Source organism: Ursus arctos, unplaced genomic scaffold (genome assembly GCF_023065955.2).
Source record: "Ursus arctos isolate Adak ecotype North America unplaced genomic scaffold, UrsArc2.0 scaffold_6, whole genome shotgun sequence".
In the NCBI taxonomy this organism is placed as follows: domain Eukaryota; kingdom Metazoa; phylum Chordata; class Mammalia; order Carnivora; family Ursidae; genus Ursus; species Ursus arctos.
In genome coordinates, this window is record NW_026623078.1 from 14,750,609 (window position 1) to 15,291,843 (window position 541,235).

The following is a 541,235-nucleotide window of genomic DNA, read 5'->3' on the forward strand; positions in this document are numbered from 1 at the left end:
AGATAATTTTATTTCCTCTTGGTTGCAAAGTTTTTCTTTTTCTTTCTTTTTTTAAAAATAGATTATTTGTTTATTTATTTGAGAGAGAGAGCAAGTGAAAGAGCAGGAGGAGGAGCGGTGGGGGGGGGAGCAGAATTCCCGCTGAGCAGGGAGCCTAACTCAGGACTCAATCCCAGGACCCTGGGACCATGACCTGAGCCACAGGCAGCCGCTGAACCAACTGAGCCACCCAGGTGCCCCTAGTTTTCTTTTCTTTCTTTTTTTAAATTACATTTTAAAAACTATATGTTCTTCTATTCATTTAAATGGAAGCCCAAAGAATGGACATGAGTTAGGAAAATGGGTTTTATGGTAGGGCAAGGGTATAGTCCAGATGTCTCAAGAAGAGACATCTCCCCATATCTGGGGGATGTCCTGGCACATAGGAGGAGTCACTGGTCAATAAGCAAGAGCAAATAACTCCATCATGATGGGTTCCTACCAATTCTTAGAACACGCCCAGAGGGTATTTCTGCATTAATTTGAAATGACTGGATGTGAAACCCTATAATCTTCTCAAAATTATGGTTGATACTTTAAGTGGAAGATCTTCAATTTGGTAATTTTCTGGGTGGATTCCAGAGAAAGGTTCTGGAACATATACCACTGGCTTATTCGTTAAGACAAATGTCTCTGTAGCATTCAGTTACTTCGGTAATATAAGGCTAACTTTTTTTCCCCCCAAACAAAGTTCTTATTAGTAAACAAAAATACAAGAGAAGACTGTAAGTATGGATAACCACTCCATCTGAGTCTACTCAGCCTGCTATAACAAAGCACCACAGACTGGTGGTGACAAATATTCAGTCCGTACCATAGCGCAAGTAGAATCCTTAATTTGGTTAATATTTAACCACAGGTTTTCCTGGCTGACCATAGGAAATAGCTGGGTCTACTTTATTTTTCACCTCTATTTTTTCAAGGTCAAATAAATTGAATGAAAATATTTAATATGGACTCTGTTTTTCTCCCTACACCTCTCCTGAGTCCATGTATTCCCTCTCAAAAGTTGGATTATAAAAAATACAAAAACATACTCTAGGTAGACCCTAACAAAGTCTGCTTTCCACCTCATCTGATGTGAATCTTTGGGACACATGTTAACATTAATGCATATTCTGATATGTCTTCTACTTTGGAACCTATAGGATAAGCTCAGTACCTACTGGTAGGTGTGTGGGCTCTCTGCAGAATGGAGAGGTTATTCTGTCCCCCATGCTAGCTTTTATAAAAAAATTTAGAACCCTGAGTGAGAGGTTCAGAGAGGTTCAAAATCAGAATTTTGAGTAAGGGCTTTGGATAGGTAAGCAAAAGAGTCAGACCTCTTTCCCTCGGCTTAGATGTAGGGACTAAGTGTGTAAGTAAGGTGAAGAGAGGACCTTTACTCAAAATAAGGATGACCAAGCTAGAGGTGAAGGGTCTCATGAATGAGGATTTGAAGTAAAGACTTGAAGAAAATGAAACAAACCTTTCGGATCCTTGGAGAAAAGCATCCTAGAAAGCATGAACAGCATCTGCAAAGACCCTGGGCAGTATCCTTCTTGGTGTATTTGAGGTATCATAACCAGAGCAGGGTAGATGCAGCAGATGAAGTAAATCGATGAACAGGGTCTGAAGAAAACTGGTCCCCCAGGAGTCAGATTATGCAGGGCTTTGCTTGCCAAGGTGAAAACTTTTATTTTTCTATGGTGAAAGATGAGATGGTGTTGGATGAAGATAAGCCGGGGCTGGCTTCACGAGGGTGTGACTAGTGCAGATGCACAGGGCTCCATGTTCAGAAGGTCCTCACACTTTAATGCGTTGCGTTTGCCAACTTTTATTCTTTGAATCTGTGTTTTGTAGGTGAATTCTGATGGGACAGTGAAGCACATGTAAAGACTTAGAGCCTCAGCTCACAAGCAGTTCTCTTTCTGCCTCCCTGCCTCTCTTGGATTCTTTGCTACCTATTCTCCATCTCCTGGTGATCTCTCCCCTGTGTCCCATTACCATTGTCCTCCACTTTTAGTGGAGGCCTGGGCACAGAAGTGGGGAAGATTGGGGCCAGGTGTGTGATCCATGGCATTTCAGGGTGAGGCAAGGCGGTAGCCTTCCCTTTCTTGGGCTGGCAGCCCCAGGAGCCTTCAGCAGGGGTGTCTTGCCCACCCAGGATCCACGTACTGATCATGTCTCAGTGTGAAGGCTGCAATCTCTTGAGGATTGTTTGTCCACTATGGATTGAAGCAGAGGCTTGTGGGAAAGGAGAATGGCTTCCTTGCCCCTTGCCAGGGTCGTTTTGTACTGGGCCCCAAATTATGTTGCCAACCTGGATTGAGCAGATGAATAGCATGATACGGCTTGCTTATCGGAAGGATCACTTGGACTGCTATGCTGACTGTAAGGCCACAGGGGAAAAAAAAGGAAGACCAGTAGGGAGGCAAGAGTCCAGGGGAGAGATAATTGTGAGTCAAATCAGAGTGGCATCAAGGAAGATGGTAAGAAATGGTCAAATAAAAATACATTTTGAACATAGAGCCAAAATGTATTTTCTGGCAGATGAGACATAGGGCCTCAGAGAAAGAAGTGGCCAAGGATGACTCTACAATTTTTTTTGTTTTGTTTTTTGTTTGAGAAGCAAAAGGACAGAGTTGCCATTAACTGATATGAGGAAGGACGAACAGATTTTGAGGGGTGAGGGAGGATTTGAAGTACAATTTCAGGCTATTTAAATTTGAGATGTCCATTAGGCATCTGAGTACAGACATTGAGAAAGTTGTTTGGTGTATTCTTGGGGTTCAGGGCATATCCAGCCTAGAGAAATAAATATGGGAGTTATCACCATATAGCTGGTATTTTAAAACAAGATTTCATGAAATTATCAAGGGAGCAAAAGTACACAGAGAAAGATTTGAGGACTGAGCCTATTTAAAGATAGAGGAAATGAGAAAGAATTAGCAAAGGACCCAGAATTAGCAGAGAAGCAGGCTCTGACACAGAAAAAACCAAGTGTGTGGTACAGTGAAAGCCAAGTGAAGAACACATTTTGGTGAACAGGGGGCCAGTGGTCAACTAGGCCGATGCTGCTGAAGGTCCCAAGTAAGATGAGAAGTGGGACGTTTAGTAAAGTAGAGATCAATGGCGCACTTAGTGAGGGCAGTTTCACTGGAGCGGTTCTGGGTGTATCTGACTGCAGGCGAGAGGGTAGAAAAGAAATTGAAGAAACCCAGCCTAGGCAACTCTAGAGGAACTTTGTGTGAAAGGCTGTAGGGGGATTTCATGGTGGCTAAAAGGGCATTGGAATCAAAAGAAGTTTTGGTGGGTTTCTGTTTGTGTGTTTGCTTATTTTGCTTTGTTTTTTTAACTAGTGGATAAATAACAGCATGTTTATATGCTGATTAGGGTGTTCCAACAGAGGGAAAATTCATGATTGTTGAAATTAGCCATGAATTGTGCTTTTGAGCATTAAGAGAGGATGGGAGCTGGTAAGCAAGTGGGGTCTCCTTGTACAAGCAGGAGGCTGAGTATGTGGGTACAAATGTTGGTGGGGGGGCAGAAGGTACTGAGAGCTTTGTGCATTCTCTTCTGATTGCTTCCTTTTTCTCAGTGAAATGGGAAGCATCAGCTGAGAGTAAGGGGAAAGAGGTATTTAAAATTTGAGAAGGTGGGTACCTGGGTGATTCAGTTAAGTGTCTGCCTTAAGCTTCCGGTCATGATCTCAGGGTCCTGGGATCAACCCTGGCACCTGGCTCCCTGCTCATTGGGGAATCTGCTTCTTCCTCCTCTTCTGTCCCTCACCCGGCTCTTGCTCTCTCTCGCTCTGCTCTCTCTCTCTCTCAAATAAATGCATAACATCTTTTCAAAAAAAAAAGTTTGAGAAGGGAAAATCAGAAAAGAAATAATTATTTAGAAGAGTAGAAGAGAAAAGGGACAAGGAAGGCCTGGTGTGATGCCGAACAGGCCTAGGGTCCACTGTAGGCTTTCTGTGATGGATCCAAAAGGAGCTCAGTCAGCGTGGCTGCACCGTTCCTCCAGCCATGGCCAGTTGCAAGGGCTCAGACCCACAGTCAGTGGAGAGTGGGGTGTAAACAGGCTTGGTGTTTCGTCAAGTAGGAGGGATGACAGGGATGAAGATGTGTTCAAGGCAGGGCTAATGCTGACTGACCATGGAAGTTCAGTGATGTAAGGAAAAAGGTGAGGACCAGATTAGTTAATGGGTATGAAAACGAAGTGGAATTGAATCCAAGGGTACTTGAGGGAGTGAGTTAACCATTTAGGAGTGATTAATCACGGTAGGATACTTGTGATGGAGATGATGCTCGCAATTGGGTAATGCCAAGGTTTAGATTATGACAATGGAAGTAAACCTCTGAGATAAAATGGAAGACAAGATCATCGAAGGAGAGATTACAGTTCTGATAGGCCAGGAAACTCTATCAAAAACCAACTGATTCTGATGCAGGCGGTCCAAGGACGGTGTTTTGAGGAAGTCTCATTTTAGGGAGAATGAACAAACTGAACGTAAAATTTTAGTTAAACCAGAAAACATGAGGGGGCGGAAGAAACATGAAGACTATTAAGAGAATATTATGTATTTAGTGTTTGAATGGGCTGGACATGGTATCAGTTTACCTGTATCATTTAATTTATTCCTGGCAACAACTGTGGATACTAGAGACTGTTGTCATCCCTACTTACAAATGATGAACGTGAGAGCCAGGGAGGTTAAATAACATGCCCAAGGACACCTCTGTCTGAGTCTGAACTCTGAGTGCTTAACCATTATGTCCATCTTCCTTGACAGGTGCAGTGATTATGATAGAGCAGGTGATATTAAAATCCGCATTCTGAGATGTGAATAATAGACTTATGGGATTAGAGACTCTTGAGAACAATATTGTATACAAAGCCCAGTAATATGCATTATCTCATCTAATCCGCCTATTAATCTGGTGTATTAAGCAATTTGCCTAGATCCTGGGGCCAGTAAGTAAGCAGAGCCTAGATGTGAATGCTCATCCTCTGATCTCCTACTTGAACACTCCTTCCACTAACTTCCACCATCACTTTCCAGAGATGGTCTAGACAGAAACTTTAAAAAGAGTCGAGACAGTTTTGAATAAATGTATTATTAAGGAAACCATTACTAGCTATTTCTTTTTTAGAACCTAACAGGTAAGTTTTATAATTCCTATGTTTCCATGGGAACATAGTATGGAATGTGGCATTCTTCCTGTTGTGGAATGTTCTATAAATTCATGCATTCATTCAAGTATAATTTACTGAGCAAATAGTCCATGCAGGTACTGTGCTAGGTACATAGTTACCAACTAAGAAACACCCCTGCTCTAAAGGAAGCTTCAGTCAGCTTCAGGCCTTTAGAACCTCAGATACTCTGCAGGGCCTTTTCACATCTGGCATTTTAAAGCTACTGCATCTGACCTAGAATACACTCCATCCCTTAGGACCCGGTCACCTAAGAGATCATACCTCTCCCCAGTGGTTTGGCACGCAGTAAGATCAGCTGTAGTGCCCTGGAGATGGAATCTTAGATTTGGACCTTGGGGAAATAGTACCAGAGTGTTATTCTAAAAAGAATTTTCTTACTTCAAGAGGATCCAGGTTTAAAGCTAGATTTAAAAATACACCCTTCGCCTGGCATTCTAACTGGCTCAGTGGTACTGCACTGACCTTTATTCATCACTTGGCCATGCCTTTTGCTAGAAACACTGGATCTGTACATGCCATGTCACGTTTATGGGCTCTGTGGCCCAATACCCTCCTTCCACACAGTCAGGAAAAGCCAATTAAAGCAGCGCCCAGGGCACCAATCTGTAAGAATGAAGGGGGACGCATCCAGCGGTGGGGGAGAATTCCACTTTGTTCAGGTAGGTGCTTAAACAGCAGATGAGCTTTAGCACCAGATGTCTGCAGTGGCTATTTCTACATACAGAAGTTCTTAAGCACTTCTACTTCATGATGCTACTAATTAAGAATGGCACATACACTGGTTCAAACAGCCTGTGTCTACAACAGGGAAGGAGGGGAGGGTGTTATGTTTTGCCTCCAGATTTAGAAGACCACAACTGGTGCTCTTAATGGCAGTGTAACACGTGTTGCCTCACTTCCCTCTGGTCTTAAAACATGTGAGTCACAGTGTAATTAAAGAATTACACTCTCTGTCTCTTACACGGCAGAAGTTAAGTGAGACAAATCAGACTAAGTTTTCTTGTTGAAAAAAAATGAGGATCCTATATGTATTGAATTTTAAAGAATTTTTTCAAGCCCCCAAGTATCCTATATCCTCTGTATATCTAATTTGGTGAACCACTCCGATCACGGATTTAATTTATTCGAGTCATTCCTGGAGTTGTGGGACCACACATCAAGTCCCTTAACTCCTACAGCTTTAAGAGAAGGTAATTCTCCTTTTGGAGTAGGGGAGGTGGCGCCAGCTCGCGGCTCTGCCGCTCCCCACCAGCCGGCGGGTACTCAGTTTCCCGCTGTTGCCGGCCCCGCCCAGCCGCCCCTCGGCGCTCGGAACCTCCGCCAGGGGTGCTGCGCTTCCCACCCGCGGGAGGAGACGGTCGAGGGCAGCCTCCGGACCCGCCGCTCCCCCTGGCTCGGCTGCTTCCCGGCGGCTGAGAGCGCGTGGGGCGTGCTGACCAGGCAGCGTGGGCCTGGACCGCGGAGGGTGCCCGGGCCGCCTCCTCACCTCTGGGAGCCCGGCGTTTCGGCCCCGCGGAGAACCCCGGCTCGCTCCTTCCCCCGAGGGTGCGGGCTAGGGCTCCCCGCGGATCCGCCCACCCGCCGCAGCACTCTGGGCCCGCGGTTCTGCGCTCCGCTCGGTGCCTTTGCGGGCCCTGCACGCCCTCTCTCTCCCCAGCGCTTCCAAGGCCGGGCACACCCACTGTCGCTTCCAGCATTCGGGGCCCTGGCGTCCGAGTTAAACCCCGTCTCCCAACCGTCGCCAGCCCTAGCTGCACATCCAGCCCTTCTCCAGGTACCCGCAGATCAGAACGGAATACAAAGAAGCCTGCGCCCACTGCGCCCTCGCCGCTGCCACACCCGCCCGTGCCCACTCTTCTTCGACCTCCGCGAGGGCTGGACGCCGGGACCCCTCCTCTCTGCGCCTTCCTGCCCCTCCCCCTCTGTCATTAAAATCCATCCAGCGTTCCCCGAAATCCCGTGAGCTGGGGTCCTCGACCGTCCCCCTCCGACCTGTCGGCCGCCGCTCCTGGCCCCCGGGACCGGCCGGCCGCCCACCCCCACCGCAGCCGCGCTTCTGGGTCCCGGCCCCTCCTCCGGGGCCCTCCTCCTCCCTCGCCCCTCCCGAGCCGGGGTGGGCGCGGCAGCTGGAAGAGAAGGGATGAGGTCATCCTCTCCCTCGGAGTCAGCTGGTGGAGGAGAGGAAGCGGGAGGAGGGAGCGCGCGCGAGGGGAGGAGAGGAATGTGCAGGTCCGAGGAGCGCCGCGGCGGCCGCTGCTGCTCCTGCTGCTGGCGGCGGCGGCGGCTCGGGCGGCAGCCGCGGGGCCGGGACGGCGAGGAGCGCGGGCGGCTGGCAGGGGCGCGCGCGGGGCGCCGCGAGCAGCTTGGCTCCGCGCAGGCAGCCAGGCGGCGCTCCTGCCGGCCCCAGGCGCGCCGCTAGCCCGGCCCAGCGCCCAGCCCGGCGGGCGGCGGCGGGCGAGCCGGCGCAGGAGCAGGAGGAGGGGGAGCCGCGCCGCCAGGGAGGGAAGCCGGGGCGAGGCGAGGAGGTGGCGGGAGGAGGAGACAGCGGGGAAAGGTGTCAGATAAAGGAGGGCTCTCCTCCGGTTTGGAGGCATCATGGCCGCTAAGTCAGACGGGAGGCTGAAAATGAAGAAGAGCAGCGACGTGGCGTTCACCCCGCTGCAGAACTCGGACCACTCGGGCTCGGTGCAGGGATTGGCTCCGGGCTTGCCGTCGGGGTCGGGAGCCGAGGACGAGGAGGCGGCCGGAGGCGGCTGCTGCCCGGACGGCGGCGGCTGCTCGCGCTGCTGCTGCTGCTGCGCCGGGAGCGGCAGCTCGGGCGGCGGCTCCGGGGGCTTGGGCGGCCCGGGCGGCGGCGTTGGCGGCCCCGGCGGCAGCGGGGCGGGCTCGGCGGCGCTGTGCCTGCGCCTGGGCAGGGAGCAGCGGCGCTACTCGCTGTGGGACTGCCTCTGGATCCTGGCCGCCGTGGCCGTGTACTTCGCGGACGTGGGCACGGACATCTGGCTCGCCGTGGACTACTACTTGCGCGGCCAGCGCTGGTGGTTCGGGCTCACGCTCTTCTTCGTGGTGCTCGGCTCGCTCTCGGTGCAAGTGTTCAGCTTCCGCTGGTTTGTGCACGATTTCAGCACCGAGGACAGCGCCACGACCGCTGCTGCCTCCAGCTGCCCTCAGCCTGGAGCCGATTGCAAGACGGTGGCCAGCAGTGGGTCTGCAGCCGCGGAAGGCGAGGCTCGTCCTTCCACGCCGCAAAGGCAAGCATCCAACGCCAGTAAGAGCAACATCGCCGCCACCAACAGCGGCAGCAACAGTAGCGGGGCCACCCGGGCCAGCGGCAAACACAGGTCTGCGTCCTGCTCCTTCTGCATCTGGCTCCTGCAGTCACTCATCCACATCTTGCAGCTCGGGCAAATCTGGAGGTACCGTATCAGGGGTGGGGAAGAGGGAGATCTGCTGCTGCTACTACATCCTCACTGCTTTGCTTTTGCACGGAAATCGTTTAGGGTTTCTCTGGTAGTAACCCTAGGCACACTCTTTCAGTTTTTTTTTTTTTTCCTTAAACTGGGTTTTGCATTTTTAAGATTTGTGATCACAGCCTAGGGTGGGAGGGAAGTGAGAAACAAGCGACAGGCAGCAAAGTGGTTTTGATCAACCTATCCCTTCTGTGTTCCCACTCTGCTTCACTAGCTTCTCTGTGTTTATACGCTACCCCCTCCCCATTTTTAGTGATATTGTTTCGGTTGAATAGGAGAGAATTCCGTCAGATCTTCTAAAAATCCTTTTTTATTATGTTGAATTCTAGGTTTATATTGCAATTTGGATGGCTTATTTTGTTCCCAGTTGCTAATTCTAGTTATATGGGAATTCTTAACTGCTGTGAAGTACCCACTTTTTAATTCTCAATGTTGGAGAAGTACTGCGCTCCAAGTGAAAAGCTTAGTAGGGAGTTGGCTTGTCTTTTTCTTGGAGAATACCTATACCTATATCTCTATCTATAACCTATATATCTATCTCCAAATATGAGTAAGTAAACTTTATGGGGCCCAGACTTACTTTTATGAGGCACTTTCTGATTATCTTGCAGTATCCCCATATTCTGATTTCTCACAAAACTAAGAACCCTTGGAAAGGGGTAATGCGTCTTGTAAACTTCAATCATACTTGGCATCTTCATTGGTTGCTCTGCTACTTGCCATCTGATCTTTTTACACAGATATCACTTCCACTTAGAAACTGGAATACAAGGCTAAACTCTCTGGGCAAAGGGAGCTGTCATTTGAGCAGTCACCACCTAGATTTAGGAATATAATGAAACAGTTTGCTCAGAAATATGTTCCTTCAACTTTTATATGTTTTTGATAGCTTTTTGAAGCAATATCTTACACCTACAAAAATTATTTGTGTTGAAGCACTTAGATGTTAATATTCCAGAGCTTTTTCTGTTTCCAATGTCTTAATAAGTAAGTAGTCTAAGTAAAATGAGAAAACTTCCTAATAAGTGCGCCAATGTGGGGCTACATGCTGCTAGGTTGGTGTCCATTTCAATTTCATTTGTAGTGACCTTTGTGATAAAGACGTTAGAAATCATTAACTCTGCTGAGGTATCCCATGTGGAAACGACTCAGAGGATTTGTGGAATGGGACTAAATACTTCTTTTATTAGTGGTGAACAGTTGTGTTTTCATTGATAAGAGCAAATGTGGTTATTTTGCAACCTTTCCTGGGACCACTGCTTTGTAAAGCAGGGTAAACATTGCCATAGGTGGTGACTTTTCAAATTGTGAAACTTTTTTCCCAAACAGATACTTTCTGGAAAAGGGGTATATGATATGCAGTCAGACAAATTGATGTTGGAAACCTCCATGTTTTGGACTCAAAGGACTTTGAAATGTCAATTAAATGGAATAGCTGTTATGTTCCATGGATGACTATTATGAAGACTTACAGCTTGATGCCCTTATTCAAGTTTGATGAAGAACTCAAATATTTGTGTTAATTACTGACATTGTTTAGTGGCTAGGTTCAAATGATTAGTAGTTTTAATCTGATAATGTGGAAAATGAAGCTGAACATTCCATTTGTTAACTTTTGCAAACTTTATGCAAGATTTGGAAATCACTTATTTTCAATCACCTTTAAAATGTCTACCTTCATGTAAATAATGCAAACACTTCTCAATATATTAACTGAAGAACTATTCATTGCTTCCTACAGATTGATATTTTGTGAAAAATATCATATCCAGTTCTGTGAACTGAAAAAAATAATTTTAATTATCGTTGTGTTTACTAAACCTTCTAAACCGAACATTTTCCCAGTGGAAAAATGACATTTAGTTATCTGAGGACATAAAATGCAGAAAGTGAGAAGTAATTCAGAAAAGGAAGGGCCTAAACAAATGTCAGGGAGACCACAGCCACTGGTCAACTGGCCATATGGAAAAGCTGATCAAGGAGGAGGAGGAATGGAAGGGTAAGGTTGCATGCAGAAGGAAAAGCACACGCTGTCCGACAAACGCATTAACCAACCCAACCCTTGGAGAAACTGTGGTCACACATGACTCCTCTTTGTTAGGTATCTCTACAATGTTTTCCTTAGAGGTTTTGAAGTTTTTCCTGCTAATACATGGTTGTCTGGAAGGAAGTATTGTTGAAAATATTTTCAGATACTTATCTCTATTTTCATAATGTGCTTCATATGTAAATCTGAATTATCTAACTGTTCTTGGATTCTAGTTAAGATATTTGGAGGCTAGTGGGGTAACTTGGTGGAAGTATGATCTAAGACTTAGCCTCACTTTCTCTTTATGAAGTATGTTTAAACAAATGAACAAACAAACTTTAGCCTAATGTAGGACATGGGAAAGGGATCAGAAAGTTCGTGGAATTCAGTTACATTCTAAATTGTTTCAGCTTCTCCAAGTGTGGGGATATTGGAATGGAACTTTGTGTAGCAGATGCATCTTTGAGATAATAAATTGGTGAAATGCAGTTCATTTCAGATTATTGTATCAGACCATTATCTTAGACCATTAGGATGCCTTAAATTAGGAATATCCCTCTGCTTCTTCTAGCTTTTCTTTTCCATGCGTTATACACAAATGCTACAGAAACACCAAGGTACTGAATGGTTCAAAGCTCAGAGGTCATTATTCATGTTTTAACATGCTACTTTCTAAGATCAATAAAATAGATTTTAGCTAGGTTGGTAACTTTTCCTTGTATTTCCATGAAATTCTAGTTATTTTAGGTAAGGGCAAGATTCTAAAAGCTTTCTGTAGATACAATCCTTTGAAATAACATCAAAGTGTTTGCTTGTTCAGAAATAGCTATTTGAAACATTTTGGGCAAGACTTAGATGTATTTATACATTTATTACAAATGCAACTGTTGAAAGCAATGATACATATTCATTTTAATTAAAGTTTACTAATGGAAAATTAATGGCAGCTTTTAAAGTCACAGGAGTTGATTCTGAGAAAGAGCCATTTGAAATAATGAAGTGAACTTTTGCTACCATGTGAAAAGAGCAATTATGACTTTAAAGGAAATGTGACTGCAAATGAATAAGTACTTTTTTTTCTTGTTCATTTCATATGATTCCAGAAGTTACTAAGAGGGCAGTTCAGCCAGTGGGAATCACAAATGCCTCATCAGAACAATTTTTAGTCTTCACACTGATGATCAATTATATCTAGATACCTTCTTCAGAATTTATGACTCACTCTTAAAATTCTACCTTCATTTTTCCTGTGTATGTATGGTATATACATATTTGGTTGTCTTCTAAATGCAAGTAGGCATATTGCAAACAATAAGTCAGTGAGTTAGTGGATGGTAGAATGGGGAGTATTTTTACTATTTTACTATTTTGGTTTTTGTTTCTGAATATCTATCATGAGAATCATGTGGGAAAGACCTGGTGAAAGAACATCTCTGCTTTTCTGATGCTTGATAGTCCACAAGGTCTAACATGTGTTCCTTATTCAAGTAAATTGGAAAATGGCAGGTTAAATAGAGTTAAATGGATCTCTCTACAGGACTTCTCAGAGCCTTTAATAAGCTAGTGTGCTGTTATCAATAACTTTTTAAGGGTATACTTATTAAATACTCTTGTGATGATGTGGCACACAGGGCACTTTGAGAAATGTTAAGTCATTCTTAAACCTGGCCTAATAATAATAATAATAGCAATTTTATATAGCATTTAAAAAATTATAACTATGTTTATACTCTTTATCTCATCTAAATTTTACAGTAACCCAAGAGAAAATCATTAGTATCTATCTATATATAAGAAAACTGGCTCAGAGAGATTCATTAACTGGTGCAAAAATCCATGCTGTTTATGTGATACAGCTAAGAGTCAAAGCCAGGCCCACCTTACCCTAAAGTCTGTGCTCTTTCTGGATCAATTAGCTTATCTCCAACTGCCAACTTGGATAATAATGACAACAATGTATAAAAATGACACTTTACCTTTACCAGGCATGACACTCTTTAGACAGGATAGAAGATCTGCTCAGTAACACACCCATAGTCAACTGGCAGAATAGGCACTAGGCCTCAACTTGTCTGACTGTTAAGGCAGGTGCTCCTCTTACTATACACCATGTGGACATGCTGAGCTTGTTGCATTAAATTGCAGCCAAGTAACATGGTCTTGCGGTGGCATTAATGATTAAATGGTGGAATGTATGTGAACGTGTGGAAAGTGCTTTGCAAATGATAAAGAGGTTCTAGAGATCAAGAATGGGTAGGGAAATAGCATCTAGGTTACACCTTTGACTACTGAAAAAGTACTTTATTGATTTGGAGTTAGTTCTGAATTCTGACATAGGTCAGGCGGAATCAATGGTCACTTTCCTGTATATTTGTGTTCCCTCTACTGCATATTAATTAGTTTATTCATTCAACATATAGTGAGTCCCTACTCTATGCAAGGCACTGTGTTAGTTACTAGCTACCCCAAGATAGATAAAATACACATCATCTTTCAGGGATTCTACTGTCTGGTGAGGAAGACTAAAAGTAAACAGATAATTTCAATACAATAAAATAAGCTCAATGATAGAAATAAAAAACCCAGACCATCTTAGTGATTCAGGTGAGACCCTGGAGCAGGGGGTGTTTGAGTGAAGGTTTGAATGGTGAAAAAAATCTGCTGTCTGAATAAAGTGCGGCATTGGCCACAGAGCCTTGTATATGACTTTGTGTAAAGGAACAGGAGTGGGCGGGGCAAGAAGGAACAAGGTGAGTTAAGTGCGTGCTTTGAACAGAGAGGGAGTAAGAGATAGTAGCTAGAGATAAGGAGGGAGAATTTGTTGAGTCTACAATGAATGGGACCTAGATTTTATTCTGAAGGCACGGAGGAATGTTTGAAGGATTATAAGGGCCAGGGAGGAGAGGTGAGGTTGTTAACAAAGTGTTAAAACATTGTTTTATCCAAAGGTATGGCAAGTTGAGTTTCAGAGAACATGTCATCAATTCCTCTCTGGTTCAGTAAAGTCTTTTCCATTTATTAAAATTCATTGATTTTAAAGAGGTAGAGTTTGGATGTAATTGGGGTGTATAAATAGACCCAACAAGGTGAAGGAGTGATTTTTCAGAAAAACAGATAGGTTGAAATTTTTCATTGATTTACACTAAAGTAAAAAAATTTATTTTCTGCTACGTTTTGGAGAGTTCTTCCTTAGGATACTGTGGTCTTTAGCTTATTGAAATTTAGGTTTCCTCGTCCTTAGAAACTTGTTCTTTCTATTTTTGTTAACACTTTTCAATTTTCAGAGGACTTCCATGTCTTTCTTATTTGATCCTCTGAGGATTTTTGAGCTAACACTTCCATTTTGCAAGTGTGGAAATTGAGAAAGAGAATGTTAAGTGTTTTTCTCTTTAGGTCATATAGTTCTGCGCCAATTCTAGGCTAGAATTCAGTATTGATGTGGGAGAAAAAAAACAACATGAGAAATGGTTGATGAGATTGGGGATCATTAGGTAGAAGAGAAGACTGAGAAGTTCAATGTTGTCTGGTGAGTACTGAAGGGTTGTAACGAGGAGGAGGCATTGGGCTTTTGTGTAGGACTTCTGGGACAAGATGCAAGGGGGTTACAGGAGAGATTTTGAATCAATGTAAGGAAGCATTTTTTTAACTAATCACAAGGTATCCAAAGATCAACAATGATTCCTTAGAAGCAGTGAGTTACCTGCTGTTGGACGGTCTAAGCATAGTTTCGAAAACTGTAGGCAGAGTTGCAGCAGAAAAAACTTTTAAGTATCATGCAGAAGGTTGAACTAAAAGATCATCTTCCAGCCTTGAGATTTTATGACAGTTTCCATCATTACATGCTACTCCAAACATAGTGGACTAACCTTTGCTTTTTCACGGATGAAAGAAATAGGAGGTTGCTTGAAACACTGCAGTTATGTTACTTTGAAATCCATTCATTGGTTTATGGACCTGGTGTCTTTGCTGGAGCATCACAAATCTATGTAACATCCTTGAGTGCTGGGCTTGGTATTTAAATCTCTGAGTTACCTAGTGGATATAAATCCACACAAAACCAGACAGTCCTCTGTGCATTTACTGGGGATTCTATATGAGTTGGAATAATTTATGCATAAATCTATGTGGTCAATATACCTATTTCAGTATCTTTGCAATAACTAGTGCAAAAGTTGTATTTTTCCATTCACTTGAACTATATCCTGTTTGCTTCACAAGGGTGAAAAAAAATGTTATACTTGCTACATTCTGATGGAATTGCAGACTTCCTTCATAGAGCAGTTAAAAGTAGTATCTATACAAATAGATGCTATCATTTTTGAACAGCATGCACAAATCCTTGGGTCAGTAGCTTTGAAGGTCTTTGTTCAGTCATGTACAGAAAGCTCCTTAATGTGTGAATATCCAAGTACACAACTTGCTATTAAACGTGTTCTGTATTTTACAGTTCAAATGAAATTGTCTACCTATGATATTAAATAGCACCAATCACTGAGTAACAGATAAACAGAATGATTCCCCTTTGTATGGGCTCACTGGCTAATCCAGTGCCTTGCTTTAGAATTTGAATGGTGTACTAACTAGGCCTATGGAAGCAAGACTTAGGGATTAGAACTGGATTTAATTGGATTTATATTCTTATGCATTATCAAATAGAAGGTGCAGTGTGCTGCTAGTCATGAGAAAGTGCTTATCATGTGTAACTTTATGAAATAGTTGTAATGTGTTGGTGAATGTCAGGGAAAGACAAATTCTCTTGAATGACATTGCCTAATTCTGACCACCACCAAGTAACTTCCTTCTAGCTATATGCTGTTGTCACTGGTAATGGATGGCATGGCCAGTCGGGAAGGAAGACCACAGGAAAGCCCTTGTGAAGTTATTCTAGTAGTTGTGGAAATTATGTGAATAAATATACATGCTCAGTGAATATTTACTGACCTGTGGATAAAGCCCAGGCATTATCCTCTCTTCTTTATGAGAAAGGGGCTGAACTTGTTGCTTGTTTGTTTGCTTCTTGAGTTTCCAAGGGTACAGTGAATCCAAAAGGATTTTGTTATCTAGAAAGGATACCACCCATTGCCCCAGCTCTCTCTCTCTCTCTCTCTTTTTAGATCACTAGAATTAGGGAAGTGGGGCCAAATTTCACAAAGTACTAGTTCTCCTCTGAGAAAGATGCATCCAGAAGCCCAGCTGACATTCCTGTTCTTGCTGATAGAAACGTCAGAATGGGAAATCTTTGGGATAGATCTTTTTCACTGAATTCTTACCTACACTTGACTGCCTGAGAATATATTTATGTATGGGACAATTTCTGTATCTCTGGTGCTTCTATTTGTCAACGCAAAAAAGTTCGTAGCTTCTGCTATTACTACTACCACTCCCATCAATACCATAATTCTTATCACCATAAAACAGTAATTTCATGTCTTGTATACACATAGAGCTGATATAGATTACTGATTGCAAAAGAAACTAAAGAAGGATTAAAATGGAAATAAGTCAGTCTGGATATTTTCTAGAAACAATGATCTGAATGATAGCATTAGATCTTTTCCAACCCTAAGATGATGGGTCAAAATTAGAACCATCACTGATGGTTCTTTACAAAGGCAGCTGTCCTTTTGGGAAGTGGACTATGTGAGGAGTTAGGAGAGATGAATTGATTGCTTGGTGGCCCAGACCCCAGGCAGGTCACCTAAGTGCTGTTACCTGTGTCACCATGATGATACAGTGCAGCTCCTGGCTTCCAACGAAGTTGAAATATTCTTTTGGTTTCCTCCTTCTGAGTCTTAATTTTCTATCTGTATGGTATGATTGGTCAAAAAATAACATTCAAGTTTCTTTCCAGGTCCAAAATGCTGGTTTTGCTCCTCTTATATATTCTTGCTTTTGCCCAGTCCCCAGGGTGCGTGCACCGCAGAGTCTGTACGTGTTCTTCTAAGGCCATCGTTATAGCGTTTCTCTGGTTACGTAAGTCAAAGGGCATCTATAAGGGACTTTCCAGAGTTGGTAACATTAGTGTCTAACCTCTAGGAACTAGTATGATTTCATACATGAAGAGAGAATCTTAAGCTTATTTGTATAATGTAACTTGTTTTGAATTGTAACTTGTTTCTGAATTTTAGTTATAATCACATAACACCATGTCCGCAAAAACCCATATCTAAGCATTTGAAGCTGATGTGGAAAGTGTTCCCATATCACTAATTCTAAGATATCTACCGTGTAGACCTGGGAAGCTAAAATTACCATTTCCATTTCACATAGTGAGGTATGCACAGCTGGAGTGCTATGATTAGCAAAAGAACAATGCTTCATGGGCTTAAAAAGAGCTATCCATTATGTCAATGAGAAGACTGTTGTCAGAGCTAGGTTTGCTTTAAAATTAAAAGCCTGTCCTGGATTACACTGTCACTGATTTAGTATACTAGAAATTGAATTTAAGCTCTATACAGAGACTGTCTCCAGGCCTGTACTCACTAAGGAATAGGGATATGTTACTGTGTGCTAGAACAAGAGAACAATGCATTAACCTTTCCTGGAGAGGAATTGCCTGGATCTCTAGGATGTTAGACATCTGTCATGAAGCTGAACAATTTTCAACCCCATGATGACATTTCAGATATTTAATTTAAAAAAAAAAATTTATGCATCTATTTTAAAGTGATCTGAAGTATGTCAAACTATTTTTTCATCTTCATGATTCATAAGTAGGCTGTTTGAATCAGTTCTACTTCTTTTGTTTAATTTATGCACATGCCCTGTTTTCCTGTCAGGGGAATCCTTTTATATAAACAGAGCAGTGGGCAGTGTGTGAGGTGGGTGAGGATTAGTCAAACAGAAAATCATGCATATATAGAAAAAGTAGGATCTACAGTGAATACGAGTCTAAAAAGACTTGGGATGACTTTGACTTGGCTTCCCATCAAGTATGTTGTATTTAAGAAGGACGAAGTCACCTTTCTGAACCACCAATCTGAGACATTTCATCCATGTAAAGAGCAGTTGGACTTCTTTCTGAAGCTCAGGTAATAGTCATGAATAAAGATATGGGAATTCTTTACTTTTCAGGTCTTTTTTTCAGTAGCAGAGAGTCAATAATCAAAACAAAGATAGCCCTTAGAGCAGGAACCATAGCAAAATGGTCCTCCGTTACTTGCATCTTTGGTTTATGGCCTAGTCGCTGTATCAGTGTAACAGTAACAATGAAGAAATGATCCTTCAGCAAAGCAGGGGAAAGGATTTGTAAAGATTTCTTTATTTTGGTAGATTTACAGCTCATTAATTAATTTCCTGCTTTACAAAAGTACAATTGTTAATAATTATTTTTTTAAATGTAGGTCAATTCCAGAAGACTCTCCAAAGAGATTTGCAGTACTTGGATCTGTTATTTTAAAATAAATTAGGAAGTATGTCCCATAGGGTTTCATAGTTCCAGGGGATGTGCTATTAAGAGTAGTAGTCACAGATGTCCTATAGGAATTTTGTTGATTTGGTAATGGTTGGGTTTGAAACATTGAGTTCTACACAGGAACAGGTAATGTGACACTATTCTAAGGAGGGCATAAATATTATCTGTGTTCATACTTTTGAAAAGTAGTCATTAGTTATGGTTATTTAAGGGCAAAATATCTACCTACTTTAAGATAAGGTTGGAATCATGGGACACCTGGGTGGCTCACTTGTTTGAGCATCCTACTGTTGGTTTCAGCTCAGGTCATGATCTCAGGTTCGTGAGATCGTACCCTGCATCTGGCTCTGCACTGGGTGTGGAGCCTGCTTGAGATTTTCTCTCTCTGCCTCTGCACCCCCACCCTAAATAAATACGTAAATAAATAAAGGTTGGACTCAAATGAGTGATGGAGGAAACCTGAAGTTTCTGTCAAGGAAGCATGACCAAATATCCTGGAAACCATCACTGAGTTCCATTCTCTGATCTGCTCATAGGAGATGAGGGTATTGTACATAAGGCATGCACTTTCAGCTTGAGGGAGAAAAATTTGGCCATGAGAGAAGGCCATGAGAGAAGGCCATGAAAGAAATGAACAAAAACAGAGAATTTTGTTCCAAAATTGGAGGGTGAAATTTCAATCCTTGGTAGTGTGAATGGGAAAGTTGTACTGACACCCATTATAAAACTCATCACAGCAAAGCTGAAAGCGAGGCTTCGCTAGCCAGACCAAGATTCCATTAGATGAGCTGGTTCTAGGAATAAAGGGACAAAACTTCAGTTGTGAAAATGCTCAGGTTTAGGTCAACTTGATATTAAGGGCTCCAGTGGGGTCTGTAGTGTGGAAGTGTTTGACTTGAGAGTCCTGTGTTAATACACAGGTCAGAAGTGGGGAAGAATCCAGTGGCCATCACAAATGGTAACATAATAGAAACCTGGGAATCCAAGGGAGGGCCAGGAACAAACTTGCTAATAGTAAAGGTAAGTGAGACTCTGAAATCAAGGGCATCATGAAAGCAAACTGTAACAGTGTGCTTCACGATATAAAACTGAAGGGAAATTTGTTTCATTTATGTTCTCATTATATAATTTCTGCCTGATCAGATATTGAGAGTAAGGCCTGAGCCTGAAGGTCTACTTCTGATCCCAGATTGGGGAGGGCGAAGAGCTGAGATCGTAGGTACGTTCTCACTCAATCACTGTTGATATGTGCAGATTCATTAACAGTCCACCGACTAAATCATGACTTGGTCACTGTAATCAGTTGTTGAGAATAAAATGACAAAAATAAGTGACCAGTGATAACCTTTTAATCATGGATTCTACAAACAGCTACTTCAAATCATTGTAAGGAACATGTATGAAAAAGAATATGCTCTCAAAAGGTTTGTTGTCTAGGAGAGGAGTCCTGTCACATTCATACCTCCAAATCTGTCTGTGATGTTGCGCTAAGAGCAGAGCTGTTGGCTTGCAACTCAAGGTGTAGGATCTATCTGCAGCTGGCAGCATCCACATCTCTCAGAGGTGTCTCAGGAATGCAGAATCTCAGGCTCCTGTGGACTTACTGAACCGTGACCTATGATTGAACAAGATCCCCTGGGGATTTGTATGCACATTGAATTTTGAGAAGCAGAGGGAGAGCAATCCCTTTCAACTGAAATGGTCAGGGAAGGTTACTCAGCTGAATATTAATGGAAACTATGGCTGATCCAGATGTTTTCACTGGCTTTCTCACCAGAGTCAGCTCACCTGCTATGAAAGCAAGGGCTGGTGTTTAAAAGTGGTAACAGTGGGTTCTCCTTATAGGCAATGCTATAAGCAAAGATATGAAATCTTCCATTGACAAAGAAAGTGAAAAGTTTTAATAAAATCTTTATTAAAAATCCATTACTTTACAGGTTTGCTGTTCACAGCTGATCTCTAGGAAATTAATTCAGCACATTGATCACCCACCTCTCACAGTTTTATGTTTTTTTTTTTTTAAGATTTATTTATTTGAGAGAGAGTGTGCTCACGCATGGGGGAAAGACAGAAGGAGAGACTCTTCCAGCAGATTCCCTGCTGAGCACAGAGCTCATCAGGGGACTGGATCTCACAACCCATGAGATCATGACCTGAGCCAAAACCAAGAGTTTCATGCTTAACTGGCTGAGCCACCCAGGAGCCCCTCACAGTTTTATATTACTCAGGCCTATGGCATTCAGTCCTTGGGATGGAGTGGACAGGGTGTCGTGAGAGAGGGAAACAGACAGACACCAGGAAAACACTGGATTTAGAGTAAGCAGACAGAGGAGAAAGAAAGAGGAGAGGGAGGTAGGGCGGCAGTTCCGACCAAGACATAATGATTGCTGACTTTGCTCATAGACATGGAGCTGGGCTGCTGGTGTATTCCTTCCTATTCATAAGTTTCGGAAGAAACAACAACCCTCAGGGTGAGCAAAGGACATCACCCTCCACTAGGTGTCGGGACAATGGAGAGGGAAGTCAAGTTCTGGGCATCTCTCACCACCAGTTTTTATTCTGATAGATCAAGCAGCCTCTGTAGCTACAAAGGGAAAGAGGACCTAAGGGAGGAATAGAAGAAAATGGAACTAGGCTTCCAAGACTGAAAGACTAGACCCCAGCCAGGAATTAGCAGGGTATTTTTACAAAATGTTATGGAAAGATTTCCGATGACCAACCTGTTCCATGCAGTTCAGCTCCTCCCAGTGACCCCAAGACCCACAGAGCAGGCTATGTCATAGGAAGATTTCCTGCTTTATTGTCATCCTAAGTGAGAAATAGAACAGTCAACATTGTGACAAAATATGTCAGTGTCCGCATTGTAGAATAAGAAGATAATGAGAATGTTGTCTTATCAAATGTATATTCACGTATAGGTATTACCAGTTTCTTTAGTTCATTCAACAAAATGGAAAAAGGATGACCTTCCCAGAAGTGCTCCTTTTCAAAGTAATAGTTTTCTAATTTCCCTTTTGTACAACAGCCGGTGTTGCTATGCTGTCACTTATGTTGCTAGGGCTCCTTCCCCCATCTATGTGCTAGAATGTGATTGTTTCCATCAGTGTTCTTAAGTGTTTCCATGGAGAGTTACTAAGTTAATTTTTCTAGGTCTGCGCTACCAGTAGGTGTGGTCACCCTGCCAGGCTCTAGACCCGCATGGCTTTTCAATATGGTAGCTGTGAGCTACACATGGCTATTGAACATTTGAAATGTGGCTATTCCCCATTGATGTGTGTTGTAAGTGTCAAATACCCTGGGGATTTTGAGGACTTTGTGTGGAAAAAAAAAAGGGGGGATGGTAAACATCTCACTAATAATATCCATATTTATTATATGTTGAACCAATAACATTTTGGATATATTGGGTTAAATAAATTATATTGTTGAAATTAATTTCACCTGTTGCTTTTTATACTTTATAAATGTGACCACCAGAAAGTTAAAATTATGTACGTGGCTTACATTATATTTCTGTTGGGCAGAACTGCTCTAGGTAATGTTCAGAACTCAGTTCTCTAGAAGTAAGAAGAAGAAAATCCTAAGTGAAATATCTTAAAATACTAAGAAAAGAATTTACTAGAAGTTACCAGAGAAAGAGCAGTGGGTTGTTTCACTGCGGAAGCAGGTTGACTTAATGGATTTTACAAATAAGATTACCTGCTGGTAAAAACTGACTCTTTGGGAGAGAAAACCCCTAATGTGAATAAAGCCCATTGTCTTCCCTGCTTTCTGCTTTGCTTAAGGCCTAGTGACATGCTGTGCTTATTTGGTGGTTTAATAAATAATATTTGATCATGACAATAAGGACCAAATCTTTGTTAAGTGCTGTTGCAGCTTGCCAAGCACATTGGCTCATATTAAGCCATCCAATCTTTTCTTCAGCCTCTCAAGGTAGGTATTATTACTGTTCTCATTTGAAGATGAATTCACTGGGGTTCAGAGGAGGTAGGAGACTGGCCCAAGTGCACACAGCTGCTGACTAGCAGGCATCTGCACTTACAGTCATGACTTCAGCTTCCACATCTTGTGCTTGTCCCGCCATATCTTGCTACTCTTTGATTAACAAGAGAATCGCTGGGAGGAGTATTTCCTCCCTCTCAGACTGGCAACAGTGCTGAAACCTGCAGCAGGTTCAGTTTTACTGTGTCATCCATGGAAATTATTTAAGACAGGTTTTGAGGTTTTGTTCTGACTACCGAGACAGAGAAAGACCTACCCGAGGAGAGAGGTCAGATTTGATTCTTGACTTCTCAACTATAAAATGGTGGGTGGGAGTCACATTAGATAATTTCTGAAGTCCTTTTCCACTCTGTAATTCTGTGAAACCTGGTACCTATACGGAGCTTATCAACTCTTTTTTACACACCTTATTGAATACTCACGTGGGAACTAATATTCATGCTTTATTGACCTGGGCGAGGTTTCGGATAAACCACTCCTGAGATTGCTATTTCACACCAAACTTCAAAAACAGAGACTATGGATCAATATTAGCCATAATGTGTCACTTTCATTTGATAACCTACTAGAAAAATACATGTTCTCTCCATTGGGAAATGCATAACACTAAAGAATACTAAGTAGGCTCCAGCCCCATGTGAATAGTATGTAATTAACCTGTATTTATATCCTCATTTTGCACGCAGTCATGCTTCGTATATACCAGCATTCTCCTCCACATATGTTCATGAATTATGAATTCAGCTACAAGCATGCAAGGCAGAACCCCTCTGTCAGTCACATCTCTTTCTCTGAGACCAGCGAGATTTACGTCTATGTGACACGACTTCAAATTCAACTCCTAAGCCCTATTATCTCAGAGGACCAACTCTATAAAAGTCTAGCATATGCAAGTGCTAGAAAATTCATTCTCTAATGCACACAATTCAGAATCTTCAGAATCAGACAGAACTAGTTTTTATAAATGCAATTCCAAATGTTTATTTCTAAAAACCAAAACCAATCCCCCTCTGCCTATTCAATAGATGCAACCCCCCTCCCCCCAAGTAGATATGATTTGCTTTGGAAGGGCTTGCCAACTGCAGTCTGGTCCTTTTTACGGTCCTTTTTTTTTGGCGGGGGGGTAGCTTTTGGGGGGGAGTGTGTGTGGCATTCAGTGAAAACTATGCAGTATTGTTTGTCCTTTGGTTCAATGGTATCTTTGCAAAATGTAGTTTTTCCAGAGAGGCTGACGATTTCCAGATATTTTTTTTTGATGTTCATGACATTAAATGGATTCTGATTTACTGGATTTTTTATCCCAAGTAATATGTTCTAGGAAACATATATGTCTATACCATAGTTATTTTTCTCATGATTTTTTCTATGATCATACTGATCATGTAATTATGTGGGTTAGGACATGCTGGAAAGAGCAGAAATAATTTAATAAAACCCAGATGGTCTGGAGTAAAAATGCTTTCATTTGTTTAATAAATATTTGTCAAACATTCACTGAGTGCAGGCTCTGTACCCACCAAGATTCGTGAAAGACACTCCCTGACTTAAAGGAGTTTGCTGTCCTGCAATAGGGTCTTTCATTTATAATTGTTTATACCTCAAAGGGTGATATGTCATCAACAATGGCAGGAATAAAATTGTTTGGGGAATGAAGATGGAGGACCTCTTTCCAGAAGCTTTCACATGGGAGTGACATTTGTGTAAGACCTAAAAGAGTTCTGAAAAGAAGGGACAAAGATATTTCATGATGTGTTCTGTAAAGGGCTGAAATGGGGGGTGTGAAGGAAAGACTGTCAACAGATGAGCTTCGAGTTTTGGGCCCAACTAACCAGGGCCTCCTTGTTTTCCTGAGGAATCTGGACTTGATTCTGTTGGAGAGTGGAAGCTCAGGGAATACAGTCAGGGGTGTATTTCCAAATGGTTACCTCTTATAAAACAGTGAAAATATTGGAAATACGGGAGAAGGAAGTCTCCTGTACTCTTCAGGGTCAGGGAAAAGATATGAATGAGGGTAGACTTGAAACATATCCGGAACTTGAAAATACTCTATAATGAGGGAATGCAATGAAAGCACTTAAGTGGGCTTGGACAGTTCTCACTGAAAATTCTGATAGTACTGGTAAGAACTCTATTTAATGAGCTATTGGAAAAGGCATAAACATAAACAGAGTTGGGAGCATGTTAAATAAAGATGCTCTGAAAATGCAGACTGGGCAATTAAAAAAGATTTACCAGAGAAAAGCTAAATACAGTATAGTAGATAATTAATGGGCCTTTGACAACTCAGTAATAAGTACTCTGAACTTTTAAAATAGCGCATTAACATCTGTGCATGTTGGAAGGAGGGTTTGCATTTACAATCAACACCAGTTAGCTGGGAAATTTCCCCACAGAAGTTAATTAGGGATTCCCAGTAAAGGAGCCTGCTGGTTAACCTCCTGAGCCAAAGGTGACCCACTGCTGTTCATTCATGGCTTTCTTATTGAGCCTAGAAGGAGTTTGGTTATAAATTCCCCTCTCCTTTTCCTCCACTCCCTTGGCTCTAGACACTATTTTAGCTTTTAGTAGGATTTACCTTTCTTAGTTTAGGAAATGAACTTCTGTTCTCTTTGTTGGTAGGGGAACTCCAACCTGGAAAAGGCCTCTGTAGGTGAGAGAGCATCACCTGAATGGACTGGGCCATTCATTCTTCATTAGGATACGGTGAATACTCCACCTTTGATACTTAGTTCAGTGAACATTCCTTGGAGGAAGGTACTTTTGAGACCCAACCAACTTCTTTTCTTTTGGTATGTCTTAACACATTTAAGAAATTTTTTAATTTTAATTTTTCAGTTAAACGACTTTTTTTTCCCAAGCAGTTTTGGGTTTACAGAAAAATTGAATAGAAAGTACAGAGTTCTTGGGTACTTCCCCTCACCTCCATTTTTCCTAACACTGACATCATATATTAATATGGTATGTTTGATACAATTTGTGGCCCAATACTAACACCTTATCATTAGCTGAAGTCTAACATTAGAGTTTACCTTTTGTCTAGTAAATTCTATAGGTTTTGACAAAGGTATAATGGCATCTATCCACCCTTACGGTATGATAAAGAATAGTTTCACTGTCCTAAAAATCCCCTGTGCTCCACCTATTCATCCCTGCCTACCCTCGGTCCCCGGCAACCAGTGATCTTTTTACTCTATCCTTGGTTTTGCCTTTTCCAGAATCTCCTGTATTTGGAATCGTGCAGTACGTTGCCTTTTCAGATTGGCTTCTTTCACTCACAATATGCATTTAGGGTTCCTCCCTATGTTTCTGTGACTTGATGGCTTATTTCTTTCCAGCACTGAGAAATACTGAAGTGTGTGGATTATTTACTCACCTACTATTTATTCACCACAATTATTTATTCACCTGCTAAAGGGCATCTTGGTTGCCTCCAAGATTTGACAATTATGAATAAAGCCGCTATAAACATTTGTGTGCAGGTTTTGTGTAGATGTGTTTTCACCTCATTTGGGTAAATACCAAGGAGCACAATTGCTGGGTGTCATGAGAAGAGTATGTTTAGTTTTATAAGAAACTACCAGACCATTTTCTAAGTGGTTGTATCATTTTACATTCCCACGCTTAACAACTTTTGAGTACCTACTATGTGCCAAATGCCTCTCATTTGAGGGTACAAAGTGAGTGTGCCAGGACACAAAATGTTATTCTAGAAAGAGTTAAGATATCATGCACTTGTCCAGGTTATAGACAGACTAAAATTTTGGAGTGGTTTACTGATTAGGATCTCTGCTTTATAGTATGCACCACATAATAAATCTTAAATGAGAAGTGGGTAATATAATAAAAATTTAAATTATAGTAAAGCAGTACAATTAATCCAAAGATGTACTTAAGTAGTTTTATAAAATTATTCTGACCGGACATTGAGATATTGGGTTCTGGTACCAACTCTCTAGTTTCATAGGGATGAAAGAAAAATTGTTGGAACAACACTAGTGGTTTTTTTTTTAACGTACTCTTAAAATTCGTGATTTTCATGAATTTAAAAACTTGCTCAGTAATTATTTCTCGAAAACTGTAACTGTGAGGTAAATGCTTTCTGTTTTTCAGGAAAAAAAAATGCACAGCACAGGCACGTGCACACACACACACACACACACACACCCTTCTGAAATACTTTGGAGTTCTGCCAAAGACGTGAACAATTACCCCGAAGTAGCAGCAGCTGATTTGCCTCCAATGGACTTGAATGGAAATTGTACACAAATGAATGATGAAAAATTGGTCTCTCTACCTTTTCAAAGGGCTTGTCAGGATCTTTATTTGAAAAGTGATAGTACTGGCTAAGATTGAGTGGAATTATTTTTGTAATTTTTTTTATATTTTTGTTTACTTTTTTTATTTTTGTAATTCTTTAAAGCAGATAATGAATTGAAATTTTTGTTCTCCTCTGTTCAACTAAAGCAGCAAATAAGATCAACATGTTAATGCTTTTTAGCCTAAATTATATAATCAGATAATTTTCTTTTTTCCTCTGTACTATGTAAAAACAACCTGGTTATCAGTGTCAAATGTCTTTGCATTATGCATAAATATTCATTTCAATATGGGCTCTAAAATTTGTCTCCATGACTCCACCTTTTTGGGTTTTAAAATTGTATACAAATTTTGCGAAACTGAAAATTTTACATGGTATGTAAAGACAATTCTAGCAAGACTATCTGGCTGAAAAGGACACTAAACCTTCGCTAAATTCATCAGACAGCATCAGTCATTCTATCTGTTGAGACCTCTTAGCTTTGAAAAGAATTGAGATGTTTGCTTCTCTGTCTCGAGTATAAATGTTAAGTCGGTTGGATAGAATGGGGTAATTTTTGAGTGGGCAGTGTGTAGGCATTTATTTATTATTTATTTATTTATTGTAATTAACAGAGAAATGCTGAAGAATCACTTTTTCCTGTGCTTGAAAGGAAGAACAAAGTTTTAATCTGATATACCTGAAAGCCCTGAAATCTACTGAATTAGGAATAAGGAGAGAATACAAAAACAATAGAAAAGAAATGGGGTTCACATGAATTCTGGTCTAAATGCTGTGACTTGCAGCAAAGTGCTGTCTTTGTCCTCTGTAAAAGAAATAATTAAACCTGCAGTCCCTTGAGGCTTTTCCTGTGGTCACATGGGGGCCTCCTAGGGAAGTGAGACCAAGACGAACTGGAAGGATGGTAGAGGACTGGAGAGGCGGGTTGTGGATCAGGTGTGTGCAAAAACGCCTCATGAATTCACTTGGGCCCGATATTTATATACTGGCTTGTGCTTCAGTGATCTCTCTGGGTGTTGGTTTGCAACCCTCTGGAGTTTCCCAGGTGAAATTAAGAATTGGTCCCTGGAACATGAGGAGCAGGGAGAGATGGGAAAAAAGAGGCCACACACACCAGATAGGTGGGTGGCAGTTTTAAAGAGCAGGGGGAACTTGAATATGCGAGGCTTGTCTTGGGCTGCTGCAAGATAAGTGGGTCCTTGCACCGGTTGCCAAATCTTAACCGGCCTTAACCGGTTCAGTTGAGTACACTGTGAAGGTGTTCTCAAAACCACATCGTTATTTCAAAACTTTGTCCTTGGAGCAGCTTCTGCAAGCCAGAAAGGTAGGTGGGATCCACATTCCAGGACAAGGGGCAAGGGTAAGGGATCTCACCGGGGTCCAGCTCACAGGTGAATGGGCAGCCATGTCTTTTCCATGAACTTCCCCAACGCTTGCTTATTTTGGAATATAGTTATTCCAAGATTGATGCTTGGTTTTATCAACCTCACACTAGTTAAGTTTCATTGGTAAGTTCTGGCCCTTTCTGGAATGTGCACTTTGTGAGAGCAAAAATTGATTTGTTCTCTGCAGTGTCCCCAGCATATAGTATGATGTCTGGCACATTGTCATTTACGTATATTTGTTGATTTAATGAATAAAATGAAAATCAGCAAATTTTTAAAGGATTTTATTTTTATTCCAATGAAAGACAGGTATACTCCTTATTTCTATATGTTCTATTTTACCTGTGAGTTTAATCCATGGATTAAAAAAGTATATGATGCCTGGTGCCCTCCCTAGCAAATTTTGCAATTGACATCAGGCCAGTGGATGGAAGGATGGGTTTTCTACAGAGTCAGGACTGACTTTGACCCCTGAATGTATGCATCAGGACCCGAGAGGCTCCAGGCTATAAAGACACTGCATGGTTAAGTTTGTCTGTGGGTTCCCTTTGAGAACATCTGAGGAATGGCTACCCATTGAGAAAACTGTGTGTCTCCCATCCCAGACCCAGGATGAGCCTGGCCCTTAAAAAAGTAGAAGTTTGGGTCCTTTCCAGAAAACAGCCTCAGAAACTTGTCTTTGCTTATAGGTTCCTGCAGTGTATGTCCCACAGGGGAGATCCCCTGGGGCTACCTAGTGACAGCCATGGTTTAGGACTCCAGGTGGTCCCATTCTTAATTTGTCTTGTGGAGTAGTAGTGAGCAAGAGATACAATTTGCACCATTTCCTTAGGCCCTAGCCTACATTTTACACTAAACAATTCTGATTGAACAAATCAAATGGCAAGAGTAATGATAGTATCACATCATTTTTACCTACTTGCCTGTCACTGTAAAGTCCGTTTATTTATAGCAATCCCTCAGAGTCTACTTTTTTTTTTTTTTTTACCACTTTCTGGAAAACCAGATGAAGTCTCGTGTTTTATTTGTACCCATCTTCTCTCCCCCTCTCCCTCCCTAGTGCTATCATCCTAACTTGGAGATGGCTCCCAAATGCTTCCCCTGACTTACTCCTGCCCAGCTTGCCAGGCTGCGTCTACTACCCCACACTGACCGCAAGGCTTTCACTAAATGTGATCACTTCTCCAGAGCTCCTTGGTTAGGTACTTGCTGTCAATTCCTGTCCCATCACTGTCCCGCCTCCTTAGCATTTCTTGTGCAGTGAGAACAAACTGTATCTGCCTTCCTTCTCCGCAGCCTCTTGTTCCTACAGAGCACACTGCATCCCTCCCCAAGGCAAAGCAAAGGTGTGCCGAGTGGTCCTCCTCCGGACTTGCTTTCAGTTTGGTTCTGAACCCCAAGGCAGCTACCTGACTTAAATCCCACTGCTGTTAATGACTTCGTCAGTGTATTAGTGGCCACCATATGGTGTCTCCTTGTTTTAGTTTGATTTAGCTTTTATCTTTTCCAAAGCATTCTCACACACTTTTAAAACTAAATATATTTTTGTAAAGATTTTATTCATTTATTTGAGAGAGAGAATGAGTGAGACAGAGAGCATGGGGGTGCAGAGGGAGAGGGAGAAGTAGACCCCTTGCTGAGCAGGGAGCCCGACAGAGGGAGCTTGCAGGGGCAGGAGGCTCGATCCCTGGACCCTGAGATCATGACCTGAGCCCAAAGCAGATGCTTAACCAACTGAGCCACCCAGGTACCCCCTAAGCTAAGTGTATTTTTATGGCAATTTCTTCTATCACATCAGAGTAAGTGTTGAAACTCTTTAGAAGAGTTTTCAGCATCTGGATATCATGGAGATTCAACTGTGGTTTTACTGTTTTCTTCTCAGAGACATAGACACTATCCAACTTCTTTTCATTATTCTAATTTTTAATTGGAAAGCTACATTGAAGTTTCTAAATATAATACAAGATCACCATCATTTTCTTCAATAACAATTAATCTGTCTGTGCTTGAAATATTATAGTCAAGAATTCATTAGAAGTACTTAATAAGGTCCTACTGAATGTTAGGCAGCCATTCATGGCATCACCTAGTCTTTCTGCTAATCCCTAATTCACTCATCAATTTTTAAGTCTTAGCATGAGCCATTTTTTTTTGGCATGAAGCCATTTTCCTGGAAAATGGTGTTGATGGGAGAAATAAGTACACTTGATGTGATCCAATTTAAAAATCCAATTTAACAGTGTTTTTCAGATGGCTACAGATTGTGGAAACTATAAGAATGACTATTTGCCTACCAATATTAACTTGCTGGTTTTCATTTCCTTACAAGTATATCGGTATACCCGATAATATGGTAAAATATCCTTACACACACACACACACACACAAACACAGAGGCCAAACCTGTCAAAATACACATGACACACTGGATAAATATCTTTGCAACACATATTACATATTATTGACAGAGGGCTATTTTTCCTAACATAAAAATTCTCATCAATCAATAAGAAGAAATGGGCCACTAACCACTTAAAACTGGACAAAGAACACATGTAGATGGTTCACAGAAAAGAAATGTTTTTAGCACATAAAACAATGAACAACCTCACAATTACAGAAATTCATCTTTATTTGCAAGCTCTGTTTGCATTTGCATAATATATAAAATCTGCCGTGTGTCTCCTGAAAGCAAGTGCAGGGCCCTGTATTATGGCACAGGTTGCACATCCATGAAGTGGAACCTGAGGTTGAGAGTCTTTTTATCCCTTTGTTTGGGTAGCAGATATCATAGATTGGGTCACCAAGCACCATTCCAGCTCCCTTCTTACTGTGTCTTATGGGACAGAAACTGGAAAGCTTAAAAAAATTAAAAAGAAGGAAGGAAAGAAGGAGGGAGGGAGACAAATTTTCATCTTTCACGCAGCTAGAAAACCCAGGCTCTGGCAAAAAGTTGCCTTCGTGGTAATTTGGAATGATGAAGTGAGCAACTTAGGGTGCAGGCTGTGTGCTGGGAAGTGTTCTGTTCTTCTGGGGAAACTGTGATAGAGATCAGCATGTCCTGCTCCTGCAGTCCTCAATGCTGAGCAGCGGGTGGTAGCCACAAGGAGCTGCAAGAGGAAAGGTCTCAGGAGGCGGTAAGGCTTTCTGCAGCTGCATTGCTCCCGGCCACAGAACATCCGGGCTTGGTTCCTTGATCACCCCAGTAATTCTTCAAGTGATCTAATACCTTGTGATAAATCTTTCTCCACTTAAACCGTCTGGCATAGTTTCAACAGATGCATTTCAAAAGTAAAATGGTGTTTTCCTAATCAGAGAGTAAAGGTGTAAGATGAAGGGGGAAATAGGCCCATAAATAAACCAACCAGTCAAAACCAAGAAAAATTCTATTTTCAGTTCAAGCTGCTTCACTGCTGAAAAACACATTAAATTAAAGCTTAATTTACTTTTTGTTCTCCCCATCGAGATCTCATAAAATGTTATTTTCTAGACATTTTCTCATTCATTTCTTCAAATAACATGTATCAATTAAGTGCTTCACCAAATTAACCACAATTATAGAATTCAGGCATACTTTGATTTATACAATATATTTTTTCCTTAACATGCATAAACCTACATAATAACTTGCTGTTTTTGAAAAATCTTAACAAGAATCCTGTAAAAAATAATAATAATAAAGAGAATTCAGAGATGAACAGGATATGGTTTCTCAGTCTCAGGAAAATTTCATCCATTTAGATAAACCAATTAGCAAACCAGTCCAAACTGTGCCACAAGAGAAGTTCTACAACCAGTAGGTAGTAGAGAGTGCTGTGGGAACACAGAGGATTGAGAAAAACCAGTTGACAAACTCAGGATCTCTCCACCTTGAAACTGTACTGTAACAAGGCAGCTAGAATGGTGTTCCCCTGACCCTTCCCCTGGGTGCCCTTCTGGGTGTCGAAGTGGGAGCATCCTCAGTGTGTGGTAACGGAATACACACACACAGGCTGCTGAGGCCACCGTAACTGTGCTCCAGCCAAGAACATCATTCACACTTCTCTGAAGGATTGAGTCAAGTCTGTGTTAGAGGCAAGCCTTCGCAGACAGGATTAAGTGACTTCATTTTAAAAAAGCATCTTGCTCATGGTAATGCAGTAAGAGCAACTGTGGTTGAGCTTGTCTTGGATGACTGTATATACTTTCAGCTCATTTAAAACTTATCAAATTGAAAAAAAAAAAAAGCTAGTGATGTGGCCCTTGAGGTTTTCTCTGACAATCAAACCAAATATACAATTCCCGGGCACCTGCGTGGCTCAGTCCTTAAATATCTGCCTTCGGCCCAGGGCGTAATCCCAGAGTCCTGGGATGGAGCCCCATATCAGGCTCCTCTGCTGGGAGCCTGCTTCTTCCTCTCCCACTCTCCCTGTGTTCCCTCTCTCACTAGCTCTCTCTCTCTCTGTCAAATAAATAACTAAAATCTTTAAATATATATATATATATATATATATATATATATATATATATATATATATATATATGATTCCTGAATGTCAGCACTTTATGTTTGACCTTCACCACAAAGTGATCCCTGATTTCTCTTTTGGGAGAAATCTTATGGGAAAAAATCTCTCTAAAAAATGAAGAGCACAGGTAACCAAAGTGCAAAAGGCACCAAATGTTATTCATTCACCAGCACCTTTATTCAGGATCCTGAAACATGGATGCTTGGATTAAGAACTGGAATTTAGGATAAATGGACATCCAACGTTTGTTTGTAGGATAATTTCACCCATGGTGATAGGCTCTGAAGACTTCATCAACAACACCGAATGAACTGGAAGCTTCTACAAACATTCTTGTATTTCAGTTGAACTCAGGAGACTTTTTAAATATAAATAGGGAAATATTGACCTTATGGGGGGAAAAAAAGCTTTTTCCACAAAATTCCTGAGAAGGGATGAATATCTGCTGAGTTTTGAAAATGGAGAGAGAACCCAAAAATCTCAGAAAAAATTTTTTTCCTTTCCAGTTACGAGGCTGTTTACCCACGTTATATTCTAAGACCTATATTGTAAGTCAAGAAAAGAATTTTCAAAGATAAAGGAATGATGCCCTCAAGGGACTTCTCCCCTCTGGGCGAATTCCAATAAAAGAAATCCTGTATCATCTCAAGCACCATTGTAAGTCTGGTGCCAGGAGGCAAAACTGCTGTGTTCTCAGAGCTGTACCTTCTTTTGAAGGGAGGCACTGTTAAAAGATTTCAGTCTTCACTAACTACCATAATTTGACCTCAATTATGTGGATCTTCACTCATTACCTTCCTGCAAAATGTTCCTTGTATTTAGTAATGAGATGATTGATCATTGGTGACTGAGGAAGAGCAGTTTTGCTGAAGCATAGAGGGTTTCTGTGGATGCAGGACTGAATCAGTGGTGTGGAGGTGGGGAAGATGGAAGGAGAGTATGGGCAACTCAAGACAAGGTTGCCCGTGAGGCCTGGAAAGAGCGGCTGGACAGGAGTATGCATCCAGGAAGGGAGAAACTTTTTTCCCTTTCCGTTTTTTCTTTTCTGTTCTTTTCTCATCTTTTTTGCCTTGGCGATGTTACATTTTAAATAGGAAAGTCAGTCTGAAACTTGTTTGAATATGGTTGAGGGGCTCTGAGAGAGGACAGGAGAAGGAGGTGGAGGGGAGGAAGGAAGAGGAGAGAAAAATGGAAATGGTTCAGGACTGCCACACCTTGTGACCTTGAGGGATGTTTGCCTGGATGATATTTGAGGAAGTCACCTGGAAAGTTGGTGGGTTGCCGTCAGTGGCATAGGAAGTAGTGTAGAGATGTATTGCATTCTTTCTGCATACTGTACTGAGTGGTCCTACTCAGCTATATGGGTAAATCGATGGTGAAGGAGGCCCATGAGCTCACTGACATGAGAGGGATGTCCCCTCCCCAGGCTGAGTTACCTGGAGTGGCAGGAATGGGAGTGGACAGCCTGGGTCAGGGGTCCCCCACATTTTCTCTAATCGTCTTTCACGAGCCTCTTTACCATATGTATGCACACTGCTCTGGCTTTGCCCCAGATCGTATTCTAGACTCCAGCCCCACAGTATGGATAACCAGATGACCAGACCCTGAATCGTCTGTGAGAGAGTTCAGAAAACTTGTGCTGTGTACAAGTGTGTGTAGGCACGTACAAGTCTCCTTGCAAAGGTAAGTTGGAGTCAGTCCCTGCCAGTGTGGACCTGCAGGTGATTTTGCACTGCTACTGGTGAGACTCAGGGCCTCCAAATCCAAGTTTGGTACTCACTTGCTAGTTAAAAGTCCAGACTTTTGGGCCACACCTTAAATTTAATGGATTAGAATCAGAACTTGTGTATTAACAAGATCCCCAGGTGATTTGTATGCATATTAAACTTGAGAAGTCCTGCTTGAGAGATCCTAAAAAAAAAAAAAAAAAAAAAAAAGCAAACAAAAAAACTAGAAGGTTTTAATTTTCTGTACTTCAGATCATTTTTCTGAGATCCTTCTAAGCATGTTCTGAACTTCTCTACTTTCTCTGAACAAAGTAGAAACATTTGTATAATTACTTTGTTACAAAGTGGAGCACACATCATCTAATTACGTGTGTAATGGGAAACCATTTCTGTTTCATCTTACCTTTTCTTTTAAGATCCAGATCCTTTTGTCTTTCTAGATAAGAGTCCTTGTCCCTTGAAGTTTGGACCACTTCAGCTACATCAAATGTCTCACTTTAGCTTCCTCTGAATTTAGTTGAATTAAATAAGTCATACTGCCTGATTCGGATGCTTTTCAAAAGTGTATTTATAAAGATTTCCCAACATCTTCCTGATATTGGTTGCAGGACAAGTGCTATTAAAGCTTGGCGTTGTGCATACATTCATGAAAAGCATTCTGGGGATAAAATGATCACTCTTCTGTCCTGGCAGAGCAGTTTCATTGGGTAGGACAAACACGGGGCCTAAGGGGTGTGGTGCCACTGTATCATCCGTTGAGCCAGGGGCCTGTCCAAGCAACCGGACCTCCTCACAGGTGGGCAGAAACGATGGCATGGACTGATAACAATGGCTTCTGTGTATTGAGCCCGTATGGTCACCAGGCCCCTTGCTTTGCACAAAGGACCTTCTTTTGTTCTCATAACCCCTACAATATAAGCACTGTTATTTGCCTGTTTTACAAAGAGGTTGAGAGAGAAGTTAAGTGGCTTGTCCAAGATCGTATAATTAGCAGGCAAAGCAAAACTTCAAATTTAGGTGTACCTGACTCTAGGGATGTATTATTAACCTCCGTGCTAGAACCACTTGTCAGAAATTGAGGTGGCAGACTATTAACTTCAAGGGGGTATGGCTACTAGGAATGCAGAGCATACCTGCCTCCTGAGGAGCCCTTGAGTGGGAACACTCAGGTGTAAGGTGGGAGTGGTTCATCCAGGATAGTATCCAAATAAAATTGTGGTAAAAGGAACAGAGAAGAGGCCAAGGTCTAGGAAAAAGGCAGGCGTCCAGTTACCCCAACCAGGTGACCCAGCAGCACCCAGCTTCCTGTATGACTTTGTGGGGAGCCACTGATGATTGTGAGTGTGGCTGAAAGCCTATGATAATCATCTGGCCTGGGTCCTGGCTGGGATGGGGTTATGCCTGTGGGTGGGAAGCGACTTAAGTAACTGGGCTGGTCCTTGAAAGATGAAAAGGTTTGGACACATTTGGGAGGAAAGAGAGAAATGCATCATTGCCTGAGTGAAAAGGGCTTTGTCTGCCTTGCTCCTTCCCTTTCTCCAAATACACAGCCATAAAAATGGACATGGTTGCTGAAAAACAACCACAGATTTATGGAAAAGTTGATGGAAGAGGTGAGAGAGAGGTAAACAGTAGAAATCTACCATGAAGGATAAGAGCAGGGTGAAAGTAATTTATTAATCTGCTCTGGTTGTCACTTCTGTGTGGAGACTGGAGAACGATGGGCATACGTGTGTCTTGCACAGAAGCATGGATAAACAAGTTTCAATGAGGAGGGCGTGGGAGTCTGCCTAAGATACATACATGCAGTTCCCATCGAATGCAACAAATTCAGTTCTGCCGGCAATAAGTGTATCATTGGCAAGATATAGCTCAGTGGTTGGTATAACAGAATGGGGCGAAAGGGTGCTCTGTGGACAGGAACTGTGTGCCGAGGGTATCTGGTGTCTGCGAATCAGCATGAGAGTGATAGATTTTTGTAGCAGCTGAGACTGAAGATTACTGAATAATAAGTTAACACTCCAGGGCACAGGAAAACTGAGAATGTATTTACTAGTCAAAGTTGTCAAAGTCTTGGATTAGGTATTTTGATACATAATGGATATATAGTTTGCTCCCCTCCGTAACTGTCATCAATTAAAAAGAAGAGATGGATAGGGAGAATTATGTTGCACTTAATTTTATCTGAATATTTAATCACAAATAATGGAGATGAAGATTTATAAGAGATATTTTGACATTCTGGGAGATGAAGCGAAGTTAATATTGTTGGAGCCTTTTCAGTTAAGGATTGCCTAGAACGTGAGAATGTCCACAATAGCTACAGAGACTCGAAACTCACTAATTCAGCCTTTGAGATGCTTTGGAAAAGTTTTCTTCCTAGACAGAATTTTCTTCTCTGAAATCAATTTCTAAGTTTCTTCCATTACTGAATTTGAAAGGAAAGTCAAGGACTATTTATAACAACTGATCAGAGAAAAGAATACTCTCCCCACAGTGCTCAAATATATTGATATTTGTTATGTATTAAAATTTTCTCCAAATGAGGGCTGCCAGATCAGTTCATATGAATTCTAGAAGAGAAAGTAGGGGACTATTAGATTGGTGGATGCTTTTTAGAATGGGACGTTTCTTTTTTTCAAAATAAGTTAGATTTATCTAAAAATATTTCAGCTATCTTGGGAAGCTATTGTGTGTGTTTATGGAGATGGCAATAGCCAGTATTTTCTTTGTGAAGGTAAAGAAAGCAACATTGAAAAAGAAAAGGTCTATGCTACTTTCATGTAAAGCCTAGGAAAGGACAAAAGGAAGATAGAGAAAAAGACGGTCCAGTGATATTATCTACATTTATTCCTTCCTTTCTTCATTCTTCCCTGTTCATCCCTCCCAGCATGTAGGTGTGCGCCATTTGCAGGGGCATCTCTTATGTAGGTGGTCAAGAGGCCATGGGGGTGGAATGGAATGTCACAAACCTGGTTTCTGGCTTTCCCACTGCTATTTCCTAGCAAGTTATAATCTCTGAGCTGCAGTTTCTTCATTTGTAAGAGGGTAATAATATCTGTAACCCTGTCTTGGCAGGTTCTTATACCAACTGAAGCAAATTTTGTGAAATTAGCTCATACTTTTTGTAAAAATAGCATATTCATGGGGCGCCTGGGTGGCTCAGTCATTAAGTGTCTGCCTTCGGCTCAGGGCATGATCCCAGGGTCCTGGGATCGAGCCCCACATCAGGGTCCTCTGCTGGGAGCCTGCCTCTTCCTCTCCCACTCCCCCTGCTTGTGTTCCCTCTCTCTCTGGCTATCTCTCTCTCTGTCAAATAAATAAATAAAATCTTTTAAAAAAAAGCATATTCATATGCACCGCATTGAGTAATTTAGGTACTTTATCTCATATAATTCTTACATCCCAAGCCCTAATTAGTAGATGAAAAATGGGAGGCACAGAGAATTTGGAAATCACAGAACTAGTAAGTAGAGAGACTGGTATTTAAACCCTAGTGGCAGAGATATAGAACAGTTTTGGTTTTTTCTTAAATGGCATGCACAATAAGAAATATATTGTATGTTGTGAATCAGTACAGAGACACATGATAAATACAGATTACATATACATATATATACATACACACACATAAATATATGTAACATATGTGTATGTATGTATGCATACATATTTGTTTAATGTTTCATGAATAATGAATAGAAATAATGAAATCTGCAGATCCTCTAAAAATCTTACCTGAACCAATATCTTCGATCTTCAATCCCTTGTAATGTTAACTCTTTTCCTCATTTGGTAACAAGAAGCACAATCTAATGATACCATGACTTTCTGCACTACCGTCATGTAAGCAATCTGGTGAGAGGAAGCCCAGGACAGGTGTATTATCCAGATAGTTGAGTTTTCAAAGGACAGAAGAGTAATGTCACAACTGAGGTTTTGCCATTTATCCCATTATAGCCCATAATATCAGTTTTCAGTTCTTTCCTGACTCCTTTTGACAACCTCATAGTCAAGAAAAAGAAATGGGATTGTAGAGCTAGAGAAGGGAGTCTAATCTTCAATACTCCTTTGGGTACCTCCCTGATCCCAGACCTACTAGGCAGGTCTACTCATGTCGTTCCTGCTAGTTGGCTACTTATTCTCACCTGTCTTAGGTGGTGGGAAGGCTCCTCAAAGAGAAGATTGGATATATATTCTATTTTATTATTCTTTTGTATTTTCTTTCAACATGTTCAAGAGTTTGTCTTTACTGCAAGGAAATCACAATATAATTATGCACTGTTATTTTATAATTGGGGTATATTATTGGGTATGCTTGAAGTGAGTAGGGAATTGTTTTGGAGTGGCAGGTATATCTTCCTTCTGAGAGAACTCTAGAATTTCTAAATATTCACTTGCTTATCCCTTATGGATTGAAGCTGAATGAATTGCCCTTCAAGTATCTCCTTAGTTAACTAATGCTTTGAGACTTTCTGTAAATATATACATTTAAAATAAAGAGCTTATCTTTTAATTTTCTTTCTCACACCAGCAAAGTGTTATGCATATGAGAGTTTTGAGTAAGTGGTAGTTTGTAAGGTAATAGTATATTTAGTATAAAATGCATGCTCCCAAGAATAGTGTAAAAGCTTTTGTTGGTTGCATTATCAGAAACTTTGGCCAGTAATCTAACAATAATAATTAGAGTAATTCAAATCTATAGGTCTTGACAATTTTTATTCCCTGATGATAAATGAATTGCAAGTTCTGTTTCTACTGTTAATAAATCTGATGTATTTTAACAAATTGATACTACTTCTTTAATTAGTGATGGGGACTTTAAAGTGGTAGTTGTACAAAGAAATAAGAAAACCTATTAAATCATTTTAGCTTAGTTTCAAACAATTTTATCTCTTAAAATAGTTTTTTAAATACCCTTTGACTTCTCCTACATATTATAATTTTAAATTCATAACAACAGATACTTCCAAGGAAGAAGAAAAAAAGAAGCATGGAAAAGACGCCTGTCTTTGAGGAATGGAGAGCTAATTACAATATAGCATGATTAAGTGGCTGTCATTTCCACTGAGGACAGAACTGGAATCTAAGGCCTTAACCATGGAAGAAAGATAATGCTAGACATTTGTGAGAACAACAGTTTTTAGGTCCTGGAGCTGAACTCACAGCATGAACATTTTATGTTTATAATCTTTAAGACTAGACTCTCATGTTAACTTCTGGGAAGATATCCAGAGAATCTTCTAGAAAAAAAGTTGGAAGGATTTATATAAAGTCACAAGCAAGTTGGGGGTGGGGTGGACTGGGGAATGGATGGGTAGGAAGAAAAGGAAGGAGAGGGGAGAAGGAGGAGATAAACAAGAAAATTTCTGAAATTCCTTCCAGGCCTCTTCTGCCTAGAGATCTTAAAATTAACCTTTTAGGGAATTACTCCAGTTGTCCATTATTATCCAATCAAATTATATTTTGAGTACCTAGTCTGATCAAGGCATTTAGTTAAATTAAAGAGGAATGTAAAGAAAGAGGTTTTCTCAAGTCCTTTAAGGGATGATTATGTAACTGAAGAGAGAAAATATAAAAATACCTGAAATAATCTGAATAACTAATAATCCAAAACTAAGAATGATAAGAGCCATAGACACTTCACAGAAAATTATAGCAGAGAAAAGATCCAACCTTGAAATTAAAGAATAATTTGGATAGGGTATTTAATAATATCTAGTACAGAGGGTACATATAATGGTGTTAATTAGTATGTTCTGTTATCCTGAAAGAGTGGCTGTTTCTGCATATTTAATTTATAGTCTCAAATAGGTAAGAAAAGTCTAATACTGGGGCAAGATATTTAGGCTAAGAATTTTTTGGGGGGAGTTGGGACACAGATTTCTATATTTGCAAAAGCAGGAAGAAGGAGGCTGGCTCATTGTCTTTAAAACCCTGCCATTGCTTGTGCCTTAAAATGGGTACGAGGGGGTTGAGGAGGCTGGTTCTAAAGCAAGTTTCTGTTTCTGGCTCCTTAGTTCAAGGGATGCTTTTTTTGTTTTAGGGTTGTCTCACCAATTATTTCTTTGCTGACATTTAGCTCACTTAGGCAAGTTTACTAGCTATGAGTAAGCTTGTTAAAAAGATACCCTGGATGAGGAGACCAAAGCCAATGGATACAACAGGGCTTTTAGGTACCCATTCTATTCTCACCTTCCAATAACGGGTAACTCAGAGTGTAGACTTGGGGGGAGGATGAAAAGGAGATGGTGTCTGGGCAAAGTAGAAAGAAGAGAAAACTTTTTAATGTTAAATGTCAGGAAAATACTCAGAGAATCTTCCAGAAAAAAATAGAGAAAAAATAAATCTTTTTTTAGATGCTCTAACTGGTAAAGAGTACCTAGATATTTCTAAGACATGGTGTTTGAGAACTGATGTCAAACTCCATCAGTGCAAAGATTGTGCCTCTAATTAAAGATAACTCAATTAGTGTTTTGTCTTATGAAATGAGGCTTGCATTCGCCTCATCCATTTATTCAACAAATAGTGTTGAGAGTCTATAATGTGCTAGGCACTGTGCTGAGGGAAATGATAGGAGAGTTTCTAGGTAGGGGTGCAGGGTTGAAGGAGGTGATTCTTTTGTTTGTCTAGCTTTGCTTATTTATTTTCTTGGAGATAAGAGGGAATTGGAACTGGTTGGGAAGGACTCATGCAAGAAGATAAATTGGCTATGTGGACAAGAGAAAAACTAACTGTTGGACGAGTCTTAAAATAGAGTGGAGGGAACAAGATCAGGAACATGTATTAAGTGTGTATCCTTGAACAAGAAATGAGGCAGTGCTGTCTAAAATCTTCAAATTCTGTACTTAATCTGTGCATCATAGAGAGTGAAAGTGTAAATGGTGCTCATGTGTATATTTTTTGTGTGTTGAGACAGGATTCTAGAATCCCAAATTCGAATCCCCACATGGCCGTCTGACTTTACACCTATGTTCCGTCTTCTGTGAAAAGAGAACTGTAATGTTGACCCCCTCTCTGTCCCAGGAGGGTCTACTGTGCTGATAAGAAAGAACTTGTAAGGAAAAGAAGGCAGTACTATTTAATATGTTTGAGCCCTAACTGAAATAGGTTCTACTAAAACATGTTACTCAGAGGGAAATATACTCCGTATCAGTGCTGTATTGTCAAAATGAAGATCCTAGAACACATAAATCTAATATTAAAGAGAGAATAATCTTTTAGTACCATGATCTTCCTTGAAAAAATACCGAACTAAAACATCCAATTTCTCATTTGCAAAATGGGAATAATAGTAGTTGCTACCTCAAAGATTTGTTTGAGCATTTTATGAGCTAATAAATTTAAAGTGTGCCTAGCATAGTAAGAGTACTCAGGAATGGTTAGCTATTATTTCTATCATCCTCATCAATAAAAAACAATAATGAAAACTTTATACTTAATTGAATATGTACACCATTAAGCCATGGCCTTAATTTACCAAATTATGCATAATTAAAGTTAATGTATTTGCAAATCATTGATTCCCTTCCATTTCAATTAGCTAACAGTTGGTTTTTAAGCTAGCAAAAATTAGGAGAGTCTTACTGAAAAAGTTCACATCCTAGTTTATTTATTAAATTAGAAAAATCTTACTTTTTTAGACCATTTTACAGGGTGAAGTCTTTCCTTTCAATGAGTATTCTCTCAGTTTTTCTGAGTTGGTACCATCTTGACAGAATATCTTCTTCAATGTAATTATCTCAAAGTTGAGTTTCCTCTGCAGATTCTAATAAATAATGATCAGTTTCAGATCCTGGAGTCCATTTCAACTCTTAGGAAGAGAAGTGTGAAAATGGAGGAATGTGGTCTTAGTGGAAGTCTGTGAAAATGTTTGCATTTGGGCCATTATTTTGTTCACAGACCATTATAAAGACATCAAATTATGATGCCACATATGACAGAAACATCTTCATTTAGCTTATTAAAGGACGTTTTTGTTGCTGCCCCACCATATCCACACCTGAAGATCTCAATTCAATGAATGGCTTCATCTCATGGATTAGGGGAGAGGTTCCCAAACTCCCCACCCAGCGCTTCTGTGCTGGTTTCTCACCTCTGCCTGTGTTCATCAGGGCACTGAGGATTACCGCTATTATGGTGCTATAGGTGTGCTAGAAAATACATTGCTCTGGGGGTTTTCAACTCTTCAATTTCCTCTCTTTTTTTCTCTTTCGTATTGAAATGGACATGAAGGTGTGTAATGGAAGACATACATATTACATATCCATCTGAGTGTTGCTGCGGTGGCTTCCTAGTTGGAGAGGGTGCTTGTCCTTTGGTTGGCTCAAGTACCATCCTGTGTGATGGGTGAGGTGGGACCTTGGCTGGCATGACAAAGAGTGGCCTGCCAGCAGACTTCAGGCTATTCCTGAGAGAATCCATCAGGGAGAAAAATAAAGCTAAGAGAACGCTTATAACACAAGGGAACACTTTCTTGAGAAAGTGTTCAAATGAATGTAGTCCCTCCCCCTGGAATCCCTTCCTCCATATTATTGATGCTTTGGCATCACCTGAGGTCCCTGCTCACCAGAGTGGGGATGTCTGATTTCTCTTTCACCCCCATCCTCCTCCTCCTCAATCCCAAAACCCATGTGCCTGAAGGAATGCTGGGTCTCACAAATCAGAAACCTACTGAAACTGACATAATCGAAGGAGAGAGATGCTGGGGAAGACTGGAGGAATGTGGGTCTGGGGACTTGGGCAGCTGGGGGTGATGGTTCTGATCATTCTCTGTGTCTGAGTGGGCTGGGGCTCTCTTTCTGCCTCTCTTACTGCTTTTGCCTTGTTCTCTCGTTTTCTCAGTGGAATGGCCGCCTCTGGTCCATTTCCTCCTAGTAAATCAGTAACCGTCCCCAAAACAACTTGGCATAGATTTGAATCCCTGAATCTCAATTGCAGTCTCTTAGAAAAGAAAATAGGTTTGACTCAATTTTGTTGTTAGTCAATCGGCTATAAGGGAGGCATGTGGAGTGGGGTCTCATACTGTTACACACTCAGCAGGGGCTGTCCTCCAAGGAAGGGACCCAGCAGGGCTAAGAGAACAGATATGCTAGCCCCAGCACCCCTTTCTTAGCCCAGCATATCTCAAAGATGCTTCCCTGGCTCCACTTTCCATCTTGAGCCTGGCTGTCTTGAAAGGCAGAACACTGGTCTTGGCATCCCCCTGGTGACTCTCCTGGCTTCCAGGGAGCTGTTAACAAGCTATTGTCTCCTCCCTATGTCCATTCTTCCACCCAGGGGACCCAGGGCAGTGACTCATTGTTGCTTTTTGTTTATCCTGAACACTTTTTGTTTATCCATCTGCTGGTCTAATTGGAGAATTTCAGGGTATTAAAACTGACTCTCTGCCCTCTCCTTTCTCTCTCTACTTTTCTCAAAAGTCAAAATTGTCACCATTCTCCTGGAAATGAAAGCGGTGGAGTGCACCATGCTCTCTTCACACTATAGACGATTGTGCCTTTCCTACCTCCTTGTCCTTACTAAGGGCCCTTTCCCCATGCTCCCAACTCTCCCTTGTCCTGGGTCCCACTTACACTGCTGAGGTTGTCAGAGGTCCCACTGATCTTCTTGGGTCCTCTTGGAAGGCCAAGAACTTATTCAAAATGCAGATTTCTATATCTTTATTCATTACTTTTTTAATTTACTCAAGTATATTTTAAAACTTCTTATTTCAAGTATATCATAAATGGATTTTTTTCACAACTTAGATTTGGTGAGTTGATCTTCAGAGATTTAAATACTGAGAAATAAAAAAAATAGTGAGACCTAGAAGTATATTAATTCTTAGTATTCAATAAACTTTTTTTTTCTTTCAAAGTTCCTAATTTTAGTAAGTAAATTTACCGATCTTCTGAACTTTGAAGCTAGGTACTTGGGGTTGACGTTTTCTGCTGTGTTTTAGTAAGCATTTGCTGTATGGATGTATGAAGTCTACCATGCATGCACACATATGTGCAATGAAATACAGCTCAGTGAATGCTCAGGGAGTGAGCCCAGCCATGTGGCCAGCACCCCAATGAAGAAGCAGAGTCTAGCAGCCCCTTTCATACCTTGTCTGGCCAGCAGTCCTTCAGGGGTGACCACTAGCATACCTCGTAACACTCTGGATTAGTTCTGTCTGTTTTTTAATGTAACATAAATGGACCAGTACCATACATGTTCATTTTTGTCTGACCTCCTTCACTTGACATGAAACTGGGGACACTCACCCCTGTCCTCGTGTGTTGTTATGGTTCATTTATTCTCATAGCCATGTACTATTCTGTCCTACAAATTTGCCACATCATTCAATTACTGCTGGATGCTTGAAATTTGTATGCAATCTGGACTATTACAGAAACTGCTGCTATGATCATTCCTTTGCATGTATTTTGGTGAACATATATGCACACTTCTTTTGGGCGATGACTGGGAGTGGAATTGCTGAGTCATAGAGTATATATATGTTCTGTTTCAGTAGGCACTGCCCAATAACCTTCAAGGTTGTTTTACCTCTTAATAATGATTTAAAAGTGTAAAAAAATTATTGAACATCTGATAAAATTTCAGTTTTTCTCAAAGGAAGTAGTATATTTATAATGTAATAACCACATTTCAGATTTTTCTCAGAGAACTAATATCTTTATAACGTAAAAACTGCATTTTGTTCACTTCTGGAAGAGTAGGAATCATTATTCAAAGAAGGATACAACGCAAAAAAGATTAGAACTTTCCACTAAAAGAGAATATAGAGGTCATCTGGGGCATTTTGAGATACAAAACACTGTGCCTAGAATTTGGCGATACCAGAGTCACATCCGGAAGGAATGGCAGGGCAGAACTTGCTCCAAGTCCCTTACTTATATGATTCGTGTGCTTTTCATTGTCATTGAATTCTACAAACAAGTTTAGCATCCTTCTCTAAGCAGGTCAGAACACTAAGCAACGTGGGAATTTTGAGTAAAGGCAGAAAAGAATATTGTAGTGTAGGAGCTTAATCCTCAGTGCAAAAGCAAACCCCTGTAGTATTTTGGCTGGAGTGATTTTGACTCTTTTCTGAATTTTATGTTTAATAGATAATCTGTCATTTACACCAAATTGACCCTTTTCCTTTCACTTTTCATTACTTTCCTCTTAATGCAGACCCTCATCATTCCAGGACTGAATAATTACGACAACCTCTTGGCCGGTTTCCTCAACTGCATTTCTGTCATCTCTAATATTTCTGATCATGTTAGTGATCAGATTAGTCTTTGTAAAATAACCCATTAATTTTGCATCTCTTCTGGTCAATAGTCTTCAACAGGAGTAACACACCCATACGCCTATGGGGCCACTTAATGCATGTGCATGAAGAAGGCCAAGTGATGGCTTTTGCATAATATACACCTGGTAATATTCTTTAAGTCCACAGAGACTTATGCTTTGTTCCATTTCCCTTGAAATCCAGGGACCTCTTGGTCTTTCACTTTCCTGATTTGATAAAAACTGCATCAAAAAAAAAATCACTTGCCTTTTAACCCTACACTGGGAAAACCCAACAGCACAAGTCCAGCCAAAAATAATGCTGGGAACCCCCATTTACAGATGGCTGTCTGCAACTATTCAGCTCTAGGCAATTGTTGCAATGATGGATTTTAGCCTAGTGTTTTTACATCTTCCAGGATTTCAAGAGAATTGGAAAAGCCAGGTTTTTCTATGAAGTCTCCTTAAGTTGAGATATTGACATCTAATCCAAGTGTTTTGGGAAAAACCTGTAAGTCAAAACCAAAGCAATGTGATGTGTGGTCCCTGGCTGCCTGTTTGAATTCTGCCCTTTATGAAACACATTAAATGCACTTCTATCATACAGTCATGGCCCTCAGTAGTGAGGCCATCTTTGTGATTGCTATTATTTTCCATTTTCTCCAACCCACATGCTTAGCTGCAGCCCCCTCCCCCACCTTCTTCAGAGAACACATCTGCCCATTCTTATGGCTGTCCCTTTGGTGATTTTTGAATTTTAAATCTACTCATGCTCCCTGCCTCCCTCTATCCCACTTCCTTCTCTCTTTTAAATCTCACTTGATATCCTAATTTGTCCATCGAGCTGTTCTTAAATCTTCAGCATACCCCGATCTCTCCTTTTTCTGAAAAGATTTTAAAACTGTGTATTTGAAATCACTGATACCACAATCACCATAAAACATTTTTTAAAATTTAATTTTCCTAACAGGATTGTTTGCTGTCATGTTTTAGGTTCATTTTGTAGTGCCCCTCTTTCCAGCAATATTTGGTATAACTTGGAGCATGTAGAGTACTTAATAGCTATTTTGTTTGCCTGATTGATTACATAAAATGTAATCTTCAACCCTTTAAAATTATCATAATATTTTAGCAACTATTCAGTTAGTTGTGATGCATACATACTTTATTTTTTTTAAAGATTTTAATTATTTATTTGAGAGGGAGAGAGAGCACGTGCAAAAGCAGGGGGGAGGGCAGGGAGGGGGTGGGAGAAACAGACTCCCCACTGAGCCAGGAGCCCGACTTGGGGCTCAATCCCAGGGATTTGAGATCATTAACTGAGCCCAAGGCAACTACTTAACAGACTGAGCCACCGAGGCACCCCAATGCATACATACCTTAACTCAAGATGTTTTGTTTGCTTTTTAAACACCTGAAATAGATTTAAATAGTCTGGATTTTGAAATTAACTCATTTAATGATATGTATGCTCATGAAGGTGCAGTTCCCTTGTGAAGTACTCAAGAAACAGGGCCATCTATTTGTGTCTTTCCATCACATACATTTTGTGTGCAACAGATGCAAAATGAAATACATGTTGGCTGGATAGTTGACTCCTGCAGTCTCATGAAGAGATTTGAATAGTCTCATTACTGCAAGCAGAACTATTTGTGAAACAAAGACATTATCACTCATTTAGATTTGGAAAAAAATGTCTTAGGCCCCATTGATAATGTAGATATTATCTTGGGTTTATTTTTATTAGTTGACTAAGCTGTGAAGTTAAACTGATGTTTTGCAAAGGTGAACAATGAAATGACATTGTAACCTAAGTCACCACAGAGCATGAAATGTGATCTAAGGCTACACTGTTTTCTGTTATGCCTTTTACATTCAACAAAATGACTTTACTACCAGTGTTCTAGGAGGGCTGGGATATCCGTTCCTTACATACTCCAAAAACAAGATCGAAATTCCCAAGGAAAAGCCAGTACTTTCCCTGGGAGCCCTCCTAAACAGCTGCCATAAGCTTAGGAGAGAACTTCCAGGAAGAAGAGCTTGGAGTTGGGGATGAGAAATAGGAGCCTCTGGTTTCTAAGAGGTTAAGGAAGGAGACTTTCTGAAACAGTGTTAATAGCATGAGATAATTACAATGAGGTGCAAATTAGTTTCCAATATGATAAATACCATTCTCTTACAGAGTACCATATTTTCTAGAGTAGAACTTCCCATTGCACAACTTTCTTCAGTGATGGGAATGTTCTGCATCTGTGCTTTCTGACATATGGCTTCTGAACCCTTGAAATGTGGCAATTGTGATTGAGAAATGGGATTTTTAATTTTAATTAAGTGTAAATAGCCACTAGTGGCTACTGTATTGGACAGCATAGTTCTGGAGAGAAATAGATCTTTTTCATGTCTTTTGGAAAGGCTTAAAGTAATTTTATTCTTCCGTCCAGGTCAGGGACCCTGAATATCTTTAACGCAGGTCTTTGCTTTTCATTTCTCAAGGTGAAGTCTTCAGGCAGAGATAGGATGCAGACAGTGTGAGTAGAAGGCACAACTGACACTGGGCAGGGAAGAAAAACCAACACTTCCGCTGTTCCTCTGACACAGCTGACCTCTGGGTGAGGGGACATCCAGGCCAGACTCCTTCAGTGGCAGCAGGTGTCAGGGTTTAGAGATAGTCGTTCCATAGAAGGATAAGCTGTGCTGTACCCGATACCATGAAATGCCGTTTTTGAAAATAACTTGGGCATTTTATTAAAGTCAAGGGCAATATAATTTGATAAGTCACAGTATTAAACATATTCATCATTATCATTAAAGTAAGTTTGAGGATCCTTCAAGTCAAACATCTTTTTTTCAACACATGTGTTCCAGGAAATGTGAGGCACAGGTATACAAGAAAGTCAATACACATCTGCTTCATTTCATATCTTAACAGCTTCAATTAACATCTGTTTTCATTTAAAAAGAGACTGAAGCTTCATTTGGAACAAAAAATTACTGATCACAAAATAGGCAAATAAAGCAGCTTATCAAATAGTACAATACCATAAGTAAGAGATTAGGAAAGCCCCTGAGTGGTTAGCTAGATGAGCTTCAGGAGTGAGCTGAGAACACTGAAAGGGAAGAATCTCTCTCCTATTTTTAGAGACCTTTAGAGAAGAGATCTAATAACCTCTTTCATCTTTTAATTATGAGGAACATCCTATTTTATGCTAAGCCTCATGATTCAGATTCTAATTTATATGCTTTACAGATTCTCCAAACTCTTAAATAGACAAACTGAATTTTTTTCCAATGTATCAGGAGCAGAATGTGGCTCATTCAAGTCCTGGATGCTATGATGCAGAATGGAGGGCCTTTGCCTGTGGCAGAGAAACCTGTTGAGAGGAGGTGGGAAGCTCATCGATCACTTGCTCCTTTCCCATTTCAACTGTGCATGTGTCTTGAAATGTAGTGTTTTGTAGAGCATTGACATCTAGGCTTAGGAAGGATCTCTGTAAACGTGTGATGGCAGGTCGATAAACTACCAATGATGGGCAAGAAGTAAAACCACAGGTCCTTCAGGCTTTGGTACTTTGGTCATATTTTATATATCTTATAATTTCCTGTCATAAATATGAAATTGTGCCCACAGGGGAAAATAAAACCTAATGAGTGACATAAACCAAGAAAACTAAAGCTACTACATTTCTGAGTCAAGACTTTTGTCCTTTGTGGAGTCGTAGCTCTCTTTGACTCTGGAGGATAAGACTGTAGGTCCTCTAGGGAAGGGACAGGGGCTGGAACTTCTGGTGGCCTTGGACTCATTCCTCACTTCTCTAACCTGTTAAAAAAGGGGAGGGGGAGGGGATTGTGTGCCGCTTTACCAGAGTACTAGTTCATGTTATAACATTAATGCATGAACACTGAATGTTCAAGTGGTATCATAGAGTTCTGATATATGAATTTTAAGAGGTTTGGATTTAAGAAGGAAACATTTCACAGGCATATAGCTTCCTTTTCTTAAGAATTATCATAGCTTAGGTTGACCAGGAACTGATGATCCCCATCTCCTTCATGAGAAGTGTGTCTCCTGTCCAGAGCTGGGATGCAATGTGGAGCTTTCTCATTTAAGTCACTGTGAAATCATCAGGCCAAATAATGTAAAATACATGATGGCATAAAATACTCATATTCTGGCCTCTCCCACCCCCACCAAACTGTGTCAAATTCTATACAATGTAATTATCTAGAAGATTGCAATTTATTATTTGTCTTCGAAATAAGTTAAAATTTTTTTCTTTTCTTTATTTCCTTCCACAAGTAAAACCCAAACTTAGCCCCATGAAGTGGTCAGTTAGCTTAACAGCAAATTAAAATTATGTGCAGCTACATTAAAATTGGTGGGTTATACATTAAAACCTGGGTTGTAAACTTCCTTGACTCTGTCACAGAGGAGTTCTTGGTAGAGAATGGACTTTCCTTCTTAGTGATTTGCCTCCCTGCTATTAATCCTTTCATTCTTAAAAATGAAGGTAATATCAAGATACACATACAAATAAGACAAATGCTCCCATAGCTTTATTAGATGACTCTCAAAAAATACTGTCCAGGAAACACTGAAATATTTTTGGACTCCTAGGACATACTCCTATTTAGTTTTGCCTCAGAACAGTGATTAATTTATTTGGATACTGGGCAGTGTACCTTGCCCTAGATCTCAGGCAGGCAGAGTTTGCTGGCGGGTCTTTTATCTTTCATGTTCCTGAGACTTCTTTATAGCATGTTTGACCCATCCAAGTATTCTAATTGCCACTGAATCACCTAACGGTTCCCTTCACTTACCTTAGTCAACTAGTTCTCTTTTTCGATTGAACTTCCTTTGTCCAAGGGCTAGTGAGGGGGAAAAACTCTAACATTGTCAAAGAGAGCTGCCAAAGCATGTGACATCAGAGAAGACAAAAGGAGGCCAGAGTTGGGGACAGGAATATGAAATGATGCATCTGAAAAAGTTGATGTACATACAAGTAGGAGAAGGAGAGAAAGGAAGAGAAGTAGGCTTGGAAGGGGTGGTGGGGAAGCCTTTGGAATTGAGAGAAAGTTTAAATTTAGACATTACCTAATGTTCCTCAGGGTTTCTTGGCAGCGTGGGGATCGTTTTTGATAACTAACAGAATGATTGTTCTCATCATGGTCATCAGCTGGAAAGAGCATTTCAGAGGATGCCCCAAGCTCTGCCTTTTGGAGTATTTACAGCTCAGCTGCGGTCATGGCCAGGCAGCAGCCAGCCGATTAGGATCAGGAAGGAGCTAGCTGCTGTATGTGAGCCTGGTTCTTTGAAACCTACTGCACAATCCATGAGCACCTGTCACAGCATCATGTGGGACGAGGTGTGGGGAGACTTGCCTATCAAAACTCTTACTGGGAACCTGGCTTATTTATTGGTAACAATCTTGTACAAGGGGAAACTGTACTGACCTGTTATTTATCTTGGAAACGCCTGCCTTCCAGTGGTGCACTGTGGGACAGTAGGAAGAGCCTGCACTGTGGACCCAGGGGCGTAGACCCCATACTGGCTATTCTACCCCTAGCTGTATATTCCTGGATGAGTCAGCAGAAAGCCTCAATTTTTTCATCTGTAAAATGTGGACTGATTAAACTTTACCTTGATTGTGCTTTACAACTCGAAGATGATGTGGATACCATTTCATGGGTTACTTGGTGAAATCATCGTTGGTTTATAGAACTGAGTCTTGAAATTAATCAGAGCAATAGTTTCATCATCAAACACTTTTTGTAACTGTACCCAAACACTCTGGGTAACTGTAACTGAAACTGCATTTTTCTGCCATTTCTTTCTCTTCTTGTTTTGGTTCAGTTTACATTCAAATCTGTGCTTATAAGTTAAACACAGCAGATTTATTGCAGACTGATGCTGGTATGTTTTCGTATATGGTATGAGTTGCTGAAGAAGGAAGTGGGAGGGAGAAAGTTGCTAATAGAGGGTTAGATTTAGCTATTCCAGACTATGTAGATAAAACATAATTTTAGCATCCAACAATTATGGAATAATCTTTGTAAGGATATCACTCATACTTAGCAAGTCATGCAGGATCCTTCATAACTCCCCCATTCCTCAGGCTGACTCATATTACCTCTGCCCCTAGACCACATCCCACCCCGACAGTCATGGTTCCATCAGCAAGCCATATGTCTTCACACCACCAAGCCTTGCCCTTGACATGCTGTCTGCATTCTCTCCCTCTTCCCTTTCTCTGCTCAGAAAACTCTTCTTCACCCTGGAAGTCCCAGTAAATTTTTTTTCTTCCAGATTTGCACAGTCCATTATAACTATCTCTCATATATTTAACACGTGTCACAACTACTTGTGTGTTTTTATCCTCCAATAAACTGTAGGATCCATGGGAAGAGAATGGTGTCTTTTTCATAAAGATCTCCAGGTTCAGATGCTCAGAAGGTGCCAAAAGGCATTGCTCGGGGGAGTGAAGGAGTGGATAGCTGAATGGAGAATGAAGGAATGCGTCTACCTTGGGGTGTGTCAGTAAGTGAGAGAGCTAACATTCCCTTCCCTGTTGCATCTCAGCTCTTTAAGGAACAGAAGCTTTGCCAAGTTATAATTGGTTGAAAATAACAGTGTTTGATTTAGTAATTACTAAACTTGCCTTCAGTATTTAAAGGAAGTTTAATAGTAGTAATGTCTTAGTACTTTTTGTCTGTGCAAGGATGTCTTCTAGTTATTTATATTTATTTATTTATTTATTTATTTATTTATTTATTTATTTATTATTTTTTTGCTTATCCTCTCTCAAACTGTAGGTAATACATACCCAAAGCCAGCTCTGATGGCCTATCAGCAGCCCATCTCATAAGGCAGCATATTAATAGTTAATGAACAATAGCACTCTCTTATGAAATCTAGAATTCATACCTCAATTTCCCATTTGCAAGGTAAAATTCCCAAGTACTTTGAAAAGACAGTGTCTGACCTTAAAAACTTATCTGGCCTAATACCAGACCTGCCAGTGAAAGAAGCTGAGACCGAGGGAAAAGCAACAGGAATGTGAGGTGAATTTCTATCACCCACTTCATCTGCAAAAGACACGCTGCCAGTCGCTCTGCAAGCTTGTGTCTCTCCTTGTCGTCTAGTACATGACATGACCACAAACTGATCAGTGAATCAGTCACACATAAAAATTCAGATGCTCTGCTCTTTCCTAAGCACAGATATCTTGCTACGTGACAAAAAATAGGTAATTATCTTAGAGTGCACTTCACAAACATTCAGCTATTGTTTTTCAGAAGTATAAAAAAATATGTTTCCTGTAAAAATTTAGAAAGGCATAAAAAAAGAAAATTTACATCACTCTATGCCCTCCACTCACTATCAATATTTTTGTTGAACTGCAAGGATGAAGTGATCAATCCATAGATAGAATTGGAATCAAGATGTAAATGGTTTTTGTATCCTGTTTTCTCCTAACATTTCATTATGAGCATTTCCTCATATCGTTAGATGGCTCTCAAAAACATGATTTTAATGCCTTATTAATATTTAGTGAGTACATTTATCATAATTTATTTAACCATTTCCCTAATGTCTCCACTATTTCTATTGTCAAAATACAATGAAGAGGGTTGTGAGTAATTTTCTGTGTACATCTTCTTTTTTAAAATTAAATTCCCAGAAGTATAATTGCTGGGTCAAAACATGAAGGTTTTTAAGCCCCCTGACATGACGGCAATTTGCCCATCTTATCTTACATGTCTTCTAATCGCAACAAAATCTACTTAAATGAAAATAATTCCCACCCTCACAATAGCAGAAAAAACCAGTAGCTTTGAACTAACCTTAGCTATAAAACTTCCCAAGAGAATGGAATATTAACAGAATAAGGTACTTTTAACATCAGCTGTATTTATGAAAGAGGGCTGTAGATCTCAGATTCACCAGAAGTTAATGAGGAAGCAGCTTTGATAGTTTTGTTATCTTTTACGTCTCCATCCTCTGTTTAAAGTTAGATAAGAGATATTACATACCTTTAGAGGACTCTTTAGAAGGTTTTAAGGCCTGATTTGAAATCCAATAAGATGTTCGTTATGTACTATTTATCTATCCTTCACAGGAAAATGGCAGGTTTTATATAGAACCTTTAATGAGGCAAAAAATAAGAAAATTTACACAGGCTTTGAAAATTCCATTTTTTCTTCAAGAAATGGAATGAATGGTCAGTCATTTAGGTTCCTAAATTCTTATACTTAGAAAGTGTAGAGCACTGCTTAATTGAATCTTTCTTTTTTTTTTTTTAAAGATTTTATTTATTTATTCGACAGAGATAGAGACAGCCAGCGAGAGAGGGAACACAAGCAGGGGGAGTGGGAGAGGAAGAAACAGGCTCATAGCAGAAGAGCCTGATGTGGGGCTCGATCCCATCACGCCGGGATCACGCCCTGAGCCGAAGGCAGACGCTTAACCGCTGTGCCACCCAGGCGCCCCTAATTGAATCTTTCTAACTTTTGCATAACTTAAATTATATGCTGAATCTAGCTATGGTACTCATCCAAACAGAAAGTGAAAGTAGTTATTAATATTGATGATTTGTAGAGTTGGACACCTAGATCATTGATTACAAAGTGAAGGGGAAAGTCAACTGATTTGCTGTAAGTTTAATCAATTCAGGAATCAGGTCCAAATGAGAAGTGATATTTATCAGAGAACTGAACATATCACACAACATTGTGGATTGAGACACAGATCAAATTCCAGCTCATCTCTTAACTAGATTCTACCCTAGGCAAGTTACTTCAGGTTACACACATCACATATTCACCTTGGAAGTGTGAGGATGCAGCGTAACTAGAGGGCCTCAATTGAAATATGGTACATGCTCTTTGTAAATATTAACCCAAGGCTTTGGGAATAACATGCTGGAGAACTAGAGAAAATAGCTCCTATTCCAGGGGATGTATTTTTACCAGCATTTTTCTGGTGCACCCTTGGGAGGGTCTAGGTTCACCCTGGATTGAATTTAGTGTGCTTCCTTGGTTTAGAATGATCGACACTCAAAGTCCACACTAGAGTTGACCTTAATTGCCACATAAATTGTAGCATCAAGTTGGTCTTTCAGGGGTCTCCCAATTTTAAAATGGGATGGGCTATCTGTGCTTTCTCAGCTTACATACAATTCTTGCTCCAAGTGTGCTATAGAAAAACTTCTACTGAAACAAACATATAAAAATTGACATTTTCAGTGCTTTCACCTTCTAGTCTTTGCCCCAAGGGAAGATGTAAGGGAGAAAGCCAGTTATTTTTGAAAGCTTTAGACCCTTAATGGGAGAAAATATTCAAAGACTATTCTATGACCTGTGGACTTTCAAAGAGCATATATACTAACACTTTAGCCTTCCAGAGAGAAGACTGGGAGGAAATTAGCACTGCTGTTGCTAGGAGAAGAACTACCTTCACAGATGAGTATCCACTTTAATGATAAAAATAAAACACCTGAGATGTGGGTCAGGCTGAATCACTTGTTTCTTCATACTTTATTGTACATGGTGGATCTTGAGAACATTCCATTGAGTTGCAATACAAGGGCAACATGCTCAAATTAATAACAATTTCTCCCTCTTTGAAAGGATAGTTTTCATGCCAAATCTTTACTGTGAAGTACCCAGTTCTCCTACCCTTCCAAGCCTGGAAACAGAGACTGAGTCCTGGGTGTAGATGGATCAAATATTTCCTCTGCCTCTATTAGGTTCGGTGCTATCTTGAGTCTATGCAAATTCACTTGGAAAAAGGAAAACCAGGCTTGTTACTTCCTGAAGATATTAGATATACAGGCAATTAAAAGATATTGGGGAATTGACAAAGTACATTAGCTTAGAGTATACTTTGGATGAGAGCTTATTCCCAGGAAGGGTAAACACATTGATAAACTCATTGTCCTTGATCTTCCAACACAGTTCTATTGACATTTCTTACAGCCCCAGGCATAGATTAGAGAGTATACGGCCCATTGATTGCATTTAGGGCTGTTAATGACAGGAAAGAAGATTGAATTCCTCTCCCTGTATACATAAGGAAGGTTAGCAGCATTTCCGTTCTGGTCTCAACACACTTTAGGATGTGTAAATCTATTTTCAGACTCTATTACTAATTCAGCAATTATTTCAAGAGATGTTTTTATTGTAATTCTTAAAATATTTTAGGAATATTGTTTTAACTCAGACAATTCCAGTTGTGGTTTTTGAGTCTCTATTCAAATGAAATTTGGGGAAAGTTGTATGAAAAAGCTTTACATTATTCATGTGTTGTGATGTTTTCTACGTATGATATCTGTCCTGTGTATTGCAACATTGAAACCCAACAAAAGTTGATACTTCTAAATATTTGAGGGAACTTTTTCTGTTAAAAAAATAAAGATTCCTGAGAAAAATATAGTCAATGTCGATGACATCAGATATTACATTTTTCCAAGCCATATGTAATGTTGGATAGTAAATGGCTGACCAGCTTCCTGTGGGTTGCCTTAGGCCTCAGATCTCACTGCATCCTTTCCATATTCATGGTAGGAGGTAAAACCCTCTGAAAATCTTTCCACCGGAGATATACTGGGGCCAAGTCTTATTCATAAGGACACTGCACTTGAATAGAGATAAGAAACTCATTCCTGTCATTAGGTTATTTGCAGCTGCAAATGTTTCAGTAGAAAGTAGTTATCATTAATTAAAAGCAGCTTATTTATTGAGGAGAAAAATAGGTCAATTAAATGGAGATTTTGGGGACATGTATTGACTGGGAAAGATCAGTGTAAAATTTATAGTCACACAGTCAGAAAATGTGCTGGTGTACAGTGTAAGGCTTAGGCAAGAAGAATCTTGTCTACAATTTTGATTGGAGCTGAGAAGCATAACTGTGGGAGGAGACTCTCCATGGGGAAAAAAATGGGTAGATTGTTTGCTATTGTTTTTGTACATTTGGGAAAATATCTTGCTATGCTTTGGCAAATCTGTTGGAATGCTTAGGAAGAAATTAGCAACAGATACATAAGAAGACAAATAAATGTAAATTCAAATAATTGGATAAATATTTGTAAGGAGATGTAATCATTGAACAGAAGATGATGCTTACGTCATCACAAAGTGAGATGGTAAGGAGAGACAGAAGTAGGGTGGGATTGAATGGTTAAATCTTTCCCTTGGAGATAAATGCTTGAACAAATACCTAAGAGGGTTGAAAGTATTTGTCTCTGGGATGTGGGATTGGGCATCCAAGCTAAAAAAGAATGGAGCACGGGTTACCTTTTCCCCAATGCAAATCTCTTAGTACTATTTGATTTTTTTAAAAATGATAGAAGTTTAAAATTCAATAAAAGTTTTAAAAAATCCTTAAAAAAATGAAGAGACAGGAAAAGGACTGTACACTAGAAGTGTCCATAGAGTCAAAATCTTGTTATATCCCCCTTAGACTGGGGCATGGTCCATCCATAGGAGGGCCCACATCATGGTGTTCAGGGCTACACTAAGGACATGTCTCTGTGAACTTTCCTGGTAAACTGGTCTCTAAGAAGAGTGCTAACAATGGAGCTGAACAGAATATCCAGAATTCTAAATGTAGTAACAGACCATAAAATATAAAGCAAACTTTCACAGGGGAACATCACATCATCTTTTAAATTGGTGCTCAGTGAATATATATAATCATTTTTCATTGTGTTTTAAGGTGCATGCTGTTCCTGCAGATAATTCATTGTTCTGTCATCTAAACTCAAACCTACGGCATGGGGAACTGGAAAATTAAATCATCCCTCTATCAGTTAGACAAGTGACCTGTTGACTTGTTTACTACTCTCAGAATGGAAGGTTTTTAGGTTTTTGGCTGGCTCATCCTGAAATTTCAGCATGTTAGAATGTGTACAGGATCCATTTCCTAGGCTCTTTCCCTACATGTGGTCTTTTCCCCACTGGTCTTTCCTGGCAGACCTTCAGATTCATGCCACTTAAAATGTGCATTCTGCCCACTTTTCAGGGAAATAAAGACAAGTAGAAATAAGGTAACTAACCACCTCATCCACCAAGAACAACTTGATTCTTACTTTTGGACTGTCCCTTTCCGTTTGATGCTGTATTGGATTCTTTCTGTTGATAATATACAGATTTATGCTGACTTACCAGGATCCTGAATTAGCTTTCCTGCTACATGTACCCTGAGGAAACTTTCCCACTCTGGCTTCTTTTTTCCTATCTCATCAGAATTGATGCTATTACCACCACATTCATATTCAACATTCTATCATCAATCACCTATCCCAGCCCTACTCTGGATATTGGTGTGTGCTCCTATACTTTCTACAAGCAACTTTCCACGGCCCAGTCATCCTACAGAATTCTAGGACAAACCACCATCTACATTATGTGACTTTGGGCAAGTCATGAACTTTGCCGACTTTATTTTTAATCTGTCAAGTAAACATTGATTCACATCCTACATAATTTATAGAGATATTTATGAATAGGTTTAAAAATAGAAGTCATAGGAATCTTACAAGTGGAACTTATGCAGTCATTGTGAAGTTGGAATGATATAGAAAATCAGTATGATCCAGACAAAAGAGAAAGATAATTGGGAAATTCTTAACATTTCTTGCTTTTATTCATCTCAGATTTAGATATTTCAGATAGCTCTGGTGTGGGATTTGGGTTTACCAACCCAGAGTTGGTGTCCTCTCTTTTTTCTTTTTTACTGTTGGTTACTAAGATGCATACAGCTTTTGAGTTTGATACCACTACTGGTGTTATACCAAGGTCTCAGCTGTAAGGACAATAGTCATCAGTCTACCAAGGGAGGGGGTTGTGTTAGGGTTCCCACAGGCAGAGATATATGTAAGAGTCAAAGTTGGAGTTTCATCACCCAGAAATGTCTCCTGGGCATCATTGTCCTTGTATACATTGTATATTAGTGAACTAAATCCAGGGGTTGACTGTGAGCTGCTGGGACCAGTGATCTAAGAGTATTAAAGAGGACAACATAATCCATAAGGCTGGGCAAGAGTGTCTGCTTTGAGTGTTTCAAACCTGTTGAAGAGCCATTCCTTTCCTTTCTTTCATGGAGGGGCCGAGATCATCCTTTCAACAGATTTTTGTGGGGAGTAGGCAAGGAAGGAAGAAGCCTTCGCATATCACAGGGTATAGAGAAACGTGGTCTAATCGGACCTGAAGTTTCTGTAAATATTTCTTTTTTTTTTTTTTAAGATTTTATTTATTTATTTGACAGAGAGAGACAGCCAGTGAGAGAGGGAACACAAGCAGGGGGAGTGGGAGAGGAAAAAGCAGGCTCCTAGCAGAGGAGGCTGATGTGGGGCTCGATCCCAAGACACTGGGATCACGCCCTGAGCCGAAGGCAGATGCTTAACAGCTGCGCCACCCAGAAGCCCCTCTGTAAATATTTCTGAGCTGACAGAGGGCACCCCAGTCCCAGAATGAGCCTTCGGGTTACCGTTTTTGTAAGTGCTTATGCAAGGGGCTGCTGAAAATGCTTAGCTGGTGAATGCATGAGTAGAAGGGAAATTGTTAATTGCTTTTAAATGGCATAAAAGTCAAACCAAATACAGGGAAGTATAAAAAATGTAAAGTGTAACTCTTTTCTATTTCAATTTCCTGTACACTTATTGTAAGAAAATTTGAAAACAAAGAAAAATTAAAATAAAGTTTAAAAATCATCCATAGTAATACCATCTAAAGCCAACTAACTTCTATTTTTTTGCATTTATTGTATGATTCTGATCCCACTATGCATAAAGCTTTGTGTCCTTATATTCTTCAATTAACAAAATAAATAATATTTCCCCAATTTTATAAGCTCTTTAGTAAATATTTGCAATGCCTGCTCACGATGCAATTGTATGGCATTATTATAACTTATATAACCATTCATGTGAAAGATTGATGTTCATCTTTGTTAACTATAGCAGCTAGAACCTATTGGTTTATATGTTTAACCCTTATAATTTATTTTCTGATCTTGGCTTATATAGTTCTGACTTCTTGGGGAAGTTTGTCTATGACTAAGACGTGGAGTTTACTTAGTTATAGAACAATTCAAGTATGCAACTTGATTAGTGAAGTTTCTTGCATTGAAGGAGTCTTTTTTCCCTTAGGATTAAAAGAATAATGATAAAGGAATGCACTGTCATCTATAGAAGACAAGATGACATGAGGTCTGTTTTAGTAACTTAGAACATTATTTCAATTCTTAATATGATTATCCTCCTAAATGTATGAGGAAAAACATATATACCTCAGAACTTTTTTAGAAGTTTTTGAGGTATATATGATCAAAAGTACTCTTTCAATCCATGAATATGTACTAAATGTCTACTATATGCCATGCTTTCCAAAGCACTTGAGATACGGCAGCGGACAAAGCAAAGATCCCTGACCTCATAGAGCTTAAATTCTAGTGGGCAAGGCAAGAGACAACAAACAAAATAAATGATTTATGTATATTCATATATACACACATGCACATACATTTTACGGTTCAAGGCAATATATGTGATAAAAACTAACGAAGAGAGGAGCTATGAGGAAGTTTTTGGGGAGCATGCAGTTTTAATACTATGAGGATATATCATTTGAACAAAGATTGAAGAAGTCATGTTGTCTTTGATATGAGTAGTTCAGTAAGGATGAAAGCCTGTGACTAAGAGAAGGGAGAGGAAAAAATTGGAAATGTCAAATACAGATGACCCTTCAAAACAGTTTTGATGCAAAATTGAGCATCAAAAGAAGGCAAGATAAGATCCTGTCTGTTTGTTTAAGACAGGAGAAATGACAGCTGATGGGGATAATCTAGAAGAGCGGGAAATTGATGATGAAGGGATGAATCTAGGGCACAAATAGGAGGATTGTCTTGACCTATGTGCAGCGCTAGGTCATCTATGGTACCAGACTGTGTAACATTGTCAATGGATTTGGATGGTGATGTGGTCAGTGAATAGGTACGATGGTAGGTATGGTTTTTCTCTGATTGCTTCTTTAAATGAAATAATTGGATAAGAGTAAGGATGAGAAGGAGGTGCTATGGATTTGAGTGAAGAAGAGAAGTTGTACAAGAGCCATCTAGGAACGTAGAGAATAAGTGGACAAGGGAGCTTATGGTATTATCTAGAAGCAGTAAGGGTGTGGTCGGGGATGTAAAATGAGGCCATCTTTGTGGTTGTGCTTCCACTCCAGTCATGGGTGCAGACCTGAAGTAGATGGAAGGTTTGATTTCATCAGGATGTGGTGTTTTCCAAGTGAGAACAATACAGCAATATGTATGCAATGCAAGGAATGCTTAAATTGGTTGATATGCAATATAACTGGGAAAGAAGGGGAAAGAGGGTAAGGGACAGTGAAGAGGTGGTAGGATCAATGGATCAAAAGTTCCAGTAGGGTTGGAGTTGGAATTCTCCAGGTGTGAACTGAAAGGAAAAGAGGTGATGGTCCATTCTTGGGGCTGAGATTTCAGGGTGGTTGCTGGCTGAGATTTCAGGGTGGTTGCTGGCTGCAGCTCTTGGCAGTGACAAGGTCTAGAGTGAGTTCAAAGGCAAGAGTGTGCAGGATGTGCTCATCTTGCAAAACACAGTTCCTGGTGGAGCCTTCCCTAACTCTCTCATGGAAGTTCTTGTGCCTCACTTTGCATTGCTATAATTCCCTGTCAACATGCATTATTTATTATTATCATTAACATTATATTAGGTTGAACCACTTACAATTACCAGTGTTTGACTTCATTTGCTGGTAAAAAAAAAAAAGGCAATTTCATGAGGTTCAACCAAATATTTTTGCATTCACCTTAACTTCTTGAGGGTAGGAGCCATGTTATATTTAACTTTTTATTTCTAGCACTTCTCACAGTGTCTCTGATATAACTGGGATTCATTAAATGTTTCTGAATAAATAAATAAAATTCGGTAAATATGACCCACACACAAAACTTTGAAGATACCATATGCTATATTCCATTGGATGGACTTTTTCAACAGCATATGGGCAATTTAATGAATAGGCAAGAGTGGACACATGTCAGCTGCCAGCAAGTAGTGATGGCTCCTGCAACTCAAGTAGGACTTGTGTTCTGCACTTTTGCATTAGTGGTGAATCTCTTTCATGGGATCTTGCCAGCACCTGGAACTGGTCACAGCCAGGGCTTCCATGTTGCTTGGGTACACACAGGATGGAAGATTTGTGAGTGCACAGCAGCAGCAATGCTTTTTTATAGTCATAGGTACAAAGTAGATGTCATAAAATTAGACACTCTCATTTCTGCTTTTACAGATGTATTTATTTTATTTCCTATTTCTTGGAATATAAGACACAGACTTAGATTTATTCAAATATATAAAGGATGTTTTTCAGTGCAGTGGATTTGGTTGGTTTCCTCCTTACATCATGGCACACATTCTAACTCCCGGATTCTTCCTGAGGACCTGAAGGGGACGTGAAGCCCCTGAGGACCTGCCATGGTCTGGGCAATGATGGGCCCATCACAGTCATCATCTTGAGAGGCTGAGGAGGGCAGGTAAGCAATACTCAACCCATCCTCCACCTGTCTGCATTGGCTAAAGTTGGATGAACAGTATTTCCCATTCCTTAGGATGCAGTGCAGATCAGATGGGTTACTATCTGGACAGTGTTTACAAGCACCTGGTTCCTCTCTCTTTGTCACTCTGGATAGGTGTCACCTACTGCTTTGTATGTATTAACTCATGCAGTCATTACTAAATCCTTTTGTCCATTTTATAGGTGACAAACAGAGCTTAGCAAAGTTAAATATCCAAGGTCTTAAAAAATCAATGTGTTCCTGACAGCCTTCTTTATATCTTGCTGTGCATCTTACATTTTCCAGATAAATTCTTCAATAATCTGGCTTTTTCCCTCCCTCCAGTCTCTCCTTCTGCTCTTGTAGCCACCATACACCTTTGATCTGACAGTGCTTTCAAGACTACAGAAAGATCTTCTCACATGATCTTCTCCTTACCAATTGGCCATCCTTACCTAAATCATTTCTACTTGTCCTTTGGAGGTCATCTTAAGCAATGCCTCCTCCAGGAAGCCCTCCCTAATCTAACTGGAAGTCTGACTGTGAACATTCTCCTCTAAGCCTTTGATAACATTGTCTCTCATCCTCACATGACATTCATCACAATCTACTGTGGTCACAGGAGTGCAGGGCCAGGTCCCCAAAAGGGCTGGAAGGGCTTTAAGGATACAAACCATGCCTTATTTGTTTTTGTATGCACAGCTCCCAGCACTATGTTGAGCACTAGGCTTGAGAGCAAGAAGGCCTTTTGAAATAAGTGAGTTCGCTTATTCACATCCATAACTTAGTAGTTAAATGAACTGTGTTCCTTAAGTTCTTAAAATCACAGCTTCATCTGTAAAATGAAGATAATAATATCTTCTTTATACAAATGTTGTAAAGATTAAATAAGAGAATGTATTTAAACACTTTACTAAAAGCCTGGTGCAGAGTAACCACTGAATAAATGGTATTATTGTTATGATCATTACTTTAAAGTCAGGATTCAAACCGGAGTCTGATTCCAGATCATCATTCTTTCCACTTACTACCCAGAATCCCTGTCTTGAAAGCAAGCTAGATGCACAAAAAGCACATTCATCAGTAGGGTCTCAAGAGCACAATTTGGGCATTATCGTGTGAAATTAGACTACTTGTGCCTTTTTAAAATTCTAATTATTCAGTTTGAAATATCCAAAATCCACACTAGAAGTTCTTTTTTTAAATTCCTAATAAAACTGTATCATATCTGTCCATATGAAATGGTTATTCTGAACTAAACTGCAGAATATCTGAACTCAATAGTAGGTATTAACATGGGCACAATTTTAAAAATGTAATAACCCAACGTGTGAAATACATATTATACACATATATAATGCTGTATAATGCCTTTCATTTTCCACTAATCTCACAGTATACAGAAGGGTTAGAATTCATATACATTTCTAGTCCTGACCTTACCTGTCTCCAGGCCAGAGTATTTATGTTGTAATTTGAGCAATATGGGAATGCGCCTTCCCTAAAATAAATCCACCCTCCCTCCCAGTAAATACATAGCTGGTGGAACATGTAAAGCTGAATTCTTTAAACTTAACTCTTAGAAGGGAAGACATTTACTAATTGTTGTTAGTCGTTTGCAATGTAAGTGTGAGTGGCTTTCAGGTTCTTCCATTAAAATAGGTCGTGTTTAGGTAGGGGCCCCTGGAAGAGACAGTTAAGACCCTATGGTCCCAAGAGAGGAAACACAAAAACAAAGGAACATATAAATGGCCAAAGGGGCAGCTCAGGTTTTATAGGTGACCTGTGTGATTTCAATTAGGATTTCACTTCAACATAACTGTCTAACTATTCTTAGTTGATCCCCATGGATTCTGTGTTTTTTGATTCCATAGCTCAAGTAACCATGTTAAATCATTAGCATTATTAGAAATACCGTTGACCCTTGAAACACATGGGTTTGAACTGTGTGGTCCACTTATACACAGGTTTGTTTGTTTGTTTGTTTGTTTTCCGATAAATACAGTACAGTACTGTACATGTATTTTCTCTTCCTTATGACTTTCTTAGGGATGGTTTCTTTTCTCTAGCTTCCTTTACTACTTCATTCTAATAATACAGTATATAACATACAATATATATGTTAATTGACTCTTAATGTTACTTGCAAAGCTTCTGGTTAACAGACAATTAGTAAGTTATATGTGGATTTTTGACTGCATGGGGGGGGTCCGTGCCCCAAACCCCTGTGTTGTTCCAGGGTCACCTGTAATTATAAATACTATATAAATGATCTTTAAAATAGAGTGAGAAAGCCAACTGAGAAGTGCCCAGACACTGATACCTGCATACATATTCAAACATGAGTGTGGACATAGGCACACACACATCAAACATGTACACAATTACTTCTGGAGGCCCCTTCACCCTCTTCCATGATCCACACGGAGACCTCCATCCTCTCTTCCATGCAGGCCACAACTCAGACCAGCCCCACAGGAGCTCACACTGAGCATCGCACATCAGCCATCTCTGGCAGAGCACACAGGCATGCTCCCCGGGCGCCCCCACCCCTCAGCACCCTCCTACAGTCCACAGCCATTGGGTTCTACACTTCTTTCTCCATGTCTCTTCCCCTGACACTCTTCTATTTTCATCCATTGCTGCTTGGTGGGAGAAATGACTCTGAAATAGAGAGGACTTTCTTGTGTTCAGAGATCCAGCCTCTAACAAGCTACTATGTGTATTTTACTGGTGGACCCCTTGAGGACAAAGATTGAAGCTTCTTATCTGGGTATTTTCCAGAGTTGCTAGCACAAAGTCCTGACCAGAGTAGTCTTCAGAAAATGTTTAAGAATTGTTTTTGCCCTAAGGGTAGTGCCTATGGGCAACACAGATGCTCACAGTACTAGCCCTTGTGATGGCCAGACTGTGAGGGAGGGGAAGGAGAACATGGGTCATATTCTAACACATGTTTTTATTTAAAGATTATAGAGAGAAGGAAAGGGAGAGGGAGAGGGAGAGAATAAGGCTGAGTCCAATCTGATCCAGGTATAAGCAGCATTACCAATTTGTTAAGTTATTTTGTGTTTTATTCTGCATTCTCTTAACACAAGTTGATATATATTCCCCAGTGCTCAGGTCAAAAATAAGGGCCATTTTTCATACCAAAAAATGGTGTGTTCTGCTTTCCAGTTCCCCAGAGATGACTCCCTGACTCACCCCTACCTCTCTAACGTCCTTCAGGTTTGGTGTTCAGGATCAGTGCTTTGAATTCACATGAAGGCAAGGTATTCATTTCTTGTCAAAAGGCAAAATCTGTGAAATTATGCCCTAGTGGCACAGAGGAAGTAGGTTGGCCCTTGGAAGGAAGATGGTCAGCTCCCATAGAAGGTGAGACAATGAAAATTCAATGTGCTTGTTTTCCCCAATAGTTCCTTTTTGGATGAAGAGACAAAGTTGCTTAACAGGTCTTTATTTGAAATTAAAGTGCTGATTTGTAAGAACCTCTCAATGTGAGACTAATGACATGTTAGAGGTGTATTAATGAACCCATGTACAGGAAGACAAAAAAAGAATCAGGGCTAATCAAAATGCCAGCTATTTTAAGATCTTTCCTTGACCATGTAATGACCTTCATACATATTATGCACCATTACTATTCATGACAATTTTATATTTTTAATTTTCCCAATGTTAGAAAACATTAATCATCAGTACAAGCAAATAAGATATTTTTGCCTGAATAGTTTATATAAAATTTTGGCAGTGCTAAACTTGCAAATATCATAAAATATAGAAAGAAAAGAAAGAAAGAAAGAAAGAAAGAAAGAAAGAAAGAAAGAAAGAAAGAAAGAAAGAAGAAAGAAAGAAAGAGGGAAAAGAAAGAAAGAAAAAGAAAAACTAAAAATTGTCTACAAAACATTCACTAAATTCTAAATGTCTACAGTCAATTTTGGTGTCATAATCAATGTCAGTGAACAGGCATTTCAAAATCACAGTGACTAAATCTTCATCTCTTCTTCTGAGAGCTCATAAAATGTGGTAGTTGAGAGTCAAAGAAATTTATGGAAAAATAGGATGTCAGTGCTTGTATGTCCCAAGAGAAAGTAGCTGCTTATACAAATAAAATAAGTTGGGATACTTTTGACCTTTTCCCTTGTTATATCTTTCTCACTCAGGGTCAAGTGTGATGTATTCAGAAATGACTTGGGGTGTTACTTTGAACAAAATTAATGGGGAGTAGGGAAAACATGTACATGTAGCAAAGTGTAGCATTGGGGGTCTCTATCAAGCAGGTGAGTTAGAGAAGGGAGGAAGTTATAGTACTAGTGTGGCCCAAACTGTAGTTCAATAAATGCTTTATTGTCAACAAATAATTAATCAGTCCAACTGTCTCTGTATTTGGCCATAGAATGTATCTTCTTTTCTTTTGCCATGATGCATATTACTACGGTAATACTTAAGGACGATTGGGCCCTGAAGTTGTAGAGAAGTTGCAGTACTGTCATCCTGAGGATGGAGCAGGAGACTGGCTAGTTGGTGTAGGAATAGGCATCTTGCCTGAGTCTTTAAAGATAAATGTTTCATTTATTTATTGAAAAAAAATACATCTTAGGCACCTATCATGTGCCCAACACTACCCAGTATTGTGGATACAGCAACAAAAGCAAGCAAACAAAAAATACACAGAAGTCTCTGCCTTAAAGCATATAATACGTATAATGATGGTAAGTGCTGTGCAGAAGAAAGTAAAGCAGAAATTTGCTCAGGGGGTTCTCAATGAAGTGGGGGAATGATGTAAATCTGCCTAAGAAGATGGTATTTCGTGAACTATGTGACAGCTGGGGGATATGCGGGTAGAGTGATCAAAGACAGGCCTTGCACAGCATGTTCAAGGGCAGCAAGAAGGTCAATATGTCAGAATCCCAAGTGAGTGAGGGGATGAAGAGCAGGAATAAGGACCCAAATCCAGTGCCACCTGGTGGACCAGAGCAAAGATGGTCTTGGTTTCCGTGAGACGGGGAGCCACTGGAGGGTTTCTAGCAGTCATGATCAGATTAATATTTTAAAAGTTTCATTCATACTAAGTGTTGAGAATAGATTGCAAGAAGGCAAAAATAGAAGTTGAAAACTTTGGCCTGAGCAACTGGAAGAAATGAGTTGTCACTTAATATGATAAGAAAGACCTTGGGGGAAAAAAATGAGGGTTATTTTTTTTTTTAGAAGGAATATTACTTCGTATTTGGGTATGCTAAGATTGAGATGTTTCGTAGGCCTTCTTTTTCCTCCGTGGCATCCAGCTATTTCCTGGCCTCCTTGCAGTTAGTCTGGCTTTGTGGGTAATTCTAGCCTGAAAATGTGAGCACAGAGATATTCATCACTTCTAGGCACAGGCTGTGAACACCTCACAAGCATGATGCTCCAATCTCTTTTCCCATCCTTAAGGACTGCTGGCACAGGAGGGCAGAACCACAAGACAGGAGGAGACTTGGTCTAAAGCCACGAGCCAAGTAGGGATTCTTATTATAGACTGAGAATAAAAAATAAGCTTTTGTTGCCTTAAGATTTAGTGGTTTATCTGTTATAGGTACTAGTATTACACCCACTAGTGCAGTATCCAGATTGGGACGTACATGTTTGGTAGTCAGAAGCTGGTAGATGTGTTTCAGAGTCATACAAGCGAATGTGATCCCCAAGGGAATGAGCATGGAATGAAAAGAGAAGACACCCACTGGCTGAGCTTTGAGGACTCCAATATTTACTGATCATGGAGATGAGAGTTGACCCGGCATAGAAGCCAGAGAAGGGGTGGCCCAGGAAGTAAAGGGCAACCAGGAGAGTATGATATTCAGAAACTGCAAAGCAGAATTTCAAGGGGGAGGGGATGATCAGCTGTAAAATGAACTAAGGTAAGGAATGGGCCATTTCACGATATGTGTGGGTACTTTTGGACGGAAGATAACTTTACAGTGAATATAATGCAGTTGTGAAAATTAGGAAACTCTGGCCTCTTTAAAAACAATACCCATTGTTTAAGAAGAGAAGAATCACATAACTGCCTAGAAAAATATGTTGTTCTAAATGATAGCCCAGTAAAAAATAGTCATTTCTCATTTACCACCTGAATGTGGAACTCTTCTATAGGCCAAGCTTTCATTTTTCTTCATTTCTGGACAAGTGGGATCTTGACTTGAAAAGTTGTTTTCATTTGCACTGCAATTTTTTGTTTTGTTTTGTTTGTGTTGTCTTTCATCAAGGATAGAGAGGAAAGAGGGATGTTTTAAACTGGGAGGTGGGACATGAGTGACAAACCTCAAATCCTTCATCCTGTTTGGTTTCCTTCTAAATTACATGAGAGGCGGATAGGTTATGACTTTATAATGATTTCTAAATACATCCATTTTTCTACTTCTGTATGCTTCCCTCCTTTACTGTGCTTTACTTTATGAGTCAGGAAAGTCACTCCAGCAATATTGTTATGATGTCATTAAAACCGTGGGAAGAACTTATGCTGTTTTCTCTTCCCTTGTACCATCTCATCTACTGACTTGAGTTTTTGTTTGTTTTGTTGTTGTATTTAATTCCTATGTCTCTCCAATGTATCTTCTCCTGTTAAAATCATGTTAAAATTCTTTTGCGTCATCCTTACACTTTTGGAGACTTTTTTCAAATCACCTTCTCTGCTTTCCCTTGATGATCATATTCTTTTCCTTCATATGAGCTAGGATTCTGGATTTTTTGCCTCTGTTTTACAAACAAGGGCATGACAATTAACTCAGAAGTGAATACCCTGAACACTGAACCTACCAGTCTGTCAGTATCCAATTAACTAATTAACTGTGGTCCCATGGAACAGTCCTTGCAAACTGCAGGCCCATGAAAAAGCCACTTCACATCTGCTAGACTGTTTCTTAATGAGCATTTCAGAAACAGATCTCTTTTTTTTTCAAATCATGTTCCTTTAAAAATATCTTTTGATCTAGTTTTTATTCTTTCAAGACACACGTTGCATACTAAATTCTGAAGAGCAAGTCGTCAAGTTTTTAACATGTGTTCATTGAGAAATTGACATGATCTGAAGTTCTTATACCTGGTACCATTTACTAATGTCTTATATATAGTTTAAAAGACAAAACTCATCTTATTTCCCATGACCTTGGCACTGGGGAAGGCTCTGTATCTATTATGCCTTTCTGCAGCTGGTGGATTCTAACAAGCCTGCTTCAACTGGACACTGTAAGGAAGAAGACGGGATGGTGGGTAAAAATGGCAATAATGGCCATCAGTGGCTTCATCCCTTGGTGAAGATTGAATTTGAACAGTAAATGCCAAAGCCAATATGAAAGTTATCAATTCAGGGTTATAGAAGGGCTCCGACTCATTACTTTCTCAAGGTCTTCTGTGTTTTATGTTCCATTTCCAACATAATACTAGGTGGACAATGGACCAGCATCAGGGCTGGTCCTTTCACAAAACCATAGTGGCTGAATGGATACTCAGGATTGGGAATCCTCCCTCCTTTGTACTCAGAAACACTTGTGTGCCGAAATAATTCATTTGTCTCTGTTCCATCCAACTAAACTTTATTGATTTCAGATAAAGTGATGTTAAGCTGTTTCTTCAATTAAATAAAAACTTAAAATTGTAGAACCACAAGGGAAATATCTACTATTCCAAAGTTTAAAATTTTGGACCTTGAATAAGAATATTTACATAGCCAAGAGATCCCCAATGAAAAGGGGTCATTGGATGTAAGGGGTTCTTACTTTCCTCCTAATCAGTATTGATTTTTATAAGAATTATCAGAGTGAGCTAACATCCTTTTAACCCCGGTCTAACTTTTATTAATCTGCCATTGAATAATGTTGCATGTGTCTTGAGTTATGAAAGTAACTTATTGTCTTACCCGATCATAAAGCAGACATTAGTTGCCCTCCTCCAAATACATATTCGTATTCTCATTCTTCATATTCATATACATCAACCAAAGTTTAAAACATATTCCAATCATACCAGTTCAGATTATGCATGGTGAACTAGTCAAGTATGGTAGATACCATGGAAGGAAGAATAATGGTTCCCAAAAGATGCCCACATCCTAATCCCTGGAACCCGTGAATATGTTGGGCTACAAAGCAAAGGGGTTTACTGATGCAGATGGAATTAAGGTTGCTAAGTGGCTGACTTTAATGTAGGAGAGTATCCTAGGTTATCCAGATGGGCCCCGGGTAATCACAAGAGTCCTTAAAAGTGGAGGAGGGAGGCAGAAAAAGAAAGAGGGAGACAGGATTAGAGAAGGATCAGAGAGATGCTGGCTTTGGAGATGGAGGGATGGGGCATGAGTCAGGGAATGTGAGTAGCCTCTGGAAGCCATCAAAGACAAGGAAACACGTTCTCCCCCAGAGCCTCCAGAAGGGCCACAGCCCTGCTACCACCTTGATTGGAGTCCAGTGAGACTCATTTCAGGCTACTGACCTACAGAACTTAAAGAAAGTTAATTGTATTATTGCAAGCCACTAAGTGTGTGGTAGTGTGTTACAGTAACAATGGGAAATTAATACAGATACTCATGAGACATATGTGTCCATCACTTTTTAAATCTATTGGTTATGTTTATTTTCATCTGGAAAGCATAGGGACCATGATGACGGGCTCTGTGGAAATATTTCAGCCAGTCATCACTTGAGGTGGTAGCATTTCCCTCCACAGTTTGAGCTTCTGGACTATAATTTTCCTCTGACTTTCTGGATATGAGCCAGTGTGTGGTAACTGGCAAAGGGTGAGACACATAGCTCATTGTTTTCCTGTCAAACAGCAGGTCAAAGTCTCTCCACACTTCCTTCTTAAGCAGTGAACTTTGCGCTTCCTGGCAGTATTGCTAATAATTTTCTGTCAATTCTTCTGTGATATTTATGGTATCAGATTATGAAATATCTTCTAGAAATATTTACTGAAAATAGCTAATATATTTACTTCATCGATTATATTTCTTTGGTGAAGGACAGAAAAATGGATCAAAATCCTTACACATATATACACTATACAATGAAGAAAGAGATCAGGAAATAGTGAAGATGATTTTCAGTAGTTATGACAGAGAAAATAAAAATGTCTTTCTGAATAATTAAAGAATATTTTTGAGGTGATGATGCTGAATTTTATTTGTGAGGCGCTTGATGGAAAATGTGTCCCTACAGGCATCTGTTCTAGCATCTGATGGAAGGCAGAGTGGGAAGAAGGAAGAAAAATGGGGTGTGGGACCAGTCAAGCCTGGTTTGAATCTCACACCTAGTACTTAGTCATAGACTTTCTGAAAGTCTTTCCAGAGCATAGGGCCTCTGTAGGTCCACCTATGAAATGGGACAACATAGGCCTTACTTCATTGGGTTGCCGTGGCCTTTCACCCACTCATCACTTTAAGTCGCCCTGTTCTTTATGCCCTGCCCTGATGGGGACCTCTGCACAGCTGCCTAATGTGGCTGAAATCTTCATCCGCATGTGGCTTTGTTTTCCCTGTCTCTTTTGGGGACACTACACTACATTCACTGTCCAGGCACAGACCCCAGCATTGCTATACACTCTCCCTTCCTTCGCCTGTCAATCAGATAACCAGTTCCATTTATGTCATCTTCTACTGTCCCTGAGCTACTTTGCCCATTCTCCCTCTGTACCTCCTGAGTCACCTGTACCTCACTGCCCCTCACCTGAACTGCTGCCATTGCTCCCTGGCTGGCCTCCTTGTCTCCAGTTCCAGCCCCTCTGCTCATACTTCCCTCTGTCCTGACAGAGATCTATGTAGCACGCACATGGCCATCACGAAAATGCTGGAAGGGTTCCCCTCACCTACAGGATAAGGGCCTTGGGTGGTTACTTGCTTTTACTCTGCTGCGGATTGCTCATCTCTAAAATGTTACCTCAACCTTACAACATTTTTAAAATTTATTATTTTTTATTTTTATTTTTTAATAATAATTTTTTATTATGCTATGTTAGTCACCATACAGTACATCCTTAGTTTTTGATGTAGTGTTCTTAAATTTTATTTTTAAGTAGGTAATACATTTCCATGGATCAAAAGTCAAACCAATGAGAAAAATCTTACTCCCACGCTTGCTCCACCCAAGGGTTGTTCCTCTGCTCCAAATGGGAACAATTTTTACACCTTCTTTGCATCCTTTCAGTTTCTTTATATAAATAATATGCATACATATACACATATGTGTGTATATATATGTATTTATGTATATGATTTTTTTAAATTCCCCCTTTCTTACACTAAAAAATAGACTTGAAGTCAAAAACATTTAGAAAAGGAAAGAAGCTAACTTGTGCAGCAGTATAAGGAGGCTGGCCAAATTTAAAATAACACAGGTATTTAAAATACACACACAGTTATCAAATTTATCAAGTTTACAGTTTTTCTGATCTTGAAGAAGAACAATCAGTTTCATGCATGATTAGCATATCCACAAGGTCCAGAACACCCTCCCAGACATCATTCATGGAAAAGCCAGAAACAAAATGGCTTCTGTTAGGGTATCGGCAATTTATGGGGATGTTCAAGCTTTCATTTGTTTGGGGAACTAGAGGGGCACCTGTGTGGCTCAGTCAGTTAAGTGTCTGCCTTGGGCTCAGGTCATGATCCTGGAGTCCTGGGATCGAGCCCCGTATCAAGCCCACTATCGTGCTCCCTGCTCAGCAGGGAGTCTGCTTCTCCCTCTGCCCGCCCCCCCCCCCCCCCCCCCGCCGCTAGTGCTCTGTCTCTCTCTAAGTAAATAAATTTTTAAAAAATCTTTATTTGGGGAACTAGAGCTAGATGGGTTGACCCTGCTTTGGTTTGTTGCTTGGTTGATTTGGTTTCAGCATATGATCTGATTGTTTTCTTTTCCTCTGATGGTGGAAGATGCTTATTCATCATGGCATCAGGGAAACGTGTCAGCATTGCTTCTATGCAGTTTTGCAGCTGGAGCAGATAATTTGGTTGTTTGGGGACTGTAGGTGCTCACTTCACAACTTCTCTTAGTCTTTGGGCTTTGAGTTGCTGCAAATGCTCACCCCAGCAGTTGTCATGCCTTGCCTCCCCAGTGCACTCAGCTAATAGCTTACCCCCCACCTCCCAGCCCTGCCTGGCCCGAGCCCAGTCTGGTGAGGATTAGATGGGTTAATGCACCCATGCTGAGGGCCATTCCTGGCATGTCACGTGGGGTCAATAAATGTAAGTTGTAGCTGTCTATCAGTATGGCATTGCCCTTCCCAACTTCTCTAACCTTGTTCCTAAATATTCCCCTTCTCCATTGTCTTATACTTCATGCCGCATCAATACAAAAATATGTCTAGCTGTAGAACATGTGACAGTGTTTCATGCTTTATGCCTTTAATTGTATTGCCCTCTCTTTTTGGACCACCTGTCTCCACTATTTTTCCAACGCTTTTTCTAGTCTTCTCACAGAGGAGCTGACTTTTATCTGTATAGTTTCCCTCATCTCCGCAACACACTGCCTAGCACAGTACCAAGCACACTGTAAAAACAAACAAACAACAACAACAACAAAAAAACACTTTTTTTTTTAATTGAACTAACGTGGTTATAGGGCCTGGCACAATAGCCTTTCCCAAACATGTTTGCCTTGTAAAGTAATACCACTGGTTAATAATATGGGTGTTTAATCTAATGACAAGTTTTGTTTTTCATGTCAGAAAAAATGTCTAAAAACGTGTCTTCTGGATTTCTTGCCTAAACCCATCAGCCTAAGATGTCAAGTTACCTGGCTTTTATAGGTCAGTTTCATTTACAGTAAAAGCAGCACTACAAATGGAATTTATATCCACCTACAAGAAGGGTAAAGCTGATTTCTTTGCATCTGCCCTGCAGTCCTTTCAAAGAACAAAAGAATGTTAATTGGACTAGAAAAGTAGGATGGAGACCACATCTATAACTCTGAGTGTCCAGGAACTTACGGGGTGTTTGGCATACAACAGTTAGGAATGCTTGTTGAATGTCTAGTTGAACAATTTCTTCAGGAAAAAAAATACAGCAATCATCCTCTGATTTTAGGTTAATTCCTACTGCCCTCCATCTATGACTTACTGGTTCCTTGTCATAGGTGTTGGGCAGTACATAGGGAAAGACTCAAGACTTAGGGCTTTGATCCAACTCTGTTTTATCAGCTAGTTGGAGTAGTAACTAATCTAGCTAGTCCAAGTGACTAATCTTTCCCAGTTGACAAGAAAATCGTATACCAGTTAAAGATAATTCAGGGATTGTTTATTACTCAAGAGGTTTGAGATGGGAAGTGATTTAGCCAGAAACATCTCCCACAGAGTGGCCTGTGACAGGGCATGATTGTCTCCAGCAAGCCTCACAACATGGTCTGTCTGTCTCAGGCTGTTTTCCAGGATCTCATTAAGAGTCTTAAGTTCCGGGGCACCTGGGTGGCTCAGTCTGTTAAGAGGCTGCCTTTGGCTCAGGTCATGATCCCGGGGTCCTGGGATCGAGCTCCCCGTGGGGCTCCCTGCTCAGTGGGAGTCTGGTTCTCCCTCTGCGCCTTCCCCACTCCTTCTCTCTCAAATAAATAAATAAATAAATCCTTAAAAGAAAAAAAAAAGAGTCTTAAGTTCCCCTTCAGTTGAGAAGATAATCAATAACATGTGACCAAGGGCTAGATTTCTTTTAATGGTAACAGGAAAGAAAGTAATGTCATTAGTAAACTTCAGAATTTTATACTACATATGCACTAATGTTGAATACAAGTAATAGGATGGTGCTGCATTGGCTCATAATACACCCAAAGATAACATAATATTTTGAACATTGTTATCATCTATAGATTTGTCAGGAAACCCAGGAGATGGTGGTCTACTGCAAATAATTAAGAGATTTAAAACCATAATTTCACCTGATGGTTGAAGAGGCTTTTAAGACATTTTTTATGAGAAGCTTAGGTTTTGTAACTCAAAGCTATAATACAAATTGGCTTTGTCAGAAAGCAGTTTTGTATCCAATATTTTTGTTGCTATGGAGTCAATTTGGCAGATTATGAATAATATAAAAATAATATAAGCTTGAGCTTCCAAAAGCTTGGAACCATGGTTAAGAGATGCAGCTACCTGACCAATAATGAATGTTGACTTGTTTTTTAAATGTCCAGTTTTATAATTACAAATTACCGACAAAATAATCAAGATTTATGCTTGGTCGTTTAATGACTCAAGGAGTCTTTTTAAGCACTATACTACATGTTCAGAGTTATGTCAGGATGTTAGGCCCATGGAGAAAGCATCCTATTCAGAATTTCAGCTTTCTTAATGGCTAAGCCTTTGTCGTGGAAATAGAAGCACCAAAGAACATTAGTACTCTCTGAAAAGAAATAAAGCATTATGCTTGATTAAGCTTTATTATAGATTCCATTTATAAAAAAATGACCTGCCTTTGAGTCACTTGTGGATAGGAAAGCACATACCAGTGTGTACAAATATTTAAGTCAGGGGCGCCTGGGTGGCTCAGTCAGTTCAGTGTCTGCCTTCGGCTCAGGTCATGATCCTGGGGTCCTGGGATCAAGGCCCACATCAGGCATCTTTCTCAGTGGGGAGTCTGCTTCTCCCTCTCCTTCTGCCCCTCCCCCTGCTCGTGCCCCTCCCTCTGCTTGTGCTCCCTCTCTCTCTACTCTTTTTCTCTCCCTCTCTTTCTCTCAAATAAGTAAAAACTTTAAAAAAATATTTAAGCCAAATGGTAAATAAAAAATAATAAAATAAGCAAATATCAATTATATGTGATCCACAAGTCTTAGGAGATGGGCACATTTAGATGTTTGGGGGTGTAGGACCCCTTTCTGCTAACGAGGGGAAATATGTTGAGTAATGTAATAGTCCCTTCATACTCTGTGGAATGAAATTCTCAGTATCTGGAAAAATGTGAGATTTTGTTTTCTCTCTGTCCTTGACAGATAGGAAGTTGAGACTGCCTCCTAAAGCTTGAGATAAGCACACATCCTCTTTCAAGTTACCTAATAAAGTAAATCATAGAAACGCAGGTGGCCTGTGACAAAACCCAGGTCTGTATTGTCAGCACCTAAGAACAAATTGTGCACAACTGTTAATATTTATCTCTCCTATAGAAAAATTACATTGCATCATTTTTCAAGGAGCTCAGAAGTATATTTTCTATAAATATAGCAGCCTGAATTGGAGATTAACACTGCAATGTAGACAGATTGGTCCCTTCATTACTAGAAGGGCCCACAATAGAACCAGTTCTGCCAGCTCTGCAGTCTCTATGCACTGGCCCTCAACCACTGGCTCTAGAGAGACACACCTTTAAATGCAGAGTCTTATACTCCACGGTGTGCCTAGGGACTCCTGCTCATGGGCTGGAGGCTGGTGTGTGAGAATGCATGTGTGTGCAAATGTAGAAAGCCCCCCCCCCCAGCTAATTCTGATTGTCAGGTTTTAGAAGCACTGCATGATTTCTGAAAGATTTCTGGAAGAAATCTACTTGACTTATGGTGGACGCCAAATGTTCACAAGGGTTGTCTCTAAACCTTTGTAAATGTCCAAATCCCCATGTATGGACAGGCTTCTGACTTTGATTTGACCTTGTTTCTGTTGAGAGTCATGTGCTTCCTATTAATAAGGCTCATAGCATACCTTGGTATACTTTTCACATTTGTTGACATTTTCTCCCGCGAGATGGCCATTTTATTTATTTATTTTTTCACAAGTAAATAACAGTGAGAGATAATTTCATGAGAATCAGGAGACAAGGATGATGGAAATAGGTTGAACTGTGGAAGTGTTGATCAGTCATCTCATGCCTTGGCTAACTCACTTCTATATACCAACATTGATCTCAGTGTGTACAGGCAAATTTGTGCTCAGCCAAATTCTAAACTAACAGGTGTAATAGCCTGATAATTTTCAAATAACCACAGCAGAAATGTTCAATTCATAAATGCCAATGGTCTACCCTTCTTAGCTAGAAGATAGCATACTGCTTCTTGATTGACTCTTAAATTTAGGAAACCTAATAACACAATTAAGTATTGGTCTCCCACCCAGGGACCCTCTCAAGCGCATTTGATTTTGCAGGCAGAACCTAAGCACATGCCCACTTTTGAATATCCTTCTATTAGGCACGCACCTCATAAAGCTAACCCATGCCCGGAATATCCTATTGGCTTTGAAGGTTATTCTACCTGACTGTGTTAGCTCTGTGGGTCAGAGGGAGCTGGCCTGTGAGCCCTGGCAGATTCCCTCCTGCTGAGGAAAGATGTGTTCTCTTTGTCATTCCTTATAGGTACCGTTCACTAACACCAACTGAAGAGATGTCATTGTTCTGAAGCTATAAATGTCACATTGCTTCTTTCCCAGAGGATTTGGTTTTATTGCATGGCAGTTGTGGACTTTGCAATGGTTCTGATTTGATTTGAATTTCTCATTATTGTTCTTTATCCCTTGGAAGCTGGTTTTTAAAAAGTATAATGTCCACAGCTCCCCTGGCCAGAACTACATAGGCAGCCAAGGACCAATGCCCTTCCAGGACCAGCCTTGGCTCACCCACTGCCCTATGGAGGTGTGCTCTAAAATATGTCTCATCAAGGATTTAAAAAAAAAAAAAACTTTAACAACAGTGATTTCTCAGAAGGAAAAACATCATTGGCAATTTTGCATGGACCCCTGGTTTTACTGAGATTATAGACATTCTCATGCTTGTGGGCATACAAATGGAGACAGAGGTATGAGGCATTGGAGCCTTTTAGAAAAATTGCTACGAGGCAGAGAATGTTATTCTTTACATTCATTTCACAAACTATATGGCCGTAGAATTCAGTCCCTCATTGTCTTGACAAATTCAAACCTGAAGTATGTTCATTAACCTAGTTGGGTCAGTTATAACAACAAGCTATGCCAATACGTGTGATCTCGGGCTAACAGCTTAAATTCGGTGCCTCAGTTTCATCAGTAACATGGGAAGTGGTGATATCACCTAATTCATCAAGTTGTTGTGAAGGTTAAAAAAGATACTGAACATCAAGCCTATGGTGCAGTTCCTGTCATATTGCAAACAGTGTGCCCTGTAATAATAACTATTATTATTATTACTAAAACAGCTCTCCTGACCCTAGCCAGCAGAGGGCTTTTTCCATCCCTCTGCCATGCATTCTCTTGATAAAATATCCTACCAGGTTTATGTGCTAACGTAGAGGATAAAGCCCTACAGCCCCACAACTCTACCAACAAACTCATCTGAACACTATCTAGTCATGTGACCTTAGTAAACCAATCCAACTACTTTGACTTCCATTTCTTCATATATAACCTAAGGACCAGGAAATTAAAAAAACAAACAACCAAACAAACAAAAAACCTTTACACACTCTGTCATCTCTAACAGTTCTGGGTCTACCAATATGAAAATAGCCACCCCGATATACCCTCTCTTGTTTTAAACTATTGGTTATTATCATGGCCCTAACTGCCTCAGTTTCCCCCAAGGAATAATCCAATCCTACTCCTCTAAATAGCAGAGAGCTGAGAATGTTCACTTATTTGCTTCTTGTTAGTGGAGTGTGGTACAGTAAAGTGGATTTATCTGAGCACTGGAGAAATATGAGTGATAATGAGAGCCTTTTCTTTATTTTCCCTGAAAAATTAGGCAAGGAGAAGTGAGCTGAAATGTAGCAGTATGGGATAGGCTGGTGATGGGTAGTAAGGAGGGCATGTATTGCATGGTGCACTGGGTGTTATACGCAACTAATGAATCATCAAACTTTACATCAAAAACCAGGGATGTGCTGTATGGTGACTAACATAATATAATAAAAAAAATATTATTATAATAAAAAATTAAAAAAATAAAATAAAAAATAAAAAAGGCAAAAAAAAAATGAAATGTAGCAGAGTGAACCAGAAATCATGGAGTCAGAGACTGGCATCACATAATGGAATATTAGAGTTTTTCAGTACAAAAAATCCTGACAATAATAGTCTTAAATGCAATTGCCAAATAATATTTGGAATATCTACTTTAGAAATTTTAAAATAAAACAGGTTAATTTTTCTGAGATGATTTTTTTAAAGATTCCATTTATTTATTTGTCAGAGAGAGAAAGAGAGTGAAAGAGCACAAGCAGGAGAAGTGGCAGGCAGAGGGAGATGCAGGCTCCCCGCTGAGGAAGGAGCCCCATGCGGGGCTTGATCCTGGGACCCTGAGATCATGACCTGAGCCAAAGGCAGACACTTAACCTAGCCACCAGGCACCCCTTTTCTGAGATGATTTAAGAACAACAGCAATGGCAGGAGCGTGAGGACATTCCACCTCTCCATTCACTCATTCATCACACATTTAGTGAGTGCCTGCTGTATACGGTGCTGATATGCATGACTTCCCAAAATCCTTTCAATCCTAAGATTCTCCAGTGTTAGCAAGAGAGATATTATTTTGACCCCAAACAGATCATCTCTCACATTTACAGACTGATTTCCATCTGTGGATTTCTACCAATTAATTGCTGCTTTTGTGCTGCACTACTGATCATTAGAAAACTATCTAGAGCCAAAAAATTATTGAATTAAAAAATCTGCTTTATTAATCAACTTTTTGAAAAGATTGAGGGAGTAAGTTTCAGCTTTGCATTCAGATCTGCAAATGTCAAAGGCACAGCTAGCTTGAAGTAGGGTGTTTATTCTCTACATTTTTCAGTAGAAAATGTGTGAATCTATTTTCGTTGCCTAGGTAATAATATAGCTTTGCATGGGCTTCCTGGACGCACAGCAATAGTACAGAGTGGATTGTAATAAACAGTGAAGTGTGGCTGGTATAATGGAATATTGTAGTAAGTCGCTCAGCTTTACCCTTTTTTTAATTTGTCTTCTGTGCTATTTCTATTAATATCATATTATAATAAAAATTACTAATAACTTACTTAAATATGATCATATTTTCTTTTTAATGAAAATTAGAAAATTTTGAGAAGCCTTTATGGAATAGTTTCTTCCTTTTCTAACAGAAAGTAGAATTATCCAGTGTTCTCTTAGAAGACCTTGATTACAGTCTTTCTTTTTGTTCAGTGATGTTTAAATCCAGTTTTATTATAATTATATGCATAATGAGCTATATCTTGATGTCAATACATGGATTGTCAACCTTTGTATTTTAGTTAAATACTGGTTCTAATGAACTAAATCATCTTAAATTGGATAGTTGAAAAGATTCATAAATCAGAAGGTACTTTATAAAGACCATTCATGGCATGACATATTCAGGATTTGCTAATCATTAATCTGTCAGAGGTCATTGGTATAGGCACAGCTTCGTGGAGAGGTGTGCATACAAGTATACCTGTATGTGAATGAGTGTGAGTTGGATGGATATGCACCGTTGTATTGAAGTCTTTGGCAAAGAAATTGAATAAGCAGAGTTCATAGCTCTAATGAAGGTGACTTGCCTACTTTATTCAAGAGGTAACTCTTTGGGGCACCTGGGTGTCTCAGTCGTTAAGCATCTGCCTTTGGCTCAGGGTGTGATCCTGGGGTCCTGGGATCGAGCCCCACATCAGGCTCATCTGTTGGGAGCCTGCTTCTTCCTGTCCCACTCCCCCTGCTTGTGTTCCCTCTCTTGCTGGCTGTCTCTCTCTCTCTCTGTCAAATAAATAAATAAAATCTTAAAAAAAAAAAAAGAGGTAACTCATTCCTTGTGTTACAGAAGTCAATGTGGCCAAAGGAACATGAAAGTCATTTTTTTATTTTTCAAATTTTTTTAAAGATTTTATTTATTTATTTGAGGGAGCACGAGAGAGAGAGAGAGAGTGTGTGCATAAGTGGGGGGAGGGGGAGAGGGAGAGGGAGAAGTAGACTCCCCACTGAACAGAGATCCCACTGTGGGGCTCGATCCTGGGACCCTGAGATCATGACCTGAGCTGAAGGTAGACACCTAGCTGACCGAGCCACCGAGGCACCCCTGGAAGTCATTTTTTTAAAAAAAAATGATTGTGCAAAAATATCCTGTTTTTGTATAATTATTTCTCCTTCTCCAGACTTCCTTATCTATAAAAGATTCACTTTGTTCTCATACGATGAGAAGCTACCTGACGCAGACCACAACAAACTCACATGAGTAATATTGATGAATGATGCTGATGTTTGATGTTTTCAACGCAAATTGATGGATGAAACTGTTGAATAAAAACTTTAAAGTAAATTTGGACTTAGAGTCCGATTGTCAGGTCTTCTATGAATAGATCCAAAGACCTACTATGTCTAAAAAAAGAGTAAATTTGCAATTCTAAGGCAATGGACCAAGTCTTATTTATCATCCTTACTCTGGCTTTCCTGATGTCATTCTTCTAGTACTTAAGCTTGGTTGTCAAATGAGCGTCTATACTCTCCACATCATTCTTTGTGAGCATTAATTAGGTGGGTTTAAAATTATTGTTTCTTTCTCTCCATATCTCTTGTTCTGGCCCTAAACTCTTCAGCAGTGTCATCTCCTGGCACCCCACATGTCTCCTATACATGGGTCACTGTGATGACCATTCCACAAGCTTCTATACCTCCTTCCCTGTGTGTCTGCATGTTGTACTCCCCCCTTTGCTCATTTTCTTCCTCACTCTCTTCCCTTCGTTTCTTCCCTCCTTTATTTTATCCTTCTAGGAACACTTGTTAGGGATTTTTATTGAAATGTCTTAAGCTAAGGGCCCACTACTGATATAAAGTAGGCATTAGGTAAAGGTTTGTGCAATGAATGAGGAATAGTCCATCTTCATTTTGGAAAGGTCACCTGGGCAGCAGCATGAAGGTTGAGAAGCAGGTAAACCTATTAGGAGCCTGCTGCATCCATGCCAGCTGGAGATGATAAGGACCTGACTTTGAGGATAGAGTAGAGGAGAAACTTGAAATGAGAGGAAGTTCGGTGGTAGAATGAAGAGGACTTGGAGACTGATTTGTTGGGGAAGGGGAGGTTGTATATCAAAGCCATGAGGGCAGATAAGAGATGAGAACACCCACATTCATTGGGTAATTTAAGACCCAACCAGCATAAAAGTCCTGTCCTCTCCTCCAAGAATCTTTTTTTGATCTCCTTCAGATAGAATTAATTGCTCCCTTCTCTTGATTTCCATCACTCTACAATGAATTGAAATTTTTTAGTTTTGTTGATTGTAAACATCTAAATGTTATAATTTCCTCAAGGCTGAGGCTATACATGGTTTACTAGTATACCTTCCATGCACAGCATGACCACTGATGGGTTACAAGTCCTCTGCAGATACCTGGGGACTGAAACCCTATTTAATGCTGTACACTGGTTACTTTTCTTACATTTTCTTACAAATAAAGATACTTTCCACTTCTGTGAATCTTTCAGTCTACCGTGCAATGTAGGTCAGAATTCCTTGAGTAAAATACAAATATATTTTAAATTTTTTGTTAAAAAATGATTTTTGACAAACTTAAGAATTGCAAAGATAGTAGAATGAGTTCTTATATCTAGAATCACCTACTGCTAACATCTTATATAATCATGGTATAATTATCTACATTTAAAAATTGATATTAATAGAGTATAATTATATAGTATAGTATAATAAATAATATAGTAAATTAGTACTAACATAGTATAGTATAATAGTATAATTAATATGGTATAATTAATATTTATATTAATTGATATATAATATAGTATAATACAATATAGTATAGTATAAAATACTGTATATAATAAAGTATAATTATAGTATACTATAATATAGTACAATAATATAATATAATAGTATAATATACATAATGATTTAATACAATTAATCAATAATTAATGTAAATCCTATTAAGTAAGCTACGAATTTGATTCAGATTTTCCATGTTTTTCTGCCAATGTTCTTTTTCTATTCCAGGAGACAATCTAGGATACCACGAATTGTTTTCTTTTTTTCTTAGTCTTCTCCAATTGCTCAAAGTTCTTCCATCCATCTCTGTTTGATGATCTTGATGCTTTTGAAGGGTGCTGGCTAGGTGTTTTGTACAATGTACTTCACTTTGGCTTTGTCTGATATTTTCTCATGAATGACCTGATGTTATGGATTTAGGGAAAGAATATCCCAAAGATGTCCCCTTCCTGTCACATCATATCAGGAGTACTTGCTATCATTATGTTTTATTATTGGTGATGTTAACCTTGATCTCTTGGTTAAGGTGGCATCTACCAGGTTTCCTTCTCCATTGTAAGTTACTATTTCCCCTTGGCATACTATATTCCTTATAAGAAAGTTATTAAGTCCAGCCCATTCTCAAGAGAAGGGGATTTAGCCTTTGCCTCCTGGAGAAACGAATGTCAAAGAATTTGAAAACATGTTAAAACCACTACAGTAATTAATATTTTGGAGGAACTAGTTTGAGGTTATGTAAATATCCTGTTTTTCCTTAAAGTCCTTAGTTTTAATGCTCATAAATGGATTTTTTTTTCTTGCAGCAACTACTGCCATAGTGATATATGGTAATTTTCTGTTTTTCTAGTTTTTTATACATTTATTGATTGGAATTCTTCTGAAAGGAAGACTTGTCCCTTCTCCATTTGCTTATTTATTTTATCACTTATCTATATCTGCACAGACTTGGGATTTTTATTTTATTCTTTGTGTTAGAATCCAGAACTATTATTAATTACTTTATTGCTAAAATTGTTCCAGCTTTGGCCATTGGGAACATTTTTTTTTTAGCCTCTGTGTTCTTTTCATATGACCCATGGCTTGTTTTTTTGTTTTTGTTTTTTGTTGTTGTTGTTTGGGCAAGGTAATGGTGGTTGTGGGTATGCACTCTTTTAGTTTTTGGCACAGCAAGGTGTTCTAGGTCCATCCAGTATTTTATCTGTCACAGTTCTAAAATTAGCATTTTCTCCAAGGAGCCCTGATTCCTTTTACTGGAGAATGTTATTTAGAATCCAGAATCTGAACTTAAGATGTGATGGTTGCTACTTGGGGGTCACTGCTTCTGGTTCCTTTCAGTAGACAGGGAATACATGTATGTATATTAATGCATGTATATGCACTTATCTATATTTCGGTGTCTATCTATTATCTATCTATCTATCATCTATCTATCTATCACCTATCTATCTATCATCTATCTATCTATCATCTATCTATCATCATCTATCATCATCTATCTATATCTATCTATCTATCATCTATCTATCATCTATCCATCATCTATCTATCATCTATCTATCTATCATCTATCTATCTATCTATCTATCTATCTATCTATCTATCATCTATCTACTAAAATAAAAATGAGTTCGTAATGATGATTAAACTCTAATCCAGCACCACAGGGTTCATTCAAGCATTCCCCTTTGCTTATTTGAAGCCTTATTTGCAAAGTTGAAACCCTGACTCACATTACATATATTTCCATATTTGTTCAACCCTCATGTTCATGTAAAGTTGTTTTAGAGTTGGTACAGAGTAGAATGCAGTGTCTGTGTACATTTCTTTTTGTCTTTCACCTCACAATATCTAGCCAAAACTCTGTTTTCCAAAGTTGCTTAGATCAGCAATTTTCTTCTCCATCCTCTCTATTGTGGTTATGTATACATGTGTAATACAATTAGACTTCTTTGTCGCAGGCTGCACTCCATCTTGGATTCTTCCCACATTTTGGATGACTTTTTTTTTCATTTAAATGGAGTAAAATGCACTTTTTGCAGTATACAGATATGAAAAATTCAGAGTTTACATATCTACTACCATTGTATCATACACAAATTCCCCCATGCTTCCCCTTTGTAGTCAACTGCTCACTCTACCCCCAACTGGTAACAAGGGATTGCTTTTCTGCCCCTATAATCTTGCCTTTTTCAGAATGTAATATAAATGAATCATGATAGATAGCTGCTTGGGTCTAACTTTTTCACTTAGAAAAATATATTTAAGATTCATTCCTGTCGTTGCATGAATCAATTGTTCATTTCATTTTATTGCCAAGCGACATTCCTTCATATGAATGGATATACCACAGATTACCCATTAACTTACTGAAGGATGTGTGAGTTGTTTCCAGTTTGGAGCAATTGTGAATAAAGCTGCAATTATTAATACAGCTGCTAATAAGTTTTTACATGAACATAATTTTTCAGCTTAGGCAAATACCTAGGTTTTTATGAGTTGCATGATGATGTTCAAGTTTAAGACTTCTTCAGATATTTTGGTAAGGAGTTTTTTTTTTTTTAATCAGATATGTGATTGGCAAATATTTTCTTCTAGTCTGTGGCTTGTCTTTTCATTCTTTTTAACATCCTGTTTGACAGAGCAAAACCTTTAAATTTTGCTAAAGTCCAATTTATCAATTTATTATTTTATGGATCATGCTTATGGTGTATTTCCAAAGCTCTGCAAAAATGAAGATCACATATTTTCTCCTGTGTTTCCTTCTAGAAGTTTTATAGTTTTATGTTTTCCATTCAGTTATGATCTTTATTGAGTTAGTGTTTGTTTAAGGTATAAGGTAAGCTTTGAGGTTTATATTTTGCATATGGATATCTAATTTTTGCATTTATTGAAAAGATTTTCATTTCTTCATTGAATTGCTTTTGCACCTTTGTCAAAAGTCAATTGACTACATTGGTGCACATCTATTTCTGGCCTCTCTATTCTGCTCCATAGATCTATGTGTCTATGGTTTTGCCAATACCACAGTCTTGATTACTATAAATTTATAAGTTATGATATTGTATAATCTGAGATCTGAGTCTTTCAAGTTTGTTCATCTTTTAAAATATGGTTTGGCTATTCTAGGTCCTTTGCCTTTCTCATTAATTTTAGAATCAGCTTGTCAAGAACTACCAACAGCAACAAAAAAAACTTGCTGGGATTTCGATTGGGATTATATAGAAGCTATAGGTCAATTTGGGAAAAATTGAGATGTTAACAATATTGAATTTCCCAATCCATGAATATGGTATCTCTCTCCATTTATTCAAGACTAAAATATTCTTAATGAACATTTGTAGTTTTCAACATGTAAATCCCGCACGCGTTTTCTTCTCACCTACATTTGCTTTGTTTTGGGGCCCACTCTTTGTTGCTATTGTGAATGGTGTTTTTGGTGTTATTTTTTTGGGAGGGGGTTGTTTGTTTTGTTTTCAACTTCAACTGCTTATTGCCTTTAGGAATAAGACTTACTTTTGTATATTGACCTTCTATTCTGTGCCCTTGCTAAACTCACTTATTAGTTATAGATCAGTGAAAACATATGAGGCTGGATTTCTTTTTTGGAAGATTTTAAGCTGTAATATTATTTCTTTATTAGATAGAGGTTTATTGACATTATCTATTTTTTTCTTGAATGACTTTTAGTAGTTTGTATCTTTCAGGAATTTATTGATTTTACCTAAGTTGCCAAATTTATGGGGATAGGGTTGTTTGTAGTTCTCCATCATTCTCCTTTTAATGTCTATGAGGCCAGTTGTGATATTCCCTCTTTCATTTTCGATATTGGTAGTTCGCATTTTCTTTCTTTTTTCTTGTTCAATATGAGTAGAGTTTTGTCAATTTTGTTAATCTTTTCTAGGAATTGGCTTTTGGTTTCATGGATTTTTTTTCTATTTTCAATTCATTGATTTCCATTCTAATAAAATTTAATAAATAGATGATTAATTTTATTGTCTTTTTTCTGCTTGCTTTGCATTTAGATTGATGTTTTTTCCTCTGGTTTCTTTTGGTGGAAGCTTAGGTGAATGAGTTGAGAAATTTCTTTTTATTAATGTAAGCATTACTGCTACAAATTTACCTGTAAGTGCTGCTTTAGCTGTGCCCCACAAATTTTGTATGATGTATTTTCATTTTTATTAAATTCAAAATATTTAAAATATTTCCTTGACATTTCCTCTTTGATCCATGGATTATTTTACAAGTGTGCTGTTTAATTTTTAAATGTTTGGGGATTTTCCATCATGCATTTGTTGGGTGAAATGTTCTATAAATGTCATTTAAATCAAGTTGAAAGATAGTTTTACTCAGGTCATCTGTATCCCTACTTATTTTCTGCCTATTTGTTCTATCAATTTCTGAGAGAGGAGCGAAGTCTCAACTACAGTTGTGGATTTTCTTTTTCTCTTTTAAGTTCTATTAATAATTTTTGCTTCACATAATTTGAATCTCTGTTAGGTGTGTACTAACTGTTACTCTTCTCTCCCCCCACCATCAGCTCCTTCAAGGAAGCTTCCTTAGGATTCTTACCAAATTTGCCTGAATGTCTCCTGGGTTCATAGAGAGGAACCCTACAAGAGACCCCAAATCTGGTTATTCCATATCCCCAGGGACTTGGCCCCTCCTGATAGCCCACACTTAGCTTTCAGTGATTTGTTAAAAACATTTTTGGCTTAATCTTCTTACCAGCTTCTGTGGTGTCCAGCAGTCTGCTCCAGGTAAGCAAAGGCTTGGGTTCTGTTACTCCCTATAGATACCTTTCTTTCTCCAGATTTCATCATGGTTGGTTGCTCTCCAACCTTAGTTTTCTCATAGGTTTAAGAGAAGTTGTCCATTTGCTGTTCAGTCTTTTCCTGGTTGCAAAAGTAGGATTGACAGTCTCCACATTTCCAAGGTGAAACTAGATGCCTCACAAATATTTTTGAAAATTGAAAATCTCTTTTTGTTGTTGCCACCATCTCACTGATAGAAATTTGTGCTATTTTACCCTTTGACTTCCCGCATTTATAAGAATCATGGTCCACTGAAGCTCTCCACTGGCAGAATATTACTTATATCTTTCTGGACACTTCCAAGCACTGACTTTCACAATAGAAATAGTGTACAGTTGACCCTTGAACAAACACATGGGTCCACTTATATGTGGATTTTTTTTTCAGGAAATATAATGTAGTATTGTAAATCTATTTTCTCTTCCTTATGACTTAATAACATTTTCTCTTCTCTAGCTTAATTTATTATAAGAATATATTATATAATACATATAACATATGAAAGATGGATTAATTATGTATGATATTGATAAGGCATCTGGTCAACAGTAGGCTATTAGTAGTTAACTTTTGGGGAGTCAAAAATTATAAGAGTATTTTCAACTGTTTGGGGTGTTGGCACACCTAATCTCTGCTTCATTTCAGGGTCAACTGTATTTTTCTGCTGCTCTTTTCTATAGTTATGGGTATCCATTTTGTGTATCTGTACAATTACTTTGGTGTCTTTTTGGAAACAAACTACTCATAAATCTCTGTGCCCTGTGGGGTGGGCTCACTGTTGAGTATGCATTAAATAAGGGAAATGATAATCTCAATGAAAACTGTGGTAAACATCACTCACTTTACAGTCTCCAAAGCAGTATTTCTCCAGCACTAGCCTCAGCTCTTCTGTCTTCTAATCAGTATGTGTGTTGTGTTTAGGTAATAGGAATCATTTTTCTCAGGAGTATTTTCTGTTTTCCCTTTTTAGGGTAGATTGTTATTAGTCATAACATGGTAATATTCAACTGAAGAATTACTTAACTACGAAAAGGTATAAATACCAATATCTTCATATCCATTAATGAATGCCAATCATTAATTATCATTCATCTAATCTTATATATACCATTTGAGATTCAGTTTAAAATTATAAAAAAATAAAAAATAAGAAACAAGCAGTTTTTGCACATAAGCCGATCTGGGACATCGTGTTGTTAAGCAGTGACACAAAGCAAATTTATTTTTTAATAGGTTGGCTTGATGAAAAGGGGTTAGAGAAATACGGGGATTCTGTTTTTACTGCTTGAGGCAATCTCATTTGCAAAACCATTTCAAACCAAAGCCCATCTATCACTATGTAAATGATCTAGAATAATTTTTTCAGTGTTGATATGTTTGGGTTTAGAAATCCCACTTTTACCTGGTGGCATTGAGGCAATAATTCCTATTGAAAGGTCACCTTCCATTGTTTTATCCTCCTTTTAACTCCCTTATACATCCAGTGTACACAGTTCCTTTCATGCAACTATTTTTCATATCCACTGGGTTTTCTGATAGACACAAACAGAAAATCACCACAATTTGAATGACCTTTTAATAATTGTTAAGACACTTGGGAAGCTAATGAAAGGCCTTCTTGCTGCCATGCACACTAGTCTAATATTCAGAGTAATAAGAATGGAACTAGGTGAACTTTTGATGAAAAGCTGTTGCAGATATTTAAGCATTACTTGGAATTCAAGAACTCTCGCTCTTAAGGGTTTGCTATCACTTTCTGCGGTTAGATAAAAAGTGTCTGGTTAAAATATGTAGTTCTAGCCGGAATAGTAGATGCATGATGGCTGTCGCTGAAATCATAGTTTATTAACTTATTAATGGATGGTAGACATTTTCCAGAAGGGAGTATAAGAGTTTGATTCCACCTAGAGGGGAATCAACTGTGAACCACCCTGGCATCTTTGTGCACCCCCAGGCCTTAACACAGCCAAGTTATGGTTAAGTTCCTATGAACTTCTTAGGCACAAAAAAGCCAATGGGTTGATAGAATAACTGAAGCATGAAAACTGATCAAAAATGGTTGGTGGTTGCTAAATAAGTCATACTTCTTTTTAGGAAGTGCTTCATATTTATATCTGTAAGGGTCTTTCTAAGGTTCCAGACATTCGTGGTACCCCCAAAGAGCAAACTGCAAACTCAGTAATCTTTGTTTCCCCTCCTCACTGGTGATGAACTGTTTCACCTCTCAAAATAATGCAAAAAATCAGTATGAGGACAAACTTGACCCTCGTAACAAAATTGCTGATTTGTGTTTTTCCTAAAAGGCAGAGAAATAGTTTAGATTTAAAAGCTCTGCTCTTCTGATGTCTGCAGATACATGGACCCGTTTATGTTAACAAAGTGCTTAATTAAGCCAAATACCAGTAAAAGTTTGAAAACAAGATTTGGCTTTCAGAATCCAAATAATAGTGATCCATCTGAGATAATCAGCTGTAATTCTTTTACACAGCATATATACTTTTTTCACCCTCAAATGTGCTTCATAATATATCCTGCTTTTCTTGAAGGAAATTATGCTCCCTAGATTAAGATAATAATAGTGATGAAATAATAGACTGTTATATTTATAATCAGTAATTATGTAGTCACCAAATAAGTGGCCAGTATCTAAGGAACAAGCAATTATATGAGCTATGATTACTAAAGAAGTAATTATGATGAAAGATAAACCCCTCTTAGTTGTGCTTTTTTTTTTCCTCTTAAGACTGGCATTTACATAACACAGTCCCCTAATCCATAGAGGATGTTTGTTCAGGTCTGAGAGAATGTGCATCTGTCATGCACCGTTTCATTCAGGAAGCCTTGGTGTTCCTGGATTTGACGTTCTCGATTTCAGCCTAATGACTGACGTTTTGAAGGATAGTGGCTTACTGTCACTAGTCTACAGCACGAATTTGAATCATTTGCTCAAGATTTCTGTGCAGGATTCTAGACTGCCTGGTGTGGCACCCTGGTGTCATGACCTGTGGGGTCTCTTGTCGAGCAAGAAAAGCTCGTGGTCCAGGACAAAAAGATAAAAATAGCTGCTATCCACAGTGACGGAGCTAAGGGAACATAGCTGTTGTGGTCTGAATGTGTACCCCCACCCCCAAAATTCATATGTTGAAATCCTAACTCCCAAAGGCAATTCGTCATTAGGGCCCTTGGGAGGTGTTTAAGTTATAGGGTGGAGGCTTCACAAATGGGATTAGTGCCTTATTAAAGGGCTCTAAAGAACTCTCAACATCACTAGCCATCAGGAAAATACAAATCAAAACCACAATGAGATACCACCTCACACCAGACAGAATGGCAAAAATTAACAAACAGGAAACAACAAATGTTGGTGAGGATGTGGAGAAAGGGAAATCCTCTTACACTCTTGGTGGGAATGCAAGCTGGTACAGCCACTCTGGAAAACAGTATGGAGGTTCCTCAAGATGTTGAGAATGGAGCTACCCTACAACCCAGCAATTGCACTACTGGGTATTTACCCCAAAGATACAAATCTAATGAAAAGAAGAGGCACATGTACCCCATGTTCATAGCAGCAATGTCCATAATAGCCAAACTGTGGAAGAACCTGAGATGCCCTTCAACAGATGAATGGATAAAGAAGATGTGGTACATATATACAGTGGAATATTATTCAGCCATTAGAAACAATGAATACCCACCATTTACATTGACATGGATGGAACTGGAGGGAATTATGTTAAGTGAAGTAAATCAATCAGAGAAAGACAATTATCATATGGTTTCCCTCATATGTGGAACATAAAGAATAGCATGGAAGACCGTAGGGGAAGGGAGGGAAATCCAAAGGGGGAGAAATCAGAGAGGGAGATGAACCATTAGAGACTATGGACCCTGGGAAATAATCTGAGGGTTTCAGAGGGGAGGAGTGTGGGGGGAGGGGGTAACAGGGTGATGGGTATTGAGGAGGGCATGTGCTGTGATGAGCACTGGGTGTTATACTTAACTAATGAATCATTAAACACTACATCAAAAACTAATTATGTACTATACAGTGGCTAACTGAATATAATATAAATAAATAAATAAATAAATAAATAAATAAATAAATAAATAAATAACAAATAGCTCCTCAGCCCATTTGGCCCTGAGAGGACACAGGGAGAAGTCTGCATGCGACTGGGAAGAGGGCCCTCACCCAACCTTGCTGGCGCCCTGGCCTCAGATTTAAGCTACCTGGTCTGTGGTATTTTGTTACAGCAGCCAGAAGGGACTAAGACAGTCACAAACTCAGGGGAAAATGGAACCTTGGGGGAAATGACATACTGAAGAGATTTGATCGAATTTGGGAGTTCTAAAAGTTTTCAGAGCATGGCCCTGTGAATAGTAAGGGGCTTCAGTGACCTTACTAGACATGAGTAGTAGTTTTTTTAAGCCATCAAGATCTTATTTTAACTGGTACAATGGAACACAAGAATTTTACTTTAGAGAAAATAGCATTAAAAAAAACCTCTATTTAGCAAAAATACCTACATTTCAAATAGACCTCAAGGCTGTTATTTTCTCTCTATCTCTGTTTGAGGGATGTTTTATGTTTTTTTTTAGATCCTGGATAATTCTGTATGTATGTTGGTTCTGCATGTACACAGAATGAGAGCTATGGTAGGCTCAGAGAAATGGAGTTATGTAAGACCAGATTGCCAATTGTTGGAAAAAGTATTATGAGTCAAAAGTTGCAGGGAGCTCCCATGAAACATGTTCAGAAGGTTTGTCACCTTTTTTTTTTTGGTAAAGTTCCCTTTCTTTTAAAATTCAAATGAATTATAAGAACTGTCTCTTTGACAATCATGTGAAGATTGAATTTTCCCGATCTGCTTTGAAATTTAACAGCTTTCTTAAGTGTATGTTTTTTTGCCTTTTCCAATGAAGACAAAACTCAAAACAACTTTTCCTGGTGCTTATATAATTTTCTTAAAAGTGTAAAAATAATTTGTTAAAGGAATGCTATTAATTTTGTTTCAGAGTACAGATATTGAAGTAGATTCTTGGGTCTGGATTCATAAAAATGTATGGGACTGTATATTTAAGTTATAACTAGAATTAAATTTATAGAACATCTCTTGCAACTAACCTTTCACAGTTGTTTAGTAGTGTTTCATGAGACATAGTCACATTATTGTCTTAAGCTTGTAGCCTTAATATGAAATCAGTCTGAGTTAATTTATTCTTAATTTTCTTTATAATGGTAGGAACTTAATTTATCAAGAAGGTAATTACTCATTTCCCTTAAAAAATAAAAAAAGCAACCTCACAGCTCTTTGAGACCTTTTAATAGTTCACAGTTTGTTCAAAGTAATCTTCAGTGATTAAAAGAAAACAAATTAAAAGAAGAAGAAAAAGAAGAAGAAGAAGAAGAAGGAGAAGAAGAAGAAGAAGAAGAAGAAGAAGAAGAAGAAGAAGCAGCAGCCGCCACTGCCTAATAGTAAGAATAAGACCCCACACTGAGTGTACCTTTTCCCAAGGTGGTCCAGTAGTTCAACAGATTTGGTCTCATTAATCTTCCAAGTTTAAAAGGGGGAACATATTTTGGGGTGCTTGGGTGGCACAGTTGGTTAAGCATCCAACTCTTGTTTTTAGCTCAGGTCATGATCTTGGGGTGATGAGATCCAGCCCCCAGGTCGGGCTCCACGCTCAGCAAGTGAAGTCAGCTCAAGATTGTCTCTCCCTCTCTCTCTGCCCCTCCCTGCCTCACGCTCTCTCTTTCTAAAATAAATAAATAAATCTTTTTAAAAAATAAAAGGGGAAGCAGTTTTTGAAGTTTTGTTTTGTTTTGTTTTAAATACAGGCACTGAATTCCTAATATTGCCCAAGTGAGTTGGTATCTATAAAAGAGTATGGAGAAATGCTTAAGAACTGTGGGTCTAGGGTCAAATTGCTAGGGTTTATTTTTTTTATTTATTTTTTTTAAAGATTTTATTTATTTGACAGAGATAGAGACAGCCAGCGAGAGAGGGAACACAAGCAGGGGGAGTGGGAGAGGAAGAAGCAGGCTCATAGCAGAGGAGCCTGATGTGGGGCTCGATCCCGTAACGCCAGGATCACGCCCTGAGCCGAAGGCAGGCGCTTAACCGCTGTGCCACCCAGGCGCCCCTAAATTGCTAGGGTTTAAATCCTTATTCTGCCAATTCCTAAACAGATGACAAGTAAGTGGCAATGCTTAGTGATTATGTGAGGTGGGCATGTTACTTAACTTTGCTAAGCCTCAGTATTCCCATCCATAAAACGGCAGTAATATTAGTACCTACTTATGGAGTGGGGAGGTTAAATGAGATGTTGCAAGTTCAAGTCCATAAAGTAAGTGTTGAATTAATGTCAGTTATTATTTACTCAACATAAGTATGTGGAGTACCAGCTCTATGCTAAGTGACAGAATACACAAATTTCTTCTGACTTCTTTATTGGGAGCTGGAAATCTAAACACACAATTATTAATTCAAGGTACAAGTTTAGATACACAGAACTGGAATCTTGAACTACTCCCTCTGCTCTACTGGGACCTCACCTCCCACACTGATGAGTTTAATTGTGATGTTAATGGAATTGCGACTCCTGTTTAACCTATTTTATTTCAGCTTTTTTTTCTCTCAGAATGAGCATACCTAGATTTACACACCCTAGTAAAAGAGGCTAGCATAATCTGAAAAAGAGTTTTGCCTGTCAGCTGATGATCTTTTTTTAAACTTTTTTCAAAGATGCAAATGTTCTGAGGCTTCTTAAGGAATTATCTGCCAAATCACAGCTGATGTATCAGTATTTGTATTTGTCAGGACTTCTGTTCCTGTTCATTGTAAAGTCTTCTTTCTGCCCCCATTTGATTGTGATGTAATCTATGCTGAGTTTGAATCCCATATTAGGAAAAGGAGAGACAATCAGAAATGGATATAATACAATCTGAAAATCCACATAGCAGGCACTTTTGTCATATTTCAATCAATTAAAGCTAGATTTCTTATTTCTTATAGCACTCTGGTTCTGTTAGTCAGAAAGACATTCATGAATCAAGATCAAAATTCCAGCTCTAGAAAGAATCACGGACCCCTTTGTCCAGAGAGACAAACCTGAAGAAGTGTATTGCTGGGTTAATAAATTCCAAAATACTTAAAACAGATTGGCTTTACCCTGTAACTATATTTGGAAGCTTTTGAGATCACTGTTTATGGGACCATGTTTCTGAAGGGAGCCCATGAAGGCTTGCTGTCTGTGGCTGCTTGTCTGTTTTCTTTTCTCCAAGTATTTGGGAGCAGGAGCAGAAGGCTAGAATGGCTGAGTTCAGAGCGAGAGGCACTGCCAAGGTTTCTTCTTACCAAGGAGAATTTTCTATGCCCAATGATAAGGGGGAAATAATTATTGAGTCTCAAAGACTTACAATAAGAGAAGAGCAATTCCTTGCCAGTAGCCATTGCTATATGACAAAGAAAAGAAATATTTCTTTGCAAAAAGTGTAAGCTAGGAAAAGGAGTTCTTGTTTAATTCAACAATTCTTTATCACAATGTTTGTAAAACATTTCCTAAATTCACCCTGGCACTCTACAAATCTCGCTTTCTGAGCCTGCCACTGAATTGAATGTCCAGAAAGTGGGTGTTTGAAATTCTATTTTTAAGAACTCCACTGATTCTTATGGTCTTTTAAGTTTATGAGATGCTACTATGTAGGCTTAAATGAAAATAAGAGAATGAATGTGTATGTGGCAAGGAATAATAATTTTTGAAAAATAACATCTGATATGCTAAAACAGAGGACAGGAGCCTTCGAATATTTTTCAAGTAGGTTGTGTTCTGGACCAATAGCCAAAGGAACTGAACACCAGGGGGTTTGAAACAATATAATACAGGACTAAGTTTTTTTCCCCTCTCTCCAGACTCTTCATCTTATAACGACTAGACTTACCTGGTAATTTCAACCTTTTTGTTTGTTAGCAAAGTGTTTCCGCTCTTTACTAAAATTAGGAAGATAGGGCATTGGAATCAAAATCAGCAGTTAGTTAAATGTCTGGTCCTTACAAAGCCCTAGAGAACGGAAATGAGTACCATTTGGATTAACAGGGCTTCTCTGGTCTTTCCCGATTTATAATGGAGTTTGCCATAGTCGATAGCTCTGTGGGAAGATCTGTCCTTTAAAGCCTGGGTGAATAGGTGGGATCTCAAGGAAGCTGTCTGAGTCTTTTCATGAGTGCCTATGAGTCTTCGATACACTGAGCATTTTGTGCAGATCCCTGACTCTGCTTCTAGCTACCCCAGGCCCTGTTGGCTTTGCTGTGAGTTTGGACTGCCGCTCCTCACTTCCGAATCCTGTGACCATCCTGGAACCAGCTGAAAAGAAGGGGTGTACAGTGGCCAGCTTTCTGGACCTTTAACATGTTTATTCATACTGATTCAGTCATTTAGGTTTTATACGAAACCAGAGCTCTGCCATTTTACTTTTAGACCTTCTGTTGCCTAGGACCTGCCTTTTTCTGAAGATCATGACCTGCTGTCTGTGGATCTGCCTGTTCTTTTCACAAGTATTTGTTAAAAGGGTCCAGTGAGTTTGTGTCCAAGTAAATCACTGTTGATGCAGGCATACCTTGTTTTATGGTTGTTCACTTTATTGTACTTCACAGATACTGCAGTTTTTACCGATTGAAGTTTTGTGCAACCCTCATGAAGGAAGGAAGTCTATTGGTACCATTTTTCCAAAAGCATTTGTTCACTTTGTGCTTCTCATTTGGTAATGTGTGTCACATTTTGGTTATGCTCACAATATTTTAAGCTTTTTCATTGTTATTATGTTTGTGACCATGATCTGTGACCAGTGATTACAACCCCCTGAAAGCTCAGATGATGGTTAGCATTTTTTACCAATAAAGTAGTGTTTAAGTAAGATATATGCATTCTTTTTTTGACATAATGCTATGGCACACTTAATAGACTACAGTATAGTGTAAACGTAACTTTTGTATGCACTGGGAAACGAAAAAAAAATTGACTATTGCAATGTGTGCAATGTGGTGATCGGTGGGCAGGAGCAAGACTGCAGGATTCCAGGTCTGCCTTGAACTCCCAACTGCTCCATAAACACACATGTGACACTTAGGATTTGGCTATGCTGTAATTTCCAGTTCCTTTTCTTTTCTTTCTTATTTTTTTTTAAACACAATTCTTGCAAGGTCCTTGATTTGAGGTCTTAAGATGAAAAGACTGATATATTGGACTGGTTCAGAACTACATTCCCACCCCCACCCTCCAAGCCATCAAACTGTGCCGCCTTGAGGCAACTACCTTGATTTATGTATGTTCCTTTTTCTCCTTTTTACCTCCAACCCTTCTGTGGTGATTAATCTGACAGATTTTTTTTTTTTAATTTCCACACATCTTATTCCCCTTTCATATTGTCTATGTAGGGTTTCTTTGTTGTTAGCTTATTCCCATCCCTCTTCCCTCCTCCTTCTTCACGTTCTTTTCTTAAAGAACTGCTAGGTCAGTGCCCACACATCTCAGACCCCCTGTGCCCTAACCTCTACCCCTTTGGAGCCTTGGTTCTCTTACCTAGCTCTGCCTGGGGTGGCCCAGTCCCACTGTGGGCCCCGTAGCCACATTTCTGGGGTCCATTCACCTGTGCCCCCTTCCTGACTGCACCCCCCACCCCCAGGAGCAAGTTGCTAGAGTTCTCTCTTGTAATGACTGCTTTTTTGCAGAAGCAAGAGCCCTCAGGCTAGAAAAGACCTGAAGCAATGCAGAGCCCACCTGTGATTTTCTTAGAAACCCTGGGGTAGGAGGTCCTGCCAGGCCACTGGGTCTGGTACAGGGCTATGTTCCTTTTTGGCGCTTGGGACCCTGGGTATGAGAAGTACAGACACTGGGTTTCTGATCGGGTATGCTGGCCACCCAGACACTCTCCCGAACTTAAACCACAGCAGCCAAGAACATGAGGCCCCTACAGGCTCCTAGCTGGCTCTGCTACGGCCTCCCCTGTCAGTTAGTCCCTAAGGGCACCCTGCTTATGTCCCCCTCGTGGCTACCTTTCAGTCTATTCCTTAGACACCCTGCAGTGCTCACCCTTCTTCAGGATCTGCTCTACTGGGCAGCCGCCCTCTTTCAGAGGAACTAAGTGACCAAATGGCAGATTAGATTTCCTGATGTCTCACAGAAAGAGTGGTTCCTTAATCCCCACTGAATGATCTGCTTGTTCTGCAGACTGGCAGTTTGGTGCCCCCAGCAGCCACTGAAATGACATGTCATTCACCCCAGCAGATGTTTCTGAAATATTTTTGGTCAGCTCCTCATAAACCCTGATGACTATGGGAGGTCAGTCCATTCTCTCTGGCTGCTGCAGAGAAATGCCCCCTCCCTGAGGAACAACTTCATTGCCATAGGGTCTCAGTGCTGACCCACTTAGAGGTCCTCACAAGCAAGGCAACTAAGCATCCCTTCTTCTCAGCAAGGATTCAGGTTTGAGGTGCCTTAGACCCACATGCCACAATCATCTGACATCATTCTTTCCTTTACCCCATGGGCACCAGTCTGTCATACAGAGAGTCTCGGGATACTTTAAGGCAGCCACGTTTATAATACTATAAATGTACCTTTGGAGAAACAGGATGTGTTTCAACAAGTTTCATGGGCTCAGGATGTTTTCAGATCATCGACTTCCTTAGGCACTGTCCTAACACTAATCTACACAGCTCTCTCTTTTACTACCCCTTTTCCAACTTTATAAAAGAAAGACATATCCACTTGGAGCCTTAATGTGGTTTATAGCCCTGGGACTCAAACAACTCCCTGGTATCAAGCGAAGGGATAACTCAATACTGTTGTTGAAAGAAGTCAGTGATATTAATGTGTGTGTACTAAGTATGGCTAACAAGTTCTCATAGCTGATTAGCTGATTTCCAATTCTTTTCTTTCAACAAAATGGAAGGAGAATCTAAGGAAGTTTTCAAGTGATAGACTATGAAATATTATATTTCATAACAAATGACCGTGCTTTGGAACATATAACTTGGAAAGAATACAATGAATTGGATAGGTCACTACTAGGAAACTCCTTCCATTCCTAATTAGATTTTCACTAAATGTCAGAGGATGTGTCTAGTTTTTGAGATTCTTTTGAGTATGCAAACAAATCTATGAAGACGATTGGTTTCTAAAGGAGGCTACCCATGAAAATCACTTTGAGGTATTTTTACATTTTATCAATACCAAAGCTCTGGCCACAACCCCAAACCTGCCGAATCAGACTCTTTGGCCATGTGACACGAGAAGTTAATGTTTTATAAATCTCTCTGAGTGAATCAGCCAAGTGGTTGGCTTGCTGTCCACTGCTTTATGGCACCAAAAGACACAAGCTAAACTGCCCAGACCTTGTGCAAAACCTCTTTTCTCTACCTCTTAGAGCTGAGGGTGGTGTTCTTATGCTGCCATTTGAGGTATCTGGGAAGCAGCCGGTGAAGCTGGGAGAGAAGTCGCTAGTTCTGAAAAGAACTGTGCTTGCATTGGGTTCTGCCACTTGCTGATTATGTGGCCTGAGGCAAAGCATTTCCCATCTCTGGGGCCTAGAAGGCCTTCTTAGACTGTTCAGAGGACAGTACGCTACCTGATACATGGCGATATTTTAATAAGAGGTTTCATCCTACTCCTTCAGAATAAATATAGTAAAACATGAAAGTGTTTAAAAGTATAATAGTATAGTAAAAGTATAATAAAACATAAAAAAATGAAAGTATGGTGCTTTCACTAAGGATTTGAATCCATGTTTTCAAAGCTCATAATTGAGCATCTTAAAAATATTACACTGGGGCTACTGGCTGGCTCAGTTGGTAAAGCATGCAACTCTTGATCTTGGGGTTGTGAGTTCAAGCCCCACATTGGATGTAAAGCTTACTGGGAAAAAAAAAAAAAAGAAAAGTTTTTTTTTTTTTAAGTTCCTCGGGGAAAAAAAGGAACACTTGAATTTGTTGAATAAAAGAATGAATAAGAAAGAAAACCAGTGTTAATATCTAGATTTCTATTCAAAGAATGAGAGTGAATTAGAAAGATGAAAAATGAGTTAGAATCTTTAAGACTGCATAAAATGGAAGGAAAGAAGGGTGGTCCTCTCTTTGTTGCTTTCCAGGCATGCACACAATGAATGTTATAGATTGGACACCAGAAGAGAGTTAGAACTAATTTGTATGGTAGTCAGTCAACGGAAGGCTTGTAGGCTGCCTCATCCACAACCATTCCTAATGTAGTTGATGGAAGTGAGGTAAGTAACTAGTAACAGGACTCTGAATAAAGAGAAGATGTACAGAGGGAAAACCAATCTGTATCTCCTTTTTATTATCTGTTTGTTATGGATGTCCATAGGAAGAACCCTAGGCCTGGTAGTTTACACTGTGGTTTCAGGTGCTATGATGATGCCACTGATGCTTGAAGGTAATAAAGTTGAAGACCACCACAACTCTTGATGATACAGCTCAATCATTGTCTCAGTCATCTTCATATACTTATAATCTGTTTCCTTTTGCTCTGTGACCCTTTTAATGGAGTGTATCCTCCACCTTCCTATTAGGTAATACATTGCTATTGTATTGATAACACTTGGTAAGAAGTATCCTTGACCTTTTTGTAAAAATTGGATTTTTGTTACTTTATGGGCCAAAGGTATTCACTTTGTGATAATTTGAATGCAATTAAATGGATGGGTAAAATAAGCTCCTTATGAGCTTTATATTTGAAACTTTTAAATGGGATCTAACACTAAAGCACTGGCTTTGGCTAAATTTTTAAAAATGAAGTTTTATAAGTAAGATCCCTGATTAAAAGTGGGAAGAAGTAAGACATTTCACTAAAGCTCTGTCAAATTTTATGGTGTTGCTAAGAATCCTGAGACTTTCAGAATAAATAAATGCTCAAAGTATCTACACTGGCCAAATAAAGTGTTTTTCTGAAAAATCAAAAGTCTTGCCTAATTGGCAGTATCAGTCCCTAGTACTCCTTATGTTTTTCGTGAAATATTAGTACATCACTATCATGGCTGCCATTGATCCTAAGAGAGCAGCCAAAAACTGAAGGGTAAAAATACTCTCCCTGTACATATCGACTAGGTTGATGACAGAGATATGCTACCCTGTGTTATAGGGATTGTATCAGAGTAATGACTAGTCATGACAATGATGTTAACTCTCATCTGCTTTATGCAGGAAATTTGTAGTTTGGTGTCAAGTCTAAAGTACAGCTTCCTGGTGTGCTTGCATGGCTCAGTTGGTTAAGCATCTGACTCTTTGGTTTTGGCTCAGGCCGTGAGCTCAGAGTTATGCGATTGAGCTCCGCATCAGGTCCACCCTGGGAGTGTGGCCTGCTTAAGTTTCTCTCTCTTCCTCTCCTCTGCGCCTCTCCACCCTGTGCACTCTCTCTCTCTGAAAAGCAAAAAACAAAACAAAAACCAAAACCACAGATTCCTGAACATAAATAACGTTTTCACGGAGTATAGTATAGGCTATCAAAAATCAATAAAAATAGTAAAAGAATAGCTTAAAACTGATAAAGAGGATTAAATTATTGAGGCTCTAGGTCAAGAAAAATTATAAATATAACTTCTAAGTATATATTTTTATACATATTATATAGAAATACATGTTATATAAATATGTATTTATGTAGATACCACCCATATGGGTGCCTTCATGTAAATTCAGAAGTGAGTTTCACTTTTGAATACACTTTAATTGGAAAATTGAAGTAAAATACTGATTTTATTAGAAAAATTGTACTCCTATTTTAGAAATGTCAGAAAAATATACGTACCATAAATTTGTTGTAATAAATAATCATTACAGTGTGAGTGGCACACTACTGTTGTGTACCATGCAAACTCATAAATGTAGGTGGTGCAGAGCCCTTTTATGACATTAGGATAAATGTGACAAACACATCTCAACACTCTCATTTGTATGGTGAGAGAGATTATGAATCCGGATGTCAACAAAAAATACAATTTGACCTTAAATTTAACAAATTGATAGTCTAGCTTTTTGAACCAGCTATAAACAGTTGAAAAGAGTATGTAAAACAATTTTTAAAAAACGAAGAAAGTATTCAGCTCACATATAAAGAAGCTATTAAAAACTTTTCTCAATATAGGCAACAAGCTTAAGGCAATAAATGTGTTTGTAGTACTGCTTCTTACATATTAATGTAGCATTGTAAAATGGTCCATTACAGAACTATGGGAAATGACACAATGACAGAACATTAAAGGCATTTCCCAAAACTACAGTAGGCTGCGTTGGATTTTGATTTAAAAATAATAATAATAATGATAAGGTAAAAGAAGAGAAGTTAAAATCAGCAATTCACCTATTCATACATTGCAAAACTCCAAAACTCCCTTTATATAATTTCAGATTACACTTAGGGACAGGAGATAATGCATCTAAAGTGCCTGGCACTGTGTCGGCCTCGTGGCAAACATAAAATAATTATCAGTTATCATCATCAATTCATCATGATTTCCTTTTATTTGAAATACCCATTAATAATAGCTAACAGGGGTACCTGGGTGGCCCAATCAGTTAAGCATCTGCCTTTGGCTCAGGTCATGATCCCAGGGTCCTGGGATCCAGTGCCCAGACGTGCTCCCTATTCAGCGGGGAGCCTGCTTCTCCCTCTCCCTCTGCCCCTCCCCCCGGCCTGTGCTCTCCTTTGCACTCTCTCTCTCTCTCAAATAAATAAATAAAATCTTTAATTTGGTGGTCTCAACAATATGCCAACTTTACTGATCACAGCTAGGTACCACTGACATTAGAGAAATAGACAAACAAAAACTTCTCTAGCTAGATCAATGGCCAATTTAGCATTTATTTTATAAGAAATGCAAAGAAATTCAACCGCTAGTGTTTATCCCAGGCTTACTGCGTTACAGGTATTGCATGCACTAAGCATGTTACCTGCATTGTTCTTTAATTCTCTCAGTATCCTGCTGATGTAGGTGCTATCATTTTCTTCATCTTTTAGATGAAGATACTGAAGCTCGCACTGGGTGCTTTCCTGAAATCATGGAGCTGGGCAGTTGTAGAATGTATCAAACATACTGATTTCAGAATCCTCGACTTCTAACAGCTTCACTTATGCCTCAGTTAGTGCCATGTGGATAAGCCTGTACCCTATTTATACGTCCAAGAAGAGATGGTGAGGATAAAGGTAGACAGGGAAATTATTACAAATACAGTATAATATTCAGAACTTTTGGTAGACATTTTAGGCAATACTAAAGTTTATATTTGATCTCTTTACCAAGGAAGCAAATGTAAAAATGGTATCAGTAAAATGTGTTTTTTTTAAATAGAAGTGATCATAGCTTTTTCAAGCATTTTAGAAATGCGTTAAAAATCCAAACAACTAATTATTGAATCATTATATTGTACACCTAAAAGCAACATAAAAACGGCATGTTAATTATACTACAATAAAAAGAGAAATTTTAAAAAATCTTTAAAAATCGAATTCGGATTTGCAATATGTTGACACCGTAGTGTGATGTAGTGTAATTTTTTACTGTTGAAGAAATGAAAGCCCTTTTTTAGTGAAAGTTATAAGAAGAGAAGCCACTTTCTGCATGATTGGCTCTATATCAGAGTCTGTGCCTCCTTGACTTCTGGGGCCAACAGAAACAATGTTTTTAAATGTTTTAATAATGACTAAACAGGTTAAACATAAGGTGACAAAGTAAGACAAACTAAATGTTTGTAAACACAGTATTGAGGTGAGTCATAGTTAACAGTATAGACTAGCCAAATTTAACTGAAATATGCTTTTAATTTATGTTAACCAGTAATGAGGTATGACTTATTTGAGTAGCATTTCCTTTCAGAAGATCATTTGAATTTCTTCACGGATTTTGTTGTTGCTACTGTTGTTTACTGGTTTTTTTTTTTAAGAATAGGTTTTGACTCCAGCACAGATAATGAAACAACTGTGAATCTAAAAGTAAATAAAGTGAATAAAGTTGACTTTGTATCTCCTGGTTGAATGTCTTAAAGAAATCAAGATTAATCAGTTCTTGGGCTTTACCCTTTCTATCTGCAGAGCCTAGAACAGTGCAGGCAAATAAAAGGTGCTCAAAAATATTTGTGGCTGTAGCTGAATTGTGGAGACAATGCATCTGAAAAATTGTCATGTCAGTGGGACATCTCTGTGCCAACAATTGGTATGGTGACAGAGCCCATGTTGTTATAATGCAAACTTAGTTTAACCTCAACAGTGAGGAGAATGTTATGCTACATTTATATATACCTGTCCTTTCTGAACCCTAGAGTAATTTAAAATGTGGAATTTCTTTTCCTAGCATGTCTGGGAAAATTGAGACCCAGAGAATTTTTGCAGTTCCCTGGGAAGCACAGAGATACTGTGGCAGTAGGCAGCCTCCCCCTTCCCCCAGCTTCATATCTTATCCTGTCTGTAGGAGAGCCTGCAAGACAGACAGCTATGGGGAGCTTTGGAACCATGAGATAGAAGGAATGAAGCTTTAGATCTGATTCAGGAATTTTCCAGTGTTCTGTGAAATGAGGGATGACTGCATGACCAAATCGCAAGCCAATGGTCTGATGGCTCTGGAGAGGGGCTGAGATTGCCTATGGAGTTTGTACGGCCTCTTGCTCCCTACATCAGTAGAACATTTATAGGAAGAGACGGCTTCCAATCAATATCTTGTTGTCCAAATGAGGGCTCTATTTATGTTGTTTGGGAAATATGTTATTAAATCAGATGACCTCTTAATATTAAAAATGAACATCATTCTTAGGCTGCTAAAACCGAGACATCATTTCCTTATGTACAAAATGGAGAATTTGCTATTCATTTTGCTCAGTCAGTATTACCTGCATTTAAGAATAGTAACTGCTCGAGAATTTTTCTCACTTAGGCAGACAGTGTGAAGAGAAAGGAACTGGTGCCAACAGCTATTCAGAATCTAATAAGGACGAAATCCTAACAAGGGAATTGGTTCCAAATCTGAAGGGTACTCAATAGCTTGGACTTGCCTTTTAAAATCTAGTGAATATATAATCAGCCAGGGGCATGTGGGACCCAAGGTTCGATATGTCATTACAGCCAATTGGCTCCAGGCCTTATGAGAAAGGAAATGATTTATAGAACCGGAGTGGGATGGCTACTGAGGGAGGTGGGGACCTGCCATAAGAGGTTTATAGGAAAGAACTAACCAATGTACTTTCTTGACAGGAGCAACACCCTGAAAAGACACTTCTTCAAAGGGCCCCTTCCCAGACTTTGAATGACTCTCCAGTGCCTCCCAAATGATTCCAGACCAACAATTACTATTTCAAGATTTACCAATGATGTGATCTTTATGCCTCTCATGCACATTCCATTTACTGCTCAACATTTTACTCACCAGTGAGGCTCTCTAGGCACGGCTCCCCAAAATTTTATCACAGCTCACATGGAAAAGACCTCCGGCCATAAATGCCTGTGGTCTGTGGTCCCCTGCTACATCAAGACCCCATCCAGGGATCTTGGCTTACCTGTAATCCTTTCAAGGTATAAGAGTGCCTCCATTGGGGTAAGATCTAATTCTGCTTCTAAGCAAAGGACAGACTTAAATGTTTTGTCATGATCAAGATTTAAAGAAGGAAATGAGACCCTTTCTAAATTCAGATGCAAAAATTATTTTTTACGAGGTCCAGTAGAGCAGCTGTTGGGGATGGTAATTTCCCAAATCATTGCAGTCTGCAGAACTGCTCTGCCTGCTCAGCCACCCAGACCTTTAGGAGAGCCTTTGAATCCAGCCACAGCTGGCAGGTTATCCTGAAGTTGCAGGCATTTGAGATGACTGATGAGCCCACTTCACTGAATGCTTGTTCCATGTGTAGCAAAGTTCAAACGATTTCAGGCTCAGCAAAATATGGGGCAAGGATCTTGGTGTAGAATAGCTACCAGGGTGTTTGATAGAATGACAGGCATGTAGTGTGCGTGTCACAGTTGGCACCAGCTGTGACTCATTGTCTGTAATAATACGGCAGACATGAACACCTGCCAACCACTGCCCCTGTTTCGAAAAGCTGTAACTTGGCTTTGAACTAATACCACGCTGTCCTCCCCTTCCCTGCCTCCCCTGCCGTCTAAACTGTATCTCAGCACACCTCATGTCTGCATTCACTGGGGAAAGGGGACATGAAGGTGGGATGAAAATAACATAGCATTAATGATCATCAATTACCAATAGTGCACCTTGTGACTGTCAGGGGAGCCATTTTCTATGTCTCTCCAAATGCCCAGATGATAAAAATTTCTCCAGAATTTTTGACTTACATACGGAGAGAATCTGTTTTAGACCCACTGGTTGAAGTTGATAGAATAGGCTCAGTAGTCCGTACGGTTAATAGGTTTTTCCAGGCTTCTCTTCTCAGGGAAGTTAGAGTAAGTGTACCTCTGAAAAAGCGATTCTATCTTAGCTGGAGATAGATCACCTGGAGAACTGGAAAAATACCAATGTTCAGGTCATACCCACATCTGTTAACTCATGGTCTTTGGTGATGGGACCCATGCATTGGTAACTGCCCATGTAATTTGAATATGTAGCCAAGATTGAGAACAACCAAACTGGATAGGTTGGCTCATAAAGGAGTTTCTGGCTGTCGGAAAAATCTGTGTCTTAACAAGCACTCATTTGACATTTGTGTATAGAGCACTTCACTGTAAGCTGTGTGGCCTTATTTTAAGTGACAGAAAGATCCCTCCCTTTCTGGAGCCTTTGATTTGCGGACGAGATATGTACACGAAGTGAATTCACAGTTTTTGAGCAACAAATCACAATGGGAAATGGTATTTAAAAATGAATACTATCCATCTGAAGGAACCGAGAGTAGAAAAAGATCAGAATCTAGAGTGGGTAAAGAAGGAATGATTGCTGGAAAGTGTATTTTAAGCTGGAATTTCAAGTGTACAACTACACAATCCTGAGAGTACTTTATTAAAAAGTAAAAGTTATTTTCTATGCTCTTTGTTTCTAATAGCATCAGAGATGACAAAATGGAAGGTAAGAATAATCAGTAATACATGTAAATGTTTTCAAAGGTAAATAATATCTTCAAGAAAACTTCCCACAGGACCACGCTGGAGATGGGCTGGAAGGCTGGTTGGGAGGACACTGGGGATCAAGTTCAACATTTCCTGGGGTCACATGCATTTAATGTGACTCACTTTCCTAGTCACTGTAACTAGCTGTGAAGGCAGTTCTCTATAAGGCTTTCCAGAAGTATTCTGATTAGTGCCCACATGGCCAGAAAAGTGAAGAACACCCACTTGATTCTCTGCTTTCTTATATTTACTAAAACATAAACAGCAAAACAACTGTTTTATATTTAGATTGTTTGACATGCACTTGTTATACAACTAGATTCAAACTCAGAAGAGGGGAATGTTCCTTCCACCCTATTTTCATGCTGAAAGGCTCCACAAGACTTGTGTGTTCAATGAACACACGTTTAGCATGTCAGCAAACTGGAAATAGCAAACTCAAGAACAAGGAGCACGGGGTTATCCTGGGCAAAGAATGTGTGCTCCAACTTCTTTTGAAAAATTATTAAGTGACAAATTTGACCAACAGAAATCAACACTGTTTAATTTCTTTTCTATTACAAATTAGTGCATTCAATAATTTTAAGGAAGGGGTAAATCCACAATAAAGTTTCTCTGTTTGATAAAACATCACATGCTAAGAGTTCAAGGAAGTGATTTGTCTCTGGAACATCTCATGATGAGAACATTATGTGGCATGTCCTCTTAGGGTACACATGTAAATAGCATATGAAGGATGTGAAATTTTCTTGTCTACAGCACACAATAAGAATTTGGAGGTTTTTTGTTCATAAGGATTTACCGAGTGTCTTCTATGAGCCAGAAATAAGAGTAGGGATAACCCTACAACTATAAGAAAGAAAATTCCAGCCTCTGAAAAAGAGAGAAACTGCCAGAAAAACTGCAAATATTGTCACTAAAGAAGCTGGATTGTCCACCCAAGTAGGCATTTGATTTTTTTGGATATATTCATGATTTTTGGAAAAAGGTCTCTTTCTGATGAAAAATGTGTTTTGGAGACCATTTCTTTGTGTGGTCAAGAGTGAGGATTTAAATTGGAAGTGGTGAGGGAAATTCCATATAATTATCACAGGAAGAAGGTTAATTAATTATACTGAAGAAACCAAGGCTTAGCATGCAGACCATTTCTGCGGGAGGGGAATTGGAGCTGATCTTGTTCAACAGAATAACTGGCGTATATCAGAATGCCATCCAGCCCCACAGGAATCAGTCTGCTTAATCAAGAGAAATCCAGCTATCTGAGTCCTATGAACCTCACGGCATTTTAACTAAGAATAGTCTTGGAAGAAAGATTTCACACTCCCCCAATTCCAAACCCATGCTGAAGTTTGTCATTCTTTTCTGAAAGCGCCCTGAGCAAGGGAGGGGAGGCCAAACTATAAATAATTCGGTGCTTTGCTACCCCACATTCTTGACTAACCCTGACTCAGTACTAAGGACAGTATCTTTCCGCAGCTTCTATGTGTGCTAGTTATAATTTAGCATGCAGCATGCAGAGCTCCTGGGGACCAGGCAGTCAGGGTGGGATAGCAGCTTCCCACTTGACCTCAGGCAGGTCACATGCCCAACGTCCCTGTTGCTCCCAGTGGGCCATTTGTTCAAGGACCTCAGGACAGAGATCTCCCTGCCCCTCCTTTCCCTGACTGCTCTCCTTCAGGATGCTGGTAAATCTCTGTCCCTGGATTTTCCCCAGTCATCTTCGCTGCCCTAACTATTCCAAGAACTCTGTTCCCCAGGATTAAATCACACTGTGTTTGTATGGAGGTTTCTTTTGTGTGACATGCTTGTCACCTCCATTACATTTTGAGTTCTGCTGTAGCAGGTGTCATTATTTCCATCCCTCCTTCTCCCTCTATGGCTCCCTCCATTCTCCTGCAAAACACAGATTCGCCACACCCCCCAACACACACACACACACACACACACACACACACACACACACACACACACACAGTGGCTCTGCCCGTATGGAATGCTAAGTAAATAGGTACTTAATCCCTACCCCTCTTCTCATAAAGTGGGTCAAGCCACACAAGAAAAGAAAACTAGGTAGAGGAAGTAGAGGAAGGGGGAAAAACGATTTCACAGCAGCAATGTGATTAGATCTGAGTAAACCAGTGAGGTCAGTCCTGGTGTCTAGACCCCATCCCATCCCCACCCTTGCCTGGGCCCCGAGTTTCCTTTGCCCTCACTCTTCTTCCTCAACTCCCCTTACATAAACTGCTTTAGGAAAAGATGTCACAAATGTATTGCTACATGGTTTGCCCCACAACCTCCTGTTGCCTTTCCATTTGAACAGTGATGGAAAGCAACAGTCTATAGATATCCAGTAATCTGTTGTTTTAGTTGAAGGAACTCAAGTTCACAGAACTAGACCAGCTTGTTCTTGGACACATGGAGTTGAAGAGATGTGATGGAGATTCCTCATACTAATTTTTTTTTCAAAAACACTGCTTATCACTCAAGAAAATATCTTTAAGCAAAAGGAGAGAATTTCTAACTACATTATTTTCTTTTTGCTTTTTAAAATTTAAATTCAATAGCCAACATATAGTACATCATTAGTTTTTGATGTAGTGTTCAATGATTCATTAGTTGTGTATAACTAAACTACATTTTTTAGATTTATTTTAGGATTAAGTAGCAGTGAAGTTCCATGTTGCTGTGGTTTGTTTCCTCTTGTGAAAGGCACCTTAAAATCCTTTAGTACGGTGTGTGGACCCCCACTGCACCCCCTCACAAGTCTGTGCTGGTGTATATGAATCTGCAAGCTGCTCTTTTTTTCAATCTCCTTGCTTATAAGTAACATGAACCTTCCGGGGGACAGATGCACATCACAGATTCGATGTAGAGGAAAAGAAGAAAGTTCTTATCCATAGCCTGTAACTTGGCACTGTCATCAGTTTTAACGTGTTTTTTTTTCCCTTTTTCCTTTCATATTTCTAATTAATATCTTCTAAACAGATCCACTCTTGGCTCACGGACAATGAGCTTTGTAGTCAAGGCACTGCAGTTAACTAGCTGGGTGACCTCAGGAAGTCAACCCACTCCACTGAGATCCGGCGCTAATATTACCCGAAAGTATATAAGCAAATGTGCTGGATCAGACAGCTGTGTGGCCATCATCTTGATTATGAATAGTACTTATCAGCTCAACGCCCTTTCACGTAGAGTATGTTTGGTTTTGGGGATGCGTTCTCTGGACACCTGTAGAAGAGAGACAGTGGCAGGAAAAGAGAGCAGTGTTTGTGTATGTTTTTTGTCCACCCCATTACCTAATACTTCCTAGGCTCAGACACTGAGCTCAGTGCTTTGCATGTGTTAGCACACCTATTCCTCAAAACCAGCACTTAGGCATTGCTATCACCATCCCAGTTTTGCAGACGAGTAGGCTGAGCACAGAGAGATTAGTTTATCTACTAGTTATTTAGGGTATGATGCTAGCTAGTGGCCAGCCTGGCATTTGAACCCACACAGTCTACTTTCAGAGTCTGTGCTCTTAAACTACCCTGTGCAGTCTCCACCTGATCCTGTTAAAAGCATCTTTGTCAAAGTAGGTTTGCAAAGAGGGCAGAATGAGGGATAGTAATCCCAACTGGAGAGTTTGCAAAGTTCTTTTGTGTGCCTGCTATGGTGTGCTCAGAAGACGTGCTGCTGGGGAAAGCCAGGTTTATTGCAGAAGGTCCAAGTCCTGCATATGGATGACCCACCTGGTACCCATTGCTGGATGCAGCTGCTGCTTCTGCTCTGCAGGCCAGGAGGTGGCTCTTCACCACACAGATTCACAGTTCCTCGGGGCCCCATCCATCAGCCAGAGGGGACCATCCCCAGAGGGAGCCAGTTGAGTAGCTTGGGTTCTGCTAGGCCTTCCCAGTAAGGGTAAGATGGCAAGTTCAGTACTAAAACCTGTTCTTTTTATGATTTTAAGCCCACATTTTTTCTAGACACAAGTCCAAGTGTTTTGGATCCAAGAGTACAGAATCTTTGGTAGCACTTGTTTTTGAACATTTGGTTATGGAAAGATCCACTGATTTGCCCAAAGCTTGAACAATGAACTCACATTGGACACCAGACCAACAAACACAGATTCCAACTATTCTAGCATCTTGTATCTTTGCTCTCTCCATTCTTATGTTCTGATCTTGTACTTGGCATTCTCTTTGACAAATTTGCCACACGTAAGTGTGATCAAGATTAACAACTGTGGCAAATTTAAGTCATTCTCTATGACAATTGTCAGAGCTTTTGCATATTTTTCATCTCTTTCCCATGAATAAATTGGCAGGTTTGTAAGTAATTATAAGAAGAAAAACTGGAAATGTTTGAGACTTCAAATTGGGCTCTTAAATTATTAATTGGTCAGAGACAACATCATCAGAAGGTCCTAAAACATCCAAACATCCTTCACAGTATGTCTCTACATCTATTTATTCTAAAGCTTTAAATATTAACCATTTTATTATTTTTATATCTACTTTGAAGAAGATGAATTTTTTTTTAAAGATCTTATTTATTTATTCGACAGAGATGGAGACAGCCAGCGAGAGAGGGAACACAAGCAGGGGGAGTGGGAGAGGAAGAAGCAGGCTCATAGCAGAGGAGCCTGATGTGGGGCTCGATCCCACAACGCCGGGATCACGCCCTGAGCCGAAGGCAGACGCTTAACCGCTGTGCCACCCAGGCGCCCCTGAAGAAGATGAAAATTTGATTGTTCCTCCCCAAACTGGATTTGGGCTTGGAGATTAGTTAATCAGGTTCTAAGCCAAGTACTTTTTCAAAATGAACATTGCCTGGATCAAGATTTGGTATACAACCCCTCTGACAGGTACCTGCCAGGAATGCCCCAACGTGGGAAGGGAGTATTAACACTTCCTACCCAAGTTGGCCCTTTACAACAGTATGGTACTATATTGATTTCAATTTTGAATTTTGAATTTTTGTTTTTGTTTTTTTTTATTTCCATTTTTAAAATAATTCTCTCTTTTAATAACTATCAGAATATTTTATTGGATGATTTATGTGAAAGAAGTTGGACATTAGTTCTCTTCCTCTAAAAACATTTGTGCTTATATGTCAATTGCATCTCAATATAACTGGAAAAGTTTGTGCTTCCTCTTCCACTGAGGTCAGATAATGCCGTTTATAGCTGTGTCTGAGGTCTGTCATGCTTGATCAAATACTAACCTATTGGTTTCAGTTATAGACAAGGAAAGATAGTTCCCCACAACCATTCCTCATTGCTATGCTGTTTTTGCCTTAAAAATCCAGAGACTGATGTAGACACTTTTCATGTAATTCAGACAGAAGTAAATCTCGTTAAAGCAACAATCTGGAAGATGTCATGCATTTCTGTGGTTTTTTTTTTTGTTTTTGGGGGTTTTTTGTTTGTTTGTTTTTTTCCTTTCTCAGCAACAGACTTTTGATCAAATTGTTTGATGATGCTCACCCAGTTTTTATTATTTATTCATTTATTTATTAAAGATTTATTTATTTAAAGATTTATTTATTTATTTGAGAGAGGGAGAGAGCATGGTGGGGAGGCACAGCAGGCAAGGGAGAGGGGAAGCAGACTCCCCACTGAGTGGGGAGCCCTGAGTGGGGCTAATCTCAGGACCCTGAGACCATGACCCCAGCAGAAATCAAGAGTCGGACACTCAGCTGACTGAGCCACCCAGGAGCCCCTCACCCAATTTTTGCATCAGCTTATAACAATAACTGAAGCAGTTCATTTATTAAGGATTATCAAAACACCAAAATGTAATTTGCTGAAAATGATTGCACACTGTGGGATAAGGATAATTTACTGTTTATTATACATTATGCAAGTAAAAATGTGCACACAGAACACTAAGGACTATCCAGTAGACTTAGGCTAGTTCTTTCTCAGTAGAAATGGATGAAAACTTTTTCAAGTTCTGCTGATCCTTTTCTGTGTGTCTTACCCAATTCCTGGCCCCCAAGTCGGAGTGCTGATTTATCATGTTCTCATTCCATAATTGTTGTTACTATTAGGAAAGAGGTCTTTATCTTTGCATCTTTTCAGTCATCATTATCCAGTGATTTTTGTTGAGATTTGCTCTTTTCATCTTACTCTGCATAATGCTGGCTGCCTGCCTGCCTACCACCCTGAGTGTCTGCTGTGTGCTTCCTTGGCTTGCAGTTCTCTCTGATCCAGGTCCTAGTCCTCGTTAAAAGTCTGTCTTCTGTATCCTCTGACGTACTCTCTTCTTTCATGACTTTGTGTATTCCACAGGGTGTGGCAATAAGGGGCATTTTAAACACATTTGGCAGAGTCACTTCCTGATGGTGGTCCAAACTGATTATGGTTTATCTATTCCTCTAACTCTTACCTTTCACTCAATAGTGAAATCAAGCCACCAGAAAACTTCCCATGTGACAATGTCAAACACTTTTCCTGGCTCCAGTCTCTTTTTTGTGCAAGCTGCCGTTATGCATGTATTTGCTGAGTTGGTAAGCAGAGTTGAATCAATAAAAACTTATTTTCAATACAGGATAGGCTCAGAAAAATAAAATGGCAAATTAAGTGACTAAAAATAATTTAGCAAATTTTTACAAGGTTTTCATAGCAAATTGCAAGTAAAAATATTATATTGTAAATATATTGAGGATGACATTTTTTTAAGGTCATCCAAGGCAATGATGCTGCCTTAACTTCATAATTTTTATGATGCTTAGCATTGTGTCTCGTACTTGAAGGTAATTAATAAATGCTTACATCATGGAATATTTTATTTATGTTTCTTATAACTTGACTACAGTAAGTATTTGATAAATGCTGATGAAGAATAAATAAGTAAATGAAAAAAGTAATTTGTCACAAATACCTAGCTGTCATTGATTGTATTCATACAAGCACATAGACGTTACCAGAATATATTATGGTGTGATGGTTTTTCGTTTTAAAATGCCATAGTATCATTTAGGCAAATCCCTCAGTCTCACTGAACTTGACATTTTGCATCCCTGTAATGTCTATGGTAATCTGTTGTATGATTCTCAGGTCTAGGGAGTTCAGTGGGCAGTGCTTCACTGATCCTGACATTCCCTATTTATCTGTAGGTAGCTGGGTGGAGGAGTAATGGGGAGGAGAACTACTTTTCCATTTCACTCTGTAAAGGAGGTTTGTGCTTGCATCTAGGACAAGTAGAAAAACAGTGCATCATTTATTGAACAAGTTTATCTCTTTTGATGTCAGAGAGAATTTTGATTTATCAAATGCATGTTTTAGAGTGGTACACAAAAGAAGAAAATATACCAGAAATTATTTCTCCAGGCTATGTTTCTTTAACAAAAAAAGATTGTAAATTGTGATTCTACTGTCAGTTAATATTTCCTGTATTGTAAATTCTAACATCTTTATTATATGCCTCTTAAACTGATTCAAGTTTAGAGTACACTATAAAAACAACTCAGGCTGAGTTTATTTGTTTTTCTCTTAACCTTCATTCTACTCATGAGGAGAATTCCATCAACATGGATAGGCCGGAACTCTTCCTACATATCCCACCACATTGGAGGGAACCTTTTACAGCTTACTGTTGAGGTCACAACTCGCCCAAACACTTATGGACCATATAATTTAACCTGGCCAAATGAAGATCCTCGTATAGCATAATAAGGTTTTCTTTGGAATTAAACAAAAAGTAAAGATTATTTCAATCTTAAATTTTGTTTCCAAAGAATTAAAAAAATGAACACCCACTAATTTATTGTATTTATTATTAAAACTAAAAAATAATAAGTATGAAAAAGAAAAATTACTGCCAATCTCATTCATGGATATAGATGTAAAATTAGTATACAAAATACCAGCAAACTGAATCCAACCAGGATCAAATTGGATTAATCTTAACAATGCAAGAATAATTTACCCTTAAGAAATCTGCAAATGTAATTCACCATAATAAATAAAGAGGTTAAAAACTACCTAACCATCTTATTAAATGCAGAAAAATATTGATAAAATTCAATACCTAATCATAACTAAAAAATGAACTCTTGGAAACTAGGATAAGAGAATACTTCACTAAATTGATAAAGGCTATCTTCCAAAAACATTATTCTTTGTATAATAACAAACATTATTCTTTGTAGTGAGACACTAGAAATATTTCCTTTAGGGGCACCTGGGTGGTACAGTCAGTTAAGCATCCAACTCTTGATTTCGACTCAGGTCATGATCTCAGGATCTTGAGATCAAGCCCCCATCGAGCCCTACATCAGGCTCTGCTCTGGGCATGGTGCCTGCTTAAGATTCTCCCTCTCCCTCTCCTTCTCCCTCTGTCCCTCTCCCTCAAAAAGAAGCATTTCCTTTAAAATGAAGAATAATGCAAAAATGTCCACTAATGTTCATTTTATTCAGGATTGCTTTTGAGGTATTGATTAATGAATTAAAATAAGAAATGCAATTATTAGGATTGAAAAAGTAGAAACCAAACTCTTTTCTTGCAAATGGCATGATTGTCTACTTTGGAAATTATCTTCCTCCTCTTCCCCAAAATAAACATTTACAGAAGAATCTAGACACATAAACTACTAAAGAAGAAATATATATATAGCAATTTTTCATGGAAAATTGTATAAGTTGTTGAAAGTTTTTAAAGGGGGAACAAATTAAGTGAAGATATATATCATGTTCATGACTAGGAAGATTAAAAATCATGCATCGTCAATTCCTCACAAACTGATCTCTATAGATTGATCAAAGAAAATCAAATCAAAATCCATAGAGTATTTTCACAGTAACTCGACAAGGTGATTCTAAAATGTATGGAATGGCAGAGGGGCAAACATAGCCAAAACTCTCCTGAAAGATTAAGAAGGCACATACTCTACCTGATATCAAGACTTATAATAAAACTATAGTAATTGAGGAAGTTTATGGTATTGGAGCAGAGACAGAAGAATAGACTTTGGAACAGAATTGAGAGCCCAGAAACCAGACCTACATATTTGTGGTTACTTGATTTTGCTACAGATGTCATTGTAAATACCCATGGAAAACAACTATTCAATAAATGATGCTAAATCAATTATATATTAATATAGAAAAGTTGAAATTGGATCCTACCTAATACCACACAATAAAAAATAATTCTGTAAGGATTAAAGACTAAAGTATAAAAGGCAAAGCTTTTAGAAGTTATTATAAGGGAATATCTTTATGAACTCAGGGTAGGGAAATATCTTTTTAAATAAGACAATAAAAAGTGTTAGCCATAAAAGGTTGATGGATTTTAAACAAGGCAATAAAAAGTGTCAGCTGTAAAAGTTTGATGAGGTTGGTAACATTAAAATTAGACATTTCTGTTAATAAAATTACCATAAAGATAATGGGAGAACGAGACTTGCTTTGGAGGAAGGTATTTCCCATACAAAGAAACAAGAAAACATTAGAATTGCAAATAAACAAGTATCTTTGACAAAAAAATGTTCAAAAGAACTATGCAGAAAAGACATGGATAGTCCTTTTACAGAAAAGGTAAATTAATGGCTAATAAACAGATGCAAATATGCTAAACTATATTAGTAATCTGCAAAATCTAAAGTAAAACTATAAAGTGATGCCATTTTATAACATCTAGATTGACAAAAACTAAGAAATCAGGTCATAGCAAGCACTGGGGGAGATTTGAAGTCCTAAGACCTGTCACATACTACCAGTGGGAGTGTAAATTGGTATCACCACCTTAGAAAAGAGTTTGGTATTATCTCATAAAAGTGAACTTGTGAATATTCTCTGGCCTAGTCATTCCTTTCCTGAGTCAATAACTTAGAAATACCCTTACAGTTTTGTGATATATTTAAATGATGGAATATTACTCAGAAATAAAAATGAATCATTTACAACTATAAAGAAATAAGTTGTAGATACAAGCCAGTTGCAGAAATCTATATAAACATGGTACATTTTAAAAATAGAAATCAAAAATACATACGGCAAAACCAGGTAGTACGGATAGATGGATAGATGGATGGATGGACGGACAGACGGACGGATGGATGGATGGATGGATGGATGGATGGATGGAAGGATGGATGGATGTATAGATGTATGATAGATACATGGATATAAATGTAAGTAATATAGTTTCAGAAGACTGTTTTGCAATGGCAATGAAATCAGAAACACAAACCTTAGGACAGTAGGTACCTCTGGGGGGGGGGAATTTAATGAGAACAGAGATAAATGCACGAGACAGCTCTATTAAGCAAAAAACATAATAGGTGATATTTTCTAGCTGTTTCTCATTCATTTTTAACTAAATGTTTTTTAAAGCTTTCTCTTTCAAAAGGTATTGGAGATGGAGAGGAGGGTCTGTGGGTCAGCACTCAACAAATGTTTCCATTTACTTCTCAAAAGAATCAGTAAGCTACATACTACATTACTTATTCTAGAGATGAGAAAACTAAAGCTAAGAAAGTATGCAGTTGACTCTTGAACAACGTGGGGGTTAGGGGCACCAAATCCCCACACAGTCAAAAATCTCCATAGAACTTTTGACTCCCCCTAAAACATAACTACTAATAGGATACTGTTGACCAGGCTTATCACTAACAGTCGATTCACACATATGTTGATTTTACATGTATTATATATTGTATTCTTACAATAAAGTAAGCTAGAGAAAAGAAAATGTTATGAAGAAAATCATAAGGAAGAGAAAATATATTTACAGAATTGTAGTGTATTTATTTTAAAAAATCATGCATAAGTGGACCTGTTTTGTTCACACGTCAGCTGCGATTATCTGTACGACATCACATAGCTCTAAAATGGCAGAACTCAGTTTGGAATTCACATCTGCTTTATGAAGTGCCATTTTTGTAGCAAGGGATTCAATTAAATCATGTGCTATGCCATTATCATCCTTTAAAACCAAAGGACATTTTCCCTGGGAAAAGGAGGACTTTCAATTTGCTTTAAACAAGAAACTAAACTTTTTATAAAACATCCTATGAAGTAGGATGACCTAAATGGTAAGTAGGAGTTATCCACATATCAAAATAGACTGACACACCACCTCATACATATGTGTACTGCATAGATTGTGAGTAATAAAAATAACAAAAATCACCACCAGAATTAAATTTAAAGGGTAAAATTTGGTATCAAAATCATTACAACCAATACCTTTTAAGTTATAAGAAATAGAAAGATTTCACATCTCTTTTGAAAACTGATTTTAAAACGGTCTCAATATTTGTGGGTCCGTAGATCTCGCTTTTCTTCATGATATAAACCTTTGTATAGAACGTTTCAGTTTTTAGTGACAAGGTACCTTTACAGCAAGTTATCATATTCTTTTAAGTAGGTATAAATTTGAACAAACAATAGGTAATGATTCCAACAATTTTTGAGATGTTGTTACATTTCCATGAAAAGAAGCATCCCTCTCATTTTGTTTAGAATCATTACTTGCTTTATTGAGGAGCCATTAGTGTTCTGCAAGAATTGTTCTCACATCTGAGACACAAGACCAGGCATTCCAAACACCTCCAGGTTCAGAAAGGTATTTAATAGTCTTAGAGACAGTGAGATCCACCTGATACCAAATTCTAGAAGCAATGTTGTTGCTGTTTTTCTTTCCTTTTCTTTTCTTTTTTCTTTTTTCTTTCTTTTCTTTTATTTTTTCTTTTCCTTTTCTTTTCTTTTTTCTTTTCTTTTCTTTCTTTCTTTCTTTCTTTCTTTCTTTCTTTCTTTCTTTCTTTCTTCTTTCTTTCTTTCTTTCTTTCTTTCTTTCTTTCTTTCTTTCTTTCTTTCTTTCTTTCCTTTCCTTTCCTTTCCTTTCCTTTCCTTTCCTTTCCTTTTCCTTTCTTTTCTGTAGAGGTCTTAATTCTGGCATGAATCCTACAGATAAGGAGCATCCTGGATGCCTCTGGGAGCTTGGACTTCTGTAAGCCATTCCCCAAGCAATCAGGTGCTCAGTTCCCATTATCGTTAAGTAATTACAGGAAAAGGCAGTAATATCTAAGGTACCTGTCAAAAGCATTGTTGTTTGCTGGGTACTTAAGTAGTAAACGATGGCTGATTCATTCATGGTCCTGCCATGGATCTTTATTCTTTTCCCGTTCAGAATTGGCTCTTCCCACTTCACTCTGGGTGTTTTCAGTTCATGCTGAGAGTAGCAATTCATTCTTGGCAAGGCTCCCCCATGGGCTTGGATTACGTAACTCCTGTGTAACTGGGCTCTGCGCAGGAGGGCAGGCTGGCATGGAGTGGTGGAGGCGGGCCTTAGTGGTCTGTTCAAACTTTCTCAAAACTGATCTGCTTACCCAGGGGCTCTGAAAACTAAAATATTGCAGTCATTTTGCCTGGACTCTGAAAAGGGGTTGTATGGCTCTGCATAATGGATGATGCTCTCTCCTCAGTCAATTTCTGATAAATCTGGAAAATACCCAGACCCCGGCCTTGCAAACCACACCCTTTCTCAGAGCCAACCAGCTGAGTATTGATTCCTACTGGAATAAATACTTTTTAAAAGGCCAAACCTGAGGTTTAGAGGTGTGTAAGCTATCCCATCAACTTTTACTTTCCTATAACCTTCACTAATTCTTTTGCTTTGGTGACAAAGGGATAGAAATAGAGTTAAACTTTATGTATATATTCTGTTTTATGGGAGCTTTAAGGAAAGAGAAGAATTGAAAATTCCTTTTTTGTTCCTTTTACACATTTTTTTACATGTGTTTACCTGAGATCCCTACAAGACCATAAGCTCCCAAAAGCTAGGAGTACATTTTCTTTTTTCTAGTCTTCTTTTCTATTCTTCTCACATTGCCCCATGGCTGGTACATGGTTGTGTTATGAAAGAAAAGCTTAATGAATTGATTTATGACCTTATTGCAATCTTATAGGATCTCCTTAAAGTAGGTCCCTATAAGTGTCCTGATAATTATAGAAACTAGAATCTTAAAGTTAACATACAAGTAACAGGGGCATTGCTGAAATTAAGCAATCTCAAAAAATGACTGGGAGCATGTCCTCTTGTAAAATGCTGGAGTATGTGCCCGTAGCAAATCCACTGATTGCTTAAATAGGAAGTCCTAGAAAATTGTCTGAATATATGCATCTAATTTGACATCTATCATTCTCTCCGGGTGACTGAGTTCTTAATTTGCTAGATCAAACATTTATGATAGCCTTGAAAACCACAGATCTCAAATCTTGGCTTATATATGCAAATGAATAGAATAAACTAGAGATTCAGTGTAACAAAGGCAAAAACTCTGAAACGTTCAGTTATATGACATAAGCCAAAGGAAAAAAAATGAGTCTTCTTGGACATTAAACATCCCATACAAATACTGCAATGCCAGTGAAACTGATCATTAAGTGTTTAATTTTCTTGAGATAGAAAACAAAATTTTACATTATGCTGAAAGGATTCGGCAATACCTGTTGCCCTAGCACCAACTAGCTTCACAGACTGGAACCTGGAGCTCCTGAGCCAATACCCATCAAGACCGGCTCTTGGGGAAATGATGAAGGTCCTGGTATGACTGGAAAGAGAGCCATGGGCCCACAGGGCTTCCACACTGGAACCTTCTACTGGATTCTGCACACTTTTACTCTTAAACCCTGGACAAGTTCGGTTTGGTTCTGACTGCTTCCAGATCTCCATCTCTTTTTTTTTCCTGAGAGCCAAGACCTCTATCTTCTACTTCCAGTATCTGGCTCTAGCCTTACCACTTACTAACTAGTAGATCTTGAGCTGGTTACTTAATCTCAATTTTAATCTTTAATCATAACCTTAAAATGAGGATATTAATTTATAGGACTGTTATAAGGATTAAATGTAAAGTACTTTTTACAGTGCCTTACATATACCACACTCTACATCAATGGTAGATACTACTGCTACTTATAGTCCAATATGGACAGACTTCTACCTACAACCCATCTTCAGTTATCACCTCTGATAAGACATACCTATTGTTCCTTCTACATCCACATTAGCTTAAATATTTTGAGTATCATTGCTAGCCAAGATTAGATTAGATGAGCTGGCCTTTGAACACCAGCATTTGCAAAGCTGGCCAACCAATGTGAAGCCCAGCCTTGTTGGTTGGAGTCTCTTTGTTTTTTTCTTACTTTCCTTGCCTGTCAACCCATGGATAAAATACCGCACAATGATAGCAGGTAAGCAGACAATGTGTTTTATGAACCTGGGTGGCAAGTGAATTTTGTCAACCTAACTTCTATGCAAGTGTGGTAAATTACAAAGGCATAAAACAACAATAATGACCATCTCTGGCTCTGAGAAACCCAATGAGACAATCTCCTTTATTCTGCAAAGGCCCACAGGGTTCATTTCTTCCCCTTAGCAGCCCAAGTCTTCTGGCAAGTAATGTGTAGTAGTTTCTCTGCCCTACACTCTGTAGGGTTCAGTAAGGGCTGTAGTTTGCTGTCTTGATGCTCCTGATGGCCAGAGCCAAGGTGGGCATCACCTCACGTTTATATTTCCTTAGATAAATTGTTTTTTTAAAATTTGTGGTGCTCGCCCTACTTCTCAGTGACCCCCTTTCCATTGTCATTCACATTCTCTGACTGAGCTCAGGAAGTTCTCTCTCTAACCAGCCATAAATTTGCTCCCCAGGCTCCCCAGTGGTGCTGGTGTGCAGTGAAGAGAAGATGCTCTCCTTGAGTGCTATAGTGTTCCAATTCCTTTTTAGACATGTTCACCATCTTACAGCATCTTCTCCAGGGACAGATTCTTCTCTGTCTGCTGGGATTTTGGGTAATACCAATGGCCATAAACTGATCCACTGCAGCCATCACCTCTCGCCTTCAGCTTCATGTAGTATGTCAAAACCACCTCTGTCTTGCAAGACAGAGGACCGGACACTAAGCAGATTCTTTATTCTTTCCTTGTTCAATGTAGAATTAATGGATTCTTCTCACCAAGAAAAAAAGCTAAGTTGGAGCTTTGCCAGCTCTGTGGCAGAAAGCTGTGCCAGAAAGCTAAGTCTGTGGATGCTGCTTTTTTCCTATCTCAGGGAGAGTTCCTTGCCTGCTCTAGGAACTCAGAGATGCTGGGGGCATCCTAACTCCAGCTGCCCATCCTTGCTTAAAATTTTTGTCCTCATACTGATGGTTGTAGCCTGTAGAATCATTGCCTTCTCAAGGGCCATATGCACCCCAATGTTCATAGCAGCAATGTCCACAATAGCTAAATCGTGGAAGGAGCCGAGATGCCCTTCAACAGATGACTGGATTAAGAAGTTGTGGTCCATATATACAATGGAATATTACTCAGCTATCAGAAAGAACAAGTTCTCAACATTTGCTACAACATGGACGGCACTGAAGGAGATAGTGCTAAGTGAAATAAGTCAAGCAGAGAAAGACAACTATCATATGATTTCTCTCATCTATGGAACATAAGAACTAGGATGATAGGTAGGGGAAGAAAGGGATAAAGAAAGGGGGGGTAATCAGAAGGGCGAATGAAACATGAGAGACTATGGACTATGAGAAACAAACTGAGAGCCTCAGAGGGGAGGGGGGTGGGGGAATGGGATAGACCGGTGATGGGTAGTAAGGAGGGCACGTATTGCATGGTGCACTGGGTGTTATACACAACTAATGACTCATAGAGCCTTACATCGGAAACCAGGGTTGTACTGTATGGTGACTAACATAATATAATAAAAAATCATTAAAAAAAAAAAGAATCATTGCCTTCTCAGAACATTTCTTTCTCTCCTCTCTCTCTTTAAGATTTATTTATTTATTTGAGAGAGAGAGAGAAGGAAAGAATGTTGGGGATGGGGGCAGAAGGAGAGGGAAGAGAGAGAATCTCAAGCAGACTCCCCACTGAGTGCAGAGCCCCATGTGGGGCTTGATCTCACGACCCTGAGATCATGACCTGAGCCAAAACCAAGAGTCAGAACCTTAACTAACTGAGCACCCAGGTGCCCCTCAGAACATTTCTCTAAATCATGTTTTTCAAATTCCTTTGAACCCATAGAAACAAAAGTTTCATTCAACATTCTTCTTTACTATGGGCTATGCTCTTTAATATTTTCTGTTCTACTCTGCTCTATTCCACCCTTTAAAAATAATGGCCACACCCATTACGTTGATTTTTTTTTAACCCATGAATATGTTAAAACCCACAGTTTGAAAAATACTGTATTAAGAACTTATTCATGCAAATTTATTGACATTCTGTCATGGTCTCTTTAGTGAGGGCACTTATTCCCACCTCACAGAGGCTTCCCTGATCACCAAATCCCAAATAGGTCATTGATAATACTTTTTGTCATAGATCTTTGTTATTCCTTTCATAACATTTGTAGCAATCTGTATGTATGCTATCCATTTGTTTATGTACTGATTTCTATCTCCTTAAAATGAAAATCCACAAAGGCTGGAGTTGGTCTTGTCATCACTATGCTCCCCACATGAAGTCCCTGGCACAGCTTAGCTGAATTGTTGAATTAATGGATGGAACCTTCACAACATACATATATACAAGGAAACCTGGTTCTTGGGGTCATTTTGATTATTTGTCCATTTCACTTACTTGATTCTGGCTAATTTTTTTTTTAAAGGAGGGAACTTCTTTTCATTTGAGGACTATAAGGTCATTCATGCCATGAAAAAAGCAGAAGCAAGGAGCTTCAGGGATCAAGGCAGTGTATATAGGGGGGACTGTCTTTTTAGGGCAACATCATGAGGTTAAATCATCTTTACTCACTGTTCAAATTCCTAGAAAAGAGCATTTGATTGGCTGAACTTGTATCTCATGTCCTTGTTTTGTGCAGGAGAGGACAGAGCACTTTCCTGAGGGTGATATTTCATGCAATGGGGGTAATGCTGTATACTTAGTTACTCAAAGAAAAACTGATGCTCTTACCACAGATAAGACTGTATGGGCAAAGCCAATGAGGTCCATTGTGCACATGTTTTTATGACTGCCATTCTTGCCAGAATTAACAATGACAGTCTGGGTGTGATGGTGGCCAAGGACCTAAGATAATATATCTTAGTCTTGTAAACACTTTATTTCTTCACATCTCCCTATAACTAATAGGTCTCCTATGGAAGACATCTGTTTTACTGTGATTTTGTATTTGTATTATTATTAATCCATTTATTGGAAAAGTATGTAAGATGCCATATTGTGTTCAGTAATAAATGAGGCACCTTGGAAATTTATAAGGTAAAAATGGGACATGGTACTCCCCTCTCTAGAAATTTATAGTCCAAATGGGAGTCAGGACATTTGACACATTAAGTAAGTGATGCAATATAGGCTTGTATCAAAATTTGTAACATAAATGATGGCTTTTCTCCTATTTTGCATTTCTGAAAAGAAGCTAAAATTCTTTGAAGGCATTTCTAGAAAGTAGCTGAAATTCCTCTAAATTCTTTGAATTAGTTAGAATGAAAAATATAGTTGTTTTCCTTCACTCTAAACCTCCTTGGACAGTTGTTTGAGTTGTTAGTTTATTTAACATAGGGATAAGGAAAAGAAAGACATTCACGATGAAGACTACATTTCTGTTGCGGGCATTTGGACAGGTATTGTGACCTTCCATTGGAAGGTAACAGATTTTGCAGTGTGAGGAGGGATAGTAGGACATGGTGTGGGACAAGGTAAAGTTAAGCTGCTTGATCTTCCACCACACTTCTCTTCACTCCTTCTGCGAGGAATGCGTGTCTGCCAGTAGTAAAAGAAAGAAATCCAAGGAGAGAGAGATGACTCAGAAAGAAATAATTGAACTAGCAGAAAAAAATTATTTAAGCTCATTTACACTTATTTAGTGAAACAGAAAGACCCCTATTAACTGAGTCCAATTTAGTAAACCTTAGAAGAAAGAATGAGGATAAAATTCAAGTAAACAAAATGGATAATAGTATTTGTGTCTTGAAAGTACATTTATCTTTCTTGATGAAAATATATACAAATTTCATAATGTCAGTTCTAGAATTTCCAAACTAATATATTGGGATAGAAAATGAAAAGGAAAAATATTCGACCCCTGTGTAGTCTATGGAACAGACTCAATGATTTTGTCATATAACTTCGTTCAGTTTCAGCAGTGTCATTTCCTTTTAATTATTCTTGATGCTTCACAATTGATTGGGGCTACAAAATCCTTTAAAAATAGCACTTCCCAAAGTTTGCTGCATGGAACCCTAGCTACATGAGAATTTAATGTTCAATATAGGAGGGAAGAGAACAGGCCAGGAAGGTACTGGGGCAAACAAAGTGCATGTTTATTTCTCAAGAGCATTTCAGAGTCACCAAGGTGAGAAGTAGTTCTACTTCTGAAACTTATTTAACCATCCTTTCTTTTCTCTTTTTCTACAGAGAATCATAAAGGTTTATCATTGTGTGCAAACATTTTGGAAAATGTTAGATTAGATTATCTAAATATTGCTTTGTGGTATTTTCTCATTCTACAGAAACATTGTTTTGCAAGTACTGGCATTTACTGTCTATGATTTCAGAAGCCCTGCAGGGGCTATCAAGCGTGTTTTTAAAAAATAAGAATTAAGTGTTTTCTGATATTGATGAACTATCATTTATGATATTAAGATCGATACACATCCTCATTATGATATAAGGTATCACCCTAGTGAATTATTTGTTTAAAGATTTTATTTATTTATTAGAAAGAGTATGAGAGAGGGAGAGAGAGCGAGCACAACAGGGGGGAGGGGCAAAGGGAGAGGGAGAAGTAGACTCCCCACTGAGCAGGGAACCCAACACAGGGCTCCATCCCAGGACCCTGGGATCATGACCTGAGACGTCAGGCAGGTGTTTAACTAACTGAGCCACCCAGGTTCTCCCACCTTAGTGAATTAAATGTGATAATTTAACACTTATTCATATGTTATATATATTTAGAATACAACATGGTGTAAAACTTACTGAACCTCTCTCCCTTGTTGCGCTTTCCCTGTGCTTCCTTAATCTATACAAGTGAGTACCTCTGTCTCATTTAGGACATATGCAACATAAAGTGCCATTGTGTGACTGTGTGTATTCCAGATTTCACAAGCTTGAATGACTCTTACCTCTTCGTTTGGCTGTTTTTTATTTTGTTCAGGTATAGTGTGTTTCAATTCACAATTTACATTTTTTAAAGATAATGATTAATTCTACAAGTCAAACAGTTATTTACAGAGTGGCTCATGAATTGTATGACACAATTGTAGTATTAGTCTTTGGGTGGCATAGATTATGCAATGAACTATATGGTGCTCTCTGCCTCTTAGTCTTGTTTGTATTTCTTAGAGCCTAAATGGGATCTTTGCTATCATTGACCCCATTATGGTGAATTGCAACAAATAATCCAACTAATGATACTCTATGCCTGGAAAGTTCTATGGGACTATTCTTTTCCTATGGAGACAGATGGTTTAGCAATGACCCACAATGCTAGCTCTTAGATTCATGTTTTCCTTTTGGTCATATCCCACCAGAGCCAAAGGCTGAACTATGCATAAAACCATCACATAAATATATTCACATCAAACTTGTTCCAGCATAGTGACTGGTTGTTTTGAATAAATGACATTTCACTGTGTAGTGCTGACAATGGTTGTTTTTCCCTAGAGAGTGTTAGAAAAAGGCACCAGCCAGCAAGTGAAACTAGACACTCCAAATGGAATGCATTGTTATAATGTCTCAAGTGTTTTAGTCTTGCTTTTTAAAGTAAGGAAGTTTGTTTTGCTTTGTAAGAGGTGAAGCAAAACGGGAGGCATTTAGTAACCAAAGTTGGCAAGACTGGAGATGGCCAAAGTTCTAGGACCCATGTCTCCTAATGAACCAGATAACTCTGCCCTCTGCCATGGCTACCTACTCTGCATCCATCAATGACCATGGTCCACTAAAGCTAAAACAATCAAGAGAGTAACATTTTAAAAAAGTTCCTCAAAATACAAGCAATAACCTCAGCATACCCTGATGGGAATGGGTCAGTATCATAAATGGAAAGATCAGCAAAATATAATTTATTCAATAATTCATGAAATGAGACTGAAAAAGCAGGAAATGAGGCTTAAGGAACTTCAAAATTAGGGCAAGAGTATAAATCTTTCCTCAGATCTATAGGAATCATGCATTAATTCATGAAAAAGAGAAAATGCACACCCAGTAGGGTAATTGAGCATAGAAATTAGGATGAAGAAGAAATTTTGTTAAGTGTGAAATCGCAAGAATGACAAAGAAGGGCTTTCACATAGCCCATGACCTATGAAATGATTGTCTACTCACAGAATAAAACTTTTTTTTTACTCCAAGTGTCAGGAAGAATGTGCTGAAGGTAGGGAAAGAGGGATGCATCCCATTGGGTGAAAAAATATGTCTTCCCAACTCATTTTTAAAAGATTCCTTCTAGATTCCTTCTTTTTCCCTAGAACTCCCAGTGTTCAACAAATCATCCAGGATGACCTATCCTAATTCCTAAATAACTCCCACCTCTACTTTTCTCACAGTGCCCACTTTCACTGCATTAGTTCATCATCCCATCATTCTTTCCCGGACTACCAAAGTCACCTTCGAACAGATCTCCCCCTCCCACATTTTTTTCAATGCTTCTCGGCAGAAGACTCCTACTGCTGACAGAGTGATCTTTCTAAAACACAAATGTGATTTTCATCCTGTAATTCAAAATCCTTTATTGATGACCCATCCCCTTCATGATGAAAATGAACTTGAGCAAGAAGTGAGGATTTTTATCACCTTGACTCTCCAATCTGGCTGCTTCATAAAATGCACCCCATATACCTGGCTCACTCTTACTTATCTTTGCATACTCTTGGGAACAGCCCATTCAAGAGGACTTTCTGGAGTATTCCAACACCATCCACCCTCCCAGTATGTGGCAGGAGCCCTCCACCTTCTGGTAGGCCACCCTGTACATCACTTTCTCAGGGCATTTGTCACATGTATCGTGACTATCTATTTTCTTAGCTATGTCCTTCTCTAGACCATAAGCAACTCTGCCATTTGATAGATCTCAACTGGTTACTGATATTATTATTATACATTAATGATGTAATGGTCTCCCTACACTGTGCACAAAGACTTGAGAATTTTCTTTTATTTGACGTATGTAACTTCCAGACAATGATTCCATTCAATAAATAACCACAGAAGGACCACGACAGGTCCAGCACTGATGGTGTTGCCCCCATTTGTTTGCTTCACTTCACAATGACACTACATCGTAAGATTTGTCATTCCCTTCTCAGATGAGGAAAAGGAGGTCTTCATCTGTACTGAGGTCCCAGAGTTATTGCAACTACCTGGTCTGAGTCCAAACCCACACTCTGTCCACTTCCTTCTCCCCCACCCACCAGTTTTATTGAGAAATAATTGACACACATCACTGTAGAGGTTCAAGGTGTACAGAATGATGATGTGAATTACATACACATTGTGAAATGATGACCACAATAGGTTCAGCTAACATCCATCTTCTCACACAGATACAACAAAAATAAAAGAAAGAAGAAAAAAATGTTTCTTTTTATGATGAACTCTTAGGATTTACTCTCCTAACAATTTTTTTCTGTATAACATACGATAACTTTAATCATCATGTTGTATCATGTCCCAGATACTTATTTATTTTATAAGTGGAAGGTTTGTGGCTTTTGAGCACCTTCTTTCCCTTCCCCCTACCCCTTACCTCCCACCTCTGGTAACCACAAATCTGATCTCCTTTTCTATGCATTTAATTGTTGTTGTTTTAGGATTCCACCTATAAGTGAGATCACACAGTATATGTCTTTCTCTGTCTGAGTTATTTCACATAGCATAATGCCTTCAAGGTCCATCGATATTGTCAAAATGTATCACTTAGCATGATGTTTTCAAAGTTCATACATATTGTCAAAAATGGTGACCATTTCTGGTGACTAACATAATAAAAAATTATTATAAAAAAGGTAGTATTTCTTCATTTTTTGAGGCTGAACAATATTCCATTTTATATATATGTATATATAAATATGTATATATATCACACAAACACACACACACACGTACACACACACATACACATACATATACACACCACAACTTCTTTATCCATCCACCCACTGATGGACATTTAGGTTGCTTCCATGTCTTGGCTATTGTAAATAATTCTGCAATGAACAAGGGGGCATGTATTTTTTTTGAGATAGTGTTTTCATTTCCTTCAGATAAATACCCAGAAGTGGAATTGCAGGATTATGTGGTTGTTCTAATTTTTTGAGGATCCTCCATGTGGTTTCCATAGTGGCTTCACCAATTTACATTCCCACCAACAGTGCACAAGGCTTCCCTTTCCTGCACATCCACTCCAGCATTTGTTACCTCTTGTCTTTGTGATGATGGCTATTTTAATAGTCATGAGGTGATATCTCCCTATAGTTTTGATTTGCATTTCAGTAATGACTAGTGATGTTGGGCTTCTTTTCATATACCTGTTGGCCTTTCACATACAGGCATACCTCAGAGATACTGCAGGTTGGGTTCCAGACCAACACAATAAAGTGAATATTGCAATAAAGGGAGTCAAATGAATTTTTTGGTTTCCCAGTACATGTAAAAGTTAATATTATACTGTAGTTTATTAAATGTTCAATGGCATTGTGTCTGAAAACACAATGTATATACTTTAATTAAAAAATACTTTATTGCTAAAAATGCTAACCATCATCTGAACTTTCAGTGAGTTGAGTGGTAATCTTTTTGCTGGTGGAGGGTCTTGCATCATTGATGACTGCTGAGTGACCAGGATGGTGATTTCTGAAGGTTGAGGTGGCTGTGGCAATTTCTTAAAATATGACAATGAAGTTTGCTGCATCAATCAACTCTTTCTTTCATGAATGATTTCTCTATAGCATGTGATGCTATTTGACAGCATTTTAGTCACAGTAGAACTTCTTTCAAAATTGGAGTCAATCCTCTCAAATCCTATTGATGCTTTATCAACTAAATTAATGTCATATTCTAAGTCCTTGGTTGTCATTTCAACAATCATCACAACATCTTCATCAGGAATAGATCCCATCTCAAGAAACCACTTTCTTTGCTCATCCATAAGAAGCAACTCCTTATCTATTAAAATTTTACTATAAGATTGTAGCAATTCAGTCACATTTTCAAACTCCACTTCTAATTCTAGTTCTTTTGCTATTTCCACCCCATCTGCCGTTACTTCCTCTACTGATCTTGAATCCCTCAAAGTCATCAATGAGAGTTGGAATCAGCTTCTTCCAAATTCCTATTAATATTGATAGTTTGGCCTCTTCCCATGATCAGGAATGTTCTTCACAGCATTTAGTATGGTGAATCCTTCAGAAGAGTCTCAATTTACTTTGTCCAGATCCTTCAGAGGAATAACTGTATATGGCAGGTATGGCCTTACAAAATGTATTTCTTAAATCATAGGACTTGAAAGTAAAATTACTCCTTGATCCATGAGCTGCAGAATGTACATGAATCTCATCGTACATGCCTATCAGAACTCTTGGGTGACTACCTGAATTGTCCACAAAAAGTAATATTTTGAAAGTAATATTTTGGTTACAATTTGCTTGAAATGTCTTTTTCCATCCCTTCTCTCTCAGTCTATGTGTGTATAAGGCTAAAGCAAGTTCGTAGTGGGCAGAATATCATTAGATCTTATTTTTAAATTTATTTATTTATTTATTTATCAGAGAGATAGGGAGAGAGCAAGCAGAGGGAGAAACAGGCTCCCTGCTGAGCAAGGAGCTTGATGCAGGACTCAATCCCAGGACACTATGATCATGACCTGAGCCTAAGGCAGATGCTTAACTGACTGAGCCACCCAGCATCCCTGGGTCTTATTTTTTTTTTTTTTAATTCATTCAGCTGTTCTATGTATTTTGATTGGAAAATTTAATCCATTTATGTTTAAAGTAATTATTGGTAGATAAAGACTTCTTATTTTCATTTTGTTAATTATTTTCTGGTTGTTTTGTGGATCCATTGTTCCCCTTTTTTTTAATCCTGCTGTCTTTTTTTGTGTGTTTTGATGCTTTTTTGAATCAGTATGCTTTGACTTCTTTATCATGTTCTTTTGTGTAATTACTATAAGCTTTCTTTTATGGCTACCATGAGGCTTACATAAAGCATCTTAGAGTTATAACACATTATTTTAAGCTGATAACAACTTACCTTTAATAGAATTTTCAACTTGTACATTTCTACTTCTCCGCCTAGATTTTAGGTTATTGCTGTTACAATATACATATTTTTATATATTGTGTAGCTAATAACAGATGGTTATTGTTATAGGTTTGTTGGTTTTTTTTACTATGTTCATTTTTTTGAAGTTTTCAACTAGAATTGCAAGTGAATTATACACCAGTATCACAGAATTACAGAATATAACTTTGACTATATATTTACTATAACTAATGAGTTTCACACCACCTTTTTATGTTTTTATGATGTTAATTAACATCCTTTTACTTTCACTCAAAGAACTCCCTTTAGCATTTCTTGTAAGCTCTGCTGGTGGTAATGAACACTTTTAGCTTTTTGTTTGTTCATTTGAGAGTCCTTATGTACACATTTGAGTACTGGGGCTCTTCTTCCAGACTCTCTGGTTTGCTTTGACAGAGACAGATCTTCACCAGTCTGCTTAATTTGTGTTTATGGGTGTGTTTTGGGTAATGTACTATTATGGTCTATTTTTGGGTGAAGCAACCATTTGAGCTCTGAGGTTGGGGATGGAGGATGTGCCACTGGCTGAGAATAGTTGGATAGGACTCTTGGCTTCATTCCTATCCAAGTGAAGCTGTAGGATGAGCTCTGTAGTTGCCTGGATTCTCTGTCTAGGCTTTCTAGATGGTTGGGACTGGGTACTATATTCAGTAGTAGATGGGGCTATGAATTAGTTTTCCCACTTTGGTAGAGCAGCAGGATGGGCTCTATGGCATGTACAACTTGAATGGGAATCAGGCAAGAGTTTGCACTGAATTCCCTGATGCGGTGAGGCTACCAGTTTTGCTCTACAGGTGGGGGAAGCCAAGGGCTGTGCTTTCTTTTCAAATGCCACTGTATGTAATGCTGTTGAATGGGCTCTGCAACTTCCTTTGTGCTCTGGTTAAGTTCCCTGGTAAATCAGACTGGAGGCTATGTTCAGCAATGAGCGGAGCTATGAGTTAGTTTCCTTGCCTGGGCACAGTGGGAGAAGCAGCTCTAAAGCTGGTAAAGCTTTTTGTTGTTGTTGTCTTAACTCAAGCCAACCCACACCCCATGTTCCCTGGCCAAACAGTCTACTGGTTTTGCTCTGCAAACTATTGGCTCTGTCTGCCCTTCTTAGCTCAACCACACGACGCCACAGCTTTCTGGTGTTTTCTCCAGGCCTTCTGGTCAGATGGGGCTTGGGAGGCATCTATGTCTTACTATGTCTTAGCCTCTTGCCTGGGTGGGGAGGGGAGGGACTGCACATGCTTGTTGTTCCAAACCCCTCCCCACTTCTTCATCACAGTCATAGTCCCAGGCTGGCTGGCAGATTCCTCTGAGATCCCCATGGGGCAAGATCCAAGTAGTGGCTCCCATAAAGCCACCCACAGTGCTGGGGCGGGGGCTTGTCTCTTCTGGATTCTCTTCTCCCACTGCAGGAACCGGAAGCTCTAGGGAGACTCTCTGTGTGGTGCTGCACTGGCTTGGGAGAGGGGCAATGTGGTCAGCATGTAGCCACCTCTCCTACCTTACAGTGTAGTCTGTCTGGTCCCCAGTGATGCAAGGGATACCTTAGCTCCCCCCCCCCCCCCCCCGCCGCCGTGTACAAGATTCTCTCAGTGGTGTCTTGTTCATGATTAAATATTAGTTGTTCTTGTGAGGGGGAGCAAAGTCAGGATGGTGATGCCACCAACTTATTGACCTTTCTCCAATTTTGATCAAGAATAATAATGTCTCTTCTTTAAGATAGGGAAAGAAAATTAGTTGCCTGAACCAATGGGCCTAGAAAGGACTCTGGCTGAGCTGCCTGACTCAGGGTTGCAATGGGACATCTGCACAAACAGCCAGAGAACTCTGAGGAGACAGGCAGGAAAAAGAGAGGGTGGAAGGGTAGGGTTAGGGCCAAAGGAATGGCACCAGCCCACAGTCTGTGCCATCCAGCCGTCCTCGTGCTGTGTGGCGTGGCCAGAACCTACAGCCCAGACTCATCCTCCTATGCATGACTGTCATTGGTTCTGCACCCACCACATAATGCCATTACTGGCTTTAGCACCCCTGTCGTATGGGAACAGAAAGTCAAAGATAGAAGACCAAAACCATGCATAGCTTTGAATATAGCAAATCTTATAACATACTCATTCATTACAATTTACTATGAATATTCAATATCAGAAAGAGCCACTTGGGAAAAACTATTCTTCATCTAAAGAAGATGAACCTACAGGAAATGGTAACTTTTAAGGAAAGTCAAATTTTAAGGTAAAGTTGTTTGAGAGTGTATTTTATTTATTTTGTATTATTTATTTGACTTACTACCAGCATTTTCATTGCTCAAAAGCCTTGGGCTCATGTGTGAAATATAAATGGAATAATTAAACCTAAGAGTCAAAATCTCCACAAAGGAAAAAAAAAATCAATGCAATGCTATTGTTTACAATTTAATTGAAAAAATCACTTAAAACATGTAACAAATTAAAGAACTTAATAAGGGATTCATGCTCCTCTCCAAAATGAGGAAATTGACTCTAATTTATTGTAGGCTTCCTACTGTTATTTCTTGTATAGTAGGACCATATTCATATTTCTCATAACTTACCATAGTTGTAATTATTTTCTTTTTTTTTTTAATTTATTTATTTACTTTAGAGAGTGAGCACATGCAAGGGAGTGGGGAGAGGGGGAAGGAGAGGGAGAGAAATCCCTGCTGAGCACAGATTCCCAATGCAGGGCTCCATCCAAGGACCCCAAGATCATGACCTGAACTGAAATCGAGAGTCAGATGCTCAACTCACTAAGGACCCAGGCGGCCCTGTAATTATTCTATTTCTTTTCATTTTGTGTGTTTCATTAAATATTTGTTGAAATGTCTAAATGAATGTATGTATATATAATATGTATATATGTGTATGTGTGTATGTATCTTTGTATACACACACACACACACACACACACACACACACACACACACACACTTCTATTTCTGTCTCTAAACTGTGATTCTGGATCCAGAAATTTATTAAAAGAAAGTGTTAGCCAACAGACACATGAAAAAATGCTTCACATCACAGGGAAATACAAATCAAAACTACAATGAAATACCACATCACACCAGTCAGAACGGCTAAAATGAACAAGTCAGGAAACAACAAACTTTGGCAAGGATGCAGAGAAAGGGGAACCTCTTACACTGTTTGTGGGAATGCAAGCTGGTACAGCCACTCTGGAAAACAGTATGGAGTTTCCTCAAGATGTTAAGAATAGAACTACCCTATGACCCAGCAATTGCACTACTAGGTATTTACCCCAAATATACAAATGTAGTGATCCAAAGGGGCACCTGCATGCCAATGTTTATAGCAGCAATGTCCACAATAGCCAAACTGTGGAAAGAGCCGAGATGTCCATCAACAGATAAATGGATAAAGAAGATGTGGTATATATATGCAATGGACTATTACTCAGCCATCAGAAAGGATGAATACTCACCATTTACATCAGTGTGGATGGAACTACAGGGTATTATGCTGAGAAATACATCAATCAGAGAAAGACAATTATCATATGGTTTTACTCATATGTGGAATATAAGAAACAACACAGTGGATCATAGGGGAAGAGAGGGAAAACTGAATGGGTAGTCAACAGAGAGGGAGAAAAACCATGAGAGACTCTTGACTATAGGAAACAAACTGGGGGTTGGTGGAGGAGAGAGGAGGTACATGGGAGAATGGTGTAATTGGGTGATGGGCATTAAAGGCCATGTGATTCGATGAACACAACTGATAAATTATTGAACACCACATCTGAAACTAATGATGTGCTATATGTTGGCTAATTGAATTTAAACGAAAGAAAGAAAGAAAGAAAGAAAGAAAGAAAGAAAGAAAGAAAGAAAGAAAGACAAAAGAAAATGTTGTCTCTAAACACCCCGATCGTGGGGCTCCCTTCCATTTGGCTGATGTTTGATTAAAGAAGAATCAGTTCACTTCAGTCAGCAATTTCTGCATCTTGCCATTCAAGCATTTTTCTTCCTAAAGAACCGAATAAAATCTTTGTGAAGGAGCAGAGCAACAGCTGCTGTCCCCAACAGGAATTATGCTATTAGATGTCTGTGGCCAGGTTCCCAAACTAAGCCTACCTGCCCTGGATAAGGATCCTCATGGTCCTTGCTTAAATCTGTTCTGCCTGTTATGTAGGCAGCAATGGAAGCCTGCCCTACACTTTGTGTTCACTGTCCACATTTTGTTGATTTCAGCTCAGCAGTCTGACCAAAGCTTCTGGGCAGCCCACAGGTTGTGAACGAAAGAGCAAAGGAAAGGAAAGAGGGAGCAGGGAAACATGGAGTGATGGGGGTGAGGTGTATCCTTTGCCTTGCGCTCTCCTCTTCCTAGGAATCTGATGGATTCCTTTAGTTGTTTCTGCCTTCTCCATACCTACACTGCAGCTTTTGACTTATTTGGAGTGTAGTCCAGGGCTAGAAGCAGAGTAAGTGCTCAGTAAATGGGTGGATGGATGGATGGTTGGATGAAAAGAAGGGAAAGAAGGAGGGAGGTAGGAAGAAATTGAACACTATTTCTCTCATATTGAAATACACCTTTCTACCTGGGTTTCTTCTCTCTGGCCAATCTTCTCTATCTTTGTTATTATCTGCATATCCTTCTCTCCAGCCCTTTGTCCCCTGTGTATCTCTATTCTCCATTCTTGTGACTACTACATTTTTGTGGTTTCCCATAGGATTCCCCTGGCCTCCCTATAAGATCTGGGTCCTGCATTGCCAAACTCCAATCTAACATTCTCCATAATGCACCTGCCATAGTCTCAAACCAAATATAGCTATTGCCAAATTCATCAGTTTTTTTGTTTTTGCTTTTGTTTTTTACCCTTAACTTCTCCAGGTTTTCCTGGTCCCTATGTAAATCATTATTCTTTTGTGTACCTGGGCTTGAAATCTCATAGTCATCTTTGTTGTCTCTCCTTTGCCTAGTTTGCTTTGTTTCAGCCTTTGCTGTGCCCCCGCTCATCCCCAGCCCCCAACTCGCTCTTTTCTCTTACTCTGTGCTCATTGTGTAGCAATTGTTTTCTAAGCAGGCTTCCTGACTCCATTTTCTTTCCACTAAAGTTGATACTATCCACTGAAGAACAATTAATTTTCCCAAATTACTTCTCTGTTCATGTTACTCTCTGATTTAAAAATCTCCAGTGACTTGTTATGGCTTAAGGCAGTGGTTTCCCAGAATTTTAGATATGATAGAGCAGTAAATAAAGCGATTAGAAAAAAATCAAAACTAGAAAAAAATCAGGGAGGGAAATCTCTTATTTCTCCTAGTAAAGACATTTTAAACATCACTGTTTGTGGTAGCCATCATTACACTTGGGAAAAGATGTTTAATCCTAAAAAGGGGCAAAGTAGTTTGTGGGACAATATTTGCCTAATAAACTATGTGCTTTGGGGTTTCATTGTGGAATTTTAGGAATGTAAAGCTTATGCCGTATTAGATACCATGGAGAGATCTTGTTGTCTTAACATATCCTTAGTGTAATCCAAATCTCAATAAAGGTGACCATATTTAACTGAAAAAAAATAAATTAAAAAAAATTAAAAGTGGGAATGACCATCTCGAAATAGAAGACAACCTTTTAAACAGGTAATAGCGTTTTTATGAAAAGCTCATGCCCTTGGTCACCTTCATCTCCTTGGACTGGTGGTGACATGGGCAAGGCAACAACAGGTGCTGTCCAGCCCCATGAAGACTTCTGTACTCCCACCGGAAGCTACCCAGTCTGATCACGTCTGAGCCCTGGCCATTTTACCTGAAAGGCATATGACATACTGCCCAACCACTTTAGGTCTGCTTCCTCCTCTTTAAAATGGAGACTTTGAAATTGACGACAATGAGGTTTCTTACAATCTTTAAGTCTATATTGTTGATTGATTGATTTACCTAGTCAAAGGTAATAGCTGTATTCATTAACTATGGTTTTCTGTGTACATAAACTTAAATTAAAATGTTGAGGATTATAGGCAAGGATTTTCCCATCAGAGGATGAGGGATAAATCAAAGTGTAAAATTGAAACTCTTCTTTATTCACACCTGGTTAGCTTGACATCTGTAAATTGGGAAAGCAGGGAACATCATGAGTGAAATGGGACAGATGATAAAAATACTCATTTAATACACATCAGTTTAGTGTGAGGGGAAAAAAATAAAATGAAAACATCAGTGACATCAGAAGAGAATATCTGCCCTCCCATTTCATTTAACTGTGAAAGAACCATTGATTTAACTTACACTGGTATTAATCCTTTTGATTTGGCTTTGTTTACCTTCCCATTCTGATGGAGGCAGAGTTCAAACTAAGGTAGCCAGGACCAAAAAAGAGGGGGGTGATTGATCAATCATACCAAACTGTATTTTTAGGCAGAGGAATTATGAAGATTGTGATCCCTACTCTTGGCAGAAGGATGCTATCTCTATTTCATATACTTCCAGTGCTATCCAGGAAGACCTGAGTGAAAAATGAGTGCAGAAAAACATGAACATTGGGTCGGCACCTGCAGAACACAAGTACTTAAAAACCCTGTAAATTCCACCCCAACTGATCTAATTTAAAAGATTCCTTACCAGTCCATGTATGTAAGGAGAAGATTACTGAGCTTGAGATAACTTAACTGCAGTATATTCACATGTAGATTTCCAACCCTGAGGGCCAGTTATCACTTCAGATCCATAACTGAGGGTTTCACAAATACTTCTTTGATACTGACATCAGAATCAAACTGATAGATGGATCCATAAAAGAAGGATGTTTTGTCCTTTCTGGTTTTATGTCCCCCTGACAAAGGCATTGTTGGTTCAAAATTGAATCCCATCTCAAACTCATCATTCCTGACTGCAGATCACATCTTACCTCTCAAAAGGCATTTCCTATTATGCTGTGCATCCAAGTCCCCTGGCTCTTGTGTCTGAGGGAGGGACCCCTGGATAGCTCTCTTCAAATGCAGAAGTGGAATTCTCACTTTTGGTGTTGGCAGGCAATGTGGTGTTCATTAGCAATGCTTGACCGAGTGTCAGGAAGAGACCATTAGCTGGGTGCACTGTTGGGAAGAGGCCATTAGCACCCAGCTGCCAGCAATGGTTTGGAATGTGGAGCATGCTATATGTTCACAGCCTGGAAATTGTGCTTCTCTCAATATCCTGCAGATGGCTTGGAAAGAAGCAAAGATGAGTCATATTCCACAATCACTTTGATACGTTATCCCTAAAATGCCAAAAAGACAGAAGAAAAAGAAAATTGTGGTCAGGCCCCGAGTGCATTAGGTATACATGGAGCTTGTTTAGAAACATCAGATGAATGACCAAATGTTGTTATCTTTATGAACATTCAGAGAATCATATGTAAACTTGACTTTTCCCCCATATAATAGGATTTTATTAAATGCAAACCCATACTTTAAAAATTACTCATGAGCTAAATAAAAAAATAACCATAATAACAATGTATCAGAATGTTAGGATGGTTGCTTTCCATGCTCTTAAAAGAGCATCTTTTTTTATTTTTTAAGATTTTACTTATTTATTTGAGAGAGAGAGAATGAGAGAGAGAACATAAGGTGGGGAGGGTCAGAGGGAGAAACAGACTCCCCGCTGAGCAGGGAGCCCCATGTGGGATTCAATCCTGGGACTCCAGGATCATGACCTGAGCTGAAGGCAGACACTTAACTGATTGAGCCACCCAGGTGCCCCAAAGAACATCTCTTTTTCCTCTGTCTTCCATCTCATTTTCAGGCATTTCCAATGAGGAGGTAAGAGATCGTATTAGTCAGGGTTCTTTTGAGAAACAGAACAAATAGGAACCAATATATATGAAGAGATTTTATTATGAGGAATTGGCTTGTGCAGTTATGGGGGTTGAGAAATCCCACAGTCTGTTGCTCTGCAAGCTGGACACCCAGGAAAGCCAGTGGAGTAGTACCATCCTGAGTCTGAAGACCTCCCTTGAGTCCAGGGGAATCAGTGGTGTAAATCCCAATCCAAGAGCAGAAGACTGATGTCCCAGCTCATATAGGCAAGCAGGAAATAAAAAGGAGTGTATTCCTCCTTTCTTCATCTTTTTGTTCTATTTAGGCCCTCAATGGATTAGATGATGCCTACCCAAGTTGGGGACGGAAACTACATTACTGAAGGTACTGATTCAAATGTTGATCTCATCCAAAACACCTCCACAGGCACACCCAAAGATCATGTTTAACCTGGGCACCTGTAGGCCCAGTCCACTTGACACATAAAATTAGCGTCACCATCTACCAGTGTGTGTGCATGAGCTACCCACAGTCTGTCATGGGTCTGGTGCTCTCTGCTATGTACATCATGATCTCTCCCACTTTCTGCATTCTGGCTCTGTGATCCTTTGTCTCCCACAGCCCTCTCTGTGTCTGCATTTTTTAGGCTGTGTTTGTCTGTCTTTGCTGCCCATAGTGAGTGGAACATGGACAGGAAGGAGAGACTGTGCATCTGTAAGAGAGGAAGTGGTTATGTGGAGGGTTGGGCAGACTGGTTTGGGAAAAATTCTGTTCATGGGTTGCTTTTTACTCCATGTTTTGATTCAGGTGATTCATTGTCAACTAAAGTCACCAATTAGAAAGAGAGATCCATTATAAGGACTCAGACATACAGGGAAAGCTACAACACCCAACCCCAGAAACGTAGGAAGTGGACTGTGTTCATTGACCTTAGCAGTGGTAGCTCATAGAGTTTTCCTCCATGTTCCACCATGAATGAAATTTATCTAAATTCCTCCATGTCTAGTGGTTTCTGTCCTGCTACGCAGTTGCCTATCCCATTCCAAATTCCCCAGGGAGAATCTCATCCAGCTCACCCTTTGTTTCATTAGGCCAAAGTTACTGGCCAGACTATGGATGGCTCCTTTCTGATGAGGGGCAGCACTTGGTTCAGTCAGCTGTGCTGGGGCAAAGGTGTGGCCTCATGCCTGCTCTCACACTGCAGCTTCTAGAAGGGAGTCGATCCTTTGAGAAGCCTGGGCATGCAGACCACATGTAATTACATAGCCCAGAGCCATGATACCTGCCACAGTGGGGTGCCATATTTCCCAGTCATAGAGCTTTTTGGGGGGGGGGCACAGGGAATGCCCCCAAAGTGTGCAAGTGCCTGAGCTGGGACTTTAAGAGAAACATGAAAATTGGGAAATCTGACACATTTTCATGGGCTTTTACCACATCTGCTTTAGCCCTTTGTTTCCTTAATCCCACTGGAACACTCTCCTTTAATATTGAGCTAAGAAAATGCAATAAGCTTATACCTGTTGCAAACACACTGAATAAACCATGGAAAAATTCAGGAGCAGAAAACAGTATTTCAGAGTTTTGATTATTACATTTGTGGACTTAGAGATGAAAGACAAACATTAGATAGGAAAAACTGTCCTAAATGGGAAATGTAGAAAACATGTGTCAGAGCCAGGAAGAGCTTACAGGTGTGTACCAGAGCCAATGCCATTATCAATCCCCTGAAGTCTGAATTAATATAGCACAGGATTTAGGAAACTGTGGTCAAGGATGATATTAGCAAAATGTAATTTGCATGGACCAGGAATGAAGAAGTCTTCATTACCCACATAGATGCAGCCTTCAATTTCACACTGGTGTAATTTTAACAGCTCCTGAGTGCTGAAAGTGCTGTCAGGCTTGTGCCTAACCTAAAGATTTGGATATTTTTCTTATCATATTTAAAGCAAAAAAAAAAGTCAGATCTGTGGGTCAAAACTTTTGTTTTCCATCCTTGTCCACTTTTAGCTACCTTGGAAATACTTTTCCTTAAAAACAGTTGTGAATTTTGAACTAAAATGGTTAATAAAAACAGAAGAGGCATAGATTTTTGGTTACCCCAAATTAAATACCTTTGAAGCTAAGTCCACAGACTGCCCCTGAACTTAAATGTTTTCTGTCTGAACCAGACATTTCTAAATGTCTTCTGCTGGAATCACTCCACATTACACATATCACAAAACCTTATTACTTCCAAATTCAAACTCTTGTTAAAATTTGTATCACTCCAGTAGTTTTATATCAGTAGGAACACTGGTGATGTTGAGTGATTTTAAGGTAATTGAAGCATATTTATTTTAACAGGCATTGTAATCTGGCAGCCAGTGAAGCAAATACAGGAGTATTGTAGCAAATGGGTATATTGAATGGCTTATCACCAAGACTGCAATAATCAAATGCATTAAAGACACACAGTGGAAACCAGGTATGATGGCTCTGAGGAACCTCTCAGGACACACACATCCCTTTGGCTCTGGAGGCAGCACAGCATAGTGATTAGGAACACAGACTGTGGACCCAGACTGCCTGGCTCTGCATTCACCACCCGAGTGTCCTTGAGCAAGGGCAAGGGCTTTTGTTGCTGTATTGGTTTCCTGTGGCTTCCATGATGAATTTTACAAACTGGGTGGCGTAAAACAACAGAAATTTATCTTCTCACAGTTCAAAGGGTCAGAAATCTGAAATCAAGGTGTCAGCAGGGTTGGTTTAGTTCCTTCTGGAGGCTCTGAGGGAAAACCCGCTGCCTGCCTCTCTCCCAGCTTCCAGTAGTGGCCTGTGTTCCTTGACCTGCCCTTGCATCTCCCCAGTCTCTGCCACCATTTTCACACTGCCCCAACCTAATCCTAATTCACAAAGCCCCAATGCTTTCATCTCCATCCTCCCTTTAGTTTACATCTCCCAAGACCCTATTTCCAAATCAGGTAACCTTCTGAGATTCCTTGTGGACACGAGTTCAGGGGAGTGAGTCACAATTCAACCCACTACAGTTGCCTCAACTGTAAAGCATGGCTGCCAAGAATGTCTGCTTCATACGTTGTTGTAATGGCGGTAGGGTGCTTAGAGCAATACTTTGTACCTGGTAAGCAGTGTGTGTGTTTAGTTCTTCACTGGGGTCATGAGTAAAAAGGTCACACTGAACTAAATAAACGTAAGTTCATTGTTATTTGTCATAGAATCCTTTTCAGGTACATTTATAAGAGGATCACCTTTCCCCACAACACCAAATATCTCCCTCCCACCCTTCTTTCTTTACAAACTGTCCATGTTAAAAAAAATAATAACCTGAAGGCAAACTTTGGCATGAAATGCTGCCACAACAATAGAAAGGGGAAAGAAAGCCAAACCAGTCCACAGGCTGATCCTGGGTGACAGAGGACAAAGAATCCATCGGAAAAGCACATGGTTGCTGGTTGCCAAGTTACAAATTGGCAAGCCAGTCTGGGCCTAGATAACCAACTCACTTTAATTAAATTGCCTCTGATTGAGCTTCTGGCTATGACTTTTCATACTGAGTCTGGCTCTGTGGCGAGCCGGCTCAGGCCTTTTGGCATAAAATTGTGGTCGTCTGATTGTATTTCAAACCCCAAAGCTTGTCTCACTGCAGGCCTATTTGGCCGGTGTAGCCATAATACCTGGCTCCCATGGATCATAAAGCACAGGTTCTACCAGTCTATACACCCAGGGTGGCCTTTGCAGGACAAGATCGGTTGCGGTGTATACAAGATGTGGAGGGGTATAAATGCCTGGGCAAGCTACAAGGAAAGATGGGAACATGGTGCTTTGTTGTCTTTCCCCTTCTTCCTTTCATATGGGAAATATTGTGAAAGTGGGGCCTTTCGAGACAGCATGCAGTCCCCCACTGGCCCCGATTTCCAGCGGTTTCTGGCCTCATGTCTCCCAGTCTACATGATGAGCACGTCATATTAACCATATGTGCACTTCCTATAACCCCTGCGATCATTTATTCAACCTGACTCCAGTGCCAACCAGATGAGGCTGCAGTTCCTTCTCAAAACAGATGTGAAGGGAATCCCCTGAGCCACTGATTCAGAAGAAAGACAACCAAGTGGGCAGCACATGGAGGAGGCCTTGGGTGAACTCCCTGTGAACACAGTTCTCATGACTAACAAATCTTGTTCTCACGCTGTGGATGACCACCACTGATTGTCTAAAATCAGTGCAGTGCCCTGGCTGGACCAGTGATTCCCACCTGCCCTCCATCCATCCCTCCATCCTTCCCCATCTCTGGCTCCAGCTCCTCCACACCCCAGCTGCTCACCATTCTCTGAACACTAGGTATTTTCTCCTTATTGATCTTTGCATCCGTCCTTTCCCTCTTCCCACCCTGACAATTTCTATTGATCTTTAATGTACAAGTAAGGCCAGGTTTTCATGGAGGAAAGTAAGTGTTATGGGGAAACCAGACCACCAGCTAGCCATCTCTTTGCCCATCTCTCTCTTTCCAATGTTGTTTTCAATCATGGTGCTGCCACTGCTCTGGTGATGGTCTTCAGAACCCCATGGCCACCTATCACCTGTGTATTGTTGAACAGTGTGGACTCAGGGTAGGGAATGCATCCTCTCCTTCTGTCCCCTCTGCTTACACTTCTTGCTTCAAGGTCTAGTTCAAATATCACTTTGATTTGAAGTGGTCAACTCTCCAAGGCAGAAGTGTTTTTAACTTCTCTAAGTCCACAGTGCTTTATAGAAAACTTTGTGCCCATTTCACTCTCTTTCACTGATCTGAGTTCCTTTGATGAAGGAACAGAGACTATATCTCAAACACTTTCATACCTTGCTCATGAGCATAAAGTAGATGATCAGTATAAGGCTCAGAGGGAATGAACACTGTACGATGCATACTATATTTCTTAATTCATTTTATCCAGGTGGACAATGTTGAAATCTTGTCAAAATTAAATGTGAAAGAAATAATCACTTTCTCTTCTATAACTCCACTTCATTTATGTCACTGACTCTGTCATGCTTCTGGGCTGGTAGAAAATTAACTTGTCATACTCTGTGTGGCCTTCTCCTCAATCCCCATGGTAATACCCAGTTCTAGCTCTGAGGTATCACCAGAGTGCTGGAGTTCAGGGTCTCTGCTCCCGGGTAACTGTTTGACATAGAATCTGTTTAATTTTTCCTTTCCATGGTTTGAAGTATCCTTCCAGGTCCAACAGACTCTACTGCTCATGGACATCCTCTGGACATCAAATCTTGCAGTGGTATGGGTTCTGTCTACCTCTCCTATGGGGTCCTATTTTCTCTCCAGAAGGCTATAAGAAACTAGCCCTAATGTCATGACCTTGGATGCTAGAAGTCCCCTTTTCTTCCCCCAACCCCAGAAGAAATATTTTTTAGTCTTGGCTGAGAGTGGGAAGAGGAGATTGACAACCTCATTTTCCTGCTGCTTTTGCAAGACACTTTTTTCCCAACCAAAGAATCCTTTTCTGTTGTTGTTGTTGTTGTTATTTTTGCTTCCCCCCCAAATCCTCCAAGTTCTAAGGAATTAAGCTTTTAGGGGAATAAAAAAAAGACCTGGTCACAAATTTCCTTTGAGGCAATGATACTATGAACTAGCATGATTTGGAGGAGCAAAGATGAAAATGAGAATTATCGGTAGGCAAAGCAACCCCCCAAATCCAGTAGCTTAAATAAATAGAAGTTTCTATCTCTCTTTCCTAAAACAATTCAAAAATAGGTATGTTACCCAGCCAGATGTACAGTTGTCCACTAACAGGCCAATGGTACCATCCAGAACATGTGGCTTCCAACTCTGTATCCAAGACCCAAATATGCTATCTTCCGGTCAGCAGGGAGCAGGAAACAGAATTCAGGGTAAGCATAGCTAAGGTGATGACCTGAAGTTACACACAGCACCTCTGCTCGTGCCCTTTGACTTGAACTGAATATGGCCACCCCTAGCTTCAAGACAGGCAAGATGTGGCCAGGAGCTGGCTGCCATGAGCCTAACTAAAACCCCTATGGAAGATGTGGTTCTATTATTAAAAGGAGAAGTAGAGAATTAATTTCAGAGCCCAATCAGCAGTCTGCCCCATATAAGAAAAAATAAAAACAACATAAATTAAAACCTCAAATATTGTCCAATTATGTTGGCAACAAAGCTATTCTGATTGCATTTTAAGGGTGAATAAATGAGATTCAGAAAACACGAATAATTTCTCTAGGGTCATACAAGTAGCAAATAAGTAAATGGTGGAGGTAAGACCCAATCCTAAATCGGTTTGACTTTAAAAACTATACCTTTCCTTATACTCTACTAGTTATTGATGCATTTGGTGAATAAATTTTAAGATTATCTTCCCAATGGCCATGGTTAACTAGCACCTTTTATTTTTTTCATTTTAATCTATATGAAAAATGTAATCATTTGACCTCTGTTTTAATGTTCTTTGTTCTTTACACTTATATAATTTATTGTTATGGCGATGTGTGAAATATCAGTTGATTCTCAGGGTACTAAAGCTTGAAAAACACTATTAGCTTCCCTGCTCCATGTTAGGTAGAGATGTCATGAATTCATGTCACTTGATACACGAAATGTCTTGTTGTTTGGTCATGGGTGATAGCTCAAATTGTGTTCAGATAGAAAAGGAAGGCAACAGATCAATATCCATAAACCCTATGCTCTACCATATGATGCTTTTTTATATGCAAAAGACATACTGCCTGCAGCCCAGAGCAATTTAGAAATGCCTCTCGCTCTTTGAAAAGCAAGCAACATCTTTATGCTGACTTCCAACTCCCAAGAATTGGAGTGTGTCTTCGTACTTTGCTCCCTGCACTGCCCTTGCTCTGCTCCTGTTCCTCCTTCTGGTTTCCCTGTGCTCTCTTGCCTCCCTCGCCTCTACATGTGGATGTTCTGCTAGCATTCTGCCCCGAAACTCTTCTCATGCTGAGTGTTCTCTTTCAGAAACCCATCCATTCCTATTTCTTCAATAACTTGAAAAATTGCCAAATTTATATATCCAGCCATGACTCCTCCTGGCATATTATAATAATGACACCATATGTCATTAGAGAAACGCAAATTAAAACAATAATGAGATACCACTATACACCTATTAGAATGGCCAAAATCCAGAACACAGATACCGCCAAATGCTGGGGTGGCGGGGATGAATAGGAGGATTTTTAGGGCAGTGACACTACTCTGCATGATATCATAATGGTGGATACATGTCATTATACATTTGTCCAAGCTCACAGTATGTCTAACGGCAAGAGTGAACCACGCAGTAAACTATGAACATTTGGTAATTATAAAGTGTCAGGGTAGTCATTAGTTGTAACAAATGTTGATAATAAGGGAGGCTGTACATGTGTGGGCCTAGGCAATATATGAGAAATCTCTGTACCTTCCCCTCAATGTTGCTGTGAACCTAAAACTGCTGTAGAAAAATAAATCTTGGGGTGCCTGGGTGGCTCAGTCAGTTAAGCGTCTGCCTTCAGCTCAGGTCGTGATCCCAAGATCCCTGGGATAGAGCCCCTTGTTGGGCTCCCGGCTCAGCAGGTAGTCTGCTTCTCCCTTTCCTTCTGCCCCTCCCCCTGCTTCTGCTCGCTCTCTCTGTCAAAATATTTTTTTAAAAATTTGAAGAGAAAGAAAATCTTAACAAAACGAGAAGTGGAAGGAACGATAATGGACACCAAATCTAACATTCGAATACTAAGTGATCCACATGGTCTCTGATACATAAAGAATGTATTTAAAGACTTGGAGCTGAAGGGCTTTGTAACTTATAATGATAAATCTTGGGATAGTACCTGGCATGGCCAATGGATAAGAAAGACCCAAGCTTGGGTGGCTGTTTGCTCTGGGGGATTAGAAGCTGGAAAGGGAAAGCCTGGGGTGGGAGAAAATGAAAAATAGGGGTTCATACCAAGAGAGAACATGATTAAATGGAATGGGAGATTAAATCTTTAGGTGTCTGGGAATTATTTGACCCTCCCCATAGTAAGAAGGGTGACAGGAAGAAAACAAACCCTTATTTTCCCCACGGGGAAACTGAACCCCAGACAAAGGGACTAGCTTTGAGACTCCGGAAGCCAATGGTATAAAAACAACAACAACAACAATAACAACAAGCCCACAAACTTTTTATAAATAAACCGTCATTTCACAAGACAACACACTAACTTTCATTTATGACCACGACATTTCCCAAGACTCACACAGCTTAAAAATGAGGCAATAGTCGAGTTACACGTGGTGAGGAAAGCAATTGCAATTTGAGAGAATTTTTTAATTTCCGTGTGTTATGCTCTGGTTATTTGATAGGTAAGCCACTGTACAAACCACCTGAAGGAAACTGCTTGGCCTTCTAATAACAGACAATGTTGCTTGCCAGTCAGACTGAGTCTTAGCCAGCAGGGACCAAGCATCCAGCCCATTTTAAGGATAAAGACTTCTAACCTGCTGTGCTTATATCTACTTAAAGAAAAAGAATTTATTCTAAAGTGGTGTGTTTGAGTTTGGCTTAGTCTCAGACAATGAGTGTCCAGTAGGTTTTGAGTGTTCAGTGGATTGGGGCTCTTAGCTCATCATGTTTTTGCCACTGGAACTCCCATTCATTCTTTCAACAAGAATGGATTGAGTACCTTGTCATTCCTATTTATATTTCCTTGTATATTCCCATGTCTGCCCTTCATATATTTCCTGTGCGTCTCTGCCTGTGTGGTGCTTACACACCAGTCCATCCTCCTTCCCTGGGTGTCTCTGACTTGAGCCCTAAGATTCCCACTCAGTGACTGTTTGTCCTGCCTTGGAGCTGCCTCAGTTGTCCTTGTGCTGCTGCTCTCCCTTCTCTCAAACTTGCATGAGCACTTTAACCATGAGTGGATGGAGTTCTTTCTCTTAAGCCCTCAAAACTAGTCTTTATCTTCACTGTGATCCCTTCAGCCCAGGAGCACAGTTCCTTCAGGGACTGACCTACAGACTCCCAGCGCAGGCAATATCCCTGGTATGTATTTTGTTTCCTGCCTAAGGGAATTTCTGACCCTCTCAGAGGTTCAGTTGACTTTATACTCTTTTCAAAATCTTAATGACAGAAATTTGGAGCTGTAATCATTCAGCCAAAGGCTCCATTATTTCTCATATTTCGCTGAAGTAATTTGATGAAAATCCCTCTCCACGCCACCTACCCTGATAGTTCAGGGTTCCAGAGCTAGATTTTAATCAAATGAGATAATGTTTATAAAGTACTTAATGTCTGACATGTAGTAGGTACTCAATAAATGATAGCTATTATAGCTAATATGTAATTAATGATAACTAGTATATAGATTAAACTGTAAAGGTGATCCTAACTCCCTAGCTGTGTTTAACAACAACAGCAATGCTGACAATAGTAAATTATAGCTATAATAAATGTGTTTCCAAATCTTTAAGTCTTAAACTTTAGTTATCTTTTCTTAAAATGTTACTAATTAAAAAAATAGACTCTCTTAAAAAACAAAAAACTCTCTTATATTCTAAACTCTTTAGTGCCAAGTGTAAGTGCCAAAAGATAAAAGCAACTTCCGTTTATTCATTTACTCACTTATTAAACACTTGCTTTGTCCTTACTTTTAACTTAATCCCATCTGAATCTCTTTTCAGTCCCCCATAGGGTTCAGTAACTTTTCTCCTGTCATGATTGGTATGCATGTCTTCAGAGACTCCACTTGGGAGTAGAAGGCAACATCAGCACCTCCCTGGTGTCCTTCTACTGTGTGTAATGTTATCAATACAAAGAGTCTGGAGGGGGGGAGCAGCCTGCAGGAATTTGTCCCAGTTCCCTCCCTACTGTGTCAGCATTGATTGTCTTCTGAGTCTTAGAGTGAGACAGGCTGACCTCAGGACTTGGTGGATCATCGGTGAGAGAGGAAATGAGATGAGACATTTAACAAGACAGTGTTAGGAGTGCAGTCTAGATTCCTCGTCACTTGGACAATGATTGCAAAACAGAATGGGATTTTTGAGTAAATAAAAATGTTTGAAATATTCATTAATAATCAAAGAAATGCAAATAGAATAATTGATGAGATGCCATCATCACCTTCAAAATGGTAATAATTTAAAAAATAACTCAAAACCTTGGTGAGAATGCAGGCGGAGGAACATGTACTTGCATTGCATCAAGACTCCAAAATGGTCCCAGGGTTCTAGAGGATGGCTGACAGTGAGCAGCACAGGAAGTATGCATGCAATTTTAGTTCTAAGAATTTATTCTATGGATATTATCAAAACTGTTATCAAAAGATTTCTGTATAAAGGTACCCATTACTTGAGGAAAATCATAATGAGGGTCATAGTCATCTTGGCTACCATAATAGGATGCCACAGCCTGGTTGGTCTAAACAACAGACATTTATTTCTCATAGTTCTAGAGCTGGAAAGTCCAAGATCAGGGTTCCAGCGAGATAGGTTTCATTCTGAAGCCTCTTCTCTTGGCATGCTGTTGGCAGCCATCTTGCTGTGTGATCACATGATCTCTTCTTTGTGCATTCACACAGAGAGAGCAGCTCTCTGGTGTCTATACTGATAAGGACACTAATCCCATCATGGGGACTCCACCCTTATGACCTCATCTACCCTTAAGGATTTCCCAAAGGCCCCATCTCTAAATACCATCACATATATTTTAAAAAATAATTATAAAAAATCAGTTTGAACACTTCAGAAGCTGAATGAAAGATATTGGACACTGCATTAGTCCACCAGGGCTGCCGTTACGGAATACCACACACTCTGTGACTTAAACAACAGGCATTTCTTTCTCACAGTTCTGGAGGATGAGAAGTCCAAGATCAAGGTGCTGGTGACTTGATTCCTGGTGAGGACTTTTCTCCTGGCTTGCAGATAGCCACCTTCTTGCACCTTCACATGGCCTTTCTGCTACACAATTGTGTGCGTGCCCGCGTGCGTGTGCCTGCGTGTGCACAGAGACACAGCTCTCCTTTAACTATGTGAATCCTATCAGATTCTATCAGAGGCCCCACTCCTATGACCTCATTTAACCTTAATTATCCCCTGAGACCCATCTCTCAATACAACCACATTGGGAGTTGGCACTTCAACATATAAATTTTGAGGAGATGCAAACATTCAGTCCAAAGCTTTCCACTCCTGACCCCCCAAAATTCTTCTCACATGCAAAATACATTCATTCCATCACAACATCCTCTGCCTCAAATCTTAACACATTTCAAAATAAAGTCTCAAGTCCAAAGTCTCATCTAAATATCTCTAAATCAGATATGACTGAGGCTTGAGGTATGATTCATCCTGAGTTCAAATTCCTCCCCAGCTGTGACCCTGTGCAACTGTGGTGCTTCCAAAATAGGATGGAGCAGGCAGAGAATAGACATTCCTCCAGAAGGGAGAAGTAGGTAAGAAGAAGGGGTTCGGGGGCACCTGGGTGGCTCAGTTGTTAAGCGTCTGCCTTTGGCCCAGGGCCTGATCCCAGGGTTCTGGGATCGAGCCCCACATCAGGCTCCTTGTTCCACTGGGAGCCTGCTTCTTCCTCTCCCACTCCCCTTGCTTGTGTTCCCTCTCTCACTGGCTGTCTCTCTCTCTGTAAAATAAATAAGTAAAACCTAAAGAAGAAGAAGAAGAAGAAGAAGAAGAAGAAGAAGAAGAAGAAGAAGAAGGAGGAGGAGGAGGAGGAGGAGGAGGAGGAGGAGGAGGAGGAGGAGGAGGAGGAGAAGAAGAAGAAGAAGAAGAAGAAGAAGAGGCTCAAAGCATAGTCCAAAACTGAACAAGGTAAATTCCATTAGATCCTGAGGCTGGAGAATAATCTTCATTGGTCCCATCCTCCGCCCTCCAGACCCCCCACTCCGACCCCAGCTCTGTGGGAAGGCTCTGCCCATGCAGCTCTCATTGTTTTAATCAGTGAACCTGCACACTGACACAATTACATTGACCCTTATATTAAGGGTCACATTTACTGTTATATATTCAATAGATTTTTTTTTTTAAGATTTTGCTTATTTATTTGAGAGAAAGGGTGAGAGTGGGGGAAAGGAGTAGAGGAAGAGGGAGAAGTAGACTCCCTGCTCACAGGGCTCCATCCCAGGACCCTGAGATCATGACCTGAGCTGAAGGCAGATGCTTAACTGACTGAACCACCCAGACACTCTTACATTCTACAGCTTTAACAAATTTATAACACGTATCACCATTGTGGTATCATACAGAGTAATTTCACTGCCCTAAATATTCCCTATGTTCCACCTGTTTATCCCTCCCTTTCCACAAACCACTGACAACCACTGCTCTCCATACAGTCTCTAGTTTTGCCTTTCAGAACATCATATTGTTGGAATCGTACGATATGTAGCCTTTTCAGATATACTTTTTTCATCTAGTAATATACATCTAAGTGTCTTCCTTGTCTTTTCATTGGTTGTTTCCAAGTTTTGGAAGTTATGAATAGAGCTGCTATAAATACCCATGTGCAGGTTCTTGCATGGACAAATGTTTTAAATTCATGTGGGTAAATACTGAGGAGCTTGATTGCTGGGTTTATGGTAAGGGTATGTTTAGCTTTGTAAGAAACCACCAAACTGTCTTCCAGAGTGGGTACACCAATTTGCATTCCCACCAGCAATGAACAGGAGCTCCTGTTGCTCAATAGGCACATGTTAATGGCAATTCTGTAAGGGTTGAGAATGTAGGCAGAAAACAGGCTCTGGAGTCAAAAAACTCGAGTTCCAGTCACATCTCTGCTGCAAGCATATCTCTGGGAGGAGGGTGATTGCAGGCTATCTCGACACAGTGGTGAGAAGGGAGACATGCATGTAAATGCATGCACCCTGCCTGATGATAAGCACTCAGTAAGCATTATAACACTAATTATTACATGTGTATCCATGAACATTTAGGAAAAATAGGCAATGGCTGTAAACTGAATATTAAATATTCTGATTCCTACCTTACCTTTTTGGGTATTTTATAATTTTAAAAAAAACCCTCATATTCTTTTTGGAGTAAGGGAAAAACTTTTATATTTTAAAAAAAATCCTACAGTGATATACAACAACTTAAAATAAATGGTCCACATGTCTCCCAGCTAATTAATCCCAGCTCTCACTTGTTCTTGAGCTCACTGATTGCACCTCTCAGCTTTTTTTGCTGGCCCCGTTTCTCCTGCTCTTGATGCTTGTATGGCATTTCTCCTTGGAGGTTGAGCAGGCACAACACATTTACCAGCTCCAAAACAGAGCTCTTGAATTTTCACAGAGAACTATTGCTGCAGGAGTGCCCCCCTTTCAGGGAGGCACTGAAGATCCCTGCCGGAGCCGGCCCAGAGTTACCATGTCCCCCTTCGCTTCTTTCTTGTTTTCACATGGCACACCCAGCCTGTCATCAACTGCAGTTGGTTTGATCTTAGCAATGCCCCACTCAGCCTCTTCTCACTGTCTTGGCCTCAAACACTCAAGTCCAAGTCACCGTCCTGTGTCACCTGGATCACTTGGACTATAACTGATCTTCCTGGCCAACTATCTCTTCTCCACCCTATAGCCACAGTATTCCTATTGAAGCCAGATCTTTTTACTCTGTGCTCAAAACCAACTACAGACGGGGGGAAAAAAACCCTAAAACCACTTCCCAAGGCTTCTTGTCTGAAATTTGAATTTCCCAATTGACATCCAAAGTCCTTAAAGTCTTACACAATCCTCTCAGCCCCTGACAGTTCCCATTACTCTGGCCCTCCCTCATGGTTCGCCAGCCTTATCTCTGTACCAGCATGCTTGGAATGCATGAGTTTTCCGAGAAAACTCTTACTCCAACTGTCTTACTCCTTTACTTTCTCTGGTGTCTACTCAATTCTCATCTTTGCTGACCACCCTATCTAAAAAACTGTACATGTGAGCTTGCATGTGTATGTGCATGTGCGTACACACACACACCCAGACCCTTTGACCCCTTTCCCCTTTTGATAGCCTCTACCTTTTATATTTTTGTTTGGGGATTGTACCAATTTTGTTCATTATTGTGTCCCAAGCACCTAACAGTATCTGGTATATACTGTTGAAGTGAAGACACAGAGGAGGGCCTGATTGGTGTGGATGAGAATCTTGTGATGTTCAGTAGCAATGGACACAATCTGAGGCAAGTCATCAGGGAAGCACAGAGGGCAAGGGAGAATGGTAGAAGAGAATACGGTGTGGTTTCCCCAGGATGTCACAGGCGGAACATAATTTGGGGAAAGGGATGAAAGAATATCCTGGTCCCATCTATTTGTGGTCAGTTGTACTTGCAGACAGACCAAATGGACTGATCAGCTCTTGACTTTGTGGTTTCTAGAACAGAAGGTTTCCTTGTCCTAATTCCTTGAAAGGGTTTCTTCTATCCACCAGATATATAGTTAATATTGGACATGTAAATTTTCCTCTGTTCCTCAAACTGGGATGTACAAAGCAAATTTCTCCAACAACCATTGTAACTAATGAGCATTCTGGGGAGTTTCTGGGCCTCAAGAAGAACTCATGAACTTTGAGTCCAGATTGAAGAAATTTGAATTCCATTTTCAACTTCAACAATGACTCAGAGCGTGGTTCTTTGAATCAGTCACTCAATCTTTTAGCTCTAAACTTCTTCATTTGCAACATAAGAACGAGAGCTGCCACATCCATCACCCAGGGCACCATGGAGATTCCTCTTTACTCACTGTGTTCTGGGTTTCTGGGAGGAGATTCCCTAGGATGAGCTGAGTGCAGACCTGCAGAAGGAGAGATAAGACATCTTCCTGTATGGAGAGAATTGCATGACATCCAAGCCAAGAGGGTAAGGTTAAGGCAAGGGCATTCTTTGGAGACTAGGGCCAAGAATAATTGTCTGAGTATTGCTGTTGTCTTTTTCCTCCTTCCCTGCCCCTCACCAATATTTTTAAGCCAAAGAGGAGAAATTGGATTAATATGAATAACGAGGGGAGAAATGAACCCTGAGGTTCATCGAGTGGTCATTGTAGATGGGAAGATGGAGGTGTTGTGAGCTAGAACTTTCCTGGAATTATTTGGGAGTGTGACACCTTTTCCTGCCACTTCCAAAACTGCTTGACCCCAAACTTGCCCTGGGACTCCTCAAAGGATTTTGATTCAATGATGGATTTTATAACACCCATTTTGAAGGTATTTTTCCAAGCATCATTAGCTCTTTTGACTTTCAGAATTCCTTACTTAGGCTGAAAGGCATTATTGTTATCATTTTTCTGATGAAGAAACCAAGTCTGAGAAATTAAATGTCTTTCTTGGGCCCATACAGCCCATAAGTGATAAAGTCTAGTGGAACCCTGGACCCTCCAACTCTAAGTCCCCTATTCTCTTAACATGACCTGACTAAATAACCACTCAAGGAGATGGTGCTGGAATTCCTCTGTCTCCTTCATGCCTCTATTTGCCTTGCCTTCTCTGCCAGACAAAAGATCTGGCCTCTCTGCAGTTCGCAGTAACAAGCGTAGTGCTTTACCTTTTCTCTTGTGAGCCATAGAGCTCTACTGGGCTACTGTGAGTAACCAGAATGGGACTACTTACATTGTTTTCTTTCTTCTTATTTACCCCTACCAAAGATCCAATGGAGAGAGCCTGGAAGCCTCTTCCTGGGACACATGTCATCCTTTGCATGAAGCTCAACTTCTAACAATGCTTTTAATCTTTCCTTTTCTTGGCATACAATGCTATATATGGTTTTTAAAGAACTTATTCATCCCCACCAAAGAGCATTCATTCTCTGTTCTGTAATTTAATTTCTGTCGTTTGACATTCATACATACGTGTGGTTGCTACTAACATCATGGCTCAGGATTAGCAGACATGTCAGCCAAGTTTGAAAGTCAAATTGCATTACACACAGTTTTTCCCTCCATGTCTCTCATTCAGTGATGAATATTTTATTGTACATCAAAATAATACATAACAATAAAAGTGCCTTGGGTTTATACAGAGCCTTTTTACTTCACAAAGTACTCGTATATTCACTCTGTTTCATTTATGTTCAGGGTGTTTGGCATGTTTCATAGGGCACCTGCATGTAAATAATTTAAATGTTCTCATACAAGTAGATACATGTATCAGCATATTTTTAAACTTAATATTCCTTCATCTAAGCTAAACTTTTCTTTTTTTCTCTGCTTTTTCCAGACTCACTTCTATCTCCATTAATTTGAAATTTATATGAAATGCTATAATGACCAAGGTAGGCAGGCTGTAATTTCAGAGTAGGTGGCCTTGAGCAATGTTATCCCACTCCAACTTGTGAACCATTCCTTCCACATGCCACTTTACGATCATGTCTCAGTGGAGACATAAAGATAGGACTTCTGGGACCTAGAATTAGCAAAGGAAGGTATAGTTAAGGCACTGAGACATAATAGCAAAGTGATCTACTCTGTTAATTATGTCTGAAATCACTTAGTACCATTCCTGCATCATAGGCACACATTAAATATTGGTTAAATACAAATCTGAAACACTTTGCTAGGGTCACCATTGGCCTAAAGCTTCTCTCTTGTTATGTAAGTCCTATCCAGTATTGAAGTCCTTTCTCCACTTCTATCTTCACCACCTTATCCTTCCCAGATTCCTTTGGTGCATTTTGTTTCTATGTAGTCATTTCATTCAACAATCTTTGTTGATTGCTAAGTGTGGTTCTTAAGTCATTATCAAAACAAGCAATGCCCCCACTTTTGTGAAACTCATGTCCTGGTCAGGAACTGTTTGATTACAATAAAATGAAACTGACTCAAGCTAACAAAAGGGGCAAGTCATACAATTCAAGGATGTGAATATGGCCAATACCCATGAAGAACTAAATCTGAAATTGGGAAGTCGTTAGAGATAAAGCAATGGTTCTTTCCCCCTTTTCCTTTTGCTAGAACATCATGGGCTTTTGTGTCTTTTGTTGTTGTTGTTGTTGTTCATGGAAACATCATGATTCTCTCTGTAGACTGGTTTTGTGCACTCAAGTTAAACATAGTCAAGATGGTTGCCTCAGGGCTCCTGGGTAGCGCAGTCGTTAAGCATCTGCCTTCGGCTCAGGGCGTGATCCCCGCGTTCAGGGATCGAGTCCCACATCGGGCTCCTCCGCTGGCAGCCTGCTTCTTCCTCTCCCACTCCCCTGCTGTGTTCCCTCTCTCGCTGGCTATCTCTCTGTCAAATAAATAAATAAAATCTTAAAAAAAAAAAAAAAGATGGTTGCCTCAGCTTGACTTCATGTGACCTCCCAGTTGAGTCTCTGAATTCCTGGTTCTCATGATTGGTCCCATCCACCCAGTGGACTGACTCCATTCCTAGACCAAGTGCATGATGCTGCTCATGTGGCTTGTGGATTGACTATTTCAAATTGCCATTTGAGTTTTAAGCTTTGGGACTTCCCTCATAATAGATCATGTTCTTTCCAACTGTCTGGCATCTCCATCATTCTAAGCACCAGTTGAAGATGCACCAGAAAATGTCCACAGAGACCTATATAAAGGTGAAATAGACTTAGTTTACAGCTAGCCAGTGATGTAGCCACATCAAATTCAGTGTCCTATTTAGACTTGGGATTCTGTAGAATTAATGTGTCAACTCTTGTGATACTTATTTTATATCCATATTGACTACTTTTGTTTGTACATGGAATTACACATCATTAAATAGCACCATTTGACTTGAGATAATCTAATGTATGAGAATGTGAGTGGGAAACTAAACACTTTAGTAACTAAGGAAAATTGCTTATTAATTCTTTATATCTTCTGGATCAGAGAAATTATCTGAAAAGTTAACTTTTTTTTCCAGCATTAGCAAGTTGCATGATGCTTTTCTTAGCCACTAAAATCTGAATAGCATTTAAATTAATATGCATTTTCAAGGTCATTGTAAAATTTCATAATTCTTTCAGAAAAAGTGTCTTAAGTTTCTGATGGTTTGACTAGAAAGTTACTATGGATATTTTAAAAGTGTGAACTTTAGAGACAGCTTAAGGATAACTACATGTGAATCAAGAACCCACTTTTTTTTTCCAGAAAGAATGCAGCACGTTGGTTTCCACACATAAAACCAAAATTATCTCTTCCAACAATTACACGACAGAATGACTCACATATATTGTAAAGAAATCCATAGATCCTGAGGAATGTCTACAAGAACACGTCATCCGACTTGCCTTTTTTTATTTGCTTTTTCACACTCTGGTTCTGGCTGCCCTGATTCTGTATCTTTGGATGTCTAATTTAGAACTTCATAAGGGACTTTTCTCTAAGAGCACTGGATGAGTGCCCTAACTCTTGTGAAGATACCTAGACTCACCTTATGTGGGCCTGACCCAGAATCATCATCTCTGTTCATTTAGTACACCTTACGTGATTCTATTGGCTATGGATTCTCCTAAATAAAAAGATTTTTAATAGGTATAATTTCACCATTTTTCTAAACTTTCTAATATCTAAATACATCCTTTGGCTTCTGATCATATTGTTTGAAACGGCAAAAATGTAGTATCAACTATGAATGTCAATTTCAGGATGTTCAATTAAAATAGAAATGAAGACAGGACTTAGTACATACTAGGTGATCCATGATAATAAATGATCCTTTCTCTTAAAACAATGCAAACATTGTTATTGGGCACTGTGACAGCATTTGATATTATGCCACTTTCTGTGGTCGTCATAATTCATTCTTAATTCTGAGAGAACAATATATTCATAGATTCCACAATATCTATTGAGCAGACTGTGGCAGTTTTAAAGGATCCAACAGAGAACCAGATATACCCTCAAGAAGCTATAGGAAGTGGATTAAGAATAGGTATAGGTACAGATATAAGCACAGGTATAGGTGTAGGTATAAGTATATATTGTTACTGGCTCGCACCAATGTTATCACTTTCTGGTGTTATCCAGACCTCTGGAAATAATCCACATTCATTTCAGGTCAAGATAAATGGAGCCAGAGACAGCTTTCAGCTGCTGAATATTAAAGAGGATGTTGAATTTCAAATTGTGTTCAAGTGTCAACTGGATCTTCTGCAAGGTTTTACACGGAGTGTTGTCTTCATTGCCTCTGTCAACCTATTAACTCTCTTTAGACATTAAATACCATTGAATGAGATCAGTAGTTATGGAGCTAAAAAAGAAAGGGTCCTATAGACCCATATAGCTTTGGGAAATAGTAAGTGGCTATTTCTTATTAATGATTTAGAAGCTTGATGATTTGGGGGAAAAATCCACAAAATTAGTTTAAAAAAATAAAGATCTAAATCTCTAAACCATGAAGGAAGTATATTACCTTTTATTCGATTTTGATACAGTAGCCTAGGAGGATTAGAATGAGCATGAACTCATTGTTCTAAAATGATGGATTTATACCATTTATTACGTAGAAGGTAAGGAAGCACACTTTTTTGGTAACTGTCATGTTATTTTTACTGCACTTATTTTTATAGCAACAATTAAGGTACCAGGAAAATAATATACAACACCCTATCTATTTTTTTTCAGACTGACCATTAAGGAAAAGAAAGGCCAGCACAGTTCCATAATGTTTGTTCTCAGGCACTGTCTAGACTGCATCTTATTCCAAGAGTCTTCTCAAAGATTTATGATGAACTTTAATGCAGGCAGCAAGCACTTTTTGTTCAGAGAAGATCAAGGCCAGGAGTGGAGGGGTTATTGTCTTTGTGATACAGCGTTGTGTTTGGTTAGGATCTCTCAAAGGTCATCTTATGTTCTCATATACACCTTGTCTTTCCTCTACCATTTTCACTTGGTCTTATCTTTCTCTTCAACAAGAGAAAGTGCTTCCTGTAGTGAAGTTGTTAAATTGATATGGATTACATTTTTCAGTTGAGTCTTTCTTCCTTCTGTATCATGTTAAAAGAGAGAGAAGGGGAGGGAGGGGGGAAGGAGATGAGGTGTGATCTCTCTGCTCTCACAGACTTTCTTCCTTTCCAAATGTGAAAAATTATTATTCTCTTGCATGGTGCCTGGAAGAATGGGTCTGAACAAATTTTAAATACACTGGAATGACTTGTTCCAACCAAATAATCAGTGTGTGTAATCCTGTCTCCTTTGGTACACTTCTCTCCATTACACACAGTTGTCGTGGATTGGGTGTATAGCAGTTCAAAGAGTACAGGACAAAGTACAAACTTTAAGGGCTTTTCTTTTTCCAAGCAAAATCTATAAATGTCCCGCTTTCAATGCCTTGCCAAATAATCTCATGGAACAAATGAGTTTTTCAAAAACAGAAAAGAATGCTCACACTTTGATAAAGACAACATTGGTAGCAGAAAAGACAGTCTTTCCCTGGTGCTGGGGCACAGATTGTACCAGAAGCTGGGGAAAATGTGTGCCAGATTTGTCCCCATGAGCCTGAGAATCCCAAGCTAACTGAAATCATCTACTCATTATGCCTCCCAGCCTCTTGCCCCCCATCGGGCCTCATGCTGTGGTCCCTGCCCCAGGAAGCGGAACCCAGTCTCCAAGTGATTTCCCACAACTTTCAATTGCCTTATTCAGTGGTTATAAACTTCCTGATTACAAAGGGCTCCTCTTACCACTTCTCCCCACGAGTCCCCAATATTGAAAGATTTCCTCTGCCAACAAATTGTATTTCTGAAGTCATGATACATATTCTCTACTAGCCAGGGTCATACACGACAGCCAAGTTGAGCTTCTGAGTGCCATGGAAGAACCAGCATTGCCACATCCAGTTTGCAAAATTTAAGCCAAAACCAAGCACAGCTAATAAGTTTTTCATTATTCTGCACAACTTGTTTGAGCATAAATGTGACTTTTTTATTAGGTACCCTCATGTCTCCACTATTGCATTCATGAGCTCTCCAGAGAAAACTTCATTCCGGGCATGTGTTTTCTTTTCTGGTTCTGGATGGTGAAGTATCTGTTTTGAAATATGGTCAGACCTGGTTTTAAATTTTGCTAACTTAGGCAAGTTATTTTACTTCTCAGAGTAAGAACTGAAGAGAAAATATATGAAGTACCTACAACAGTGTCTGTTACATAATGAGCATTTAATCAATGTAGCATTTTGCAAATGATCTACCTATCATTCAACTGCCATCATCATTTCTTCCACATTTCCTGGCATATATCCTAACAGTTTTTACTTTTACCAAATTAATAATTAAATACTTTATTGTAAACATTGTGAGGGCAGAAACTGAGTTAGTTTTTGGATTCTCGGCAGTGACAGTGTTATTTAAGCATAAAGAAAGCAATCAGTATGTTCTTAGTGATAGAAAAATGACTACATTTAAAGAATGATGAATAGTAGTAAGTAATCTATTACTTGATAATAATTATAATATACACAGCTGTATATGTATAAGATGCACAATTAAACATTAAAGTAAACCACTAAGCAAAGCCTCCATGAATAGGAGATTCTGACCCTTAGAGTTGAAGGAGTGGCTCTGATTTTAAGTGTGTGACATCATGAATTAGGTGACCTGTGATAGTAAAACTACCTGTAGTGGGAGCTGGAGAGATAAAAATGAGTTCCATTATATGCCAGATAAATTCTAGGTGCTAGAGACAGAAAGTGTAAGGTGGATGTTTCCTGCCTTTAGTGAGCTTACAGGCAAATCGTAAAAGAGACACATAGTTAAATAGCTACAATAGAGAAAGAGAAATGCAATGATGGAGCTGTTCCCAGGATGCCACAGGTGGGTGGAGCAGTGGGTGGGGAAGGGACCTGGTTTCTGGGAGGGGTTGTGCCTAGGCAGAGTGTGAAAGAGTCAGTAGGTTAGGGAAATTGGAGGGTGAGGTGAGGATTGGCAGGGGTAGGGAGATTGGGGGGTGTGGAAGGGGGAGTGTTGGGTAGGACAGGGCAAGGTAAAGACATTTCAGGATAAAGTTACTCCACAAAATTAGGTGGAGATGTCATAGAGCCTTATGTTGTAGAAGACTTGGCCCCTCTGGATCTTATTAATGAACTTAACTTTATTCCATAGATAGTCGGTGCCCTAAAAATTTTAAACCAAGGAGTGTCGTGGTCAGACTGCATTTTGAATGAATCCCCCTGGTGGATCCGTGGGGAATAGACTTGAGGAAGACTGGACTGAGTCTGAGCAATCATTGAGGGACTCTCTTGGCAATTACAGTTGACCCTTAAATAATGTGGTGGTTACAGGCACCGGCCCTCTACATAGTTGAAAATCTGCATAATTTTGACTCCCCAAAACCTTTTTTAAAAAGATTATTTATTCATTTTAGAGAAAGAGCTCAAGTATGTGTGTGAGTGGGGGAGGGGCAGAGGGAGAGAATCCTCAAGTAGACTCTCCGCTGAGCAACGAGCCTGACGTGGGGCTTGATCCCACATCCCATGAGATCATGACCAGAGCTGAAACCAAGGGTCGGATGCTCAACCAACTGAGCCACCCACATGCCCTGACTCCCCAAAAATGTAACTACTAATTGCTTACTGTTGGCCAGAAGGTTTACTAATAACATAAAGTCAATGAAACTTATTTTATATGTATTATATGCTGTATTCTTAAAGTAAGTTAGAGAAAAGAAATTATTAAGAAAATCAGAAGGAAGAGAAAATACATTTACAGTACTGTATTGTGTTTGTAAAAAAAAAAATCCACATGTAAGAGGACCAGCGCAGTTCAAATCCACGTTGTTCAAGGGTCAACTGTGGTCTGAGGAACTGGAAACCAGGGCCATGCAGGTTGGGATAGACAGGGGGTAGTAATTTGGGAAATACTTAGGAAATAGTATCGACAGAAATCGGTGACTGGTGGGATGTTGGAATTTAGTTGAAAGAGGAGTTTAAGACAATTTGAAATTTGCATGGCTACTAACAAGATGATTTTAGCCACTGGAAGAGAGAATGCCAAAGGAGAAATGGGTTTGTAGTGGTAGAAGTGATGAAGTGAGTCTGAGATGCCTACTGGATGCTAGCAGTATTTGAGCCTAAGTCTCAGAGAAAAGATTTGGACCAGAGGGATGGGGTCACCTGCACCAAGAAGGTCAGGGATTTCACTTCTGAGATACCCCTGTGGCGTAAAGAATGACTGGTTGACATGGTTACATAACATAAGTAGGACACTGACCCAACGAAGTTAAGATCAGGGCCTATATATAACTGCTTTGAATTTCCTGGGGCTTTCTTTGAGAATTAGAAGAAGACGTCGACCCACAAATTTTAAAATAAAGAATGGCATCAAAAGAGTTCATTCAGTAAATGTATATCCACAGTTTAATATCTGAAAATCAGATATTTCTAAAGAGAGAGAATAGGGATTTATAAAAGGAAAGAAAGAGGGGAGTAGAGGGAAAAGAGTAGAGACAGAAAGGTCAGAGATCTCATGGGAGAAAAAGAATTCCTCTTTATGAGAATCTGAAGATGATCCTGGCCACTCGTTTGCAGAATGGACTAAAAATCCTGCAACTATCCCTATCTGTTGTTCTTCAAGTGGGGAAACTTAAACTTGTATGCAAATATATACCGAATCAATATTATATGTACACATCAAATATGCATGGGTCTCCATCTGGAAATTTCAAGGGTGTGTTCAGGTAGATGGCACTTTATTAATAATGAATTGATACAGTGGTGAGTCAGTCTCAAATGAAGGGCTCAGAAGGTGGAAACTACTAACTTTTACACTGTTGTATTTCCTTTGAGCCTTTTTGAGTTTTAAAATGTTTCTCAGGTCATACTTTTCTTCCTCATACACAGCCTCTGTACTCTCCTCTGAGGTGCCCCTCCCATGGGCCACCAGGCTTCTTTCTGCCACCAGTGGGCACCCAGCAGAAGCCCTACAAGATAAGGAGGGGCCGTGTAATGGTGCAGACCACAGGCTCTGAACAGGAGTAGACAAGTTTGGTTCAAATCCCAACACTGGGTCCTGGGCTGATGACTGTGGGCAAGGCGCCTTAATAGCTGTGTCTCAGTCGTGTCAAATTCAAAGCCAGGATAATGTCATCACTTACCTCTCAGAGCTGTGGTAGGTGAAATGAGAAAGATGTGGGTAAAACACTTAGCCTAATGTCTGGCAAGGAGTAAACACTCCATATTGAGCAATTGTTGTTACTATTACATTAATGATCATTTATATTTTACTATTACTTGAACTCCTGTGGGAAATGGGCCTCCAGAGTATAAACCACTTCCTTGTTGTCTCTATGAAACCCAAACTCCAAGGCTCAGGGACTGAGCAGGCTGGTGAAGTAAAGGTGCAGCCCCAGGGAACAGGGTAAGCCATGGTAAAAACAGATTGGTTTAGAATTGCCCAAATTGAAAACCACTGCCTTCTCTTGGCCAGATAGGAACCGAATGTCTTCATCACAATGAGACTGAAATGTCACGATACAGAAGAAAGACACAGTCACTAGGTGTTTTCTGCCCCTCTTGCAGCTCTTGTCAGAAACCTTAAGCCCGTCAGGCTGTCCCGGTGCTGGTATGGTCCCCAGTGAGCTGACTGCAGAGTGTCTGAGGGCTGCTGGCTACACTGGAGCAGGAGAGCACTGCTCCACTCCCTATCACTATTCTTCTTTTTCTGGGGCAAGATTCAATGGCAATTTTTGCCTCTGAAGAAATCCCCTTGCAACATTCTCTGGCTTTATTTGGGACACAAAGAGAGAAGTTTCTCTCTATTCTACTTAAGGAGACATACATGCGTAAGCTTTTTAAAAGAACCTCCACCCAGGTGGTGTGCGGTGTATATCAGTCAGTCCCTTCCAGGTAGCTGTGCCCACATCTTATGGGAAAGGCATTGGGACCGGTTGACAGAACCTTGCCTAAAAGCACTGATAACCTTTACATGGATTCCTGGGCCCGGAAAGTGATTTGCCTGAGGAACCCACAGTTTTAGGCTCCCACTCAAGATCTCCCTTGGCCTGCCCTATAATTGGAATGTTAGGGCACTGGGTGGAAGGAGGGCAGGCTGCATTCTGTGGCTAAATACCCCAGGCTTTTCCTCCTGCACCCTCTCTCTCCGTCAGCCTCCCTGTCCCTCTCCTTTTTCCTCCCCTTTCTCCTTTTCCACCACTTCTCCATCTTATTGGATAGGAGTGCCTTATGTTCACATCTCCCTCATCAGGCTGTTCCCTTTTAGCTGAATCTTAGAGTGATTTCAGGAAACTCAACACCTCTCCTGACCCTTTGCACTCAAGATTTAGCAGGCAGTTTGGGGTCACTACAGACCTCTCTAGTCTTTACCTACTTTATTTTTCTAGATTGTAGAACAAAGTGTCAGAAACATTGAACAAACATAGCATTGAGTAGCTCACTAAACCCATGGGCACATATGCCGATGAAGAGGTCACTCCTCAGGTCAATGGCTTGGATACTCCTTTTCTTAATGGTAAGCAATCACCAGCTTCTGGAATGTAAGTTTGGCAAGTACATTGTGGTTTGCTCATAGGAACACTTGTCACATCTGGAAATGCCTGTGATTCCTTAAGCCACCATATCCTACGACACAGTGAATGGGGGGGGGGGGGAGATGAAGTTAACATTGACCAAGCACCTTCTGAGCTTCAGACCTTCGATGGCACCTGTATCACTAAAGAGAACACCTGGGCAGGGGATGGGCCTAGTGGTGACTCTTGGCTCCATGATTCTGGGTTCAGACCATTCTTGAGACTCATGTTTAACCCTTCTAGCCCTTGACTTCCATGTTTGTGAAATGGTGACAGTAATACCTGATATAATCATGAGTACTGACTTAGATAATGTATGTAAAGGTCTTAACACTGTGTCTGATATTTATTAAACACTATGTGAATGGCAGCTTCTAATATTTTATCAGTGGATTTAATCCCTGCCACCCTGCTATGGACGAGGGCACTGGGGTTCAGTGAATTAGTGAAGTCTGCCCAAGGTAATGGAGCTATTAGAGAAGAGGCAAGGTGGGGTTGTTCTCAGGTTTTCTGACTCTAACACCATCCCCCCTGCTGGCCCAGAGCTCCTCAGACACACCTGGGCTGTGAGGAGGTACAGCAGCCCTGAGTGGGTGAGGACCCCCCTTGATGCCCGTGAGGACGAAACATGAGCAGAGTGGAAGGCAGGAATTGATTTCTTCCAAGGCTTTCCACTGGTGTAAATCACTAACCCTATCTGCCTGGGTGGCTCAGTGGATTAAGCATCCACCTTCGGCTCAGGTCATGATCCCAGGGTCCTGGGATCAAGTCCCATATTGGTCTCGTGGGGAGTCTGCTTCTTCCTCTCCCTCTGCTCCTCCCCCTGCTCATGCTTTCTCTCTGTCTCAAATAAACAAATAAAATCTTTAAAAAAAATTGTTAGTCCTGTTGTCTGCCTCTCCCTCTGCTCCTCCCCCTGCTCATGCTTTCTCTCTGTCTCAAATAAATAAATAAAATCTTTAAAAAAAATCGTTAGTCCTGTTGATGCACCTATCTGGTCATTTGTATGGCACATTTTAGTGTAGAATTTGAAGGCTTATACAAGTTAATAGTTTTGAATTCTAACACACTCTATTATTTAGAAATGAGAAATCCTTATTAAACTTAATTCAACCTCATTCTTGTCAGACCTTTTTCAAATAACATCTCATTGAGGCCAATAAACAATCTCACATGACACCTACACATACATCCTCAACAGATGTATGAAACGTCCTGTTGCCCTTCCCTCTTTATGTGTCCTACTTAGCACTCACCAATATCCAGGATTCTCTAGATTCACTTCTTCATCTTGTTGGCTGGCTTTTTCTCCTACTACGGTGTAAGCCACAGATACTGGTACTCAGTGAATACTCACTGAAAAGTGGATAAAGCATTCCTATCATTTTCCTTATGTCTGTTTACTCTTTGGCCTGACTATTCCACAGAACCAAAATTCTCCAGCTGATCCACTACCTCCCCCTTTTACAGTTTTCTCCTAAAATTCTCAAGAAGTTTGATTTCTAATCCATCACCTATTATGACCTCAAATAAACTGGTCAGTAAATGATACAGGTCTGTTTTGCTTTGGAAGTGTTGAATTTACTTCTCTGAAAGTTTTGGAAAAGGATGTTTAGTATTTCTCTCATTATACCTAGGGAGTTGAGACTTTAGGAAAACCAGATTATTTTAAAGGGGAAAAAGGAGAGGGAAGGAAAGATGGAGAAGAAAGGGTTGTGGACCAGGCATCAGAGTACTTGGGTTTTCATGTTGACAATTACTGGACATGTGACTTGGGAAAGCATCATAGTACTTCTTTGGAATTAAGTTTCCTTCTGTTGGAAACAAGTGGGTCGGCACAGATGACCTCAAAGTTCTCCAAAGGTCTAACTTTCTAGGTTTTACCCCATACAGATCTAACCAGGTCTGACATTCTCAAGATAACTCAAAATGTGTTTTCTAATGTCAGGGACACTTTTCAGGTTTACTTCTTTCTGTGGTGGTAAAAGGATTGTCTTCTTGTACAAGTGTAAGTATTGATCCAACAAGGCTTAGCTTAAAGATCGTCTATTTTGAGTTCCTTTGCACCTAAGCCAACCCTTCGTTTTCTGAAGAATAATAGAAACAAAACTGTCAGGCTTTTCAAAATTGATGGAAGCTGGCCTTTGGCAACCGTTCAGATTTGTTCTCTAGGCTCATGCAAAACATGCAAAATAAAGACTCAAGCTTTCTTTGAAAATAAAATGGTTTTGAAACTAGGGGATTTGGAAACAGGCAGCTGAGCAGATTTCCTTCTGTAAATACCACATTGACTCTCCATGGGGGATGGGAAATACAAGCAATTTAAAAATAGGTTTTGGTTATTAATAGACTAAAGGGTCACTCTTGTGGAATCTGAGACATTGCTGGTAATATTAACTCCTCTCCACTGCAGAAGAGAAGACTTGATTTCGGGAAAAAAAAAAGATATATTCATACAAAGTATCTCCTTTTATTTATTTATTTTTTAAAGATTTATTTATTTCTTTGATACAGAGAGAGACAGAGGGAGAGCATGAGCACAAGCAGGAGGAACGGCAGAGGGAGAGGGAGAAGCAGACTCCCTGCTGAGCAGAGAGCCAGATCCAGGGCTGGATCCCAGGACCCCGGATCATGACTCAAACCAAAGTCCTGACTGATCCACCCAGGCACCCCTAAAGTGTGTCCTTTTAGATTGTAATCAGTCTTTATCCATCTCTTGGAAAAGAGAGCTATTAGTTTTATTAAAATGAGAGGTCATGAGAGCGCTAGTTGGGGAACTTTGATAAGCAAGGTCAAAACCAACATTTCCCAGGTATCTTCTGAAAACTGCCTTAGATAAATTTTAAAATGAGTTTGATTTCGCATAGTCTTAATGGAGAACATACATGTAAATATTTTATGAATATTAGTAAGCACACAGGATGTTGATGAGTAAATTATTTTTAATGAAACATGTTAAACAGAATGCCATTGACATTGATTAGGCATCTTCTCTGAACAAGTCCTTCATATAAGTTGCCAAAATTAATCCATACAACAAGCATGTAAAGGAGATATTATTTCTCCATTAAACTAATGGGAAAGATTGGGTAACTTGCCTGTGACCAAATAGGTAATGAGTGGTTGTTGTAGACTGAGTGTTTGTGGTTCCTCCCAACCCCCACCAAATTGTTATGTTGAAACCCTAACCCCCAGTGTGATGGTATTGGGGGTAGGACCCTTGGGAGGTGATTAAGTTCAGAGGGTACAGCCCCCACAATGGGACTAATGTCCTTATAAGAAGAGGAAGAGAGATCAGAGCTTTGTCTCTCCATAAGCACACCCAGCAAGAAGGTGGCTATCTGAAAACCAGGAAGAGAATCCTACCAAGAACCAAATCTGCCAACACCTTGGTCTTGGATTCTTCAATCTCCAGAACTGTGAGAAAGAAGTGCCTATTGTTTAAGCCCCCCAGTCTGTGGTATGTGGGCCGGCAGCCTGAGCTAACACATTGGTAGAGCTGGCATTGCAACCCAACTCCATTACATTTCAAAGTCCACACCAACAAAGACATGGAATTAGGAAGCTATCATGGGCAAGGGGGTACTGATAGGATAGATGGATGTCCCAAAGGACTGACTTCAGATTGTTACAGACCAAGCACCTAGCATCTGATGGTGATGAACTCCTTTTTCACCGAAGGAGAAACCCCGAAAGTGGGAGACACCTGCCTAGGTTTCCCTCTTTCCTACATGTGTCAGCACAAAATCAGGCTCTGTGCCCTGCAGCATCTCCCTTTCTATGTTACTTCAAAGCTGTCCCTTCTGACTAGCCTGACCTTCCTGCCTTAATCCCGTGGCTTCTCCCTCCACTGGTCTTCCTGCCTTCAGTCCATCTTAACCCTGGAGCCATCTCTTTAAAACTAAATATGATTTATGTTACTTTCCTGCTTTAAATCCTTCACTGGTACAAGGTCCACGGGGGAGGGGGTGGTGTCAGTGTCCCACTATAAGAACACATGGTAATGGAGGGGTTGACAGTGTCAGTGTGGGAAATACAGCCGCCGATCACAAGGCGACACTGTGGGCTCTGCCCTGTGCCCCATGCATTATGTCTCCTTTGCAGGACTGATGCCATTCTTCTCAATCCCTCCCCTTCTCAATTCCTCCCCCAATCCCTCCCTCAATCTCTCAATCCCTCCCCTTGATCCTAAACTCTCTTCTGTCCTTAGGATTGGCCAGATCTGGTAGGCAGGTATGCTTTTCTAGGTAAAAAAGCAGAAATAAATACAAAAATAGATCATTAAGATTTTGAAACTGAAATTGTATGCAAATGTAAATAATGCATATTTAAAGTAATCACTGGTAATGCTATTTATGTAACACTCTTTCACCCAAAGATGCCAAAGCAGTTTACAGATATTTTCTTTCTAATCTTCACCATCCTCCATTATATTCTGTGATAAATGCAGTTTCAAATCATGAATTTCTTTCTCCCTTTTACCTTCCACACCGTTACCGGGTAATTTGTTGAGTGACTTAACATAGGCAGCTAGGTACTTAACATAGATGCCACATGCAAGAATCCATGCCTTTCCTATGACAGACCAAAATGAAGCACTCAGCTGTAACGAACGCCTAAAACAGACTATCAAGCCACACTCAGGTGTGCAGAAATGTACCAAAGGCCCATTAGGGTCACTTGTCATTTTCTTGATTGAAATTGGGAAAGTAATAATTATCAGCCTGTTGAAGGCCAGAGCAGCCTCCACACGTGAGTTGTTTTGTAAAAGCTTGCTACTTCCTGCCATCCAGAACAGGCACTGTGGCTAAGGCACAGTACTTCTGGGCTTCACCTCATCTGCCTCCTGACGTTGCTTGCTATCTTTTATTTCTCGCCCTCTCCCTTGCTTATCTCAATCCTATTACTCTGGCTTTCTTCTGTTTCAAGAATATACTAGGCATGATCTTGCCTCAGGACCTTTGCACTTACTATTCTGTTGGCTGCTTTGCCTTTATTAGTACCTGGCAGATTTTATGCTTATTTGTTTATTATTCTTTTTTTTTCTGTTTCATAGTAAAAACTCCATGAGAGCAGGGATTTTGTCTATTTTTTTTTTTACTCTTGGGTCCCCTAGTGCCCAGAACTGTGCCCAAAATGTAGAGGCCCTCAATAAGTATTTGATGAATGAATGAATATGTGGATAAACAGATGGCCCCTGACTAACATCTGTGGTGTAATTAGAATCATCAGTACATTTATTTACATGTGTGCTTAGCCATTTGTAGTACCTTAGTATATGAAACTGTTAGAATTTCCATAAGATTTGTAAATCTAACTAGAACCCATGTAAAGGGAAGATATTCACATGGTCTACAAGTTGTCATCAAGGCAGAAACTTTTATATTACTAGTGTGCAAATTGAAATAATCACATGAAAGTGATCATTTTTCATTACTCCTCCTCTGTGTATGATTGTTTCTGTCTCTACAGAGTAGAGTCCATAGAATATCTGGACGCACATACACACGCATAACATTCATGGTTTGTAATTGCTTCTGAAGATACAATTTATTATTTTTTTTAAAGATTTTATTTATTTATTTGACAGAGAGAGAGACAGCCAGCGAGAGAGGGAACACAAGCAGGGGGAGTGGGAGAGGAAGAAGCAGGCTCATAGCGGAGGAGCCTGATGTGGGGCTCGATCGCAGAACACCGGGATCACACCCTGAGCCGAAGGCAGACGCTTAACCGCTGTGCCACCGAGGCGCCCCTGAAGATACAATTTATGTCTTTGAAGCATTCGTTTTGGCCACTATGTTGGTGCTCACCGCAGGACATTTGCTCTTCCATTGTACTACCAACCAGTTTCTATCCTTGGTCCATCAAGTAGCGTGTATTACAGCGAGCAGGGCTTCAGTACTGACAGATGAATTATGTTCCAGAATGGGAATCTGGTGGTCTTCTCAGTTCTGTGTGGGGAGGGGGGAGGGGATTATATATATAATTCTGAATGTAGAAATCCTCCATCATAGGGACCATTGGCAGATTGTCATCTCTGCTGAGTATTTTCCAACATGTCAGGAAATAAGGACTAGCAAGTATGTGTCACATGAGATCTACAATTCTTCAAAACATGCGTTAGATGTGTGCCTATTTGAAGGCCAAACCCAGTTTTGCGTCTATGCTATTTGGAAGCAGCTATGAATTATGCCCCCACACGGCCCCCAAGGCTGGTCTCAAAGTGTGCCCATCCCAGCAGGACCTCCCAAAGGCTAGAGCTGGATTTGAAGGGTGGAGGGAGTTATCCAGAGAAGGAAAGAGGGAAAATAATTTGAGACGGTAGAAAAATCATGTTCAAGCTAAGAGTAAGAAGTGGAAAATTATAGGCCTGATGGTCTGGTCTGATGAGGCAACCCCAGGAGCAGTTATGAGACCAAGTTGTCAGGAGGAAGGCAGAAGAGTGGAAAGAGAAAGCCCAGCATTTCAGTGGTCTGTGCTCGTGAGCTGCCTCTTTACACACTAGAGTGTCACATAGCACTGGACAGGCCTGCCTTAAAAGGCCACAGTGAGGATGGTCACAGATTTCATTCGCAAATGGGACAATGGAGCAGAAAGGATGCCTGTAACACTAATGAAAGGACCCCAAGAAAGGAGGAGTGTTCAGCTCTTTCAAAAGAAGATAGAAATTCAATATACCCTTGAAAAAATTGAAGACCAGGGTCAGTTTCAACCAGTATCAAATATAGGGAAAAGGGGAAAAGAAATTTTCTCAAATACAAGGTCAGAAATGAAAGGTTTTGTGACTTTCTGGATGGTGTGGACATGTATTGCAATTAAAGGATCAGGAAACTGAGATTCTCTATCAGAGCTATCACCAGAACAACCATCTACCTAGTCTTCTATCACCAGAACAACTTCCTACCCCAACCCTCGTCCCCACCCTGGGCCAGTTGATCCTCTTAAAGAGACATAGCTTTTTTTCTCTGAGTTTCTTTTATTCAAACCAGGTAGAAGGCACAGATTAAGAAGTTAATACCATGTCTAAATATCATGAACATCTCATGTCTGTGGGATAAATTGCATGTTCTGTATGTGGTAGTGTTCTAGCGAGAAGAATTAGGGGACTCGTGTACAAACAATGATTGTCAAAATGAATTTGCCACATCTTCTCCCAACATGCAGGGAATAGATCAAAGAGGAGGTGATATTTTAATAACTGCTGGAACAAAGAAGATGGACTTTGAAGGGGATGGGGAAGGAAGCATTGTGCATGTTTTAGTATAACCAGAGCACAAAGATGTGAGGATATGAAGTGGTTACAGGAGGACAAGGAAGAGAAGCTGAAGACCAGTGGGGCAAAATGTGAGGCTCTGACAAAAAACTAAAGTATAACTGGGATTATTCAAACTAGAGACTAAAAATATGTGGGTTACTATATAAAGGCATCCAATGTCTATCAGGTATTATAAATAAAATAAATGAAATTTGAGCACACAAGGAGACTAAATGCTGGTATAATATTTATGTGACACTGTACAGGTTACAAAGCATGTCTCTACATTATGTCTATTTTTTTTTTCCCAACAACGCAATAGAAATATCCTCACTTTACAGTTGAAGAAGAGGGACCCAGGAAAACTTAAGTGACTGTCTCTAGGACACAGAACCTGTCTGTATTAGTTAGGAACATGGGCACCTGGGTGGCTCAGTTGGTTGAGCGTTGGACTTTTAATTTTGACTCAGGTCATGATCTCAGGGTCCTGGGATTGAGCCCTGTGTAGGGCTTTCTCCCTCTTCCTCTGCCTCTCCCACTGCTCACACACACTCTCTAAAATAAATTTAAAAAAATAAAATAAAATTATAGTTAGGGTCATGCACACTAGCTGTTGAAACAACTCCCAAAGTGAAGTGGTTTAATAGACAGAAGCATATTCCTTGTGATAGATGATGATAGGTAGACAGATGATGATAGATAGATAGATAGATAGATAGATAGATAGATTGATAGATGATAGATAGATGATAGATAGATAGATGATAGATAGATAGATAGATAGATAGATAGATAGATGATAGATAGATGATAGATGATAGACAGATGATAGATGATAAATAGATAGATGATAGATAGATAAATGATAGATAGATAGATAGATAGATAGAGATGATAGGTAGATGATAGATGATAAATAGATAGATGATAGATAAATGATAGATAGATAGAGATGATAGATAGATGATAGATAGATGGATGGTAGATAGATAGATAGATAGATAGATAGATAGATGATAGATAGAATTAGCTACAGCATAACTAAGAGATTTCAGGCATTAAATTGTAACCAACCTGTTAACAAGGATTGTGATAATGTGGTGGGCTTATGGATTTTATTCTTTTTATTCATTTTTTTTCCATCTTTATAAAATAGTTTTATTTTTATAATGAATATAATTGACAAAATGTAATCCTTTTATCACTTTCTGGACTTGGGATGACAGACCCGTGTAAGAGCCTCTTCTGCCTTTTGCTTCTCTCCACGTTGTCTCTTCTACTGGAACATATATGTTCTACAGGAAGAAGGGTGCTATCATGAAACATCTGTTGACCCACTGAATAGTTTGTAGTTATGTATAAACTGAGACAGCCTTGTTTCTCTGTTAAGTGGTGTTAATTTAGAAAAAAAAAATCCTGACTGAGAAATAGAAGAGAAGGCAAGGCCATGAATGGAAATGAGATTGAGAGATTAACTGGAGAAAGAAAATAGTTCAGTTTGCTCTGCGCTATATTGGATGCTCATTACATCAACTAATGGATGATACATAATTATGAAAAGACATTGTCGAAACAGTACATGAGTCTATTGATTTTGCCATCACGAGTACATTATTCTCTTACCTTCATGAGATTAAAATGAATGGAGGGAGTAAGAAGATTCTCCATAAATTAGAGTCATTCATTTTCATTTTGAGAAAAAGAAAGTATGTCATATTTTCAGTATTTTAATTGAGATCTAGCATATAAGAACTTTATAAAGTAATACGAAGTAAAAAGGAATTTATTTCTATCATAATAGTAAATAAGTATAATGATAACCATAGTAGTATCAAGGTAAAATGTTGACGAGACTTGGCACCGTAAGGAAAAGACAGTTTGCAAGTGATGTTGATACTTCTAATTGTGTTGTCATAGATACTTTAATGTGTGGTATGTAAAATTACTGTACTATATAATCAGGGATTTTTTTTATTATTCAACAGATACGTACTACATACCTATACAAAATAAGGCCCTGACCCAAGCGGTACAGAAAATAAAAAGAATTTTAGTGTACAGTTCATGCCTTCAAAAAAGGTGATCTAATTAGGAAGTCAGTACTCACACTCATCATCATCCTCATCGTCACCATCGTCATCATCGTCATCCCAACAGTTGAGCTCTTACTATGTGCCTAGCACTACACTAATTGTTTTTACTGGCATTAAATCACGAATCATGAATCCCCACAACAACCCTGTAAGTGAGCCATATTTCTACTCCCATTATATAGATGAAGAAAGGGGGGTTGGGGAGTTCATCCATCTCTGTCAGAAAATACGTTGTTATACAAAAATACATTTCCAAATAAATGAAGAAACATTCAAAATCCCTACATTTGCTTAACCCAAATTGTTAGAATTATGTGTGAAATAAGAGTAAATTATCTCTGGAATGCCTGGTTGGCTCAGCTGCTTTGGCACCTGCCTTTGGCTCTGGTGGTGATCCTAGGGTCCTGGGGTAGAGTCCCATGTCGGGCTCCTGGCTCAGTGGGGAGCCTGCTTCTCTCTCTGCCTGCCACTCCCCTGGCTTCCGTGCACTCTATCTCTGACAAATAAATAAAATATTGAGGGGAAAAAAAGAGTAAATTATCTCTGAATGAAGACTAGGTGAATTTGCTCCAAAGTCATAGACTGTTGAAATAAATGTTGTATATTCTGGCAGCTCTGGGACTTCTAGTCATTGGTTTGTTTTTTGGTCTCTCCTCTGGTTCTAAGCCCTGAACTGAATGTTTAGTTTGTAGCATAAACGATATACTGTTACATGTGTTGTAAGAAGAAAACATTAGCAATACTTCACTTGCTGTGATTTATAATCACTAGATCCTTAGCCCAGGTTATACATTGTTTAATCTGGAATCATCAGTATGGCTTTGAAAGCCTTCAATTTTAGCCTCCATGTCAAAAATGTACTTCTGTATGCATGTGATGTTACCAGAGTTGGGGAAGGTGTGTATTCACTTTCCCAAGAACACTGCGTGCGTTAGTGGACAAAGAATGAGGACAGGAGGGATCGGAATGACAGCTGCCATCCAAAGAGTACATTATGTTTAACAGCAGGTCTCAGAGCCCAGTGCAGGGAAGCTGGCCTTCCTCATAAAGACAGCAGCAAGACAGAGCTACCATTAGCCTTCAAGAATCCATTCCTCTACAGCTGCCCAAAAAGCACAGATGAGTGGACAAAAGCCCAAAGGAATCCTGGAACATGGAAGCTGGCTACTTTGTCCATGGTGGGCTTTTGCATCTTTTCATGCCGATAATAGTGCTCAAGGACCCTATGCAAATTGGTAAATGAGTAAGCCTGGAGATCCCTGTTATAGAAATGTCAGTAAATAAGCTCTAGACAAATAAGCCATTAAGAGGTTCACGGTGCTTAGCTGATGGTACAACTGTGCTGCATTCTCAGAAGTGGCATTTCAGAGTCACAGTATGGCTGTCATTATCTTTACCTTTTATTTATAACAACTGGCCAAATATGAATTTCTCATTCTATGTTACCAACTCCTTGCTTGAACTCAGTATAAAAATAAATATGCTCCACTTAGGCATGTTCTGTAGAAGATGGACCCTTTTTTGTGGCAGTGAGTTCCCTGCACTCTGCTTATTCTCCTAGAAGGATAGGGCCACGTGCCTGGGAAGCTGTAGGGGGTTCATGCATCAGAAAATGTTAGATAAAACCACCTCTTAAGTCGACCTGGCTGTTAGGTGGCTCCCTGCTCTGTGCCTGGCCAGGCTGCTGCTCAGCACCCATTCCTGTCTTCATTATCCCCACCTCCCATTTTTGCTTTTGCTGAGATTTTGGCCACTTGGCGACCCTTTAGTCATCCTTCAAGTGGAGCTCATAAGCTCTGTTTAGAATACACAGTTCATAACCTGTGCTAAGGGTTTAGTGATTATAAATCATAGTAAGTGAAGTATTGCTAATGTTTTCTTTTTGTAGCATATGTAACAGTATCTCATTTATGCCACAAACTAACTATTCAATTCACAACTTAGAACCAGAAGAGAGACCAAAAAACAAACCAATGACTAGAAGTCCCAGAGCTGCCAGAATGTGCAATATTTATTTCAAAAGTGTATGACTTTGTTTGAAGCAAGTTCACCTGGTCTTCATTCAGAGATAATTTCCCCTTATTTCACACATATTCTAACAATTTTGGTTCCTGTCAGTCTGACACCAGTCAGAAGAGGGGCTGTTGCCCCGAAATCACCAATTAAAACGAGATGAAATATGGGTTCTATTCGTGTGCCCTAGAAGAATGGAGAGCATGCATTTTGGTGGACACTTCTTCCAGAATACCATTTTTCACTTTTTAATGCCATGAATATCTTGCCTGTCACTGAGCTTCAAAATTCCACAATACTTTTGACTGCTAACTCTTCTTTCTCACCCCCTGCCTCCCAGAAAATCATCAGGTCCCATATTCTTCTCTACTGCTTCCTTCGTGGTTCAAGAGAACAAAATCTCTCAAAGTTAATCATTGAATTATATAAAACTAAGAGAAGGAGAGAATTGGAAAGCAGAATAACAGTAACAACTATTACTAAATAAAGTAAGTTTTGACCCAGGGAAATAAAATCATAGAAGGCAAGGCTAAGTAGACATATCTTTGATGGTTGGTTTTTGTTTTAAGGGCTCAAAAAAAAAAGTAACAGTAAAGGTGGAGGAGAGGAGAAGATAATAGAAATAAATGAAGACCAACCGATGAGAGAAGCAAAGACTGTTCTGAGCTTGCTGCAGCAAGGGGGTCAGCCGTGGTATGGGCATTTTGGCAAACACCCAAAGTCAGACAAAGGAGTGGGAGCTGTATAGTGCCATAAAGGGACTCTTCAGGGATGTATGCCCTGAGTGAAGGCTGCTGGTGTGGGAAAGCTACAACTAGACTAGCTATTCAGTGATTGGCAGGAAAGCTTATGTGGCTTTCTCTGGTTGGTCCTAGACTGAAAGCAGGGACAAAAATTAGGGCAGCTGCCAGATATTAATCAAGTCCTGGCCATTTGGGGCTGATTGTTACAGAAGGTACTGTTTAGCTTCCTGGATTGTCACTAGAGATGGCAATCTGGCCTCCTGTGAGTCTGAGAACATGCTGGCATCCTGGGAGGGTTTGTCATCAATCAAGGGCTGGCTTCCAGGATAGGTTGCTGCAGGTTGTGAGTTGAAGTTCTGTATTTATATGTATTGCCTGGATGTTGTCCATGTGTATGTTTTGTTTCTCAAGACAGAGATGTGACCTGAGTTTGCTGTTTTGTCTGTAAACATGGATGTGGCAGGGAATGGGAGACAGAGTTGGTTAGAGAGGTATTTGGGGAGTGATAGACCCTAAGAGAAACAACTAACAGAGCGAGCAATAAGAAATGATGTAATGTGGGGTTCCTGGATGGCTCAGTTGGTTAAACGTCTGCCTTTGGCTCAGGTCATGATCCCAGGGTCCTAGGATAGAGCCCCTCATCAGGCTCCCTGCTCAGTGGAGAGCCTGCTTCTCTCTCTCCTTCTGCCTGCTGCTCCCCCTGCTTGTGCTCTCTCTCACTATCAAATAAATTAAAAAATCTTTAAAAAAAAGAAAGAAATGATGTGATTCTTTATGATGTAAGTAACCACAAAAGTGAGGGGGCCATCTCACACAAGAATACGTCAAGTACTTCCACTTCTATTAGGGCAAATAGAGAATGGACACCTTTTGCTCTTCAAATAAAGATTCAGAGTAAGTGGGTAACTCAAGAGTAACAAGCAAGCGGATAATGAATAAAGTATAGAACCATGTGAGCTCTTCCAGAGGCTGCCAGGTAAAGCTGTCATGTCGTGGGAGAGCCTGATAAAAGCAACAGGGGTAAAGGGGAAGACAGTCTGCAGAATTTGTGGGGTCCTTCATTTGCCACAGACCTCATAGCAATGCTCAGCTTTAGATTGAAGCCTACTTCCTAGATTACAGCTTTGGAACACTGTTGACAGGGTCTCAGCACTTCATTCCAGATTTCTGTTAATTGTCCATCTGTCAGCCTCAGCTCTGCCTCCAGGATCTCTCACCAAATCTGTCTTCCGCGCCTGCATGATCCGGTGTCATGCTGCCTCTCCCTTAGCTTCTGTCTCCCCTACCCCCGAGTCAGGCTAGCTCAGCAAACACAACAAGGGCTATGTTATGTTTAAACATTCTCATTCTCTTAAAATTTCCTACAGATGACATCTCTATGTTTAGCTGCAGTGATGGTGAATGGTTACTCTCTTCTGCCCTTTACAGAAGAATTCCAGGAATTATGTTTCAGAGTACATTTTAATTAGTTGTAGAATGACTTACTTTTCTCTATTAATTAATCATGTCTGGAGATAGCTAAACTATTGGACATAAACTCCTCTGATAAATAATACCACTGCCTACTTTTGGCCTGTTAACTGAATTTCAACAAAAATGCCTAGAATGCCTTCCTGTCTCTAAGGAATGTGCTGAGGTGATATAATCACGTTCAATGGAGAAAAGACCTACAGTATCTCTTAGCTGAATTTTTCCCACAAGCATAATAGGAATAGAATAAAATGAAAGCTATACGGCATCCGGAAAAGAGGTGTGTGTGTGTGTGTGTGTGTGTGTGTGTGTGTGTGTGTTGCTGTGCCTTCACTGGCTAATTATGTCTTTGTTAGCAAATTTGTTGTGAGTCAGTATCATCTAGTAAAGCTCAAAGGAGAGGGTACATGCCACACTCTCTAATTCTGAATTCTTGCCCCTGAGAATGAGGAATCCAGGAATAAAGCTTGTTTGCCCAGAGTCATTTCTTTCCCTATGTTCATGCATAAGAATTTCAGACTGAAATGAGGGCATTGAACAAGTTCAGTTCATATAAACAAGATGCAGATACAGATGATGATCTTGGGAATCATGAATCCAGGAATGTGGAAAACAAAATAACGTCAGTATGGCTATCACGAATAAGAGGTTTAGTGCTGTATTAGTTTGCTAAGGCTGCCATCACAAAAGACCACAGACTGGTGGCTTAGACAACAGAAATTTAGATTCTCATGGTTCTGGAGGCCAAGGTCTAAGATCAACGCATCTGTACGGTCGGTATCTTCTGAGGCTTCTCTTTGGCTTGCAGATGGTTGTCTGTGTCCGGTGTACTTACATGGTCTTCCCTCTGTGAGTGTCTGTGTCCTAATTTCCTTTTCTTATAAGGACACCAGGCGTATTGGAGTAGGGCCCATCCGAATGACCTCATTTTACCTTAATCACCTCTATACAACCCTATCTCCAAACATAGTCACATTCGGAGGTAGGTGGGGTTTAGAACTTCAACATAAGAATTTGGGGGAGACACATTTTTGCTTATAACAAGTTCCTCTTGCAGTAAAAGCAGTCTCCTTTATTGTGTGCTCCGGGTAAAAATAGGACTCCTGTATTGAAACTAATCTGGAATTACATCTTGTTTCCTAGGGAAATATGAGAATATTGGAATTCTAAAATCTTACTTTAAATTTATTAAGTTTATGTATTTTGCAGAAAATCTTTCTTATGAAATCTCTGTACAAAATATTTGAAAGACAGATATGTTTCAGTTTTAAAGAAAATCATTTTAATTTGGAAAGTAAAAGGATTCATCATTTCATATTTCTATTTTAAAGCATGTGATTTTAAAATATAACATCATATGGCTATCTTACATGCTGTTATTTTGGAAGACAGTGTGAATAGATTTTGTAGTGATAAACGTAAAGAGTAATTCAGTTTAAATATTTGAAAAAAGCAATATGATAATGAAATTTGATTTTTAATTACATAAGGAAAGAAAATTTAAATCACATGGGTATCTTTGACTCCTTGAAGATATTGTATAATAAGTATATTCATTTTGGGCTGAATAACACAAATAGCATTTTGGTTTGGGTGTAACCAAGCTAGAGAATGTCAGGGAAGGGTCTCTCTCTCTCTCTTTCAAATAAATAAAGTCTTTTAAAAAATGACTTTTGGTATTTCAGCAGAATATTGCTGTACTCCTCATGAATTTCTTGAGCATTTGCTCAGTTCAGAAAATTTCATGTGTCCATCAGTTTATTGAGTTCACTCCAAGTTTATCTAGTTTAAACTAATTAATCTAAATCACCTAGTGTAGAGGGTTGGTCTTAAGTAAAATTGTGAAGTGCTTTTCAAAGCCAAAATCCCCTAAAAATACCTCATCCTCACTGGAGGACCACTGGCTCTAACCATCCCACCTGGTACAGCATTTCTAAGATGTCCTCTTCCTCCAGATTCTACTTCATCTTGTTAGAAAGTTGAAGGTTGTTCACACTAACATTTAGAAGGCTAATTTACATATTAATTCTTCCAAACCTCCCTTAACAGTGTTGTTAATAGGATTTTTAAGGCTTCTGGCAAATCCATAAAAACAATTTCCTCCAATAGAAAGTCCAAAATCACTCCATACTGTGCCCCCCTAGTAACTGAATTACACTTCACACAGCATTTAAAATGCCTATATTTTCCTGAATCTTTTATATTGTATTTAACAGAATACTCTCAATGCTTAGTTTCATTGAAGACATTGGTTTGGCGATGAACACTGGAAAGCTAAAGGTGCTTTTTACCTGGAGAAATCAAGCTTCTCAGCAATAAATTTCACCCCCTCTCAAACAGCAGAGTTGGGACAAAATTATTCCTGTGGTCTGACAAATGCACAAGAAAGTTGCTTTTGCCTTTCTAATTCCCTTGCTTGAGTATTTGTACGATAGAGAGCAAATATAAAAATAGTAAGAACCAGTGAATAACTTCATATAGAAATCAATAACCACTCCTCATCGTTTACCTTTTCCACTACTTTTTTGAACACCCGGAAACCATAATGCGACTCTTCACATCAATTTGTAGATGGAGATGTAAAGATACGACCTAAAGTAATTTCTACTTCCTATTCATTCCTTAGAACCCCACAATTTCTGAGAGTCCTGCTGTGAAATAGTCAACCATTTTTCCTTACTGTTTTCTAAATAAGCAATTACAGATAAATTTGATTTATACTACTTCAGTAAATACTGGACACATTAATTGCTGTTTTTGAAAAGTCAAGACAGAAACAAATCATTGACTGTTATTCCATTTTGCAATATTTTTTTAAAAAGGAAATTTTATTTTTCTTGCAAATTCCAGAGATACATCCACATCTAGCATCTGAATTAGAAAAGGAAAGAACCAGTCAGACAATAGAAAAAATAAATTCTATTTTAGGCAAAGCTATGTAAACTGCAGTATTACCATGAAACATTTGTTTTTTGTAACTATTTATGGAGGATTTAAACTGAAGGCCTAGGCTTCATCTGCTGCCTCTGTGAATAGCTGAGCTTAACAATGCTTGGAGGAACCAATTAAAAGCCAGGTTGGATTATTGAGCAAGGCTTGATAGAATGACTGCCTCCCAGGATTTATGTCTAGATCCTGCCCTTGAGAACACTCACTCAGCTCCCATGGAGGTCAATATAAGCTGGAGACATGTCATATTCCAAATTACTATTGTTTATTATATGCATCTCTCAGATACCATCATTTGTCTCCTCACATCATTTATAAATCCAGGATCCTAAGGTTCTACTAATGGAATAGAACAGTATATCTAATGATATGCTATTTGATAACTATTTTGTAAGTATATATACATACTTAACCAACACATACCTCCTGAAACATTTGGGGCTATGGAGTAAGAATATAGATGGAGGCCCATGTATCATGTCTAAATATTTTAAAGTCATAAATTAATCTTACAAGCTATTAAACGAAATATGTTCTACTGTGTTCATCCTCGTACCTTGGTAAATATGCCTTCAAAATATCAAAATTAAAAATGTGAAAATATTGTTCCTGTTGCTTATATGTGACTGAAAGTCATCAAAATGTCACTGATGACTGAGCTTATTTATTAATGCACAAGTCTAAGTATTAGGCTCTGGACCAGCAACATTTGCTAAGTAATAAAATAAAGCATATGTAACTCACAGAATATTATATATTTATTCCAAAAATACTATTTTTGACCTTTTTTCCAAAAAATTCATGAAACATTGCTATAAGCAATATCATCACACAATTTTTGTTCTAAAGAGGACTACCAAATTAACAACTTTTCTTGGGTTACTGTAATTTTTATATACATTTTTCATTCATTTCAGTTTGTAGAAGTTTCATTCTAGTAAGCAAGTGCTTACTAACTGGGAATGTCAATAAAATTGTTAAAGCAATGCTTAGACTCAGAAATCATGCCCATAATCAAATATTATAATGGGTCATGTATGATACCATTATTTTTAGAATATTACAAAACTTTAATTTAATTACCTTCAGAAAGTACGATTTTCTTCACCTCTGAAAACAATTGCTGGATCCATATAGTTAGGAAAGAACTGGCCTGGCACATCTCTCTATAGCTATACCTACATATATACAAATTTAATATAATGATCTATTTAATATTTCCAAGTGTTCTTCAGCTTTTATGGGCAATTCTTGAGATACTAAGCTACTTCATGAGTATCTCAGGAACCATGGATTAGAACATGAAGAGAAGCAAAAGACAGAAGAAAAGAGAAAGAAAGAAAGAAAGAAAGAAAGAAAGAAAGAAAGAAAGAAAGAAAGAAAGAAAGAAAGAAAGAAAGAAAGAAAGAGAAAGAAAGAAGAAAAGGGACAGAGGGAAACAAAAAGGAAGGAAGGAAGGAAGGAAGGAAGGAAGGAAGGAAGGAAGGAAGGAAGAGGGAGGGAGAGAGCAAAGGAAGAAAGGAGGGAGGGAAACAAAAAGGGAGAAAGGAAGGAAGAAAAAGAGGGAGGGAGAGAGATTGGAGGGAAGGAAGGAAGGAAGGAAGGAAGGAAGGAAGGAAGGAAGGAAGGAAGAAAGAAAGAAAGAAAGAAAGAAAGAAAGAAAGAAAGAAAGAAAGAAAGAAAGAGAAAGAAAGATGGGAGGAAGGGGAAAGAAAGAGAAGGAAGGAAGGAAGGAAGGAAGGAAGGAAGGAAGGAAGGAAGGAAGGAAGGAAGGAAGGAAGGAAGAGGGAGGGAGAGAGGGAAGAAAAGAGAAAAAAAATGGACTTTAAGTAGTTAGTGGGAAATAATTCTCTATTATTCAAGAGCCTATTGTGTCCATGCCCTCTAAGATAAAGGACTCGAAGATTAATTCATTTTTCTTTTTTCTTACCCAAGGGATTCCCCTGCGCCAGTACTTTCCATACACCAAAGATCATCAATTCTGGCAGCAAAATAACACAAAACTTGAAGGCATTCAGCTGTGGTCTCCATTTGTCTAGAGAACACAGGCAAGCCCTGTAGAGAAATATTTCCCTGAAGTTTGAAAAATGTTAACCACAACATGTGTGTGCAATGCAGGGCTTGCACACACTCCTCTTTCCCACTTCTAAAATGCTGTAAAGTACTGATGCTCCGCCATTGACCTCTGCCATTGTATGTCTGTAAATTTACAAATGGTGCTGATGTGACAACGTTTTCAGTGACTCTGTTCTCAGTTTGGCAGAAATCAACAGAATTGTTTCAATTGTGATGTGCCCTTTTGCTCACTTTTTAGCTGGGCCAGCTGTGTTGAGGGAAACTTGTTATCCTCTCTCCTATATTTTGATATATTGTAAGTGATAAGGGCAACAAATTCTATAGTTTAGTAGACCAGATATCATTTCAACCCAATTGTCATATTTAACTGGTTTGAAATCTGCCACCGTCTGAGAAGAACCTTTATTGTCTGGTGGGGCCACCTCTTCAAATGCTAGAAGAGCAAGTCAGGGTGGTGTGCTGGGGACCACTCTCCCTCTCAACCTCATCACCCAGTGGGAGCAAGTCTTCATCATGAAGTCACACTTATTTCCTCCAGAATTGTGCCAGTTCCCTTAGCTATCATTCAGAAGCCTATAGAGAAATGACTAGATGTGGATGGACTAGATGCAAGTATTTATAATTTTTTTCAGAATAAAGCCATGCATTTGCTCTTCTCTCAAATATGAGCCAGTAGTAATGAAAGCATAAACTGACAAAGCTTTCTTAATTGGTTTTGGTGAGATGCATCATATTTCTAAAGGTAACAATATCATTAATTATGGTCAAATCATTTCCCCTTGGTTTTGTAATTAATTTTTGTGTTTCATTCAAACACAAGCTACCTGATTAGAGGATTACTGACTTTTGGAATAAAAATAAAGTCATTTTTATTAAGGTCTGTGTGAAGAGAGTGTAGAAAAGCATTTTAATGTCTCTGACCCAATGGTGTATTTCAAGCCTAAGAATTACTCAAAGTGTTTTTATGTTTGTTAAACTCATTGTTTCTCTTTCCATCTGGCACAAAACAGAGTTGGCTGTGTATGTACAGAGTCATCCCACATAGAACTGAGAGTATTGTTGTAATTTAGTAAATGTGTAAACAGGCAAATCCACTAGCTAAGCTTCTGTTGACTCAGGGTGTCCTGTTTCTTTTTCTTTTTAAGATTTTATTTATTTTAGAGACAGAGAGAGTGGGAGGAGGGGCAGAGGGAGAGAAAGAGAATCTCAAGCAGACTCCATGCTGAGCAGGGAGCCCAACTCGGGGCTTGATCTCACGAGCCTGAGATCATAACCTGAGTCAAAATCAAGAGTCGGATCCTTAACTGACTGAGTCACCCAGGTGCCCCAGGGTGTCCTGTTTCTTAAACGCAAACATTTGGTTGTGAACTCCTTGCCATTAATCAGCTTGTAAATAACTACATTATTACAAGAGAAGAAAATTTTCTTCTTGTAGCTCTCTGGTCATATGTGCTATCTATCCACTCATTTTTCCATGACATTGAAAAAAAGACAATGTGAGAAGCACAGCTTAAGCTTATACTTTGCTTGATTATTCTATTTTTTTAATGAGTGTATGTATAAGTATTAACTCTTTACTTTGGCATAAACATTCATAATCATTTTTAAAGGACTTACAGTCACTTTGAACTAGTAAGATATTTGGGATTTTTAGAAAATATTTGATTTTAGAAATGAAAGTAAAAATTACTCAGAGGCCATTGAATGATAATATGAGGTATCAATAGCTTTAATACAATTAATAGAAATTTGGAAAGCAGAACTAAATAATAACCATTGTAAATAAATATTAAAATATTATAATTACATATGGGTTTCAAGACAAAAAATTCATCCTCTTTCTGTTAAACATCAGAGTAAAATCTCCTAACTAACACTTCTAGATAGGTCTAAGAGGATTTTATTTGGAGTTTGAACTAATGGTTTTGTTGAAATGTACTATATAAAGAATTGCCTCTTCTATCACCTTCTGCTTTGTATTTGGGAGAAAAGACCAGTTTTTCCTGGTGGTTCAGGTTTCAAATGATAACAGATACCAGTGGAAAAAATAAAATCCTGATTTGTCTCTAGGATAATCATAGAACTTTTTTGGGTTTGAGTTCTTCTCTCTTTATGAGTTGGCCAATGACTTTCTTAAGATAAGATTTCAATATTAATTATTCTTTTGGTGAAAAAAAAGTATTAGGTTCATGATGATATTGGTCTACCCTAAACAATCATCCTCTGATCTCAGGTGAGTTGGGTGGTCAAAATTAAGTAGTATGTCAAATATGTGCACATACCATTTAGTGAAGTTGATTATTTTATTCTATAAAACTATTAGTTTCTCAGAGATATGGATATCATATATCTTCTCATAAAGGAACATAGTGAGTAGGCGAAGGGAGAGGAGGGACTCTAGAGGTCTAGGATGGGAAGTGAGAAATCTCTAATGTTAAAACTTGAATGAGAAAAATATTTATTTCAGATTAAAAATTTAGAAACTGTACATACCACTCATATTGAATTGTGAGCCTCACAGCCAATGTCAAGTTTTGCTAACCTGTAAGAAAAGAGGGAAATGTAGACATCAGGAGGAAAACTTATTATGATTCATTCTTGATTTGAGGTGGAGTGAGGGATTGATGAAAGGGAGTTTTTTAAAATCACTTCTCTATTTTTTATATTCTTTGGGCCTTGGCACGCTGCATCAAAAAAAATCCCCACGTGAACTTCTTAGTATGATTTTCTTCAAGAAAAGACTGTTTGAGAACTTTAAATCCAAACATCAACTGTAACTATCAGACTGCATAATGACAAGCAGGTTGGAATCTGCTCTTTCTTGGCTAAACCTGGATTATTCCTAAAGTAGGTTGGCAGAGTAACTGTGAAACTCACTAAAAACCTACTACGGCCGCATGGTTCTTCCCAGGTCTCGGGCAGTAGAAGCTACATCCCAGTGTCAAATCTGGGAAGTGATGGAGCACCCAAGAGGTTGTTCTGTTGGGATGGAGTCAGAGAGATCTGTATTCCAAACTAACTCCAGTGAAATAGTTCTAGTCATGGCTCTTTCTTATAGCAGTGTATCATTTTGGTTCCTTTAACAAATGTAATCATTTGTTGTGTTAGTATTACATCCCTGGCATGGTGTTAAATGCTTTATTTTTAATGACAACTGGGTGATTTGGAGAAGTAGTTATGGAGAAGTGGGCCTAAAGGTAGAAGATTCACTTCTGAATAACCACTCTGCTACCAACTGCTCCATGTCCCAAATAATTCCAAACTTCCCTGAGAATCAGGATCCCATCTGTCAACTTTACACATCCACACTTCCTTTAAAGGCTGTGATGTAGATGACAAATCTCTTCATACATATAAAAGTGCTGTATAAACTGTAAAGTGCTATCCAAATGTCAGCTGTGACTTTGATTCAAATTAATTCAGCAAATGAATGCTGGAATGGAAGCTACCATCCTGACTATCCGTGGCTATTTTTGTGGGGAATGCTGGTGAACTTTTCCTCAAGTTGAAAAAGCATTCCAGAACCTTCTTTTTGTAAATAAGTTCCAATAAAATGATAACTAACAAAATATTTATTTTTGCATATCCAAATGCACATTTTTTTCTCTATTAATAACAAAGGAAATTGTAGTTTCATCAGGGGCTTTCCCTGAAGCCTGTGTGTAACTCCCACTCACCTCAGGTCTGATGTGAGACCAGCTTGTTTCACAGCTGATGATATTGGGAAATTATCAGGAAAGAGAGAGGACATAACGGGGAATTTATCCTTCAGTAATTTTTTAAACTAGATGGCCAATGGCAGTTCTATAGAGCCATCACTTGACCCTACCAACCCTGCCACAGTTTCCCAATGAAAACTAGGTCACAGTAAAAGTTGAATATGATTGATCCATAGGTACAAAGTATATGCCTTCTCCTCTCCTTTTTCTTACTGATGCCTAGGGATCTATTTATCATAAAAAAAAAAAATAGAGATGCAGAGGATTGAATTATGATTAGGTGATGGCCAAGGTAGTGGGTTTCTTTATAGATGTCTTTTCTCATTTATTATGTGAGAAAATTCAGGAATTATATCAATAAACTTACTAAATTATGAAATTTGAAGCCTTATTAATATTTGTAAATGTGATTTTATTAAATTTTAACAATTCATCCCTTTGTTTTTTAAACAACATATACATATTTTTTCATAATTCCATGAGTCATAGATTCAGGAGCCTTGTAGTTCTGGCTCAGAATGTCTCGTGAGGTTGCTGAGATAATGTCACACAGGGCTGTATCACCTGAAGGCTTGACTGGAGCTGGAGGATTCACTTCCAAGACAGTAGAAATCATATGGCTGTTGCAAGAAGCTGCAGTGCTTACACATGGGTCTTTCCATAAGGCTGTTTGAGTGTCCTCATGACATAGCAGCTGGCTTCCCTAGGGTGAGTGCCTAAACAGAGCGTGAAGAAGGAAACCACAGGACCTTTCATGTCCTAGTCTTGTGAGTCACACATCAGCACTTCCACCATTTTCCATTCATCTGAAGCATGTCACTAAGTCCAGCCCACATTAAAGGCAGAGCTTATTAGTCTTCACCTATTCAGAAAGGATTGTTAAGGATGTGTGGTAATATTTTTAAACTACTGCATCAGCCTTAACTCTTTTTTTTTTTTTCACTTACAGTCCACACCCAATCCATCAGGGAGTCCTATTGACTCTATCTTTGTAAAAAATCCAGAATTCAACCCTCTGCTACTAACTCAAATGCTACGCCTGTCTAAGTCACTGTAATTTCTTGCTTTGCCCTCCCTGACCCTCAACCTTCAGGCTATTTTCAATGTAGCAGTCAGACGGATCCTGTTAAAACACAAGTCATATCACAACCCATCCCCCATGGAGTAGAAGCCTGGACCCTCACAATGATTGGTAATGCTGTGGTCCTCCTCCATCTTTAAACACAGCTCCTACTAAACCCACTGACCCCCTGAGCCCAGCTGAGTTGGCTGGCCAAAATTACATAGTACATCAAATAGACACACATGCCCATGAAGTAAAGTTGATTATTTGATTCTACAAAGTCATTGGCTATTCAGTGAAATGAACATCATTCATCCTTCCAGTGAGAAGGAGAAGGAAGAGGTGTGACTCTTGAGGTCTAAGATGGGAAGTGGAAAATCCCAAAAGTTAAAACTTATGGGGAAAAAATATTGATTTCTTAAAAAAAGTAGTAACACACAGTTTTGAGTGACTGAATGAAGAATTGAATTATTCTAGTTGAAGAGGGGTGTGTGCATGTGTACATGTGTGTGAAAGAAAGAGAGAGGAAGAATAGAAGGAATATATAGATGGTATATTTAGATAAAAACTTGGGGACTCCTTCTAATTGAAATGAAACAGGAAGGAAACTACTTAAAGAGTTTTTCTGTCTTTTTATTTTCTATTTCCTTATTACACACTGCTTCCACCTCTCCGTCAGAGGTGATTCAGATCTACATGCTGCCATAGTTCGCCTGGTCTTGGGCAGCATGCAGATGGCTTTGCCTTGCTCTGCCAAACTATAACCAAGGTTTATGAGCACATGGGGACAATTACTCTGAATTTTTCTCTCATGGTGCCCCCTCCAACAGCTGTCCTTGATGTCAGCCTACCACCTCTCTTACTTTATTCAAGGCAGTTGATATCACCTCCTCCACGACACTGAGAAGCAAGCATGTGTTTATTTTCTAATAGAAACTAGAGGGGACTCACAGAAATTCTATAGACACTATTGATTCTTCACCCACTGCAGGCATGGGTCTATCTTCAGGGGGGACTGCAGTACCTGGCCTGGGAATGATAGTTACATTCATGTCCCATAAGAAGAAAAATTGTCATAGGTATTGTCAAAGAGCCCCAAAGCAAATTAAAGGAGATTTTTCCCAGGACCTCCTATCTCAAGGTGACAGTTGCAAAATGAATGATTTTAGTTCTGAGAATGGAAGTGACAGAGAAAGAGAAAGGAGTCACACCACACCAAAGTGGGATTGTCTGGAAAAGTCAGAGGTTGGGGAGACTGGAGGTAGGCTTCAAAGGGAGACATGGGATTTGCAAAAATGGGAAGAAAAGGAAGACACCCAGAGGAAGCGTTCGGTCTTCACAGCCACTAGTGCACATTAGTCAGCATTTATTTTCATGTCCCTACTGTAAATGTACAGAATAGACATCTTTCAAAGGCGTTGTGCCAAGTGGCAGCCTCTTTGCTTTGGGAACACTGGGTAGGAAGTACTGTGGCTTCACGGGAATATGGGACTGTGAGGATTTTGCTCTGAGTGCTGAGCCCACATGGAGGCAGGAGTGAATGTCCTTGAAGAGGGGAGCTTTCCAACTGAAGGGCTGCATAGGTCCCTGGGCATGAGGCCAGCAGCCAGTGTCTTCTAGGAAACAGATCTACTCACCTCTCTGGCAATATGCCCTCAGCCGAAAGCTGATGACATCTGGGATGTTATGCTCTTTTCCTCTTTTTGTGGGATCACAGAACTTTTGAGTTTATTCCTTTGGTAAATGTGCATTATAGGGGACTTCCTCAGATGTGTTTAGTACCCACCTCCCATCAAGTAGGAGAGCACTTCTTCAAAACACCACGATTCAAAAATATTTAGATTCAAATGTTGAAGGGTCTATGTTGTAGGGAAAGATACATGAAATGACATGACACAGATTTTTGCTCAGGACCAAATTAATGCCTTCCAGAAGATTTGCCCTTTAAACTACAGTTTAGTCAACAAAGTTATTTAGTCTAGGGGGTTATTCACTTGCAAAAATATAGCATAGATTTGTGATACTTCTTGACTTACATTGTTTTTCATTTTTAGCATCCTCGTTTTTCTCCCCATGCTTTATAGATTCTTTGTAAACTAAATTAGTTCTAGTTCATCCTATGTCCATCCTGTGTGAAACGAGGCAGACAGATCTGGCTGGTTAGAGGCTCTCTGTTTTTGGTTCTCTGTAGACCATTGAAGTACAGAAGAGAAAGTTAGAAACTGAAGTGTCAAAACAAAGTATTTCAAATATTTATTGAAAAAAATCTCCAATAACCCAGGGAGCGCTTTAAATTAATATATATATATATATATATATATATATATACACACACACATATACAAGAACAAATCACCAAACATTTTCAGCCAATTTATATTTTCAAAAAATCAAAACGTAAGGGCACCTGGGTGGCTCTGTTGGTTAAGCGTCTGCCTTCAGCTCAGTTCATGATCCCAGGGTCCTGGGATCGAGCCCCACGTCGGGCTCCGGGCTGTTTCCCTCTCTCCCTCTGCCTGCTGTTCCCCCTGCTTGTGCTCTTTCTCTTTCTGTCAAATGAATAAATAAAATCTTTTTAAAAAATCAAAATGTAAATAGGCATATTAAAAGTGTAAAGGTTTGAATACATTCCATATACTAAGCAATCAGATACTGGTCACTGGAGATTTCAGAAGGGCAGTCTTATGTTGCTGTTAAGTTGAAGGCCATATTTAGAAAATCAGCATATTTGCATATTAGAGACTTTAGGTGCATCTACTAAGTCTGTAGTACTGGTGAGAATAGGCATTAGGAATCCCCAAATACTAGTTCTCAATATTTAAGATGCTTCTTCTTGAAACCTTAGGATTCTGGTCAAGGAACCCAGAGCAGAAGAAAGTCTTTTACCTAATGGGGTGGACAGAGGATCTTGGAAATGGATGCTGAAATGTGCTGTGGGCTCGTCAGGCCCTGCTCTACTAACAGAACCAGATACAGTGAGCTCATCAGAAGGCTTTCCTTGTAGACTAAAAGTTGTTCACTCTTTCAAGGAGAGACGGACAGCCAACCCACCTCTTTTCCCACCCCTATTCTCCCTAAGGGCCTTTACAAAGAATGCTGTTGGGGGGGGCTGACTTTGCTTGTGGGAATTAGAAGCTTTGTTGAAGCATATGGCTGCAAAAACCTGCTAAGCTAAAATGTTCAAAGAGACTTTCTCTGAGCACTGCTAACCCAAATTAGTAGGAAAAAGAGTAACTGACTTATTGTTAGAACCTGACCAAATTTCCTTTGCACAAGATATTCGCCCTTCCTTTTTCCACTCTAGTATCTAAGATTATGAGGAATTCTATCAGTATCAGGGACAGCGTGTCCCCACTGGGGGACATTCAGGATTCAATCACACACAAAGACCGCAACTGAGCTTTCAAGGACTCAGGGAAAGATCCCTGTTATTTGTGAAGGCTACAATGCCTGGTGACTTAATTTCAGACTTTGCCGTTTTGTGGTTGTTAAAAACTAATAGCTAAAGGTGTTGCCAAGAAAATTAAGGGATGTAACATTCATTAAATTCACTTAAGAATTCTAGGCTTAAAAACTTCAAAATCGTGGCTTCTACAATAGATCCTGAAGTTACTCTCTGGCATGAAACAGACATCACAATTCACTTGTAAAAGAAATTTCAGGGCGCCTGGGTAGCGCAGTTGGGCGCCTGGGTAGCGCAGTCGTTAAGCGTCTGCCTTCGGCTCAGGGTGTGATCCCGGCGTTCCAGGACGGAGCCCCACATCGGGCCTCTCCTCTGGGAGCCTGCTTCTTCCTCTCCTACTCCCCCTGCTGTGTTCCCTCTCTTGCTGGCTGTCTCTCTGTCACATAAATAAATAAAATCTTAAAAAAAAAAAGAAAGAAATTTCAGCTTCATCTTCCTAGTGCACCAAATAATTTTATATTCAATAGAATGTTGAAACTCAGGACAGAGCAAATTTTTTTTTTAAAAGCAGATGTTTGTTGTTTCCTCCAACTGCTATTTTTCCTATTGTACTTTAATTCATTTTTTTTTATTTTGAAAAGATGGTAGATCGACATGCAGTTGTAAGAAATGAAACAAAAAGGGAGATCTTATACTACTTACCCAGTTCTCCCCAGTGGAACACCTTGCAAAATTTGAGTACAATATTACAGGGTATTAACGCTGATACAATCAAGAATGTTTCCACTCACAAGGGCCCTCGTGTTGTCCATGTATAACCACACTCACTTCTTTCCATTCCCATCCCCTTATTTAAACCTGGCAACCACGAATCTGCTCTCTTTTTAAGAATGTGATATAAGTGGAATTTTGGTGATTAGTTTTGGTCATGAAGCATAGTTATGTGGAGATGCATTCAAGCTGCTCCGTGTATCGATAGTTTGTTCTTTTTCATTCCTGAGTAGTATTCCATGCCATGGATGTACTTCACAGTTTGTTTACCAAATCATTTCATGGTAAATTGTGTCTTATCTCTTTTTTTCTCTTTGTCAGTCTGGATAGCAGTTTGTCAACTTTATCAATCTTTTCCAAAAAAAAAAACAAAACACCAAACTTTGTTTCATTGATTTTCCCCATTGTTTCTGTTCTCAATTTCATTGATTTCTTCTCTAATCTTTATTTTTTCCTTCCTTCTGCCTGCTTTGGGTTCATTTTGCTCTTGTTTTTATAGGTTCTTGAGATGGGACATAAGTTATTGATATGAGACTCTTTTTCCTTCCTGATATGAGGATTTTTAGTGCTATAAATTTCTTTCTTGGTGCTACTTTAACTGTTTCCCACAGATTTTGAAATATTGTAGTTCATTTTCAATCAGTTATATGTCCATATATTATATATGTAATATATATATACTAAATAATATACATTTATCAAAAAGTATTTTATGTTATTTTATTTTAAAATTTTGTATTTAAGTATAGTTGACACACAATGTTACATTAGTAACAGGTGTACAACATAGTGATTTGACAAGGCTATATGTTATGCTATGCTCACTACAGATGTAGCTACCATCTGTCACTATACGTTGTGTCTAGTGTATACACTCTACACTATTATAATACCTCTGACTATATTCCCTGTGCTGAACCTTTCATCCCTGTGACTTATTCATTGCATAACTGAAAGCCAGTATCTCCCATTCCCCTTCACCCATTTTGCCCATCCCCCTACCCCCTCCCCTCTGGCAACCATCAGTTTGTTCTCTGTATTTACAGATCTGATTCTGCTTTTTGTCTGTTCTTTTTATTTATTCATTTTGTTTTTTAGATTCCACATATGAGTTACCATATAAGTTCTATACATTTTTTAATTTTCCTTGAAATTTCCCCTTTGACCTATGGATTATTTACAACTATGTTGCTTAGTTTCTATGTGTTTGTAGATTTTCTTATCTTTCTGTTGACATCTAGTCAATTCCATCGTGGTTAGAAAACATACTCATTAGTGTCACCAAATGCCATTTTTCCTGTTGTCTTTTAAAATCCAAATGGTTTAACATAAGCTCTTTTTTAAGAAGAAGGAACAAATGTGAAATTGTAAATGTTCATTTGTAATAATTTTTTCAATAGTTCTTGTAAGATAAAATTACTAGAAGTTCTCTTTTTTTGGTCATGACAAACTGGCTACATTCTGGGAAAGAAAATGTAAAACAAATCATAAATTTCATCCTCAGAGGTGCTCAAATTATGAGAAATGATTTATATGTTATTAAAACTATATGTTTTATTTATTAAAAATTATAGGATTTCAGTAAAGCAGATTTTTTACTTTTATCTTAAAAAGAAACTGGAAAAGTTTCATCCATTTTTTAAGAGAATATCATATTTCACACAGTTTTCCTAAAGATATCTTTATGTACTAAATGTGCACTATTTTTGTTTGTTTGTTTCTTTGTATAGATGGGCATTTACAGTGTCGCATGAGAAATCCGAGCTCAGGATATTGATTTGATTTATTCTGTCATAATCAACTTGATATGGTAAATCCGGACTAATAGTTGGAAAATAAAATACTCAGGAAAAAATATCAATTCATTCTTGATTTGTTTATACCTGAATTTAAGCTATCGATTATAGTTATCATCAGATTAACTTCTTGAAAGTCCCATCAACATCTAAGCTTGACTTCTGGAAACACTAACTCATTAAAACCTTCCAAACCGAGGACACTGGGTCACAGGAATGTGAACATTTGGACTGACACAGAATCTTCAAAGCCTTCTATCAACTTACCTCACTGCATCTTCAGTTTTATTTCTTTTTTTAAATAATTTTTTATTATGTTATGTTAGTCACCATACAGTACATCCTTAGTTTTTGATGTAGTGTCCCATGATTCATTATTTGCGTGTAACACCCAGTGCTCCATGCAATATGTGCCCTCCTTAATACCCATCACCGGGCTAGCCCATTTCCCCACCCCTCTCCCCTCTGAAGCCCTCAGTTTTATTTCTTACTATCCACCATTGTCACCAATCAATTTCACAACACTGATCAATGGTCTCTCACCTCATGATTTGCTCATTCCTGCTAGATTGCTTCCTATATTAGAATTCCCTTCCAGGCCTTCTTAGCAATCTTCATAAAGATTTAATTTAAAATTCATCTTCTCTAAGAATCTCTTGAACAGAAAAATTCATCCCCTGCTGTGCCATCTTAGCATTAAATTTCTAACTATTCTTGTGTTGGTCAATGCATGTTTTTCCTTCATGCCATCATCACTTCGAGACGACCATGTTCCCACCCCACCCTACAACACACTAATTTCTCCACCTTGGCTCAAGAGTGATCTTCCCCAGACTAGCTGGATGGTGTGTGGTGGGGGATACTGGGAAGAGCCTTGGACACAAATGAGCATCTCTCCAGCTAGAACATTGATAGGCAACATCTGGGTGATTAGTAATCCTCAATAGATGGCATCAAGAGGGGTAGTTCGCTGCTGACACTTCACCCCTACAACTTCCTGGCATGGTTTATGTTTGCTCCTTTGCTTTCTCTGTTTCCAGGTCTGTTCAGTCTGTTTACCTGTAACTCAGGGTTTGGAAAATTTATTCTTCTAATATTCCTTAACGTTCTTCTGTCACTTGGACTACCTGCTTTGGTGGCTTAATAGCTGTGTTTTTGCAGCCTTTGTTTCTGGTTCTTTCTTAATGCCATCAGGGAAAGATGAAGCCCTCAGGATACCAGTGAGGAAATTGACATAAAACCACATGAAAATGTTACCCAACCACATTTCCATAATTAACCTCATTTAATTCAGTATCCCTTTACTCCTTAAGAAGTCAAAAGAAGATTATTAAATTAATAGATCTCTCTCATTTTCATTCTTTTCAGTATTCTCTCCATGCCAAATGAACAAAGTTACTTGAGATAATTCATGATAAAACTATATCTACAAAATATGTGTATCTCATATTATGTGTTAATATGTGTATTACTACTACCAATGCTAAATGTAAGACACCATGGTAGCCATACAAAAAAATGGAGAAGTGATTCTCTGCTTTCAAGCTCTACTTACAAGAGTAGAGGAGATAAATTCTGTGACAGAAGGTAGTGATAAATGACATGAGAGAGACGCAGAAAAGGTACTTGAGAATTCAGAGGAAGAGGAGATCTTTTCCAGCTGAGGGCATTGGGGAAAATTTCTTGGAGGAGATGGGTTTTGAGGCTTATACATGAGGTTTGATAGAACTGAGAACTTTGGAGATGGGGTTAGGTATTCCACAGTGAAAAAAATATTTATCCATTCTTGCCATACATTGGATTGAGCACCTACTATGTGCTGGTAACATTGACAAACACCAAAGTGTGATGACAAAGTGATTCTTGCATCAAACTCTAAGTTATTCAGTCCAGCTGGAGCAGTGAGTCGTGTGAGGGAGTGGTGGGAAATAAGGGGTAAAAGCGGTGCTAGTGTAAAATGGGATCATTCAGGTAAGAATAGTCACTTACTGATTTGACGTGTATATTTGCTTGACACTCACTGGATTTCAGGCTTCTTCTTGTTAGAATTTTGTCTTCTAAGCTTATTGCACAAAAAAAAGATAATTAAAATGCTCAATAGAGTATAAATACTTATAATCTGCCTACTCCTGGTGGCTTATAAATAGGTAGATTTATTGATCATATGTATTCACTTTATGTTCAAGTGGTTTTCATTAATGTTTTATTCCATTTTTATTATTTCATATTCCACAAATCTATTAAGACTTTGAATAGTATTAAATGAAGATTATATTTCATAGGCTATCAGTTTGCCTGATGTAACAGAGAAGTTCAAAATAATGGTGACATAGATAAGATAGAAGTTGATTTCTCTCTCATACAAAAGGAAGACAAATGGTCCAAGGCTGGTATGGGACTGGACAATCATCAGGGATCCCGGCTCCTTACATCTTCTTGCTCTGACATCCTTGTCACACATCGTCCACCTCATGTTGAAGATGACTGCTCTGTCTACCACCGGTGTACCAGGATTCCCGCCAACACAAAGGGGAAGAGAGAAAGGTGGTGCAGAATCTTTCTCTTGAAGGAAATGAACCAGATACAGCACATAACAGTTCCATTTTCACTCTGCTGTTTAGAAGTTGGTCGTATAGCCACCCTCAGCTGCTGTTGCTAGGGAAACTGCAAAATGGAGTCTTTGGCTGAGTGTCCATATGACCAGCTAAACTGTGGCATCCTATTATTAAAAGTTGGGCAGGAGCTAATGATTTCTATCATAATTATCTGTTAAAATTATAAGCAAGCTGTTTCATTGATGGAGGCTTTTTGCTCCTTTATCTATCTGCCTAATTGGCCACTACTTTTTTTTTTCCTTATGGAGAAAACAGATGCAGATACCACACAGAAACTCATCATTAGAATCCAATTTCAGGAAAAATTTAGAGTTAATGAACAATAATGAACCACTCGTGCATACATAAAAGGTCATAGTTGAGCTCCTATTGAGATCAGAAGATGGAAGTAGCAGTTTTAGATATAAAGAAATTACCTAAGACCAGGCAGGATCAGAGGGAACCTTAAGATTGGGGCAATCAAGCAAAACTGCTGACCTAAAATCCACAATTTCACACTTTGTTTTGGAACAAAAACATTACATGTTTATGAACATATGCAGATGTTCAAAAGCAAGAACAGAATTATATTATAAAAGAAAAAGCAATGGCCACTAAGAAAGAAGTCCAGGTTCTTCTTATTGTCTGTAGATATTTAGCTGCACAGTGCTGAACAAGATGCTTAAACCCCAAGGTCTCTATCTCTTTATCTTAAAATAAAGATGTCAAATTAGATTTATCAACAACACAAAATTCTCTTTGAAAACCTATTTTGTACCACACAACATTCTAGACATGTGAGTAAAGTGCCTCAAGGAGCTTATGTTCTCTTGGGTTGGATGTGGGGCTTGGTGTAGACTAGTAAACATGCCATTGCAAGGCAGTCTGGTTAATGCAGTCACAGGGAGAGGTATCAGGTGCTTGGGGAACACACTTACAATGGGCTCTGGATTCAGACTGGAACCATCAGATGTGATGAAGGAGAAATACTGAATTATAATTTTATTAACTAAAACCAAGATCCAATACTAAATTGAAATTGACAATCAAATGAGGAGAAGCAGAAAATATTCAACTGAAACAAGATGGTGTTATTTCTGCATAAAATTTTTGTTAAAAATTAGTATGTGCGGGGTACTTAACAAAGTTTGAAACAAGTAGGATCCCTGTCCTCAAAAAGCCTACAATAGACAATATCTACACATAAAATCTAGAATTTCAGAGTTTTGAGATTTGGCATGGGGTATCTGTATATAATCTGGTCATGACCTATTGTGGTACAAGAATATGTCTTTATAGAACAAAGGGCAAGGTTACCATTTTATTGGAAAGGGGGTGGAAATAAGGAAAAAAACACTTGGAAAATTGTCACAAATTTTAAGCCTATAGAATTTTTGTGGATACTTTTTTTTTTCTCTAAGAAAGACATACCTAGACTCCTTAGGTATACAGATAATCAAGTAACCTAAGAAACCCTTAAAGGAGGCTCTGTCTAAATGTGCTTTGCTCCCAGATCCTATCAAACCAAGGCTATGAGGAAATGGAGCCTATTTGCTTTCTTTTCTTTTTTTTTTTCTGTTCATTGTTAAAGCACCTTAGATGTATTTTCAATTTTTTAACCAATTTACACATATTTAATGTATTTAAATTAAAAAAATAAATAAGAATAAAAAAAAGAAAATCACTTAAAATCCCAACAAAAATTCCATCATCCATTGATAATTTTCTTTTGTACATATGCAGAGTTTTTCTAAACATTGCATATGATTAATTATACTTACAGTCTATTCTTCTGGCTTGTACCCAGAATTTTTTTAAATAAAATATTTTATGCTGTAAAAATTTCTATAACATCTTTTAATTTTAGCTCTTATATACCAAAAATAATGATGAGAACAGAAGCTCTCACATTTGCTTGACAACAGTTACAAAACTGGAAATCAAAAATCCTAGAACTTCCTTTTAAACTTTTTTATTATTTTTTTTGTAAAATAATTTCAAACCTACAGAAAATTTACAAGAATAATACATGGACCTCCTATACCCTTTTCCTAAAGTCACCAAGTTTAACATATTGCTATGTTTGTTTTATCCCTTTCTCTTCCCTCTGTGTGTGCCTCCGTGCATGTACATACATACATGCATCTATCACCATACATATACCACCATATACATATATACACACATGAATATGTGGGCATAAAGTTTATTTTTTCTGAGTGGTTTGAAAATAAGTAGAGTATATCATGCTGTCTTGCCCTTTAATACTCCCAAAGCAGTAACAATGTAGCAATGTAATGTAACAATAAATGTTACAGCCAATGTCCAGTTATCAGATTCAGGAAATTAACACTGATATAAAATCTTTATCTAATCTATAGTCTGTTTCCAATTGCCCAGACTTCATTGTGTCTTTTCTCCTCCAACCCGGGATCCTCTCCAGGGCCACATGTTGCATCTCATTGTCACATCTCTTTAGTTTTCTTCAGTCTAGAATAGCTTTATTTTATCTCTCTTACATTGACATTTTGGAGAACAGCAGTCACTTATTTTATGGGATGGCTGTCAAAATGAGTTCATCTGGCCCTGCTAATTTTAATAACTAGGTGCTAATCAATACCCACTAGGATAAAATTTTGAGTAAAGATATTCCTGGCAGCATGAGGAGCCTAATGCAAAGAGAGCAAGAGAAAGAGCATGTAACACAGATGAGGAAATTAGAGGCCTGGTATACCTTGCTTATCATTTGCGGAGTTAAAGTGTGAATGGGAGAAGCAAGCAGACAAACTAGAGAGATAATCCAGAGTCAGGTGTTGAAGCAGGGCTTAGAAAGTGAACTTGATTCTGAAGGCAGTAGAGATGGTCACAGAATTTCAGTCAAGGACACAATAATTTTTGTTTCTTATAAAGATAATGTTTTAAAAATAATTTAGTGAATCAGTCTGATTGAGAGCATGGAACAGGGGGTGAGATTTTTGTTAAAATGACTGTGATCTGGACTGTAGTAAAAGTAGGAACATGTTGAGAGAATGTAGTAGAAAATCCAGAGAACTTGATGATGTAAAGAGTGAAGACTGGGAGGGTCAGCATGACAACTAAAATTCTGTTGTATGTGCCAAATGTCAGGTGGTGTGATCTGCTAAGATTGGAAATGCAGGGGGAAGCAGCTCTGTGGATAGAGGAAGAGGCTGGATCCCATTTTGAAGATTGATTTATTTGAGAGAAAGAGAGAGTGCATGTGAGTTGGGGGGAGAGGCAGAGGAAATCTCAAGCAGACTCCCTACTGAGCATGGAACCTGATACGGACTAGATCCCATGACCCATTAGATTACAACTTGAGCTGAAACCAAGAGTCAGAGGCTTAACTCGCTGAGCCACCCAGGTGAACTGTGGATCCCATTTTGGATACAGCACATTTGAGGTGTCTGGGGGACATTCAAACGGAGCTGTTCTCCAGGACCCTAGGAGAGAGATCTGTGCCAGAAACACAGATTGAGGTGCCATCAACTCACAGTCACTGACATCATGGGGAGATCTCCCTGGAGATTTGCCTGAAGAAGGGGATGGAGAGGGACTAGGGAGCACACAGGAGAGTCTGGCAATACTGATGGCCCCATTGAGGTGGGAGAACCATGAATTCATAGGCAACAATATGTTGACAGGGTGCCTTTTCCAGCAGCACATCATAGATCAGGTACAGGAAAAGGACAGCAGACACTTCAAACAAACCAGGTTGGTATGACAGAGAGCGGTAAAGGAAGGGAGTGGGAATTATTGGCAAATGAGCAATTGAAACAACAGATGACAGACTCTGAGCTGCATCATGAAAGAAGTAATGCTAGATGGAAGCTGAAACATGAGTGTTGGGCCTAGAAGACTATATAGGTCAAACAGTAAATGCAGTAGCTCTATCTGAGTGAAAAGAAGGGAGTTCTATATAGGAGGTAGAAATCAAGACTGGAATGTTCATGTTTCAGGATTTCTTAAGTATACTTTTGAATGATGACTGGGTTGAGGATAGTTGGCAGACAGTAGCTAAGGTAAAGTGACAGTGGAAGTCCTTGAGACTAAGGAGATCAAGTAAGGTAAGGCAATCAAGTCGTCCTTGTGGGTGATGAAAACATCTGAATGGTGATTGGATCTTGGGATAAAAAGTTAGTCTGTGGACAAAGACCTCAGTGAATAATGGAAATGAGAGAAGATTTAAAAAAAAGAAGAAAAAGAAGAGGCACCCAAATTGTGCTTCGCCAATGAAGATGGGAAGAGAGAGGGAAGGTTTAGAACATGCCACAGCCACTAGCCATATATAGCTATTGGAATTTAAATCCTAATTAATTAACATTAAAATTTAGTTCCTCCTAGCATTAATCACGTTTCATTATTCAATAGCCATATGTGGCTAGTGGCTACCATATTGGGCAACACAGATACAAGATTTTTCTGTCACTGCAGAAGGTGGTATTAAATATTGTTCTAGAAGGAGAATCCTGAGTTGAGGTAAGGATTCCTGGACACTTCATTGTTCTAAGGAATCCAGAGGAAAGAAGTGAGGCAGGAAGGCTATGCTATTTCTCATCTCTTACTTTTAAACTGCCTTTGTGCTTGTTAGAGTATAGTGAATATTGTATTTGAAATCATAAGACTTCAATTAGGTTTATATGTACTGCGAGTATGTCATTTATAGACTTTACTGATCTAAATTGGGTATAATAATACCTCACAATGGCCATGAGGATTAAGTTTTAAATAATGTGTAACATTACTTATTAACTTAACACAGCACCATTTACACATTAGGAATAATACTAGTAATGTTGGAAATAAGCCTGGGAAGATGCCAGCAATCTCCCTTCCCGACCCACCAAATTCAGTACCTCTCTCAAATCACTGAAGAAAAACAAAAAAAAATTCTGACTTGTCTATTGACTTATGAAATGTCTTTATAGCTCTCCCCCCAAGAAAAATAACACTACCTGAATTAGATAGCCAAAACTTTGAAGTATATAAGAATGGCATATATAACATTTAAGCAAAACTGAATTTCAATATATTCAACCAGGAAATGCAAATAAGTAGTTTAGTTCTTTTTTTTTTCTGACTATGAGAAACTGGAAGAAGGAGTTGCAGGATTGGTGAATAGAGTATAAGGAAGGCAAGATGTAGATGATGCTTGGAGAAGACAGACTTCTCGTGCCACACTTTTGTTTAGAGTAGGGTATATTTACCTACTCCTAAACAGAGACAAATAAAAGCTGTGTGCATTTTTGTCAGAAAGTTGTGCATGTGGGCAGATAAACTTCCCATGGTTTATAAACACTGAAAAAATGGTAGGCCAGCTTCATTTAAGGAAATGCTTATTGAGGTAATATTGTACTCTGTAACTCAGCATCTCCTGTAGGTAGCTATTCAACTTGCAAGCAGAAAGACACAGGGAAGAAGATCAAATATAACTAAGAAGAAGAAAATCAGTTCCTAAAACAGTGCAGAAAGGATATATAAGGAAACAAGACATGGTTTAAGAGATTGTAGATTCACACAAATGTGCTCAACTGATTTTCAACAAAGGGTACAGAGGCAAGTATGGAGGAACGATAACCTTGGAGCAGGAGAAATTGGTCCTGGGGCAATTGGACTTCCATAGGCAAAAACCAAAGTCCCTTGAAGTGCTATTTAAGTTGCTGGAGCGAGTGGACATTTGCAAAAAAAGGAAAAAAGAAGGAAAGGAAGGAAATGAAAAGAAAGGAAAGGAAAGGAAAGGAAAGGAAAGGAAAGGAAAGAGAAGAGAAGAGAAGAGAAGAGAAAAGAAAAGAAAGAAAAGAACTTCAACCTAAACCTCACACTTTATACACAAATTAAATTAACATGGATCATAGACTTAAATATAAAACCTAAAGCTATAATGTTCCTAGGGAAAAAAAAAAAAGACAAAATCTTTGGGACCTAAAACTAGAGTTTGACGAGTTTTTAGATTTGATACCAAAAACAGGATTCAAAAAACAGAAATTGATAAATTGGACTATATCAAAATTTAAAGCTTTTGCTCTGCAGAAGACCCTATTTAGGGGATAAAAAGAAAACCTACAGAATGGGAGAAAGTATTTGCAAACTGCATACCCAATTAAGACTAGTATCTAAAAGTTACAAAGAACTCTCAAACCTCAATCAGTTAAAAAAATCCAATTAAAAATTAGGCAAAAGATATCAATCTTGAGCAATTATACTAGAGAAATGAAAACTGACATTCACAGAAAATCCTATACATGAATGTTCATGAGAACTCTGTTTGAAATAACCTTAAACTGAAATCAGCCCAGATACTCTTTAACAGTTGAATGGATAAACAAACTGTCCACATCATAATCCCCTGAACCTGTGAATATATTATGTTACATGGCAAAGATGAATTAAGGTTGCTGATGGAATTAAGGTTGCTAATCAGCTGACCTTGAGATGGGGAGATTATCCTGGATCTTCCGGGCAGGTCCAATTTATTTATTTATTTTTTTAAGATTTTATTTATTTATTTGACAGAGACAGGCAGCCAGCAAGAGAGGGAACACAAGCAGGGGGAGTGGGAGAGGAAGAAGCAGGCTTCTAGTGGAGGAGCCTGATGTGGGGCTCGATCCCACAAAGCTGGGATCACGCCCTGAGCCGAAGGCAGACGATTAAGGACTGCGCCACCCAGGTGCCCTAAGGGCAGGTCCAATTTAATCTGAAGTGTCCTTAGAAATGGAAGAGAGAGGAACACCTGGGTGGCTCAGTCAGTAAAGCATCTGCCTTCAGCTCAGGTCATGATCCCTGGGTCCTGGGATGGAGTTCCATATCAGACTTCCTGCTCAGCAGGGAGCCTGCTTCTCCCTCTGCCTGCTGCTCTCCCTGCTTGCGCTTGCTCTCTCTCTCTCTGACAAATAAATAAATAAAATCTTGAAAAAAAAAAGAAAAGAAAGAAGTGGAAGAGGGAAACAAAGAGGAGGCTGGAGGGATACAATGTAAGAAAGCCCTAACCCCTTCTTGCTGGCTTTGAAGCTGGATGTGAGGAATCATGAGCCAATGAGTGTAGGCAGCCTCGAGAAGCTGGAAAAGGCAACAAAATGGCTTCTCCCTTAGAACCTTCAGAAACTAGCACAGTGCTGCCAACACCTTAACTTTCACCCAGTGAAATCCATATAGGATTTCTGACCTACACAACCATAAGATAATATATTTATTTTGGTTTAAGCCACGAAGTTTGTGATAACATGTTACATCATCGATAGAAAACTAATATGCCTACCATGAATGGTACTCAATAGAAGAATGAACTATTGATACACCAACAACTTGGATGAATCTCCAGAGAATGAGTGAAGAAAACCAACCACAAAATGTTACATACTGTTAGATTCCATTTAGATAACATTTTTTATAAGAAAACACTTTAGATGAAGAGGACAGATTTAGTGGTTGCCAAGAGTTCAGAATGGGAATGGGAGGAGCACGTGGGAGGAAAGTGGGTGTTGTTATAAAAAGGAGCATAATGAGTATTTGTAGATATGGGGTTGTTAGTTATCTTGACAGTAGTGGTGTATACAGGAAACTATACAGTGATAAAACTGTATAGAACTTAATACACACGCACAAATAAATACAAGTGAAATGGGATGTATGAACAAGATTGGTGGATTGGTAAATGTCAATATTCTGGTTGAGCTCTTATACTATGCTTTTGCAAATGTTACCATTGGGAAAAATTTGGTGAAGTATACAAAGAATTCCCCTTTAGTATTTCTTACAATTGCACGTGAATCTACAATTATCTCAATAAAACTTTCAGTAAAAAAAAAAAAAGTCAGAAATTGTTATCTGTGCTGCTTAGTATAGCCATGACTATGAACTGTTCTGTTAAAATCTAGAGATGTGGGCCAGACTATCTTGTACACTAGCTCCTTCAGTATCATATGCTATCAATCATTGAGCTGCTTTTTATTAATGAGAATATGTCTGAATGAATGTAGCTTACAGCAGGGAATGTTAACTTATTTCTGGGAATTCAGGGGGGTACTTACTTTACCTGGAAACTATATTCAACATTATATGTGTATGTATAACATCTTTCAAAAGAGTCTATAATTTTCAAAGGGTTCCATTACCCCTAAACCAAAAGATCAAGTACCATTGCCTTCGAATTTTGCATTCCTATAATTTAGAAATAAGGTGACTAACATAATATAATAAAAAAAATATTATTAAAAAAATAAATAAATAAAAAATAAATTAAAAAAAAAAAAAAAGAAAAGACATAAGGGCCTTAGGAATGCACCAAGTATAAACTTTAAAAATATATTTCTTTGGAGCTATTTAAAGTAATGCTATGCACAATTGCATCTTTTTTTAAATTTAATGTGAAAAAGCATGCGCAATTTTTAGTAGAATGGGCTCTGGGGTCAGACTTCCAAGTTTCAAGTCCCAAATGTCCTTTACCAGGTGTGTGACCTTAGGCAAAGTTGTTGTTCTTTTATAAGCCTTAGTTTTCTCAACTGTAAGATGGGGAAAATAAGACTCCTTATTTCATAGGTTATTATGAGTTTCAAAAGAAATAATGTGTATGAATCACTTAGTGTACTTTCTAATGCAGGGTAAGAGCTCAATAAATATTAGCTCTTACTAGTGTTGTTACTATTATGGTTAAAATTTAAAGAACTAAAAGTTGTGATTATTCCTTTCAAAGGAACTTTTCAAAATAACAAAATAAAAGGTAAATAGTTTAGTTGGAAAAAACATTGGTGTTAGTAGACTTGCTCTGCCATTGGCTTACAGAGTAAGTTTGGGCAAGTCACACTCTCTCTGAGCCTCAATCCATAAAATATGAAGGTCAAAATTCTGATTTGGAAGGATTCTATGTTTGCACTGGTTATCAAGATGCATTAATTCACTCAACAAGCATTTACAGGGTGTTCCTTAGGCTCTTGAGTTGAGTTCCCCAGAAGAACATTTTGAACAGGGGAATCATGGAAAAGGGTTTATTCTGGAGTACCCAGGAAAAAATGGAGGCTGGGGGCAATGGGGAAGTGGGACAGAGAAGAGAAAAAGTCAAGCAAAGACCTGCAAAGGGTAGCTTAGGGCCAGTTCTGCAGAAAGTGCTAGAGACAATGTAAATCAGCCCCAGCAGCTCTCCAGCAGGGGCCAAGGAACTGGGGTATTCATGCCCCTTACCAGTTGCTCATTATTTTAGGCAGTTCACACTTGCACAACTTCCCAGGTACTACTTGCTCTGTGCAAGAGCCAGCAAAGCAAATTCTGACTACATCAGGGCAACCCTTTGGCAAAAAGATACAAATATCAGCTTTTCGGGGAGTGAAAGTCCACAGGGGGCTAATGTGTCTGAAACTGTGAAAGAGATCCAAGGGGACATGGGCAACGTATTGACAGCTTCTGTGAGGTAAAGCTTTTTTTCCCTCTGTACGGCGCTTACAACATAGTGGAGGAAAGTGGGCCCCCAATTTATGACAAGTGGCCACACAATTAGAAGGGTTCAGACACACACAGGGTGTTGAAGAACACAGAGTAGATGGCCTTAATTCAGCCTGAGGTCGCGGGAGGACCTTAGGGAGGACTTTTAAGAGCAAGTGAAAGAAGAAAAAGAATTAGCCAAGCAAAATAGGGAGACAGGGAGAGATGATCGTGGTCCAACCAGCTCCACAGAATGTGACATTCCCGGAATTAAAATCAGCCCAGTATAAACAGATTGAAGGAGACAGGCATGGCTGCAGGTGAGGCTGGAAGGGGAGAAGCTGGATCATTAAGAGAATCACGTGAGTTAATTTGTAGAGTCTTATGGTTATACACAGTTTGAGTAGAGACAAGTGGCAGCTGAATAGAGGATCTAAATTTCTCAATTTACAATGAGATTATAACCTGTAAACTGGATCCTGTTTTACCATTAATATCCATGGGCCATAGAGAAAGGAGTCACTGGTGACATATCATCATTTTTAACAAATTAAAGCTAGGTAGGTTTAAGGTTCTTCTTATATCCTTTGCATACTGGAAGGTAAAATATAAATATATATGTAGAGGCTAAAACAACTAAAAATGTCTCCGTAATTTAGCTTAAAAAAGAAAAAACTAAAACTAAACACAGGAAAAGTTTCCATGGTTGATTATGTTAATAATGTCATGGATTTTCCTCATTTTATGATGGTCCAGAGTGGTCTACCATCTACTGAATTAAATCTGTAGATTCTCATTTAGATTTGCTCTGAAACAGCCTGTTCTAGCACAATTTAATTTCATGGTCAAATGAGGATAATTATTCCAAAAAGCTTTTAGCCGTGAGCCTCTTGTGATTTTTAGTTGCAAATGTAGCCACTTCTAAACCTGTTCTGTGGTTTTTAGATGTGGATATAATAACGTTTTTGCCTGTGCCCACTTTCCCACTCTATGGTTTTTTTTTGTTGTTGTTGATAGGAAAAACTAGAGATTTTTGACTGAAAATAGGAGACCACTTTTGGTATTTCTGTTCATAGAGATTACTGAACTGTTGCCACAAGTTAATTAAAGGTAATAGCAATAACTCATACCTTGCCAGCTATAATAAAGCCTTTATCTTTTTCAAGCTTCATTACATGAGACTTTTAAGTAAAAAATTTACATTTCTTTCATTTATTTATATGATCAATTACAACAGCATTACAATTGCTTTGCATATTTAACAACTTGATACAAAGCCCCAAACTGCGATTAAATCTGCTACCTCAACGATCTCTATCCTAGGATCATAGTTTAGCACTTAAAGTGGGATTTGAACAGTAATTCTTTAAATTGTCTAAGGTGCAGCACTTTACAGGATGATGATTGGAACTTAAAGTGGATACCAATATTCCTGCTATTACATCACCAGCGTAATTAATGCCTATCAGGATCTTGTTTAGAAGTATTCTCTTTTCATGAATTGCATGAATATCTTTTTTTATAATGAAGGTAACATTTTTTTCAGTCTTTCGGAATTAACTTAAATTTTTCTGATAAAGTTCAGATCACTAGAATTGAAACCCAGCTGCAGCCTGAGATCCCTCCTATCATCTTCAGCTTATAGGTAGGATCAAGACAACAAGAAAGACACTAGACCCAGACTGTTGTGGTTGTTAGATGGGAATCTTTCAGTCTTGTCCCTTAGGATAGTTTTGCATTTAGATTCTTTAAACAAGACAGAGCATTTGATTAGTTTTTCTTAAAGAACTTCACATGACACAGTTGTTTGGTTACATTATTCTCCTTCCTGTCTCTGGGTTTATAGCATTTTAATTGCAGTTTTAATCTTGTGCTTTATATAAAGCATACATAATTCCCTTAGTGGATAGAACCCATGGAAGTAAAAAGTGTTATTATTATGCATTTCCTAGTCTGTTAGTGCTTTGATAGATTCCCTAATTCACTCTTCGAAATAAAATTGCTATATACATTGTGTTCTTTTTACAACATCACTATCGGGAGTAGGAGGAATATTTTAGGGTAGGATAAACAGTAATTGGCAAGGAGCTGTAACATTGATTTGTACAAGCTTAGTGTCCAACCCATCCTGAGGACGCTATTAGAGTAATGGGTGAAATGAAGGGAGTGCTAATTTGCTAAAATTTACTTCAGAAAAAGATCAAAGTGGCATTAGGGCTTTGGAGGCAGTAACCTTGGCAGTTTCCTGAATGCGCGCTCTGGCTCCAGCAGAAATAACCGCACAGGCTACACAGCAGCAGCATAATGCTTGGGCAGAAAAGCTGCCCGAGATGCTGTGAGAAATCGCGCTGCTGTGGAAGCCACTAGATGGGGGTGTCTACTTAGTCAGTCTGGTCAAATACCCCATAAGCCAGCTGGCATCAAAGAAAGAAAGGTTAACAGGAGGGTAAATTCCATATTCCTTCATGCTGTTCCTCTATGGAAAGGGAAATGTGCTGACCATCAAAACTAACTTCAAGGCTGTTGTGGCCACCTACTGCGTCCAGTGATTTGACTAGAGAAGGAATGCCAGTTAGATCTTCTGATCCTTGGGGCTCCTGACTGAAGAGGATACCATTCCTCTGGGAAACCCATCAATGCAGAATGACTAATTAGAATAGAAAGGCAGCATTCTGCTCAGTTTTTCTCCATGGCTCTGAGTAATTCTGGCCTGGTTGTTTAAACCCCACAGTTTTCTGGATCCCCACAGTTTTCTCTCTTCCCAGCGAAGAGAGGAATTCTTGTGAGTGATGGCCACCAATCATGACGTTAACTTGTGATTTATAGGTGAGCTCCAAATATGGTCAGTCCTTCAATAAATGAATTGGAAGTGATGGAGCAAGAGCGATAGCACAGTGATTTCAGGATTCAGCCAACACCAGATGGGAGTCCCATCCTTTGGTTAAAATTCTTCCAAGACTTTGGCCAACTGGTGAACTTGGCAGACCCAATTATTACAGCAATTGAGATTTAAAATGTGAGTCAAATTAGGAGCCAACCTGATGCCAAAAGCTTGCAGATAAATACCCTACATTTAGGTCAAGGATGTTATTCCCTGAACCAGAGGTAATTCAATTACATCCCAACCCCCAGACCTAAGGTTCTGACCCCAGGAAACCTGAGAGTCATAATAGGTCTTCTTTGGGTGGAAAATTTCCCGGATGCCCTTTTTGCCCCAAGCCCACATCTCTGGGGTGTTTGAAGTACAGCAGGTGGGCACCATTTGTTCTGACTTCAGCCCCTTGGAAAACTGCCATGCTGATGCAAGCACTTCAATAGCCAAGTTTGCCTTTGCTGTGTTTATTATAAAAAGATTAGTGGAAGATGGGTGAGTATTTCTGATAAGATCTTGAAGTGAAAATGTTTTTCTCTAAGGAGGTACATTTTTGACCATATTATTTTCTTGTTATCATTGAGTATTCTGCCTTTAAAATTTACTACTACTACTAATTATTATTACTATTATTATTATTACTATTATTATTATTATTATTTTAGATCCCGGGAGCATGGTAAAAAGTCACATAGGACCAAATCTCTCCACATCAATACATTAAAGAAAGGTATTTTTGTATGTTAGTAAGTATGCAGCCAGGATGGTATTTATGAAATAATTTCAAGCCTCTAATTTCTTCTATTAAGAATTTTAAAGTCAATTTCACCCATGGTTATAGGGGAAAATATATACTTTTGCAAAGTTAGACTTTTCTATTAATATGTATGTTCCTACTCTTTCTCTAAAAAGTGGTAACAACAAAAAAGGATTTGAGAGAGAAAACACAATGGGTAACAACCTGCCAAAATTTGGTAGCTACTCCTCTATCCTTCTCACTAACTGTTGGGAGAGACCTTTCATATTCTGGACATCAGTTTTCGCATCCATAAAATTGTGAGGATAAACTAGATGAAAAAGAGAAGGCTGGTTCTTCTACAGTGCCACCTCAGTATGGAGAAGGCTTGGAGGTCAAGAAGTCCACATGGAAGGACCTGATGGACCAGCAAGGACAGGAGAGGAGAGAAAGGGAACAAAATGCCTGCATTTGCCATCCGGAATGAAGTGATTTTATGGCATAGTCTTCCTTACATAATGCTTAAAACTAAAAATGCAATTCCCAAGTGTTCTCATGACAGGGATTCTAGGTTGGAGCAATGTGCCAACATTAGGCCAGAGTGGAAGGGACAGGGAGACCTATTTTAAGTGACAGGTACTAATTTCATTAGCAATTATCTTTAGCACTCATTCATGGAGCAACTGTTAGGTATCCAGCACTATGCTAGGCTCCAAGGACACAGAGATGAATAAGCCAGGTGCTAAATGTCAGGAGTTTACAGTCCAGTGGCCTCAGTGGAGTTTTGGAGAATGCAATAAATGGCTGAGTTTTGTCTCCAGTCTTGGCCAGTGTCAGCAGGGAGCATCTTCTGGGCAAAGTTGCAGAATAGATAAACAGAGCTTTGCAAGGACAACTAACCTGCTTTCTGAGGGAGGCCCGCTGCTGGTGACCCAAGCCTACTCCTGGGTTATGCCGTTCTAAGGAAGAACCTAGAGCACATTCAAATTAGAAGAATGGTTTATTCTACAAAACCACATCAGTATGCCCTTTCAGTCCAGAAAATCCCCAGATGACCCATTTTACGTGGACCCCCTTCAAAATAACGCTGAGATCTCATGCTAATATTTCACAATTTCTAAAGCGTGTTTACATGCATTTCCTCTTATTTTTGCAAATCTATTGAGGGAACTTCCCCAGCCAAACACCGAATCTTTCCTGCCCTTGCTCCTGAGAACAGCAGCCCCGAATCTCAGGCTGTGAAGGAGCCAACAGTCACAAACCAGCTCCAGCCTCACCCCATCCCTGCCACGTTCCTTGGCCCACAAGCCCTGATATATGGTAGTACCTAGGACACAATCATTGAGTCAGGATTCAAGTTGTGACTTATTGAGCTAAACCCCCTTTGCAAAGTTAGTTACAGCAGAAATTTATTTAAAACTCAAACTGTCCTCAGGAGATTGATCATGTAGAGATGACATTAAAAGAAAATCACATTGGTTTTGGTTTAGAAGGATGGTTTACAAAACTCAGCTGCCCTGTGTTGCAGCTAACCCCCACTCACTCTTGTCTTTTGCCCCTGTCTCTGGTCCTGCTCTACCTTTTGTCTGTACTGCAGATAACCTGTCTGAAATCCCAGCTCCTCTTTCTTCACTTTGTTCTCCCCTCTGGCCCTGCTTCAGTCCACCCATTCCCTATCTCACCCCCCAAGCTCATCTGACATAACTCAGAGGCACAGTAGCTTGGACTGAATTAAAAGAATGGATGCATAAAAGGAATTCTCATAGTCTTTGTATCTAATGAATTTCTCTGGTGTAAATTCAATATTAAGTGCAGATTGCAGCTAAAATGGTTCTTAAGGGAATAGCAGAAGGATGTCGGATCTTAAGGGGACTACTAATTGAAAGGAGTCGCTGACTGGGAAGCTTTTAATAAACATTTACTTTCTATGACTTAAAAAATAAGGCTGCTGGAAGGAGGGAGGGGAGTGGAGATGATTTTAGGCTTTGTTAAAAATAGCCTGAGATTGATTAGATTTGCTTGTAATAGTTAAGGTCTTATCTTGCTTTCCCAACACATGAGAGGCACTTGGTCAATTGAATCTGGAACCAGTGTCTCCCATAAAATGATTATTTCAGGGTGCACATGGGTGGCTCCATCAGTTAAGTGTCAGCCTCTTGATTTCAGCTCAGGTCATGATCTCAGGGTTGTGAGATGGAGCCCTGTGTTGGGCTCCACTCTCAGGGGAGACTGAGTCTCTGTCTCCCTGTCTTTCTGCCCTTCCCACCCTCCAAATAGATAAGTCTTTAAAAAAAAAGAAATTATTGTTTCAGGAAGACATGAATTAGTGGTGGCTGGTGCTCTACACGTACCTCATCACTGCAGTTCTCTGGAATTTCGTTTGTTCAAAGCACCTGCTTCTTACCTTTAGAGTTTTCAGTATTAGGCATCATTTACATTCTGTCCTGGGTCGTATCACTTTACATTTTTCTTCTATCTTGATGTCCTTTCTTTTGGGGGTCATTTTCCATAAAACAAATTGTCCTTGAAATTTCATTCACTGAGCGGGTCTTGCATAGAATTTGGGACTAGAAACATTTGATTTACCAGAAGTACAGTGTTTTGTCAACAGACCTTGACAAAATTCCCCCAAAACAAGGATCCAAATATATGTATGTGTAACTGTTTAGTAAAATGGCAGGGATGCCTTGCTCTCACTTATCTTACGGGTCTCCAGTTTCCTGTGTACAAAGTGAGGAGGTTGCCTGTAAAACTTCCTAAGGTTGCCTTTGGAAAAATGTCTGTGGCCTTGTTCTGTCAGATTCTTCTACCCTAAAATAGTTATTGTTCCTATAATATGCAGGGCAGAATGGTGCAGTATCTGAAGAGAATTAACATGGTTCATTGTGCTCAAACATTATGTTAGAGTTTATTTTCTCTCTCACTCCTCACATCTACATGGCCCACTACTCCTAGCACTTCCATGACCCTCTAAAATAACAAAAGTCTCTTGTGCCAGAGCATATGAAGATACCTGTTTTGGAAAGTTACAAACTACAAAAAAAAAAAAAAAAGAAAGAAAGAAAGAAAAAAAAAGAAAGAAATGAAAGAAAGAAATAATCTTTAACTTGCTCATTTCTGCAAGATTCTATAGTCCCTTATTTCAAATCTGAATTACTTGGCATACTATCATAGATAATGAGTGGCCAAAATATTACTTACATCTAAGGTAGCATGAAACTCGTCTGTTTTGCATCTAGATGTCTCACAAAGATGGATCACAGATAAACAAATAAGAAACTGAACCCCCTCCCCACAATTAGCCATATTTTTCTAACCTCAAATTTAATGTGTCTTTTTGAGTCTGGGAATTTAGTCTAAGTTCTTTGAACAAGACTGATAAGTTAAAACACCCCCCACCCATCATTTCATTTTTGTTGAAAAAAACATTTCATACCACATCTGGGAAAGCAGGATTCGTGTCTCATGCATTTCCATGTTGCTTAGCTGTGATATATTTATGGATAAGGAATGGTATTAGGGAGTACTCAGCTCAGAGTTGGTTGGGAGTCAGCCCTAGGCTTCCAGCCAGTGATCATGACAGACCTTGATCACACCCATTCAGGGCCCTTGCAATGATGAAAGGCTCAGGATCTGGAGATCATTCCATGACTATGAGTGACAGAAACTGCTGGGGACCACCTGAGCAGCAGATGCTCGGGACAAAAACATTATGGAAATCACTTGGCAGTACAGACCTGACTGGTGGCAAAGAGGTTCACAGGAAGTAACAAGGTCCTGGCCCCAGAGACTGGGCTTCAGAACAAGGCCCTGAGCCCACGATGATGACTACAATCTAGATGCAATTGAAGAATCAGAAAAATGCAAAAACAAAACAAAACAAAAAAAATAGATGGCCATTTCCTAAAAATGTAGTAACAGGATATAATTTGTTCATAAGGACCAAGTAATAATCCCATGTACTATAGGTAAGTTTAGGGTCAGACAGAAGCCTGTATAAAGTTGGCTTGATATTAAGTTGTTTCAATTGTTGGCTGGGGTTTATGTCTCTGCTGACATTGAAGGTTTGACATTTAGGTTTGGAGCTAGAAGACAGGCAGGGTGATCTTCTGTTTTGTAAACATCTTAAAAAATTACCCTGACGAGCTTGATTCATTGGCCCATATCTTCCATCTTATTTGAATCATGACAAATAGATAATCCTGAATCTGGTGAACCAGAAGTAGCATTGTAAATACCTTGATCATCAATACATGGTTGTTCTTGAATAAATTAAAATCCAGTGAAATTTTTTATTCATATCAACAAGTATTTATTGAACACCTACTATCAACTGGGAAAAGTGCAGGAAGCTATAATGGCATAAACAAAACAATGTTGACTTCAGTGCCTCTCTTCTGTTCTCTTTAGGAGTCTGTTCCAACCTCAAACAGAAACAAAAAACTATTTCTCCATTGCCTGGCCCCAAACCAGAGAGCAGGCAAAGTGAAATTTTGACTTTTTGTGAAATGAGAAATTTCAGAATTGGGAACTGTGATTTATGCTTACCATCTGGAAAATGTATTGAGAACCCACTATGTGCCAAGCTTTGTGCTGGCCTCTTGGGATGCAAAGATGATTATAGAATGGTTCCTGGCTTAAAATAGCTCACAGTCCAAAGGGAGGCCACACACAGTGCACATTTCCCTAGGAATGAACATGTCTGCTCCCATCAGACACTTGACCTCAACACCAGCATTTCATATAAGATAGTGCTTCTTACTCTGCAGGAAAAGAATTGCTATAAGTTTCTCTATTATCAGATGTGACAAATTAACAAGTAGGGCAATATAGATCCACAACAATAAGAGCATTTGGGGATAATAGAATTTGATTTCAGTATTAAAATTGTAGGATAAGGATGTTCTAGTTCTGGTTGTCAAAACAGAAGAGCAGTGCCTCCCAAGGAATTGTAAATTGTCTGACTTTTGTTCATTATTTTTTTCTTTTTGTGGCAGCTTGCTCTCTCTGCATCTGATTTTTTTTCATGGAAAACTCTTAAGGTCATTGTGACATACCATGTTACAGAGTGACAGAGAAAAGACGGAAATACACTGGGGAAAAAAAATATCATAATCAAAATATCAGATCAAAGCAACTCATTTATTTTTTTCTGGAAATTTTTTTCTAAGAAACATTCAAAAGAAAATTAAAACCTAGACTCAAAGTTTTATTTGATACTCAGAAGTAAAGTACATTTGGCAATTTGTGATTCTTTGCTGACTTTTAGTTTTACCGCTGAAAAGCAAAAACATTGTTCCTTAACCAATAATGTAATATATCGTGAAATATAAGTATCTAAATTCATTTTGCATATCAAATGCATCACTCTTTTGGTGTATGCACTGTTGGATACCAAAAGGTTAATACACTGAAGTCATTTGCCATGCTCCTAAAGCCCATTCTGTTGTAAGAATACAAATGTGAAAATAATCATTCTCCAATTTACATTAATTCGTGGGCAAGAAACTGTAGTATGTACAACAGGTCTACAAAGATGAATAAGTCATGATCCCTTCTCTTAAGGAGACTACGGTCTACTGGAAGTGATAACATAAGCACAGTTAACTGTAAAATTCAAGGTATATCATGATAACTGCTATAAAATACACATGATATAATATAGCAAAGTATTAAGGACCTCCATTAGCTAAAGCTATTTCATCTCTTAATCTTTACAGTACTAGGAAGCATGTTATTTTTATTTTAGAGATAAACGAAGTTACTTGAAAAGGCAGAATAATTTCCTTTTGTTTTCCCTGTTAGGCAGTAGCAGAAATGAAATTCCTATCTATATGATTGTGGGACCCATAGCGGTACCTCTCAGCAAGGCAGTGTGATCAAGATGAGGTAGCATTAATTGCAGAAGCAAAACGAAGTGAGCCTTAATAGCAGTTATTATGATTTTTCCTCCTATTCTTTGCTGGAAAGGTGAAACTGACTTCTCTGTCTGCCCTGTCTCATTTCTGCACTTAATTTCCTTGTGCCATTTCTTGCAGAACACATGGGCTTAAGAACTCAGGAGCCAGTGCATTGCAATGGGTTATATCGAGCTAGGCAGGCTGGAAAATGTTATTATATATTGATCCAAAAAACAGCCATCAAAAAGCAGTGCCTTAATGGTGAAAAACAACAGAACTAACAGTAGGTTCAAACAATGAATATTTTTAGTGAGAAAGAAAAGCCAGAGCACTTGCTTGATGTCAGCCTAACCTCAGTATCTCACCCTTTGGGCTCAGAAGTTGCCCTGAAAATGTTCAGGACTTAATGTTCTTACCTAGGCCTTAACTAACTATCCAGAATGGTGCAAGAGATATGAGTTCAGTGTAGATTAGGTCACTCACCATAATATCAAAAAATAGCCAACTGGTACTGAACTCATGTGCAAATTCAGAGACAGCAGCTCTGCACAGTAGGAGTTGGTTTGGGGAAAGGGTAGGGGGAGGAGGAGCATTCTGCTTTTTGCACAAATGCTATGAAAACTTACAGGGGTTGGGCTTCATTTCACAAAAGTAGAAATGGTTTATTTGGATTTAATTTAATTTTTTAATTTTTTATATTATATGTATTATATACATATTTAAAAATTTTTGAGCATAGTAGAGACACGTTACATTAGTTTTAGTTGTACAACATAGTGATTTGACAAATTTATATGCTATGCTATGCTCACCATACCGTCTGTCACCATATACCAAAACCATATACTCAGTAGTGGAATTACTGGATTATATGGTAATTCTATTTTTAGATTTTTGAGGAGACTCCAAACTGTCTTTTACAGTGGCTGTAGCAGTTTGCATTCCTACCAACAGTGCACAGGTGTTCTTTTTTTCTCCCCATCCTTACAACACTTGTTTCTTGTGTTTTTGATTTTAGCCATTCAGACAGGTGTGAGGTGATATATCATTGTGGTTTTGATTCGTGTTTCCCTGATGATGAGTGAGGCTGAGCATCTTTTCATGTGTCGTTGGCCATCTGTATGTCTTCTTTGGAAAAATGTCTGTTCATGTCTTCTGCCCATTTTTAATTGGATTATTTTTGGTGGACTTGTAGAAGTTCTTTATATACTTTGGATATTAAATCCTTTATATATTTTGGATATATCATTTGCAAGTATCTTCTACCATTCAGTGGGTTGATTTTTGGTTTTGTTGATGGTTTCCTTCACTGTTCAGAAGCTTTATATTTGAGTGTAGTCCCGATAGTTTAATTTTGCTTTTTTTTTTCCCTTGACAAAGGAGACATATCTAAAAAAAATGTTTCTATGGCCTATGTCAGAGATATTATTGCCTATGCTTTCTTCTAGGAGTTTTATGGTTTCATGTCTCACATTAAGGTCTTTAATCCATTTGAGTTTATTTTTGTGTATGGTGTAAAGTGGTCCCATTTCATTCTTTTGCATGTAGCTGTCAAGTTTTCCCAACACTAATCATTGAAGAAACTGTCTTTTTCCCATTGCAAATTCTTGCCTCTTTACTGTAGATTAATTGACCATATGATCACGGGTTTAGTTCTGGGCTCTGTATTCTGTTCCACTAGTCTATGTGTCTATTTTTGTGCCAGTATTATACTGTTTTGATCACTACATCTGTGTAGTATATCTTAAAATATGGGATTCTGATAACCTCCAAAGTAGGCTTAGAGGGAATATGCTTCAACATAATAAAAGTCATATATGAAAAACCCACAGCTAATATCATGTTCAATGGTGAAAACCAGACTTTCCTCTAAGATTGGGAACAAGACAAGGATGTCCACTCTCACCACTTTCATTCAACATAGTATTGGAATCCTAGCCATAGCAACCAGGCAAGAAAAAGAAATAAAAGGCATCCAAACTGGTAAGGAAGAAGTAAAACTCACTATTTTCAGATGACATGATATTATATATATAGAAAACCCTAAAGACTTTACCAAAAAACTGCTAGAACTGATAAATGAATTCATTAAAGTTGCAGGATACAAAATCAATATACAGAAATCTGTTGCATTTCTATACCCTAAAAATAAAGTAGGAGAAATAGAAATTTATAAAATAATCTCATTTATATTTGCACCCAAAATAATAAAACACCTAGGAATAAATTTAACCAAGGAGATGAAAGACCTGCACTCTGAAATTAACTGATGAAAGAAATTGAAGATGACACCAACCAATAGAAAGATACTCCACGCTCATAGATAGGGAGAATAAATATCATTAAAATGTACATACTACCCAAAGAAGTCTACAGATTTAATGCAATCCTTATCAAAATGCCAATAGCGTTTTTCACAGAACTAGAATAAATAATCCTAAAATTTGTATGGAACCACAAAAGACCATGAATAGCCAAAGCATTTTAAAAAAGAAGAGCAAAACTGAAAGAACTGTCTTTTATCGTCCTAGTTTGTTAAAGTATTATAAATTAAATCGACAGTGGACTCTGGGAAACAAACTGAGGGCTTCAGAGGGGAGGGTGGTGGGGGATTGGGATAGGCCAGTGATGGGTATTAAGGAGGGCACGTATTGCATGGTGCACTGGGTGTTGTACGCAACTAATGAATCATGGAACATTACATCAAAAACTAAGGATATACTGTATGGTAACTAACATAACATAATTTTAAAAAATAAAAATAAATTAATCATGAATGGATGTTGTATTATCACAAGTTATTTTTCTGCATGTATTGAGATAATCATATTATCTTGCTCCTTTAACTTATTAATGTGGTGAATACTTATTAATATTATTATTATTGCATATGGTAAAATTCACTTCTTTGGTGTATAGTTCTATGAGTTTTGACAAATACATATAGTCCTGTACTTAGCATTGCAATCTAGATATAGACCAGTTTCATCATCCCAATATTTTTTTTTAAGATTTTATTTATTTATTTATTTATTTATTTATTTATTTATTTATTTGACAGAGACAGCGAGAGAGGGAACACAAGCAAGGGGAATGTGAGAGGGAGAAGCAGGCTTCCCGCAGAGCAGGGAGCCAAATGAGGGGCTCAATCCCAGGACCCTGGAATCATGACCTGAGCCGAAGGCAGATGCTTAACGGCTGAGCCACCCAGGCGCACCATCCTCATCCCAGGATTGACTAATTCTGTTCCTCTGAAGTCAATGCCAATCCCAGCTCTTGCCCTTGTCAATCATTCATCTCTTTTCTGTCTTGATAATTTTACTTTTTCTAGACTGTCATATAAATGGAATCATGTGGTATGTAGCTTTTGAGGTAGGCCTCTTTCCCTTGAGATTTGAGATACTTTCATTTGAGATTCAGCCCTGTTGTAGAGTTTAACAGTATTTTGTTCCTTTTTATTGATGAATAGTTTTCCATTGTGGGGATGTACCATTTGCCTATCCATTCACCAGTTGAAGGACATTTGGGTTGTTTCCAGATTTTGGCAGTTTTGAGTAAAACCATTATAAATATTCATGTACATATATTTTTATAAGCCAAAATTTCTCTTTCTCCTAATGGGATCGCCAGGTCATAGTGTTAGACTACTAGACATAGTTTCATATATTCCCAATGCTTTGTTCATTTTTTTCCAATTTTCTTTTGACTTTGTTCTTCAAACTGAATAATCTCTATTGATCTGTCTTCAAGTTCACTGACTCTTTCTTCTGTCACTACTGTTCTACTATTACATCTAGGAAATGATTTTTTTTAATTTCAGAAATTATATTTTTCAGTTCTAATATTTCCATTTAATCCATTTTTATAGCTTTTAGTTCACTGCTAAAATCTTCTACCTGTCCGTTTATTTAAGATTATTTCCCATTATCTTATAGAGTATGGTTAAAATAGCTGCTTTTTGTTTTGTTTTGTTTTTTATAATTCCAGTATCTGGGTGTCTTAGAGTTAACATTTCTTGGTGTCTTTGTCCTTAAGAATTGCCACATTAAAAAAAAAAAAAAGCTTTATATATTTATTCTAGAGAGAAACAGAGCATGAGCAGGGGGAAGGGTAGAGGGAGAGAGAGAAGCAGACTCCCATTGACAGCAGAGTCCAATGTGGGGCTCAATCTCACAACCCTGCAATCATGACCTGAGCTGAAATCAAAAGTTGGATGCTTAACCAACTGTTCCACCCATGCACCCGTCACATTTTTTTTTCTTATATGTCATGTAATTTTTAATTGTGTCCTTGATCCTGTTATTGTGCTCTGTAATATGTTAATATTTGCTTCATTGTTCTTCTGAGAGGAAATAAATCCAGTTTGATTTGGACCACAGTTTATATCTTAGATTCTTTGGTTGGCAGTTCTAATCTCAGTTCAGCTTTTAAAGCCTCTGATTTTCATCTGTGAAAAGCTGCAGGGACCACTCAGGGATTAGTCTGAGATTTGGAAGGTTGTCTAAATATTAGTTCAGTCATCAAAACCTTTACTATATGCTTTGCATTTGTTCCTTGCATACACAGCTCAGGAGACAGCCTGACACTTTGAGTTCATACACAGAATCAGGGAATTTCCTTCTTCCATTTTCTTCCAAAGAACCAACAACCTCACCATTGTTGACATTGGAGGATAATTCTTTAGCTGGCAGTGGTGAGGGGTGGCTGCTGTCTTATGCATTGTCAGATGTTTAGCAGCATTCCTGGCCACTATTTTACTAGACACAAGTCACACTTCTTTCCCAATTGTGAAAAAAAGTCTCCAGACATTGACAAATGTCCCCTGTGGAGGGATGGCAGCAAAATTACACCCCGATTGAGAACCACTGCTCTAAGACCAAGTTCAAGTACTAAACTGCTTACCCGACTTCTGCATTCAGATGACCCAGAGGTTTCTCAGTCTCAGTGTCTAAAACTCAACACTTGGCCTGCAGTGCCACAATAGCTAACTTATTTCCTATCTAGAATTCTTTCTCCAGTGAAAGCCAATAACACCTGTCCAGTTGTGTAGAGACCTAGGAGTCATTCTGGATATATCCCCTCTCCCTTATCCTCCTTTATAACCAAACCATAATTTAATATGACAGTATTTAAATATCTCTCAAATCTGTTGTCTTCTCTAATTAGCTTATCAGTTTATTCCATCTCCTCTTTCTAATGCTACAAAACTATTTTCTTATCTTCTCTCATCCATATGCACCCTTGAATTTGCTCTGCCAAATCTGTTTTTCATTTCTACAGCAACTCCACTCTTCCTCCACACAAGATATAAAAGAATCTAGGAAGAACATAAACTAATCTCAAACTGAGACAAGAAACAGGAGTCAATCCTATGAGCTTTCAGTTATATCTTAATACAGAAAGGTTACAGATTCTACTGAATAACATAATACCTCCTCTGCTATCTACAAATCCAAATTCTCCAAGGTCCCCACACCACTGCTCCTATCTACCCATCATTATTGCCCATGGCCTTGCAGCTCAACTAGATAAGAACTCGTTATTATAAAAACATGCCATTTTCCTCTGACCTTGAAGTTTTACTCAGTAGTCTATTAAATTTTAATACTTTCTCTCTCATCTCTACATAGTCACATTTTACTATGGCTTAACTCAATATGTAAGAAAACTATCATTTATTGAGTTCCTGTTATGTGTTAGACCTTGTATTAGAAAGCAATGCCCCAATGAAGTGGATATTTTTAATGCTTGATTTACACAGGAAGAGGTTGAGACTAAGGGACAGGAGATAACTTTTCTATGATCATATAATTAGTGTCAGCGCAAGGATTCAAACTCAACAAGGTCTCCTACAAAAACCTGTTCCTTTACCTTTCACAACCTTATGAAGCCTTCTCTTACAATATCAACCTTTACAAACCTTGGATTTGGCCTCCTTTACAAATATTTTACCACCCTTCTTAGCACACGATCCTATAGGGTCGTTGACTAGTGTACATCTTATTTCTTCAATAAGAATGATTCTTGGAAGTCAAAATCGAGTCTTCTATTTCTTTTATGTATCTCTCAAAATATATATCACATATCTTATATACCACAAGATTTATGTACCACAAAATAAATGCTATAGAAATGCATATTCAAGATTAGAGATAGAGATTAGAGATAGAACAACTAAATATAACCCTAGTTATAGGGAAAATATGAGACATACTTTGGGCTATGTTTTGGCTAGTAGCCACAAAGAGTAATCCATTTGGAAGATGTTAGTACTGAGATGCTATAATCAGAAAATAAAAATAGAGAAAAACCTGTTTAATGAACATGTTTCCTATACACCTTCCTATATATTTATTTTGAGTTCGATGGATTAGGTTTGATTATATATACAGCACTAACCTTTGAATCTGCTTCTAGGGCTTCCTGACCTCAGGACTTCCTTCCATTAATCTCTCTGTTTTGAGAATCCAGACAGCAAGGTAGACAAATCTAATTCTGATCCCAAATCTCCCACTGATTTACTGTGCAGGCATGAGTAAAAGATTTACTCTGTGGGGCCTTCAGTTCATTTTAAGACGAAAAAAATTTCTCCTTTGAATTTGAATATAAATAAAATGTGTTCAAACATTGAGTTTTAAGACTTTGTAAGGAAAGCTTCATGTAAACTGTTCTTTATTTCAACTTTAAATATTATTTTTTCTTTCCTAATTAATTTCAGAAGAATTCAAGAAGAGGTGACAGAATACAAAAGCACTGGTTACTAAAATATTGTTCACTTTCCTCATCATTGTTATACATAATTGCCTGTCTTCCTGGCCTACAATCTTATCACTGTCAGGAACAATTTTTTTAGAAACTTTCTATGTAAGAGAGACTATACAAATAGATTCTATGGGGAAATTTTTACAAAAGAATAAGACATGGTAATTCCTCTCTAAGAAATTCATATATAGTTAGGGAGATAAGGCCTTGTTCACAAGGAAAAAAATACTATACAAGGTAGAATGTGATAAATTTCAAATCAGTAGCATAAACGTGCCAGGGTTTAGAGTAAAGATAAAGATGATAAAGTCAAAATGTGTAGCATGCGATTTTGAACACCAAACCAAATATTTGGACTTGATCCTGCAGTCAACAGGAACCAGAATATGTCCGAGTTACAGAATGACCTGCTGTGAGTGATATTTAGGAACACAAATACAGAGGATAGAAAACTGGAGGCAGGCATACCTGTTAGGGATAGACTACAATTGTCCAGGCAGGAAACTATATGCACCTGAATGAGGATATTGATGATAGTAATGACCACTCTTTGTTTAATACCTACTATTCCAGGTCCTGTCATGGAAGCTTAACATATATTACTTTTAATTCTCACAAAATCCAAGTGAGATCTGTATTGTTTTCTTCATCTTGCAGATGAAGAGAGTTTCCCAGTGATTATGTGATTTCTTTAATGAGAGTATAAGCCAAGTCCCTTGGATCCTAAGATATACTACACAATGTTATCCTCTGTTGGTTTGGAAACTGTGACAGGTAAATTTGGGTTATGAACGTAGGCTGAAAAATTATATTTGTGTTTCTAAGCCTAAATGGTTTGAATTTTCAAGAACAAGGAGGCCAAAAGAAGCCAGAAAATGAATATGGACAACAGTCAAGTACAGGACTCTTACACATGATTTCAGAAGAAGGAGGAAGCTCATCTCACTTGCTTTTGCACACTTGAAGTCACTGTAGAAAAGGCAAGACCTACAATGCTCCTACCCCCAGGAGAAAAAACTCACTTGTCTGAGTTCACTCTAAGGCATATATGAAACATGTCAGATCATTTCTGACAAAAACGTTTTAACTAGCTTGTCCAGAAGCCAAAGCCTGAAGTCAGTAAGTACCTAAATGAAGAAAGCAGGGCAATGATAGGAATGCTGACTTACTTCACAGTTTGACTAAAAGTGGCCTTTATGTCAGGACCCTTTTATTGATTTTGCTAGATTTTTTTTGCTCCATTTAGAAAAATAAGTTGTCTATACAATATATACCCAAAATCCACTCCTTGCTTTGAAAGCTCTTTATATTGCCCCCAGATCAAGAGGAAGGGATATCAGTATCTATAAAGCACACAAACTGCCCCAGTACTATAAGTAAGGCAGTTTCCCCTTTAATTTCTAACAAACAATATTATTAATGCACTGCTGGAGATGGCACAGAGGTCGAACTGGAGCTAAAATAAGCCTCCCCACTGCATGATAATTAAGGTCATTATAGGTTTAGAGTGCTTCAAGGCTGTACTCTGCTGAAGCCATTTTTGAATGAGACCTTGCAATCAAGTAGTATTTATGTCCTTTAATAAGTAGAAATGTAGCATAGTATCTTTTCAATGATTGCCACAAACTTCATTAACATTCTTTAGCCATAAAGAGCCATACTTTACATGGAACCTGGGAAAATAGTGGAGTAAAAACAAATGTTCCCTACAGTAACTTTGACTTTTGTGACATTTTAAATGGAGAAAAATAAGTCCACCTGACCTTTCAGCCAGAGCAAATAAGACACCAATTGCCGAATTTATATGGTTAATTTGAGCAACAGAAAATGAGATAGAGTTTTGCAATCAAAATGCTAGTACACTATGGTGATGGTGTCCACCAACTCTTAGAAAAGTTTGCATTCCCAATTCTATGGATTGAGTTTTTCATGCATAAGCTTCAAGTGAATGGCACATGATGTTACTGGAACAGTACATGGAAAATAAGGAAGGCACAGTCTTTGTCTTCGGGTAGCCTATTTTCTCCAGAACATAACATCAATGCCCCAGATAATGTCACCAATGATGAAGCAATATTAAATAGTGTCTCAGATTTTCTAAATTGCCTTACTCTTCACATATAGCCCTTTGGAAAGTGCCATCCACTTGGCTTCCAGGATATGTCTCAGCCCATCTACTGCCTTTTAAGTTCACCACCATCATCTCTTCTCTGATGAGCTAGGTTCACACTTCACAGTGAGCAAGAACCAGCCACCTGCTAAGGCTGTTTGGTCCTGCTTGGCCTGGCCCAGCTTCCTCTCTAGCACCATCACCTTTCACTCATGGCAATCTCACCACATGGCCTTGTTTCTACTCTTTGAACATGCCAAGCCTATGCTTACCTTGACGCTTTGCACTCACCATCCTCCTGCCTACAACCTCCTTCCCTGAATCTTCTTGGAGTCAGCACTGCCATCCCATTCAGATTTGGCTGCAATATCCCCTTCTAAGAGAATTCTTCCTTAACTACTCAATCAGTTTAACCCACCACACATATACTCTCTTTGTTTTCTTTTCTTCATGGAAATTATTATTCTTGGAATTACCTTGTTCATGCATTAGTTTGAGGCCTCTCCTCAACAACAACCTTGTAGACATCCTGAGAAAAGGGTCCCAGACCCTATTGTTCACAGCTCTGTCTCCAGTGCTCAGGTACCTGGAACAAAGTAGACCCTCAATGAACATGTGTGGAATCTTCATAATAACCCTGATATAATAGTATGGTATTTTCTCTTCAACCAGGAAAGTTAGGTTCCTAAACCTTCTCATACCTCTGCCCGGCCCCAAGATGGTAGAATTCATAGTTATGTATTTTAAAAATCATGGATTTTAATGATTTAACTTCTGTTGACTAGCTTGTGTTTCCTAGACTTTTTACAGGATCCCTTTCCCTTTTTCTTTCTCTAAGATGCATTAAGGTTTCCCAACAGTTTTGTACAAAAGGTGACTATAAAATGATAAGGCTTTTTTCAATCCACCCACAAAAATAAATCCTATTATTTTGTTATCAGGAATATTGCTTTGAATTTCCATGACTGGGCCCATTTTCAACTACCAAAAAATGCACTCACCCTAGTGTATAAGGCAGCATGATGCAATGGAAGATACTAGATGTAGAGTACAGAGGTTTGGTTTAAATATGAACTCTACCAGGGCACCAGGGTGGCTTGGTCCATTAGGTGTCTGACTCTTGATTTTAGCTCATGTCATGATCTTAGGGTCGTGAGATTGAATCTCACCTCAGTCTCCAAGCTGGGCATGTAGCCTGCTTGAAGTTCTCTCCCTCTCCCTCTGCCCCTCCTTGCCCAACCCCACTCATGTTCATGCACCCTCTAAATAAATAAATAAATAAATAAATAAATAAATAAATAAATAAATCTTTATCATTTTCTGATTTTCATTTAACCTCACCAAGCCTCAGTCTCCATTGGGAAAATGAGAAAAATAACAAAATCACAGAGCTAATTTCAGGATGGTAAACTGCTTTATGAATTGAATGTGATTATAAATGAAGGTATATTATCATCATCATCATCTTTGAGCCAGATCAGACATTATTGGTGATTTTTTAATTGGCATATAATATTTTTCTTCAAGAAGAACCTGTCACAAAATAAATGAGGCAACATAGCTAAGCAGTTGAGAGTACAAAAACTGCAGTCAAACACACTTGACCGTAAAGCCCAACTGTGCTACCTACCAGTTGGGTGACTTCTCTCCAGTTACCTAATCTCACTAGTTCCAGTTTCCTCACCTGAAAAATGAGGGAAATAAATGTCTTTACCACAGAGGCAGGAAACAAGGATTAAGTGTGAAAATAAGGGCTTAATATGGTATCTGTTACATGATAAGTAGTCAAATATCATTTGTGTCAGTACTGAATTCTGTCAGAGTAAATGATTAGGAAAGACATGCTGTTCTGTAAATATATATACTATGGTCCACAGTAAATTAGGTGCCATTTAAATCTTCTTAATGTAATGCATTTGAAAGTTTGCTTCTTCTACCCTACCCAAAGTGACTGAGTTCAGCAGTAATAAAGTTGTGCTTCTTTTAAGCTTTCTACTGAGATCCTAAACTTCCTGAAACTTCACTTCCATATTCCTCAGTCATCCATATCCAGGTGTATTCCATTAGTCTCCATGGTAGGGCTCATCATCTCCCTCACTGGGGGTCATGAGAGTCCTCATCATGAAGTGCTTCTTCCTTCAACCACTCACCACTCTTGCTGACCAGAACAAGATGGCAGTATGGGGAAAAGACTGTAAGTGCTAGCTCATACATGATTGTCCAGAGAAATCTGCATTTTGCAAAGGTTTTGAGTCCATGGGCACAATTTGCATGTTATGTAATCTTTTTTATTTTGGTTAAATATACATATATAAAATTAACTATGTTAGGCATTTTTAAGTGTGCTGTTCTGTGCCATTAAGTATATTCATATTGTCATGCAACTATCACCACCATCTATCTCGAGAACATTTTCATCACCCCAAACTGAAACCCCATATCCGTTAAATACTAACTTCCCATTCTCTCCCTCCTCCCAGTCCCTGAATGAAAGGGGGGAGAAGTAGGCACCATTCTACTTCTGTCTCTATGAATTTGACTACTCTACTTCTATAGGAGAATCATACAGTATTTGTCTTTTTGTAATTGGTCCATTTCACTTAGCATAATGTGTTCAAAATTTATCCATGTTGTAGCACATGTCAATACTTCTTTACTTTTTAAGGTTGAATGTATATACTACATTTTGTTTATCTGTTTATCCGTTGGTGGACACTTGGGTTACTCTTAAGTTTTGCTATTGTAAATAATGTTGCTATGAACATGGGTGAAAAAAATATGTTTGAGTTCCTGCTTCCAATTATTTTAGAGTTATATCCAGAAATGGAATTACTGGATCATATAGTAATTATATTTTTAATTTATTTTATTTTATTTTTTAATTTATTATGATATGTTAATCACCATACAGTACATCATTAGTTTTTGATGTAGTGTTCCATGATTCATTGTTTGCGTATAATATCCAGTGTTCCGTGCAATGTATGCCCTCCTTAATACCCATCACTTGGCTAGCCCATCCTCCCACCCCTCTTTCCTCTAAAACCCTCAGTTTGTTTCCCAGAGTCCATAGTCTCATGGTTCCTTTCCCCTTCTGTTTACCCCCCCCTTCATTTTTCCCTTCCTTCTACAAATCTCCCTGCTATTCCTTATGATCCACAAATGAGTGAAACCATATGATAATTGTCTTTCTCTGCTTGACTTATTCCACTTAGCATAATCTCCTCCAGTCCCATCCATGTTGATGCAGATGCTGAGTAATCATTCTTTCTGATGGCTGAGTAATATTCCATTGTATATATGGACCACATCGTCTTTATCGGTTTGTTTGTTGAAGGACACCTCGGCTTCTTCCACAGTTTGGCTATTGCGGGAAAATGCTGCTATGAACGTTGGGGTGCATATGGCCCTTCTCTTCACTATGTCTGTATCTTTGGGGTAAATAGCCAGTAGTGCAATGCTGGATCATAGGGTAGCTCTATTTTTAACTTTTTGAGGGACCTCCACACTGTTTTCCAAAGTGACTATACCAACTTGCATTCCCACCAACAGTGTAAGAGGGTTCCCCTTTCTCCACATCCCCTCCAACATTTGTTGTTTCTTGCCTTGTCAATTTTTGCCATTCTAACTGGTGTAAGGTGGTATCTCAATGTAGTTTTGGTTTGAATTGCCCTGATGGCTAAAGATGTTGAACATTTTTTCATGTGTCTGTTAGCCATTCGTATGTCATCATTGGAAAAGTGTCTGTTCATATCTTCTGCCCACTTTTTGATTTGATTATTTGTTTCTCATGTATCGAGTTTGAGAAGTTCTTTATAGACCTTGGATACCAGCCCTTTATCTGTAGTGCCATTTGCAAATAAAATATCTTCTCCCATTCCGTGGGTTACCTCCTTGTTTTGCTGACTGGTTCCTTTGCTGTGTAGAAGCTTTTTATCTGATAAAAAGCTTCTGCACAGCAAGATATATTTTTAATATCTTAAGAAACTGCCATACTGTTTTCCACGGCAGCTGCACCATTTCACATTCCCTACAGAAATGCACAAAGATTCCAATTTCTCATCCTCATCAACACTTTTTGTTTTCTTTTTTTTTTTTTTCAATACTGGCCATACCAATGAGTGTAGAGTGGTATCCAGTTGTGATTTTGTGATTCTGACTGCATTTCCCTAATGATTATGATGTTGAGCACCTTTTTGTGTGTTTATTGAGATTTGTATACATTCTTTGGAGAAATACCTATTCAAGTCACTTGCACATTTTTGAATCTTTTGTTTGTTTGTTTTTATTGCTGAGTTTTAGAAGTTCTTTATAGATTCTGGATTTTAATCCTTATCAGATATATGATTTGCAAATATTTGCTTCATTCTGTGGGTGGCCTTTTCACTCTCTTAATAGTATCCTTTAATGCACAAAAATTTTTAAATTGGATGAAATCCAATTTGTCTTTTTGTTGTTGCTTGTGTTTTTTATATCATATCTAAGAAATCATTTCTTTCTTTTTTTTTAAAGATTTTATTTATTTATTTGACAGAGACAGAGACAGCCAGCAAGAGAGGGAACACAAGCAGGGGGAGTGGGAGAGGAAGAAGCAGGCTCATAGCGGAGGAGCCTGATGTGGGGCTCGATCCCATAACGGCGGGATCACGCCCTGAGCCGAAGGCAGACGCTCAACCGCTGTGCCACCCAGGCGCCCCTAAGAAATCATTTCTAAACTCAATGTCATGCAGCCTTTCCTCTTTGTTTTCTTCTAAAAGTATTTTAGTTTTAGCTCCTTACGAATGTTTTTATTTTTTATTCCATTTTGACTTAACTTTGCGTATGGTCTAAATTAATTTTTTGTATGTGTATATTCAATTTTCCCAACACTGTTTGTTGAAAATACTGTCCTTTCACCATCAAATACCCTTGTCATTCTTGTGGAAAATTATTTGACATTATATGCAAGGGTTTTTTTCTGGGCTCTCTATTCTATTCCATTGGTCTATATATCTGTCATATACTAATACTACACTGGTTTTTTTTTTACTGTAGCTTTGTAGTGAGTTTTTAAAATTAAGAAGTGTAAAACCTCTAAATTTGTTTTTCCTTTTCAAGATTGTTTTGCCTATTTAGGATCCCTTGAGAATCTATATAAATTTTAGGATGGATTTTTCTATTTCTGCAGAAAAACAAAAAAATCATTGGGATTTTGATAGAGATAAAATTGAATCTTTAAATCGCTTTGAATATTTTTGACATTGTAACAATACTAAGTCTAATAATTCATAAACACAGGATGTCTTTATTTTTGTTTGTGTTTTCTTATTTTGGAGTATTTTGTAGTTTACAGTGCACAAGTCCTTTATCTTTTTGGATAGATTTATTGTTAATTATTTTGTGGTTATTGATGCTATTAAAAATGGAATTATTTCTTTTTTAAGATTTTATTTATTCATTTGACAGAGAGAGAGAGCACAAGTAGACAGAATGCAGGCAGAGGGAGAGGGAGAGGCAGGCTCCCACTGAGCAGAGAGCCTGATGTGGGGTTCCATCCCACGACCCTGAGATCATGACCTGAGTCGAAGGCAGACACTTAACTGACTGAGCCTCTCAGTTGCCCTGAAATGAAATTATTCCTTAATTTCTGTATCAGGTTGTTCATTTTCAGTGTATAAAAAGTCAATCAACTGTTGCATGCTGATTTTGTATGCTGTACCTATGCTGACGTTGTTTATTAGTTCTAATGTGTTTTTTGTAGCATCTTTAGGGGTTCTACCCTAAAGATTTCATGCCATCTGGAAAAAGACATAATTTTATTTCTTTCTTCCTGATTTAAATACTTTTATTTCTTTTTCTTGCTTAATGGTCTGACCAGGACTTTCAGTATTATTTTGAATAGAGATGGCAAGAGTGAGCCTCTTTCTTTTGTTCCTGGTCTTAGAAAAAAAAAAAGACTTTCCGTCTTTTGCCATTAAGTATGATGTTAACTGTGACCTTTTCTTTATGTGGTCTTTATTATGTTGAAGTAATGTTCTTCTATTGCTAGTTGGTTGAATGTTTTTTTATCATAAAATGGTGTTGAATTTTTTCAAATGATTTTTCTGCATCAGTGGAGATGATCATGTAGTTTTTTTATCCTTCATTTTATTAATGTGGTGTATTACATTGATTAATTTTCACCATTGAACCATTCACACATGACAGGACTAAATTCCACTTGATCATGGAATATAACCTTTTTAATATACTGTTGAATTCAGTTTGCTATTATTTGGGTTAGGATTTTTTACATAAATATTCATCAGGGAAATTGATGTGGTTTTCTTTTCTTATAGTGTCTTTGTCTGATTTTGATATGAGAGTAAGGTTGTCCTCATATGACTGTGGAAGTATTCCCTTCTCTTCACATTTTTGGAAGAGTTTGGAAAGGATTGATTTAAGTTCTTGAAATGTTTGGTAGAATTCACTAGGGACACCATCTGGTCTTGGATTTTGCATCATTGGGAGATTTTTCATTACTGACTCAATCTCCTTACTATTAATTGCTCTGTCCAGATTTTCTATTTCCTCGTGATTTGGACTTGGTAGGTTCTGTGATTCTAAGAATTTATCCATTTCATTTTTATCTCCCAAATGTTGGTGTGTAGTTGTTCATAGAAAGGTCTTACAATCCTTTTTATTTCTGTGAAATCAGATGTTCCTTCTTTTATTTATGATCTTAATAATTTGAGTCTTCTCTTTTTTTTCCTTAATCTGTCTCTGGGTTCATCAATTTTGTCAAACTTTCAAAAGCCAGCTCTTTTGTTTCATTGGTTTTGTCTATTGTTGTTTAATTCTTTATTTAGCTCTGCTCTAATCTTTATTATTTCTCCTCTTCTAACCTTGTCTTTAATTTGTTCTTCTTTTCCTAGTTCCTTATGATGTAAATTTGGATTGTTGATTTGAGGTCTTTTTTAGTGTAAGCATTTATAACTAAAAAATTACCTTCTTAGAACTGCTTTTGCTGGATCAAATACGCTTTGGTATGTTGTGTTTTCATTTTATTTGTTTGAACAGATTTTCTTATTTCCCTCATATTTGTGAATTTCCAAATTTTCCTTCTCCTCTTGATTTCTAGTTTTATTCAATTATGACCAGAAAACATGCTTTGCATGATTTTAATCTTTTTATTTTTATTGAGACTTGTTCTGTGGCCTAACATATGGTCTATTCTGGAGAATATGCACTTAGGAAGAATGTGTAGTCTGTCTGTTTGGTGGAGTTCTGTATATACCTGTTAATGTAATTGAGTTATAATGTTGTTCAAGTTCTCTATTTCCTTATTAGTCTTTTGTTTTATACTCTATTCATTATTGAAAGCAGGATATTGAAGTCTCCAACTATTATTGTGGGAAAGTCTATTTTTCCCTTCTCTTCTGTCAGTGTTTGCTACATATATTTAGGAACTCTCATGTTTGGTGCATATATATTTACAATTATTATATGTTCTTGGTGAGTTGACCCTTTTGTCATTATATAATATTCTTTGACTCTTATAATAGCTTTTTACTTAAAGTTTGTTTGTTATTAGTCTAGTCACTCCTGCTTTCTTTGGGTTACTATTTTCAAGGAATATCTTTTTCTGTCTTTTCACTTTCAATCTGTGTATATGTTGAGCTGTAAAGTGAATCTCTTGTAGACAGCATGTGGTTGGATCTTTTTTTTATCTGCTCTGCCAATCTATGTCTTTTGCTCATAGAATTTTAATCCATTTACATTGAAAATAATCACTGATAAGGAAGAATTCCTATTGCTTTTGTTGTTGCTGTTGTTTTCTGTATGTCTTATAGCTTTTTGTCCTTCATTAGCCCCATTAACCCCTGTCTTTCTTTGTATTTAGTTAATTTTTGTAGTGACATGGTTTGATTACTTTCTTATTTCCTTTTGTGTATATTCTATAGATATTTTATTTGTGCTTACCATAGGAATTACACATAATACCATAAAATTATAACAATTTATTTTAAATTGATACCAACTTAACTTTGCATACAAAAACTACTTTTACAACTCCACCTCCCACTTTATGTCATTGATATAATAAATTATATCTTTATATATTGTGTACCCATTAACAAAGGTTTATATTTATTTTTATGCTTTTGGTTTTTAAATCCTGTAGAAGAATAAAAATTAGAGTTAAAAATTAAATTACAATAATGCTGGTGCTTACATTTGTTCACATATTTATCTTAACCAGAGAATTTTTCATTTTCATATGGCTTCAAGTTACTGCCTAATGTTCTTTCATTCAGGTCTAGAGGAAATGAACTCCCTTAGCTTTTGTTTACCTGGGGATATCATAATATCGCCTTCATTTTTGAAGGACGGTATTGCTGGGTTTAGATTTCTCAGTTGACAGGTTATGTTTTTTCAGTACTTTAAACACACAGTTCTACTGCTTCCTGGTCTGCAAGGGATCTCCTGAAAAATCTGCTGAAAATCTTACAAGTCATGCTCTTTTTTTCTACTTCAATATTCTTTCTTTGTCTTTGACTTTTGACAGCGTGATTATGTTTCAGCATAGGTTTCTTTGTGCTTATTTATTTGGAGTTTGTTGAACTTGTATTTGTGTGTTTATCTTTTCTAAAATTTGGGTAGTCCCTGGCCATTATTTCTTCAAGTATTCTCTCTGTTCCTTTTCCTTCTTTTTTTCTTTGATGCTTATAAGACATATGTAGGTCCACTGGACAATGATCTTGTAAGTCCCTCAGACTCTGTTACTTTCCTTCAGTCTTTTTTTGTTTTTCCTCCTCAGACTTAATAGTTTCAAATGACCCTACTTCAAGTTTGCTGATTCTTTCTTCTATCTGTTCAAGTCTGTTGTTGAGTATCTCCAGTAAATTTTTCAATTTGGTTGTTATATTTTCAGCTTCAGAATTTGTTTCATTTTTTATAATTTCTATCTCTTTGTTGACATTTTCATTTTGTTATCATTTATATTATTTTCTTTAGTCTTTTGCCCATGTTTTCTTTTTTCTCTCTGAGCATATAGAAGACAGTAGTTTTAAAGTCTTTATCTAGCAAGCCCAATGGCAATGTGTCATCACAGATGGTTTCTGGAAATGTATTTTGTTGTTTTGAATGGGCCATGTTTTTCTGTTTCTTTGTATGCCTGTGTTTTTGTTAAAAACTTGGCATTTGAAAAAAATAACCACCTCTCCCCATCTTTGATGACTGGCTCCATGTAAGAGCCAGTAATCAGAGATCTTCACTAATTAGCCAAGTGTGAAGACTTAAGGTATCAAACCTTCTCTGAGTATGTATTTTCTCTGCACCAGGGTGTGGTATGTGTGTGCTTTTTTCTGATTCAGTTTACATGATTACTTTTAAATGTCTTGATTTCCCTAGGACTGTTACCCCTGCTTCTTCTCAGGGTCTTAATTGTTCTATCACATTTCTCAATCAGTAATCTCTTGCTGCAGCATCTGTAGATGTGGAGTCTCCTTGCAGTTTTCTAGATCCATAACCCCTGCCTCCCATGGCTTCCATTAGCCTGAAATCTGAGCTGCACTGCTTTTAGCCATCTGTGCTCCAGGTTAGGCAACACAGATACCAAGCCTTCAGGCTTCCTCTAGACAGGTTAAAAAAATTGCAGATTTTGTCTGCTTCTGCTCTCCCTGATTCCTGGGGAAAGGGCCTGATGATCAGGCCACTGCTTCCCTCAAAACTTGCTGTGCAGTGCTGGGGATAGTGTGAAGAAAGGGTGAGTAAAAATGCCATGAAATTTCCTACCATTTTTAGTATGACTTTTTCTTGATTAAGAGTTCATTTGGTTGCTGTAGATCTCTGACTGATTCCCATAGTTATTAAAGTTATTTTAGCCAGTCTTTATTGTTTATTTCATGTGTCTTTTGGGGATCCAGGTCCTGGAGCTTCCTAGTTGGCCATCTTGATGACACCACTCACTATATTTTAATGAAGAGAAAAGAAAGAAACAGAAAAGAACAATATATCCTCCTTAACCAAAGATGTGAACACAGTGAGCACAACTTGAAGGGAGATGACTGGTTGAGAGAGGGGAAGGGCCTGGAACATTGAATTTCAACTGTTTTGTTGAAGTGACCATGTAGGGGAGCAGAGGTGGCTGTGCCAGAATCTAACTATGGGATAAATTACCTCACAAATACATTTATGGAGGTTGTTTGTGAGTCAGAGGATACAAATTAAATGATGATATGGGCACAAGTGTACATATAATCAAACATAACTGGAGCTCAAGGCTGGATCCTTGTCCCATTCCATCTATAGCAGAGATTCTCAACATGTGGTCCCCAGACCAGCAGCATCAGCAGATTCTAGTTCCCAATCTCTGATCTACTATGTATCAGAAACTCTGGGGTAAGTTCTCAGAACTTTGTATTTTAATCAGCCCTCTAGCTGATTCTGATGAATACTGAAGTTTGAGCTGATCAAACCTGCAGCAAACCCCCAGGCCCATTTCTCTAATCCCATCTTCCCATTAGGCACCAAAAATACCATCCCCCTGTACCTGTGCCTTCCAGAATTTTTAAGTGTTTTTAATAAAGGAACTAATGGCCTGATTACTTGAGAATGCATATGTATATAGGTATAAATATATATATAACCTATGGGCCCTTCCTAGAATTACTGCCTTCTATATGAGAAAACTATACCAAAAAATGAACATTTGTATGTGTCTGAAGGACTAAGGATATGTAATCTCTTAAGACCTGTGTGAAAATCATGTATTTACGGCCTGTAGTTAATTGTTCAGGGCCCTTTGCTAATGATGATACTGTTCCTGGATTACTTCATGTCACTTCCAGTTCCTTCAGCCATAGGCTTGGTATCAATAAATTCTAAGACTAGTCATTTTGAGCTTGATAGTGACCTACAGAAAGAACATGAGTCTATGGAGCTGCTCCATGCACAGGCAGTTAGCTCTGCTGCTGTGTCCTCTGGAAATTTCTTAGACAACATAGGATCTCTACTGTATGCATGACCTGGATCCAAACTTAGACAACTGCTATTAGTTCCTGATAATGTTTTCATTAATATGCAAAACCATGAAGCAAACCCAGAGGCAATAAAGAGACATAGTATTTTAAGAAAACCCAATAAGTAGAAACCTAAATTCACTGAACAAATTATTTATGGGGCATATTCATTTCCAAAGAACCATTTACTTTACAAAATGACTAAATGATTCTTTGAAGTAGAGAGCTTCCTTGCAATAGGAGGCAGTAATTAAAAGAAATAATCTTTATGTGAATTAGATAATCACATAGCAATACCCATGGATCTTAAAAACATGGTACTGGGTGAAATAGTAAAGTAAAATATTTTTGACACAATGCCATTTAATAAACAAATGCATGCCAACAGAACATATGCAAAAATAAAAGCCAGTGTCTTAGAATGTTACATATACATTTACAATGTGACCCAGCAATCCCACTTATAGTTATTTATTCTAGAGAAAGGAAACTCACATTCACACTAAATCCTGGATTTGAATATTTACAGCAGCTATATTAATAATTGCCAAAACCTAGAGATAATCCAAAAGTCCTTCAAAGGGTACATGGACAAACTGTGGTACAGCTATACAATGGAGTACTACTCAGCAATAAAAAGAGATGAATCATTGATACATGTAACAACTTAGATGGACTGGAAGGGCATAACACTGTGTGAAACAGACCTAATCTAAAAAATGGTTCTATTTATACAAAGTATAGCTATGGAGAACAGATCAGCGCTTGCCAGAGTTAGGGTTAGTGTTGAGCATAACTGTCAATAGCTAACACAAGGGAGTTTATTTAGGATGATATGTATCCTGATTGTGGTGATAGATGAATCTACACATTTGATAAAATTTGACAGAACTATACACCAAAAAAGGAAAAACAGAATGCTTGTAAAAACTGGTAAAAGCCAAAACAAGGTCTGTAGCTTAGTTAGTAGCATTGCCTCAATGTCAATAGCAACATCTTAGTTTCCTAACTGTACTATGGTTGTCATATAAGATGTTACCTTCGGTGGAAGCTAGGGTAAGGTCACATGGGAATTCTTCATACTATCTTTTTAATTTCTATATGAGTCCAAAATTATTTCTAAATGAAAATTTTTTAAGACCAAATGCCAATTAAAAGAATTCATATTAACTCATTTTAATGGCTGCTTATAGGAGGAAGGAAATGGGAACCAGAGTGGGAGAGAAAGAGAGATTGCGGAGTATATTTAAATACCTGATTTATAATTTTCAGGGGAACAGTTCAGTTCTCTATTACTAAATTATAAACACCATGAAGTCAAGAACTGTTTACTAGTCATTTTCAGATTTCTGCATGACTAATATATATATACACATAGTGGTGTGTGTATATTGGATTCACATTGAATATTCATTCTGTTATTAAATGAATGAACTAGTGAACATATCCATTTCATAGCTGAGCTCCATAAAACAAACAATCCTAAATTTGCAAGTGATTATTGGTGGAAATGTTGAAATTTTGTGCCTATATACTTTAATTATTATGCTTTATATTTGAGTCTGAAACATTTCTGTGTGATACAGTTACATCATGCCCAGCTCTTACCCAAAAGTGAATGGGACTGCCATCAATAAACTTGGGAATTCAGTGGGAAATAGCAGATGGGGAGTCAATGTGGTCTCATCACTGATAAGGGTCTGAGTGTCTCCTACTGCCAAGGTTTGCCTTTCAACAGAAAAGAAATTATAGTTCCTAGAGATGTCAACATGGAGGTTTCTGGAACGCAAGATGGACTCTTGAATTGGAATGCCCCATTCATTGATCAAATCACCTTTTTTGTTTCACCACTTTTCTCATTTTCTTCATGCTCCTCTTTTACCTTAACAGGTGCCTGATATACTTTAATATTCCTTTATAATATTTTATGACTCAAGGCCATGTTTCTCACTTAGTAATTTCAGTCCTTAAATGTATAATGAAGGCTGCTCAGGAATGCACCACACCGTGTTTTTTTACTCTCCATTTTCAGTTTATTCTGGAGAAGAGTGAAAGCATCTAGGAAGGGCATACCCTATTTAGTATTGACATGAAGAAAAGACAGAAACTAGTAAAAGAAAAAGAGGGAAGAAGTGAGAGGATGGGAGAGAGAATTTGCATGTGATAGAAATTGTAATACTAAAACATAAAAATAGTAATGATTATTTCCATAAATCAGTAGATACAAAGGGAGGCGCTCTGAAAGGGTCACGTGATCTGCAACATCAATGAAATACTTTGGATGAAGGTTTTTTAAAGGAAGACTCTTTGTTATCTTGTTTCAACTCTGAATCCAATGGTCCTTCTGAGAATAGGATAAGTGTTTTCTTATTCTTGATAGGACAGGCAGGGCATTCTTCTTGCTGTGTTATAAGAAAATCAAACATGCAACATTTGATTACTGTCATATGCTGCCATATTCGATATGAAGTGTCTTCCTTTCATGATGAAGAGCATGTCTCCAGTATTATCTCTTGCTTGAGCTGCCTGGAAACAAAAACCGACTACAGAAATAGGCTGGTTTGGCATGGCCTTTATGACAAACTTAATTGAGCAATAAGTGAAAACACAAGAATTTTGTCAGGTGTTGTAAAAATGGAAAGTGACACAGATTTAAAAAAGATCTGCTCTTAAAAATGAAAAATAATCTGTTTTTAAAAATGTTAATTCCTTCCCCAAATTTTGTTACAAAATTTGCATCTTTAGTCTGGGCAACTGTCACTTACCTAGGTCCCACTCACGCACAGTCTTTGATGAGAAAAAGAAAACTCTAGATTTACTTACGGTAAATGTCTTAGTCTGGACCCCCAGAGAGCAAAGCCTGAGACAAGAGCTAGAGTGTATGGGGTTTATTTGGGGATGTGGTCCCAGGGGGTCTGAGTGGGAAAGAAAAAAAGCAGGGACTGCCAGCCCGGGGTACTTTGTCAAGCTGGCCACCATTGTGGGCAAGTGCCCCTGGGCACACCCAGGTGAGGGAAGAGAGGAGCTTTTATCCAATGACTCCTCTGATCCTCCCTGACCAAGGGTGGACCAAAGGGTGAGAAAAGACTGCAGCTCTGACAAGGTGCTATTTGGTTATCCTGTGCAACACCAGTAACTCAGCTGTGGCTACGGTGTGGTTGTCCTGGAGGTCAGGAGGCACAGAGAGTGCAGTGAGTCCAGCAGAATCACTTCTCAATACTTGAAGTCTGGAGCACCCTAACCAGGTCAAGCCATGCGGTTGGATTTTATACAGACAGTTTAAAAAACAGGCTCAAGAAAAATCATGCTTGTTCAATCAATCAGTCAATCAATCAATCAATTGAACTTCCTCACATAGCTGTTGACAAGCAGATTGCTTTGCGTCAGGACTAATGATCGGAATTCCAGCCTTGCCTTCTAGAAACTCAATGGCTGTTTTATTTTTTTTTTTTGTTTTTTTGTTTTTTGTTTATTTTAATGTTTTTTTATTATATTATGTTAGTCACCATACAGTACATCCCTGGTTTCTGATGTAAAGTTCGATGATTCATTAGTTGCGTATAACACCCAGTGCACCATGCAATACGTGCCCTCCTTACTACCCATCACCAGCCTATCCCATTCCTCCACCCCCCTCCCCTCTGAGGCCCTCAATTTGTTTCTCATAGTCCATAGTCTTTCATGCTTCATTCCCCCTTCTGATTAACCCCCCTTTCTTTATCCCTTTCTTCCCCTACCAATCTTCCTAGTTCTTATATTCCACAGATGAGAGAAATCATATGATAATTGTCTTTCTCTGCTTGACTTATTTCACTTAGCATTATCTCCTCCAGTGCCGTCCATGTTGCAGCAAATGTTGAGAACTCGTTCTTTCCGATAGATAAGTAATAGTCCATTGTATATATGGACCACAACTTCTTAATCCAGTCATCTGTTGAAGGGCATCTCAGTTCCTTCCACGATTTGGCTATTGTGGACAATGCTGCTATGAACATTGGGGTGCATATGTCCCTTCTCTTCACTACGTCTGTATCTTTGGGGTAAATACCCAGTAGTGCAATGGCTGGGTCATAGGGTAGCTCAATTTTTAACTTTTTAAGGGACCTCCACACTGTTTTGCAGAGTGGCTGTACCAACTTGCATTCCCACCAACAATGTAGGAGGGATCCCCTTTCTCCACATCCTCTCCAGCAATTTCAATGGCTCTTTTAAACCACACAGTACATCAGGTTCAACTCTATATTCAAGGAACTAGTTTGTTCTGACCCAAATGCATTTTAATATAAGAAAACCAAGTAGCTATTTAGGCATGGGTGACTGACACATTTTCCTGGGCTGGAAACCTGAGGTTGTTTGATAATGTAGGATTCCATGGAAGTTGATCTGTTTATGTCTCAATAACATGGGTCTTGGAAAAATAGTGTCTATTGTCAGCTCAACTGCTCACTAACTGTATGATGTTCCTAAATGACCTAAGCTTCTTCTGGGAAGGATCCTTCATGGATCAAAGAAAGTAAATAACACCACTTCATAAAGCATCTGAGAAGACTAAGAAAACATATATAAAACATTTTACCCAGTGCCTGTGTATTTTAGGCAGAAAGTTAATTCCCTTTGCTTGATCATGTGCATTCATTCCAGAAGGCTGACTAGCAGAAACTTTGAAACTGTTCACATACACTGTCATACCTCTACCGGACAAGTTCCATGCACTGGCCCTCAGCTGCTGTTCAAAACCAAGTTGCAAATTCAAGCCTGGGTGGGCATGGTACCTTCCTTTTTCTTTAATGTCAGCAAGTTTAATTTTAATTCTGAGCTATGGTAAAACAACAGAAGGATGTAGGCAGCCTTTGTTATTTATGCAGCATGCTAAAAATTATGCGATAGACAGTAAATTAAGAAAAGCTGCCCTATAAATTTCAGTTAAATCTTACTGTGTTTTAATATTTAATACATCATCATGAATCACATTTCCCTAAACCACAATGGAGGTTCAGGCAAAACCTATAAGAATGTGTTAGATTTTTACTAGCATTATTTTTCCTCAACTAAAACCATCCTCTAAATAAAGCATGAAATCAGTTGGATTTTTCTCTATGATATAAAACACAAAATTAAGTCTCGCTGACCACTGATGTTGCTGAATTGAGTCCAAAGCACAATGTATAACTTCAGTTCATAAATTACCAGAACAGCTCAAATTATACCCGAAAGAATGAGTGTACATGCCCATTCTCTCTTGATTTATTTTGTGATTCTAAAGAAAATTGGCTAAGAAGCACTAGCTGAAAATAAAATGTGATATGGGGGAGGCTGAGTGGCTCAGTTGGTTAAGTGTCTGACTTTGGCTCAGGTCATGAATTCAGGGTCCTGGGATCGAGCCCCATATAGGGCTCCCTGCTCAGCAGGGAGTCTGCTTCTCCCTCTGCCCCTCCCCCTGCTCATGCTCTCTGTCTCTCAAATAAATAAATAGAACCTTTAAAAAACAAAATAAAATGTGATATGATACAGGAGGTAGGTCTGTGTAGCAGAATGCTCAAAGATGAGAAAAACTGTTTTTAAATCCTTTACGTTTATGAGTACATAACTCTCAACTGCCAACCACCAGAGATGCATTTTCAGCTGAGCCTGTGTGGTGTATGGTTGTGTGTGGTGATGACATTGGTTCTTGACACACCCAATGTGTGTGTGTGTGTGTGTGTGTGTGTGTGTGTGTATGAGTCTGAACTTTATAATTCAGCTTTAAGTTTAGATTTATGAATCTACATATAGACTGGTAAGTTGGATAGGCTCAAAGGAGGGAGAATATAAGTACCACAGAATAACCGTCTTGAGGGATTTATAATTCAATGAGTCAAGACTAAATAGCTCATGAAGGAATTTGAGCAAATATCTGTTGCTTTAGCTATTGCTTATCAAATGGCAGCTGCCACTAATTAATACCAAGAAGCTCAAAGACCAGGTCAGAATCCTTCTCAACACAATTACCTCCAGTGAAGCGGAGTTAGCATGCAAAACAAAACCTATTTTTTAGGCATGGATTAAGGATCATTGTGTATCAAGACTTTTGGTGCTGAGAGAGTTCAATAGCATCTCAGGATAAGAATCACTGTGATAGGACTGGCAGTTGGGGAAAGCTTGAGCTAAGCATGGAGGAATGGCACTCAGATTTGGTTAGACACTTTGTGTAGAGAGAACTAATGTGAGTAATCACCAAGGGAGGAAGGAAAGGGGCATGCAGGACTGGGAAAAGAAGACTACATGAGCCACATCTGTACTGCCATGCAATGAGATATCCTGTGAAGCTGGACCTGATAAGAGACAATGTGGAGGGTTTAGTAGAGGAATCAACACTCAGTAGGAAAATCAGGAGCCATCTTGGGGTTGATGAGCATGTCACTGACGTGATGCCAGTAGTATATTTAGAGGACTGATGTCCAGAGGAAGAACATGCATCATTGAGGGTGCTGCTCTGAACATATGATGTAATTAAGGGGGGGGGGTATAAATCATTGATTTGAAGACAATTTCAGGAAGCACTGATAGGAGTGGGGAAGCAGGACAGGAAAGAGAAGGCAGTATGAGTGTATGTGAATGAGTCAGTAACCACTGTGGGCAGCTGGGACACAAGTCCACCAGGGAATCTTTGAGGCAGTAGAGAATTCACTTCAGAATTATATTGCCTGAAGCAGCTGGGTTATTTATCCAACCATTCAGCTTTGTCATTGGCAGAGTGATAACCTAGGACATTAACTTCGCATCCCCTCCAATCTACCTTGCATATGGGTTGAGAGAAAACCTCAGCATGTACAAGAGTATGGTTGACGAGGGACCATGGGCAAGACATCAACATGCCAGCCCACACTTGCCTTGGTGGTACTTTGAAGTCTCTATGTTTTCTCTCCTCCCTTTCCAATTAAGGGGAAGCCCAGCTATTTCTGCTACTCCATAAGGAAGAACTTTCTGAATACAACTGTGTCATTGTCACCAGCATATCCATTGAAAAAAAGGTGACCAAAATTGCATCTAGGTTTAGACATCATGGATACCTTATTATCACATTAATTGCAAACCCACACTATTCAACTTTCTTCTAGGAGTTTGAAATAACCCTATGGCCTCTTAGGTAGACAACCCTTGTACCCCCTTAAGTAGCCTTCTTTCCCTGTTCCAGGCTTTGGGAAGGGAGTGACTTCCTGAGCATTCCCACTTCCCAGAGAGAACCTGGATTCTCTACCTCTGGGGTCACCTGATGTATTTAGGTATAGTGTCTTTTGAAGTAAAACCCTCTCTCATGATGGGCAATGAAACCTATGCCTAGTGAGGAGGCACACCAAATTATTAAGCTGGCACAACTTCATTGTAAGGATGATCTTATCTTATAGCTTTAAGTATTGTAATGCCTCCCAAACCATCCTTAGACTGGGCTTGAATTCCTGATGCACCCACTGGCCTATTTAAGATCTCCCCTTGAATATGTAAGAAGCATTTCAGAATTAGCATGTCTGAAGCTCATCTTCATCTGGCAATCTGCTCATCTCCATTTCCTCATCTCAGTAAATGGCAACTCCATTTTGCAGGAGCTCGGGGCAAACATCTTGGAATCAACATTGCTTCCTCTTTCTTTCACACCCACATCTGATCTGGCAGCAAATTCCATTGGCCCTAACTTCTAAATTAACACCCAGGGTCCACCGAGTTCTCCACTACTGTTGTGCAGGTCCAAACTGCCATCATCACCTGCCAAAGTAATTGCAATAACTTCCCTGATTCTACGCTTGCTTCCCTTCATCCTGATCTCAGCACAGCTGTCAGGAGATCCTTGTGAAATGCTGGCCAGATCACATCTCTCACCTGTTCAAACCCTCAAGTTGCTTTTTGTCTCACTTTGTCCGTGCAGAGCCCAGCAGGCCCTTCATGATCAGACTGTCCCATTTCCTCTCTGATCTTATCTCCTACTACTCCCCAGCTTGCTCATTTTTATCTACCTGATGCTCCTGGAATGGACTAGGTATAAGCCCACCTTAGCACCTTGTACTTTCTTTCCTTGCTGCCTGGAATGTTCTTCCTCAGATTTTAAGTGAAGAGGGCTTACCTCCCCTCTATCTTTTGAATTCAAACCAAGATTTCATCTCTCCAGTAAATTTTCCTGGCTGTATAACTACTTTGACAAGCGTCCCAACATTTCTTATCCTCCCTCCTGGCTTATTTTTTCCTTGGCACTTAGCATGAATTTTATATTTTATCTTCCACTTGTTTATTTTGCTTATCGCCTGTCTTCTCCCACTAGAATGTAAGTACATATTTCATTCCCGGCTGTATTCCCAGAGTTAAAATGAGTGCCTATCTCTGAATTAGTGCTCAATAAATACTTGCTGAATGAATGAATGAGTTCCTGAATTCATTATTTTAGGCAAAGGGGACTCTCCTTTTGGCAACACCGAACTTTTTGTTTGCAGGCACATTTCCTAGAGAACAGTTTCTCTAGTTAGTAGCCTGTAGGTGGTCATGGAAGCTATGACTGCAGCACTCCTGAACAGGACTCTACATGCTGTCAGATTATTTGGATAAAGGATCACCCCCTGCCACGGTTAGCATATTGTTTTCTCACATCCCATTTGCCAAATTCTTACAACCAATTGTGCTATAAAAATTTTCCCTGGAGCATTAAAAACAGTTGAGAACACAGATTGCTGAACAAATGGGAGAAGGAAACAATCATGTCTGTCATTTTAGAGAAAGGTGTTCCCCCTTTCCTGACTCATCGCCATGAGCCACCCTGTACTGCATGTCAGCGACCCCCAGAAGGCAACCTTCCAAATCTCAGGAAGCCCCCGTGCTTTTTTCCTGCTGAACTGATATCACAACCTCCCAAACTCCGGCCTGCGGAGCCTTTCAGAGATCCACTCTAAGGAATTAGGTGCTTAGGGTGAAGCCGTGATAAACTCTACACTAAACTGACCAATGTAAGCTTGGAGGCGGCAAGCATCTTATGTTCTCCTCTCAGAAACTTTCTACACAGGGCACAACTCATGGCCTCAGTGGAAAGTGAAGCCTGTTGGCTCATGGCATGAAGGTCTCCCGTGCAAAAGCACTCAAATTCTTTAGATTCACTCCGTCCAGACCTACAGTTCTTTTGTTGCCCTGTCTTTCCCCAGCACTGTATTTTATGCTATTGAATTCTGCCAAGATTCTGCACGAATGGGTAAATAAATAAAGTTATAAAAACAATAATATCTTTTTTAGAAGATTTTATTTATTTGCATGAGAGAGAGAGAGAACACGAGCAGGGGGGAGCAGCAGAGGGAGTGGGAGAAGCAGACTCCCTGATGAGCAGCAATCCAGATGCGGGGCTCAATCCCAGGACCCTGAGATCAAGACCTGAGCCAAAGGAAGATGATTAACCAACTGAACCACCCAGGTGCCCCAGTAATAATGTGTCTTAATGCGCTTAGATCCAAATAGCTTTAAGAATTCAATGGCAATGTTGAAATTAATCCCTATCATGTACATCTGCTTGTGGACACTTCTGATGGGACCCCAGAGCCACACAGGATCACTGCATTCCCTGAATTGTAATAAGATGTTCATGGTGTGCCCCCTCATTCTCCTTCCTCCTCACTTGGCCATCTAGTTGATGTGATGGATCAGATGCTCCGGGCCTATGAATTTCTCAGTTAATGTTTAAAACTATGAATGTCCATAAGTCTGCTAAAGTCAAGGACTTAAAAGCTGCAAAGCATTATCTAAAGAATAAAAAATTACACACACACACACACACACACACACACACACAACTTTCCTTATTTGTCTAAAATCAATCTAACAGGGCTTACGATGAAGATTCTATCACAGCCACTATTTCCTGAGGAATAAAACAAATATTCTGTTAATCTGCTTTTTTAATATGGTTAATAATTTCTGGGGCACTTGAGTGGTCAGTTGGTTATGTATCTGACTCTTGATTTTGGCTCAGGTCATGATCTCAAGGTTCTGGGATGGAGCCTCACATTGGGCTTCATGCTCAGCAGGGAGCCTGCTCGAGATTCATTCTCTATCTCCCTCTGCCCTTCCCCACTCATGCTCTCTCTCTCTCAAATAAGTAAAAAAATCTTTAAAAAATATGGTTAATAATTTCTGCCAGTAGTCTATTAATCATTGGAAGGCTTGAATTTAACTTACACTATGCCAATAGTATATTTTCTCCAAGCCACTCTTCTCCATTTTAACACATTATTTACTATTAATACATTAGTATATTAGAACTCTAAAGAAAAAAATTATTTGGGGAGAAATGCATCTTTTGTTCTATCTGAGGGCTAGATACGACTTTGTAGGAGGTGTTAAGAGCAAGTAAAGAATCTTCTTTTCAAGTTTAACAGCTTTTTTGCCTGTTTCAACTGAACATATCGTGGCTCCCAAGAGGCCCTGGCTATGCTGCCCTTTACAGGGAAAATTATTTGGTAGAGAAAAAAAAAACTCTATTATTTCCTACTCTAAATTTGAGGAAATAGATGAAGAGTACCTATTTATGCATTAAATGTATGAGAAGAATGCATGAGAATTAAACAAAACAAAAATAACCATATCCCATACATAAATTTTATTTTCACAGAACAATAAAAATAATTAAAAAGGCCTTTTATCAAGATGCCAACTAATGTGATTTTACTTTGCATAAGATCATACTATGTAAGAATGTTACATACCATGATATGCAGCTGCTAGAGTACTATTCTTCTCAGAGGACCTACATTCATTCTAATTATCTGAACAGGAGATAGAGGTGACAGAAATACAGCTAGGGGTCAAATATATGCAGAGAAATCCAAAACCTCGTTAGTTTGAGAGGCAGTGCCGCCCTTGGAGGGAAAAACTAAGTGTGGTAAATGAGGAGAAGGTATTCATGCTCATGTCCCATTCAAGGATTTCCTGGGAGATCCTGAGTATATTCTCCTGTTTTTCATATTGCTAATATTCTTATCATGTAGCTGAAGGCACACTGCACAAGTGCTCACAGATTTGGGAGTACTCTTGCACTTCTGGTAGAGAAGACACATCCAGAGCTCTGTGACAACGAAGAGTAAGGTGGTGTGAGGAGGTGGCCTTGCAGTGTGGGGTGACAGCTCACTCAGGGTTTCTCAGGGTGAGGGGCAGACCAGACTGTCTTCTGATAGCTGTGACCCCTAGTTTTTGTCAAGTGCAGAGTCATCCAATTTATTCTTTCCCCCTCTTGGATGATTGATGGGAAACAGAATCTAATTTTAACTGCCACTAGGAAAATTTTCCACCATGGAAATATAGGCCACAGTTTTTAGTCATTTTGACTATTGTTCAGCATAAACTGAGACCTGATGTTCTGGTTTTTAAAAAAGTGACAGTCGTGTCCTTATTCCTTAACATATCCAATAAAGGGCTTCTTAAGATGACAAAAACTTATACTTACTCATACTATTTTGTTACTTATCAGTACCTACTGTTGAGGAGATAATATGTATACACGTGTGGGTGTATATATCGTAAATGTGTATACATACATAGTGTAAAGCTTCTTTTGTAGACGGGCAACAAGAAAATACCACTTCTTTGAATTACCATTTATTAATGTGGTTTCTTTAAAACTCTTCTGCACAGATTTTTCTCTGCATTTTTCAGATAGTAACAATAACAACAGTCAACAGCTAATCTGTTTAATGTGCTAGAAGACAGGGAAACAATTTAGTGTTAGAATATGTGTGCATTAGATCCTTATAGCTCATAATGATTTCTGATTCAGCTCTTGACATGTCAGCAGTGAGCGTTTGATCAAATATTATATAAGGGCTGAACTATCTGAAACAACAGTAATACACACCTCATTTCCACACAAGTAATTGAAAGATTATCTCAGTCACATTAAATTTCAGATTAAACTCATACATAATGCTCCACATGATGAGTCCATGTTTGGACTTTTCTTCCCAAGTTTATTACTTTTGCCATGTTATGTTTGGGTCTCAAGTTAGTAATGTGGGAGACTGCGACATTAGTCCAGGTTGCTCTTGGCACTTGGAAAATTCTGATGAGAAGGAGCCGAGAATTTCAATTCAATTGAAATCCTCAGAAAATCCTTGGACTTGAATTAGTGTCCAGGTGTGTGGAAGGGGTGGGTTATGTATGGGTGTCTGTGTGTGCAGCATGGTAGGAGTTGTGTAGGTGTGTTTGTGTGCACAGCTTCAAGAATGCTGAGGAAATGACAGAATCAAGATATTGTTAGATTGATATTATGTTGATAAAGTTGGCGCAGAATTCCTGGTGACCTTTTGTGATGTAAGGAAAATTAAATCTTCCACTAGCATACTTCTTAAGGCAATAAATAAGAAGAACGACCCTATTAGAAAATGAATCGGTCACACAATAACAGCAGCAAATGTCATCTGGATGTATTTACCTCAGAGGAGGAGGTGGAGCGTATTGATATTGCCAAGTGGGCTTTTATTGGAAACATCTCCCATTAACACGAATAAGAGCTGTGTAGTTAAGCCCCTGCTCTCTCATGCTCAGGGCGTATTTCATCCTCAATGCTAAAGCTTTGAAACTTTTTTTCCTTCTTACATGAAACTCCGGTAATTATGCTAAATGTTTAACTGTAAATATGGCTGTCCTCCCTGCTGTGTGTATGAATATCTAAAAAGTACTGAGACTTTTCATTACTATGCACTTTCCTGATCACCAGTGCTCCTTTCAGAGATAATCTTTCTTTCATCAACACAGCAAAGCCAAATCCTAAGAAGAAAATCAGAGTGAGTCCCTCCACTCCCATCTGGACCCCAACCTGGATTCCTTTGATACTCAAAAGGTCTAGAAATTGTCTCCTTTCTCAGTAGAGTGGTAATCTTTTCCATCTGCCCCTCTGGAAGACCAGACAAAGGCTAAATCCAGTGTGATGGAAACACTCCCTAGAATAAAATGCCTAAGGAAAATGGGAAGAATTGAAGATAAAAAAACTACCTTCAGTTATTAGGGTAAAGAAGACAAACATTCTAGAAGAACCCAGAGCATCAATAACCTTGGAGAGTAGCAACGTTCCTCTTGTGAGCCAAGCACGCGTGTAAGACACATCTCATTCACCCCTCCCAGCAGCCTTTCAGAAGGGATGGTTGCCTCCATCTTCAGATGCAAAACTTGGCTCAAAAGCTAAGCGGCTGTAAGAATCAGTGGGGAGAAAATGCTTTCCAGTGAGATAATAATAACACAGATGCCAAGGAGACAAGACTGCTTGGCTTTTGCCTTGAGATATAGAAAGAGTCGTTTTTCAGAGACAGGCCATTAACCATGTTCCTCCGCCCCATTGTCAGAATAGACATGGGGTTACAATGCAATGCGAAGGATCTGGATTAGACTAGGAGGGTAGCTCATGACCACGAACTTTTTCGCTGTGTCTACCCGGTAGCTTGCTTCCAAGAACAATTCAAAAGCTAATCTGTGGTGTCATATGGACCAAGCTGTCCCCTTCTCAGTGACTGTACACCCAACACTGTACCTCTGAGAGCATTCTGAGCTAGACAAAAAACAGTGGAAGTATTTTTTCAGATCAATTGGGTGAAATGTGCAAAGGCCATCCATCACAGTGAGGGTCCTTAATGGGCTGGCAACAACAGAGGCTAAAGTTTCCCCCACATCTATCCAGGACAAAGAGGTGGAATTCAGCACCTCTCAAGTTTCTTCTGTCCCTATTGTGATTCCAAGTGACCTTGTACTACCATTCCCAGTCAGGGGCCTCTTTGTCTCCTGGGGTTCAGTTCAGAACTGAGGCCTGACATCTAGCACATCCCCAGGCCTCACCAAAGGGATTGTAATTCTTTACAGAAGACATTTAATTTTGAAAACCTCTTCCTTTTTAGAAACTCAACTACAGCCTAAGGGTGCTTAACATAGGAAGTAACTTCAAGGCTCTTTTGGCGGGTAGCTAAAAAACAAACAAAAAATACCACCATCCAAAAGTAAACTTGACAGTTTTGCTTCTGTTTCAGGAATATAACGACTTTTCATTGGAACACAAGCCCTTCATCATGTCATTCTAAACTTTTGCAGAAAAGGAACTCCTGGGTCTATTTCTCTGTATTTACTTCTCTGTATTTACTATGCAATTATTAGATAAAAAACATTATGCAGTCTGGTTTCTTTGAAAGATTCAACATCTTTACCCATTTGTTAGAATTGAATGGCAAATATTACCAGTTTTCCTTTGCTTTCTGTGTTGATGGTTTGTCTACAGAATAGGTGATATGACTAGTTAATAGAGTGCTTTTTGGGGCTTTTGTCAACAAAGACAGAATTTCCTGCCCTGAGAAGTAAATCCTTATAGAAGCAGCTCTCCCTGAAGTCAAACGTCTTGCCATATGCTCTGTGGAAGCACAAGGTGGAATTGCCTGCTGGTGGTCAAATGTTGAATAAAAGCTGAAGAGCTGAAGACTTCTCTTGGAGGCTTGCTTTACAGCTGGAAGGCAGAAGTCAACATGGCCCACACAGGAGGTAGCAGTGGCAGAGGGGAAAGAATATGAGATTGAAATATAATTTTATGTTTTCATCCCCCCGACTCACCTGTGGCAAATTTTTCTTACCACACTGTGAGGAATAAATGGGAACATGTGTGACACATAGTAACACATAGTACATGTTTTTGCTCACATTCATCAATTTGTTCTATTTCAACCTCTTCTTCTGGAAAGCAGATGAAAAATAAGTTAAAAAAATAATATGACCAAAATGTATTATACTATTAACATATTCACGAGATGGAAGAAATCCAATTGTGATTGCAAAGCCTCCTTATTCTCACCATTTTTCAGAGCATGAATTTGAGAAAAAACCCAAGCTGACATTTCCTCATGACTAAGTTATGGGCGTAAGAGTCCTGATGTCTAACACTGTTGATTTAAAGAAAGTAGAAAACTATCCTGATATTGCATAATATTCATGACAGCTCTAATATTAGTTAAATATCATAAACCATTGTGTTCTTCCAACCAGAAACAAAAATCGATATGACATAGGCTATTTATCAATCTCGTAGAAGTAACTAACTATAAAGAAATACAATTGGAGATTTTCTTTTTCCCATTTAAATTCAACACATATTTGTGAATGCCTACATGAACAAAACTAGTGCTAAATGGGATAGCTTCAGTGATGAAAGGGCATGCTCCAGCCTGGGAGGGCTTGGGATAGAAGCCAACATATAAGCAAATAATCGCAACACAGTGAGATACCCGCAGGATTAAAGGTAGGCATGAAGTTAGGTGCAGGGAAGGGTTCTGGGTTGCAGGTCCCCAAGGAAGGTATTCTGAGGTGAGATATATCACTAGAGTTTTAAACCAGAAATACTAAATTTCCTTAGTGGAGAAAAGAGGGAAAGCCATTATAAGAAAAGCTAACATGAACGTGCAAAATACTTTCAGGCCTAGAGAAATACAAATACAAATGCAAAGGCACTTATCAGAACACAGGGATCCCCCACTCCCCATCTTTCTGCCTTTGTATATGGAGCTCACTTGGCCTGAAAATAGTTTTGTTTTGTTTTGTTTTTTACCATTCTTGGTTTATAGGTGTTTGAACTCTGTATGTGCATTATTGGAAGACTTGGGTTTGTGTCTTAGTATATGAAACTCCATAAAGCTGGATGCTTTTTTGTTGTATTCCTTAGGAACAAACCTACCACCATCATCAGGTTCACTGTGAGCTCCCAGTGCTCCAGAAACAAGTATTGCACTATAAGACTTCAAGTCCCTATGGGCCACAGACCTGGGAGATCCATTTGTAGCTTTTTAGCGTATGGCTGGAGAGCTTAGAGTATGCATAATCTCCTCCTCGGGTGAAAACTGGTAGTAAAATAATTCAGGAAGTCATTTGTGGAAGCTTTATTGCCTTTGTTAATGCCATGAGGGTCCTGCATTTTAAACTTCTGTGATAGTCACAAGAAAGTTGAGCATTAAAATCATTAATTTGTTCACTCAACAGGCAAAGGCTGTCAGTGTTCTCTTCACAATTATTCAGTTCTGATTTTTTTTTTACCACCAATACCACTGGCAGTCTACTTAAAGTCAGCGTCTTCTCTCACCCGGATTATGGCAATAGTCTTCCAGCTAATGTCCCAATCTACCCCTTTGCCCTCCTGCCCCCTACTTTTCATATAATAACCAATTTTGCTAAAATGCAAATTGGATTTCTCACTCTTTTGCTCAAAACTCTACAGTGGCTTCCAACCCCCTTACAGAAAAATACAAAATTGCAAACATTGCATGTGTTTAATACATACTCATTGAATGAATAAAATGACATGAATTAATTGAGTGCTTATGAATCATGAGAAACTGAGCTTGATGTAGGGGTAAAAAGACAGTGACATTCTTTTCTCTCCAGGGTTTTATATTTGGAGATGTGAGGTGAATTCACAAATGAATGAATACAAAAATAATGTTATTTTCTCTGGCCAAAGTCTGAGTAAAAATAGTTTGGGTGCAAACAATGAAATGACCAGTTCTCCCTGGGTGGTAGCAGAGGGTGAGGGAGTGGTGGTACTTGAGTCATAAAATAGTAGAAATCCCAGGATGCTAAAGGGTATGGAGAGGCTTTCCAGGCAAGAGAACCACAGGAACAAATGTACTGAGGTGTGAATTCATAACCAAGGAAGAGCAAGTGCTTTAATGTGGCAAGACACAGAACATAGGATGAAAAGGGAGAGGGAAGGTTCAGAGGCTAAAAGTTAGGTTAGAAAGGATAAACTAAAAGCCTTAAATGTCTGTATCTCATTGCTTGAGTTTATTGTATATCTCCCAAGCAATGTGGAGTCACTAAGGTTTTTAAGATTCATATTATACATCTGGAGACACTGGGAAGGGTCCATAAGAGAATTCAAAGTTGATTAATAGTAAGAACTAACATTTATTGAATGCCTGCTATTTACCAGGCTCTGTGCTAAGTCCTTCACTTTTATTTCATTTATTTCTCTCATCCCCCTTTAGAGATGGAAGGCTAAGGCAGAGAGATGCGAAGCCTAAGGTCATATTGTAGTAGGTTACAGAACCAAAACAGAAACCCAGAGAATCAGACTTTAGAAAACAGAGGGGGAAATGTATTAAGGAGATAAAGTTCCAGAACATAGTCTATTATCAAATAAAAGGGGTAAGGGAGGGGTAGGAGCTTCACATGCCTCCTAGGCTTCTAGCTTGGGTTACTCAGTGCATGGCAGAGTAGATTACTATGTACAGGATGGGACAAATTTAGAAGAAAAGCTAATAAGGCATTTTAAATATATTTGCTTTTATATGCCTGTGGGAAATCTGGAAAGCATATGGGTATACAAGTAAGAAGGCGGACATACAGGTTTGGATCTTAGTAAAGTAGGAGATGCAGATTTGGAACAGGGGGAGTGTAAACAAGATCAAATATCAATAGAAGAGTGGTACTGGTTGAATTGTGTCCCCCTAAAAGATGTTGAATTCCTAACATCCTGTACCTGTGAATATGGTCTTATTTGAAAACAAAAGCTCTTTACAGATGATTGAGTTAAGATGAGGTCATTAAGGTGAGTCCTAATCCATTATGACTGTGTGTTTATAAAAAGGAGAAATTTGGACTCAGATGCACACACACGGAGAGCACCATGCACAGATGAAAGCAGAGAGCAGGGTGATGCATCCACAATCAAAGGAATAACACAGAGTGCCAGCAAACTAAGGAAGAGGCATGGAACAGAGTCTCCTTCACAGCCTTAGAAGGAACCAAACTTTCCAACACTTTGATCATGGATTTCTAGCCTCCAGAATGGGGAGACAATAAATTTCTGTTACTTAGGCTACCAGTTTGTGATACTTTGTTAAAGCAGCCTTAGCAAAGTAATACAAACAGGGAGAGCATGGAAGAGTGAGTGATTACTGGTAATGACTGAACATATATTGTCATTTCAAAAATGAGTTTTCCAGTAGAAGAAGCATATAAGATACTCCAAGAAAAAAAATGAGCTTGTGAAAATGCATGGAAGTCTAAGAAAGGAGGTGCCAGCAGTTTGCACAGGGCTGATGACAAGCTGCAGCTGTGGAGTGGTGAGAACAAAGTGATCTGTTCATGAAAGTTCCTGTAAACAGCACTCTACAAATCTCATTTTATAATTGATAGAGGGCGATCCAAGGCCCAAGAGAATGATTAAATATGTTTTTTTGTTTGTTTGTTTTAAAATGCTCCTGTTCTGTAAATATAGTGGCAGTGGCTGCATAGTTTTTGAACCTACCAAAATGATCCCATTAAAATGGGCAGAGCAAAACTGAAGGATCATGACTAATACCTGCAAATAAAGCTCAGCGCTGAGGAACACCTGGGTGGCACAGCGGTTAAGTGTCTATCTTTGGCTCAGGGCGTGATCCCGGCGTTATGGGATCGAGCCCCACATCAGGTTCCTCCGCTATGAGCCCGCTTCTTCCTCTCCCACTCCCCCTGCTTGTGTTCCCTCTCTCGCTGGCTGTCTCTATCTCTGTCGAATAAATAAATAAAATCTTAAAAAAAAAAAAAACTCAGCACTGAGATACCTCCATAATTACCAAGGGACAAATTAGGGACAGCTCCCAAGAGCTGTGTGATAATTGACAAATATGCAGGAAGAGACAGAAGGAAGGCTTTGAGAACAGAACCTCCAAATCCCCAACAGCCACTCACTAGAAAGTGCAGTGGGCCAATCTTACAGGAGCAGAAGGACCTAGAAATGTGTTCTCAATGATCCAGTGCAAGAAAGAGTCCACAGGGACTGTAATGAAATAATATCTGATGCTATTGGAGCAGTCTTATTACACACAGACTGAAGACCCTTCTAAGATAAGGCTCCACATTGAAGAGAATCTGCTGGGAATAGATTCTAAGTTGAGCAGGACAGGGACAACCATGAGAAATGAAGGAGAAGGTCCAGATTCAAAGGAAGAGTCAGGGAAACAGAGACAGCTGATGTCAGAAAGTTGACAAGTGATATTCTTTTTTTATCACTCATGAGAACAAAAGAAGAATGAGCTCTGGAGCTATGACACCAGCCAAGCCATTCTGGCCCCCTTACTCCTCCTAACTACATAAAAAGTAAACTAACTCATTTTTAAACTTAGGAATGAGAAAAAAAAATCAAACCTATTGTAAGAAAAAGAGACTAGAAATAATGGTGGTGTTCTTACAGATAATGAAAGCATACCAAGAAAACATATGTAGAAAACAGATAAAAACCATAAGCAAATATTTCAAAATGAGTTGAAAGAAATTAAGAGAATTATAAAAGTTATGAAAGAATAATATAAATCAGAATTAGAAAAAATTAGAAAAGAGATGTATAGAAAAAAGATTTGACAAGAAAGATGATATAACCTAATATAGAATTCTAATTTTTTAAAAAAAAGCTCAGAAATGAAAACTCAACTAGTAGGGGTGTGACGCCAATCAAATACCATAGTTAGAAGATAAATAGAAAGTAGAAAGGAGGAAAAAAATTAAATCAGTAAGCTATTTGAGATCAAAAATGTTCAGGAAAATTGACTGATACAGAAGATAAAGAAGACACAACATAAATAAATAGGAGTCCTCAAAGAAGAATACCAAAGTAATGCAACAACAACAGCAACAAAATACTCAATACTATAAATAAAGAAGACTTGAAACTACATATTGAAACTTGAAACTACATAATGAATGGAAACCTGATGCAGAACAGCCAGTATCAAGATACATTCTAATAAAACCATAGCTCTTGGGGCCCCTGGGTGGCTCAGTTGATTAAGCAACTGGCTTTAGCTTGGGTCATGATCCCAAGGTCCTGGGATAGAGCCCTGCATCAGGCTCCCTGCTCAGTGGGAAGCCTGTTTCTCCCTCTTCCACTCCCCCTGCTTGTGTTCTCTCTCTCTCTGTCAAAACAAACAAGCAAACAAAAACCACAGGTCTTCAAAAGAACCAAATATTCCTCAGATATCCAAACAAAAAGTTCAAGTAGTTTATAAGAGAAAGAATATCAGATTTTTATTGAACTTCCATGACAAAAATTCATGCTAGTGAGCAATGAAGTAACAGATTTAATAGACTTAAATAAATAAATTGCAGACCTTGGATTTTGTATGGAATATGCATGGACTGTACAGCCTTCAAACCCAATCCTCCAATGAAAAGTTTTCCCCAGCTATTCTGCTTTTGTACTTCATTGCTGTATCCCTACCATCCTCCCCTCTTGATATCAGAAAGTCTTTGCACCAGGTAGGTGAAGTTCTTTCACAAACTCTAGAAATGGGCACCAATTTTCATGTAAAATTGTGAAACTTCAGGGTCCTCATAATAGATGGAAACTTATTCCCATGCAAGCCAAGATTGATAACTGCATGCTGTTATAAATATGCAAGAACTCAGGGAATATTGTCCCTATGCACCTTTCTTAGGGGATCTACTAGAGAATAAGCTTCAGACAACCCAACATACTGCAGAGTCATTTACGTAACAGCTGGAGAAGTATTCTAGCCAACAACAACAAAAAAGAGGGTGGTATGAATAGCCAAAGCAACCCTGAGAAAGAAACACTAAGCTGAAGGCATCACAATTCCAGACTTCAAGTTATATTACAAAGCTGGAGTAATCAAAACAGTATGGTACCGGCACAAAAATAGGCACATATATCAATGGAACACAATAATAGAAAACCCACAAATAAATCCACAACTATATGGTCAATTAATCTTTGACAAAGAAGAAAAGACTATCCAATAGGAAAAAGACAGTCTCTTCAACAAATGGTGGGAAAACTGGACAGCAATATGCAAATGAATGAAACTGGACCATTTTCTTACACTGTACACAAAAATAAATTCAGAAGGAATTAAAGACCTACATGTGAAGCATGAAACAATAAAAATCCTAAAGGAGAACACAGGCAGTAACTTCTTTGACATCAGCCATATCAACTTCTTTCTAGATATGTCTTCTGAGGCAAGGGAAACAAAAGCAATAAACTATGAGGACTTCATTAAGATAAAAAAAGCTTTTGCACAGCGAAGGAACCCATCAACAAAACTAAAAGGCAACCTATGGAATGGGAGAAGATATTTGCAAATGACATATCTGATTAAGGGTTAGTATCCAAAATATATAAAGAACTTATAAAAGTCAACACCCAAAAACTAAATAATCCAATTAAAAAATGGGCAGAAGGCATGGATAGACATTTTTCCAAAGTAGACAAAGAAATGGCCAACAGACACATGAAACAAGGCTCAATATCATTCATCATCAGGGAAATGCAAATCAAAACTCTAAACTCACGGAGAATGGCTAAAATCAGCAACACAAGAAACAACAGGTATTGGAAAGGATGCAGAGAAAGGGGAACATCTTGTACTGTTGGTGGGAATGCAAACTGGTGCAGCCACTTGGAAAACAGGATGGAGTTTCCTCAAAAAGTTCAAAATTGAACTACCCTACAATCCAGCAACTGCACTACTAGGTATTTACCCAAGAATACAAAAATACTAATTCGAAGGCATACATGTACCCCAATATTTATAGCAGCATTATCTTCACTATCCAAATTATGGAAACAACCCAAGTGTCCATTGACTGATGAATGGATAAAGAAGATGTGCTATATATATCATTTGCTTGTGTGTGTGTGTGTGTGTGTGTGTGTGTATATATATATAGAAAGAGAGAGAGAGAGAGAGAGAAATATTACTCAGCCATAAAAAAGAATGAAATCTTGTCATTTGCAACAATGTAGATGAAGCTAGAGAGTATTATGCTAAGCAAAATAAGTCAATCAGAGAAAGACAGAAACCACATGAGTTCACTCATATGCAGAAGTAAAGAAATGAAACAAACAAGCAAAGGGGAAAAAAAGAGAGCAAGACAAACCAAGAAACAGACTCTTAACTGTAGAGAACAAACTGATGTTAACATGGGGGAGGTGGGCGGGGGATGGGCTGAATAGGTGATGGAGATTAAGGACTGCACTTGTCGTGATGAGCATCAGATGTTGTGTGGAAGTGTTGAATCACTGTATTATACACCTGAAACTACCATACTGTATGTTAACTAACTGGAATTTAAATAAAAACTTCTAATAAATTTCTAAAGGATGATAGACTCAGAATATCACAATTTCACAAGCCCTAATGAATGAATGGATCTAGGAAATGGTCATTAGTGGATGAGGGCATCATAAAGGAGAACATTAGGGTCTCCTCACAAAAGTCACCTGCTAAAAAATGATCAAACTTGAATCTGATCAACACTACCTGACTGAAGAAAATACAAAGGACAAATACGTTAACCATACCACATGTGTGCAGTCATCAAGACCAAGACAGTGAAAAATAGGCAGGAAATGAAAAAAAAAAAAAAGGAGAGGAATCCCTGGTGTAAAAGAGACAAGATACATATCAAATAATCATCACATATAGGTCTTGTTTGGATTGTATTTCAAACAAACTGTAAAGAAAATATGATAATCAAGAAAATATGAAAACTGAGTATTTGATACTATTAAATTATCCTTATTTATAATGTAATAATTGTATTGCATTTATGTTTGTCAATTATTTTTAGTAAAATACTTATGGATGAAGTAACATGATGCTTGGGATTTGCTTCAAGATTATCTGGTAGCAGGGAATACGTGAAGGTATAAATAAAAAATAATGTATGTATTGTACATACATGTATCAATAATTAATCTGGGTGAAGTGTATAGTGGACTCAATACACTATTTTTTCTCCTTTTGTATATGTTTGAAATTCTCAGTAATAAAACATTTTTTTAGAAGACTTCAGGAGGGTTTCAGAGCAAATGCAGTCTAATACTTCAGACTTGCATGGTGCCCTACGAGAAATCCATCTCCCGAGTACCACTGAGCACGTAAAGAAACTGACCACAAAGGATGTGTGTAGATTGCCAAAGTGGCAAATCCCTTGTACACCCGAGTTTCCAACACATTTCAACTCACTCCTCATATTTCAAGTCAGTGGATTGCCTTTAATGAGGCCAAAGATTGCAGGGACTTCTCAAAGCAAACATTTAAGAATAAGGGTACTTGTTAAGCAGTTATCTTTGGACCTTAAATTAACAAGCCACTAAAGTAACTGTTTCTTGTGTGCTTGTGTATACTGGCTTGCAGAAAAGAAAAGCAGCCTTGGTGTTTGAATTATAAATGATCACTCATTTCTTTCTTATTCTCCATGTTTTCTTTCTAGATATTTCCACACAATCTACTTAGGTATTCGAAGTCGACAGAGTGGGGAGAATGACAGATGGAGGTTTTACTGGAAAATGGTGTATGAGTATGCCGATGTGAGTATGCTGCATTTGCTAGCCACCTTTCTGGAAAGTGCTCCACAGCTGGTCCTGCAGCTCTGCATTATCGTACAGACTCATACCTTACAGGCCCTCCAAGGTAAGGGCTTGTCATTTGGTTTCTGACTTTGGGGAAAGATTGGCTAAAGTAAAGTTTTTTGTCACAATCCAAAAAACTGTTTTAATATCCTTTATTGACAGAGGCCATGGTTCTCCCTGTTATATGTCTGCTATTTGACACGAGAATTTGTGAATGATGTGTATTTTCTTCTTCATGATTACTTGTGATGGCTAATTTACAGAAAGACAATTCTTTTTTGCCTTCAAGCTGCTCTCTGAGTTAAAAACATTTCTATGATTTTACATTTGGTCAGAATGAAAATAGAGGCAACTGGGTTTTTCTGGCTTGTGTGATAGAGTAATTTTCAAAACCTTGAAAAAAAAAAGGCCTAGCTCTCTATCTTTCTAATAATATTTATACACATATTTGAATATGAGGGTAATCTCTGTCATTTCATTTTGACATGAAGAAACAGAGAGAGATTAAAAGGAAATGGTAGGTTACCATAATATTTTTTCAAAATTATAGGAGAAAAAATGTCATTATTTAACAATACATTGTTTATATACTACTGTTTTATAACACAAATATTATCAGATAAATATTTTTGTGTTTTGCTGTCTTGTTTGATAACCTCATCACTAAGACTGTCACTTATCTGCTCTGATGTTTCCTTAAGCTCTGCTATTTAAATCTTTTCTAGCAGCAAAAAGATCAGACAGACCAGTAGGTGCATAGGTGAATAAATGGGTGGATGGATAGACATTTTCTAAATAAGGAGTTTCCTGGCAATTTGTCTATCCTATAACTAAATAGATTTTGTGAATCAGTTAACATGTTATAACATGCTCATTTTGTTTCTATCTCCTTAGAGCCTTTGCTGTGATTTCCTCTATGTACACCCATGTTGGTGTCCTGTTCTGGGCCATGCTTTAACTCGAGATTTGATCTGATTGGTCTGGGGATTCTCTACAGTGTCATTAGAACATTTTATAGCAAGGAGCATATTAGCTTAGACTGAGCACTTTAAATGGCGAAGGATGGGAGCTACATGAGAGGAAAAGAAAGATGGAGACTGTACTGGTAGCTGGGGACCCATTTATTTGTAAATGTCTGGTCAACCCCTGCTCCACACTAGAATATCTTTGGTCCAAGAAGTTTAAGAAAAGGGTCAAAGAGTTCCGTGGGGTGTGATTCTCAAATGCTAGAAAGCAAATTGGAAGAAAGACAGTGTTGTGTTAGCACAGAAACAGACAGGAAAAGCCTGGAGAAAACAAGACGTATAAATTAGCTGTGGATGACTGTCTTTAGCTGTAAAAGACAACAGGCTGCAGAGAGAAGATCTGGCTTTGGCCATTCACTTCCTTGCTGTGAGACCTTGTGCAGGTCACTTAATGTCTCTGGGCCCCCACTTCTCAAATGTAAAGGTCACCAATGAAACTAGATGATCTCTAAACTCCTTGGAGCTCTGTTCCATCTTTGCATGATGCCCAATAACCCTACAGGGCCAGGGGCATGCATTAGGAAATGGTCTGTAAATGAGGACACAAATTTAGAGGCAACATCAAACTAAATCTCCATCACAGAATCTGGTACTTATCTCCAGAACAACTTGGCAACCTCTTAGTATAACTACACAAGAGGAGGGGCACCTGGGTGGCTCAGTTGGTTGTGTCTGCCTTCAGCTCAGGTCATGATCTCACGGTTTTGGGATCGAGCCTCACATTGGGCTCTATGTTCAGTGGGGAGTATGCCTCTCCTTTCCCTTTGATCCTCCTTCTCACTAGTGCTCTCTCTCTCTCTCTCTCTCTGTCTATCTCAAATAAATAAGTAAAATGTAAATAATAATAATAATAATAATAATAATAATAATAATAATTACACAAAAGAAAACCCAGGCACAAATGTGGAGCATTGCAACCTGCCTTCCTGTGGCCCAAGATTACTGGGTGTCCCTACCGGTTTTCTAAAGATTTAGAAAATCATAGAGAAGTTTTTATACTAAAGATGGTGGAGATAGAGTAAGAAAGGTGAGAGAGGGCCTAAGAAAATGAGATCACTTCGGTTGGAGGGTTTTATGTAGTTTTATAGAAAAAACATAGAAAGCAATCCTTACTTTTTCTCAGATTATTCATTCTAAGCATAGGAATCAAAATTTCTGTTTCACAGAGTTGTGGCTCTTCACTGACCCTGGTGTCCCCGGCTTATCTGTCAAGCCCACATTTGCACGAGGCTTACTTTGGGAGCCAGACCTCTTCCTTGGCCAAGGCAAGCCATGCTGTCAAAATTGGAAAGCTGTAGGGGAAATGTGTTCTGTATTGCTCCCTAGGTAATCAAAAGACTGGCTGGTTCAAAGATCACTAGGATCAATGCAAGTCATTGAGCACAAGACGAGGAATTAGCCTTCTAGGTGGGTCTTGGCATTGCCATTTTTTAACAAGGGAGGTGGGCAGAAAGTTATGTCAAAAGACCAAACAGTAGAAAATACATGACAGCAAACAACAACCACAAAACCTCCAGCAAATGAAGATGAGCCCAGGCAACACTATCTAAATCAGGTTGCATTTTGAATAGAAACCTGTCTTCAGAGAGAGCTTCCAAATTCAACCCTCCACTGATAGATGATCCCACTTAAAATGAACCAGCTTATAAATTAAACTGTGTGAATAAATTACAGGAACAGAGCTTTTCCCCTCTAGGGGAAGAAAAGTAAATGTGATAGAAACTAGTCTGACATCTACTTTCATATATATTTATGGTACAAGATTCTTGGGATTTATATATAAAAATACAACTTTCTGCAATGGATGCAAATAATCAATGGAATGAACCCTCTGAAGTATTTGCAAATAGCTCTGAATTAAAATCTGTAAAATATTCTTATTTAGCCGGTAGAGAGTGGTCCTATGTCTGCAAGTCATTCTTGTATATGCCTATCTAGCATTATTAGTTTTTAGGATAGAAATGATGCCTTTTTAGCCCAATTTCAACCATTTATTACTTTCTGAAGGACACTCTTTTAAAAACCAATACGAAAATCAAAGAAAAGATGTGACATTTTAAAACAGATGCTTAAAAATTGCATTCTCCTTTATGGAAGTTGGCATTGCCTTAAAACACTGTTAGCTGTGAAAATCCTTTTCGGTATTCCTTACTTATTGAATAATTAAGTCAGAGGCACTTCATTGGATTGGAGGCTACATGCTCAGTGGTGAACCATGCAAGTAAAGTGTCATGGTTTCTCAGTTGGCAGTATCCCAGGAAGGACAATTTGGCTCCTGCCCTGAGACCAGTAATCAGAATAAGACCGAAACTTGGACATGAACATCCAGTCTTTTCACTCCATGTTGTTACCTTAGACACAACTGCTGCTCTTCGTTGGATCTGGAGCTTTCCTAGGGATATCTATCTCTGAAGTTAAGAAACACTCAAGAGGCTCCAATTGTACATGCATAGCTAAGATGGCACATATTGCATAAGTTTCCAGTATACACCTCGTTAAGATTTTCCAATCCAATTCCATACCCCTGCCAGAAGAGGAAGAGACAGAGAGAGAGAGAAAGAGAGGTTCAGGAAGGAAAGAAAGAAAGAGGGGTGGAGAGAGAGAGAACGAGGGAGAAAGTCAGCCAGGTAAACCAAGATGGGTAACGGTGCACCTGATTGTCTTAATTTGAGGACATGGCTCTCGGTGTTAAAGATGTTAAGATGTAGTCCGAGGCCTGGCTATCCTTTTTTCAAGCAACATCTTAAACCCATCCAGGGCCTTTGATTATATCTAAATGGTACAAGAAAAGGTAAACGGATGATTGTCTACCTTCTATAGAAAGAAATTACCCTACATGGCCTTTTGGATCTAAAATGAGCAAACTGCATCTAGAGGGTCTCTAAGTCACTTTGAGTTTTGTGAGTGTGATTTTCTGAAAACTTAGTTTTGGTTGTATAGACCCAGCCTCCCAAGGTTGGTGGAGAAGATACTGATTCATGTGTAAACAAGTGTCCACAGGCCTTCCCTAGCCATGTAGCATTGCTCAGTGCCGGGCTCCATGCACCATGCTCCATGCTCCATGGAACAGCCTGGGGAATGCTGTACAGGATCATGGCACACCATGTATTTACCCTTCCAGTGTGTGTGTCTGTAAGCCACGGCCCAGGCTGGTACAGCTCAGTCACCTGGCTCTGGCGGCCAGGTGTGCCTGCCCACCAGTGAAGCCATCATGAAGGAACAGTGATTCCTCTTAAGGAACCATCTAGGTAAACCAGAAGGAATCAGGCCTTCATAAGTTGCAAGTTGGGTGCCAATCTGCGAACCCAAATGTTTCCACTTTTTTCAGCTGGGTTCAGTTCTTCATTTCCAATTTCCACATTTACTTGTCATTACTAGAAAATCTCATTTTACACTTGACATGTACTTAGCTTTGATATGCAGAGTGAGTGACAAACAAATGCCTTCCCACAGGCCATGTGTCCAGGACAGCATTGTTGAGCAAAAAAAAAAACACCAACACCTACTTCAATTCTGATTTCTTTAGATCCCAAACCCCACGTGTTGCCCTTTTTGCCAACAGTTTATCCTGAATACTTCATGAAAAGAAGAGAGGAAGAGGGGATGGGAGTTTTTTAATTATTCTTTTCCTCTCTTGCCTCCTGTGAGACCACTGAGAAAGTCACAAGTGAAGGGTCTGTCCTCAAACATCCAGTACTATGCCCAGCAAACTCGGGGAACTAAGACATCCTAAAGTGTGAAAAACACTTCATTTGCTATGACCTGATGAGACTTTCAAGATTTAAATCTGGGATGTCCAGTCACTCAACCTCACGGTCGAACAGGTAGAGCCACACCCAGCTACCTTTACATGGCTCAGGTCAGAGAAGGAACCCAGCTACCTCCAGGGTCAAGGCCTTCCTTCTCTGCCAGATGCTTCTTTCTGCTTGTGCCTGGCTCCACCTCTGGGTTTCTTCAAGGCAAGAGTGCCAGCCCGTGAGTGGGATTATGTCCCACATCTCTTTAGATCTGTCTACTTTGCAGTTGCTATTTTCATTCGTTAATTAACACATTTATCGAATGTCTATTATGTGTATGATGGTGTGTGAAGCTCTGCAAAATTTGTCCTAAAAAAAGTTCATGTTTTTATTAGAAGTTTATAATGTGACATTATAAACAACGTGACAAAACATATTTAGAAACACCTAATTTATCTGGGCATATTCTAGAATGTTCCATTTTCTAGATGGGATACTTTAAATGAGAGGAACCCTTAAAGCATATCTAGCTCACCCTCCCCCACTGAGGGGCCACCGAGCCTCTGCTTGAGCCCATTGTTCAATATATGGCACTTGTGACTGAATCTCAGACTGTTGGAAAAGGCCTTACCCAGCATCTAGCCCATCACTCTACCTGACACATGAATCTCTGATCAGTTCTGTCTTTGCTCACTGCATTCAATCTCAGGGTCCACCATCTCGCCAGGAAGGCGACTTATCATCATAAATCTGATAAGCAAAAGCTCTCCTCTCCAACTTTGGGCAAACAGTACCCCATCCTCTCTGTAGAATGTTCTTCCTGCTGCCCTTAGAGCATTGAACGTTCATACCAAGCAGATTACTTTAGTCCATGGGCAGAGTTGTCTCCTCTAGTTGAGCCAAAGGCTTCACAAGAGTCATTTTGGGTTTCCGAAGCTGTTCATTTTAACTGCTTGTTTTTTTTTTTGACCATTGTTCTTGTGACCACTTAGTTTAATTAGCTAGCATATAAACTGATGAAATCTGAATGTGGAAAAAAGAGGTGTTTCTATGAACTCTGAGCTCACAGTCTCAGGAAGAGTGGATCAGACTTTCCTAACCAGGGTAGTGCTTTTGTAACTAGGCAGCATCAAAGTGTCAGGACCCTTCTTCAGTCACCCATTGTCTGGCCACCAGAGATGGTTTGTGCTGCCCTAGGGGCTGCAGGTGAGGGCTGCACCCTGGTCCTCTGTAGCCACCAGCCCTCCTTTGCACAAGGCTATCCAAGAGCTGTATGCACCTGCCTCCAATGTCCCCAGACCACTCCGTGAGATTTAGTATTGTATCTCTGAATATTGCCTTTTTTTTTTCTTTGTGTGATGATATGTCAGTTAGAGTGCCACCCCTCATCAGGAATGCAGAACATGTTAGATATTCCTAAAGAAGAGATTTAAATCAGGAGATCTACTCCAATGGGTGCTGGGATGCTGAGAGGACAAAAAGCAGATGTCATCAAAGTAAGAGATTCCTAATTAAAGGGAGAAGCTCCCCCCCACCCACCCAACGCCAGAGGAATGAAGGAAGAAGTGCTCAGATCTCTGAGGAAGGCACAGCTTGGTGGGTAAGGGTGGCAAAGGGGCGGGGTATAGTGGCTGCTGAGGCTGCCCCGGCGAAGCCAGCCAGGCAGGGATGGAACAAGTCTCCCTGGATGTGGTGAGGGTGTGAGGCTGTGGGCCAAGAGAAGCTGGGGACAGAAGCAGGAGCTTTAGAGGCCAGTGAGGAGAGGATGCTGATCTCAGCTGGAATCCAGAAAAAATTCTCTCTTCTCCTCCAACATGCTGCCAGTGCTACCTCTCTGCAGGACTTAATGGGAAGCCAGCTGGTCAGGGGATCAGGGAAATCTCCACGGGCCCAGTTGCACCTCTCAGGCAAGAGGTAACCCACTCCCCATTCTGCTTTGTTACTTGTGCCTACTTCTAGCTGAGAAATGATAACTGAGCTTGTTAAAGCCAGAAAGACCACTGTACAGGACAAATGCACAGGCTTTAGATCATGGAGATTGTGTCATGTGAAAGATATCCAAGCGGCCGAATTTGGCAATTGATATGTCTTCCTCCAGTGTAAGACCACAGAGCTCGAGTGACCACGCAGCAGTGTCCAGCAATCCTACCTGACTTCTCCTTGAAATTCATTGTCCTGCCCCCAAACTCGCTACGTTCTCATCCTCGCAACGCTCTGCATCTGGCACTCTGAACTGCTGGCCTCACTTCTTATTTGAGTGAGAAATAGAAGCAGTCAACCAAGCTGCTTTATTTTCCATTCAAACTGTACCGCTCTACCAGCTTCTGTGCCTGTGTACCTGGGCTCCCTCCATTTACAAGGATAAAGTACGTGCAAGCCTATCTGTCCACCCCTCCTCTGTGCTGGATTCCGTCCCTGCTCACCTACTCAAGCATCTTGTTGGTGAAATTAGCCTCTCTCCATCTCCTGCATTATCAACTTTTCTTTTTACTGGATTGCTGCCAGCACCCATAAGCAAGCTTCTTGTAATCACTCCCATTTTTATTAAAGACAAAAATTGGCCCTTATCGCCTATTACCATCATAACTTCTTGCTCTTCACAAACCCCTTGAAAGATTCATATACCTTCTCTCCTCTTCCTCACTTCCTATCATCTATATCTGTTTTCATTTTATAATTTTTAAAATACTATTTTTGAAGTATACTACATATATAGCAAAGTACACAACCATCATTAAGAAACCGCTACCAAGAGAAGAACATGAGCAGCATCCCGGAAGCTCCGTGCTTCATACATCCACACCAACATCTTGACTCCATTCTCCCTAAGTGTGCTGACTATTCTGATAAATGGGTTTTCTGGATTTTTGAGCTTTCTGTAAAGAGAATCATTCATTATTGTGCATGGGTGTGCATGTGCATGTCTGTGTGTTTCTGGGTTTTTTCATTCAGCATTATGCACATAGGTATAATTCATTTTCATCACTTTAAAATAATCCATTGTAAGAATAAACCTCAGTTTACGTATCCATTCTACTGTTGCTGATGGACACCTGGTTTGTTCTGTTTGGGACTATTATGAATTATGATACCATGATGGTTTTTATATGCCTTTACACATGTACACATACTTCTCTTGGGTTAATAAGAGTGAAATCACTGAGTCATGGAGTACAGGCACGTTGAACTTTAGTAGATGATGCCAAAGTATTTTCCAAAGTGGTCGTACCAATTCACAGTCATTCCTACAGCAATGAGTTTGTGTTGATTGCTCCAAATCTTCAAAATTTGGCATCATTGCTCTTCTTAATTCTAGCCATGAGTAGGATCTCAATGTGTTTTCGATTTGCATTTCCTAATAATGAGCCAGCAAAAAAAGTATCTTTGATTCTTCTCGTCTTCCTCACCCCTTTCACCTAATCCATCAGCAAGTTCTATCTGCTCCACCCTCAAAATACATCTCAAAGCTAATCACCATACACCACCTCCACCACATCCTCATCCAAGCTACAACCTAGCTAGACTTCTCCAGTGAGCTGCTATCCCTGCTTCATCCTTGCCTCCACACAGTCTATTTGCCATACAGCAGTCATCATGATCTTTGTATCTTTTTATCACTTTACTTCCCTCTTTAAAATTCTGATGAGTCTTCATTGCAATTAAAACAAGTTCAACATTTTTGTAATGAGTGTGAGACAAGGTGCCCTGGTTTGGGACCTCCACCTTTTTCTACTCTTCCCCTACTCTCCCAAGTTCGGTAGCACTGATCTGCTATTTCTTAGACATGCCATGTTGCCATTTGCTGTTCCCTTGCCTTGTCATTCCCTCAGGTCTTCACATGACTCATCCTCTTCACTCAGGACCACGCTCAAGCATCACTTCTAAAATTCACATCACCTTCCCCACCAATAGACTTTCCCTCTCCCTCCCTCTTCACTCTGTGTTATTTTTTGCAATAGCCAACTGAAAACTTTATTCGTTCACATGAATTGTTGCTATTATTGCTCTCTGTCATCCCTAATGGAAGGCAAGCTGCATGAGAACAAGGACAATAGAGATGAGACTGAAAAAGAGAAAGCACTCAAAAAGTATTTGACTGAAGAATTTAGTATGTAATTACCATGCTCAGAATCTATCTTAGTTTTTACTGGTTTCTCAGTTGGACTAGGCAGTATATTCTGCTGGTTAAGTTTCCATGGGAAAGCATCGTGTTATTTTACATGGATGAAAGACATAATATAAGCTCCCCTCAAATATTGTATTTTTAAGACTTCTACATATTTGGGAATTTTTAAATATTACCTTTTTATTCTCTATTACATCCGCTATTCAAGATAGAATGGAGGGGCGCCTGGGTGGACAGCGGTTAAGCGTCTGCCTTCAGCTCAGGGCATGATCCTGGCGTTATGGGATCGAGCCCCACATCAGGCTCCTCCGCTATGAGCCTGCTTCTTCCTCTCCCACTCCCCCTGCTTGTGTTCCCTCTCTCGCTGGCTGTCTCTATCTCTATCAAATAAATAAATAAAATCTTAAAAAAAAGATAGAATGGAAAGCACAAATACACACAAAGAAAATCAAAGCCATCTTCCTGACAGAAGTAATAAAAATCCTGCCACTGAGAAATTAGTGATTATATTTTATTGCTTATTCTTATAGACTTCTTTCATAATTTAGTATATATCACATTAAAAGGGAATTAAAATGTAGATGCTGTTTTATAACCTTTTTCTGACAACATACCATGAACATATGTCCATAACTATGTATATATAATTTCTACATCGTTTCTAACAACTGCGTAGTTTACCAACATGGATTATCTTTTTCTTTTCCATTAATTCCCTTTTTTTAAAATTATAAGTTATCAAATCATATTAAGAACTCAATCTTTGCAGATAGCCCCAATTATTTCTCAAAGATAAATATATAAAAGTGAAATCGCTGGATTTATGGGCAGGGTTTGAAGGCTTTGATACATAATGTCAAAGTGGCAATTTTAAAGTATACTTCTTAAGAAGAATTCTGCAATGTCTCAAGTTTCTGATCCATATGCATAGGAAGTCAGTGAGCGCAATAATCATGACAAGGACTGAGAAATGGGCAAATCTCTTGATATGTAGGAAAGAGCTCTTAATAGTTCCCATTCGAATATGAAGGGCTTAATTCCAAGAAGTGTCCTAATTTCTTCCCTTGTTACTTCATTGTATCCACCTTTATAAACTTTATTAAATCTGTTCTACTAAGCAGTATCATTTCATTGTTGATGAAACAAAAATTTAAGAACAGCTTCATCAGAGACTTTTGATTTGGACCAAAATTGTAAGGAAAGCAGATCTTGCATCTGCTTCCTCAAAACATATGACAAAAATCTGACCAAAGAAAACTTGTAAAGAGTTAAACCATACAAAAATTATAAAACAGCAGCCTCTATACTGGACAGTTGTGATCTCTTTTGGCTTTATGAACATACTAGATTTATGCAATAGCATTTAGTGCAAAGCCCTACTATGTATTAAAAAAATTTTAAAAAGCAGCATGTCCTCCCTTCCAGGTGCAAATTTGTACCGTCCAGGTACAAATACAGTAGAGACTGCCAAAAACAAGGGTAAGGTTAGCGATGATGCCGGCACTCAAAGGCCATTACACATTCCTTCCTGGCAGCATGGACCACCACATTTGTCACATACTAGGCAATCAATGGGTAAAATGAAGAATGAATGCCTGCTCTGTGGCAGAGCCCTATGCTAGGTTGATTGATATAAAAACAAATGGCACAGCCCTGGCATTCGAAGAATCCAACCGACTAGAAAAGAAAGACCAAAAAGCCGTTTTAACTCTCTTATGCTCTACATTCTATTTGTGGCCATGTTAAGACCCTTTGGTGACACAGAATGATCTCTTATGGAGAATGATACAAGGGAAGCAGAATTGCCATCCTTGCTGTCTGTGTTCAAAAAAAGATGTCAAGGAATGTTGGAAGAATCGGGGAAGTTTTCATGAAAAGAATGGCCTCTGAGGTGGGTCACAAATGATACCCAACATTTTTTTCATGTTCGATTTAAGAAAAGAGAAGAGAAGAGAAGAGAAGAGAAGAGAAGAGAAGAAAGAAAAGAGAAAAGAAAAGAAAGAAAAGAAAAAAGGAAAGAAAAGAAAAAAAGAAAAGAAAAGAAAGAAAAGAAAAGAAAAGAAAAGAAAAGAAAAGAAAAGAAAAGAAAAGAAAAGAAAAGAAAAGAAAAGAAAAGAAAAGAAAAGAAACATGAACAAAACCAGAAGAGGGAGGCTGGTGGTTTTGTCTATGCCTGTCTGTTCAGTAATGCTGGTGATACAAGTCTCCTCAAAGCAGTGGGATTGTTGGTGTTATTTATAGTACAGGATTAAGATTTATTTCTTACCCTTGAAGGATCTTTCTAGTAGCAGGGTAAGTCCTTGCATATATGCTTTTAAAGAAATACAGCCTATTTTCCTCTATCTCTTACTTTCCAGCCTGTGTTTTTGCATTGTTTGGTACTCGAGATTCTCAATAGATAAATCAATAAAATAGTAAACTGCCAGTCTGCTTAATCGATACATATAAGGAGTTGAGTTTTAAAAACTATCAACAACTTTGCAGGGAGAGACTTACAAAACTGACATGATGTGTCAGCCATCCGCTCCACCCTATTGAAAAGTATTGGCAGAATAAACGATGAGTGTCTTGGGGGTAATGATACTATTGATCTCTTTATTTCACATTCAATAGCCTCTGAGTCATGGTACCTCCCCAAGTTATACTTAGAAGAAAAGAGAGATGCTTCATTTGCTTATCATTGATTCAAGTGCTTGAAATCAACTCTGTATGGTATATCAGCACCCAGCACAGCTGTGAGTAGTTTTGAATTTGAATCATTTTGAACATAATATGAAATAAGGGACTGACTATTTTTAGGTTCTACTTAATTATCTCCAATAATCAAGCACAAATCTTGGTATTTTTCCACCCAGTCTTCCCTCTCTCTCCCTCTCTCCTTCCCTGTGAGATGTGAGTGAATTTGTATGCATGTTCAGGCATGGGGTCCCAAACAGGCATATGTGTAGGATCAACAGGTGGTAATAATTGCGTGTGTATGAGAAGAGACCCGGAGAGAGGTGCAGAGTGGTTCTACAACGCTGTCGGAACAGAGAGGCATACATAAATAAAGGGCTGTCTGCAGCGAATAGTGTCCCCAAACACTGGCTGTTCCTTTGCCTTTCTTACGGCTTTGTTTTGCCAACCTCCAACCTCCCCAAATTTCAGTAACATTTCAACACTTCACACCTTCAAGGACACGGAAGCCCACATTTATTTTCCATTTACCTGACATTTAGCCCAAACTCAGAGCAGGTATTTACTTTGACTATTGACATACTGTAATTATTATTTCTAAACACTAAAAATTGCTACTGTGAATAGTCAAAATACTCACTGAGCAGGGACAAGACAAGGTCAACTTAATACAAATTCACAAGTGCCTTACTATGGTATTTCCCCAAATAGCTTTTTTTTTTCTTTCCATAGGAAGCCACAGACAGTTTGAGGATCAGGATTGTTTGACTCAATTCTGATTGGGTGGGTGGATGAGGGAAGCTCCCCCAACCATGTGAATAGTTTTCCTGATGAAACCTGCTCTTTGTGGACAAACTTTTGCCATCCCAAAGTGTGCATTGCAGTCTAGAAATGCATTTTGCATTTATTCGGCGGATTAGAATCAGACTGAATCTTAAAGCATTCCTTAGACATGTAAGTGAATATTTTCTTGATGACTCAGCAGGATAAAGAACTATGATCATTTCCGGTTGAATGATTCAAGGAAGCCTTTTTAAAAAAAAAAAATGTCCCACTTGTGCATAGGACTGTGTGAGAGATCCAGAGCCCTGCACGCTGTCAGAGCCAGATGCAAGCAGGAGGAAAAAGAAGCAACTGATTCAATTGGTATGTAAACAGTCCTCCATATAAAACCGTGGGGAGACTCACTCTTCACAGCACAATGAGCCACTGATTGCAGAAGGATAGGGCCTGCAGAGCGCTGTCTGCCTGAGGTTTGGTCAGCACTTTCATTGTGATCCTAAATTTCCAAGCTTTCCACTCAGCTGTAGGAAAAGTCTGAGAGTCTGGGAGACAAATGAGACTCCAAAACTCCAAAACTTTTTAACCATCCATAATAGTGTCAATTCAAACACTTGGACAATTCTATGGGGCTCCAGTTCTCAGTGTGGGGTTGGAACATAGGAGTTTCCAGTGTGTAGGCTTCAGCAAAAGCCAGAACTTCCAGATTTTTGTTAGTTAAAACACTAAGTTAAAATCGAAATGTAAGAAATGTAAAACATATCTCCTATGACGTAAATAGGGCACCAATATTTTTGCCATAGGCTTTAGGAATAAATGACTGAGTCAATAAATGCACAGACTGTAAATATCACAGATTCTTAAAAAATCAACATAGAAAAGTAAAGCAGCTATAAAAGTCACATGAAGTAAAATGATTTTCTTTTTATTGATTTGAGAGAGAGAGTATGATCGAGGGGAGAAGAGGGAGAGGGAGAGAATCTCAAGCAGATTCTACACTGAGCCCCCTGCGGGGCTTGATCTCATGAGCCCAAGATCATGACCCGAGCCAAAATCAAGAGTCGGCTCAACTGACTGAGCCACCCAGGCACCCCTGAAGTAAGTTGCATTTTTGAAATGTTTTGTGAACACAGAAGGAGATACTAATTTTAAATTCAAGGATACTAGGAAATTTCATGAAAGAGGGAGTATTGGATCTTAAAGAATAAGTGAAATGAGGGGCGCCTGGGTGGCTCAGTCTGTTAAACATCTGACTGTTGATTTTCAGTTCATGTCAGGATCTCAGGGTTGTGACATTGAGCCCCACACTGGGCATGGAGCATACTTGAGATTCTCTCCCTCCCTGTCCCTCTGCCCCTAACCCCCACTCTCTTTCTGTCTCTCTCTCTCTCAAAAAAAAAAAAAGTGAAATTATTTTGAATGCTTGGGCAGGTCTGCTGCGCGCTGAAGTGGAAGTCAGAGCATGAGACATGTGTGTCATCACACTACTAACTCCAGGAAACAGGAGGGGAATAGCATGAACTTGATCCTGAAACTTGAGGGTCCTGAAAACCACTCTTTATTCCTAAGGTCTCAACAACAGGTTGCAGTGTCTTAATTAGGACCTAAGGGAATCTTCATTAACTATTACATTCATTTACTCAATAAACATTTGTGGAGTGCCCATCCATAACAGGCACTAATTTGGGTACTAGGAAAATGAAGATGACTAAAACTATTTTCTCTTGAAGAGCTTCCAGGCTAGTAATGATGAGCAACACATGAACAACTAAGTGCAAAGGTTGTCATAGGTACCGTGATGGAAGCAGACCCAGAGGACAGTGGACACCCAAAGAAAGGAGTGACCCACTCTACCTGGAAAGGATGGGAAAGGTTTTATACACACCTCAGCTTGAGCAAAGTTGATAGTTAAGGCAGTAAAAATAGAAGAGATCACCTAGGGAGAGATCAGTGGGGGAAGAAAAGGCCAAGAACAGAATCCTAGAGTTATCACCTATTAAGAGTCTAGAATGGAAAAGAGCCAGTGAAACAGAAGGATATAAGAGATGTGGGAAGATCAGAAGAGCACAGTGATATGGTAGGCAAGGCAGTTGTTTCAAAAGAAATGTCCATGGAGGACCAGTCAAGATAAGAACTGAACAACATAGTATTAGATTTGACGACTGTGACATCACTGTGACACCTCCCAGAATGTAACAGTGCAAAGCTTAGAATTAGGGGCATCTGAATGGCTCAGTCATTTAAGCATCTGCTTTCAGCTCAGGTCATGATCCCAAGGTCCTGGGATCAAGTCCTGCATCAGGCTCCCTGCCCAGCAGGGAGTCTGCTTCTCCCTCACCCTCTACTCCTCCCCCCTGCTTATGTTTTCTCTCTCTCTCTCTCACTTTTACTCTCTCTCTCAAATAAATAATAAATAAAATCTTTAAAAAAAAAAAAGAAGAATGTGAATTAGAAGAGAAGAAACAGTAGTAGAAAAGGGAGAATTTCTAGACTAGGAAGGGAAGAATAAAATGAGTAAAAAGTGGCTAAGAGCATAAGTCAGGATAGAGACATAAAGATAAGACTGTGTTGAAGGAACCATTAAAAAATAGACTTGAAAAGCAGAACCAAAGCAAAATCTTCCTTGAATCCAGTTGTGGCTCCCTTACACTGGTCTTTAACAGAGTTTACTGTGAGTCGACAAAGGGGACACCACCAGTAACAGGAAGAGCTGAACCAGAGCCCAAGGTTCCAGGCTCTATCCCACCAATAAAGGACCATAACATGGAGAAATTCCATCATGAATGATCTTTTATGTTTCCACTCACCTTGTAGCCCTATGTGTGTTATTTAACCACACTGAGCATTAGCTTCTCTGACCGGAAAAGAATTTAATGATCTAAATTGCAATGTTGTGTTAGAATCAAATAAACAATGTAAAGAACCTCAGCCTCCTGTCCGGTGCAATGAGGGTGATCAGCTGTCCACCTGTGCCATCCTCTCGCTTCCTTCTTTCCTGTCTCAAATGGAGAAGGGGAAGAACACCTCAGCCTGTTTCTAAATTTGCAATGAAATGAGGTTTCATAACTCACATTTTATTTCTCTTTTAAATGGATGTAGACCAATTTGAACTCATTTTACCTAACCGTGAAGTTAAATATTGAATTGTTCTCCCCTTCCCCGCCGCCCAGAGTTCTCTGTCTGCCCTTAGGTTATGCACACCCTCCAGAGCCAACGCCGACTGCATTTGTTGTGCTCTTGTCTCTTGAACTCACAGTTGTCCCAGAGGGGTTGAAACCTCAGATTCTTCCAGCAAATGCCACTTAGGCTTTGATCTGTCCACTGACCTGTATTTTTAGCACGAATTACTTTTAGCCTTGATTTTTTGAAAGAATACATATTTGGGGGGGGGATGTTGTGCAGTATCTTTAAATTTTCTAAGTGGATCATCTTCACCCCATTAGACATTGAAAATAATCTTTTCCCCACAAGCTCATTAGCATTAACATGCTAAGTGTCGATCTGAACATTCTCAGATATTTTCTTCAGTTCTAGGAAAGTATAGGATTTCTAAAATTGCTGGTCCTATTTTCTTCATTTTTAAATAGATTTTATTTTTTAGAAGAGTCTTATGTTCACAGCAAAAAGAGAAGAAGGTATAGATTTTCCCCTGTATCTGCGGTCCCCACAGATGCGTAGGCTCCTCTGTTATCAACGTCCTCCACCAGAATGGTACATTTGTTACAAAGGATGAACTGACTTTGTCACATCTTTATCACCCAAAGTCCATGGTATATATTAGGATTCACTCTTGCTGTTGTACATGTAAGGTTTGGACAAATGTGTAATGATATGTATCTGTCACGACAAACTCAGAGTATTTTCACTGCCCTAAAAATCTTATGGTCTCCCCATGTTCTTCCTTCCCTCCTCCCAGCCCCTGGCAAATATTGATCTTTTTCCTGTCTTCATAGTTTTGTCTTTTCCATGTCAAACACTTGGAATCATACAATGTGTAACCTTTTCAGACTGGCTTCTTTCACTTAGTAATGTATATTAAAGGTTTTTCAATATCTTTTCATGGCTTGATAGATTATTTCTTTTTGCACTGGATAATAGGCTATTGCCTAAATGTACCATAGATTTTTGTTTGTTTGTTTGTTTTATACAGTCACCTACTGAAGGACATCTTGGTTGCTTTCAAATTTTGGCAATTACAAATAAAGCTGCTATAAACATCCCTGTGCAGGTTTATATGTGGACATATGTTTTCAATTCCTTTTGGTAAATACCAAGGAGTGCAGTTGCTAGATTATAGTTTAGTTTTATAAGAAACCACTAGACTGTCTTCCAAGGTGGTAGTAACATTTTGCATTGCCATCAGTAATAAATGAGAGTTCCCATTGCTCCACATCCTCACCAACGTTCAGCATTGTCAGTGTTCTTGATTTTGGCCATTGTAATGGTATGTAGTGGTATATTCTTGCTGTTTTAATTTGCATTTTCCTGATGATGCATGATGTGTATCACCTTTTCATATGCTTATTGCCATCTGTATTTCTTCTTTGGTGAGGTATTTGTTAAGGTCTTTGGCTCATTTTTCACTTGGGTTGTTGTATTTTCTTACTGTGTGTTTTTTTTATTATACTAATTTTTTTTATTATATTGTTAGTTCCCACACAGTACATCCCTAGTTTTTGATGTAAAGTTCCATGATTCATTACTTGCGTATAACACCCAGTGCACCACGCAATACGTGCCTCCTTACTACCCATCACCAGTCTATCCCATTCCCCCACCCCCCTCCCCCTGAAGCCCTCAGTTTGTTTCTCTGAGTCCATAGCCTCTCATGCTTCATTCCCCCTTCTGATTACCCCCCTTTCTTTATCCCTTTCTTCTCCTACCGATCTTCCTAGTTCCTATGTTCCATAGATGAGAGAAACCATATGATAATTATCTTTCTCTGTTTGACTTATTTCACTTAGCATTATCTCCTCCAGTGCCATCCATGTTGCAGCAAATGTTGAGAAATCGTTCTTTCTGATAGCTGAGTAATATTCCATTGTATATATGGACCACAACTTCTTAATCCAGTCATCTGTTGAAGGGCATCTCGGTTCCTTCCACGATTTAGCTATTGTGGTCAATGCTGCTATGAACATTGGGGTGCATATGGCCCTTCTCTTCACTACGTCTATATCTTTGGGGTAAATACCCAGTAGTGCAATGGCTGGGTCATAGGGTAGCTCCATTTTTAACTTTTTAAGGGACCTCCACACTGTTTTCCAGAGTGCCTGTACCAACTTGCATTCCCACCAACAATGTAGGAGGGATCCCCTTTCTCCACATCTCTCCAACAATTGTTGTTTCCTGCCTTGTCAATTTTTGCCATTCTAACTGGTGTAAGGTGGTATCTCGGTGTGGTTTTGATTTGAATTTCCCTGATGGCTAATGATTTTGAACACTTTTTCATGTGTCTGTTAGCCATTTGTATGTCATCATTGGAAAAGTGTCTGTTCATATCTTCTGCCCATTTTATGATTTGTTTATTTGTTTCTTCTGTATTGAGTTTGAGAGGTTCTTTGTAGATCTTGGATACCAGTCTTTTATCTGTAGCATCATTTGCAAATATATTCTCCCATTCCGTGGGCTGCCTCTTAGTTTTTTTGACTGTTTCCTTGGCTGTGCAGAAGCTTTTTATCTTGATAAAGTCCCACAAGTTCATTTTATCTTTTGTTTCTCTTGCCTTTGGAGATGTGTCATGAAAAAGTTGCTTTGGCCGATGTCATAGAGGTTGCTGCCTATGCTCTCCTCTAGGATTTTGATGGATTCCTGTCTCACATTGAGGTCTTTCATCCATTTGGAGTTTATCTTTGTGTATGGTGTGAAAGAGTGGTCAAGTTTCATTCTTTTGGATATAGCTGTCCAATTTTCCCAGCACCATTTATTGAAGAGACTGTCTTTTTTCCATTGGATGTTTTTTTCCTGTTTTGTCAAAGATTAGCTGCCCTTAGAGCCGAGGGTCCATTTCTGAGTTCTCTATTCTGTTCCATTGGTCTATGTGTCTTTTTGTGCCAGTACCATGCTGTCTTTGTGATCACAGCTTTGTAGTACAACTTGAAATCCAGCATTGTGATACCCTCAGCTTTATTTTTCCTTTTCAACAGTTCCTTGGCAATTCGTGGCCTTTTCTGGTTCCACACAAATTTAAGGGCTGTTTGTTCCAGTTCTTTGAAAAATGTCATTGTTATTTTGATCGGGATAGCATTGAAAGTGTATATTGCTCTGGGTAGCATGGACATTTTAACTATGTTAACTCTTCTGATACATGAGCATGGAATATTTTTCCATCTTTTTGTGTCTTCTTCAATGTCTTTCAATAGTGATTTGTAGTTTCTAGAACATAGATCCTTTAAGTCTCTGGGTAAGTTAATTCCAAGATAACGTATGATTTTTGGTGCTATTGTAAATGGGATGGATTCCCTAATTTCTCTTTCTTCAGTCTCATTGTTCATGTATAGAAATGCAACTGATTTCTGAGCATTGATTTTGTATCCCGCCACATTACTGAATGTTTCCATATAACTTCTAAAAGTTTGGGGGTGGATTCTTTTGGGTTTTCCATATAGAGTTTCCATATAACTTCTAGAAGTTTGGGGGTGGATTCTTTTGGGTTTTCCATATAGAGTATCATGTCATCTGCGAAGAGAGACATTTTGACTTCTTCTTTGCCGATTTGGATACCTTTTATCCCTTTTTGTTGTCTGATTGCTGTTGCAAGGACTTCTAGTACTATGTTGAATAATAGTGGCGAGAGTGGGCATCCTGGTCGTGTTCCTGATCTTAAGGGAAAGGCTTCCAGCTTTTCCCCATTGAGAATGATATTTGCTGTAGGCTTTTCATAGATGGCTTTTATGAGATTGAGGAATGTACCCTCTATCCCTACACTCTGAAGTGTTTTAATCAGGAAAGGATGCTGTATTTTGTCAAATGCTTTTTCTGCATCTATTGAGAGCATCATATGATTTTTGGCTTTTTTCAAAGTGTCATTGACACTTTGATAAATTTGCAAATGTTGAACCACCCTTGCATCCCAGGGATGAATCCCACTTGGTCATGATGGATAATCCTTTTAATGTACTGTTGGATCCTATTAGGTAGGATCTTGTTGAGAATTTTGGTGTCCATATTCATCAGGGAAATCAGTCTGTAATTCTCCTTTTTGATGGGGTCTTTGCCTGGTTTGGGGATCAAGGTAATATTGGCCTCATAGAATGAGTTTGGTAGTTTTCCTTCTGTTTCTATTTTCTGAAATAGCTTTAGGAGAATAGGTATTATTTCTTCTTTGAATGTTTGGTAGAATTCCCTGGGGAATCCATCAGGCCCTGGAGCTTTGTTATTTAGAAGGTTTTTAATCACTGTTTCAATCTCTTCATAATTAATTGGTCTGTTTAAAAAATCAATTTCTTCCTGTTTCAGTCTTGTCCTTTGTCTATTTTCCTTTATCAGATCTGTCTTTTGCAATTATTTTCTTTCAGTTTGTGGTTTGTTATTTTGTTCACTTGATAGTGTTTTTTGCAGAAGTTTTTCATTTTAATGAAGTCAAGCTTATCCATTCTTTCTTTCATGGATCATGCCTTTGATATTGCATCTAAAGAGTCATCACTTTACTCAAGGTCATCTAAATTTTCTTCTATGTTATCTTCAAGCAGTTTTATAGTTTCACATTTAATTTAGGTCTGCAATCCATTTTGAGTTATTTTTTGTGAAGGTTATAAAGTCTGTGTTTACATTCATTATTTTGTATGTGGATGCCTGGTTGTTCCAGGACATTCTTTTGGAAAGGCTATCTTTTCTTTATTGCCTTTGCTTCTTTGTCAAAGATCAGTTGACTATATTTATGTGGGTATATTCCTGGACTCTATTCTGTTCTCTTAATCTATTTGTCAATCTTTAACCAATACTGAACACTTTGATAACTGTAGCTTTATAGTAAGTGTTGAAGTTAGGTAGTCAATCCTCCAACTTTGTTCTTCTCCTCCAGCATCATATTGGCTACTCTGGGTCTTTTACCTGATATATAAACCTTAGAATTGTTTATGAATAGTCATAAAATTAATTACTGGGATTTTGATTCGGATTACATTGAATTTACAGATCAAGTTGGGAAGAACTGATTTCATGACAATATTAAGTCTTCCCATCCATGAATATGGAATATCTCTCCATTTTTTTTAAAGTTCTTTGATTTTTTTCATCAGAGTTTTGTAGTTTTTCTAAAGTAGATCTTGTACATATTTTGTTAGACTTATACCTAAGTATTTCATTTTGGAGAATGCTAATGTAAATGGTATGGTGTATTTAATTTCAAATTTCACTTATTCATTATTGACATATAGGAAAACAATTGACTTTTGTATGTTAACCTGGTATCTTGCAACCTTTCTGTAATCTCTTAGTTCCAAAAGTATTTTTTGTTGATTCTTTCAGATTTTCTCTAATCATTTCATATGTGCACAAAGATAGTTTTATTTCTTCTCTCCCAATTTGCACACTTTTTACTTCCTTTCTTGCCATATCTTCTTGATGTTAGAGGCAGTCCAGGTTCAGTGAAAAGCATTAGTCTAATAAGTAAATCATCACAAATGACTATATTTCTTTCCATTTCCTCATTTCTCCCCTTTCTCTTTCTCTCTCTCTCCCTCCCCCTCACCCCAACATACAGGCATGTGCACACACACACACACACACAAACACACAGACACACAGAAAGAGAAACACTAATGTACCTGTGATTACAGGCACAAAGTACTTGTCAAACTAGAATATAGTATTTGAAGGTCACAATGCCTAATGGCAATGACACTTGTCCCCCATCTCTACTACCACCCAAGGAATGAGAGAGAAATGCATGCTGTCTGCTAAGGAGCATAATGGTGAGAAAATTAAGATTAATAGACTGTTGTGAATCTTGACTCATGACCTAATAACTTTGAGCTGTGGCTCATTTCTTTACCTCTCTGCCTCCATTTCTTTATCAAAGGAGTGTGGAAAGTATGCCCTACCTCATAGGGCTGGCATCTGTGAGAATTTGCTGAGACAATGTGAAGGGCAAATGCCCTGTATCATACCTGGCATGTGTGGCAGGCACTCAAGAAGTGTCCTCTTCCACGGGGAATATTTAACTCAGATGGGCCAGTATAGACAACTAAGAGCAGACCATGTATAACCAAAGTATCAACCTTACCACTTAGGTTGCACTCCCAAATAACTCAGGGAATTAGTTAGGAATACATCACTGTTTTTCCCTCAAGGAAGGAAGGAAGGAAAGAAGGTGGGAAGGAAGGGAGGAAAACTCAACAATGTGAAAATCGAAAAGTCAAAAGAGAACCACCAGGACTTCATGAGTTTAATGTTCCTGCATGCCCTGGTGTTGCCTTAATTCTCCACTTACCTGATGCCTGCTAAGACATCTATGTGCTGCACCTGTACGTCTTGCATATGGGGGGGGGAGGTGAAAAATTTGAAACAGTAATCTGACATTATCAAACCCTAGAAAGGCACTTCTGGAAACACTAATTAGATTCTCCTCAGCCTTTTTTAATTTAGTGAGTTCTAGGAGAAGATCACACCTCTCCTAACACTTATAAAGAGAATTTGTGAGCGAGACTGTATGCGAGTAATACCTATTTGACGCTCAAGGCAACATGTTGCCATGGTACCAATCAGATTTTGTCTTCATCTGGGAATAGGAATTAAAACTGACAACGTTTGAGTATAACTGTTTCTGTTTGTCCCCATAAGCAGTGCTAGTGCTTGAATAGAGAAGAGGTCTAGTTTTGTTGTTGCTGTTGCTGTTTTCTGGTTTTGAAACAATAGTACATTAAAACAAGTAAGATATGAAATAGTGCAATGGGTTTAGAGAAACAAAGAATCCCCCAAAGGAGCTCATTATTCTCATACATTTACATTATCAAAGGATGTAGAAATGCCAAAAAGCGAGTTCTTAATGGTCAAAAGCAGCGATGTCATCTCAGAGCCAAAGAGAGTGAATCAGTGACTAATGGGGTGCAAGTGCAAGATTGATCTGGAAGCCTAATTGACTATTTTTATGGCTTTAAAATTCTGATCTTATATTAGAGCTATGAAATATCCATTGTGCTTTGGGGAACATCTGTGCATTTGGCTCTCATAATAAAAGAAATATTGCAAATCAAGAGAGGTAGCCTGCTATGGAGAAAAACAAGAGAATGATTAACTTGAAATTCGGGAAGTGGTTGCCCATGGGAATGAAGTGGAGGGGGAATAGGGCTTCATAGTCATTGATAATATTCAATTTCTTAAGTTGAAAGGCATTTTATTATTTTTCTTGGAACTCCACATAGATATTGCATATTGTCACAACAAAAATTTGCTTATAGAGGTAGAGAGAATAGAATACAGCAAGTCAATGAATGGTGGGCAGTGGATTCGAGTCTTGACTCAACTACTGAGTAGCTAAGTGATTTGCATATCACCATGGCTGAGGCTTAGTTTTCTCATTTGTGAAATAAGGTATGCTAAATGATCACTATACTTCCAGCTTGAAAACTGTCCAACTCAATGTTTATCACATGGAATACAATACTGTTAATTTTGTTGGGGAATACTATTTTCATCATACAAAACCAACAAAATCCGACAGTTACCGTTCGATTATTTACCTCAATTTAATTAGCAAAATACGTTATTCTCGTATCCCAGGTGAGCCCCTAAAAGTAATCCTGCTAATTGTTGAGCAGAATTTTGGATCTTCTTTACAAGGCACAATATTATGGAGTCAGCGATGGGGCTTACAATGTGGGAGTCAGAAGTCCTGTCTGACACCGACACTCCACACTTCTCTCTTTGTCAGCTCACCTTGTCATCTTCTCTGAACATAAGATAACAATATATTGAACTCAAGAGGTATCTATTTCATGGTCATCCAATGCTGTCAGGTACTTCAGATTTTCCCCCAAGTTACCAAAAAAACCCTATGATTTTCAGGATGGGGCTAATCACCATCCTAATAGGGTTTCATGGAACACTACATCAAAAACTAAGGATGTACTGTATGGTGACTAACAAAACATAATACAAAATTATTATTAAAACAAAAACAAAGAAATGCTCCCTTTGTGTTTGCAGAATTAAGAGTGCAAACATCTGCTTTCCTCATTCTATCTGCAAGTATTTATAGGGTGCCTACTGTGGGCCAAGTCCTGTGCTGACTGCTGATTCCTACTTAATTTCAAAGCACAGATAGGAGATGTAATTATTACAAATGTGCCCCAGGGCATTGTAGCAAATTTCTCAGGTACTGGTATTCACTCATACTCATTTGGATATGTGTATCAAATAAGAATAGATAGATCTGGGCTGCTGCCTTCCACTTCTGGTTTTGTTTCAGGTTCCCATGTCAACTGAGTCAGAATACACTCTTGTCAGTCCTGGCCAGTCCTTTAGGCTCCATCCTGAGAACAGTGCTGTCCAAACATCCTGTGGTGGATCCCCAGGCAGAACCCCATGAGAGGCTATAGAAGAACCCATCACCTGGGTTCTAAAGCCGAATACCAACTTCTGAAAACTGGGCAAATGTCTTAACCTCTCAGAGGCTCCATTTATTCACTCTGAAATGGGGACCTACAATGAGCATTGTGAACATGAAATATGGTGTCACACATGTAAAGCACTGAGCTCAAGACCAGGCACTTAATACTGACTCAAAAAAATTACATATGCTTCCTCTTACTGTTCTCACATAATTAAATACACAATCATGCTTCAAAGAGAAATTTTCTATCCTCAGAAGAATTGCCTGCTGCATTCCTGCTCTGTTGGTTACGATGAGAGCCTGGCTAAGGAAATCAGGTAGCATCCTGTTCTCTCAAATACGTCCAGGCATCCTTGAGGAATAATCAAATTTAAGCACACACTTAAATTAAGGGGACAGTGTTGGACACCAAGTGTATTGTGGCATCTTGGGAAGCAAAATAAAAAAATTGATGTCATCAAGAGGCGATTTGAAGGTGATTTGGCCATTTTCCTTACTTCGACCCCCTTCAATACAAGTTTAGCATAAGATTGATTAAGTTTGCACAATGTCTGTGATAACATGTAAAAAGTACAAACCATTCCTATAATAAAATTATCGAGAAAAGACAAGTTCATTCTAAATATTGAAAGGAAAGGAAAGCCTCGGGAAATTAAATCTGAGTGCGGGGGCCTTCTTCCACTGAGGCAAACATCCAGGCAGTAACAGAAACATACAATTTATGTGAACTTTCAGGGGCTGTATTTTTCTCATTTCATTAATTCCCAGTTATTTTTTGTGTTTGCAATTTATTCAAGGAACTACTCAGGGATTTCTTGTGGGTTATTAGGTGGGATTTAATCCTATATACACATCGAGAAACTGAGCTTGGTCCACCAGGGCAGCAAAAGAAGAGCCCAGGTCTCTAACCACCACCCATGTGCTACCAGGACTTCCCTCTCTCCATTTCACGATGCATCTTTGGTATCATTAGCAGTGGCTCTGCTTAGTGCCGACTAGTAATTCACATTGTAGGTCCTCCACAAACTACTACAGTTGGAGGTGATTAATGCATCTGACGAAAGACTCAAACTACACTACCTCTAAACCTAAGTTTCAACGTAAGTACAAATTATGGTTATTTCCATCAGAAAATGTTTTATGGCTACTCTGTTCATCTTTTTTGGTGGATCTTATATGAAGGTAGCAATTATCCTTTAAAATCATTTCATATCTAGAAATAAATGCTGATGTATTGAACATCGAATGCATATAGTACATGTAGTTAACAATGAAGCCAGATATGATAAAATTCAAATTTATTAGACAAGTTGATAAAAAGGTGATTATTTTCAGGAGAAAAAAATTAAAATTACTCTGAATATGATATATTTCAGATCTCAGCTTTCTTATTTTATTATTTACTGCTGATTCCAAATTATTTTCCTTTGCATCTTCTCCTTCACTGAGAAATATTTTATTTTTGTTGCCAATGCAAAAGAAAATAATTCAGAATCAATAATGTGTTCTTAATTTCTAAATATGATTTTCTCGTGGATGTTTAATAGATTTCCAAATTAAGTAGATGTTCCAGTGATAAACATTTAGATGACATCTTTTCATCAAAGCATTTCCACCTCTATCATGTTTCTTCCTCTTTCCACAGCTAGAATCTGTATTCTTATTCCCATTTTCCAGGTGGGAAGCTGAGATCCAGAAGGTAAAACAGCAGGAATAAGAGGAAAAGTCAAGTCAGGGTCAAAAAGACACCTGTATCTTGTCTTCGAGTTACATTTTGATTTTATGACAAAGCTCCTCAAAAACATTTAAATATTCTGCAAATTCTGAAGACTACTATTAAAAGAAAAGGCTATTCTTTAAATTTTTGTAACATTATACTTGGAGATGTCTTTGCCCACTTTTCTCATCTTAAATGGCCAAGAACAGCAATTATTATTTGCCTGCTGCTGAGGTTTGATAAATTTTAGCAGAAGAACTCAAAGTATGCCATGTATTTAACTCTATTCCAACAGGAATGTGCTGTAATGAGTGGAGTGGTCATTGACCTGGAACAAGATCACTTTGAACATGACACTATTACACAAAGTGGTGCATTTATTTTCAGATAACCACTTTTTAAAAGCAGTTGTGAATATATTCCAAAGAATAAAAATGCCAGCTACTAGGTTTTGAGAAGCAGAATAAAATATGATACTGAGTTATTGAGGGGTGATATATTTTGGCTGATATGGCTGAGGTGGTTTGTTTTAGAGTTTATAGCAATAAAGGTAATCAGGTGATTCTTAATGTTGCCAAGAGTACTGCAGAGGAGCCATTAAAGGAAGGAGCGAGGGAGGGCATTTGGAAGGTCAAAACTTCGATTCTGTAAGGTTTCAATTAGGTATTGATTCCATTGACAATTACAGCATCCTAAAGGTGGAAAATTCATTTGTAAAAAATTGTTTTGTTACAGAAGGTTGGCTGAGTGCCCAACTCATACCAAGCTTTATGAGCTTGTATTCTGGGGGGGAAGTTTCATTTATTACCACAAGCTATTTTTTAGCATCTCTTTCTTTATCACTCAGGATTCACGAAATTTTCCAGTGGGGAGTCTGAGGGCTGGGGAGAGAGATGTGTGGATGCACACACCGCAGACCAGGGCATGGGTGTGGTGAGTAAATGAATGTGCTGATGCTCCAAACCAGACTCTCACCCAGCCTTTGCCCTACCTCACCAAACTCTCACCTACAGAGAGTTCTGTTCACACACTTGAAGTCCCAGGCACCTTTTTGGATCCACAGTGCACACAGCAAAGAGCCACAGGAACTGTTTAAGTACCTGAAGAGGGAAAGAGAAAGAGAGTAAGGCACTTAATCAAAGTAAAGGGAGCCATTGAGATTCTTTTAGCTTAGGCTTTGAAAGAGCAGAAATTTGGGGTTTGGGTTTTTATTTTCTGGTCCAACCAATTAACATTTTAGGTGAATTGATAATTTACCATTTGCTAAGATAGTAGGTATTAAATAGTTAACATTCCTATCTTCTTAATAATTAGAACATTGTTCTGATTGTTAATGTATTAATTTCCTTTAATCCTCCCATTGGCCTTTAAAATTCTAACATTATCACAATTTTATACCTGAGTGTGAGAAGACTGAGTAGATACTTTATTATCCCAATGTCACTTGAAAGGAAAAGTAAGCCATCTAAGCTTAGGCTCAGGAAGGAAAAAGGGCAGAACCAGGATTCAAATTTAGGCCATCTGGTTATAGAGTCAGCCCATGGATCCACTCCACTATACCACCAGCATTAGTTACCCATAAATCATCTCACCTTGTCTTGCATTTTAATAAATAATTAGTGAGGAGGGGATTCAAGCAAGAATTCTGAGCCCTAATTCACAAGTCTTCCTTGCAAAGAGTCTTTGGTATATTCTTGGACCTGCAGAATGTGACTGCAGCAAGTGTAATCCTGGAGGGGAGCGCTTTTCAAGAGGAAGAAACAGCACATATCGAAAACAGGCTACGAGGACATGTTTCAGGAATAGCAAATTGTTTTTTCTTATACAGCTTTTTAATTTATTTTCTTTATTTTAATGTTTTTTTTAATTATATTATGTTAGTCACCATACAGTACATCCCTGGTTTCTGATGTAAAGTTCGATGATTCATTAGTTGCGTATAACACCCAGTGCACCATGCAATATGAGCCCTCCTTACTACCCATCACCAGTCTATCCCATTCCCCCACTCCCTCCCCTCTGAAGCCCTCAGTTTGTTTCTTAGAGTCCATAGCCTCTCATGCTTCATTCCCCCTTCTCACTACCCCTCCTTTCTTTATCCCTTTCTTCTCCTACCGATCTTCCTAGTTCTTACGTTCCACAGATGAGAGAAACTCTATGATAATTATCTTTTTCCTCTGCTTGACTTATTTCACTTAGCATTATCTCCTCCAGTGCCATCCATGTTGCAGCAAATGTTGAGAAATCGTTCTTTCTGATAGCTGAGTAATAGTCCATTGTATATATGGACCACAACTTCTTAATCCAGTCATCTGTTGAAGGGCATCTCGGTTCCTTCCTCGATTTGGCTATTGTGGACAATGCTGCTATGAACATTGGGGTGCATATGGACCTTCTCTTCACTATGTCTGTATCTTTGGGGTAAATACCCAGTAGTGCAATGGCTGGGTCATAGGGTAGCTCAATTTTTAACTTTTTAAGGGACCTCCACACTGTTTTCCAAAGTGCCTGTACCAACTTGCATTCCCACCAACAATGTAGGAGGGATCCCCTTTCTCCACATCCTCTCCAACAATTGTTGTTTCCTGCCTTGTCCATTTTTGCCATTCTAACTGGCGTAAGGTGGTATCTCAATGTGGTTTTGATTTGAATTTCCCTGATGACTAACGATTTTGAACATTTTTTCATGTATCTGTTAGCCATTTGTATGTCATCATTGGAAAAGTGTCTGTTCATATCTTCTGCCCATTTTATGATTTGTTTATTTGTTTCTTGTGTATTGAGTTTGAGAAGTTCTTTGTAGATCTTGGATACCAGTCTTTTATCTGTAGCATCATTTGCAAATATATTCTCCCATTCCGTGGGCTGCCCCTTGGTTTTTTTGACTGTTTCCTTGGCTGTGCAGAAGCTTTTTATCTTGATGAAGTCCCACAAGTTCATTTTATCTTTTGTTTCTCTTGCCTTTGGAGATGTGTCATGAAAAAGTTTGCTTTGGCTAATGTGGTAGAGGTTGCTGCTTATGTTCTCCTCTAGGATTTTGATGGATTCCTGTCTCACATCAAGGTCTTTCATCCATTTGGAGTTTATCTTTGTATATGGTGTGAAAGAGTGGTCAGGTTTCATTCTTTTGCATGTAGCTGTCCAATTTTCCCAGCACCATTTATTGAAGAGACTGTCTTTTTTCCACCGGATGTTTTTTCCTGCTTTATCAAAGATTAGTTGCCCAAAGAGTCGAGGGTCCATTTCTGGGTTCTCTATTCTGTTCCATTGGTCTGTGTCTGTTTTTGTGCCAATACCATGCTGTCTTTGTGATCACAGCTTTGTAGTACAGCTCAAAATCTGGCATTGTGATGCCCCCAGCTTTGTTTTTCCTTTTCAACAGTTCCTTGGCGATTAGGGGCCTTTTCTGGTTCAATACAAATTTAAGGACTATTTGTTCCAGTTCTTTGAAAAATGTCCTTGGTATTTTGATCGGGATAGCATTGAAAGTGTAGATTGCTCTGGGTAGCATGGACATTTTAACTATGTTAATTCTTCCGATCCATGAGCATGGAATATTTTTCCATCTTTTTGTGTCTTCCTCAATGTTTTTCAAGAGTGATTTATAGTTTCTAGAATATAGATCCTTTACATCTCTGGATACTGCAAAGGCAGTCCTAAGGGGGAAATACATAGCCATCCAAGCCTCACTCAAAAGAATAGAAAAATCTAAAATGCAGTTTTTATATTCTCACCTCAAGAAGCTGGAACAGCAACAGAGGGACAGGCCTAATCCACGCACGAGGAAGCAGTTGACCAAGAGTAGAGCAGAAATCAATGAATTAGAAACCAGGAGTACAGTAGAGCAGATCAACAGAACTAGAAGCTGGTTCTTTGAGAGAATCAATAAAATTGACAAACCGCTGGCAAGACTTATCCAAAAGAATAGAGAAAGGACCCAAATTAATAAAATTATGAATGAAAAAGGTGAGGTCACAACCAACACGAATGAAATTGGAAGGATTATTAGAAACTTTTATCGACAGCTATATGCCAATAAATTAAGCAATCTGGAAGAGATGGAGGCCTTCCTGGAAACCTATAAACTACCAGGACTGAAACAGGAAGAAATTGATTTTTTAAACAGGTCAATTAATTATGAAGAGATTGAGTCAGTGATAAACAACCTTCCAAATAACAAAACTCCAGGACCGGATGGTTTTCCTGGGGAATTCTAACAAACATTCAAAGAAGAAATAATACCTATTCTTCTAAAGCTATTTCAGAAAATAGAAACAGAAGGAAAACTACCAAACTCATTCTGTGAGGCCAATATTACCTTGATCCCCAAACCAGGCAAAGACCCCATCAAAAAGGAGAATTACAGACCGATTTCCCTGATGAATACGGATGCCAAAATTCTCAACAAGATCCTAGCTAATAGGATCCAACAGTACATGAAAATGATTATCCATCATGACCAAGTGGGATTCATCCCTGGGATGCAAGGGTGGTTCAACATTTGCAAATCGATCAGCGTGATACATCATATCAACAAGAAAAGACTCGGGAACCATGTGATTCTCTCAATAGATGCAGAAAAAGCATTTGACAAAATACAGCATCCTTTCCTGATTAAAACCCTTCAGAGTGTAGGAATAGAAGGTACATTCCTCAATCTCATAAAAGCCATCTATGAAAAGCCTACAGCAAATATCATTCTCAATGGGGAAAAGCTGGAAGCCTTTCCCTTAAGATCAGGAACACGACCAGGATGCCCACTCTCGCCACTATTATTCAACATAGTACTAGAAGTCCTTGCAACAGCAATCAGACAACAAAAAGGGATAAAAGGTATCCAAATCGGCAAAGAAGAAGTCAAAATGTCTCTCTTCGCAGATGACATGATACTCTATATGGAAAACCCAAAAGAATCCACGCCCAAACTATGAGAAGTTATACAGCAATTCAGTAATGTGGTGGGATACAAAATCAATGCTCAGAAATCAGTTGCATTTCTATACACGAATAATGAGACTGAAGAAAGAAATTGGGGAATCCATCCCATTTACAATAGCACCAAAAACCATATGTTACCTTGGAATTAACTTAACCAGCAAATTGTTTTATGTGCCCTGTGGTGACAAGTGTGTTGACATCAGGAGTTGTGGGCAAAGTTTGGAGGAGCAGGTTGGAGTCAAGTCTTCCTTGCAGGAAGAAAAAGCCACCAGCAAAACCATTCCAGGAAAACACCTCACTTGAGTGTACATTGGGAAAAATTTGTAAGATATCAAGTGTGTTAGGTATTTCATATTTTTTGTTGGTGCACTTGACTGTGTTCAACTTGTCAGACCATGGTTACAGTGCTGAGGGCAGGGGCAGAACAAAAAAGTTCTAGAAATAGTAGCTTTTTAACTTATCATTGGAGCTGCTGACATATTTTTACTGAGGGAGAAAATAATAGCCCAAAGACAGGATGAGAAGTGGCAATTCCAGGTGAAGATTCCGTATTTTTTGTTTTGTTTGGTTAACTGAACCATTGGTTAGAATGAACAAAGGAGTTAGGTTTATCCTGCCTGAAGGAGAAAGATCCCTGAAAACAGTGAGGTGGCACAACACCTTGGAGACATTTACCTACAAATTAGCAAACAAGGAGTTAGGTATAATGACAATACATACAGGTTGTCCAGAATATTCTTTGAAGACAATAGCAGAGAGTGAATAAGTTGCCTCTGGAAGCATCTATCAGCCCACACAGAACATGTTTATAAGGTAATAAGTCTGATTCTCTAGCATGTACACCAACATATAAATTTCAAATGATTGTTACCTCCAAAACAGATTCCATGGGTGAGCTTAGTGAGTGATTGACATAACTAAAAGGATACCAGGGACTCCTCTTTAAGAGTTGCCATCATGACTGGTGACAATTCTTTTGAGTATCTTTACTACAACTAATAATATAACTTTTTTTCTTTGAGAGTAACTGTTATTTGGGGAATATGTAAAACAAAATTAGAGAATTAAGTCTGATAAATAAAGGTGCTTCAAATTTGCAATATGCCCTAGGGTCAACGAAAATTGTGGTTGCAAAGAAAGAGATGGGCGTTATTGACTGAAGGCTATTCTGTCAGAAGCTCTGCTTACTGACTGGCCAAGTCCTTCTGCATTTCCAATTATACCCTACTTGAGAAACACAGCCTACCTGAAGGCCAGCTAACAGGCTTCAGTATTCCAGCATATGTGGATATTCGCTTACTGTTCATGAGGCCTCAACCTTGACCCCTTTCCATTTTACTCTGGCAAAATCCTTCCCTTTAAGAGTTTGTTCAATAGTACATCCTTATCATGAAGCCACCCCTGACCATAAGGAGAGCACATCCCCTGGCATATAACTTATTTTTCCCTCTCTCACTAAGATCTATGTTTCTTGGAGTCAAGACTCATTCTTCAGTTGTCTTTGTATCCCTGTAGCTTCTACAGAGTACCTAGTACATGATGAGTACTCAGTAAATATTTGCTGAAGAAGTGAATGAAATAAGCCAATTCCAGAGAATGTTAAGCAAAGTAGCATTACAGAAGAGAGGAGACAGAAGGGTGGTCTCAGAAAATTGCTTTGAAAAATAAATAATTCTAGCTTTTATATGTATATTTTGCCACATACGTGTTTAAAAAATGGGCCCATCTTTAGTCTCTACTTTTAAGAATACATAACATCATTTGTGTGCATATTGTACTTAACCCATTGGAAAGAGCCAAGAGGGGAGACATTCTATTGTACCAACAAAAAGAATCCCAAAAAGAACTGGTAGTGAATGTGATAGGAACACAAATGTATTTTATGTCCTCAAATTCTGTATGCTGCCTTTATTTTTTCTATTAATTGCTTGGATATTCCCCATATGTACCATATTCAAAAATTTAAGTCATTTTTTCAAAGCCTATTTTTAGAGATTCTGAAAACAGAGCGGCTACTGTCTGAAATAGAATATACCTATGCTTAATGAAATGTCAAGACATCAAAATGCTTATCCTTTTTATAGGACTAGGGAAGAGCAAATAATCACCAACGTGAGCTGAAACATTTCTAGTGACAAATTTAGTAACTTTCCAATCCTTAGGGACCCCCAACAAGGATCAGGGAAGGTATTGCATCACCCCTCCTTGAGAGTCTGTAGGGCCTCCCCTGAGCCTGCCCCAGAGAGCCCCACACCAGGCGTGACCTTCACACAGAATACAGAAAGCCTGACTGTCCCTGCAAAGGGAATTATGGCCCTGATCTTTCATCGTGGCTACTTGTCTCCAGAAGCCAATTAGCACACCTCACAAAGCACTGATTAAAGTATTTTTTTGAAAACTCCTATCTAATGGTCTGGATATAGCTGAACCAAAAAGGCACTCATTCAAATAATGGCCAAACAGACTGACATCTTTGCAATGTGTTCACTCTTTTCTAATTGCTGATTCAATAAGAAGTTTCTTGTGTTGTTGAAGTCCTACCCATGACTGACGGAAATGAAAGTGAAGGTGACTCTACTCCTGTTGCCTCTATAGCAATTTGGCTTTAACATACCAAGGGGGTATGTAATAGCAAAGAAGAGATAGGTATACAACTGAATAAATATGAAAAGCTCTGGATCCCCATATTTCACAATGGGAGGTGCAAATATAAGCCATTGGAATTAATGCTCCTCATTTTGAATCTATAGGGTTCTCTCTTCTAACACATTTGGTTTTCAATTCTTTCCTAGGAAGAAACTTCATTGTAACATGTATTATATATCCTAGTTCTTCCCTTCTAAAAATTTCAGATCTAACACATACCCCATAGCACTATATACTGCATAAAATACCATGTGAAGTCAGAGACTTCAAATCTTGGTCTCAATTTGGCAATTTCAGGGTGCCTTTAGCAGGGTTCTCTGGGTCTCTTTCTCTGATCTCCCCATTAAGCTTCTGGCTGGTCTGCCTCTATAGGTATCAAGACCAGCCATTAGTCTCCACTACTAGTGGAGTGCTCTATTGTTTTTGACCACATCCGGTGGCATAGATTGCCCCACATCTGATCCTATTCAGGTGTACCCCTTTTGTAGGGGCAGGGCACTGCCAGCCACAAGAAGGTTCTGTCTATTTCCTTAGCTCTCTGTTCAACTTCTAGCTGATCTACTGTTTCACTCTTGCTATAAGTACCATGGCTCCCCTTCTTAATTTCTCACCACCAAGATCTCCACTGTTTTTGACAACGCCCTTAAGCAGGAACTTCCCCTATGCTATGTTCCTGGTAAATGCAGTTCCCAGCTTTGGGTCTGGCATCAGCAACCCACTTCTCTCAGAAGGACATCTTGGTGGTATTATTGGGGCTCTGGGTAGGGGTGGTACCTTGTCGTCTCAGCTTGTCCCTCCCAGCATGGTTCTTCTGGCCTATGAGTGAGCCTGGGGAGAGGAGAGAGACCAAAGTCCAGAATGAGCCAGCTCTATTTGGATTAGAGTTTTGACTCTACAGGTGTGGAATCAGTGGGGAAAGGGAGGCCTGGCCTCTTGGCTGTATCCACGTGGACTAGAGCTTCTGCAGTATGAAGCTGGAAGCTGGGGTGATGAGGGATGCCAGTAGCATGCCCCTTCTGTGGCGAAACTGTACATCTAGACTGCAAGGCAGAAGGAAAAGGGAGCCCCCTCTTCTGAGCCATACCGCCCAGAATAGAGCTTCTGCCACACTGAGCTGAGGGAAGGCAGGAGCAAATGTGAGCAGCTCATGGTTCAAATAACACAGTGTCTTGCTGTTCTTACAGAGATTTAGTAGATTTTCTTAAATAGATGCTTTTCCATTTGATATAGTCTCTCCAAACAATTTTCAGAGACTTTAAAAGGTTTTCTTGGTTTTTTTTTTTTGTCTTGTTTAATAATTTTCAGCAGTTAAAAGGTGGTTTCACTGGAGAGAGGGTCTATCCATTTTTGAAGCCTGTCATCTAGGAGGTCAATATCTCCTTACTTTTAAATTATTATAATCATGGCAATCTAAACATTTATCCTTTTCACTGTCAGATCAGAAGAGTATCACTTAACCAATATGTTGCTTCATAAATTCTAATCATGTGTTCTGGCATCCCAATAAGATAATTTTCTTCAGGCCAAGGTACAGCTTTTATTCTTATTGGCACATTCTCAAAAGCCTTCTTCTGAAATAAGAAAAAAAAAACACAATTTTTAACTCTTAAATTTTCCATATTGACAGGCTTTCTCAGCCATGTCCACCTCACAAGATAATGAGAGAGGATAATGGGTTCTATAAATCCCATGTTAAGATCTATCAGCCTAAGATTGTACTCATGCATTTAATAGCAATTAATTAATTTCCATTGAGGATCTCACCAATAAGATCTAAGAGTTGACTTGTGACACCTAAAAATATGTAGGTTGAAGCTCTAACCACCCCCCTGTACCTCAGAGAGTGAACTTGGTTGAAAAATGGGATGGTTGCAGGTGTAATTGGTTCAGATAAGGTCAGTAGGGTGAGCCCCATACTGATGGGATTGGTCTACTTTTTAAAAAGAGGAAACTTGTTTGTGGAACATAAGGAATAGCAGGGAGGACATTAAGAGAAGGAAGGGAAAAATGAAGGGGGGGACTCAGAGGGGGAGATGAACCATGAGAGACTATGGACTCTGGGAAACAAACTCAGGGTTTTAGAGGGGAGGAGGTGGGGGATGGGCTAGCCTGGTGATGGGTATTAAGGAGGGCACATATTGCAATGAGTACTGGGTATTATACGCAAACAATGAATCATGGAACGCTACATCAAAAAACTAATGATGTACTGTATGGTGACTAACATATCTTAAAAAAAATAAAATAAAGAGGAAACATGGACCAGACACACACGCAGGGAGAACATCATGTGAAGGTTGAAATTATCCTGCCACAAGCCAAGGAACTACCAGAAGCTAGGAGAGAGGGCTGGAACAGACCCTTCCCTGGTAGCTCAGAGGGAACATGGCCTTGAAAATGCCTTATTTCCAATTTGTAACTTCCAAAACTGGGAAGCAATAATTTCTATTGTTTAAGCTACTCAGTTTATGGTACTTTGTTACGGCAGCCCCAGCAAACTAATACCATCTTCATACAGATGGAAAATGATTTCTTGTGTTAGTGTGTCATTCCAAGTCACCTGTAAGCAGCCAGAATTTATATGTTTAGAAGACCCTAGATTATTGTAAAATTGATTCTTTAAAATAAAGAGCAATATAAGATGAAGACTACATAGTGGCTAATGGATATTGTCTGTCTCGTGAAATCCATCGGAAAACTCATTGGAAGAAGTGCATTTTAATGTGAAATTTTAAGGGAAGATGAAATAAGTTAACTAGCAAGTAGTAAAGAGGCACATGAGTATGCCACGCATATAAGAAAAATAAAGTCAGAGCTAGATTTCATCTCCTGTAAAGTCTACTCCAGGGTTTCACAACCGTTTACTCATTTAACAAATATTTACTGAGGGCCTCTACTTTGCCAGGTTCTTCTAGTCCCAGTGCTTATTAAATTGCTGTGGAAATAAAGTGAGGTTGTAAGCCTATTTTTAAGTCCCTGGCAACCCACTCTCATCTCTGCTTGGTTATTGCTATTTTCAGTCACTTGGAAATGTGTCCTCAGGTTCCTAATGCCTGCTAGAGCCCATACATATAATATTTCTTTTTGCCTCTGTCTGACACAAGGCTCACAGTCAAAGTCCCTGCCAAGGGCTGGTTTCTATATTCTAATTGTTATCTGCAAGTTGTACAAGGCCTCTGAAGTGACCCTCGATCCCAGGGAAAAACACTAAGGGAAAGAACCAAATTTTGACAAATGGAAACTGGCCTGTGGTTATCTCAGTTTCCAGTAAGGTTGCCTGTAGGTCAAGAGATAAATTTAACAACTCATTGGTGAGTGTGTGGAGGGTTCTGGCAGAGGTATATTTAAGAACAAAAAGAAAATCTCTTTCTTCCTCTGGTTAACTTCTTGGCCTTAGGTTTCTAGTGATGTTTTTGTGAATCACATCAAAAAACTGAAGGAGTTAGGTTAATGATATCATTTGTCAATTTTTTTTAAAGATTTTATTTATTTATTTGATAGAGACAGCCAGCGAGAGAGGGAATACAAGCATGGAGTGTGGGAGAGGAAGAGGTAGGCTCCCAGTGGAGGAGCCCGATGTGGGGCTCGATCCCAGAACACCGGGGTCACACCCTGAGCCGAAGGCAGACACTTAACGACTGTGCTACCCAGGCACCCCCATTTGTCAGTTTTAATCTAAAGTTTATAATTAGTCATCTAGAACCTTGATCATAAATATAATTTTAATATCAAAAAGAAATTAGTCTTTTCCCTCAATCATTTGCTCTCCCATTAGAGGTTTCTGACAAAGATTCTTCACGAAGGAAGGGCTGAATTTTTGTTCCCTCAACATACGTTACAGTTCACACCAAGTGATTGTTTTCTTCTAACACAGAGATCCTGATGTTGTAAAAACCTGTAAAATGGAGTCTTTGGAACTTTCTCCTTCCATTCGAATCCGTATTTGAATCATTTCAGTAAAGCTCAGAGCTATGCACCTGGGCTTAGTGTTTGAATCACTTTCTCACGTATTGATTTGCAAAATGTTGGGGTTTTGTCTCCCTGGTGCTGTTCTGCATACCCCAAATTTTGGCCCTAAGCCATTTGGAGCTGCTGGTTGCTTCCCCAGGGCATTGTGGTGGCCATGACAATGAGTTTCTTCCTTATGCATTGCCAGGTACACTGAGAGATTTAATTATCTGAGGGAGCACCCCCAAAATAATTACAGGAAAAAAAGAACTTGGAATTCATTCTCATCTTTTTTCTTTTCCTGCTACCAAGTTTTTAAACCCAAAAATAAATTGGAGTTTTCAAATTAGCAGGTTACATGATAAGTTTGATTAGGTACTTTATTGTAAAAAATCCAAAAATTGACCATATTCTTTGTTGGCATATGAACATGAAGAAATGGTTTGCTTCCCTTACAATGAGAGAAAGCACACTGAGATAGCATTTCTTTCCCATAACACTGAGAGAAATACAGATGCTTGATGACATTCTTTGTTGGGGAGACTGTGGAGAAACAGAAGCCCTCAGGCATTGATGGTGGGTGAACAGCTCTATAGGGTGGGACTTAACAACATCCAACAAATTTGTCCTTGCATTGTTCCTTGACCCAGAAATCCCATTTCCTAGAATCTACCCTGAAGAGACACCTCCAAAATATGAAGTAATATTTAGGAAATTTATTCATTATACATTTACTTATAGTAACAAATATTAGAATCAGCCCAATGTCCACTAGTAAAGGACAGGTTGAATATATTAGGATATAGCTACACAATGGAACATAATTCAGCTTTAAAAATAGAAGAGGAAAAAATAAACTATGAATAAAATAAAAATAAAATTAGAACTATGTTCTAATTGGAGCAATTTCCAGCATATATTATTTTTTAAATTTTAAAAGTATATGTGGTTTGTACATGTACCTTCTTATAGAGATCTGATTTGAAAATAATACACATAAAATAACATAAAAGTACCTAAAAAAATAAAAATAAGTATATGAATGAATCTATCCATAGGCCAAGTTAATAACAACTACAAAGAAAAGATTTATTTCAAATGTAGTTAAAACAGTATTTTGGCTACACTTATTGGAACATAGTCTACAGAAAAATAGAACTGCAAAGAAATCTAAAATATTAATAGTCAAATTTGTAGTTTGTCCTATTATTACCAGTCCTTTTGAAACTGTCCTATAGAGGGTGCAGAATGATGAAAACATAATTACATGAATGCTGTTAAGAAGCAAGACTATCAAGTGTAAAAGAAAAGAGTTATAAGTATAAAATGAAAGAAGATAAGTAAAAAACCTGTTACTTGACACATCAGTATAAGCTCATGATTTTTTTCATGTATATGCTTCATATATAAAAAAGAATGAGAAATGACAACCCAAGTGCAGTTAACATACCAAAAGCCCTGACTGTCAAGTCTAAATATCATTTCCGACCAAAGGAATTCCTTGGAGAGATGGCTGATTCCCAGTCCAGGGAGGAAATATACAAGATGAGCCTGGAGTATCCTGTTACCCCAGAAGACAAAGAAGTTATCAAGGAATCTCAGGTCATACTAAATGGAAACCAAAGCCAACATGAAGGGACTTCCACTGGCAAAAGATAAAAAAATTTTAATTAAAATAATAATGAATGTAATTGAAATGCATTAATATATATATTTAAATGTTTGAATTGATAGTCACGAGTAAAAGAGAAGAAGCCCAAAGGAGAGAAAAACCATATTAAACACCTGGGAAATTACTAGGATGCCAACTTCTTACTCCAAAAGTTGGCAATAAAAAATAAGGCAATATCTTGCCTTTCCTCTAAGAATTACATTTCAGGGTAATCAAGTAGCCCCAACTGATAAAGGAAAGTTTTTTGTTTGAAAAGAATCTCCATTAATAAATTTGGAAAGAATGATAGAATCAGAAAAATCATCATTTTGAGGGACTCCTGGGTGACTCCATCAGTTAAACATCTGCCTTCAGCTCAGGTCATGATCCCAGGGTCCTGGGGTGGTCTGGCATTGGGCTCCTTGATCAGTGGAGAGCCTGCTTCTCCTGCTGCCTGCCACTCCCCCCGCTTGTGCTCGCTCTCTCTCTCTCTTCGGCAAATAAATAAAAATTTTTAAAAATCATCATTTTGAAACTCCAAAGAAAATAAGTTCAGTAAAGATCATTAAGGATGAAGCCATTTAATGAAGATGGGAAATTTCATAATGTAGAGATCAGACTGTCTTAGCATCATGGAAAGCAGGACAACAAACATTGTGTGTCTCCTAAAATGATGCAATATGATGGATACATTGACACCTCCTCTCCAGAAACGATCAAAACTATAATCAAGCTAAATAACATTACAAGGAATCAAACAGAAAATTCTAAAACATGGGTTTTCTAAAGCATAACTGATCTTGATTTTTCGGAAGTGAGGATGGAATGATAAATGAATAGAATACATTTCTTAAGGAAGAAAGAAAAGAAAGGAAGGAAGGGTAACAGAGGAAGCAATAGTGGCAAAATATTAAGAATAGTTGAAGCCATGTGATGAATATGTGGACTAGTCTTTCCAGTTTGATTTTGTTTAAAATTTTCTCTAGTCAAATATTAAGAAAACATCTTATTTTATGGTGCATAGAAACCTTGGAGCAACTTGGCCTGCTTGGTTATGTGCAATAATCAGCCCAGTTATAGAGAACACTACATCTGGCAATGAAGTCATGGTTGGAAGTCTTAGAGCTGGCTACTAGTTTCAGGTGAAAATCCAAAGCATAGAAGTTGGGTTGGTAACAAGAAACAAACATTCCTTTCAAAGAGATTGAGCCATCCTAAAGCACCAACCATAAAATATAGATGCCTTCTTTTTCCAAGAAAATAAATAAGAACTAGAATTGTCCTTCCTCAGATCTTGAGATTGTGCCCATGAGCCTACCTGAGTAATTCCTTTTTGCCCAACCAAGTTAGTCACTGCCTGGAGCATCTTCTGTCCTGCATACAGAATAATGCATTGCTGGCACAGTGAAGATTAAAACAAAGTAGGCTGCCTAAGTCCCCTTGGGCTGCTGTGACAAAATACCACAGACTGGGTAGCTTATAGACAACAGAAATTATTTCTCACAGTTCTAGAGGCTGGAAGTTCAAGATCAAGGTACTGGCTATGGTCACATTCTCTGGTGAGTGTCCCCTTCCTGATTCATACAGAGCCAGCACCTTCTGGCTGTATCCTTACCTGATAGAAGGGCCTGTGGAGCTCTCTGGAGCCCTTCTTATAAAGCACTAATCTTATTCATGAGGGCTACACCCTCATGACCTAAGTACCTCCCAAAGGCCCTACCTTAACCTAATACCATCACAGAGAGCATTAGGATTTCAACATATGGATTTAGCAGGAACACAAATATTCAGAACACAGCACAGATCCTGACCATGAGGAATTTATTTTTTTAAGATTTATTTATTTTCAGAGAGAGAGAGAGAGAAAGAGCTTACAAGCTCGCACATGTGTGCATGTGGAAGGGCAAAGGGAAAGAGAGAGAGAGAAAGAATCTCCAGCAGACTCCCTGCTGAGTGCAGAGTCCAAAGTGGGCTAGATCTCATGACCCTGAGATCATGACCTGAGCCAAAACCAAGAGTTGGACACTCAAGCCACTGAGCCACCCAGGAGCCCTTGACTATGAGGAATTTTAACTGGTAACATACAACAAATGTAAGAAATGGACATTAAAAAAATGTCGTTTTCTTGATTTGGTAGCCAAGGTTATGAGACTAGGCTGCTTTTCTGAAGCCCAAGAGAATCCCATTCTCCACACGCTTCCAAGCAAAGAAAACCAACCTAACTTTTACATTCACTATTCATTTTAACTAGCTGCCCTTTCATTCAGTCTCGCCTGAATACGAATGGTATACTGTAAATATAAGAATGAAGACAGGGTTCATGCCGGCAAGATGTTTTCTGCCTAGTAAAGTATTTGGACATCTGCACAAGTAACTACAGGAGGCGCCTACTATTTGAAGAAAACTGATACCAAAAAAGGACAAATTCAAATAGCTCTCATAAATAAGGGCCAAAACTTCCTAGAATAGACGAAGATCTAAAATATTACATCTTCATCTTACAAAATAAAACCAAACATCATGAAAATAAATTTGTTTCATTGTATTTTAATGAGACATAGTTTACATTTACACCATGCACTGATTCATAGAACAAGGTTACACATGGTCCTGGAGGGTGTGGGCATAATCTTACCGAACAAATTACATAATAGCATGACATAATACCTTTCACTTCCTGTTTGACTTTCATAGCGGGATCATAAAGAGAGTTTTAAAACACAGAGTTTCCACCAGTCTTCCCTTAAGCATCTCTTAATCAGTTCTCTTCAAATCATTCTCTCTAGAAGCACCTATCATCTCATTATCATTTTTGATTTGCTGTTCCTCAATTATCTAGTCTTCATTTGCCGACATGCGTTTATCTTGCCTGTGATTCAGAATTCCCCAGCATCCACTTCATCACCCTTCATCATGAAACTGCCTAGCTTTTCACCTTCACTTCATAATCACTTTGCCATCCAAAAATCAGTAAGACTGACCGAGAGATTCCACCAAAAGAGATGCTAGGATTAACCAGGGAGACATGATTAATGGGAGCTAATTGTATAATTGGTCAATTTATTAGTAATATTTACTGCCTTAAGAAGTGGTATAGTTATGATGTGTTGGATAATGAGTACTCGGCTGATGAGCCCTCCTGGGTAAGTCAAAGCAGAAGCATGCAGCCTCTCCAGCTTGGGGATGTATCACATCACCTGAGGAGCTTTATGAAGTGATCTGAGTGTAGGGAAAGGAAAGTTAGGAATCATTCAGAAAGTTTCCGAGTTGTGATAAGCATCTCTTTCCATGGAGTACCACCAAGGAACAGTGTGATAGATGTTATGGGAGCCCCTATTGGGCACATAAAGGCTCATGCTCTATTTCCATGGAGAAAAGAGCAGGTGAGTTAAATCTGCAAATGTGAATGTGGAAGATTGCAAAGAGAATAAATGGGGAGAGGCTCAAGGCCAAGGAAGAGCGTGACCATGAAGTAGAAAAGTTCAGGTGTTTCAGAAATCCATAGTGGGATGCCATGAGCGCACAGGATTTGTGCCAGGGTGCAATCAATCAAGAGGCCAGAAAAGCAGGATGGGCTCCGTCTTCTAGAATGAGCACATCTAGAAGGACAGAACAGGAGTTTGGAATTCATTTGGTAGCCAGCGGGAATCCAGGACAAGTTTTGGAGAGAAGAGTGGCCTGGACCCCAGTTTTCCAAGGTAGTCACTTCTTGCTAAAGAAGCAGATGAGGACAAACATCAAGTCAGGAGAGGTTTCAAACAGTATATTCAGATCCATCCTTCCTACCTTAGGTCTTGATGGAAAGCATGCAGCGCAGTAAGAGTGTGACTAAAGGCGCCATGGAGAAAACTGGCCTTCACAAAATATTTTCCCCCTAACCCTGATAGAGTGCTGATGATTTTTATATTACTCAATTCTTACAGGATTCAAGGCCTCTTTTGAAATGCATGTGCTGTTTGGCTGGAGAAAATCCACAGCAGCAAATCTATACCTCATTTTCACTGGTTTATCACTTGGACAAGGCAGATACCCTGCAAAAATTTTGTTGGGATAAAGGGAAGGGGGAAGGTCTCTTGCAAGGTATGAAATCAATATTGTGGAAAATTCGGGGCAATTGGGGGTTAGTCTGAGAGCCTCAGCGACCGAAGGAAAGAGAGCAATGTCACCAGAGCCCCAGGGGGAAGAGAACAAGAACAGCACAGGAGATGGGCCTGGAGAAAGGTTTCACCTGCTTTACAGCCATCTGTAAGACCAGCATCTGCCCCTGGTACATCTTCACTTCTCACTCCTGGATACTGACTTTAGGATGGTGGCCAAAAGCGAAACTGAACCTGTTTTATTAATTTCTTTACCAAGAACTATATGCTGAAAGCACATGTGTATGTTCACATCCCCATTCCAGCCATGGCTTTCTGGGATAAATTAGTGAGGTTTAACTATACTTCAATAACTAAGGCTTTTAAAGAATTGATGTGTATTTACTTTGGATTTTCCAGCTGTTACAGAGGGCTGAGTTATACTTGTGTCATTTCTAAGTAGAGCATAAAACTACTAAGAAACTCTCTTTGAATATATTTTCCACCATCTGACAATTACTATCATTGCCTTTTCTTTTCAGTAGGGAGTAGTTTGCATATTGCCTGCCACAAAACAGTATGAGATAAAGGAAATGTTGGTTAATTTTCAAATTCCAGCTTTTTTGATGGAATTTCCCCAATATTTCTCTATGATTGGTTCACCTAATTCTGTGTCTGCACATACAAAGTGAGAAACAAGGTGATATTCTAGATAACTCAGAATAAAAGTAACTTTGTGCCTCAATTATTCTCTTTATTCCAATGGAAACATTTTTAAGAGGCGAATTGTGTGGCTGTTCACTTAAACTCTTTGCCAGACTCTGCGTGTCTGTAAATCATGTGGGGTGCACTTAAACTCTCTCTCGCCACAGTAATTCTTGACTCTACTGGGTCATCTCTGTGGAAAAGTTTTCAGGAAACAGTGCAAGGAATGCCAGAGCCCTTTGCATGGCTGCATTCCAAAGACTGTCAGCTCCCATCTCTGAGCAGTATGCTGACACTAAAATAAGCATCTCTGTCTGTGGGGGGTTAGCTTGGGTTTGGAAATCTGTGACCTGAAAGTAAGAGGTGGCTGATGGGATGGGCAGGGAGAGCGTGATCAATACTGTGGTTAGCGGGCTGTGACTTTGCCATTCTCAGAGCTGTGCCATTAACGAAACACTACTTTCTTCTCATCTCTGGAGACTCCTTCCTGCCATTCCACCCCACCCCCCACACGCACACACACGCTCACACACGCACACACATGCACACACATAGACATGCATACGTACACACACACACACACATACACACACCCTTCTCAAGCCCAGGAGTGACGCTGACCCCCCACATGCAGAGTGGGCCAGCCACCCCACACCAGAACGGCTGCAGGAAGGAAGGCGACAATGACTTCCACCAGCCACCACAGCCTTCTCCCTGCCTGTATATGGCCAGATTAGGGAGCAAATGAAAGCTGATCCGTGGCTAAAGCCCCCTTTTTAGAGATTGTTTGGATTTGGTCCAGCGTTGTCTTTCCGCAGATGTCGTTTTAAGCCTTTGCAAATTTCCATATCAGTCCAAAATGGCCTGCTGTGTAAAAATGCATCAGAAAGCATTTGTTCTTTGTTGTTTGGATTAAACAAATTAAAGCGAGTCAGCATGATGATGAAAGAACACGCAGTGCAAGTGGTGGAGGACGGGGTGCAATCTTTCTTGGATATGAGCAGTCTCTAGGGCTGTAGGCAAATCACTTCACCACTTTGGGCTTCATCTTTCAAATGGAGACACTGAAAAAAGAAAAATCCAGCATCAGATTCATAACTGTCAAGAGGAGACTAGAAATGAGTGAAAAGACAGGTTGGTAAGGAAATAGGGCTTGCTGGCAACCTGAAGACATTTATATTTAAAATTTTAAAGCCAAGTAAAACATGTTGACGAATTCATTGCAGGGTGACCCTTTCACAAGAGGGTCTTAAAGCTTCTTGTTGCCTTCAAATATTATGACTGAAAAAAAATATTTTGCTGTATTTGAGGCTTAATAGAAACAGTAACAGTTTTCCATAAAAGTTCATGCACCTGTTGAGTTTCACAATGAATTCAGAATTTTATTATGTATCATGGCAATACTTTAGTACACAAAAGCACTCTATTTCCCATTCCTTTTTCTATGACCAATAAAGGTTTTCTAGAATTGGTAAGTTACTGGTTTGTTGTCTTGGTTTACCTCAAGGAAAGAGATTTATTCAGAGTGGAATTGAAGAATGCCTTTTGCCCCTGACTTCATAACAGGGAACTTGGACTTTCCACAACATGTTTCCTGACAGGACTCCCTGGCATGGCCACTTCAGACTCTCCAGGATTTTCCCACTGTCCCACACATGCCAAGCCTATGCTAGTCTCTCATAAAAACTCACACTCAAGGTCAGTTAAGGCTTCATCTGTACCCTTGTCCTTGGCATACTTCAGATAGGCTGGAAGTCTCAAACACCTATAAACACTGAAAGAAAATGAAGAGGAAATAATTTTAGAGAACAGAGCGAACCCATAGGTCAGCTTTTCAAATTACAAGTTTCAGATCCTGAGGAAACCAACAGGTTTCCTAGACCTAAATTCTCTAGCCCACGACAGGCTGCCTCAAATTTCCTTCCCACTCCTTAGATTCACCTACTGTCATCTTGCTTCCCATTCCATAGAAGTGACCTCCCTGATACCATTTCTTTCTAAGAAGTGGTAGAAAGAAAGAAAGAGAAAGAGAAAAGGAAACAATAATCTAGTTCAGACCTAGATTTCCCATACTTCCCCAATTCCAGTTTCTGATATCCTACTCATAATTGAGTTCCAACTCAATGTACCTCCAAACCATTAATTTCTCCCTAGTCCAGTTATCAGCTATGCACTCCTCTGGAATCTCCTGTGAAAACACCCAAATAAGACCCATCCATAGGCTCAGGTAACTGTGATCTTAAAATTTCCTCTAAATCAGGGTCATAATATGAAAATATACAATATTATTATGCAATGATTCTTAAATTTGGGGGTAATCTAAGAACCATGTTAGGACCTTATAAATACAGCTCCCCCTGTACCTCCCCCCACCACGATCATTCTGATGCAGCCTGTCTGAGGTATATCCTAAGAAAGCAGGTGATCACTAAACCACACTTGGAGAAATGTCACCTTAATTATACAGGAACCACAAGGCACACACAGTCCCTGTGGGGTCATTTTCTCTTTGAGGTCATGGGGCAAGGCCAGAGGAAGCAACCCTAATGGATGGTCCTTGGGGTCAAAGCAGGGTTGAAGCAGAGGGACGGCAGTAACAGAGATGAAAATCCACAGCTAAGTCAGATTCTCCCCACCCTTCCAAATCCATGGTCTATCCAAATCCAGAGAAGTTTCCATTCTACCAGTGAAGCAAAAGATCCAGAATTTTGCGAGCTGGGTGAGCAATGGTTTCCTGAAAGACATAGAACTTGGATGTATTTGCATATTGCTTTCTAAACCTGGAGTAATTGCGCCTTGCATTTCCCATTCAATGCTGTGTTCCCAAGATTGCCTGCATATGTACTGAGCTATTTTGTGAGAGTCTTGCAAGACCCTTTCTCCAAGATGACTGGTGAAGACCTGAGCACCAAGTGAGATCACCCAGAGGAAGACTTTGAGAACACAGTCTTAAAGGCAGACAGTGGGACACGGTGGGTGGTGCAGCAATCTAGCCTCACACACCGAGTTCCCAACCTGCGGGCTCACAGCTGCTCTGCCTTTCCATGCGGGTAGGCACTTGATTAGGTCAGTGCCTGGTATCTGCCCCAGGAAAGCACGGGATCTGCATGAGCAGCTGAGGGCCAGCAGCTAACTGCAGAGACACGGGAAGCATCATGGATGCCCTGACTCCCCACCTATTGTAGGTGTCCATTAGATGCTTTGCGCTCCACTTGTTCCACCTGCAGCCGAGAGGATATACCAGCTGAGCTGGCGTTTATTGTGGCCATCCTGAGGGCGGCTCCCTTTGCGAGTGAAATGGTCCATCTCCTACCATCTGGTATCCCAAAGCACAGAGTGAGCAGGAGGCATTTTAATTATCATGAATCTTCAGGAGAGGACAAAATAAAGAGGAAAGGAGAAGGAGCCCTCATGAGTGAATCGCATCCTGAAAGTTCAGCAAAAGCAGCTTCCTCCTTGCTGCAGGCTGAGGACCAGTGGCAAACACTGTCAGTCAGCTCCCCAGCCAGAGGCTAAGGGACGTGGGGGTGGCTGTGGGCACAGCTCTGGCTGCAACCTCATGCATGGCTCCAGCCTCTGGAGTGCCTGCTGGCTACTGCTGCTACCACACTGCATCTCAATGAATTTGCAGGCTCTCCCTTGTTCCAAAGAGAAGTAAACGGAAGCACAAAGAAGGTAGGACACTTGCCAGAGTTCTCGATGCTTAGGGACAAATTCAGATTTAAGCCTGGGTCTGTTCGACTATAAAGGCCATGTATTTCCCAATAGAGCAGCAGTTTGTAAGCTTTTTGTTATCAGGACCCCTTTTCACTCTCTAAGATTATTAAGGACCCCAAAAAGCCTTGGTCTGTTGGTTATATATATCAATATTTACCATTTTACAAATTAAAATGGAGAAAAATTTCAAATGTACATTTATTAATTAATAATGAACAACAATAAAATTAACATTACATGTTAAACAGTCTATCTTACAAAACATGACATTAGGGTTCAAAACAAAAAAGCTAATGGAGACGACATTTCACATGTTTGCCAATATCTTAGATGTCTGGTTAATAGATTCTTACATCCTCTTCTGTGTTCAGTCTGTTTCAGTATCATCACGTAGCCTCTAGAAAACTCCACTGGATAACTCATGAGAAGAATGAAAAATGTCTTAGTGTTATTTTGAAAATAGTTTTTAACTTCAAAGACCTCCTGGAAGGGCATCAGGGCCCCCAAGGGTCTCTGGACCATACTTTAAGAATCGCTGTACTCTGGCACACCCTTCTGTGTGGACAGTAACGGTTGGGTTGGCCTTGTGAAGGTCCCCTGACTGTGTTGCTCTGGAAACCCCTTCACCAATGCAAGCCTGTCACTTAGACCATGAATGATTATGCATATAGGTCTTAGAAACCTTGCCTTAAGGATCTCAAGGTTAAGTCTTCCTTTAAGGATGAGATGATTTCTCATTTGCTGATGTGGACCCAAAAAAGTAACATGGTACTCTAAGAAGGCTGTGCTTCTTAGCTGGTGGGGTCCCATACCCTGAGAGGCCATGCAAGGGATTCACCCATACCAGATTGACCCAACCATCAGACCCAACCTCCCAATATCAATTTCTGCCCCTCACATTCAAAATGATGAGAGGCATTTACTACAAAGTGCTGCTTTTAATTTCCACTATGAAAATATGAGCCTTCATATGTCATGAGGTGAGACTGTGGGCACTGCCTGCTTTTTCCCTTCAGTGGGGTTAAGGAGAGTCAGGTAGCATTCTGGATAATGATCATCAAACTGAAGCTTCAAGCAAAGGCAGCAGACAGGGGCCAGAATCAGGTTAACAAGCTGCAGCCCGATGAATGGCGATAAAGACCCGGCAGGGAAATTCAGCAGACAAGAAGGGAGGTCAGCCCCAACAGTCTAATCATGGTCAGGAACACAGACCCCTGCCTGCTCAGCACCAGGTCAGGAGCATCACAAATCAGAATCAGAAAGGGTAAGGGCAGGCCCAGGCTTGGCTTCCACCCTAAAACACAATGTTGGCATTGAGAGGTTTCCCAGATATCAAGGTGCTGATTTGCTGGTTGTGGCACCTGAGGCCATACGGTGCCCCTACAGAATATATTGAACATCATTTTTATAATAGGATATTTTTTCTTTATATTCAACTTTTTCAGTGATATTTTATCCATGTTTTAAAATAAGATTTCATATCATCTTTGAGCATTTCAAAATTTCTATGTATATCTTTTTTGAAGTACAGTTTCCACTAACTTTGCAAATTTTGCGTTTAAGATCCAAAATGATCTCTTATCTATTACTTGGGCTTTTAATAGTTGTCTTAACTTTTTAATATTTTCTGACTTTATAGCTAGGCTGCTTATGTGAGAACAATTTATAATTTAAATAAGATTAGTAAATTAGAAGTGACTTGTTCAAACTATGAACAACCACCAGTGTTCTGTCCCCCAGTGAGGAACAGATAAAAAATAAATAGACTTACTTTCTAAAAGTGCCATCCTGTTGCAGACAAGCATTAGCCTTTTGGCAGTCAGCTCTCACTTTATGGCCAGCAGTTAAGTAATTAAAAGGTTGAGTTTCCATTTGCCTCACCACCATGTATGACTCTGGCAAGTCTGTACTGAGTGTCCCTTATGACAAAACCATGGAGGTCAAGTTGCTTTTTGAGGCAGTTAACATTACCCATCTTCTGAGGGTTCACAATAGACTCTACCAGGGTTTCCACCTGGCCATTCTCCTACCAACTTTCTCCTTTCTCTTTCTCTTTTCCTGCCTCTCTCCCTTGCTCATCCACAAAACATATGGTACGCACCATTATGCCATTAGTAACTCTTGTTCCCCCACCCTGGGAAAAGCCATATGGTGTTCACTGCAGACATCTGGCAAATATCCCATCTCAGAAGTTAGAGACCCACGCCCACCTGGTTGCACCGCTTCCCCCTGGATGTCAACACCACCATTTATTACTCACTCTTCTGGGGCCCCTTGATGCCCTTGACCCAGCCTCCTTCAGGCTTGAAGAAAGAGAAGAGCACAGAATTGTCCCTGGGATCGTTTCTGAAAGAGAGTGTATGGTAACATGTGTGTGTGTGGGGGGGCATGTGTGTGTGTATAATTGATTACCTTAAGCTCTGTTTCATAGTATCCTTATATTATTTCAAAATATTAACATTATTTCTATTGGTATTTATTAACTTTAGGATGGTTAAATGATGTATGTGTAGAAATAGATAAGGATAGATGATGGATAAATAGATAGATAGATAGATAGATAGATAGATAGATAGATAGATAATTTAGAGCACAATCCCTTTGTTTCATGACAGAGAAATTAACCTGAAGTCCTGTTTGGCAGCCATGATGAGCAGCAAACCCTGTTGTCTTGTGTAGAGGAGCTTCCTGTCTGAAGAAAGATGAAGTAAACACACATTCATTTCCATGCTAACTACAGAAATGTCTCTGTCCATTTATCTTCCTAATCATGTTGTTGTTATTTTAATTTTTATGATCAACAAGCTACACATTTCATTGGCCTGAACTGCCTCAGTCCAAACACAACTCATTTCCAACAGTAAGACTTTGACCAAATCTCTTAATATACAGCTCTTGATTCCTGTCTGTCTTGAGGGCTGCACTGTAGATGAGAGGGAAAAAAGTAGATATCGGGTGGGGTGGGGGCAAGAATGGCAATAATTCTTGCAAGGGATTCACCTGCTCATCATGGCAGAGGATAAACTGTGTTTGGATCCACTTCACTCAAGGGCTGTATTAATGCCTACTTTCCTTCCTGCTTCATGAAGCGACAAGCACAGATTACATCTTTGATGCTGTGTTGTGCTGCAGCTTTATGCAATTTGACATCTTCACAAAATCTCTGTCTCTCCACAACGAAAAAAATGTCTGTTACAATTTGTGCAAGAATTTGATGCCTTAATACACTGAGTGATTTAGACGTTTCTTTAGAGTGTTTCTCTGCTTTGCGAGAAGGAAGAGCTATTTGCCTGAAATATCAGTGGTATTCTGGTTTTCCTGACACTCTCTGGACCACGGGAGAAACCCCTGGATCCTCTTTTGAAGTCAAGCTGTCACTGTTGTAATGGTCAGATCCAACGTGTGTAGCTGTGAATTGGTCTTGATGGCCCGGCGGGGCAAGCCAAGACAGGGGCAAGAGGAAGGACAAGGGAATCTAATCGCAGGAGGCAGTAAAGCCGCTGTCCGTGCTGGGATTTGCCCCCTGAAAAAGTTGAAATTACCATTATGATGGCAACTGTCATCAGGAAAGCATAGTTAGCTGGCTCTGCTGCTTGCTTCCTGAACTTTCCAACATCCCATCACCTTTTTTTATGGTAAGGAGAGTTGAAAGATGCCAGCATGTCATCACCTCCTTGCTTCCAAGATTCTATCAGTTATGTAGCAACAATTTAAGAGGGAAAAGCTTTATGACTCATGACTTGTACAGCATTTGACTCTCAGAAGGACTCAGCAGGCCCTGATGAGCTAGTAAGGAATCCACAGAAGGTGCCAATGGCCCACACACTCTTCATGCTCTTCCGTTCCCAAATCCTTTCATTTTGGTTATGGTTATTCCAGGATATATGGCAAGGAGGTGGGTTCCGAGGCACAATCTTAGTCCAAGAACAGTATGACTTACTCAAAATGGAGTCATTTTACAATAATAATGACATTGCTGCCACTTATGTGGTATGTCCTGAGGGCCTCTGTGGAAAGAGAGCATGTACAGTGGAAATGGACCTTTGTTACTTCGTGGCAGGTGTCTTTCTTTCTAAGTGATCCCTTCCATTCGTATACAGGACTGACCAGCATCTGGACCCCACAGCAGTGAATACCATCACAGACATGTGGTTCTGAACTGTCATTAAAACACATGTGGATTTTATGGTTTTAACCAATTGACAGTTGATCAGCTGTGCCTCAATTCAGCAATGAGATGTTGCCTCTTTTCCTCCCCAACCTCTGGGTGTAGGACATCTGGTTGGAGTCATGGCCTTTGGATAGGATTTACTGGATAGTAATAAGACTAGTAAAATTGATTTAACTAGTACTGTAATGCAGACAATCAAATGATTCCCTGATTGTGTCTTATTCCAGCTTCTGAATCTGGTACTGAAAATAATGATAAAAAACAATAGTCACTACCACTTCTGAGCATTACCTGTACAGACATGGTACCCAGGGCTGAACATGTGTCCCTCAGTCCTCGCAGAGCCTCTCTGAGGCAGTGCTGATACCATCTCATTGCACAGATGAGACCAAGAACCATGATGGCACAGCTTATATATATATATATATATATATTCCTCTCCAATTCAGAGGGACCCCAGAACTAGATCTTACCTACTTTCTGCTCTCCTGATAAGGAACTTCTGTCAGTGTGTGTGTCAACAAGCATTTAATCCCAGTCCTGTCTTTCATGAGCATTGTGATTTGGGGCAAATAACTGTACTGTTCTGTAACTAATTTGACCCAGCTGTAAAATGAGGACTACAATACTTACCCAGTGTTGGAAGGGTGAAATGGGAAGTATAGAGTGTAATATGGTATCTGATTCATATAAATCACTCAATGTCTATTGAGGGAATAAATGAGAGAATGAATGAATGAGCCTCTGATTATTAATTCCTGTTCCTCTTTCAGAGAGTCAGTAAATATAGAGGGAAGGTTGAAGACATGGAATAATTATTGGCCAAAATATTCAATAAAGACTTTGTTGGAAATATACAAATAGCTTAGAGTACTTCTTAGTCAAAAAGGATTCACATCTTTTTGTACTTGTACTTGCCAGAAAACCAGAAAGATGACAAAATGCAATTATCCTTCTCTTGGCTTCTCTGGCCTGGAAACACCCTCATCACCACTGACCAAGGGTTCCCAGGAGGTCCAGGAGTGTCTGAAGCACCCCAAACAGAGAAACTTCGGGCTGTAGGGAGCCTGAGAGGCATGGGTCACTTTTGACACCCACCCTACATGGACCATAGTCAGTAAAGACCACAAGGGGTCAGTCTCACAAGAATAGGATTTGGACTTTTAAAAAGTGTTTAGGTCCTGGTGAGGGGCAGAAGGAGTCTCCAGGGAAAATGGAAAAGTGTCAGGATTCTACCTGAGTTTTTGGTATTCATCCCCTTAAACCATCACCCTGTAGAAGAAGGAAAAGGAACTCCAGACATCTGATTATGGGGTTATAATAGTCATTAAAATGGTTTTCAAAGTCCCACTTGAGAATTAGTGACTTAGAAGAGTTTCAGTGTCACCTATAGTCCCATCGTCATCAGCTGTCAGCCTTAGTGTCATGGACCCTGTCTCATATCCATGGGTCTGCTGATCAGAGTGACAGCATCGGAGCGTGGCACAGAGTGGGCCTTCAGGGCAAGTGCACCTGGGCTCAAATGCCAGCTCCATCTCTTACTTACTTCCTGCGTCACCGGGGAAGGTTCTGAGTCTTTATGAAATGTAGTTTCCCTTTTTGCAAAATGAGTTTTAAAGTCTCCTCTTCGAGGGCTCTTGTCAGGACTAAGCAGGATGACATACAGAGTGCCAGGCACCAGTAGGTGCTCGAGAAGCTCCTAAGAAGTTCCTAAGAAGATCAAGCACCACACGGGCTGCTTCTTCTTGTGAAATATTTTAGGCAAGAAGTCTCATTTGATTTTATTCCCTGTGGAATTTTTTGCTTTTATTGTTGAATTTACACTTTCATAAAAGAGTATCATTTTGCCCATTATTTCCTGAAAGACAAAAAATAGACCAAGAAAATGCTTTGGTGGGACCTTGGAAATAGGGCCAATGGATTCCATTTCCTGATATATTTATTCACTGTCCATGTGTAGCTAACCCAAAGACATGATACCAACATTCAAGAGCATCCTCACTACTTGCCCAGATTAATGGCTTAGTAAGTGAAGCCATGAATGAGCACTTACTTCGGTACAAAGCCAAGATAGAGCCCAATCGATATGGCTGCTCCAATACGTATCCACAAATGTAGTACTTAGCCCTGTTGTAAACTCCCTATTACATTACTGAGCATAGGGAGAAAGCAGGTAATTAGTAGAAAAAAGGTGAGTGGTAAAAAACAACAGTCTTCAGTTCAGAGAAAACACTTTTCGAAGGTCAGGTATTTACCACAAGCTTTTTTATCTCATTTAATCCCGGTAGCAACCCCAGGAAATTAATGTTATCATCCCGATTTTCCATCCAATGAAAATGAGGCCCAGAGAAGCGAAGGGGTTTGCCCAAATTTACACTGCTGGCAAAACCAAGTCACACAGGAAATGAAAGAGAAAAATGATTTAATGAAAAAAAAATGCTGGCTCAGAAGTTAGTGGCCCTGGCTTTGCTACTCACTACTTCTATGTAATGTCTCAGAACATGGCCCAGGGGACTGTGGCAGAATGGAGAAGATGAGGTATGGAGGAAGGACCCCAAGGACAGCCCCTCCCCATGGGAGAAGCAAACAGCCACAAGAAGGGCCAGAAGTCCAGGGCATCAGGCAGAAGTGCCTCCAGAGGATGTGGACACAAGGGTCCTGAGAGAGCCGTGAGGTTTCCTGACAGGTGGGCGAAGTTTGGCTGGTGGGAAACAAGCAGTCCAAACTTCCAGCCTGTGGGAAAAGCACGGGACCCTACGCACGGAATAGAACCCAAAGATAGAGCTGTGCAGCCAGAGATGGGGAAAAGCAGGTTCTGGTGTCCAGGAGGGACTAAAATACTAGTCATAGGACCCAGATGGAAACTGAGGCACTGAAACTGGCCCTACTTTCAGGAAGAGGCCCAAGCTATGTGTCCTTGCAGACCTGACTGCCAGTGTGAGTGACCTGCCTGCTAGAGTTTGTCAAAGCTCTTGGGCCCAAGTCAAGTTTTCCCATCGGGAGTGGGACTGAGCCTGCAAGAGAGGCGAGAAGAAACTTCGACTATGCAGCAGGGGCCTTTTACAGATGGTGCTCAGAAATTCTCTGACCACAGGACTTTGGGTAAATCATTTAGCCAGAGTGAGCTTCAGTCAGTAAAAAGAAGGGGTGGAGCATGGTTTTCATGGTTCCTTCCAGTTTTGTTTTACCTTTTTAAAGATTGTATTTATTTACTTGACAGAGAGAGAGAGAACACAAGTAGACAGAGCAGTAGGCAGAGGAAAAGGGGGAAACAGGCTTCCCGCTGAGCAGAGAGCCCGATGTGGGTCTCAGTCCCAGGACCCCGGGACCACAACCTGAGCCAAAGGCAGATGTTTAACTGACTGAGCCACCCAGGCACCTCAGTCCCTTCCAGTTTTAAGTCTCTGGGTCTATAATGTCACGAATCAACAAGAATAGATACTGAAACATGATTTGTCTGGAGAGGTCAACGGAACATAAAACAAAAGTTCAGGTTGTTTTGAGGCTGTGTAACCTACGGAATTTAATTTCAGGAAAACCTCTACCTTTGATGTGCTCAGCTACAAATTGGGGATCGAGGGATGAGTTCTTTAAGCATTCTAAAGTAATTTAAACTGAGTAAATCGGCCAAACGCTTAGAAGATATACAAAATATGAATAATGGAAATAATGGAAATCTACAATCCTAGGATCTCTTTAAAAAGAAAAAAATCCTGCCGGAGCCAAAGAAATAGCTTCCTTCAGTCCCAACAGCCAAAGAGAACAGAGGGAAAGGAAATTCTGCTTTCTGAGAAGTGGAGAAAGCACAGCTGCCGAAGAAACTAAAACTTAAATACTTTTGCTGCAGTAATTTTTCTGCCTTTAAACTCTTTAATTGACTGCTCCCAGCTACACTGAAACACATCTTCATCTGTTTGAAATAAATTGTGTTGAGCAATCTGACTGGAGCTGGGAGATGATGGAGCATTGCTTTATTTCTGGTTGCCATGCTAGTTGACTCCTCTCTATCGTTTGTCTTTTAAAAAATAAGAAGGACTTCTGAAATGGAAATAGTCAGAGATCTCTTTCTTGAAGGTCTCTCCTCCCATGTCTTGACTAAGCCTCCTACTAGGAGCATCTTTCAGACACTTGCTCCCCAGTCCCCTGGGGGAGGTCCTGCTCCACTGCCTTCCTTGCCTCTCCACCCATAGTAGGGATTTTGACAACATCTCTACACTAATGACTCCAGCTCTGATCTCTTTTGGGCTCCGAGCCCCCACTTTGGGTATTTCCACGTAGGTGAGCCGCAGGACTCTCATGTATGCATAAGAACCGAGGCTGTCACTAGGGTCATGATCCCCAGCCCCAAAGCACCTCCCACCACCTCTCCTTCCTGGGTCACCCTGTCTTAGCCAAGGTTCCTCCAGCTTCTGCAGGCTGGTAACTAGGGCTCTTCCCACATGTGTGTAAGCCATCACCAGGCCTTCCAGTTCCATGACTCTGCCTCTCCTTACGTCCATTTCCACCTGCTCTACTTTAGCCTCTACCACCTCTCACCTGGACCCTGATAGGCCTCCCTGTCTGATCTCCAGCTCAAATCCACCTACTAACACCTAAAACACAGCGTGGCTCATGGCACTCTTCTCTAAAATTTAAAGTTGGCATCTACTGTCTGCAGGATAAAATCCACATGATTGCTTTGGATTCAAACCCACTCATGACCTTGTTCCAAAGTGTATTCCATGTTGTTCTCCTACCCTAGGCCTCCACAGGGCACACACACTCCCGGCAGTGCTGAGCACTCCCATTCCTAAGACACAACACACCCCTCCAGGTCTTTGTGTCTTGATCCATCCTCTGTTCATGCCTCAGCCAGCAACGCCCTGAGTCAGAAGCAACTTTTTCTCCTTTGTGCTCCAGCATCACATTGCCTTTGCCACTATCTAGCAATTATTTAAATTATCTCATACTGAATGTTAGCTATTTGCATCCCCAATGACACTAGAAGTTTCTTCTCAAGGAGACTGCAAGTTTCTTGAATCCTGGGTGGTGGTTAAGAAGCTGAATCCTGGAGAAGAACCACTGAGACTTAAAACCTGAGTCCACCACTAATGGGATCTGGATTATTGGACAAGTGTACTAAGCACTTTCACATCACTTTCCTGATGTGTAAGATGAGGATCATAACTGATCCTATCTCGTCAGATTCTTGTGAGGACTGAATGTCACAATACATGTAAAGTGTGTAGCACAGAGCCTGGCATAATACATGTTCCATAAATATGTGCTTTGATTTTTTTTATTGTTATTATTCTTCCATTTTATACCCAGAACAGTAGAAAAGAACTCAGTAACTTTTCAGAATTGGAATTCTTCCAGGAAAGAAATTGTTAAATCTAGGGACTCAGACAATCTAAGAGTGTTGTGAGGTTAGAATGTCTCTACTAGCTCTTGGTCAGTGGACTGCTTGCCCATCTAACCCTGTGTGTGAGATAGAAGAACAAGCTGGAAACTGAAGACCCAAGCCCCTTGGTTCTGGGAATGAGGTCAACCTTGTGAAATAGGTCAGCATTCTCCTCCCTTTCCCTGACAGTCAGTGTCTGCCTTCAAGCCAAATGAAATGGAATTTGATAAAGTGTACTGCCACCCCATCACTAGTGTCATGAAATGGCCCATGTATGTAATGGTCAATCACAATGGGTGCCCAAGTCCCCCAGTCCCAGAACTGCCTGATGACTCTCAGGTTGCACTCATCCATGAAGGACAGCGACAAGACATGCTGTCAGCTTACAGACATGGAAGGAGCTTCCCTGAAAAGCCTGTTTCCTTAGAAGATGCTCATCTTAGGAGATTCACATTTAGTCTCCCAAAAACCAGGTAAAGAGGCTCCTTAGGAAATCTTTTTGAAGCAGTTGAACAATCTCACAGGACTCTAGACTATAGGAAGCTTTCAGATCTGTGGCTGGCAGTCAGAAACGTGCAGCAGGGCAGTTCACGGGAGTTATGCATAAATCCCTTGACCATTCAGAGAAGTAGAAAAGAAACAGAAGCAGGTGCCAGAAGTGATTCATGGACGGAGTTCTGAACCAGCACTCTAGCAAGCTCCGGCATTCATGGATCAACCATGAAAACAAGAAATCATCTCTCAAGGAATTTGGGATAGGAGGGGCAACACATGGTTTCCAAAGTACTTTTCATGGCCAAAGTTATCTTTCTATATACCCTGAAATCCCAGTCCCTAGTTCCCTGCTAAGTCAAAGGGGAAACAATGACCTCTTTTATTTAAAAAAAATGCAAAATCCATGAAGTTCTAATGGCAGAACTAAGGCTAATACCCAGGGCCCCAATTTCTGGTCCATTTGTTTGCAACATTTGTACAAGATGTCCTTTGGTCACCCAACTGCATTCTGTCCCTTTCCTTCGGTCACAAGGGACCATGTGACAGAGATGAAATTGAAACATTTTAAGCTTTCAAAAAATTCATTTGGAGAAAGATATTTGAAACAATTGAAACAAAGAGTCATTGAGTTCCTTGTCCCTAGTCAGCCTGATTTGAATGGGAGAATCTTGGCTTAGGAAGAACCAACTGTGTTGAGTTAAGGATGTGAGAAGACTCTGGAACACGTCTGTTGCCACCATGCACACACAGCTCCTGAAGAAACTGACAAAGCTGGGTAAACCAATGACTTCTTGCCATTTCTGATGCACAGCCAAAGGAGGAGAATCATGTGTCTTTTAAGGTGGCCTAGTAGACACAGAAGAAATTTCTGAAACTGTCCAATGTGACTTTGATGAGAAAATAAAGCTACCAGCTGAACTCTCCTTATGTTTGAGTTAGATAACAAAGTCATTGACAGTGATGGTCTAAGTGGAAGGGCAGGAATCAGAAGACAAATGAAATCAGATTCATCCTGGATCATTTTATTGGCATTTCCAGGTCCTTTAGGTAGTAATATTTAGTCCAAAATCATATATATATACACACATATATATAATATGATATTATACAGAATATGTATATATAACATATAATATATATAAATAATCATATATATGACATTGTTTTACTAATTGTTTCCTCTTTATGTGAGAAAAAATGAAGATAAAGAATGCTATATTGATCCTGTGACAATGACAGGTCTTCACTTTCCTATGACAATCTTCAGTTAATTAAAGTCTCTTTCCCTATTACTTCCTTTTATGAGGGCCGCAAAAGAGCACCTCTTAAATGTCCTTTAACATAAACAGTCTTAAAAAAAATCCTCTGCTTCTGTTCAAGTCCTTCAAAACTCAATCTGATTTCTATCAATTTGCATAATAACCAGAGTGACATATTCTGTGACACAAGTGACATCATGTGTCTCAGACCCACACTTTCCACTTGTCCAAGTCAGTCTCAGTGACCCTCCTCTCCTTCCTGTACCAGTTATGTTTCATATTAAAAGATAACAATACCAAACTAATGTAGAAGAATATAAGAGTAAGCATTTAAATGAAAATACTGGCTGCCGCTTAGAGTAACAGTTCTGCACGTTGCTGAAGAAGACAAGCTCGTTTTCTATGTACCCTCAAATGATTACTCATTTTTACATAAACTGCCTTTTTGATAATAGAAATAGAGATTATGCTTTGATTTACGGTTGCATGTTATAAATTCCTTACACCATAAAGAAATAATGAAGCCACATCATTTACTCAAACTTTGTGTCGTCTACAGTAGACAGAGAAATCTCAGCAGAGATGATGCTTGAAAGTCAGTTATTAATATGTTAAGATGCATGAAGAATCAAGGAAGTGATTAGAAGGTCAAATAGCCTTGCCTAACATCAAGTTACCCAGCTGCATCTTGGCCATTGAAGGCAAGATTTAATCACATATTTATTAATCAGCATTTGCTATGTGTGAGGTTCATTTCTGGGACCTAGAAGAATTCAAAAACCAATAGCAGTGAGTTCCTATTCCCTGGAAGTTTACAAACAAGCTGGAGAAATGGCACACACCTATGATGTAGGTTAGAAAGTGGTGAACGCCATGAGAGAATACATTCGTATTTTATCACAAAGGACAAGGGACAGAAAATGCACTGGAGTTTAGTAAAGGGAAATCTTTTGCATCTTCACATATAAGTTATCTACTGCTGTTCAATAAATTATCCCAAAATTTAGAGGCTTAACATGACAAATATTTATCATCTCCTCATTACCGTTAGACAGCTATCTGGGTATGGCTGAGTTGAGTTCCTCTGTCTCAGGATCTCTCATGAGCTGACAGTCAAGTGGTCAGCTGTTGCTTATGGTATCATCTGAAGTTTCAACTGGGTTGGGCTGGGGAGGGGTGTATGTGCTCCAGGCTCACTCATGTGATTGTTGGCCATCCTTGGCCCCTTGCCATGTGGGCCTCTCTGTAGAGCCATGCGATGGAACAGCTGGCTTTCACCGTGGCAAGTAGTCTAAGAGGGAGCACCCAAGAAGGAAGCCACAGTTTTTTGTAACCTAATCGTGGATGTGTTGTATTCTATTCATTATGTCCAGCCCACATCCAAGGATAGAGTGTGACATAAGAACATGAAGACCAGGAAGTAGGAATCACTGGAGACCATTTTAGAGGCTGCTGACCACAAGCACACTATCTTTCCTATTTATTTATTTATTTTTAAAGATTTTATTTATTTTTGCAAGAGAGAGAGCACAAGTGGAGGGGGGCAGAGGCAGAGGGAGAAGCAGTCTCCCTGTTGAGCTGGGAGCCTAATGCAGGACTAGATCCCAGGGTCCTCAGATCATGACCTGAGCCGAAAGCAGATGCTTAACTGACTGAACCACCCAGGTGCCCTATCTTTCCTATTTAAATGCTAGCACAGGATAAGACTTACTGTGTTGTGTCTGGAGTTGTCCATCCAATTTTCCAAACTCATCTTAAATCAGAGCTCCAATAAGAATCCTGGGAAGGGGACAAACACGCTGTGTGTCTCTCCCTCTGCTATGTTATTAAGGAATCATAATATTTATTTTTTTCCAGCCATCTCAAGCATCTTACATGCTAGAAAATGAGGTGGTGTTTAAGTGCCTCCAGGACAAGAGACCTAGGTGTGCAGGATAGCTTTACACATCTCTTCTCCTTGTGTCTTGGTCAGAATGTTTAGATCTGTCAAAACAGGCAGAGCACATCTTGCATACCTAACAATAGTCTGTGATCATGCAGAAGAAAGAACCAAAATCTTAAAGACAGCTTAACAAAGAAATGCCAGACAACAATATATACTGCCTTCTCAAAATCATGATTTTATCCCTGATTATTCAGATCAGGAATAAAGGAAAAGCTTTACCCTTCCAAATTTCCGATTGTCCTGTTACGTTTTTGTGAGGCAAAGAGGGCTGGGGAACCATACTGGGACAGGGGAGGGAGGGCCAGGCCTAGACATGGGGGCCGAGGGGAGGGGGACTGGAAAAAAATAATTTATTAATTGGTTAGAAAAACCACACTTGTAAAAAGCCATGAGTACATTAGAAGCTAAGTGCCTAAAAGCTGAGTTTCTGTCACGTAATATAGGAAAAGAAATTAACCCCTTAAGCTTTATCTTGCATTCAGCAAACATTTAAGTTCCCATTATAAATCCAAGGCTGAGGAAGGGAAAAAAATGAATATATGTCAACAATGTATTGCTACAAGAAACCAGTATCCTCTTTTGTAGTTGGGAACCATTAGACTCCTTCGAAAGAAGGCTGCTATTACCAAACAATTCCTGGTCCATGGCTTATTTCCTAATTTCCAAACAATGAAAACCTCATTAGAAAATTGTTTTAAGGACAGAATCATTATGCAGTGAAAACTCATAGATTATTGAGTCAGACCTAGCTTGATTGTGGCCCTGCAAGTTCAAAGCTGGGGCCTTGGACCTAAGGCTTACATTCATAGCTATGAGAATTAAATGATATAATTAAATGATATTCTCTACTCGGCACAGAGTAACTGTATAGTTATTCTTTTTTTTTTTAGTATTTTATTTATTCATTTGAGAGACAGAGTGAGAGAGAGAGAGCACAAGCAGGGAGAGGGGCAGAGGCAGAGGGAGAAGCAGACCCCCCCTCCTGTGGGGAGCCCGACACCAGGCTCCATCTCACAATCCTGAGATCCTAATCTGAGCCAAAGTCAGACACTTAACCAACAGAACCACCCAGGCACCCCTATATTTATTCTTATTAATAATCACACTGATAAAAATCATTATTACTGGGTGGCTTGGAGTAACAGGATCCACAGCTAAAGTGATAGAAACAGAGTGACATTGTCTTTAGGAGCAAGCAGGGCACCAAGCCGTATGAGGTCATTATGTTTCCGCTCCTGCCATAATTTTTAAATTTGTAATTAAAGACCCAGTCTGGAACCCTGCAAGTTAAATGAATCTGTAGAAGTGGGGGAGCTCTCTGGAGGAATGCACTGAAAGTGATTAAAGGGCTGGAAAACCGGGCCAATGAGAAAAACCAGTACCAAATGAAGCTACGGAGCGTGGGAAAGAGAAGCCCATGGAGGAGTCTGATTAGGATACATAAAGGCTGCCTTCTTATTCATTTCATTGGATTATATTATAGAAGAAACTTCTGGATTAACACAAGAGTTTCAAAATCCTCTGCAAAGATATTTTGGTTGTGGGTTTGAATTGCATGTCCACCTCTTACTTGGCTAATTTCTTAACGTGGATGAACCATAGCTTCCCAGCCTCATCTGTGGATGGTAGTGACAGCAGAAGGCTCGAGGTTCTGACTGGAAATTATTTGGCTGAGATCGATTCTGTTGATACAAAGTTGGTCGGCATTAATATGCTGAAAATGATCTGGGACAGATTGTACTGGCAGCAGGAAGGGCTTGGTTTATTGCAGAAAACCAGCATGGCTAGGGGATCATGCACAAGGGGGTGACAGGAAAGGGGTACTGTCAAGGGGCAGGGGCCAGATTGTATCAGGCAACTCACTTCCACAATTGCTTTTAGCCAGATGCTTTCCATGCCATTGTTTTTAGCCAAAAATATATTTTACCTGATAGAGCAGGGATTCTCAATCTGGTCTGCACACTAGAATCACCTCGGGATGTTTTCAATTAAAGATTTAAAATATCCTGATGCCCAGGCCACACTCCAGACCAACTAGTTGACAATCTCTGGGGGTGGCACCCAAGCATCAGGGGTTTGCAGCTCCCCAGGTGACTGAGTGAGTAGCCAAGGCTGAGAACCACTCCTGTCAAAGGTGGTAGGGGATGAGACAGGAGAAAGCCCCCCACAAAGTTACCACCCTGCGGTAGGCACTCTACATTCTTTTTTTCCCCTAAATACAGCTTTCAGGACTCAAAAAGGGCTTCCCTAGTGGGCATCTTGAGAATGAACTAGACGATGCCTTGCAGTCCATTGTGAATGGGTTTACAAGAAATGTTTCTCTTTTATTTTCTCTTATCTTCTTCATGGGCTGTCTAAATGGTCAAACATTTCATAAACTGGTTAACTCGTTTCACAGATTAGTCCATTCAAAAAGATACCTTCAAATCTGATGTTCTCTAGTACAATATAAATTTACAAAAACAATCGCTTATAGTTGCCTAGATTTTTTTTGCTTTCAAATTTTGGATAGCAAGCAGATCCAAGCATAGACTAGAGGCCCGAGGAGAAAATCAATTAATTGCAAACTGGTCATTACACTAGCAGACTTATAGCACTCAAAACTGCAAGAAAGCAACAGCCAAAGGGGATTGTGATTTTGCCAACATGCATGAATCAGAGAGGAAAACAGACGTATTTGGATTCAGTTTCAAAGTATGCTTTTCATCTTTAATTTCTTGTTTTTAATTTCTGTCCAGGGGCATCACAGTTATCTATTAACCACATAACGCATATTCAATACTCAACATCTTTTAGGAGCAGAGTATAGAAATAAGTCTAATTGCAGAGCTGGACCTACTACGATCTAGTTGAGAGTCATTCTAGATGACTCATTGTGGTTATTTGCAAAGCAGAGGCTGAGGGGAACTGGGTGGGATCAAGAAGAAAGACATAGTTTTGATTTGGGCGACCCACATAAGGTGTCTTAAGGTGGGCACCCTGTAATCAGACTGAGGTTTGGATGCAGAAAGCTTATTGGAACATGACCTCAGGAACAACGTGGAGGAGTAGGGGGCAAGAATTGGGCAGAGGCAGCTGAATGGTGATATAGTTGCCACAGAGGCCTGAGCCAATGCCAGGGACCCTTTCGGGGGACCCTCATTAAGGCAAGGGGATGAGGTCTCCTATGCCCACAGTGAGTAGCTATTGGACGGGATCCAGGCTGCCCTCATGGAGGAGGCATAACTTTGGCAAGGCAGTGCCCTTCAGAGGGCAGTGCCCAGAGAGGAATTCAGCTAAAGCCATCGGTAGCAGCAGCCACCTGACATGAGTTCCTGAGAGTTCTCCCACACCTGTTCACTTCCAGACTTCCACAACTCAGTGAATGGCAAATTCATTCTTTGAGTTGTTTAAGCTAAAAGACTTACTGCTATCCTCAACTCCGTCTTTGTCTCAACCACATCTGTTCCATCGGAGAATCCTGTTGGCATTAACTTTAAAACAGATCCAAAATTCAACTGTGTGTCTGTCCCTCTGCTGCCATCATTCTGACCTGACACATTTGTCTGGATTCTTACAATAGCCCAAGAAACTGGTCCACCTCATCACTGTTCTGCCCTCATCTCCTCAGTCTATTTTCAACAAAACAGCCAAACTGGTCCTGCTGAATGGAAACCCAAATCACTTCACTCCTCTGCTCAAAATCTTCTATTACCTGCTACGTCTTCTCAGACCCTCCCTGATGCACATGAACACACCACTCCAACGTTAGCGAGGGGTGTCCTCGGCACTAGCCACCCCCAGCCCTCACTGCCCACCCCCCCACAGGGCTGGCTGTTCCTTTTCCCTGGATGACCCTTCCTGGTAACCTGTAGCCAGCTCCCCCACTTTCTCAAGGCTTCATACCAAAGTCACCTTCTCAAAAAGGACTTTCTGGCCATACTTCCCTCTGATACTTCACCTCTCCGGCCCTTGTCTTCCTTTTTGCTCAGTACCATTTATTACCATCAAACTTTACATATTTTTCCCATTTAAATGTGTTTATCGACTGTCTTTCCCAATAACATATGAGCTCCATTAGGACAAGCAGGGGTTTTGTCTTGTGTTTACTGGGCATCTCCAAGCACCTGGAGCAGTGCCTGACATAGGGTTCAAGCTCAACTAACCAGTACAGAAACCAACAAGGAGACATTGAATTGCAAAACTCAGAGAACACCTCACTGGTGTTCTGATCTATTAAACTCATTTTCTAAAACTGACTATTTTAGACTCCATGATTCAATATGCACAACCAGTTCTAACAATCTTCATTATAGTGCTTTGTTATCATCACTGCTGGGTATTCAAATATTTTTGATGCATGATGTAACTGAGCAAACTCCCTGGGGCTTCTAAAGGGAATGGTAGATACTTAAGCAGATAATGAATCAATAAAATGATCTTCTGAGACCTAGTTAGGGTCCTACTACTTAACAAATTAATAATGGATCGATCTGTTCTTCGGTCTTGCCTAGCTTCTCATTCTCTTCAATGGTGCACCATTCTTTGCATCACACAAAACCCCAAGGAAGCTTTTTGTTTTCTTTTGGTTTGATTGTTGTTTTTTACTCAGGACATGTAAGAAAATTGGATGGTAGAATGGAGACAATTTTAGAAATAATCTTCTCTCATTTTTATCAGCTTCTTCCAATTGCTTTCTCCTAAATCCAGCTCCTATAATAACATAATAACACAAAGTCCTTTAGAAGTTCCATGAAATTCTTGCTATTCGATTTCTGAAATAAGAATCACTCCAATAATTTTAATAAAAAGCCTTAGTATTTTCAGTGATGAACTACCACAATTATGGAAAGCCCTTTTTTGGTTTTGTTTTGGTGTGGTTTGGCTTTGCTTTAGATTTGACGTTGCTGTTGCTTTTCAGATTAAATCTTTCTCTCTAGGAATGCAAAAAGAACAATAAATGGAACCAGCCTCTCTCCATTTTAAAAGATTGTACATAAAAGGAACCCATGCAATCTTTCTAATCTAGAGCGAGGAAAGTCCATAAGGGTGTTTATACGTATTTGTTTGTTATTGTTGTTCAGATTGTTTGTTAAGCTACATTTTTCTTTTATATTCAATTTTCTTTTTTAGATTGTGAAGGTTACTACTCATTCTTTGTAGTTTAGTTATTAAATCTGATTTAAAAAGATGAAAAATATAAAGTAATTCTAAGTAATATTTCAGAATAGTTTAGCAAGCTTTATGTTATCTTGGCTTTATAAAATGCTTCCCCCATCCCACCCCTCCCAAAAAAAACTAGCAGGTAAGTTAGTTAGGCTTTTAATTCAAACTCTTTAACACAAGTTAATTCAAAGTGTTGCTTTATTTCCCTCTTGTAGTAATAATAATAACACTTCACTTTAATGAAGTGCTTTGAAGTTTATAAGGTGATTTGCCATAAATTATTTTATCTGATTCTCACAATAACTTCATTTTGAGGTTAGGTAACCAAACCTCTAGTAGCTTAAGCAATTTGCTCAAGGTCACAAAGCAATTAATGGTGCAGCTACATGAAGGTGAAAATTTATTTTTAACATTTAAATCCAGGGATCTTCCTACTTTAACTTACAGTCTACTTATTGGAGACAGGTCAAGGAAGGAAAGAAGGAAGGATGGAGGGAGGAAGGGAGGGAGAAAGAGAGAGAGGGGAAGGGAGGAAGAAACTACATCCAAGCAGTGGCCATAATTGAGGGACTACAAATATTTAGTGATTCTGATCACCTCTCACTGAAGCCTTAATGCAGTAACAGCAAAGAACAGTGCCACCAAGAAGGAACATCCAGACCATTTGCACACACACTTTTCTTCGTCTCTCTCAGGATCTAGTCACCTGGCAACAAGTCTGTTTACAACAACACTCATTGAAAATTAAGAAATGGTATTTACTCAATGAATTTAGGCTGCAAGAATAGACACTGAATAATCCGAGCTAATTACCTGGGTTTTAGGCTGGCACTCGACTACCTACATAGGGTACATGCAATTCCTCCTCTCCAGTTGCTACAGGAACCATGTTCACTCTTAACTGACATCTGTGTATAGCGAGAAAATACCGATTTCCATTACAGTATTGACATTTAACTGGGTCTCCAGAAGGGAGAAAGACACCCTAGGGAAGCAGTTGTAGGTGGTCAATGGCAGGGCCCAGAACAAAAAGAACTTGGTTCCAGCCCCACCTCTGTTCTTTGCTAACTCAGTGAGCTCCAGAGAGCCTTTTCACCTTTCTGTGGTTGTGACAAGAAAGATGCTATACTGACACATGTATTAATGTTCCGTGAGCCGTAGGGCATAAAATAAAATAATAAACATGGAATCATTTATGAACTCTAAGTGCTGTACATATACAAGATAAAAAATTAATGCTTCCATGAATTGAGACCACACCAAATGCAAGTACATAAAATCAAGTCTTTTTCAACTCAAATAAAATTAGCATAGCTAGTTGAATTGCTAGACCTCAATAAATATTAATCATCTATGATGTGAAGAACCCCATGGTAAAAGATAGATGCACAGTTTAGGAATACAGAGCTTTCACCCCAAGTATATACACATATTACACTGATAGGGTGTAATCTTACAAATGTAATTCAAAAGACAGATGCGTGGCACTGTGTATATGGAGATGGTACTAGGGATTAAGGGAAGAAGAAATCACAATGATGAGTGAGGAGGTAGGGAGGGACTTCACAATCAATGGAACATTTGAGCTGGTCAATGAAGTGGTCATTTCAGCATGTCCAGGTAGGGTATGTACATGGGGACCTGAAGGATGTTGTGACCAAACACTAAAGAAGAGGAAAGCAGTCCAACAAGCTGTCTATGGTGACTCCCAAGGAGTGGGCTAACACAAGAGCGGCTGAGAAGGTAGGCTGAAATCATACGGATGGTTCTGAGTGCAGGCTGAATGGTTTGTTATTGACATCTAAGGCTGTAGGGAGCCCATGAAAAACTGCAAGCACGGAGTGATAGAATTGGAGTTGTGTCTCAGGAAATGTGATTTTGCAGCCAAGTGTAAAAGGGATTGAAGTGGGGGAAGAAAACTTGAGGTAAGAAATCAGTAAAGACGATATTGCTGTAGTTCAAGAAGTAACAAGATCTAAAAGAGAGAGGTGGCAATGGGATGCAGAGGATGAATGGGAGATGATTACCTATCTCTGTAATGTTGATGCCCCTACCAAAGTCTTTGAGATTTATGAAATTGACAGGTCGTATGCTCATTTTAAAATGGCACTAAGTCCAAGACAATACTCCAAATCAGTGTGTACTTTAGTAATGTAATCTCTTAAATCAACAATACATGCTTTGAAAATTATCCTAAAACCAAATCTTGACACCTAATTAAAAAATGGTGACCAGCTGAGTTGAAAGTCACTTTATTTGACTTTTTAATATAGTAAGTACTTGTTCCTGCTCATCTTGGAGCTTTCATCATCTTTCCTTTATCTGGCTTACTCTGTTACTCAATTTTAAATGTTGGTTTTCACATCACTTCCTTTGGGAAGCCATTCCTTATCCTCAGATTAAGTGAAGTGGTCTTTCTATGAGCTTTACTAGGAACCAGAATGTATGCTATGTCTTGCTTAATAACCTGACTTCTTCATTGGACTATCAACTCCACAAAGGCTGGGGATTTGTCCATTTTGTTCTCATAACCCTGCGCCTGGCTGAACACCTGGCACATAGGAAATGTTTAATTAATATTCCCTGAAGTAATAAATGCTTTATAGTGCATGACAGACTCTCTGATATGCATAATTCTTGTCAGACCCAATCGAACTCACAGGTTCTGTCTCATGAGGTCAGCTATACCCCCTGGCCACAGAAGGTCAGGACAGATTGGCTATGACTTGGTTCACCTGAAAGACAAGAAGTATCAGTTTACAGTAATGGGAGCAAATCTTTCCCCCAGCAACTCCATTGTCAAGAGTAACCTCCAATCCCTACTGAATCCAAATACACACCTGTGCCCTCCCAGGAGCTCAGCACAAGGGATCTTATTTGTACTAGCATATGAAACTGACTGGCAATTAATTTGATTTTGCACCTGCTTAGGATCATTTCAGGGCACTGTTCTGTACTCCAAGAATCAATTTCTTTAATAGTACAGCTTTCAATAAAGTAGGGCTACCTCTCAAATACCTACTCATACTTTCATGAACAAAAGTCATATTTCCATCCTTTATGGGATATAACGCTTGCTTATGTATTATAAAATCACTTACTTTAAACACACTGGCAGGGTGCCAAGTCAAACATCATAAGCATTATTATAACTAACCTCTTTCATAGTTAACATGAGCCAGAACATAGGCTTAACACTTAAGGCATTTTCTCTCTTTAATTTCACATTAATTCTATTAGTTGGTATTATCATTACACACCTTTCACAGGCAAGAAAACAGAAGCACAGAGAATTCAAAAACCTTTCCAGGGTCTGTTAATAATCGTTTCAAAAACAAATAAGTGGCAGAGCTAAATACGAACACATCGGACACCAGCAGCCAGGCACATGCCTTGTTCTTTCACCAAAACCACCCACATTTGTTTCGACCACATATCAATATCACAAAGAGAATAACCACAGGGGGCGGAAATCGTATATGTAGTTCATTTTTCAGGAATTTTGACTCTCCTATTCACCACTAACTCTCTTGAACTTGGCACATACTGGGCACAGCGTAAGTGCTGATTGATGGAGTGTGGTTCCTGTGAATGGGATGTCACAACCTCTTGACCCTCAACATTATTCTCAGTCATTCCAACCCAAATTACCCATAGCAGAGAGCACAAAGCTGTAGGCCACAGACATTTTTATTTTCCCCCTTGGTTGTTACATAGTTTTAGATTTTAATTAGCTGTCAAGATTGAAAAAGTGGACTATTTTATATAAAAATCTGGATTTCTTAATTCCCGTGAAAAACTGGAAGATCTGGCAACCTCCACCTGTATTCTATAATGAAGACAACTGAGATGAGTTGTGGTTGCCTCTCAATGGGCACACATTCCAGTTTGCCTCAAACCCCACCACCTATTATTATCTTTAAATCAGCATTCACGCCCTCAATAGCTGGCCATTCACTGCCTTACAACTAAGCAGATTTACTGATTGATGTTACTTGCCTGACCCTTGGAGCCATACAGTAAGCTTAGATCTAGAATAACTGAGATCTCAGCCTAGAGTTAGGTCACCCATAATTTCAAGTCACAGGAAAATCATCAGTGCTGATTCTGGAATTCACATACTCACCTGCAGGTTGATCCCTCACCCTTGGGGAAGTTAGTCTTTCTTGTCATCTGTGCCTGCCCAATTGCTCCCTTCATTCTGTTCACTCCCTCCTAGCTTCTCTTGCTGTCTTGATTATAACGACTATCCTGAGTCTGGTGATTATCAGATGGAGACCTCCAGTCCTGAGTCTTCTCCTAAGATTCAGGCAATTGTATGCTATTTCCTTTAACATCTCCACCTGCGTGTATTGGAGACCCTTCCAGCTCAGCATGTCCAAGCCTGAAAGAACATCCTCTGTAATCTCCTCCCCTCTGGTAGTTATGTGTTGGTGGCATCCTCTTAGCAACTCACAGCAGAAATCTGGGTGTCTCGTGATATTCCCCATCTCAACTCATCACATGCAAACACTGAGACCTGAGACCACATCACTTAAATATTTCTCAGGCCCATCGTCTCTCCCCCCTCCCTTTGCTCTGCTGCTTCCTTGTTTGAGCTTTACATCTCCCAGTTGATCCTCTGTAACAGCTGTTTTCACGTCCAAGGCTCCTTCAAAGCCACCCTGCACAGAAACATCAGAGTGATCGAGCTAAAAATTGAATGTAACTGGGTAACCCCAACTGCTTAAAACCCATCAATGAGTTTCTTTTTCCTTTACTCTAGCAAAGAGGCCCTCAGTGTTCAGCACCCTCAACTCCATCTCCAGACTGAATCCCCACTACATTTTTACTTCCCTTTTGGTTCATTAGCAACACCAAAGTGCATCAAGTTCCCTTTGTAAATACTAAATGAATGACTGGAGCAATCTCTGGGGTGATATAAACATAAATATGTAGAGACTTTTGTAAGATATTTGTTCACAAATAATGAATCATGGAACATTGCATCAAAGACTGGGGATGTACTGTATGGTGACTAATATAACAAAATAAAAATTATAAAAAAAAGATATTTGTTCACAAACATAGCAATAGAAGTCTATTTCAGTCAAAAAGAACTTGACCTTTAAAAGTTAGATATGGATAATCACAGAGTTTATTTTGTTTCAGTAATGCTAATTCAATTCCTTTTCTTCCCTCCATCTTTGCCTGGCTAATTCCTATTCTGTATTTAACACTCTGTGCAGGTAACTTCTGGAAGCCTTTCCTGAGACTTGTAGCATTTCCCACCCCTGTCACACACATGTGCCCGCACACGTGAACACGTGCGCACGTGTGCACACACACACACACACATACAGGCTGGGTTTGACCTCCTTAATGTATGTTCCCGTTAGGGTCTGTCCATATACTCACCATTGAACTTAATACATCATGTTTTAATTATCTTGCTACCTTTATGTCTCCCTTCCTAAACATGTAACTGCTTAAAGAGAAAGACCATGTATTATTTTTCTTTGATTCTCCAGACCAAGCACAGAATAGTTCAAAACTATTAAATGAATGAATGAGCAAACAAATGATGACAAGTTAAATGTGGATCAGACACTAAAAAAGAGTCTGATATTTAGATAAGTTGAGCTGGAAGTAACTCAAATCACCAGTTTAAAATCAGACGATGTTTTTACCACCCTAATTGTGAAACCAATGCAAACAGCACTAAAAAGTTAAGCAGCTGGGTACATTTTCTTTTTGTTCAAATGTATTAGTATTTGTAGACAAAGGAAGAGCATCCCTCTATCATAGAGATAAATTGATTTTTTAATATTGACTGACTTTCTGTAAATTCATGGATGATGTAATCACATTTGTGCAATAATGATTTCCTACCACTGCCTACAGTTGCCATTCACGGCAAATTATTTACCAGAATTTCCAGGTAGTAAAAGAAAATTAGTCAGTGCTACATATAACATATGGTAATTGTTAGTAACACTCTTTCAGATTATTACTGTAATACTACATTTTGCATCCATAATAAACATATATTTTGATAATAGCATTATTGAATTTGATGTTCAGCAATGATCTCAAAACAGTTATAAACAATGCTCCAGTGTATACAGAACAGACATCCAATAACTGGAAGAGATGTGTTCAAAGTAAAAATATTAGATGATTATTACCAAAATGGCTAAAAAATAAAAACATGTTTTAACACTCTAAATTATCTGTGGTTGGATACGAACAAGTATATCAAAGTTGATGTCTTTAATGGTATTAATTGGAATCAATTTTTAACTCTAAGTTAAAGTTGTAGTTACCTGCAGGTACGTAACACAAGGGGGAAAAATTGTCCCCCTCTCTGTATAAAATTAGCATGATAGAAAGGTCTTTTTGCCATAGACACTATTTAATGAGCTTTGTGGAATTGTCCATATTTAATTTTAGAACAGTTATCCCCAACTAAATAATAGGCTCTCTTAAACAATGTTGTTGAACAAATGTCTTACCTCCAAAAGTCTCTACCTATTCAATGGTTATACATCACAGAGATGTCATTTGTTTATTCTTTCAGCAAATAGTTACTATGTGTTCCAAGTCTGTAATGGTGAAAGAGAAGCATGGTGCCATTTCTTGCAGCTTAGAGTCATTATCCCGATTCTGTAGGTGGGCTAATTGAGACATAAATACTCAGATTTTCGTAGTGGGGCTGCTATAGGCATTCTCTAAGTGTCAATTATCATCTGTGTGAACTGAATTCTATTGAGACAAATAGAATGTTGTGTAGTTTTTTTAGTCTATGGAAATTGGATGTGGTTTATATAATTTACTGTGCCTTCAGAATATTTCCAGGATTTCCACTCCTGGGAAGATGGAATATATGTATATAACCCTATTCTTACTAAATACAACTAACACCGTGGACATTATATATAAAACAAAAACAAGAAAACTCTGAAAGGTAGAGAGAATAAGCCAGACTGGATAGACACTTCAGTAGCTAATGAACAACACAGCAGTGAATTCCCTGAGTTTTCTTTTTTGCTTCATACATCTCAGGTTTGAAATTTAATCCTAGCAATTTAGAATGCCAATGGGCACAGACAAAAAACAAAAACAAAAACAAAAACAAAAACCCACAACCAAGGAAAAAGACCATGTGAGTGGTATCCTAGCAAGATAGAAAACCTTTAGACAATAACAGCCATATACCACCAAAAAAAAAAAAAATACTGCCATCCCACTCCTACACATCCAGCATGGCTGAGTGGAGAGCATAGGTGTCCCCACTAGTCAGGCTGTAAGAAGTTGCCCCAAACCCAATTAAAGTGGTATTAGAGAAAGCAAGTAGGGAAGCTGGGCTTTCACCCCCACCAGAGGATAATCACTTCCCTCCTCTCAACCTCTCCCCATGTCAGTAGAGACCTGGACTTCCACCTCCACCTAGCAATAGTGAAGCACCCCTTCGTCTTCAGTGTAAATCTGACAAAACATGTACGGGACTTATATACTGAGAATTACAAATATTGAGCGAAGAAAGCAGAGAAGATGGAGAGATTTACTGTGTTCGTCAATGTTAACACTCAACATTGTAAAACTGTCAGTTCTTTCCAAACTGATATATAGGTTTAATGCAATTCCTATTAAAGTCTTAACAAGATTGTTTCTAGATATAAACAAAATTATTCTACAATTTATATGGAAAAGTAAAAAAACTAGAATAGCTCGAGCAACTTTTGAAAGTTAAGAACAAAGTGGAGAAATCAGTCGATAAAATGTTAAGATGTATAATATACAATAATTCAAACTGTGTAGTATTATTGGAAGGACAGGTACCTAGATCAATGAAATGTAGACTAGACACACAAATATGACCAACTGATTTTTGACAAAGAAATTCAATAGACTAAAGACAGCCTTTTCAACCAATGGTGCTGGTGCAACTGAACATCCATAGGGGAAAAAATTCAACCTTAGTTTCAAACTTTATACAAAAATTAACTCAAAATGGATCGCAAAATGTATAATGCAAAAATAAAAATCCTTTAGAAAATGGTACAGATGAAAGAAAATCTTGAGAGCTAGAGCTAAACACAGAATTCTTAGCCTGACACCAAAGGTGAATTCATAAAAAGAAAAACTGATAAATTGGACTTCATAAAAATTAAAAACTTCTACTCTGTGGAAGACCCTGTTAAGGGAATGAAAAGGCAAGCTACAGACTGGGAGAAGATATTTGGAAACCATATATCTGACAAGGTATAGTATTTAGAAAACATAAAGATCTCCAAACTCAATCAATCCAACGCAGACATGGACAAAAAAACATGAAGAGTGATTTACCAAAGACATATTCAGTGGGCAAATAAGCACATGAAAAGATGTCCAACATCATTACCCTTCAGGAAAACATAAATTAAAACCATGAGGAGATACTACTACTTGCCTATCACAATGGCTAAAATAAACAATAGTGATGACACCAAATGCTGGTAAAGATAATGAGAAACCGGATCCCACGTACATTGCTGGTGGGAATTAAAATGGTACAGTCACCCAGGAAAACAGTTTGGCAATTTCTTAAAATAATAATTATGTAAATCTCAAATGGCCCAGCAATTGCAGCCCTGGGCATTTATCTTAGAGAAAGCAGTTTACAAAAAGAGCTAGAGTTCACATAAAGAGCTGTATACAAATGTTTATAACAGCTTTATTTGTAACACTCAAAAACTGGAAACCACCCAGATTTTGTTCAATAGGTGAATGGCTAAACAGACATATGATTCAATTTACATAGCATTCTTGAAATGAGAAGGTCCTACAAATGAGGAATAGATTATTAGTCGCCCAGGGTTAAGGAGGAGGTAGAGACAGAGAGAAGAGGGTGTAGCTGGAAAAGGTCAATGTCAGGGAACCTCGTGTTCTGCATCTTGATTGCATCAATGTCAATATCTTGGCTGTGATTTTGTACTATAGTTTTATAAGACATTATCATTGGGGGAAACTGAGTGAAGGGTATACAGAATCTCCGCATTATTTCTTTAAAAATTTTAACTGAGGTGTATTTGACATGTGGTATATTAATTTCAGGTGTACAACATGGTGATTCAACAATTACATACATTACACAGTGCTCACCATGATTAATGTAGTCACCATCTGTCACCATACAAACTCATTACAATATTATTGACTATATTTCCTACACCATACTTTTTTTTTTTAAAGATTTTTTTTATTTATTTATGTGACAGAGAGAGAGACAGCCAGCGAGAGAGGGAACACAAGCAGGGGGAGTGGGAGAGGAAGAAGCAGGCTCATAGCGGAGGAGCCCGATGTGGGACTCGATCCCGGTACGCCGGGATCACGCCCTGAGCCAGAAGGCAGCCGCTTTAATGACTGCGCCACCCAGGCGCCCCACCTACACCATACTTTTAATCACCATGACTTATCTATTTTGTAAATGGAAATTTGTACCTCTTAATCTCCTTCACCTACTTCACCCTTCCCTGTACCCTCTCCCTTCTGGCAACCACCAGTTTGTTCTCTGTATTTATGAGTTTATTTCTGTTATTTGTTTTGTTTTTTAGATTCCACATATAAGTGAAATCATATATTTGTCTTTCTTTGTCTGACTTATTTCACTTTGCATTATACCCTCTTGGTCCACCCATGTTGTCATGAATGGCAAGATTTCATTCTTTTTTATGACTGAGCAATATTCCAGCGTGTGTGTGTGTGTGTGTGTGTGTGTGTGTGTGTGTGTATCACATCTTTATTCATCTATCAATGGTTGGGTTACTTCCATATCTTGGCTAATGTAAATAAAACTACAACAAGCATAGGCGTGAATACATCTTTTTGAATTAGTGTTTTTGTTTGCTAGCTGCATGTGAATCTACAATCACCTCAAAATGAAAAGTTTAATTTGAAAAATAAATAAATAATTAATAAATAAAATAAAAGGTATTCATAAAGGTGTTGGATTAGGTCATAAGTCATATGTAGTGGGAGTGACTGGACCTTGATTAAGTGCAGAAATAATTAGGGTTGTTCCCACTGAAGTTTAGTCTTCTCCCTGAGATAAAGCAAAATGTTATTAGAAGAAAGAACATCTAAGTGCCTCACTTTGCTTATTTAGAGAAAAAAACTTTTAAGTGATTTTAATTGACAGAATTTCTTTATTACCCAAAACATCATTACACTGTGTAACTCTTTGTATAGATTGAATGCAAATTCACTTCAAGTCAAAGGAATTCAGGATCAAAGTTCAAAATGCTCTTAAATGTTGGTATTTAATAATATCAGTAACTACAACTAAAGATCAATTACCTTGGCCTGCTTAGATTTGAGGAATATAGGTTCTTTTTTAGCCTTAGGACTCCTCCCATTGTTCCTATTATTTTGAGCATGAAGTGTGCATGCCTTTCTAGGCTGTCAAAGTGAATGTTTTGTTAGCATTTATCACTAACATCTGATATATAGATTGCATGTGCAACTCCTTAACCCTATGAACGTTTTTGAGTACTATCTCCACACAGAGTAATCTGAAATTGTACATCATAGTTCCTGGCATAACACTTTTTGTATTCAATTTCTTTTTCTTCATATACTTTCTTCTATATTTTTCTTTCAGTGAATTCTTGGAGAAGCTAACAAAATACTGGAGAAAATTCACTATTGCCTCACAGGATGCATTTCTTAGGGTTGCTTAAATTAACTATTCTGGCACCTGATTCTTTCTTTATGGATCATTATGACGGTTAATCCAATCATACCTCGATGATATTATGGATTATAGCATTTAGCTCTTCCTATAATTCAAAATGTTATCTGTCTATGGCTGTAAAGACTAAATTTTATCCAGGAGGAAGTTCATTGCAATCTAAACATTGATTTGTGTATGTGTAGTGGGTTGTGGGGCAAGAGGAGGATTATTTGTCTTTGCAAAATACAATGTTTGAGAGCATGAGCTCTGGAGCCCAACTGCATGGTTTGGAATCCTAGCTTCATCATTTATTTGCTGTGTGACTTAGGACAACTATTTTAACTCTTCTGTGCCTTACCTGTAATATGAGGCCACTTGTAGAACCTTCCTCCTAGGGATTTTGTGAGGATTAAATATTTGTAAAGCTCTTGAAACAACACCTGGCACAAAGTAAGCACTGTGTAAGTGCATATTTTTTCACCCCTGAGCTGTTGTAAACTCTTTATTATTGTATAATCCTAGTAACCAGTCTGGCTTTATCTCCAGTTAGAAAGAGACATATAGTGGTAGGGGGGCAGGGATGGACAGGGAAGGGCAGCATGCGGAAGGTTCATTGGTATTGGCAGTAACCTTTATGGTGATGGGTAGTGATGGGTAGTTCAACATATATACATGTTATATATTGTTTTGTGAATATGAAAACATTGGGAGGGATATGAAGTTCTCATAAAATTCCATTTAATAGAGAAATTATGTTATTTACATCTTTTTTATTCCCCTTTCTTCCAGAAAGCCTTCTTATTGAAGTGCCTTCCTTGACCTTATTTTTATCAACTTTTCCATAAAAAAGAAAGCTCCTTTTCTCCTTGACTTTACCTCCCCACTGAAATAAGAGAAGGGTAAAGGAAAGGAAGATCATGGAACTCATGTTTCAATATGGGTCTTTCTGTGGTTCATCTAAGGCCCCCTCTCAGCAAGGTAGCAAATAGATACCTGATCAACATTACATCACTGTTCACTGCCTGCCCACTGCATCCAACCTTCAGGGAGACAAACTGCCTCTTGAAGAAGCATTGCTGTTTTAGTTTATTTAAAATATTTTAAAATTTACATTTAAAAAACAAATTTATTTTTGTAAGCATATATGGCACTTTTCTCACAGCAGCAGGGTTTTGTTTTCAACCCAATAATTATTTTTTTCCATTCAAAATATTAAGACAAAACTGTAGCTCAGAGGAACAAAGCTAAATATTTATAAATGTAATTGCCTTATAATTTCTTAAACATTAGTTAAAAAACAAGCTTTGCCTTGGAATTCTAACACATCAGAGAGGGAGTTTTTGTTTTCATTGATAACATACAGAATTCACTAATGATGGCATTTCACGGTTATCTGCCTATGGAATCCAGAAGTTCCCTCTATTGTAAGTGTGAACAATGGTTAATATAGGAGTAGACAATAATAAATCATTGACTCAAGTTTTATTTACCTTTCTTATACTCTTATTGTTAAGACTACCAATTTAAGTGAGAAGTATGGTCTTATGGGTCTACCGATGATCATTTATAAAGGAGCAGAAGTTTGAGTTTCTATGCATCTGGATCTCATGCCCCGGGGAAAGAGGCATTGTCCTCTCTCCAATGGCAGAAACATTCCTTGAATGAATGAAATCCTTTGGTAAAACAGGCATAAGGACTGAGGAGGAGAAAAGGGAAATGATTTTCTACTGTAGAGTAGACAATAAATAATTGGTAAGTGAGGAGGGCACGCATTGCATGGTGCACTGGGTGTTATACACAACTAATGAATCATCGAACTTTGCATCAGAAACCAGGGATGTACTGTACGGTGACTAACATAATATAATAAAAAACATTAAAAAAATAATTGGTAAGTGAAGAGTGGAAGGAAGGGATAGAGAACAAGAGTCCAGTTGGTTAAATAAGTAGCTATCATCAGAAAAAAACAGAATGCAAGAAAGATCATGTGTTTCCCTCTTTATTTAAAATAGTTTACTTACTTTAAAGTGTGTGTGTGTGTGTACACATGTGAAATATGATCTCATGTGGAATATGATCAATTTACAGATATATTAGAAAAATTTAACAGTGAACTACATTATAAAACTACAGTATACTTTCTTTTCTCTAAAACTTGTAACATGACATAAATTTGCTAAGAAGGGAACATTGCTAGCTTAACTTTTTATAAATTTGAATCATCCTACCAATGGAAAATAATTAAATGCAGCTTTGAAAGTATCTCATGAAACAACTTAATGTGAATTTGAAAACCTTCATTTTAGCTGCTTCTGCTTGATACTAAACTTTTGTCTGTAATTTTATATATATATACATAAGCAAATGGCATTCAAACTGTTCAAATATTAGTTAATTGGATAAAATCCAATCACAGTACACAGGCCAGATTGAAAATGAGATTTCATCTTGGGATTGGTGATATGAAGACAAAAGCTACACTTCATTAACATGCACAGAATAAACAGCCCTAAGATTTTAGTTATATCATTATTATTCATCATACAATGTTTGCAAACAGTCTCCTGTGGATGTGTTGGACTTACGTGTACAAATCTGTTCATGGTAATGGGATTTCCACCCACTCAGTGTGGTGAAGATTAACCCCACTGTGTTTCTACTTAACTGCTTTTTTATTTGTTGAGTGGAAGGACAGTCTGATTCAAAAATTATTTGCGCAGTTGTACTGTGCCTCCTTATTTAAGCCCCAGAGCTGCCCTTGCCTGGCTTCTAAGACTATGGGGGGACACACATGGTCTGCTCTCCTTTTCCTGGCAATGAAAGTGGGGTTCACCCTGCAGCCCATCATACACTCCTCATCTTACAACAATTAATAAGAGTTCACTATGCATGCACTTTAAGCATGCTTACAAGCACTTCTAAATCTAAGGTATGTCCATGCTTTTGAAAACAAGGCCACACACACACACACACACACACACACACACACACACACACAGAGTGGTCCAGAAGTCTTAGCTGGTCAAAACACACCTCCATCAGTCTACCAGGGTATGTGCCAATCCCAGTGTGAGTGCCACTTGCTCGGGGCTTTCAGAAGATGCATGCATTTTATCTTGGTTAAAACACTCAGTCTGCTTACAGGGTTAATTTATTGGTTTGATGACACAGTAACCAGGATTAGTTTGAATTTTTGACTTATTAAAGCCCTTGTGCCCTAAACGGAGAAGGGGTCTCCTTCCTTAGAATGTAGTACAATAGAAGAAATCATCCCTGAGGAGAAAACAGGGGCTTTGAACATGTCTTGGATTCCGTGAGTCCCCTGAGAGTGAGGCACAGAGCAGGGGACGGCATATGACTGCAGTCGAAGGAAAAGAACTTCCAGGCAAATTTTGCTCATTTCATAGTTCTGCCTACAGTTATACCTAACAGACATCTTAACTTTTAAATCCACTTAAAATATACACTTAGAGATGTTACCTGTGCCTGAAACCTTCCGGTTGATCCTCAAAGGGCTTCTAGTATTCTGTAGAAATATGTAATGCTGCAAAATTTTCTGCACATTGAGCTGCCCTGTTACAAATCATGTTTCAATGCAGCAATATTTTTCTCAAATGCTACATATTTATTAAGGACACCATTTTCCTCACACACTCAAATCTATAATCTCTGTGTTGATCCTTAACATACAAGCCGTTATACAGATTGGGTTTTGAAATGAACCATATAATGTATTCAGTCACAAACATTTTTCTTATTAAGACAAATTAGCGGGTTCTTGATATCCCCGGAATACCTAGGTGCTTTACTTTATGGTGCTTTTATTTTTAATAACAATATTTAGCCAACCAAAATTTAACCCTTGAGAGTCCTTCATTGCTACAGTCAGTTAAGAAACGGAGTGTGTCACGGATGTGACAGCTCTGCTAAGAATACTCTGCAGATGTGCTTTTAAGTAAAGAGGGATTTAAAAATAAATGTATTTGACAAGTTGCTAATCAGAGCCTATATTTACCACAACCAAATTAGAATGGTGTTGCACAGACGTTGAAGTTTATCCTGGAACATTCCTGAGGTGTGTTCGGATTTGACCTCCGAAGTCTTCTCTCATTACTTTAGAAAGACATTTTGGCTTCTTTGGGCTACAGTTTTCTCTTAAATTCAAAGAGTACTTTTTTCACATGAACTTTTGACCTTTAACCTCCCACACTGACAATTTATTGCCCAATACATGTCATCAGAAATGGCTTGGTCCTTAATATTGTTTATATCAGTACCAATGTGCATGATATAAAGGAAACACGTTTTTTTCCTAAAAGCCAAATAGGTAACTTTACATAACCATAAAATAAATATTTTTTTTTCAAATAAGATTAAGCAATAAACTGTGGCACTTTTAAAGTTGCACACATTATAATGGACCAAATACTGTTGCTTTAGATCCCAGCAGTGATTCCAGATTTCTGTAACAGGGACCATTGTTCAAACTCCAGCATTATCTTATTTTATTTTTATCTTATTTTATTTTTCCTTCCCTTCCCCTATGTTCATCTGTTTTTTTCTTAAAACAGAGAGGGAGGTCTATAATATAATAAAAAATATTATTAAAAAAATTAAAAAATTAAAAAAGAAAGAAAGAAAAAGAAAGAAGAAAGAAAAAACCAGAGAGGGAGGAAAACCATAAGAGACTCTTAACTAGAGATAACAAACTGAGGGATGCTGGAGGGAAGGTAGGTGAGGGGAATGGACTAAATGGGTGATGGGCATTAAGGAGAGCGCTTGGGATGAACACTGGTTGTTGTATGTAAGTGTTGAATCACTAAGTTCTACTCCTGAAACAAATACTACACTATATATTAACTAACTTGAATTTAAATTAAAACAAACAGACAAACAAACAAACAAAAACTCCAGCATGTCCTCCTTAAGACAGCATCAGAGGAAGTCTGTGTTTCTGGCTGCCTCTTAGGCCCCTCCTAAGCCTTCAGAACTGCAGACAACAGAGCATATGCATCTTGCAAGTCATCCTTCACAATCATATGATCAGAAAACTGGCCAAACTGAATCTCCATTTTTCAGGCTAACTCCTGAATCTCTCGTAGGTCTTCATCCTGCAGGAGAAATAGAAAAATATGGCTAGCGTAGACTCCATGGAAAAATTGCAATAATACAGTTTGTTATACTCTCACGTTCAGTTGTGAGGCTATTTATAAAAGCAACTAGGTCAAACAAATGTTCCCTGTTCTAAAACACACACACACAAGAAAGAAATGGCTTGATCCCATGCTTCTGTGGCATACGGTTCAGAGGTGACGACCCTACAGATCACTTCTCTTCTCTGAGTCCCCATTTCTTCCTCTGCAAAGTAAAGGTGTTGGGCTTGATTAACATCATGGACTGTCCAAGTTTGAAGAGCTGATTGATCCCGATACCATGGGAGGTCAGCTGAGCCTAGGGTCTGTGCACCCTGAGAGGATTGTCAAACACATATGTCTGTGCTCAGCCTTTTCATTGATTTCATTATTATTATCATACCATACCTAATTTTCTAAACAAGGAAAATAAACCTATGGTACACAAGTTATAGAATTTGTTATTTCTGCTTAGAATTCAACACAGGGATTGAAGAATGTGTATTTTTCATAGTAAAAAAAAAGGTGTTTGTAAAGGAGGTTAGTCATGCATAAAGATATTGATATCAGGATTCTAATATCCAACCTGAATCAGATGATTTTAGCAAACAGCTTATCCAATTTGCTATATTAAGGAGGGAGGTTGCTAGCCCAAATCATATTTAGAAGATTATATGTGATTTTTTTTACATGTTCAGTGTACAGTAACAATACAGACAGTGGTCTAGAGATTCTGATCTAATCTCAAGGGTTTCTAACATGACTTCAAAGCTTCCTTTACTGTAATCAGGTTACCAGTTACCTACATGGTCAACATTAGAGCTTTTTTGTAAAGAAATCCCACTAGTCCCCCCAAATTATATGGATTTGAGACTATGAATGAGATTAGGAGAGGAACAAATACTTGTTGAGTGACTACTGTGTGACATGGACAATGCTAGTTACTATAGACACATTTTTAAAAATGTATTGGAAGGCAGTGTTTCATACTGGTAAAGATATGGGCTCTGAAATCAACTTTCTGGGTCAAATCCATCTATACTATTCAATAGCAATAAAATGTAGGCATGTTACTTAATCTGTATAAACTTCAACTTCCTCATCTATAAAATGGGAATTTTAAATTACATCTGCTTCTTGAGGTAGCTGGGAGGATTAAATAAGATAATGCTATATAGTGATTAAACCAAGACCTGGAATATAGAAAATACCCAAGTAAATTTTGCGAATAATGCATCTATGTGTATTAAAAATTCATGGCTAAAAATTGTTTTGCATGTGGTTTACAGATAAGCCTGATTGGCAATTTTGACGTGTGAACTGTAAGAATGAGAAACTTTTAAAGGAAATGTCAATAGGAATGAGAAGTGTTTTAAGGAAATGTTAAGTGAGTTACAAAGAGCAAAGACACAGAAATGTTAATAACCATGGGACCTCCTTTTAAGAATCTAGGAAGGGGCAGAAACAAGATGAATGGATTAAAACTGAAAAGGTCCTGGGTGTAATCATAAAAGAAGATGTGATAGCTGGAGCAGCTGAAGAGAAAGAGAAGTTGATCCAGAATGACTCAGTGCTGGGACACTCGGGGCACATTACCAGAAGAAAAAGTTAAGTTGGGTCTGAACTCAATTCAAGGGGGAACACCTAAAGCAATGCACCAAAATAGCTTTGCATGTTCAGTGAGCAGTGACTCAGAACAGCCTTCTTCCTGGCCTGAAGGTGAATAAAATATGGAAATAGGAAGCAAAATACAAAGAGAAGATAAAAAAAGAGAGAGAAGCTTTTAAAAGAAGATGCCAAGAAATGAGCCTGCCCAAATCAATTTAAAGAAGGGATCGGTGGTCTTCCATGCCAGACAACATGACCTATTATACAGATAAAACCCTCTGGTACAAAAACTCATAAAACATTGGATGAAATACATTTTAAATACTGAAGCATAGCTGAGTTGACAGGAATATAAGAACAACAGAGGCTACAAAAAAGAAGAGAGTATGAACCAAAGCAGTGACTATGAAATCAGTTTTTACTCTGAGAGCATCTGCTCATCCCTAGTGACAAAGAACCTGAATTTTAATGAATCCAACTAGTGAAGAGGCCGAATCAGAGATCTCCACATAAAGCCAGAAACACAAATGTGGGAAAAGCAGAGCAGAAAGGGGGTAGGAAGTAGGGGAAACAATCTTACATAGGGGAATTTGTGTGGCATAGTCTAGACTCTAAGCAGAGAAGCAAATATGACTAACATATCTCCTATAAGAACTTAAAACAAACTGCTCAATCTGACACGGACGTGTGTCTTAAATTTACATTACCTGAGGACCTGAAAATCCTCAAGCTACAAATTTAATTTCAGGTGCCACAGGTTGATTTTTTTCCCCCAAGCACTTGTCAGAAGGAAAACACAAATGCACTTTAAATCCACACCTCAAATAATGCCCACATATAAAGTTCCAAGGAACATAAGGTCCCTCCCAGCCAAAAGTCTCTAAGCACACAAGAAAATAAGCCACCATGAGAGAGAGTCAGAAGGTTTCAGGAACAGATCTGCTAAGTCATCAAATATTGGAATTATCAGAGTCAAAATATAAAATACAGATTTTTAATATTTTCAAAAAATGAAAGAATTGTGCAGAATTAAAAGACAATCAGGTAAAGCAGGACCAAATAGAATGCCTGCACATGAAAAAATGTTCAAAATCATTAGCCATCAGGGAAATTCAAATCAAAACTACATTGAGATACCACCTTATGCCAGTTAGAATGGCAAAAATTGACAAGGCAGGAAACAACAAATGTTGGAAAGGAGTGGAGAAAGGGGTTCCCTCTTACATTGTTGGTGGGAATGCAAGTTGGTACAACCACTTTGGAAAACAGTGTGGAGGTCCCTTAAAAAGTTAAAAATTGAGCTATCCTATGATCCAGCAATTGCACGGCTGGGTATTTACACCAAAGATACAGATATAGTGAAGAGAAGGGCCATATGCACCCCAATGTTCATAGCAGTATTTTCCACAATAGCTAAATCTTGGAAGGAGCCGGGATGCCCTTCAACAGATGACTGGATTAAGAAGATGTGGTCCATGTATACAATGGACTATTACTCAGCCATCAAAAAGAATGATTTCAAAACATTTGCAGCAACATGGATGGGACTGGAGGAGATAATGCTAAGTGAAATAAGTCAAACAGAGAAAGACAATTATCATATGGTTTCACTCAGTTATGGAACATAAGAAGTAGGAAGATGGGTAGGAGAAGAAAGGGAAGAAGGAAGGGGGGGTTAAACAGAAGGGGGAATGAGCCATAAGAGACTATGGACTCTGAGAAACAAACTGAGGGCTTCAGAGGGGAGAGGGTGGGAGATTGGGAAAGGCCAGTGATGGGTATTAAGGAGGGCACGTATTGCATGGTGCACTGGGTGTTATATACAAGTAATGAATCATGGAACTTTATATCAAAAACTAGGGATATACTGTATGGTGACTAACATAACATAATAAAAAATTATTATAAAAAAAAGAATGCCTGAAACACTGAAAAATTAAAAATTAAAATTTCAGTGGGTGGGTTAAACAGCAGATTATACCCAAAGAAGTAATTGGTAAAGTGGAAGAGAAATCTGAAGAAATGCAACACAAGGAGACAAAGACATAGAAAATATTTTTTAAATGTTAAAATGTATGGAAGATGGAGTAAAAAGGGGTTATCCTATATTTAATTGTAGTTTCAAAGAATAAACTAAAGAAAACTAAGGATAGACAATACTTGAAGAGATAATGCCTGAGAATTTTCCAGAATTGATCAAATATGTCTATCTTTATATTCAAGAAGTCTAATAATTAGTCTCAAGCAGAATAAACATAGAAACAATTAGAAACAACATACTGAAGCTCCAGGACACCAAAGAAACAAAGATAAATAGTGGAATATAAGGAGCTGTGAGGTGGGAGGAAGGAAACAAAGGTTATTTACAAAGAAATCAGTTTTAAGACAACTGGGCTGTCAAGAACAGTAATGGAAATCAGACAATGTTAGAATATCTTCAAAGTATGGAGAACAAAAAAGCTATCAACCTAGAAGTGTTTATCTGGTGAAAATATAGTTCACTACAAAGGCTAAATAAAGACATTTTTATAATAAAGAAAAGAGAAATTTTAATATCAACAGACCTGCACTAAAGGAATTTATAAAATAGGTAGAACTTCAGGTAGAACAAGAATGACTCCAGAAAGAAAATGTATGGTGCACAACGAAATGGTGAGAGGGGGTGGAAAAAGCAATCATTGTGAAGGTAAATATTAACAAACAGTGTTGGTATTAAATATTAAAAAATAATGTCTAATTTGGGGATTTCAGATTTTGAGACAGAATTAAAATCATGGAAAAATAATAGCATATAAATCTGGATAGGGTGATCAGACTTAAAAGAAATTATGGTCTGGGAATTATTTGAAAGGAAGACATAGATTCTGATTTAAACTTCAGGTTTAAATCAGATTTATGCATGTTAAGATTTCTAAGGCATTCTCTAAAAAGAATATAAATAGAGTATATAACATCCAAACTAGTAGTAAGAAAAATTAATCAATTTTATTAATCAATCAGAATGATGACAAGAAAGGCAGAAAGAGACAAAGGGTAGGGCAAGCATGAAGCATAAATTACATTGTAGAGATAAATATAAATATGTTGAAAACAACGATGATAAATGGACTATATAATCTCCAGTTAAAATGCAAAAATTTTCAATCTTTTTCTGCAAAAACAATGCTCCTAAAATTTAAGGACTCAAAAAGATTAAAGAGTAAAAATAATATATATATATATAACATATATATATGTTATAACTATTCAATTACCAGGGAAAGAAATAGAAGGTTTAAGGTAAAACACATAGCAATAGAAGGTAATTACACTTAAAAATAAATAAATCACCAGGAATACATAATAGTGGTAAACTTGTAGACATCTAATAATATACCAACAAAATATAAAAGGCAAAGATTTTCATAAATATAAAAAGAAATTGACAAATCCATCATCAAAGCAGACTTTAACACAGCTCTCAGTAAATAATGGATGAAGGAGACAAATATGAGGAAATACATAGAATATTTGGAAAAAAAATTTAAGCCTGAGTTAATAATGGACATATATGAAACATTGCACTCAACTCAAGAACACATAACCTTTTAGAGTATGCATGGATCACTTATGAAAACTGACCAAATTCTAGACCATAAATCAGGTCTCAATATATTTCAGAGTTTGTTTTACACGGATAACATTTCTCAGACTACAAAATGATATAAATCAGTAGACAACATAACTTGATAAGTATTTAACAGTTTAAAGGTACAAGTCTGAAAAAACAAAATCAAAACCAAAAACAACCATAAGTCAAAGTGTAAACCATAATGGAAATTGAAAAATAATTTGAGTGTATGTTATTGTATATTATTACTTGTGAGATATAGCTAAAGCAATATTTAGAAAGAAATACTAGGGGCCCCTGGGTGCTCAGTTGGTTAAACTTCTGCCTTCGACTCTGGTCATGATCTTGGGGGTTCTGGGATTGAGCTCCACATTGGGCTTTCTGCTCAACAGTGAGTCTGCTTCTCCCTCTCCTTCTGTGATCTCTCTCACTCTCTCAATTAAATAAATAAATAAAATCTGATTAAAAAACAGAAAGAAATACTAAATTTTAGAACAGTATATTAGAAAAAGAAGAAACGTACAAAATTAATGAGTTAAACCTCCAAATTAGGAAGTTAAAAAAAAAAAACAGAATAAGCCCAAGGTAGATAGAACAAGATGAGATTATAAATATAAGAATAGAAATAACAGAGAATATCAACAAAGAAAAAGTTCTTTCTTTGAAAATAATTGACAGATATCTAGCAATATTGATCAAAATGAAGGAAACACAAAATTTTAAAAGGAATAAAAAGGATAATTAATATATTTGCTGAAGAAAAGGATATTATGAATAACTACGCCTAAAAACTTGAAAACTTGGTTGAAATGGACAAATTTCTAAAAATTTAAATTACTGATTCAAAGATGAATACACACCACCTTGCCCACACTAGGATGGCTAAAACCAAAAGACAGACAATAACAAGTGTTGATAAGATGTAGATAAATTGAAAACCTCATACATTGATGATGGGAATGTAAAATGATACAGTCACTTTGGAAAGCAATTTTAGAGTTCTTCAAAAAGATCAACAGAGGTATCCCATGACACAGCAATTCCTAGGTATATACCCAAGACACCTGAAAATATATGCCTACACAAAAACATGTACATTAACATTCATAGCAACATTTTTCATAATAGACAAAAGAGGGGGGAAGTAAGTCTCCATGGTTTAATAAATGTAAAAATAAAATATAGTATATTTTTACAATGGAAGATTATTCAGCCTTAGAAAGGAATGAAGTATGGATACATTTGACAACATAGATGAACCTTAAAAACACTGTGCTAAGTAAAAGCAACCAGACACAAAAGGTTACAGATTATATGATTCCATTCATATTGAATGTCCATAAGAGACAGAAAGTTGTTGTCATGGGCTGAAGAGAGGAAAATAGGGAGTAACTGCTAACAGGAACAGTATTTCTTTCGGGGGTGATGAAAATCTCCTGGAATTAGATGGTAGGGATGGTTGCACAAGACTGAACTGCACACTTTAGAAAGGTGAATTTTGTGACATGTGAATTATATCTCAATAAATAAAGGGGCTTGAAAGTCTGAATGCTCCTATAACCACTAAAGATATTAATTGGTAGAGTCAAATTTTTTCATAAAGTCAACAGCAGGCTCATTTGGTTTTATAGTTGAATTCTGTATCTTTCACAAATTCTTTAAAGATGAGAAAGTGCTATGCAACTCATTTTTATCATACTATTTTATACATCAATCTATAAAACAGCAAAGAGATTGTGAGGAAGAAAAAATTATAGGACTTTATTTTAACATAAACACAGAAATCATAAGCAAATATTAGTAAACTGAATTCAACAATGTATAGTAAGATAATTCTCTAAGGTCAAGGACCAGTATCAAGTTAACACATTAGAAAATATGTTATTATAATATATCACATTAACAGACTAATGAAGGACAACAGATGGAGAAAAACTGCTGATAAAATTCAAGATTAGTAGTGATGAAAAAAATAAATTTCCACAACAAAGATCATGTTCAGTCATTGAATGTTATTTTTAATTCCAAAAGAACAAGAGACATAGGATTGAGAAAAAAAATACTGTGTATTTGCAGATTTATGATTATTTACATCTAATAAAAACACAAAAAATATATGAGCAAATTATTAGTTATTCATAGTCCAATAAAGTTGATGAATATGAAAGCAACATGCAAAATTCAATTATATTTCCCTCCAGCAACAATAGTTTAAAAATGAAGTTCTCAAAAAGAGATGATATATTCAAAGTAGCAAAAAAAAATCATAATGGAAACAGAGTTAAAATGTGTAAGAATTAAGACTCTGACTTCAGAAACACTGAAAGCCTTAATAGAGAGAAATCCATAAGGAAAGATTTGATTTTGTAGAGATGTTATCCCTATACAATATATAGATATAATGTAATTCCAATAAAACTTCCTACTTGGCTTTGCATATATATAAACTAACTCCTAAATTTATACAGGAAAACAAAGCTTTGATAATAGTCAAAATATGTCCAGACATGAAGCCTAAAAGAAAACTCTAAGAACTAAAACTGCAAAGCAATGCTGCAGGTATTGATAAAGAGATTAATGAAACAAAATAGCCCAGAAATGGACACATGCGTATATGCATACCTGATATATGTCAGACTGGTACTTCATAACAGTGATAAAGGAAGGGCCCTTTCTGATTTAGGGATTAAATATACAAATAAAAAGTAAAATGGACTCATGCCTCATAACATAAAATAAAAGCAATTCTAGATGAATGAAATAAAATATGAAAGGCAAAATTTAGAAGAAATATGGGAAGAAAACTTTATTCAATAAAGGTATGGATGAATTTCTCTTACAGATACAGAAAATGAAAGTCACAAAGAAAATAATGCATAAATTCAACTACATTAAAAGGAATGACTTTTGTGCCATGAAAAGGCCTTAGAAAAAGAATAAGACAAGTAGAGAAGTGGTAAATGTTTTCAAGATATATAATTGACAAAGGATTAGTAATCCAAATATATAAAGAACATCTATAAATCAATTAAAAAAAAAGATGAGCCATTTGGTCATTTCACAGAAGAGAAAATACAAATTACTAGTAAACTTTGCAAAAGATCTCCAAACATTTTAGAAATCGTGGAAATATGTACTGTATGGTGACTAACATATCATAATAAAAAAAAGGAAATCATGGAAATACACATCAAAACCATATTCAGCAAATTAACAAAAATTTAAAAGTTACACTACATCAAGAGTTGGTAAGTATGTGGAGTTATGGGAACTCTCATTCACTGCAAATGGGAATGTACATCATACTACCACTTTTGAAAACAAAAGTTTTGGCATTCCCTATTAAAGCTTAATATACATCCAGTCCAAAGACTCAGAAATTCTACTACTATACATTACACTAGAAAAATTCTTGCACACATATCAGGAGATAAGTATAAGATTATTCATCTATATTTATATATGATATACATATATTATTCATCTATATATTATAGCAGCATCTGTAATTATGACAAAGCAACATAAATGCCCATTTATTGTAAAGAGGAAAAATAAAAGTTGTAATATAATTATATCATGAAATCCTATATTGCCACAAAAATGAATGAACCATGGCTATATTACTATGGATGATTTTTAAAACATAATACTGAGCGGAAAGAGAGAAGCAAATCACAGAAGGGCACTATACTCTATTATTTTACATACATTTAATTTAATATAAAGTGACAATATGGATATCTCTGCCCCCATTAATATGAGACTTTTACTGAACTAAAAGAAGGCTTACTAAATATTTTTTCCCTCAAAGACAAAGACCTGGAAATCATGGATTCAACTTTTTGGCCTGAAATTACATCATCCAGGGTACATTTTTGGACCATGAATAGAAAGGTCACATGCTGGCTGAGGAGGAAGATTTGAATGGGATGCCTTCCCACTTAGCCTGATAATAAAGCAAATCAGAAGAAATGGACTGTCCCTCTCCCAACACACCAAAACTCTGACAAATGACAAAAGCAATTTAAAAAGTAATTGTTCAAACTCATTCTATGAGGCCAGCATTACCTTGATCCCAAAACCAGATAAAGACCCCACTGAAAATGAGAATTACAGACCAATAGACCTAATGAACATGAATGCAAAAATAAAAAAGCAGTAACTTAAAAAATAAAAGTAATTCACCATCAAACAAATACCTATTCAGTGACACCAAAGCCCATTGCCAACCAAGCCCTTTGGAAGATGATTCCTCTTCCTTCTGGATTTCTTTAACTATCTAAAGAAAAAGCCACCTGTTGGATCAATCAACACCTACAAAGTGGGGAACAGAGAACTTCTAAAAAGCAGGCTCTTATAGAAAAGTATGCTTTATTCTCCATTCATATTTTTTTTGTCAAAAACTTCAGTCCCTTTTTTGTGAAATATTGGATAGGAAAAAATCTAATTTCTATTAACTTCAAAGAAGATTCTTAGTCTTTCACCCAAGTTTTTGAAATGATGCTATCCTATCAGGTTGAAAAAGTAAAGCAATGATTGAAGTGGGGGAATAAACACCCTAATGATGAAACACACAGATGGCGACCTATGTGGACTATCTCTCTGGACGGGATCTGTATGATCAGTCAGTTATGAGAAAATCAAAGCCAAACCTGGGAATGTGCTAATCGTTGAAAAGCCAGAGAGCAAAGAAAAATATTAGAAACCACTTTATGTGGCAAAAGTGGATAGAGGGTATGACTTGAATCAGATACACGGTGAAAGCCAAATCCATGCATCATTCCAAGATTGAAATCATGGAAGACAGATCGTGCACTTTTACTCCCAGTGCTCTTTTATGGGTTTAGAGGGGAGGAAGTGAAAAGAGCAAATGGAGCCTAGCTTTCTAAGAAGGTGGCCAAGAAAGAAAGGAAAGAATGGCTCCACTTGACAAGTCTTTTGACAGTATTTTTTTACCACTATGTTAGTATCCCTATCCACCATTATTATTACTCTTTCATTGAGAGTTTGTTGAGTGCCATGAAATGGCACCTGTCCTCTACTATCTAAAAGACAATCTCATAGGTCTCCCTTCACCATAAAGAGACTGCTTGTCATCAGCAGTCATTTTGCAGCTTGCAATAAAATTCAGGCAAGATGTATTTTTTCTTGAGACTTAGTCTAACCTGTAGACTTTTAAGGGACAGCCAATAAGCTCCTTACAATTCCATGGGTGTTTTCTCTTTAGCAAAAGAATTGGGAATTCAAGACTGGGAAATTGAAGACTTCCTTAATTCCATTTTGATGTGTGGTTTATTAAACTATCCATTTTGAAGGAGAGTACATTAACCCCTCACAGTGAATGGCTGTCAAATACTCTTGGTAGGATATCGGTCAACAGGTGAATGACACCAAACTGCCACTCTCACTACTGATATTGAGTCAGCCCTGGGTACAAAGCTCCCTGGCAGGCAAGATGTCTCTCAAAAGAACAATAAAAGTAGGAATAGCCAAGCTTGTACAATTTTGCAGTTCCTTTCTTCTTTTGGTGTATTTTTAGGCTGACAGACATCAGTTTTCTTTTTTATGCTTTATACATTTCTATTCATAAGCCTAGCACTACCAGATGATGTATTAAACTTCATTTTATTCATATTACTGCTCTGGAAAAGAGTGACTCAATAAAGTGTTCAAGTACAAAGGTACTTTGTACCTTTCGACTACCTTCCTTCAAGTACAGAGTGCATATCTGTACTTCCATCCAGAGAACAAGATGCGTCTGTATAATGAACAGTCAATGAAATGAAAACCATGTTATGCAAAATAAAACTTAGTCTTGAAAATGTAAACATTTTTTATAAGTCACTGATTGAAGGGATCATAGCAATCAGAATGAATCCAGGCAAGCCCATGTTACTGAAATTTGATTAATTAAACCAAAATCTACTCATCTGTGTAACGTCTAGCTTATAAGTAAGATTCTTTTAATCAGTGGAGAGATGGTGGTTTGGAGAACAGGCTTCAGGTGGGGTTTGCTAACTAGCACATTTTATTTGTTTTTCTTTTATTAGGGTTTTGCTTTTTAATAAAATGAGTATAATTCCTGGTTTTCTGGTTTCTTGTCCATTTATTTTTACCACGATATAGATCTTCCATATGGCCCGCACAGCAACAATCAACTGAAATGCAATGTGGCCAACCTTAGCTTGCTGGAGTTTTGCTTCACATATTAGGGATGAGGCTTGAGACCAAACATGCACATTATATATTGCTCATAACATTATAAAGAACCATGGTGAGCCAGCCATGTATACAGATCAGGAAATCAGAGAGTAACAATGCAAGGATATGTAACTACCTGTGGCTCTGTGATCAAAGGCTTTTACAGACCGGAAAGAGTGCTTTATACTGGGCTCATCTAGTAACCCTAAAATCCAACTTTATGATTTGTTTAATATATCAGTAATAGATAACTTCAACTTCCAGCCATGGCAGTGTTAAGAACTCAGCAAATCCTCTCAGGGAAAAAAAAAAAAGTATAAAACTAGAAAAATTATGAAAACAACATTTTACAACTCTACAACTAAAGGCACACAACAAGTTGGTATTTATATATTCTTGAAAATTTTGTAGAGCTCCAGGTTAAGACAGTGGAAGTCTGTGACCTTCTTCACAGAGACTGTTTTCATCCTTCCTTCTTGTTCAGACATGAGAACAGCAATTTTACCAGCCTGAGGTTGGACCTGGAAACCATCAGCTCTGGTGCCAGATTTGGTTAGAAGTAGGTGTGTCAAAAATCTCATAGTTTCGTCCACTAAAAATGGCAAACTCAGTAGGAAACAAAAGAGGAAACTTGTAGCTTTTCCAGGCTGAGCTTGCAATCCTAGTTGGGGCAAGTGACAGACCAATGAGAAATTAAACAGGGAAATCTTGAATATGAGAAATCCATGGAAGGATTAGATCTACACATTCCTGGCCTACTGAGAACCAATGCATATGTGCAGCGGAGACTTGAAAGAGCCTGGTGGGAAGTTAAAGTTAGGGCAGAGCTGAGAATGGTAGAATTTTAAATGGGCTTCCTGACCCACAGAAAGTTTTATTAGCAGAGGTTAAAGTCTTATGGGCTCAAAGTGTTTGAAAAAAATCTCCACCCAAATCTTTTTTTTTTCCAGTTTTACTATGAAATGATTGACATATATTGCTATATAAGTTTAAGGGGCACAGCATGATGGTTTGATTTACATATATTCTGAAATGATTATCACAATAGGTTCAGCTAATATCCATCATCTCGAAAAGATACAATGTAAAGAAGGCGGGGAAAAAAGAAAAAAAAATTACTTGTGATGAGAACTTTTAGGATTTACTCTCCAGCAACTTTCTTATATATCACACACCAGTGTTAGCTGTAGTCATCATGTTGTACGTTACACCCGTAGTAATCATTTATCTTATAACAGAGAATTTGTACCTTTCGACTACCTTCCTTCAATTACTCCTGCCCCCAGCCCCAACCTCTGGCAATCACATGTCTGATCTCCTTTCCAATGAGTTGGAGAGGGGGATTGGTTATTTGTTTGTTAGGTCACATGTATGAGATCATATAGTATTTGTCTTTCTCTGTCTGACTTATTTCACTTAGCATAAGGCCCTCAATTTCCATTCATGATGTCTCAAAATGATAGAATTTGCTCATTTTTCATGGCCAAATAATATTCCTCGTGTGTGTGTGTGTGTGTGTGTGTGTGTGTGTGTGCAAAATATATATATATCTCAACTTCTTTATCCATTCATCCATTAGTGGGCCTTAGGTTATCTCCATGTCTTGGCTATGGTAAATAATGCTGCAGTGAACATGAGGATGCAGATAGCTTTTTGAGTTTGTGTTTTTGTTTTCTTTGGATATAGTCCCAGAAGTGGAATTGCTAGAGCATATAATTGTTCCATTTTTAATTTTTTGAGGACTCTTCATACTGTTTTCCATAGTTATTTACAATCCCATCAAGAATGAATGAAGGTTTTCTTTTTTCCACATCTACCCCAGCATTTGTTATCTCTTGTCTTTGTGGTGATGGCCATTCTAACAGATGTGAAGTGATATCTTATATGGTTTTAATTTGAATTTCCCTATTGACTAATGATGTTGAGCATCTTTTCATATATCTGTTGACCTTTTGCATATTTTTTGGAAAAATGTCTATTCAGGTCCTTTTCCCATTTTTTAATTGGGTTATTTGACTTTTTTTTTTTTTGCTATTGCGTTGTACAGATTCTTTATGTATTTTGAATGTTAACCTCTTATCAGATATACGGCTTGCAAATATCTTTTCCCACTCTGTAGGTTGCCGTTTCACTTTGCCAGTGGTTTCTTTTGCTGTGTAGAAGTTTTTTAGTTTGATGTAGTCCTGATTGCTTATTTTTATCTGGTTACTTGTGCTTTTAGGTGTCATATGCAAAAAAATCATTAACAAGACCCATGTCAAGGGGCCTTATTTGTGTTTTCTTCTCACAGTTTCATGGTTTCATGTCATACTTTTAAGTCTTTAATCCATTTCAAGTTAATTTTTGTGAGTGGTATAAGATAGGAGTCTGGTTTCATTCTTTTATATGTGCATATTCAATTATCCAACACCATTTTTTTTAAAGCCTATCATTTCTCCATTGAGGATTCTTGGCTCCTTTATCAATTATCAATTGACTTTATATGCTTGAGTTTATTTATCTCTGCCTAAATCTTGACTGACAACTATGTCATGCAGACACAGGGTCAACCTCAGTAGTTGCATGTCATGGGGAATAAATATTTTAAGTTTAAGTTCATGGACATAACAACAACAAAATCCTCAGAAAAATAAATCAGATTTCAGAGTTGCCACAATATATTATCTGAAATTCTAATTTTTAATCAATCAGAAAAGAATGACTAGTACTAGGTGGAAAAAGTCAATAGGAACTGACTCCAAGTAGCCCCAAATGATGTATTTAGCAAACTTAGATGTTAAGGCAGCTATTATAAGTATCTCTAAAGAATTAAAAAAAAAAAAAACTATGTTCAAAGAATCAAAGAAAAAAATGTATGACAATGACTCAACAAATAGGGAACCTCAATAGAGAAACAGAAACTATGAAAAAGAAACAAATGAAAATTCTAGAATTGAAAAGTATAATAATCAATATGAAAAATTTACTTGTTATGTTCAATAGCAGATTTGACAGGAGAGTGGAAAGAAACAGTGAATTGAAAGCTAGATCTATAGAAATTATCTCAGTCTAATAAAAACAAAATAAGATTTTAAGAAATAAGTAACACCTCAGAGATATGTAGGACAATTTGTTAAACATCCCAACATATATGAAATGAGAGCGCCAGGAAGAAAGGAGAAAAACACATATGTGGAGAAATAGTCGCTAAAATCTTCCCAAATTTGATGAAAAATAATCTATAAATCTTGGAAGCTCCATATATCCCAAATAAGATGAACAACAGAATTTACACCTAGACACACCATATTTAAGCCTCTGAAACACAAAGAAAAATATTTTTTTAAAGATTTTATTTATTTATTGAGAGAGATAGTGTGCAAATATGTCATGTGCACAAGCTGGGGGAAGGGCAGAGGAATAGGGAGAGAGAGATCCCTCTCTGCTGAGCACAGAGCCTAGTGCAGGGCTCCATCTCACTACCCTGAGATCATGACCTGAGCCAAAATCAAGAGTGAGAGGCTTAAATGACAGAGTCACCCAGGCTCCCCAGAGAGAAAATCTTAAAAGCAGTAAGAGAAAAATGACTTACTATGTAGAGTGAAACAATATGATTGATGACTGACTTATCACTAAAAACAATGGAGGCCGGAAGGCAGTAGAATGATATATTCAAGTGCTGATTTAAAGAAACAAAAACAAAACAAAAATAAAAACCCATCAACCAAAAATTCTGTATCCAGAAAAGCTATTTATCAAAAAATGAAGGCAAAATAAGCATGTTCCCAGGTAAACAGAAATGGAGTGACTACATTACTAGCAGACCTAACCTACAAGTAGTACTAAAGGAGCCCTCCAGGCCTAACAGAATGTTTAGACAGAAACTAAAATTCATAGGGAGAAATGAAGAGCACTAGAAATGGCAGATATGTAGGTAAATTAAAAGACTCTTTTTTTAATTTCCTTTCAAAATAAACTTTAATAATAACTGTAAAACTTTATTGTTGAGTATGTAATATATGAATGAAATATATCTGTGTGTATATATATAAATGAAATATATATATGGCACATATATATATGGCACAAAGGATATATATATATATATATATATATATATGGCACATATATATATATACGGCACAAAGGACAAGGAGAGAAATGCAGCTATATGTTGTTAGCAAAGTTACTATATCTTACTGGAATTAAGTCAGCATTAACTTGAAGTAAACCATAATTTGTTAAACATACATATTCATTCCTTAGAGTAACTCATAAGAAAATAACTCAAGGGGCGCCTGGATGGCACAGCGGTTAAGTGTCTGCCTTCGGCTCAGGGCGTGATCCCGGCGTTATGGGATCGAGCCCCACATCAGGCTCCTCCACTATGAGCCTGCTTCTTCCTCTCCCGCTCCCCCTGCTTGTGTTCCCTCTCTCGCTGGCTGTTTCTATCTCTGTCAAATAAATAAATAAAATCTTTAAAAAAAAAAAAAAAAAAGAAAATAACTCAAAAAATATTAAAGAAGTTAACAAAGGAATTAATATGATACACTAAGAAATATTTAACATCAAAAAGTCAGAATAAAAGGGACAGAAGAATAAAAAGTATACAAGACATAGAAAACATATACCAAAATGGTAGGTATAAAGCCAATCTCATCAATAAATACATTAAATATTAATGGACTAGATGCTTTATTCATAGGCAAGAAATTGTTAGACTGCATAAAAGAGCAAGATCCAACTATAACTTGTCTACAAAAGACACTCTTTAGGTACAAAAACACAAATAAGTTGGAAGTTAAAAGATGGAAAAATAGACCACACACACAATAACCATTAGAAAGCTAGAGTGTCTATATCAACAAGAGACAAAATAGTCTTTAAGGCAAAGAAATGTTACCAGACGCCAAGAAAGATATTTCATAATTATGAAAGAATCAAGAAGATGGAACAATTATAAATGCATTTGCACCTAACAACAGAACCAGAAAAGCGTAAGCAAAATCAACATAATTGAAAAGAGAAATAAAAGTCAATAATTATAGTTGAAGATTGCAATACTCCTGTTTCAGTAACTGACTGAAAAGCTAGATAGCAAATTTGTAGTGATATAAAGACTTGAACGGAATTAATCTAGCTTAACATGTTAAGTACTGCACCCAATGACACCAGAATACACATTCTTCTCAAGGACATGTGGAACATTCTCTAGAATAGACTATTTATTTGACCACAAAATAAGTCTCAATAAATTTAAAAGGTTAACATCAAACAGTGTTCAACCACACTTTAATTAAATTAGAAATTAACAGAAAGAAATGTGGGAAATCCCAAAATATTTGGAAATTCATTAATACACTACCACATAAACCCATAGGTCAAAGAAAAAAAATCACATGGGAACTTAGGAAATACCTTCAATGAAAATCAAAACACAACATATCAAAATTTATGTGGTACATCTAAAGCATTGTTTAGAGGGAAATCTGCAGCTTTATATGTTTTATCTCAGAAAAAATATCTAAATTCAGTAATTTAAGCTTCTATTTTAAGAAGGTAGAAAAATAAAATGGAATCAAAACTAAGCAGAAAGGAGATAATAAAGATCAGAGGAGAAATCAATGAAATACAAAGCAGTAATGCAACAGAAAAAAAAATTCAATTAATCTAAATGGTTCTTTGAAATACCAACAAAACTGATAAGCCAAGACTAACAAAGAAAAAAAAAAGACAGAAATTACCAAAATCAGGAATTAAGGTACAGATCATACCAGAGATTATAAGGAAAGATCATGAACAACTTTATGACAAAAAATTAGACAATTAGATGAAATGGCAAAATTCCTTAAAAGGCACAATTTAACCAATTTCTGTCATGAAGAATTAGAAAACCTGAATAGATCTATATCAAGTATATTAGTTTTCTATTGCTTTGTAACAGATTACTACAAAATTGGCATCTTAAAGTGATGTCTGTTTATTATCTGAGTTCTGTGGGTCAGGAGTTTGGGCACAGTTAGCTGGGTTCCCTGCTCAGAGTCTCACAAGGCTGTAGCCAACATGACAGTAGGGCTGGTTTTCATCTGGAGGCTTGACGAGGGAAAGATGGCATCCAAACTCATTAAAGTTGTTGGCAGAATTCATTTCCTTGCTACAGTATGATTGATGGCTCATCTCTTGCTGGAAGTCAGTTGGAAGTTGCCCTTAAGACCTAGAGGCAGCATGAAGTCCCCTGCCATGTGGTCCTCACTCACAGTCTCTCACAACTCACAACATGGTAACTTAATTCTTTAAGGCCAGCAACAGAATCTTTCCTCAGTAAGGACCCACTTCCTCTTGTGAGGGCTTTCACTTGATTAATTCATGTTTACCCTTTTAAAACCATAAACCAACTGATTTGAGACCTTAATTATGCCTCCAAAATCCTTTCACCCTTGCTTTTGTTATAATGAATGCAAGCCACAGGAATAACATCTCGTCAGATTCACAAACTCCCCCTCACCCAAGAGCAGGGCATGTATATCATGAAGCAGAAATCTTTGGAGCATTTTCTAGTTCTTCCTACTACCTCAAATAAAGAAATTGAGCTAGTACTTTAAAGTTTTCCCACAAATAAAAAGACAGGTCCTAATAGATTCTCTGGTGATGTTTGAGAAAGAAATAATGCCAATGCTACACAAAATCTTTCAAAAAATTACAGACAGAGGTAACACTCAGAATTCATTTTTATCAAGCCAGTATTGTTCTAACATTAAAAACAGACAAAAATATCACAAGAAAATTACAGAATATGTGACATGAACATAGACACAAACTCCTTAACAAAATATTAGCAAAATTATGGAGAATGATTGAGTGAGGATTGTTTTAGGAAAGAAAGACTGACACATTATCATATGTAGAAAAAGGCTTTGTTAATATCCACTAGTCAATCCAAATAAAGCTTTTGTACATAAATTAATGATATTGTACCCGTATTGGTTTTCTGGTTTTGACAATGCACTGTGCTTCTGTAAAATGCTATAATTGGAGGAAATTTGATGTAAGGTGAATAAGAACTCTACACTGTTTTTGGAACTTACTATGAGTCTTAACCTTTCCCCAAATAAGAAGTTAGTTTTTAAAAATCCAGCAACTATTCACAATAAAAACTGTTAAGGAACTAGAAATAGAAGGAATTTTCTCAATCTGATAAGTACATGTATTTAAAAAAACAAAACACAGAGCTGACATCATACTTAATGGTGAAAATTTGAATACTTTTCACCTAAGATCAGGAACGTGACAAAGGTGTCTACTCTAGTATGTCCACTTCTATTCAACATTGTACTAGCCAGTATAATCAAGCAAGAAAAATAAAGTTTTCACTCATATGTGGAACAGGAGGAATAGAGCAGAGGACCACAGGGGAAGGGGGGAAAACTGAGTGGGAAGAAAGCAAAGAGGAAGACAAACCATGAGAGACTCTGGACTCCAGGAAACAAACTGAGGGTTACAGAAGGGAGGAGGGTGGGGGGATGGGGTGATGGGTATTAGGGAGAGTACATGTTGCGATGAGCACTGGGTGTTACACGTAACTAATGAATCATTGAACACTATAACAAAAACTTACGATGTACTATATGTTAGCTAAATGAACATAATGAAAAATTTTTAAAAAAGGGAAAAGAAAGGTACACAGATTGGAAAGAAAAACTAAAATTATTCACTCATAGATGACACAATCTGTACATAGAAAGTCCTTAAAAATCTACCAAAAAATCTATTTAAACTGGTAAGTGAATTTAGCAAGGTCACAGGATGCAAGATCCATATACAAAAGTCAATTGCATGGGAAATCTCCATACCTTCCATTCAGATCTTCTTGTAAACCTAAAACTGCTCTAAAAAATTAAGTTGATTTTTTTAAAAAACCAATTGTATTTCTAGATACTAGTGGCCAACAATCTCAAAATATTAAGAAAACCATTCCATTTATAATTAGATTGAAAAATATAATATTTATGATTAAATTTAACAAAAGAAGGGCAAGATATATACACTGAAAACTACAAAACATTGCTGAGAGGAAGTTAAAGATCTAAATAAAAAAAGACATACCACATTATTGGATTAGAAGACATTATTGTTCATACAGCAGTTCACCCCTAGATTCTGTATGTATAGCTTCAACTCAATTCTTATCAAAATTCTGGCAAGCATTTTTCAGAGATATTGACAAGTGGAGCCTAAAATTTATATGGAGGGGAAGGTGGTGCTGTCGTTAAAGCATCTGCCTTAGGCTCAGGGCGTGATCCCGGTGTTCTGGGATTGAGCCCCACATCAGGCTTCTCCACTAGGAGCCTGCTTCTTCCTTTCCCACTCCCCCTGCTTGTGTTCCCTCTCTTGATGGCTGTCTCTGTCAAATAAATAAATAATTTTTAAAAAATAAAAAAATAAATAAAATTTATATGGAAATGCAAGATTTAAAAGAGCTAAAGCAATTTTTAATAAAGAAGTACAAATTTGCTGAATGTGCATTAACTTACTTCAAAACTAATCATAAAGGTATACTAATCTAGAGAGTATAATAATATTGGAGTAAGGACAGACATACAGATAAATGGAAGACAATAAGGAGTCCAGAAATAAACTCTCATCCTTATGGTCAGTAGAGTTTTGACAAAAAGGCCAAGACAATCCAATGGGAAAAGGAGAATTATTTCAACAAACAATACTAAAACAATTGTATATTCATGAGGGAAAAAATAAACCTAGATTCTTGGTTCACATTAGACACAAAAACTAATTCAAAATAGAACATAGACCTAAATATAAGAGCTAAAACTATAAAACCTCTAGAAGAAAACATAGGCAAAAATCTTTCTGCCCTTGGTTTAGGCAAAAATTTATTCAATGTGTGTGATATCAAAAACCTTATCCATAAAAGAAAAAAATTGAAAAGTGGATTTCATAAAAAATTTTTAAAATTTTTGCTCTTCAGAAACAACTTTAGGGAGATGAGAAGAGAAGCATAGGCTGAAATAAAGTATTTGAAAATTATGTGTCTGTTAAAGAACTTGTATCTGGAATATACGAATAACTTACAACTTAGTGGGATAATCCAATTTTTTAAATGTACAAATGTTTTGAATAGACATTTCATCACAAAGGGTGTATGAATTGCTAATGGGCATGTGAAAAGAACTTCAACATCCTTAATAATTAGGGAAATGCAAATTAAAACCACATACCAGTAGAATGGCTGCAAAATAAAAGACCAGAAATTGCAGGTGTTGGAATGAATGTCAAGAAACTTAGAAACCTTATATGGTACTAGTTGTGATGTAAAATGGTATAGTCACTTTGGAAAATAATTTGTTGGTTTCTTGAAAAGTTGAATATATACTTATGTGACCCAGCAATTCCATTCACAGGTATCTTCTCAAGAGAAATGGAAATACATGTCTACACAGACTTATCCAGTAATGCTCATAGCAGCTTCCTTTATAATAGCTAAACACCAGAAAAAAAGCAAATGTCTATCAACCAATGAATGCATAAACAAAATATAGCATATTGATACTTAAATACTATTTAGCAATACGAAAGGAATAACTACTGAGAGATACAGATGAAGCTCAAAAATACTGTAAGTAAAAGAAGCCATACACAAAGATGTATGTAGATCTATGTAGTTCCAGTTATATGAAAATGCTAGAGAAGACAAAACCATAGAAACAGAGCTGATCAGTGGCTGCCTAAGGCTAACAGTAGGAGTGAGGACTGCTATCAACAGGCACAAGAGAATATTTTGGTGTTCTTAAATTGGATTATGGTGATGATTGCACAACTGTAGAAATTCACTCAAGGTCATTGAACAGAGCACTTAAAATGAATGAATATTAATGATATTAAATTACACATTAACAAGGTTATTTTAAAAACCAATAGATATTTGTCAAAGAAAATGAAAATGGAAGATAAATTTCTTGACCCACTATCTTACTACTCATATAATCAGCTACCACTTTGGTTTATATTCTTCCAAATAATCATGATATACTAGAATGTGTTTAATTGGTCTACTATTATTGGATTATTAGCTTATTCTAGTCTTCCACCAATAAATAATGCTAAAATAAACATCCTTATACATATATTTCTGTTTGAGTGTCTTAGGATAAATTCCTAAGGTTAGGATGGTGGAGGAGTAGGGGTCCCCTTTTTCAGCTGGTCCTCTGAGCCGAGATGGATAGGTACCAGACCATCTGGAAAACTCACGGAATCAGCCTGAGATGCAGGAAGATACACCTGGATCTCCACAAATGAACATCTCCAGCACTGAGTATTGAGGAAAGAAGTAGGGAGCCATGAATCCGAGCACAGATAGTGGAAGAGAAATGGAAGGGGGAGGGAGCCTCCGCGCTTGAGCCCCAGGAAGCAGTAGCCACCTGCGCTGGGGAGCGGCCAGACTCCCAGACCGGCACCCGCGAGAGAACAGACTGAGACGGTGAGCCTGAGAGCGCGCACGCGACCAGACTGAAAACCTGTGCTCCGGAGTGCACGGGAACCTCACTGAAACAGGGAGCTCGGGAGCGCGCGCGGGGGCAGCTGGCGGCTAGCGGTGTTAAAAACACAAAGGACAGAGACATCCGGGCATGGAAGTGAGGGCTGGGACCCCGGCTGCAGGGTTTTTAGCAGCACCAACAGAAACAGAGTTAAAGAGGCCAGAAGAGCTCAGTGGAGAGTGGACTGCGATCTCTCTATTCTGAGAAAGTCTAGGATATGGCCACTGCTGCTCTGATTTTCAGAAGAGTCACAGAAAACCACCAGGGAAAGCCACCAGAGAACAAAAGCCTGGAAATACCGGCTCACATTGGGCCAATCCTCATCCCCCCTCACAGGGGACAGGGCGACTCTACACAAACAGGGTTGCCTGAGTATCAGTGCATCAGGCCCCCCCCTCAGAAGGCAAGCTGAAAAAATCAAAAAGCCTACATCCCTAAGGTCCCTATAAAACAAGAGCACACTGCCTGGGTCCTGGTCAATAATTTGGGCTCTGGGCAACCCCGAAACCTCTCCTCATCAGAATGACAAGAAGGAGAAATCCCCCCCAGCAAAGAAAAGATAATGAGTCTGTGGCCTCTGCCACAGAACTGATGGATATGGATATAACCAAATTATCAGAAATGAAGCTCAGAGTAACAATGGTCAAGAGGATGTGTAGACTTGAAAAAAATATTAACGAGAATATAGAATCTCTAAGGGCGGAAATGAGAGCGAATCTGGCAGAAATTAAAAATGCTATGAATCAAATGCTGTCAAAACTAGATGCTTTGACGGCCAGGGTAAATAAGGCAGAAGAAGGAATTAGTGAATTGGAGGATGGGATGGTAGAAGAGAAAACTAAAACAGAAAGTTGGCTAAAAAAATCCAATCTCAAGAATGTAGGTTACAGGAAATTATTGACTCAATGAAACACTCCAATGTCAGAATCATCGGCATCCCCAAGGGGGTGGAGAAAGAGAGACATTTAGAAGAGATATTTGAACAAATCGTAGCTGAAAACTTTCCCAATCTAGCAAAGGAAACAAGCATTTGTGTCCAAAAGCCAGAGAGGACCCCTCCCCAATTCAACCACAACAAACCTACGCCACATCACGTCATAGTGCATTTCGCAAATATTAGATCCAAGCATACAGTATTTAAAGCAGCCAGAGCAAGGAAATTTCTCATGTACAAAGGCAAAAATATTAGGATTACATCAGACCTGTCTACACAGACCTGGAATGAGAGAAAGGGTTGGGGGAGGGCATTTTTAAAGCTCTTTCAAAGAAAAACATGCAGCCAAGGATCCTTTATCCAGCAAGGCTGTCATTCAGAATTGATGGAGAGATAAGGGCCTTCCAGAATAGCCAGTCACTGACCAATTTCATAACCATGAATCCAGCCCTACAGGAGATATTAAGGGGGGTTCTATAAAAGTAAAAAGGCCCCAAGAGCAATACAGCACAGAAATTTACAATCTATAGAAACAAAGACTTCACAGGCAACATGACATCAATAAAATCATATTTCTCAATAATCACTCTCAATGTGAATGGCCTAAGTGCTCCCATAAAACACCACAGGGTTGCAGATTAGATAAAAAGACATGACCCATCCATTTGCTGTCTACAAGAGACTCATTTTGAACCTAAAGATGCATTCAGACTGAAAGTAAAGGGATGGAAAACCATTTTTCATGCCAATGGACTTCAAAAGAAAGCTGGGGTAGCAATTCTCATATCAAACAGATTGGATTTTAAACTAAAGACTATAGTTAGAGATACAGAAGGACACTATATTATTCTTAAAGGATGTATCCAACAAGCGGATATGACATTTATAAATATCTACACCCCCTTGGGGCGCCTGGGTGGCACAGCGGTTAAGCGTCTGCCTTCGGCTCAGGGCGTGATCCCGGCGATCCGGGATCGAGCCCCACATCAGGCTCTTCCGCTATGAGCCTGCTTCTTCCTCTCCCACTCCCCCTGCTTGTGTTCCCTCTCTCGCTGGCTGTCTCTATCTCTGTTGAATAAATAAATAAAATCTTTAAAAATAAATAAATAAATAAATAAATAAATATCTACACCCCCAACAGGGGAGCAGCAAGCTACACAAGCCAACTCTTAACCAGAATAAAGAGACATATAGATAAAAATACGTTAATAGTAGGGGACCTCAACACTCCACTATCAGCAATAGACAGAGCACCTAAGCAGAAAATCAACAAAGAAACAAGAGCTTTAAATGCCATACTAGACCAGATGGACCTCCTAGATACATATAGAGCACTACACCCCAGAACCAAAGAATACTCATTCTATTCAAATGCACATGGAACGTTCTCCAGAATAGACCATATGCTGGGTCACAAAACAGGTCTCAACCGATACCAAAAGATTGAAATTATTCCCTGCATATTCACAATGCTTTGAAATTGGAACTCAATCACAAGGAAAAATTTGGAAAACTCAAACACTTGGAGACTAAGAACCATCCTGCTCAAGAATGACTCAATAAACCAGGAAATCAAAAATCAATTTAAACAATTTATGGAGACCAACGAGAATGAAAACACAACGGTCCAAAACCTATGGGACACTGCAAAGGCAGTCCTAAGGGGAAAATACATAGCCATTCAAGCCTCACTCAAAAGAACAAAAAATCTAAAAATGCAGTTTTTATATTCTCACCTCAAGAAGCTGGAACAGCAACAGAAGAATAGGCTTAATCCACGCACTAGAAAGCAGTTGATCAAGATTAGAGCAGAGATCAATGAATTAGAAACCAGTAGCACAGTAGAGCAGATCAACAGAACTAGAAGCTGGTTCTTTGAAAGATTAAATAAGATCGATAAGCCACTGGCAAGACTTATTCAAAAGAATAGAGAAAGGACCCAAATTAGCAAAATTATGAATGAAAAGGGAGAGGTCAGAACCAACACCAATGAAATAGGAAGGATCATTAGAAACTTTTATCAACAGCTTTATCCAAATAAATTAAATAATCTGGAAGAAATGTATGCCTTCCTGAAAGCCTATAAACTACCAAGACTGAAACAGGAAGAAATTGATTTTTTAAACAGACCAATTAATTATGAAGAGATTGACACAGTTATCAAAAACCTCCCAAAAAAACAAGACTCCAGGGCTTGATGGATTCCCCGGGGAATTCTACCAAACATTCAAAGAAGAAATAATACCTATTCTCCTAAAGCTATTTCAGAAAATAGAAACAGAAGGAAAACTACCAAACTCATTCTATGAGGCCAATATTACCTTGATCCCCAAACCAGGCAAAGACCCCATCAAAAAGGAGAATTACAGACCGATTTCCCTGATGAATATGGATGCCAAAATTCTCAACAAGATCCTAGCTAATAGGATCCAACAGAGCATTAAAAGGATTATCCATCATGACCAAGTGGGATTCATCCCTGGGATGCAAGGGTGGTTCAACATTCGCAAATCGATTAGTGTCATAGATTTTATCAACAAGAAAAAAGCCAAAAATCATATGATCCTCTCAATAGGTGCAGAAAAAGCATTTGACAAAATATAGCATCCTTCCCTGATTAAAACACTTCAGAGTGTAGGGATAAAGGGCACATTCCTCAATTTCATAAAAACCATCTATGAAAAGCCTACAGTGAATATCATTCTCAATGGGGAAAAGATGGAAGCCTTTCCCTTAAGATCAGGAACACGACAAGGATGTCCACTCTCGCCACTATTATTCAACATAGTACTAGAAGTCCTTGCAACAGCAATCAGACAACAAAAAGGGATAAAATGTACCCAAATCGGCAAAAAACTCAAACTGTCTCTCTTCACAGATGATATACTCTATATGGAAAACCCAAAGAATCCACCCCCAAACTACTAGAAGTTATAGAGCAATTCAGTAATGCTGCGGGATACAAAATCAATGCTCAGAAATCACTTGCATTTCTATACATGAACAATGAGACTGAAGAAAGAGAAATTAGGGAATCCATTCCATTTACAATAGCACCAAAAATCATACGTTATCTCGCAATTAACTTAACCAGAGGGGTAAAGAATTTATATTCTAGAAACTACAAATCACTCTTGAAAGACATTGAAGAAGACACAAAAAGTTGGAAAAATATTCCATGCTCATGGATCAGAAGAATTAACATAGTTAAAATGTCTATGCTACCAGAGCAATCTACACTTTCAATGCCATCCCAATCAAAATACCAATGACATTTTTCAAAGAACTGGAACAAACAGCCCTTAAATTTGTGTGGAACCAGAAAAGGCCCCAAATCGCCAAGGAAGTGTTGAAAAGGAAAAACAAAGCTGGGAGCATCACGTTGCCAGATTTCAAGCTATACTACAAAGCTGTGATCACAAAGACAGCATGGTACTGGCACAAAAAGACACATAGACCAATGGAACAGAATAGAGAAGCCAGAAATGGACCCTCGGCTCTTTTGGGCAACTAATCTTTGACAAAACAGGAAAAAACATCCAGTGGAAAAAAGACAGTCTCTTCAATAAATGGTGCTGGGAAAATTGGACAGCTACACACAAAAGAATGAAACTTGACCACTCTCTCACACCATACACAAAGATAAACTCCAAATGGATGAAGGACCTCTCTATGTGAGACAGGAATCCATCAAAATCCTAGAGGAGAACATAGGCAGCAAACTCTATGACATCGGCCACAGCAACTTTTTTCATGACACATCTCCAAAGGCAAGAGAAACAAAAGAAAAAATGAACTATTGGGACTTCATCAAAATAAAAAGCTTCTGCACAGCCAAGGAAACATTAAAAAAAACTAAGAGGCAGCCCACGGAATGGGAGAAGATATTTGCGAATGACAATACAGATAAAAGACTGGTATCCAAGATCTACAAAGAACTTCTCAAACTCAATACACAAGAAACAAATAAACAAATCATAAAATGGGCAGAAGATATGAACAGACACTTTTCCAATGATGACATACAAATGGCTAACAGACACATGAAAAATGTTCAAAATCATTAGCCATCAGGGAAATTCAAATCAAACCCACACTGAAATACCACCTTACACCAGTTAGGATGGCAAAAATTGACAAGGCAGGAAACAACAATTGTTGGAGAGGATGTGGAGAAAGGGGATCCCTCTTACATTGTTGGTGGAATGCAAATTGGTACAGCCACTCTGGAAAACAGTGTGGAGGTCCCTTAAAAAGTTAAAAAATGAGCTACCCTATGATCCAGCAATTGCACTACTGGGTATTTACCCCAAAGATACAGATGTAGGGAAGAGAAGGGCCATATGCGCCCCAATGTTCATAGCAGCATTGTCCACAATAGCTAAATCGTGGAAGGAGCCGAGATGCCCTTCAACAGATGACTGGATTAAGAAGTTGTGGTCCACATATACAATGGAATATTACTCAGCAATCAAAAAGAATGATTTCTCAACATTTTCTGCAACATGAACAGGACTGGAAGAGATAATGCTAAGCAAAATAAGTCAAGCAGAGAAGGACAATTATCATATGGTTTCACTCATTTATGGAACATAAGATGTAAGAAGATCGGTAGGAGAAGAAAGGGAAGAAGGAAGGGGTGGTAAACAGAAGGGGGAATGAACCATGAGAGACTCTGGGAAACAAACTGTGGGCTTCAGAGGGGAGGGGAGTGGGGGAATGGGATAGGCTGGTGATGGGTATTAAGGAGGGCACGTATTGCATGGTGCACTGGGTGTTATACGCAAGTAATGAATCATGGAACTTTACATCAAAAACTAGGGATGTACTGTATGGTGACTAACATAACATAATAATAAAAAAAAATCCTAAGGTTAGACTTAGTTACTCCAAGTATGTGTTACTTTCTATTGCCGTGGAACAAATTACCATGAACTTCACAGCTTCAAACAATGCACATTTTTTACCTCACAGATTGGTAACCTTCATTATATCTGCAAAATTTCTTCACTTCGGTAATATACTATAACCTAATCACAGGAGTACTGTCCCATTATACACACAGTCCCATCCTCACTCAAGGGGAGGGAACTGTACAAATATATAGAACAGAAAGCAGGAAAACTAGAGGCTCTTAGAAGTCTGCCCTTCACAAAAAGTTTGCATTATTTGTTAAGATTATGGTTCAAATTGCCAAATTTTCTCAAGAACATTTATATCCCCACCAACTGAATGCTAGTTTCCCCAGGGCTGGATGTTATCATCATTTTTTATCTTTGCCAAAGATAGGCAAATATTACTGGATTGGGACCGCTGGACAGGGGTTTGGCAATGAGAGAATAAGCCTTGCATTTTTTCTTTAATATGAAGATTACTATTGTCTGGGGTGCTTGGTTGGCTCAGTCGGTTAAGCATCCAACTCTTGATTTCAGCTTGGGTCATGATCTCAGGGTCATGAGATAGAGCCCCATATCAGGCTCTGCACTGGGCATGGAACTTGCTTAGAATTATCTCTCTCTCCCTCTGCCTCTGCCCCTCCCCACGCTGCCTGCACTCTCCCTTGCTCTCTAAAATATAAACAAAAACAAAACAAAACAAAACAAAAGAATATTATGGTCTTTGGCAATTTTTACTTTTCCTTTGCAAAACATCTATCCATTCATTTGTTTTCCTCTAGGGGTAACAGTCTTTCTTTCTTTCTTTCTTTCTTTCTTTCTTTCTTTCTTTCTTTCTTTCTTTCTTTCTTTTTTTGTTCCAAGTTTCTATTTAAATTCTAGTTAGTTAACATACAGTGTAATATTAGTTTCAGGAGTAGAATTTAGTGATTAATCACTTACATATAACACCCAGTGCTCATCACAGGTGCCCTCCTTAATACCCATCATTCATTTAACCCATCCACCACCCACCTCCCTCCATCAAACCTCAGTTTGTTCTCTATAGTTAAGAGTCTTTTATGATTTGCCTCTTTTTCCCCCATCTTCATCTGTTTTGTTTCTTAAATTCCACATACAAGTGAAATCATATGATATTTGTCTTTCTCTGACTGATTTATTTCACTTAGCATAATGCTCTCTAGCTCCATCCACATTATTGCAAATGGCAAGATTTCATTCTTTTGATGGCTAAGTAATATTCCATTGTGTCTGTGTGTGTGTATGTGTGTGTGTGTATGGATAACTTTCTGATACTTGTTGCTTTGAAATCTCATTTTGAATATTAAGAATATTAATTATTAATGGTCCATATAGCAAGTATTTTCTCTTGATATATTTTCCTTTTAACTTGGTTATAGTGCCTAGCACCATAGGAAAAAAAATAACCATCAAAATCAGACCTACTAACTTGTAGAGTTTTTTTTCTTTGTGTTTTATGCCCAGACATGTTTTTCTGAGCATTTTATTTCTAAAGGAGTCAGATGCGATTTCCAGTTTCTATCTCAGATGACAGTTATAGATTCTAGACTACGTGAATATATACAAAGATGGTGTTTCTAATAATGCAGCACCCATTGGTCTAATTGTTATGTAAAGTAATTCTCAACCTAAGATGTCCAGCCAGAAAGATTAATGCATCATTCCTTCTAAAGGTTTGGCCAGGGAAATCTACACATTGGTCTGTTATTGGTTCGGGACACCAGGGGTCAGCTCCATTTTTTTTTTTTCATTTCTTGTCTTTAAGCTATCAAATTACAGTTTGGAGTATTTGAAAACAAGGATATGAGCTCAGCTTTCTTCTAAAACATTTAATTTTGGTCTTGAGTTATATCCCTATCTCCAAGCATTAATTCTGTATTACACTTAATATCTCCATTTCAATTTGGGACCTAAAACTAATCTTATTTTTTAAAAATATAAAACATTTTGGATAACCAAGAGAGCATGCCTTTCAGGCAAGATCACTTCTCCCTGCTGCCTGAAAACAATAACGATGAAATATTTGCTTGGCAGAAACACAATCGCTGTATGATTTAGCTGTTAAAAACTCGCCTCAAGTCCCTCCTTAATTTATAGATGAGTAAATCATAATGGAAGGATATAAGTTCCATAAGCCTTCCTTGAAGTCTCGGGCATTAAATTTCCTCATCTATTAAATACAAAAGTTAAACTGGCAGATCTCTGAGGTCCTGCTCAAATCGAACATTTGGATTCTACTTGACGTTTGGCTCAAGATTTTCTATTTACATTCTTTCTTTGGCCCTTTCAAACTCCCAGTTGTAAGTGTGCCTTCAGGTTCTTCCTCTTTTAATTTTCAGATTCCTATTATACATTCTTGTAAAATACCCTCTTATCATTTCAAAGTCAATATATCCAAAACCAAACTCTTGCCATCCCTCTCAAACTCCTCAGTTTCCCTATTCCTGGGATTTGTTCCACTCTCCTTGCAGGCATGAAATAAGGGTCATGTTTCATCATCTTTCTATTTCTCCATATTCAGTCAGTACCCAAGGCCAGAGTATTTGTCCACAGCAATATTTGTCTCCCTAACCTTCTTACAATTCTTAACAACGTATTAGGTTAGGCTCCTAGAGTGTCATTCCAGAACTCAGTGTTGAAAATTTTTATCTTCTTTATCACTTTTGATATGATTACTACAAAACACTGTAGCCATGTTGACATTCCTATCATTTCCTTTTGTCTGATGAATTAAGAACAAACTACAGAACCTGTCAATAAAGCCCCCTCTGCAACCTACACAGCCTTGCTTTCCAAACTTTTCTTTGTCTTCCCCCGACACCCCAGCTTATGCCCAATGTTTTAGCCATCCAGAATACTTGCTATTTCCTAAACACATCTTATATTTTGCTATTTCCTTGCCTTTTTAGTTTGATTTTGAATTCTTATTTTCAGTGTTTAAGTTACAAATCAGTGAGATACAATAGGACTTTAAAATAAAAGCAGACTCTGAGGGTTGAGTGTCTTAGAGGTAGGTGAACTCTAGAGTATTCTCCACCTTCCTCCCCCCCCCCCTTTTCAAGATCAAAGGAGGGCGCAGGTTCTTGAAGTCAGTAGCTACTGGGGAACAAATCTTGGGCCAAAATTTAAATAGTTTTCTATAGTTCAAGGAACTATCAAAAACCTTTTCTCCATAGGACCTGTCACCTCAGTGTCTCAATAAAGATGGATTTAGTGCCAGCGGTGTGTCATGTGCTGGTCCTAGGAACACATAAATGAAAAACAGCCCTGCTTTCTAGAAACACAGTCTAGGAAGAGGAGATGTATGTGGACAGGTAAATGCAATAAAAGGTGATAGGTTCTGTGATAGAAATTGTGCATTGTTCCAACTAAAAGGATGAGGTGATCAGCTCTACTTGTTATGACAGGGGAAAGCAGCCCCTTGATCTCAAAATAAGAAGATGTGTTTACCAGGGTAGATCAGCAAAGAACCAAGACAACTGAAAGTACAAAAATATGAATTAGGTGAAAGCATTTGAGGAAAACACAAACAATTTAGAGAGTCTGGAAGTTAAGGTACAAGAGACGACGTATCAAAATTAAAACCGGAAAGGAAGGCAAGCTCCAAATTGTGAAGGGACATACGTGCCTTGCAACAGAGTTTGGAATGAAAATTACTGTTGTTACTACCATTATTATTACCGGTTATCAGTTTCTTATTATAATTAATGGGTTCTAGTCACTGATCACTTGCTGTGATCACTGTAATAAGTTACTTACATTGACAGACAAAGAAGCTGAGAATCAAAGATGAATTCACGTGCCTAAATCAACCTAGTTATTAAGCATTAGAGCCAATATTTGATCAGGTCCACCTGATTTCAAAGTTGAACATGATTTACACTATAATCCATCTCTAGTCTGTGAACCATATGAAACCATTAAAATATTTTAAATGAAGAAGAAATGTGAATGGATTCTTGTCTTGGAATAGAGTTACACCATTCATATAGTAGCCATTAGCCACATCGCAAATCAAATAGTAATAATTAAAAAGTCAGCTCCTGAGTTGCAGTAGCCACCTTTCAAGTGCTCAATAGCCTCATGTGACTAAAGGCTACTGTATAGGACAGCACAGAATGAATGTTTCTATCATCACAGAAAGTTTTCTTTAGCACTGGTATAGAGGATACACTGGAGCCCTTTGAGATGGGGAAAGGAGCATAGAGAGACCATTACCAAGTACTAGTGAGAGAGTATTAGAGAAAAAAATAAGGCTCTACTAGTAGAGGCTTAAACCAGTGATTTCCAGAGTATAAGTTGTCCCTTTCTACCTGCTCAACAAGCAGCATCGGATCACCTGTGATCGCTGAAGTGTGAAGACCACTGAATTAGAGAAAGGGACAGATTTGTAAAATATGGTGCAGAAATACAAGCAACTTTGGCCAAATGTGGGGTAGATGGGAAGAATGAATCTAGGCTAATTCCAGGTGGGCTGGTGAGTATAGAAGAAGAAACATATTCAAGGGCAAGATAATGAGTTTGAGTTTGAGTTCCTGAGAAAACCTCAAGTATTTTGATCCTGTTAGAAGTGTCAGTCTAGAAATCAGGAGAAAATTCTGGAATGGAGATACAGATTTAGGGTTGTCAGAATTCCAGAGGTAGATTAGCCAGGAATGGATTGCATGCATAGCTCCCAATTCTTTTCTCTACACAATTGATATTTCTATAGGTGTCTGTAAATGCTGAGGGGTTTATCTAGATTTAGAAGTAACCCTGGCTCCTTTTTTCTCCAAACAGGGAAGCATCTCAAATGCAAATTTGGTCAGATAGATGTGAATGTGTTCTGGTCTTAAAAGTAACTAATTAACCTATGTTGTTGTTCTGTTATTAGTTTGTACAACTTGTCGAACAGTATACATGCAATCTGAAGTGTGTATAGTGTGAAGAGGGTAGTTGGAAGGGCTGACATCCAACTCTCTGATCCTGGAGAGTGTGCTGCAGCAGAAGAACCAACCAGAGGGGAGGAGCAGTGGTCAGAGAGGTAATAGGATCCTGTCCTGCCCGTCAGAGAGAACTCCTGAGGTAAAGTGATGAGTACTCATATTCCAGCAAGACCAGTAAGATGAGACCTTGGACTTTGCTTCTAGGCAATCATCGTTGAAGGTTTCACAGTCATTTTGGTAGAGCAGCTGGCAATGATTTGATCAAATAACTAAGAAGATCAAAGGGGTCCAAGACAAAAATAGGAAGTGAAAAAGTGGAGGCAGCAAATGTAGATATCTGCTTTGCCCTGTTCCTTGGTTATAAAAGAGCCACTTTACATTCTCAATACCTTAGAGAGATTTTAGTGAAACAACTCTTCTAATTTTTATACTTTCTCTCCCAAGTCCCTGGCATAAATATGGTATGAAAGGGCCAGAATACTATAAATAAAATCTTCCACCTGTTGATATTGATCCACTGATCCTAAACAATGACTCAGTTCACCTTAATCCTCCCTTTGCCTAGGATGAGTTCTTTTCTAGGATTCTTCTTATCCTTCCTAGTCTTGCTTGGCCTGCCCTACATATTCTAAAAACATAGGATCCTGAATCCTCAAGAGTAAATATAGCTTAAACTTTGAAGCTGGGACCTTCTGTACAAAAATACCATTTGTCTGTTCCTCACAACTGACCTGGCCTAAATTAATCCTCACAGCCATCTTGGGAAGTAAGTAGGAAAGTATTATTTGCTTATTTTTGCAAATGAAAACTGAGGTTCTATGACTTGTCTAATATCCCCCCCAAATAAATCACAAAGCAACAATCCTATTTCATTTTATGAATGTATTTATTCCACATTTTTCCATGAAGGATTCCAGGGGCGGTGTCAGAAAAAAATAATAAGAGTAGAACATCAAGACAAGATGATAGAAGAACATAGACACTCAGTCGTTAAATCTCTACATAATTGGCATAGTTGAGCTTTAAATTTAGCTCTAAGATTTTTGGCAAACAAACAAAAAGGCAGACATTGTCAATTATCCAGTTCCTATTTTCATAAAGGAGTTAAGTGTGCCAGTTTCTCAGAGGAACCAAACTACCTCTTTGCCTGAGTTCCGAAAGAAACTTCGGATCCACATCCACACATAGAGGGCATTTCTAGAAACAAAGGTAGTGAAACATTCATACGGTGACTTCTAATGATTTCCTTCAGTAAAACTGGATTTAAACCATTATGTTAAAAACTGACTTTTCAACACAAGGACACGTACTAATTTACTGATCACTGATGGAGAGTTATCACAAAGATACAAAACCTTACATAGTGGGCTAGATTTCAGTTTTCACAGTTGTGGCTAAATGCTATGCACCAATTAGCACATATTAGTGGAACATGCTCTTTCCTCATTAGAGCTAAAAATCAGGTAGTCCTGCTAAGTGTCCACACACTTGTATACACACTATAGACACATACACTCACACTTTCCCATTTAATAAGAAAAGTTCTTTTTAGAAGAAAAAACTAAAGCATTCTTGGGTTTTTAGGAAATGCTTATTGGCTTAAGTGAACTGTCATCTATTATTTAAGATGTTCATGGAATAGCTATACATTGAAGTGACTAGAATACAGACAATTTTTTTTTTTAGCATTTAAGTTCTAATTAGAGCAGATGTTGAATAACCATCTCCCCTCTCAGGCACTAATGATCACTAACATTTTTAATTAATCACAAATCCCTCCTGGATGCTAATAAGGCTATACCAAAATGGCCTCTTCCCTCTCGAGAGGTGCCAAATGAGCCATGTATCTAATGCTGTATTCATATATCTCATTAGGTAATCTATACATGGCTATCCAGTCACTACATTACCATAGAGCTCCCAGGCCATACTTGTTCTTCTCAAACTGAAGATGCGTATGCAGAAAACCAGTCTGTTAAAATGCATTTAGTGAACACCTGCTGGCCTCAGAGCTCTGAGCAAGACCGTGGTCCAGATTATTCAAGAAAGAAAACATTCTCTCTGTCTTCCAGCAGTTTAAAATCTGGTTGGGGAGACTAAACATACACACAAGTTTCGCAACTAAAAACAATAACCTAAGAACCTATAAATACATGCAAAGTAATATAGTACACAATCAATGATACGAAACAGTATACAGTATAAAAGCACTAGATAAGGATGATGAGCACTGATAGAGGAAGACTAACGTAGTGGCCTTCGTCCCCACCAGCTTATACAATGGTAATGTAAAATGACACCCAGAAGCAGAGAGCAATAGTCAATAGCCAAATTATGGTATGTGCAGAGAAATTCCATGCCCGAAAATATAGTTTGTCTTGTTTCACATCAGTGATGCATACATTTTAATGAGCTCTGACTTGACTAAGAGTGATTTAAAAAAAAAAAAAAAAGCAGATTCCAGGATCAGTTTTGGAAATTCCGACTCTGTGGCTCTGGGGTAGAGCCTGGGAAGCTGCATTTTCACAGGTCTCCCAGGATAGAACTAGTTCAAGGGCTGCAGAGCAAAGGTGCTCAACTAAGAACAGCCCATGTGTGGACATGGGGGTGTCAGTAACAGGGCTCACCATGTTCTCGGCCACCATTAATGAGCTGTACACGGGAAGGGGTAGGAGGAATTCTAGAATGATCCCAAGAAATGTCAAAGTGCCACTAAAAGCAAGGAACTGATTGCATTTTAACTGATAAAATGTCATGTTAGAAATTGTAAACACATGTACAAAGCTACATAGAAAAGTAATGTTCTATGATTCATTTACTAACCAGTAGATTTGACTGGATGATTATATGTTGGGTTTTGTAAAAAATCATTTAATTAAATTCTTTGAACTTTGAAAGGAGTGCAATATAAATTCAAAGGGTTACAAAAAATGGAATTATTTGTGTTACATTTGCTACCTGGTAATTTCCATTGAATGCATTTTGGGTTTCTGAAAAAATAATTGTGTATTCTTCATTATTTAACAGGCCTCAATTAGATGTATTTGTTCCCTCAGATTAAATACTGTAATAATATTCTGTGAAACTTCATGGATGCCGTTATTAATTATATATTTTAAAAAACCTTTGAAGACATGAGATCTTCTTACCCCAAGCATTTTGCAAATGAATCATTACTAGCCCTGTTCAAAAGAAAGTCAAAGAACATGAGGAATTTACTCAAATTCTCAGAGCAAATGAATATGAGTGGTAATTGACTGGAGTCGTTCATTCAGATGGTGGTAGACATTCATCACATATTCTCAAGGTATGGTATTCTATATTGTTTGGGAGCAAATTGGGTATATGGTTAGGAACCCAGACTCTGGACATTAATACGAAGACTTTTTAGAGTATCTCTTTTCCCCCCAGAATAACCATTCTTTATTATATTTCCATAATTTCAACCTACAGTTATTTCCTAAACTAAGCAATAGAATAGCCTTAAAATGACTTTGCAACCGTTGTTTGGGAAGCTAAAAACAAAACAAAACAAAACAAAAAACAGAATGAAGTAACACCTGATCATCAAAGAATTCTAAATATAAAGAATAATGCAAATCCAGGAAGGCCCAATGTAATATTGAGTGAGAGAGTGGTACACCAAGTTAGGCTGGAGATTGGGTTTCTGTCACAAGCAGCAATGGGAAGTGGAACAGTAATACTGACTGAGCCCACTGAGGAGGATTTAAAAGCCAAGCTAACCCTCCCCAACTTGCATGGTCAGTGGAGGCCAAATGGAAATGCCTGAAAGCGAGACAATACACTTCAAAAATGGGTCAAAGATGAAGTTTCACGAGAAATGTTTAAAAATGTATTAACAGAATTTCTGAACAAGGGCAGGCTCTCAGAGCAAGTCTGAAATTCCCAATCAGAAGAGAGTCCCGACATCAAGCAGGGGTGTGGTGAGGCTCTTGGGAAGAGAAGCAGTCTGGGTGCATTTGAAGCACAGCACTTGAGCAACTGGAAAATGAAACAGCCTAGTTGGCATCTGTGAGGTAGAAAAACCTGGAAAATCTAAATCAATGTACTTAGGGGAATGGACAACGTGAGAAAAAACTCTAGGAAGGAGTATAAGTGTTGATCATTGCAGGGTGAGGGTGGGACATAAAATATTGAGAGAAATGAGACATACTGGAATTGAATATGCAATTCTAGAAATGTGGCTGAAAGAGAATGGAAATAGCATATGTATTGACAAGGCAGAAAAATTAAGTGGAGAAGTTTTTTTTTTTTTTAATTAAAGGTGTTTTTAAAAACACACAAACAGGAGAGACCTGGCAAGTGTGTCAGCAGAAGGAAGAACATCTGGAAGGAAAGAAATCGAAGGTAGTTGTGAGAGAGAGGATGCAATTAAAAACATGACAAAACAGCATTTGTGGGAAAGAGTACATGAACCTTACACTCAAGGACACATCTCTCAAAGGGGTAGAAAAAAAGACAAGATGGGGGAGGTGAGGTCACTTGCAGTAGCGAGGATGGAAAATCAAGGTCTCCTTGGACCCCTTTTTTCACTGCTTGGGGATTGGGGCTCGAGTAGAGGAAAGTTCAGGACATTGGTCTTCTAAGTGGGATCCCAGGAACCCGGGGAGCACAGGGCGTGGAATAGATTTCCGGGTCCTCTGTTCCTCTTGACTGTCTGCAGAAAGCCCTGGGGGTGGGCCCATCTTGCTGTTCTCTCTTCACCCCCCCCAACCCTCCCTTCCTTCAGTTTCTCAAAAACAGGCAAATCTCTCATCCATCCCAGACATCGCCTGAGTGTAAATATCTCAGGTTCACCACACAAAGAAAAAACCCAATAGCTCCTTTCATTAAGTACCCAGATACTCATTCATTTCCAATAAAATGTTTGCTTAATAAATATTTTTCAAACTGCCATATATTTATGATGTTTTGAGCAACTCTATACTTACAATAATTTTCACGCTGAATCCAAAAGAATGTTTTAACACATAAATCTTGTAGTCACAGTAAATAAAAATAAATTAATTAAATAAATTAATATATATGCATTTTGTGAAGAAATCTGACAGAGTGATGACATTGAGCATAAAATACAGAGGTAAAATGTGGGGGAAGCAGAACAGAATATAAGCTTAGGAAATAAAAGGAATAATGTAGTATTTCTGTCTGTTAAAAAAAAAAAACCTTTGTGCGTTTTTCAAATAGGTAATGCCAGGTGCCAGGTGTCAAATTACCATAGTGTTTCTATTACACCGGATTCATTTAAAGGAAAAAAGCAACACCTGTATTTTACACCATTGATATTAAAATAAACCAGAAAGTACATACTTGTTAACTATTTAAATCTTTGCTGAAAAAGTGTGTATGTCCATTTTTTAAAGTACACAGATGTACGGAGATTTCCAAAATTATTTTAGGATGTACTCCAGTTTAGAAGATCATTGTGGTCTTCTGGGGAAATGAAAAGACATGAACTGATGGGAGTCGATCAGCAGAAATGTGTGCCCAGTTGAAGTTAACATGAATATGTCGTCAATCGGGTTGGCCAAGTTCCAGCATTTTCTTTGGCAATGATCTGTGGTCCCGAAGCAGAAATGAAGAATGAGAACAGCAATGACAGAAAATTGAACTTGGCAGGATTCTTAATAAGGCCTGGAGTATTAACAAAGAGAGTTAAAATAGCTGACTGTGGTATCTGAATTGGACAAAAAAGTAAATGAGAGCAGAAGCAAGTTATTGAATGGTGTAAGTTGGTTGGGTCCCCATAGCTTTGTGTCCCAAAGGCTGCATCAGGGTTGTAGAAAGGGAAAGGCTGAGGGGCATGCCAATTCTCAGCTTTTGCAAGCAGAGCAGTATAGTGTAACAAGAAGCCATTGCTTTGTGGTTGTTTTAAGGATGTAGAGATTTTAATGCCAGGGAGGTGATGGAACCATAAGGCTAAATAAAGGCAGTAATAAAAGGCCACCATGGATATCGAAATAGATTAAAATGGCTAGAGATGCTGTCAGGAAACAAGGTAAAGAGGAAGAACATAAGCTGATGTGAAGAGGTGGGCCGGTATTGAACAGGATGTCATAGCAGCAAAATTAGGGAAAGGATGCTGTAATTGGACAGTACAGATGTTCAGAACCAAAGAAAGAGTTTAATGTTCCAGAAGTGACATGGGGGCTTGTATAGAAGATGGAAAATTCTCACACTCTACGTCAGTTGTGCAGAAATGGAACTTTATTTTCCACATCTTAAGTCGCTCGAGAGCATGGATTTACGTTGAGGGAAACAGAAAAGCGAAACAACAAATCTTTACCCCGCTTTGTCACGGCAACTCAGATCCTGCTGTTTTACAAGCTGCCCTATTTGGGATAAATATTAGGTCAGATTCAGGATTCTCCCAGGGGGTGATGTAAGTTTCTAGGGTTAATACGTAGCATTGTCCAGGTGTCACAAAAGAGGCATCTGGTTAGATGGATCGTTAGAGCATCTCCTTCTGCTTCGTCTCAAAAGTTAATTGATCTGAGCCAGGAGCCTGAGTGGCTCAGGGAGACCCCCATGGGCCAAAGAACTGATGATGCAAATAGGTCTCACCACCACTTAGCCATGTGTTCTCCACTGTGGCTAGCCTAGTTTTAAGCAGAAGGCAAAGCACTAAACCCTTTTGGGTTTCCTGAGGGTCTTTCTTCATCTCTGCTGCTCTATCACATGCTGCATTTTCCCTCTTTGTGGTTTAAAATCTATGATCAGTCCAGCAGGTTTTGGCTCAGGATCATCTGACACAAAGCTCCTTGGGAATCCAAATTAAACCATTTCTCTCACTTACCATCTCGGAATGAAAAATCAGATTTCCTAAACCCTATTTTGGAACCCAAAGCCAAGAATCTCTTAGTGCAAAGCCTAACTTCTCCCCCAGAGAACAGTGCATATAGAAAGCCTTTGCTTCCTGAATGGCAGAGAGCAGAAAATTTGTCCTGGAATGCCATGGAAACAGGAGCCTTTTCCTGTCTCTGAATGTTATGTTACTAGTTTTGAAGAGGAGGTCTCTAAGGGACAGTGACAGGGATTGCAATGTCTTTAGTGGGGACTCAGCTGCCATCCAGGCATGTAAGTGCTATGGAAGAAGGCAAGGAGATGATAAGATCTTAATGAATAGACCAAGCCTGTTCTTCTAGGCTGGACATTCAGAGGCTGGACAAGCCAGCAACAGACCAAGCCTGTTCTTCTAGGCTGGACATCGAGAGGAAGCCTGTTCTTCTAGGCTGGACATCGAGAGGAAGCCTGTCTAGGGGACCTCCAAAGGGGACTCAACTCCCACAAGTACAAAATTGAACTCAACTTTCTTTCAAAACTGTGTCTTTGGTACCAAAGGAATGACTTAGGAAAGAAATAATTGATGAGGTGAACTTCATTAACATTACAAACTTCTGCTCTGTGAGAAGCAGTGTCAAGAGAATGAGAAAAGAAGCCACAGACTGGGAGAAAATATTTACAAAAGATACACCTAATAATGGATTGTTATCTAAAACACACCAAGAACTTTTAAAACTCAATAATAGGAAAACAAACAGCCTGATTAAAAAATGGGCAAAAGACATTAACAGACACACACCCCCCCCAAGGAAGAAGCCCAACATCCAGAACACTGACAACACCAAATGCTGCAGCATTAGGAATTTTCTCATCCATTGCTGACGGGAATGCAAAATGGTACAGCCGCTTCTAAAGACAGTTTGGCAATTTCTCGCAAAACTCAACAGTCTTACCATACAAGCCAGCAATCACACTCTTTGATATTTATCCAAATGAACTGAAAACTTATGTTCACACAGAAACCTGCACACAAATGTTTACAGCAGCTTTATTCAAAATTGCCAAGGCATTGGAAGCAACCAAGATGTCTTTTAGTAGGTGAATGGATAAACAAACTGTGGTACATCAGACAATGGAATATTATTCCATGCTAAAAAGAAATTAGCTATTAAACTGGGAAAAGACATGGAGGAACATTAAAGGCATATTACTAAGTGAAAAAAAAACAGTCTGAATAGGCTACACACTGTATGATTCCAACTCTATGACATTCAGGAAAAGGCAAAACTATGGAGACAGTAAAAAGATCAGTGGTTGCCAGAGTTAGGGGGAGGGATATCTGAATAGGTGGGGCACAAAGCCAGTGTAACTGTTGTGTCTGATACTACAGTGATGGCTACACAACATTATACATTTGTCCAAACTCATAGAATATGCAACACCAAGAGTGAACCCTAATGTAAACTATGGGCTTTGGATGACGAATTGTCCATGTAGGCCCATGGATTATAACAAATGTACCACTGTGGTGTGGGACGTCGATGGGGGGGAGGAGGTAGCACATTTGTGGTAACAGCAGGTGTGATGGGAAATGTCTATACCTTTCTCTCAATTTTTCTGTGAACCTAAAACTGCGCTTAAAAATAAAGTTCATTAACTTTTTAAAAAAATCTGTCTACTTCAATTATTACCCATCTCAATCAATGCACCATTGTTTAATCAGCTTCCCAAGCCAAGCATAAAAGCAATATACTTGATTCCTCTCCCTCCTAACAGCAAACTAATCACCAAGGGCACTGGTTCATTCTCAGTATCTCTGGAATCTGTCACTGTCTTTCCATCCTTCTGCATTTATTCTAATTTGTACTCATTCACTTGGCTGGATTGCTGAACCATCTCCTTTAATGTTCTTGTTCCACTTTAATCCACTCTCCACAGTAAGTCTTTCCAAAACATGAACCTGTCACATCACAGGTCTACTCAAAGTCCTTTAACAGCTCCCCATTAATCTCAAGGTAAAGTCCAAACAGCATGGTGTACTATACTCTACTCACTGCCCCTGAACTTCCCGGGCCTCAGGACTCTCTCCACAATCTATAACTCTGGCCACACTGTACCTTTCATGTCCTTAACACTCCTGTCTCTGGGTTTCCCCACAAGCCATTCCCTATATCAACCTCATCATGTTTCTCTTCAGGAAGCCTTCGCCAGATCATTCAGTTCCAGTTTGGAAATGGGGGCATGATGCTTCATGCCCCAGAAGCACTACTTCTGCCCACAGAGGTAATTAACCCTTGCCTTCATCATCAGCTTGCCCCAAGGTCCTCCCCACTGGCTGGCAAGCCCTGTGAGGGTGAGAGTTGACATCAGTCTAGTGTGCTGTTAGCACCTAACACACTGTGTTGCACAAAGCAGAAGTCCAATACTTGTTAAATAAAAGAATCAATCAAACAATGGAGGGAAGTGCCTAAAGAAGGTAATGAACAGACACCCTTCCCATCCTGGTGGAGCGAGGAGAAGAAACAAAATAAAGAATTGGTAGTGAACTGGATGCGGAGGAAAGAACTGTGAAAAGGCTGTGTGAAGAAAGAAACCGAACAGGGACACTTGCAAAGGATGAGTACTTGTCTAGTTCATTAAACACAAATAATAATGCCCATACAAGGATAAGCAGAAGCAAACAAATAGTTTACTTAGCATTAAGAAAATGAGTTCAGAGGGATTGCCAGACAAAGCTGAAAAGGTGTTCAAAAGGAGAGGAAGGGCAAGTCTGGAGTCCTCCGAGCCAGTGGGGGACCTTGGGAAAACCCTCCCAAGGCTCTCCCCAACTCTGTGCAGCCCCCATTATATCCTTCCAGGTGGGCAGGGCACGCAGATGCTTATAGCCAACAAAACAATCTGAACAAAGCTGAGAAGCTTTCACAGAACAACAGAGAAAGTAGGTATGCACCCATTTAACCTATGGAAGACTGCCTTTGTAGGGTGAAACAAGATAGCCAGGATACTTACAATTTATTAGTTAAAGCTGTGAAAAACATTTATTTTCCCATTGGTTACAGACCTGACTGCTGTATTCCCTGTGCTTTCTCTCCAATTGAATGGTCAGAGAAGCGCTGGGGCACACAGCAGGGGCTGGCGCTGCTGTGGTCCCAGAAGCTGAGCAGAGGAGGCACCAGGATAGGAAAACAAACCACTGTCCCGATCTGGAACAGGGGCCATTTCACCTTGGAGTAGTCAAGCTGAGAAAACAGGTCAGAGCTTGTGAGAAGCTACATAGAGGAAAGAGGGAAATGGCCTATTTTCTAATTGTACACAAACCCATCTGGCTGGGGAGATCTGTGCCAAGCTGGCCGGAACAGAGAGAAGAAGCATTTCAGCAGACCACCCTGTCACACCCCATTTCTCCAAGACAAGTGACCTCAGCTCTCCCTAACCCCAACCCTTCCAGCTCAGAATCCTGGGCCCTTTCCTTTGATTGTCCACTCTTTTTCAATAATCCTGCCTCTGGAAGGTGGAACAGAGGTTACTAACCTGAGGTCACAATGCAGGAACATAATCCTATCACATGGTTTGTCACATGTAGGTCAAGAACATTTAAAAAGTCATGTGAAACAATGAGTTACCACTGCACACCTACTAGAATGGCCAACATCCGGAAGTCTGACAACACCAAATTCTGGCAAAGATGCAGAGCGGGGGTATACTCACATTCATTGCTGAAGGAATTCAAAATAGTCCAGCTGCTTTGAACAATGGTTTGGCAGTTAATGACAAAGCAAAAGATAGTTTTATCAAATGATCCAGCAATCACACTCCCAGGTATTTACCTAAATGGATTGAAAACATGTCTACAGAAAAACCTACACACAAATGTTTATAATGGCTTTATTCATAATTGCCAAAACTCAGAAGCAACCAAGAAGTCCTTCAATAGGTGAATGGATAAACTGTGGTACATCCAGACAAGGGAATAATATTTAGTGCTAAAAAGAAAGGAGCTATCAAGCAATGAAAAACATGGAGAAACCTTAAATGCTTATTACTAAGTGAAAGAAGACAGTCTGAAAACGCTGCATGCTGTACAATCCCAACCAGATGACATACGGAAAAGGCAAAATTGTGGACACAGTGAAAAGACCATTAGTTGTCAGGGGCAGGGGGCAGGGATGAACAGGTGGAGCACAGGCCTTTTAGAGCAATGCAAACATCCCGACACTGTAATTGTAGGTACTTGTCATTATACATTCGTCACAACTCATAGAATGTACACCACTGCCAGTGAACCATATTGTAAACTATGCTTTTTAGTTAATAATAATCTGTCAATACTGAATCATCAATTGTAACAAATTCCATACCACTCCAAGATGCTAATAACAAGGGAAACTTGGAGTGGCAGGTGTTATAAACTTAAAACTGCTCAAAAACATCAAACTATTAAGTTTTTTAAAAGATATGTTAACAGTAACAGTGCCACCTTCTAAAAAGTTCTTACTGACTTTTCCACAAAGAAGGTTTCAAGTACTTCTTATCAGTTAAGTACATTCATAATAAAAACATGGAGAGGGGCACCTGGGTGGCTTAGTCAGTTAAGCATTCAATTCTTGATTTCGGCTCAGGTCACAATCCCGGGGTCTTTAGATCCAGTCCTGCGTTGGGCTCAGCGCTTAGCACAGAGTCTACTTAAGATTCTCTCCCTCTCCTGCCCTTCCCCACCCCCTCAGACTCTCTCTCTAAAACCAAACTAAACAAAACCAAACCATGGAGATATCTTTGCAAAATAAAAAACCATGGAGAGTTATGTTTAAAAAGAAAACCAAGTGTTTAGCGGATCATAGAACTACCCAAAATGCATACTACATTTCTCAGGATCCCTTGCAGTTAGTAGGTATGGTTATCTTTAAGCTTTTTAGCTAGGAAGATAAAATTAGAGAAGGTGCATGTCCTTAAAGGGAAAGGGAATGCTCTTGCCTTTCCTTTTCCTATTCCTTTCTGTTGATAGTATACATTCTAGATAGCTGAGGTAGAACAGCCATCTTGAACTACAACACAGAAAGATGACAGGAAATCATAACAGAGAAGCTTTGGGGTTTGATGCTCTCAGAGCTGCCATGCTGGCCAGCACTGACAACATTCACTTGAGTAAGCAAGATTCTTGAGCCACTGTTTCTTTTGTTTTGCCATTTGCAGCAAACTTTATCTTAACTAAAACTTTATTAGGTTAAAGAATCCCTTTTACTCTTAGTTTGCTTAGAGTTTTGTTTTAAACAGGACTGAATAATGAGCTTACAGAATGCTTTTTCTGCATTGATTGAGATGACCATAATTCTGTCTTCTTTACAAGGTTCTTTCCACCTCATCTACAACATTTATTTATCTTGTGATTTGTTTCTAACCAGGAGAGGAAGATTGATTTTGCTCTTCTAAAAATAGATTAGAATGATATGTTTTCTGGCTAATTATAAATATTTTGAAATCTTCCAGTGGTGCTTCCATTTACCCCCTCCCAGTCTTTATGCTATTGTCATCAAACATTTATTTCTACCTGTGTTCTAAACCTCACACTGTACTGTAATCATCTTTGTCTAAACAAAGATATTTGGTTATTTTTAATTAAATTTAAAAAAGAGAAGTATTTCGTATTTATCCAAATATTTACTATTTCTGGCACTTGTCACTACTTTGTGCAGATCCAAGTTTTGCATCTGATATTATTTCCCTATAATCCAGACTTGATTTAACATTTCTTATAGTACCAGTCTACTGGTGACAAATTCAGCTTGTATTTATTCAAAATGCCTTTATTTTGCCTACATTTTGGAAGAATATTTTCTCTAGAGAGAGAATTTTAGTTTATCAGTGCCGTTTTTTTTTCTCCTCCAGCACTTTAGAGATGGTATTCCATTGTCCTCTGGCTTGTGTTGTTTCCAATGCCAGCAGTCATCTCTTCCTCTGTTCCTAACCATGTAATATGCCTTTTTGTCTCTGACAGTTTTTAAGACTTTTTTCTCTATCACAGCTTTTAGCAATTTGACTATGAAGTGCTTTGGGGAACGTTTATGGGGTGTGTGTGTGTATCTGTGTCTCTGCGTTCTTCCAATAGAGGGTTCCTATTGCTATGTATTCAAGGTCATTAATTTTTATCTTCTCAAGGCCTAATATTCTATTAATCTTATCACTATACTTTTTTATTTCTGATGTTACATTTTTCATCCCTAAAGTTTCATGTGGGTCTTCTATATGTCTTCCATTTTTTCTTCAGCATGCTCATGTTTTCTTTTACATTCTTAAACAAATTTATAATGGCATTTTTAAAGCTATTGTCTGTTAGTTACAACATCTTTGTCATTTTGGGTTCTGTTTCTATTGACTGGTTTTTATCCTGGTTATGGGTCACATTCTTCTGCATCTTTACATGGCTGATTTTTGATTGGATGCTGGATATTGTTATTCTGAACTTTGCTGTCTTCTTTTGAAGAATGTTGCATTTTGACCTGGCAGGCAATTAATGTACTTATGGATGAGAATGATACTTTTAGGGCTTGTTTTTAAGAATCTTTAGACCAAGTCTGGAGTAGGCATTATTCTGGGGCTAGTTGAGACTTATTTTTGTAAGAGTCCATTCTGGTGTCTTTTCTGTATGTTCAAGGCATTTATTCAGGTCTTTTATTTCTGGCTGGTCAGAATTTACAGTCTCCTAGCCCCATATAACCTCTGGGAATAATTCAGCTTACAACTCCCCTGTGGTCTATTTTTGCCTGGCTCGTGCACATGTGGCTTAGTATTCAGCAAAAAATTCAAGGGGATGCCTATGCAGATTTCTGGAGCTCTTTCTCTGCATCATTCCCTTTTCTCCAGTATTCTTCCCCACAAATTCCAGCCGTGTCAGCTTTCCTGAATGCTAATATGTCTTTCAGAACAGCACTGTACTTGAGTTCCCCTTCCCATGCCATGGTTTTAGAAAGTACCTCCAGGCAAAAAGCCAGGGCAATTGTTGGGCTCACCTTATTTCTTTCCTTTCTATCTAGGATATAGGCCTGTGTTACCTGTTGTTCAGTATCTGAAATAGCTATCTAATATATTTTGTCTAGGTTTTTAGTCATTTATGACAAGAAGGAAAATCCAATTCTGAGTAGTCTGTCAAAATTTTATGAACTTACTTAAGTTGTAAGACTGCCTTTCTACAATGCCATATTTCTTAAAAATTTTAAGTATATTAAACATTAAGTATGATAAACAAGATCAATGAAACTAAAATCTGGTTCTTTGAAAGGCTAAACAAAATTGACAAACTTTTAGCTAGACTCACCAAGAAAAAAAAACAAAACAGGGGGCTCCAATAAATAAAATTAGAAATGAAAGAAAAGAAGTTACAACTGATACCACAGAAGTACAAAGGATGATAGGAGACTACTATGAACAATTATACATCAACAAATTGGACAACCTAGAAGAAATGAATAAATTCCTAGAAACATACAATCTTCTGAGCTGAATCATGAAGAAATAGAAAATTTGGACAGACTGATTGCTAGTAAAGAGGTTGAATCAGTAATCAAAAACCTCCCAACAAACAAAAATTCAGGACCAGATGGCTTCACTGCTGAATTCTACCAAACATTCAAAGAAAATTTAATACTTATCTTTATCAAACTCTTCCAAAAAAGTGAAAAAGATAAAACTCTCCCAAACTCATTTTATGAGGCCAATGTTACCCTGGCCAGATAAGAACACCACACACACACACACACACACACACACACACACACACACACACACAACACACACTACAACCAGTATCCCTGATGAGCATGAATGCAAAAATTCTCAGTCAAATATTAGCAAACTGATTTCAATAATACATTAAAAAGAACATACACCACAATCAAGTGGGATTAATTCCAGGCATGCAAGTATCATTCAATATGCACAAATCATCAACATTATACACCACATTTATAAAATAAAAAATAAAAATCATGTGATCATCTCAACAGATGCAGAAGAAGCATTTGACAAAATTTAACATCAATTTAATATCAATTTATTTTATTAAAACTCTCAGCAAAGTGAGTATAGAAGGAACGTATCTCAACATGGTAAATGCCAAGCTACAGCTAACATCACAATCAACATTAAGAAGCTGAAATCTTTTCGTCTAAGATCAGGAACAATACAAGAATGCCCATTTTTGCCATTTTTATTCGACATAGTACTGGAAGTCCTAGCCAGAGCAGTTGGGGAAGAAGAAGAAATAAAAGGCATCCAAATTGCAAAGGAAGAAATAAAACTGTCACTATTTGCAGATGGCATGATTTTATATAAAGAAAACCCTAAAGATTTCACCAAAGAGATTGTTATAACTAATAAAAAAATTCAGTATAGTCGTAGGGTACAAAATCAACATACAAAAATCTTCTGCATTTCTATATACTAACAACAAACTATCCCAATTATAATTGCATCAAAAAGAATAAAATACCCAGAAATAAATTTAACCAAGAAGGTGAAACACTTGTACACTGGAAAAAAAAAATATGCACACACACATACACAATGGAATACTACTCAGCCATAAAAAAGAATGATCTTGCCATTTGCCATAACATAGATGATATTACACTAAATGAAATAAGTCAAATAGTGAAAGACAAATACCATATGCTCTCACTTATATGTGTAATCTAAAAAACAACACAAAAAAGAAATAAAACTTGTGGATATGAAGAAGAGAGTGATTGCTGCCAGGGGAAAGAGGGGTTGGGAGGTGGGCAAAATGGATGAAGGGCTCAGGGGGAGACTTCCAACTATGAGATGAATAGGATATAGGGATCTGGTGTGCAGCATGGTGACTATAGCCAACAGTATTGTAAGTGCATATTTGAAGATTGCTGGGAAAGTGGATCTTGAAAGTTCTCATCACAAGAAAAAATAAATTGTTTTTGTAACTTTTTATGGTGGTGGATAGTTACTAGACTTATTGTGGTATCATATCATAGTGTACACAACTGCCTAGTAATTGCATTGTACACCTGGAACTAATATAATGTTATTTGTCAATTATACCCCAATGAAAAAAATCTAACCCCTCTGTTTACCACTGAATCTGAAACCAATTAACAGTTAATGATAGCTATAATAATAGTAACAAGAGTAATAACAGCTAATATTTATCAAGTTAAAACCAAAGTAGGTATGCCTCAAATACTAATGCCGCCATTTTACTTCTCTTAGCCATTGTTATACTTAATCCTGTTTGACAGATTCTCACGCACTAAGGAAGACAATTGCCATCCCATCGAGTTGAACAGAACTTAAACACAACACTATGTTCTTCTTTGCAGTGCTGACAAGACTCACTGAGTCCTAGTTGTAGTCTCTATGTCAATGAAGCCATAACTTAAAAAGAAGTGTCACTTGGCCCTCATCCCTAGATTCGGAATAGACACATGACTTAATTCTTCAGTCTACTCACAGAAGTCCACATCTTCTGCTCAGGTGGATCAATTAATCAGATCCTGCATTTTTTTTGTTCCTAAGATATGTATATATATAGATATATATCTAACTATCTAGATATAGATATATATCTTTATATATCTTTATGTCTTTTTAAGAAAAACCTTTAAATTCTATGGAATTCAGTATTTCTTCAGCCTCAAGACTTACAACTGATATATTGATATCCAGCTGGATTGTAGATATTTTATATAGCTTTGTCAAAATTGCAGCTCTCACATCTGAAGTCATTCTGTTGACATAGGGGCTCATAAATTTGTGAGCACTTTGCCTGCATAGCCTGAAAGAGTTGTGTTACAGACAGAGCAGATGGAATCCTCAGTAGCAGGGCACTGGTGAATGTGCCAACCACAACTCTTTGAGACTGGCCGGGGTACTCCCTCTCTACACTTAGATTGTGAGATGGCACAGGAAGATAAAATAGGCCATATGGAGATGATATTGGTTCATTCAGGGACATACAAACCACTATAGGTATCTCAAACAGAAAGTTATTTAAATTAGGAAATTAAGAGACCAAGTCTGGGAGCTGAAGGAGCAAAAAATGGGAAACTTGGTAGCTTTCAGAGATCAGAAACTCCAGAAAGCCATAGCAACCTGGAAGGAGGCAATAGTCTCCTGAGCCCATACTCCTCTGCCCTGACACAGTATGTGGGCTCCAGAAGACTGAGGTTTTTGTTAGCTATTGCCTCTGCAGGAGTTCATGCTCATGGTCAGGTGCTACAGAACTGCTGGCAACTTGCAGTTGTCTGCAGCCACTTGTCACTGCCAGAAAAGGGGTAGTTTCTATTTTCTTTCCACATTTAATTAGTTATGACTACCTCCTACTGTCTCTCCTGGGCACCAGCTAAGCAGGGAGTCTGGAAAATGAAGTGTTCAGGTTTCCATCCACAGTGGTTATGGGGAGAATATAAAAGGCAAGAATGGGGTTGTATCAACAGACAATACTTATCACAGTTTATTGGGGCAGCTACTCCACCTGCTAAGAGTTAGTCTTCTCATCCGTAAACCAACAACGGCAATAGTACATACATCGTAGGGTTATTGCAAGAATTAAAGAATCTGTATTTCATAAAGCTCTTAGAAAAGTGTCTGGCACATATGAAGTTCACCCTAAATCATTGTAAGTTTTTGATGTTATCAGTTAATAAACAATAAAATGAAAAGCCAACCTACAACTGGACTGATCTTGCAAAAGCAGACTGTAGAGGTGATTGTGCCCTTTATCCAAGAGTGCCGCCCATCCACACAGTTCTCATTTTCCCACTGAGGGAAGAATAAAGAAAGATTATATTGATTTCCTGCTCACCATAATATTAATTACTTATGGTCCCCAAACACTGTGGAAGTTAATAACCTTTGTATCCATCCATTCACTGTAAAACAAGTTCTTTATCAAATGCAAGTGATCACACACCTCAAAATCATCCTATGAGAAATATTTAAGAAAAATTGCCACAGACATAACATCGAGGTCAAATTAGCTTGAGAATATGAACTCAAAAAGGTTTGCTTACAAATTAATTCAGTCATTCAATCACACTCTCCTGCTGGCCATCTGGAAGCTTGGCCAGCAGTAGGAAGCTTTGATAATATGTTCTTTAGGGAAGCCAGGGAAGCGGGAGGCATTTGATATACATTAAGTAATAGTAATGAGGGCAATAAGGACTTGGTATACTGAGTGGATGGAGCTGTTCAGGTTAAGGAGACATCTTTTAAGCTCTAATGCTTAATGGATAAAGATTAAGACTCTGGAAACCTTTCCATAGCCACCGGAATCACTTTCTCTTATTCAGCATCTCAGCCAGTTCCAGGACCAAGGACTGATAACATAAGTTATCTCTTTAAATAAGCAGTCAGAAGAGAAAGAAGAAAGAAAGAAAGAAAGAAAGAAAGAAAGAAAGAAAGAAAGAAAGAAAGGAAGGAAGGAAGGAAGGAAGGAGAAAAGAAAGAAATGGGGGGAGGGAAGGAGGGAGGAAGAGAAAAAGAAAGAAAGGAAAGAAAGAAAGAAAGAAAGAAAGAAAGAAAGAAAGAAAGAAAGAAAGAAAGAAAGAAAGAGACAGGAAGGAAGGAAAGAAGAAGGGGAGGGGAGGGAGGGAGGAAGGAAGGAAGGAAAGGAGAAGGGGAGAGAGAGAAAGAAAGAGAGAGAAAAGGAAAGGAAAAAGGAACAGAAAGGAAAGGAAAGGAAAGAAAAAGGAAAGGAAAGGAAAGGAAAGGAAAGGAAAGGAAAGGAAAGGAAAGGAAAGAAAATGTCATATTGTAGTTTTTAAAAAAGTATCAGCCTTTGAGCCAGCCAGACACCTGGGTTCAAATTCTGATTCTGTCCCTTCCAAAGGGTGGGATCTTAAAGACAGTCAGCCTCCTGAGCTACAGATTATTCATCTTAAAATTAGAGGCATTGATAATAATATTTCAAGGTTGCAGAGTACTTCTCACACAAATAATGCATAGTTTTATTATAAAACCAACCTATTACAGGTAACTCTGTATCAGTTATCCTCCTTACAAACTAAAGCAGAAAGCTAGACTCTAAAAAGCAATCTTTATGGTTTTTGAGTGTCATTTTGTATTAGAATATCTATGTGTCATACATACTTCAACCAAAATTATAATTCCATGATGATGAAGTACCATTTGATACCATAGGGTTTGTTCAGTGGATCTGAATGTTATAGGGGTGAAAATTAAGGCAAATATTCATGCCAGTCTACCCACTCTGTTCTTCCTTCAGAGGTGATCTCCATCTCAAAATGAAACCTGTAAGGGCTTGCCCAGAAACTTCCCCACCCCTGTAGCTAAAAGTTAAGTAGATGTTTTCATTCTACACGCACCAGGACAAGGAGACTGATTATGAATGCATTTCCTCCATGAAAGTGTCTCCCTTCTCTTCAATGATCAGTGAAAAATATGTTTAAGTTCTAAAAATCAAGATTCTGAGCAGTATTTCCCAGATGTCCTTTTATCAAATTGTTATTTCCCTATTATTTTTAGTACTTAATCTGAACACTAAAAGTCAAATGAACAATTAACTATAAAGTTGTATGAGCAAAATATAATTGTGAAAAAGGCACTGATAAGAACTCTCCAAAACTGCTGAAAGGGGATTTTTTTGTTATTTTAATATGTTTTTAAATGGACCACAGTAACAGATATGAGCTTAGGTTTTTTTACTGGTGTGTGTGTGTGTGTGTGTGTGTGTGTGTGTGTGTGTGTTTTAATGTGCTATAGCTTTGGGGGGAAATAGTGTTTATGGAATGTTTATTATAGGTCACTTCTAAACTTTTGCTTTATTGACTTTTCTACCCTCAAAACAATCCAACAAAGTAGGTCCCATTATTATATTTATTTCATCCCAATAGGGATAAAGATATCATCTCAGAAAACGTGGACTCCACTCTTCCAGTTCAGGCCAAAAACTTTGGCATCATCATTGATTTTTTCTTTTTTTTTTTAATAATTTTTATTTTGTTATATTAGTCACCATACAGTACATCCCCAGTTTTTGATGCAATGTTCCATGATTCATTATTTGCATATAACACCCAGTGCACTATGCAATATGTGCCCTCCTTAATACCCATTACCGGCCTATCTCTTCACTCGCCTGCCACTTCCAATCCATTAGCAAACTGCAAATTTGAAATGTTTACATTTCGTGGCTTTCTATTCCAAACCACCTGGATTATTCCAAGGGCTCCCTCCTAACTGACCTCCTGCTTCCTTCCTTGCCCCCCAAAGTCTAGTGACCACAATAGCCTAAGTGATCTTTTAAAGTACAAGCCCGATCCTGTCACCCTCTGCTGGAGACCTTCCAGTCCCTTCTCGCCGCCCCGCAGAGAGAATCCCAAAGTCCCGCGCTGGCCCGCAAGCCCCCGCAGCCCCCGAGGGGTCCCTCCTCACTGCCGCCCCTCATCACACCCCCGAGGGTCCACTGCTTCGCTCACCACCAGTGCAGGGCCCCAGCTTGGGGGTTAACGCTCTGCATCGCTGTCTGATAGTATAACAACTTCATCTCTGGCTGTGTGTTAGCGAAGGGAAGACCCGTAGAGCTGACCCGGCTCTCGGCTCTCGGCAGCCGCTCCGCCCCCAATCCCTGGGTCCAGCCTGCCCCCCGCCCCCACGCGGTGGTCCAGACGGGTTGGCGCCCGGGGAAAACCACGCTCCAGCATTGCCCTCCGCACCCGGGTCTCCAGGTGCCCCGCTCCCCAGCCCGCCCCTCCCGCATCGCGCAGGCTCTGACACCAGTCAGCTAGCAGGGACAGAGAGGGCAGCCTCCGGGCCTCTCCCTTCTGCAGTGCTGCGTGTCAGAGGCCAGTGGGAGGGCAAGATTGACGCTTACGTCCCCCTCACACACACACACACACCAGGACCCCATCTTCCCACCGCTCCTGTAGCCGCCCTCCTTGCCCTTCCTTTAAAGTGCACTCTGGCCCGGTCTAAGGACTTTGCAGTGACAGCTTCCTCTGTCTGGGACAGTTGCTCCCCAGACCTGTAGGGCTCAGCCCCACTTCTCTAAGGGCTCTGTCAAATGCCATCCTATGGGGGCTTCCCACCCTTCCCAGAGCACTAGCGCTCCCCGCCCATCAGTCTCGGGCCCTCTTGCCGAGTGTAATTTTCCTCAGAACACGTTCACCCTCATGGGTCTTTGTTTATTGCTTCCTGCCTCCAAAAACTATAAATTCTAGGACAGCAAGGATATATTGGGTCTTGCTCACTGCTACATACCTAGTTTTGGATACTTGCTAGTGGGAGTTCATGAACATTCGCTGGATAACTGAATCCCCATTTTGTAGGGAATTGAGACTGGGGGATGGGAAGTGACATCCCTAATGTCACAGCACCAGGACACATCTAGACAGTGTGACTTGGAAGCTCTGCTTTGACCAAATACTGGATTATTTAAGCACCTTCCTAGGTGGCAAAGCTTGAAATAAACACTGGCCATAATAAAGCTTCCACAAATTTATCTGCTGGTATTTGAATCAAACGTAAGGTAAAATGCCGTCTTGTTTAGATGAGGAAACGTAATAAATATCTTCACAATCCAAGAATGTTGACTGACTTCCAGATAATGCTCTTATGGTGACCATAGTCACCAAAGTTAAATGTTAAATATGAAAAATATCAAATCACAGTCTGTATTGAGATAATGTATGGAAAAAAAACACTTTGAAAATACTACTGCATTACTTAAAATCAAGGAGTCATTATCATTTTAAATGCCTAGAGAATAGAGGTCCATTAAAGAATGGGTTATTAACATGTTCCCTAAAGTAAAGCAACTTTCTCTCAAGATCATTCTTCCTGCCATTTGAAAAGCGTTTCCCACCTACCATGTGACACATTGGTTAGTCCTTGGAACCTTGGGAAACAGAGGTTTTCAGCTCCAGAGGACTTCATCTTTGGAAAAAGAATGGTAAAATATCAATTCTGGTATTATTTTTTGCAAATTTACAAGTTAGGAAAGTGAAAAAAGTACTTCAGCAGTGTGGTTAGTAAGCAGAGAGACCTATTGTGAGCCGGCCCCCTGGGACCCATCAGGCCAAGAAGCTGAAACTTTCCAAGATGGTTGGGGGAATTCAAAGCAACTGATTGCATCAGCTTCACAGGGAAAGCCATCATGCACTAATGATACCAATTCGGTCTCTATTTATTTACGCAGTGGCCAGCTAAATATCCAGCTGCTGCTCCGTCTTTAGCCCACCGTTCTCCCTTGTCATTTTGTTTTTGTTTTGTGTGGGCTACAACTGAAATTCAGGATGGAGCCCAGAGATTTTCCTGCAGTTTATGATTTTATCAGTCCCTAGGTGTGCCTTCCTTGTTTCAGTATGAAATAGAACATACGTGTCTCTTGAAAGTAAGAGGGAAGAAAATAGCCAGTGTCAAAAATTTGATAACATTCATTTTCTTCTTTCATTTCTTCCATCCTTCTTCTCTAGAGTTTGAGAGGAAAGGTGAGGAAAACACCATTATTGCCCAAAATGTGTCCCCTGGATGCTCTGTGCTATGGGAAGGAAGGTCAAGTGTAGGAACAAGTTGGTCAGAAGTTCTACTAAAAGCAAATTGGGCCAAAAAACTTAAAGAAATGAGAACATTGCAGCAAAAAGGAAAAAAGAAGTATTAAGCTGGTAACTCTTGAGTTCTCTCTCTTTTTTTACCTAGCTTTAATTTTTCTCAGATTTCTGCAAGCCTAAGACATTATCTTCACCAGTACTGAAAGCCATAATCTATTCCCAAAGGTACGATGACCTATTTTTTTTTCTTTCTGAGATTGTCATCAAAGCTAGGTGAATGCCATTTTGATGTTTATTTTCCCAAGTTGACAAAATTCAATCATTGTTCTCTACACATTTATTAAGCAGCATGTTGGTCCCCTAAATGAAAGACAAAGATGGCCAGTCCTTGTCTCTAGGATCTTGCAGTTAGGCTTGCTACAGGAGACCCTCATGCAAACTCCCAAAACCACTCTTCATGCGGTCTCCCACCACTAGTCTATGAGAATTACATGGCACCAACACCGTTTCCTCTCACAGAAACATGCATCGCTTATGGAGGCAAAGAGAAGAAGGAAACCAACATTTGCTGAACCCTTTGATACCTGATAGGCACGTGCTATGTGTTTTGGTATTTACAATCTCGTCTATCCTTCCCAAAACACTACAAAATTTACGCTGTTAACGCTATTTTACAATAAGAAAACCCAAGGTCCCCATGCCACAGAAGTGATGAAGGCAGAGCTAGCATTCAATTCTAAGTCTAAACTGAAGTCCAAAACCTAACCTCGTTCCATTCTACCACACATTCCAGCAAGTAACTAATAGGAGCTATTCACCCAGCAGATTTGGGCTGGCAAGCTGACAGAAATAGAGAGATGCAGGGTGGAGTCACATAGGTTTCCAACCCAAATAACTTTGGGGCCCCGGCAGGTAATGAGCTAAGTGAAACAGACAAGGTGTAACACAGTAAGGAATTCTGGAGCTTATGGCTGGTTGGAAGGACTTGTCAACCTAAAGCAACAAAATCAAATGTATTTTTTAAAAAACTTTATAGAAACTTAAATATATTTGGAACCAAAACTGATACCCAGTATTAATGTGCAACTTCTGCTTTAAATATTAAGTTTAACTAGGAGCAGCACCCGGTTGTTTTTATCGTGGTAAAATAGACAAATCATAAACTTTACTATCTTCACCATTTTAAGTGTACAGTCCAATGCCACTAAGTACATACGTTCACGTTGCTGTGCAATCATCACCACCATCCATCTCCCAAATGTTTTCATCATCCTGTTAAGCAATAACTCCCCATGCCCCTCCTCCAGCCCCTACAAACCACCCTCCACTTTCTGTTTCTATGACTTTAATGTAGGTACCTAATAAAAATGGAATCATTTTTTATCCTTCTGTGACGGGCTTTTTTTTCTCAACATAACATCCTTAGGATTCATCCATGTTGTAGCATGAGTCAGAATTTCCTTCCTTGTGAAGACTGAATAACATACCATTGTATGGACACACCATATGTGTTCTCCATTCATCCATTCAACCATCAATGCACACGGGCTTTGTTCCTACCTTTTGATTCTTAAGAATAATACTACGATGAACACTGGGATACAAACAAATGTCTGTTCAAGAACCTGCTTTCAGCTCTATTAAATATACACCCAGAAGTGGAATTGTTAGATCATATGGTAATTCTATGTTTAATATCTTGAAGGGTTGTTTTACTGTTTTCCATAGCAGCTGCACCATTGAACATTTCCACCAACAGAGCACAAGTGCTCCCATTTCTCCATGTTCCTGCTAACACTTGTTATTTTCTGTTTGTTTGTTTGTTTGTTTTCTGTTAAAAATTATTCTAATGGATGTGAAGTGGTATCTCACTGTGGTTTTGACTTGCCTTTCTCTAATCATTAGTGATGTTCAGTTACTTTCATGTGCTCATTGGCCATCTGTGCATTTTTAGAGAAAGAAGAGAAATGTCTGTTCAAGTCCTTTGCCCATTTTTTAAGTGGATTTTTGGGGGGTTTGTTGTTGTTGAGTTGTAGGAGTTCTTAATATATTCTAGGTATTGATCTTTTATCAGATATATGGTTTGCAAATATTTTCTTCCTTTCTGTGGATTGCCTTTTTACTCTGTTGATGTTATCTTTTGTTGTTTTTTTGTTGGTTTTTTTTTTTTTTTTAGATTTTATTACTTATTTGACAGAGACAGGCAGTGAGAGAAGGAACATAAGCAGGGGAAGTGGGAGAGGAAGAAGCAGGCTCCCAGCAAAGGAGCCTGATGCAGGTCTTGATCCCAGAACACCAGGATCACGCCCTGAGCCGAAGGCAGACGCTTAACGACTGAGCCACCCAGGCGCCCCTGTTGATGTTATCTTTTGATGTACAAAAGTTTTAAATTTTGATCACATCCAATTTTTTTCTCATCTTTTCTTTTTCTGCCTGCATTTTAGGTGTCATAGTGAAGAAACCATTCCCAAATCCAATGTCATAAAGATTTTCTCCTATGTTTTCTTCTAAGAATTCTATGGTTTTAAATATTTTTATGACTTTTTTTTTAGCTCTTCATGTAGGCCTTTAATCCATTTTAGATAATTATTGTACATGGTGTAAGATAAGGTCCAATTTCATTATTTTGCTTGTGGATGTCCAGTTTCCCCAGCACTATTTGTTGAAAAGACTGTCTTTTCATCATGGACTGGTATTGGCATCCTTGTCAAAAATCATTTGATCGTATATTTGAGAGTTTAATTCCAGGCTCTTTTTTCTATTCCATTGGTCTCCTTGTCTGTCTTTATGTCAGTACCACACTCTTGATTACTGTAGCTTTGTAGTAATGTTTGAAAGTGGAAGTGTGAGTCCTCTAACTTTATGGTTTTTGAAGATTGTTTTAGCTTTTCAGGGTCCTTTCAGATTCCATCTGAATTTTAGGATGGATTTTTCCATTTCTGCAAAAACATCATTGGGATCATGATAGGATTGCAGTGAATCCACAGATCACTTTGGGAAGTTTTGACACCTTAACAATATTAAGTCCTCAATCCATGAACACAAGATGTGTTTCCATTTATTTGTTTCTTTAATTTCTTTCAGCAACAAACTACAAATTTGGTAGTTTTCAGCGTACAAGTCTTTTACCTTCTTGGTTAGTTTATCTCTAATTAGTTTATTCTTCCTCACACTATTATAAGTGGAACTGTTACCTTAATGTCATTTTCAGATTGTCCATTATTAGTGTATAGAAAGGCCTCTGATTTCTTCATGTTGATTTTGTATCTTGCAACATTGTTTAATTGGTTTTCTTACTCCAACTGTGTGTGTGTGTGTGTGTGTGATCTTTAATGTTTTCTACATTGTCATCTGTGAACAGAGATGATTTTACTTCTTCCTTTCCAATTTGGTTGTACTTTGTTTCTTTTTCTTACTTAATCACTCTGTTTGGACCTTCTAATCTTATGTTGAACAGAAGTGGTGAGAGTGGGCATCCTTGTCTTGTTCTTCATCTTAGAATAAAAGTTCCCAGTAAGTATGATGTTAGCTGTGGGGTTTTCATTATGTGGCCTTTCTTATGTTGAAGTTGTTCCTTCTATTCCTAGTTTGTTGAATGCTGTTTTATCATGAAAGGGTGTTGAATATCATTAAATGCTTTTCTGAATCAATTGAAATGATTGTGTGGGTTTTTCTTCTTCGTTCTCTTACTGTGATGTATTACATTGATTGATTTTCATATATTAAATCATCCTTGCATTCCAGCAATAAATACCATTTGGTCATGGTGTATAATCCTTTTAATATGCTGCTGAATTCAGTTCGTTAGTATTTTGTTGAGGATTTTTACATCAATATTCATCAAGGATATTGGCCTGTAGTTTTCTTTTTTTCCATAATAATATTTTTATTATATTATGTTAGTCACCATACAGTACATCCCTGGTTTTTGATGTAAAGTTCGATGATTCATTAGTTGCGTATAACACGCAGTGCACCATGCTATACATGCCCTCCTTACTACCCATCACCCTGTAGTTTTCTTGTTGGGTTTTTGTCTGGCTTTGGTAGCAGAGTAATGCTGCTCTCATAGAATGAATTAGAAAGTGTTCTCTTCAAGTCTTTGGAAGTCTTCAAGAAGGATTGGTGTTGTTTTTTCTTTAAATGTTTCATAGAATTAACCAAAGAAACTGTCTAGTGCAGGACTTCTTTGTTGTCAGGTTTTAGATCACAGATCAAATCTTCTTACTAGTTGTATAGGTCTGTTCAAGCTCTCCATTCCTTCATGATTCAGTGTTAGCAGGTTGAGTGTTTCTAGGAATCTGTCTGTTTCATCTGGGTTATCCACTCTGTTGGCATATGATTGCTCACAGTAGTCTGTTATAATCCTTTTATTTCCATAAAGTCAGCTAAAGGGTTGTCAATTTTGTAGATATCTGCTCTAATTCTCTATTATTTCTTTTTGCTAGAAGTAGGTTTAGTTTGTTCTTCTTTTTTTAGTCCCTTAGATGTAAAGTCAGATATTTCCGTTTGATTTTTTTTGTATGTTTTTAAAGTAAGCATTTACAGCTGTAGATTCCTTCTTTGCAATGGTTTGCTGCATTCCATGATTTGTGGTATGTTGTGTTTTAGTTTTCATGTTGTCCGAAGGTATTTTCTAATTTCCCTTGTGATTTCTTCTTCAACACATAAGTTCTTTAAGAGCTTAGTGTTTAATTTCCATAAATTTGTGAATTTTCCAACTTTCCCTCTATTATTGACTTCTATTTTTATTCCATTGTGGCAGAAAAGATACTCTGCATAATTTTAATCTTTGTAAATTTTTTTAAGACTTGTTTAGTGGTCTACCCCAGAAAATGGTCCATGTGCCCTTCACAAAAATGGATATTCAGATATTATTGGGTGGAATACACTGTGTATGTATGTTAGGTCTAATTGTCACATATTGTTCCAAGTCTTCTGTTCCTTATTGGTCTTCTTTCTGATTGTTTAGTATGTGATTTAAAAAAAAAAGTTAGGAAGTTAAAGAAAATACCACAATACTTTAAGTTATCTGTTCCAAATCAGGCCATGTCCACCATGTGCTAAATAATTTTCCTATAACAAAATATATATATTTGAATGTTCGAAGCAAATTTTTCTAGGGCTGTGATATTGGTTATATGGTATATGCACTATCCAATTATGGATTTATGGATTGGCTTTTGCTTTCAGCAGACCAGTAGCTACCATTCCATAGCCCTGGAGCAATGGAAGGGCAGAATGCAATTCTCCTCTAGATGCACAGCCTGTATTCTGATAGATGTTTTGAGGTTTCCCCACTCCCATGAAGGCATAAAATACAGGTGCAATTCAACTGATGATTTTTACCAGCCCATACAGCATCCTAGAAGGGTTTAGGAAAGTGGGTAATGTAGGAAGAAAACTCCTGAGTCCATTTGAGATCTCTACCACTTGGAGACCAAATAGATGCGGCTGAAGGGCTCACAGTAGAAATCACACACCAGCCACAAGTGCCCCACTTAGACCTCTGTAGGAAGGAACAACTGCATGCCAGGAGTGCACAACAGGCCTGTCTTCCAATGCCTTGCCCAGTCACTACCCAGCCGCCACAATGTCTTCGAGTCTTCTTGCCTTTTTTTTTTTTAGTGCGTTATCAAGAAACTTGACGAAGCCCTAGGAAAACCAGATATCCATCTTTCCCCTTGCACAGAACATTCATTTTGTTCAAAATCTCATCTTTTTGCAACGCAGAGATCATTTTATGTGCACAACAGTCCATTATCTATCCATTGATTGACATTCCCTTTCCCTACTAATAACAGATAAAACCTGGTCTCATGCACAGTTTGATGCAGACTTTAGGTCCATCCTGCCCTCATTATGCATCATTCCTGAAAGGAAAAGCACAAGGAGAACAGAACTACCATGTATCTGAGCTGGCTTTGATTTTTGGCTATTTATAATGGAAACAATAGTCTGTGAGTCCAACCAGGATTGACCCCATGAAAACTGCAGTGGCTATGCTGGTTCACTACTTCTACAACATTCTACCAGGACAAGTATGACTTGTTTTTACCCAAAAATGAAAATGATTTGACCCATTTATTTTTTTTTCTTTTTTAATTAGCATCTTGGAAGCCCAGACATATTTTTCCATGCTCTGATAGAATAATAGTATTTGCCTAGGGCAGTGGTGTCCCTCTGTTTTATTATCATTATTCTCTGTTAATCATTTTTTTAGGTATGTTTATTTTATAACTACCTGCTTCAAGTCCTTTTTTGTATATTAGTAGGCCCAAAGTGTACAGTTCCTTATATTGTACTGATTGAAAAATCCTGAGCTATCTACAACCCCAGAGCTTTTGTTGAGAACTCAGATTTCTCTTAATACAATCAAAATCACTCCTATCTGTGTTTTAGAAAGCTTAAAATAATTTATTCTGGTCATTTTTAGAACATTTGGAGAGAGCTTTGAATCTGGAGTTGGTCATTTCCATTTAAAAGTCTCTGTCTTGGGAAATTACTGTTCTTTTACTGCTTGCTAGCATACAAAATCCTAATTGAAAAACCTTTACACCTGGTAGTGGCACGCATTTAATTTACTTCTGTCCTATTAAGAACATGTCTGGGTCAGGGAAGGAATGTGCATTGGAATCCTGATGATTTGTGTTTTATAGAGTCTATCCTTGCAGGCTACCTCAGCCCCAGGACACTAATAAATAGTCCCAGATCCAGGTCATTTGTATCTCTTTATTATAGCCAAAAATGGCACCCAAGCAATACCTCAATTTAGAACATCTCCAGATTCAGTTCAGTTAAATTCGGTGCAATTTATCAAGTAATTATCAAGTGCACTGAGCATCTTCTGAGTCTCCGGGAGTATAGCAATGAATAGAACTCAGTCTCTACTTTCATGGATTCCACAAAAAAAAAAGAATGTCTAATAATTGAAAATTAAAATCAAGGTGTACATGAGGTGGTAAGAAAGGGAACAAGAAGAGGAGCTTCTGGCCAGCAGTGGAGAGGGGGCAGGATAACTTCCCAAAGACGTTGGCTCAGACATCACAGAGTGGTCAGAGAAACATGATATAGGTCAAAAAACAAAAAAAGTTCAAGAGAAAGGGAGATGAGTGTTCCAGGCACTAGCTGGGCACCTTCCTAGCCCAGTAAATGTCTGTGAAATTGAACAAGTGAGCATGAAGAAATTTAAAAAGAAGCAAGTGACAACTACTGGCTAGAGGGTGATCATTACTGATTTACCTGGGTCTCTAAAGGGCTTCCACATTCAGGCTATAGACTGGTTTGAACTGGGGATGAGTGTATCAACCTGATTTGGAAGTGATTCTGCATAAAAGCAGCCCTCCATTTTTTCAATGAAAGGAGACAATAGAGAAAAGTGTGAAAGCCACCTTCAATATATAAGCTTTGGGGGATGGAGATGAAATAGCCCAATGTCTGTTCACAGCATTTAACTCCATTCAGTCCCACGTACCTATCAAACAATATACAGACTGAGAAAGGTCACCTTTTCCTTTGTCACCATTTGTTCACCAACTAGGACAGCTTCTGGAGCACTGCCTCTCCCCTCTTCCTGCGTTGGTGAAGACCCTGCAGGTGGCGGGTACATGACTAGGAGGCTTTCAGGAAACCCCGTGTCACGTGACACAGGTTCTCACCTGCTACTATTGATCTTTGGAACCACTTACTTACTATGTAGCTTTAAAATGCTGATTTGTGGATCTGTAAGAGAGAGAAAACATCTTTTCTTTCTAGCCTTCTGAATTTTTGGCGGGAGCCCCTGTAACCATAGATTAACAAGGGGAAAGCACGCATATGTATTTAATAACAGTTTTACGTGGTACATGAATCTCCCTGAGGAAGTGGAGACCCAAAGCAACAAACCTGCCCAGTTGTATTCTAGGTTTAATGGAGATGGGAAAGTCATGGGGAAATGGCATAGGGAGCCAGAAGGAGGAGCTAGTGGTCTGTAGTAAGTTGAGGGAAACTTAGCAAGGCCTGTTCCTTTAGGTTCCTCTGGAGTCCACCCATCTTCAGAGATAAGGAGACTCCATTCCTCCAGGTAGAGGGAGGACACCTCTCAAATGAGGGTCTAAAGACCAGCTTCAAGGAAAGGTCAGAAAATCCCTTCTGTATCTGCTGCTTCGCAAGACTTTCATCTTGAAATAAACAATATGTCCATGTGTCATATTTTGGGGTAGTGTGTCCTAAACCCATCAGAGCCAAAACTGAATGGTGAACTCATACTTTCAGGAATAATTCTTTAACTAAAGTAAATTTCTTTACCTCCCTTTTCTTCTTTTTCTTCTTCTTATTTTTTTCTTTTTATTGATTCTGTGAGTCAGTCTCCATAATCCAGCAGTGATATAGGTAATTTCAAGCAAATGTGTCTTCCTAAACAGAATTTTGAGGTTCAAACATGCAGTAACCAAGAGAGCACCTCAGACTCTGAAAGATCAGCGGAACCTTGCCATCATCACATAAGGTACATATAAAACTATTTTGTCTGAGCCATCGAGCGGCTTACTTATTTCTAAAGTAACATTATACCAGAAAAAATGTTTCCATTGGTCTCAGTACCCCTGCACAGAGGAGCTGGAAGCCAGTTATCCCTCACACATTTTTGAGGACTCATGAAGTACCAGATATTTTGTCATCTAAGATACTTAGATGAGAAGGATCCTTGAAAGGTCTGATAGTCTATCCTTTTGGGAAGGGAGGCCTCTCTCACAGCCACAGATGTATTAAAATGTTCACAGTGTTCCTCAGTAAACTTTACAGGTTACAAAGCACTTTCAAAGCCACTGTCCCCTTGCTAGCCACAGTCCTGGAAGTTAAGAGTTGTACCTATTTATAGAAGCACCCACATGCCACGGGAAGAATGGCACCATCCTCTGTGTGTTACAGGTGAGGGGCAGTGATGAGGGCTTTGGGGTGCTGGCACGTCCCCTGGCCATGACAGATGCAGGGAAGAAAAAGTTCAGGTGATGGGGAGCCACCAGGCAGGCTTCCCAGCCAGGAACCCAGGAACTGGGGCCTCTGGTGCTGGAATCCTTCAGGCGGCCTGGAGGAGGGGACACAGAGGCCTAGGCAAGAGAAAGGAGAGGTCTGGGTGGGTGAGACAAGAAATGAGGGAGAATTGGAAGGGGCTAAAAGGGCCAGTTCTGGAAAAGTTTGCTTCCTCATTTATCTTGTGAGGCTATAGGAAGCCTTGAAGGATTTTCAGAAGGAAAGAGATGATCAGATGTGCACTGTAGCCAGTTGACTTTACCACAAAGTGAAAAAGCCACTGGAGTGGGGAACTGGAGGCCAGCCCAGGTGGGAGGCCATGCCTGATGGGGAGGGGCAGGTGGGGATGAAGAAAGTGTCCCCAGAACTTTCTGGGGCTCCTGGAAATAGAGCAGCCAGCTACTCGCTTCTCCAGGGCAATATTCCTCATCTTATTAGATGCTCTCAGAGTCTTTCTTCTCGGAGAAACACTCATCTTTCCTATCCCAAACACACAAGTGTCTCACAGAGGACTGCGCCAGTTGACACCCCCTTCCCCCAAGAGGAGGGGAGAAAGGACAAAGGACGCCAGTCCCAGCACAGGAGGAGGGACTGGGGTAGGGGGGCTGGGAAGGCTGAACCCTAGCTCCCAGGCTTTGTGCCCCTTGTTAACCTTTGGGAATCCTCGCAGGGTGAACTTCCTCTGAGCCAATCCAACTGTAAGAAAAGATAATGCTACAAATCCGTGTCCTCGGGGTATTGAGTCATTTTTTGTAAATCACCTAGAAAAGCATTTCGGGGCTTGAAAGCACAATTTATTGCTGTATTATTAAATGGTCCCAGCAGCAACCCACGTCCTTTTTATTGACAGAGTAAAAATGAGGCAACCTGAAGGGCAAGGCACTGGAAAATAGGGCAGAACCTAGGGTGTCCCAGCCTCCACCCTTCAACCCCCTCCCACCACCATCACCTCCCAAATGGCCTCTTCTTGCTCCCCTCCAACCCTGCAGGCCAGGGAAACAATCAGATGTTGGAGAGCTTTAGAGAAAGCCACATCCAGTGGGGAAAAAAAAAAAAAACAAGGTGGTTTTAAAGTACATTCATTTCTGCTGAAATTGAGGCATGAAGCCAGGAAAAATAAGTGATCAAAAGCAGATAAATGAAGTGTGTGTTGCGCTTCCCAAGGACCTCAACATGCTTTGGGCGCAACCATCTCCTCTCCCTCCCTGTCTTACTCCAACTGGTGGCCCCTTTCCTGCCCTCCGCCTTGTCTCCACTGCCTCCCCTCCAGCCATAGGAGGGACCCACCAGGTGCCCAGAGGTCCTAGGGTTCCAGGGACCTCTGCTCTAGGTTGAGCCATACCCTTCTTTAAGAACTCTCTTTTCTGGGGTGCCTGGGAGGCTCAGTTGGGAGCCTGCTTCTCCCTCTCCCTTTGCCTGCAGCTCCTGCTGCTTGTGCTCTCTCTCTCTCTGTGTGTCAAATAAAATCTTTTAAATAAATAAATAAACAAACAAAAACCCTCTTCTCATGTATGCAATTCAGGCAAATCCTGGGGACCAACACTGTCCCAGTGACCTGGGCTTTCCCAAGACCATACCAGCAAAACTGCCCCTGCCTCATACTTTTCTGCCAACTCTGAAACCATTTATTCTGCATCCCCTCCTTCCTTCCAACCCAGTAGCCTCTGCTTTATCACCCTTTAATCCAAATAAAATGTAGTACAAATTTCACCTGGGTAAATAATACCAATTATTTTTTCTTCCTATTTTAAAGTAATTTTTAGAAATTGTATCCTGTCAAAAAAATTATTTAATATCTGTAAAGAGGAAAAAAACATGTTTCCTTACCCTGTAGATTGTACCTCTTATCTTGTTCTTTCTCTGTCTTATTCTGTTAAAGCCAACCTCCTCTGGTAAAACTTCCACTGAATCCAGGTATAGAAGGGCTCCTGGGCACAAGGAGGGGGGATGGGCAGAAGGGAGCAAAATTAGGAAAAAGCTAAGATTTGGTATGGCTAATTTTATTTATATAACACATTTTCTGCCCACAAAATGCTTCAATGGATACTATTTCATTGATCCTTGCTCAAGGCTATGAAGAATAAGTAAAATCAAGTGACTTGCTCAGAGTCCCATGGCTGGCAGGTATAGTCTCCCCCATCCTCACTGCTGTCTCCCTCAGATGTCTGGCAAAGCCTCCCACCCCTGCACCTCAGGGATGGTACACAACCTGCCATGTAGGTGCCTTTGCCTCCAGGATGAGGTCCAAGTACAAGTCCTTCCGTCTGGTACACTGTGTCCACGGTCCTCCTGCCAGCTCCCCTCAAACCCCCCTCACTACACCTGTAAGCTTTGGCATGTGCCTGCCCCTTCCTGGGCTGCTTCCCCTCCAGGACAGAGCCTCTGGGCAAAGACGGTTTTTTCTCTCTTCTCCACACCCTGCTCACCAAGTTGTAATCACGTGCTTGTGACTCTATGTCTGTCTCCCACACTGATTTGCAGTTCCTCTAGGGACTGCATTGGTGTCCTCAGTGCCTGGCACTTTTTGTCACCATGACCCATCTTCTGGGCCCCTTCCAAGTCCTCTGAGCGTGAATAACTGTAAATATGGGGGACTAAACAGTAGTCCCCATTAGAATTAACACTTGATTATAAACCCCGGCGATTCAGACTGCCACTCTCCCAGGGATGCCCTGAATCACGGATTCCCCTCAGTAGGCTGGTAACTGTCAATACCAGTGACGCTACCAGGTGATGTGTGGCACGTAGGCAATCAACTTCGCACGCATGGCAGACCGCAAAGTCACCTTGGGAACATAAGGGAGAAAAACTTAAAGAAAAAAATAGCACAGTGGTTAAAAATTTTAAAAGGGATAGAAAATAAACTTAAAGAAAAATGCAATCCTATTGAATTTTACTCAGGTTACTTATTTTATGTCTTTTAAGTAGTAATTTCTATCATCATTTTATTTTCAGTACAAATTTAACCGTTCAATTTGTAATATTGTACAGAGAATGATGACTTCTTGCCTTCTATTCACAGAATTTTTTTTGTCCTAGAGAAAGCAGGAGATGTTTTCAAAGTCTCCTACACAAAATGTTTGTCTTCTTGAGAATTTTTTTTTAAAAGATTTTATTTATTTGACAGAGATAGAGACAGCCAGCAAGAGAGGGAACACAAGCAGGGGGAGTGGGAGAGGAAGAAGCAGGCTCATAGCGGAGGAGCCTGATGTGGGGCTTGATCCCATAACGCCGGGATCACGCCCTGAGCCGAAGGCAGACGCTTAACCGCTGTGCCACCCAGGCGCCCCTTCTTGAGAAATTTTAATAAAAATCTAAAAATAATAAACTTTGAAATTATCAAATGGATGGAGCTATGTGAAATCATCTGTGATTTTTTTTCCAATCAGAAGGAAATAACTTCCCACATTTGCTAAGACACTTTGCTTCTCTCAACAACTTTCTTCAACTACTTTCATATTAAAACACTTTTTTTCATTTCAATTCAGTGTTTTCCTTATCAACACCTTAGCAGCCTTACAATTTGCCTTGCAAAGAAGTTGAAATCCTCAGAATGGATTACGAGAAGTATGCATATCCCTACCAAAACTAAACATATTATGCATTTAAATATTTTTAATCAAAACTATTACAAGGTTTAAAACAGAGATAAATGGTTTCAATGTAAGACTTAGAACACCCGAGACCCGGTGGGGCTTATATTAGTTACTTACCTTCACTGCACTCACCAAAGATCAGAGCACAGAGGGCTTTCCATTTTTTTCAATTATTACATTCTTTCAACCAGGTAAATTCGATATGAGTCCAGCCAAGAAGATTTACTGCTTTTCTATCTGTAACTAAGGGACAAGTTCTAAGCATGCTGAAGAAATGGAAAGCCACTCTGGTTCTGGATCTTCATTTTGTGATCTCCTACTCTTAGATCACATAATCAACTGAAATTGGACAACATTTTTCCTCAGGTGAAAATGCAGGGAAACCAGGGGGGCTGCTTCAGTCCAAGAAATGTGAAGGTGCTCACGCTTCTGATCTTTGTGAAAAGAATCCAAAATGGGATCATTTAGCCTGGGAACAAATATGGTTGCTGTGAGGCTGAAAGAGCAGGTGTGGTGGGGACCCGGTGGGAGTCGGCTGCCTAAAGAGGTGGCACTGTTCCTGGGTCATGTACATTTCTCTGTGCTGTTATCCCGTGAGCTTAGACCGTGAGAGATCTGAGAGCTCCTGCACTTTTTCGTGCCTAGTGTCCCCATTGCAGATAGTCATACCCGTCTCCTACCATGACGAACAGAGTTTGGAATGTGTGAATTCTGATGCCTGCCCTCCTTGCTAATTACACGCACTTTGGCAAGTTATTTAACTCTTTGCGTCTGTCTCCCAGAGTGCAAAACAGTGCTTGCCTCAAGGTGTCATCACGAATTGTAGGTGGGACAAAGGATGTAGGTACCCAGCACATCATAGTGCACAAAGCGAGGGCCCAACAAATGCTTGCTCCTCTTTTATTTGTCTATGATTATGAGCCTCAAATGCGCTAAGGAAACCACAAAGATTTTGACTACAGGAAATCAATATTATATTGTCATCTAAAATTCAAAGTCTCGTTTTTGGTTGGTTAGGGACTGTATGTTTAGGGGGAAAAGTTATCGTGTTAGTGATGATAAGACTGTATATGGTATGAATGCTTAAATGATCATCTCACCTGCATAGCTGAGAGGGTGATGTTGCAAATCATCTGTTCCCAAACTACTGGTGGGGAAATACCTTAATTTCCAACAAAAATGTTGAAATTGACAAGATGAAAAAATGGGGTGAAAGGAAGGGAAGTTGAGATGTGTGAAATCAAGAGAGTGGGCAAATAATACAATATGAAAGCGGCTACTGGATGACAAATGCACTAATTTCAGAATTGATACACAAGAGAGTGACAGATGTCAGGGACAATGGTCAGCCATAGGACACAGATCCAGCCCTGTTGGGTAGACATGTCTATCATCAGCCACATGAATGCATAACGACAGCAGGTGTGCCTGGGTGCAGCATGAGGAACAAACACAAGGTGACAAGGATTTGGGTGACACTAAGTGACAGGATTTGGGTTGAAGGCTAGGAAAGACTTCTTTAAGAAATGAAGCTGAATCTAACAAGTGAAAGATGAGTAGGGATTTACTGGAGAGAAGTGGCTTTTCAAGAGGGAGCTCAGCATTTCCTTTCTCTAGGAAGAAAATGCAGTCTTTTATTATTATTATTTTTTAGATTTTATTTATTTATTTGAGAGAGAGGGACAGAGATAGTGAGAGAGAGCTCAAGCAGGGAGGAGAGGGAGAAGCAGGCTCGCCGCTAAGCAGGGAACCCGATGCGGGGCTCAAACCCAGGACCCTGCAATCATGACCAGAACCGAAGGAAGAGGCTTAACGACCAAGCCACCCAAGCACCTGAAAATGCAGTCTTGTTGAGCATGTGAGGAATGGAGACAAGGCAGTTTGTCTGAAGCTCAGAGAGGCAAGATGAGATGAGCAAGGCAAAGTGGGGTGGCCGTGAGAGCACCGGGCCGGGCTTTCCAAAATGTGCTGGTAAAACATCAGCGATCAGTGAGTTAGCTTCTGGCACAGGCCTTCTGTGTCAGTCAGTACAGGGAAAGGAAGACGCAGGAAGATTCAGATTCAGGAAGGAGTGCATCCAAGGGGACATCCAGAGGCGTCCCCCTGCTGGCCAAAAGTCATCTTCCCTGGTGATGGATACTGATTCTGCAGGGAGGGTATATCTACTGTATTATTCCTCGGTTTTTGTAGATGCTTGAAATATTACATAATAATGAATGTTTTAAGTTAAAAATAAAAGAGCACTTTCTTACCAGCAACAGTTTGGTTATAAACATGGGTTAGGGGCCAGGTGTTTCCCTGAGCCTGTAACCTTTGGCTGGTCTTTTGCAGGGAAAGGGCTGTGATTGCCCTCCCTCAGGAGGAGAAAAGAGACAGGCTCATTCTGTTTGTTGAAGAATCAAAGAATTAGAGTACTTGGTTCAATTCCCCAAACCTCCTACATCTGGGGAATTAGGCTATAAATCCTATGAAGCATTCTCTGGGGATTTCCAAGAATTGTTTACACCCAGACCACAAACAACACGACAGGAGTACAGACTTTATTTCTCAGTGTTTTGGCATTTGCAGCTCAGATTGAAATTGGAAAGAAGCAATGAAGAAATGTGCACATTTTTTGAATATCTCATTCTCTCTGTGGTTCCAGCTTTATATTTGGAATTCTCTTTCTCCCTCTCTATTTCTTCCTCTTTCTTGCTCTCTCCCTTCCGTTCTACCTTTCCTTTGGCCTTGCTTTCTGTCTCTCAAAGTGCCAATTCTTAACATGATGGCAGGGACCATACAAGGCACTAGAGGACAGGAAGGTAAACAAGGCAGATACCCATCCTTACCTGAAGGTCCACCCTAACAAGCAACACAACAATTAAATTAAATTAAAATTAAATAATTAGCATTAACATGAAATAAATTAAAACACAAAATCAAACATGATTTTGGACCAGAATATGTTCCCTGAAGGAAGAGGACAGCATACCTTATATGAAAACATGTTTGTAGAGAGAACAAATTTACACTTGGGGGCCAGAAGTATCCCCCTCCTGGTCTGGAGATCCCCAAATCAAAACAGTTTCTTGCATTATAGTATTTCTAAGGGTCTTATATTCCATACCAGCCCCATTTTGGGAAAGGAAATGTTTAAATTGAGATAGTACAGCTTTTGCCTACAACCCCCTCCCCTAGTCCCCATCAACCATACTCTAAGCTGTTAATTTATCCTGAATAAAATATAAATATTTTTTACATCTGTCATTAAGATTGCATTTAGGGGACACCTAGGTTCCTCAGTCGGTTAAGCATCTACCTTTGGCTCAGGTCATGACCCCAGGGTCCTGGGATCAAGCTCCACATCGGGCTCCCAGATCAGCAGAGAGCCTGCTTCTTCCTCTGCCTGCCACTCACCCTGCTTGTGCTCTCTCTCTCTGACAAATACATTTATAAAATCTTAAAAAAAAAAAAAAGTTTGCATTTAGATCCAACTTAAAGGAAGATTATAGGAAAGCAAGTTACTTGTAATAAAAAACAGAAGTTAGCAGTGCTGAATCCTTTCAGTGGGAGTTCTTTGAAAGCAAATCTGGATTTGGAGCAAAGCCATGGGATTCAGAGCAAGGACCAGAGAAGAGCAGGTAGAACAGATCATTAACATTGAAATAGAGTAACTTCCTTTCTTATTTTGAATTTATTTGAGTTTTAGGAACAGTTGGAAGGTTACATTTGGGCAACACCAAACCTTAGTTAATTAAACAACCACTGTTTAAGAAATAATTCGACTCCATGTCACGTTCCCCCAGGAAATGGGGAAAAAAGAATGAAGAAGAACAGAGCAGAAGTAAAGCGGGGAAAAAGGACAGACTGACAGAAGGAGAAGAAAGAGAAGGAAGAAAAGGACATAAAAGAGACATGGAAACAGCAGTAAGGGAAAAGACATCTATAAGAAGCAAGGAGAAAAGAGGGAAGAAAGTCAAAACTTTGTTGTTCACTTGGACAACATGATATGGATTTCTATCAGTTCCCTTTGAAATGCTAATTAGCTGACTAGCTAGTATCAGACTCAAAACCTTCATTCTGAAAAAAATCTTTATTCAAAAGGAAAAGTACCTCAGTCTTCCTCTGAGAAACTAGTCTCTGAATTACTAAGCAATGTCTGTAACAATTCACGGAAGCTAGAAGTAGACCCCACCCCATCTAGAGGTTTGTAAAGAAAATTTCTTAGATTATATTTCCAAAGGTGTTACATCCCTTACCAAACCTTATCCAAATATATAGATATTCAGCTCAAAATGATGGAATAAACTATCACACTGACTTTATGGTCATTGAATTGTCTTATTCAAAGTCAGATCAATTATTTGGGCTACAGTGAGAAAACAAAACACCTGGGGTCAGCTGGACTCAATTCAGTTGTTTACTGGAAGGAACAACTTCTCCTCTACCCACTTGGTTCTGTGTCTGAGGGCATGCAAATTAAATCGACAAACAGATTAGCAAGACAAAGACAGATTTAATTATACATATAATCATGTGTGTAATCATGTGTGTAAATATGTAAATTATGTGTGTAATTATGTATGTACACACAGGATTTCCCAAGGAAATGTGACTCCAAGGAGGTCATTAGATTTTGGAGTTTATCTTAATAGGGGATGGGAAAGGGCAAGGGACACTTCTGGGAGAATAAATGACTTCTTAAAAGTGAGGGAGAAAGGGCATTTATGGAAAAACGAATGACTTTTGGAAAGATAAAACACTGAAGAGAGTAGATGGGAGATATAATAGTTTTATGATAGTCTATTCGGGTGTGGTGCCAACTTCTCCTCTCTAAGAAGATTCGAGTTGCTCCTGGGGAGGGCATTTATGACAGTTGAGTTCTTTTAAGATGCTCTGCTTTTAGGCAGATAAGAGATTTCAGAACTCAAATGCCTTCAGCTCAAGATAGTTTTTACGCCACAGTGGTTTAGTCTGGACCCCTTCCGATGCAATACACCCGAACGGCACATATTGTGAACACTTGGATTTGGATGGCTTTGCAATCCGGTATTTCTCAGTCCCTCAAGCTGCCTACAAAATCATCTTCTTAGAACTGTGGCAGCCTACCTGGAAATTCATGTTCTCTCTCATTCTGAGAAGTGTATTACACTAACAACAGGGGGCGTAGAGGAAGAATTGTCTTCTTTCCATGAGAAAGCGAACGCTGTCATCTACAGCCAGATTGCTTCCAGGTATCCGATTGTGTGGACACGGAGACACAGACTGTTGGTCTGAAGGTTCTCAGGGAAATAATCAGACACACAGCTCTGGGGCCAGGGAAGTCTGGTGCAAGGATGGCTTCGCTGAATGCTGAGGTGGAGGAGATGAGGGGAAACGCAGGAGTGCAGGGACTCTCTCAGGGAGAGGCTGCGAAGGGAGGACGCCCGGGAGCAGCATCCCAACCAGTGGCTCAAGGATGAGCAGATAAAAATGGAAAGACAAGAAACAAAATAGAAGGAAAAACAGGAAAGAGACAAGTCTGAAAAAAAGGAGAAGAGATTCAGTCAAGTGAAGGGCAATTCTTGGGGTAAAATGAGGCTTGTCACATGTTTGTAATCCCTGGGAAAGGAGCTCCTGAGGAGGAAGAGCTGGGATACAGACACAGGGGAATAACTGACAGGGTCTTTTCTCCAGGAAGCAGGGGGTTAGCTTTGGAGTAGAAGGACGGTTTTCATCAGAAATAATCTTGGGGGAGGAAAGAGGGAAGATAAATCTAGTAACCTCTCCAAGGGAGATTTGATTTCTTTTTTATAAAATGAGATCATTGCACTAGATAAGCTCTGAGGTCTTATCATCTATTTTAACATTTTAATAAATAATAGAATCCCACTGAGTCCTCTGTAGCTGTTTTAGGAGTTTGATTTTAGAGTGAAGTTTTGTAACTGATATGTTATTCATTATTTTGAAGCAAAATACTGATGGACACATCATATACGTCTTGGAACACTGAAGGAATCCTTATATTTCAATATCTTAATGGTGGGGGTGTGGAATATTGTTCCGTGTCACTTATGTAATATTCCAGCTTGGGATGTGTAACCCGAATATCTAACCATGAGGAAACAGACAAACCCAAAACAAAGAACACTCTTTTTTTTTTTTTTTTTTTTTTTGGTACTGTACTCATCAAAAAAAATGCCAATGTCAAAAAGGCAAAGAAAGAAAGTTGGTGGAAATATTCCTGATTAAAGAAAACTAAGTTGGTAAGACAACTAAATGCAATATCTGATTCCAGACTCCATTCTGTACCACAGGGAAAAATCCTATAATGGACATTGTTAAAGTCAATTGATGAAATTGGAATATTGATAGTGGATGCCGTGGATTAGAAAAAAAGTATTGTATCAATGTTAAATTGACTAAAGTTGATAAATTTACTGTGGTTATCTAAAAGAATACCTCTATTCATAAGAAATAGACATTGATATATTTTAAGGTAAAGGGCCATTGTCTTAGTCCTTTGGGGCTGCTGTAACAAAACACTACAGGCTGGATAGTTTATAAACAGCAGAAATATATTGCTCACAGTTCTGGAAGCTAGAAGTCCAAGATTGAGGTGCCAGCATGGTCTAGTGAGAGCTCTCTTCTGGGTTGAAGATTTATCATTGTATTCTTATGTGGCAGAAGGGCTTAGGGAGTTCTATGGGCCTCTTTTATAAGGCACTAATCCCATTCATAATTTAAGAACCTCCCAAAGGTCCCTCCTACTAATACCATCATCTTTAAGGGTTAGGATTTTAACATATGAGTGGAGGGGGACACAAACATTCAGACCACAGCAGCAACTTACTCTCAAATGGTTGGGAGAGAAAAAAAAAGGGGGGAGGTGGCCAGTGATAAAGCAAAGGAGGCCAAATGATCATCTGGGCAAAGAGTATATAGATGTTCAATGTACTATTTTTACTTTTGCAATTCTTCTGTTACGTTTGAAATTATTTCCCAATAAAAAGTTAAAATATACATTGTTAGCTAAAGTAGTACTTAGAGTTCTATGTGTCAGCCCCAGAGGTTCCAGAGAATTCTACTTTAATAATAATGCAGTGCCTTACTGAGGGAACCTTTCTTGAAACAACTGAGCTGATATTATTTGTGTAAAAAAACAAAAATTTATGCATTTCATGGTAATGTGAATTTGTAATAAGGAATAACTCTAACATATTTTCCGTTCAGGCATATATTTGTCTTATAAAAATTAATTGCTAAACAGAAGGGGAAAAAATCAAATGAACCAGAGAAATTCTAATTGTTGCTAAAGCAGAGAATTCATAAAGAGGTGGTCATCAATGGACATGAACTTTGCCTTGGCTATAGGCAAAAAATCAACTTTGTAAACTGTAAGATACATAGAAAACAAAGCTGATAGAAAAATCTTCCCTTTTCTACTGCCAAAGTATTGTCTTACCAAGTTCCTGGAGCAGGCTGAATTCCTATTTTAGGACATGCAGTAAAAGGGGTGAAGATTACGGGGGAATTCGGACTTAGCCAATCTGCCAATTCTTTTAAATGTGACAACAGATGATTTTATGACGTATGTCTGTAAGCTTTGGTTTTTGTTTTTGTTTTTTTTACTATTTGTCGCTGTTTTGAAAAACAGCCTTTAATAAGTTCGGCCCGTGAAAACTGGTACCCTCGTGGTTCTGACTACCACACATGCTTTGTCCACCTGACCAGCAATGCAGCCATCTTCCGGAAGGTGGCGCTGTGCGTGAGCCCAGTACCCACGACTCGGGGGTGTGAAAAGAAGGGCTTCCTGGGGCACAGCTTACGCACACGAGGAGGATGCTGTCTACTCCAGAACAATCCCTACCGTGGCAAATGGTACAGATAAGGAACGAGGTCATGAGCAGCTCCTATGCCGCTCAAAGGTGTTAGGATTAAAATTGCACAACCTTTTGTTATGTTCTAAACTGAAAGTGAGGGTGTCGTTCTCAAAGTCATTATTCCATGACCTTTTATTTCCCATTGTCTCACCTTCTTTTCTTTTTTTTTCTAATTTTTCTTCCTACCATCTCTTTTCACTTCCAAATTTGCTTTACAATTGATGTCAGTGTTTTCCACCCATAGAAATTATATCACCATTTAAAAAAGAAAAAAAGAAACCAAACAATAAAAAAAGAGAAAAAAATTTAAAAATACAAGAAGAAGGAAAGAAATTATATTATCAAAAACTCCTTTCTGTACTGGTCTCTAACTGACCTAAAATATTGCCATAACTGCCAGAGAGTTATGGTAACGGAAGATTTTCGTGCTGGCCAGAAAAAAAAGCTGAAGATCCAGAGTAAGATGTAGGAACTCTGCTAGCTTGATTGGGGGTGGATATAAGACGTGGCCATTGGAAAATATTTTCTCCTCAATATTGTCTTTTGGAGTTCACCTTACTCAAGGAGAATGTGCAAGAAATGATTGTTGAGGTTGACTGTTTTTTCTGTCAATTAATTAGTGTGCATCGTTCCCGCAAGAGTCATTTTTTTTCCAATTTGTTTTTCAACGATCATAGACAACAGATTTTCTCTATCAAAATATAAAAGCAAAGTACCAGTTCCATCACAAGTTCCTGGCAATCCTTCTTCTACTTTTTCCATTCTAGTCCAAAGACTAGAATGTGGCCTGGTTATGATTAGTATCTCTGGAGGAAAACCATCTGGACTTTAAAACACAAAACATATTCTTAGTCTTTTTTTTTTAAGATTTTATTTATTTATTTGACACAGAGAGAGAGAGAGAACACAAAGCAGGGAGAGTGTGAGAAGGAGAGGCAGGTTCCCAGCTGAGTAAGGATCCTGATGTGGGACTCGATCCCCAGGACCCTGGGATCATAAACTGAGCCAAAGGCAGATGCTTAATGACTGAGCCACTCAGGCGCCCCACCTATTCTTAGTCTTGATAAGTCTTGTTACACTTGTTGTGTAGTATGCAGATTGACTAACATTTCTGTGGCAAAGTGATTACCCACAAGAGCTCTCTTCCAAAGGAGGCCAGTGTGTTTTCAGGTGAGCCCTGTCCCTGTCTGGACCATACAGATGATGCTTCAGACACGAAAGATGGAGCAAAAGTGGAGGGAAATAATACAAGTTACTTTAAAAACTTGTAAACAAACTTTTAGAGAATATACTATCCAAACGGGGTTCATAAAATAAGAGAAATGGTTGAGAGGTGATTTCTGAACAATTTTCCCTCTACAAAAGAATAAGCGGTGAGTGGCAGTGAACAGACAGGTCTTCTTCTAAGGGAAAGGCAGTAAGGAACAGACAAAAGCTGTAGGAAGAATTATGTTCAGGTTATAGTAGGACAAACTGCATCGCAGGTAAGACAAGAATCATTGCCAAGGAGGTTTTATGGCCTCCTTTTCTTATTTGTAAAAAAAGAGTAAACTTTCTCTTGTGAATGAAGTGTATTTATTCTTGCTTAGAAGCAGAAAGGTAAAAAAGCTAGCCCCTCACATTTCCAATGATTATTTACCCTTTCATCCATAGAATCTCAAAGCTGCTGGGAACCTTGGAGATCACCCACTTTATAAATGAGGACACCAGTTTAAATGATTGTCCAAAGTCACACAGAGTTGACACAGCAACCCAGTCTGTCGACCTAATCCATAGTTATTTTCCCACTCCACAAAACCGCCGCCTTAGTTTACCTATTTCCACCATATACACAGAAAGTTCACCACCACCACCACCCCTCCACAGGATTTCTCAATCCCATACCCCATGTGTGCTTTGAGCAGCATTCCCGCCAACAGTCATGACTTCTCCATATGGTTGGGCCCACAGAAGACAGACACTAGGAGCCCCAAGTGAGCGTTTAGCCCAGCTCAAACTCCAAGGAATGAGAGTTTTGCTGAGGTCGCAGCTAGCCTGTCTCAAGCCCGCAGCACCACATGCCTTATTTTCAGGTTACAACACTGCATCACACTTTTGACAGACCATCTTCCTTTTTGCCTTTGTAGGTTTCACAGCGGCAGCCTCCCTCGTGTCTTTGGCTTGGGCCTTGGCCTCTTACCAGAAGGCCCTCCGGGACTCTCGAGATGACAAGAAGCCCATCAGCTACATGGCTGTTGTCATCCAGTTCTGTTGGCACTTCTTCACCATTGCCGCCAGAGTCATCACCTTCGCCCTCTTTGCCTCGGTTTTCCAGCTGTACTTTGGGATCTTCATCGTCCTCCATTGGTGCATCATGACCTTCTGGATCGTCCACTGTGAGACAGAATTCTGTATCACCAAATGGGAAGAGATTGTGTTCGACATGGTGGTGGGGATCATCTACATCTTTAGCTGGTTCAACGTCAAGGAAGGCAGGACACGCTGCAGGCTCTTCATTTACTATTTTGTGATCCTGTTGGAAAATACAGCCTTGAGTGCCCTCTGGTACCTCTACAAGGCTCCCCAGATTGCAGATGCTTTTGCCATCCCAGCTCTGTGTGTGGTGTTCAGCAGCTTTTTAACTGGCGTCGTTTTTATGCTGATGTATTATGCCTTCTTTCACCCCAATGGACCCCGATTCGGGCAGTCACCAAGTTGTGCTTGTGAGGACCCAGTCGCTGCCTTCACTCTGCCTCCAGAAGTGGCCACAAGCACACTCCGGTCCATCTCCAACAACCGCAGTGTCACCAGCGACCGTGACCAGAAATTTGCAGAGCGGGATGGGTGCGTACCTGTCTTTCAGGTGAGGCCCACTGCCCCGTCCACCCCATCCTCTCGCCCACCACGGATTGAAGAATCTGTCATTAAAATTGACCTGTTCAGGAATAGGTACCCAGCGTGGGAGAGACACGTTTTGGACCGAAGCCTTCGAAAGGCCATTTTAGCCTTTGAATGTTCCCCGTCTCCTCCAAGGCTGCAGTACAAAGATGATGCCCTTATTCAGGAGCGGTTGGAGTATGAAACCACTTTATAAAATAGAAGGCCTCGGAGGAGCCACAACCTCCAGGTAGAGGGGTGACAGCAGGGCTGTGGCAATAATGAAACTCTGTCCTAGAGTAGGGCAACAGGCTGTAATGCGCTTCGTCTGACCCTCCATCAGCTGACTGCCTGCTGCTGGTCTCCTTTCAAAACAGTGGCTGAAGGGACCGAACCGAACCGTGCCAGCTCAGTAGGACTCCTTGTTGCTACCAGCCCCTCCTCTCCACTTTCAGCGTGTCCACCAGAGGGTACAATGAGCACGGAAAATGTTGCCTCCAATCAATAGGGTGTTTTGATGGAGTTAACAGATCTTTGCATAAAAATATATTCAGTCACACACGCACATACACACACATACACGCACACACATGCTAACACACGTGGCACCAGTCCTCTGTCAAAATAGCTTAGGTGATTTTTTCTTGATGCAAAGCTCTGATTCTGAATATAAAAACAAAGAGAGAGAGAATATATCCCTCAAGACTCCAGAAAAAAAAAAAAAGAACAGTACTACTTAGAAAAGAATTTCATAGACCATTCTCATTTGGAAACCACTACCATGCGTGCAAATCCTATCCCATGGACCGCAAACTCAACTGTTGTTTACATGTGTATTCGAATGGATGGAATGGTTCATTTTCAACACATTTCAAGATTTGTTTTTTATTTTAAATTTTCGTTTGAGAACGTCCTTTCCGACAGAAATCCTATGCAGCACATGTGTGGCTTTCGACAAGACCAAGGAGCTCGCTGATTTCGTGATGTAAATTAAATGATAATCATGATTCAGTATTCAGTTGCAAAAATTTAATAAGTACATGAAGAGGAAGCAGGGAAACAAGGCAAAAATGAGCGTCTGATTTTCCCAGCCTGCCAAAGCTCACCCCGGCCGGCATGGAGATGCAGAGCGGCAGAAAAGGAGCATGGTGAACTGGATGTTTCCAGACGTGGAAATGCGTGGTTCTGTGTGATGACTCCAGAGCACGCCTCGCCACACCTTCCTAGTGCCAAACACCGTCCAACCACAGGACTGACGTGCAAGTCCCAAACACCCGAGAACGAGTGGCGCAAGCCCCCCAGACGTGGCGCAAGCCCCCAGACGTGGATGTGAGAGCGCACCATCAAGTTTCCCACTGTGTACAGACTCCCCCCCTCCCCCCAATCCAAGGTCAAAGTGATGTGTCTTTTAGAGGCTTTGGGACACTTTTTAGTAAGTATGAGCAGACAATGTAGTGAATATGCTATGAGAAAACCCTTCCAAACTGATTGAGGGCTTATCACTAGATCCAGCTAAGATTTGTATTTGAATCATTTGTAAAGTCGCACTCTTACAACAAACTTCTGGGTTTTAAATACCTCCGTACAGCAAGTAAACGTTCCCTGCTTTCTGTTCCCAGTGTCCTCGGTCATGGTGCTTTTTGTTGCATTAAAAGTGCCGGTCAAACTTTGATAGTATTTTTTTATAGTTGGTGCAGAGTGGAATAACTCATGGATTATTTCAATATTTTTGTAATAAAAACTATAGGGTATACATATAGGCATCATCACTTTTTTTATAGACCTGGAATCGTTTAAAATCCTTTAAGCATCATAATTACTTGGGATGTCAGAAACTGGTCCACAAATTCCGTCAGCCTGCCTCAGCAGATTGAGAACACTTGTCTCTTGCAAGATCACCCAACTTTGCAATGTTGGTGCACCCAGGAACCTGGCCAGGGGTGCTATCAGAATATCAGGTGACAAGAGAATCAGCTTAACTAGAAAGGGCTTGTCAAGACTGGCCAATGTTTCCCAGGATGTGAAAGCTGTAAATGATTACTTTCATCCATCCATTATCACAAACCTGACCACAGTGGAAGATGTCTTAAACTTCCTTCCCTGGTTTTATATTAACCCAACTTATATATTAAGTATTAGTCAAGTCACTAAAAAAAAGAGAGAGAGAAAAAAAAAGAGAGAAAGTCCATTAAGCTTAATTATTCAGTTATTTGGACTGTACAATCTACTTAAAATAGTCAAGTTCAATAGCCACCACCTGTAGTGGGTGTGTTGTACAGAGACGGCTGTCCCCATCACATCCACAGGAAATGGCAGAGGGCTCAACCTATGACTTCCTTTGGTACAAAGCCCCAGAGCAATATTTTAAAAATAGATGATTTTTTATCGGTAGACATGCTTGCCTAGTACTCCATGATTTGATCCTCCAAGCAAGATTTCCACTAAAAAATAATAACCTTTTGTTCGGATGTGAAAAGATTACCTAGTCGCCAGTAAAGGCCCAGGAAGATGCTCTTCTTGTCAGCAATTGGTGAAAACATTGCACCCCCATTGTAGAAGAGGAAAAAATCATTATATTGGCAAAAATTCTTCACTTTTGTGCAGGACCATGAGTTATTAGCTTCCTTATTTCCAAGAAAACTTTTAATTGATGATCTTTGGAAATTCAATGGCTCAGTTGAAGTATATCTTTGATTCCATGAGTAAATACCAGATTGCAGGTAGAGTGGTCAATCAACACAAACTCATCAGGCCCCACCACGCCTCAATCATGTAAGTCCTGAGTTATTTCTCAATTTGATCCCTCATTTAACATGTGAAGAGTCAAAATGAGTGCTGTGTGAATAAACAATAATGTACTGCACTTTGTCTTGGAGGTAAGAATATGGTTAGGAGGGTGTAAGACGATTGCATTTCTCAGTGATTTCCCAAATACTGTAAATACTCTGTTATCCAAAGTATTTGAAGACTGTGATGTTTCAGTTAATCAAAAATTTTTGCTAAGGAAATGATATCTCCACCATAAATCCAAACTTTCTCAAGATTACAAGAACCAAAAAAATTTACTTCCGAGGAAAATCGTGACCTAGTCTTCTTTCCATGATTCAGAAAAGCACTGCACTGCCCTCAGATGGTGTGGTGATGAGAACTGTTATTAGTTTCTAGATACACAGATAACAGAGAGTTTAAAGTATTAGGATTTAAAGAGACATTGTCAATGTACAAAGGAACAAAGTTTGATTTTTGTCTTTGTATTTTAGTTCTTCCTGAGATTTCATTTTCAATCTGCCATGAAACCCTCCACAAACAGTAACCAGAGAATCCAAAATGAACATGCTATGGTTAGCATTCAGATTGGAAATGCTGGATTCTTCCTCTTTGGGACCCGATTTCCTGTGCCTGAGTCTACTTGGATTCTCTGAGGGAAGAGGGGGTCCTGCTCTTAGCACTCACTTTTTGCATAGGACCATATAATTTTCTAAAAGAAAACGTTAAACACTTTTTTCACTTTCAAAGTAGCATTTCGAAATGAAACTGTATTTAAGATTAAAGAACATATATATCTTAACTATACTGAGATTTTTAAGTATTTGTCTGGAGGAAAAAAAATTGTTTCCATTTAAGTCAAAGTTTGGTTCCCCCATAATGACTATGTCCTTTAAATTCTCTTGGCCATTAACATTGTCCTATTGAACTATGTGCCGTCTCGTTGAGTAACACTGACTTTGCAGACGCTCAGTTACTACTACCCATTTATGATACTGCTGTGAACCCAACAAATGAAATAAATTCTCTTACTGACTTGGCAAGAACATGCAATTCGAGTATTAGCACAATATAAAATACAAAGATAACCCTAAGATGAAAGTATAATGACGTACGTATGCGTAATTCCTAAGTGCCCAATTTATTTTGCTCTATGAATAAATGAAGTGATAGCACTGACCAATTACAAGTGAATGGGAATCATTGAAATCTCAATGATTGTTTTTTAAAGTATCATAACATGCGTATATGTCATATATGTATATATAACACACATGTATGTTTTATATATATATGTACACACACACACAACTAAAGGAACAGAGATGAAAAAGATGAAGTATATACTGCCGTTTCACGCATATTAACTGGTATGTTACCGACACATGAACTTTTAGTGGAAAATCTTTTTCCTCCTCCTTTTCAGCCCAAGCTTCCAGTCCCTGTCTATAAGACATCCACACACTTGTAATGTGGAAATACCTAGATGCAACTTCACACTTTGAGCTTAAATAAGCTGTATCATTCCTAAAAGATTTCATCTTTTAGGCAGCTGAATAGAATAGTTTTGAATCATTTCAAAGTTTCTTTCCCCCAACTGGTTGAATTGAGCAAAGTAAAACCCTTGTGTCCTTACCAGGATTGTGTAAGGCTACACATTTGCCTTTAAATGTACCCAATGCCATTGAGTGGAACAAGTTCTCCCACAACATTTAGACAAGGATCCATTTTTTCCTAATGCACCATTTTCTAGACTAAATATATGCTCCCCTGATTTCGCATACATTTTTGCCATTAGCCATTGCTGTTTCTATATAAAGCTTGGATGAGATCCCTGCATTTTTATGTTTCTAAGGAGAATTCCTTAAAGCCTTTTTACAAACAGCTCAGACTGTCTTTCAGAAATACAGCTCAGAGGATGCTTGAAGTGCATAGTGAAAACACAGCCGATCTGAGGTGGTTGTTTCTATAAATTCAGTGATGGATGCAGATCGACTCATGTTCATTTATCTTCAACAGTCCAGTGTCACTTCTGAAAACAGTCAAAATGATTGCTTCTGCCAGCTTGTGACTCATAACACCCTCTGAAGCCGGGGTATTTCAACATGGCCGGGGAAGGGCCATTTCCCTCTACTGCCCATTCACTCCCCGCACCCTACCTCCATTTGCAAGTCTCTGGCCCTGACCTGTCTCAGGCTGTGAAGTGATTTCAGCAGTTGGATTGCATCTCCCCTGCTCACTCAGGCAGGCTGCCCTGTCCACTGCAGAGCTTCCTCTCTGGACCTATGTCTGGTGCAGTTGCTATCCTAGAAATGGGCACACAGAAAGACTCAATTTGTGCCTGCAATCAATGGTCTAAACAGTAGGATTACTCATTCAACAGTAAAACTCCATGGAATGTGGGTGGAATTGTATAAAAACACAATGAGCCATTTAATTTTGTTAATTGTAGCAATTAGGCTAGCTCGAACACAGCCTGTACTCATAGCAGAAAGCCAAGTGGAAGAAATGGCAAACAGCCATTTGCCCACAGAAATGAGGGGTTCAGAAACTCTCCCTTGAGTGTTTAAGGAATCATGTTGTTTGATCATCCATTTGAAGCTCTTTCTCTAGATTCCATAAGAAAAGAAATCAGACTCTTGTTATATTGCATGCAGTGATCTAATCCAAAATGTAAACTCCAGTCAACCTTTTGTGGTCTATGTTCTGCTCAATAAGGGATGGGTTTCAATGTCCTTGAAATGCCTAGTTGTTTTGCTAAAATATTTTACTCATAAACAGTATACTGACATAATATGTCGGAAACACTGGCAAGCAAATTTCTGCTTTGGTAATTTTTTTACCCTTAGATATTCTTGCAGTTCAGTTCCCCATATTGATGGTAATTTACCATGACTGGCAACTTTTCATGTGTCCAGTGCTGGCTACAGAGCTTTACCTATGTGATATTGAATCCTCACAACCATGTATGAGTTAAGTACCATTTACAGAAGACAAAACCTAATCTCAGAGATACTAAACAAATTGCCAGAGATCCCACAGCTAGGAAAGTGGAGCTGAGAATTGAACACAACTTGTGACAACTTTTAAAACTGCAAAATTTTCTAGAAGACCAAGGAATAGTTTCCCATCGACACCTATTTCTGATTTGGCAAGCTTTCAGAAGAAACAAAGTCATGGTCTGATGACGAAATTTTCCAAAGCAAGTTTCATTTAAAGTCAAAAATGTCTTCCAAGATGAAAAGTTAAAAATAAAAGTCAATGATGAGAAATGGAAATTGCCATCACCTGTAACTGAATCTTACTTCCACACCTTAATTCATAGTATGTAGATAAGTGCTATTTTTCCATTCTGGACAACTGGCCTCCTCCATGGCCCTACTCTACACTAAAGTAAGAGATAAATATAAACTAACCAGATGGTTCTTCTCTTGTATTCTGTGCATGTGCTATACTGTCATCCAGTTAGACACACTGAAAAATAACTGAACTCCACTACTTACTTTGATGCTCTGACGGAGAGAGAGACAGAGAAAGAGAGAGAGGAAGGAAGGCAGGGAGGAAAGATAGAACAACAACCATTTGAAGTGACATTATTCCATTCCATTGCCATGATTTTTCTCTAAATTTTATGTCTTGTAGTTCACAAAATTTAATATTTAAGAGGATTATTATACCCTTAGCTTGACCCATCATATAAATTGAGGAATCTTACCTTAGATTAAAAGGTTAGGTGTAAAGAACAAAGCAAATGTTTACCAACTATTTGTTGAATTGAATATAAAATGATTGATGTGTCCTTTCCCTCCTCACTTTCAATGTAACATGTCTGAGGCCTACAGGATGACAGTAAAAACCTATTCAATGACATTGTACAGTAAGTTGCATGTGATGTTGTTTGAATTGATTCTAAACAAATAGCCAGTAATAAACCCCAAATTTTCTCAACCTTGGTATTTATTTTAGAAAAATACGCAGTGATCATTCTGACTTTAATGTATGAAAAATACAAGCAATCTTCTCTCTTCCTTCTTTGATAAGATTTAAGCAGATCTTTATGAAGATATGTTAAATTAGAAGTCACTAATGTTTATAGAAAGTAACATCTAAAAGAGATCTAAATGTTACTTCAGCACATTCCTTTTATAGATGAGATAACCAAGATCCAAAGAGATCAGGTAATTTTTGAAATCAAAATTCCTTCAATCATCTGTTCAGTAAGCATCACCCACAGGTCTAACATTGCCAGGCAATACACAGCTAAGTGCAGAAGGAGTCTCGCAATCCAGAGGCTTACACTTTGGTTATTAGAAGCAAAATAGGAGTCTTTGGACTTTAACTCTTTTTTGCTCTACTACACAGTTTCTATTTTTAATATCTACATTTAATTCCATACTACAGCAAAAAAGAAACATAGCTTTCCCAATGTTGTATTATGGAAGCCTCATGATAAACAACTGCCACACACAATGACAAACATAAGATAATGATATACATATAAAGGTAAGTCAACGATGGTTGACCATCTATAAAGAGAAAAGTAATTTTATGATTTGTTTTTATGCCTCTTCACACTAGACATTTTTAAATTGAGGTCATAAAGCAACAAAAAGAAATTGAAATACTTTTTTGGCACATAGCGCTTGACTCAAAACAATCATATCTGAATAAGCTTTGGAGATATTACTGAGAACCTCTCTTAAGAAGAGGCATGAAATGAGAATGCTTCTAAAATGTCTGAAGACTTTTCTAATAGGCTACTTCTCTGATCTTCAGGAAATATCCTTCATTAGCACATACACTATGTCTCCGGCATAGTAGTTATTTAGGAATAACACATTTCCAGACCTAAGCCTCAGTTACTGCAACCTGAAAGGTTGGTCTAAAGCCATACTTCCATGCCCAGAAGAGCAACACTGTGCTGTATTACATTCAGGAGTCTGGATAGCCAGATTCACCTTACTCACCATACTGGCATAATACCCAAACCGAGTCTTTCCCTGCAATATTGCCACGTGGTTGGCTCCCGACAGGTGTAAGGAGTATATTGCTTAAAGGTAACTATTAACTTGCATAACTAATTTGCTCCAAGTGAAATCATTCTGATCAGGGAATGCATAAACCCAAAGGTTCTCTAAGAAGTAAAAGGAAGGAGAGAAGGCAGATTAATTTGTATAAGCACATAATAATTCAAAGAATTCCTTGGTGAGTCCCATCAAGCATCAATAAAACAGTTGACCTAATAACAGTGGGAAGTATGAGGCATGGTTTCTAGGTTCAAGCCACTGTAAGTAGTTCATTACTGTGATTACTGCTGTTTTAGCCATTGCACCATCCAAGAAGAGTATAGTTGCTGATATGTTTGCAGAGCAAAGATCATGATAATAAAACAAACCAACATCAAAACTAATTAATCAACTTGATAAGTAAATATTACCAGCTCAGTACCAACACAAAATGTTCTCTCGTGTTGTTATTAAAGCCTGTCACCTAACTCTGTTATTAGAATTCCAGAAAATGTAAGGTTTCATGTTTTTATTATACTTCCATCTATCAAATTAAGCTGGTGGCCCTCTCCTCTCTCTATTGCTTGATTTGCATTAAAATGGAACTAATCAAATTTTTATTTCATTTAAGTGCTACAAATATTAACAAATGGAGATGTTGTGTTTGAGCTAATTTAACTGTTCTAGTGGCATTCTGGTATGGAGTTGTATCAAATCAACACTCTTAATTATTTCAAATTAATTCACTTATCAGTAAGTTCTACAACACCCTTAAGTGCGTTGAAAATGTAGCTCAGGTTTCTCTCTTACGAAATTCCTATTTTGATTACAAACCAGTAGAACGTGTCTTAATCAACTTCAGCATTTCAATCCATTGTGATTCTGGAAAATGAGTGTGTCCGGTACTGCTATGTTAACTTAGCAATTAACCTTCGACCTGGTCTTTCTATGGGCCCCACTGTGAGTTCTTATTCTATTCAAATTGGGAGCAATAGCAAGTCATCCTGTAACCAAAGGAGATCTGTTGGCTAGTCAAAGAATTGTCATTTTATATCCTTCTTTCAAAGAACTAAAATATTCAACTTTCCTTATTAACCTTTCTATTATATTGTACATAGAAAAGAAAATGGAACGCTGAAATATGTTCTGAAATCCTGGGGCGAAACCTTTCCCTTGGTCTGAATCAAGAGGCTCGGTGCCCTGTGAAGAGCAGTAAATCTCTCTGTGCCATGAGGAAAGGGAAGGGGGACAAGCCAGTCGCTCAGAAATGTGAGCCTCGACTGTCACAAAGATGTATATGGCTGATGGTATCGATTCCCTTCTTTTTTTACAGAAACATCTTGGAACTTGTCAAGCTTTACTGAAGGTGATTTGCGTTAATTAATGCAACAGACCCTTTAATCTTGCAAATTCTTGACTTGTAATATTGTAGCCAAGCTACCGCGAGGGAAAATTAATCAGTTAGTGGGAAGGAGCACTCGTTCCGTGCCAAGCCGTGCCCAGGCCTGAAGAGAAAGACCTCTGTGAAGTAGAGCACTAATGAATTCGTGCTACCTGCTTCCTCATCATTCATGCTATGAATATTCATCCGCTTCATTTGTTTTTGCCAGTAAGTGCTGCTTTGAAAAAAAAAAAAGAAAGAAAGAAAAATGTCTATGGATTCCTGGGGCTTGCATAGCTCAGAGAATAGGTGCTGGGTCATGGAGACTCCTGTTAAATGGATACAAATCTACTTGTGTTTGGAAATGGAAAAAAAAAATGTCATTGTCATCTCTTTAATGATTGATCTGAGTTCCATGGCTGCCCTCACTTAGTTTCTTGAGAGTACTGTTGTCAGCATTGTAATAACCAATTTATGAAAAATTGAATCTGTAATTCCATTTCAGGGGTAAAACCTGCATGGATGTAACTATTCAATAACTTTATTCCTGCCTTCCTGGGTGGTGACATTGCCAGTTTCAAACTGAGGTACATGAGTTTATGGTATCGGCCCTCCTGTCGTTGCTGAGACCCGACAGAATGTCAGTTACAAGCTATAAGATCAAGTAGAGATTCTTATTGCCTAAATGTTCACTTAAAAGTAAACAGGTAGTCTCATAATTTAAAAAAATCATGGTTCTTTCCCACTTGCTTCTCTGTTTTCCAAAGTTCGAGCTGCAAGATAAGAACGAATATACTTCAGATAGTAGTCTTAGAGTTTGCAAGTGTTAGGCATCCATATGTTCTTACAAAGTTTCTATCTAACCTTTTGGTAGAACAATTTCAGGAGTGAACCCTAGATGAATGAGTGAAAATCATCAGGTTTATCCAATAAACAACCTAACGGAAAAATTTTAGAAAAGAAGCAGGGATCCTTTTTCTTGGATTTCAAAGATGTTTCTCCTTGCTAACAGACCATCTTAGTGATTTGAGAGCTACTGAACGGTAGTCCCAGTTAGAGGCTCATTATCGTGCTGCACACCCTATTCTGTCAAAGTCATTTTTCAGAACTAACTCTTGGCACAAGCACTGAAATTTAATGGCAAAAGCTGGCCTACTACCATGTGACTTATTTTCAATTGCAAGGCAATGAAAACTAAGTTGAAGAAAATTTTGATTTCCTGAACTCCAAAGCCAAAATGGGCACAAAGAGACTCTGTAACATAGAATGAGTTGGTTGACTGTGGGGACCCAGGAGCAATAAACAATCCTCTTAAGCAAGGCTCATGAGTCAGAGTGGCTATAAGCTGTGTTGGGACAGGTGATTGAAGAGGACACCTACAAGTTGCTCATCAAGAATATTTGCCTTTTTATAGAGCAGAGGTTCAAAGTAGCCCCTGCCATTCCGTAACTATGAGGATAAGTACATCCATATATGAAAGGCCAAGGCAGAAGACAGAGGAACTGTCAGGGGCTTCAGGTCTGAAACTAACTCTGTCTTTAAGGGAACAGCTCTCCTTGGTCTTTGGCCCTTTGCTGCTAGCTAGCTCTGCATGCCAAGAGCTTCTGATGGATTATAAGATGAGATATTTAAAGGTATTGTAAGTACTCCTGCTTGTAGACATGAAAAAATTGAATTATCCCTCATTTTAACAATGACGTGATTCAGGGTTACTATGGCCTTACTCATCATCCCATTGTAAATATACCATGACATCATGAGAGCCTCTGTGTTCAAATTCACTAAACCAGGTTTACATGTCTAGGTCTGTGTATCTATCCCCAAATTGGAAAAATAATTTTTTGAGAATGATCTTTAGAATAATGTAAGTGAAAAAAAGTGGACAGTTGAGCAATTTTTCACCATCCACAAAGCCACTAGAGTGCTGATAACTCTAAAGCTCTGATTTTTTTTTTCTCATGACTAAGTTTCTTTTCACTTAGAGGCTTTCAACATCTGAATTTTCCAGATGATTGCTGAACCATCTTCACTAACCTGAAGTAGACACTACGGCACTGTTAAAAAATAGACTGTCCACATGAATGCAAATATCCCAATGAAAAGAGAAGAAGTAGGTCACTCTAGCAGTAAATTTGGTCTTCGTGATGTCAAACATTTGGACACTTGGGAAAATCCAGGTGTTTGAACGATACGGTTTTCATCTGGTTGTCTGGTGTTGTCTAGATAGGCAGAAAATGCTCAGGTGTTGTAGGTAATGAGATTTAACTTTCTCATGCAGTAATCTATTGCTGGTGATATTCTGCTGCTAAAAATCTCTTTGTTGTGCAAAGAGGAATAAATAATGCAGAGCAAATGCTATTTGATTTTCATTTATTTTTGGCAAACACATGAAGGGAAGAGGTTTGGGGGTGTTCAGATGTGATTGTGGCACAGACCTCCTTCAGAAAGACCGTTCTGGAGGCCTGCCACTCGGCTCCTTCCTGCCAAGGAAACTTTTTACTCAACTCCTTTCCATCCTTTCTAATTCTATAATTTCCCCTCTGCTCTTCACATAATCTTCGTTGTTCCCAAAGTCTACTTGCCAGAATTGTTCAAGAGAAATACAAGTTTGTTAACTTTTTATTCTTCAAATAAGAAGTTTTCATTTTAAGGATTACATCTTTTAAGCAGAAAAATAATGTAAACAACTCAATACAGTTATTTTATGGTGCATGTTGTGGTGTCGACAGAAGTAAAAGCTCTTTTTCCCAAATTAAACAAAATACTTTTTTTTTTTTTTTTTTGGTTTGGTTTGTTGATGTCATTCTGATTGCCGAGGACTCACTGGTTATACATATTGGAATCTTAGTGTCTTCTTTATAGTCACGGAATAGAGAAAAAGAAAAAATGTCATCAAAGAGAAGTTCACTTTCCAGAAGGAAGTTTGAGATAGTCACGGGACTCTTGCATTTGTGATTATCTGTGGACATTTTCTTCCTTGTTTCATCTGATTGGGCTCTGGATTGGTGAGTGTGTATATTTCCTCAAATCGTGTGCTTACCTCATTTACTGTTCTGAAGCTGGACAGAAAAACGGGCAAGCCATTCAGACCGATTTTCTTTTCCATGAGCTTATGTTGCAGAACTTGCTCTGAGGAATTAACTGTAAGCAGGCACACAGAAAGTATGCAGCTATGCAAAGGTCATGAGAGGATTTCCAGAGAAAACCTAAATGGTTTTTTTTGTACATTCCTAGGTAGTGTTTTGATTGTGTCAAATTCTACATTTCAGTGCCAACTGAGAACAACTTCATGGGGTAAGCAGTCCCCATCCTTGTTGACTCCCTCCTCCCATTAGTTGCAGAAGTTTCCCCCCAAATCAAAACAGGTGCTCCGCCTTGTGTAGCAAGGGCTTCCAGCCACCAGGTGTCATTGCTCTGTGCTAATTGTGTTTTGTCAATGCTCCTTTGTGCTAATCCCACACCTGTGAAAGCCTTCTGGACCGATAGAGCTGCTACTTCCTGTCACAGACGTACATACCAACCTGATTTGGCTCCGCTTTCCTTTTTCCTTGAGATTTTTACTTCACTCAATCCTCTTCCAAATCTTTGTACCTTCATGTTATGGACGGGATATTTAGTTCAATGTTTCAGTCAGCTGGCAATGAAGAGGCAAAAATCAATTGGCAACTACAAAAACATTCAGTATTTTGTTTCAGTTATCTTTTATTATGTAATAATTGAATTGAATTTATGGTTTAGTAGAAAACTAAAAATCCCTGTGTTGAATATAATGACTATTTTAAATATACTTCAATATATTCTCCAAAACAGTATCCCTTTACACTATGAAGTCTCTTCCTTTCTGGAGACAAGAACATGGAGGGGCCGTGGTCTGGTGGTGGAAACATAGGGGCCTGAAAGTTGAGCCCCTTGAGTCCTCATTCCTGCTTGGTCACTTCAGCCTCAGAAACTCATCCTTGGTCTCCTTTGTCCCATATATAAAAGAGAGATAATCTTTATCTACCTACCTCATAGTGGTGTTGTGAAGATGAATTAAGTTCATGAAGTGCTTTGACACTGGATAACTAGCGTTAGCACAAAGGAGGCCTGTGTGCAGCCCTGAATAGGCTGCGGTGGGGGAGGTGGAGAAAGCCTAGCCACATGACAGCAATAAGTCACCAAGCAGAGTATGATTATTTGAGAACACTTCACAGAAGTGAAACTTTTTCTTCAAAGGTCTATGTAGAACTTTTTTTTAATTATCAGCTTTTTAATGAGAAAAATTAATTCCTTTCATACAAACATTGAGAAGCTTCATATAGAATGACAATTTTCCTCTTAGCCAAACTGAACTTTACTAAATATTTATTAAATATATCTAGGAGACTGGGCTCCTTCTGATGCCTGGAGAGTTTGCATGCCTGATCCCAAACTGCATTTTCCAGAACTCCTGAGTTCAGGACTAATGATTGCCAAGGGGTGTTCTGGAATCCACTACCAGGAGGGAATATTTTTAACTGATATTATTGAGATTAGATTTTGTTGTTTACCGTGAGATTCTTTTTCATCCCTAAGATGACACATCTCTCCCTTTGCAACCCAATAAAAGAATGTAAAGCCTTTCTGCCTGGAACTTCTGAATTGGTTTATTTTCAGATTATAAATAAATTTAAAAATTTTCGGAGATGTGTTTACACAAGTGCTTCTATATAGTGACATACAAGTATGCTTACACGTGCATAGATCTGAGTATACAACCATAGGACAAAGCAGATAGATGGTGGGAAAACAACCACAGGGAACATCTTATACAACTTCCCCTAAAAGTAAATGCTTTTTCTTACTTAAATATTTAGTCTTGGTAAGAACTAGTGCTAAATAACATGATTTGGGGTTATAAATAGTTATCATTTTTTAGTCACAGAGGCAATCTTGTACACTAACAATTCAGGTAATGTTTTAAAAATGTGACTTCACGGGAAAAAGTTATGTACATAAATATTGTTATTGTGCCCTTAGATAATAATTATACTCCTTTGCAAAAAAAAAAATGCATGCTCTTAAACATATGAAATAAGGTTTCAGAAAGTTTATCTTGATAAGTGGGTTTTAAATCATGTTGTGCCTGGAGCTGACATAATGTACACATTCAACATAATCTCTTCTGGATTCTAAAATCTGGTTGCTGGTGGTATATCTTAAAATTTCAGATTGGTGAAACATTTCTAATGCATGGTATTAAACTTTCTGAAGCATGAATTTAACTAGGCAATTATCTGATCCATTTAAAAAAATGTTTATGTTGCCATGCCAGACTGAAGATAAATACAGTTTTTTAGACTTAAAATATGAGAATAGTGAGTCGAAATAACTTGGATATCTCTGACCTTTTTTCCCAATCCCAAGCATCAATATTTTTCAAACCAAAACTGCAGCAGAATATCCTTGTTTCTGAAGGGAAATATCCATGTCTCTCTTTTATTTTTGTGCAAGAAAACTGAAGTTAATTGCAATATATTGAGGGCCGTGCATATAAGAAAAGGTGTGGCAGCCTTTTAGGGGGGTTGGCCAGGGGCAGTGGGGAGAACTCATCAGTGGGAGGCTTTATGACAAAGGTATAAAACAGAATCTAAAAGTAGTAGAGCTGGACACCTCTGTGAAATGATAGAAATGAAATTCTTCAACAAAAAGATGAGAAACAGGTGGAGACAACATGTTATTAGACAGAAGCTATACATCTAATTACCAGGAAAAAGGACATTTGAACCCCTTATATTTTACCCTTACGTCTTTCCAGCCCACATGAAACTCTCCAGAGTCTTCCCTGAATATAGTAGACTTTTTTTAGAAAACTAATTCTTAGCGAAGATACATGTGACTATACTGCCACGGACCAGTCATTATGTAATTATGATGGATGTGATGCTTCATAAATGTAGTTGTCAATTTTTATGGTTACTTCCAGTTAATTCTATCCCATAAACATGTGGCAGAAAACACATGGAAAATTCTCTTTTGTTCCAGAGGAATGCCTGCCAACTTATTTATATCTACTCTTATCCCTGGCATATTATTATCACCAAACTCCTTCATATCTAGATGGTATGAGATAGCTTTGAAAAAATGAAGTTTTCAGCAAATTGTTTTTTTGAAGGTCTCACCTGAAGCTTCTTTTTAGTGAAGGTGGCAAGAGGAGAGGGCACTCTGGTGAGAACCTCGCCTCTATTAAATTGTCTCTGCTCTTCTTCTCGGTTACCAGACAGCTCAGTAGCCTGGAGATCAAGATGATGTAAGACATACAAATTGGGTTTTTCCCATTCTCAGAGCAAGGAGGGCAACCAATGAGCCAGAGGTTCCACACCTCTGAAACCAAATAGTACATTGAATTTACGGCTAAAACGAAAAACAAACATTGTAAAGTATGAGCAACATTATCCTTCCTGTTGGTTCTTTCCTTGGTTTTTACTGAATTCATTTTACAGTTTAGAGAAGAAGTTTCTAGTAATGATAAGTAATGCCATTTTATGTTATAGCTTCAATGCAGAAATGGTGAAAACATGAGTCACAAACAAAATTACCAGAGATACAGACTTTGTCTGTACTGACACCTTACCTAGCAAATCGGAAACAAATACGACTTAATATTCTGGTTTCATTAATAACATCTAGTTAAAAAAAAAAAAAAGGAGCATTTTGCTCAGCATTAAACCATTGCACAGTATAAACCTGCTTCCAAATGGCAAGGATTTTTGCTACTGACATTTGTTCTTCATTCTGCAGTTATTTTAAGTAAATAATTTTCACATCTAACTACCTCAGCTACTGTTCTTTTATTTAGAAACATGAAATCATGCACTTTGTGACCAACAAGTTTTTCATTTAAAATTTCAAAAGGATACTTGGTGCAAAGCAATTTTCAAAAATTTGTATATGATATAAGAAACCCAACCTCAGGAGGTTGTTCTTAATTTTGTTTATTTGTTTCTAAGTTCTATTGGGGTAAAATCTCGTTTCCACTTAACACGAAGAAAAGCTGCTCTATATTTGCTTAATTTGCCTTAAACATTTTGTGCTCCTCTCCCTATTTGATTTTTTTTGTTTGTTCTAAATCTATCTCTGAAAAGAAAATGTAACAGGTGGCAGACGAACATCAAACAAGACAATGGACCAATCATTTCTCAGTTCCCTGTTGTCAACTCTGCATGACATCCTGATTGTGCGAAATTGCCATTCCTGTGCTTCTCTCTCCCATGACCATTCCAGAAATAAGGTCTGAGAGACCCCATGTGTGTGTTTAGGGAACGGTGTAGACATTTCCCCCAGTACGAGCACAGTGCCTGGACCCGAATGATAACCTTGGCAGTTCTTGTGCTTTTACTTTGTAAACATTGTATAAATGTATTTGGAATTTTATTTGAAATGGAGAATTAAACTACTTATTAAAATTTTTTCCTTCCTGTAAATATATATATTCTAACTCCATGTATCCAAACATTCCTTTAGCGTTCAGATTGTAAGAGTGTCTTTATTGGCTGGAGGCCGCAGTCTCAGGCCGCGGTCCCATGTGCTCTAGTTGAAAGCACAGTGTGTGGAGTATTTGATGTACTATAATAACATAGTTATTTTGGTCTGTTAAGTAAGTTGCAATTTGTGATGAAATGAAGTGGAAAGTAGTGCTTCATAATGAACAAATTTCCTCGGTTACATGATTTTTTCTTGTAAAACTTAAAAAAAAAGAAAACTTGAAATTTTATATATTTGGATTTTGTAGATTTTTTTTATTTTATTGCAACACAAGGTACCAAAATCATTAAATAAAGTACACTGTGGTCATTTTAACAGAAGTCTGAGTTCCTGATTCTTTCTAAGTCTAGGAAGAGAGCAGTCATTGTGGGCCTAAGATGGGAAGATGGGGGAGAAGGCCATATTCTCAGGCATAGTCTCCAGACAAAGTGATTTAAACCTGAAAATAAACAAAGCTGAGTTCTGTCAAATCTGAAATAAATTTAAAAATGAAATTATATCAATTTCTAAGATATGTTTCATTTATTTCTGAAAAGTGCTACAGAATGTTTCTCTAGAACCACTGTAAAAGCAAAGAGCTATTTCAGATTGCAGAGTGTTAAAAATCTAAATAATTTGTCTAAACATTAATAAAAGGAAAAACTGTCAATGAACAAAAGTGCTTTTAAAAAAGATGACGTATCTAAATTCCTGATTTTTCTACAAAAGTAGGGTTTATGTTTTATATAATTGTTTTTCTTAAAATAATCTAATGTTTTTGCTTTAAGGAAATGTTCTATTTTCTATACAGTTTGGGAAGAGTTCTACTGGTTTATAAAAGCCTTCCTCTAGGGGGACCTGGGTGACTTAGCTGAGCATCTGATTCAGTTGCAGCTCAAATCATGATCTTCAGCTGTGAGATCCAGCCGCCTGTGGGGCTCTGCACGCAATGGGGAGTCTGCTTGGGATTCTCTTCCTCTCCCTCTCCCTCTGCCCCTCCCTTGCTTATCCTTTCTCCCTAGCTAATAAATAAATAGATCTTTAAAAAGAAATAAAAGCCTTCCTTTATAAAAGGGAACTATAACATAAGCTCTAACTATACGTGTAGAAACTACTATCAATATCAAATAGAATCAGATAAAACTATTAGAAGGACCAATGAAAAAAATTTCAAGAATTCACTAGTTTCTTTTCAGAGTAATTTATTAGTTTTCTTTATTACTATAATAGTAACATGTGCTAAATGTAAAAATACAAATCCACCATTTTGATGTACTTCTTTCTAGTCTTTTTTGTAAACATTTATATTTTTTACACTGTGATTTTAACAAATATTTTTTAAAATCACAGCCATTTGGTATGCATATTGGGGTTATAAATATGAACAAAGCACATAATCTTCTTAAAGAATACAGTCCAGTAGGGAAATAAGTCCAGATACACGAATTACATGATTTGGTAGTAAAACTAAAAGTCTGCATAGACTATTCCAAGAGCATCTAAAACGGCTTGGAAGAGGATGGGGTGGGGAAGGAGTCACACCAGCAAGGGAGCCTGGGTCCCTGACTGAGTGGATGGAGCAGAGTCCCTACCTCACCCTGGCTAAACCAAAATGGAAACAAGCAGTATGTAAAGTTCTACTGGGTTGAGCTCCTGACATTCGGAGTTGTTTGTTACAGCAGTTAGCTTTTTCTGACTTTTAAAGGAGCATTTCATGGACCAGCAAGATACAATTAGCTCAACCATGAGTATGATTAGCTCCCTACCTGAGTTTCAAAAACAAAGAGGAAAAGAAATGGCTATTTGTATTTTTCTGTGTTCTCTACAATGAATGAGTATTGTTATTATAATCTGAAAACAAATAAAATTTATATTTAAAGGGAAATTTTTTAAAAAGAAAAACACATTATATTCCTGAATTTAAAAACTTAATTTGGTGAAAAAAGAAATTTGCCTCTGATTAATCTCAAAACATAACGCAACTCAAAACAGAGCCACAAATATATTTTATAAAACTTCACAAAATGATCATAAAGCTTATATGGGACAATAAAAGCACTAAAATAATCAAGTATTTTGTTTTTAAATGAGAGTAGTGATGGAACTTTGCCCTCCCAACCTATCAGAAGTTACAATAACAGTGTACTACCAGCACAAGAATATATTAAAAAGTTCAGAAATAGAATCTTTACATATTCTAAAAGTGAATTTAGTATATGATAACGATCATTTTAAATCAGTAGAAAAAAGGAGGCCCCTTCAATAAATGGTATTAGAATAACCAGCTCACCACAAGGGACATCTTATACCCTCAAATCAAATCATACAGATTAAAGATATAACTCTGAAGAAGTACAACTACAAAATAGTACACTAATGTCACCTGATATGGGAAATATATTTCAAGTTTCATTAAAGAGAGAGAGAAAGATTATAAGCAATAAGGAAGTAGGCAAAGGAGATATATATTTCCATTATTTCTCTTAAAGGAGCAACACAGTTGTCCAAAAATCAACTGAATAAAAAAATACTGAACCTACTAGACTGGACAAATATCCTAAAATATATATACAAAGATCTTTATAACAGGGAAAATTGGGGGAAAGCTATGGCATATCCTTATAACGAAATATGCTAGAACAACTATAAATATAAACTACTTGTAAAATGTCTTCTTGTATTAAGTAACAATATCAATTGTTAAAACTTCATTTTGAAAGTAAAGAACAAAGAAACAAGTGTCTTGGTAAACCATAAATAAAAAATTGAGCTACCCTATGACCCAGCCATTGCACTACTGGGTATTTACCCCAAAGATACAGACGTAGTGAAGAGAACGGCCATATGCACCCCAATGTTCATAGAAGCATTGTCCACAATAGCCAAATCGTGGAAGGAACCGAGATGCCCTTCAACAGATGACTGGATTAAGAAGTTGTGGTCCATATATACAATGGAATATTACTCAGCTATCAGAAAGAACGAATTCTCAACATTTGCTGCAACATAGACGGCACTGGAGGAGATAATGCTAAGTGAAATAAGTCAAGCAGAGAAAGACAATTATCATATGATTTCTCTCATCTATGGAACATAAGAACTAGGAAGATCGGTAGGGGAAGAAAGGGATAAAGAAAGGGGGGGTAATCAGAAGGGGGAATGAAGCATGAGAGACTATGGACTCTGAGAAACAAACTGAGGGCTTCAGAGGGGAGGGGGGTGGGGGAATGGGATAGGCCGGTGATGGGTAGTAAGGAGGGCACGTATTGCATGGTGCACTGGGTGTTATACGCAACTAATGAATCATCGAACTTTACATCAGAAACCAGGGATGTACTGTATGGTGACTAACATAATATAATAAAAAAACATTAAAATAAAAAAAATGCAGTAGTACATTAGAATACCAAGCAAATAATGGTATAATGAGCAAAGAATATTGAAAGGAGAGAATTGGCTCTAGATAAATATGCAGCTACCTGATAATAGTCTTGTCTGACATGCCCGTTGATCAGTGCATGTGAAATTGGCAACTACGCTAGGTGTGAATTGAATTTATTTGAGAGATTTTTAAAAGAAAGATGTAACCATGTAGGGCAGTAACTGAAAGTTTCTCTGAACGATTTGTGCCTAGAGTTAGTTTACAAAAAGCGATTAGGTCTGGAAAGACTTTAGGAAAAGTCTACATTTTTCAGACCATCAGAGTAAGTTCTAAAAAAGACAGATGAGAAATGGTCACCTTGAGAAGGAACATGCATGCAGGAAGCCGGGACTGCTGGAGGAGACTTGCAAATAAACCACTTGTGGATTTTCAATAGTGTCAAAATAAAGCAGTGCCTACTACATATAATAAGATCTCTGTTGAATAAGAGCATCAAAAGCCAAGAATCACCCAAGAAATTTAATTGAATCATCGCTGTCTTTAAAATCCTCCTCATTTCCAGTTTCAATTCTCTTACCATTTCTCTATACATGACCAAGCCTGATAATCACCTTGTTTCACCTTGACCCCTCACATAACAGAAACCATCTCTGCCTTTCTATCTCACAAACAAATAAGAGACATAAACTCTGGCCCTCCTCCTGAAAATCAGAATCTATCTGTATTCACAACTATTCTTTGCACTGTGTCAAAAAGACACCCCTACATCTTTTCCCAGGGCTTAAACATCCCCCTGTGTTTTATAAATTCTTGATTTTTTATTTCATTTATCGGACATCACTCCATCTCCTCTCCCCTGTCTTTCACATCTTTTTTGGGACCATTTTCATTCTGTCTACCACCATGCTGAAATTACCCAAGACAAAACCAAAACCTCGATTTTTGTTCCTCCTTCCCTCTCTCTCTCTTCCTCCTCTTTTCATCTTCTTCCTTTCCCTTATTAATTCAAAAACAAAAAATTAAAAGTGTCAATTCCTTCAGAATAGAGATAGCATCATGGTTTTGGTTTAGGTTTTGATTGAATGAATAAATGACCATTACCAGAGACAAGTAAATTCATTAAATTCTTGCAACCTAATTTTCCTCATCTAAGGGATGGTGGTGGTGGTGAAGGCTGTACAGAAATCAGCCAGCTCAGTGGCTGCAACTTAGTAATAAGTAAGATGTTACAGCTACTGAATTAACTCTCAAAAATCTAAACAAGTTGCTAATTTCCAAGTTCAATGGCCTCTTTGCTCTTTCTGCTGCTTGATTTTTCTGGCTACAAGTAGGAGTGTGATCCCCCACTGAGTCTCTTTCAACCTTTCTGTATTCTCCCTTTCCTCTCTCTTAGTGGAACTTCTTCTTTTCACACTGAAATGTGATTCTCGAAGCTCCTTCTTCTGCCCTTTTCTCTTCTTCCTTAAGGCTCTCTCCAGGCCATTTCTAAGGATTTAACTACTCTTGTACACCGAAGAGTGCTAAAAATACCTCATCTCGGTAGGCTCGGTCATATAAGCTCCTATTTAAAAACTAAATAAAAGATCATCTATTCCCGCAGATTTTAGAACTATTTACTCATTAGACATGCCATCCCAAATATGTTCCCATTTTCTTTTTTTAAATTATGTTCAGTTAGCCATTGTATAGTACATCATTAGTTTTTGATGTAGTGTCCAATGATTCATTAGTTGAGTATATCAGCCAGTGCTCATCACAACACGTGCCCTCCTTAATACCCATGACCCAGCTACTCCATCCCCCCTATCCTCCACCCCTCTGAAACCCTCAGTTTGGTTCCTGGAGTCCACAGTCTCTCATGGTTCATCTCCCTCTCTGATTTCTCCCCCTTCAGTTTTTCCTCCCTTCCCTGTGGTCCTCTGTGCTACTCCTTATGTTCCACATATGAGTGAAACCATATGATAATTATCTTTCTCTCCTTGACTTATTTCACTTAGCATAATTCCCTCCAGTTCCATCCATGTCGATGCAAATGATGGGTATTCATCCTTTCTGATGGCTGAGTAATATTCCATCGTATATATGGACCACATCTTCTATATCCTTTCATCTGTTGAAGGGCAACTCGGCTCCTTCCACAGTTTGGCCATTTTCTTTTTGATACAATCCAACAATGGAATTCCTAGAATAAGTTTCCACACAGAGCAGAGGTTTGGGGTATAGTTATTTCACTACTGATTTTGGTCTCATTCTTTATTGCCTTCAGAAGAAACATGTCAAGAATTGCTTAAGATTGTTGGTATTATTGACCTTGGCTTACCTGTTGGTTCCATACCCTATATAAACTCATTGTTTTCCATCTCTGTTGAGATTTATGCAAAACTACTATGAACAGCTAGACCATCAAGTATTATTTGGTGAATCTTTCCAGTGGGTGAAACAGGAATGTGTTCTGTCCCTACAGTCTCATTAATTTGCATCTTAAAGACTTAATCCTCATTTTGGATGAACTGTGTACATCCCCTTTCTTCCTATGCAACTCTTACATTGGAAAGAAACATTCTATGTGCTGATAAAATTATCTTAAGGCATGAACTAGGTCAAGCCTTTACAGAAAACTTACCGTCTAGCTAATCAGTGTTTGAGTAGATTGAGATTTCTACAACCCGATCATAAATGTTGTAAATATTCTTCTAAATTTAAGCCATGTGTAAATATATCTAGCAAGCAATGTATTCAATTATCTAAGATAAAATTTGTTTAATTGGAGGGTTCATTAAGAAATTACATTAATCAAAATTATAGTTCTTTGGGTACAGCACCAACTTTAATGTATTTAAGGCTGCATAATCAGACCTAGACATTTGGTACTTCCATCAACAATTCTTCCTCATCAGTGGGAATCCAAAACAATTTTCTGAGGAAAACCTTTACCCTGCATGCTAGGCTTCCTTCCTTGGACCTCTGGGGAAGAGAGAGTGACATTATACTCAGGCATAATTTTTTTAATTCATAACAAGCTATCAATATTAACTCAAGTGCGATTGGTTGTCGATGTATGGCTCTCCTTCAAAAAATGTTGATATATATACTACCAGTGTTCCAAATTTTTATTATAGTATATAACCTTATAGCCTCTGCCACAAAATAATTATCTAAAGTTGTAATGAATAATACACATTAAGGATTGCCTGAATGATATGCAGTCTATATCTTTCTCTGTAGCAGAGGTTGCAAATTTCATATCTATGGGGGGCAGGTAAGTAACGTAAATGGGTGAGGTCTATGGCAAAACAAAAAGCATATTCCTCATCTAAAGACAGAGCTACCCAATGGTTGTCACATAGGAAGCCAAGCTCAGTGGTACAAGGTCTTCTAGTGGTTCATGAGAAGCAAAAAACAAAATATAATATAATATAATATAATATAATATAATATAATATAATATAATATAATATAATAATATAATATAATATAGATTCTTAATTTGAAAATCCCTGATAGTTAATCTTTTAAATAATTCAAATAATTCCATTTTCTAAATTCTACATGTTAAAAACAATGTCTACTAACCAGATATGGTCTATGGCAAACCTTTGTGATCTTTCTAGATCTAGATTTTATTTTTTATTTTTGTTGAAACCAGACAGCTAGTAAACCTGGATTCCATCATCTTCTCCATAAGCAATCACTTTGAACAAACTGTCTTTTGGTGTTATGCCACTGGACTGTTTTACGTGGCTTTAAAAAAAATAAGATCACTTATTATTAAATTCATTCTATGGATATCATTAAGAATATTGCTCTCTATAAAGAACACAGAAGAATTGTCTTTCAGATCTCAGTACCAAGGATAGTTATAACCCCAAAGAGCACTTCTGTCTTAGTAACACTGTGAATCAAATGTTTCCCACTATGCAGTGGGTCATAGGAGACTCAGAGAGGCCTACCTTTAGCAATATGTAAAGGTGCATGCATGAGTGTGTGTGTGTGTGTGTGTGCGCGCGCGCGTACACTTCAGACTTTGGGTTTTTTCAAAACTTACATTTCAGTTCTCTACTGACAAATCCACTCTGAAAATTTCTCATTTTAAGTTGCTTTTTTTTTTAATTTTATAGTGTGCCAGTATCTTTGAAAACTGCCTCAGATTGGTTGATTTTCAAATTCGAAAGCATAAACATAAGCAAATATATAAGAAAAACTAGATTATTAGTGTTAATCCTTAACCTTGAACTGTCATCCCTGACTCTACACAGATCACTTTGATTACTAACCAGATTTCACTCCTCAATCTTTCCATAAGCACCTGAAGTTCAACATGTAAAGAACTAAAGTCACTGTCATTTAGTTTCTCTCTATTCAGTAAGCATCACTGTAAATGGCACATCAAGCTAAAAACCTCTGTTGTCTTCAACTATTTGCACTCTCTTCCCCAATATTCTGTCACCTAGTCCTGCTGATTATAGTACTGTAATGTTTCAAATCTATCCCAGCTGTTCTACCTCACATCTTTATCACTTCTCACCTTAAACTATTAAACTGACTCTTGAGCACCAGCGTGGCTCAGTCCGTTAAGCACCTGCCTTCGGCGGGCTCAGGTCATGATTCCAGGGTCCTGGGATGGAACCCTGAATGGAGCTGCCTGCTCAGCGGGGAGTCTGCTTCTCCCTCTGCCCTTCCCCCCCCGCTCATGCTTGTTCTCTTTCTCTTCCTCACAAAAATAAATAGTTAAAATCTTTAAAAATAAATAAATAAACTGACTCTTATTTCTCATTTGAACTACTACGTTGACTTTTATTTGAGTTCCCCAGGCTAACTATCCCTCTTCCAAGCCCTCAACCTCTGAGCATTTTTAAAATATCTTGCAGAGAACTTTCAAAAACACATCTAGCTGGTTTTTCTGAGCCTCACCAATCTCTAATTATGAAATGAGCAAATAAATAGGTAAATAAAAAAACTAAGATGTTGTTTAGATCACTCTTTTTTTTAAACTTAAACGACCATAAACTTTATTTTTGTTCTTTCATTGTTGTTTTTCTAATGTTTCAAGTTTTTATTTAAATTCTAGTTAGTTGGTTTAGATCACCTTCCATCTTCTTATATGTTCAGACCCAAATCATGTCAGTCACAAAACTCTCCAGAAACCCCACAGTCTGCATAGCAGTGTACAAACTGGCCATGGAGAAGCAAGACATGGGCAAGGGCAGGGTGTATTCATGACAACCCCAGGGGAACGGAATCAAAACTGAGTCAGAGGGATGCATTCCAGCACCACAAGCTTGAGAGCAGAGACCAAAGCCACAGTCGGTGGGGTGGACTGGGATCACACTGAATCAGTGAGTAGAAGGTTTGAATGATGGTGCCGCCCTCCAGGCACGAGGAGGAACACATCAGGACTGGTGAGTTAGAAGAAGGGGTGAGATTGTCCACCAAGCTCTGGACTGCGCAGGCAGAGAAAGGGGATAGGGTAAAACAAAAAGGGGTGGGGGCATGTTGGAGGCCATTACTTGACTCCTTCCCAAGAATATACCCAGGACTGCTTCCTTTGGCAGTTTCCGTCTGAGACACCCATTCCAGTCTTAAAAGAACTGAGACAGTAAGGTGCAGAAATGACTCTTCATTGAGTAAGGGCTTTCAAAATTTCTCTGAGCAAACAGTGTTACTTCTTTGGGAAGCCAGAGGCAAGCATACTGCTTCCCAGTCCTTCCTAGGATCAGGCCGAAAGAATTGGTTGATCAGATGTTCAACCAGGATCTATCTTTTTATTTTCAATTAAACTCAAAGCTATAAACAGTGATTTTGGGGCCTCTGGTATGTAAGCAGCTGCTAAGTTGGGCCACTCGGATCCAACACAATAGTGTTAGAATGACAGGAGTGAAGACCTGTCAAAAATTCCCTTTGTCCCAACCTCACCAGAACCTATAAGAATATTATGAGAAATATCATCAATCCACAGAATCCCCATTCTGAAAGTCCATCTGCCCTACAGTACAGAAACATGATATTTTGGTATTCCTGCACATCATTCTCTCTCAGCTATATAATATGTGGCAAGTGGGCAATGATGGGTTTCAGTGAATAGTGCTCCAATGAAGAATGTCCCCCTACACTTAACACCATTTCTTCACCTCCCACTAACTCTTCAGGCCGCTTCAGTCTGATTCTCACAAGGTTCCCACAGCCCTTTTAAAAGGTCCAATGGGTCATTGTTTTCCTTTATTTGATCTAAATGTAATTCTCAGAAATCCAGGTGTCTTCTTTGACTTCTCCTTCTTCCTCATCTCATCCAGCAACCAATTATCAAAGTGAATCTACCTCTTAAATATCTCTAAATTCTGCCCAGTTCTATCATCCATCCTACATTGTTACAACTTTTCCAGGCACTGGGATCATTGGCTTTTTTTCTTGTTCCAGTCCGATCCATTTCATATAGAAACCAGAAGGATCTTTCTAAAATGCCAATATGATCAAGTTTTTGCCATTAGACTTCAGTGGTTGATCAGTGCCCTTAAAATAACTTCAAACTCCTGTGGCTAAGAAGGCCCTGCATCGTCTATTTGGGGGTAATTTTTTCAGGTTCATCTCTCATGACACCCTCTTCTCACTCTGTTCTAGCCACAAAGAAATTTTCAGTTTCTTAAACAGTTCTTTGCCTGGAACTCTTTCTGCCCCTTTAACCTTTCCTGCTGCTGACCACCTTTAATCTCAGCTTCTCTACACACTCCTTCTAGGAGCTCCTGGGTCTCCCAGTGCATCCAGTTCCTCTGCCTTCAGAACATATTTGTCTTCCTATTGTCTATTTTCTCATTATCTCCCCCAAAAGCATATATGCACAACAACATTAGGTATCGTTTGTGTCTTATTGACCATTGCATGCCCAGTGCCTCAGAGAGGGCTAGACACATAGAACACAAAGAAATCTCAACGCCAAGTTGCTGATTCATGTTTTTACTTTGATTCTGTTTGGGGGATGCTAATGTGACCATGACAGCACAGACTGATCAGCATTCAGGTTTGAGCTAATAAGGAACAGAGTGTTTATATGGACTTGATGCTTTCCCTACCCTGAAGTTCAGAAAGCTTGGAATTGCAGAGTGCTATCAAATATGATCATCATGTATGAATATTTGTGTTCTCATCAACTCAGGCTGCTATAACAAAGTAGACTGGATGGGCTTGAACAACAGACACTTATTTCTTACAGTTCTGGGAGCTGGAAAATCCAAGCTCAAGGGGCTAACAGATTCTATTCCTGGTGAGGAACCACTTCCTGACTCATAGACTACTGCCTTCTCTCTGTGTGCTCACATGGCCCTTCCTGAGTCCTAGAGAAAGAGAAAGAGAGAGAGAAAGCAAGCAAGCTCTGGTCTCTTCTTTCAGGGCACTAATCCCATTTTGAGGGCCCCACCCTCATGATCTAACACCACTTACCTCCCAAAAGCCCCACCTCCAAATACCATCACATTGGGGCTTAGGGCGTCAACATATGAATTTTGGGAGTCACACGATTCAGTTCCAACAATTTGTAACAGCCCTCCATTCTCAAGTCTGAAATTTAATTCTCTTTTCACCGAATCTAATTACATACATAACATTTTTACAGATTTCCTTGGATTAATACTTCCTTGGGAGCTCTGCCATGATGGGCAGTTGCTAAAAAACCAAAGTCTTATTAATTTCTAAGATAATGAATTCAATTGTTAAACATGTCTTCAACAAGAAAAGAAATTTAGGGCAATTAGAAAGTAAGGAAGTCTTTACCAAAAGCAGCAACTGATTAAAAAAAAAAAAAAAGACAGGTAAAATAATGTCCTGGAAATGTCATAACGGGTAAAGGTACTACACTTCAGAGCAGCTGATCCCAAAATATTTCAAAGAAGATTCACATAAACGTTTTTTTTTTCCCATAGCATATGTGCTTCAGTATCAAGTCAATTTAATGCAGCTACATTTGGCAAATAGCAGCTCCTTTATTTATAAATTGACTCTCGTGATAATTTTAAACAGAATCACATAGTCAATGATATTTTGGAAAATATATTCAAGTGGGCTTACAGAAGATGAATGCTGATTCTTGCCATTCTTCATGCAAAGCAACACTGGAAGAAGTACCAGGGAGATGGGAGAGCAGGTGCAGGGGCCTGGAAACCCAGTGGGATTTTGTGGTTTGCTGTGGTCTTCATGTGTATGGCTGATTTCCAATGAGAAAGTAATGCAGAGAGGAGTTTTGGAAATAAACCTTCACATGACCTCTATCAAAATAAAGCACCTGTCAGCCTTCTACCTGTCTTAGCAAATTTCCTCATTTTGAGCATGGCCAAACCTGGCTTGCTGATACATAAACTCAACCTAGAATTCTGTGTTTCCTAGTACCCTTTATGTCTGAGTTTCTCCAGGTAACACACCACTTGGTAGGATGAGAGGTAGTCTAGGCAAGTTGAAGGTAAGGGTGGGGCAGGGCGAGGTGGACAACACAAAATAATCAATGTCTGGTTCAACCTGTCTCTCTCCCTTCCTCCCTCATCCTTAAGCCCCCACTGCCATCTCTGCTTCATTGATATGTATAATAGGCTGAGTTCTGTCCCTCCAAAGTTCATATATAAGTTCATACATATAATATATATCATATATGTTTTTATTATAATTATTAGTTTCAGGGGTAGAATTTAGTGATTCATCAGTTGCATATAATACTCAGTGGTCATTACTTCAAGTGCCCTCCTTAATGCCATCACCCAGTTACCCCAACAACCCACCCACCTCCCCTCTAGCAACCCTCAGTTTGTTTCTTATACTTAAGAGTCTCTTATGGTTTGCCTCCCTCTCTATTTTCATCTTATTTTATTTTTCCTTCCCTTCCCCTATATTCATCTGCTTTGTTTCTTCAATTCCACATATGAGTGAAATCATATGGTATTTGTCTTTCTCTGTCTTATTTCACTTAGCATAATACCCTCTACTCTAGTTCCATCCATGTTGTTACAAATGACAAGATTTCATTCTTTTTGGTGCCTGAGTAATATTCTATTTTATATATAAAAATATACACACACACACACACATACCACATATATATGTAATATTCTAATATATATATATGATATATATATATATATATATATATATATATATCATATCTAATTTATCCATTCATCAGTTAATGGACATCTGGGCTCTTTCCATATTTTGGCTATTGTGGACATTGCTGCTATAACCATTGGGGTGCATATGTCCCTTCAGATCACTACTTGTATCCTTTGGATAAATGCCTGGTAGAGCAATTGCTGGGTTGTAAGGTAGTTCTATTTTTAACTTTTTGAGGAACCCCCACACCATCTTCTGGAGTGCTGCACCACTTGACATTCTCACCAACAGTGTAAGAGGGTTCCCCTTTCTCTGCATCCTTGCCAACATCTGTTGTTTCCTGTGTTGTTAATTTCAGCCACTCCAACTGTTGTGAGGTGATATCTCATTGTGGTTTTGATTTGTATTTCCCTGATGTCGAGTGATGTTGAGCATTTTTCATGTGTGTTGGCCATTTGTATATCTTTTTGGAGAAATGTCTGTGCATGTCTTCCACCCTTCTGCCTGCTCATGAATTCTGATAAATAAATCTCTAGGAATGTGAAAAGCCCATCGTTAAACCATTTGTATCCTGAAATTGACCCTGGTGGGAGCACTGATGCCACAGAAATGGGATAACAGTACAATCAGGGCACTTTTTCCCAGACAGCCCATTGTAAGACATTTACAAGCACAGGCCTGCCCTGGCACCCATATGCTCCCACATATGCTCCCTCAGCTGTCAGAACTTCAAGTAGTAGATGAATAATCATCTGCCAAAGTTCTCTCTGATTTTCTCCACTACAAAAAATCTCTGCATTTATTCATCCACCCATTCTTGGGATTCTACCCTAATCTTTAATCTTTGCCTCTTTCTTACTCTTTCTTCCCTACATATACGCATATTTAAGCCTCCCCCATTTAAAAAAAAAAAAGAGTCCTTCAACATGTCAAACCCCTCAAGAAAAAGAAAGTAGTAACAGATTAAATATATCCCGGCAGACCTTAAAAACAAAACAAACAAGAACACCAATGAATATTTGGAGGCCTCAATGATGTTTTAATATATATTACTGAGTCACCAAAAAAAAAATCCTTTCTAAGCTGTAATGAGGGAATATTCAAAATAAATAGAAAGAATAATTTGCTATTTTAAATGGCCAGAGGCAAATCAGTAGAGAAAGAATATTTTGTTAGTAATTTATAAATCACAGGACCCAAATGTTTCATAAATGTATTACAGTTTTTAAATTACAACAGTTTTTTTCCCCCAATTGAAAATATTTTACATGGTTTCCATTAACATACAGAAAATATAAAATGAATAGAAATAGTCCTCTTTTCCAGTGATCTACTCATTCCCAATCAGAGGTAACTAACGGTAACAATTTCTCATAAATTCTGCTAAATATTGTCTGTGCTTATATAAGCATACTTACAAACGTCCTTTATTTATGCAAATAGAATCATACTATATATTCTGTTCTGCAACTTATGTTTTAACCCAATAATATATTTTACTGTTATCTTCCCAATGTCAATACATAGTTGAGATCTAGTATTCTTTTTAAAAGCTGAATAGTGTATTCCACTATGTGAAAATATCATAATTTATTTGATCCATTGTTATGATGGATAATGGATTGTTTCCAATTTTTTGTTGCTAAAAACAATATTGCAATATTTATTCTTAAATATTTGCACTTGTGTGAGCATAGCCTAGAAATTTAATGATTAAATTTTAAATGTGGGAAGACAGTCCAGATCAGAAGTCTTCTGAAAATGTATTAGTTTGTAATCTTATGATGAGGGTAATAGAATACCTTTAGCCAAACATTTTCACCAATCCTAGGCATTATCTTTTCATCCTTGTCAATATGGAAAACATAATAAGTTTTTTTTAATCAAGCTAAATAATGACCTCTGAAATGGTCCTTTGAATATTCACTGTGTGTCAGAAACAAGGCAAAGATGTCCTTTCTCATCATTCTTTTTCAACATCACATTGGAAGTCCTAGCTAATGCAATAAGACAAGAAAAATAAATAAAAGGTATTCTTTTTTAAAAAAAGATTTTATTTATTTATTTGACAGAGAGAGAGAGACAGCCAGCGAGAGAGGGAACACAAGCAGGGGGAGTGGGAGAGGAAGAAGCAGGCTCCCAGCGGAGGAGCCCGATGTGGAGCTCGATCCCAGAACACTGGGATCAAGCCCTGAGCCGAAGGCAGATGCTTAACGACTGAGTCACCCAGGCGCCCCGAAATAAAAGGTATTCTGATCGAGAAGTGTCTTAGTTTGGGTTGCTATAACAGAATACCACAGACTGGGTATTCTGGCTTATAAAATACAAAAATTTACTTCTCAGGATTCTGGAGGCTGCAAGCGCAAAATCAGGGTCCCAGAGGATCGGATTCTGGCGAGAACACTCTTCCCACTTGCAGACTGTTGTCTTTTTGTTTCTCATATGGCTGAAAGAGAGCTAGACAGCTCTTTCAGGTCCCTTGTATAAGGACAGTGATCTCATTCACGAGGACTCCACCTACATGACTTAATTATCTCCCTGAAGTTTCATATCCTAATACCACTATCTGGTGGGGGGAGGGAGGAGTAGTGGTTATGACTTCAACATATGAATTTTGGGGGACACAAATGTTCAGTCCATAATAGGAAGGAGAATAAAACTCTTTGTTCACAGATGACGTGATCATCAATGTAGAAAAACCGATAGAATGATCAAAAAAACCTCCTGGAACTAATGAGTAATTATAGCAAGGAGTCAGGATACAAGGTTAATAAACAAAAGTCAATCATTTTCCTATATACTGGCAATGAACAAGGGAAATTTGAAATGAAAAACACAATACCATTTACACTAGCACTCAAAAAAATACTGTTTGTAGCACCATGCCCTGAGATGAACCTTGCCATTAATGTCTTATTCTTTATAAATTGATCTAGTTGCTGTCACAGGGAGTTTCAAGTTAAATTGAGGTCAAAAGTATTTTTTTTCTTTACAATTAGAAATCATCAAGAGACTGACCTTAGTATCTGTCAGCCAAAATCCATTCAACACTTCCCTCACCTCAAAGTATTACATGCTTTTTGTGTGTGTGCAAAGGACTGGCAAAAATAATGAGCCTTTATATGTGTGTATAAGAGAAAGCAAGAAACGTGCCCTTTTAGACACAGAAACGGAAAACTGCCTCTGACTCCCTCTGCAGTTGGAACACACCTTTAAAATAATTTCCTGGGAAACTGATTTATGCTCTATCAGCTACGCCTACAACTGGTGCAATGGAACCAACACAGAGCAATTTTCCCAGCCACAAGTCACCATGACAACTGCACAATTACACTACTCAGTCCCTCAAAGCTCCTCCTCTTTTCCTCCAGACCCCTCCTGGAAAATGTCAATAATTTAATAACAGCCAGACTGAGCTCTAACTCCATGATCCAAAGTCTGTTTCTTTCAATCCTAACAAGAAAGAAAGAAAGAAAGAAAGAAAGAAAGAAAGAAAGAAAGAAAGAGAGAGAGAGAGAGAGAGAGAGAGAGAAAGAAAGAAAGAAAGAAAGAAAGAAAGAAAGAAAGAAAGAAAGAAAGAGAAAGAAAGAAAGAAAGACAAAGAAAGAAAAGAAAGAAAGAAAGGAGGGAGGGAGGAAGGAAGGAAGGAAAGGAAAAAGGGAAGAAGGAAGGGGAAAATATATGCCCTCCATCTCTTTGGTGCCTCTGCTTGGACTTACAAGACACTTTAAATAGTTTTCATAAAATCTACAGGTTTACAGAATTTTCTCCTCCAAGTAAGCTTCAGCCCCAAGATTTGTTCTTGGCTAAAACTACATATTTGTTGAATGGACAAATGAACGGATAGATGGAAGGATGAATAGTAATCTGTACATCTGAGAGTCCTCCCAAACATAATTTTAGAGGAACTCTAAATGAAGAAGGTTTACAGTTTTTAAGAGAGAATTTGACTTACAGAAGTTCCCTCTGGCTGGGTTGCAAAGGACGTTTGCATTTTGTTAGGTCATAGCAGGTAAGCACCCTGCTGTAAACTTTATACTTTCAAAAGATTAATTGTATGAATTAATTCAGAGATAAAAGTGCCCTAAGAAAGTCATACTAACTAACTGTAGGAAAATCAAATAGAAGTAGAAAAATGAAATCATCTCACAGTGACTTCCTAAAATAACTAGGTTGGTTCTACCCCTTCTTCCAATGCTCTCCTGCTAACAGAGAGATGACCTCAGGCAGGACTTGGGGCTGTGCAATTGTCACTTCGCTTGCCAAGAATGGTCCAAGGGGATACAGGGGACCAAAGCTGGAGTAATCAGACAGCATCCCAACATTATTCAAACTGGAACTTTCTTCTTTGGTCCTGGCTGATAAACGATGTAAGGTCCTGGCAGCTGTGCTCTAAGAAGAACCTGGAAGTTCATAAAGAAGCAGAAAAGTGAGCTGGAAAGAATTCTGTCAATGTAGTCTCCACCTGCAGTAAATTTCAAAAATACCACAGCTCTTCCTGTGAAATGAGTCCAGGACCCGCTATGATGCAAAATAAAATTATGAGGCCTCTTGTTCAAAAGAAAGAAAAACGTGTCATTAAAGGTACTAAAATATAACGCAATTGCCTTTCTTCTGCGGTCTCATTCTGGATCTGTCGCGCTGTTTTTTATTTGATGGTTAACGTCGAACCCCGCCCCCCGGGGGTGGGGGCAGGGATCCGGGAGAGCCAGCCCTGACCATCAAGCCTCTTGAGCCGGAACTCAGGTCCGGGGTCACACCCCCATCTCATTGTAAAAGAACTCAGATCTCCCCGTCCCACCGTAAACGGGGGACCCTCAAATGGCAACTTCCGCGCGGGGTATCCGAATGAAAGGTGGGCGACAAGCTTCACCTGCACCCAGAGCGCACAGCGCCGCCAGCCGGGAGCCGACTGACAGCGCCTGCCCCGCCCCAAGGCCACGTGCGCCCAACCCCGCTCCTCCCGCTTCCGCATCCCCGCCAGCCATCGGCTGAAGCCCGGGAGGTGGCTTGGCACGGAGTGAGGTGTCAGATAAAATACTGCACACCATGTGAAATTTGGATTTCAGATCATTCTGCATTATATCTCATGCAATAGTTGAGACATACCTACAGTTAAAAATGATTCATTGTTTTCTGAAATTCAGATATAACTGAGCATCCTGTTTTGTTTTTTGCTTTTGTTTAAATTTGGCAATCCCGGACCGGGCACCAGGGACTGGAGAAGGGGGCGGTAGCGAACACAACCTGGGGACGTAGGGGTGCCTGTGAGCCAAAGCTCCACGCGTCTGGCCTAGGCTCCATTACCTCATCAGATTTCACTTAGAAACAAATTCAGAGGTAAAATTATTTAAAGTATCAGTGGCAACCACAGAGCGTTACACCCCAAGGGCACGGCCCTCCTGAGGGTGGGACCTGCGCAAGTCCTGGGTCACACACGCATGAAGCCTCCGGAATGAGTCCATATGAACTCTTTCTACCTAAGTTAGTCTGAGTTGATTTCTGCCACTTGCTCACAAGAGGATTCTGATTAATACGTCATGATTCATATTTAGAAACCAAAAAGCCAAAATTATGCGTTTACAATGTCAATGAAGCTGGTAAAGATATATAGTTTCATGATAAATTTTGATTCTCTGCTCTAGGGAAAATATTTCTTCCTAAGTTACCTGGAACTGTACTGTACTCAAGAAATATTGAAAAATTCTTCCTCGCCCTTATTTCTTTTCCAATCTCCGTGCAGAATATCACCCTCCTGTCTCAACAATAATAAATGTCATCATTAATTAAACCAAGTTTATTAAATTATATTCATATTACCTCCTGGAGAATTTTTTCATATGATTTAAAAGGCTTTCTTCTTAGTCTCATCAGCAACAAATTATCTCTGAAGGTGATTTTCCTATTTTCATTTCTCCAGCAAATCCTGAGGGTACACCCTATTTGTGGTTTATATCACTCTTGCACAAACTATAGATTCTGCTAAAATTTCATCTATAAGGAATTTTCAACTGGAAAGCCTTCTTCCCCTGTAGTTCATCCCTTCCGGGAAAACTGCGTGAATCAAAAAGGAAAATACTGGGCTGAAGTCGTTTATCAACACAAACATATAATGTTAAGTGGTAAATTCTGCAACAAGCCAAGGGGGATTTTTCCCAGTTCACTATCTGAGGGAATGGCATTATTGACTATTTAATAATTGTCCTTTCATTGCTTATCTCCATTCTTAAGATGTATTTCCAGGCAGTTGAAATCAATATATCTCCTTCAGATTTATAAGGGAGTTCAGTATTGCTGACCCTGGGCCTTACTGGCCACATAGTAATAATGATGGAAGAGAGAGAGGGCAAGCAGAGAGGAGGGAAGAGCTTTCCAGTCTTTTGATTTAATTCTGTGGGGCCTACTGATGGATATCAAAGTAATAAGAAAATAATGCCATGAGTTCATAAAATTAATAAACCATCTCCAACAAATTCAATAGCTCTATTTTTAAGATTAACAGAATTTGTGAATAACAGGAAAACAACAGATGTTCTCATTTGGAAGTTCATTAGTGTATCAAATATAACAACTTTTTAAAAATTTACTTGCAAAATGATGATGAAGCCATCAATCATAGAAAGATACTGAAATGACCATGGCTGTGACACCAAAACAATCAGATGACTCATTAATTTGGAGGAAAAAAAATTTTGTTTTTTGATATGCTACTTCTGGAACATTCTTCAGATTTTTATCAGGGAATGCTCACATCACCCACTCATCATCGTTGGCAAACGTTCATTGGTGTGTATTACCCTTGTGTTACCCTTCCCACCTGGCTAGACAGCTTCATCAACTGACTAACATTTTCCCTTGTTTTCAGGCTGCATTCCACTTAGGATAGTTAACAAGGAGCTGAGCAAATCCAGCTTTCTTTAAAAGGAGAGAAAATCCATGTCTTAATCAGCTCTGGCTGCTATAACAAAATACTACAGACTGGGTAGCTTAAACGACGGAAATTTATTTCTCAGTTTCAGAGGCTGGGAAGTCCAAGATGAAGGTGCTGACTTACTAGGTTCCGAATGAGAGGCCTCTGCTGGTTTGCAACAGTTACCTTCTCGTACCTTCACATGAGAGAGAAAGAGAGCTGTCTTCCTCTTCCTATAAGGACACTAATTCCATCATGAAGCTCCACCCTCAGGACCACGTCTAAACCTAATTACCTCCCAAAAGTGCTACCTCCTAAACCATCACATTGGGGGCTAAGGTGTTGACATGTGAATTTTGAGCGGACCAGAGCATTCCGTCCCTAACAACCATAACAACTCGCTGGAACAGGACAGTAAATAAAATGTTCAGGCATAAAATCACAGTGCAGGGGAAATAAACAATTTTTTAGGAAAGAATTCAAAAATTGATCAACCTATATGTGGTTCATTAAGATAAATATGTTATATTAGAAAATGCTAAGAATTATCTAGAATTGGAAGGTGGTCTAATAGAAAACCAATGACATGATTAAGAAGCAAAGACAGAGGTTCCAGGCACATTATAAATCCTTTCTTCCAAAAACATTTCTAAAATATTTTTCTTTGGATATTCTCCTTTCATTTCGAGTTCCAGTGAATTTATAACATAATCCCATATGGTTTAGTGATGGTTTCATTAGAAACCACTCTAATTTGAAGAAAATAATATCAAAAGAAGTCCATGGAAATGCAAGTCTAAATGTGAGGAAGAAACTTAAACTAAATAAACTTAAACTAAACAATAGTACTTAAAGCTAGATGAGCAGCAATATAGTGGAATAAGTGCAAGATACAAGGTTTCCCCGACAATACAGTGAATTTCAGCCATCATTCTAATGCATGTCTACTTTGCCATTTGGATCTTGAACATCCTATGCGTTATCCAAACCATCAGCTTCAAAAGATGATTGGGTATAAAATCTTCCCATTTTATTCTTCAATAAAAACTGAAATAAAATATAAAAATTATCATTGTGTTGCTTTCCATACCAAAATAACAGTCTTTTCCTTCATATGAGTGGTACTTGGGTCTCTTTCAATTTTTTCTGTATTTTACAACCACTTACAAGAAAGGCACAAAATACATATGTAGACGAGTACTTAATCACCCCAAGTCAGTACATATAAGCTTTTAAGATACATTGTTTTTATTTCATGTTTCATTTTTTTTGCGCTTAATAAATAGGGAACCCTCTTCTTGACTTGGGGCCTTCACTAAGATTCTAAAAATAAGCTATTTTAAAATTTTTTTCTTCCCTAAGATTAAAACTGTTTTAATCAAGTATACCAAAATGCTTCATGCTCAGTCTCCAGTTTAATACCACAATATATCTTCTCAAGTATCCATCATTCTAAGAATCCTTAATACCAGTCAGTGTGTGACAAACTGAGAGGGAAGGGAAGGCAGGGGATGGGAGAAGATCATGCCATTTAATTTCATCTTCATTAAATCCTAAAGGGAAGATATTATTATAACCATTTGCAAATGGTGAAACAAAGACCCATAGAAGTTTAGCAAGTTGGCCAAGACCAGGCAGATAAGAAGCAGCAGAACCCAAGTTCACATTCAGGGTTGTCTTATTCTAAAATCTATCTTCAGTCTACTCTACCTTGCTTCTTCCCAAGTACAAGTCATTGGTCGAATTTGGAGAGTTGATCGTATCAACTAATCCATATGGCGCTGATTTGTATGGGGGGGATGTAATACTTGATAAACAGGGAAATTTCTTTTTAGTCGGGAGCCAATTGGGGAACCAAATGAGCATCCAAGAACTGCTTGATGAATGAGATGGCTCTTGATAGGGGAAATTGGAAAAGTGCTATGGGACTTGGTCTGCCCTAGGACTTGATTCTCCTATAACTTGATCGGAGCTCCTTCAATTAATGCTGAAGACTTATTACCCCAAACTTCTTCCTTAACTCTCTGTATGAGGAGTGTCCAATCCAGGGACTGCTAGGTCTAAGAAAAACTTGCTTACAGGGCAGCCTAGTGGGACATGTTTGTGTCACATCATAGTCTACATGGTCACACTCGTCTGGGGCAAGAGGACTTGTGCCTTTTGGTAGTGATATGGCTTGAACCAGATCCATGTGGTTTCTACCTCAGGCATTCACAGTCTAATAGAACATAGAGACCATAGGCACCAAATGCTAAAAAATGCAAGCCAGAGAAATTTAACCTGAAGTGACCTGTGTAAGTGGATGAGCTAGGTCAGTCTGTGCTAAATGCTTAGAGTGTGACCTCCAATGAACTCCACCTCTCAGTGTTTATGGACTTGTGTAATACACCCACTTGACTCTAGGCCCAGCTATATGACTACTTTGACCAATGGGATACCAGTACGATGCAAGCAAAGACAGTTGTGCACACTGGAGCTTGTGTTCTTGGGAAGAGAGAAGAGCTCAACCATCACTAGTTGTAAATTTCCTACCAACTCGGCCAAGTGGGGACCAAGCCAAATTTATGTGACTTAGAAAAACTAAAAAATACTAATTTCCTTCATCCCAGCATTGTGAAAACAATTTATACTTGCCATACTTAACAATCCACTTCCACTTACAGAAAATGTCTAACTCCACAAACTAAGTTGATTAAATCTGGAATCTGTGTTTTTTGTAACCAAAATAGTCTGAATAAAATACATTTCTTTGTGAAAATGGCAAAGTGATGACATCAAAAATTCTACCATGAGTTCTATATTATTTCAGGAGTAAGGCTTCCAATTCGCACCCATTTTCCAACAGCAGCTGGAACATTCCCATCAAAGATATAGGAAGCCTAATGGAAGTAAGGGATACAGACAGGGATATATATATATATGTTTGGTTTTTTTGTTGTTATTGTTGTTTTTTTCACTTACCAGCATGTCTCACTTCCAGTGCTTTCCTTGTCCTTGAAGAAAAACTAAACTTACTGTATTCATATGTTTCCATTTTCCTAGGCTTTGGGTGTGAGCTTACTTCAGGAAAAAGTAACAGGGAATGTATATATCCATCTATATACATAGATACATATATATGGTACAACAGCAGAACAGACTTTCAAATGAATTATGGGTATACATAATTCCTATAGCTACCATAAAATTTTACCTCAGACTTGGTGCCTTTAAACAATACAAATATCGTCTCTTATAGTTCTGGAGGTCAGAAGCCTAGAATGAGTCTCACAAGGCTAAACTCAAGGTGTGGTCACTGCTGGTTCATTCTGGAGACTTCAGAGTTGAATCTATGCCTTGCCTCTTCTGGCTTCTAGAGGCTGTCCACCCTCCTCAGCTCATGGCCTTATTGCATCAGCCCAACTTCTGGTCCCATCATCATATCTCCTACTACCTACTCTGGTCTCCTGCCTTCCTCTCATAAAAACCCTTGTGGGGGCGCCTGGGTAGCGCAGTCGTTAAAGCGTCTGCCTTCGGCTCAGGGCGTGATCCCGGCGTGCCGGGATCGAGTCCCACATCGGGCTCCTCCGCTATGAGCCTGCTTCTTCCTTTCCCACTCCCCCTGCTGTGTTCCCTCTCTCACTGGCTGTCTCTCTGTCACATAAATAAATAAAATCTTTAAAAAAAAAAAAAAAAAAAAAAAAAAAAAAAAAAAACCCTTGTGATTACATTGGGTCCATTTGGACAATCCCAGATGATCTCTCTATCCCAAAATCCTTAACTTAATCACATCTGCAAAGTTCCTGTTGCCATATTAGGTAGGATATTCATAGGTGCCAGGCATTAGAATGTGGCCATCCTTAGATGGACATTATTCAGTATACCAGTGTTTCTAAGAGCCTTTCCCTATCCAATCTAATATAGAAACAACTGAAACAAATAAATCACTGTTACATGTTACCCAGACTCTACGGGCATAGGAAAATAAAGCCAGTTCAAGGATTTCTCATTATCGACAAATGATCTGTCTGACATGTATGTATGTAACGAAAATTTTATATAAATATATTGCACTTTCATCCCCAAGCTCAGCTATTCAAACCATTTCAAAGTCTTTCTTCTTAAATCAAAATGAAGGCACCTGGCTTAGTTGGTAAAGCATATGACTCTTGATCTCAGGGTTGTGAGTTCAAGCCCCATGTTGGGTGTAGAGATTATTTAAAATTAAAATCTTTTTTAAAAGGTAAAGAAGGAGGTGGGAGGCATAGAACACAGATATTCATGAAACCTAGAATTAGAAGGGACCTCAAAGATCATCTGAGTTACACAGACAGGAAAAAAAGCACCTGGTCAACAATGACCCAAGATGATGAAGATATTTCAAAGCCCTTGAGTCCTTTGAATAGGCCAACTGTACCTGGGATATCCTGGTAGCTGTCATACTAGAAACTTTTGCAGTTTCCAGAAACAGAATACTCAAGAGAGGTTAGGCCTAAATAGGATTTTGTCCTATTCTTTACCACAGTGATTTTTGTCATCCATAACTTTTCCAAATAGGTGAAAACATTCCCCCAAATACTTTTCATTATTATGGGCAGCAATTTCATTTTTATTATGATAAATATTTGCTCAGCTACCTTATCTTGTTGGAAAAAAATTATGACTGCTGAGAACTCGGGAAAACGAACATTTATTTAGGGTTTCTTCGCTACAAGTCTCCATGCCTAGACAGGCTCAACGGGGAATATGAAGATGAATGAGAACCCTCCAGAGGCTCAGAGTCTTGCGGAAAAGACAAGCTCGTACACAAGCAAATCTTAGGCAAGGTGTGTACTGTGACCTGTAGAGTAATACAAATAGATACTCGCAAAGGCTACTGCAAGACTGGGGAGGAAGGAATTAATGATGACTTGGGGATCTGAGATGTGCCACTCTAAGTGCTGTGTTTGGGCAAGACCTTAGGGGTAAGAAATATCTTTAAAAGATGAATACAAATACAAAGCTGGAAAAGATGCAGCTTTGGCAGGGGGGTTCACTAAGGTTTTAAACTGCAAAAAAAAGCAATTTACTTTTAATGGCATTGACATTCTTAAGTTATCATCCAATATGGTTCTTATTCAAGAACAAGGATAATAGCTTCCCTTAAAAAAATTCTGCTTGCTTAATCGCTAATAATGTACTTGGTAATAGGCTTTGGTTGATTTAAAATAGTGGTTTTTTTTCTTTTTTTTTTTTCCCCCTTAGAACCTTTGGTGGTTTTTTTTTTTTTTTAGATTTTTATTTATTTATTTGACAGAGAGAGAGGCAGAGAGAACACAAGCAGGGGGAGCAGGAGAGGGAGAAGCAGGCTTCCCACTGAGCAGGGACCCTGATGCGGGGCTCGATCCCAGAACGCTGGGATCATGACCTGAGCCAAAGGCAGACGCTTAATGACTGAGCCACCCAGGTGCCCCCCCTTAGAACTTTTGTTTAAATAAAATTCTTTTCAGATGCCAAAAACCTTCATATGAAACAGCAGAGCCCCTTTCCCAGCTCCTTCCTCACCCTCTCCCCACCATAGCTGCCAAAGAAGCTCCTTCCAGCACAGTTCGAAAGCCACAAACATAAATAAAAACTTACTGCACAGCTAGAGGCTCAGTTACAAACATTAAGTTGCCTTAGATGTAGATAGAAATATTCCCCAGAGCTCACACCCTAATGTGTTTCTAAAAACAGCATGTGTCACAGAAGGTGGCACACGGATTGTGTCACTTGTCTCAGCAAAAAGGTGCTCTTCCTTGACGGTGCATCTTGCATTATGAGGAGTTCTTACTTTGCTCATGGAACTGAACTTTGAAACAATCAGGGTCACGGTGGCCTCTCCCCGAACCCAAATTGGTCGGCTAGGGTTGGCCTGCATTCACCTATCAAGACTGTCTTATCAGAACGAAGGACCTAGTTAGTTCCAACAGTGTAATTACTAAAATGTTCCAGTGAATACGAAAAGGACAAGCAGCCCATGGCCGCCATTATAAGGACGTGGGTATTAAGTATCTCCCAAAAAGCGCACTCATAGAATTTCAAGAAGCTTAAGCATGGTTCTTGCTTACAAAAATACTCACCTTGGGAAAACAAGTATCAGGGCTGCCTCCTCAGGCATTTAGGCAAGTCAGGAGAGGCTTGAGATAAGGAGAACAAGTCCCTTTCAGCTGCCCAGAGCTCCACAAGAGCCCTCTGTACCATTGTCCAAAACAGTGGAGCTCTAAGTAACAGCTCATCCTCCTCCTTCTTCTCTAAAAATATTCTGTTTCTCAGTGGCTGAGAATTGACAGTGCATGTATGTCCCTTTAGTTAATATTTCTCTCATGTTCATTTGTACCAGGTGTTCCCTCAATGTAATGAGCACAAGTGGCCCACTCACCACTCCTGGTTCCATCTTCCCTTCTCATTCCTGCCTACAAATAAGAAGCAGCTCTCTTTTATTCCTCCTTTTACTTCTTTTCCTTCCTTTTCCTATCCTTTTCGGTTTCATTTCCTTTTGCCACTTCCAGAAACTTCTTTATTGGATTACTCTGGTTTGCATCTCCCATCTCTCTCCTATCTATACAAGACTTTTTAACTCTGTCCTCTTTTTTAAAAAGTTCCTTTCAACTTTCACTCCCTCCATTCCAATTGCCCTGCCCAATGGGTGGCACTCTGGCCCTTGTCAATCCTCTTTTCTCCAACATAAGGAAGGAAAGTTATTTTGTTTAGTTTTGTTTTTATGTCTGAGAGGCTGGTTCTCATGTTTAGCTTCCCATTCTCTTCCTAGAGCCTGAATGTAGGTATTTTCAGATCTCTGTCCTTGGTCATTCATCTTAAAAATTAGCCCATCCAAATCATGACTATCTCCGTCACAAAGATGCCTCCTATTTCAAGATTTTTCCATTACATGGGAGATAAAACCGGATCAGAACTGACTTAGCAAAGGAGAGGATATATCGACCTTTGTAACTGAACATACCCCAGACACAGTTTGATCCAGGGATTATAAAGGTCTTCAGGGGCCCCTGGGTGGCTCAATCAGTTAAGTATCTGCCTTTGGCTCAGGTCATGATCCCAGGGTCCTGGGATCAAGCCTCATATTGGGTTCTCTGCTCAGCGGCAAGCCTGCTTCTCCCTCTCCATCTACTGTTCCCCATGCTTGTGCCCTCTCTCTCTCTGTCAAATAAATAAATAAAATCTTTTTTTAAAAAAAATCTCCAGAACCTGGTTTCCTGCATGTATCTTAGATCTATCTTATTTCTGTTTGCACCATTCTAGGATCTTCTCCCCTTACAGTTGCTAAATAGTGATCATACCTCACAGCCCATGGTTCCAGGATAATCCAAGGAACAGTATTCCAACCCTTCCAAATATGGTATTTTTCCTTGGTTCTGATTAGATCATGTGCTACGAACCAGCCCCACTGGAGCTTGGGTGTGAGGGGAAGAATTGGAGGGTTGTCTTCCTTGTTGAACAGTCCACTTACCCTTAGATTAGGCCTTGTAGTTCCCCACTACTTTGTCACCTCTCCAGTTCTGCTAAGATATTATTTTTAAAATATAGAATGCAGTATAATTTATTACCTACATAAGAAGGATTAGTCTGAATACCCCAGCCTACCATTATTGGAAATGAAATTTCACTTAGAGCTCTTATCAATTTAAAATTTGTTTTGTAATTATTGATTCCTAGTCCATATTAGGAATTCCTAGTCCCGGGGCGCCTGGGTGGCACAGCTGTTAAGCGTCTGCCTTCGGCTCAGGGCATGATCCCAGCGTTATGGGATAGAGCCCCACATCAGGCTCCTCCGCTGTGAGCCTGCTTCTTCCTCTCCCACTCCCCCTGCTTGTGTTCCCTCTCTCGATGGCTGTCTCTATCTCTGTCAAATAAATAAATAAAATCTTTAAAAAAAAAAAAAGGAATTCCTAGTCCTCCCACTTTTCTCCTGACATCTCTAGCTCTGCCTGACTGAACACTCCAGATTCATCCTCAAGGACAAGCTTTCAAACTCCATCTGGGTAGCTACTTCCCCAGTCCTCCCGTGCAGAATCCGTTCTTCCTTCGAATATCAAATAACATAATTGCACATGGCTCCATCTCCACAAGTAGCCTTGAACACTCGACGATATTTGAACAGACCTGGACAACCAGCAAGGCTTAGCCATTCTTGCCAAACATCTTATTCTGCAGAGGCTTTAGGGGTGGATTCTAAGGGCTAGTTCTGGTCTCTGCAACCTTCAGTGGATTTGCAGCCTGACCTCAAGGCCATACATCAAGTCAGATGACTAGTATACTTCAGGGTTTTATGCCAGGAGCTTGTCTGTTTTTGTAAACCTATCTTGGTCTTATGCAGTGATCTGATCTACCTATCATTATTTTATCATCAAAGTCACCATTTTAATAATGTCATAAGTGGCTCTTATTTTCTGAAGAAGTTTCCACATGGGCAGGTATTTGTTTGCTCTTCAAATCCTTTTTAGAAAGAAGTGTGCTGGCATTTCTCACTAATCAGCTGCAATTGTGTTTAAGTATTCACTCACTATATTTACAAGTTTGCAGCTGCAGTAAAACCTGCATGCTTTGGGATTTTTCAGATTGCTTCCCATACTTAATTATTGTGCAAGACATAAAAGCTGCACCTGGTTTTAGAATTGTAAATATCTTCGTGAATGTGATTTTAGGAACAAGGGAAAAATATATTTGGGCTTAATGGAAGTACCTAGAGATGATATCATTACCTTAGATAAAACTGTCCTTAGGACAGGGATCATAATTTCTCTAAGGTTAAAAGACAATAAAGTTCTCTGTGCCAGGGAAAGTGTTTCTGTACCACTTTCCATTATTATCTTCCCATAACGACAGGTGTGAACAGAGGGCTGAAAAGCGAGTCAGATTCCCAGATTTTAGTGTTTCCACCAGGATCTAGCAGGAGCTGCGTGATTTAGACACTCTGGGTCTAAATCTGGGTCACAAATTTTTTTATAAATAAATGAGAAATCCGACCCGACAAGTCTTATGATCCTGTATAGGGTCTGTGTGGAGGCATCTAGATCTCATTCAGAGAACCAGAAGCCAACCACTGAAAGCAATGAAGGAGAGACAATTAATTTTTCTATACTTCAATCATTAAAATGGAGCCATATGTTACATGTACTTATACCCTGCTTTATTTTAGAAATTTCATTATTAATGAGGAAATTAAACCTCTATTTCTCATTGACAGCTTTCCCATAGCACAGGCTTTCTTTTATAATATTGTTGTTAACCATTAAAGTTGAGAAGTGGAGGGTTTAAAATCTGAATGCATTTGCAAATGCATTTTCTTATTTATGCCCTGAGAGCTTTGGAAATATATGGCTGAAAAAGACCCTACTTTTATTTTAGGATTTTAAATTTCCCATTGTTGCATAAATTTGTGCGCATTTTTCATCTTGTTTCAATTGTAAGTGTTAAGTGAAGGTGAAATTCTGGACCTCCCTTTAGATGCGAAAGGCCTTGACTCCATCTTTAGAGCTTTCACACTGGGTTGTAAGGACTCATCTAGCCGACAGCGACCGTAAAAATTTTATAACAGCAGGGCCCGGCAGGTCATTCTTCCGGTGGAAGATCTAAAGAATGGAGGACAACTATTTTTGTCACTAGTCAAAGTTACAATTAAGAAGGGTTTTGACAGGATGACCAGGAATGAGGGTGAATCTACAGCTTTCCCACAGAGAAAATCATTCTTTAATAGATATTCAACTCTCCTTTGGTTGTGTTATTGAATTTCCTTGGGAGATTTTCTCCAGATTATAGAACTATTACAGAACCATTTCCATTTCTTATGATAATAGGCTACAGGAAACTTCTACAGAGTGAAGGTATAGTCGAGTATCCTTACTGATAATTTTGGAATTAAAATTACTTATTCATATACCCTTGATCTCAAATGTAATTAGTTATGGATGATCTAAGATTAGATTTCGTTTGACGAAATTTCTTATCTGCTTTGAAGATTTCCTGTACATTTCTATGCCTCCTCATGCAGTTTCAGGTGACACGGCTATGTTTATATACTCCTTGGGTGACAAAGACCCTGACCTTCTTATATACAGTGAAGAAGAACTAAATGTGCTGGAAAAAGTCATGGCAAATGAATAAAAACTGTCCTTTGTAGAAAAATATCTTTATGTCACACAGATTGCTCAGGGGAAGATTCATAACATTACAATAATGCACTTATGGAACATTTTCTAAGAAGGACTCTGAGCACTGAATGACATTCTCAGCAGGTTTTCGGAGGCCAGATTGCCTGCGTCAAAACCTGGCTCCACCGTTTATCTGCTATGCAATCTTGGGCAAGTTACTCCACATCTCTGTGTGACTTTCATTATCAGTTAATTGGGATATTGATAATCCTGACCTAACAGGGTGTTATGGGCCGAGTTATGTTTCCCAAAAGTTCATATGTTGAAGTCCTAATGCCCAATGCCTCAGAATGTGACTGTACTTAGAGGTAGGGTCTTTTAAAAAGTGACTAATTTAAAATGAGGCCATTAAAGTGGATCTTAATCCAATCTAACTGGTGTTCTTATATAAGAAAAGGAAATCTGGACACACTGAGGGATGCGGGAGATGAGCGCACAGAGGAAAAACTATATGAAGACACAGCAAGAAGGCCAAAATCTACAAGTCAAGGGGAGAATCCTCAGGAGAAATGAACCCTGCCAATACCTTGCTCTTGAACCTGACCTTTAGGACTATAAGAAAATAAATCTCTGTTGTGTAAGTCACCTGGTCCCCTTATTTTGTTACGACAGCCCTAGCAAACTAACATACAAGATTATCACGAGGATGAATATAGGTTTATGAGTTTCACTATTACTATTTAGTTTGTAGAATGTGTTATGTTACTTTCCACTTATATGTTCTAAATCTGTCATGAATACGGAGTAAAAATCTACAAATTACATTATTCTACTCTATCAATACTCAGATACACTTCTGTAAGCATTTATCATGCCTGAGTCTCAGTTTCCATATCCATAAAATGGGGAGACTGCGTTTTGTGATCTCTAAGAAAATGTTCATCTGAAATCAATGATTTAAAAATGGTTTCAGGGGGCACCTGGGTGGCTCAGTTGGTTAAGTGCCTGCCTTCGGCTCAGGTCGTGATCCCAGGGTCCTGGGATGAAACCATGCGTTGGGCTCGCTGCTCTCAGCAGGAAGTCTGCCTCTTCCTCTCCCTCTGCCAACCTCCACCCCCCTCTCCCACTTGTGCTCTCTCTGTCTCTGTCTCAAATAAATAGATAAAATCTTTTTTAAAAATTAAAAGTAAATAAATAAATATAAAAATGGATTCAGGTTTGATGAAAGAAACTACTCTAAGGAGTCTGGTTTAACAAGCTGTTAGGCCTGGGATGGGAAGAGAAGCAGAAAGAATGATTGTCCTCATGGCTCGCTAGCTCAGGGAGAGGCCTCCAGCACCCCTCTGCAGGCCCCAGCTCAACCTGGGTGTGAGGTAAGCAAAGAGGAGAGGTTGTACGACATTCCACTAAGCTGAAGGAAGGATGAAAACAAAAGTATAAAATTAAGGGTTGAGCAGAGTGAATAACATTGTATTTAAAAATCCCTGAATGATATCAAATATCGAAAAGGAACCTTAGTCAAAAGAAAAAAAAAGGACTTGAAAATTAATTTAAGAGTCATAGCTAACATTTTAGGAAAAGAAGGACATAGAATGAGATAAGAGAATGTGGAAACAGACGGCAAAAATAGAACATTTTATAAATAGCCACGTGCAACTCACAGACAGTTAATACCCAATATACTTAACTCTGGCCACATATCTCGACTTCTTCCCAAAATAAGATGTATTATTGGAAAATAGGGCATTAAAAAAATTGGCTCAAATGAAGAAAAGCTGTTTGCATTTGGTTTACATTTTAGCACATTTTAAACCTCGCTCACATAAATAGAAAATAATTAACACAGAGATATATCACCCAAGTAATAAGCATGAAATGCAGAGATTAAATTTTTTTTATTCAAATTTAACCCTGGAAGATAAACACAAGCTCTGAGCTGCACACTCAGTTATTCTTCATCAATTTCAATTTCTACTCTTAGCTTTCTGAAGATATCATTCCATTTTTTTCTGTAAAGTGAGTATGCATTTGGGAGACCTCGCTCCCCAAGCAAGCTCTCAGAGGGGTCCACTTGCAAACTTCTGTTCCATCACTGTAGAGAAAAATATAAAGTTATCTCTGGACCTAGCCATCACTGGCTAGGGATGATTACTCCAGAGACATTTCATTCTCCTCCCTCACTGCCCAAAACATAATTTCTGCTAAACAGAAATGGAGCCAAGCTCCAGCTCTCTCCAGATGGTTTAGGATATTTTGTCAATAGGAAAAAATAAAATGCAGAGGTAGAGATGTGTACAGTTCTTATAAAATATATGAGTTACTAATTCAAGTAAAGAAAAAAAAATTCTAGAATCCCATTTTCATGCTTCAACCCTCGCTAACTTACTAAGTAGGCTTTCAATGAAGAAGAAATCCAGCAGTTTTCAGATCCAGCACATTTTCTTTAATATGTACCTTTTGTGGGCAATTTAAAGGGAAGGGACTAGAAAGAACTAAAGTCCCCCGCACTTTTATTTTAAAAACAAAAACCTTATGCTAATGATTCTAGAGCGGGTGATGCGTGGTGCAGTAGAAAGATTTGACTGACAGACAGCAGACGGGGGCTCTCGTCCTGATTTTTCCACCAATGAATTGTATGATCTTAGCCAAGGCACTTAAATGCCAAAAATTTCCACCTTCTCATCTATCAAGTGAGAAGTTAATCTTTAGAAGCCCTTCCAACTCTAATATTCTTGATTCTCCAGCAGTTGTAGATTGCTGTCTTCTTCCAGGGCCCCTTCCTTGGTTAACTGCCCCGAGCTCTGCACCAAACAGAGTAGACACAGCATCTTTTCTACCTGCAAGCAGACTACAGCTTAAAGGCAGCTCATGAGTGTCTAGAAGCCCAAAGCGAAGCTGTCAGTGTGTTTAATGTGTACATGTGTATCATCTGTGTAAAGCTGAGTTCTAAGGAAGAACTACAGAGGAGCGCCTGGGTGGCTCAGTCAGTTAAGCACCTGCCTTAGGCTCAGGTCATGATCCTGGGGTCCTGGGATGGAGCTCTGCATCGGGCGCACTGCTCAGTGAGAGGTCTGCTTGTCCTTCTCCCTCTCCCTCTGTATTCTCTCTCTCCCTCTGTCTCTCTCTCAAATAAATAAATAAAATCTCCTAAAAATGACCCCCGAAAAAGGAAGAACCATACAAGAAATATGCAAAAATCATGAGGAAAATTCTTCTAAAAACAAGAACAATAGGGCAATCTAACCCTGCAAAGAGTTATATATGTTACAAAGCTATAATAATTAACAGAATAGCATTGTGCATGGATAGATAGGGAGACTGGAAGGGAAGAGAGAGTCCAGAAATAAATCCATTTCCAGATGATCTTTTAGTTAGCAACGAGGGTGGCTTTGCATATTAGTGGGGACAAGGTGGACATCTGCATCAAAAGTAGCTATTGGGGAAAAAATAAGTTAGATTTCTAATTCCCTCTTTATACCAAAATAAATTCCAGATGTCTGAAAGATTTCAACCTTTAAAAAAAAGAAACATTTATAAGAGAGTCGGAAGAAACCCTGGGAAACTATTTCATTATCCCAAAGTGGGAAAGACCTCTTCTAATAAAGACTCAAAATCCAGGAACCATTTAAAAGGGGGAGAAGGTCTTTAAATAAATAAATAAATAAATAAATAAATAAATAAACAAACAAACAAACTAAGGAGAAGCGATTCAACTGCATTAAATGATTTTTCAATTGTCTACATTGAAAAAAAACACATAACAGTAAAAAGAAACAAACAAAACAAAACAAAACAAAAAACAAAACAAAAAAAAAAGGCTATTACCCAAAAGTAAGAGAAAACAACCTTGTCTTGTGGCAGAGTTGAAGCTCATGGAATTTAGCTCAAGACAGATGCAGGACTCTGCTACGTCTGAGCAAGTGTCCAAGCCTCAGGTTTCCCATCTGTGAGCGGGGGAAGACAAGGTATCCTCTTCAGAGGTTGCTGTGGGAATTACATGCAACAATATGTGATACAGGGGTGCCTGGGTGACTCAGTCGTTAAGCTTCTGCCTTCCGCTCAGGGCGTGATCCTGGCGTTCTGGGATCTAGCCCCACATCAGGCTCCTACCTCCCCAAGCTGCTACCTGGGAACCTGCTTCTTCCTCTCCCACTCCCCCTGCTTGTGTTCCCTCTCTCGCTGGCTGTCTCTCTCTGTGTCAAATAAATAAATAAAATCTTTAAAAAAAGAAAAAACAATACGTGATACAGAATGTTCGTGACTGTGAGGGACTAACAGAAGTTCAATGCCCCCAGACTCTCTTTGCTGCACCTGCCGATATCAAAACACATTGCAAGGAGAGGTGCTCTGGGCATGGAGAAAACAGAGAAATCACACCCAGCTTGGAAATCAAGAAAGGCTCTGGAGCACAAATCATGGGGTTGGCAATTGCAGAAGAAAACCACAGGGCACAGGCAGAAGCAGGTGCACCACAGAGCACATCGCATCCCCAAATAGGAGCCACAGGGCACAATGTAAGCCCCAGCAGGTTAGTTGTTGGGACAGTCCCCCACATCCAGCCATCAGCACGCCATTGGCATGTCTCCACTTGTAAGTGGGAAATCTTTGCCCTGGTGGTCTATATTTGGTTTTTAAATTGTGCAAATCTGTAGGCTTATTGAAGTAAGATCAATGCCAACCAGATGCCAGTTATGCAATTAGGTTGCATTGATCCCAGGATATTAGAGTTGGAATAATAAAGAATGATCACTACCATGTATTTAGCACTTACTCTCTGCCAGGCACCGTACCTGGCATTTCATGTCTATGTTCAGCCAAATATTTACAAAGCACCATTCTACCTATTGGCACCACAGGTGCTGGGGATCATTGTCCCTGACACCACCCCTGACCGTGCAGTGCTCACCACTCAGTGTGGTACGTGGACCGCTAAACAGGCAGCTCTGATACAGCTGACGTGTGTCTAGAGGGACAAACTACCTATACCTGGGGCTCAGCAAACACTTCCAAGAGGAGATGCTCCATGCAAGAGGAGGTGCTGAAGGAGAAGGAAGACAAGAAGGGCAATAAGACGACCTCAGCAGAGGGGACACAGGAGGTCCAAGAAGTCAAAGATCTTCAGTCTGGCCAGAGCAGAGAGTTCAGGGTGGGGCTGGGAGAAATAAGAGCACAGAGAGCTTAAAGACCTGCAAAGTCTCCAGCTCCATTTCAAGAGAAGCGAAAAACCACCAAAACCTTGTAAAAAGGCGTATTCAAAATTGTATTTTTGAAAGACCACTCTGGCTGCAATGTAGACAATGAGTAGGGGGGAGGGGCAGGAGTAGTCCTGGGGTTGGAGAAAAGTGAGTGCCATTGAGACAGGTATGACCTGGATGAGGAATGGGTTTGTGCCAAAGAGGAAAGGGTTAAGGGTCAGGCCCCCTCTGGCTTGAGCAATTTAAGTAGATGTTGAGATAGAAAACACCAGACTGGCAGGATTCAGTTAATCCTCATAGGAGTTATTCTCATTTTACTGACGACAAAACTGAGGCTCAGAGGAGTTAAGCTAAAAGGTCAAGATCACACAGCAGTCAAGCCAGTGGCCACAGAGTTAACATTCTTACTTTGCTATGCTGAAAAAGTGGTTCCTGGACCCCTGACTCAACTTCATCCTCCTACAGGTGGTACTGGAAGGCTCTGGGAAGACATATCACTCTTCCAGGGCCACACTGAGTTACTGGAAAGCAGACCCTCCTTCGGGCCAGAGTCTTCTGGCTCCCAGTGACACCACAATATTCCTTCAATACCATTTATCACTGGTGCTTACCTCTGTAACCCAGGAGATGGATGGGGCACCGTGGGCAGCCTGGAGTGTCAGGGTGCTCGCTGGAAGGGGTGGTGGGCACAGGTGCAGCTTGGGGGCAGCCAGGACTCCCCAAGCACACTGATCTCCAAGGTTCCTCACATGCAGACATTCAAACCTTCAAGAAGACATACTGAGAATCTCTCTATTAAATGCCCGATGCTGATTCTAATCTCCTTCCAGGCTTTACCTGACCTTGCTTCTGTTCTCCACCAGTCTTACCGCAGGTGGGAGACAATCTCTTCTGGGCTGTGAGGGGACCAGTGTGTGTGTCTCCAGAAGGAGGAGTGGGATATAAGAACTATAAGCTCAGGGTTGGGACAGAGTAGGTTCAAATCCTAGCTTGCCACCCCTGACTCCTTGGCCTTAGGCAAGCTCTGAAGATGGAGCCATATTTTATAGGGATTTATAGTGTATTTCCTAGTGCCTTCCAACAAATGGTGGCTATTATATTTATTAATTTGTACTATGTGTATTATATATTAGTAAACATTTCAATACTCAGAATATTATTTCCACATATCATTTTATATTATTACATGTATTACGATTGTATTAATTCTGCTAGAATTGGAGCTTTGAAAGGGAAAAGACCGTCACAAAGGGCCTGCCAGCTGCGGGTGGAAGGGAAGCAGCGGGATCCTGCCCAGGCGGGAGTGGGCGGGGAAGCTTAGTTCCGCGTAGCCAGGGGTCCTCCGGATCATTCCCTTCCAGGACCTCTTCAGCATCCATCCCCACCTCCCAGGCTCCATTTTCTTCCCAGTTCCACTCCTCGGCCAGTCACTCCATGGTTAAGCTGCCTCTCCCTGCTGAAACTATGTTCTGGAATTATAGACACGCCATTCTGGTCCTCCCGCCTTCTCGGGCCCTGCGGTTTACATTGTGGGCAACACAGACACACTTGAGGAGCGGTCCCATGACTACAATAGGTTCTTTCACTCTCCGGTCTCTGTTTTCTCACGGGGCTGGAATCGACCTCACAAGACATTGCTTTGCGTGGAATGCAGAACTGACACCCTTCCCTACACAGGATGCGTATTCAGCAAACATTAACTCGTTTTATCAAAGTATCCAATCTCCTTTGACTAGTTTATTAAAGTATCCAATTTCAAACAATGGAAGGCAGTGAGGTTTTATTATGCATTTTAAAAGCAAAAATAACTCGGTAGTGCTCTTATTTTTCTACCACGTGAAGTATAGGAGCTTTCACTCCATTCACCTTAATTTCACGTTAACTGGAACTTTCCACGTCTCATGAAGTGGAATCAGTGGAGCCCCCACTCGGCAGTCTGCAGGAGTGCAAGGGGTTTTCGTGAGGCTCTGTTCTTAACCAGCTTGTTTAACTTTCCGGGATCTCAGGTTGCGCCGTTTTTTAAGTGAATGGTGGGAACGACAGTCTCTCATATCAGCGTTAAGACTCTTTCACGGAAGACATAGCTGTAACGATATGCAAGGCCATACGGCCCTAGCACACAATGGGGGCTTCATAAATGCTTACTGAATAAGCAAACAAATCTCAGTGTGTGGATTTAAAGCCAGGAGAAACAGAGAGTTGAAATGATTTAGCCAAGATCAAGGACCTCTTCAGTAACAAGGCCAGGATGAAAATTCATCATTCCACATTTACTTCCATATTTAGCCCTGTCTCTAACGAACTCGCCGATTCTCTGCTCAAAAACCAACAGTCAGAAGAAAATGGAAACAAGACAATGCATTTCTCTTAGCATCAATTGCTTTGTTATCTCTAACCCTGTTTAGTTCTGTTTCCATAGCTCCTAGAGAACATTGACTCTTTGATCTGAAGTAAATCTTAATTCTCTCTGTCCCCTTTCTAAAACAAATGCAAAGTAACCATTTCATTGCTCTAGTATTTCTTTATAATCTGAAATGAGCCCTTGAAAACCAATTTGGTAAAGACATGCTATCTTTTATCTGTATTGTGTTCAGTGATTTGAAAACTCCTTATTGAGACAGTTTTTGCAATGTTCATTTTTTATTTGAGCTCCAAGCCTGATAATTTTCATAACTGTCTTGGGCTCCCTTCTTCCCAGTTCTTCTGTATTTTGTAAGCATCCCATGTGTGTCCTGAGCTGTTCTTCATTTCCCTTCTCGACCAGATGGGTTTCTACAGTCCCTTTACGCCATCATTATAAACACTAGTAGTTTTTTTCTATAGTTGCAGTCTCTCTAACTCCTTTTATGTTTAGACAGATGTGGTTTCGCTTTGCTGCCTTGAAATGACGAACGTCCAGGATGAGATGGTATTTCCCCAACAAGACAACTTACTGTTTTTCTGAGATTAGTTTGGAAATCCATGAACCATGTCCATGAACAATGAGAGGGAAATTGAATTAAGCAGTTCCACTATTTGGGCCACACACCCCCTCTTCCTATTTATTCTCATCTCAGAAGACCTCAAGATGAGGTATTTATCTGTTATGGAAACTAAATTGTTTTCCTGATTATACCAGATTCTTGTTCATTTGATTATTTTGTTGTGAATCTTTGGGGTCTCTCCTGGATTAAGCAGCTAGTGAGGTCCACGTAAGCTGTAATGGCATAACACAGTGGACCAGAGGCTTCCCTCTCCATCTGCCACCTGGACACCCTCTCAGGACCAAATGCTACAAGAACTGGGCCATAGCCAGCTTTCGTGGAGTTCTGCTGGAGGCCAACAACCCCTCTGGGAGACCATCTGGAGAGGAGACGATTTGTCAAGAGTGATTCCTTGGTTTTTCAAGATAAGGACAAACAAGAGGCCTGGCAAGTTTGGTTTGAAGCAAAGGCTTATAAATTACTTAGCATTTATTGACGTTGGTAGCCTGTGGCATAGCCAAGTATGGCATGTCGGACATCAGGTATGAAGCTCAGAGATGTGGGTGGGACACATAGATATATTAATCGACGCTGATACAGAGGATACTTGGAACTAGAGGAGAAGCTCTCAGAGAGAGCGGAAGCCTGTGAAAGCACCCTGAGGACCACCAGTACTTCTTGAAGCAATGCATAACCCCGTGGAAAGCACAAACGAACAGTCTGAGAAATAGGGTCAAAATCAGAAGAACGTAATATCATAGAGGAAAAATAGAAGAGAGTGAATTAAGAAAGCAAGCATTGCTAAGAATGTGAAATGTTGCAGAGAGGTAAAGTAAGGCAAGGACTGAGAAGTATCCGTTGGATTTATACTGAGATGGCATCCATACACCATCAAATTCATCCCCTCAAAGCTTGCACTTCAGGGATTTTTGCTATAGTCACAAGGTTACACAGCCATCACCGCACTGTAATTCCAGAACATTTTCAACACTCCCAGAAGAAACTCTGTATCTGTTAGCAATCAGTTCCCATGGCCTCCTCCCCACAGTCCCTGGCAACCACTTCTGTCCGTCTGGATTTACCTGTTTGGGATGTTTCATATAAACGGAATCATATAATATGTGTCTGCCTTCATTCCTTCAGCATATATTCAGGGTTCATCCCTGTCGTAGTGCGTATCACTACTTCATTCCTTTTTATGGCATCGTACGCCAACTGACATTTACAGCAAGCTTCTTCCCTTGCTCCCAGAAAGATGTGAACCCCTCACCCCGCCATGAGGTAGAGAAAAGAGAAGTAAGCAAGTTTTTTCTACTCCCTTTGATTTCTAGTCTGCTACCTACAATGAGAAGCTCTGCTCTCCACTGCCTATTAAGGCAGGGCCCACAGGCAGTATTTATCACCGTCACATCAGAACTGCACAGAGCTCAAAGGCCACAAGAGGGGTCAGAGACTTCTGAAGGCGTGTATCATGTGTACCTTTACGTCGTTTATGTTTTTCTTTTTTTTTCTTTTTTTTATAATAATATTTTTTTATTATGTTATGTTAGTCACCATACAGTACATCCCTGGTTTTTGATATAAAGTTCCATGATTCATTAGTTGCATATAACACCCAGTGCACCATGCAATGTGTGCCCTCCTTACTACCCATGACCAGCCTATCCCATTCCCCCACCCCCCTCCCCTCTGAAGCCCTCAGTTTGTTTCTCAGAGTCCATAGTCTCTCATGTTTATGTTTTTCATACATTGTTTAAACATGATCTTATTGATAGAATTTTAGGTTGCTTTTAATTCAGGATTGTTATGAATAAAACTGCTACTAAAATTCAAATACAAGTCTTTTTGTGGATATGTTTTTCAATTCCCTTGAGTAAATATCTAGTGGCATAATTGTTGGATCATAGATAGCAGTGCCTTAATTTTGTAAGAAATCGGCCCAAGGTTTTCCAAAGTAGTTGCTTGATTGTATCCTTGCACAGGAAACTGTGAAAGTTCTAATCACTCTGCGTCTTCATCAACACTTGATATTGTCAGTTTTTTCATTTTAGTGAAGTGATATCTTCTTGGGGTTTTAATTAGCATTTCCCTGGTAACTAGTGATGTTGAGCATCCTTTTGTTGCTTATTGGACATTTGTAGTATTCATTTTTTTAAAAAAGATATCTGTCCAAGACTTTCACCTGTTTGTTAAAAGAATCATCTTACTGTTGAGTTCTGACAAGACATTTGTCAGATACACATATTTTGAATATTTTCCCCCAGTCTGTGGCTTGCTTTCTCATTGTCTTCACAGTGTCCTTGAAGAGCAGAACATTTTAATTTTGATACACTCTAATTTGAATTCTTTTCTATTGGTGCTGGTCTTTTGTGTCTAAGAAATATTTGTCTACTCTAAGGTCATAGAGATTTTCTGCTTTTTTTCTCCTTGTTAGCTTCTACTTTTATGGTGAATACACATCTAATTAAATTTTATATGTAGTGTAAGGTATGGATTGCAGTGCATTTTTTTTAATCTGGTTAAACCAACTCCAATTATGGAAATATTATCTTTTTCCACATTGAATTACTTGGGCACCATGTTGAAAATCAGTTGACCATATATGTGTGAATCTATTTCTAGACTCTATTCTATACATGTACCCAATACCTCACTGTCTTGAAGTAAGTTTTGTTTTGTTTCATTTGAAGTAAGTTTTGAAACCAGGTAGTTCGGTTCCTACAACTGTTTTCCTTTTTCAAAATTAGTTTGCATTTCCATATAGATTTTTAGAATCAGACTGTGGATTTCTACACACCCACCCTGTCCGAAGAAAGCCTGTTGGAATTTTTTTAATTGGGATTGTTGGAATTTTTTAAATTGGGATTGTTTAATTGGGGAGATGTGATATCTTATCAATATTGAGGTTTCCAAAATAGGAACATAGTATATATCCCCATTTATGTAGACCTGTTTAAATTACTCCCAGCAATATTTTATAATTTCAGCATAGTGGTCTTATACATGCAGTGTACGTTAAATTTTGAAAATGTTCAATTCCATTATAAAAGATGAAAATGCTTGTAATGTGTCAAACATTGGCAAAAACTTTTAAAGTGTTTTAAGTGTAGATAACTTAGTAACCGAGATCTTTGTTAGAACAGACAACTCACAAAATGTTAAGATTCATAAGATGTGTTAGGTAAAGCATGTACGTGCTTTAGGTAAAAAGGATGGAAAGAGCAAAAAATACCTAACATTCATGTAGCACCTGAATACTAAATATTCATAATACACTAAATACACTGGAGGTGCTAAATATTCATCATATATTAAATACGTATGAGGCATGTATAGTAGTAAATATATAAGAAGCTCAAAATATTTGGGATACACTAAATATTTATGAATACTCAATATTCAAAAGGTCTTAATTCACCACCCATCAGTGACATCCATGCCGGCCTCAAGAAAAACATAACCTATGGCTGTTTGACAAGCTAATAGCAAGCTACACCAGTGGCCAGGTTTTGTTGTGCTTACCTCTCTCCGACAGAGCAACGGTGTGTCAGTGGCCCTTTTGTCTGAGTCCTCTCGCTCAAACTACATTTCCTGTCCTTATAACCATACCATCAGTGGGGAAGGCTGATGAGGGAGAGGGATGGGACAAGCGAACATAACATTGCCCAGGATGTGGCCCTTCCACCTGCCTGAACACTCTCTAAAGTGTGTTAAAATACCCCTTGCCTTTTTTCTTGCTTTTTTTTTTTTTTGCATTGTGTTGTTAATTGATTATATAAACCATGTGAGTTGTGGGAGTTTTTTTCTTTTTTCTTTTTTAAAATTGAGACAATTTTTTAGAGCGGATTTAGGCTTATGGCAAAATTGAGGGAGAGGTAAAAAGATTTCCCATATCCCTTGTACCCCCACACCTGCATAGTCTCCCCCACTGGGTGGTACATTTGTTACAATTGATGAACCTACATTGACACATCATAATCACCCACAGTCCAGTAACACTGTGTTTCTCTTTTGGTGTTGTACATTTCATGGATTTGGACATGTATAATGACAGGTATCCATCATTATGGTATCATACAGTATTTTCAATATACTAGAAACCCTCTGTGTACCACCTATTCATCCCTTCTCCTGCACCAACTCTTCACAACCACTGATTTTTTTTTATTACTGTCTCCATAGTTTTGGCTTGTCAGAATATTATATACTTGGAATCATACAGTGTGTAGCCTTTTTCAGATTGCTGATTTTTCAGTCTGTCCAGCTTCTTACTTGTCATTAGGACACAGGGATACCTTCCTAGCTCCTTGCATACAGAACTGGAAACCAGAAGTCCCAGATTTTGTGATTTGAACTTTTTTTTAAAGATTTTATTTCATTTATTTATTTGACAGAGAGGGAGCACAAGCAGAGGAGTGGAAGAGGGAGAAGCAAGCTCCCCACTGAGCAGGAGCCTGACGTGGGACTCAATCCCAGGACACCGGGATCATGACCCAAGCTGAAGGCAGTTGCTTAACAAACTGAGCCACCCAGGCACCCTTGAGCTTTAATTTAATGTTTTAATGTAGCCTATGAGCCTTTTTGTTCTGCTACCTTTGGGATAGCCTGAAGATAATTTCCCAAATGGAAATGGATCTTTTGCTCCTTTATTCCTAAGTATTCACTGATTTCCAGTGCTATTGTAAACACAGTTTATTATTTCATTTTCCAATTGTTTGGTGCTAGTACATAGAAATGTAACTATTTTTTTGTATACTGATTTGCATTTTGATAATCTTGCATATATCCTGTGAGCTTGTTAAATTCACTGGTTAATTTTGAAAGGTTTTCTTATTTTGGTAGATTCCTTATGATCATGTCATCTGTAAATAAAGATAGTTTTACTTTTTGCTTTCCAATCTATGTACCTTTTTTTTCTTGCCTTATTTCATTGGTTAGAAGATAGTGTTGAATAGAAATGATGAGAGTGGTCATCCCTGCCTACTCCCTGTCTTAGAGGGAAAGTGTTCAGTATATCACCACTAAGATGTTACCCATATCAAGCTGAGAAATATCTGTTCTGGTCCCACGTGGCTGAGAATTTTTATCATAAGTGTGTGCTGAATTTTACGGAGTGCTTTTTCTATAGCTGTTGAAATGATCATATAGTGGTTCTCTTTCATTCTATTAATATGATGAATTAAAGCAATTGGTATTTTTAAATTTTGAATCACCTTTCTATTCCTGGTATAAACCTCACTTTCTGATATATTGTCATTTTTATATATTGTTAGAATAGACTTGTTAAAAGTTGTCAAGGATTTTTGCCCCCAAGTTCATGGAGAATATTGATCTGTAATTTTCTTTGCACTAGTATGTTTGTCAGGTTTTGATATCAGGCTTATGATGGTCTCACGAAATGAATTAGGATGTTCTTCTTCCTCTATTTTCTTAAAGAGCTTTGTAATAGTGGTATTATTTTGTTTTCTTCTTTATGAATTGATAGATTTCATCAGCTAAGGCACAGGGCCTAAAATTTTCTTTGTGGTAAGGTTTGTGGTTATGAATTTAAATTATTTAGTAACCAAAAACCTGAAGTTTCTATTTCTTCTTGAGTGAGCTTTGATAGTTTGTACTTTTCAGGGATTGGTTCCTTATAAGTATTAAATTTACTGGCATAAAATTTTTCTTAATATGTCCTTACTATTTAATCCAAATATCTATAGGATCTGTAGTGATTTCCCCTCTTTCATTTTTTTTTTACTATTATTATGTTAGTCACCTTACAGTACATCGTTAGCTTTTGATGTAGTGTTCCATGATTCACCCAGTGCTCCATTGTCGATTTGTGTTCCTTCTCTCTTTTCTATGTGTCTTGATTACAGTTTATTAAATTTATTAATATTTTCAAACAGCTGATTTTGGCTTGTCAATTTTCTCTATTTCTGTTTTGTTTTGGTTTCTGGAAACATTTGATTTTAGAGCTTTCTTCTTTCTTATACAGGCCTTTAAAACTACAAATTTCACTCCAATTGCTGCTTGAAATGCATCACATGAATTTTGCTATGTGTGTTTTCATTATTATTTAACTGAAAATATTTTTCTAATTTCCATTGTAACTTCTTCTTTACCCATGAATTATTTCAAGATGTGTTGTTTAGGGTTCCTGGATGGTTCAGTCATTAAGCATCTGCCTTCGGCTCAGGTCATGATCCCAGAGTCCAGGGATTGAGCCCCACATTGGGATCTCTGCTCAGTGGAAAGCCTGCTTTTCCCTCTCCCACTCCCCCTGCTGTGTTCCCTCTCTCACTGTGTCTTTTTTTTTTTTAAATGTGTTGTTTAATTTCCAAGCAATTTTCAAAGTTCGGTGATTTTCTAGGTGTCTTATTGCTATTGTCTTTTAATTTAATTCTGTTATAGTCAGAAAATGTACTCTACAATATTTTAATATTTTAAGACATTTTATACTCTGCATATGATATCTTGGTGAATATACTATGTTCACTTGAAAAAAATGTGCATTTTGGCATTATTTCTTATAGTATTCTATAAATGAAAATTGGGTCAAGTCAATTGATATTGCTTTCAGAACTTGTAAATTCCCACTGATTTTTTTTTTTAACTTTCAGAAAGTGATGTTAATCTCACCAGTTATGATTATGGATATATCTATGTCTTCCTTTATTTATGTCAGTTTTCTTCATATATTTTGAAACTTTATTATTAGGTACCTACACATTTAGGATTTTTGTGATTTCCTATTGAGTTTACCCTTTAATTATATAAAATATCTCTCTTTTTCTTTGGTAACACTCCTTGTCTTAAGTTCTTCCTTGTCTGATAGCCACATCAGTTTTCTTAAGTCTGTTTGCACAGTATAATTTTTCTTATACTTTTATTAATCTGTCTTTACATTTAAAATCTCCATGGACAGCATATAATTGGGTCTTTGTCATAGGTTGGATTCTCCAAAAACAGATGCTGAGCTGGAGTTTTCTGTGCAGAGTATTTGTTGGAATCAGCAACTGTGGAAAGGAGGGGGAGTGAGCAGGATGGGGAGGAGGGAAAAGTCAAACTGCACTGATGTCTTGATAGCTCCCACAGGGAGCTCTGGTGCATATATGGCTTCTCAGAGTTCCCACATTGGGCTGAAAGGGCCAGGACTTTATGCCACTGCTTCAATCAGTAATTGAATGTGGACCACATTGGGAAGGGCATGCTTTGAGTAAAGAAGTTCTCTGCATAAGTGGCAGATATGAAGGCTCACTTCTGACAGACTGGTCAAGTCCTTCTTTGAAGAGGGTCTGATAGAGCAGCTCCATGTCCACCATAGTTTTGACTTTCATCCAGTCTCATTAAGTGGAATGTTTGGTCTATTTCCATTTAATGTAATTATTAGTACAGTTGGGTTTTAGTCTATCCCCTTTTATTTGTTTTCTATTAGTTCATATGATTTTGTTGTTTCCGTTCCTCTTTTCCTGCTTTCATTTGGGTTAATCAAATAATTTTCAAGATTCCATCTTATTTCTTATACTGGCTTTTTAGCTATGCTTCTTTTTATTTTCTTAGTAAGTGCATCTTTAATTCATTACAGACCACTGTCAGGCCTCCACTTCTAGCCATAATGGGGTAATGTGGTTGGGATTTGTCATCCCACATGGAACAATTGAAAACCAAACAAAATACATGAAACAGGTTTTCAGACATTGGACACTAGGCAGTGCTGCCTATTGTCCTATGCCTAAGAAGACTTGCCTCATAGGTCTTAGAGATTTAGTGTGGGAGATTTACAATCTTAGAGATTTTATAGTGGGAGAGTCAGTCTCTTAATTATTATTTTTTCGTTATTAAATTATTGTCATTATTAAATTTTGTCATTAATAATAACTTATATTGACACCATACTTTGACAATAGTTTTTGTTACTCAATACTTATTTATTGAGCTGAGCGATTGGGTTTGAGTCATTTGATCTGAGCCTTGTATGAAGAACAGTTTCTTCAAGCTTATGAGGAGAACGTGAACAGACTTTACAGTCTAGAAGTACCTACTGTGTTCCACCCATCTTACTTGCAATATCTTCACCTAATTCCTCAAAACAATCCTGTCAGGACTATATTGTTATCCGTATCCATTAAATGAGGAACTAGAACTCAGAAATTTTGGCAGTTTGTCCAATGTTATTCAGTCATTAAGTGAGGTTTGGAGGTCAGACTCCAAGTCCAGCGTTCTCCTCCTGTCACACATTTCCTCTCCAGCTTTATTGTCCCAATAACCACTTAAGGCAGGTTTCCAAGGTTTTAGGAGGGTTAACAACCTGACCAAAGTACCCAGGCAGTAAGTTTTGGGTCCAGGTCCTTTTGTTTTCAGATTTGGATGATAGCAAAAAGAATGATTATTAAATGGAACCTATTTCTACTATATACCCTTCATTCAAGAGAATTATTTTGTTATAGTTCAATTCATAAAAACATGTCCACATCTGTGACTTTGATTTCAGAAATTCTTTGTGGTTATTGCCACTGATAAATTAAGGAAAAATGTGTTCCAGGAATGTTTTGCTAAACCACATTGTTAACATTGTAGATGGATAAAATAATGCATCTGATGTCATTTCAATTTTTTCTTTGATTGTTTGTGATCATCCTGGTGGTTTAGTAATAGGGACGGCAGCTGCAACATACACACACACACACTCACACACACACACACACACACACACAGATATACACATCCCAGAATGCAGGGCTTGATTGAGCATTCATTATCCACTTATCACTGTGACATATTCTAGGAAGGGAAGAATTATATATCCTGTTCTTTCCATATCCATTTTTCCATAGTCTTCTCACTAAGCACACCAACTAAAGAAATATTACAGTAGTGTGGAAGGTCATGCCCTATCTACTAATAGCGTCAGGCTAGAGGATTCCCTGATGGGGGGTAAGAGAAAAATAAATAAAGATGAGAGATTTATGGATTGTCTCTCTCTTCTGGAATGTGAGTGCAACTGTCACTTGGTGATGAATTTGACTTCTCTGCTGCTGGGATGCTCCAAACAAAGAATGATTACTGGATGTCACTTGGCACTAAGTTTAAGGCAGACAGTAAACCTTGATTAAGCAGAAACATAAACCCATCCAAATTTTTTATAGCTTATGACTTTGGGGGGAAAATGATGGGTCATAAGGAAACCAGATTATTTTAAGATTTATTCAAAATATTACTGTGCCAGTCATGCCCTGGGGTTAGTGAAGACTTGGCTGTATTTCCCGTGCATTTTCCAGAAGAAACCAGGGCAAGGGTCTTGATGTTATGATGACTGCAAGGCATTACAATAGTTTCAACCTTCAAAGAAAGATTCCATTTTGCTCAGAATATTGCACTTACTAAGCTACTAAGAGAGAGAGGCCAAAACACACATTTCAGACAGACTTTATGGCAACCAAAAGATTGTGCATGCTAACCCATTAAATAATGTTGTACTTTCATCAAAACGTCTCAGTTTCTCCACCTTGTGCCTATTATTTTCTAAAGCAGAGAAAAAGAAAATGTCTGGATGGATGAAAGATTAACAGTCTTAAGTGGTAATGGGCCTTATTTCATGTGGATGGGGCTTCTGCTGAGGAAGGCACTTCTCTCCTCCTCCAGTTATGATGGTGTGTTGGGCTCCGCTGCCATTTCTGATATTGTTTTGGAGAAGCTCTATTTACTATATATCATGCATGTATTTATTCATTTCCAGCAAACATCTTTGGAGCAGGCACTCTGAGATAACCAAATGAGCAAAATACAGACAGGCTCACAGTCCAAATAGGGATCTAGGTTTACAGATACACCTCAATTCACTGAGATGGGCAAGGACCAAGATCTGTGCATCCACAGACTAACGATGCCCTTGGGGCTGGGAATAAGATGTGATCGAGCAAAATTTCATAGGAAATCACTGGGGTTAGGTCTTGAACAACAATGGGAATTCTTCAGGCATCTGGGAGAGCAGCACTAGCCTTACCCAGGGCCACTCCCCCAGGCAAAGTGATCCCATCTTTGTGTCCTTCCGTTTCTGTCTCCAGGCAGGTGGCAAAAGACTGTCCACCTGCACTTTCACCATGGGTACTCATTTTACCTCTTCTTAATGGAAATATCCTTTTGGAGCAAGAAGGATGAAGGATGTGATAACTGCAGGTGGCAGCCACTATGACCCACAGCCACAGGGGTCCCTTGCAGGCCACAGGCTAAGATCACAGCCATTAGTGCTACATCTACTTTTTATCCAGACCCTTGCACCTCAAAAGAATTCAAGAGGCTAGTAACATTTCAAAGATGAAACAAACAAAATGCAACTCTTCATCTTTGTACAGAACTTATTGATATTTAAGTAGACCTCACAGAATGTTAGAACAGGACATGTTTTAGAGGTAAGTTTCAGAGTTTACCGTTAAAACACAACCCCTGCTCCCATGAAACTATCTTCCAGAAAAGCTTCATACTTTCGGTTCTTGTGTATCCAAATATGCAATTTGTTAAGACCCCTGCCTCCTAGTATTAGGTATGGCTGACTCTTTGGAACACCTAGACCCTTTTGGCCCAGCCAGGTGTTCTACCAGATGGAATCTCTGGTCAGTTTACATATATGAAAGATGAATGGGAAACAAAGGACGGGGCACTGGCAAAAGACAGGATGGAGGGGAGGGACATTTGCATTTTTCAGTCCTTAGGGTCTGTCCCTGCACCTACTGCTCCCCCTGCCTGTGGGGCTCTTCCCCTGGGTCCCTTCAAGGTTCTCTCCTTCTCATCCTTGGCGTCATCTGATACCTGCTCAGAAAAGCCTTCCCTGGCTACCAGCACTACCCCTATAGCCAGAAATTGTTCTTTTCCCATCACCCAGTTGCAATCCTATCATCACCGAATAATGATTTTGATATTTATGGGTTAAGTTACTTTCGCTCTGTGTCTCCCATTAGATTGTCTGGCTTCTCACTGCTAAACATGCAGAAAGTGTCTGGCACAAAGCGGCTCCACTTGATCCGCGATACATGGCGCCAGTTCAAGGACACAGACAGGAGCTTGGGGAGGAGGAGCTTCAGTCTCCTTGGCAAGCAATGTGGTGGAGCTGGCATTGCAGGCTCAGGACGGAGCCCATAAATGAATTTCTATCTCAAAGGTAACTCAGCCACTCACTGCTCCTTATGTTCTGAAATGAAGGTTCCATAAATATTCACCAAGAGGAGCAATGTGAGACATTGTTTCAATTGATGTTTTAAAGAGGAAGAGAAACCACTTCTTTTCAACCCATTTCATCTCCACGGGGTGGTTACTTCTCTGTGGCCTGATACTTTTATTTTTGTAGAACATTTGAAGATAACCTGAGTCGGCCAAGTACAAGATAAATATGAAAATGCATTATACTGAATCTAAGGGTTGGGAGGATTACTATAATTTGAGAACCATGATAAAATAAAATGAACACGGCATTAAAGTAGCTGTGACAAGTTATTTTAGAGCCAACACCACTAGGATTAATGAAGGTTAAATTTTAATTCTATTAGAAGCACAACTTTTGAAACCACGAGGCGTATACTTATCTACGGATGCACACATTGCCGAAGGGAATGAAATAGAAGTTGAAGGGGCCTTCCTTTAAGAAAATACAAGTTTCACCCTCGTCTTGAAAATAAGAGCTTCTAAAGAGGGTCTTTTTATCAGCCTCCTCTTTGGTATGAGCTCACGGGGCCCCTAGTTAGATAAATGAGGGTAATATATGTTCATCCAAAGGGTGTATGCGTCTCTGTGCATCACCATTCCAGACAGCCTGCTTTAAAGTTGCCTTTTGTGAATGTTCACTTGTGGATGTAATTCAGCATGTCGAGGGGAGGGGGAAGCACTATAATATATTCAACTGATTCTTCAGCTTGGAAGTGATGAAGTGAACTGAAACTAATTCAGGGCTCTACTTTACATTTTTGGCAAATGAGCAAATATGCAGATTCGTACCAAACAGATGTGTCTGCCAGTTACCCCAGTAGCAGTTCCAGAAGCTGAGGTTCACTGAGCTAGTGCTCCAATTAGCGAGAACATCATAACAAGTATATAATTATTCTGGAACCTGTTGAGCTTTCATCTGCTATCAATTTCATTTCATTTAAGCCCAATTCAGGCTGAACTTGCAGTGAACTCTATCATTTAAATTGGAGCTCGTAGATTGGCACAACTTTTGTGTCTGCCATGGGCTTTGAGGTGGTGGTCAGGAAATTGCCTTTGAAATGGTCACAATTTGTATTCGCGTGGTCTCTCTGACTGATTATAAGGCTTTATTGGCGCTGCAATCATGATTATTTACAGTACTTTCCAATATTACCACAGTAAATCGCTTCCAATGAAAAAGTGTGAATTCCGAAGGAGAGAGGGTAAATAGTTTGATAGATATCTTGTGGTATCATCCAGTCAACTCGTGCAGTGAACCAGCCAGTCACAGTGCACTCAGGGCTGTGCTGGGGATACAAGGCTGCAAAGATGTGGTTTCTGTGGTTGTGAACTCAGAATGAGAAAGGAAGTCCAGTAATGCAGACAAACTTCAGCACAGTGGTGGGGACGGGGCATAAAGTGGAAAAATAAACTAGACAACCTGGGAACACTGAAAATTCGGTACGTGTGCACACCTGGAGAGGTCCAGGAAGTCTTCCCGAAGGAGACGATATTTGAGAAAAAAGTTTTCAGGGAGAAGAAGAATGGAGATAAGGGGTGAAATCCAAGTCAAAGAGACACATGCAAGGACATGGACCCATGAAGGAACAGGATATGCTTTAGAAATACTGAGTTCAGCAAAGCAAACATGAGAAACTAAGGGAAAAGAGACTGGAACAAAGGGTCCCAAACATCTGGGTTTATTGCAACCTACAGATCTCAATCATTTTTCATGGCACCCCAAGACCAAAAGAAATATCTAAAAGTTTCATTTATTAAGTAGTCAGGTTCAAATAACAGTTAAGTTGCAACAAAGGAAAAAAAAAATATGTGAGCCTGGGTAGCTGAGTCGGTTAAGCGTCTGCCTTCAGCTCAAGTCATGATCCCAGAGTCCCGGCATGGAGTCCTGCATCGGGCTCTCTGCTCAGCGGGGAGTCTGCTTCTCTCTCTGCCCCTCCCAGTGCTCCTTCCCTCTCTCTCACTCTCTCTCTCAAATAAATAAATAAAATCTTTTTTAAAAAGCCTTAAAAAAAGAAAAAACATATTTTTATTTCATTCTTAAACAACAATTACTTATTTGGGGAACGTGTGTATCAGGGGGTCACTCTATAGCCTCTCAGATCTTTGAATCAGATTGGACACAGCCGCCCTGCTTCCCGTTCCACATTGATTTTCATGCAGAACTTAATGTCTTACCAGTGCTCCTGCCAAAATCCCAGCTTCACAAAGATAATTCTTCAACAGACTGTGTCACTATCTAATGTTGATAGGGCCTTAACTAGCAGTACCTAGTTTGGAGTACCTTGAATAAAAACTATAAAATATTCCTGCACCGCCTCTGCAATTTTCTTGCAGTCCCCAAAGGCGCCTCAGTACTCAGTTTGGGAACCACTGGGTTAGTGAATAGGTTGATATCAAACCGCAGAAGATTTTATATATCAGGAGACATTTCTGACATACAAATGTGACATGGCCATCACAAAGAAGATACAGCCAAGCCCCAACACTTTGAACAAAATGTGTAAACATGATTGGAAAATAAGTAGATGAGACAGGCAAATAAACATTTTCACAACTTTGATGCATAATAAAGCAAACAGGAATTCTGTTATATCTTACTCCCAATCCACCATGGCTTTTGGACTAGCCAGGTATAGATAAGGTCTGGCATCAATGCATCTCGACAAACCTGTCAGCATTGTTCAACTAAAATGAGCTGTCAATTGCATACACTTTAAACAAAATATTAACTTTTCTACCAATGTCCATAGCAGCATTATTTGTGGTAGCCAAAACACAGAAACAACCCAAATGTCCATGAGCTGATAAACAGATGATCAAATCATAGTGTAGACATGCAGTGGAATATTAGTTAGCCGTTCAATAGAACAAAATACCGATACGTGCCACAACATGGAAGAACCTTGGGAATGTTATGCGGAATGGAAAATGCCAGTCACAAAATTCACATTCAAATAAAAGTCATTTATTTGAAGTGTCCATAATAGACAAAGTAGACAAATCCATAGAGACAGAAGAGTTGCCAGGGGCTGGAGGAAGGAATGGGGAATGATGCTAATGGGCATGAGGTTTTTTCCTGAGGTGATGAAAATGTTCTGGAATTAGACTGTGTTGATGGTCCCACAACTCAGAAAATACTAAAAACCACTAAACTGTAAACCTTGAAAGAGTGAATTTTATGGTGTGAATTAACATCACAAGGGGGAAAAGCAGAGACGACATCCGTTGCCCAGCCTTCATTCTCCACTCCAGCCCTCTCAAAGTCAAGGACTCCTGTCTCAAAGGGGCTACAATGGATGTGATGTTAGCTCTCCCTTTTGGATATGACAGCAGCTGGCCCCCAAATTTACAGGTTCTCATGTCCTGGGAGTATCATGAGGGAACTAGATAAAGTCCAGGGCAGTATCTGCGTCAGCAAAACATGTCCCCACAGCAGTGCCTTCCCTGACAAGGGGCTGCCATCGCTCTCCTCACCTCTCCTGCTCCTGCAGCTCTCCTCTGGCTTCTACTATGTGTCTGACATGCTCACTTCACAGGAGTTTCAGGAAGTGAAGGAAGAAGCCAACATCATCCTTGAAAATCCCCCTCCATTTTTGACATATCTGACAGGCCTGGGGGCACTGGGTGAAGGGTACAGGAGACCCGGCAGGGACAAACTTCACCAGGTCTGTTTCAAAACATAATCTGAGGAAATGTCAAAAGAAAACTTGTCATTCAGCAGTTTGCTTTACCAAGTCCCAATAAGCCACCACAATGCTATAATCTTCCAGTTATGTCCCTCGCCTCACACCTGCAGCCACACATTGCAGGCTACTAATCCTAGAATGAGGACTCGAGGTCCCTCATTCCTCTTTCTTCCACTTACTTGGCAATAGTTCAGAAAACTTCCTTGATATTTTTAGGTCTTTATTGCACCATCTGGGAAGAAGAGATAAGATTGGTTTTATTGGTTACTATTCGGAAAGCATTTTTGTTTTTCAGTGAAGAGTAATTACACTGAAAAATAAAAAAAAACAACCTAAGTAATAACTCTAAGGTCAGTGTACTCGGAACACCCAACCTCACGGCAATGACTCGTGCAGCAGGATAACCATAAATCATCTCACCCTGCCTCCCATCTTCTTGTACACAGGAGAAGCACCCTGCCCACTGAATGATAGTGGGATCCTCAAAAGTGGTTTGGGCACATTTGCACTAGAGCCTGTGCAAGATAATCTACTGAATTATGGGAAGAAAATACTAAAATTTACTTATTTCTTTTCACACTTCTGTTTATCTTATCCTTTATTGTTGTTTACATTTTATCCTTCAGTTTGGATTTCCATTCCCCTTCTGCTGTAGCATTTGATTCAAATTTCATGTTTGAAAGCCTTATTATGGATTATCATAAATAAATGAAAGTTAATATTTGAAGTTGGCTGCTTGTTTCCTATGAATCTAAAGTTCTAAATTTTAAAACTGTGTGGGTTGACTTATCATTACAGTTATTAGTAGTAGTACACCACGGAGAAAAATGATCGAAACAGACCTTCCTTGGAGACATCGCAGGTTTGGCTAAACCACCGCAATAAAATACATATCTCAATAAAGTGAGTCTAGTGAATTTTGTGGTGTCCCTGTGCATATAAAAGCTGTGTTTACGCCAAACTGTAGTCTATTAAGTGTGGAATAGCATTATGTCTTTAAAAGAATTGTAGGTACCTTAATTTAAAAATACTTAACTGCGAAATAAAAAGGCGAACCATTGTCTGAGCTTTCAGTGAGTCATAGACACTCATCACAAATCACCATCAAAAATATGATAATAATGAAAAGTTCAAAAAATTGCAAAAATTACCAGAATGTGACATAGAGACGTGAAGTGAGCAAATGCTGTCGGAGAGTTGGTGACTGTAGACTTGCTCAAGGCAGACTTACCACAAACCTTCAATTTGTAAAAAAAACCACAATATGTGCAAAGACCAATAAAGCAAAATGGAATAAAGCAGGGTATGCCAGTATATTACATGATGGGTATTACGGAGGGCATATATTGCAAAGAGCGCTGGGTGTTATACACAAACAATGAAGCATGGAACAGTACATCAAAAACTAATGAATTACTGTATGGTAACTAACATAACATAATAAAAAAGAAAAGAAAAGTAAAAGAAGAATTGGAAATGTTTATCTTAACAGATTTGGCACTGTTCTTTTTCTAAGTTCCTATATCCTTAGATGACTACACTTATTGCCAAAATGACCCAGGACACAGCATTAATTCCACCCTGACTTGTCTTTTTTATAGACAAAAATGCTGAAAATGCCTTAGTCACCTAAATAAGTAGATGGTAATGAAGGCATTTTAGCATAGCAACATCACTCAACTGCAGGATTCTCCCTGAGTTATATTTCCCTAAATTAGCATAGTTATGTATCCTCAAAATGTATTTTTAAATGATCTATCAGCTGACAACTCAATCAAGTTCTCCTTCAATTTTGTTGTAAGCCAAGAACTGGAAACCACTCGACCTAAAAAGGAATAGCTACCCACTCACTAGAATCTATCACTTTCTTAGACACGCATCAATATTTCAAACGATTCCTTTGTGCAAAGGTTTTAACACTCCAAAGCAACGTACTATAATAAAATTTGGGATGGAGGAGAGGTATGTTATTCCTCTGTAAAGCAGGAAAGGGGGTCATTACAAAAAGGGAGGTGGAAAAGAAGAAGCAGGGAAACATCTAGACTACAGGGTCCTTTCCAGGCAGATCAACTGGTCTGAGAGTTGATGGTATTAAAATGGGCCACCTTACAGCTCCCCATGCTCACACACCATGGAACGCCTTCCACACACTCATACCTCCAACTCCAACTGTCTAGGTTGGGTAGCCACTGGGTGGGAAGAAGATAAAGGTGCTGAGCCCCAAACCTGTAGGAGAAATGGGCCAATGAGCAATCTCCTATGGTAAGGTAGCCAAGGAACATTAAAGGAGAGGAGTGTCCACTGATCAGTATTAAATGCTTTGGAATTCTGTCTGTAAATAGTGTTTGTCTCTCCAAACCTTCCTAATATCTGCCACATGCAAGTGTATCACAATAGGGGGCTTGTGGAAACCAGCCAAAGAAACCAAATTCTACTTTGTGTCAGCACAGAGCAGAGAGAGGAGAATAGCTGAAGGGGAGAGACAGGGAGAAGTTCGAGAACCCCATCAAAGCAGGAACTTTAAGCCAGAATTGACTGTGGAAATAAAAGCCTCCAGGAAGCTGCAAAGGTTTGGGGGAAGGTGTTGGATTTTGTTGAGGAGGTGAAGCAAGAATTTATATCAATCTTGTCTTGACCTCTGAGAACAGGACAATCTCTTCTAAAATCTAAGCTAATTAGGACAAATGAACACCTGGAACAAAGAGGGCAGAAGGCAAACCAAAGCCTGCAACCACTGGGTTCAACCGAGTCCTGTAGTCACTAAACAAAAGCTTGGCCAGAAGACGTGCTCAAAACTTCCTGCTCTGCCGCTTACCCTCTGGTGACCTGGGGAAAGTCATTGCCCTGTCTGTGGCTCACTGTCCTTTTATGTATTAGTTATACTTATTTCATTTATTTCTTGTGACGATTAAGTAAGATCATGTTTATAGCACATAGCTTGCAACTGCTACTGGCTATTACTATTATTATTAACTATTGGTTTTATTCTTGTATACTCTGCTAAAATAGCATATGTCCAGATTTTCTTTACATGCCTTCTAGAATCCACCACTCATTCATTTAGCAGATTTATATTAAATGCCTTTTATATGCAGAACAGAATAAAAACAAAAAATTAAGGGGCGCCAAGCATCAGTCAGTCAAGCATCCAACTCTTGATTGCAGCTCAAGTCATGATCTCAGGGTCCTGGGATCGAGCCCGGGGTTGGGCTCCTCACTCAGAAGGGAGTCTACTGGATATTCTTTCCCTCTCCTCCCTCTGCCCCTCCCCGCATCACACGTGTGCTTGTGTGCACTCTCTCTCTCTTTCTCTAAATAAATAAGTAAAATCTTTTTTAAAAAGTAATGTTTTACATATTATAGCAGTCCGCCTTTATCAGTTACCTGTGGTCAACTGTGGTCTAGAAGCAGATGATCCTTCTTCTGATATATCAGAAGGTCAAGAGTAGCCTAACACTCTGTCACAATGCCTACATACAGTCTGTTATTAAAAGCAGCCCTTGTGTTTAATCCTGAATTGTCCAGGTTCCAAAGCAAAAGCCAAAGACGTGAGTGGTTACAACATTTACATTGTCCATAAGATAAAACAAATATTATTTACCTAAGAGGTTATAGTTTATGGTAGCAGCAAGACCTAAGGGAAATTATCCCAGGTGACACTGAATGAGATACTAGGCATTGAGTGACACAGTGGACAGCATCCTGAAGAATATTTCTACAATAACGACAGTAATATTGCTATTTTTAAAAGATTTTATTTATTTATTTAACAGACAGAGAGAGCACAAGCAGAGGGAGTGGCAGGCAGACAGGGAGAAGCAGGCTCCCCACTGAGCAGGGAACATGATGCAGGACTCAATCCCAGGACACTGGGATCATGACCTGAGCCGAAGGCAGATGCTTAACTAACTGAGCTACCCAGGTGCCCCTAATATTGCTTTCCTATTTAATGATTAAAATAAAAAAGATACTAGAGACTTCTGGGATCCAATGGAGAATGAAAAGTGAAGGAATCCTGGCCAAAGAGGGGAGTTAAGATTTCCCAGTGCTCCCACTCCAGACAGGGGCCCGTTGCACTAAGGGTGGAGGGCAGAGGGCTTGTACAAGAGCTGTGGCTCCTCAAAAAACTGGATGCTTTCTGTCCATGACTGCTTCTTCCAGGGTCTCCTAGGGCTTCGTGCTGGAACGCAATTTGGTAAAAATGCTTCTGTGATCTGGCTTGGTCCCAGGTAGATTTAGGTGTGGAGCGTGTGGGGTCTCAATGCAGAGTGTAATGCTGCCGGTTTACCGCAGGCTTCTTGTCCCATTCTAGGGATTCAGATTTGGGGACCAGGGCCTTGCCATTTTTAAGGAGCTCCTCCGTGATTCTGTTTCACACTTTGTGAAACAGAAATCGAAGAAGGGTGGATGAACTGTATATCCTTGAGAATCCCTCTTTCTGCCTAAAATGGAGCTATAGAGGGAAGTAGGTTATGTTCAAGGTTATATTTGCAAATGAGAGCCCAGAGTACACATTCTTGCTGCAAGCTTTAAGAAGAACTCTATATTTTTAAAAGATTTGAATCATATAAAAATGAAGAACATAATCAGACTTATGTCAGACTAGCAGATGGACAAGGAGGAACATTCCCAAGTTAAGGCCAACATTTCTTCAAAACAGAGTTCTGTGTTTGCTTCAAGTCTGGGTCCCCAAATCCCACACTGGAGGACAACACTGATACCATTTTGGACTAGAAAAATATAAGCTTCTCTACTTAACTATTAAAAAATTCTCAATGATGCACCCACAAAACAATTAATTTTAAGCAGTGTCTTGATAAAAGCCTCAGGGCAAAATTAGTTGAAAAATGTCCTCCTGGGTATCTAAGTGAGTTATCCAACTACACATGATTGTTGACGATAAGCCAATTAGATTTTTGAAAGGCATTTCCTGTAAGTATTGATAGTTGGTTTTAAACCATTCTTTCTGACAGTATTTAGAGAGCAGGACCACTCTTGAGACTATCTCTACTTGTGACTATAAACCCATATCTTTGGCAAATAGGACTTGAGGGGTATGATCCTAATGCATCTTAAAGTGGTTCAAGTCATGAATGTATATTTTTCATAAGGAGTGTAAAAGGAAAAGAAAATATATTCCTCTTTTAAGCCACTTACACTGATCTAACTCCTCAGTAGACTCTCCTTCCTGCTAGTTTTGAATTTCACAATAGTGTTAATTTTCAAGTTATGTGTATACATCCATAACTGAAATAGTTTGTGTGATTTAATATTGATGAGTTCCTGTCCAAACTTAAAGCCCAGATTATAAATCCACTCCTTTACCCTTTCTCTACAACAACAATCACAAGTGGAATAAGTTCTCAAAGCTTATTTGTTAACCTGAGAAATGAAACTAGCAATTTGTTAAGGAAAAATTTAGATGGAATGTTCTGAATGGGTCAGTAGTTTAGGGGAGTAAAGAATTCTCCCGATTAAATATGGATGAGACCAGTGTGTTCCTAAGTGGAATCATAGGAAAGAGGAAGGCCAGAAAGTTGGGGTCCAGCCACAATAGTACTTGTTCAATCTGCTTTCTTTGGCTATTCTTCCATGTGAGATTCATCCAGGAAAAAAGTTGTCTTGTAAAAGGTTTAAATATAACCTAGAAAAATTACCCTAGTCCAACCAGGGAGGACACTCCAACAGAGTTATTATGAACAAACAAAATAGCCGTCAATTATAATAGACCATAAGGAGCTCCAGTGACAGGAAGTAATCATCAGGTGTTTTAATTAACTTTAGTGTCTAATTAATTATATTAATGAGGATGCATTATCAGACCAAATGAAGGAGGTGTGTGCAAAGTTCAGGGCACTTTGTTCCCTGGGTTATAAAACTAGAACAAGGAAGATTCCAGAGTATCAACAAAAAATTCTATGCTTCTCCAATCTCACCCACAAAATTTATAAACAGGTAAGCTTGCCCACCATTTTGCCATCAGTGCATTTCAGATGCCCAAACTTAGAGCCTTTCAGATGGAATTTATTATGCTTGGTTTGGGAGAAGTGACAGATTTAAATAAAATCAGTGATGACCCCTTCCAAATTTTATTTCATATGATAACTCATAACCTGGTCAGTTGAGGGCTTTGTTTTGTCTGTCTCTTGTTTCTTTATTTTCAAGCTAACAGATTCCATGTCAAGCCAAAATTTTGGAGGGGAAAGATTTACAGTTTTCTCCAGCTACGGAATTGATAAAGCCAGTTTAATTTGTCCACAATTTGTTGAAAAGAGGAAGAAGAACTTATCAAGGAAATTGAAGCTCAGTTTCAAGATCTTCAAACACCAGAAGTCAGCAATAAAATTGAAAAGCCTCATCTACCTCCTGCATGACCCCTAAACTTACTGGTCACATTTACAGGACAGAGAGCTAGCTGATGGGACAGTATTGACCATTCAGGCCAAGCTATCTATCAGAAGATGGGAATAAGTAGGAAGAAGCTAACTATTTTGTTTTTAACACTAGCTTCAGGGTGGAAACCAGATTTATCCTGTGCACTCACACAGATTTATGCTTTTTTCCAGAGAAATATTATCAATGTGATTCAAGAAAAATAATCTAGTCATTTATATTTTTGTAATAGAAAGAATAATGATATACTAATAAAACCCTATGAGGCATATACTATCTTATATATGAGAAAACTTAAGGCCAAAAAAATTGAAAATTTTGTTTTTAATTTTAAATGAGAAAGTATCTTTGAACTGAGTGAGTCTATCCATTTAATGGAGAAATTTCATTGACACACCTCCAACTAGTGATTACTCTCTGAATACTTTTTGTAATTCAAGAAAATTCATGTTCTGTTTTTGAACAATACTAATTAATAGAAAACTCTTCCTCACATAGAGGTAAAATCCATTTCTCCATTAATCTCTCAATGGGTCTTTGTTCTATGCCTTGTCTACACAGAATAACTCCCACCCTTTTATGTATATAACCCTTGACATTTTGGAGGGGGTTATTTCAGTTGATGGCTCTTAGGGACACATTCCAATTCATGAGATTCTCTCTCAAAAACTAATGGTCGCACTGAATATAAACTTTTTCATGTGATACATAGTGTATGGAATAGATCTATCAGATCCTTGGACTTGGACACTTAACATTGGCTGTCCTGAACCCCATATTTCTATTGTACTTTTTACAGCCACTGTGTTACATCCTATGACCTCTGAGTCTTTTTCATATGAACCTTATTTAAGCTACCATTAAGCAACTGATTTCTTCATAGAGTTCGTCACACTGTTCAACTTTCCCTTTTTTGCATTAGTGATAAATTTAAAGTGTCAAGAGATTTTTAAAACTTGATATTGCCATCGAACATATAGCTATTCCAATCTTTTTCATCCAAAATTTTGATATGTTTCCTACATTTTTTACCCTTCAATAGTAAAAATATTGACCAGATCAGGGTGAATTATACAATCTTCCTAATATGATTACCATTAACAAATAGTTTGGGGGCACAAGTTATGACTCCATTCAAGGGGAATGAGCTCTCCCACATTTTTGTTTTAAGTAATCCCTACACCCAACGTGGGGCTTGAACTCACAACCCTGAGTTCAAGAGCCACATGCTCTACTGACTGAGCCGGCCTGGTGCCTTCCCTTTTAAAATACAGGTTTAATTATTATTCAGGCCAACAGGTCAGAAGATGAAAAATTTGTTTGTTACACACAGTTCCAAAGAGGAGGGAGAATGCCACACCACATAGGGCCACATGGTAAACGACCAGGGTCCGTCAGGTGGCGTACGTGTTGGGGGAAAATGTGGGCAAAGGCGTTTATTATGGTTTTCGCTTGAAGGATTGAGTAAGGCAAGGTAAGCCACCCAGCAGGTTTAGGAGTGCACAGTTTGAATAATTTCAGCAGGCTCTGGGTGATCCCTAGTTGTCAAAACCTGGCCCTCAAGTGACTTAAGGCAGGAGGATAGTGTCCAGTATGAGAGGGCTTTCATAAAAGGAAGTGGGTAGGTGTTTGATTTGGGATTGGTTGGTTTGTGTATCAAGTGGTTTGCTAGCTCTAGGAATTAGCTAGCCCTGGGAGGGGGCAGTCTCTCCATGTGGTCAGCGAGACCCAGATGTCAAAACACCAAGAAAACAGAAAATAAGATATACAGTTACTACAATGCCCCCTGCTGTCCGTAGGGACAGCGTCCTACCTGTGGCATCCACCTAGCCATCCATCTGAGCATTTTCTGCTTGTTGAAAATGCAGATTTCTAAGACACACTCTACACCTTCCGAGGCTACGAAATCACAGGGAAGCAGGGAGGAGCAGGGTGCATGCAGGGGCAAGCCAATCTCCTGGAGGAACCCTTAACATGAAGAGCAGCCAGGGACCCTGAGGCATTGCAGGAGCACCCTGCAGCGGGGGCAGCCCTACAGAAAGCTTCCTCCCTGGAACAGATTTTCTAGGCCCCTGGGGAAGAGAATTGGACTTTCAGTTGCCTAGCTTTTCTTATCAAAATCTTTCCTGACAAGTCAGAATATCGTGCTCTCAAGCCATAGCGCTTGCATCCGTTTTCTGGATTTCCAGGTAGAAGCAGCCAAGAGAAGGGTGGACACTCTGAATATTGGTCTGTGCTCTCAGAGCACCATAACTGCTGCCACAGGGTTACAACTGGGACCATTTTGCCTTAAGAATAAGCCCGATGGGGTCTGAAAGGACTAGATGCATTTGGGACCCCTGCCGAGACTCTCAAATTTCTCTTCTCACTGATTCTCTCAACCATGCCCACATCTCAGCAAACACACGGCCACAGGCAATTAGGGGGGGAGGGGGGAATGGGGGGTACTGGGTTTGATTTCAACGTCAGGCATTTACAAGGTGACCTGAGGCCAATCTCTTACCCTCTCAGAGCCTTACTTCCTTATCCGTAAAAATGAAGATAACAGTAAAGGCACACAGAGCAGTAGTGACAGGCATTTGTTGAGCTCAGAAAATGTTACCATCATCATAAGTATCATTATTTGAGTGGAACTTATTTCTACTCACGGTGAGTTCGGTCACTTAGACTGTCCAGCCCCAGTGAAAGCAGCACAGTGGAATGAAAGAGAACTCCAAATAAGCTAAAATGTCGGTTTATATCAGAAATTCATTATCTTACTTCGAACATAAAAAAGACACAATTTTGGGCTCCTGGGTGGCTGCCTTCAGCTCATATCATCTCAGGGTCCTGGGGTCGAGCTGACATCAGGCTCCCTGCTCAGTAGGGAGTCTACTTCTCCCTCTACCCCTCCCCCCTGCTCATAACCTCTCTCACTCTCTCTCTCAAATAAATAAATAAAACAAGACACAATTTTAAGTAATAGAAAACCAGTTTCTCCTGCACCTGGTTAATAAATGTTGGATAAGATGTGAAGAATATTGGGGCGCCTGGGTGGCTCTGTCGGTTAAGCGTCTGCCTTCAGCTCAGGTCATGAGCCTGAGGTCCTTGGATTGAGCCCCGCATTTGGCTCCCCGCTCGGTAGGGAGCCTGCTTCTCCCTCTCCCTCTGCTGCTCCCCCTGCGTGTGCTTTCTTTCAATCTCTTACCTGCTATCTGTCAAATAAATAGATAAATAATCTTTAAAAAAAAAAAGATGTGAAGAATATCAGTTTGGGAGGAGTAACATTATTACCCTTCACAGGCAGGGCTCATGGTCTTAGCCCAGGGAATATATGTGCCCGTTTTACCCAAAAGTCTTGGGGACATGCACTAATCCAACCAAGTAAGGTTTGGGCATAATATCGAGGAGGCTAGACTAGAATGTGAGTGTAACAGATTAATTGTACTGATCATAATCAGGAAAGCAACAGGATACAAAAGAGGGACAGTGAACATGGAGCCTAGGTAACAAGGGAATTTGAGAATGAGAATTTGCAGGTCTTTATCTGGGACCATCAAATGTCCAGACGTTGAATCTGTGGAAAGAAATAGCCGTCTCACTAGAAAGCTGTGTTTTTTCTTCTAGGGCCAAGATGGTCCATCTGATCTCACCCCAGCTAGAAAAGTCACTCCCCTGCCTCCAGGATTTGACTTAAGAACATTTATATTCTCTAAGTTTTAGTGTCTTCAAAACTGAAAAATAGAAATTATAATATTTTATTTGCAAGGTTGTGAAAATAACAAAAAAGAATATAAAGCACTCGGCAATGGCAGATATTTTTGTTACTGCAATTATTACTCATGTCTCTTTGCCCATTTCTGTATCAAGAAACAACCTGTAGGTTATTAATTTAGCTCACAGAAACACCCAACCATGATGCAGAGTGCCCTGCACATCAGACACAAGTACTCCTGTCTCTGCTGCAGATTAGTAAATTGGCTCTCTGGTGTGCATGCTAGACTTCTGTGAGTTTGGTCAGATAAATCAGTCTGATCAGTTCTGGAACACTAGTAAAACTCAACTTAAATGTATGTGAGGGTCGTTCTCTGGCACACCATCGTACAATCCTGCCATATGGTGAGGTCTTGCCTAAGTGGCTGACCACCAGACCTCCCTGATAGTACAGCCTTATCCCAGTCTGCTAATTGCAACATAAGAAGGATGGGAGGCGAAGGGTTTGAGCTAAAGCCATAATGCCCTCATTCCCCGTCTTAAGCAATTATTATAATTGCTTTCATTCTAAAATACTTTAAAGTGTAGCATAGCACTTAATTATAATATCAGCATTGCAGATAGAGAGGACAGTGAATCACAATCTTTCTTTGATAAAAAGAAAAACAAACCTTGAGATGTTAAAAGTCTTGCTCTAACCATGCAGTTGCTATCATGTGGAATCAGAATCTGCATAGATCAGTTCATCATAAACTCCTGCAAAATATTATAGAATTACATTTATACAAGACTTAGCCAACCTTTTTAGTACTCCCTGTTTAGAGGAAACCTTTCCCTCGCAGTTGCTTCTGTGATGCAGTAAAACGTTTAACGGCCAACAAGACTTCATAGTGTAAAAAAAAAAAAAAAAAAGAGTAAGGAAAGCAACATATATTATGGTAGAAAATTTAGGCTGAACCCTTGACCTTAAAAAGATGCTCTGGCAATAACTGGGTAGTTCCTGTTGGACCAATCTTGCCACAAATAACAATTATAAACTCTGGATGAAATATTAAAACAACCACCTAAAAAATACCAAAGAACAAACAAAAGCAGGAAGATATTAGAAGGAGATGGACATAAGGAAGAAGAGAAGACACTGGGTGAGTTGTCCTTTTTTTTTTTTAACGTGAGGGAGCTCCCAGTCTGTACCATGTGGCTAAACCAGGAATTTTTTTTTTAAGTCTTATTGGCTTGAAGAATAGGAGAACTGAGATTGGGCAGAACTAGCAGTTAGAAAATGAGGAGGAGGGGGTGCCTGGGTGGCTCAGCCAGTTGGGCATCTGCCTTCGGCTCAGGTCGTGATCCCAGGGTTCTGGGATTGAGCCCAACACTAGGCTCCCTGCTCGGCAAGGAGCCTGCTTCTCCTCCCTCTGCCTGCCTCTCCACCTGCCTATGTTCTCTCTTTGTCAAATAAATAAATAAAATCTTTAAAAAAAAAAGGAAAGAAAGAAGAAAGAAAGAAAAGAAAAAAAGAAAGAAGAAAAAGAAAGAAAGAAAGAAAGAAAGAAAGAAAGAAAGAAAGAAAGAAAAGAAAGAAAGAAAATAAGGAGGATAATCTCAGAAATGAGAGGGCCAGAGAACCAAGTTCCGTGTATAAACACGGCCCAGACCCGTCACCAACCGCTGAACCCTACGCACAGCCCAGCTCCAGGCCAGAGTGAAACAGGAAAGACAGAGATTGCAGTTTGAGTTCAGCAAGTTATCATCCTCCCCAAACAAAACAACGATGTTTCTTGTGATAACATAGCAGAGTCCAGAATCTATATAGTATATCACTCACAATATCCAGGACACATTCCAAAATTATGTGACATACAAAGAAACAGGGAAACATGACCTATCTTTATTTTTGTGTTGTTTTAAATTCAATTAGCTAAGGTGTATATAATACATCGTTGGTTTTTGATGTAATGTTCAATGATTCATTAGTGGAGTATATCACCCAGTGCTCATCATATCACATGCCCTCTTTAATGCCCATCACCCAGTTACCCCATCCCCCCACCCACCTCCCTTTCCTCAACCTTCAGTTTGTTTCCCAGAATCAAGAGTCTCATATGGTTTGACTCCCTCTCTGATTTCTTCCCATTCAGTTTTTCCCTCCCTGTCCCTATTGTCCTCTGCACTATTCCTTATGTTCTACATATGAGTGAAACCATATGATAATTGTGTTTCTCTGATTGACTTATTTCACTTAGCATAATACCCTTTAGTTCTATCCATGTCAATGTAAATGGTAGATATTCATCCTTTCTGATGGCTGAGTAATATTGCATTGTATATATGAACCACATCTTCTTTTTCCATTCATCCATTGATGGACATCTCAGCTCTGTCCACAGTTTGGCTACTGTGGACATTGCTGCTATGAACATTGGGATGCACATGCCCCTTCTTTTCACTACATCTGTATCTTTCAGGTAAATACCTAGTAGTACAATTGCTGGGTCGCAGGGTAGCTCTATTTTTAAGGTCCTGAGGAACCTCCATACTGTTTTCCAGAGTGGCTGTACCAGCTTGCACTCCCACCAACAGTGTAACAGTGTTCCCCTTTCTCCACATCCTCGCCAACATTTGTTGTTCCCTGTCTTGTTAATTTTAGCCATTCTGACTGGTGTGAGGTGGTATCTCATTGTGGTTTTGATTTGTATTTCCCTGATGTTGAGTGATGTGGAGCATTTTTTCATGTGTCTGTTGGCCATTTGTAGGCCTTCTTTGGAGAAGTGTCTGTTCATGTCTTCTGCCCTTTCCTTGACTGGATTATTTGATTTTTGGGTGTTGAGTTTGAGAAGTTCTTTATAGATCTTGAATACCAGCCCTTTATCTGTAGTGTCATTTGCAAATACCTTCTCCCATTCCGTGGGTTGCCTTTTAGTTTTGTTGACTGTTTCCTTTGCCATGCAGAAGCTTTTTATCTTGAGGAAGTCCCAATAGTTCATTTTTGCTTTTTTTCCCCCTTGCCTTTAGAGACATATCTTGCAAGAAGTTTGCTTTGTCCAATGTTGAAGAGGTTGCTGCCTGTGTTCTCCTCTAGGATTTTAATGGATTCCTGTCTCACATTTAGATCTTTCATCCATTTTGAGTTTATCTTCGTGTATGGTGTAAGAGAATGGTCCAGTTTCATTCTTCTGCATGTGGCTGTCTAATTTTCCCAACACCAGTTATTGAAGAGACTATCTTTTTTCCATTGGATGTTCTTTCCTGCTTTGTCGAAGATTAGTTGACTATAGAGTTGAGGTCCATTTCTGGGCTCTCTAGTCTGTTCCATTGGTCTATGTGTCTGTTTTTATGCCAGTACCATGCTGTCTTGATGATCACAGCTTTGTAATAGAGCTGGAAGTCAGGCATTGTGATCCCCCCAGCTTTGGTTTTCTTTTTCAACATTCCCCTGGCGATTCAGGGTCTTTTCTGGTTCCATACAATTTTTTAGGATTGTTTGTTTCAGCTCTGTGAAAAACATCAATTGTATTTTGATAGGGATTGCGCTGAATGTGTAGATTTCTCTAGGCAGCATAGACATTTTAACAATGTTTATTCTTCCGATCCATGAGCATGGAATGTTTTTCTGTCTCTTTGTGTCTTCCTCAATTTCTTTCATAAGTGTTCTATAGTTTCTAGAGTACATATCTTTTACCTCTTTGGTTAGGTTTATTCCTAGGTATCTTATGGTTTTTGGTGCAATTGTAAATGGGATCAATTCCTCAATTTTTCTTTCTTCAGTCACATTGTTAGTGTATAGAAATGCAGCTGATTTCTGTGCATTGATTTTTATACTCTGCCACGTTGCTGAATTGATGTATGAGTTCTAGTAATTTGAGGGGTAGAGTCTTTTGGGTTTTCCACATAAAGTATCATGTCATCTGCAAAGAGAAGGAGTTTGAATTCTTCGCCAATTTGAATGCCTTACATTTTTGTTGCTGTTGTCTGATTGCTGAGGTTAAGACTTCTAGTACTACGTTGAACAATAGTGGTGAGAGTGGGCATCCCTGTCCTGTTTCTGACTTTAAGGGAAAAGTTCTCAGTTTTTCCCCACTGAGAATCATGACCTTTTTAGAAGACAACCAGCAGATACTAACTCTGAGGTGATCTAGAGGCTGGAATTAGTAGACAAAGATTTTTAAATAGCTACTATGACTATGTCTCTAAACATAAAAGCAAATACACCCATAATTAATGCAAAGAGAAAAAAGTCTCAGCAGAGAAATAGCTACCATAAAAAAAAGAACCAAATGGAAATTCTATGAAAAGCATAATACTTGAAATTAAAAATTCATTGGCTGAGCTTAAGAGCAAATTGAGGATGTCAGAATTTTTTAAAAGATAAAAACAGAAATTATCCAATATGAAAAACAAAGAGGAAAAAAATATATTTTAATAAGTGAACAGAGCCTCAGGGAACTGTGAGATCTAACAGGTCATCAATACTAGTGGTTATATGTAGTAGTTCCCAGACGATCAGTTAGCCAAATGTCCCAAAGATAGAATAATCCCTCATTCACTTGTAGACAAAAACTCTGAATGACTTTATTAAATATAATGCATACAACCCATCAATTTCCAGTAATACTATGAAATCAGGCCTTAATGGCAAGATAAGCTTGGTAATGCAGACCATGTGAAAGTTAAAGAATATATCATTTCTGGGAAATACACAAAGCTTCAAGAACTAAAAGCCTCCTGAAAGATGTGGTTTTAAAAGTCTCACTGATATAAAGGAGAAAATGAAACATAAAAAGGGACTCAGTTTTTTTACAGTGGCTCAGATTTAAAAGTCCAAAGCAGCACAATGGACGCTGGGTCTTGACCAGGAATCAGTTGCTTGACAACCAGATCCTGCAACCTCACCTAGTCTGGGAAGGTGTCCTTTTCCCTCTCAGCCCTGGTAAAACTCTCTGCAGCTCTAGGAAGGCAACCCCAGAAAAAAATATAAGAAATCAATCAATCAATCAATCAATACATTACATTAGCATATATGTAACTTATATTAATAAAGGTAATCCGTTAAGTAATTATCACTGTGTTTCTGTACACTCTTATCTGCTAGTTATCTGAAGCATTTGATAGAGGAGATTCATGATTTTATTTAATGTTTAAAAGAATTTGATTAAATAAGTTTGCAATCAATGCTTAAGCATTTGGGTAATTTGTTAAATGTGTAAGTTTTGATATATTCATCTTAGGTAGCATGTAAATACTTAAAAGAATATCAATCATTTATATTTAAAGTTTGAAGAAAAGTTTAAATAAATTATAATACTAATAAAATGGACATTGAATAAAATATGAAGAGCTGGTAGTGTTATTTACTGTTTGAGGTATTTTGGTCCATGGAGAAGAATCTGGTTAAACATTTTTTTTTAGAAAGAAAGAGAGAGGAGCTTGCACATGCTCGTGTGCATACATGCAAGCAGAGGATAGGGGCAGAGGGCGAGAGATTCCATGCCCAGTATGGAGCCTGAGGTCCTGAGATCATGACCTGAGCCGAAATCAAGAGTCAGTTGCTTAACCAACTGAGCCACCCAGATGCACCGTAATTAACAATTTCTATAAAGTTTTATAGCAAATGCAAACAAAACCTAGAAGGAAGAAGGTGTTTTATGCCTATTTCCATAATATCTATTGCATACTACTCAAATTCCAACTTAAGAGAGTTCTAACTTTAGTGTCCTAACTTCCATTCTCAACAGATCAGATTTAATCCAGTTCTGATGAGAGAATATATAATATTGCCTCCACAACTAGAGGTACAGATAAAGGAAAAAGGACAATTTTGCATTCCTGGCTGAGATATATGCCCCACAAGAGACACATGTGATATTTGATCACTTTTCTTTTGAATGTCCATACCCAAGCTCGTTTGTCAGTTTGGCAAGAGGTGCACATACAAGGTAATAACCAGCTTTCAGTGAAGGTAGATACCAAAATAAGAGGGCCAAAAAGAAAGATCCTTCAAACTGGCTGCAAATGTTATTTCGTGCCACACACATCTTTTTTTCAGAATTTGTTTTATCTTTATTTACCAGTTTTCAGAGTAATGAGTTAATTGGTACCCTAGAAGTATCCAAAAGTGACTAAAAAAAATTTTTTTCAGTATCAGAAACTTATAAATTTTAAGATGACATATATATTCATTTCCTGTAATTGTTATTCTTTTTTTTAAAAAAATGATTATTTAGGGGTGCCTGAGTGGCTCAGTCGGTTAAGCGTCTGCCTTTGGCTTAGGTCATGATCCCACGGTCTTGGGATCAAGTCCTGTATCAGGCTCCCTGCTCAGCGAGGAGTCTGCATCTCCCTCTGCCCCTCTCTTGCTGTCTCTTTCTCTGTTAAATACATTTAAAAAATCTTTAAAAACAATAATAATAAATCAATAAATAATTTATTTATCTAGAGAGAGAGTGTGAGCCTGTGCACACAAGAGGGGAAGGGACAGAGGGAGAGGGAGAGAGAATCTCAAGGAGACACCACATTGAATGTGGCTGCTGGGGCGGGGCTCGATCCCACAACCCTGAGATCATGACCTGAGCTGAAATCAAGAGTCGGACACTTAACCGACCGAGCAACCCAAGTGCCCCTCGCTATTCTTTTTGATCGCCAAACTGCCCTCTGTCGATGCCTCCTGTGTCCTTTGAAGATAACCCCAGTAATTTTTTTTAATTGTGGTAAAGTATACGTAAGGTAAAGTTTGCCATTTTTACCATTTTAAGTGTAGATTTCAGCATTATTAAGAACATTCACACTGTTGTGCAACCACCACCACCCATCTCCAGAACTCTTTTTATTTTCCCAAATCGAAAACGTTTATCCATTAAACAATAACTCCCCACACTCTCCTCCCCACCAGCCCCTGACAACCACTATTCTTTCTGTGTCTGAATTTGACCACTCAGTCTAAATACCTCCTACAGACCGATCCCTGGGTTGGCGTCCTCTACCTGGGCCGCCTCCGCCGGGATAGGGGCGTGGAGGGAGGGGCTGTGGGCCTCTAGGCTAGCGAGCCTTGGGGGTTGCGGCGGGTCAGCGATAGGCGCACGTTCGGCCAGAGCCTCTGCCACTTTGCTCGGGAGGGCTCGAACTGGCACCCGGAAATTTAGGAAGACGTGATTTTCAGAGCTAATTATGAAAACATTTGTCACTGGAATCAGTGGGGTGACAAATGGCGGGAAGACAACGCTAGCTAAGAATTTGCAGAAACACCTACCAAACTGCAGTGTCATATCTCAGGATGAATTCTTTAAGCCAAAGTCGGAGATAGAAATAGATACAAATGGATTTCAGCAGTATGATGATAAATAAATAAATAAAATCTTTAAAGAAGAAGCCCACATCCCTAAGATCCCTATAAAACAAGGGGCACGGCCTGGGACCCAGTCAATAACTTGGGCTCTGGACAACCCCGCAACCTCTCCTCGTCAGAATGACAAGAAGGAGAAGCCCCTCCAAGCAAAGAAAAGACAGTGAGTCTGTGGCCTCTGCCACAGAAATAATGGATATGGATGTAACCAAAGTAGCACAAATGGAATTCAGAGTAACGATGGTCAAAATGATGAGTAGAATTGAAAAAAGTATTAACGAAAAGGTTACTGAGAATATAGAATCCCTAAGGACAGAAATGAGAGCGAATCTGACAGAAATTAAAAATTCTATGAGCCAAATGCAGGCAAAACTAGAGGCTCTGACGGCCAGGGTCACAGAAGCAGAGGAACGGGTTAGTGAATTGGAGGATGGGTTAATAGAGGAAAAAACCAAATAGAAGCTGCTCTTAAAAAAATCCAAGCCCACGAATGTAGGTTACGGGAGATTACTGACTCAATGAAACGATCCAATGTTAGAATCATCGGCATCCTTCAACAGATGACTGTATTAAGAAGTTGTGGTCCATATACACAATGGAATATTACTCAGCTATCAGAAAGAACGAGTTCTCAACATTTGCTACATCGACGGCAGTGGAGGAGATAATGCTAAGTGAAATAAGTCAAGCAGAGAAAGACAACTATCATATGATTTCTCTCATCTATGGAACATAAGAAGTAGGATGATCGGTAGGGGAAGAAAGGGATAAAGAAAGGGGGGTAATCAGAAGGGGGAATGAAACATGAGAGACTATGGACTATGAGAAACAAACTGAGGGCTACAGAGGGGAGGGGGGTGGGGGAATGGGATAGACCGGTGATGGGTAGTAAGGAGGGCACGTATTGCATGTTGCACTGGGTGTTATACACAACTAATGAATCATCGAGCTTTACATCGGAAACCGGGGTTGTACTGTATGGTGACTAACATAATATAATAAAAAATCATTATAAAAAAAAAAAAATCATCGGCATCCCCAAAGGGGTGGAGAAAAACAGAGGTCTACAAGAGATATTTGAACAAATTGTAGCTGAAAACTTCCCTAATCTAGCGAGGGAAACAAACATTCATGTCCAAGAGGCAGAGAGGACCCCTCCCAAGCTCAACCATGACAAACATACGCCATGTCACGTCATAGTGCATTTCGCAAATATTAGATCCAAGGATACAGTATTGAAAGCGGCCAGGGCAAAGAAATTTCTGACGTACCAAGGCAAAGGCATCAGAATTACGTCAGGGGGCGCCTGGGTGGCACAGCGGTTAAGTGTCTGCCTTCGGCTCAGGGCGTGATCCCGGCTGTGAGCCTGCTTCTTCCTCTCCCACTCCCCCTGCTTGTGTTCCCTCTCTCACTGGCTGTCTCTATCTCTGTCAAATAAATAAATAAAATCTTTAAAAAAAAAAAAAAAGAATTACGTCAGACCTGTCTACACAGACCTGGAATGAGAGAAAGGGTTGGGGGGGGCATTTTTAAAGCTCTTTCAGAGAAAAACATGCAGCCAAGGATCCTTTATCCAGCAAGCCTGTCATTCAGAATTGATGGAGAAATAAAGACATTTCAGAATCGCCAGTCACTAACCAATTTCGTAACCACGAAACCAGCCCTACAGGAGATATTACAGGGGGTTTTATAAAAGTAAAAAGGCCCCAAGAGTGATACAGAATAGAAAGTCACAGCCAATACAAACAAAGACTTTACTGGCAACATGGCATCATTAAAATCATATCTCTCAGTACTCAGTCTTAATGTTAATGGCTTAAATGCTCCCATAAATACCACAGGGTTGCAGATTGGATAAAAAGAAATGACCCATCCATTTGCTGTCTACAAGAGACTCATTTCGAACCCAAAGATGCATTCAGACTGAGAGTAAGGGGATGGAGTACCATCTTTCACGCAAATGGACCTCAAAAGAAAGCTGGGGTAGCAATTCTCATATCAGATAAATTGGATTTTAAACTACAGACTATAGTTAGAGATGCAGAAGGGCACTATATTATTCTTAAAGGAAGTATTCAACAAGTGGATATGACAATTATAAATATATATGCCCCCAACAGGGGAGCAGCAAGATACACAAGCCAACTCTTAACCAGAATAAAGAGACATATAAATAAAAATACATTAATAGTAGGGGACCTCAACACTCCACTCTCAGAAATAGACAGAACACCCTGGCAAAAACTAAGCAAAGAATCAAAGGCTTTGAATGCCATACTCGACGAGTTGGACCTCATAGATATATATAGAACACTACACCCCAGAACCAAAGAATACTCATTCTATTCTAATGCCCATGGAACATTCTAAAGAATAGACCATGTTCTGGGACACAAAACAGGTCTCAACCGATACCAAAAGATTGAAATTATCCCCTGCATATTCTCAGACCACAACGCTCTGAAATTGGAACTCAACCACAAGGAAAAATTTGGAAGAAACTCAAACACTTGGAGACTAAGAACCATCCTGCTCAGGAATGACTCGATAAACCAGGAAATCAAAAATCAAATTAAACAATTTATGGAGACCAATGAGAATGAAAATACAACAGTCCAAAACCTATGGGATACTGCAAAGGCAGTCCTTAGGGGGAAATACATAGCCATCCAAGCCTCACTCAAAAGAATAGAAAAATCTAAAATGCAGTTTTTATATTCTCACCTCAAGAAGCTGGAACAGCAACAGAGGGACAGGCCTAATCCACGCACGAGGAAGCAGTTGACCAAAATTAGAGCTGAAATCAATCAAGCAGAAACCAGAAGTACAGTAGAGCAGATCAACAGGACTAGAAGCTGGTTCTTTGAGAGAATCAATAAAATTGACAGACCACTGGCAAGACTTATCCAAAAGAAAAGAGAAAGGACCCAGATTATTAAAATTATGAATGAAAAAGGAGAGGTCATGACGAACACCATTGAAATTGGAAGGATTATTAGAAATTTTTATCAACAGCTATATGCCAATAAACTAAGCAATCTGGAAGAGATGGAATCCTTCCTGGAAACCTATAAACTACCAAGACTGAAATAGGAAGGAATTGATTTCTTAAACAGGCCAATTAATTATGAAGAAATTGAGTCAGTGATAAACAACCTTCCAAATAAGAAAACTCCAGGCCCGGATGGTTTTCCTGGGGAATTCTAACAAACATTCAAAGAAGAAATAACACCTATTCTCCTAAAGCTATTTCAAAAAATAGAAACAGAAGGAAAGCTACCAAACTCATTCTATGAGGCCAATATTACCTTGATTCCCAAACCAAGCAAAGACCCCCTCAAAAAGGAGAATTACAGACCGATTTCCCTAATGAATATGGACGCCAAAATCCTCAACAAGATACTTGCTAATAGAATCCAACAGTTCATTAAAAGGATTATCCATCACGATCAAGTGGGATTCATACCTGGGATGCAAGCGTGGTTCAATATTCGCAAATCAATCAGCGTGATACATCATATCAACAAGAAAAGACTCAGGAACCATATGATTCTCTCAATAGATGCAGAAAAAGCATTTGACAAAATACAGCATCCTTTCCTGATTAAAACACTTCAGAGTGTAGGAATAGAAGGTACATTTCTCAATCTCATAAAAGCCATCTATGAAAAGCCTACTGCAAATATTATTCTCAATGGGGAAAAGCTGGAAGCCTTTCCCTTAAGATCAGGAACTCGACAAGGATGCCCACTCTCGCCACTATTATTCAACATAGTACTAGAAGTCCTTGCAACAGCCATCAGATGACAAAAAGGGATCAAAGGTATTCAGATCGGCAAAGAAGAAGTCAAAATGTCTCTCTTCGCAGATGACATGATACTCTATATGGAAAAACCAAAAGAATCCACTCCCAAACTATTAGAAGTTATAGAGCAATTCAGTAACGTGGCAGGATACAAAATCAATGCTCAGAAATCAGTTGCATTTCTGTACACGAATAACGAGACCGAAGAAAGAGAAATTAGGGAATCCATCCCATTTATAATAGCACCAAAAACCATACATTACCTTGGAATTAACTTAACCAGAGACGTAAAGGACCTATATTCTAGAAACTATAAATCACTCTTAAAAGACATTGAGGAAGACATAAAAAGATGGAAAGATATTCCATGTTCATGGATCGGAAGAATTAACACAGTTAAAATGTCCATGCTACCCAGAGCAATCTACACTTTCAATGCTATCCCGATCAAAATACCGAGGACATTTTTCAAAGAACTGGAACAAATAGTCCTTAAATTTGTATGGAAACAGAAAAGGCCCCGAATCTCCAAGGAACTGTTGAAAAGGAAAAACAAAGCTGGGGGCATCACAATGCCAGATTTCGAGCTGTACTTCAAAGCTGTGATCACAAAGACAGCATGGTACTGGCACAAAAATAGACACATAGACCCACGGAATAGAATAGAGAGCCCAGAAATGGACCCTCGGCTCTTTGGGCAACTAATCTTTGATAAAGCAGGAAAAAACATCCGGTGGGAAAAAGACAGTTTCTTCAATAAATGGTGCTGGGAAAATTGGACAGCTACATGCAAAAGAATGAAACTTGACCACTATCTCACACCATACACAAAAATAAAGTCCAAATGGATGAAAGACCTCGATGTGAGACAGGAATCCATCAAAATTCTAGAGGAGAACATAGGCAGCAACCTCTACGACATCGGCCAAAGCAACCTTTTTCATGATACATCCCCAAAGGCAAGAGAAACAAAAGATAAAATGAATTTATGGGACTTCATCAAGATTAAAAGTTTCTGCACAGCCAAGGAAACAGTCAGAAAAACTAAGAGGCAGCCCACGGAATGGGAGAAGATATTTGCAAATGACACTACAGATAAAGGACTGGTATCCAAGATCTACAAAGAACTTCTCAAACTCAATACACAATAAACAAACAAATCAAAAAATGGGCAGAAGATATGAACAGACACTTTTCCAATGAAGACATACAAATGGCTAACGGACACATGAAAAAATGTTCAAAATCATTAGCCATCAAGGAAATTCAAATCAAAACCACACTGAGATACCACCTTACGCCAGTTAGAATGGCAAAAATAGACAAGGCAAGAAACAACAATTGCTGGAGAGGATGTGGAGAAAGGGGATCCCTCCTACATTGTTGGTGGGAATGCAAGTTGGTACAGCCACTCTGGAAAACAGTGTGGAGGTCCCTTAAAAAGTTAAAAATTGAGCTACCCTATGATCCAGCCATTGCACTACTGGGTGTTTACCCCAAAGATACAGACGTAGTAAAGAGAAGGGCCATATGCACCCTAATGTTCATAGCAGCAATGTCCACAATAGCTAAATCGTGGAAGGAGCCGAGATGCCCTTCAACAGATGACTGTATTAAGAAGTTGTGGTCCATATATACAATGGAATATTACTCAGCTATCAGAAAGAACGAGTTCTCAACATTTGCTACATGGACGGCAGTGGAGGAGATAATGCTAAGTGAAATAAGTCAAGCAGAGAAAGACAACTATCATATGATTTCTCTCATCTATGGAACATAAGAAGTAGGATGATCGGTAGGGGAAGAAAGGGATAAAGAAAGGGGGGTAATCAGAAGGGGGAATGAAACATGAGAGACTATGGACTATGAGAAACAATCTGAGGGCCTCAGAGGGGAGGGGGGTGGGGGAATGGGATAGACCGGTGATGGGTAGTAAGGAGGGCACGTATTGCATGGTGCACTGGGTGTTATACACAACTAATGAATCATCGAGCCTTACATCGGAAACCGGGGTTGTACTGTATGGTGACTAACATAAGATAATAAAAAATCATTTAAAAATAAATAAATAAATAAATAAATAAATAAATACCTCCTACAAGTCAACTTACATGGTTTTTGTCTTTCTGTGGCTGACTTATTTTGCTTAGCATGTCTTCAAGGTACATTCATGTTGCATTATGTGTCAGAATTTCATTGATTTTTAAGGCTGAATAATAATATCCCAGTGTAGGCATGTATCACTTTTTGTTTGTCCATCCATCCTTAGATGGTCCCATGGGTTGCTTCCACCTTTTGGCAATTGTGAATGATGGTGCAATGAGCATGGACATACAAGAGTCTGTTCAAGTCCCTACCTCCAATTCTTTGAAGCTTATACCCAGACATGGAGTTGCTGGATCATATGGTAATTCTGTGCTTAGTTTTTTAAGGAACTACCCCACTGTTTCCCAGAGCAGCTGCACCCACTTTACATTCCTACCAGCAGTGCCCGAGTGTTTTGATTTCTCCACAGCTTCACCAACACTTCTTTTCTGGCTTGTCTTTTTTTTTTGTGATATCCATTCTAAAAGGTGATTTTTGCATTCCTGGCTGAGATTCATGCCCCACAAGAAATGTGTTTGATGTTCAATCATTTCTTTTGACTGTCCATACCTAAGCTCATTTGTCAGGCTGGCAAAGGAGCCACAGATAAGGGAATGGGGAGTGACAAGATATAGGGCTCCCTTTTGGGGTGATGGAAGCGTCTTGGAACTAGCTAGATGGGATGGATGTACAATACTCTGAATGTACCGAAGGCCACTTAATTGTAGATTTTAAAATAGCTAAAGGTTAAATTTGTGGTATGTGAATATTACCTCAGTTAAAAAAACCAAAAAAACAAAAACAGTAGAATGAGGGGAAAAAAGGAATAAAACCACTGCTGGATAAGCAAGAGAACATTTTTGAGGGGCTCCTGAGTGGCTCAGTTGGTTAACTGTCTGCCTTCAGCTCAGGTCATGATCTCAGGGTCCTGGGATCGAGCCCTGCATCTGGCTCCCCACTCAGTGAGGAGTCTGCTTCTCCTTCTCCCTCTGTCCCTCCACACAACCCCACCCCCACTCATGCTCTTTCCCTCTCTCACTCATTGTCTATCTCAAAGAAATAAATAAAATCTAAAAAAAAAAAAAGAAGAAGAAGAACATATTGAGAATTTTTGCTCTGGAATTAGAGTCAATGTGATTTAGAACTCAAACATGGGGAACAAGTTAGAAATGCAGATTCCTGGGTTTCAACTCAGACATTCCAATTTAGTAGGTTTGGGGTGGGGCCAAGGAATCTGAATTTTTTATAAGTACATCCGGGGTGATTTCAGCAAAAGTGACAGAAGAGCTCTGGGCTTAAAATAAATAAGTAAATAAATAAATAGCCTTTGAACAAAGGATTGCACATTTTACAAGATACTTAAAGTAAAAGGTTTGGCATGCTTCTTGTTAGGACTTAAAAAACACCAGGCCATCCGAAGTATTTCTGCCAAGAAACCTAATACCGGAAAGTATTCAGATTTCAAGAAGTTACTTCTACAGAGTTTAAACAACACTGACATATTTAAGGACTATTTGTTCCAGTTCTTTGAAAAATGTCCTCGGTATTTTGATCGGGATAGCATTGAAATTGTAGATTGCTCTGGGTAGCATGGACATTTTAACTATGTTAATTCTTCCGATCCATGAGCATGGAATATTTTTCCATCTTTTTATGTCTTCCTCAACGTCTTTCAAGAGTGATTTATAGGTTCTAGAATATAGGTCCTTTATGTCTCTGGTTAAGTTAATTCCAAGGTAATGTATGGTTTTTGGTGCTATTGTAAATGGGATGGATTCCCTAATTTCTCTTTCTTCAGTCTCATTGTTCATGTATAGAAATGCAACTGATTTCTGAGCATTGATTTTGTATCCTGCCACATTACTGAATTGCTCTGTAACTTCTAATAGGTTGGGAGTGGATTCTTTTGGGTTTTCCATATGGAGTATCATGTCATCTGTGAAGAGAGACATTTTGACTTCTTCTTTGCCGATTTGGATACCTTTTATCCCTTTTTGTTGTCTGATTGCTGTTGCAAGGACTTCTAGTACTATGTTGAATAATAATGGCGAGAGTGGGCATCCTTGTTGAGTTCCTGATCTTAAGGGAAAGGCTTCCAGCTTTTCCCCATTGAGAATGATATTTGCTGTAGGCTTTTCATAGATGGCTTTTATGAGATTGAGGAATGTACCCTCTATCCCTACACTCTGAAGAGTTTTAATCAGGAAAGGATGCTGTATTTTGTCAAATGCTTTTTCTGCATCTATTGAGAGAATCATATGGTTCCTGAGTCTTTTCTTGTTAATATGATGTATCACGCTGATTGATTTGCGAATGTTGAACCACGCTTGCATCCCAGGGATGAATCCCATTTGGTCATGATGGATAATCCTTTTAATGTACTGTTGGATCCTATTAGCTAGGATCTTGTTGAGAATTTTGGCATCCATATTCATTAGGGAAATCTGTCTGTAATTCTCCTTTTTGATGGGGTCTTTGCTTGGTTTGGGGATCAAGGTAATATTGGCCTCATAGAATGAGTTTGGTAGCTTTCCTTCTGTTTCTATTTTTTGAAATAGCTTTAGGAGAATAGGTATTATTTCTTCTTTGAATGTTTGTTAGAATTCCCCAGGAAAACCGTCCGGGCCTGGAGTTTTCTTATTTGGAAGGTTGTTTATCACTGACTCAATCTTCTCGTAATTAATTGGCTTGTTTAAGAAATCAATTTCTTCCTGTTTCAGTCTTGGTAGTTTATAGGATTCCAGGAAGGCCTTCGTCTCTTCCAGATTGCTTAGTTTATTGGCATATAGCTGTTGATAAAAGTTTCTAATAATCCTTCCAATTTCATTGGTGTTGGTCATAACCTCTCCTTTTTATGGAACAAGAAAAGGCCCCAAATCTCCAAGGAACTGTTGAAAAGGAAAAACAAAGCTGGGGGCATCACAATGCCGGATTTTGAGCTGTACTACAAAGCTGTGATCACAAAGACAGCATGGTACTGGCACAAAAACAGACACATAGACCCATGGAACAGAATAGAGAGCCCAGAAATGGACCCTCGGCTCTTTGGACAACTAATCTTTGATCAAGCAGGAAAAAACATCTGGTGGGAAAAAGACAGTCTCTTCAATAAATGGTGGTGAGAAAATTGGACAGCTACATGCAAAAGAATGAAACTTGACCATTCTCTCACACCATACACAAAAATAAACTCCAAATGGATGAAAGACCTCAATGTGAGACAGGAATCCATCAAAATCCTAGAGGAGAACATAGGCAGCAACTTATATGACATCGGCCAAAGCAACCTTTTTCATGACACATCTCCAAAGGCAAGAGAAACAAAAGATAAAATGAACTTGTGGGACTACTTCAAGATAAAAAGCTTCTGCACAGCCAAGGAAACAGTCAAAAAAACTAAGAGGCAGCCCACAGAATGGGAGAATATATTTGCAAATGACACTACAGATAAAAGACTGGTATCCAAGATCTACAAAGAACTTCTCAAACTCAATACACAATAAACAAATAAACAAATCAAAAAATGGGCAGAAGATATGAACAGACACTTTTCCAATGAAGACATACAAATGGCTAAGAGACACATGAAAAAATGTTCAAAATCATTAGCCATTAGGGAAATTCAAATCAAAACCACACTGAGATACCACCTTACACCAGTTAGAATGGCAAAAATAGACAAGGCAAGAAACAACAATTGCTGGAGAGGATGTGGAGAAAGGGGATCCCTCCTACATTGTTGGTGGGAATGCAAGTTGGTACAGCCACTCTGGAAAACAGTGTGGAGGTCCCTTAAAAAGTTAAAAATTGAGCTACCCTATGACCCAGCCATTGCACTACTGGGTATTTACCCCAAAGATACAGACATAGTGAAGAGAACGGCCATATGCACCCCAATGTTCATAGCAGCATTGTCCACAATAGCCAAAGCATGGAGGGAACCAAGATGCCCTTCAACAGATGACTGTATTAAGAAGTTGTGGTCCATATATACAATGGAATATTACTCAGCTATCAGAAAGAACGAGTTCTCAACATTTGCTGCAACATGGACGGCACTAGAGGAGATAACGCTAAGTGAAATAAGTCAAGCTGAGAAAGACAATTATCATATGATTTCTCTCATCTATGGAACATAAGAACTAGGAAGATCGGTAGGGGAAGAAAGGGATAAAGAAAGGGGGGGTAATCAGAAGGGGGAATGAAGCATGAGAGATTATGGACTATGAGAAACAAACTGAGGGCTTCAGAGGGGAGGGGGGTGGGGGAATGGGATAGACCAGTGATCGTTAGTAAGGAGGGCACGTATTGCATGGTGCACTGGGTGTTATACGCAACTAATGAGTCATCAAACTTTACATCAGAAACCGGGAATGTACTGTATGGTGACTAACATAATATAATAAAAAAAAAAACATTAAATAAATAAATAAATAAATAAATAAATAAATAAATAAATAAAAATAAAAATAAAAAAATAAAATGTGCTTTCCCTAGGGAAAAAATAAATAAATAAAAAATAACACTGACATAGAGTGACACATGATGGAAGTTTTTTATTATTTTGATTTGTTTTATTTTATTGTATTTACTATTCAAGTGCATAATTTAAGGCTGTTAGAGCAAGTTGCTCCCAGAACAGCAGTGTGTCATTGGGAAGGAGTCACTACTCACCGCAGTACTGTCCTCTGGCATAAAGAAAATGACTTCCTTCTTGCTGCTACTCAGAGGACACTGGCTTTCCCTTTTTCAGACTTTCTTCCCTCAACTCCAGGAATCTGAGAAGCTAAGAAAGAAAGCAACACTCCTATGATCTAATAGGAAAATTTAAAAAAATGCTTTGAAATAGATGAGGAGTAAGTTAGAAACTCAATTCTTGGGAAAGTCTTCTTTCAGAATCTCTCAATGCTCTCTAAGTCCTTTTTGGGAAAAATAATTAAAAGAAAAAATTATGGAATAATGGCTCCCCAGTATAGTCCATTCTACCAAGGTCCTGTTAGTTTCAAAAGATTTAAGGTTGGTGACCGTGATAAACCACACATACTCACATTGTAGGTGGTGAATAAATGGAACAGTACTCCATGATGATAGAGCCACATTTCTCCTTTCTTCCCTCATTCTTAGGTACAAATAAATCCCAAAGCCAAAGAGTCCAGATGGCAGAAGAGAAAGTGAAAACTTAATAAGAGTATAATACGAAACCATGTAGCTCTGACATGTAAAGGAATTCTGGACCTCTGGGGCTCCCTGAGGCTTGGAGAAGGACCATCCTCTTCAGCCAGTTGCCTTTTGCTCACCAGGCACCTCTGATGGGGCAGACCAGAAGGTAGATGAGGGCAACAGGAGAAGAAACCAAGGGCAAGCTGCTCAGAAATGGCTCTAGAACTCTCAGAAATTTCTGACATGTCCAGCCCATTTCCCCAGAATAGCAAAAGATAGAAACTTAGCAGATGTTCTGTGGAAGAATTGAAATTATTCATTCGTCTGGACTCCCCTTGTTCTGTCTCTGAAAACGATGCTTAGATTCAGGAGGAAATCATTGGGTTTCAAGGGTGAGTTATTTAGAAAGGATTTATTTGAATCACAGTTACTAGATATGTGTTCGTTATCCAAGCACTGGCCAGAGCTAAAGAGGTTAGGGCAAGAATGAGGATTATGTTATCTCCACTTACATTCTTCCCAGCCTAATTATCCCCAACATGTTGAAAAGAAAATCAAGAAAAAATTATGTTTCTGCTTCACTCTTTCTCACCAACACATCCCCACCCATCATTCATTCTACCTGAGAACAGACAGCATTCTGTAGAGCCTCCAAAAGAGACTTTGGAGCATCAAACATTTTCTAGGTGAGAGAATCTGAGATAGTAGAAAATGTATATATTGGTGTCTTCCCCTGGTTCCTGGCACAGAGCTCCTAAAACTCTTGTAATTTCCTAAAAGCACTAGAAGCATCTTTTGTTCTAATTACGTTACTCTGGGTAGGCTCCTGGATGGCTCCTGGATAAGGGCTGGTCACTAGAAAGACCAAGCCATGATTAGACGCTTTCTATTTTTGGCCCTGTCCCCTGTCCTTCAGAGAGCGTGTGGAGCTGGAAATGGAGTTAATAATTGATTATGCCTATGTGAGGAAGCTTCCACAAAATCTCAACAGTATGGGCCATTCAGAGAGCTTCCAGAATCCTGAACACATCCACACCTGGAGGATGACACACCCCAACTCCACAAGGACAGAGCCTCCTGCACTCAGGACCCTCCCAGACCTCCCCCTACATATCTCCTCATGTGGCTGCTCATCTGTATCCTTTATCATACGCTTTACTAAACTGCTAAATGCAAGTAAGTGTTTCCCTGAGTTTTGGGAGCCAATCTAGCACATTCATCGAACTCCAGGAGGGTGTCTTGGGAACCTCGGGTTTGCAGCCAAGTCAGGCAGAAGTTGTGCATGTCCTGGGCACCTGCTGCTTGTGATTGACATCTGGAGCGGGGTGGGAGCAGTCTTGTGGGCCTGAGTCCTTAACCTGTGGGATCCGCACTATCTCTGGGTGGATGGTATCAGAATTGGGTGAAGTCGTAAGACACCCAGCTGGTGTAGCAGAGAATTGCTTGATGGGGGAAAACCTCCACACGTTTGGTGACCAGAGTGAAGTGTGGCTGCAATGTAAGAGGAGAGGAGCCACACAGGGAACCACTAAGTTGTTTTCATACACAGAGCGCAACAGTTGTTCTCTTAGAGAACGTTCCTAATGTTTTCTGGTATCACTCAGTCCCTCATGAAGAAAACACTTCACTGAAAGGCCATGAATGTTTTTCATGGCAGGGCAGAGCAGAACGTAACATAAAAATCAGTCTCCAGTGGCATACAAGTGCTCCTTTCCCTGATGGAATGAGGAGCAAGGAGATTGTGTTCAGACTTACTGTCCACGTTCAGTCCTCCACCTCATCCCTGCTCACTGCTACTGTTTTGTCCCCACTGCACTCCAGCTCTGCAGGACGATGTTGATGGGATAAGCTGCAACTCCAGAGCTGGATGCTTTGCATTCCTCATAAACCACGGGACTCAAACACCAAATTTAAACCCCCAAAATAGTAACATCGGTTTGACACTGCAAACCATGTTGAACTTTTTTCTGGTCTCCTCTTTGCTTTTAGGAATCATAACAACCCATCTGGAATGGTAGTGAGGACATGTGTCCTTGTGGTTAAATGTCTGACAGGTGAGTCCTTCACAGTCCTGGGCTCAAATTCCAACTCTGCCACTTCTAGTGTGTGATCTTGGGGAAATTGCTTAGCCTCTGTCAGTCTCGAGTCCCGCAACTGTAAAAGGGGGTTGTGAACAGATGGCAGCAGTCTCAGTGTTTAAATAAGATCACACATGCTAAACTGTTGTCATGGCACCTAGAATGTCAAAACTACTTAATAAATCATAGTTCTTGGTATATAATTATTAGTTTATCATCAGCATGATCACCAGCCAGAGAATGGCGTCTTCTAGAAAGAATTGCCATAAAGAAGTATAGAGGGTGGATTTGTATCCCAGGGTCCCAACAGGAAACAGATGACACACTCAAAACAGGTGTTCAAAGAGAGCTCAGTGAAGGACCTGTTTACCTGGGTGTCGACAGGGGTTGTGACCAAAGGGGAAGAGCAGAGCATTCCTGGCCTAGTAGCAGAAGCCACTGCCACCTGTGGTCTGAAGGGACCAGAGGAGAAAGTGTCCCAGCTCTAAGAGAGAACTGCTCAGCTGAAACTGTGGCTTGACAGAGACAGGCAGCCAAGAGGTGGTGGGACTCCCCTTGACGGATGGAAGGGACCCTCCTTTACTGAACCATGAGGAGAGGAAGATGTCTGAGTAGACATGGAGATGTTTATGGGTGGTGGGTGGGGAGAGCTAAGGGAGTTCCAGCATAAGGCTTATGATTTTTGTTTTCTCAGTAAAGTTCATGGAGTTCACTAATTATGAGGCTGACGGCATTATAGCAGGGATTTTGAGAAATGAGGGGAAAGTTGGGGATCATCTTGGGATAGCCATGAAGAACTTACATAAAAGATCTTTAGGAATGTTTACTCTCCAAAGAGGAGACTATAACCCCAATTTACATGGAAATTTAATGTTCAGCAGGCTGGGGACATATGTAGAGATGTTGAATGATGGGCTACATGTGGAAATTCTTAAGCAGAAAGAAGCTGATGGATTGGCAGAAAGGGGAAAAGTGAAGAACTTTGAGATTTTCATGAAATAAAAGTAGCAATCAGGAGATAGACTGTGAGATAGATGACAGGACAGTGTGACCAGGGTATGAAAAAGTAGAATATAAGAGTAAAAGGTAAATATCTTCTAGGTCAGGACAAGGACTAGGGTGGTCATCGGAGCAGCTGGCTATGGGAGAGGTGGAAGTGAAGGTCATCAAAGTTAAAGAAGTTGTATCAGCTAAGATAGCATCCCCAAACTGCACCAAGTGCTAAGATGTCATAGCAAATTCATGGGGTGTCATGATCAAGGCAAGCACAGAGATGCTGGACATCTTTCAGACACCATATGAACTATTAGCTTAAAATAGTTCACAGTTCCAACATCAGACCACACTACTTACATTCAGTGACATTATATCTCTGCAAGGGTGAGTTTTCCACAATTGTAGAGAAAGAAAGCAAACACCACACAAAGACCAATGTGAACAGGAAATGAGGGCACTGGTATCCAGTCTGATGCCAAGGTCTGAGATGTTATGCATCACCCAACACACACTGCATTAGGAAGTAGTTGTGTTATTTAAGAATAAAATTAAAATAGTATTTTTTCTTTCAATTTCTGTGTAGTATTTTTTTCAAGTGGCTGAGTTGTTCAGGAATGAATACAAACTAGTTTGTTTAGACGTAACTGTTCAATGAGTGGGATTGTTAGGTATTTCTTTTGGACTCAATGCACCATAAAAAAATGTATCAAGATGCTAAGGGTGTCCTGACCTGGGAAAGTTTGAGACCTCAGAGGTAACATGTTTTCTGCTACATTTAAAAGAAAATCTTATCCTTTTCAACAAATGGTGCTGGAAAAACTGGATATCCACATGCAAAAGAAAGAAGTTGGACCTGTACCTTACACAATATGCAAAAATTAACTCAAAATGGATTAAAGACCTAAAGGTAAAAACTAAAACCATAAAACCATTAGAAGAAAACAAAGGAAAACTTCATTTGGACATTGGATTTGGCGATGATTTCTTGGATATGACCCCAAAAGCAAATCAACAAAGAAAATAAGACAAATAAGATAAATAGAACTTGTTCAAAATTTAAAATAAGATAAATTGAACTTGTTCAAAATTTATAAAACTTTTGTGCCTTAAAGGACACTAACAAGAGAGTGAAAAGGAGACCCACAGAAAGGCAGAAAATATTTGCAAATATATCTGATAAAGGATTAATATTTAGAATACATATAAAACTCCTAAAACTCAACAACAACAAAAACAAATAACCCAATTCAAAAATGAGCAAAGGACTTGCTAGACATTTCTCCAAAGAAGATATGCAAATGGACAATAAGCACATGAAAAGATGCTCAACATCACTAATCATTCAGACAGTGTAAATCAAAACCACGAGATACCACTTCATGCCCATTAGGATGGCAACTATCAAAAAAACATAAATAATTATTGGCAAGGATATAGAGAAATTGGAACCTTTGGGCATTGCTGGGAGGAAAGTAAAATGGTACAGGCACCTAGAAAAAATTATGGTAGCTCCTCAAAAAATTAAACATAGGTATCGTATATATAATCCAGCAATTACACTCCTAAGTATATGCCCAAAAGTAGTGGAAGCAGGAACTCGAATAGGTATTTGTACGTCAATGTTCATAGCAGCACCTCATAATAGCCAAAAGAAGGAAACAGCCCAAACGTCCATAGCCGGATGAATCGATAAACAAAATGTGGTGCATATACACACAGTCGAATGTTATACAGTCTGTAAAAGGAATGAAATTCTAATACATGCTGCAACATGAATAAAACTTGAAGACATTACGTGAAATGAAATAAACCAGACACAAAGCATATTGCATGTTTTCATTTATATGCAGTACCTGTGCAGTCAAACTCATAGAGACAGAAGGTAGAGCCGTGGTTACAAGGGGCTGAGGGGAAGGGGAAGGGGAGTTACTGTTTAATGGGTACTGAGTTTCAGCTGAGATGTCTAAAAAGTTATAGAAATGGATAGTGGGGATGGTTGCCCAACAATGCGAATTATACACTCAAGAAAGTTTCAAATGGTACGTTTTATATGTGTTTTACCACAATTTTAGTTTAAAAAGTTATAACAAATAATAGGGTACACTTTTTGGCAACCATCAGGGTAATAAATGATTTAGGCATCAATGGATACTAATACTGGTGGATGAAAGTATGATGAAGAACAGGAAACTTGGAGTATCAAGGTGCCTCCCTTCTCTTAATTGTAGAAGGAAAACAATGACTTTGGAGTGGAGAAACCAGGCAGACAGCACCTTAACCAAGTGATAAGTTCACTTCACCATTATTAGGAGTAAGGGACCCTCTGGGCCTCCTGACAGCTACACCAGGAAGAACACAACAGCACTTCATTTCAGCAGTGCTCCTGACAAAATGCGTAGTCTAAATCTAATGATGAGGAATAACAGGGCAAAAGATACCACAATGAAAAAGGAAATTCCCAATTCAACTGGCTTACAACAAGGAAAATTTCTTTCACCAGGAGGTAGAAAGGCCCCAGCCTTAGCTAATCTAGCATTTCAGATTTGTTTTTGTCTCTTGACATTTTTCACTCTGCCATCCTTAGCCTGTTTAACTCCCCTGTGGTTGCAAGAGTGGCCGTGGCTCCCGTATTATGTTCCAGACATAGCAATGGGCAACAGAGACAAGGAGTTATCTCTTCTGGTATTTCTCACTTTTCATTAGTGAGCAAAAGGTTTCCTAGAAGACCCCAATATAGTTATCCTCCTGGATCTTTGGCCCAAACTGGGTCACATACGAATCTCTGTCAAGGGGAAAGAGATTCCCTGGACTATCCACCAACACTGTGGCTGTCACGTGGGGGTGGGTGGCCACCCAAATCAAAGTGGGGCTCTTCGGCAAGGAAGAAACAGGAATGGCTGTTTCAGGGTGAACGGTGGACCTCCAGGGTAAAGGCCAGCTGCAACTGAGAGTGTTAGATGTTTCATCCATCAGGTAGGGGACCAAGGGTCACCATGGGGGGAGGTTTTGGGGGAGGAAATTGTAAATTACATCTGGAGGTCGGCAGACAGTGATAGCAAAGACACATGAATGATGTTGTAAGCAGAAGATATAGATCTGAAAAGAGGCTCTTTTTGTTTGGTTAAAATAGGCAACTAAGGGTATTGAAATGGTAGCAGGCATGGCAATATGAAGTGCATGAAGAATCCTGTAAACCACCTTTTTCGTAAAAACTACAACGTCTTCAATGTTACTAAGTAAGAAGGGGAAATGAGAGAATACATGCTCAAATAATGGGACTTGGGTGGATGAGGGAAAATAAAGTTTTTCCAGGAGAAAATAGATGGTCTATGTCTTTTACGTAGTGTTATCTTTTTAGTGCTTTAAAACAACAACAACAACATTCTCTGGGATTCACAACGTCCCTGTCTAGCCTAGTATAGTGCTTTATCACCCTGAGTCTCAAGAAACCTAATCAATACCATGCTTGCCTAAATGTAAGGTCAATTATTCTTTTTCAGTCTTAAACACACACGAAATACAACTGTTCATTTCCCAAAGTTACTCCACACAGATTTCACAAAATCTATTTAATCGTATCACAGAACACTTAAAAGATACCTCATTGTAGCATCCCAGGCTGGCAGCGCCAATCAATAAAAATGAACAATTTCTAGATTCAATTTGCTGAAAACTCAATACAATACATTTTACAGGGAGGTTTCTTTGTTATGTCTACATTCTAGGCTTAGTGTTGTCCTGAACACTGATCTTTAGGGGAATCAAATTTGTTCCATTTGTCAATAGAGAAAAACATTTTTGAACAGATCCTAATTTCCTAGCTAGTAGAACTTGTTGCTTGGGATTTAAATACATTGGTGCATTTTTATAAATCAATTAAACCACTTTTTTATATGAAGTCAAATGATTTTATCTCAAGAAAATAATCTTTTCATACACTCTGCTCATTTACTCAGTAACTATACATAGCAAGTATTCTGGAAGGAACCAAGGACACAACAGTCAATGATGCAAACCATTGCTGACTAATAATATATGACATGTATCCAGTGTTCAAGGGAGTTACATCTTGGTTTTTTGTTTTTTGTTTTCTGTTTGTTTGTTCTCAAAGAGGTCATGTGAGTTGCCCAAGCTATTATAGCTAAGTGGAAGAGGCAACATCCAAACCCAGTTTGGTTGTCTCCACAACCCAGGTCATAACCACAATGCTATAATGCTTCTGGCAGATAATATATGTCAAGAAACTACAAATGTGACAAACGAAATAGAAAGGAAATCTATGGCAACCAACATTGCAGGAGGACAGAGAAGACCAAAGCGGGCATGACATTTTAGCTGAACAAGAGTTAGCCAAGGAAAGCAAAAGGAGTTGAGGAAAACGTGCAGTTAAGCAGAAGGTAAGTGGGGGCAAGGTGCAAAGAAACTATAAAAGAAAAAACCCTGTATGGTTTCAATGAGAGATGAGAGGAGGGAGAAAGCACGAGTAGCACGACTACTTGTGAACCTTGTCAACAATGTGGGACTTTATTTAAATGCACCTCAATGTGGCTTTCCTATATTCTATTTGCAAGAATATTTTCCTTTAGTTTTAATAGAATATTTCAATTTTTAAGTTACCAATTGAATACAAATAAATTTAGTTTTCTTCCATTTTTCATGTATTAGAGATATGACTTGGGTTACTGGAATATTTTTCTAAGAAAATGATGTTTAAGGATGGCAAATTCTACTTCTTGGTTAGAGTCCTTCATTGTGAAGATACATTTTGACTGGTTTTGAAGGGGATCCTAGCATTTTCAGCTATTTGAAGGGCACAGACCTTATGATAAGTGCGTACGTTCTGCTTTATAAACACACTTCGACAACTGGTTGGCAGGTTGGGGCCCAGCTCTGGGCAGCAGCATCTGGAACAACTGTCCAAACAAAAGTCAGGCTTTGCAGCCCAGAGCCAAGGCTTGCACTTTCAAGAGGTAAGTCCTTGAAGGCACTTGCTTCTAATAGACACCTGTTACATCAAAATTAAAATAATACAGCAACCTTCAGCATCAGAACACTCACAGCTTCTTCCTCAGCACTTGCTGCCCCCCTGCCCCCAGATTTCTTAACTTTGCGGAAAGAATTGTGCTTCTTGAATCCACTAGATCAGCCACGTGCACTGAAGAAAACACTTCTGCAGAATTTCAGCCCTTTTAAGCTTGGTGGGGTTTTTTTTGTTTTTTTGTTTTGTTTTGTTTTTTGTACATTGCTCAGGCTTTTTTGTTAACTCATGAAAAAGCTTGCCCTTGATCAACTTAAAATATTAGCAAACGCAGGTACCACATATGAACAATGATGCTTTCATGTTACATCGACACTGTCCCCCTATTTGCCTACTTTATAAGGTTGTTAAAGGATTTTTAGAAGACCTAAAGTGCTTTGAGCAGCACCCGGCTCGTGATGAGTGTTCAGCACCTGTTGGCTGCTATTATTAGATTGGGATCCTCTCTTATTTACATTATTTAAAATTAAGCCTTATGAGACTTGTCAGGTTATGAGAGAGGACTCCCCAGGCCGTGGAAGGGGGCCTGGCACAACAAGGGAAGGGCTAGCTGCTGCATAAGGCGGTGAAGGGAGACTGAACTGAAGGGAGACAGTTATGAATGAGTCTCATTAGGGGAGCCTGACGCAGGCCAAGGTGTGGGGGAGCCGGGACGAAGAGCCTGGCGCTATGATGGCGCTTGTCATGTCTCGTTAGTTAGTTACAGATTATAGGACTAGCAATTTTTAATGGAACTGCTTAATCTCTATCCTGGAGGTATCACTTTTAGATGATTTTTCTTCTCTTGACTGACACAAAGAGTTCCATGCAGACCAAAAACACACCATTGTCATCTCAATTAACTTAATGCTTAGTTCCCTGGGAAGATGGATGCTTACTCCAGTAATCCATTTGTCCTCTTCGGCATTTTGGTGAAGTTCTTACGGTTCAAAATTTGTAAGTAGTCATGCATTGTCATATAATATACTTACCCTTTGAAGGCTTGATGGGAATTTCTCTACTCAGGTGCTCTATGGAATACTGGATCCCATTATGACCCCCAATGAAGGGAGACGTGAAGAATGTTGATGTTTCTCAGGTTTAGCCGCACCAACTTAGTACTTGGAGCTTATCTGCACGTCTTTCACAGAAATGAGATATTCTAACATAGATAGATGATTATCGAACGAGTTCCTGAATATCCATCAGTAAAAAGATGTTTTAACAAAGTAAAGGGTGTATTTGTTGTGGAATATTATGCACCTATTAGAAAGGATGAGTTGGGTCTGTATCTATTCATTTGGAGGGTGTTCAAGATATGGTTTTTTCTTTTACAGCAGGTTTCAAGACAAGGTTTATAATCATATCTTATGTTTGCAAAAACAGCACACACATCACACACACACCCAGAGTACAACATTCCCATCTAGTGCGTATCCATTTGAATATGATTGCATGCATGAGGAAGGAGGGGAAGGTGTTCAATGCACACCAGGGGGCTGACAACACATACCTAGAGGTTCAAGGAGAGGGAGGTGTGAGGGGGATCTTTTTATTTTCTTTATATGCCTTTGGACAAATTCACTCATTACAAAGAACATGCTTTACTTTTGTATTTTAGAAATCTGTTAAAGAGGGTTTAAACAGGAAAAATTGTTCCAACCAAAAAAAAAAATTTCCCTAGAGACTTCTATTTTGCCATTATACCTCCACTGTAAGATTAAAAACCATCCCAGAAAGGTGGGGCTGGACTCTAAACCATCTATTGTTGTGTATGTATTTCCCGATTCTTGAAAATGGTCTAACTTGGCCTGGCCTCCTGCTGAGTGCCCCCAGCAAACAGGGCAGTGCCTCCTTTCCAGGGCCTGCTTTTACGTCTTTTTCCCCTGTCTCCCCTAATGGCAGCCTCTTCACTCACCCCATATCTCTCAATGGCTCTTAATAACTAGCATTGTCTACCTTCAAACCTCCAGGTCCTGAATTGAGAACAGGACTTGATTTTCCCCTTGTTCATTGAAACCAGGACAGAGTTGCACCAGATTGCATGCCTCAGTTTATATTCTTCCCCAGAGCGATTAATATCTCTCATTTCTGGGGATTCCCTTCCTCAGTTTCCAAATTGCAGCCACCTCATCCTTGAGTCTGAGGACCTGCCATGAGAAGTGGACCAAGGCTGCAAGTCCACAGTCAAATGAGATGCTTTCCCACCTCGTGATTTCATCAAGGTGGCTGTAGAGAAGTGTGCTTTTTGCTTCCTGTTGTCCTTTCTTCTTCAGGAATAGGAACCTCAGTTCATAGCTGGGTACGTTGCCACCAGCCTCTCTTGCAGTTAGATATAGTCTGGAGGTTCTTCAGAAAATTAGAAATAGAGCTACCATACAACCCAGCAATTGCACTACTAGGGATTTATCCCAAAGATACAAATGTAGTGATCCGAAGGGGCACCTGCACCCCAATGTTTATAGCAGCAATGTCCACAAAAGCCACACTATGGAAAGAACCCAGAGGTCCATTGACAGATGAATGGATAAAGTAGTTGTGGTACACACACACACACACACACACACACACACACACACACACGATGGAATATTATGCAGCCATCAAAAAATAAAATCTTGCCTTTGCAACAACATGGATGGAACTAGAGGGTATTATGCTAAGCAAAATAAATCAATCAGAGAAAAAAATAAGTCAATCAGAGAAAGATAATTACCATATGTTCTCACTCATATGGAATTTAAGAAACAAAACAGAGGATCAAAGGGGAAGGGAGGAAAAATAAAACAAGATGCCTCATTCAATACTTCAGGTTAGACTTTTAAAATAAATCAAGAAATGCAGAATAATAAAATCACTAACAGAATGCAGAATTATTGCTCAAATGATGAGAGATGACTCGAGATGATCATTGTACAGAAGATACTTTTTGGTTAGTCCTTGTGAGTCTGCTAACGTGTTTTAGTTTCCAAATGATAATGTGATGAGGACTGGGAAAGCCCAAGTCTTATTGGACTCCCTACTGCTGGTGCCCACACTGGACTGCCTATCCCTATTGCAGCCAGTTCATAGCCATTTATATCATTCTTGATCCGCTTGATATTACTAAAACCCCAACTTTCTCCCTGGGGGCCTCTGACATTTGTACAGAAGCATAGCTTTATAAATCACTGCTGCTCAGATTTATAAATGTATAGCATTGAAACTATCTGCTCTGGAAGATTGAATTTGTTTAGAATCTCTGTTAGGAGTAAGAGACAAACCCCCACCTCTTCCCCAGATTTTCAGAATGGGAAGCATATGGAAATGAGCCTTCCACCCGTCGCATTCAGTAGTCGTGGACAGAGTAATTCCACTGAGAGCTGTTGCCCTAAAATCCACGTCTTACTTTTAGCCCAGATCCTCTAGAAAGCAGAGCTGGAGGCAAGGATTAAGATGCTAACACTTTATTTAGGAAATGCAAGCCAAGGGCAGCGATGGTAAAGTAAAAAGAGAGGTAAGGCAAGCAGAACTGTGACAGCATAATGGGATGTGTTAGCATGACTGCTAGAGCTGTTTTTCATTCAGTGACAACAAAAAACAGCAGGTTGCTCTGCAGTATGTTTATTCACCACATATCATTTTCCAGAAGGGTTGTAAAGAGGGACTGCATCTCAGAGTAGTCCACAGCAGAAGGAGAGGAAGAGAATGCACAGGCCTAACTTCCACTAATCACTTGGCTCCCCTCGCTGGTATTCACCTCAAGAGGAGCTAATTCCCTCCTATGCCCAGGTAGCATCATCCAGCCCATTGGCAGCCACTCAGAAAGGCAAATATCATATTCTTCTGTGTAAAGTATTAACAACGTCCAAAAGTGGAAGGCCAGCATGGTGCAGGCAGTGGGCCAACCAAGGAAGCGAGAAAGAGGAGGAAGGTTAAGAGGGTCTGAGAAGGAGGGCAAGGTTTCAAATCTATTATACAGCCACACACCAACTGGGTATGCTTTCAGAATTTCTTTACTAGGAGCCAGCTTTTTTTGTTTGTTTTTAAAAAGTATGAAGTAATTTTGGTTATGATGTTTTTGATACAGTAAACAAGGGAACAAGTGCTCACCAAGTGATAGGCATTAGCTAACATATCTGGGCCGTGTGAGAAGTTCTGGTCAAGATAATGCTGCGAGGTCAAGCTTTATGTTTCCTCCTCCATTCCAAAACAAAGCAGTAATAGAGGTTAAAAGTAAGACAAATTCATCTTCTATGGGACTAGAAATAGAAGAAATACAGTCATCCCTACTGAACCTTAGAAAAAAAACTATTAAAGGAATTTTGTAGTTTGGTGGGTTTTTTTGTTATTCTTTCTTTTTTTTTAGAGAGGAAGAGTGCACAGGTGGGGGTGGAGGGTGGGGGGAGGGGTTGGGAGGGAGGGAGAGTGGGGCAGAGAGAGAATCCCAAGCAGGCTCCACGCCTGCCCATCCCGGAGCCTGACATGGCACTCAGTCTTACAACCCATGAGATCATGAGCTGAAATCAAGAATCAGACACTTAATCCACTGAGCCACCCAGGTGCCCCAGGAACTCTGTAGTATTTGTGACAAATATTTGTGATATTTATTTTGTTTTGGCTACCTGGAAGCTAAACACATTTCCTACTTGGGAGAAAACCAAATTTGTGGGAATAGGATGTTCCCAGTAGCGTAGCTAATGTGAAGGAACAGTTATCATTTCTTCTCAGTTCCTTCACAGCTAAGGCATGGTTGCATGTCCTAACTTAGCCAATTAGATGCTTCTGCCTAGAGCTTTGAATCTTGAGAGATAATGTAAAGGTGATGAGGCAGAGATTATGCCTGACACGGCTGGCAGAGACAAGAAGCCTGGTACATAGAGCAGGAGCTCAAGAGCAAGAGTGTCATAAGTTTATTCCATTGGTGACTGTGCATCTTTGAAGCCTAGAAATGTAGACTTTCCATCGATCACACAAGCTATCCAATATCCTTACAAAATTGTTCTTCTGCTTAAATTAACCAGAATTAGTTTCTGTTATTTGCAACCAAGAACCCTAACGGAGCCAAAAGAGAGAGCGAGACAGAGAGAGGGGTTTGGGGAGAGAGAGAAAGAACCTGGAAGGAAGTATAACATGACTCAAGAAACACTCATAAAAATAAATATGCCTGGAGTGACACCTGACATCCCCATACATTCTCAATTCCATCAATAAGCCTCAGAGGGGAGTTGTGTGCACTCATACTAAATGTGTTTCTTTGTCACCTGGAGTCAAAGGCCAACACGCTGGAATACGATCATGCAAAGGAGACAGAGGCAAGGGCAATATGAAGACAAAGAGGAAGATCAGAGCCATGTGGCCACAAGCCAAGGAAGCTGGCAACCATGAAAAACTAAAAGAGGCAAGGAACCGATTCTTCCCTTGTGCAGCCTGGCTGACACCTTGACTTTGGACTTCTCCTTTAGAATTGTGAGAGAATCAATTTCCATTGTTTTAAGCCACCACGTTTATGGTAATTTGTTACAGAAATCCTATGAAACCAACACAGCAATTTCACTCCTAGGTATTTATCCAAGTGAAATGAGAACCTATGTTCACCTAAGACTTGTACAAAAATATTTACAGCAGCTTTATTTGCAATAGCAAGAAACTGAGAAAAATCAATGTCCCTCTGCTAGGGAATGATTAAACACACAATGGTATGTCTATAACATGGAATAATGCTCAGCAAGAAAAGAGAACCAACTAGCAATACATGTAATGACATGGACGAATTCCAAATGTATTATGGTAAGTGAAAGAGGCCAAACCCCAAATGCTATCTAGTGTATGATTCCATTGATTTGACATTCTGGAAAAGGCAAATCTTTAGGGATAGAAAGTAGAATAGTAGTTACCATGGGATGGAGTTGAAGAAGGGTTGACTACAAAATTGGCACATGGAGAAATTTTGGGGGTGGATGACACTACAGTTCTGTGATGGTGGGTACATAGTGATACCTTCAAAGCCCACAGAACTATACATCAGAAAGAGTGAACTGTAGATCAATTTTAAAATAAAAACAGTAAAAATATTCTGATAAATCATCATTCTAGAACTGGGCACCAGGGGACCTGGTAATCATGAATGTCACTCAAACACTCATCAAGATGGGTCTTGTTTTACCTCAGAAAGATCACCGAGGAAGAGGGTACATTTCATTACTTAATGTCACCAACCAAAAAAAATTTTATTTGATGAATAAAGTTTGTATGAGATATGCTAGTAGTGGATAAGTTTCTTAAAATAAATAGTACTTGTTCTTGGCACTAAAGACCTGGAGAAAGCTAATATGAAGCAGAATACAAATAAGTCATTTTGATAACGCGAAGGAAATGTGCTCCTGGTTTATTTTTCACTTAGCTTGTGCATTTAGGGCTATTTTTTTAAACAAAAAGGTACACTTTGCAGTATTAAAAAAAAGGAGCTCAAAAGTAATAGAGAATGAAAGAGGAGATTTTAGAAAGCAGGAAGATTCAAGTAAAGGAGGAAAACACCACCAAAAAAACCTCACAACTCCCTTCTAAAATGGATAGGAGTCAGCGAAATATGAAAACCGCTGCTGAGGAATTCACTGGACCAAAAAGAAACAAACAAAATGCAGTCTGTAAATCTTGACTTGCCTTGAAGTTAATTACATCCTACATTCAGTGGAGAGAATACGAAAAATTGTTATTCTATCTCAATTGTGAACAATAGAACTGGTTGGAAAGGTAAAAAGGCATGATACCTTAAAATCTAGCAAAGGAATTCTGAACACAGACACTTCTTTTTTTTTAAATAATAATATTTTTTTATTATATTATGTTAGTCACCATACAGTACATCCCCGGTTTCCGATGTAAAGTTCGATGATTCATTAGTTGCATATAACACCCAGGGCACCATGCAATACGTGCCCTCCTTACTACCCATCACCAGTCCATCCCATTCCCCCACCCCCTCCCCTCTGAAGCCCTCAGTTTGTTTCTCAGAGTCCATAGTCATCCATGCTTCATTCCCCCTTCTGATTACACCCCCTTTCTTTATCACTTTCTTCTTCTACCGATCTTCCACAGATGCTTCTGAGTTCAGAGTAAAATAGCCACATTTCTGTATCTGGAGATTCTACAAAGGGAAGATAACTCGAGAGGAAGGAGAGGCCAAAAATGGATGACCAAAAGATGAAGAAATGGAAGGTACACATCAGAACTCTTGCAGTTATGCAAATTGCCCTCTGGTGATCTCAAGTTTTAATAGATACTTATGAAGGATGGAAGAAATGGCAAATGTCCGAGAACAAGTTCCCAAAATGGCATGACATGAAATTCTAGATTGGCATTCCAGGCTGAAGCAGCAAATGAGAACAATAGATTAGGGTTCTTCCGAGAAACAGAACCAATAAGAGATACAGATGTATATAAGGAGGTTTAAGAAACTGGTTCCTATGATTCTGGAAGGTGAGGAGTCAGGTGACCTGCCACCTGCTAGCTGCAGAACCAGGAAAGCCACCTGTGTAAGTGCCAGGAGACCTTTGTCTCCGCACAAAAACAGGCAGAGAGAGCAAATTCTGCCTTACCCCACCTTGTTTTCTTTCTCTTCAGGCCTCCAACCAATTGGATAAGACCCACCCACATTACAGAAGGCCATCTGCTTTAATCAGTCTACCAATTCCAATGTTAATCACCTCCAGACACACCCTCACAGAAAAACAGAATAATGTTACCAAGTATCCGGCACCTTGTATCCCAGTTGCCACATAAAATTAACCATCACAGACAAGGAGAGAGCCTTTTAATAGTACCAAGAGCGGGACAGACCTGTGTGTGGGGCGTGGGGTTTGGGGCTGTGGCCCAGTGAGGAGCAGTGTGTGGAAGTGGAAAGGGGCAGGCTCTGGGGCAGACGGGGAGAGCTGGGGTGGGTTTTTCCTTTCTGTTCCCAACTGTGACATGATCGTGGGCAAGTTCCTTAATCTCTGAGGGAGCCTACATTTCTGTTTCTCCATTGAAATGTGACCAGTTCAGGCACCAGGGTGGCTCAATAGGTTAAGCGTCTGCCTTGGGCTCAGGTCATGATTCCACTGTCCTGGATTCTAGCCCTGTGTTCGGCTCCCTGATCCATAGATATGTTTTTATGTATTTATCTGATAGAGAGAGCAAGCACAAGTTGGGGGTGGGGTGGGGAGAGGGCAGTAGAGGGAGAAGCAGATTCCCTGCTGAGCAGGGAGCCCAATGAGGGGCTCAATCCCAGGACCCTGGGATCATGACCTGAGCCAAAGGCAGATGTTTAACTAACTGAGCCACCCAGGTGCCCGAAATGTGACCTTTTCACATATTTTGTAATAAAGATCATAATTTCTACTTCCAAGGATTGGTAGAATTACGTCATATCTGTAAGGGATTTAGCACATGGCTGGTACCTATGATGTGAGTACTGAACTGTTTCCTAACAGAATGGTAAGTAACAAATTAAAAACATTTAATAACAAAGCTAAACATTTAATAGCACAGCAAAAGCACTCACCTTTAAATTAGATTTGGTCTTCTTTATTAGAAAATATCTTAAAACTAGAAAAGTGTAAATGAACTTTCTTCAAAAGACTTGATACTTAAAATATGTTGGTCGAATCATGGCAGTTCCTCATTGTTTTTGATTTTTCAAATCTCCAGGTCCAGAAGAATTAGAATTTATAATTACTAATATCCAAGGAATTTTGGACAGCAGTATAGAGACCAAAATTTTCAGGGGGAACTAAAATGAATGTTTTAATTTTCAGGAGGGGGCAGAGGTGGATTCTGAGAACACCAGACCTATAAAGAAAGAAACTACAGATATTGAAAGCCAAGTGAATTGCTTTAACTCATAGACATGCTGCCTAAGACAATTCTAGCTCTGTTGATCAAGCAGATGTTTTGTAATCACTTAGAAAAGGAAGAGATAAACAGCTAAAACCAGTGTTGATTTGCTAAGAACAAGTCATACCACACTAATCTTGATTCTTTTTTGGAGAAAGTTAATTTAACAAGAGATCTGGGAAAACCATATATTAAATCCAGGAGCCTAGGAGCAGACGATATTCATGGCTCCAGCAGGTGGGTAGACACAAGATTCACAGGTACCCAGGGTGGAAGATGAGAAATGACAAAAAATTCAGAATTGAGAACTCCATGATCAGAACTAGGGTCTGAGGATCCTGGTCAGAGCTAGAAATAGAGCACATGCACAGAGCTGAATGAGCAGTGTAGTTGGTTTCTGAGATGGATATTAGCACACAAAGGGCTATGGTCTCTGGACCATGAGGTCCAGGATGGGCAGGAGAAGGTGAATTACAGTGCAGTTGCAAGAGAGTGACGCCAGCTCCATGGGGAGGTCTGGAGCTGGGGTGGCCCTTTCAAGATGTCCTGAATTGAGAAAGGGACCAGGCCTATCTTCTTCCCACAATGGACTAGTCACTAGGGGTGAGCTAGTGCCTGGGGAAGGGTGTGCCTTTGGGTAATGCTGCAGCCCTTTCAGCAGAGGGCAATGCCAGGAGAGACACCCAGCTCTGAGCCTTCAGTAGCTGGGGGGAAAGCACCTCTGTCCTAAAGGAGGATGCTTCACTTCACCCACTATACTTGGCCTGGTGCCGGATCTCCATAACACCAAGGAAGATCGCCTACAGTCCTCCTGGGCCCTGAGCAGGGCTGAGACCAGAGGCAGCGTTGGTAGTTGTGGAAAAGTCAAGGACTTTTGCTGACAGATCAGCAATTTGCTAGCAAGTTATATGTTATTTAAGTTCTTTGAGCTCCTGGTTTCATCCGTATTTATAGAACATTAGGGGCAGAATTAAAGGCATAACATATAAAGAAAGAAAGAAATATCAGTATGTTGATGATAGAGTCAGAGAGATCATTACAACTTGGAATGATAGGGTGAAATAGAGAATATAAAATTAAAGAGGGATGCATAAGAAGTATTTAATAAAGTTCCCACAGTTAAATTGCACATACACCCACATACGCACTAGGAAAGTAAATAATAATAGGAGATATTTACTGAACATCAAGTGCCTATCATGAGCCAGGCCTTACCCTTTGTGCTTTCAATACTATGCAACTAAATGCCACAAAGTACTAAACCCCTTGCAGGGGTGATTTCCATTAACCCTCTCAGCAAACCTGAGAGATAAGGAGTTTTTATTACCCTTCCTTTTCATAGAGATGAACTTGGTTTGAGAGGGTAAGTAATTCTACCCAAAGTCATTTAACTGGGAGGAGGTAGGACACTGAGAACCTTACAACACAAAACTCTTACATGTCACCATCACACATTGCAACTCTCAGTGTTAGAGAGAAAAGAAACTAGCATATAAGAAATCACATGTTACATCATTTGATCCCCACAGACTCACTGCATCCAGACAATAAATCCAGACAAAGAGAGAAAGGGTCATTTCCAGGAGCTCACCCAGAAAAACGAGGAAAAATTTTCCCAAAGTCCCTGACTCACTTCTACTTCCATTTCCCAGGTCAAAATTATGAACAGATCAAGGGCATGAGATCATCCTTAGACAAATTGGGTCATCCCTTAGACAAATGGATGCTGGGTAGATAATCAACAATGTCTGGCTCAGAGAAATAAATTCTCATCTCACCCTCCTTTTTCAGGTGATCTGTAACTTTAAAACAGTTCTCATGAAAAAGAGCTGTGATTTTTGTATTAATAATAAATTTAATATGAGCGAAATGGGTCACACGGTTAATGTAAATGTATCAGATGGTTAATCTTGAGTTCTTTGATAAGAGTGGCCAGGTTAAAAAAGGAATAGTCTTATTGTACTCAATTCTGGTCATATTGGGACATGGTATCAACTCCAGATGTTACATGTAAAGAGGAATATTAAACAAAGATCATAGAGGATGTGGAAGCATAGCCATAGTCCCCATTAGAGTGGGGACTTGGCAGGTTCAAATCCCAATTCTGCCATTTTCCTCCTGTGTGAACTTCAGCAAGTGGAATAAACTCTAAACCTCAGTTTCCTCATCTTTAAAATAGGGGTTTGATAACACTTACCTTGCAGAGTTGCTGGGAAAATCAAGAAAGATGAAATTCTGCAAGTTCCCAGGAGCATTAAAGTTTACCTGGATATGATGGTCTCCAGACCCTAGCTTCTGCTGGATTTGTCCAGTTCAAGAATTGTGTAGAAGGCTCCAGTGAGCTCTCTTGGCACTGCCCCTAACCCACCCAGACATTAATCTTGGTCCCCTTCTTTGATTTCCACAGAAAAACAAACAACTCCCTCAGTGTTTTGAATAAGTGTCAATGGGAAAAACGGACAGACACATGCAAAAGAATGAAACCTGACCAGTATTTTATACCATGCACAAAAAGTATCTCAAGATGATTGAAAGACTTGAATTTAAGATCTGAAACCACTAAACTCCTGGAAGAAAACAGTAAACTCCCTGACATCAGTCTTAGTGATGATTTTTCAGTTCTGACATCAAAAGCAAGGACAACACAAGCAAAACTAAACAAGTGGAGCTCATCAAACTAGATAGTTTCTGCAGAGCAAAGGAAACCATCAACAAAATGAAAGGGCAACCTACTGAATGGAGAAAATATTTGCAAATCACGTATCTCATAGAGGGGTTAATATCCAAAACATATAAAGAACTCATATAATTCAATAGCAAAAAATTTTTTTAAAATAGTCCGATTGAAACTGGGCAGAGGATTTTTTCAAAGAAGACACACAGATGTCCAACAGGTATAAGAAGATGCCCAACAAAAACCACAATAAGATATCACCTCACACCTGTTAGAATGGCTATTATCAAAACGACAAGAGGTAACCAATCCTGGCAAGGATGTGGAGAAAAAGGAACTGTTGTGCACTGTTGGTGGGGATGTAAACTGATGCAGCCCTCTGGAAAACACTATGGGCATTCTTTCAAAAATTAAAAATTGAACTACCATATGACCCAGCAATTCCACCTCTGGATATCTATCTGAATAAAACAAAAATACTAATTCAAAAAGATATCTGCACCCTGGTGTACATTGCAGCATTATTTATAAAAGCCCAAATATGTAAACAACATAACTGTCTACTAACAGATGAATGGATAAAGAAGACATGGGGTGTGTGTGTGTCTGTGTGTGTCTGTGTGTGTGTGTCTGTGTAATATTACTCAGTCATAAAAAAAGAATAAAATCTTGCCTCTTGTGACAACATGGATGGACCCCGAGGGCATTATGCTAAGTGAAATTAGTCAGAGAAAGAGAAATACCCTAAGATCTCACTTTTATGTGTAATTTTAAAAAACAAAAAACAAACAAAAGCAAGTTCATAGTTATGGAGAACAGAGTGGTGGTTTCCAGAGAAAAGTCAAAGGGCATCAAAGGGTACAAACTTCCAATTATAAAATAAATAAACCCTGGGAATATAATGTACAGCATGTTGACTAGAATTAACAATACTGTACTGCACATTTGAAAGTTTCTAAGAGGGTAAATCTTTAAAGTTCTCATAAAGGGAGGAAGGAAGGAAGGAAGGAAGGAAGGAAGGAAGGAAGGAAGGAAGGAAGAAAGGAAGGAAGGAAGAAAAATGAACCCATCAAATATCCAGCTCAAAGAATAAAGAGCTAAACAAGTATCAGCAAATCTCAGGAGACTTGGGATAAAATGAAACTACCAGAGAGAAAAAGAGGTCCCACGGAAAACACAACCAAAATGCCATGAAGTATCTTATAGGAGCAACAATAGATACTAGAAGAGAATAGGAAATGATTCAAAAATTCTGAGAACGGAGGCGGCAGGGTGGCCCCGTGAGTTGAGTGTCTGACTCTTGATCTCAGCTCAGGTCTTGATCTCGGGGTTGTGAATTTAAGCCTCACGTTAAAAAAAAAAAATCTGAGAGTGATTTCCATCAGAGAATTCTACCCCCAGGTCATCTACCAAACAAGTGTGAAGCTGCTCAAAAGCTTCAACATGTGTGTCTCACGCAGCCCTTCTCAGGAAACTGCCGGCAGATGTGTCCCACCAAAAGTGGGCTTAAGCCAAGAAAAAGGAAGAATGGGATCCAGAAAGCAGGAATCCAAAAGAGAAATGTCAGAAGAATTGCTAGGATGCCACAGTCTGGTGAGAGAGAAACTATGCAAGACCTCACTCAACATGTGTCCGGACAGCTCCAGCAGACGTAGAGTGCAGCCAAGAGCCTGGCTGATGGGCTTCACTGCAAAACTGTTTTGACTGTTAACAGTTTTGTAGAACAGCTCGAGGAAGAACTATTAGGGCCCGCAGAAAATTAACCAAATGGAAAGCGAGAGAATTACTAATTCAGCAGGGGAAGTGAGAAGGCTCTTCAAAAAAGGAAATTTAATCCTAGTACACTGTATGGCTAAACTGGAAACATATTTGCATCGTTGCAAATCACAGGGGATACTAATTTCATCCAGTTGTGATAACTCTACTGGAGAAATGGGAATAGGAGAGGTATGGGAAGCAGCGGATGTAAATGGATTAAATCACCAGCCTTCTTAGTAGGAAATCCATAGAAAAATCAGCAGATCAATCTAGAAGTCGTGATATAAGAGCATGTTATTTGAAGTAATTACCAAAAGTAGCTAAAAGAACTGGAAGTGTTTGTATCTAGAGATGGAGAAGGCGAATGGGGGAAAAGAGAGGATAGAGGACTGCTACTTTTCCTTATAAGTTTATTCAGCGCATGTACTACTTTGATATAAATGAAAATTAGATTTTAAAAAATATGAGTATATTTTTACTTCCACAATGTAATAGATACCAAGACAAAGCTCAATTTCAATGGCAGAAAATTATGGAGCTTTTATACATTTTGGAGCTCCATACATATGGAGCTCAATATACATTTTGTTGAGAATCCTTTTTCCTTTATTCACCAGAATAAGCCAAAGACAGCTTTGTGTTACAGAATTTTTGAGGAGAGGCAAACAATAAACATCGCTTTTTGAAAAAATAGTTTCTTCTGATTTAGATTTACAGAGTTTAGGGTCATTTTTTATTTGTATAAGATAATATTTAGATAGCCAAATATTAAAAGTGAGAGTTCTGCTTGGAATTTGATTTTGCCCACCAGTTGATGAATGTGTTCTTTTACCTATAAAACAATAGTCCTAAAGGGGAAAATAATGTTAAATGTGGAATTTAAATAAAAGTTTTGAATAAATAATGAATACTTGGTTTTCAATACTGCTGGATGATGACACATATTAGAGAAGAGATAAGAATAGGACAAGTAAATAGCTTCTATAGAGTAAATTAAATGGGATGACCAAGACAGAACAAATGTTTCACAGATATTGAATTATGATCATAAAGCCACCTAGAACTCAAAATAACCCTAATACCACAAACCAGCCTGATGTTTAGAAATCAACAAACATCATGGAAGAGATATAAGAATAACATCTATTCTTTCATCTTTGAACATGAAAAATAATCATATAAAGACAAAAATGTACACTTTTTTTTTAAAGATTTTATTTATTTATTTGACAGAGAGAGAGACAGCCAGCGAGAGAGGGAACACAAGCAGGGGGAGTGGGAGAGGAAGAAGCAGACTCCCAGCCAAGGAGCCTGATGCGGGGCTCAATCCCAGAATGCTGGGATCACGCCCTGAGCCTAAAGCAGACGTTTAACGACAACGCCACCCAGGCGCCCCAAAAATGTACACTTTCATTACATCTATTCAGCATACTGTCAGAAGTTCTAATCAGAGTAATTAGGCAAGAAAAAGAAATAAAAGATATCCAAATTGTAAAGCAGGATGTAAAATTATCTCTGTTTGCAGATGGTATAAATTTATATACAGGTAACTGTTAGGATTTCTCCAAAAAAGGGACACCTGGGTGGCTCAGTTGGTTAAGCGTCTGCCTTTGGCTCAGGTCATGATCCCAAGTGCTGGGATCGATTCCTGCATCTGGCTCCTTGCTCAGTGGGGTGCCTGCTTCTCCCTCTGCCTGCCACTCCCCCTGCTTGTGTGCTTTCTCTTCTCTCTCTCTCTGACAAATAAATAAAATCTTTAAAATAAAAAGATTCCACCAAAAAAACCTGTTAATGATAATAGATGAAGTCAGCAAAGTTGATGAAACAAAGTAACACACAGAAAGCACTTGTATTTCTTTTTTTTTTTTTAAGATTTTTTATTTATTTGACAGAGATAGCCAGAGAGAGAGAGAACACAGCAGGGGGAGTGGGAGAGGAAGAAGCAGGCTCCCAGTGGAGGAGCCCGATATGGGACTCAATCGCGAAACGCCGGGATCACGCCCTGAGCTGAAGGCAGACCCCTAACGATTGCGCTACCCAGGCGCCCCAGCACTTGTATTTCTATACATTAATAATGAACAACTGAAAAGTAAGTTAAGAAAGCAATTGTTTAAAACAGAATAAAAGAATAAAATGCAGACTTGAACACTCAAAAGTATAAAACATCGCTCAAAGAAATCTAAGATGATATAAATAAATGGAAAGTATTCTGTTCATTGGATACTTAATGTTGTGAAGATGATAATACTATCTAAAAGAACGTATGGATTAAATACAATCTTTATCAAAATCCCAATAGTTTTGTTTCTCATAAATAGGAAAACCCATCCTAAAATTCATATGGAATCTCAATGGACTCCAAATAACCAATCTTTAAAAAGAACAAAGAGGGCTCATACTTCTAGATTTCAAAGCTTACAATAAGTTACAGTAATCAAAGCAGTGGTACTGGCATATGGACAGACATATAGACCAACAGAACAGAATAGAGAGTACAGAAATAAACACTTGCATTTATGATCATTTGATTTTTGAGAAGGGTGCCATGACCACACATGGAAAGGACAGTCTTTTCAACAAATGGTTCTGGAAAACTGGACATCCACATGCAAAAGTATAAATTTTATACCAGAAACAAAAATTAACTTAAAATGGATCAAAGATCTAAACTTAAGAACTAAAATCATGAAACACTTGTAAGAAAAAATAGGGGGAATCTTCATATTGGATTTGGCGATGATTTCTTAGATATGACACCAAAAGCAAATACAACCAAAGAAAAAGTAGATAAATCAGATCTCAACAAAATTTTTTTCAAAGATTTATTAGCCATTCTAGAGAGTAGGGGAGGGGCAGAGGGAGAGGGAGAAAGAGAATCCCAGGCAGACTCCCTGCTGAGTGGGGAGCCCAACGTGGGGCCCAATCCCATGACCCCGAGATCATGACATGAGCCTAAATCAGGAGCCAGAGGCCCAAATGACTGAGCCACCCAGGTGCCCCTAGATCTCAAAAAAATTTTAAAAACTTTTGTTTAACAAAGGACACTATCGAGGAAGTAAAAACACAACCCACAGAATGGGATCAAATATTCACAAATCATAACTGATAAGGGATTAATATCCAGAATATATAAAGAACTCTAAGAACAAAAACAGGACTTGAATAGACATTTCTCCGAAGATAATATGCAAATGGCCAACAAGCACATGAAAAGATGTTAAATCATGTCATTAGGGAAATGCAAATCAAAACCACAATAAGATACCACTTCATACCCATTAGGATAGTTATTATCAAAAAAATTGAAAATAACAAGTGTTGGTGAGGATATGGAGAAAATGGAATCCTGGTACATTGCTATCAAGAATGTAAAATGGTAGTCTGTGGAAATTAGTTTGGTCGTTCCTCAAAAAGTTAAACATGGAATTACCATGATCCAGCAATTCCACTCTTAGGTATATATCAAAAAGAATTGAAAGCAGGAACTCCAACAGATACTTTTACACCAATGTTCATAGCAACATTACTCCAATTATGCCAAAATGAGGTGTGAGGAAAGCTTCTGGGTTGGTGAACATATCATATGCTGGGAAGGTGGTAGACTCAGAGAACATGGAAGCTTTGACCCACCCCCTACTACCATACCTTTCCCTCTTCCATTTGGTTGTTCCTGAGTTGTAGCCTTTAAAATAAAACTGTAAGTATGGCATTTTCCTGAGTTCTGTGAGTTGTTCACTAATCACCCAACCTGAGTGGGGGAAGACGGGAGGAGGTTATGGAAACCTCCAAATTTGTGGTAGGCCAGGCAGATGCAGAAGTGGGGGTAGCCTGGAGACCCTATTTGCAACAGGCACCTGAAGTGGGGACAGCCTTATGGGACTGAGGCCCTACCTTTTAAGGTCTTTGTTAAATCACTCCAATAGTTAGTATCAGAATTGAATGGAACTGTAGGAAATCCGGTTGATGTCAGAGATTGGAGAATTGGCAATGTAACTATGTTATCTGGTGTCATAGAAGACACCAAATAATTTTATTAAGTGAAATAAGCCAGACACAAAAGAATAAATATTGTGATTCCACTTACACAAAATACAGAGATTGGGCAAATTCATCGAGACAGAAAGTAGAAAAGATGTTACCAAGGGCTAGGGAAAGCAGGGAATGCAGAGATATTATTTAAAAGCTACAGAATTGCTCTTTGGGATGATGAAATAGTTCTGGAAATGAGCAGTAGTGATGGTTCTACAATACTGTAAATATATTTAATGCCAATGAATTGTATACTTAAAAAGGGCTAAAATGATAAATTTTGT

At 39.1% G+C, this 541,235-nt stretch overlaps 1 protein-coding gene across 1 annotated transcript; it reads left to right on the forward strand.

Annotated features, from left to right (window-relative positions):
- The first annotated feature begins 7,761 nt into the window (after positions 1-7,761).
- XKR4 (XK related 4) lies at positions 7,762-424,643 on the forward strand. The gene is made up of 3 exons (XM_048212519.2): positions 7,762-8,657; positions 257,904-258,103; positions 417,200-424,643. Exons 1-3 carry the CDS (start codon positions 7,837-7,839, stop codon positions 418,144-418,146), a joined length of 1,968 nt encoding a protein of 655 aa, XP_048068476.1. The 5' UTR covers positions 7,762-7,836; the 3' UTR covers positions 418,147-424,643.
- Positions 424,644-541,235: the final 116,592 nt, after the last annotated feature.

Bases quoted from the DNA above. Each gene is read 5' to 3' on its own strand.
- XKR4 (XM_048212519.2), top strand. From the start codon at position 7,837: ATGGCCGCTAAGTCAGACGGGAGGCTGAAAATGAAGAAGAGCAGCGAC. The intron at 8,658-257,903 runs GTACCGTATCAG...TTTTCTTTCTAG, and splicing joins CAGCTCGGGCAAATCTGGAG to ATATTTCCACACAATCTACT. The intron at 258,104-417,199 runs GTAAGGGCTTGT...TTGCCTTTGTAG, and splicing joins TACCTTACAGGCCCTCCAAG to GTTTCACAGCGGCAGCCTCC.